This window comes from Myxocyprinus asiaticus, chromosome 2 (genome assembly GCF_019703515.2).
Source record: "Myxocyprinus asiaticus isolate MX2 ecotype Aquarium Trade chromosome 2, UBuf_Myxa_2, whole genome shotgun sequence".
In the NCBI taxonomy this organism is placed as follows: domain Eukaryota; kingdom Metazoa; phylum Chordata; class Actinopteri; order Cypriniformes; family Catostomidae; genus Myxocyprinus; species Myxocyprinus asiaticus.
The window spans coordinates 58,562,203-59,126,400 of record NC_059345.1 but is presented as its reverse complement, the minus strand read 5'-3'; the positions used below and the strand labels follow the sequence as shown (position 1 = coordinate 59,126,400).

The 564,198-nt window shown below is 38.5% G+C and overlaps 9 protein-coding genes and 2 non-coding genes across 21 annotated transcripts; 3 read left to right on the top strand and 8 right to left on the bottom strand.

Annotated features, from left to right (window-relative positions):
• Positions 1–10,364: 10,364 nt before the first annotated feature.
• LOC127455026 (protein phosphatase 1 regulatory subunit 15A-like) lies at positions 10,365–13,220 on the top strand. The gene is made up of 3 exons (XM_051722561.1): positions 10,365–10,601; positions 11,028–11,945; positions 12,777–13,220. The coding sequence occupies exons 2-3, from the start codon at positions 11,037–11,039 to the stop codon at positions 12,990–12,992; spliced, it is 1,125 nt and encodes a 374-aa protein (XP_051578521.1). The 5' UTR covers positions 10,365–10,601; positions 11,028–11,036; the 3' UTR covers positions 12,993–13,220.
• A 1,047-nt stretch (positions 13,221–14,267) lies between these two features.
• LOC127455033 (alkaline ceramidase 2-like) lies at positions 14,268–34,286 on the bottom strand. Its single transcript, XM_051722575.1, has 6 exons — positions 33,897–34,286; positions 32,905–33,019; positions 28,440–28,581; positions 26,096–26,233; positions 22,411–22,548; positions 14,268–16,026 (listed from the first exon to the last, which is right to left on the bottom strand). Exons 1-6 carry the CDS (start codon positions 33,999–34,001, stop codon positions 15,840–15,842), a joined length of 825 nt encoding a protein of 274 aa, XP_051578535.1. The 5' UTR covers positions 34,002–34,286; the 3' UTR covers positions 14,268–15,839.
• Positions 34,287–46,596: 12,310 nt separating this feature from the next.
• Positions 46,597–171,087, bottom strand: LOC127450404 (DENN domain-containing protein 4C-like). 5 transcript variants are annotated; one of them, XM_051714498.1, is made up of 34 exons: positions 170,856–171,087; positions 129,760–130,070; positions 121,982–122,234; positions 120,531–120,600; positions 117,237–117,406; positions 116,893–117,134; positions 115,046–115,112; positions 114,736–114,794; positions 108,457–108,601; positions 107,564–107,739; positions 107,341–107,441; positions 106,849–107,070; positions 103,318–103,463; positions 102,708–102,746; positions 100,269–100,399; positions 87,905–88,037; positions 84,369–84,575; positions 81,444–81,572; positions 78,267–78,414; positions 76,488–76,637; positions 75,909–76,040; positions 75,551–75,688; positions 72,823–73,910; positions 70,614–70,803; positions 70,068–70,174; positions 68,728–68,903; positions 57,797–57,988; positions 57,064–57,247; positions 53,288–53,398; positions 53,032–53,169; positions 52,663–52,780; positions 52,087–52,240; positions 50,237–50,301; positions 46,597–50,129 (listed from the first exon to the last, which is right to left on the bottom strand). In XM_051714498.1, the coding sequence occupies exons 2-34, from the start codon at positions 130,056–130,058 to the stop codon at positions 49,993–49,995; spliced, it is 5,817 nt and encodes a 1,938-aa protein (XP_051570458.1). In that variant the 5' UTR covers positions 130,059–130,070; positions 170,856–171,087; the 3' UTR covers positions 46,597–49,992. The 5 variants fall into 5 exon arrangements, with proteins under 5 accessions (XP_051570458.1, XP_051570477.1, XP_051570468.1 ...); XM_051714517.1 differs by having other exon boundaries at positions 72,823–73,907; XM_051714508.1 differs by having other exon boundaries at positions 106,849–107,067.
• Positions 171,088–171,374: 287 nt separating this feature from the next.
• LOC127450451 (HAUS augmin-like complex subunit 6) lies at positions 171,375–186,153 on the bottom strand. Its single transcript, XM_051714563.1, has 16 exons — positions 185,650–186,153; positions 185,256–185,351; positions 185,106–185,184; positions 184,446–184,578; positions 184,189–184,333; positions 183,120–183,182; positions 182,746–182,800; positions 182,404–182,577; positions 182,042–182,235; positions 180,292–180,421; positions 179,939–180,041; positions 179,782–179,860; positions 179,520–179,664; positions 178,140–178,238; positions 177,298–177,424; positions 171,375–172,912 (listed from the first exon to the last, which is right to left on the bottom strand). Exons 1-16 carry the CDS (start codon positions 185,757–185,759, stop codon positions 172,215–172,217), a joined length of 2,430 nt encoding a protein of 809 aa, XP_051570523.1. The 5' UTR covers positions 185,760–186,153; the 3' UTR covers positions 171,375–172,214.
• Positions 175,107–175,227, bottom strand: LOC127416794 (small Cajal body-specific RNA 8). Its single transcript, XR_007893175.1, has one exon. It is a non-coding gene; the product is annotated as a small Cajal body-specific RNA 8 (non-coding RNA).
• On the bottom strand, positions 177,497–177,627 carry LOC127416787 (small Cajal body-specific RNA 8). Its single transcript, XR_007893173.1, has one exon. It is a non-coding gene; the product is annotated as a small Cajal body-specific RNA 8 (non-coding RNA).
• Positions 186,154–188,799: 2,646 nt separating the features above from the next.
• On the top strand, positions 188,800–194,069 carry LOC127450477 (uncharacterized). The gene is made up of 9 exons (XM_051714620.1): positions 188,800–189,045; positions 189,392–189,664; positions 190,991–191,086; positions 191,337–191,402; positions 191,861–191,947; positions 192,977–193,051; positions 193,150–193,236; positions 193,341–193,412; positions 193,905–194,069. Exons 1-9 carry the CDS (start codon positions 188,985–188,987, stop codon positions 193,943–193,945), a joined length of 858 nt encoding a protein of 285 aa, XP_051570580.1. The 5' UTR covers positions 188,800–188,984; the 3' UTR covers positions 193,946–194,069.
• Positions 194,070–224,572: 30,503 nt separating this feature from the next.
• On the top strand, positions 224,573–229,359 carry LOC127450484 (uncharacterized). Of its 2 annotated transcripts, XM_051714643.1 has the most exons (6): positions 224,573–224,934; positions 225,599–225,639; positions 225,732–226,079; positions 227,556–227,825; positions 228,404–228,454; positions 228,650–229,359. In XM_051714643.1, the coding sequence occupies exons 1-6, from the start codon at positions 224,918–224,920 to the stop codon at positions 228,739–228,741; spliced, it is 819 nt and encodes a 272-aa protein (XP_051570603.1). In that variant the 5' UTR covers positions 224,573–224,917; the 3' UTR covers positions 228,742–229,359. The 2 variants fall into 2 exon arrangements, with proteins under 2 accessions (XP_051570603.1, XP_051570593.1); XM_051714633.1 differs by lacking the exon at positions 225,599–225,639.
• Positions 229,360–229,496: 137 nt separating this feature from the next.
• Positions 229,497–238,863, bottom strand: LOC127450468 (perilipin-2-like). 2 transcript variants are annotated; one of them, XM_051714607.1, is made up of 8 exons: positions 238,759–238,863; positions 238,690–238,722; positions 238,455–238,488; positions 238,089–238,284; positions 237,918–238,000; positions 235,516–235,801; positions 232,634–232,818; positions 229,497–230,128 (listed from the first exon to the last, which is right to left on the bottom strand). In XM_051714607.1, exons 3-8 carry the CDS (start codon positions 238,482–238,484, stop codon positions 229,760–229,762), a joined length of 1,149 nt encoding a protein of 382 aa, XP_051570567.1. In that variant the 5' UTR covers positions 238,485–238,488; positions 238,690–238,722; positions 238,759–238,863; the 3' UTR covers positions 229,497–229,759. The 2 variants fall into 2 exon arrangements, with proteins under 2 accessions (XP_051570567.1, XP_051570559.1); XM_051714599.1 differs by having other exon boundaries at positions 238,690–238,837.
• A 1,899-nt stretch (positions 238,864–240,762) lies between these two features.
• LOC127450458 (la-related protein 7-like) lies at positions 240,763–252,568 on the bottom strand. Of its 2 annotated transcripts, none has more exons than XM_051714575.1 (13): positions 252,288–252,568; positions 251,939–252,160; positions 251,680–251,780; positions 251,509–251,592; positions 251,232–251,396; positions 250,975–251,077; positions 250,546–250,863; positions 242,983–243,130; positions 242,691–242,833; positions 242,439–242,548; positions 242,167–242,326; positions 241,930–242,021; positions 240,763–241,807 (listed from the first exon to the last, which is right to left on the bottom strand). In XM_051714575.1, exons 2-13 carry the CDS (start codon positions 252,144–252,146, stop codon positions 241,745–241,747), a joined length of 1,695 nt encoding a protein of 564 aa, XP_051570535.1. In that variant the 5' UTR covers positions 252,147–252,160; positions 252,288–252,568; the 3' UTR covers positions 240,763–241,744. The 2 variants fall into 2 exon arrangements, with proteins under 2 accessions (XP_051570535.1, XP_051570545.1); XM_051714585.1 differs by having other exon boundaries at positions 250,546–250,858; positions 250,976–251,077.
• A 4,331-nt stretch (positions 252,569–256,899) lies between these two features.
• LOC127450427 (ADAMTS-like protein 1) lies at positions 256,900–549,243 on the bottom strand. 4 transcript variants are annotated; one of them, XM_051714544.1, is made up of 26 exons: positions 549,147–549,243; positions 453,940–454,134; positions 357,106–357,233; positions 346,457–346,502; positions 345,229–345,465; positions 342,633–342,759; positions 341,668–341,742; positions 340,692–340,849; positions 332,695–332,806; positions 332,315–332,453; positions 324,881–324,931; positions 324,161–324,365; positions 315,241–315,388; positions 314,433–314,517; positions 303,244–303,536; positions 298,145–298,274; positions 281,243–281,453; positions 275,516–275,695; positions 273,554–273,707; positions 271,271–272,309; positions 271,028–271,155; positions 269,214–269,310; positions 264,517–264,697; positions 263,981–264,090; positions 262,686–262,906; positions 256,900–259,375 (listed from the first exon to the last, which is right to left on the bottom strand). In XM_051714544.1, exons 1-26 carry the CDS (start codon positions 549,192–549,194, stop codon positions 259,269–259,271), a joined length of 4,605 nt encoding a protein of 1,534 aa, XP_051570504.1. In that variant the 5' UTR covers positions 549,195–549,243; the 3' UTR covers positions 256,900–259,268. The 4 variants fall into 4 exon arrangements, 3 of the variants coding, with proteins under 3 accessions (XP_051570504.1, XP_051570507.1, XP_051570508.1); XM_051714547.1 differs by having other exon boundaries at positions 454,021–454,134; XM_051714548.1 differs by lacking the exons at positions 453,940–454,134; positions 549,147–549,243 and adding an exon at positions 367,290–367,659.
• Positions 549,244–564,198: the final 14,955 nt, after the last annotated feature.

Genomic DNA, 564,198 nt, shown 5'->3' with positions numbered 1-564,198 from the left:
ACCAAAGTGTTTTACTATTTCTACTGTTTTTGTTAATAAGTCTCCAGTAGACAACAAAGTTGGAGATTTCCAAATTTTATCACCTTGTTCAAGGTTCCCTTCTGAAATTAAGTGTTTTGACAGCAATAAATAGCTAAAATGTTTTCAATATTTAATCACTCTATCAGCATTGATTACACTCTGGCATTTAATTTCTGAATACATCCATGAATGTTTTGCCCATAGAAAAATGTACGAAGCACTGCCGTATAAGATTTTTGAGAAATTGTTGGATTTTTAACACCTACAAGTATTGAAAAGGAACTCTGTCTAAAATTATTGTAATTTATGGCCTCTCGCGGCTTATTGCTTTATTAAAGCATAATTTTGGTACAACATATTTACAAAGCATGTCCATGTTGTGGGAGCATAATAATACAATACTACCACAGTATTAATGTCTTGGCAAGTTTTATAATTGTAAGCATCTTCACACATCATCTTCAAGTTGTGCACTTAAAACTTATTCGCCACTTCTTCTATACAGTACATGTTTAGTGCTTATCTTTAGCCTCAAAAGGAGAGTTTCAAGGGAAAGACATTTTACTGTACTACAGTAAGGTGATTTTATAAGCTATGGCACACTAAAAGTGTCTCACATTGCTTACGCAGACCTAAGCCCGGTCACTGTTACGAAAAACTGAATCTTTTGTGGTTAGGTGAATGAGCATTGCCTGTATTAATCTTTATATAATTAAATGAAAGTTAATGGCCTACTCCTTGGAGTATATCTTTAATAGGTCTTTGTTCATTTTCACTCATTATGTTCTATTGCTACAATTCAGAACGTTTGTGGACCTTCAAATACATCAGTTCATAACGTGCTTTATTTATATAATAAAACACAAAGGAAGGCAGAAGTAACAGTTAGTTCAAATACTTTGCTTTAATTATTTATCAGATTCACATTTACTGAGATGTTTTGTTGTATTTTTTCACTAAAGTTTGTCTATTTTGAGCCCTTAAAAACACAACAGAATACAATCCCAGAGGTTTGGTTTCAATGTAATGTTTAACCCAATAAAAACATATCAATGAGGTTTATTGATTGCATTAGAGCTTTGCTGAAAAAGAAATGTAAAATGATTCCCTCCAAAACATAGCATCAGTCATCACTCCAATCTTATTATAATATCAGTTACTATACCAAAACAAGTAAACAATATTTTTTTCTGAAATAATCAAATTGAATGTATACTGTTGACAAATGTCTATATTAATTCCATTTACAGCACATTCTTCTTTTACTATGAACTGTAGGCTACAATGAATTTAGGCAATTATGATGATTGTTCAAAAATAAATAAATAAAGGTAAGGTAAATTATGTAGAAGGAATAAGTAAGTCCAAGGTCACATTAATTATATCTAATCTTCAGTTCCCAGTACTGTATAGCCCCAGTAAGAATGCCATTATAGACTTTATGATAGTGGGTAGCTACCCACTAGAGTAGTTAGTTCAGCAATTGTTTTAAGTCTGAGAGACAATTAAACCTGCCCATCCTTAAAGCTCAAAGAATTAATTTCTGCGACACTAGCGCCACTGAATGGAACTGCACAAATAAACAATGTTTTCAAAACAGCTTTGTGTATACGCCCCCCTGCCTGCCGTTGGTCAAACAAAGAGATAGTCTAGCGCACGCCATTGGTTGAATAATGTTTTTGGGGCGGATCTTAAGTCACAAATACAGTGTTTACATTTTTTGAGAAAATATACCTATGAATGGCTTATAGCTGTCTCTGCATATTAAGCTGGCATAGAAGAAATTATTTTAACACTGGAAAAGTGACATACTTCAGTTGTAATCACGGAGTTGTGATATAACCAGTGTCAATGCATAAAGTAATTGCCCCTCTGTAAATCACATACAAGGTTCTCAAGGTGGCCCTACTATATGTGGTAGTGCACAGCTAGAACAGGCACATTATATCACAGATGGGCAAAGACCTCAAGGTTCAAGGAGAAGGACACTAAGGTCTGTCTATCCATTCTAATGTTCCATGAGAGGTTGATGAAAAAGATTGTTAAAAAGAGATGATTACAAAGTGTATAGGTGAGGAGTAAATAATGCCAGTGGGGGGGGGGGGGGGCATGTTTAAAGAGAGGGCAATTATCTCAACACTGCAGTCAACACTGGGATCAGTGCCTGGACCAAAGATGTAGAATGTCCCAAATAATTATCTTCTGTGGACCCCAGACTACATTCATTCAGATCTTGGGTTCAATGTAAACGTTTCCCACACGAAGGACCAAACCTGGAATGAATTAATTAACAGAACAATGTCTTTGAAGTTTAACAAAAGTCAATCCTAAATGTATTTGTTGTAATGCTTTATTCCTTTTTTTTTTTTTTTATCCATATCTACAATAATTTATTACTGTATTTATTTTTCTTCTTCCATATTTATTTAATTTCTGTATTTTTTTGTCACTTTTTAATAATAGGGGTGGTTAATGTTTTGGTCCTCCATTTGCCAAGGCAAATGACAAATCTAGTACACTCACAAAAAAAAAACAACAAAAAAAACAAAACAAAAAAAAACAATTGTACTGCTTGTTCAATTTACTTAACTTAAGAATAGTGTTGCTGAAGTTCATTTTAATTAAGTCATTTTTATTTGAATAGCGCTTTTCACAACACACATCGTTTCAAAGCAGCTTTACACAAGATCAGGCATTAACAGAAGATAAAACTGTAATATCTATAATGTCTTAGAGTCATCATTGTGTAGTTTGATAAAATAAGTTTGTGAATTGTTTAAAATTAAAATTAAATAATAATTGTATTTATAACCCCTGTGAGCAAGCCGAAGGCGACTGTGGTAAGGAACACAAAACTCCATAAGATGTTGGTTAATGGAGTAAAATAACCTTGGGAGAAACCAGGCTCACTGTGGGGGCCAGTTCCCCTCTGGTTAACATCGTGAATATAATGGCAATATTACTTATGTATAGTGCAAGTCATGGTTTAAAATTATTATACTAAGTAAGTGTTAAGGGTCAGTGTTTAAAACAAAGATTTTGTAAGAACTGTAAGATTAATGACTAATGTCTTTGAAGTTCATCCTGGATTAACTGCAGAAGTTCACATAGATGCAATTGTCCTTGTTAGTTGGCTGATGAAGGGTTTTGTTGGCAATTAATTGATAGTCTGTGTATTCCATTTCAAGAGTGTAGTCCATCATTAGACCGAGGTGATGCAGGCAGAGATCAGTTAGGTGCATCGCAGTTCAACCTGGCCGGTAATTTCGGTGAGCTCTATCTTAAGTCCAAGGTTCAGGCTATGGCATATGAAGTATCCCATGTCTTATGGTTGGAGATGGCATCAGTTCATCCTCTGAAGTCCATTGTAATAGACTGAAGTGATGTTTGGCTGGCACCGGCTGCTATTAGTCATCATCACACAGCGACACGTAGCAGTGGAGTCCAACACGAAGCAGGAATGGAGCTGGATCCAGCCGGTTCTGGTGACCTCAGAATAGGAGTCCCGAGGTTGAGACAGGAAACAAATAAAATAATATTAGCATAGATGCCATTCAATTTATTGCAGAGTTATAGATCATGATCACTGTTTCTGATTCCGGCAGACCTAACTAAAGCAGCATAATTGTGAGTTGAAGGATAAATTAGGTGTATGCCTGGCTAAATAGATGAGTCTTTAGTCTAGACTTAAACTGAGTGAGTGTGTCTGCATCTCGAACAGTGTTAGGGAGACTATTCCATAGTTTAGGAAACAAATATGAAAAGGATCTACCTCCTTTTGTGGATTTTGATATTTTAGGGACTATTAACAGGCCAGAATTTTGCGATCGTAATGAACGTGATGGAATATAGCGTGGTAGAATGTCACTTAAGTACTGCAGAGCTAGACCATTCAAAGCTTTGTACGTAGTTAACAGAATTTTAAAATTAATACGAAATTTAACAGGTAGCCAATGTAACGATGATAAAATGGGGCTAATATGATCATATTTCTTGGTTCTCATCAGCACTCTGGCTGCTGCATTTTGAACCAATTGAAGTTTATTTACTGATCTTGCTGGACATCCTCCCAGTAATGCATTACAATAATCTAATCTTGAGGTCATGAACGCATGAATAATTTTTTGGCATCAGCAACAGAGAGCATGTGTTGTAATTTAACAATATTTCTTAGGTGGAAGAATGCTGTTCCACAAACATTGGTAATTTGATTTTCAAAGGACAGATTGGTATCAAATATGACACCTAAGTTCTTCGCTGTTGAAGATGATGAAACAGTACATCCATCGAGAGTCAAATTATATTTTAGCGGCTTATTTTGAGAAGTTTTTGGTCCAATAATTATTACCTCTGTTTTGTTGGAATTGAGTAGAAGGACATTTCTGGCCATCCAATCTTTTATTTCATTGATACACTCTGCTAATTTGGAGAATTGTGAAATCTCATCAGGTTTTGAAGAAATATAAAGTTGGGTATCGTCGGCATAACAGTAGAAACTTATTCCACGATTCCTGATAATATCTCCCAGGGGAAGCATATACAAGGAGAAAATCAGAGGCCCTAAAACTGATCCCTGTGGCACTCCATACTTAACTTTTGTTTGATTTGACAATTCCTCGTTTACCCAGACAAAGTGGTAGCGGTCTGCTAAATAGGACCTAAACCATGCTAATGCAACTCCACAAATGCCAACATAATTCTCCAGCCTGTTCAAGAGAATGTTATGATCTATTGTGTCGAATGCAGCACTAAGATCTAAAAGCACTAGAAGTTAAATGCAGCCGTGATCAGATGATAAGAGCAAGTCATTTGTAACTCTGATAAATGCAGTCTCTGAACTATAATGAGGCCTAAATCCTAACTGAAATTGTTCATATATACTATTTCTCTGTAGAAATGAACATATTTGGGAGGATACTACCTTTTCTAGTATTTTCGACATAAACGGGAGATTTGAAATCGGTCTATAATTAGCCAGTTCTCCAGGATCAAGTTGTGGCTTCTTAATAAGCGGTTTGATAACTACCATTTTAAAGTTTCTTGGGACATGTCCTAAGGATAGCGAGGAGTTAATAATATTAAGAAGAGGTTCTGAGATTACTGGGAATACTTCTTTTAAGAGTTTGGTTGGTATTGGATCTAACAAACATGTTGTGGCTTTTGATGTTTCGCTAAGTTTTGTTAGCTCTTCATGACCTTTGACAGCGAAGGATTGAAGTTGTATGTGAGGAAACTTATGAGACTGAGGTACTGTGACAGATGATTGGATAATTCCAATTTTATTTCTGATTATTTCAATTTTATCATAAAGAAATTCATGAAGTCATTACTCTTGTGCTGCGACGGAATATTTGGTTCTGTTGAGGCTTTATTCCTAACCAATTTAGCCACAGTACTGAATAAACACCTAGGATTGTCATGGTTATTTTCTATGAGTTTTCTAAAATATGCTGACCTGGCATCTTTTAGTGCCTGTCTGTAGCTACAGACACTTTTCATCTTTTAGTGCCTGTCTGTAGCTACAGACACTATCCTTCCATGCACCGCGAAATACCTCTAATTTTGTATTCTTCCACTTGCGCTCCATTTTCCAAGCTGCTCTCTTTAGAGCACGAGTGTGATCATTGTATCATGGTGCTGGGCTTTTTCTTTAATTTTCTTTAATCGAAGGGGGGCGACACTATCAAGAGTGCTAGAGATTACTGTATTTAGATTTTTGTTATTTCATCAAGTTCTTTTAGGCTTTGGGGTTTACTGAGTGTATGAGATAGATCTGGAAGATTATTAGTGAAGTTATCTTTAGTGGTCGAAAGAATAGTTCTACCTGAATGATAGCGTGGTGTAGATTGAGTAACATTAGCTGATTGCAGCATACAAGAGACGAGGTAATGATCCGAGATGTCATCACTCTGTGGCAGAATTTCTATATTATCAACATCAAATCTATGACAGAATTAAATCTAGCGTATGATTATGGTGATGAGTTGGTCCTGTTACATTTTGTCTGACTCCAAGAGAGTTGAGAATATCGATAAATGCTAATCCCAATGTATCATTTTCATTATCTATATGAATGTTGAAGTCACCAACAATTAAATCTCTATCTACAGTAACTACAAGATCTGATAAAAAATGTGCAAATACACCAAGGAAATCAGAATAAGGCCCGGGTGATCTTTATACTGTAGCAAGGGTAAAAGACGACAGTTTTTTTAATTTATATCTATATTTGACGGAGTCACATTAAGCATTATTAGTTCAAAAGACTTACATTTATATCCAGAGTAACACCAAAATCTTCACTGTAAATTGTAGCAACATCTCCTCCTCGACCCTTCAGATGAGGCTCATGTTTATAACAATAACCTGGGGGAGAAGATTCATTTAAACTAATATATTCATCCGGTTTAAGCCAGGTTTCAGTCAAACAGAGCACATCCAAACAATGATCAGTAATAATTGCATTTACAATTAGTGCTTTGGTAGATAGAGATCTAATATTAGTAGCCCTATCTTTATATGGTGTTTATCTTTAATTTGTTTGTTTTGTTCAAGTTTGACCTTAATCATATTTTTTCTAAATGATTTATTGAGGGTTTTGTGTTTGGAAGTTCGGGGAACAGACAGTCTCTATATGATATCTAGGTGATACAGTCTCTATGTGTTGTAGTTTATGTGACCTGTGTGACGTCTCAAGGCAGCTAGCAGACGTTCGGATTAATCAGTTTGTCTGCTTCCTGACCTGGGCCCCAGTTAGTCAAATACTATCATTATTAAAACTATGAGCCAAGTTACTAGAGAGGAGAGCGGCACCATCCCTGGAGTGACACAAATCTACTATAAACCTCGTCACCACGATGAGCAGGGAGGGGGCCAGAGCATATTACAGTGTCTGACATCGTTTTTGCAAATTGACACACCTCTTTAACATTATCTCTAGTGATTTACGACTTTCGAAGCCGGACATCATTAGTGCCAACATGAATAACAATTTTAGAAAATCTACGTTTAGCATTAGCCAGCAGTTGTAAATTTGATTTGATGTCAGATGCTCTGGCACCCAAAATGCATTTAACAATAGTGGCTGGAGTCTCTATTTCCACGCTCCTTTAAATAGAATCACCAATAACAAGGGCTCTTTCAACATGATTCTCAGTGGGTGCATCACTGAGTGGGGAGAATCGATTGGAAACCCTAACAGGAATGGGAGAGTGGTGTCGATGTGCTGAGCGAGTATGCCGCCGAGACGTCACCCAAACGCCCTGCTGCGGGGGCTCTACAGCCGGAACCAAAGTGTGTGTGTTGCTCTCTGTACTGCCCCCATCCGAAACACTATCTACCAGCTTCTCTTTCTCACTGACCTCCACTAGTGTTCGGATGCATGTCTCTAACTCATGAACCTTCTCTGTCAGCCTAACTAATTCCTAACATTTATCACTTTAAACATTTTGTCTCAACTGTATTTCATTGTGTTCTACCCATTTAAATTAGTAAAATGGAAGTTTAGTTAATCCATTTGAGTTGGGTCTATATGAATACTTTTTGTGGTGTTAATGTATTATTGATGAAACTGGGCAGGGGATTTTAATTTCCCAGCATGCTTTGCATGGACTTAATAGGGAGAACAAGTGTTAAAATTAAGTGTTATTTCATGCATTTTGAGCAAGATGAGAATAGGAGGAGATTTGTTAATGTTCTGTAATATTGCTGTTTATAAAAAGTGTCTTGTATGTTGGTGTTTTGAGTGTTACCATTGTGGTAAAGAATGGCATTTGTGCTTATTTTGAGGACGAACTTTCACTTTCAAATGATACTTGTTTTGAGTGCTGCTTAGCTCTATAAGCAGTTGCTATTAAATTGACAGTGCAACAGTTTCACTGTTCTTACTCTTGCTTACCTGGCATATACTAATAAAAAAATTAAATACGTTGGACCATTATATGAAAAATAATTAAATAAACATTAGTAAATCGAGTTTGATGAAGCTAATGAAGTTGTTAAAAATCCTATAGCTCATTAAATTGACCTAATAATACATCTAAATTATGTTGGCTCAATGAAACTGATTTGAATGAAAGACATTCAATAACATGTAACAACTTTCTATAATTCAATTAAGTAAGGGTAAATGACTTAATTATTTTGAGTGTAATATGTAAGAACAGATAAATACATTACAATGAAACAGAATAGTGAAAATACATATATGCCAATTTTATGGTTGCTAAACAATGCAGTAACAATAGTTTTCTAATCAAAGAGAAAGAATGTCAATGCAGGTGTCAAGGGCTCTTTCAACATGATTCTCAGTGGGTGCATCATCAACTAATCAAATGGAAGTAAAAAAAAAATTATAAATAAATAAAATCCAATATGTTTGAAAGTTTCCACAGAAAATTATCTAGATTTCAGTTAAAGCCTTTGAGTAGGAGACAGACAATGGGATATATTAAAAGATATTACCAGTTAAAAATGTAACCCAAGAAGACGCATTTTAGGGTTAAACAAGGCATTCAGCTTAGAGAAAGAATGAAATTGATCAATAAGCTATAAATTAGAAACTATCTTTTAATTACTATTATTGATCGATTAAATTAATAACGGCAAATAATTGATGATTGATTAATCAGTAAAAACCATGCACACCTCTTTCTCCGTCAACCTCACTGCGCCCTCTAGTGTGAGAACCTGTATTACAGTTTTTTTCCATAGATTTTATGCATTTGCAGAACAAGTACATTTCACTGCATAATGAACCACTGTATTCTTTTCTGATAATTCATTTATTAAAACTAAATACTAACATCAAAACTATAGATGAGTTCTCTATTGAATTAATAAAATCTTCAGCTAGAACACAACTTTACTATCTAAATTACACATTTATCATAAAAGTTCACAATACAGAGGTTTAAGAGTTTACTGTTTAAAAATAAATAAATAAATAAATAAATAAAATAAAAAATCTTGCTATATTGTATGGACCTACATAAGACAGTACTAGCACAGATGGCAATTGTGGACACTGATTGTGGCATGAAGACCAATGCCAAGACCAGTGAAGACTCCCTCTTCTTTTTTCTTTAGATTGAAGTCACTGTATATCTGCTCACATTAGGCCGAACACTTTATGTGTCACTGAGAAACCACCTCTTTTGTGTCTTCTATACTCTACTCTTCCACCCCGTTGTCCTCTTTCTCTCTGCTCACCATCATTACACTACACTATCTCCATTAGTCTTTCCTCAACTATTTCAATGCTCACCCCAGTAAAGCTGAGAAAACCATCCCCTTACCTCATCTCTTCTTCCTCCTATTTCTCAGTTTGCACCTCTTCTTCATCTTGTTCTTCCACTTCCTCGTTGTTTGTTTGCTCTGAATTTTCATATTTGTCCCTTTTTATAGATAGCAAAGTCATGATAGTCGTGTGAAAAATATAGTAAATTGCATTTTCTTTGCTGTGTGCATTACTAACACAGCAGACATCAATATAATGGGATTTGACAACCTGACATGTGCATTTGAGAATATGACTTTAATTTAGTTGTCTGTGTTAACTGTTTTGAAGGCTTGAATCTTGGATCAGAGAAATGTGTAGTGTTTATGACAATTACAAGTGTGAATTGTTTTGAGAGCAGTGACCTGAGTTTGGAGAAATGTGTAAAATCGACCGAGAAAAACTGTTACAAAGAATTTACATGTTGCCTTTGAATATGAAAACTGAATGAATAAATAAATAATAATAATAATAATAATAATAATAAATAAATAAATAAATAAAACCTGAACCTTGCATTTTAATTTGAATTCTGTCACTATTATTGTGCTAACATTAAGAAAATGCTTTTCATTTTAATATTGGCAGTCTTGCCTTAAGACTAGTAAAATTGGAAAGTCAGTCATATTTTGCAGGCACTCTGTGGAAATGAAATGGTTAATGAGGTTTTCATTTTCATCACTGCGTTTATTTACTTAAAATTGGCAGATTATAAACTAGGCTATTATCAAAACACTATGATAGGATGCTTTGGTTTTTCCACTTTACGAGGTAGTTTTATTTTGCAATCAAAATGTCATCGCAACGAAAGTAAATCCCTTAAACTTGTGTTTAAGGTGTGTTTGTTTACAGTCTCTCGAAAAACATCCCCTTGAATGTTTTTGTTCTGCACTTTCCTTTCTATCTTTGGAAATGATGCAATCCAGTCTCAACCAAACGCTCATGTCCTGGTCCGCCCAGAACTGGAGTTTCTCGAAGCGTAACGAAACGTTGGCTACGTGATGTATCAGTACGTCTTTGACAGGAAAAGCGCAAGTCCCGCCTACACATCATCGCAGCGTATATAAACACTCGACGTCACACAAGCAGTATTTCTATTTACGGCAAAGAAGAATGCAATACATGAAATATACACCGAGCGAGAGATGTTTATGAATAGAGCGGAAATGGATTACATGTTTGATTCGAAATCGTTGTCGTATAACTCAAAGAGTGTTTTTGAGAACGTTAGTAAACTGAACATTGGAGAACCAAATCTTCACTGGAGCGATTGCCAAGCGACAGGCTGACCAAACACAGAAAGGTAAGGAACCTGTACCTGTCTATATTTAAGGGTTTATAAATTATGAACTGTCAATATACATAATGGAAAATTAATTTGTCGAATTTTAGCAATTCGATATATTGTCAATGAAAGCAAATGCATGACGTGATTCAGGGGGGAAAAAAAAGAAAAAAAATTTGTATCCGTCATACCATGTAAACGCTTTAGTTTACATGGTAAATAGCAAGTACCTTGTTGTTTGTGTGATGAAATGGCATGACAGTACATCTAAAAAAAAGCAGGGCGAGTCACATTGTTATGTGTCATAGTATCTTATAGCAACAACACGAGGAATCTCTTTGGAATTGGGACATCTGAAACAGCTATCTCTGATTTTGACCTATACATTTTAAATTTATTTTGATACATGTTGGAAATTGTGTTTTCTTTTTTGTTTCTTTACAGAGTGTGAGTATGGCACCATTCATCCTCTGTCCACCTCGCCCACTGTCCCATCAGTGTCATCTACCTCAGGCAGCTTTATACAAGCAATCCAAGATGAGTCCCGAGTTGTCATCTAATACGCAGAGAACGCATGAGGATCTACCTCTTAGACATTCTGCAATAGGGATTATCTACTCCATGCTACTGAAGATCAGACTCCATCTGTGGCAGGTCATCCAGAGAGTTGTGAAGTGCTGTATGAGTGTGAAAGAGCTTTTTAGCTCCAAGATGTTTTTCTTAACTTGTGTGGGAAAAAACATGGCCATGACAGGCGACTTGAAGATGAGTGGTGTGGAGGCCCAGGAGAGGCCTGGTTGGGAATTAAGGAATGAAAGCATGAGTTTGGTCAACATTGAAAAGGAGATAAAGGATCCCGAGATGAAAGCAATAATGGGGCTAGATGATGATGAATTAATCTGGCCTGCTGAAAAGCAAGAATTGTCTGTGAATGATTCTGATAAAGAGGAGGATGATGAAGGTCCCAGCCTCTCAGAATGGCTGGAATGGGAGTCTGAAGATGAAATTGAAGAGATTAATGACAATGATGATGAGGAAGATGAAAAGCATCCTCCACAAGATGAGGACTGTGAATCAGAGCGTGATGAGGATGTGGATTCTGAATGGTCAGATGATGATGATGATGGTGATGATTCGGAGGCATCAGCAGAGAGCCTTGAGCTCTGGGAATCCTTCCTCAACAGCAGTGACCCCTATAACCCTCTGAGCTTCTCCTCCTCCACTGGATCTAGAACAAACTTCACAAGCACAACCGAAAACCAGCTAACCCTGTGCTCACAAATAAAACAAGTTAAGCATACAACATCAAAGGCAGCAGAGGAGCATTATCAAAAACCAAGCACAAAGGAGGGTGTGAAGAAGGTAATCATTTAAATTTAAAGAAGAAAACGATTAATATGTTGTCGTATTTAAGAATGTTAGGTATATTACATTTACCATTAATGGTGAATCTCACGAAAACATGTCCAGGCCACATTTTACCAAATTATCTCAAGTAATAATAATAAAATATTATCCATAAAGAAAAAAAGCCTATTTTTGTAATATTTAAGCACATTTCTATTTTTATAACAATAATGCATCCAAACATTTTACTTTTGAGTTTAATTTATAGAGATTTTTTTTATTATGGTAATGAGAAGTGGTGGAGAAAATGCGCTTAATTGTCCTGAAGAAATGTCACTGGTCCTAATAAATAGGCTTAATTTTTAATTTTATTTTTTTAAGCAAAATATAATTTATTAATTTTTTTTTTGATTTTGGGGTGAGATACGACCCAGACATGTTCTGGGCAGTTTGTGAGATTCACCCTTAAGTTACTTTTAAAAAATTAAAATGATCCTACCATGTACATAATGGAAAAAAAAAGAAAAAGCCAAAATACTTTTCAAGATCCATGTGGAGAAGTGATGTGAGGTTGTGCAACAGAAAAGCAAAAATTCCCATAAGACAAAACCGACAAATGTGACTTTGGATTATGTGTGGTTGCAGTAAGTGGAATGAAAACACCTGGTCAACCATCTGCCATGACAACATCTGACGACAGTTAATAGTTAGAGAAGTTCCTTATAACATTGGCTGGGTTGACTCATTACACACAATTGACTCATGCTGCATGACTAAGTACAAGGTGACACTGAATAGTCTGTTTCTGAATAACACACTCAACTTTTCCTTTGCTTTCTATTTTAGGTATGTTTCAGTGATGAGATAACTGTACATCCCCTGGTGGCTTGGAGTTTCGCTAGCAGGGCAGCACGGGATGGTTCCTGTTGGCTGCAGATGGCCAGAGACAGAGTGCGTTTTAGAAGAAGAGTGGAGAATACTGAGAAAGTCATTAAGCTCTGCCTGACACCTGAACACAGAGCTTGTGTTTGGAAGAGACTTCAGAGAGAAACTTTGTCATAATAATCCATCTTGATTTATTATTACAATATAAAGTGATGTAGCAGTCTAGATGTTTGGAATGGTGTCATTTGTAGTGCTTTTAATCTCAGAAAACGTAATGTTTTTTTACCGAGTTTCATATATATATATTTTTTAATTGCACTTGTAAACGTTATTTTATTGTACAACAAAACACTGTGAAACCGTTTATGTAGCAACTGATGACATATTAAACTTTTCCACAATTTATCCTGTTTTAATTTTTTTTTTCCAATGGTAAAATATTTTTTATATACTACAAATAAACATTGTAACATTATAATATATAGGTATGTTATAAAGCTGACAGCACTTAAAAGAACAAGTAAAAGAACAAAGAACAAATTAACAGTTAAAGCCACACAGTTGAGGGTGTAGTTTTATTTAGTATAAGTGGTCTAGGAATAGGTTCTTATGAAAAGTATATCAGCTGAGCATTAGAGCAACAAGTATGTCCAATTGACAATTAAATACATACTAAAATGTTATAAGCATATTAACTACTTTTAATGCATAACTATATTCTGAAAAATATATATAACTCAATTAAACGAAAATGAAGACATCATGCACCATTCAAACCCGTATTTTATTTTTTATTAAATAATGTGTAAAAATACAATCAATAAACTCATTTGGTTACAAACAGTCATTGATCAGTGGTAGTTACAAAATTATTAATCAGTTACAAGTCACAAAAAATAAATAGTCTTTGTATACTTGGTCTTTGTATTGCATCTGAGTCTGTGTGGCAGAGACCGAAAATACACACACACACACACACACACACACACGTTATAGCCATTGCATTGGCTTACAGTACATTTTGTGCATTGCTTTAGAAGAATACAAAATTAATCCACTGTATCTGTTCCTTAGAAAACTACTGCTCTGAAGGCTGGTTGAGAGGCAAAATTAAAGAAACAGGTAATATTCAGTTTCTCTGAAATACTGCCGCAATTTTTCAGCATTGAAAAAAAGCAGCAAAAAGTCAAAAATACGTAATATTTAAGTATAAATCACCATTGGATTTGTATTTACAGATTTGTAAGGTGTTTTTGGCATTTCTTCCTTCAGTAAGTCCTGTATATTGTTTTAATTGGCTGTACAAATTTGTGATCCATCGATCTACAAAAAGCCTTGGTGAAGTGTTGCAAATTTAGAACGTGAAGCAATAAAGCTAGAATTAACTTGAATAACAGTCTATGAGAAAACAAGCTATTCTATGCTCATTTTATATATATATATATATATATATATATATATATATATATATATATATATATATATATATACACACACACACACACACACACACACACACACACACACTATACATGTCTGTCTGAAAACATTTGAAAGAGGAAAGAGTAACTTTTTGGCAATCATATCATTTTCAACGGAGCATTCCTTTACATTCAGTTCACCAAACAATATTCATGCAGTGTACCATTTTATGGTATCTTGCGATAATATATCTGTCATATACTCCATTTCACAGTAATGAAACATGGCTCAGAATATCTAGTTTAAAATATCCAGTTTACGCTGTTATTGGAATCAATATGTTACATATTAACATCATACACTTAGTATCAGGCGCAGTTGAGGTGCAGTTAGGTGATTAGCCTCAATATTAACAGGAAAAACAGATTACACAATTCAAATGTATAACGATAAGAAAAAGTAATTTTAAAAAGCATTAGTTAGCTTGAGTTGCCCATGATATAAAGTCAATTCATAATAAAAATTTAGTTTTTCATTTATTTTGGAAGTCAGAGAAAATGTGCTTTAGACACCACAGCTTTGTCCACTCACACCCAATTCCAGATTTTTTAAATTCGGTTTCATTCAGTCAAAACCTTGAGGAGCTGTTTCTGCTCCATCTAACCCATAACCTAATGTACAGGTATTCAGGTTGATTTAGTGATGCTAAATAATATTTTTTGTCTTGAATAAAACATTAATTTAGATGTTACAACATGAAACACATTTTTTTGGTTAACATTTCTGCAGTGCACAATATAGGAAAAAAAAAAGAGCAAAATTAGGGAATTCGGACACAGCTGTAGACCGAATAAAGGAATCCTGAAATCCATTCTGACAATTCAGACTAAAATGACTGAAAATTGTAAATTAATCTGTAAAAATCTGATTTCAAGCAGGGGGTTATTTTCTCTTTTGCAGTTCAGACTAAAAACAACTAAATGGATTTGAGTTGGATATGCCAAAAATAAATAAATGTAAAAAATAGATAGGATCTTTGCCGCCTGTCTAAGCAAACCCTAATACAGATAATTTTGAAGATCCTGTATACCAAAAAGTGTGTCCAAAAATAAATTTTGCTGTTTTTTTAATTAATTTTTTTATGTAAAGTTGCACTTCTGTTGTGTGTCAATATTCTGTGTTAATATGTAACAACTCCTTTATGACTGTGCTACCTTATTAAAAGTGAAGTTAAAATTAGATTTTCAAAATGTTAAATGTACAATTAAATACGAGTATTAAATGCAGGTTCAACTGCTGCTATGTGAAAGTCTGTTTAAAAAAAAAAAAGCAAAATATTTTTATAGTCCCTTATTCCGACAAGAACTTACTTGTCTTATTAAGGTGTGTATTTTGTGTGCTTGAAATACTATTTAAACATATAAAGCTGTCAAAGCATGAAATCCTTACTGAATTCATTCAACAGCAAATTCAAAGTTCATTTTGTGACCAACATCTCTACCCAAACACAAAAACAAATTCACATGCAAAAACAGGATTCTCCTTGTGAATGTCTAGTACAAAGTGCATTGAGGTGTAATCAGATACCTTGGGAAGAGCAGTTTATGTCACCTTAATTGAAGGCTTCCGATGCACACAGAGAAGAGTGACGTATGGCACCCCAATAAAAGCCCATTTCTCACTGGGCCAGAATTTTACTACGGGGCCCTGCTCAGGAGCCTCTGATGCTACGTCAAAATAAGCGAAACACACACACCCCAGGTAGGAAGCCAGGCAGATGAGAATGTGCCTGTAAAACAGACATATAGAGGGAATAAAAAGTGAAGAGATAATAATTAGAATAGCAAAATTATATCACTATTACTGAAAAATTAAAGGAAGTAGCCTGTTAAATGGATATCAGGCCACAAACATTGGTCATTTGTAACATAAGATGTAATTTCCCCTTTTGTTTTTAGTTTAAAAACATTTAATTGAAAGTAGAAAATAAAAAACCATAGGCATATAACATGGTTCACGTGGGACCTTAAAATGTCTTAAATTCAGTATTCTTAAATTTAAGGTCATAAAAAGTCTTAAATATTTTTAATGGTATAACAAAAGTCTTAATTATCACTTAAAGAGGTCTTAAATTTAGGGACGTAAAGACTATTTTTCCCCCCACATTTAAAAAAAAATACATCTGAATGTGTCAATTGTCTGAAAAATCCCTTGTCCCCTTCATTTGGTACAACACTTCTAATACATTTACTGTTATTTAAGTGTTTATTTTTTTACTCATTTTGTTTCCTCAGGTCAAGAATTATTGCAAGGCCAAACAAGTGCGCAAAAAAAGCAAAACACAATAAGTAATTAATAATTTAAATAATTTAAAAACAATGTTTTACCTTGATTTCATGTCTTTGGTGTTATCAATGTTAAAAACTTTAATTTGAAAATAAAAAAATATCTGTGGAAAAGAACTCAAAGTTCAGAGGAAGATGTGCATATGTGCATATAGTGATTTTCCCACCATGTTGGAAAAGTTATTAATTTACATTTTAACTGTAATTTTTTCACATGGTTCATTTAAATATGTCAATTTGGACATTTGAAACACACTCCAGTTGTGTCCCACGGAGAAAATGATGACAATAATTATTTAACATTAAAGTGTAGCCTTTGCTCCGAAATGAGATGAATAAGGCATCAGAGTGACATTAAATATCACTAAGGGGAGAGTCACATGACGCCATGCAAGGTTTGGATGTGTGAACGGCGAGCTCTGCGCACTTTGCTAGTTTTAACACTATTAAATGACATAAACCGGTGAGATTCAATACACTCTGTTCCATAACTGTTCTAGGAGGACAATATGTCAAAGAATTAAAAATCCTTGGGCTCTGGAGACATTAAAAGACACTTACGTGCTCAAGCGGACACCCCCGAGAAGGCCCCGAGCCAAGGAGTCGATTTGGTCAGAGAAATGAGGGAAATTCGGCGAGAGATGTTGAATATGCCGGCAATGCTGACGAAGGTCGTTGCTGACTTGGAGGATCTTGCTGTAATACGTTGATTGATCACTACCATGGAGACGACATTCTCTGAGGTGGTTACAAGAGTGGGGGATATCGAGAAACGGATCAATTACCTGGAGTTATCGGAGTGGGAATTATCTGCTAATTCGCTAGTGACCAAGGTTGATTTGGAGCGTGTCTGGGAGAAGTTGAAGGACATGGAGAACCGTAGCAGGCGGAATAACGTCCAAATCGTCGGAATTCCTGAGGCCGAAGAGGGTCAGGATATGGTGACATTCCTGGATGGGCTATTTCCGAATCTGCTTGACATAACAGTCCATAAGCTGGAAATCAAGTGAGCTCACAGGGTTCACAGGCAATTCGCTGAGTGAGACAGGCCCCGATCATTTCTGGCCAAATTTCTGAGATCATCCGATAAAGATCTTGTGTTACGTAAGGCGAGGAGTAAAGGAAGGCTTTCTTGGATATGGGGTGGACATATTTTCTTTAGTGCTGGCTCAAGTAAGAGCATAAGTAAGCATCTACAATTCAAATGTCTCAAACAGATTAAAGATAAATTAGGAAGAGTCATTATTATTTTAGCAGAATGTCTTATTTTGGCTAATATTTACGCACCTAACGTTTACGATCAGGGCTTTTTTTTTTAGATCTTGAAGGGATGTTGCAAGGCACTGGCACCCCTCATGATATAATATTGGGAGGAGACTTTAATCTTTTGATGGACTCAGTCCTTGATCATAGTGAAGCAAAAGTGTGCAAGTCCCCTAGAGCAACACTGATGCTTCACAGGATGTGTAAAAATATTGGTCTTACAGATATTTGGAGACTTTTAAACCCATCTGGTAGGGACTATACATTTTTTTCATCAATCCATAAGATTTACTCTAAAATAGATTTTATATATATATATAAGTCCCTCATTTCATCTGTTGTTGATTGCTCAATTGGAAACATTTTAGTCTCAGATCATGCCCTGGTGTGTTTATAGATTTTGACACATATGGAGAAAAGGAAATCATATAGTTGGCGCTTTAATGTGTCCCTTTTGCAAAATTCTGAATTCCAACAAATGTTAAAGGCTGAAATCAATGTTTATATGGAGACCAACTGGTCCTCAGTATCCTCCGTGGGCATGGCTTGGGAGGCACTTAAGGTGGTTCTTAGGGGCCGGATCAGAGTATGCCTCATTCACCAAAAAATCCAAAGCACGAGAACTCGTGGAGTTGGAAGGGAATAGGGCTGTCCCCGACCAAAGATTTTCCTAGTTGACTAGTAGGCGTTAGTTTAAGCAATCAGTCGATTAGTTTTCACATGTTTATGATATTAATTTAATTACTTAAATATATATTTTTGGGGGGGCATCAGAAAATGGTTTGAGTTCCAGGGCTGAGAAAGAATGTTGTAAGTAACATTGCTAACACTGTTCTACATTACAGAGAAATATAAAACTGAAATAATGAGCCTTTAAAATATACATTTTACAAGCGCACGCACAAAGCGAGCTGCAGCGACACCGGCAAAAGCGGTAATGATTCTGAATGTGTTCTTAGGGGTCGGATCATACAGTATGACTCATTCATCAAAATATCCAAAGTACGAGAACTCGTGGAGTTGGAAGGGAATATTAAAAGTGCCAAGGCAGAGCTGAAGTGCCGAATGTCGTCCGATGGCCTCAGAGAATTGACCCGATTGAAATACAGATATAATACTATTTCGTCGCGGAAGGTGGTGTTTTGGCTATTCAGGGCAAGACAGTCATACAAGTCAGGGGACAAAGCAGGAAGCTTTTGGCTAGATATATAAAGCAGAGAGAGTCTTTTTCTACCATTCCCTCAATGAAATCTGCTGGTGGTGAAATTTTTACCTCGACCATTGATATTAATAATGCTTTTAAAGAATTCTATCTTGATCTCTATAGTTCCACGTCTTCGACTACTGATGAAGATATTAGGAATTTTGCGGAACCTTTAGAACTTCCTAAACTGACGACTGAGTAAAATACATTTTTTGATTCTGAGATAACCTTGGAGGAGCTTGGCGAGGTAACAGGCAAGGCTCTGGGGCCAGATGGCTTTGCCGCTGAGTTTTTTAGATCTTATGCTACAGAACTGGCTCCACTTTTGCTAGAAGTTTATACGGAATCATTAAAGAATGGAAAGCGTCCGCCAACCATGACACAAGCCCTGATCAGTCTGATTCTTAAAAAGGACAAAGATCCAAGTGTGTGTAAGAGTTACTGTCCAATTTCCCTGATCCAGCTAGACGTTAAAATATTGTCAAAAATTTTGGCTAATCGATTAAGTTATGACATCTCTCATACATACAGATCAGGTGAGGTTTATTCGGGGCCACAGCTCTTCTGATAACATTAGGCATTTCATCAATATCATGTGGTCAGTGGCGAATGATCAGACTCCGGTCGCTGCCATCTCACTTGACACCGAAAAGGCGTTTGATATGGTAGAATGGGATTATCTTTTTAAGATTTTGGAAATGTACAGGTTTGGGAGTATGTTTATTGGATGGATTAAGTTACTTTATAGACACCCGGTAGTGGAGGTACAAACAAATGGATTAATTTCAGATTATTTTACTCTGGATATGGGCACCTGGCAGGGTTGTCCTCTTTCCCCATTATTGTTCTGTCTTGCCCTGGAGCCATTAGCAGCCACGATAAGAAAGGAGGATGATTTTCCCAGGGCTGTGGCGGGAGGTGTGGCGCATAAGCTTTTGCTTTACGCAGATGATATTCTATTATTCGTCTTAGACCTTTCTAGATCTATGCCTTGCCTCCACAGAATTGTTAATTCCTTAAATTCTCGGGATACAGAGTTAATTGGTCTAAATCCGAAGAATTGGCTCTGACAGCATACTGCCCGATAACAGCTTTTCAGCCGGGCGCCTTCCAATGGCCCAAACAGGGTATTAAGTATTTGGGTATTTTATTCCCAGCAAATTTGTGTGATTTAGTTAGTTAATTCTGACCCTTTAATACAAAGTTTTTCGAGCGATGTGGGCAGGTGGGCTTCATTATATTTATCGATGATTGGTTGAATTGTATTCTAAAATTCAACTATTTGCTACAGTCTCTCACTGTAGATGTCCCCCGTCTTATTTCAAGCAATTCGATAGCATAGCGAAGTCCTTCATTTGGAATGGGAAATGTCCCAGATTACATTTCAGTAAGCTGCATAGGCCGATTGACAAATGTGGGCTAGGCCTACCCAAGTTTGTGTTTTATTATTATACATTCGGTCTCAGACATTTGGCTCATTGGTTGCTTCCACCTGAGAGAGCCCCTCCCTGGTTTTGTATTGAACAGGAAGTTCTTACCCCTATTTCACCATTGCAAAGCCTTTCTATCAAACTAACCAGAGAAGATAAGTTACACCCCGTTATCTCGCATTTGCACTCGGTATGGACAAAAGTGTCCAGAGTGTTTAATTCGGACATTTATTTTAATGTTGCCTCGAGCATCTGGCTGAACCCCAAATTATGTATTAATAAGTCCCCTTTCTGCTGGTCAGAGTGGAATGTGAGGGAGGTTAATACACTCGGTGACCTATATGAGAGTGGAGTGTTGAGATCCTTTGAAAATATGGTTCAACATTTTGGGATTCCCAGATCTCAGTTCCTTAGGTATTTACAGCTGCACCACCTGCTCTGTACTATTTTTGGGAGTAGGATACACCCCCTTTAAGCAGCAGATACTCTGGGAGTGGTGATTACTGCTTTTGGAAAAGGTCATGAGGCATCAGTGTATTACTCCCTGCTAACTTAGAGTCTGGGGAATGGAGCTTTATCTTCTATCAAGAGATTATGGGAGAAAGATTTAAACTTGGTATTGGAGGAGGGAGTGTGGGCTAGGATTCTAAAAAAACATCAAGTCTGCATCTAGAGATGCAAGGGTGCGCCTTATGCAGTTCAAGATTTTACATAGATTCTTTTGGACCCCCTCTAGATTGTATAGGCTTGGTCTTAAAGACACACCCACCTTCTGGCGATACTAATCAGAAGATGGAGACACAACCCATGTGTTTTGGTGGTGTGTTAAGATCCAAGAATTTTGGTTGAAGGTTCAGAGTTTTATGTGTGACGTATTGGGCACTCAAATTTCGTTTTGCCCCAGACTCTATATTTTAGGCGATATAGGGGATAAACACATAAAAAATTGGGTCCTAACCAGTGTTATGATCGGCAGACAGTAGGGGGATGGAAGTCGGCTGGAGCGCCCTCATTTCAAGAGTGGTTCACAGAGATGGGGAGGGTGGCGGCACTCGAGGAAATGTCATGTAGAAGGCTGAGGAACTCAGCAGATTCATTTGATAGGAAATGGAGCAGCTATTTGGTGTTCTTGGAGGGCTCTCGGGGAGGGGCAATGGAGAGAGAAGTATAGTTTTACATATGTGTGATTATTATTATTATTTATTTTTGTGTGTGTGTGTGTATACTCATGTGTGACCACAGGGATGTTTGTTGAGGGTCAGGGTGGGGTTGGGGATTGGGAGGGGTAATAGTGGGGGTTAAATGTTGATTCTGTGAATATATGTTTTGCTTTTCTTTGTTAATTGTATGAATCAATAAAAACTGTTAATCAGGAAAAATACACCAAGGGTGACTTTCTAGTGGTCCAGGCAAAAAGTCAACCCAGTGACATTTTGTCATGAAAGTGTTGTGCATACTGTCATTAAAGCTAAAGGAGATCATAACAAATAAGAAATTCATGCAAATTTTCTATTTAACTTTTCACTTAAATGTTTATGCTGACACAAAAAAACAATTATGAAAAAAAAAATTTATTCATTAAAAAAACAAAAAAAAAACAACATAAAAGCACTACTTATCTGTTATCTCAGACTTTTGTACCCCAATATATATTTATAGCCCGGGAAGACAACAAAACGTAGAGGAACTAAATAATGCCTTCACTTTTAAATATTCAAGTGTATTCAAGTGTAAGTTCAACTAAATTGGTCAGCTACCCTATTGAATAAGTACACTTACTGTAAATGAGGGGGATTTATTGCATTAAGCAGAGTTGACAGTGGTAGGACAGTTGTGGCCTATTGTATATGATGCAGTACACTGAGCATGCTCACTAGATGCAGTATGAATGAGATAAGTGCACTTGAACAGATGGAGGGAGGTGCACTCACCAAGCACAGTGTAGATAAGGGAAGTTGACAGATGACCACATCTCACAGAAAATACGATCACTAATCCAGCACATCAGTGCTAGAGTCCACCACAGACCTGAGAGAAGACCCAGCTTAAACACACGTGGGTTTTCGCACCTACAGGAAACCAAACATTAGAAATACCGCATGAAATATTTTATTAGTGGTGTTTGCTAAGGGAGGCAGGATTTCAACAAACAACTAACGCTAAGACTTAATACTTTGGCATGTCTACATGAATGACATCCCAAATCGTGCAGCTTATTAAGGAGAGGTGTGCCATTCCTTTTGTAAGGGATCAGACTTACAATTTTTGAGCATAGATGTGCATAACTGTTTGCTTTACATTAAATAACTATAAATGTTGTTTCTTCATTTCAGTGAGCGCTTAGTCACATTTTATTTTTACAGATAGGACCAAGCTGATGATCCTTTTTAACAGACCTGCCCACACACACTGCCCACCAATCTGTCTTGTTTTAACAGTAAACAAACGTAGCAGTTATCAGATGAATGTTTCCTGAATAGCCATAACTGCTGATATCAGTGGTCAATGTCACAATTAAAAAAAGTAACATATCAAGAATCCTGTGTAAAGACAGCAATTAAAATGACAAATCCACTGCATTGAGAATGAGAAAAAAGTGGGTTGAGTGAAAGAGTGAGAGAGTGAGAGAGAGAGAGAGAGAGAGAGAGAGAGAGAGAGAGAGAGAGATACAAAGACACAGGAAGTGAGACACTTAAAAGTGGAAACTGTTACTCAGATAAAATGAGAAACATAAAGCTTTGCTTGGCCCTAAAGATGTTTGCATAGAAATCTTCAAGACCATAGTCAGAAAAGGTCAGAGAGAGTGTGGAAAATGGTCATGAAAAAGTAAAAATTACAGTATGAAAAAAAAATACAGCATGAACAAATTACAGCATGACCGACATTAAAACTGGATCTCAGAGAAAAAAAAAAAAAAAAGATTAAAATGTTTGATATGACCTATTTAGGTTGAGTAAGAGGTGGTGAAAACCACCTACATCTTCTTGCCACGTCCAAGTAGAGAATATTTGCTACTTCTGTACAGTACCGCATTAATCCTTTTGCTGTATTCCTCATTTGCAAGTCACTTTGGATCAAAGCATCTGCTGAATAAACAAAAGTAAAAAGAAACTGCAACATGCAGTTCATACTTGATCGGGAGCATGAATACTAGGGTAAAAGCCCTAAACCCTTAACATTCCTTTACCTATCCTTCACTAAAATTCCTTAAATTCTTTATTAGATGTTGGAATTATGCCATGTCAAACCATTACTGTGTGCAGCAGTCCTCCGTTGGCTTAATTAAAACATTGACAATAAAGGAACACAGCCATTTTAACTTTTCATGTATTACTGATAAGCACTAAAAGTCTCAGAACAGTGGAGCACAAAGGCAAACAGGCCAATGAAAACTCTCATTACACAAAAGTTGATGGTGATGGGTACCAAAACCACTTACTGTACAATTCTAGATCGATTATAAACATTGGATTTGGTACCACCGCATAGAGCACACGTTGTTGTACATCCTGTATTTTTACTGAAATTTCATGACACAATAAACACATTCTTGACCTTGGCAAGCATTTTATTTTATTTTTTTACATTTAAGATTGCCCATTAAGTAACAAAAACACAAGACTATGGCCAAAGTAAACAGCATCAAAGAAAAGGGAATGGAGGATATTTGTAAACACACACTGTAAGTATAATCAGAACGAGTGGAATACTGAATTGACCATTGGACCATAAGAGGTTCATGCAATAAAATGACAGGGTGAATTCAGGTAAATTGGGCCATGTTTTTACATTAAATTCAGGTAAATTGGGCCACTTTCTGACATTTAATTCAGGTAAATTAGGCTACTTTTGACATTGAATTCAGGTAAAGAAGGCCACTTCTGAAACTGAACTCAACTGGGCCACTTTTTGACACTAAATTCAGGTAAATTGAGCCACTTTTGACACTGAATGTAAGTAAATTGTGCCACTTTTTGACATTTAATTCAAATAAATTGGACAACTTTTTGATACTGATTCAGGTATACTGGGCCACTTTTTGACACTGAATTCAGATAAATTGGGCCACTTTTTGACATTTAATTCAGGTAAATTAGGCTACTTTTAACACTGAATTCAGGTAAACCAGGCAACTTCTGACACTGAATTCATTTGGGCCATTTTTTACATTGATTAGAGTAAATTCAATTGGGTCACTTTTTGACACTGAATTCAGGTAAATTGGGCCACTTTTGAGTAATCTAAATGTAATTAATATAAACAAATATGTTACCGTACTAAAATATAAAATATGTTGCAAAATATACAATTTCAATTCTTGTAATGAGAAAACAAATTAACTTTGTGCTCAGAGATGTTCAACATAAGCTCCTTGAATCAATTAATAAGCACATTGTGATCCGTTTCAACAATAGTGAATTCATCACTAAAATACAAACTCATACAAGTTTTGCAGTAAGATAAAGCTGCATCTAGCTGGTCTGCAAATGCTATTAGGAAAACCACAGCAGCTCATCTTGTTTTCAAGAGGGATGGATAAGACTGTTTCTTCATCTAGAGCAAGGGGAATGAACTCTATGCACAACTGGACAGCTTAATGGGAGGGGGTTCCTTGGGTTGTTGTGGCCAGAGGGTTTCAGATCAGCGTGCAGGGTTTCAGAACAAATGTCACAATGGCTTGCTGCTCTCGTCAATGTGCTGTTGTGTTTTAGCATGGTCACACTGTCTGTTTTGTGTTTTGTCACACAGTACATAGCTTAAAACAAAACAACAGCTGGCAAGAGCTTCTTCAGAGAAAATGCTTACGCATAAAACAAAAGTGTTACAGTAAATTAAGAGGTTACCAGTGGACAGTCTGAAAATATGGTACAGAGTATTCAACATTTTAACATTTCCTCAAGAAAATGCAAGTGGTGCTAGTGGGTGGTTGCCAGGGCATTGGTTTGCAGTTGCTAAGGAGTATTAAGTGTTTTTTAGCTTGGTACTGAGCAGTTACTAGGGTGTTCAGGGTGGATGATAGGTAGTTGCTTACTGGCCCAAGTCAACCCATCCCCAAATCTCTATGATATTTTGTATATATAGCTTGAGTTCTTCATTAAATGAAAGTCAAGTCAACGTCTAGTAAACTTTTGCCCATTTTGTCATCCACCACATGCAAATTTTAAGTCAGACCACTTAGAAAAGTAATAGTACACCTCAATACGCCGCATTATTTGAGGTAGCATTCATGTCCGGAGCGGAAACTATGCGGAAGTTGATGGAATACTAATGGTTAGGGGTTTGTTTAAATATACCCCAAGTATGAGCAATCACCACTAATTATATCTATTTTAATGTTGGCAACTAATGTTGGTGCATTACTGAACATTACATACAATTTTCTTTATTCTCTATCTTGTTACGAAAAAAAATAAATATTGAATGCAATTACAAATGGCTGCCTTTGAAATAGGCTTTGCATAAAGAGGCATAGCCATTTAAAAATGCCATATAAATAGAGCAGTCAGTGTGATTTGAAATGAACATGCAAAGCAATAAATATATAATGCGATACCATGAAAAGCACAAGAGAACTGATGTCAAATTTTCAGTGTATGTTTCTGTAAGAGCACTGACCTCTTTAGTTCAGTTATGAGAAGAGCAGTGCAGGGGATCCCTAGCGTCATGAGAGAGATGGAATTAATGGCTGGCTTGATAAAGGCGAGACAGGTGGTGATCCCTGAGAGAATACCAATTACCACTTTAAACCTTGACCTAAAGAGAGAGATACAGGAAGGAAAATAAGGGAGAAACAAGAGGCAAAGTATGCAAGAGACAATTATTATGCACTGCCTACAAACCGAAGATAATATCAGTTCTCACATCTTGAATTGAACAAGATGAGTCTAATAGTGGTAGACTGATATATATGTGGCCAGGCCAATTAATCGGTTGATATTTGGCCATTTTGAGATTGAGAATTCTGCCCTTACAAAGCCAAAAACACAGAAACCACACCAACACTGAAACTGAGAAAAATGGATTAAATGTTTTTGGAATGACCAGCCAAATGTGGATTATTAAATAGTCTCACTGTTTTTTTCTGAATTTGAGCATAGTTGAGCCAAACCTGTCTGTCTCAGGACAGATCATAATCTAAGGGCATTTTCACACCTGTCTTATTTAGAGCATTTGTTTCGGAACCTGGTGCATTTTCTTCCTAAGTTTGGTTCTTTAGGCATATGAACACGGCAATCATACTCAGAACTGCACCAAAAGAAATCGGTCCAATTGCAAATGAACTCTGGAGTTGTTCATGGTGAGAATGCAATCCAACCTAATGGACCAAACAATATCCCTATAAAAACCATGAGCATACCTGATGGATCTCTGGAGAAGAAATCTGTAGGTCAGAATGTCACTGTAATTCAAAATTAAAATGTGCATGTAGCTTTTAGCGACTGTATTAAATATAACTGCATGTATAAAATAGGAGGTGTTCAATAATTACAGAGGTAATTTTAGTAAGATCGCTTCTCTCTTTTGGATAGCGGCAGAACAGACACAGGTAGGAGTGCGTTAGCAACTTATTGACTTTTTGAAAAATGTGGGTTTATGTGGCTTAACTCTTTCTGCTGTTTGTGTGTGTGTGTGTGTGTGTGTGTGCAAGAGAGAGTGCTCTCTTTTAAATGGATTACAAACTAATTAGTTACTGTAATCAAATTACTTTTAGACACAAAAAGTAGTGTAAAGCATTAAATTTTAAATTCTTATAATCAGATTACAGTAACTGACTTTCAATGAAAGTAATTTACTAGTACATTAATTGGGTCACAAATATTTCTAAAAAAATATTATTTATGTGTAATACAAATAAAATGTGAATCCATGTTCATATGTATGTATGTTTGTGTTTCTGTGACAGCTGAAGGGTGTGCGACAATGAACAAGAAAACAGACATTATTTTGAATTTGTTATGCAGAAAAAGTTTTTTTGTGACAAGTGTCTTAGAAAGTAACTTAAAAGTAAAGTAATTAGTAATTTGATTACTTTTTCAATCAAGTAATCAGTCAAGTAATCCAATTATAATTTTTTAGAGAGGTAGTTAGTAGTGGATTCCTTTTTTTTTTTTTAGTAACTGTGACAACAGGCACTTTTCAATGCAGAAACAATGCAAAAGCAATTAATGACAAAAATAACCATGACATAAATTTTACAACTCATATCTATCCGAGTGACGGGTCATGTTTGTTTGCAATGCAAAACTGATTGGGACGTGCGGCAAATTTTTGCATAGGCATGACATAAACAATACTTAAAAATTTGTACCGGTATATCATTTGAAATACATATGTTGATATACATATGATATACATTCACATGTTGATGTATGATCTAAATCTTAAGCTAAACAGCGCACAATCATTCGGACCAATGAGGGAACAGTTTGCTCACATGTGACTTTTATTAACACAGTTTTGGTCCGTTTTACAATGTTGCCAATTTAGCCCTTGTTTCGGAATAAATTAAATGAGCTACAAGTCTAAAAAAAACCTAAGAGACCCAATTCCGGTCCTAACTCAAAAGGTGTAGATACTGGATTTGCCTTTGCAGGGCTGAATCAAGTTCCAAAATATACTGACAGCCTTGTCAATGCATAGAGCACATTTTCTGTTTTAAAATATGACATAGTGAATTCTGAGTAAATATTGCACAATTAAAGTGTAAAATGAGTGTTTCTTAAATTCAGCTATCAAATTTGCTACCATGAAATTGCGTTACTAATATCGGACACCCTTCTCTCTAGATATTAAAACGGCATAAAAAACCTATGTAGGTCAACCACTAAATAAAAAAATAACAAATAAAAAAATAAAAAAAAATAACATAATTATATATATATTTATAAATTAAAGTAAAAGCATGCACTACAGGTATATTTCGAGTAAAATGTATATGCTTGTGGATATAAGAGCACACCTGTCTCTACGGAATATCCTGGGAAGGTATCTCTTGGGAAACCACATGCCGATAGCACACATAAGCACCCACAATATGGCTAGCTCATCCAACATCTGGCCCAAGAAGCTCAGCGTAGCATGGAAATAACTGGAGCCTATACCTAAACAAGATCAACAGGATGATGTAAAAACTACTTTTGAAACACTTTTACAGCAATGACATATCTCATATATACAGTAGTGATTAACTGTATACTGATTAATGGTATTGTGAAAGAAAATAAATGTGTCAATCAAGTTTGCTTTATTTTAGTATAATAAATGCGATTATTTATGATGATTCTACATTAAAAACAAAACAAAACAAAACATGACTTACACACTACCCGTGTATGCATTCAGTAGTGCAATAGCCAATTACTCTATGTTTTTGTTGAAGTAATTAAATTAATTGACCTATTTTCTTTCTTAATTGCCAAGGCAAGCGTCACTCCTACTGCTCATCTGAACAAACCCCTAAAAGTAAGTATTAAATTTCTGTGCGTCCTGCATTGTTATGTCGGAATAAACTGAGCAGCACTCTAGTTAGTCAGTCTACAATTATATAAAATCTATAAGGTTATACTTTTATATTCTAGAGTTTACTTTTTGGAGACATTATTTCACATCTAAATCGTGCATGCAATGAGGAATTACCCATATGTATTCAATATAGAATATACAGTCTGCCTGTTAAAAGGTCTTCAAAAAGTGCCTAAAACATATAATCTAAACTGTCAATGTCTGCCATGAATGAATTCAGCTAGTCTGATCCTTTGACTAAATTCACTCTATTATATGATGGCAAGGAGGATTATGACTCCTGGCCAGATTAATTAAGTCAGCAGCTTCCTTTAGAGTGGAAAAACTCAAAGACATTTGTACAGAGCAGTGTTTGTGCTGAGCTGGCTACTTTCCCATGCTGTTCCACAGACAGTGTTCCAGTGAGCTTTTAATACACCAGCGGTTGTTGCCCTTTAGCACAAATCTTGGATCGTTTCCTCATGTGACTGTCCTATCCTTAGCTGTTACACAAGAAAGGACAACAAGCGGCCCCAAATAAGTAAAGGAATTCTGCTAACAAATTTGATACACTTGCAGCTTTGGTTCTCACAAAGGGGTGCAGGTGACACCCCTTTGTGTGTCACCCCTTAGATGGTGAAAAAGTTTTTATTGTTTAAACTGAAATACTGACAATGTTAGTGTCTCATGAATATGGACTTGTGAATGCTCTCGGGTCATGTGAACATTAACACATTTTACAGATGACTAAGTAAAATGTGGTCTATGAAGTCTTCCGTAAACAGAAGAAATAAATAAATAAATAAAAATCACAGCCAAAAGATTGATTGAGAGCAGAGAAAGAAATAGAATTTTCAAACTATGTTCAACCCTAGGTTGACATATTTTTTTAACCCCAGGTTAAAGCAACTTTTACGACTTGGATAAGCAACATTTCACACTAGTAATTTTGCAAAACTTTCATATTAATTCAGATTTAGCTTATGAAATAAATAGAGATGTGAATTGATTAAATTTTTTTAACAAATTAATTGCACGGTTTTCTGTGATTAATTGTGGTTAATCATGGTACATTAAAATAAAATCATAAATGTATTTACTTAATCCTTGTCTCAAATATCTTGCAAGAAATTGGTGTCATTATTTAAATCTTTTAAATATGTACATGTTAAAATGTTTAGTTTTTTGCTGAGTGTTAATTAGACACATTTTTACATATATTACATATATATATATATATATGTATATATATATATATATATATATATATATATATATATATATATATATATATATATATATATATATATATATACACACACACACACACACACACACACACAGTTGACGTCAGAAGTTTACATACACTTAGGTTGAAGACATTAAAACTCATTTTTTAACCACTCCACAGATTTCATATTAGCAAACTATAGTTTTGGCAAGTCGGTTAGGACATCTACTTTGTGCATGACAGGATTTTGTTTACAGACAGATTATTTCCCTTTTAATTGACTATATCACAATTCTAGTGGGTCAGAAGTTTACATACATTAAGATAACTGTGCCTTTAAGCAGCTGGGAAAATTCCAGAAAATGATGTCAAGCCTTTAGACAATTAGCTTCTGATAGGAGGTGTACTGAATTCGAGGTGTACCTGTGGATGTATTTAAAGGCCTACCTTCAAACTCAGTGCCTCTTTGCTTGACATCATGGGAAAATCAAAAGAAATCAGCCAAGACCCAGAAACAATTGTGGACCTCCACAAGTGTGGTTCATCCTTGGGAGCAATTTCCAAATGCCAGAAGGTACCACGTTCATCTGTACAAACAATAGTACGCAAGTATAAACACCATGGGACCACACAGCCATCATACCGCTCAGGAAGGAGACGCATTCTGTCTCCTAGAGATGAATGTAGTTTGGTGCGAAAAGTGCAAATCAACCCCAGAACAACAGCAAAAGACCATGTGAAGATGCTGGAGGAAACAGGTAGACAAGTATCTATATCCACAGTAAAACGAGTCCTATATCTACATAACCTGAAAGGCTGCTCAGCAAGGAAGAAGCCACTGCTCCAAAACCGCCATAAAAAAGTCAGACTACAGTTTGCAAGTGCACATGGGCACAAAAATCTTACTTTTTGGAGAAATGTCCTCTGGTCTAATGAAACAAAAATTTTACTGTTTTGCCATAATGACCATCGTTATGTTTGGAGGAAAAAGGTTGAGGCTTGCAAGTTGAAGAACACCATCCCAACCATGAAGCATGGGGGTGGCAGCATCATGTTGTGAGGGTGCTTTGCTGCAGGAGGTACTGGTGCACTTCACAAAATAGATGGCATCATGAGGAAGGAAAATTATGTGGATATATTGAAGCAACATCTCAAGACATCAGCCAGGAAGTTAAAGCTCAGTAACAAATGGGTCTTTCAAATGGACAATGACCTCAAGCATACCTCCAAATTTGTGGCAAAATGGCTTAAGGACAAAAAAGTCAAGGTATTGGAGTGGCCATCACAAAGCCCTGACCTCAATCCAATAGAAAATTTGTGGGCAGAACTGAAAAAGCATGTGCGACTAAGAAGGCCTACAAACCTGACTCAGTTACACCAGTTCTGTCTGGAGGAATGGGCCAAAATTCCAGCAACTTATTGTGAGAAGCTTGTGGAAGGCTACCCAAAATGTTTTACCCAAGTTAAACTATTTAAATGCAATTCTACCAAATACTAATAAAGTGTATGTAAACTTCTGACCCACTGGGAATGTGATGAAAGAAATAAAAGCTGAAATAAATAATTCTCTACTATTATTCTGACTTACACATTCTTAAAATAAAGTACTGATCCTAACTGATCTAAAACATGGAATGTTTTCTACAATTAAATGTCAGGAATTGTGAAAAACTGAGTTTAAATGTATTTGGCTAAGGTGTATGTACACTTCTGACTTCAACTGTATAATATTTAAATCTTTAATACAATTATATGTACATGCTATAAATAAAAGTTGGGCAAAATCTCCTGGCATTTTCTAGTGGACTTTTTTATTTATCAATTTATATCAAGCTTTATTGGCAAGATAAACTTAAGTGTACATCGCCAATGCATCATTAGACACTATCCATACAGATTTAAAACAAACTGAAATTTAATTAGCTGAAGTTTCAAATCTCAAACCTATTATTTTCTCTGGCTGCCATTCAGTCTGGGTGTCTCGTGTTGTTTCGCTTTTGACACTGGTTCAGATGACAGTGAGTGAGAGTTTTTGGACATTGCTAAGACATACTGCAGCTTGCCCTTAACTCTCCCACACCTGGCTCACCACTTGCGGGTGAAGTCTCCATTCTCCGTAAAGTAAATCTGCTTCCATGTTTATTATGCCCGGGACATGCGTTGTAATAAATAAGTGTGCACTGCTCCACACAATCAGTTTCTGTGTTAGGATGTAGTCGAGTCAAGTGTGTACCTCCTGGAAATTTATATATGCCAATTTTAGACACAGGAAGTGGGGCAAAACATTAGTGAAGGTTCAGGAAGTGAAAAACTGGATATTGCATTAATTGTGGTATTTCTTTTAACACGTTAAACAGTCAACTATTAAATCGCACAAATGTATGCGTTAAATTTCCAAGCCCTAGAAATAAAATATGACATTATGATTAGTAAAAATAAAACCAAATCAAATTTAATGTTGTTTCCTCACAATTCATATTTGTAATGACTTCTACCCTTAAAACACTAATTTGCTTTCATTGAGATACTGTATTTCCTTCTGTAGCCCTTCCTGCCCCACAGCTATTTCCTGAAGACCAGCAATTTTCCAGAAAAGGAAGAGTGAAGTTCACACACTGCCACCTCCTAATAAGTTGAAAAGCATGACCTCTGTCACTCTTGTGCAAGAGAAAGATAGAGGGGTAAAATTTACCAACAACCACCAGCAGAGTCCATATTAGATAGATACCACTGTTGAAATGCGTAGCATACTGACGGAACAGACACATGAGAATAGGAGGCAAGATGAAAAACAGCACGTTGCTTATCTGAAAAGACAAAAGAAAGAAGAGAGAATCTCAATAGGTTTGAAAACACAGTCAGTCATACAGTACATGGGCAACTTTGGTCACTTCCATGTCCCAAAAGCTGATAAAAAGAAAAAAAAAAATCATTTTTCAGCTTTTTTTATGAAGGTATCAGTAACTTTTTACTATGCCTTCCAGATGCAATCTTTAGGAAAGCATTTTGATCTTTAGGGTGGGCAAGTGGTTGTCTCTTCATCGGACCGGGAGGGGACGTCAAAAGTTTCTAGGGGGCACAAAGAAAATATAGGGGCGCAATGCCCATCTCCCAAGCCCCAATAATTTTATTGGGCGTCTTTTTCCATATCTGGGCTGTCATTTTTCCAAATTATTCAAAAAGTGTGAAAAATATTATCTATCTGTATTTAAGATATACTGTGTAAAATGTTAGCTATGACATTAGCTTTGGCAAAACAAAGGAGTCTGCCATTTTATTTCAAAAACGTTAAAAATGTCATTCTCATTACCACCATGGAATTCTATTAAATACAATAGAGATCTGAGATGTAGTGTAAATGACACTATGATGGAAATTGTCATGTTTCAAAAAAAAAAAAAAAAAAAAAAAATGGCAAGCATGACACAAATCTCATGTGAGGCATGTACATACACTATTGGACATTGTTAGTAGACACATTAAATAAACTAGTGAAAAAGAATATGACAAATGTTTTAACGAAACTTCTAGAAGTCCACAGTGCTAAAAGTGCCCGTAGTTGAAGAAACACCACCATATGTGGCATGTTTAACATCAATTCATCAAGTAGCCTATGTACTGCAAGTTATGAAACAGTCACACACATCAAACTAAAGCTTTAGACAACAAAGAGCACTAACGTACCGTGTTATAGAATTCCGCTATTCCAGAATAGATGAGATAATTCCCTTCACACCAATCCACATCCGAGCTGCCAGCCTGGAGCTGATCCCACAAATGCACGTCCATATCTGCTCTCGCACACTATTATGGGACCGTGACAGATGATCACAACTACCAACTGCACTGACTGAATATCTTCACACAAAGCGATGTCGAAGAAGTTGCGTCGGCAGGTTAACATAACATACAGCGTCTCTGGCTCTCAGTGTTTGTTTTAACCAGTGACATCTGTGAAGTCTTCTTATCAAAGCATGTCATCATACAGTCTGAGTCCAATCTAATCCAGCTCGGCTGTGTGCCGCTTTCTGCTCCTCTCTGGACAGCAGCATAGGCAATAACAACAGAGCAACATGTGATCCGCGCATGCGCAGAACGATTTGCACTTCTGCGCTTAGGCATCATCAGCTCACTCCCTTATCAAGGACAAATACTTTTGTATATTTCCCAGATAATTTGCATATTACAAAAATTGTATAAGTAAATTCTAACATAAAAGCCCCAAATACTGTGTGAAGGTACCATGGTATAGTACGATATCGGATAGTCGTACTATAGTACACCGATGTGTAGCTATAATGGTACTGAATAATTACCTTATTTGTACCATGGTTAACATATGGTATTACTTCAAAGAATACCAGTACCATAAAATAAAAATAAAACGAACACTCAATTAAGCCAACCAAGTTTGAAAACTAAGCAAATACTTTTTTATGTGATTTAAAACCTAACCACTTTTTGTGAAGTGCTTTGCTTGAAAAATGTGTTTGTACTGTCTTTCTTTACAATAAATGCACTTGGTTTGATATTTGATGTAATGCAATGACATTCGTACATTTTTAGTTGTTACTTCAGTGTCTAAATATGTCGTGGGGCCACTACACGAAACAAACAAACATGGTAACACTTTGTTGTGTTATGTGGACCAAAGAGAAAATAAAAAAGACAGGAAATATTTGTGTGACGCAATTTGTAGCCAAATGTTTCCCAAGAAAAGGTGTTGCAACTGTCATTGTTTTTCAGGCAGGATACTTACTCAGGTCTAAAACAACAGTTTTTGAGTACATTATATGTTCCTGTTTTGCCTTTTTCACGTCATAATTCTCACATTCTTGCATTGGTTGCATTGCTTCTAAGGTGCAATGTTAATAATATTGGGAATAATTTCAGTAAAAAAAACAACAAAAAAAACAATACACTTAGCACACATTTCTAATTCAGTAAGGACATACCCATGAAAAAAACAAAGGCTTGTAAACAATTTCAGCCTTTGTGGTTTCTCTATACAAATTTGCCTCTACAAGATAGTTTGATAGCCTATAGTCTGTCTGTAGAACATATTGGGAAAGGGATCTTTATTTGAAATTACATAGTAATTTCAAATAAAGGTAACTTAAAGGTGCTGTAAGCGATTTTTTCATGGAAAGGTTTGCAAAAAAAATGCTCCTACTCCCTTAAAGATATTAATGAAATAAGTGTCCTGAGATATCTCAACGGTCTCTGTGATAGCTGTAGACTTTGTAAACACCAAACAAAAATATGTCATTGACGCTTTTCACCTGTCAATCATTTTGCTCGTTCTCATATTATTGTAGTTGCAGCAAATTATTGGAGAAAGGTATAGCTGTAGGCATTGCTCCAAAAAGGGGCGTAAGCTACAAATCGCCATTGAAGATAAAGGGAGCCCCAAACCTAACCCTTTCCCTAAACTTAACCGTGAGTGGAAGTGACGCCCCCTTTTGGAGTTGGCACAACCCCCTTTTGAAGTAGCCCCAACCCATTTTGGAGTAACCCCGCCCTCTTTTAGAGATTCCGCCCCCATCTGGTGGTCTCCGGCCGACAGCTATACGCACTTTGAATTATTGAGGCTTACTGTGATTTTTAAGCCATGTTGTTCATAACAGTTGTCTGTTCAGGGCACTATTTTGGTGCTGTTGTTTTAAACAACAGTTTCTACACGATGTCGGTCTCAAGCTCATTTGTTATCTATGGTGTGCAGGGGGAAGAGGGGGCGTGGCTAATTCAACGGTTCAGTCTCGTTGAAGTAGAAGGGCTGAAATCGCTTACAGCGCCTTTAACTGAATCAAGTAAACCCAACAAAATGCAACATTTCAAAATAACTGAACTGAAACTTTTTTAGAGATATGCTAGCTAGTGACAAATAAATCTGAACATTCTAAACGCATGCTGGTGGGAAGCACTATGCCAGGGGATTTCAATTAAAGTTCCAAGAGGTCTGGTCTCTAAATTTCCTTCCATGCAAAGGTCCAGACAATAACTTACATAGTGTCAGTAGTCAGTATACTGTAGATATTAAATGACATAAGGAATGCTTAATCAATTTTATGAAATAGTTATTATAAATTTACAAGTTGGCAGCAATAGTACTTTGTAAAAGAAGAAAATCATAAAGTCAAAACAGTCTCTTCAAAATTAGAATCAGAATGAGCTTTATTGCCAAGTATGCTTACACATACAAGGAATTTGTCTTGGTGACAGGAGCTTCCAGTGTACAACAATACAAAAACAGCAGCAAGACATATATAATAATAAAAACTAAAACCAATTATACACATATGTACAGACACACACATACATACATACACACATACACATGAGTAGTGCAAATCTAATACAATCTGTTATCTGTTATGTACAGTGCAAATACAAATCTGTTATGTACAGTGCAAATTGTATTTATTTATTTTTATTTTTTTTCAGTGGAATGAAATGGCAGAAGAGGTTGGATGTGTTGGATAAATATAAGAAAGACTAAACTGTGTATTGCACATAGTTATTGCTCAATGGGTCAATTTAACTGTTCATGAGATGGATAGCCTGAGGGAAAAAACTGTTCCTGTGCCTGACAGTTCTGGTGCTCAGACCTCTGAAGCGTCGGCCAGAAAGCAACAGTTCAGAAAGGTAGTGGGCAGGGTGAGTGGGGTCCAGAGTGATTTTTCCAGCCTTTTTCCTCATTCTGGAAGTGTATAGTTCTTGAAGGGGGGGCAGGGGGCAACCAATAATCCTCTCAGCAGTCCGAACTGTCCTTTGTAGTCTTCTGATGTCTGATTTCGTAGCTGAACCAAACAGAAAGTTATTGAAGTGCAGAGGACAGACTCAATGACTGCTGAGTAGAACTGTATCAGCAGCTCCTGTGGCAGGTTGAATTTCCTCAGCTGGCACAGGAAGTACAACCTCTGCTGGGCCTTTTTCACAATGGAGTCAATGTGGGTCTCCCACTTCAGGTCCTGTGAGATGGTAGTGCCCAGGAACCTGAATGAATCCACTGCTGCCACAGTGCTGTTTAGAATGGTGAGGGGGGTCAGTGTTGGGGTGTTCCTACAAAATTCCACAATCATCTCCACCGTTTTGAGCATGTTCAGCTCAAGGTTTTTTTGACTACACCAGACAGCCAGCTATTCAACCTCCCTTCTGTATGCAGACTCATTTTCATCTCGGATGAGGCCAATGACAGTGGTGTCATCTGCAAACTTCAGGAGCTTGACAGAGGGGTCCTTGGCGATGCAGTCATTGGTGTAGAGGGAGAAGAGTAGTGGGGAGTGCACACATCCCTGGGGGGTGCCAGTGCTGAGTGTACAGGTGCTGGAAGTGAATTTCCCCTGTCTCAAAAGCTGCTGCCTGTCCATCAGAAAGCTGGTAATCCACTGACAGATAGACATGGGAACAGAGAGTTGGTGTAAATTTGAAATACTGTTAGCTAAAATTAAGTAGGCCTATAAATAGAATAATAAATATCAAATAATAGAAATATTCTCATGAGAGCTCCACTACTAGTAATATCACATTTCTGGTTGTTTTTCCTTGCTATCTATGCCAGAGATGATGACATTTTTGATTAATTTTTTACAAAAATAATCTGTTTGTGAAAGACTTTAAACATGCTGATCATAATAAAGGCAATTTTAGAAGGAAAAAAATTAATTGTTTAAAGGCGCTCTGGAAGCACGTTGTCCTGTCACAAACCTGGTTTTTGCTGAACGGTCGGATTCATTTCAGACACATTAAGTTCACTTTGCTTACTTTCTAGTTTTCTGCAGCGTGTTTTAGCGCAAGAATGATGTCAGTATCTATATTGCTGCTCACTGTATTTTTCTATACGGCACGCGATTGGATAAGACGCGGAACTCGTCATGAGACTAATTTGCATAAATGCATGCAATTGGATAGGACGCTATCCGGGTAGGGATGGGCGATACCTATAATTTCAAGTCCAATATCGTCGATAACAATACCAATACCGATACTTCTATTAAATTGATTTGTTTTTTGCGATTTATTGGGATTTAATGGGTAATTTAAAATATTATTTTTAGTCATAATTTAAGTCATTATTATTATTATTATTATTATTATTATTATTATTATTATTATTTTACATTTGTGAGCCTAAACAGAAAATTATTAGACTTCTGTTTTGTTTTTTCCTTACAAAATTAACCATGGTTTCACTACAGAAACTATAGTTTAACCATGGTTTCACATATTTAATTCAATAACTGTACATACCCCTACCTTGAACACACTGACGTGCACAGAACTGGGCTCCTTTCATTCACAAATCTAAATGTGCCCTTCACAAATGTAAAGGTGCCCTTTTAAGCGGAGGTGCCTTAACGAGCACCCCCCGTTCTTGCATGTGCGTGAACAGACCGGGGTAACATACGTCATCGGTGTTCTTTAAAGGGAACGGTTGTTAAGTGTATGATGTTACCCGGACTGTAATGTAAGAGGCACAGACAGGAAGTAAATCATTGTATATGTTGATCGGCTGGTCCCGTTTCGTCCTTCTACGTAACATAACGATCGGATGGAGCCGAACAAGAAGTAAAAAAAGCAGAAAGACTTAAGTATTTCCGGGAGTACTGTAGGGAAGGCACATACACAATAAACTATACTCATTTATAAACACCAGTGTAAATTATCGACTGTCCTTTCCCAGCAAAAATGCCCGTGCGGGCCCACCACGGGCAAGTGTTGGTTTACTGTGGGACAGTGTGGGCAGGGCAAACCCACACTAATACCACGCGGGGCCCACAGCAGTTTTGCCCTTTGGGCCCCCATGAGTGTTTTCTGTGGGCAACTCCCTGTGGAGAGAGACCTGCCACCGCCGCAGGTTTCACAATTTGAGTTGAATTACTGAAATAAATGAACTTTTCCACGACATTCTAATTTATTGAGATGCACCTGTAGTAATTTTCTGGTAATTTGATAACTATATGTTATGTTGATGATTTGTAAACCTGCTTAAGCAATAGTAGCTGGCCAACATTTTTTATGGAGAGAGTGTGATTGGGGTTGGCACATCAGTATTTTGGCTGAATTGGCTAGCACATAAGATATAAAAATAATTCATAATTCATTACCATCATGCAGTATTTACGTATAAGCTCAATATATCTAAAAAGACACACACATACTGTATAAACACACATGACTTTTACATACAGTATATAATGTATGTATATATTTAAACCTTTATTAATGTGTGTTATTTGGCATATTGCACACATGATAAAAATGGAAAACATCTTTTATTTATGGTTTTCATTTTATACATTTCAGTTTATAAATAATGGTTAACACAGTATTTATTCAAGTAGATGAATTTGCATTATTTTAGTGATATTGGGCTCTATTTTAAGAGTGCTAGCGATAAGCTTAGCGCAATGCCATAAGCCATACACGCAAAGTCAGTGGGCATGGCCAGGAAGTTTTGGCATTTTTGTGCAAGATGCGCAAAGTCTAGGCGCAAGTGGGTTTGGCAAAATTTTGCCCGCAACGTGCAAATATCCTGGATGATGGTAGCACGCGGTATGTATGCAGCATGTAGCTTGAAACATCACGTTTGCTTATGTGGTGAGCTTATTACATTTATTTACACTGTGAAAAATGTACATGCACTTCAACTTTAAGTTTAACTGCTGCCTTAAAGTTTTAAGTTAAATCAACATAGCTTTACAAGTAATTTAAAAAATAATTTTTACAAAAATAATTACAAAAATTAAATTGCATTATTTTACATTTAGTCTTAAAAACAGTCTAAATGTAAAATAATGAATTGGGAAAACTTGTGAGTTAAAATAACTTTTAAATCTGCATTGATTTAAATTAAAACTTTAAGGCATCAGTTAAACTTAAGTTTTAAGTTAAAGTTGATTTTTTTTACAGTGTAGGAGCAACAGTGTGCCGACTTTGGTGTGAGTTTTTATGGATGTACGTTTTTGGGTCGTGCACCTGGATTCAAACATTGTTTGGATGTGCATGCTTTCTACGATTTTTGATTCTGAATGAAGGCAGCACATTCATAAGTCACTAGTGCCAATGTACTGTTACATTATGAACCAGATAAACATGAGAGAGAGAGAGAGAGAGAGAGATAGATAGATAGATAGATAGATAGATAGATATGTCTTAAGTAATGTTGTGATTGAAATTCGTCCTTGGCTGTCAGGTTATGAAACGCTTTTTATATGCCAGAAAAGTTACACCACCGTTAGTGCTAACTGGATATTGGTTACGTTAAATTATGAGAACGTAAGTAACATTAATCACATTTTATCAACTGACACACAAATCATAGCCAGTATAACAGTGATGGTATAGGCACACACTTCACTTCTAATGGTCAATTTGGATTTTAAAAAATTAATTTACTTTTTTGACTACATAACTTTAATAATTAATTAACAATGGTCATTAAATATGCTGTGGTATTGCATTCCTTTATCTTCTATGTATAACTTTAGATTTAATTGCACCAGTGTTATTACAGTTAAAAAACAAAACAAAAAGAAAACCAGCTAAAACAATTCTCATGAACTAAAATAAAAATAAAAAGTAAAATGATTGGAAAAAAATAAATAAAACGAAACTAAATACATTTTTCATATCCCCAAAACTAACTAAAATAAAATAAAAATGATCTGAAATTAATTTTTGTTTTTAATACTCTTGGGTGAATATTGTCAAGCAGAAACTTTTGGAAATTTTATATTTTTTGATGCATTTAATTATGATCCAAACACACAAAACCTAACATTACACCTTTATAGAACACTTGGGATGCCTTCTACCATAAGCAAAAGCAAAAATTTAGAAATTCTTAATACTGAGAAGTATAACTTTCGAAGAGCCTCTTTTCACAAAATCCCAGAGGAACAATGATTCTCTAGAAAATATCTACAAAGTAATTGAAATAAAATGTCTTATACACTGTTACATCATAAATAATTATGTAACATTTACAAACACTCAACCTCAAAGTCCAGTCATTTTTCTTAAATATTGCTTTTCCCACCGGAGTTCATGTGCCACACATCCCAGTGTAAAATTTAAAGAGAAAATATGAAAATTATCTACTCACCCTCATGCCATACCAGATGTTTATGACCTTCTTTCTTCTGCTGAACACAAAGATTTTAGAAGAATATCTCAGCTATGTAGCTTTATACAACACAAGTCAAAAGGGTCCAAAGCTTTGAAGCTCCAAAAAGCACATAAAGGCACCCCATAAGTGGCTTAATTAATATCTTTTTAAAAATTAGACCATCTTTTTGGGTGAGAACAAACAAAAATGTAACTCCTTTTTCACAAAAAATATTGCAATTGCAGTATACAGGAAAGACCAGCAAGGAGACTGAATGTCAAGATAAAGGGTGCTGCCTTTGTGCTTTTTGGAGCTTAAAGGTTTTGTAATGTGATGACTTGCATTCTATGGACTTACAGATCTGACAGATTCTTCTAATATCTTTGTATGTGTTCAGCAGAACAGAGAAAGTCAGACACATCTGGGATGGCATTAGGGTGAGTAATTAATGAAAGATTTTTTTTTTGTTTTTTTTTTTTGGGTGAACTATTTTTACTATTTAGTAATAATTTATAATGAGTTAAAGAAATTAATATAGACACAATGGGGTTAAAGGGTTAGGTTAGGTTTAGATTTTTTAAATGATACCAATTTCAGTCCAGCTCTCACACGATCTGTTGTGTCACAGCCAGTTCTCACACACGATCCATTACATCACAGCCAGCTCTCAGATGCGATCAGTAAATGTCACAGCCAGCTCTCACCTAGATCTGATGCAAAATCAGGAGCTTACATCTTGCGCGTTCTTAAAGTGTGTGTGTGACTCAGAGGCAGCTGAACTTTGAGTAGTGGTTTCAGTGGAAGTTTGAATCACACTTAAAATGCACTGGACAGGACTTTGTCAAAAGGATATTAACCCCCGATGAAAGGGAATGTGCAGTGTTGGAACCACTTTCAAACAGCATTTACAAGCATGTTTAAGCGCATTATCAATATCACACAAAGATATCACCTGACAAATGTCTGTACCCACATGTGCTCAATCATGCTGTGTTTAAGCAGTATTTTACACTTGACAAAATTTTACAGTGCACAATCATGAATTTTGTCATCTGATAATTGTAACATGAGCAGGATCAGTTGTAAGACTGTATGTTTAGTACCAAACACTGAACTGCCCTATATCTGAAAGTAACAGTGGTGAGCAAACACTGCATTAGACAGTGATAATCACTATGAAAATCAGGACAACATAATAGTGGCCAAACAGTTGCACTACATGAATGTAGTAGTGAAACAGTCCTGTACTCGGCTCACTGGAAAAGATGATAGGCTGTCAGGTAAGACAACAAAAAACGTCTTGGTTACTGATGTAACCTCTGTTCCCTGATGGAGGGAACGAGACATTGTGTCGATGTAGTGACACTAGGGGTTCGATCTTGAGAGCCCCAGTCACCTTTGCTTAAAATAGAAAAGGCCAATGAAAATTGGCGAGTGGAATTTGCATGCCACTCTCCACCCTGGACATACGGGTATAAAAGGAAATGGTGTGCATCACTCATTCAGATTTATGCTGAGGAGCTGATAGAGAGTCCCGGCCATGTCAGCGGCCGGTTCAGCGCTGCTGCAGGAGGGACACAAAGTCTCGTTCCCTCCATCAGCAAACAGAGGTTACATCAGTAACCAAGACGTTCCCTGTCTGTCACTCACCCGGCGTTGTGCCGATGTTGTGACACTAGGGGTTCCTATAGGAAATGCCGCAGGCACTGAACCGTGTCACGAGGCATGGAAGAGTGGACACGGGCCAGCTGCTGCATGCCTTGCAACGTGCGCTTAAACATGTCGTGACCTTCCAGCGAGTTAGGTAATGCATCTCCCTAGTCCCGTTAAGGGGGGAGAGGGCACTTACCCAAGTAGGCTACTGGCGGTGCCGGTACAACACATTAAACCCGCCCTGAGTCAGACCACTTGCATCGCTCAACAGCTCGTCCGGACAGAACGAGCGTGCTGGGGGATGTAAGGTTTGTGGGGGCTGAGCCGGCGGAAATGCTCCCATGTCCACATCCAGATCACCCGCGGTGCTTGCCGACCCGGCTGGCTGAGCATCAGCCCAGGACGGACCAGGTTGGGGAGCAGCCGCGGTGGCTCCTTGCTTCATGAAGAAGGAAGTGAGACATGACCGCAAAGTTCTCATGGGCATGTTCTCGCAATGAGAACATAACCCTTCCATGAAAGCCACCTCGGCGTGCTGGCGCCCCAGACACTCGAGGCAGATTTCATGGGTATCCGGAGGGGAGAGATAACGGCCACATCCAGTAGCGCAAACACGGAAGGACGTCTTTAAAAAGACACCAAGCGTTTGCGCGAGCTCTTTTAGAGGAAATATACTCTAATATACTCTTTTAGCACCTGCAGACTCAGGCTGCCGAAGTGCCCAGGGGAAACAGAGCACTCAACTGTGTGAGGGTGACCGCTGATATGAGCCATAAGAATCCAGGGTGAAATGTGGGTGAAATCTCCATTCTCCGTAAAGTAAATCTGCTTCCGTGCTTATTATGCCCAGGACATGCGTTGTAATGAATAAGTGTGCACTGCTCCACACAATCAGTTTCTGTGTATTTAGTTGAGTCAAGCGTGTACCTCCTGGAAATTTATATATGCCAATTTTAGACACAGGAAGTGGGGCAAATCATTAGTGAAGGTTTGGAGCATTGGCTTCTTCCTTGCTGAGCAGCCTTTCAGGTTATGTCGATATAGGACTCGTTTTACTGTGGATATAGATACTTGTCTACCTTTTTCCTCCAGCAACATCTCAATGTCATTCATCTATAGGAGACAGAATGCGTCTCCTTCCTGAGCGGTATGATGGCTGCATGGCCCCATGGTGTTTATACTTGCGTACTATTGTTTGTACAGATGAACGTGGTACCTTCAGGCATTTGGAAATTGCTCCCAAGAATGAACCAGACTTCTGGAGGTCTTGGCTGATTTCTTTTGACTTTCCCATGATGTCAAGCAAAGAGGCACCAAGTTTGAAGGTAGGCCTTAAAATACATCCACAGGTATGCCTCCAATTCAGTACACCTCCTATCAGAAGCTAACTGGCTAATTGTCTAAAGGCTTGACATTATTTTCTGGAATTTTACAAGCTGCTTAAAGGCACAGTTAACCTAGTGTATGTAAACTTCTGACCCACTGGAATTGTAATATAGTCAATTAAAAGTGAAACAATCTGTCTGTAAACAATTGTTGGAAAAAATTTTCATGCACAAGATAGATGTCCTAAACGACTTGCCAAAACTATAGTTTGATAATATGAAATCTGTGGAGTGGTTTAAAAAAAAAAAAAAAAAGAGTTTTAATGACTTAAACCTAAGTGTAAACTTCTGACTTCAACTGTGTGTGTATATATATATATATATATACAGTGGTGTGAAAAAGTGTTTGCCCCCTTCCTGATTTCTTATTTTTTTGCATGTTTGTCACACTTAAATGTTTCAGATCATCAAACAAGTTTAAATATTAGTCAAAGATAACACAAGTAAACACAAAATGCAGTTTTTAAATGATGGTTGTTATTATTAAGGGAAAACAAAATCCAAACCTACATGGCCCTGTGTGAAAAAGTGATTGTCCCCTAAACCTAATAACTGGTTGGGCCACCCTTAGCAGCAACAACTGCAATCAAGCGTTTGCGATAACTTGCAATGAGTCTTTTACAGCGCTGTGGAGGAAGTTTGGCCCACTCATCTTTGCAGAATTGTTGTAATTCAGCCACATTGGAGGGTTTTCGAGCATGAACTGCCTTAAGGTCATGCCACAGCATCTCAATACGATTCAGGTCAGGACTTTGACTAGGCCACTCCAAAGTCTTCATTTTGTTTTTCTTCAGCCATTCAGAGGTGGACTTGCTGGTGTGTTTTGGATCATTGTCCTGCTGCAGAACCCAAGTTTGCTTCAGCTTGAGGTCACAATCTCCTTCAGGATTTTTTGGTAGACAGCAGAATTCATGGTTCCATTTATCACAGCAAGTCTTCCAGGTCCTGAAGCAGCAAAACAGCCCCAGACCATCACACTACCACCACATTTTACTGTTGGTATGATGTTCTTTTTCTGAAATGCGGTGTTACTTTTTCGCCAGATGTAATTGGACACACACCTTCCAAAAAGTTCAACTTTTGTCTCGTCAGTCCACAGAGTATTTTCCCAAAAGTCTTGGGGATCATCAAGATGTTTTCTGGCAAAAATGAGACGAGCCTTAATATTCTTTTTGCTCAGCAGTGGTTTTCGTCTTGGAACTCTGCCATGCAGGCCATTTTTGCCCAGTCTCTTTCTTATGGCGGAGTCATGAACACTGACCTTAACTGAGGCAAGTGAGGCCTGCAGTTCTTTTGATGTTGTTGTGGGGTCTTTTGTGACCACTTCGATGAGTCGTCGCTGCGCTCTTGGGGTAATTTTGGTCGGCCGGCCACTCCTGGGAAGGTTCACCACTGTTCCATGTTTTCGCCATTTGTGGATAATGGATCTCACTGTGGTTCTCTGGAGTCCCAAAGCTTTAGAAATGGCTTTATAACCTTTTCCAGACTGATAGATCTCAATTACTTTCTTTCTCATTTGTTCCTGAATTTCTTTGGATCTCAGCATGATGTCTAGCTTTTGAAGATCTTTTGGTCTACTTCACTTTGTCAGGCAGGTCCTATTTAAGTGATTTCTTGATTGAGAACAGGTGTGGCAGTAATCAGGCCTGGGTGTGGCTAGAGAAATTGAACTCAGGTGTGATAAACCAGTTAAGTTGTTTTAACAGGTGGGGCAAACACTTTTTCACACAGGGCCATGTAGGTTTGGATTTAGTTTTCCCTTAATAATAACAACCTTCATTTAAAAACTGCATTTTGTGTTTGCTTGTGTTATCTTTGACTAATATTTAAACTTGTTTGATGATCTGAAACATTTAAGTGAGACAAACATGCAAAAAAATAAGAAATCAGGAAGGGGGCAAACACTTTTTCACACCACTGTATGTATATATATATATATATATATATATACATACATACATACACGCAAATAAATTAAGTAAACCTTACAAGACACTTTTGTTAGTTTAATTTAAGTTCCTTTGGTTACATGATTTTGAGTTATATGAACATGGGAGGATTTAATAAAACTGACAGTTTAATTGTTTTGAGTGCAAGATTCATAATGAAATGTGAATGACATATAGTGACCATCCCTTCCATGGGCTTCTATTTGAGGTTCAAAGTTTATAGCTATTTTGAAAGAAAAAGTGCAGTCAATGAGTATAGCATTCCAATTTCATGCATCAAACCTATACATTTCTTAAGTCTTTATTTGGGACAATCAGTCATATTCATTAGTCATGTGATTTGCTGAATTTGTGTGACAAAAAATAATGCAGTAAATTCTAAACTAATAATCATACTTTGTTACAGGGAAAGTATACAAGTTACCAAGACACTTTAGCCACAGTCAAATCAGGGCAACATGTATTTATTGCAGTGTGACAAATGCACATCCACTTCACAGGATGGCAGAGGATACATTGTATGAACCAATTTGAACATTTCTCTGATATGTAATTTCAAACCCTTGTCATGATGAGCCCTTCTATTAGTTTTTAACTATAACTTCAGTCCTTCAATTTGTGGTTTAAATAAATCTAGGTACAGAGATAATACTCACACATTGCTTTAAGTGAGCCCACAATATCAAACTTTTACACGGCATTAGTTTAAGACCTGTTAACCGCATGAAGTCTACATCAGTCTTGATGTACAATTTCACAATTTTCACAACATTATATTATTTGCATTTGTCAGTGTTATCCCTTCTTGAAGTTAATTCTACACATTTACGGCAGTAAAATACTGTAATGAACACAATTATGTCAGGATATAATCTGAGTTTGAATGCTATATTAGTACATTATTTGGGACTTTAAAGTCGGTCAAATCAAGGAGTTTTTGTTTGTAGACAGATAAGAGGCCATACTTATTGCATACTTACATACTGATTAAATCTTATCCCAATAAATAATAAAGTTACAGATGAGGATTCTTAAACAGTTCGATGCATACTGTATAACCTCAAGAGTTTTTCCTCTTTTAAGTGGCCAAGCAATGCAAACATTCAGTCTAACAATGAGATAACGATACACCTGCTCTACTAGGACATACAGTATTTCTACCCACTACAAAAATGCATTATGAGGTATACATACAATATAATCTTTTTTTCTTTTGTTCTCACAGAACATTAGTTTGTATTCTATATATAGTCCGCTCTGGGTAAAACAGCTTTTATTGATTTGTATTTACTGTGCTCTATTGTTCTTGGGAAACTTGTACTAAAGTCACAAACAATACAGTTGTGTACATGAGTATCACATACTAAAACATCTCCTGGATAATGATATGACTTAATAGTAACGTCAGATATATGTTGTTTACACTTAGCTTTTTTCAAGGGACCAAAAACCAAGGGAGAATGTTGCAATTACACTGGCTATCAAAAATACATATATTCAGTAAAATAAAATAGTAAGAATTAAAAAGATAAATAACTTAAGGCAGACCAATTGCACTCTATCATGTTAATTTATTAGTAAATAAATCTTATTAATTCTTAAAAATTTTACAAATCCTATAAATTCTACCTTGACTTGATAACAAGGCACAAGAACAATTTCAATTTCTTCACTGATTCATTCGCTAATGACAGTATCTGGAAGGTTTATACATCCTTTGGATTTGCTTGTACATTGGGACTGCAAAACTGGACTGATTTTAAGACTGAGTTTTCTGCTCAGAAAATTAATGGATACTAGTATCCCACAAGACTATATCTAGGAGATAGATAAAAAAAAAAAAAAGAGATGTACATTCTTGTATGAGGTTCTATGGACGTTTTCCTTTCGATGTTAAAGCGTCATTGCTGTACACATACAGTGTGAAGAGATTACAAACTGTAATTTTGAGCATGTGTGAAGAAAAATAAGCATGTGTATGAATGAATAAATGAATAACAAGTTAAATCACTTCATAAGTTGACTCCTCAATTCCCAAAGCATTTCATGATTTTCCACCAATACATGTCATAAGCCAACATTAAAGGAATAGTTCACCCAAAAATGCAAATTTGCTGATAATTTACTCACCCTCAGGCCATCCAAGATGTATATGACCTTCTTTTTTCATCAGAACAAGATTTAAGATTTTTAGGAAAGTAGGTTTTTAGCTTCAGCCAATGCAAGTGAATGGACATCAATTTTTGACAGCCCAAAAAGCATATTTAGGCAGCATCAAATTAATCCACACGACTCAAGTTGATTAAGTAAGTCTTCTGAAGTGAATCGATTTGTTTTTCACACAAACATATTGCTAATTAAAAGCTCTCTGTAGCTGTTTGAATTGACCTAACTCTCGTGTGAAGTACGTTCCTCTGTGGTAAGCGGAACTTCTGAATTCTCGCATGAACGCACCAACGTGATGACGTCACATAATGACATCACGTGACAGCGACGTGAGGCATTGAGTGTTTACAGGAAGCAATTTTTTACAGTTAATAAAGTTTTAATTAGCGATTAGTTTTACACACAAATGTATCGATTCACTTCAGAAGTCATTACTTGATCGGCTGGAGTCGTGTGGATTAATTTGATGCTGACTAAGTGTGCTTTTTAGACCTTCAAAAATGGGTGTTTATTCACTTGCATTGGATGAAGCTAAAAACCTGGGATACATTCCTAAAAATCTTAAATCCTGTTCTGATGAAGTAAGAAGGTCATATACATCTTAGATGGCCTGAGGGTGAGTAGATGATCAGCACATTTTTATTTTTGGGTGAACTATTCCTTTAAGGTCTGATGTGTATTTTTAAGAAAAAATACTTAATATTTGATTACTATACCATGACTCGTAATGATTCCACCCTCTCTTTAAGACATTAGAGATGCATTCTGGAATGTTATGGAATTAATCTGATTGTCCGCTGTCACAGTATGTTGTTTTAAGGTGAGGTTTAGCCAATTTACACACATATTTACACACACGCAAACCTCTTGCGTAACGTTGCACTGTGACACTCAAGTCCCATGTTAAGCCTGATGGGCTCTGCGTTTAAGACTCCACTGAAATCTAGATCAAATTCCCTCACTTTGAGAAAGGCAACAGAGTTCGAATATCCCAATATAGAAAAATATATATATAAAAACACAATGCAACAATGGAGAACAATAAAGCAACCATTTCTGAAAGTGCACATCGAATAAGACCATTTTCACTGTCACCCCTCCAGAACGCTCTCCCCATGTCCACAAGACTCCTTCCACAGGTACATTAGGCTGAAGTTAGAAGGGCAGTGTTGAGAAACGTCCGAAGTCTTACAGTGAGAAAATTTTTCCACCCTGCACCGAGTTCATCATTTACTTCCATTGTAGTCTGAACAGAGCTCGCACACAAGAGTCAGTTTTCAACATCTGATGGGCGACACAGTAAAAACGGCGTTTCTACCCGCTGTATGGCTGGCGCACTAGACACTCTCAGGAATTTCAGAGCAAAGGAGCCAATACATTTTTATTCTGGTAGATGATAAAAAGTAAAAAAATTTGGGAGATGGTGCAAACAAACGAAATTACTGTACAAGAGTTTGTGCTCCACAAATCATCATTCGGTGTGTGCCTCAGAACTTTAACAGTCACTGTGGGTTAAATCAGATAAACGGGGCTCCGAAGCACTTGAGACACCATTGCACGCTATTGCTAGGTGGTTTGTCAATGGGGGACAGGACTTTGAGCTGCTCTGTGCTAAGCTCATTGTATGCAAGACGGTATTCGCGATCAAAAGCCTCTGTGAGGGAAAAACAAAGCAGAGAAAGGTTAAGAATGAATGTATGAAATCAATATGAATGTAACAAAAGCATTTTCTTTTGAAATGGGAAAATAGTAGTCACATACCAATGTCTATGTTCTCCTTCCCCAAAGCAACAAGTGACAGAAACAATATTTCCCTGTAGATACTCCTGTACATAAAGTGTAGAGGTGGTTTGAGCAAAAGATATACTCTTACATCTCATAAACAGTGTGCATTTGCTTCAGGCTCATTTAACCAATAGTTCATTTAAATTAACCTAGGCATTGGCGATCAAAGATGCAACAGTTCTTAAAACTAAATTGACAAAAATACAATAAATGAATAAATTATACACTGTATGGAATATTTGATAAGAAAATTCCTATCGCAGATGGGAATGTTTTTGCTATTAAAGAAATATTCCAGGTTAATTATGATTTAAAGGAATAAATCACCCAAAAATGATAATTCTCTCATCATTTACTCACTCGTATGACGTCTCAAAATTACATGACTTTCTTTAGTGAAACACAAATATAGATATTTTGATATGTGTTTTTGTCAAGTCAGTGGGATCAAACACTATGGATTAAAGGTAATCCATAAATTTGGAGTGGTTTAATCCATACGATTGTTTTTGGGTGAGAAACGGACCAAAATGTACACACTCCCTGTGTATGCGTCAAGCGTGAGGAAGTGTAATTGAGCTTAAATCATGATCACCAAGGAGACTGCGGATGGCAAGATTTATAGTAAAAAAGTCAGCCTGATCTCATGAAATTTGCATGACAATGGCAACATTTTTACAGACCTAAATTACATGCTGTATTAAAAATTTGGCTGCAGTTTCCCAGTGAAACGCCTTGCGGGGGGCGCCGAAAGCGAGTGAAATGATGTTGTAATCAGACAAGGTTTTTAAGTTGAATTTTAAATGGAGGTTTTAATGAGTAAAATGAACTTCCCTAACCTAAAAGTTTAGCCTAAACCTAACCAATAGTGTTCAAATAGATAAATGAGAGGTGAACAAAACAGACATCCTTTCCCTTACCCCATGCCTGAACCTATCCAATAGTGTTCTTGTCACAAATGCAACATAAAAAGCAAATTTTCTAAAGCAACCATGTCATGTTGTGTCGCTTCTATGACACTTTCGTCTCACGTGTGAGCTTTCGTGCTTAGCTGGGCTCAAACCTCGGTCATCCAAATCTACCGCAGAACTACCGCAGAAGTTAATCACACTTGAATAAGTGTCAATGTATGTGTGTCTGTCATAGAAGCGTTAAAATTTATAATTTTTCAAATGATGCGTTAAAGTGTTTCGATATGATAACATGGCACTGTGCGAGTAACAGTGAAAAATAAGGGTTTATAAAGCGATAATCAGCCGTTGTACTCGTGATTTGTGTGAAAGTGAATAAAATGAAAAGTTGTTGTAGCGCATGGAGTAAATTTCACCAGGAAGAATGCGTCAAATAAAACTAAATTAGCAAAAATGTAGTTGTAGTAACGTTTATTCTATGAGACTAGGTTGTAAAATGGAGTTACATTTTGGTCCTTTTCTCACCCAGAAACGATTGTATCGGCACACAGTAGATTTAACCACTCAAGTTTTATGGATGACCTTTATGCTGCATTTATGTCTTTTTTGGAGCTTGAAAATGTTGGAACTCGTTGACTTGCATTGTATGGACAAAAAGTCATACAGGTTTCAGACAACACCAAGGTGAGTAAATGATGAAAGAATTATCTTTTTTTGGGTGAACTATTCCTTTAAGCTCTACAAGCTCAGCTTAGCATTGACAGTTATGAATTTACAGTAGAAGTCTATGGGGCAAGTGCACAATGGTTGCCCCCACAGAAATCCATTGTAAGTGCATTTCATTTTATGTTTTAACAAACTGAGTTCAAAAGCCTCATGACATGTAAGATCTAGCATGCTAGTTGTCTCTCCAACCTCTGTCGTTTAACATCTGGTCGTTTCTTGATCTCTCTGAGGAGTGAGTTGATGGGGCCATAAACATTGTTTGTCTGGATGTTGCGTACAATGCTGTTTAACAGAGTCCTTGTCTCCTGGTGGTCAGTGGGGGCTAGAGTTCCCTTTCTTTGCACTGCAAAACACACGACATGTAGAGCCAGTCATTAGTTATAAAACGACACAACCAGCATTTAATTAGAAGTTTGCAGAGAGCCTATAAACTCAACTACTGTCATATTACAGAGCTCACTGAAAATTATGGGACATAGCGACCAACAATTCTCCTCCACAAACTCAAATTTAACATTTTGTATGCAGTAGGCTATTAGCAAACCATTCTTGAGCTGTACATGTTCATGTTTCTCTACCCCACTAAATTTATTAAGCATACAAAAGTGTACAACCGCACAAAAGGTGCACAATCTGTTTTGTTGTTCCTTCATTTCTGAACACAACACTAGAAACTGGTTACACTGACCAGTACTGTGCTGATTAACAATACTGAATAAGAATGTAAATGTGTAATGGCAGTGTGTCAAACACTACTGCACTCACAGAAGGTCCTCCAGAGCTGATAAAGGGGCTCAGTGGGCTCCTGATGCAAGTTCACATTGTCCCACAGCAGCTGCACATACACCTGCTTACTGTCCTGAAACAGAGATGTCTGCGGCATCTATGGGAGGAAAACAGGGAAGTTAATTCAGCTCAGCTGAATGATCCAATTAAATTGATTCCAATGTAGATTTAAACAAATCATTTCAAAGTAATCGATTCAAATAATTCGGTTCAAATGAATCAATGAATGGATTACAGATTTATCCAATAAAAAAAGCATATTTTCAAGCTAAACTGGATTAGACAGGCACAATGGCTCATTTCGAATGAGTAGGGGTGAGAACAGTAGTGTGAATGAACGTAACACACCTGTACTCCATTATTGCAGTGCTCAGAGGTAAGGATGAGTCCAGGCAGAATGTTTGGTAGGTCCAAACGGCGGAAATACCACACCAAATTCCAGAAAATTATGGGATGTTGACTGAGAAACTTATGGGTATAGATTACCTAAAAGATCATTAAAATGATTTAATTAGAGACATTTTAAGTACATTTATATATTTCAGGTTATTTTACAGAAGACTCAACCCCCCAAAAAGTTGTAAGTGAAGTTGTTATTAAATACCTCATCCCCCTCATTCTCTAATAGTGACTCCAGCTCTTTGCGCAGGACCAGTGGACTGAGATATGGCACAGAAACTGGTTTGGGGTTTGGTCGCTTTTGAACCAAAGTGTCCTGGAACACCAAAATACAGAATTAAACATTCGTAGAATGATGTCAATTGAATCTTACCTCAGAAGCAGAGGCTCAGCGTCTTGCTGCTGTGTTGTGTATCCACCATTAAATGATGATGTTTATAAACAGGCTACTCAAGAATATTGCGAGAAATTTTATGAGATAATAAACCTATTATGAAATATTGCATTTGGTCCTGGTCTTGCTGTGCTAACTACAGTGAACAGGGTACACATGACATGAGTAATTTTTCCAACAATTGTTTACAGACAGATTGTTTCACTTGACTATATCACAATTCCAGTGGGTCAGAAGTTAACTGTGCCTTTAAGCAGCTGGGAAAATTCCAGAACATTATGTCAAGCCTTTAGGCAATTAGCCAATTAGCTTCTGATAGGCTAATTGAAGTCAATTAGCAGGTGTACCTGTGGATGTATTTTAAGGCCTACCTTCAAACTCAGTGCCTCTTTGCTTGACATCATGTGAAAATCAAAAGAAATCAGCCAAGACCTCAGAAAAATACATTGTGGACCTCCACAAGTCTGGTTCATCCTTGGGAGCAATTTCAAAATGCCTGAAGGTACCATGTTCATCTGTACAAACAATAGTACACAAGTATAAACACCATGGGACCATGCAGCCATCATACTGCTCAGGAAGGAGACACATTCTGTCTCCTAGAGATGAACGTAGTTTGGTGCGAAAAGTGCAAATCAATCCCAGAACAACAGCAAAGGACCTTGTGAAGATGCTGGAGGAAACAGGTAGACAAGTATCTATATCCACAATAAAACGAGTCCTATATCGACATAACCTGAAAGGCTGCTCAGCAACGAAGAAGCCACTGCTCCAAAACCACCATAAAAAAGTCAGACTACAGTTTGCAAGTGCACATGGGCACAAAAATCGTACTTTTTGGAGAAATGTCCTCTGGTCTGATGAAACAAAAATTTTACTGTTTTGCCATAATGACCATCGTTATGTTTGGAGGAAAAAGGTTGAGGCTTGCAAGTTGAAGAACACCATCCCAACCATGAAGCATGGGGGTGGCAGCATCACGTTGTGGGGGTGCTTTGCTGCAGAAGGGACTCGTGCACTTCACAAAATAGATGGCATCATGAGGAAGGAAAATTATGTGGATATATTGAAGCAACATCTCAAGACATCAGCCAGGAAGTAAAAGCCTGGTCGCAAATGGGTCTTCCAAATGGACAATGACCCCAATACCTCCAAAGTTGTGGCAAAATGGCTTAAGGACAACAAAGTCAAGGTATTGGAGTGGCCATCACAAAGCCCTGACATCACTCTGACAGAAAATTTGTGGGCAGAACTGAGAAAGCGTGTGTGAGCAGTGAGGCCTACAAACCTGACTCTGTTACAGGAATGGGCCAAAATTCCAGCAACTTATTGTGAGAAGCTTGTGGAAGGCTACCCAAAATATTTGACCCAAGTTAAACAATTTAAAGGCAATGCTACCAAATACTTACAAAGTGTATGTAAACTTCTGACCCACTGGGAATGTGATTGAAAGAAATAACAGTTAAATAAATAATTCTCTCTACTATTATTCTGACATTTCACATTCTTAAAATAAAGTAGTGATCCTAACTGACCTAAGACAGGGAAGGTTTTCTAGGATGAAATGCCAGGAATTGTGAAAAACTGAGTTTAAACATATTTGGCTAAGGTGTATGAAAACTTCTGACTTCAACTGTAATTCGTTTAGACTGCTTTTCTGTTACTTTTTTTTGTCCTTTTTTAAGCTTGACCTGCAACCTATTTTCATTGTATGGAAAAAAAAAATATGGCTAAAAAAATTATTTCTCAATATGTTTCAGCCTATTGATGATATTCAATATATATCTTGATAATTATGTATTAGCTCTGAAATGGTTTAAAAGTGTTGTTTTTTTTGTTTTTTTAAATCAGAGGAACCATCATTTTATCCAAACTGCCATTGTAGCCAAGTAGATTCAATATTTTAAAGGCATTGAATAAAAATTTATTTCAAAATAATGAAGGCATGTTTCCCCCAGTTTTATTCGTTTACTAAACGAACACAAGAGGAAATGAGATTTAATCCTTTTCTTTGATAAGCACTTTTATATTCATATTTTCTTTTCAATGATACATAGTAGCTTAATAAAAAGCATTATCTTCATATATTTTTGTGAATGTACAAGGTGTGCAAAAACTATTCACTTATTTTTTTGCAACCCTGATGAATATTAGATAATACAAAATTATTTCTGTGGGACGCAGTCAAGGTTATTATTATAGTATAATACTGACTTATTATTATTTTGTAGATAAGATTTGTTTTATATACAAGTAATATATTTTCTGCCCTATTTACTTCACCTTCACCTGGAGCAGTTTCTAATGTTTGAAATTGCACGAATGCTTGAATCTTCAGGTACTTTCACAATGCGTGTGAACTGCTCTAAAAGCGCTAAATACAGGAGCCCATGAGTCCTGCGCGTGCACAGAACAGAACTCGATTATTGTAAAGCGAACACAGACCATGTTTATCTGGCTTTAATCACAGCCCTTTGCAGTTTAATAATCACACATGACCATATCGCCATTTTGATGTTATTTTGATTAATAGTGCAGCCCTGAAGGATCCTGAAATTAGTCTACTGATGCTCTTTATGAAACTTAATGGCCAAATAAAAGGTTCACCCAAAAATATAAATTCTCTCATTATTAATTTACTCTGATGCCATCCCAGATGTGTATGACTGCCTTTCTTCAGCAGAACACAAATGAAGATTTTTACAAGATAGAGCTCTGTCAGGTCCTTATAATGGAAGTACATGGGTGCCAGTAATTTGACGGTCCAAAAGAAAAAATATTTAGGCAGCATTAAAGTAATCCACACTCTCCAATCGATCAATGAATGTCTTCTAAAGCAAATCGATACGTTTGTGTAAAAAATAAATAGATAATAAAAATTTTATTACGTTTTAAAAAGCGCTTCGTGCCAGCAGCTGCTGTGAAGTGTGACGTAAGCGTGTCGGCGAGTTCACATGAGAATTCGGAAGCTGCACTTATTTACAACAGAAGAACGAAAGTCTCACGAGAGGCCATTTCAAACAGCATCAGAGCCCTGGATAGAACCACCTATTTAAAGTAAAAGCATTTTAATTATTGACTTGTTTCTTACATAAACCTATCAGTTCGCTTCAGAAGACATTCATTGATCGACTGTCACATTGATCGACATTCATGTGTACTGCATTATAAGGGCCTGACAAATCGTCATTTGTGTTCTGCTGAAGAAAGACAGTCATACACATCTGGGATGGCATCAGGGTAAGTGAATAATGAGAGAATTTTCATTTTTGGGTGAACTATTCCTTTAAAATCATCACGAAATCGCTTAGTTTTATATCGTCAGCAAAATCATCGTGATTATTTCTTGTATATTTCATATATATTTCAGCGCTACATGGAAGACAACAAAATCATATGGGGTTTGGAACTACATGAGAGTAAGTAAATGATGAAAGAATAACATTTTTGGTTAAACTATACCTTTAAGATTTAGCTATGGGCAATATAATTTCATAAGACGGTATTTATGTTTTCAGTCAGACCAAAAATGAGCATTCAAGTTCCTTAAACGATCACACTAAAATCAAAAGCTCAAGATCACTCACCGCCACCTCTAGTAGGCTGTTGGGTAGGCTGGTGGTGGATATACCATGACTGGGCCGCTGGGTGCAGTCCAGGCTCTGCAAAGGGCCACCCACACTGTTGCTGCGGGTCAAAGAGGTGTTGCGTTTCTCAACTTGTCTCTCCATTAGACTCAAGGGGTTTGAATGCACTGGCTCAGGCACAAGACTGCAGAGCAAAGTCAGATTTCAGCATGTAAAGTGAAATTCATGACACAAAACATTATAGTAGTTAGCCAAATACAAATATCTTTGACCAACTTACAAAAAAAGCCTTTTAAAAATAATCTATCAAAACATGGAATCAGCTGAAGTTCAATAGTGTATTTATAACTGCAACCTACCGCAATGTTAAACCTCTATATTTCTGTGTTTCTGAGCTACTATAATCACCAAACAGAATGGCAAAAACAATTACTTTTACACAGGTTTCCCAAACACTATCCCCCACCTGCCATTGGAGGGACAAACAGATAGTAACACCACGAAGTCAACATGCTGTGTCGGGCTGGATAGGATGCTTGAACAAGCAATGCTTTGATAACAGCACAGTGTTTACACTTTTCAGGAAAGTCAACCTACAAATGTCTTACTTCTAGTCGTCTCTGCATATTAAGCTGGCATTGGAGAAAGTATTTTAATGTCAAACAATTCAACACATCACCTTTAATTATACATAAACATAAATGAAAACATTTCTTAGATTCTGGTTGCATACATCTTGGGTGTTCCAGTTTGAGAAACGGGTATCTCGACAGAACCTTCGCTTTCCTCTGGGGATTCAGGGCAGCTCATGAGATCAGGAGGGTCACTAGGACTGCCCACTTTGACCTCTGAGGAACCAGAGGTGGCTGGCTGAGTGCTGGAGCTGTGGATACTGTCTCCTGATGTGCTCGTCTTCAAATAGAAGCTGAAAACCAAATGTATAAAGTGGCAGTCAATATTACTCAATATTAATACAAATAGCACAGATGTTTATCAGTTATTAACATAGGCAACAACAATTTTCAAAGATTAAAAAACATATATATGTAACTTGTGCAATTCATTCTTATTCCAACCAAATCCTTTTTTAATCTTAAAGGAATTTTCCGGGTTCAATACAAGTTAAGCTCAGTCGACAGCATTTGTGGCATGATGTTGATTATCACAAATTTATTTCGACTTGTTCTTCCTTTAAAAAAAAAAAAAAAAAAAGCAAAAATCGAGGTTACAGTGAGGCACTTACAATGGACATGAATGGGGCCAATGTTTGGAGGGTTTAAAGGCAGAAATGTGAAGCTTAAAATTTTATAAAAGCACTTACATGAATTATTCTGTTAAAACTCATGATTTATTTGAGCTAAGTTATGTAAATCGTAATTTTTACAGTTGTTTTAGGGTTTGTTGATATTACATCATCATGGCAACAAAGTTGTAAAATTGGCTATAACTTTACACAGAAAAGGTTAGTAAGCAATTTCGGCACACTAAAATCATGTTAACACGCTTATTGTTTAAAGGAATAGTTCAACCAAAAATGAAAATTTGCTGATAATTTACTCACCCTCAGGCCATCCAAGATGTATCTGAGTTTCTTTCTTCATCAAAACAGAATTTAAGACTTTTAGGATTTCATTTCAGGCCTCCTCCTCTAAACAATGCAAGTGAATGTACTCCATTTTTTGATGGTCCAAAATGCATATTTAGGATGCATCAAAATAATCCACACGACTCCAGTCGACAAATAAAGGTCTTTTATTAGAAACAAAACAATACTTGTATACTTTTTAACAACAAATGTTCGCTTCAGACCTGAGCTCATGAGAGAGATGACGTAAGCTTGTTGGTAAGGTCATGCGTCACGTGGAGGAGGAGTCAGGAAGCGCATCATTGTTTACATTGGGTTTTTTACAATTATTATTTGGAAATTTTTATATATTGTTTTTAAATTGTTTTGGACTGTTTTGGTTTGTGAACGGCACAAGTTTATCTTGAAAACAATGATGCGCTTCCTGACTCCTCCTCCACGTGATTCGTGACCTTACCAACAAGCTTACGTCATCCCTCTCATGAGCGCACGTCACAGAGATGTACAGAAGCGAATATTTGTAGTTAAAAAGTATACAAGTATTGTTTTGTTTCTTAAAATAATCAATTGTTTGCGTTCAGAAGAACTTTATTTGGAGAAGAACTGGAGTCGTGTGGATTATTTTGATGCACCCTAAATATTATATATAGAGTACATTCACTTGCATTGTTTAAAGGAGGAGGCCTGAAATGAAATCCTAAAAGTCTTAAATTCTGTTTTGATGAAGAAAGAAACTCAGATACATCTTGGTTGGCCTGAGGGTGAGTAAATTATCAGCAAATTTTCATTTTTGGGTGAACTATTCCTTTAAGTCTTGTGGCTATACTTTTGAAACAGTGAGTATTTTAACGTTTACAGAATGGCACCATTCACTTCCATTGTAAGTGCCTCACTGTCACCCAGATTTTAGCTTTTTTTTTTTTTTTTTTTTAATGAAAAGGAGGGGCAAGTTAAAATGTATTTTTGTGGTAATCAATATTATGCCACAAATGCTGTTGATTGAGCTTAACTTGTATTAAACCTGGAATATTCCTTTAAGTAGCCTTGTGTAGCCAGCCTTTTGACAATAGACATCAAGTCTGGTCCACTTTGCAGTTTATTCTGACCTAGAATACCCACCTAGAAAATGAAGTAGCTGTCTGACCGACATTTAAAACTACAGCCACAGTTTTATATAATGTAATTCTGGAATCAGAGATAACTTTGAGAACAAAGAATATACTGGTGTGCTTAATTTGATCTATATGTTATCTGTCTCAAATAAATGTCTTGAATATCTTTCAAATATTTAATACTATGATTGCAACTTTGGTAAATTCTTGCCAAAAATCTTCCTCAGCAACACTTTTTTTGTTTGTTTTTTGCCAGGGAACTTGTGAACACAACTTTATTTCCTGGTGAACTGTTAAAATCCCTGCACCCTGACTTCGAAGAAAATTACAAAGGATCCAGACAATCTGATTAGCGCTGGCCTTGATTGTTTGCTGTATATGAAACGATCTGAGTGCATGCTTTCTGATACTACAGTGCATTCAGAAAGTATTCAGACCCCTTAATTTTTTTCACATTTTGTTATGTTGCAGCCTTATGCTAAAATGCTTTAAATTATTTATTTTTTTCCACATCAATCTACACTCCATACCCCATAATGACAAAGCAAAAACCAGATTTTTGATAACTTTGAAAATGTATAAAAAATAAAAAACCGAAATATCACATTGACACAGTTGTGCTCAAAAGTTTGCATACCCTGGCAGAAATTGTGACATTTTGGCATTGATTTTGAAAATATGACTGATCATGCAAAAAAAAACCCTGTCTTTTATTTAAGGATAGTGATCATATGAAGCCATTTATCATCACATAGTTGTTTGGCTCCTTTTTAAATCATAATGATAACAGAAATCACCCAAATGGCCCTGATCAAAAGTTTACATACCCTTGAATGTTTGGCCTTGTTACAGACACACAAGGTAACACACACATGGCAATTAAAGGTTAATTTCCCACCCCTGTGGTTTTTTAAATTGCATTTAGTGTCTGTGTATAAAAAGTCAATGAGTTTGTTTGCTCTCACGTGGATGCACTGAGCAGGCTAGATACTGAGCCATGGGGAGCAGAAAAGAACTGTCAAAAGACCTGCGTAACAAGGTAATGGAACTTTATAAAGATGGAAAAGGATATAAAAATATAACCAAAGCCTTGAAAATGGCAGTCAGTTCTGTTCAATCACTTATTAAGAAGTGGAAAATTTGGGGATCTCTTGATACCAAGCCAAGGTCAGTTAGTCCAAGAACGATTTCAGCCACAACTGCCAGAAGAATTGTTCGGAGAAATACAGGCTGCTCTGGAAAAAGACAGTGTGGTTGTTTCAAGGAGCACAATACGACGATACTTGAACAAAAATGAGCTGCATGGTCGAGTTGCCAGAAAGAAGCCTTTACTTAATAGTTTGCCTCATAGACAACTATTACATATATATATATATATATATATATACACATATACATACATATACACATACACATATATACACACACACATACATATACATACACAGATACACATACATACACTTACATAAAATAAAATATATATATATATACACATACACAAATAAAATAATAAACATACATGATTAAACTACACTCTCCACATCCCCTCCCCGAGATTCCCCCCAAAAAACTAAATATTTGCCCCATTTTTTAGCAAATAAGTCCCTCAACCCCAGCCTTCTACTTACCGCCTCTTCAAATGCAGCTACCCTCCCCATTTCCACACACCACTCCGAAAAAGAGGGTGCTCCATTTGACTTCCAACCCCTTAAAATTACTTGCCTGCTGATCATGAGACTGGTCATAACCCAGTTTTTTATATGATTGTCCCCTAAATGCATGAACGCTCCATCACCCAAAATACAGAGTCTGGGACAAAGCAAAACCTGAGTGTTCAAAACGTCGCACAAATACCTCTGAACCCTCAACCAAAACTCCTGGATCTTAACACACCCCCAAAAGACATGGGTAGTGTCTCCAACGTCTGACTGGCATCGCCAGCAAGTGGGTGTGTCTTTAAGACCAAGCCTATATAATCTAGAGGGGGTCCAATAAAATCTATGTAAAATCTTAAATTGCATAAGGCGAACCCTTGCATCTCTAGATACAGACTTGACATTTTTAAGAATCTTAGTCCAAACTCCATCCTCCAATACCAAATTCAAATCTTTTTCCCATACTATCTTGAGAGAAGTCAAGGCTCCATCCCCCAGACTCTGAATTAGTAGGGAGTAATACACTGATGCTTCATGGCCTTTTCCAAAAGCAGCAATCACCTCTCCCAAAGCACCTGCCGCTTTAGGGGGGTGCGTGCCACTCCCAAAAATAGTGCAGAGAAGGTGGCGAAGCTGTAAATACTGAGATCTGGGAATGCCAAAATGTTGAACCAAATTTTCAAAAGATCTCAATACTCCACCCTCATATAGGTCACCAAGTGCATTAACCCCCCTCACAATCCAATCTGACCAACAAAAAGGGGACTTATTAATACATAGTTTAGGGTTCTGCCATATGCTCGAGGCAACATTTAAATAAATATCAGAATTAAACACTCTGGACACTTTTGTCCACATCGAGTGCAAATGCAAAATAACGGGATGCGACTTAACCTCTCCGGCTAGTTTAATCGAAAGGCTATGCAGTGGCGAGATAGGGGCAAGAACTTCCTTTTCAATACAAAACCAGGGAGGGGCCCTCTCAGGTGGAAGCGACCAATGAGCCAAATGTCTAAGACTGAACGCATAATAATAAAACAAAATCTTGTGTAGGCCTAGCCCTCCTCTGTCAATTGGCCTATGTAACTTATTGAAATTTAACCTGGGGCGCTTACCATTCCAAATAAAGGACTTCGCTATGCTATCAAATTGCTTGAAATAAGAGAGGGGGACATCTACAGGGAGAGACTGAAGCAGGTAGTTGAATTTTGGAATACAATTCATTTTAATAACATTAACCTTCCCAATCATCGATAAATGTAATAAAGCCCACCTGCTGACATCGCTCGAAAACCTTTTTATTAAAGGGTCAAAATTAACTCTAACTAAATCACACAAATTTGCTGGGAATAAAATCCCCAAATACTTAATGCCCTGTTTGGGCCACTGGAAGGCGCCCAGCTGGAAAGCCGTTTCTGGGCAGTACGCTGTCAGCGCCAAAGCTTCGGATTTAGACCAATTGACTTTGTATCCTGAGAACTTGGAAAAGGAATTAATAATTCTGTGGAGGCAAGGCATAGATCTAGTAGGTTCAGAGACAAATAATAAAATATCATCTGCGTAAAGCAGAAGCTTATGCGCCGCACCTCCCGCTGTCACCCCTGGAAAATCATCCTCCTTTCTTATTGCAGCTGCTAATGGTTCCAGGGCAAGACAGAAAAATAACGGGGAAAGAGGGCAACCCTGTCGAGTGCCCCTATCCAGAGTAAAATAATCTGAAATTAATCTATTTGTTTGTACCGCTGCTACAGGGTGTTTATAAAGTAACTTAATCCAACCAATAAATGTACTCCCGAACCCATACATTTCCAAAATCTTAAAAAGATAATCCCATTTTACCATATCAAACGCCTTTTCGGCGTCAAGTGAGATGGCAGCGACCGGAGATTGTTCATTCGCCACTGACCACATGATATTGATGAGACGCCTGATGTTATCAGAAGAGCTATGGCCCCGAATAAATCCCACCTGATCTCTATGTATAAGAGATGTCATAACCTTACTTAATCGGTTAGCCAAAATTTTTGACAATATTTTTACATCTAGTTGGATCAGGGAGATTGGACGGTAACTTTTACACTCGCTTGGATCTTTGTCCTTTTTAAGAATCAGACTGATCCGGGCTTGTGTCATGGTTGGAGGAAGTTTTCCCTTCTTTAATGATTCAGTATAAACTTCTAACAAAAGTGGGGCCAGTTCTGTAGCATAGGATCTAAAAAATTCTGCGGCAAAACCATCTGGCCCCGGAGCCTTGCCAATAGGTAGGGACTTAATTACCTCGTTAAGCTCCTCCAAGGTTATCTCAGAATCAAGAGAGTTTTTTTGCTCAGTCGTCAGTTTAGGAAGATCAAATGGTTCCACAAAGTTTCTAATCTCTTCATCAGTAGGCGAAGGCGTGGAACTATAAAGATTAATATAGAATTCTTTAAAAGCATTATTAATATCAATGGCTGAGGTAAATATTTCACCACCAGCAGATTTCACTGAGGGAATGATTGAAAAAGATTCTCTGCTTTATATGTCTAGCCAAAAGCTTCCCTGCTTTGTCACCCGACTCAAAGTATGACTGTCTTGCCCTGAATAACCAAAACTCCACTTTCCGCGACAAAATAGTATTATATCTATATTTCAATCGGGTCAATTCTCTGAGGCCATCAGCTGACATACGGCGCTTCAGCTCTGCCTCGGCACTTTTAATATTTCCTTCCAACTCCACAAGTTCTCGTGCTTTGGATTTTTTGATGAATGAGGCATACTGTGTGATCCGGCCCCTAAGAACCGTCTTAAGTGCCTCCCAAGCCACGCCCACAGAGGATACTGAGGACCAGTTGGTCTCCATATAAACATTGATTTCAGTCTTTAACATTTGTTGGAAATCAGGATTTTGTAAAAGGGATACATTAAGGCGCCAACTATACGATTTCTTTTTCTCTATATGTGGCATCACCTCTAAACTCACCAGGGCGTGATCTGAGACTAAAATGTTTCCAATTGAGCAATCAACAACAGATGAAATGAGGGATTTGGATATCAAAAAAAAATCTATTCTAGAATGAATCTTATGGACTGATGAAAAAAATGTAGAGTCCCTACCGGATGGGTTCAAAAGTCTCCAAATATCCGAAAGACCAAGATTTTTACACATCCTATGAAGCGTCAGTGTTGCTCTAGGGGGTTTACACACTTTAGCTTCACTATGATCAAGGACTGAATCCATCAAAAGATTAAAGTCTCCTCCCAATATTGTATCATGAGGGGTGCCAGCGGTTTGCAACATCCCTTCAAGATCTATAAAAAAGCCTTGATCATCAACGTTAGGTGCGTAAATATTAGACAAAATCAGACTTTGCCCTTGAATTTCAGCTAAAACAATAATTACTCTTCCTAATTTATCTTTAATCTGTTTGAGAAATTTGAATTGTAAATGTTTATTTATCAATATAATGACTCCCTTGCTCTTACTTGAGCCAACACTAAAGAAAACATGTCCACCCCATATCTTCCCAAATTTTTCAGCTTCCTGCGGGGAGAGATGTGTTTCTTGAAGAAACACTATATCATATTTCTTATGTTTAAGAAAAGTAATAACCTTCCTTCTTTTTATGGGGTGCCCCAACCCATTCACATTCCATGTGGAGAGAGACAACTTATTCATATTAACATTTGACATATTGATATAATAAAAATAAAAAATTGTGTGTGAAAAACAATCAACCCCCGAACATCCCCTGGAACAAAACAAATAGAAAAAAGAAAAACGTGCGCATAAACCCCGCGCACGAAAGCGCCAACCGGCGAAAATCCCTCTAAACTCAAAAGGTCCATGAACGCCCACGAGTCCCCACGACAACTTTGCCATCGGATTGCTCAATTTTGTCTCACAAATTTGTGAGGCAAAATTACATAACAGAAAATACTTTGTGAAATAAACCCAGTTAATAGGAAGAATGAACACAAAAAATGTGTAGATTCATTCACAGAACTGTCTCAAAGGTGTGATCTTCCACAAAACAAATTCCAGCTGATATAAATCCGTTCAGATACCTCGGACAGACAAATGAATGTTCAGTGAGCCGGCTGTTATGAGTTCAGCGAATGACGTAATCATTCAAATGTCCCATAAAAAAAAAAAAAATTCAAAACAAACTCCAGCCAGCAGGAGGAATAAGCACGAAGAACGAACAGATTAATCCACAGCTGTTCCAAAGGAATGTTATTCAACAGAACATGCTCCAGCCGCTAGGCGGACCCAATACAAAAAGAAACAAAACCGGCATCCCGGATCCCCGGATGGTCGAGTCAATTCACTCGGAGGCTGCATAAAAGTATATACCATGACTTACATAATCTGTCAGCTTTATAAAAGACATCCTTTGAGTGAGCATGTAAATATTTTGCGGTCATCCGTAGTGTCCACTCTCAAACTGGCCGGGAACTTCAATGCAAAAGTTTAAGGAAAAGTGTTATTCACAAAACAAGCTCCAGCCGCACAGTGGAGCCAACACCAAAAACCCAAAATTTCACCCAGCTTCCTCAAGAGTTAGGTACAGCGAGTCAGGCCCACTCACATGAGAAACATCCAACGGTCATTGATTCTATAAAAGACATTGCCAGATTTGGACATGTGAATACTTTGCGACCGTTTTTCGTTTCTATTCTCAGTTTGGCAGGAAACGTCAGAGCAAACGAGATCTTTTTCTGATGTAAGAGTTTCTTACATTCCTTGAACCGATCGTGTTTCTCTCTTGTCGAACTCGCAAAGTCTGGGAAAAAGAAAACATTATGGTTCTTCCAAGAAAGCTTACCTTTGCTCCTTGCCTGGCGCAACACAAGATCTTTATCGGATGATCTCAGAAATCTGGCCAGAATCGATCGGGGCCTGTCTCCCTCAGCAGATCTGTGAGCTGGGACTCTGTGAGCTCGCTCGATTTCCAGCTTGTGGCCTGTTATATCGAGCAGACTCGTGAAAAGCTTGTCCAGGAATTTCACCATATCTCTGCCCTCTTCATGCTCAGGAATTCCAACAATTCGAACGTTATTCCTGCGGTTTCTATTCTCAAGATCTTCGAGCTTTTCAAGAAGATGTTCCAAATCAACTTTGGTCGCGGGCGGATTAGCGGATAATTCCCTCTCCGAAGATTCCAGAAAATCGATTTGTTTTTCAACATCAGACACTCTTGTACCTAACTCAGAGAATTTTATTTCCATCGCCGTGATCGATCGACGTATTACAGCGAGATCCTCCAAGTCAGCAAGAATCTTCGTCAACATCATCGACATGTTGGACAACTGACGCTGGATCTCCTCTCTCGCCGCGCCATCCAAATCGAGTCCCCGGTCTGTAGGCCTCTCGGGGCTTTCATCCTGAACAAGTAAGTGTCTTTTAATATCTCCAGAGCCCGAGGATTTTGACTTCTTTGCCATGTTTTGCAACAAAGGACAAATGTGTAACTGGGTGTAACAAATTTCACCAGATTATAACACGAGAATAATCGAAAATTCAGCAAAGTGCGTAGAGCTCGTCGCTCACACGTCTGCTCCTTGCATGGCATCCATTTTCCCCATAGACAACTATTACAAAAGACTGCACACTGTCATTGATGGTAAAGGGGGCAATACACAGTATTAAGAACTAAGGGTATGCAGACTTTTGAACAGGGGTCATTTCATTTTTTTCTTTGTTACCATGTTTTGTTTTATGATTGTGCCATTCTGTTATAACCTACAGTTGAATATGAATCCCATTAGAAATAAAAGAAATGTGTTTTGCCTGCTCATGTTTTCTTTAAAAATGGTACATATATTACCAATTCTCCAAGGGTATGCAAACTTTTGAGCACAACTGTAAGTATTCAGACCCTTAACTCAGTACTTAGTTGAAGCACCTTTGGCAGCAATTACAGCCTCAAGTCTTTTTGAGTATGATGCGACAAGCTTTGCACTGCTGGATTTGGGGATTTTCTGCCATTCTTCTCTGCGGATCCTCTCAAGCTCTGCCAGGTTTGGGACTGTTGGTGGACAGCCATTTTCAGGTCTCTCCAGAGATGTTCGATAAGTCCGGGCTCTGGCTGGACTACTCAAAGACATTCACAGAGTTGTCCCTAAGCCACACTTGTTTTGTCTTGGCTGTGTGCTTTGGGTCACTGTCCTGTTGGATGGTGAACCTTCGGCCCAGTCTGAGGTCCTGAGATCTCTGGACCAGGTTTTCATTAAGGATATCTCTGTATTTTGCTGCGTTCAGCTTTCCTTCAACCCTAACCAGTCCCCCAGTCCCTGCTGCTGAAAAATACCCCCCAGCATGATGCTCCCACCAACATGCTTTACCGTTGGGATGGTATTGCGCAGGTGATGAGCGGTGCCTGGTTTCCTCCAGACATGACGCTTGGAATTGAGGCCAAACAGTTCGATCTTCATTTCATCAGACCAGAGAATCTTGTTTCTCACAGTCTGAGTCCTTTAGGTGCTCTTTTATGTGTCGCACTGAGGAGAGGCTTCCGTCTGGCCACTCTGCCATAAAGCCCAAATCGGTGGAGTTTTGCAGTGATGGTTGTCCTTCTGCAAGTTTCTCCCATCTCCACAAATGATCTCTGGAGCTCAACCAGAGTGACCAATGGGTTCTTGGTCACCTCTCTTACCAAGACCCTTCTCCCCCGACTGCTCAGTTTGGCCGGGCGGCCAGCTCTAGGAAGAGTCGTGGTATTTCAAACTTCTTCCATTTAAGAATTATGGAGGCCACTGTGCTCTTGGGAACCTTCAGTGCAGCCGAAATGTTTTTGTAGCCTTCCCCAGATCTGTGCCTTGACACAATCCTGTCTCTGAGCTCTGCAAGCAGTTCCTTTAACCTCATGGCTTGGTTTTTGCTCTGATATGCATTTTCAGCTGTGAGACCTTATATAGACAGGTGTGTGCCTTTCCAAATCATGTCCAATCAATGTAATTTTCCACAGGTGGACTCCAATCAAAGTGTAGAAACATTTTAAAGATGATCCAGAGAAATAGGATGCACCTGAGCTAAATTTCAAGTGTCACAGCAAAGGGTCTGAATACTTATGTCAATGTGATATTTCAGTTTTTACTTTTAAATGAATTTGTGAAGTTAGCAAAAATCTGGAGTTTGCTTTGTCATTATAGGGTACGGAGTGTAGATTGATGTGAAAAAAAAAAAAATTATTATTATTATATAATTTTTTATACACATTATTATATAATTTAAAGCATTTTTGCTTAAGGCTGCAACGTAATAAAATGTGGAAAAAAATTAAGGGGTTTGAATATTTCCTGAATGCACTGTAAATCTTTAGAAACTTACCCTGGTGTGGTGCGCAGGTCATGGAACTCTACATGGAGCAGAGGGAGGAAAGAGATTTGACATAATGGACAGGTGGAGTTGAGGTTGGAGTCATCTGCAGTCCAGCCTGCCATGATCTCCTCGTCATACACCAGAGCCTCACATGATCGACACTGAGAGCAGCTCGACATGAGGACCTGAGGAAGAGACCACATAACTGAGCAAAACGTTCACTTTCTGAAAGAAACATGGCAGACTTAAGCACTATTTGGACGGAATTTGTATTCCAAACAAAGTTTGAGTTACAATTATTAACAGTGAATGTCTGTCATTTCATCTAATGATTGGGATTGGGATCTCTGTAGTTTATTATAAGATAGAAGTGTCCATTGTCTGAATGTGGATGTTACGGAAGGCACGTGCATACTTGTATACTAAAACATTAATGTACATAATAAGGGAAAGTATATAAAAAAAAGATTTAATTATCTTTTTATGTATGTTTGATTGTATACTAGCAGTACTTTAACTGTTATTTTACCCAGAATGTTTAGAAAAAGGTGCACCAGGCAGTGAGTGCAATGAGAAATGTTGCTTTAGCTTTAGTATTCAACGAATGTCAAAGTAAATTGCAGTTAACATAAAAAGACTCATCTGCAGAGAGTTAATTTTTAGCAACAAGAAAACAAATACATTTTTAAATTAGAATAATTCGTTTTCTCAGCAATATGTCTCATCTGTGATCTGATTTTCAAAAGGTATGGCCAGACGCCCATTCCACCAATAGCGTTAGGGCGACAGTAACAGGAGCGCTCACTAGCGACATACAGTACAAGGAAAAGAGACACGAAGCGATAATGCTGCTGCATGTGCGAAAGGGCTAAAAGTAATCCATATGACTCAAGTGGTTAAATCTAATAGGTGTGGCTGAGAAACAGCCTACAAATCTCCACTTTCACTTTCACATTCTGTACGTGAGAACACTTGGCAATAAAACTCATTCTGATTCTGAAGTGAAAATGGAGAATTATATTAGAAAAAGGATTGAAATATTGATCTGTTTCTCACCCAAAGTGATTGTAAAAATCATTTAACCACTGTAGTCGTGTGGATTACTTTTATGCTGCCTTTATGTTATTTTTGGAGCTTCAAAGTTCTGGCCACCATTCACTTGCATTGAAAGGACTGACAGGGCTGAAATATTCTTCTAAAAATCTTTGTTTTTGTTCAACAAAAGAAAGAAAGTCATACACATCAGGGATGGCATGAGGGTGAGTAAATGATGAGAGAATATCCCTTTAACTAGGAGCAACTTAATTCTGCGGTGATATTCTGGTATCAGCAGGAGGCGCTGTTCTCACCTCTAAAGCACAATTCTGGTAAATGCTGGAGGTGCTGGCGTGATGAGAGGAACTGTGTTCAGACCTTTCCGAGTCTGCGCTTCTCATAGACCGGCCAGGAGTCAAAGCTGTGGCGAGACAGAGAGAGATAGAGAGATATATATATAGAGAGAGAGAGAGAGAGAGAGAGAGAGAGAGAGAGAGACTGTTTTTCAATAAAGGAACAGAGTGTACAGACTGTTAACATAGCAATGACATCACATTGTCTTAAAAGTACATTTTGTTTCTAGAATTTTTTTTTTTTTTTTTAAATCTTATTGATGCTAAGACATCAGATGCAATGTCATTTATGATGTGTTTGTCAAAATGGAGTTATTACGAAATCAGGATTCTTAGTCTATGATCTGTCCTATGATAGATGGGTTTGACTCAACCATGCTTAGTTTAATTGAAAACAGAGTAAGGCTTTTGCATAATCCATATTTGGCTGGACAATCAAAACTTTTGAAGCCTTTTTCTCAGTTTCAGTGCTAGCGTTGTTACTGCGTTTTAGCTTTGTACGCTTACGTGTTGGCAGCTGACCACGGCCGGTATCACTGCTACCGCTGCTGCTGCCCAGGCTGGTGTTGCTGCACGTGAGCCCGTTTGATGCCAGGCTGGGCATCAGACCTCTGGGGGTGTCTGTTGTTCCCTCGGCAGACAGCAACTGTTCTTCCAGCCTGGCTGGGAAACCGTCCCTGGGCAGGGAGTTCTCATCCTGAATCACACATATATTCAAAATATAGTCAAGACTGGCATAAGCAGAACATGAATTGATTGCATATTAAACAGTCAGGCATGCCAGTTATTTTTCATAGTTGTCTTCAATAAGTCAATTAGGGTGACCAGATGACAATGACAAAAAAAACGGGGACCCGGGAGACCCCATCTACCCCCAGTGAAAAATAATTATCTAAACCTTCATACTGAATACATATGTTGGCTAGAATAAATATAATAACAAATAATCAACTACAAAATTAAAGAATTAAGACCTGATGCATGCAACAGTTACAAAAACTGTGAAAATGTAATTGATGTCACTTGGCTCATTCAAAGGTGTATGGATTCTGTAACGAGGGACAAAAGTGTTCAAATTTTTATTGTGCAATTTGATTAACTTCACCTCTAATGTGCGGCACTATTAATATAACACCCAATCCTCCTCGATATTGGCTTCTAGCAGGTGAGGAGACTTTTTTCCCCCTTAGATAGCAGCAGTGGTGGGAGGGGGTGGAGGTGAGAGAAGTTTAGTGCCGGGAGCTGCCCTCAGAAAATTACACCACTGAAATCAAATTGCATGATAAAGCAACTGTTTCGTTACTCTCTGCTGTTTCCTCATGATAGAAAAGCGCAGCCATGTCAATTTAAAACAATTATTTAAAGCAATCAAACTATAGTTAAGAATAATTATCAGGACAAAAGGCATCTTGACTGTAACTCCGTCGGGTTGTAAAATCGGGACTATCTCAGTTTTATCGGGACGGATGGTTACCCTAACTTCAATAAAGTTAGAACACTATAAAAGGTACTTATATTTCTTATATGCTTATAAATCAATCCAGCACTGAAATCCAGTTGGATGAGTCACATTCAAAGCCATTGCAAAATTGCAGATATCCTCACAGCTTTGACTGCACATCAATAGAATTGTACAGTTGCCCCACAAAGTCTGTACACTTTTGCAACACTTTGTATGAACGTCTTGGATTAGACATCAAATGTCAAACATCTAAAACAAAATGTCAAACCAAGTGGCATTTAGTTTAAAGAAAGATGGCACAGGCACACTGTTCTAGCAAAACACTAAACAAAAAGTAGTTTGTGAGGTTTAAAAAAAAACAAATTAATATACTGTTAATATACTGATAAAATGTATGGCAACATATGTGGGCGGGACTAAGTTGTGAAATTTTAAATAACACCAGGGCATAGAAAGTCCGATTTTTTTAAATACAATTTTTTAAGACAATACAGACATTAAAGCTGATTTTCTGTAAAGCTGCTTTGGAACAATGTGCATTGGGAAAAGCACATATAAAAAAATGGTACAAATAAAAATGATTTGACTTGATTTTACTTTTATGTAACAATTTTTTATTTATATTTACTTTGGCAACAAAATCTCAATGTTCTCTTTTTGCACTGTCAAACAAACAAGTGATAGCCAGTGCATAAGCATTTTACAAATCAGACATTAGCATAATTAATTCTGATACAAGTAAGGGCCAGCATCGTCCAATTATTGCCAACCATATTAAAATAAAATTATACATTATAAATTCTGAATCTATGTACTGATTCCCATTGTCTCATGTCTGCCAACCACACTGAGTGGTTCAAACATCATTTGCAGTATGAAACTGAACTTCTGACAGGAAGTTTGGATTGAATGCACTTAGCTTCATAGGAAAGCTATAGGATGCACCCTTGCTCCCTATTTAGTGAATGACAACCTCCAGTGTGCTGTATGTCTGCACTGGTCTCAGAACAGTTCAAAATGCAATGAATTTTCATCCAAATAAAGTCTCTGAAAGCAACATTTATTTCTCAACGTGAAAATTAACAGTAAATAAAGGATTTCTAATGAAAATCTTGTGCTATTGTAAACCTTGTGCTTCGCCTGATAGTATATCCTTACATAAGCCTGGAGTGGCCTACGGCACCTGTGCGGTTTGTCTGCATCATGATCTCTGATCAAAAATTTCCCATGAAAACCTATCAGTCTTTCACTCACCTCATCATCAGAGTAGGAATACGCTGAGGCCACTGCATCCCACATCTTACTAGCTACATTGGCTGCCTGCTTCATGCCTGACTTCAGCATGTCCACTTTAGGGCCCGACAGCAGCGAGTCCATCTTAATTCCTGATATGGAATTGATGACAGATCCCAATGAGCTGCTCTGTGACGACTTCACAAGTGCGGTCAGCGATGATGACCTTTGACCGGCAGAGCCTGGGGTCTTGGGTGACTTGACAGTGAAAGTCTTAGAGCGTGTGACAGCAGGGCTTCGTTTTGGAGTCTCCGTTGAACTAGGCCCTTTGACTGGGCCAGCTGGAAGGCTCGATCTCCTTTCCAAAGGCTGCTTAACTGCTGGCGAGTCCAGGCAGTCACCCGGTTCACGGTTTGCCCCCTGTTGCAACTCCATGCTGGGGGATTTCGCACCTAGTGGACTCTTTAAGCTCATGTACATCTCGATTTCATCGGCAAGATTCCTTGATACCACAGCTGGAAATGGGCGCGTGGACTCCTGGCTTTGAATGGAGACTGCATCCTCAGTTTCCGAAGCAAAGAGCGAGAGAGGATCCGCCCCCACCTCAACATCCTCCCTCTCCACCGCTTTAGAGGAGGAGCTGCCAATGCTTATGCTCCGCCCATCTCCTTCACTCCCTGGGGGTGTTGTCACCTCCACCGAATCTTCATCTTTTCTTTGTTCTTTTACATGTACCTCAGAACATGTTTCTTGATCTTCATGTTCCTCCTCCTTGGGGGCAGGGCTTAACATAGGCTCTGCCTTAAACTCCTTAAAGGGAGGGACGGTTGCAGAAGGTGGAGGGGTGAGGCTGCCAGGGAACGCGGCAGCGAGGATTTTTACGTCAGCACCCATATGATCTACGCTGATTTCCAGACTGCCCTTCTTTTGTAGCATGCCGGCTTTGCTCTCCACGCTGAAACTGCAGCTGCGCTCCGCAAACGCTTTCACTCTCTGCTGTTGTGCAGTCTTCGAGACTGAATCTGAGTTGGTGGAATCGTTCTCCACAGGCAGGACTATATCTTCACTCTTTTTGCGGGGCATGAAGAGCTTGCCTGTGCTATCACCTGCTGGAGATATAAGAGAGATTGAGAGAGAAAGGTTGCTGATTTCATGATGATAGCCCTTAAACAACAATATGATATGACTTATGTTATGTTCCATTCAACGTGGAAAGTCAGAACTTTCTACTTGCAGGGTTTCCACCCCATTTCCACCACAAGTTCCGTGACTTTCCATGATTTTTCCAGCTGCTTGGATTACTTGAAATATATTTTTTTAATTATTTACAAAGACCGCACTCATAAAGAGAAATTTCCAATCAATAAAATCTTTAGAGTGTATTTTAACTTAAAAAAATAAATAAAAATAAAAATTATAATAATTATTATTATATTCACTTCAGAAATGTTCTTGACTTTTTCAAGCCTTGAAATCCCTATTTTAAAATTCACTGACTTGGAAAAGTGCAATAGATGGTAATTGAAGTTGGACTTTGAAACTCATGCCAAAATCCACAATTTCGAAAAAATATATTTTTTTTATAAAAGTGTTACTAAAAAATATTTAAACATAATGGGATAGTTCATCCAAAAATAAAAACTCATCACACCCTCATGCCATCCCAGATGTGTATGACTTACTTTCTTCTGCTGAACGCAGATTTTTAGAAAAATATCATAGCTCTGTAGGTCCTCATAATGTAAGTGATTGGTGGTCAGAACTTTGAAGCTCCAAAAAGCATATAATGACTCCAGTGGTTAAATCCATATATTCAGAAGCAATATGATAGGTATGGATGAGAAACAGATAAATATTTAAGTCCTTTTTAATGATAAATTCTCCTCCATGCCCAGTAGGTGGCGATATGCACAAAGAATGTGAATCGCCAATAACACAAGAAGAATGTGAAAGTGGAGATTTTATAATAAAAAAGGACATAAATATTGTTCTGTTTGTTACCCACATCTATCATACCACTTCTGAATGTATGGATTTAACCACTGGAGTTGTGTGGATTACATTTGTGCAGCCTTTATGTGCTTTCTGGACCTTCAAAGTTCTGGCCACCAATCACTTGCATTGTAAGGACCTACAGAGCTGAGGTATTCTTCTAAAAACCTTAATTTGTGTTCAGAAGAAAGAAAGAAAGTCATACACATCTGGGATAGCCTGAGGGCGAGTAAATGATGAAAGAATTTTCATTTTTGGGTGAACTATTCCTTTAAGAAGTACTTGAAGTTAAACAGTTATGGTAAACTAACACTATAAGAAAAATAAAATGTATTAATGAACCAAAGTTTTTAGATGACAGTATATTACAATCAAATCTGTTTAGCAATCTTTTACAAAGGCAGGTGTTTAAAACACAGCAATTGTTCTGTTGACGACTCCGCACCTGCAAAACAAATGTTAGCACTGCCATTTTGTTTCTTTATATGTTATCTTCAGCGCATCGGACAAAAGAGCATTGTATGGATGGAAGTAGGAATATTCCACATCCGACTTCGGATGAAACACAACATTAATAATTGGTAATATGCTATGTTGTGAGAGAACATATACCAATACCCAGTGAATTCAACAGAGTCTTTCTGGACTGTCAACTATCTTTATTCGTACAGACAAAAATCTTCCCTTTTTTTAGTCAGACAATAACAATATTGTTCACTGTAAAACAAGTTAATAGTGCACATTTCCAGTGACTGACCGGTTTCGCTGCCTGCACTGCAGTCCAAGTTCCCAGTGGACAGTTTAACAATGTTGGCACCAGGAGGCGCTATCTCAGCAGGACTGAATGGCTCAGTCACAGCTACAACACTGTCCACAGAACTAGCAATATCATCCCCTTAGAAAGAGATAAATAGAGAGAAATTATTCCAATCTCAGAGAAATTATCATAGACTACTGACAGCAGTGCATAATGCAGAATCAACCATATTTAAAAACTACACAACTATAGTATATATAGATTAAATATAAATGAAACTGTCATTTAAGGTTAGTCAAATAATTGAACATAAATACAACACACATTAAAAGTAAAATACAATAATGGATTCCAGTACCATTCTGTTTGATCTTGCTGGCTTTGCTGCTGCTGGTGTGGACGCTGGACAGGGAAGCAGAGGTTATAGGTGCATCTGTTAGGTCCTGTGGAAGCTCATCCTTTGATCCATAACCCTGATCAGACTGACCGCCTTAAGAGACACAAAACATGCTTAGTTAAATATTTATAGTGGAGTCCAAAATCTGGCATGTAAAATCTAAACCAATAATTTTTTTCAGCAGGAAACACTGTCAGAGTATTTTATTACAGTTTTCGGTCCGTATCTGCAAAAAATTGCACGTACATGAACCGTTAACTGAACCGAAAGTCATACCGGTACCCAACCCCTATAGCTGATACACCCAGTCGTGTAGTGTGCGCACCACCTCGACCAAAAACAAAAGACAGTGAGAAATTAGGTGTGCACAGGGCGGTGACTACAAGTTGTGTAGTGTTAGAAAAATGCTAAATAGAAGCATTTTCACTAGTGGTCTCAGACTTTAGGTCTCCACTGTATGTAAGCACATCAATTTTAATAGAAGTTCTGCTAATTATTACTGACGTGTTTAAGGACCTCAGACATACAGGGCTCCAGTACCTGTACTAAAGTGACTGTCAGTAGCGTTCTCGACTATAAGGCTTTGGGAAAAGAGAGTGGGTTCCTCCACATTAGTCTCATTTGAGCTGTCTGCACTGCAGTGACTCAGTCGGTCTCCATCACCACCAGCAACTGTGCCAGCTAATACCTCTGTTGAAACACACACACACACACACAGACACATACTCATTTTAGAACAGAAGATCAAACTAAATATTAGTAACTTCACTGTAAATTTGATGTCTTAAGTCTTGACTTGTAGTACAAATCTAGAGTCCTAAAATTAATTTCATCAACATCTATAACCTTCAAGAGATCCTTATAACTTCTACTTTTGTGTTCCACGGAGTAAAGGAAGTTCTGTCATTATTTACTCCCCCACATGTTGTTCCAAACCCATGTGACTTTCTTCCGTGGAAAACAAAAGGAGATGTTAAGCAGAATGTTCAGTCTCAGTCAGCATTCACCAGCACACTAGTATTCCATGTTAGTGACCAAGCAATGTTGGTCCTTTCAATACCAATGCCAGCATTTGTCAAAATATTGGCCATGGACTGGCACCGGTCCATGTCTACTGGTGCACTTTAGTCTGCTCCTTCACTGTAGGTAAACTACACATTGACATAGTGACTGTTTCACACTCATTTGAATTCGTTACTTTCACAATTCTGGCTGGCTTGAAGCAGAGCATATTATTCTTACAATTTAGCAAGATGAGAGTGAAAATGCTGCTTCAATTTAATTTCACATTTCTTTCTAAATCCTAAACCAAAGTAAAATCATTTACAGGTAGAGAAAAGAAAAAAGAGGGAGGAAATAGCAGTTTGTATGAACAATTCTGACTTATTAGATTTTTTTAATGATATAGATTGATAAATTATGAGACCCTCAGTCTATGAAACTGCTGAAAAAAAGAAATAGCAAAAAAAAAAAAAAAAAAAACTTGAGCCAAAATGTAACTTTTTTTTCTTATTTTTCTGATTTTACATTATATATCTCAGGGTGTAAATAAAGTAGCACCGAAAAAGGTAGCTTTGCTTTGTTTCCAATCATGACACCTGTAACTGAGTAAAATTTTGTGTTGATATGACAAAGCAATCAAAATTTATAGCATTACAAATAGAATTTATCCTAGTGTCCAAAAACAACTCCAAGTGTCCAAAAGCCTCTCCAATCAAATAAAACATAATTGTATATAAGAACTAATTACACATGCAAAAACAACAATGATTAAAGTTATGCTCTCTCTCCAAAGCATGCAGGCATGAGTAACGAGATCTCATTCAGTTCTATTCTTTGTCATTTGAGCCATCATTGAGTCTGTGTCATGTACTTCATTATTGAGTCTGCACCATCTCCTGGTGGCCATACTGCATGTAATTAGAGTGAACAATCCCCTCTGCCCATATTTGGATGACTTCCACCTCTGGTTGCAGCGATCTGAATCCTAATATGATTGGTTTAGCATTTCATGACACTGAACAATGTACTACATAATTTCAGATTAAGTTATCTAATCCAGGAAAGCTAACGTGTTCTTAGCCAGAACGCACATTATGTGGCCATTATCGCAAAATAAAGCCAGACAGGGTGATCAGAACATAACACTAGCAAAATGTAGAAGATTGGTTGCCACTGGGACAACGGTCAATTATACAGTTTAGCGGTCATTATACAAAAATATCCAACCTCAGAATGGTGTGATTGACCAATCAGAATCAAGTATTCCAGAGAGCCGTGTAATAAATATATTTCTACATCTGTGGTAGGAACTTGAACCTGTGGTTATCAGAGAAGGTCCTTTATGAAGAGCTGTCCCACGCAGTGCCCGTTTAAACTGCACCACTCCTCGCACCAGGTTCCTCATTTTGGTCCACATGAAGTGTCCACTGCGGTTACGGCTTGGCCAGGGACTTTCCAGCACAGCCTGGACAAAACACAGCCAATCACAGGTCAACATAACAACCTGTTTCTTCCATGGCAACACATTAAAGCCTTTAATGTTCTCCTTTATTGGAGCAACAAGGACCAAATACTATTATGATGGGAAATATTCCTGTAAATATTGATATAAAGTTATGTGAGAAGAAAGTTTAAAAAGCTTTTTAATTTGTGTGACCTCATTTCCAAAAACATGAGAACTGCTGAATTTTTGAGTGGAAGAATCCCACTAGTAAATGAAAAATCATGAAAATGTTTATTTTGCACTTTTGTAGTTTGTCCAACTAATTTATCTATTAATAAATCATAGGTTGTTAGTTATGAAGCACCAGAGTGTTTCACCTCAATTTGACTACCTTTTTAACCTTTTAATCAAATTTAAAATAGTCTCTCCAATGACTGAGAGATCTTGAGCAGGGAAAAAGCTATATGGACAGCTCAAAACGATGAAACTAGGAATGCACCAATATGGAATTTCTGGGTCGATACCAATTACCAATAATTGTTTAATTTTTTATCTTTTTAGCCTAAAACTGCTAGCTAATTCATTAAAAGTTGCTCATTTAAAAAAAAAAAAAAAACACTTAATTGCTGCTTTTTAAGGTTTGGCAGATGTAACATGAACCAGAACTGTACCTATATTACAGATGTATGCTGATTTAAATGAGAAATAAATGACAATAAAATAAATGCCTATTTACATGAGTATTTATAGTAAACCTGATGAATCGCTAAAAGGGAGAGAATAATGAACAGCTGTAATAATGCATTAAACCAAAATAAGGTGATGCATTAACAGCATTAACAAACATTAAACAACAAAATACACAATACAAACACTAATCTTTGTATACATGGTGTAATATTTATACCGGCAGCCAGACTGTGTGTGCAGTGTGTGCAGCGTGTGCATTGCGCACATGAACGTCTTATTCACAGACGCTTGTTAGAGTGCTCATCAGTGACAGTTTAATTGTATTACTTATGAAATATGAACATGAAATGTGAACACGGTAATCAGAATGGGAATAGGTAATGTACAAGCACATTCCTTTCACTCTCAAACTAGTGTTTTTAGCCATCTCATATCACTCTGTGAGAATTATTTCAAGATCTATGTGCTGTGTTACTTTGTGTTGGGGCTTGTTTTAAACATAATGCTTTGCTGTAAGTAACGATGTGCTATTTTTCAAATTCTGTTTATGTTTCATGAAGTAATAGGCAAAAAGATTGCCCCCAAGTAACATACATTTATGATTTGTTGCGTTTGCATTAATCGAATATGGGAATGAGAAATGCGAAATGGCATGTTGTTAATAACAGCAGATTTTCCCAATTAAAACCAGACACAAAACAACGTAACAAGGTGCAGAGATGTTGAAATAATCCTCACAGAGTGACATGAGCTTGGCTATCACTGACAGATACACTGTGTGTGCTCACGTGCACTATCACTACAGACTACCTGAGTCCCTGCCTGAAAGAGAGAAGCCACAGGCAGTCAAGAGATTCTAAGCCGCAAGCAAATAAACCGTAACAAATGATCTGTGAAAATATAGGCAGTAATTCCACTATCGGCGCAGTAATATTATTTTGATTTTTGCCGGTTATCGACCGATTATATTAAATGCCAATAACAGGGAAAAAATAAATATTATCATCGCACCGATATATTGTGAAACAATGAAACAAAATGAAACAAAATGTTTGACAGCTGTTTACACAAGCTTATTCAGTAAATTATTCCCGGAATGGAGCACAAACCGTTTGTAATAAAAGCAAATATTGTGTAACAAAAAACATTATCATATAATATTAGAAACTGACATAGTTACATTTGCAAGTCCAGACAGAATCTGCAGAATTTTTAACTGCACTGAAGAACTTTATGACAGAAGTTCTAATTATGCAGATATGGGTCTGATATAATTGTTTCATATTCATTTTTGAGGTATTATACACAATAATTTTACTCTATATATGATACGCAGGCTTCCAACTATTTTAGACAAAACACATTTCCATAACCTTTCCAGTCATTTGTAATTAATGGATAGTGATTTTTACAAATAATTCAAATTCAGACCAATTCATTAATTAATCATCCAGACTAATTTTAATCTGTTCTGTGATTCACTGAGAAGAACAGACTCGAAAAGAACAATTTGCTCACAAATTGGACATCACTGTGGCTTGTAAGCAATTTAAATAAAATATAGCTGATCAAATATTTTAAAGCAGAGTATAACTAGAAACATTTATATTTACCGTAGAAATGTCAAATTCCCAGATTTTACTAATTTCCAAGAAATTTCCAAGCCTGGAATACACTATAAAAAAAAAAGAAAAGCCCTTATATTTCCAGGAGAGTCTGCGCCATCTCCTGGTGGCCATACTGCATGTAATTAGAGTGAACAATTCCCTCTGCCCATATTTGGATGACTTCCACCTCTGGTTGCAGTGATCTGAATCCTAATATAATTGGTTTAGCATTTCATGACACTGAACAATGTACGACATAATTCCCGATTAAGTCATCTGATCCAGGAAAGCTAACGTGTTCTTAGCTAGAACGCACATTATGTGCTGTGTGATAATGTGGCCATTATCGGAAAATAAACCCAGACGGGGTGATCAGAACATAACACTAGCAAAATGTAGGATACTGGTTGCCATTGGGACAGCGGTCAATTATACAGTTTAGTGGTCATTATACAAAAATATCCAACCTCAGAATGGTGTGATTGACCAATCAGAATCAAGTATTCCAGAGAGCCGTGTAATGAATATATTTCTACATCTGTGGTAGGAACTCAAACCTGTGGTTATCAGAGAAGGTCCTTTATGAAGAGCTGTCCCACAGGTTTTACAGGTTTTCTAGGAGCTTGGGAATCCTGGATACCACATTGTTTTTCAGAATGTGAGGATACTTCACTGTGGTCTTCACAGGTCTTGATAATGCACTGCACTGTGGTATAGAGTAATGTGGTAAGTGTTCATCAAAGGGTTCACTACCTTGTTGTAGTATCCATAAGTAATAGCGTTGGGTTGAACTCCAGCCTTTTTCATCTCCATTAAGACACGTACAGCCATGACGGGCATCCCCCACAGACCACACAACTGCATCACCACACGGTAGCACACCTGTTAACACATCAACTGCAGGGTCACACCAAGGTCTATAGACACGAGTAACTCTTTTCAGCTTGAGCAATACATAATGGACTCCAAGGGATGTTTAAATGCCAATTTAAACTTCCTTTCGTAAATAAAGTGAATGAGGAAAGCACTCAGCTATAGTCTCATCTTTCTATGACCTCATTTAAACCTGACATTAAAATCTACTGTATCTTGGGTGATCAGATCAGAAGTGTAAATACAGGTCAGAAGTCTAAATACAGGTGTAAATGAGGTCCAATGTGTCTTTCAATAACTCAAACCAACTTCAGAGGTGGTCAGGGATGCATGTGGAAACACAGTGTCCAGAATTAATACTCGCCAAGTGCTAAATACGAGTAAAAAGTGTCTCTGACAAGTAAATAAAATGCAGTTTTACTAGCCAGTTGGCCAGTTACTTAATTAGAAACTGTAACACAATAATACATGGTTTAAATCTAATAGTAAGAATGACAAATGGACATTCACTGACGTAAGTGACATGAGTGATTCAAATCAAACATTTACAAATGTCTACTAAAGTTGTGCAGCTTTATTCTCAGTGGAAAATGTACCATCTTAAGAATATTCCAGGTTCAGTTCAAGTTCAGCTCAGTCGGCAGAATTTGTGTCATAATTGATTACCACATAAATGAAGTTAATCTTATTTCTCCCTTTCTTTAAAAAAAAGCAAAAATCAAGGTTACTGTGAGGTACTTACAATGGAAGTGAATGGGGTAAATTTTTGGAGGGTTTAAAGGCATAAATGTGAAGCTTATGATTTTATAAAAGCACTTATATTAATTCTTCATAATAACACTCATGAGTTATTTGAGTTATAAAGTTGTTTAAATCATAGTTTGTATGGTCATTTTAGGGGTTTAATGCTTATGGCGTTACATGGTCATGGCAACGAAGTTGTAAATTGGATAGAACTTCACACAGAAAAGGTCAGTAAGTGATTTTATCACACTAAAATCATGTTAACACGCATAGCGTTTACATTTTGTGGCAAAACATTTGAAACAGTGAGCATTTTAACATTTACCAATTAGCCCCATTCACAAATTGTTGTGGTAATCAGCATGCCACAAATGCTTTCGATTTAGCTTAACTTATATTGAACATGGAATATTCCTTTATGATCTTTTTCCCCCAGAACTCCAAACATACACTGGCAGCCAAATGTTTGGAATAATGTACAGATTTTGCTGTTTCGGAAGGAAATTGGTACTTTAATTCACCAAAGTGGCATTCAACTGATCACAAAGTATAGTCAGGACATTACTCATGTAAAAAAACAGCACCATCACTATTTGAAAAAGTCATTTTGATCAAATCTGGATAGGCCCCATTTCCAGCAGCCATCACTCCAACATCTTATCCTTGGGTAATCACGATAAATTGCTAATTTGGTACTAGAAAATCCCTATATCAAACACAGTTAAAAGCAATTTGGGTCGTTAAATGAAGCTTAATATTGTCTTTTTGTTTGTTTTTGAGTTGCCACGGTATGCAAGAGACTGGCATATCTTAAGGTCAATATTAGGTCAAAAATGGCAAAAAAGAAACAGCTTTCTCTAGAACCTCATCAGTCAGTCATTGTTTTGAGGAATGAAGGCTATACAATGCTTGAAATTGCCAAAAAACTGAAGATTTCATCACAAAGATGTACACTACAGTCTTCAATGACAAAAGGACAACTGGCTCTAACAAGGACAGAAACAGATGTGGAAGGCCAGATGTTCAACTAAACAAGAGGATAAGTACATCAGAGTCTCTAGTTTGAGAAATAGATGCCTCACATGTCCTCAGCTGACAGCTTCATTGAATTCTACCCACTCAACACCAGTTTCATGTACAACAGTAAAGAGAAGACTCAGGAGTGCAGGCCTTATGGGAAGAATTGCAAAGAAAAAGCCACTTTTGAAACAGAAAAACAAAAAGAAAATGTTAGAGTGGGCAAAGAAACACAGACATTGGACAACAGATAATTGGAAAAGAGTGTTATGGATCTTAACCCCATTGAGCTTTTGTGGGATCAGCTAGACTGTAAGGTGCGTGAGAAGTGCAGTGTATATATCAAATATCCCTCACATAAAGCCATCAGAACGATATGACAAACAAAACCATAATTTGTCTTCATGTTTTATGACAAGTGCCGTTTTACCAAGAGACGGGTCATTAAGAGACAAAATAACTTGCGCACTGTGTCACAGATATGCAAAGAAAAAACAGCTAAATTATTCTACCATCATAGGGACAAAAACATATTTAATAAAAATTATGCAAAATACAGTTTCATTGTCAGTACGAATTATAGGTGGCTGGTAAATTTGATCAATTCAACCACTGGCATTGGCAGGTGTGGCAAAAGGTTTACATATTGGACTATGTGGCCATGTTAATACTAGGTGTAAATAGCAATCTGTCTCTTCATCATAATCTTACATTTGTTCATTTTGTACATCTACGTAAGAATATTTTCAATTCCGATTATGAGAATATTTTGCCAAAAGCCGCACAGTTCATGGCAGTCTCCCATTCATTCCTATGGGAAATTCTGCAAAGCTTGTCAGAGCAAGCAATGGTAACCAAGGAGGGCCAATTAAACATTTTTCTTTAATTTTTTTTAATTTATTTTTTTAAAGAAAATGTAACATTTAATGAAAAATAAATATTTAATTAAAAACAAAATTTGGCCAAATAATAATTAAAAAAAAGTATTATTTATTTGTGTAGGGGCCTGAGAAAAATGTTGCCATTATTGTTTAGCCCACCCACCTCATCGAGTACCTCCACCTCTGAGCTCCTCATCTTGAGCAGAACATTGAAGGCCTGCTGCATGGCTCTGGGTTTGGACTGCGCTGTTCGCATGCCAGCAGGAAGACAGATAAACCACAGACTGTAGCAGTGACTGAACAGACACTTCGCCCACTGGGGTGGATTGGAGTAGAAACGCTTTGCCAACTTGTAGGCCATTTTGATTTCCTGTGTGGAACAAAATGTCATATTTCAGGTTCTGAGATCACAAAGGGCAATTGAAGGGCATTCTCTGTTGAAACAACTTTGAGGTCCAAGGAAAAATATATGCCCTGTATATTATTAGAACAACCTGAAAAATCAAACCCTTTTATTACGTTTGTTCAACTGGGCAGTATTTTCCCAAGAAAACACTAATCTTAAAGAGATAGTCCACCCAAAGTGGAAAATTCTGTCAAAGTCTACTATTGTGGTACTTTTTGTCCATTTGGGAGCTTTCAGTGTATGGAAAAGAACAGCTTGGAGATTCTGCAAAACACTCCTTTTTGTGTGTGTGTGTTTTATTTATTATTTTTACATTTAAAGCAACATTAGAGTGAGCAGACAATGACTAATTTAAGCAATAAGGCATTATTGTGAAAATAGTCAAGGCTAGTGTCATAATATATATGTTAGCAAAATGAACATGGGTTTTGCATTATAGTTGTTACTGTATTGTGTCTTTTAGTATGTATGAAACACTGTATTGGACAATTAGCATCCAGGAATAGAACTATCTGATTTACTATTTTAATTTTGGGAAAGCTCTCCCTTTAAGCACACTTGCACACTCACATTGGATAAAATCCACATTTGTTGCTCTCTTTAAATAATATGCATTTCAGTCACATCTGACCTACTATCCTGATTCAGCATTCATTTCTAGCATCCATGAGGTTTCTGTGCACTTCAGAGTGTAATTTATTTAGCTATGTAACATAAGTAATGTGCATGATTTCACGAATTGACCCCAGCCCAACACCTCTGTCCAGCACACAGTAAAATGACCTATAAATAACTTAATACTGTTTATGGACAAATGGTGTTGTAGAGTATGTCCCCTTCTTACCCGTGTAGAATACACCAATATCCTGTAACACCATCTTGTCATGCGAATATGTGTGTTGCTATGTTTGCAAAAAGGGGTCAGTCTACAGCTGGAAACTGGTCTACATTTGTGTTTGTTCTTCCTTAAATAAGAATTCTCTGTGTTTGTATTCTCTTCCTTAGAACAATGTACAAAGAGTCTTTCAGCAGCTGGATGAAGAGCACCAAATAAGACAATAAATATCTTTTCAGGTCAATGGTTCTTTAAAGCAGTGGTTCTCAACCAGGGGGCCGGGACCACTAGGGGGCCTCAAGATGACTTAAAATTAATTTAAAATATTAAATATTAAAATAATCCAACTTAATTAAAATACAAAAAATACTTTAAGATGAATGTCCACAAATTATAAACAGACTCTTTCTGAAACTTCTAGAATAAAGAATTATCCATGATTAATTATTTTAATCAGACACGTCTAGTTTCGGGCGAGGGGGCCTTCAAATATTGTCTTGGACAGTGGGGGACCTTGGAGTCAAAAAGGTTGAGAACCACTGATTTAAAGCACAGCTCATTTTAAGTAATGTTTTTCCCTCCTGTTGAACTCTGAAGTCTGTTGATGTGTGCATGACACGTTTCTTCTTTTTTTTCGTACAAAATGTCTTGCATGCCAAAATAACACTAGGGTTTCCCCAAAGCACACTCAACACCAAAAAAAGCAACAGCTGTGTTTTGGGAAGTTACTGTGTGCATGCTGTTATATCAACTGATCTTAAGTTTACATTTAACCATTGCATGCACAGCACAAGTAAGAGCAAAGTGCTGCTTGACACAAATGAGTCAGCAGTTTTGAATTTTGCCTCCAAAGTTTCTCCGGTGAAGACAAATTTAATACATGTTGTGTGTAGCACTCCTCACACACCCTGAGTGCTTTCTTGAGAGTGAATCAATAGGCAGTAAGTGTCAAATGATTAAGGGATGATTCAGGGATTTTTCCACCTACATTTTTGTCTAGCGCCTAAAAGAAAGAACTCCATTTAGATAGAGCACTGACCTTACATCCTAATTTGCATACTATCCATCCTAAATATTATGCAAGATTAGAAATTGTGCCCAAATTTTAGTACATTGAAATAAATAAGCCAAAGTTGCCCAGAAAGATATACTTATTTTGGACTTGTTGATTTTTTAAAAGTGCACCTGTGCTTGTTGGCTAATGTTAGAAAGAAAGGAATAGCTTGTGATGGTTCTCTTTCAAGTTTTTGGGTTGAAAAAAAGTTTTTGACTGTCTGAACAGAAATTTGGAAATATATAAACTTAAAAGTCAAGCATAAATGAATTTTAAGGTAATGCGTTAAGCTAGATGCTAGTGCTTATATGTTACCAAAAACAGTATGCAAAAAAAAAAAAATGTTGAAGGGAGAAATGTTGAGTCTGTGGTATCTAGACACAATTTTATATGATAGTAAGTCCCAGTAATGGCATACTCTTTTGCTACACACTCAAAAGTATGTAAAACCTAAAAGTAAAAAAATAATAATAGCCTAATAATAATTTTCATGAGTTTCATTAAATGCAAGTGCTTGTATATTAATGCTGCATGTCAAAGGGGTCCCATTTTACTGGCTTACTCTTTTGCTTCACTCAAAAGTTTGTAAAACCTAAAAGCTAAAAAAAAAAAAAAAAAAAAAAAAAAAAAAAAATGACATTTTAAGGTAATTAGTTAAGCTAGATGCTAGTTTTTACATGCTAATGCAAACAGTATGCAACAAAAGGGTCTATGGTATCAAGACGTAATTTCACAACATGGTAGTAAGTCTCATTACTGGCATACTCTTTCTACACACTCAAAAGTATGGAAACCTAAAAAAAAAAAAAAAAAAAAAGGAAAAGTACATTTTTGGGTAATTAGTTAAGCTAGATGCTAGTTTTTAAATGCTAACGCAAACAGTGCACATCAAAGGGGTTTGTTGTATCAAGACATCATTTTATGCTGTGGACTTAAGTCCCATTACTGACATACTCTTTTGGTACACAATTAAAAGTATAGAAAAACTAAAATAATAATAATAATAATAATAATAATATATATATATATATATATATATATATATATATATATATATATATATATATATATATATATATATATATAAAACATTTTAAGGTAATGAGTTTATCTAGATGCTAGTTCTTATTTGCTAACACAAACAGTATGTGACAAAGGGGTCTGTGGTATCAAGATGCAATTTTATGACATGGCATAATGTCCCAGTAATGGGATACTATTTTTCTAAACACTCAAAAGTATGTACTTTCCCAGCACTATTGTTTTATTGCAGTGTAAGTAGGCAAATTTGGACGTAGCCCGAGTTTGGAACAGACTGAACGTCATACCAATTTTTCTATTAATGTGGTGGACGATAACATCCAAAACATGTGTATGTTCCATGGGTGAGATGAGAAACCTAACCTGTTTGGTTCTCTTGGCCAGCAGGGCGGGACTACTGGACAAACTGGCCCCTGCAGCACTAGTGCTCAGCGCTGGCCTCAGCTCTCGCGGACGATCAAACAACTCCAAACGCAAATTAGGAAAATTCTTATAACTGTGGGGGGGGAAAAAACAGGACTCCTATTTAGAAGGGGACACAATAAAAATACAGTACAAAACACAATATGGAAAATGTAGAGCCTAGTCAATACAGTATAGAAGGGAACACAATACAGTGGACAGTACTCTAGTGCAATAACAAACTTAATGGTAGCACTTTTCATTAGAGCAAAACAGTGCCCGCCCACTTTTTCAGCCATCTTCATTACAGAAATATTTTCAATTTTTTATAAAATTCTTAGTTTTTATAAAGTTCTAACCACGAACAAAACCAACCAGCTTCAAGATGATTCACAACATTACAAACTTTGATTTGAAGCAGAGACGTATTTGACAATTGCACAAAAGGCAAAGGTTCAAGATGTCTAATGTATAGTTAACATCTTTTGTTTTTGTAATTAACATTTTTATTGATTCATGTGCATATGACAGTGAAAAAAGCCTACTAATACAATCCCACCCTGACCCCTAACGAACACCCCTGTGGTCCCACATAACACACACACAATCCAAAAAAATAAAATAAATATATAAATATATAAATAAATAAATAAATAATATATATATATATATATATATATATATATATATATATATATATATATATACACACAAATAAATAAAATAATAAACATACATGATTAAACTACACTCTCCACATCCCCTCCCCGAGATTCCCCCCCCAAAAAAAAATATTTGTCCCATTTCTTAGCAAATAAGTCCCTCAACCCCAGCCTTCTACTTACCGCCTCTTCAAATGCAGCTACCCTCCCCATTTCCACACACCATTCCGAAAAAGAGGGTGCTCCATTTGACTTCCAACCCCTTAAAATTACTTGCCTGCTGATCATGAGACTGGTCATAACCCAGTTTTTTATATGATTGTCCCCTAAATGCATGAACGCTCCATCACCCAAAATACAGAGTCTGGGACAAAGCAAAACTTGAGTGTTCAAAACGTCGCACAAATACCTCTGAACCCTCAACCAAAACTCCTGGATCTTAACATACCCCCAAAAGACATGGGTAGTGTCTCCAACTTCTGACTGGCATCGCCAGCAAGTGGGTGTGTCTTTAAGACCAAGCCTATATAATCTAGAGGGGGGTCCAATAAAATCTATGTAAAATCTTAAATTGCATAAGGCGAACCCTTGCATCTCTAGATACAGACTTGACATTTTTAAGAATATTAGTCCACACTCCATCCTCCAATACCAAATTCAAATCTTTTTCCCATACTCTCTTGAGAGAAGTCAAGGCTCCATCCCCCAGACTCTGAATTAGTAGGGAGTAATACACTGATGCTTCATGGCCTTTTCCAAAAGCAGCAATCACCTCTCCCAAAGCACCTGCCGCTTTAGGGGGGTGCGTGCCACTCCCAAAAATAGTGCAGAGTAGGTGGCGAAGCTGTAAATACTTATAAAACTGAGATCTGGGAATGCCAAAATGCTGAACCAAATTTTCAAAAGATCTCAATACTCCACCCTCATATAGGTCACCAAGTGCATTAGCCCCCCTCACAATCCAATCTGACCAACAAAAAGGGGACTTATTAATACATAGTATAGGGTTCTGCCATATGCTCGAGGCAACATTTAAATAAATATCAGAATTAAACACTCTGGACACTTTTGTCCATATCGAGTGCAAATGCAAAATAACGGGATGCAACTTAACCTCTCCGGCTAGTTTAATCGAAAGGCTATGCAGTGGCGAGATAGGGGCAAGAACTTCCTTTTCAATACAAAACCAGGGAGGGGCCCTCTCAGGTGGAAGCGACCAATGAGCCAAATGTCTAAGACCGAACGCATAATAATAAAACAAAATCTTGGGTAGGCCTAGCCCTCCTCTGTCAATTGGCCTATGTAACTTATTGAAATTTAACCTGGGGCGCTTACCATTCCAAATAAAGGACTTCGCTATGCTATCAAATTGCTTGAAATAAGAGAGGGGGACATCTACAGGGAGAGACTGAAGCAGGTAGTTGAATTTTGGAATACAATTCATTTTAATAACATTAACCTTCCCAATCATCGATAAATGTAATGAAGCCCACCTGCTGACATCGCTCGAAAACCTTTTTATTAAAGGGTCAAAATTAACTAACTAAATCAGACAAATTTGCTTGGAATAAAATCCCCAAATACTTAATGCCCTGTTTGGGCCACTGGAAGGCGCCCGGCTGGAAAGCCGTTTCTGGGCAGTATGCTGTCAGCGCCAAAGCTTCGGATTTAGACCAACTGACTTTGTATCCTGAGAACTTGGAAAAGGAATTAATAATTCTGTGGAGGCAAGGCATAGATCTAGTAGGTTCAGAGACAAATAATAAAATATCATCTGCGTAAAGGAGAAGCTTATGCGCCGCACCTCCCGCTGTCACCCCTGGAAAATCACCCTCCTTTCTTATCGCAGCTGCTAATGGTTCCAGGGCAAGACAGAACAATAACGGGGAAAGAGGGCAACCCTGTCGAGTGCCCCTATCCAGAGTAAAATAATCTGAAATTAATCCATTTGTTTGTACCGCTGCTACAGGGTGTTTATAAAGTAACTTAATCCAACCAATAAATGTACTCCCGAACCCATACATTTCCAAAATCTTAAAAAGATAATTCCATTCTACCATATCAAACGCCTTTTCGGCGTCAAGTGAGATGGCAGCGACCGGAGATTGTTCATTCGCCACTGACCACATGATATTGATGAGATGCCTGATGTTATCAGAAGAGCTACGGCCCCGAATAAATCCCACCTGATCTATAAGTATAAGAGATGTCATAACCTTACTTAATCGGTTAGCCAAAATTTTTGACAATATTTTTACATCTAGTTGGATCAGGGAGATTGGACGGTAACTTTTATACTCGCTTGGATCTTTGTCCTTTTTAAGAATCAGACTGATCCGGGCTTGTGTCATGGTTGGAGGAAGTTTTCCCTTCTTTAATGATTCAGTATAAACTTCTAACAAAAGTGGGGCCAATTCTGTAGCATAGGATCTAAAAAATTCTGCGGCAAAACCATCTGGCCCCGGAGCCTTGCCAATAGGTAGGGACTTAATTACCTCGTTAAGCTCCTCCAAGGTTATCTCAGAATCAAGAGAGTTTTTTTGCTCAATAGTCAGTTTAGGAAGATCTAATGGTTCCACAAAGTTTCTAATATCTTCATCAGTAGATGAAGACATGGAAATATAAAGATCAATATACAGTTCTTTAAAGGTATTATTAATATCAATGGCTGAGGTAAATATTTCACCACCAGCAGATTTCACTGAGGAAATGGTAGAAAAAGACTCTCTCTGCTTTATATATCTAGCCAAAAGCTTCCCTGCTTTGTCACCCGACTCAAAGTATGACTGTCTTGCCCTGAATAACCAAAACTCCACTTTCCGCTACAAAATAGTATTATATCTATATTTCAATCGGGTTAATTCTCTGAGGCCATCAGATGACATTCGGCGCTTCAGCTCTGCCTCGGCACTTTTAATATTTCCTTCCAACTCCACAAGTTCTCGTGCTTTGGATTTTTTGATGAATGAGGCATACTGTATGATCCGGCCCCTAAGAACCACCTTAAGTGCCTCCCAAGCCACGCCCACAGAGGATACTGAGGACCAGTTGGTCTCCATATAAACACTGATTTCAGTCTTTAACATTTGTTGGAAATCAGGATTGTGTAAAAGGTATACATTAAGGCACCAACTATATGATTTCTTTTTCTCTATATGTGGCATCACCTCTAAACTCACCAGGGCGTGATCTGAGACTAAAATGTTTCCAATTGAGCAATCAACAACAGATGAAATAAGGGATTTGGATATAAAAAAAAAATCTATTCTAGAATAAATCTTATGGACTGATGAAAAAAATGTATAGTCCCTACCGGATGGGTTCAAAAGTCTCCAAATATCCGAAAGACCAAGATTTTTACACATCCTGTGAAGCGTCAATGTTGCTCTAGGGGGTTTACACACTTTTGCTTCACCGTGATCAAGGACTGAGTCCATCAAAAGATTAAAGTCTCCTCCCAATATTATATCATGAGGGGTGCCAGCAGTTTGCAACATCCCTTCAAGAGCTATAAAAAAGCCTCGATCATCAACGTTAGGTGCGTAAATATTAGCCAAAATCAGACTTTGCCCTTGAATTTCAGCTAAAACAATAATTACTCTTCCTAATTTATCTTTAATCTGTTTGAGAAATTTGAATTGTAAATGTTTATTAATCAATATAATGACTCCCTTGCTCTTACTTGAGCCAACACTAAAGAAAACATGTCCACCCCGTATCTTCCCAAATTTTTCAGCTTCCTGTGGGGAGAGATGTGTTTCTTGAAGAAACACTATATCATATTTCTTACGTTTAAGAAAAGTAATAACCTTCCTTCTTTTTATGGGGTGCCCCAACCCATTCACATTCCATATGGAAAGAGACAACTTATTCATATTAACATCTGAAATATTGATATAATAAAAATAAAAAATTGTGTGTGAAAAACAAAATTATGAAGACCACATTCCCCCTTAGTGAAACAATCAACCCCCAAACATCCCCTGGAACAAAACAAATAGAATAAAGATAAATGTGCGCATTAACCCCGCGCACGACAGCACCCACCGGCGACAATCCATCTAAACTCAAAAGGTCCATGAACATCCACCAGTCCCCACGACAACTCTGCCATTGGACTGCTCAATTTTGCCTCACAAATTTGTGAGGCAAAATTACATAACAGAAAATACTTTGTGAAATAAACCCAGTTAATAGGAAGAATGAACACAAAAAAATTTGTAGATTCATTCACAAAACTGTCTCAAGGATGTGATCTTCCACAAAACAAATTCCAGCTGATATAAAACCGTTCAGATTCCTCGGACAGACAAACGAATGTTCTGTGAGCCGGCTGTTATGAGTTCAGCAGATGACGTAATCATTCAAATGTCCCGTAAAAAAAAAAAAAAAAAAAACTCAAAACAAACTCCAGCCAGCAGGAGGAATAAGCATGAAGAACGAACAGATTAATCCACAGCTGTTCTAAAGGAGTGTTATTCAACAGAACAAGCTCCAGCCGCTAGGCGGAATCAATACAAAAAGAAACAAAACCGGAATCCCGGTTCCCCGGATGGTCGAGTCAATTCACTCGGAGGCTGCATAAAAGTATATACCATGACTTACATAATCCGTCAGCTTTATAAAAGACATCCTTTGTGTGAGCATGTAAATATTTTGCGGTCATCCGTAGTGTCCACTCTCAAACTGGCCGGGAACTTCAATGCAAATGTAATCTTCCATCAATGCAAAAGTTTCTTTAAGGAAAAGTGTTATTCACAAAACAAGCTCCAGCTGCACGGCGGAGCCAATGCAAAAAACCCAAAATTTCACCCAGCTTCCTCAACAGTTAGGTACACCGAGTCAGGCCCACTCACATAAGAAACATCCAATGATTTACTCAGTCATTTATTCTATAAAAGACATTGCCAGATTTGGACATGTGAATACTTTGTGACCGTTTTTCGTTTCTATTCTCAGTTTGGCAGGAAACGTCAGAGCAAACGAGATCTTTTTCTGATGTAAGAGTTTCTTACATTCCTTGAACCAATCGCGTTTCTCTCTCATCAAACTCGCAAAGTCTGGGAACAAGAAAACATTATGGTTCTTCCAAGAAAGCTTCCCTTTGCTCCTCACCTGGCGCAACACAAGATCTTTACCGGATGATCTCAGAAATCTGGCCAGAATCGATCTGGGCCTATCTCCCTCAGCAGATCTGTGAGCTGGGCTCTGTGAGCTCGCTCGATTTCCAGCTTGTGGCCTGTTATGTCGAGCAGACTCGGGAAGAGCTCGTCCAGAAATTTCACCATATCTCTGCCCTCCTCATGCTCAGGAATTAGCGGATAATTCCCTCTCTGAAGATTCCAGAAAATCGATTTGTTTTTCAACATCAGACACTCTTGTACCTAACTCAGAGAATTTTATTTCCATCGCCGTGATCGATCGACGTATTACAGCGAGATCCTCCAAGTCAGCAAGAATCTTCGTCAACATCATCGACATGTTGGGTAACTGACGCTGGATCTCCTCTCTCGCCGCGCCATCCAAATCGAGTCCCCGGTCTGTAGGCCTGTCGGGGCTTTCATCCTGAACACGTAAGTGTCTTTTAATATCTCCAGAGCCCGAGGATTTTGACTTCTTTGCCATGTTTTGCAACAAAGGACAAATGTGTAACTGGGTGTATCAAATTTCACCAGCTTATAAGATGAAAATAATCAAAAATTCAGCAAAGTGCGCAGAGCTCGTCGCTCACACGTCTGCTCCTTGCATGGCGTCCATTTTCATAGTTAACATCTTTAATGAGGGAATGAACTACAATCCCTTATTACACGGCTCTCTGGAATACTTGATTCTGTTTGGTCAATGCCACCATCTAGTGGTCTGATATGTGGATGTGCGGTTGTTACTGAGAAATATCAGACCACTCATCTGGGTATTGCGAGCCATCTTTCCTGCTTCTCGGATCACTGTGCGATTTCTACAAGTAACCTAATAAAATAATTTAAACTCAAATCAGTTGTTATGTTGACACATATTATCCTTGATATACTGTATACTATCACACAATGCACATGATACAAAAAAAGAGGTGCACATAGTGTGTAAAGAGGGAAAATATAATAATAGTAATGTACAGACGTCATAATGCAAAAGTCTATGAACTCACTGATGCTCCCAAGCATGTAATAGCGCTATGGATAGATTGTTATGAGGTATAGACCATCTAGACCATAATTCACTTTACCTCGCACACACAGTGTGAGAGCAGTATGTGAATGTCAAAGGTAAAACTAATGAATGGGAGCATTTTGTGTGTATGTGAGAAGTAAAGATATTGAATGGGAGTGTGTTTTTGTATATGTGAAAGGTAAAGTTAACAAAGGTAGAGTGAAAATAACAACCTCTTATATTAACACATATAAGAGCTTGGTTGTTGTATATTCTGGGTTTTTGCTGTGTACTGTATACACTAAATCTATATGTTCAATAGATTGACTAGAATTAGACTTTTTTTTGGTCCTTGATAGTGTTCATTGTAAATAGAATTTGCATTCTGCAGACATTTAAGAACTCACAAGTTCAATAATGAAGAAGTCTCTGTGTCTAATTACCAATGACTAACAAGTTTGATCTGCTGAATAGCCAGCATTACAGGTTCTATGAAGATTGTCTGGACTAAATTTCTACTGTCAGGGTTTGGAGAGGTGAGAAACACAAAGAGAGAAGTGAGAGGCAGAGAAAAGAGAGAATGAGATGCCCATTACAGAGCCAACAGTGCCAGCAGAGAGCAAAGTGCTTGGCACCGCTACTGCAGCCCTGCACGCTGGGCTCCTTCTCAAGGCTGGACTGTGAGTGACAGGCAGACACAGCAGAATGGAAATAGTTATCGCTGGCCTTGTGCTAATGGATAAAGATGCTTTAGATGTGATTAGGGCTGAGGGAGGAGTAGGGTGGGCGAGAATGGCAACTAGATAAAGTGGGTGTGGACAGAAAAGTTCAACAAACAAGCTGCCTTGAAAAGTAGCAACCAGAGTTGCAAATTAAGGGTGTTGCTACAGCTAATTGAAGTCATTTGTCTTTTACTCCTACTTTACTAGATCTTTTAAATATTGTTTGGCCACAGCAATCTTTACATGATTACAGTGCAAACAAATTCATTGATTTAAAAAAAAAAAAAATTATATTATAATTTTTAGAATTTTAATTCTGGCACAAAGTTACTTTTATCCAAACATTCTTTTCAAACTTTGGACAAAATAAATTTGGTGCCTGAGTGATGGGTTGCTCTCTTTTTATCTACTCTTGATATGAATGGCAATGATACTAGTTTCATTTTTAATTAGATTCCTTTTTTTATTTCTGATGTTTACTTGAATAGTTAATACTGACTACGTTTAAATGAAAAAAAGAAAAAGAAATTATTGCGAGAAAGCACCGTACTGTGAGAAAGCAAAGCAGTATTCAATTAACATGTATTGTATAAGCAGTGTACTCTTTACTCCCATATACATGTGGTTTGCTCAGTAAGCAACTTTCTCCACAGCAGCGTAATTTTCCCGCAACACTTGTTTAAATAACAAACATGGTATCTGAGAAAGACTTCACTATTTTATTCCCCATTGCTTCGCTTTATTTCCAGATATTCCAGAGTTGTTGCTGTTTGTTACCTGACCTGCAGTGAAATTGGGCTGCAATAGTGGTTTTTCTCTCTTACGTAAAACTCCGGCATTCCCCCATTGTATGAATGCATATACGGAATCAGAATGCTTACACATACAAGGAATTTGTGTTTGTGACAGGAGCTTCCAGTGTACAACAAAACAAAAACAACACAAAAAGAGCAGCAAGACATAGATAATAATAAAAAAATAAAAAATAGTTATACACATACGTACATACACAGACACACACATATATACATACACGCAAACACATACATAGTGCAATCTAATACAAATCTGTTATCTGTTATGTACAGTGCAAATACAAATCTGTTATGTACAGTGCAAATATTTTTTGCTTTTTGTTTTTCCAGAGGAATGAAATGGCAGAAGAGGTTGGATGTGTTGGATAAATATAAAAAAAAGACTAAACTGTGTATTGCACATGGTTATTGCTCAATGGGGCAATTTAACTGTTCATGAGATGGATAGCCTGAGGGAAAAAACTGTTCCTGTGCCTAACGGTTCTGGTGCTCAGAGCTCTGAAGCGTCGGCCAGAAGGCAACAGTTCAAAAAGGTAGTGGGCAGGGTGAGTGGGGTCCAGAGTGATTTTTCCAGCCTTTTTCCTCACTCTGGAAGTGTATAGTTCTTGAAGGGGGGGGGGGGCAGGGGGCAACCAATAATCATCTCAGCAGTCTGAATCCTTTGTAGTCTTCTGATGTCTGATTTCATAGCTGAACCAAACCAGACAGTTATTGAAGTGCAGAGGACAGACTCAATGACCGCTGAGTAGAACTGTATCAGCAGCGCCTGTGGCAGGTTGAACTTCCTCAGCTGGTGAAGGAAGTACAACCTCTGCTGGGCCTTTTTCACAATGGAGTCAATGTGTGTCTCCCACTTCAGGTCCTGTGAGATGGTAGTGCCCAGGAACCTGAATGAATCTGCTGCCACAGTGCTGTTTAGAATGTTGAGGGGGGTCAGTGTTGGGGTGTTCCTCCTAAAGTCCACAATCATCTCCACCGTTTTGAGCATGTTCAGCTCAAGGTTGTTTTGACTGCACCAGACAGCCAGCTGTTCAACCTCCCTTCTGTATGCAGACTCATCGTCATCTCGGATGACAGTGGTGTCGTCTGCAAACTTCAGGAGCTTGACAGAGGGGTCCTTGGCGATGCAGTCATTGGTGATGAGGGAGAAGAGTAGTGGGGAGAGCACACATCCCTGGGGGGCACCAGTGCTGATTGTAAAGGTGATGGAAGTGAGTTTCCCCTGTCTCATAAGCTGCTGCCTGTCCGTCAGAAAGCTGGTATTCCACTGACAGATAGACACGGGAACAGAGTGTTGGTGTAATGTATTCTGCGTATAGCTGGGATGATGGTGTTGAAAGCCAAACTGAAGAAAGGATTCTTGCATATGTCCCTGGTCTGTCCAGATGTTGCAGGATATGATGCAATCCCACGTTGACTGCATCATCCACAGACCTGTTTGCTCGATAAGCAAATTGAAGGGGATCTAGAAAGGGTCCAGTGATGTTCTTCAGGTCGACCAACACCAGTCTCTCAAATGATTTCATGACCACAGACGTCAGAGTGAGAGGTCTGTAGTCATTAAGTCCTGTGATTTTTGGTTTCTTTGGGACAGGAATAATGATTGAGCATTTGAAGCAGCATGGGACTTCACACTGCTTCAGTGATCTATTGAAGATCTTTGTGAAGATGGGGGCCAGCTGGTTAGCACATAATCGAAGACACACTGGTGAGACGCCATCTGGGCCTGAAGCTTTCCTCGTCTTTTGTTTCCGAAAGACGCAGCTCACATCATCTTCACAGATCTTAAGTGTAGGTTGAGTGCAGGAGGTGTTGGTGTTTGTGTGAAGTGAAGGTCAGAGTGGGTGTGAGGTGTGAGATTGGGCCTTTCAAATCTGCAGTAGAACACATTCAGGTCGTCAGCCAGTTGTTGGTCCACCACAGGGTTGGGGGTAGGAGTCCTGTAATTTGTGAGTTGTTTCATGCCACTCCACACTGATGCAGGGTCGTTAGCTGAAAACTTGTTTTTCAGCTTCTCAGAGTATCTTCTTTTAGCCACTCTGATTTCCCTGTTCCTGGCCTGATTGTACAAGACTTTATCCCCACCCCTGTAAGCATCCTCTTTGGCCTTACGAAGCTGCCTGAGCTCTGCTGTAAACCACGGTTTGTCGTTGTTGAACTTTAAATAAGTCCTAGTAGGAATGCACATATCCTCACAGAAACTGATATATGATGTAACAGTATCTGTGAGCTCATCCAGGTCTGTGGCTGCAGCCTCAAAAACACTCCAATCAGTGCAGTCAAAGCAGGCTTATAGTTCCTGCTCTGCTTCATTGGTCCATCTCTTTACAGTCCTTACTAATGGCTTGGTTGATTTTAATTTCTGCCTGTAGGTTGGAAGAAGATGAACCAGACAGTGATCAGAGAGTCCCAAAGCTGCTCTAGGGACAGAGCAATATGCATCCTTTATTGTTGTGTAGCAGTGATCCAGTATGTTCCTGTGTCTGGTGGGGCATGTAATGTGCTGTTTGTATTTTGGCAGTTCACGTGTGAGATTTGCTTTGTTAAAATCCCCAAGAATAATAATAACTGAGTCCGGGTATTGTTGTTCCGTGTCTGTGATTTGATCAGCCAGCTGTTGCAGCACCGCATTCAAACACACATTTTTTGCGATATAAACATTCACCAGAATAAACAAGGAAAATTCCTGCGGCGAGTAGAAAGGCTTACAGTTAATAAAGAGCATTCCAAATTAGGACAGCACATCCACTTTAACGTTGTTACATCTGTACACCAACTTTCTTTGATGTAAAAACATGTTCCACCGCCTCTCGTTTTCCCCATTAACACCGCGATGCGATCCGCTCTGAACAGCTGGAAGCCCGGCGGATGTAACACGCTGTCCGGAATGGCTTCACTCAGCCAAGTTTCTGTAAAGCACAAGGCAGCAGAGGTTGAAAAGTCCTTGTTTGTGCAGGTGAGGATATGTAGTTGTCCGTTTTGTTAGGAAGAGAGCGGAGATTCGCAAGATGAATGCTCAGCAGCGTTGTTCGAAAGCCCCACCGACGGAGTTTGACCAGTGTACTGGCTCGTCTTCCTCGCCTGCGTCTCCTGAACAACAAAGCCGTGCCTCCAACTAAAATGTCTAGCAAAACGTCTGAATATTCAAAAACCGGGAAAAGACTGGTATAAGCTGTCGAATGTTCAGCAGTTCGTCTCTGGTAAAACTGACTGGAAAAAGATTACTAAACACAGGACAAACAAACAAAAACAACAAAACAATAGGAGCGTTCCACACCGAAGCTGCCATCCACGGCACCATCATGATGTATCATTACATTGGTAACAGACCATATTACATTGGTATATACAGTATAAATAGGGATAGTTATGGTGTATGTGCTTTAAACTATACCTATACCCACTGTACTCCCAGAATGTTGAATTCTTTCCGCTTTGTTGACTTGTTGTCCATCCTATGACTTTAGTTAACCAGTCTGTTCACGAACACACGCACTCCTCAAAAACCTGTTAGAACGGCGCTTATGTGTTTATATGGCCACATTAAGCCGCGTTTTCCGGGAGAAACCTGGATGTGGTAACCATATCTCTTAATCTCTTAAATGGTGAAAGGAAATCTGTGTTCTTGTTTCCATGATGTTTCAGAATGCTGGCTTCTGCAAAAACCCTGGAATAAACAGTTTTCTTAAGTGCAAGTAAACGTGGTCACCGTTATTAGATCACTAAAAACTACAGGCACTGTTTTCCTTATTTGTATCTCTGTTAAATCGGTTTTATTTGATGTATTGCTTTTAACTTTTTTCTTTGTAAAATGTTTACGTCTTGTGGCTATACTTTTGAAACAGTATGTATTTCAATATTTACAAACTAGCCTTACACTGTAAGTGCCTTACTGCACTTACAATGTAAGGCCAGATTGGTATCGGTAATCATACAATTTTACTTGTATTAGTATTGAGACAACCCTGTATGTGGGTACCTGTATTTTAGAGGGGGGCCAGGGCCGTCTTCCTGAGAGGGTTCGGGAGGCATGACGAAAACTGTATGCTCGCTCTTCAGCGACTCGTCCAGTTCCATCAACCTGGTCTCCTCAAAAGACTCACCTTCCACCTGTGCAAAGTATTAACAATCTTAACATCAACAGGTAAAGTCATTCATTTGTCTGTTATATGAAGGAACTGGTCGGAATATTTTTAAACTCTAATGTGTTTGATAAAAATAGTAAGTGGAAATTCAAAGAGCTAACTAATATGGTCTGATAATCTCATCAGATATTCTGTAAAGCCTCTTTTTTAGCTGTTCTTTTCAGTAAACAATGCACTCAAGGCTTGTTATCCATCAGCCTGCAGAGAGTTCCTGGAACTTTCCATTACTCTCTTCGCATTATTCTCATGCTCAAGGTGTTTCGATTAACCAATGTGCCCAGCAGCAGATGGCAGAGTTAATTATTGACTCCACTAAACCGATCGCTCTGTGTATGAAGAGTAACGGCCATCTGTTCTACATCTCCCTTAAAGCCCAAAGTATACTTCATCAGACGTGAATGCTAGGCCTCTGCGTACAGGATGTTTAATGCAAATTTCGGCATCAGCAAAATGCTTAAGCACTGAACATGTGTGGCCCAATTTTTTTTTAATGCACAGAATGTACATGCACCTAAAATTATTTGCACTAATTAGTGGGTCCACAATGTGACAACACTCACAACTGAGCTGTTGCTTTCACGAAGAATGGCTAGAAGAAGATGTAATTGCTGCTAAACACCAGGAGACAAAGGTAGAAACAACAACAGTGGATGTAAACGTCAAGAGCGTGTGTGTGAGGAGGTAAAGAGATACTGCATTTGTGTAACTCGAGTCTGAAGGAATATAAAGACATCTTTAATGGTCTAAATACATGAAGATAAACAGTCCACTATCTCATAGCAGTTGTAGCTCGAATGCGGCAACATCCTAAGTATGCGTGCACAGTCAAACGAAGTATACTTTGGCTACCTTTAGACTGTATGCAGAAGCTACACATTCGCATCAAAACCTAAGTACACTTTGGGCTTAAACTCCAGGTCTAAACCAACGTCATGTGACATTTCTGTGGCACTAGCGTCACCAAATTAAATTGCAAAAATGATATTTTCAAACTGGTTTCCTGAACAATAACCCATCTGGGATTGGTTGGACATACAGACAGTCGTGCACAAAACTCATGTCATTGAGTCAATGTTGCATTGTCAAGATTATTGGGATGCACAAACAAACAGAGCAATGTTTTGAAAGTGCCAACAGTGTTTACACTTTTCGGGAAAAACAACCAACAAACGGCTTTCTAGGGCTGGGCGATAAAACAGTATCGATATTTATTGAGAAAAATAAATTTTTGATATCGATGATAAACTTTTCAGTAATTTTCAATATTTAGCCTTAAGTCTACACTAGACTAAAAATGTGAGCAATTCGGCAAAGTTATACACACAACTAGCAAACTGAATCACAGTCATGAAATTAGTCTGTTAAGAAGAATTAGCAGGCTAGCAGCTACATAGCCCTGCTATCATGGATACCAGTAATGAGGCTAGCTAGCTATCCGTCTAATATGATTTTGTTGTGTACCACACAATACAGCACTGAAAATGCCATACAGCTATCGACTGAACACAACAGCAATGCCAACATCAACACATGTTGCTGTATATTTATGTACTATTAAGTTAAGTTTTTTCATGATTCATGGTGCTGTCACAGACAAGAAAGTGTTTCTTCTTCTTGGCAGTTGGCAATCCAGGTTACCACCACCTACTGAGCTGGAGTGTGGAGCGTTACAAGAAAATCTGTCAGTGGAGTCAAACATCAACTGAAGATGATGAAATTGGCCGAATTTCATCGAAAAGAGGTCACACACACCTTATGTAGGATTAAGTCCTAAACTGTTTATATTTTAAAGGTAGTTTACCCTCTGGGGTTTACTTGTAAACAAGCAAGTTATTTTTACATTCATTCTTGAGGTCTAACAAACATGTGGAAGGCAATTCCTCCCCATTAATGATATGAAATGTATACTGTGATAAATATTCATATCGAATGAGATGAAAAAAAAAAAACATTGTGATAATATTTTTAGTCCTATCGCCCAGCCCTACGGCTTACTGATGGTTGTCTCTGCATATAAAGCTGTAATAGGAGAAAGTATTTTAACATCGAAAAAATGACACACTTCAGCTTTAAAACTATTATTCCAAAGTAGATCTGTGGTTAGTAAAAGGGGTCAGTTTTATTATCAGCTCCATCTGCAGTCATCTGGGTATCTAGCGTAAAAATAACCTTTTTGTTTTGTTTTGCCTTACATTGGGTGCAACACTAATCTGATGTGGAACATAACACAGTAATGCCTTATGGAAAGGAGCTGTAATGGAAATAAGACTCACCTTTGTGCCCTTGTCTGTTCCTTTGTCGGAAGGGAAAAGCTGAAAGAGAGACATGGGGAACAAACTGAATCATAGGAAACTCTGCATCCTTCACATTGGGGAAACTAGCTTCCTATTAGTACTTCAGGAAAGAAAGTGCTTCAACAATGTTCTAACAGTTTTTTATAATATTTGGGTTTATTATAATATACTGTTTACTATACAATAAGCTTTGCTGCTTAATACAGTTAAAGATCTGTGTGTGTGCAGGGGCATATCAACTAATATGCCCCCCATGCCCCCCTACTTTTAATAATATCCTCTTTAATTTTTGAGAGATAATCATTAAGTTACAAATGTTTAATTTCGCTTGGCAAGCTACAAAAAAAATAAAAAATAAATAAAAAAATTGTAACTGGACACATAAATTAAAGATCAAATTAAAGCCTCTGCCAACCATTGGACTGAATTAATGTGACAGGCAGTACGAAGTTATCTTACTATGGCTACTGCACGTTCCCAGCCTTTCAACAAAACAAATAGGACTACTCTGTGAACATCACATAATTAATACTTATGAGCCAAACTCATAATTCTCAAAGTGTTCCTTTGCCTCTGTGTGTATGCTTACTTTCTCAATGCAGTCATCAAAAAAGGCCAGGCCGGTGTCCTTGTCGCTGACAAAAGTACATTCCTCTATGAATCGAATGAAGATTTGGGTCTTTGTTAGCTGAGAGTAGAACTTCTGGTGAGCACGGTCTCTACTCTTCAGGAATCCTAATGAGAAAACCAACATCAGTCAATGACACCGATCTGTTTGAGAAACTCATTATTTTTGCAATTACAATTATAGCTCTTTGCCCTTAAGACATGACTTTATATAAAAGATATTTAACAAAGTACTCAATGTGAATAATAAAACAAATGTGAGCTTCTTAAAGCCTTAAAGACATGTTCCGAATATCCCAGAAAATGGTGGTGTGTATATTTTTGGATATTAAAATACTTTGCCCTATCTCAACATAACCCCTTAAACTCTGGTGCATTTTTGGGCTGTTGCCTGCAATTTTTTACACTCTTTAAAAAAAATTATTTTAAAAGCACACCATTCACAAACAGTTGAAGTCAGAAGTTTACATACACCTTAGCCAAATACATTTAAACTCAGTTTCACAATTCCTGAAATTTAAATGCAGAAAACATTCCTTGTCTTAGGTCAGTTAAGATCATTACTTTATTTTAAGAATGTGAAATGTCAGAATAATAGTAGAGAGAATTATTTATTTCAGCTTTTATTTCTTTCATCACATTCCCACTGGGTCAGAAGTTTACATACACTTTGTTAGTATTTGGTATCATTGCTTTTAAACTGTTTAACTTGGGTCAAATGTTTTGGGTAGCCTTCCACAGGCTTCTCACAATAAGTTGCTGGAATTTTGGCCCATTCCTCCAGACAGAACTGGTGTAACTGAGTCAGGTTTGTAGGCCTCCTTGCTCGCACACGCTTTTTCAGTTCTGCCCACAAAATTTCTATCGGATTGAGGTCAGGGCTTTGTGATGGCCACTCCAATACCTTGACTTTGTTGTCCTTAAGCCATTTTGCCACAACTTTCGAGGTATGCTTGGTGTCACTGTCCATTTGGAAGACCCATTTGCGACCGAGTTTTAACTTCCTGGCTTGAAATTTTGCTTCAATATATCTATATAATTTTCCTTCCTCATGATGCCATTAATTTTGTGAAGTGCTCCAGTCCCTCCTGCAGCAAGGCACCCCCACAACATGATGCTGCCACCCCCATGCTTCACTGTTTGGATGGTGTTCTTCGGCTGGCAAGCCTCACCCTCCAAACATAACAATTGTCATTATGGCCAAACAGTTAAATTTTTGTTTCATTAGACCAGAGGACATTTCTCCAAAAAGTAAGATCTTTGCCCCCATGTGCACTTGCAAACTGTAGTCTGGCTTTTATATGGCAGTTTTGGAGCAGTGGCTTCTTCCTTGCTGAGCAGCCTTTCAGGTTATATCGATATAGGACTCGTTTTACTGTGGATTTAGATACTTGTCTACCGGTTTCTTCCAGCATCTTGACAAGGTCCTGTGCTGTTGTTCTGGGATTGATTTGCACTTTTCGCACTAAACTACGTTCATCTCTAGGAGACAGAATGTGTCTCCTTCCTGAGCGGTATGGTGGCTACGTGGTCCCATGGTGCTTATACTTGTGTACTATTGTTTGTACAGATGAACGTGGTACCTTCAGGAATTTGAAAAATTCCATAGGATGAATTGTGGAGGTCCACAATTTTTTTTCTGAGGTCTAGGATGATTTCTTTTGATTTTCCCATGATGTCAAGCAAAGAGGCACTGAGTTTGAAGGTAGGCCTTAAAATACATCCACAGGTACACCTCCAATTCAGTACACCTCCTATCAGAAGCTAAATGGCTAATTGTCTAAAGGCTTGACATCATTTTCTGGAATTTTCCAAGCTGCTTAAAGGCACAGTCAACTTAGTGTATGTAAACTTCTGACCCACTGGAATTGTGATATAGTCAATTAAAAGTGAAACAATTTGTCTGTAAACAATTGTTGGAATGATTACTTGTGTCATGCACAAAGTAGATGTCCTAAACAACTTGCCAAAACTATAGTTTGATAATATGAAATCTGTGGAGTGGTTAAAAAATGAGTTTTAATGACTTCAACCTAAGTGTATGTAAACTTCTGACTTCAACTGTATACTGTGGACTAAATGCTAAAAATATGTCTAATTTTTACAGAACACCCCCCCAAATAATAATAAAAGACTCCACTTATTCATGAAAAATATTGTATATATTTACAATCTTATGATGAACAGAAATAAAAAAATAAAAATTGGTTCTAATTTTGTAAGCATTTAATTCTAATTTAATTCTTATTTTATTCCACTAGATGACAGAAAGTACTAGGAAATATAATGTTTCCTCTTTCACCTTCCATCACAAAATGCAGATCTGAAATGTAGGTGGCTCTCCAATGCATTTTAGCCCTCACAGATGTGCTTGTCCATAGACATTCAGTCTAATCGTCAGTTCATGCACCACCCCTATTGTTTCATTGAATATCTCGGCCTCTGAGTGGACTAGAAGCTTAATCTAGGTGTCATTAAAAATCTGAGATTCTCCTCTTTGGGATGATATAATTATTTTTTATCATGATAACATATTTTTCCAATGATTTGTTTAGCATATTTTTCCTGCTGGACTGCATATTTTGTTCTGGACATCGAAGATATAACACTGGATTACTCACCCAAGCAAGGTCATATTATAAGTAAAAAATGGCTAATTTTGTTGAAAACTGCCTAAGGTAAAAGCAGATACAAAGTTTTGGCTACTTGGGGCTTACAGCAGCATTGCTCAGCACATAAAAAAGACATTTGTATTTGATGTCTTACAGAAATCATATTTCACATTGTGATTTTTTTTTTTTTATCTTTTGAACTGTGGTATTTAGGCAACACAATAAATGGTATAGTCACATTTCTGAGAATGAAAGGTTTCATTTGATATATGACTTGTTATTTTAAGTGCTACGTGAAAGAAGTTTATATTCACATTAATATTTCTACAACATTACCTCTAGGGGGCGCTTATATGCAATCGGCTGTTTTCAGCTCTTATTTTGTTATTTTATGTAAAGTTAAAAAAATTCGGAAAAGTTCAGATTCTAAACTTTTAAATGATACCACAGTTTCCACTGACTTATGTATCCGGGGACTTCAACGTTTTAAGTGTTAACCTATTTCGTGATATAACACCCACCTACAGACATGCCGGCTGGTCCATAGAGTTTAAGGGGTTTTTAATATGCATACACTGTGGCTCTGTAGCGCTATCAAAACATTGCTCTGTGTTCGAGCATACCACCAAACCAACATGGCAACAATGGCTCAACCAATGGAGTGAGTATGGACTATCTGTTGCAAATTTGACAATGTTTTAGTTTAAGGACAACCAGATGGGTAAATACTGAGCACAATAAGTGAGCACTTGTGAGCACACGTGACACATGAAAACAAAGGCCACGAAACCATAAGTCTACATTAAGTGCACCATTTAGTACAGGGCCACTATCTTTACAATATCTCTCTATATTTTATATCTCTACATTAGAGGAATTACCTTGCAGGTCATAGAGTGAGTCTGCAGCAGTAGCCTTCTCGGAAGGTGCCTGTGTGATGGGTTTGAGGTAGCTTCTGTAGCCCTTCAGTATGGAGGCCATGAAGCGCAGGAACGCCTCCTGGATCTCCATCTCCAGCTCGGTCTTCTTTTTATGCCACGTGAAGTCCGCCTCAATTGGGGTCATCTCAACTGCCGAGCCTTCTAGTGCTGCCCGCCGAACTGCTTGGAAACAAATGCGTATGCGTACAAGTCTCATGCACTCAGAACATCTTTGAAAACATAGTATTTTTTGTCATATTTCAACCAAAATTAATAAAATAATGATAGTTTGCATAAATAAAATAAAGCCTTTAAATATTTGTTGCATTGTGACATCATTATTGTAATGAAAAAAAAAGAAAAGAAAAGTAATGATTTCTGGTTTAAATATAGCCCGACATATTTTTGTGAAATAAACCCATACTTGAAAACTAGAACTTAAGCTCTAATTACCAGTGGCAAGTTGGTGGTGCAGGTTTCCCAGGGAGTTGATTAGACTCTTGCAGGGCTTCTTTGGGAGGTTCTTCCAGTTACTGTGTCTTTTTTCATCAGACCTAAAAACAAAAACAATGCATACATGGAAAAGTAATTGGTCGCAATTATTCAGTGTGTGTAAATCAAAGCAGATGGCTGTAATTGCCTAAATATTTTGACTTGTAGTTTTCAGGCTGCTCACAAATATATAGTGTTGGTGTCCAGGTCCACACAGACTACATCTGGTGGGGGATCGTAGAGGTCAAAGTATCTCGAGTCCACACCCACAATGAAGGGACATGGTGCATTCAAGACTCCCGCCAAAGACAGAGGACACAGAGGGATATACGGACACTGCCACTGGAATGGAAAGATCATCTAGAAACAGAGAGAGAGGGATAAAGTGGACATAATAATGATGTCTTATGTTTTAAAATCTTCATTTAAAAATTTTAATGATTCCTTCAACTATTTTGAATCAGCTAAAAAGTGCTTTCAAAATTTGTCCATAACAGAGAGAGTAAATCTTACTAAACACTTTATTGAACAATAACAGTGAAGTTTGTTATAGATGCAATTATTTAAACTTTTGACTTTTCAAATCGAATGTTTTCTTGACCAAAAAATGGATAGAACTTTTCTGTTTCTCCGAACTTGCTTATCAGTCGTCCATGATTTTAGTTCATTAATCTTTCCATTCCATCGAAATGACGGATAATGATTATTTGTAGCGCAACCTCTGAAAGCATCTAAAAAAGATGAATAGGCCTCTAGTATGTATAAAAATGCACAGCAATACACAAAATTGTGGGTAAAAAAAGAAAACTTTTAAATTAGATTGAACTATTTTTTTTATACTATTCTGTATTAAATTAATTATAATCAACATTTCTCTCACTTCATCAGCTACCTTGAATGAGCTTGTTGTTCTGAAATTGGCTTCTCTGTGAAAGATACATGCAATGAGGCTTTAGAATTAGGTCAAAATAAAGCATCTTAAGAGGGCAGCACAATCATGCTGCCTACCTTTTGGAAAAGACTTCATGTTTTAGACCAGAGCCAAGGTCTATCATCCTCATGTACACAAATACTCACTGCCACAACGGCCTCAGCCACTCCAGTCAGCACGGCTGGTCTGAGGGAGTGCAGCAGGATCTTGCTCTCCAGCAGGACAAAGTGTAGCAGTGTGGCACAGTTTTCTGGTCCCAGATTCATAAGCAGGGTGCTGTAGTCTGCTCCACTGGAGAGAGGAGAAGAGAAAGAGAGAGCATGGGAGTCTAGGTAAGCACAATGTCAGATGCTGAGAACCTGTTTTACTGGCAAGTATAACATTTCAAAAACAGACACTTGCTGGCAAAGTTAGACCTGCATATCTGTAAAAACACTATACAAAATTGTCCATTACTTAGTAGGTCTAGATTGTAATTCCTCTGAAAGGAGAACATTCTACAATATAATAGGAACCAAAAACCTCATCAGTTTCTGATAGCATGGAAAAATTGTACAAACTGTGACGAGACGAGACGAAACTTGAACAGCCAATGTCTAAGCAGTTATATGAATGCTTATGTACAAAAATATGTGTTTAAAGCTGTTAAATTGTCTAAATTATCCTTTTGGCAGTATCACTTTTGTTAAAGATCGTATAGAATGCTTGGTTATGCGCTACTAATTTTGTGAACAGAATTTGCTCCGTATAAACAGAACTTTGCGTATAGTAACCTAATGTCCATCTTTGGTATTACGTGGCCATGACAGGAGTTGAAATATATAACTGCACAGAAAAATTTAGTAGCAATTTTATCAAACAGGTCTCATGTTAACACGTATAATGTAAAGTATTGTCGCTATACTTTCAAAACAGTGTGGGTTTTTTTTTACCATTTATAATGGTGCAATACCTTTCTCCAAAGACTTAAATTGTAAGTGCATTACTGTAAACAACATTTTTGTTTGATTTTACAAACTGAAGGGCAAGTCGAAATTATTGTTTGAGGTAACAGACCGCATGTCACAGATTCTGGCAATAGAGTTTAAGTTGTATTGAAACTGAAATATGTCTTCTCAAACCTATAACTATAGAGTGGAACTCACTCTTTTTGCCAAGCTGCTTAGACAAAGCATACTTTGAACATATAAGGCAAAGTTGAGAGGATGTTGATACAACAGGTCAACAGCTGTGGCTTAATGGCCATTTGGAGTGACCCTTCTCTGATCTTTAGAATTCTCCAGTACTGGTCCAGAGATAGTTTCATGTTCTGCAAGTAAGAGCTTTAATGTTCATTTAAAAGCTCTTAGATTGTAAGACTGAATGTGTTGTGCATTGAGAAAGGCCAAAAAAAAAAAAAAAAAAAAAAAAATGAAAACTTTGAATAGGGCAGAGAAAATCCAAAGATGCTTATCTTTTGAGATGCAAGCATTTCCTATGGAAAAGGATGTTAGAAAATTACCCAAAATTATTGCCTCATCTCAAAACAGTATTGAAATATTTTTTTTGTTTTTCTTTAATATTAGTCAATATTTCATCATGTCATATTCATTAATTAAACTAGAGTGGCAGAATGATCCGCCCCTCTGGCTCGTCATCGTCGCCCCACCTCTTAGGGCCGCCCTTCAGCCAGGCTCACGACGGAAGCTGGGCGGGAAAGCGAGAAGAGGTGCATAATTAATAAGCCTCGTTTGGTCAGCGGTGAATGAGACACACCTGATGGGGATAATGCTTCATCACCGCTGTCTTTAAAACGCAGTGCGCACCTCTTCTCGGGGAGCCGGCTTCAAATCTCCATGTGTGCACACTGGCATCCTCGCATGCTCAGGACCAGAGCTGGGAGGGATCGGACAAGTGGACGCGCTGCCGGACCCGTTCTTCGGACCCCCAGATGCCGTACAGTGCATCCGGAAAGTATTCACAGCACTTCACTTTTTCCACATTTTGTTATGTTACAGCCTTATTCCAAAATGGATTAAATTCATTATTTTCCTCAAAATTCTACAAACAATACCCCATAATGACAATGTGAAAGAAGTTTGTTTTCACAGCTTTTGCCATGACACTCAAAATTGAGCTCAGGTGCATCCTGTTTCCACTGATCATCCTTGAGATGTTTCTACAACTTGATTAGAGTCCACCTGTGATAAATTCAGTTGATTGGACATGATTTGGAAAGGCACACACCTGTCTATATAAGGTCCCACAGTTAACAGTACATGTAAGAGCACAAACCAAGCCATGAAGTCCAAGGAATTGTCTGTAGACCTCCGAGACAGGATTGTATCGAGGCACAGATCTGGGGAAGGGTACAGAAAAATTTCTGCAGTATTGCAGGTCCCAATGAGCACAGTGGCCTCCATCATCCGTAAATAGAAGACGTTTGGAACCACCAGGACTCTTCCTAGAGCTGGCTGCCCGGCCAAACTGAGCGATCAGGGGAGAAGGGCCTTAGTCAGGGAGGTGACCAAGAACCCGATGGTCACTCTGACAGAGCTCCAGCGTTTCTCTGTGGAGAAAGGAGAACATTCCAGAAGAACAACCATCTCTGCAGCACTCCACCAATCAGGCCTGTTAGGCCTCATGTATTCAGACAGAAGACAAAGGCAGGCCTAACATAGTCGTAAAAACCGAACTCAGGCCCCCACATACCAGGTCATAAATTATACTGATAAAAATCGCACCAAAATCAAACAAAGGGAGTCCAAAACAGACTACATGTAAACAGAATCCCATGAAGCCTTGCTCACTAAAGGATCGAACTCTCAACTTCTATTGGATGAGGCACACAACAGAACGTCCCTCAGACATGACATCATCAGGAGTTGAAATACCTCTGAAATGCTTCCGGGATTTGCTTCCAGCAACTTTGTTCACTGGGTATAGACGTAGCTCATCGCTGCTCTCAGGTGCAACCTCGTGGCACAAGGACGTAACGTCTGACTTGAAACTGTGGCCATACAATCTCCATCTCGCTGGACGAGTTTGCTCTGTGTTCAACCGAACACTCTAATGGATCCGAAGGAGACCGCCGAGCAATCCGCATCTTCATCCGTTTGCCTGCAGAAGTGAAGAGATTAAAGATTTCTCTTCCATCTTCAATCAAGTCGACATTTCTGAGTTCTCTTCCAGCCCGCCGAGAATCAACAGCGTGCCCTCCAACAGAGCGAGGAAACGGCCTCCCGTCACCACACGAGCCTCAAGGAACCGGGTCGGAATTAAAGGACGGATGAACACACATTCTGCATCCTCATGCGATACAAGTAAGAGGTTTACGTCTGGGCAGAGATAGAATATTATAGTGAGTTATTCTCGTGTTTCAAGGTTTTTGCTTGTACAGTTTACGGACCGCCATGTCCACTCATTATTAATACTCAGGGTATTAATTATCACGAATGAGATTTGCTGTATTGTGGTCCAACCAAATTGGACTGTTGTGCATTTTCGCCATCGTGGGTGAGACTGGCAACTGATTTTATCCATTAAAGAGTCAAAGAACGCGGGACTGTTTACGAGGCGTCCACCACGTCTCTGAGCGATAAACTAACAGCTGCTTTCTCTCCCACAATCGCGAAATCGGCTTTAGGGCCGTCACTTTATTGTCTCTCTCTCTCGTACTAACCACACACACACATGCGACCCCTCACAAACACACACACCCTCATGTGTTATAGGATTATTTTGATTTCCATATCTAATCATATCACTGTTTAGTAGTTGTAAGTCGGAAGTTTATTGACTGCACTGTATTAATTAATAATTGATATTACTGCATAAATAAACTTTGTTTATATTACAAAGAGAAGGTTTTTTGGTTTGTTTTGCATACACCTGTGTCATGCTGACGGGATGTCAGTGCTCGGATTCAAGCCTTCATTCACTGTTTTTTTTTCCCGAAAATCGATATTCTTCGGATGTCGATTTTCCTAAGAAAACAATCTAATATTGAGACTGTTATACTATCTGGTTATTAATCCCTGATTCCAGGGTGGTGCCCCGTCAATGTTAATCCTTATTAATATTCTGCTGATTTTTGATAATTGATAATTATCTTTGATGATTGTTGAATTTGAATGATCAATAAGCTCGTGTTAATTTTAATTAATGTTTCATCGATGTTAACCATTAACGATTATCTTTGATAATTGTTGATTTAAAGGATTAAAAAAAACTAACATTGATTCTCATCAATGTTCTATTGATTTTAATAATTATCTTTGATAATTATTAATTATTGCTAATAACCAAACCCGCTCCTAAACGTAGCACACTACATTTACTGGAGCCCCATATGAGGTTTTAATGAGTTAGATTCTATTAATTAATTAAAATACTAATTAATAACTAAAGAAATAATTATTAATTATTTCTTTAACACTGATCTAAACAACCAGTAAAGCCCTACAGGCCTGTATGGTAGAGTGGCCAGACGGAAGCCACTCCTCAGTAAAAGGCACATGACAGCCCGCCTGGAGGACTCTCAGACCATGAGAAACAAAATTCTCTGGTCTGATGAAACAAAGATTGAACTCTTTGGCCTGAATGGCAAGCGTCATGTCTGGAGGAAACCAGGCACCGCTCATCACCTGGCCAATACCATCCCTACAGTGAAGCATGGTGGTGGCAGCATCATGCTGTGGGGATGTTTTTCAGAGACAGGAACTGGGAGACTAGTCAGGATCGAGGGAAAGATGAATGCTGCAATGTACAGAGACATCCTTGATGAAAACCTGCTCCAGATCGCTCTGCACAAAGTTGTCCTTTGTCTTTGAAGACTGTAGTGTACACCTTTGTATGAAATCTTCAGTTTTCAGTTTCAAGCATTGTATAGCCTTCATTCCTCAAAACAATGATTGACTGACGAGTTTCTAGAAAAAGCTGTTTCTTTTTTGCCATTTTTGACCTAATATTGACCTTAAGACATGCCAGTATATTGCATACTGAGGCAACTCAAAACCAAACACAAAGACAAGTGATTTTCTAGTACCAAATTAGCACTTTAGCATGATTACTCAAGGATAAGGTGTTGGAATGATGGCTGCTGGAAATGGGGCCTGTCTAAATTTGATCAAAAATGACTTTTTTCAAATAGTGATGGTGCTGTTTTTTACATCAGTAATACTTTGATCAGTTGAATGCCACTTTGGTGAATTCAAGTACCAATTTCCTTCTGAAACAGCAAAATCTGTACATTATTCCAAACTTTTGGCCGACAGTGTATATGTTGTGGATATAGTGATTAATCATGTAAAAAAAGAATGCGTTTAAGTGAGGTGATTAAGCTGTTTTAAAGAGGTTCATTTTGCTGGGGTTCAACGCATTCAACTCGCTCAATTTAACCGGGGAAATCCCCAACATACTGGATTATTGGATTAGATGAACAATATCTAATATCTTCTTCTATAAACCGATGTTTCTCTAGATGTTTCTTCTTCTGTTTATATCTTGCACTGTTAATATCTTGCAGTACAATTTCTTCTCATCACATTTTCATCAACCGTATGGTTCAATAAAATCGTTTCATTATCGCCATGATGCGTCTTTTTCATCTCGTATTTGTTATTGTTGAAAAAAAAAAGTCAACGAATGCTTTCATCAGTGATTTTGTTGACGAGAATAACGAGGTCTTTTCTAGAATTAAAAAAACTCTACAACAGAACAAAAAAGCATGCAAATACATTTTTTCAGAATTTTGAATAGTATATCTATTGTTTTATCTTTTAAAACTTAAAGTTCTTTTCATAAAATGTTTTGCTTGCTTGAAAAGTGTGCTGATGCTATCTTTCTCGAAAAAAGATGCCAAATGGCTAGATATTTTGCTATCTAATGCAATAACGTTCATACATTCTAAGTGCTGAATTAATATTTAGGACAACTGTATATATACCAACAAAGTCTTTTTAGCAAGTCAGTCCACTCGGCACCCATCTTTGGAACGCTCTCGGGCAGCTATTTTTCTATTTAAACAAGCGGAATACAAGTGCAGCTCCAATCTACTTGAATGGGGAAAGACCAAAATCTCCAAAACGGTTGGTCAAGATTACGAGAATATATTTAAAAGTAAAATCTGACAACAATGGAATCATAAATTGTGCTTATTTACCTCAGATTACAAAAAATAAATAAAAAAATGCAATTTTCCCAGCTTGTATCACTAATGCACATGCTCGTTTTTGCCAATATCTGTATCTAAAAGTTGATTGGCTCTTTTACCTGTAATGCGGGACTTCCTATTGTACATCCGTTGACCATTGGGCATTCCAATTTCTCCCTTTCATTTTAATAGAAGTGGCCTTTGGTCTGCTAAACAGTCTCTGATACCAATCTCTCTCTTACACATGCACACGCACGAGCGCGCGCGCACACACACACCAGAAATTATTTACCTTAGTGGTAAAGGTGTACAAACAGGTTGGGACAGGATTAAGGTGTCATGTGCCGACAGCTTACAGGAAGAAAAAGAGAGAGAAAAAAAAATATATATATACACATTTATTCTGGCATTGCTAAGACACACACACACAGATTACGCTCAGCCAAAGAGTCAAAAGTCATAATTATTTTAATAAAAATTATATAAATCAAAATATGGTTACAGAAGATTTATAGATACAAATTTAAGGTCCATAATTAATAATCAAACAAATTACAAAAACGAGCCACAGTATGTCAAAAAGGAAAGATTGGGATAAGTACCTGCACCAGTATTCTGGGTCTCTGAGGTGAAGGGAAGGAGACATTGTGCATAAAGTGGGATATGTGTCTACAGAAAAAGAGAGAACAGTCATATTTACCTGACCCATATCTTGATATCCCTTTCAAATAACAAACTGACCTTTTTACTGAAAACAAGGCTGGGTGATTCATACTAAAGATGACATACTGAAATTCCCAGCTGTAAAGTTCCCTAACAACAACAGCAATGTCTTAGTGTTAGTGTAAACTTGTTATTCATACCCATCTGACCTGATAGCAACCATGTATACCAACAAGCTCTAATGTTTTTACTTAAAACTATTTTCATGTTTGGCATACACATTCTATTTTAAAACTTAGTAAGCTGCCTACATAGACAACATTGTTAGGCATCATAGTGTACACATTCCAGACACAAGGGCTCTTCCAAAAATTAGGTAGCATAATTATACCTATGCAAAGCATTACAAATCTGTTACACATTACTACTTACTGGGGTGCCTCAAGGCTCAGTGCTTGGACCACTTCTCTTCTCTATATATACAACATCACTGGGACCCATCAGTCAAGCACTTGGGTTCTCTTACCACTGCTACGACAATGACACACAGCTCTACTTGTCTTTCCAGCCCATCGATAACCAAATGATGCCACACAACTTTTGTTCAGTCGCTTGTTATATCTAGACTGGATTACTGTAATGCTCTCGGCCTTCCTGCATGAGCAATTAGGCCTCTGCAAATGACAAAGAATGCAGCAGCACGTCTGGTCTTCAACAAACCCAAGTGAGCCCATGTTACACCCCTCCAGGTCTCTCTACACTGGCTGCCCGTTGCTGCATGTATCAAGTTCAAAGCTCTGATGATGGCATACAGAACAGACACTGGGTCTGCTCCAGCTTACTTAAAACCATTCCTGCAGAGCTACGTTCACACCAGAAGCCTGCAGTCTGCAAATGAGTGGTGCCTTCATACCAACACAAAGATGCACCAAAATCACTTTCCCAGACTTTCGCTTCACTGTACCTCGTTGGTGGAACGAACTTCCCAACTCCATCCATGAAGCAGACTCCCTCTCTATGAGCACGTGACCATACACTCATATAAATAATAATAATAATTTAAAAAAGAAATCTAGTTGCATCTCTGTCTTGGATAGTATTTTCCTGGTGCAAGTGAAATTTTGTAATGCAGCACTTTTCATACTGCTGACTCCTTAAGATGAATCGCTTATGTTGTATTATTCCTCTTTTGCAAGTCGCTTTGGATAAAAGCATTTGTAAAATGAATAAATTACATCAGTGTCTATTTCAGTTAGGATGCTGCCTTACCTGCTTTGGAACAGAGCTATGAAATGCAAAACACTGTTATTTCCAAAACATTTTTAAGGTAATATTCATGCACATCAAGAAGTGTTCTGCACAGTATCAGATATGAATCAAGTTTTGAGGCAAAAATCTGCCCGAAACTGATAAAAATGCCTCAAATATTTGAAATGTGGGGGCAAAAATTGGCCATGTTGTAAATTCCTCTGTTCATAATATTTTATTCAAGGCCTATCTAAGGTTTAGTGGTCTACAGACACCGTATGGACCTGTAGCTGTCAGATATCTTCATATTCAAGTCTTGTTGAATGCTTAGCTAATATTAAGTTATTTATTGATTCAACTTGACATAAATGGACAAAAACTTTTTTTTATATATGGTTATAAGAAAAATATATCATCATAAAAGGTACAATATGTCCCTGAAAACCAATTTAAGCTTGCAATTATTGCCCCTTTTATAAAAATATAAAATGTCTGGCACTGGTTCTGCAAAAAAGTTGAAATAAGAATCTGTTTGTACTTCTCAATGGGCAGTGGGTTGACTCCATTGGCGGACAGCTTGTACAGGAACATGAGGAACTTCCTAAACGACTCAAAGAAAGGCCAACGAGACAGCAGGCAGATGCACTTGTTGGTGTTCACAGTGCGGTTGGGTACAACCTTCTTGTCCACAGCAGAGAGCAGACCGAGTTGGATCTTCTGTTTCTCATTGAGGACCTCCACAGGATACGGCTCATAGAACTGTATCCCAGCTCCATACACCTGAAAGAAAAGAGGAACGGAAAAATAGCAGTTGAATTTTAGCAGTTTAATGCCAGTTAGATCATACTGACCTTACCAAAATCTAATGGGATTTTACTGTACCTTTTCTCCATTGGAGTTGGTCAGGACAAATGTGGAGAAGACAGGTAAAGGGTAGCGTGTGTTAGGGGCCCAGCACTCGATCTTGGCCCCCATAGGCAGGCAGAACAGGGGAACAGACTCTGAGAGGGGAAATGACTCATAGTCTTCCTCTGGATATCGAAAGATTAGACCTTAAAAGGATAAGAATTTGAAGTAAGAAGTGTGGGTGTCAGATCACAATGAATTTCATACATTTATAATTGTGACTTAAGTGTCCGAATACTTTTTGGGGTCATTCTAGATAGGGTCATCAGGCCACATAATCTTACATTATATTTAACTTGTTTAAAATTGTATCAGTATTTATTGTCCTGGTATGTCGATATTCAAACTGAAAGTGATGAAACAGGAAGTTTTGCCTCTCAGTGATTAACAAAATGTCACATGACAGGAAGTGATGCAATGTGGAGATAAAGAAACTAGCTCCCAGAAAGTAAACTATGATAAATAAATGTGAAAAGTCATGACTAACACAGCCATGAATAACAAAGGCTTTCAAACTAAACCACACAGACATGAACAATGACATGCTGAAACCATGACAGACGTGACATTATTCAGGGAGGCCAATCAGGGAGGCTCTATTTTAAAACCACTACGCCTTGAGTGCAGTGCTATGCGACAAGTCATACATGCAAATTCAGTGCGCAATGGCCACAAAGTTTTTGTATTTTCGCACCAAGTCTAGGCGTAAGTGGGTTGGCAAAAATCACGCACACAAAGTGCTAGCGATAAATGAAGTCAGCCAGTTCACAAGACGTTGGTAGCTAGTGTAAATGGGCTGTATGCATAGGCGCCGATTTATATTCTTGCAGCTGGGTGCCCTGAACAACGAGAGGAACCAGGATGTGATAACTACTGAACAGAGAACGGTAATACTTAATGTAGCGATGTTTATGTTTTTACAACTGGTAATACAAGGATTCAGACCGAAATAAAAAGATTACTTATTTCTGATTAGTTAAATTTAAGATTAAAATGCTCACTGAAACTGCAGTTTTCAGCAAACATGAAGAAAGGAGAGAATAATGATACAGAAAATTATCAAGATGCAGCATCTCCAGGGGGCCTGGGAAGCTCAGCGAGTACTGATGCTGACTACCACCCCTGGAGTCAAGAGTTCGAATCCAGGGCATGCTGAGTGACTTCAGCCAGGTCTCCTAAGCAACCAAATTGGCCCTGTTGCTAGGGAGGGTAGAGTCACATGGGGTAACCTCCTCGTGGTCGCTATAATGTGTTGTTCTCGCTCTCGGTGGGGCGTGTGGTGCGTGGATGCCGCGGAGAATAGCGTGAAGCCTCCACAAGCGCTACGTCTCCGCGGTAACGCGCTCAACGAGCCACGTGATAAGGTGCGTGGAATGATCTCGGATGCGGAGGCAACTGAGATTTGTCCTCCGCCACGCGGACTGAGGCGAGACACTACGCCACCATGAGGATTTAGAGCACATTGGGAATTGGGCATTTCATTTTGGGGAGAAAAAAAAAAAAGATCCAGCATATCTGCACCACAGGAAATGAACAGAGACCGATCTAACACATACATAGACATACTGTATATTAGACTATGGAAAAGTTGACTGACTTTGCGCCGAAAATAGACATGGTTCTCAGCACAATTACTTATTTCTTTAAAAAAATTGAAAATGAGTCGTTCTCAAAAAAATTGGATAAGATGTAGCGCACAGTCATAGAGCTTAGCGCTGCACCTAATGCAGATTTGAAATTAGAGTCTACAGTTTCATGTATCAGGTAAAGATGTTGAGGCCTATTCTGCATTTTAATGTGAATGTTCGATGTTAAGAGTTTCCTTTGTACAAATAAAACGCTGCACAAATATAATTTCTGCAAAATGAGGGTTGACAGTGTGTTTGAAAATCAATATGCTTCAATTTGCAGGGTTAGGCCAGGCGTACCCGATGCAATTTTTTCCTGTCGTGCGAGCTCCCAACTGGTTTTTTCCTGTCAGGAGAAATCACGTGGAAATCGTTGGTGCTTATGTGGTTTCAGCTTGCATCTTTTGAGAGATATTAAGAGAGGAGCAGAGTGGCTTATGAGCAGTTTACTACCTCCTGATCATTTTTAAACATGTACACTGTCGGCTTGAATTAGTGAGGTGTTCTGAGGTTCCGATTTAGCGATCTTCTTGTAGTTGACCCATCAGGAGAAAGCGTTACAACTCACACAATCTAATGAAAGCTTAGTGTTCATGAAGTTTTACACATTTGGAGAAAATTGGCATTACAACTGCACTTTTTACATATCCTTTACAACCACATCAATGAGAAGGATTTTACAGAAAGGCCATGCTGTTTTCTGCTCTTCAAACAAATCCTTTGCCATACCCAGTGGTTATGCTAGAAAAAAATCTTTATCGGACTGAATTGTAAAATTTCTGTCATGGGCTATTTTATTCCGTCATACTTGTATTAATTACATAAGTTCTAGCTCTACATTCAGGGGCGTGTAGCATCCATTAAAATTGTGTATACATGATAGTATGCACGATGTTTTGACTCCCCAAGTGCGAGTCTGGTGAAACCAAGCACTTCCAGGGTGAAAGTTCTACCTGTCAATCAACCACTGAGCTAAAACAAGATTTAATAACTTTGCCGCCTGCGTGCGGATTAAATGCGTATTCACATGGAAAAGACTTTACGGACCTTCTTCGGTGTGTCTGATATCAACATGCAGTGCCACAGATGAGAAGCAAGCACATTTGAAGCTCAGTTACACAGGTACTCCACTAAATAACTCAGAATTCTGCTCTAAACGTCATGTTTGCGCTCAGATTAAATTCATGTATAACTGGCAGAAACTGTTTGGGTTTTTTTTCCATCTCTTTTAGACCAATTAGTCAACTAGTCATTTAGGCAACCCACGGACTAGTCAGTTATGAAAATATGTAGTTTTGCACATCCCTAATCAGCAGAGGTAAGGTGTTGTTTACTGTGAAATAGCAGGGCTGACATTTAGAAGTCTCTCTTTTATCTACAGCACACAGAAAGCTTCTGACACTCAAAATCAATCACTTGAGATGAAAGGCGTGAATAAAATACAAAATGATGGAGGATAGACTCATGGACTGCACCCCAAAGCTTAGAAATGCTACATTTGAGGGCTGTATTCAGAGGTATGAAGGCCAAATTAAAAATTAAAACATCCAGGCAGCAGGGCAGCTTAGTTTGTGGAAGCAGTCATAGACTGAGAGAAGAAGAAAGGGACAAATGAGAGAATGATGCAGAAATGGGGACTTACCAGCCTTATAGGCGATGGAGTTGGAGGCAGACACTGACTTTTTGTAGCACAAAAAGACACTCGATCCCCACTGGGCATAGAAAAGAAAGTAAAAAAAGTCACCATGAATAAAAAAGTATAATAAATGCAAAGTGTGTAATTTCTGTGCAACTAGCATGACCAAACGGCAAAAATAAGGATTTCTCAAACACATTTGGTAGACAATACATATATTTATGATGATATACAGTACATAGCAGCTAGGTATACAGGTGTTTTGCATATATCAGTTACTTTAACGTGCAATTTATAGTAACAGCTGAAACACTGTATTGATCAAGCTGCATCCATTTGGGTTATTCTCAAAACAATTTGACTTTCCAATGTACAAAATATTGAAATTTTCAATTCAGTTCAGTACAGTTTTTGCCCATAAAAGCTGAGGATACATCTTGACATTATTTTTATTCATAAAGTACAACTTGACTGTTGTTCTTGACTGTTGACTGCTGCATTGTATTTCCATGTACACTCTTTAAAATCTACTTATCATATTATGTTGTGTTTGGGCTCGTTTGAATCGGGATTGTCTGCAGTAAGTTACTATATGTCATTGTCTATGTTACATGTATGTTTCAGGAAGTAGTAAGGAAAAACGTGACAAAAAACACTCCTGTTTATTATATTTATGTGTGTCAGTGGGAATTGCATACACTAATACTCACTGAAGTTTGGCCTCTAAGTGAAACAAATTTGCTCATTGCATTTTACCAATTGAGACCTTTCCAACGATATATAACACATGGTAATCTCAGCTTTTTATGTTTTAAAGAACTCTGAATATAACTGTGATAACAAATTTGCAAATTATGAGAAAAAACTGTTCTAATTTGTCAGAAAATTAAAAAGCATTATTTAATGGGGTCATGAAGTGCTATTTTTTATAATTTTATTATCTTCCCTGAGGTCCACTGATAATGTTATAAAAATCACAATTTAGTAATATATGATCATTTTCCACTCTGTTTTTGGCCTCTGTCTGAAATGCTCAGTTTTGGCATAAGTGCCTCCTTAAAACTTCAATGTAAATGCCCAGTGTTATGATTGGCTAACATCATGCAGCCCCTCAATTTCAGACACTCAATCGGAAGAGCATTATAAAACAAAATGGCAAGGTTTACACATAACTCACATCCAACACATAGCATCTGAATATATTAAACTGTTCATCTCAAGCACAACTGTTAACACTCAGCACCATAAACATCACAAAACAATATAGTGTCCAACCATTTCATATCATTTAATAAAAGGTTAAGTTATAGAATGATGCCTTTTAAATTATTTAAAAGCTTTTTCATGACTGAAAAGTCAAGGGACGTCACCATATTTTGATAATGACCCATTTATAACTGGTGTGGAACATTGGCTTGTTTCTTGCTATAATACTTTGACATCATCGCTTAACTTACCATGCCACAGTTGAGGTTCTTGTCCACCTTGCAGAAAGTGTGAGGAGGAGTTTCGCCCTTGTTTGTGATGATGACGCATATGTCAGTGACGGCCAGTGAATTCTGCAGCTGGACGGGGGGCGCTCGGCGGTATGTGATGAATATGCGCTGGGATGTGGCTGAGCTGTTGTTGACATTTGCGCAGCGGCCATACGGTGTGGCCTGGACGACCTCACAGCCCGGAATGAGACGCTCTTTACCCTCATACAGCACCCTACAACAAACAACAAAACACTGATGAGCAATTTAAACCACACACACAGGGACTTTTCTAAAACCTACTGCCTACTGAGGCAGCTTCTTTCAAGGGCAGTATCCTAACATAGATGGAATCTCAAAGGTGACTGATTTGGAATGCTCTACATAGGCAGCAAATCTGTTCAACACTCAAATAGAGCGCAACCGGATAGTATTTTCCCATAAATGTTTTCCATACTGATTTCATAAGATTCTTCATAAAAGAGTTCTAAGCAATGACCCAAACCAAACAGCTTTAAGGACTGTGTACTTAATGTTTTTAGTGAAAGAATAAGCTAAAATACCATGAAGCACTGCGAATGACGTAATCGAATACATTTTAAGTTTTTTGCTAAATATTCAGATATTCACAAATATATAAGTAGTTTGAGAGTGCAGGGGGAGACCGACTCGGTCATCATTTGCAGAGCTTCTTTTGATGTACTTTGTATGCTGCCATTCTCTGATTTGTGAAACTTTTTCTGCAGAATCATGGGTAATGTAGTTATTCATCAGAAACTTTTTTTAATTATTATTAAGTTGAATTAATGTGGACTAACTGCTTTAACAGAAGCATATGCCATCGATTAACAACCACTGAGCACATGGTAGGTCTGCTTTAAAAGTTTTGCAAGTTATCGTTAAAAATGAATTTGTCTATGTAGAAAATGAATGGGATTTTTACTTCCAGAACCTGACTTTTGCACTCTATAGTGCATGTTGCTAAACTACCAATCAGCCAAGCAAGCACAAAGTAGTGCACCTTTCTGGAAACAATGCAATGCCATAATAAGTATAAAAATACAGTATATAGCACACACAAATATTGGATAAAATTAGTCAAAATTTGTATTAAAATTTTACTATCATTAGCTTACAATATTAAATAAAACATATTTATAATCATAATGTCATAAGTATGTTGCTAAGCTAGTGACCTGATACTGGAATAAGCACAAGAGTACACACACATTGGATAACATAGTTTACAGCCCTCACATGGGAAGCATGCCTATAATCCCTTAAAATGCTGCTTCCGCAGGCAGCTCACTAGGTTTTGGAAGAGAGCTACAAAAATGCACATTTAAACACAGAGGAAACTGAAAGAACCCATTAACATTTACCTTTTCCCTTAGGCTGTCATCTAGCATACTTAATTTTCATTCTTGTAGTGTGCTGATGGCAGCATTACATTACCACACACACTTGCACACACTAGAATCTAGGCTAACATGCACCCATCTTTTGTCTGAGTCGATTCAACTGTTCTTATCAGAGCAGAACAATACATTGCCATTTTACTCAATAGCCACGTCCCACAGAGAACAATAAAACATGTGCGTCAGTGACACCACAACCCTGTATTTCTATTGTCCTCAGAACATTTTTATGAGTGACCCACAAAAAAAAAAAAGAGTGCAGGCAATTGTTGAAAGGCTGCAGGCGGAAAGATCTGTGGAAACACATTGGACCAGGGTACGACATGGAAAGCACAACAGGGTTTCAGTTGTCTTTCCTTACTATACCAATGTGCTGTTGGTGCTGATGCATGTTTGCAAGGGAATGGAGTGAAAAGAGATGAAGGTGGATTAAGGATGTGATGAAGAAGGTCATCAAAGTGAAATAAAAAGGAGCTATCACAGATGGGAAAGAATGCAAGTAGCAAGGAATTTAGGTGAAGAAGTGCACTGTAAATAGATGGAAGTTTAAAGGCTTAGGAGGCAAAAAGAGTAAGATAACAGTCTGGAAACAAATGCTGGAAGGCAGTGATTCACTTCACCCAATTTAATGATTCACTTAATCCAACCATATAATGCTTCAAAAGTTTACCACCATCTTTATTTCATGTTTATGCTAAAACATTCCAACTTTAGTCTATAAAAAGCATGGCTTTAAAACCCAGCTATATTTTTTATTGATGGAAAAGATGTATTTTGAAAGATTTAAAATGATTTAAAACTAAAATGATTTGATCCCCCCCCCCCAAAACTATTAAGCCCTTAGAAAGTGTTAAAGGGATAGTTAACCCAAAAACTTAAATTCTCTCATCATTTACTCACCCTCATGCCATACCATATCTGTATGACTTTCTTTCTTCTGCTGAACACAAACGAAGATTTTTAGAAGAATATCTCAGCTCTGTAAGTTTATACAATGCAAGTAATTGGTGGCCAGAACTTTGAAGGTCCAGAAAGCACATAAAGGCAGCATAAAAGTTATCCATATGACTCCCCTGGTTAAATCCATATCTTCAGAAGCAATATAATTGCTGTGGGTTGAAAATAGATCGATATTCAAGTTCTGTTTGACTATAACTCTCCACATTCACTTCCACATTCTTCTTCTTTTGTTTTGGCTAATACAATTCTTTGCACATATTGCCACCTACTGGGCAGAAAGGTGACTTTATAGTAAAAAAGGTCTTAAATATTGATCTTTTTCAAACCCACACCTATCATATCGCTTCTGAAGACCTGGATTTAACTACTGTAGTCAAATGGATTATTTTATGCTGCCTTTATTTGCATTCTGGCCACCATTCACTTGCTTTGTATGCACCTGCAGAGCTGAGATATTCTTAAATAAATCTTTGTTTACGTTCAGCAGAAGAAAGTCATTTACATCTGTAATGGCATGAGGGTGAGTAAATGAGAGAATTTTCATTTTGGGGTGAACAATCCTTTTAAGGTAAGCATTTACAGGTGACTAATTAGATGAGATAACAACAGGACTGGTTTTAATCTGAAGTTATAAAATGTATTCCATTTATTTCATAATATTGGTGTTTAATGACACTTATCAGTGTCTTATTAGGCCCAATTTGTTTTCGGGCCACTTCCTCTCTGTAGTGTGAACACAGTTCAGTGACAAGTACGCTCCACTTTCTTACAAAAGTTATTAGGGACAATGTCTTGTGCCCATCAAAGCACTGATGTAGGTTCAATCTGAATGATAAGACTATTTTAAGATATAAGTAACATTTAAAACCAAGCAACAATCAAAAATAAATTAAAAATCTCAGGATAATTAGCATTTTCTGAAAACATTCTGTTGTATGGTTGCTCCACAGACATCCATTGTAAGTGCTTATACCACGGGTCTGTTGAATGCTTGATTCTGATTGGTTGACGAACATTCTAAGGTGTGCAATTATTTTTCAGTAAACCAACGGCTATGAGGTGCCAGGTCTTGACAGCATAACAATTCCATATCACTTCACCAAATTATTTCAAATAGCTGTACAGGCTACCACAGCAAAATAACCAAATAAAACAAAGACATTGGCTAAGTACACTGGATAAGAATTACAAACAATGTTTATAATATCCAAAATTTATTTTAATTTCAGTTGAACAGCGCCCTCGCACTTACCACCTCGGGTGTGCATTATTTTTCAATAATTCAACGGTCCGTCGTCAATTATTCCTTACATAACTGTCAACACCTTCAAACAAATATGAAGTGTCATATTTGTTTACAGACATCTGATAAACATCTAAATAAAAAACAATTCACAAGCATTCTAAAACAATAATGTAACAAAAACATCTGCTAAACGCTGTTCTAACATCCAAATAAAAACGTTTTGCAGAACGCTTTACAAACAATCTAAAAATCTTCCCGATGAAAATGCACTGTAAATTGTAGGCCACATCCACACTAATACGTTTTCATTAGGAAAAAGATGGCCTCAAATCCAACACACATGGACTAAATGCCACAAAACCAATTTTTTCGGGGGTCTTTAAATTCCAGTGCTCAGCAGAAGACTACTATACCATGAGTACCATTCTCCTGAATAGTAGTGTAGGTGGCATGATGTTCAGACACCCAATAATGCAGTCTCGAAAGAGAGAGAGTCCAGAGAGCCCAAATGGAATTATAGTATTCCTTCATAAGCTTCATACACACACACACACACACACACACACACACACAGAGTGGCACCAAATGCCTTACCAATGATTATATTACATTGTCATCTTGTTATTTAATATTCTAAAAAATTAAAGGCCTTGAGCTCCACTGCTGAACTATCAAACTCATAGTCTGCTGGTGATAAATGGAGACCACAAACAGACTTTGAATGCATGTGTCCCACTTCAGCAGAGAAGACAAACAGGATACTCAATGTTGATTAAGAGTGTGAGTGAGCAAATCTAGAGAAATAACATGTGCATGCGCGACATGCTTAAGCGCATGATGCGACATAGACATTTGTTTGTTTACAAAAGCATAGAAAATCAAGATTGTTCCACATTATTCTGTTAACAAATAACTAGGGCTGTCAATTTAACGTGTTAATTCAGTGCGATTATTTTTTTATTTTTTTAAGGAACGCAATTAATCATGTCCCCGGACAATAATAAGGAATATTCCTACCATGTGAGAAATTCAAGCTTGAACCACATGTTTTCTCCAGGGGGCAATGAGCGAAAACTCCAACTGTATAGGCAACATGCAGTTATACAGAGAACAAACCACACTCACCACCAGCAGACAGCACACGATAAGAACACGCTCAAACACAGCTTGATGGAGCGCAAATCTGAACGTAGGAAAGTTTAGGTAACTACGTTTCACTTGACACAGCCACCTAAAAACAACATGTTTATGGAGTGACGCAACCAAAGTGAGACGCTCCAAAAGTGTCTGTCTAACGCAGGTGTACATTGACGCGTTCTTAGAAAAGCCCTTATAATAATGGAGCTTCTCAATGGAAGGCTACCGCCTTGTTAGGCTGGATATCATAGAAGGCCATCTCAATTGTGAGGGCTCTTGGAAGGCAGCCTCGTTTCGCAGCCTTCAGATCGGATGTACACCCTCCTGGTGGCTTCCTCCATTTCTACAAAGTAGTTGTAGTGGGTCACAAATAAATTATTTTCGAAATTTTCACACCGTGACACATGAGGCAGAAACATTTATGATGTAGCCATGCGGACTTACAAGACAGTCTCATTCATAGCGCTAAATGCTGAGGAGGAGTCTAGCCTACTGCCTCAGAAGGCCTAGTCTTGGAAGGACACAGCCTAACTAAGCTGCAGCCTTTTGTTTGAAAAGCACCCTAAGTCCACCTCGGACAGATTGACAAATTCATTTGCAAAATGGATTGCTGTGAACTGTAGGCCATTAATAGGCTTATGTTCAGTAATATGGAAATAAATAATATATTGGATTCTAAAGCCAATTTTTTATTTCATTTTTGCCTTATCGATGCTTTACTCGTCTGCCACAATAATGTTTTGCATTTTCATTATCTGAATTATTTTTTATAATATATATATATATATATATATATATATTTTATTTATAATTATTTAAATATAACTATTTTTTATAACTAAAATGATTAATAATTATATATTGAATTATTGTTATTTGAGGGCTTTCTCACCAAATATTTGCATATCGGCATACCATGTAATTAATTCGATTAACAACCAAAAAATAACATGACAAATAATAAGGACATTAACTTTTTTTCAACATCAAAGATTTTGGGTTAAAATGTATATAAATGCATAAGGGAAAATTAATATTTTGAGCAAAGTGTATATTTATATTGATGCTTTGACTATTTCGTTTTAAATATGAAGAAATAACGGAATTGCAAAAATACTTATCTTTTTAAACAGGTTTCTGGAACAATCTCATTGGTCGAACAAACAGATAGTCCTGTGAGGGATGCCAAACAAACACTGCAACTGAGCCACAGAGAGTTTGAGGAAATCAGACCGCTCTGTACAACTGTGGTGAGAAGAATATCATCTCAGAATGCTATTCTGTGATGCGGGTTGGCGCTGTTTAGGCGGCACGAGGAGGACATACACAAAATTAGTCAGTTGGTTTTAATGTTGTGGCTGATTGGTGTATATATACATATACACTGGCGGCCAAAAGTTTGGAATAATGTACAGATTTTGCTGTTATGGAAAGAAATTGGTACATTTATTCATCCAAGTGGCATTTAACTGATCACAATGTATAGTCAGGACATTAATAATGTGAAAAATTACTATTATAATTTGAAAATTTTTTACACTACTTCAAAGAGCTCTCATCCAAAAATCCTCCATGTGCAGCAATGACAGCTTTGCAGATCCTTGGCATTCTAGCTGTCAGTTTGTCCAGATACTCAGGTGACATTTCACCCCACACTTCCTGTAGCACTTGCCATAGATGTGGCTGTCTTGTCGGGCACTTCTCACGCACCTTACAATCTAGCTGATCCTGCAAAAGCTCAAATGGAGTTAAGATCCATAACGCTCTTTTCCAATTATCTGTTGTCCAATGTCTGTGTTTCTTAACCCACTCTAACATTTTCTTTTTGTTTTTCCATTTCAAAAGTGACTTTTTCTTTGCAATTCTTCCCATAAGGCCTGCACCCCTGAGTCTTCTCTTTACTGTTTTACATGAAATTGGTGTTGAGTGGGTAAAACTCAATGAAGCTGTCAGCTGAGGACATGTGAGGCATCTATTTCTCAAACTAGAGACTCTGATGCACTTATCCTCTTGTTTAGTTGTACATCTGGCCTTCCACATCTCTTTCTGTCCTTGTTAGAGCCAGTTGTCCTTTGTCTTTGAAGACTGTAGTGTACACCTTTGTATGAAATCTTCAGTTTTTTGGGAATGTTAAGCGTTGTATAGCCTTCATTCCTCAAAACAATGATTGACTAACGTGTTTCTAGAGAAAGCTATTTATTTTTCTTTTTAACCTAATATTTAACTTTAGACATGCCAGTCTATTACATACTGTGGCAACTCAAAAACAAACACAAAGACAATGTTAAGCTTCATTTAACAAATCAAATAGCTTTCAACTGTGTTTGATATAATGGCAAGTTATTTTCTAGTACCAAATTAGCAATTTAGCATGATTACTCAAGGGTAAGGTGTTGGAGTGATGGCTGCTGGAAATGGGGCCTGTCTAGATTAGATAAAAATTACTTTTTTCAAATAGTGATGGTGCTGTTTTTTACATCAGTAATGTCCTGACTATAATTTGTGATCAGTTGAATGCCACTTTGGTGAATTAAAGTACCAATTTCCAGTGTCACTTTAATTCAGCATGAGCTGTGCTGCAAAAATAGACTCGACACCAAAACTCACACAGCACTGCAGCTCACGCACTGCTTCTGCCATGCTCTGACATGGTGCTTCTGCTTCCGATGTAAATACACTCATTAACATAGACGGCAAAAAAAATAAATAAAATGCACTGCTTCTGTCCTGGTTCAGTGTACGGTGTAAAACAGGCGTAAGTATTTTGACATCGGAAAAATAACACTTCAAGGTTCATTAACTTTTGCATTTCACTTAAATAGCCCTGTGGTGTGACAATTTATAATTTATAAGTATAAATGTTCCATGCACTCTCTCAATTAATATAGGCTCATAAAAACTACATGCATAATAATCATAAAAGACATGCAAGTAAAAGATCTATTCAGAATGGTAGAGCTACACGGAGCCATAGAGAGCCATTCAGTCTACACTCTCACCCAATGTCAATCAGTGGAGGCTTCTCACGGCCTCTCTTATAACACAGGAAGAGTTCTGGGCTCTTGAGACTTCCATGGTTGAGATTGGCTGGCTGGCTGCTGTAGGTGCTCTCGATGCAGGTGAAACCTTCAGGGACTGTTTCTCCAGCTGACTTGTTGATGACGGCCAGGTCTGTGATGGGAGCCTTGGGTCCGCTGGACTTGGCTTCAGACAGATCCTGTTCAAGTGGGGTGGACTTGTCTGTCAGGCCAGCCACTACGAAGTAGTCTGTCACACGGTGACCCTTATCCTCAATCATGGCTGGACGGGCCTGTTTGGAGAGAAAAAACTGTTCATTTTAATTATTTATAGCGACTATTTTAATCTAAACCTTTATGCTGATGCATAACAAACACACTGCATATAATATACATTTATTCAGCCAACAAATGCAATATATGTAGTTATGTAGTAGCTGAAAGTAAAGGGCAACAATATAGACTTATCTTGTGACAATAAATACTTCTGCACCTAAAATAATCGCAAATGTGACAACATTTTGTTTTTTTTAAATTTAGTCACCATTTGCGACAGTCAGGATGGTGCGAGTTCATCAACGGTTTCATCCTATATCTTGTGAGATGGCATTATTGAATTAGAGCATGTGTCAGTGTTTATTTGCACGGCTTTTTCACCTTTTCTGTTGTGTTGAGCAAAAGAAACGATTCGCCAACAACTTACTCTTTTGTAATGAGTCTAAAATATTAACAAATCAAGAATTAGATGTCAGATTTAATCAGATGGTCATACGGAGCAATTCTGAAATTTGACAACTAAAAATTGCTTTTTGGCTTCTAAATGTTTAATTTAGAGAGCCAATGGGTCCATAATAAATTTTATAGTCTTGTATTTAATTTACAAAATTTACACAATAACGTACCAGAAGTTGTGCTATATTGTGAATATAGTCATGGCTAAAGGGTATTGTTAAATGCCTGTATCCCCTTCAGCAATGACTTATATTAAGGACACACATTTTCATAAAACTTTCATTTTATTAGGCAAATGATCCTAAAGCCCAAAATATACTTTGCTTAGCACCTGTGTACAGTCAAACGCTCAGCCTTTCAAAGTATACTTAATATGACTGCGCGCGCATACACAGGTGGTTGGTGCATGCATGCTACGATTGCTATGAAAGGAGTTATACAAATTCAAGTATGTGCTGACCTTCTCACACATGCGTTTTTGACATACACATCCACTGTTGTCTTTCATTTTTATTTATTCATTTATGCATTTGGCAGACGCTTTTATCCAAAGTGACTTACAGTGCAATTATTACAGGGACAATCCCCCTGGAGCAACATTCTGATTACCAGTTCTGTGCTTTAGCCCACTACACCACCACCACCACTCCTTTTTCACCTTCTTCTCCTGTTGTTTAGCAGTAATTACATCTTTTTCTAGCGCTCCTTTTATACCATAGTTTTTACTTTCATGTTCTTTTTCTTTTGTTTTTGGCAATTTACTTTGTGAATATCGCCACCTACTGGGGAGGAGAATTTATAGTAAAAAGGACTTAAATATTGATCTGTTTCTTATCCACACCTATCATATCGCTTCTGAAGATATGGATTTAACCACTGGAGTCGTATGGATTACTTTTATACTACCTTTATGTGCTTTTTGGAGCTTCAAAGTTCTGGCCACCATTCACTTGCATTGTGTGGACCTAAAGAGTTAGACATTCTTCAAAAAATCTTTGTTTGTGTTCAGCAGAAGAAAGTAAGTCATACACATCTGTGATGGCATGAGGGTGAGTAAACTATGAGAGAATATTCATTTTTGGGTGAATGATCCCTTTAACTTTAATTTATTTAACCTTTCACAGTCTTTGAAAAACATGCCTTAAATGCATCTTTATTATAGCCTCCAAAGAAGACAGAGACAAATGTAGCAAAGATATCGAACAGAAGCTTGGAAATCCAATGCAGTCAAAAGTTCAAAAGGCCTTGTGAAGGAAAGCCTTCATTATTCAAATAAGCATGTAAGCCCAAGTCAAGGCAATCCTTCATGGATTGCCTCTTTGAAATTTTATGCAAGGCCTGGAAAGAGTTTGAGTATAAAAACCAAGGACGTATTACCTCTCAAAACAAGGGTAGGAGATCATGAGCAAATAGCTGGCAGGGAAGAAACGGAGGCTGCAAAAGCAAACATTCCTCCTGCCTTCAAAGGATTTCAGGGAGGCAGGAAGTGAAAGTTTCCAGTCATCTGTTCACTGGTCCAGCCTCAGGAATAGGGCCGCTCACCTCTAGAGCTTCCAATATCCCTACAAGTCCCTTGGAGGATCTTACTATAAGCTTTATATTTTGTTTTTTTCCTATAGAGCACCTGTAGTTCTCTGTACAGCGGCCCCCATAAAGAATTTGGACACACTGAATGAATGTTATTGCATTAAATAACTAATTATCAATCCATGGTGCTTTTATAAAAAAAGAAATAATAGCACGACCACACCTTTCAAGCTAAACATTTCACAAAAAGACATTTGCTTAAGTTATAAAATATTAAATATACTGTTCAAATGAAGACAAAACACAGCCTACTTTATTTGGATATTTTCTGGTATTCAAAATTACTGGAACATATTTAATGTGAAAACTACACCTGTGGTTACTCTGCTAGGACACTTGAGTGAACTTGAGGACAACTGACTTCATATATCCACTAAAAATGGGTAAAGTCATTGCAAAAATGGCCAAGAAAAGCTTAGCTAGTTCTGAGAAAAGGTCTAGCATTATTTGTTTGATATTTTGTAATCTTATGAAATTAAATCCATTCATTTAAAGTGTTGCTTCATATACTTTCTGGAGCTACAGTAACTTCTTTAGATGGTGCGTGTAACCAAACCAACTTTTCAGGAATTCTGATCAATTTAACATAAAATAATAAAATATAAAATTCTTGTACGCGTAGTGAACTCACGTAAGTGCTGATTCATTGCCCGTAAGAAGAATTAAGTAAAAATCATTAAGCTCTGCCACAATGGTTTCTGTCCTACATTAATCTTTAAACAGATTCCAATCAGCTGGGCCAAGAAAATTGAATTTTACTTTGTATAAATATCAATCTCTGAAAGACAATGAGTGAGAGAATGAATGAGAGAGAGTGTAGAGAGTTTTTTCCCCCCATATTTCATTCTGTCTGACATGGGGACCTCAGGATCTTGGCCAAGTGCATGATGGAACAACATGAAGCTTTAAAAACAAACTTCTTAAATACATGAGATACACTTCAAATATTCAGCAGACAGACAAATTTAACCAAGTAGCAATTAAGTGATAAGATTTTACACTTGTCTGTTCAAGGCGCAATTTTAAGATGTGATATTACGTCCCAATCCTGGAGCACATTTACTGCACACTAAAAGTGTAGATGTGGCACTGCTTTACCATTTAATCTTCTGTATGACAGCTGCTGTACATGTCACTGTGGACACCTCAAAGATGGTAAGGTGGGTAAGTTGTTCAAAAAGCATGGCTAAAGTGACTAAGAATGTTGGAAAGTTAAAACAGATTTGTGCTGCATGTCCTAAACAATATGCAAGAGTAGAATTTGTGCATACCAAAGTCACTCTGCTATGGTTTCTGCAGTGGCATTTTTCATAGGCTAACTCTGAATGCTTGGTGACCACACCTACAGTACAGGTTAAAGTTGTCTTCTCAAACTTTTCTAATAATGCAATTTCAACACCATTAGCGGCAAAACAGGATTGCAGGTTTCTCAAACATGCCTACGTCCTCCATTGGTCGAACAAACACATAGCCCCGCCCCACATTTATGACATTGGTTAAGCCAATGTTGCTATGTTGGGTTGGTCAGATACTCAAACAAACAGAGCAATGTTTTGAATGCGAAACAGAGCCACAGTTTTTACACTTTTAGGGGATCAACCTACACATGGCTCTGCAAATTAGGCTAGGATTAGAGAATTTAGCGGGATGCTAACACAGGCAAAGACAAACAGTACGCAATAAAAGGAGTCTGTGGTATCAAAAAAGCAATGAAAAAGTATGATAGAAAATACATTTTCGATATCAATGATAAACGTTTCAGTAATTTTCGATATTTAGCCAATGTTCTACATCTAGACAATCGGATCAAGTACGTCTCACTAAAAATGTGAGCAAAGTTATACACACAACTAGCAAACTGAATCAAAGTCGTGAAATCAGCCTGTTAGGAAAAATTAGCAGGCTAGAGGCTACATAGCCCTGCTGACATGGAAACCGGTAATGAGGCTCGGTAGCTGCTAGCTAGCTATCCTGCTAATATGATATCATTGTGTACCGAACAAGACAGCACTGACAATGCAATACAGCTATCGACCTGAACACAACAGCAACTCTTATTTATATACTATTTAGTTAAACATCTTTTCATGATCCATAGTACTGTCACAGGCAAGAAAGTGTTTCTTCTTCTTGTGATGTTTATTGGCGGATGGCAATCCAGAGTGTGGAGCGTTTCAAGAAAATCTTTCTGTGGAGTTAAACATCAGCTGAAGATGATGAAATTGGCCGAATTTCATCCAAAAGGTCACACACATCTTATGTAGGATTAAATCCTAAACTGAGTATACTTTAAAGGCAGCTTACTTGTAAACAAACAAGATATGTTTACATCTATTCATGAGGACTAACAAACATGTGGAATGTATTTCCTCCCCATTTAATGGTATGAAATGTATATTGTGCTAACTATACTTATCGAACAATATGAAAAAAAATATTGTGATAATATTTTTGGCCATATCACCCAGCCCTAAGTATGTGAATCGGATGCAACCCAGCCTTAATTTTTTCCTAAGCAACTTTGCGGCTAACATAAAGGCGAGGTCACCAAGCATTCAGAGTTAGCGTATGAAAAATGCCACTGCAGACACCATGGTAGTGACTTTGTTTTTGAGCAAAGTAATTAAGTTAAAATTCACTGCTGAGAGATTTCTGAATCATCAATTCCTGCATGTTTTCCAATTGCAATCGATGCTGTATGGCATCTAGCAAAAGAACTGGATGGAGTGCAAAGAGCCATATCAGTTTATCTGCTTGCCATTGGCTTTGCGTATTGGTACAGTTCCAAAAGCCCATATTGTTGAGACAGGAAAATGTTTCAATGAGTTCTCACAAACAAGAGAAAGCAATAAAAAAGTGTAACAATACCACTTAGCTACGATTTTGATTCCATATACAAGTCCAATTGTATAAGCTCTAAAGTACTTGCAAGATTGTAGCGTCTACAGCCTCTTTTCAGTAAGCTAAGATTTACAGCACTGTGGCCATGGCTACAGTTTGTTGGTCACTGAACTGTACAGCCAGGCACTTATTTACCCTTCTCTTTTACTTGGTTTTGCTCTAATACCTAATTAGCCACATTATAAAAACATCTTAGAAGGCTGCCTTAATATTCAACTCATTCTGGTCATTTTGATTGTGTGCCCGGCTGAAGACGTTAGAAATGATTCTGATGCGTGGGCAGTTAAACGTGTGGCTTTTTACAGCAGCAAGTTTCACATTTTCCAGTCCAAAGATGGAAAATGGTTATAGGTCTAGACAGAGAAAGTAAAAAATAGATTTTTATATTATCTGAAGAAAATGCAATTGGTGCTTGCATGTGCAAAACTCATCCACCACATGATGCTAGGGAGTTCTGGGTGGTTGGCAGGGCATTGCAGTGCAGTTGCTAAGAAGTAATGAATCATTGTTAGCCGGGTTGCATGTTGCTATGGGGTCGCTAGGGTGTTCTGGGTGGTTGCTTAGTTGCCTAAGTCAAAAGAACCTACCCCAAATATGACTTTAACGTTTCTAATGATGACTCGGGTCCCTCCTTCAATGTAAACCTATTTTTTTTATCATCTGCCAGCTGAAAATTGTAAGTCTGATTAATTAGAAGTAATTGCACACCACACCTCAACAAGGCACATGATTTGAGGCATCAATAAGTCTGTAGCACAAGCAAGTTACATGCCAGAAATACACACCAAAGTTTAATACTTAAAGTTAGGGTTTTTGAAAAACTCCTTACCCTAAGAATGAGAAATGGTAATAGTGATGTTTGCCTTAACCTCCTGAGAACCGAGCGTTGTGTGCATTTTCTATTCTCCTTTTTGTTTTGTAACTAGTAGCCCCTAAGAAACATGCAAAATATTTTTTTTTTCTCTAGAGCAAATAGTTTTCCTAAAAATTGATGTCCACATATGTGGACAGTGGGACTAAGTTGTGACATTTTAAATAATACCAAGCAATAGAAAGTAAGATTTTTTTTATAAAATTGTTTGCGTTTCCAAGAGTGTTGGTTATTCATGTTACAGACGTCTCATTAGCATAATTAATTCTGATTCAAAGTAATGGCCAGCATCATCCAATCACTGCAAACCAAGTTAAAATAACATTTTGCATGAAAAATTCAGAATCTACGTACTGATTACTAGGGGTGTAACGGTTCACTCATCTCACGATTCGGTTCAGTTCACGATGCTGAACTCAAGGTTCGGTTCATTTCATGATTATTTAAAACAAGCTTGAATCAAGAAAAGATTAATTTTTTTTATTATTATTATTACTTTATAGACATATGCAAAACAGCTTGTTTCCTTAAAAATGTAGCTAAATGTACTGTCCTTAAAGTGCTAAATGATCCATCAGAGTTGTACTAGGACTAAAACCAGCCCAGAACAGGGCAATGGTGACACCAAATGGAAATATTAGCTAATAATTCTGCTTACTGAAATCAAGGAATTATGTTAGATACATATGCTGCTTACACACCATCACTGATTACAAACATTTTAAATATTTTAAATAAAAACTTTTACAATTTTTCTAAAATAGTATTGTCTCTGATAACATCTAAATATTATTTTCGAAAATACATATTCAATGGAAGTGCATGCTCATCAATTTAAATAAAAATTTACTCACATCAGACATGACATTTAACATTAGGATTATTTTGCCCCATAGCATTATTATACATAATATTCAGAATGATATAGTAGATTAATATGGCACTATCGTTAAACCTCTGTAAATAAGAATTTTCTCTTGCGCAGTGTCAGAGCAGATCACTCTCACGCTTCAAAAGGACATTCGATCCCTCACGCTGAAAAGGCACGTCTCTCTCCCGCTTCTGGTTCAGTTTTCTTAGTTTCAGCCGAACTCATCGTACAACATCTGTGGCTACTAGTGTGCAATCATATTTTAGAGCTCCTTGTGTTCAATAAAGCATTTTCCAGTTGTATGGAAGGGTTACGTAGAAGTAGAACGTCGCGCGTATTAGATAGAACAGACGCTTAAATAAAAAAATAAAATAAAAAAAAAACAGAAATAAAATGTCCCATCTCCACAATGCACATCGTCACATTTTTGAATCGTGATGTATTGTGCCACGATAAACCGTTACACCCCTACTGATTACCACTGTCCCATGTCTGCCAAACATGTTGAATGGTCCGCAGCCTGAAACTGAACTTTTGACCGGGTGTTAGGAGTGAATGCAGTTAGCTAGAGAGCTACTGAATGCTCCCTTGCTCCCTAACTAGAGAATGACTTAACCTCCAGTGTGCTGTCTGTCTACACTGGTCTCAGAACAGTTTGAAATGCACCTTATTTTCATCCTAACTTCGTATACAGCCTCTGAAAGCAAAATTTTCCAGCTTTTGGATGCATCCATTGATTCTCAGTGTGATAATGCACAGTAGATATAGGATTTCTAAGGAAAATGAGCCTATAGTCCACATATGTGGTCATTGTTTTTAACAGCGTGCCGTTTTGCGAAAAATAGCATATCGGATGAAATTAGAGACTCTAGTCTTTTGACATAAACAGGTTTTAATGTAAAAAAACTTAATGAGGTTTCTTACCAGATACAGTTTTGTTGCCGTTTCTCCCAAAGACAAACTCAGCTGAGATCGGCCCCATGTTGTTTTGTCACATGGCTCAGTATGTCAAAAGTTTAACCCTTTAATGACAGCCTGGAGTCTCCTGAACTGAGATCAGTTGCTTTAAATGAATGAAATTATGCATAGCCTAAAGCCTGTGATGGACTGGCTACCTGTCCAGGGTGTTTCCCTGCCTTCGGCCCGAGACAGCTGGGATAGGCTCCAGCACTACTCACGATCCTACATAGGACAAGCGGCTTTAGGCTATCCATGTTGTTTTATGGATAGCCTAAAGCGAATCCAAAACGTAATGTACACGTATATGGACGTGGGGTCTCAGGAGGTTAAAAATAAAGAAATTTGTTTTAATTAAAAGGAACCTGAACCCAATATCCTCATATCAAACACCATATACTGTAGTCCTATGTGAGTTGCTTTGTTCCAGCCCTGATGGTGTTGCTGGTGGGATATGCATAGGAAAGACTGAGTCATGAGGGTTAAGTGCCTGGTAGCATAGGCACCGCCATCTGCTCAGCATAAGTTCAGTCCAGCTGTAGTGCTTGCTGTGACTTGCCCCATACAACAAACATAAACAAAGTGATGGTAGCACCAACCTGCCTGCTCTCCTGCCAAGTAAGCTGAGCTTAAACAGCAAAGTAAAAAAATGACATGACAACATACTGTACCACTAGAACTCTAGACCTGCGGTTACCTAACTGTAGTTTGCGCAACATGGGGATGCACAAGAAAATATATACAGGTGCATCTCAATAAATTAGAATGTCGTGGAAAAGTTCATTTATTTCAGTAATTCAACTCAAATTGTGAAACTTGTGTATTAAATAAATTCAATGCACACAGACTGAAGTAGTTTAAGTCTTTGGTTCTTTTAATTGTGATGATTTTGGCTCACATTTAACAAAAACCCACCAATTCACCATCTCAAAAAATTAGAATACATCATAAGACCAATAAAAAAAAAACATTTTTAGTGAATTGTTGGCCTTCTGGAAAGTATGTTCATTTACTGTATATATACTCAATACTTGGTAGGGGCTCATTTTGCTTTAATTACTGCCTCAATTCGGCGTGGCATGGAGGTGATCAGTTTGTGGCACTGCTGAGGTGGTATGGAAGCCCAGGTTTCTTTGACAGTGGCCTTCAGCTCATCTGCATTTTTTGGTCTCTTGTTTCTCATTTTCCTCTTGACAATACCCCATAGATTCTCTATGGGGTTCAGGTCTGGTGAGTTTGCTGGCCAGTCAAGCACACCAAGACCATGGTCATTTAACCAACTTTTGGTGCTTTTGGCTGTGTGGGCAGGTGCCAAATCCTGCTGGAAAATGAAATCAGCATCTTTAAAAAGCTGGTCAGCAGAAGGAAGCATGAAGTGCTCCAAAATTTCTTGGTAAACGGGTGCAGTGACTTTGGTTTTCAAAAAACACAATGGACCAACACCAGCAGATGACATTGCACCCCAAATCATCACAGACTGTGGAAACTTAACACTGGACTTCAAGCAACTTGGGCTATGAGCTTCTCCACCCTTCCTCCAGACTCTAGAACCTTGGTTTCCAAATGAAATACAAAACTTGCTCTCATCTGAAAAGAGGACTTTGGAACACTGGGCAACAGTCCAGTTCTTCTTCTCCTTAGCCCAGGTAAGACGCCTCTGACGTTGTCTGTGGTTCAGGAGTGGCTTAACAAGAGGAATACGACAACTGTTGCCAAATTCCTTGACATGTCTGTGTGTGGTGGCTCTTGATGCCTTGACCCCAGCCTCAGTCCATTCCTTGTGAAGTTCACCCAAATTCTTGAATCGATTTTGCTTGACAATCATAAGGCTGCGGTTCTCTCGGTTGGTTGTGCATCTTTTTCTTCCACACTTTTTCCTTCCACTCAACTTTCTGTTAACATGCTTGGATACAGCACTCTGTGAACAGCCAGCTTCTTTGGCAATGAATGTTTGTGGCTTACCCTCCTTGTGAAGGGTGTCAATGATTGTCTTCTGGACAACTGTCAGATCAGCAGTCTTCCCCATGATTGTGTAGCCTAGAGAACCAAACTGAGAGACCATTTTGAAGGCTCAGGAAACCTTTGCAGGTGTTCTGAGTTGATTAGCTGATTGGCATGTCACCATATTCTAATTTTTTGAGATAATGAATTGGTGGGTTTTTGTTAAATGTGAGCCAAAATCATCACAATTAAAAGAACCAAAGACTTAAACTACTTCAGTCTGTGTGCATTGAATTTATTTAATACATGAGTTTCACAATTTGAGTTGAATTACTGAAATAAATTAACTTTTCCACGACATTCTAATTTATTGAGATGCACCTGTATATAGGGTAAAACTGGGCTTATGGCACACCTTAAGGAAAATGTGCTTTTTTCTGGTCACAAAAATATATATTTCTTTTTATTGAATATTGATGGAGCAACATAACTTGTGTGAAAAGAAATAATAGTGGAATGTTGTTTTGATTAAAGACTTACACACTTGGGGTAAAAGGCCCCTAGGGGGCTTATAGTGATATCGTGTAGATAAAGGGAAAATAGTTATAGTGCAAAATTTGTCAACTAATGCAAATAATTTTGAGACAGAAAGATGCTTTTTTGAGTAACAAATTAAGATAATGCTTACTCAAAATAACTACTTCAGAAAAGGTTGCACGATTTCCTGTTAATTTCAAACACATTTGGCATTTTATAACATCTCAAGTATTCTATAAGCAAATTAATCTCCATTGTGATTGGATCAGTCAGTGTGAGCCCACTTTGAAAATTTTTCAGAACAAATCTATTCCCCCCACTTAAACAATAGGGGCTTTTAGCCCCTGCAACTGGGGCACTTTTTTTTTTTTTTTTTTTTTTCCCCCAAATACCATCCTTTCACTTACTGGACAGTTATTAAAAAAGTTTTGATTTAATGACCTTGAACAAAACTGAAAATTATAAATAAGTATTTTGTCTTTTGTCATATAAATGTGATGTTTTCAAAGATTTTCATTAGCTACATAAATTTGCAACATTTAAAAATATATATTACAAATTAGATCAAATTGCTTCAAAATCAACCTTTGGACACCACACGCAATAATCTCATGGATCAGGAAAATTTTTGCAGTGCATAGTGACAAACAGGTGTTAAGGAAAGTGCTATGGTAGGTTGTGTTGCTATTTATTGTTTTGATAGAAAATAATATAAAACAAGCTTTTTACCCCGTGGGGCCTTTAGCCTCATTGTACCCTGATGGTGGAAAGATTCTCTCATAATTTTACTTGATGTCATACAGCAGGGGTATTCAATTAAAGTTCCAAGAGGTCCGGTCTCGACATTTCCTTCCCAGCAAGAGTCCGGACAATAATAATAAAAAAAAATTCTCTCAAATTGAGAACCAACAACAAACAAACATCACAACAGTGCAACTTAAAGATACTAGCTGCTGTAGTTAAGAATGGGCTGACTATCAAATAACGGAAACGTTCTCATCATAAGCAGAGTCTTTTCTTGCCGTCCATTACAGAGATGATGAATTATTGATTTCACAAAATGAAAACAAAAATCATATTTTGTTATTATGAAAGGCTCGTAACATGTTGATCATTCAAGCTCATTTTAGAAGGGAAAAAAACGTTATAGTCTAAAGGCGCTCTGTCTGGAACCACATTAAATTGTCCTGTCACAAATCTGGCTTAGCTGAACTGTCGGGAGTCATATCAGACACATAAAGATGAATTTGCGTTTTCTGCTGTGTATTTTATTGCTGCTTTCTGTATGTCTCTGTTACGGTTTACTGTCATTAAAATAACCGCATCTGCAGCTCTATTATGCGGCGCCTCATGTCTACTCACATTAATGCGGGGAAGAGTGGCAATGCGCACGGAGCGGGAAAGGATAAAAATACTGGCTAACTTTTTGCTTGTTCATATGATTCTATTGCCGACATTTAACATGCTAGTTTAAAGGGCCATTCACACCAAGCTTTAATATATGTATGCTTACACAATCACTTGTGTCAGATAACTAACACAAAGGTTTAGATCTCGGTCCTGATTGAATTGTCCTTCAGTCCAAATCCGGATCGGAGTCCACCTGTTGAGTACCCCTGTCATAAACTGTTTTAATTGTGGTACTAACTAAGGCAAGCATCACTATTAGAATTTCTCATAAAAGTATCAAACTTTGGTATGTAATTCATCACTAAAAGCATGAATGATACTTATTGAAGAGAGGTATGCTTTTTCTTTTCTAAGCAATCAGACTTTCGCCTTACAGGGGATAAAAAGGGTGAAAAAAATACCACTGATTTACTGGAGGGCCCTGAGCCTTATAGAGAGCAGATCCACTCTAAAATACACTTCTTAGAAACACATTTTCTTCAGAAACTGTAAAAATCTAGGCGGTAAATACACATTGCACATTATAAGCATTACTGATGAACAGCCGTTCAAGCACCAAATTGCATCTATTTTCATAATTGTTGCAGGCTGACAATTTGCCTGCAGTAGCTTAAAAACCAAGCCACTCAAAAATGAATTATTTAGTTTATTACTCTATTTTTATATGAACCTCATTCAAGCATTCAGGTCCATCCATCTCACTAAAACAATCATACTGTTATTTATAATTAATTTGTCTCACTATTTTCTGATTCAAAAAGTAAAAGATTTAATGCACCAGATTTATGTCAAGCAGTTTTATTAGGGCTGTTCGATTCCAGAAAATTTGGAATTAACCAAGAGTCGATCCAAGACTAATTCTCTTGATTCTTGAGAAAAAACAGGAGGCAAAGTGAAATATTACAATACAAACAGTGCAATACAAAACATACTTCACACTGCTTTGATGACTGATAGTATGAATGACAACAGATATCGTCACACCCCTGAGTGGGTCAACTTTGGATACAAAACTCTTCGGAACTGAACAATCCATTCATTTTGGAATTGACTCCCAGCCCTAATCTTATGCGTCAAACATTTAATGATAACTGAAACCTGAAGCTCCCAACATCCTTATCACTATTCAGTTTGATACAATAGTTTGGCTCTTTGCTGTTACCATAGCAACAGCTGCAACCTGTCGACACAGCAGGAAAGAAATGCTGTATTTTGACATGGAAATATTTTATTTCTGTTTTGTTCCTCTTTCTCCCTGATGTCTAGGCACTGTGGGGAGACATCACTAAACAGTTGCACCACTTATTTAAGCATACGTCTTATTTATTAACCACCTGAAATTCAGTTTAACCAGGCACTAAAAATGCATTGAAATAGCACTGTGCTATATAAAGATCAAGTCCATGTCATTCTTTTCAGTGCAACCACACCTCTTTTCTATGTAAATTAGGCTCATTATAGATTGCGATTTATTCAAAAGTAAGTGCTATTTGCCTGACGCAATTAACATTTGCGCTACTTTCACCCGGGTGATTCTCACTAAACCTGTCAAGAAAATGTCGGCGGGCCCGCAAGTAAAAAAAAAAAGGATTTTCAAAATATTAATAACTACAGTATTTGGGGGGCCTGGGTAGCTCTGCGAGTACTGACGCTGACTACCACCACTGGAGTCGTGAGTTCGAATCCAAGGTGTGCTGAGTGACTCCAGCCAGGTCTTCTAAGCAACCAAATTGGCCCGGTTGCTAGGGAGGGTAGAGTTACATGGGGTAACCTCCTCGTGGTCACGATTAGTGGTTCTCACCCTCAATGGGGCGCGTGGTAAGTTGTACGTGGATCGCGGAGAGTAGCATGGGCCTCCACATGCTGCGAGTCTCCGCGGTGTCATGCACAACGAGCTACGTGATATGCGTGGATTGACCGTCTCGGAAGCGGAGGCAACTGAGACTTGTCCTCCACCACCCGGATTGAGGTAACCACACCACCACGAGGACCTACTAAGTAGTGGGAATTGGGCATTCCAAATTGGGAGAAAAGGGGAGATTTTTTTTTTTTTAAACTACAGTCTTTACCAACACAAAATACGTATTCTTTGAAAGCTTAAAATCTCTAATTTCCAATGCATGCAGGCATTATGACCAAAACTGAACAAGTGCTTTCAAATTTGCAGACAAATCAGAAGTGTTCAGTTTTGACAATTTATAAAAACAATTTGCACGGTACATATTACTACAATCAGTAAAAATATCAAACTCATCAAATAGCCGTGTCATATGTTGTAAAAAATATGACATTAAAAGGTACCTGGATGCATAGATCATTAAATAATCCACACGAAGCACGATGTTACATATGGCCACCAGGAGATGGGGCCAAGTTAATGACACAGATTCAATGATGCAGACTCACTGAGTCAAAAGGCACTCATTCTGTGAAATCTCATTACTAAAATAATTTCTCCATGCTTTGCAAACTTTTAGTCATTGTTGTGTTTGCATGTGTAATTAGTTCTTATGTAGAATTAGTATGTTTTATTTGTTGGCAGAGGCTTTTGTACACTATGATAAATTATTTTTGTAATGCTATAACTTTTGATTGCTTTGTTGTATCAACAGAAACATGATTGGGAACAAAACAAAAGCAGTTTTCCGGAGCCACCTTATTTACACCCAGAGATATAGAATTTCAAATCAGAAAAAATAATTTAGTTTTTTTTTTAGTTTTTGGCTCAAGTTTTTTTTAATTTTTTTTAGCTGTTTCTTAGGCTGAGAGTCTCAGAATGTATCATAATCTGTATCATTAAAAGTTTTTTTTTTTCTTTACAATGATACCAAACACTTGACCCTCCCTTTTTTTTTTTTTTTTTTTTTTTTTAACAAGCCTTTAATTTTGGGTATACCACTGAAACAGAAAATCTTTTAAAAACACCCTCAGAGCTCACAGGGTTACGGAAAATGAAGCCTATATGTAGTATCATTAAGATTTTTCAGGAGACATTTTCAGGACACTGATGTAGCGCTGGGCGATACGGCAAAAAAATAAAATCTCGATTTTTACCAAACTTATGGACGATTCACGATTCGATTTTTTTCAACTTTTAAATGTACTCCAACATGATTCAAATTGTATGTTCTTTAAAAGAAAGCAAGGCAACCTGGTTAGAGAAATCCAAGTTCTTTTCATTATAGGAAACAAAGGTGTGCAAGAAAAATGTACAAATGATGTTGTCAACAGAGTGTAAATGTAAAATAAAATTGAAAAAACCCAGATGTTCAGAAATAATAAAATAAGAAAACTGCAAAATAATTCTTAGCCAGTGTAGGTATTCATTTTATCTAAACCAAGTCTATCTAGAAAGTTATCTAGAAATCAATATCTATAAATTATCAAGTTCATCTAGAAAGTACTCATTGTATATCAAACAATTTGTGTGTATATTAATAAACCCCTGCAGATAGAGACGCACCCTCTAGCGCTTCACGCTGAGCAGCGCAGCAATATGAAATAATTTATCATTACAATTCAACTAGCAAAGTAAGTCAAAATGATCACTTGCCAAATGTTGGCTACAGATGCAGTAAACTTCAAACGCAATAATTAGCAAACTATCTGAATCATCATGGCAAAAGGAGCCATTTAGTTGAAGTCAGAAGTTTACATACACTTAGGTTGAAGTCATTAAAACTCTTAAATATTTTTAACCACTCCACAGATTTCATATTAGCAAACTATAATTTGCAAGTCGTTTAGGACATCTACTTTGTGCATGACATGAGTAATATTTCCAACAATTGTTTACAGACAGATTGTTTCACTTTTAATTGACTATAATCACAATTCCAGTGGGTCACAAGTTTACATTCACTAAGTTAACTGTGCCTTTAAGCAGCTTGGAAAATTCCAGGAAATGATGTCAAACCTTTAGGCAATTAGCCAATTAGCTTCTTATAGGCTAATTGGAGTCAATTGGAGGTGTACCTGTGAATATATTCTCAGGCCTACCTTCAAACTCAATGCCTCTTTGCTTGGCATCATGGGAAAATCAAAAGAAATCAGCCAAGATGATGCATGATGGATGAAGCTGAACTACAATCACACTGTGTACAATCATACTGGGAATATTGCTGCTGTCTTTTATATCCGTCTCCGTGTTGTTAACCTGTCACGTTCATTTGGAGCGTGCCACACACGTGCAGCTGATCAGATCGGGAGCGGCATTAAGACAAGCGCTATGAATTCTTTTTCTCTTTCTTATTCAGCCTTTGGTGGATTTACAACGTATCTAACTATAGCGTTTGCAATGTTTTTTGCAAAATCTTGATTTCTCGATTTAAAAAAAAAATAAAAAAATCGTGTCAAAATGCAAATTCGAATTCATCGGAAAAATCTGAAAAACCGACCAGCCCTACACTGATGCACATTTCACCCCCCAATACTCATTACTGTAGTGCATCTGTGCATTTGACTTTTACTATGCCCAGTGTTTTAACTCTCATTTTCATAACAGTCATTTTTATTTACTCTCAAAAAAGGATTTTTGGACGTTGTTCGTTTACTTAACTAAAATGAACTAAAGCAACACAATTCTAGAACATTGTCACAACTTGATTTCATTGCGTACTTTCCAATTTATTTTGTAAAACTGAAGTTTACTTAATACATGTGAGTTTGGACTACATAAATAATTTTTGTACCATTGATGAAACTGGGCAGGGGATTTCCATTTCCCAGCATGCTTTGCATGGGACTGGATGGGGTAAACAAACGTTAAAATTAAGTGTTATTTTATGCATTTGAGCAAGATGAGAATAGGAGGAGATTTGTTAATGTTTCTGTTATACTGGTATTTAAAGAGTGTCTGTTATGCTGGAGTTTTGGGGGTTACAATTGTGGAGAAGTTTGGCGCTTGTGCTTGGGTTGAGAATGGACTTTCACATTCAAGTGATGTTTGATTTGAGTGCTGCTTAGCTCTATAATCAGTTGCTATTAAATTGACAGTGCAATATTCTTATTACACATTAGTAAATTTAGTTTGACGAACCTAATAAAGTTGTGTTAAAATTACTATAGTACACTGATTTGACCAAATCCAACTAAATTATGTTGGCTGAATGGAACTGGCTCAATTTGAATGAAAGAAATTAAATTGCTAGTTAAAAACTTTCTCAAATTCAATGAAGTATGGTAATGACTTTTTTGAGTGATGCATTACAACTGTTGCACAATGATTTAAAAAAATTATAATTTAAAATCACTGAAAAGGCAGTACCAAGGGAGGACTACTATGATATGTAAATATTTTATAATTTAAATAATATAAGCTACAATTTTTTCTGTTGAAGTAATTAGAAAATCATAATGACCATCTTTTTACATCACAAAAGTATTGTCACAATGTAAAAATCTTAATGGCCTTATTGGGAGCCTGGGTAGCTCAGCGAGTAAAGACGCTGACTACCACCCTTGGAGTCACGAGTTTGAATCCACACTGTAAAATCTAATTAGTTGACCTTACTTTGATTTTTCAAGGCAATCGGTTTACATGATTTTTCCTAAGTAAACATACTTATTTGGCTCAAGTAAACTGAACGTAATTTTTTAAGTAACATTAACTAGTTACAAGTAAGCTTAACTCATCTAAGTATTGTTGCATTGATTTAATTATTTAAATTGGGTTATAACATGTCTTATACAGAAAGATATGAGGGATAAGGGAAATTATGACTAGACTCTAAGTTAGCCATATGGCACACTGGACTCTACTCAGTACTTCATAGTGCACATAAATCTGCCCTTTGTAAAGTACAATTGAGTAAAGAAGAATGGCTTAAACTAAACAGGCTCCAATTTCACCAGAGGTAACACTTATCATCCTCATGGTGAAGTATTTAAGTTATGATTCCAAAATGTGACATTTCAAGTAATGTTTTTATTAATGACAACTTTAGGATTTAGAGAGTAACTGTAACTTAATTTAAACTGGTAAGAATAGTAAAAACTTAAGATTGAGTAAACTATTTTGTATAACTTGAGATTACTATTAGTTTACAGTGCAGGGTGTGTTGAGTGACTCCAGCCAGGTCTCCATGCAACCAAATTGGCCCAGTTGCTAGGGAGGGTACAGTCACATGGGGTAACCTCCTCGTGGTCGCTATAATGTGGTTCTCGCTTTCGGTGAGGCGCATGGTGATTTGTTCGTGGATGCTGCGGGGAATGGCGTGAAGCCTCCCCACGTGCTATGTCTCCGTGGTAACGCGCTCAACAAGCCATGTGATAACTGAGATTCGTCCTCCGCCACCTGGATTGAGGCAAGTCATTACGCCACCACGACGACCTAGAGCGCATTGGGAATTGGGCATTCCAAATTAGGGAGAAAGGGGGAGAAAAAAAAAAGGGTTTTATTTTCTATATACAAAATATTATTATTTTAAAATTATTATTATTATTATGTTTGTTTGTGTTTTAAAGTAAAACAGAACCAGGACTTGTTTTGTTTTTTTATATAGGTTTCATGAGAATCACCCACCTACAGAAAGAATGCGGTAAACAGAATTTTATTAAAAAGAGATGTTTGCTTACATTTTCTATTGATCATTACAGCACTTCTTATTTGATAGTCAAATAATGAAAATGACTGTTATAACCAGCATATGAAAATGCAACATTTACATAAGCACATTTTTGCCATTTTAAAGAGCCAACACAGATACCTGGATTTCAGTGGTGGAGCGTTGCTGTATGTTATGTTAGATTGCGGTAGTCTGCTGCATCCTCTACAACGCAGTGCTCAGAACCGACCCACAAGATTGGGAATTGAGCCCTTGCAAACTGCATTCAGCGATGATTTTGTGGCCACTGTTACCTGATTTGCATACTTCCATTAGTGAATCAAGTGTTAAAAAATGCAGACAGTGCGTGCAAATAAACAGTGCTAATAGGGTAAATGCAATTCATTCTTAGTAAAGTCTAAAAAAACTGAACAGAAGTGAGTGATATAAATATTCTGGGATATAGGCATGAGAAAGACTTCAGTAACACAGGGAGATGAGAGCTCGCTCACAGGATAGGAGAGAGGTGACTGCCAAACATCTAATCCAACGTGCTTAGGGCCACACTAATTACTGCAGCTCACATTCCACAGACAGAGAGAGTCATGCAAGGGTATTCCCAAAAGCAAAACTCATGAACTCATGAATCAAGGCCACAGCTAACATTATTTATCTTAGCACTTTCCAATAATATATATTATTATTATTATTATTATTATTATTATTATTATTATCATCATGTAAAAAAAAATTCCAATTATCTAATTTCCAAATTAATTAATTCAAATTATTTTATTAAATATTATGTCAAATAAATAATCATTTTATTGCAGCAATTTTGTGAATGCGTCATTTACTATCATTAAACCTAAAAAGTGTTTTTTTTTTATTTTTTATCCTGGATGATACAAACATTTAAGAGGCCGGGTAAAGTCTGTCAGTGAGTGAGTCTGTCCAATTTTTTGTGACAAATATTGAAAAGAAGGTCACTGCAAACACTGAGAGCATGTGACTTTGTATATAAACTCTGGCATCAGCTATCAATCTTTAAAGGTAAAAAGGCAGCTGACCACAAAGCAAATGTTCCTATTCCCAATGTTAATTTTTGTTTTTTATTCTACAAGCTGTATGATTGAAAACTGAAAATCAATATTTTAGAAAAAAAACAAAACGTGGAAATATATTGTGTGCCCTAATGTGTTGGAAAACAGCACTGGATTAATTTTCAGAGGTACCTTTATATTCTTGCCCTTTTAGGGTTAAACTGTGTGATATCATCCCTGCTCTAAGATATCACTATCGGCCATCGAAAAACCCACATGTGTCAACCACTTTTATTTAAACATGTTTCATTGTTTATAAAACTATTAAACACTAACAATCGTCAACACATGGTTGTTGCCAACAAACATAATTTTTTACTAGTCAGAGCACATGATGCAAACTACTTCAGAATCAGAACAGTTTGGCCAAGTAAAATTGCTCTTGCAAAGAATCTGACTTGGCAGTTGCTGAGACTGGACAGACATTGAATAAGAAATATAAGCAGTATAAGGAGAAAGCGGACGTCAGTTCTTAAATACTTAAAAACAAGTATAAAACAGATACAATTAATGGGAAAGGGGACTGGGGACATTGCATAAGCAGGGCTTCAGACTAAAAAATGACTAAGGAGCCACTGGCACCTAAACTGAAACATTAAGGAGCCAAATGGCTGTTTTTAGTCGCCAAATCACAGAATTGCTTGATTTAGATTGCTGTTCAGAAACAAGATAGAAAGCAGAAGAAAAGGAAGACAGCTGATAACCCATTAATCTGATGTGTGTGTGTGTGTATATATATATATATATATATATACACACACACACACACACACACACACACACACACAGTATATAAATTGTACTGTTACCAGATGGCCCTGGCACAGAGACCACAAGAGTGCAAATTGAATGAAATCCCAGTTGCAGTTTATTGTGCTACTCCAATCCCAATCAATAATTACCAGGAGAAAAAAAAGTGGTACACAATATGGGACTTTTAATTGTAAATAAGCACGAAATACGCATGGGACTTTTATTTTGAAATGTCTGCACTCCCAGTTGTGAGCTCACTTACGGCTGGTTCGCTGAGAAAGTGACTCTGATTCAAACTGCTAACCTAAGCTCCTGAGGTCAAACCCTCAGTTCTTTTCAGGTGAAAAGAATCATTTGATCACGACTCTCTCGCGCAGGGTTCGTTGTTGCGTGCAGCCAGCTCGTCACCACAACAGAACGGTTGAAAAGCGGCGCGAAACACACTAGTGAGCGATCTATAGATGCATTCAATAACTCACAAGATGATATCTGATGAAACCACATATGAACGCACACAACCCGAACTGTCGCCAGTGGCGACTAGATTTTAAATTATATTCGCAATTAAATATTTTTGGTCGCAAATCACAGTCTGGAGCCCTGATAAGGCATTTGAAAAACATTGCAATGCAAATATCTGAGGCCACGTCCACACTAATACATTTTCATTTGAAAACGCACATTTTTCTCTTCATTTTGTCCTTTCGTCAACACCGAGACGGCGTTTTTGACAGCGAAAACTGAGCTTTTCGAAAACGCTCTGCCAAGTGCCATCTTCGTGTTGTAGTGTGGACAGGGGAAATACAGATATCTGAAAACAATGACATATTTGTTGTCATGTGACGCAGTCATGTGATCCATTCAACCCAAAACAATCAAGATTGTGGCCCATGTTGTAGCGGTGTTGTTGTGCCTGCTATTCACTTTGATAGCATTGTTAAAGATAAATGTTACTTTGTACAACCTTCACAATACATTCCTTCAAAGATGATGGCAAGTTTATTTGGAATTGCTGTCCGCGACAAACACGAGGACAATTGCGTTTCAGACCGTACATTGAATATTGATTTTAAGGTGATTTAAGCGTTTTCATACATTTCAGTGTGGACGAGAAACTTTTGGAAAACACTTAAAACAGTATGGATGGAGAGCGTTTTGAAAACAATGTATCCGGATTAATGTGGAAAGCCAGAGTGTTCAGAAGTTCTCCATTTTAAACAGAGCACAGGTAAACATCACTGCTGTCATAACAACAAGCACCAAAATAATCAAAAACATCACAAAAGCACATGCCCTTTAACACAAAGACAGAGATGTGAATAATCTTGGGCAGTCAGGGGAAATCAACCTGCTGTGTATTCAAAAGACACCATGCGGATGGTTTATCCCAACACCAGAGGCCTACTGCCTCAAAGCAGCACTAACAACCTGTTCCCCAGCAGTACACTCACTATTTTCTCAGACTTGGCATAAATAAATACGAATGTGGTCCAAATTTATAAGGATCATTTATAATGCTCCTTCTAATCTGTGTGCATGCACGGCCTGCCGTGCACTTCTGATGTTACTCCCGCACAGACAGAAGAAAGACCTGTGCAGAAGGAAGACTAAAAATGTGTGGAATAAAGCCTGACATTTCTTGAACTAGATCTAAATAAGCTCTGCATTTCCACTGATTTCAGTATGGAACTGAAGCTGAGAAAACTTATGTATAGAAAAACACCAGCGTTTTTTCATTTAACTTCTTCATATATTGGCACTTTTGTTTGGAGCACCAGATCCATATTTTGTGTGACACTATTCAGAAATTGTTTTTTTTAAATGGCTTGGAACTTTTAATTGTATTATGAAGGGAAATTTATCTCAATATTGGAAAAATTCTTTTGGAAGGTTGAGGAGCACATCTTTTATTTGTTGGATAAATGCTAACAAATTTTATCCTGAGAGACATTAAACAAACTTGACAAAACAAGGCTGCATTTTGCCTACTATATACTGTAGTCTCAACCACTTTTGTCTCGTTCTTAAAAACTGTAGTTCAGTGCTGTGTGACTTCTGTCGAAACGGACCTTCTTAATTTCAAAACTGGTTTCTCAGACTCACAGACCAGTAGATCAGGTGTCAGTGCCTTTGTTAGGTGAATTGTCTTTAAATGAAGGATTAGAGGCTTAAATGCTCAAAAAGAAAATCCTATTGATCTACCATATAAACCCATCTATATTCCTTTCTGCTCATTCATACTCCTAAGATTTTGTCCACTTTAATCAATCAGAGGCATTTTGCTGCACAAAAAAGCTTTCCACATGGCAGCAGTCACCAGTCTCTGAATACAGAACAATATGCCATGTCTTAAAGATAGACAAGGCTAATACAAAAAACAATCAAAAAAATATTTACCGTTACAATTAGGGTTGCAACTAACAGCTATTTTGATATTCAATTAATCTGCACATTATTTCCATTAATTCAATAATGTTTTTGTTTTTTTTAAAGCATGTTATTTCACACATTGCCCAATACTTCAAACAGTGTGTAAACTGATGGCTTATTTAATGTGATTAATTTAAAGTGCTCCCATGCAAGTCATACACTTTGATAGTACCATGATAGTACAGACCCAACAAATCGATAATGATTTTAGTGATTAGTTGTTGATGTCCGAATAACAATTAATGACTGAATAGTTTTTAGGCTTTTTAAACAGCTTTTAAGTAAAAGGGCTCAGTCATATTCACATCAATTGACATCTTAATTTTCAGACTGATCTTACAGTGAAATCAGAAACAGTAGGGTGACTTTAATTAAAGTCGGCCTGTGCTTACCGAAATCCAAAACACTGCCCCCAGTGGCCAAAGTGGTAAATGTTGTTGGCCGTATGGGCATGTGTGAGCTCTATTTTGCGGTAGAAGTGTCCACAGAGGGGCACCAAAAGCGAGTTGTGAAGCGAGTTGTTTTTAATTGTACCTAGGGCTGCAAGATTATGACAAAAATCATAATTGTCGATTATTGCCCTTGATATTGTGATCATGATTATTAAAGTCTATTAAAAGATTAAACTGTGACGTCACAAAGTAAGCAATCGTGTGGTTCTTCAGAGTAGCAGATTTTAATGGTGGATATGAACTGCGTTCCAGTTTTTTTAAAGCATCTTCTAAGCATTAAATACAATAATGTTAGTGTTAGGCCTAATAAAAGTTATTTTAAAGGGATATATATATATATATATATATATATATATATATATGTTACAAAAGAAATATATATAGGTTTTCTGAACTATTGACAAAACCAGTTTTTACTTGATTCAATATGCCTGAGTGACATGTAACAGGCTGATAAACACATCCTCACACATTTAACACCTCTAAAGCCTGAGAAAGCTATAAAAAAATAATTTATTATATGATTCAAAATTGACAATTCTTAATGGATGTTGCTCTTTTTATTATAAACAATTTATTCGTGAACGTAATAAAAAAAATGGTTTGCCCTCTTAATCTTTAATCATAAACAATAACTTGCCCCCCCCACTCGCAACTAGTTCTCTTCTCTGTTGATGTATGTACTGGCTGAGAGCTGGGCTATAAGTTTGACCAATAGCCAGACGAGTTTCATTCCTCTCCCATCCAGCCCCTTCACTCATATGAAACGATCGCAGCAATTCGTAAACAACATGGTGATAAAGTATATTTTATGTTGTCCCCCTCCTCAAACCCTCTTCCTTATTCACAAACTACCCTGGTTGCGGGCTTGCTGGCTTTAAATTTTAGAGGGTTTTTAGAGGGAATTCACGGGAAGTTTGTGTTGCGAAGACAAGTGGCTGGAGTTTATTTATATTTTTTATGCAGCCGTATATTTCTCAGATGTACGCTTTGAGTAAATGTTCTTTACTCATTATGTTTTGTGTATTGTGATTAAAAAAAAAAAAATGGACATATTGCTTTTTACTCACTTGTTTCTCATTCATCTGTATTGGCACAACGCCTCCCGCCTCATCGTAAACAAAGACGATGTGCTGTGTGCATTTGTGGGCTGGTTATGTAGTAATGATGACAGTTTCATAATTTGCTTCTCAAAACTTTAGAAAAGTTTACCGGTAAGTGACTCTGACATGAGCAGCATGGTGGAAAGGTGTGTGAGTGAGTGTGTGAGTGAGTGAATGTGTGTGTGAGTGTGTGGCAGTGGCTGTAAACTAAACCTACTGACTTTTTTTTCGTTCGACATGTCCCGCCCCCAATTCCTGTTTCAGTAGGAAATACGTCAAAACAGCGAATCGAAGAGCGCTCGTCAAGGCACTTCAGTGCGACTTTTAATTATTAGTCCACCACGTACAGTAAATAATATGACATGTTCAATATTCAAACTTATTAACAGCCGATTTCTGACCAAGTTACTGCATTCAGTCAGCACTGTGGTGGCAAGACTGCCCATTCATCCCCTTAGATATTCAATGGTGATCTTGTTTGTGTAAGATCATCGTTAGGTCATATTTGGCCTCAGCAGTTGTACTTTGGGAATTAAAAAAAAGCCATTTGTATTCGGATTTTGTGCAATTAGTGAAAATTTTAAATTGTAATTTTCATGATTACATAATCGTGGCATCCGTAATCATGATTAGTTTTTCTATTAATTGTGGAGCCCTAGGTTGTAATACAATGAAGAGGAAAGCATATTTTATAAACTTAACCCCACTAACCCAACTTCCAAACCTAAACCTAACCATCAGTGGAATAAAAATGTAATGTTTTTTATATATATATAAATAAATAAAAGAGTAGCTTGAACATTTTGCAAAATTTCTTCTTTGTTCCACAGAAGAAAATAATATGGTTTGGAATGACATGAGAGTGAGTAAATGATGACAATTTTTATTTTGGGCACACAGTCCCTTTAGAGAGAATTGTTTATAATGTACGACACACTGTGTAAACAGACACCCTTAACTCTGTTACAGGTGCCCATGGTGACCCCCACAGTAACTCATCCGAGCACAAAGGACCGAGCAATTTGTGCTGGAGGGACACGTCACTGGCTGCGGGGCAGAGGGGGAGGGGTGGACAGATGACCGGTAGCCTTGTGTCATGCACTGCCTGTCTCAATTCACTTGGATGAGCCTCTGGGAGGCCCCACAATAAAGCAGCTCGGTTCAGGATGGCCAGGCCTGAGGGGAATTGCAATGAGTGACACACACCCACAAAAAAACAACACCACACAATGTTGCAGCACTTTCACCATTAGCAGCAATAATGAGGATGTGTCATAGACTGACACGTACAAGGCTGTCTGAGAAGGGAATAAAGACAATGAGGCATTTTGACGAACTCCGATTATAACCATCTATTAAACCTCTGGTGGAAATTAATATATATGCAATTCAGTAAAAATCATGATACTAAAAAAAAAAATCCAAATAGATTTAAATAAGGGCTGGTCAGTTTTTTAAAATGTGAAAAGAAAAAAAAAAAAAAATGCATTAATTATTATTTTTTATTTTTTCTGTGTTAAAAGGAAACTAATTAAACACTGGAGTGGATTTACTGTACGGAGAAAGGAGACTTCAAAACACAAGCGGTGAGCCAGGTGTGGGAGAGATACAGGCAAGCTGTGGTCTCTCTTCACATTGTCTGAAAACGCTCATTCACTGTCATCTGAACCAGTGTCAAAAATGAAACCGCAGCCATAGCTGCCATAGAGAAAACAATATTTTTTGGATTTTAAATTTAAACATTAAATTAGAAGCATTCAATTTGTTTTATATCTGTATGCAATGTATAGTTTCTTATAATGCATTGGCAATGTACATTTAAGTTTATCTTGGTAATCTTAATATGAACTGAATCTGCCCATTTGATCCTATTATTTAAGAAGTCCACTTGAAAATGGCAGATTTTGCCCAACTTTTAATTACATGTCCACTGATTTTATAGCATGCAAACATACACTGTTATCAAAGATTTATACCTGTAAAAATGTGTCTAATTAACATGAATGTTAATGTATTTTAACATGAATGTATTTAAATCATTAAAATTATTGATAACCAATTTCTTGCTTGAAGTATAAAGTAAATGTATTTATATGATTATTTTTTAATGCTTTTTTTTAATGTGCCATGCACCATGACTATTCACGATTAATCACAGAAAAGTTTAAACATTTTAAATAGATTCACAGCCTTAATTTCAATTTATACTACAAACATAAAATAATGTATTATATATTTTAGAACTCAAATAAACAACAATAAAAGTAATGGCAATTCTTTTATTTTACTATAACAATTATTATTAAAAAACTAAATTCTAAATAAAATTATGTATAACTAATATAAAACTCTATAGTTTTGTGTTTAGTAAATTATTATAATTATCATCATTATAATTACTGTTACTATTATAATTATATTACAATAGTAGTATATATAAACACATTTTTATTATTTTCATACACAATTATATAATAATAGTTATAAATAATAGTTATTATATATATATTATTATACACACACAGGCAGTCAATAGTTTGGAATAATGTACAGATTTTGCTCTTATGGAAAGAAATTGGTACTTTTATTCACCAAACTGGCATTCAACTGATCACAATGTATAGTCAGGACATTAACAACGTGAAAAATCACTATTACAATTTGAAAGAAACATTCAGAACTTCTTAAAACTACTTCAAAGTGTTCTCATCAAAACATCCTCCACATGCAGCAATGACAGCTTTGCAGCTCCCTGGCATTCTAGCTGTCAGTTTGTCCACGCTTCCTGTAGCACTTGCCATAGATGTGGCTGTCTTGTCGGGCACTTCTCACGCACCTTACAGTCTAGCAGATCCAACAAAAGCTCAATGGAGTTAAGATCCATAACACTCTTTTCCAATTATCTGTTGTCCAATGTCTGTGTTTCTTTGCCCACTCTAACCTTTTCTTTTTGTGTTTCTGTTTCAAAAGTGGCTTTTTCTTTGCAATTCTTCCCGTAAGGCCTGCACTCCTGAGTCTTCTCTTTACTGTTGTACATGAAACTGGTGTTGGGTGGGTAGAATTCAATGAAGCTGTCAGCTGAGGACATGTGAGGCATCTATTTCTCTCAGCTGAGGACATGTGAGGCATCTATTTCTCAAACTAGAGACTCTGATGCACTTATCCTCTTGTTTAGTTGTACATCTGGCCTTCCACATCTCTTTTTGTCCTTGTTAGAGCCAGTTGTCCTTTGTCTTTGAAGACTGTAGTGTACACCTTTGTATGAAATCTTCAGTTTTTTGGCAATTTCAAGCATCGTATAGCCTTCATTCCTCAAAACAATAATTGACTGTTGAGTTTCTAGAGAAAGCTGTTTTTTTTTTTTGGCCATTTTGACCTAATATTGATCTTAAGACATGCCAGTCTATTACATACTGTGTCAACTCAAAAACAAACACAAAGACAATGTTAAGCTTCATTTAACGAACCAAATAGCCTTCAGCAGTGTTTGATATAATGGCAAGTGATTTTCTAGTACCAAATTAGCAATTTAGCATGATTACTCAAGGATAAGGTGTTGGAGTGATGGCCGCTGGAAATGGGGCCTGTCTACATTTGATCAAAAATTTGTGACTAAACAAAATCCAAAATAAATCAAAACTGTGTTATATTTCAGCAACTTCAAAGTAGCCACCCTTTGCCTAGAATTTGCAGACATGTACTCTTGATATTTTCTCAACCAACTTCTTGAGGTATCACCCTGGGAAGCTTTTTAAACAGTATTGAAGGAGTTCCCATCTATGTTGGGCACTGGCTGCTTTTCTTTATTATTTGGTCCAAGTCATCAATTTAAAAAACTTTTTTTTTGATTAAATTTTAGTTTTATAATGAAATAAATTAATATGTTGGCATAATTATATTTGTGTCTATAAAACTAAATTCAAACATTTAAACATACGCCTTCAGATCAAAATATTTTTAAGACCGTGAGAAACATTTCAGTCAAGTGTTTCAAAACTTTTGACCAGTAGTGTGTGTGTGTGTGTGTGTGTGTGTGTATATATATATATATATTATACACACACACACACACACAGTTGTGCTCAAAAGTTTGCATACCCTGGCAGAAATTGTGAAATTTTGGCACTGATTTTGAAAATATGACTGATCATGCAAAAAAAAAAACGGTCTTTAATTTAAGGACAGTGATCATATGAAGCCATTTATTATCACATAGTTGTTTGGCTCCTTTTTAAATCATAATGGTAACAGAAATCACCCAAATGGCCCTGATCAAAAGTTTACATACCCTTGAATGTTTGGCCTCGTTACAGACACACAAGGTGACACACACAGGTTTAAATGGCAATTAAAGGTTAATTTCCCACACCTGTGGCTTTTTAAATTTAAATTGCCCATTCCTCCAGACAGAACTGGTGTAACTGAGTCAGGTTTGTAGGCGTCCTTGCTCACACACGCTTTTTCAGTTCTGTCCACAAATTTTCTATCGTATTGAGGTCAGGGCTTTGCGATGGCCAGTCCAATACCTTGACTTTTTTGTCCTTAAGCCATTTTGCCACAACTTTGGAGGTATGCTTGAGGTCACTGTCCATTTGGAAGACCCATTTGCGACCGAGCTTTAACTTCCTGGCTGATGTCTTGTTTCAGTATATCCACATAATTTTCCTTCCTCATGATACTATCTGTTTGTGAAGTGCACCAGTCCCTCCTGCAATAAAGCACCCCCAAAACATGATGCTGCCACCCCCATGCTTCAAGGTTAGGATGGGTTTTCTTCTGCTTGCAAGCCTCACCCTTTTTCCTTCAAACATAACGATGGTCATCATGGCCAAACAGTTTAATTTTTGTTTCATCAGACCAGAGGACATTTCTCCAAAAAGTAAGATATTTGTGCCCATGTGCACTTGCAAACTGTAGTCTGGCTTTTTTATGGCAGTTTTGGAGCAGTGGCTTCTTTCTTGCTGAGCAGCCTTTCAGGTTATATCGATATAGGACTCATTTTACTGTGGATATAGATACTTGTATACCTGTTTCCTCCAGCATCTTCACAAGGTCCTTTGCCATTGTTCTGGGATTGATTTGCACTTTTCGCACCAAAATACATTCACCTCTAGGAGACAGAATATGTCTCCTTCCTGAGCGGTATGATGGCTGCGTGGTCCCATGGTGTTTATACTTGCATACTATTGTTTCTACAGATGAACGTGGTACCTTCAGGCATTTAGAAATTGCTCCCAAGGATGAACCAGACTTGTGGAGGTCCACAGTTTTTTTCTGAGGTCTTGGCTATTTCTTTTGATTTTCCCATGATGTCAAGCAAAGAGGCACTGAGTTTGAAGGTAGGCCATAAAATACATCCACAGGTATACCTCCATTTGACTCCAATTAGCCTATCAGAAGCAAAATTAGGCTTGACATCATTTTCTGGAATTTTACAAGTTGCTTAAAGGCACAATTAACTTGGGTGTATGTAAACTTCTGACCCACTGGAATTGTGATATAGCCAATTAAAAGTGAAACAATCTGTCTGTAAACAATTATTGGAAAAATTACACGTGTCATGCAGATGTGTCAAGTAGATGTCCTAAAAGACTTGCTATAGTGTGTTACTTGTATACTTGCTTGATACAGTTTGTAATATGAAATCTGTGGAGTGGTTAAAAAATGAGTTTTAATGACTTCAACCTAAGTGTATGTAAACTTATGACTTCAACTGTGTATATGTGTGTGTATATATACATATATATATACACACACTACACACACACACACACACACACACACACACACATACACAACCGGTCAAAAGATTTGAAGATTTCTTCATATTTTAGAATAATAGTAAAGTCATCAAAACTATGGAATAACAAATGGAACTATGGGAATTATGTTGTGACTAAACAAAATCCAAAATAAATCAAAATTGTGCTATATTTTAGCATCTTCAAAGTAGTCACCCTTTGCCTAGAATTTGCAGATATGTACATTTTCTTAACCAACTTCTTGAGGTATCACCCTGTGATGTTTTTTAAACAGTATTGAAGGAGTTCCCATCTATGTCGAGCACTTATTGGCTGCTTTTCTTTATTATTTGGTCCAAGTCATCAATTTCAAAAACAATTTTATTACATTTTAGTTTTGTAATGAAATAAATTAATATGGTGGCACAATTATATTTTTGTCTACAAAACTAATTTCAAACATTTAAGCATACACCTTCGGATCAAAAGATTTTTAAGATCATGTGAAACATTTCAGTCAAGTGTTTCAAAACTTTTGACCGGTAGTGTATACATATATATACATAAAATCATCATCATCATCATCATCATTTTAAAGCCGAAGTGTGCATTTTTTTTTTTCTTACTCTTTTTACAAATTTAGATGCAGGTCGATTTCCCCGAAAAGAGTAAACACTGTGACTCTGTGGCACTATCAAAACATTGCTCTGTTTGTTTGAGCATCCTGACCAATCTAAAACAGCAACTTTGGCTCAACCATTAGTGTAAGTTTATGGTGGGATGATCTGTTTTACTGACCAATGGAAGACAGAGGAGTGTTCCACTTTTGCAATCCCATTTGGTGTCATTAGTGGTGCAGAAATTACACACTTCAGGTTTAAATAATAATAATTTAGCCATTAATAAAGTAAAATATTCTGTTAGAACTGCTCCATTTCCCATCAAAGGAAGATTAAGTGGCTTCTTAGCAAACCCCTGATGCCTGTTGACTGGTGTAAGATCTCAGGCCACTTTAAATGACACATGGAAAGCTTTAACACCAGCTGGATATGTGGCTCTCTGTCTCAGGCACCTGTCAATGTGGCACTATTCACAGTGTCCCTGCTGGCAAAGTCCAACAATCACAAACCCCAGATTCAGCTGAGTACAGTAAACCATCTAAACGCATGCAGAAACTCCAAAAAAGTAAAAAGCAGCAGTCAGTTTCTGATTCAAGGTAAAATTAGGCTCCATATGATATGGATTAGAATCATACAGCACACGTTCCGTGCTAGCTGTTTTGGGTCCATATGGGATGCTAACAGCTTAAAGAATTTTAGTTTTAGGTGACGTATCATTTTGACTAACAGATGAATCCAAAAAAACATGACTACTACAACTCGGCAAGAAGAACGTGTTATGTATTTTACGAGTAACACCTGTTATAACAGTTAGTAAGAAAATTACATTAAAGGCAAAATCTCTTAGCTAACTTCCTTATGGTCAATTCACGATGACAGGGGAAGAAATGTCATGGAAAAACATTATATACTGCTGATTTCAGTCAGGCAACAACTTTGTATGCAGTTCCTAAATCTTGTTTTGTGGCTAGATTGGGTATATGGCTATTTGCAAGCCATCAAATTCAGACTTCCAGACTTCAAAAACAGGCCTTTCCATGGGACCACCCACACGTTCTTGCTAATACAAGAAAAATGAGTAATAGTGTAAAGAACCACACTGTCTGACTTATATATATATATAATTTTTATTTCTTTTTTTGTGATTTTTAGGCCTGAAAAAGTCACGCAAATTAAAAATATTTTAGAAATCACTGACTTTTAATAGTGAAATATGGAACATGGAAAACTTTTGTAGTAATGCTCTGCTTTAAAATATGTTACTCCCACATTGCACTCTTTGTATTCCATGAAGCCTGTATGTACAAGTATTTTATGTGTTTTCTTTCAAGTTATTTCTGATGCAATAAACAATCTTAAGTAGTTTATCTTTCTTTTTCTTTCTTAAGACACATTAGGGAAATTATTTAAAGAATACTATAAATGCATTGAAAAAAATATAGTATCAAATCGTTACTCAATTCAAGTGTTATTATGTATTGAATCAAACTGAATCTTTCCCAGATAACAAAAAAGATTTTCAATAATCAAAAATCTATGAATCATGAATCGAATCAATTCACTTTCAACCCAAAGATTCCCACCACTAGTGCCTACTGATTCCCACCTCTAAGCATTATGCATAAAGATTCTCAAGAGGAAAATTATTTCTTACAAGAGGAAAAAAAAAAAAAAGGCTATATCTTCAGAAAGGAGATACATGTGAATGTCCAAAACAAAATGCATTGCAAAGCAATTATACTCAGTAGAGAGAAAGAAAGCAGCACCTAGTCTTAATGAATCTCTAAATTAGCAGGTACGTATGAAATAATTGCCCCCCAAATTCAAGAGAAAATGAGCAAGCCAAGCTGTGGCACCACCAGAGAGCAAGTAAGCCATCAACTTCTGATTGCCTGTGTTGCTCCACACAGTTATCCAGGATTTCTATGCATTTTAATAAGCACTTTCTAACCAGAAGTGCTTGGGAGACAGAGCAGGAAAATTCAATTTCGATTCCTACTGATAGACAGCTTGTGGAGCCAGATTGCTGGTTCGGTGAAAGATCTGTCCACCCGAGGGCTGGAGGTGTCAGTCAGCAAATAGAACCAGTGGAAAAGTGCTGAGGTACAGCAAAAAACATCACATCAAACATAAGTACTTTAACAGTACTAGATATGGTGTAGGTTCTCCTTTTGGCTAAAAATGCAAATACTATCTGTGAGAAATAGGCCTCAGATGGAACAATGTGACCATTCTTGTTCGAAGAGTGACTGTGAGGAAGACATAAAAGAGCATCAGAATCGTATTCCACTAACACTATCTGAACTATTCCAGATAGTTTTATATCATCGGGTTGGAGAGAATGGAAATTTCCTCATGTTTTGCAGCCATTATATAAATGGCTCAGAAATTAAATAACATTAACAATTCACCTGTGCTTCTTGCTGATTGTTTGTCCAATAACAATAAATGCAATAACTGGTCATATATATTAAACAGAAATTCTAAACAAACAAAAAATGTGCTAACATATTACATTCATTTATTAATTGTTTTTTTTTTTTTGTTTGTTTTTTTACATCAAAACTAGCTTTACAACATAGCATAATGTGTAGGCCTATTTTTAACTACATACATGTATTGTCAAATTAACAACCAATCAGTAACTGCACTGCCGGACTGAAGTCTCAGGAGCCTTAAATTCAAAATTACATAACACAGTAACAGTTCTTGGTTCAGTTCGAGTTGGACATAATACAAGTCGTAACCTTCCAGGTTAGTAATTAATTCAGTAACTTTGTTAAGTATAAGATCAAGTTGAGTAATTCAGATTAATTCAGTAATTTCTACAACTGAAGTGTTTTCGATTCACTACAAAGAACCGGCTCATAAAGAGTCATTCATTCGGGAACCAGACTACATTGGTCAAGCTGTGTTTCATGCCATAGGCTCAAAAGAACCGGCTCATAAAAGTCATTTGTTTGGGACTCGGCCTATATACAGTATAGTTTTAGCTGGAGGCATCACTGCCGCTGAATAGCACAGCACAAAACAATTTAAGTTAAAAAAACTCCCAAGTTTAAGTAAATAGAACTTTCAGATTTTGATTTTGTACTACACATGCATGTTAATTGCTCTTAACTTTATATACATACATAAATATTATGTAAGCTAACTCATAAGCTTAATGGAACTGCAACTCTTTGGCTGAACTTAAAATTATCATGTAAGCTCAACTTAAAAGTAGAGAGAACAGCTAGTACTAGCAAGAACTAGCTAGTATAGTTCATGCTAGCATGCTGAATACATGCTGATTGGAAACACTATGCTTTGATTAGCATAGCAATTGCTCAATGAGTAAAACAATATACCACAGAACAATCTTAAATTGTACCTGTCAACCTCAGCTCAAGCTCTGCTATTCACCATAATGTAACCAAAAAAAAAAAAAAAACACAACAAAACTCTAAACAGTAACAAGTCTCCCCTTTTACATTTATCTTGCACAAAGACACATTATATAACACTTAATTTGAACATTTACTCTTCCTGTCGAATGCCATGGAAAGCATGCTGAGAAATAGAAATCCCCACCCAGTTTCAGTTCAATTTAAGTTCCTTTAAATTTAGAGACAAGTTCATTAAACTCAAAACAATAAAACAATTCAGGTTACTTAAAAGGTGTCAGTTTCATGAACTCAAAAGAAAAAGAAAGTTCTAAATGAATGAAGGTTCCCATGAAGGTTAATTTATTTAAACTAATTTGAATGATTAAATTTGTCAAATTTTCCCTATTCAAAACAATTAAATATTTTGAGCATTAGGGTTACAGTGAGATTATTTTAGGAACTGTTAACAGAACGGAATGTCACACTGTAAAAAATAAAAATGTTGAGTACATTTTAAAAAAATAAAGCAACCAGCTGCAAAGCAATTTTGAGTTTACTCCATTTCTGTGGCAAAAGTTTTGCCAACTCATAAATGAAAGTTCACTAAAACTACTATTTTATGTCTATCTTCCTCAGTAAGTACATCTAACTAATCATTATGAGTTTGTTGAAACTTTGATAGTATGTTGAGTGAACTACCAATACAACTTTAAAAAATAAGTTAGCACAACTTTGTGGCCCTGAAGTTCAGTAAACTCAAACCTTTGCAGCTGGTTGCCTTAAATTGCCTCAACTATGCACTTTTGTTTTTATATATATATATATATATATATATATAAAATGTTTAAATTTTACATAAAGATCTTACACCAAGACTCTTGTATGTTGTACTCAACTAAGATGTTAATAACATCTAAATGCGAGTCATATTCAGTCAATCGAGTAATTTAACGTACTAAACGTTTTTTTATTTTAACGAAGCTTACATATGTTGTAAATTAATGTAATTTAACGAAGCTTACATACTAAATTAGAGGCAAAAACTCTATCCTCTCATATGTTCCATTAAATATTATAAAAACAAAATGTTCTTAGAGTGCAAATGTATGCTAGTGTAAAAAATTTAAATGCTACAACAATAAAAACCAATTCAAGACACTGTTAAAACAATTCAAAAGAGTTTTTGTACATGCTGTACAACTTTTCCATCCTGCTTTTTATCCTCTCATATTGAACTACTGAATTTGGTATATAATGCAAAAAAACAAAAAAAAGTTTTTAAAGTGCTGGTGCAATAAACCAAGTACACTCAAGAGTGTAAACAAACCTTCCGTTCAATTTAAAGGATACCATAAAAACAACACTCCACAAGAGTGAAAACAAACTTTGTTAAATGAATGAAAATCATCTGGTTCCGGTATTTGTATTTTTTTTAAATTGGAAGCGAATAAACACCAGTTCTTGGTTCCCAACCCTAGTATGTGCTGCTAAAGAACTGTCTACTGTGTCCACTATAGAGACAATTAAACAAATTATTGTCAAAACCAGATTTAAACATTTTCAGAACATAATATGTATATAATTTATTTTATTTTTTTTCTGTTTTATCATCTAACAGGCAAAAATTGCAAATCTGTCTGTAGTACAAAAGGTGCTGGATAAGTTACGTTCCCGAGTTCAATAATTAAAGCCTTTTTAGAATTTCCAAAAGACAAGATGAGCAATTGGATTAGTAACGCCCCCTTTCCAAAATGCTGCGCTCCAAAAATACCAAATGAGCAAAGTGGCATAAAAATTGCATTAAGCTTCAATAATTCGCTGCAATTGCAATACGATGAGAACGCGCAAAATTACTGACAGGCAGAAAGCGTCAGAGACTGCGGCCCACAGACATATTTTTGTTTGCTGTTTACAGAGTCTAGAGCTGTCACAGAGACAGGTGAGATTTCTCACAACACTTATTTCATCAATACATTTCAGGAAGTAGGAAAATTGTGTGCATACCTTCCCATGAAAAAAATCGCTTACAGCACCTTTAAGGTTAGGGGTTCATTCAAATCCTTAACCCTAAACATGGACAATAGTAATAGTGATGCTTGCCTAGCAAGCACCATAAATTAGGCTAACACACACTATTAAACACAGCGACTACCCAAGCGATAAATCTGGTTTTGAATGGCAGTCCTTTTCATCAGTTCCGTCAAAACTATTTGGAACTGAATCAATGAGAGAGTAAGAGAAAGACACTAAAATGTTTTACTCTACAGAGCACCTAAACAAAAAGCATATGATGGTGTTTTTACACATCAGTTCAACTCACTTCAGTCTACAGAAAGCCATATGAGTAATTTCACTGACAACTCAGGGTTGAGTTCGCTTGACATGGATTGGCATTTCATTTGTCAGTGAAAGTGTGGAATTCCCTTTTAAGGTTTCAGAAGAGCTTTATGTCAAATTTATATCTGTGAATGCTTTCATCTGTTTTCATTATAAACATAACACCTGCTCTCTTCTCTCTTCTCTCCTGGCCAAAATGGCTCACTGCAGCCATCTTCACTTCAGTGTCAAAATATCACTTGTATCTAGTAACATAATTACAATAATGATGATCAAACGTACCTTATCACGTAAATGTAAATGTTATGAAATCATTAAACCTCCAAAATATCAAGCCTCCCTCTAAAGCTTCCACTGCCATGCCAATGGTTATGTATTTCGTATTATTTAAGCAGCCAAAAATGTGTTCTGCTAAAATCCACCAGTACCAAATGCTGCAACAGATCCATGTGTATCTGCAACCTGTTGTTACTTTTAATGTTGCCAGACAAATCAACACATATGTTTGAACTTAAGTGGGTGGATGAGAACACCACCTGTCAACATCAATAAAGATTACACATACTTGTTGAACAACAATAAGTGGCTAAACTTTTTTTTCAAGCTGCTAGACAACTTGTTAATCAGTCATTTTTATCTCACCATTTGCAGGGAGGAACACAGCTTAGTCTGCTATACATGTCAGTTTGATAGCAAAAGGTTGTGACTTACCAATGATACTAGATCCACCACATTTTACCCTTTTATCCTCATCATTCAGATTTAGCCTAACATGTACAAATAGTGTGAAAAGTAGCTAGTATCAAAAAGGACAATACCAAATCTGTGTACTAATAGTTTTTACATAAAACAAAAATACATGCAGTATATTTAGCATTATGTTAATAAGAATTTAGGAGGGAAATTTCTTAACTGTAATGAAAATGTCACAATGCAAAAACCGAATCGTCCTAAAACACACTTTTTTTTTTTTTGGTCTTTATGCTAAATATAATTTCTTATTTTTTATTTTGACTTCAGGTAAAAAAAAAAAAAATTTTAAACAATTGCCTAGATATTTTTTCAACCATTACAGATGTTTTAGCATGACTTTGCGAATCATAATTCAAGTTTAAACATTACATTATTGATTCCACTTGTCTCAAAGATTACATTTCCAAGCTAGAGTCAGAGAACACACACCAACAGTATTATCATGTGGTTTCGCATATCTCTTTCACTTGAGCAGCCCTGCCCTTTTGCCACATGTTCTGCCTTTTATCAAACCCATAATGCCTCACTTTTACCTCTGTCAGCCACTCATGACGATTGTTCTTTTAATGATTCCAGTCACCTGACGCAACCTTGAAGTGCAGCAGAGTGAATGTAATGAGACACAAGGTCAGCGTACATGCACACAAACATGGAGGCGCGCACAAAACCTTCAACCTAGAGATCTTACCCCACTATTGGCAGTATAATGCACAGGGGTCCACTTCACAGACACAAGGTAAATCGAGACAACGTCAAGGTCAAAAGAGCTATTGATCAAACACCTAAATTTGAAGCAATCAGAGACATCTTGCCTTCACAAGCTTTACATACAAGCAGCCTCACAATAATCTCTCTCCCTCTTCCACTGCAAATACTAAAGTTGGCAAATTATGACAACAACAAACTTACATCTTGGAATTAGTAGGTAGTTGACAATAACATGAAAATGCACTTTAACATCAAGATTTCAGGTTAAATTTATATAAGGGAAAATTTATATTTAGATGTTTCTGGTCAACAAGTACAACCATTTTAATCACCTGTAAATACTAATGTTGTCATTACTGGGGCCTGGGTAGCTCAGCGAGTATTGACGCTGACTACCACCCCTGGAGTTGCGAGTTCGAATCCAGCCAGGTCTCCTAAGCAACCAAATTGGCCCGGTTGCTAGGGAGGGTAGAGTCACATGGGGTAACCTCCTCGTGGTCATGATTAAGTGGTTCTCGCTCTCAATGGGGCGCGTGGTAAGTTGCGCGTGGATCACGGAGAGTTGCATGAGCCTCCACATGCTGCGAGTCTCCGCGGTGTCATGCACAGTGAGCCACGTGATAAGGCGTGAAGCCCGGATTGAGGTGAGTAACCGCACCACCACGAGGACCTAGTAAGTAGTGGGAATTGGGCATTCCAAAATTGGGGAGAAAAGGGGATAAAATTAAAAAATAGAAATTACAAAAAAAACAATTTGTCATTACTGGAAAAATTAAGTTATCTTAATTAAACATTACTTGAAATGTCAAGTTTTGGGCTCATAACTCAAATATCTAAATTCCTTGAACTTATTTTTCTTAAGCATCCATAGACTTAAGATTTTAAGTGTTAATCAAACTATTGAGTACAAAATTTAGGCCATGGGGAATACCCACAATGCCTTGTGCTTGAATGATTTAATTATGTTTCCTTTGTCAAAGGGAACATATGGGGGCATTTAAATAGTTCTTATTAAATATTTATAAAAGTTTTAGCTCTTTTGTAGTATGTTGTTTTGATGTAAATAGTTGTTTTGTGTGATGTCACCATTAGGATGATCACTTTGGTCAAGTTGGACCTTGTTATTTTTAATGCTATCTCTAGTATCTCAGTTCTCCTTATGCATGTGCAACTAAAGTACAGGCATATATGCATTTCTGTGGAGAAATACGTTTATTTAACAACTGACCTAGAATAATCTTCTTTAAGCTGTGTATTACCGTAATTTGAGTCCATTCAATTAAAATTATTAAATTGCATTGTTGCAACAATAACTTTAAATATCAAACTTGAGTTAAGTCTACTTGCTTCTAGCAACCTTAACTTATATAGTTAAATTCATTCTATATGAACAAGTTAAGCGAACTTCACTACACAAGTTTTGGAGACGCCATTACTCAATTCAATTTAGGGAACGACTTTACTCAATCAAATGAGTGGCCAACTTATTAGGGTTTTCAGTGTAGATTCATTTGCAGTACAAGTGATTTTTAAGTACCTTGTCTCTCATAAAAACTGCATGCATGATAACTATACATTTGAAAAAGAAAAGTTGTTTAAAACAGTTTTAGATGAAGTGTAGCATGACATACTGCAGGACATTGCTGTTTGAAATAATCAAATTTGAATCTCTAAACACCAAATTAATGAATTTATTTCCATCCGTCTTGGTTTTAAAATGAAATTAGAATTAACATTTGCATTTACACATATATAATTATTGTTAAGCTTTTTGCACCTTACACATTGGCAGCACACATTGCAGGCTACTGCTAAAAAGGATTGAATGACAACCACCTGAGGACTGCTTTAAAACAAAAAACATTGATATAAAGTAATAAAAAACTTTGACACATTATTGGAGAATGCACCATATGTGGGTCAACTGAACATAATATTGGGTCATCTATACATATAGAAATGATAAAGGATCAATACAAGCGGTTACTCTCACATATACACTATAAAAGACTGGAGTGAGCTGGCTTTTCATAACTTCCTGGGTTTCAGAAAGAGGCGGATGTGACTTATATTGCTGTTCACTTTACATGCATGCTGACACACCCTAAAGCACCTGCACACTTTATATCACCAAGACACAAAGGTTGTGTTTTTCAAATCCTAGTCAGCTGCCTCCCTGGACATCATCACTGGGTGATTCTCACAAAAACTGTCAAGAAAATGTCCTGGATATATTTAAACCCAAATCAATTAAAAAATATGAAATTTTATTTTGTATAAAGAAAATGAAGCCTACATTTAGGACTATTAAGATTTTTTCATTATGACATTATTTTCAGGACACTTAAGCTCACCCCCACCCTCAATTCAGTTGTAAGATGATTTTCATTACCGTAATTAAGTCATTTTCATTCTAAATTACATACAAAAGATGCGGTTGTACAATGATTTTTAAAATTTTAATCTGCAAAAATGAAAGGCAGTAACAAGGGAGTACTACAATGATAAAAAAAAAAAAAAATCCGTTTAAATAATATATAATTTACACACTGCGGTAATGATATTTTTTTAAATTCCCCGATTCTCATTACCGTAAAGCCTCTGGACGTTTTACATTTAGCTACTATTCCAATTGTTTTCCATGATGTTTGTCAGTACCATAACATAAGTCATTTTTATTGTACTGTAGTAAACAAAAATTGATGTACAAACGTTTTTTTTTATTATTAAAATGAGCAAAAATGTAAAGCGGTAGTCTACCAAGGAAATACTACACTTTACAATTCAAAATATAATTTTTTTTTCACATTTCGGTAATAATAGTTGGAGAGGGGTTAATATGTGTGTCATGCAAACAATGTAAAAAATAATAATAATCTTAATGTAGTGTAAATAATGTAAATAAGTTTAATTTACGCAAAGCATATTATTTCCTTCGATTTAGGTGTAAAGTGGGAACAGGTCATTATCTTGACCGGTTTCGTGAGAATCACCCTCTCGTTCTGGGTCAGCTAGGCACACACATGCACGCACGGTAACAATTATGATGCCCTGTAATTCTATCTAGGTAGGCAGCTCACTATGTTTTGGTACAAAGGCAATACTTCTCTCCTAACGAGGCCTTTGAACGAGCTCCGGTGCATCCAACTGTTGCATCTTCACGAACTAGGGCAACTTCACCCACAACTCGGCCAGACTCACGAGGCACACAAACAACAGCCACTGTTTAAATGCAAATGTCGACCGGCTCATGGAAATAGACACGTTTAGCTAAAAACAAAACAAACGAACAAACAGACACTGCGAAACGACCAGCTGATGTAAATTAAACAACTTCGCCAGACCCAACAATACATACCAGCTGTTCAGATCTCTATAGTAAAACGCGTAGACATGTAGGCAAGTTGCAGCTTTCAGCCCGTCCACTCCGTCTCAACTGAAAATAAAACGTCTTCTCAGTGTATGCCACGAGTGCACTTTGTTCCTGGAAACGTAATTGCTCTCCAGCGTCAGTCTGTATAGCAGCAAGTAGGCGCCATGTTTGTGTTTTGTTACTTTGATGCGCTCTCGGGTTTCTCGGGCTGACTGCTGGAGGCTTATGGACCCGCCCATACCATGAGTGACTCGCTGCTCCACATACTTTACTCTCTCTCTCTCTCGCTGCCTTCCGCTCTGCACTGCCTGCTTATGCCCCCTAGCTAGAGACAAGTGCGCGCCATGAGTAGCAGATGGCTTAATGCGGATATACCCACTTTACAGCACATAAATCGTTCTGGACAATATACTTACGCTTTTAATTTCTTACTGCTCATAAATTCGATGAACCACAACACACAAATATAAAAAGATGGTTTGCAAAAAAAAAAAGAAAAATTTTATTACAAAAGATGCAATACAAACATTTAGTCAATATTTAACTTACATTAGTGCACAATTGAATTAGTTTGTACGTACTAAATGTTTTTAGTATACATTTCATAAGTATTCACAAATGATCAACAAGTCCTTATGATTAGGCCAAGTCTAAGTCAAGTACATTAAGAAAGAGTAAATTCATTTTGGCAGATACTATTGTATCAATCCTAGTATGTAAACCATTAAAGTCGTTTAATTAAACGAAAATTACTGGTTCAATACAAGTTAAGGTCACAAGACAGTATTTGTAGCATTATGTAGATTACCATAAAAAATATATATATAAAAAAGCAGAAATGGAGGTTACAGTGAGGCACTTACAATGGAAGTGAACAGGGCACATTTTTGGAGAGTTTAAAAGGCAGAAATTTTAAGCTTATAATTTTTTTTTGTTTGTTTTTTTTAAAGCACTTGCATTAATTCCTCTGTTAAAACTTCTGTATTATTTGAGCTGTAAAGTTGTTTGAATCGTTGTTTTTAAGGTTGTTTCTGCATTAGGTCTTCATAGCAACAAAGTTATACAATTTTATAACTTAGTAAGCGATTTTCACACTAAAATTATGTTAATACACATATTGTTTACTTCTTGTGGCTATACTTTTGAAACAGGGAGAATTTGACCATTTATGGATTGAGCCCATTCACTTCCTTTGTAAGTGCCTCACCATAACCCCAAAGTTTGCTTTTATCAAATGAGGGATTCAAAAGCCCAAACTTATTTTTGTGGTAATAACATTATGCCACAAATGCTGTTGATTGAGCTTAACTTGTAATAAACCCAGAATATACCTTTAAATATACGTTAGTATTCATCTAGAGTTAAGTTCACCAAACTTGGCAGGGCGAGTTTCTCTGACGGAGGAGGGGAAAAACTCTCAAGCTTGTCCAAATCAAGAGAGAATAGCCTCTCATCTCGAGCCCAGCGATTCAAATCTTGGCTTTTCCCTGAATGTACCAGGGACCTGAAATCAGACTTCTCAAAGCTGGTGTCCTTGAAAGAGGCTTTATCTAAGGTGGTCTCCAAGCACATCTGAGCCATATGCAGGGGAAATTCTCCAAGAGGAGAATGTGATGCAATCATTGGCAGGACAAGTTCTTGATCGCTTTCCTTGTCGATGGATCGGTTGAGATCCACATCGCTGTTGAACGACACATCATCGTCAAAAAGTTCTGGGAGCTCTTCTTGAGCAATGCTAAATTTAATAACATCACTTGAGCTTTGGCTGTCAAGAGCCTCCAGCTGTGAGGCGTCCCATGACACAGTTGAGTGGAGAGAAGCTCCCTGTTGGACAGGAGGAGAAGTGCACTGGGGAATGGTAGCTGCAGAGTCAAATACGAGAGAAGGCTCTGGACTTGGTTTGTGGAAAGGGCTGTTCATCTCTTCTTTGGTTGGGGAAGTCTTGAGCCAAGAGAGGCTGTCATGTCGATTCCAGGATGCTTGTTTTTTCTCAACCGTGCCTTCCTCAATTGCTTTTCTCCATGAACTTCTCACATCCTTAACTTAGGGAGAGAGAGAAAAAAAAAAAAAACACACACACGCACACGTATTTAGAGATATAATAGATCAGATGCCATTAAAAAAAAAAAAAGTAATGTTTATACTACAAGTCACAATTTTCAGTCCTCCTGAACTCACCTGAAGATAAAATTATGACAAACTCTCCTTTGGCTAACGTTTTGTGCTTGTCACATATTTAGTATTGATAGTATGTGAATGGAGACACAGGGCTTGTGTCTCCCCTCACATTGCCTAACCGGTGTTCTTTTTCATTGTATTTTCTGATTTCAATGACACACAAGTGCCAGCATACAGGCCAATTACAGCAGTTGCGCTACAAATATCTGACGGACTACGTTGTAACATTTCCATCATGGTCTATTTTTATCCATCATAGTTAAAATTTCCCTGATACACAGTATATTTGATGTCTTGATATACACTCACCAGCCACTTTATTAGGTACACCTGTGCATCTACTTATTCATACAATTATCTAATTAGCCAATCATGTGGCAGCAGTGTAATATATAAAATCATGAAGATATGGGTCAGTAGCCTCAGTTAATGTTCACATTAACCATCAAAATGGGGAAAAAATGTGTTAGACTGTGGCATGATTGTTGGTGCTAGACGGGCTGGTTGAGTATTTCTGTAACTGCTGATTTTCACATGCAGAAGTCTCTAGAGTGTATAGAGAATGGTGCAAAAAACAAAACCAATGAGCGGTAGTTCTGTGGACGAAAACGCCTTGATAAGAGAGGTCAACGGAGAATGGCCAGACTGGTTCGAGCTGACAGAAAAGCTACAGTAACTCAGATAACCACGCTGTACAATTGTAATGGGCAGAATAGCATCTCAGAATGCACAACATGTCGAACCTTGAGGAGGATGGGCTACAACAGCAGAAGACCACGTTGGGTTTCACTGCTGTCAGCCAAGAGCAGCAAACTGAGGTTGCAGTGGACCTACCATTTGTGTACCTCAGCAGAAATACAGATTTGTCAGACCAGGCGATATTTTTCCAATCGTCTACTGTCCAGTTTTGGTGAGCCTGTGCCCACTGCAGCCACAATTTCCTGTTCTAAGCTGACAGTAGTGGTACCTGGAGGGGTCTTCTGCTGCTGTACCCATCCGCCTAAATGTTTGACGTGTTGTATGTTCAGAAATGCTTTTCTGCATAGAATTGTTGTAACGTGTGGTTATTTGGGTTACCGTCACCTTCCTGTCAGCTTGGACCAGTCTGGCCATTCTCCTCTGACCTCCGTTATTAACAAGCCATTTTTGCCACAGAACTGCCACTCATTGGATGTTTTGTTTTTCGTGCCATTCTATTTACACTCTGTTGTAAACATCCTGTTGTGACTGTTGTGCGTGAACATCCCAGGAGATCAGCAGTTACAGAAATACTCAAACCAGCCTGTCTGGCATTAAAAATCATGCCACTGTCTAAATCACTGAGATCAAATTTTTTTCCCCATTCTGATGGTTGATGAGAACATTAACTGAAGCTCTTGACCCATATCTGCATGATTTTATACATTACGCTGCTGCTACACGATTGGCTGATTAGATAATCATATGAGTAAGCAGATGTACAGGTGTACCTAATAAAGTGGTTGGTGAGTGTATATTCGACATTCAGTTAAGAATAGCAATGGGTGGCAAGCGCGGGTCTGATAAAACGGGTGTATTTAATTATTTGCAGAATTGGAGAATGTACTTTAAGTGTACTTACGATATTGATTTTTCTGGCTGAGTGCGGCAGAGTACTCTGGCATGCGCAGAGAAAGAGAGCAGGTAGGCGGGCGAGATAGAGAGTGTGTGTGTGGGTAGAAAAAAGTGCTTTGAAATAGTGCATGCTCTGCCGTTTCAGCCAGAATTAATCACGAGGACACGTGAACATAAAAAGTGATTTTGCGGTATCGGATATACAAATGTATGATAGTCCTAACTGGAGAGAGCACATCAATATTGAAGACAAAGCCAACATTTTTTTGCCAATTTTGGAATCCCGGCCGGATGCTTTTTTTCAGGACATCTCTGGGAAAATACCATGTATGGTCACTCTATCCTTTAAAAGGTTAGTTCATGCTGTACATGATTACAGCCTCTGCAAACTGATAATCAGACAGTCAATAAACATTTTATTTATTTACTCTGCATTTGTATAACCTCCTTATAATCATTGCAGAGGACTGTCTGCCCCGTATCTGTCCATGGCGATCAGAGTCATGTCATCAGAGAGCAGGTTTGATATAGGGAAAACTTGTGATGGGCAAAGCACTGCTCGGACTCCCCATGTATCAGTTTCCCAGAGCAAAAACGTTTTTTTTTTTTTTTTTTTTTTTTGTAAATGTACTGCAATCTCCAAAAGGTGAATGGTAAACTAGAAAATGAAAAATGCCACACCTTCTTGATGTGTAATGATACTGGGTTTGAGTAACTGGTAATTCCATGCAGCGTCAAATCATTACTGTCTTGAAGCCTGCATTATTTTCTAATTGGGCCGGATGTAAAGATTCATTATGATATTTAAGTCTGTTTCTCACCCAAAGATATGGAATATAATAATCCAATTGGATGGATTACTTTTACGCTACCTTTACATGCTTTCTGGATTTTTAAAGTTTTGATCCCCATTAACTTGCATTGTATGGATAAAAGCACCTCATACTGTGCATCCAGAAAGTATTCACAGCGCTTCACTTTTTCCACATTTTGTTATGTTACAGCCTTATTCCAAAATGGATTAAATTCATTATTTTCCTCAAACTTCTACAAACAATACCCCATAATGACAACGTGAAAGAAGTTTGTTTGAAATCTTTGCAAATTTATTAAAAAATAAATAATAAAAAAAAAAGCACACATTTACATAAGTATTCACAGCCTTTGCTCAATACTTTGTTGTATTGCAATACAATTACAGCCTCAAGTCTTTTTGAGTATGATGCTACAAGCTTGGCACACCTATTTTTGGGCAGTTTCTCCCATTCTTCTTTGCAGGACCTCTCAAGCTCCATCAGGTTGGATGGGGAGCGTCGGTGCACAGCCATTTTCAGATCTCTCCAGAGATGTTCAATCGGGTTCAAGTCTGGGCTCTGGCTGGGCCACTCAAGGACATTCACAGAGTTGTCCCATAGCCACTCCTTTGTTAACTTGGCTGTGTGCTTGAGTTCATCTTCCAACAGGACAAAACCTGGAGCAGATTTTCATCAAGGATGTCTCTGTACATTGCTGCATTCATCTTTCCCTTGATCCTGACTTGTCTCCCAGTTCCTGCTGCTGAAAAACATCCCCACAGCATGATGCTGCCACCACCATGCTTCACTGTAGGGATGGTATTGGCCAGGTGATGAGCGGTGCCTGGTTTCCTCCAGACATGACGCTTGCCATTCAGGCCAAAGAGTTCAATCTTTGTTTCTCATGGTCTGAGAGTCCTTCAGGTGCCTTTTGGCAAACTCCAGGCGGGCTGTCATGTGCCTTTTACTGAGGAGTGGCTTCTGTCTGGCCACTCTACCATACAGGCCTGATTGGTGGAGTGCTGCAGAGATGATTGTTCTTCTGGAAGGTTCTCCTCTCTCCACAGAGAAACGCTGGAGCTCTGTCAGAGTGACCATCGGGTTCTTGGTCACCTCCCTGACTAAGGCCCTTCTCCCCTGATCGCTCAGTTTGGCCGGGCGGCCAGCTCTAGGAAGAGTCCTGGTGGTTACAAACTTCTTCCATTTACAGATGATGGAGGCCACTGTGCTCATTGGGACCTTCAATGCTGCAGAAATGTTTCTGTACACTTCTCCAGATCTGTGCCTCGATACAATCCTGTCTCGGAGGTCTACAGACAATTCCTTGGACTTCATGGCTTGGTTTGTGCTCTGAAATGCACTGTTAACTGTGGGACCTTATATAGACAGGTGTGTGCCCTTCCAAATCATATCCAATCAACTGAATTTACCACAGGTGGACTCCAATCAAGTTGTAGAAACATCAAGGATGATCAGTGGAAACATGATGCACCTGAGCTCAATTTTGAGTGTCATGGCAAAGGCTGTGACTACTTACGTACATGTGATTTTTTTTCATTTTTTTATTTTTAATAAATTTGCAAAGATTTCAAACAAACTCCTTTCACGTTATCATTATGGGGTACTGTTTGTAGAATTTTGAGGAAAATAATGAACTTAATCCATTTTGGAATAAGGCTGTAACATAATAAAATGTGGAAAAAGTGAAGCGCTGCGAATACTTTCCGGATGCACTGTATATATATATTTTTTAAATATCTTCATTTGTTTTCTGCAGAAGAAAGTCATACTGGTTTGGAACAACATGAGGGTGAGTGAATGATGAGAATTGGGTGATGTATTCCTTTAAGGAGAAAACTTACTTAGACTTTCAGGGGTACGGCACAGCTGCTTCCTAGTCGAAAAGGGGTCAGATATGGAATTCAGTAACTGCCCCAGGTCCACATCCCTCCTTTCATTTACTGGACTCATGATCACAGCCTCTGCAAACTAACAACCAAACAAGGCAATGAAGTTTTTTACCCTTTTTTTCATTTGTGTAACGTGATAATTCAAGCAAAGGAATGTCTGCCCCGTATCTGTCCGTGGCGATTTCCCTCAATTCGCACCGGTCATCAGAGAGCAGTTTTGATATAGGGAAAACTTGTGATGGGCAAAGCACTGCTCAGGACTGCCCATGTATCAGTTTCCCAGAGCAAAACCTACAACACACTCAACTAGACTGCAGCCACAGCATTAACAGCAAGTTTTCAACTATCTGTGGTAATCTGATTCAATTCCAATACAATTCAGATTCATTTGGGTATATATCCATTTTGCTTACAAATGAAAGAAATTCTCTCTTAGCTAATGCTGTAAATTATACAGGTAAACATCATCCATTACGAAAATATAAAATTTAAGAATTAACCACAGGGATCAAACAATGCAGTTCAACTGTTATTTACCAACCAGTTTTTATAATCAACAACCAAAACTCAAGTAAACTTTAAAGTAAAAGATCAAATATCAGGATTGTTCAAACAAAGATGTTTATTATCGAAAAATCGATATTTGTACCCAGCCCTAATCTGTGGTATATGGCATATTTCACATCTACAACTCAATACTGCCTCTTCTGAGTGAATCAACAGAATCCCCTGTACACTGTTTTCTAGGTTCCCCCAGGTTTTCCCTGTGCACTTGAAACACATCAAACACGTACTTGACTTGCCAAGTTGTCACATTCCAAATCTAGAATTTGTGCCTTATTCTTCATGACAGAGGTCTTTGTCTTTGAGAGCAGACTTTTCCTGTGGCTAGCCTATGGGAGAAAAATGCAAATTATAACATGCTGAAGAACATTAAAAAGGAATATTCCTGGTTCAATACAAGTTAAGCTCAATTGACAGCCTTTGTGGCATAATATTGATAACCACAAAAAATAATTTTGGCTTGCCCCTCCTTTTCTTTAAAAAAAAAAAGCAAAAATCTAGGTTCCAGTGAGGCACTTACAATGGAAGTGAATGGGGCCAATTCATAAACATTAAAATACTCACTATTTCAAAAATAGGGTTAGTCACAAGACATAAACAATATGTGTTAACATGACTTTAGTGATCAAATCGCTTGCTAACCTTTTCTGTGTAAAGTTAGCCAATTTTACAACTTTGTTGCCATGATGTAGTCAACAAATCCTAAAATAACTGTAATAATTACAATTTAAACAACTTTACAGCTCATAATACATGAGTTTTCACAGAAGAATTAAATAATAAAATTATAAGCTTCACATTTCTGCCTTTAAACCCTGCAAAAATGGGTCCTATTCACTTCCATTGTAAGTGCCTCACTGTAACCTTGATTTTTGCTTGTTTTTAAAGAAAAGGACAGACAAATCAAAATATTGTTTTGTGGTAATCAACATTGTCACAAATGCTGTCGATTGAGCTTAATTTCAAAGTCTTTCTAGCAAGTCAGTCCACTACTGGCCATCTTTGGAACGCTCTTGGGAGGCTATTACCAGTCATGCCAGTGCAGCTATCTACTTGAATGGACAAAGAACGGTTGGTCAAGATTACGATCAAAGAACATATTTCAAATCAGCAATAAAATCTAACAATTCTGGTATCATAAATTGTGATTCTTTACCTCTTATTACGTTAAAAAACAATTTTCCTGGCTTTTATAGCTAATGCGCATGCGAGTTCCAGAGTTGATTGATAGGTGATGTCTGTATCTAAAAGGTGATTGGCTCTTTTAACTTTAAGGCAGGACTTCCTTTCTACATCCATTGACCGTTGGGTGTTCAGAGCTCCATGGTTGAGAGTTCCAATTTCTCCCATTTATTTTAATAGACCTGGCTCATCTATGCTAAATAATCTCCATTAACTTTTATTGAACCCGGAACATTCTCAAACTATGTGGAATAGACAATTTAACAATGTCCATTTTGGCGATTGATTCACTGGAAGCACAAACAGAACAGAACCCTTGTATTATGTGCATGCAATTTTGATGTTGCTGCCAGTTTACATTTATTAATTTCCTTTCAGTGATTATTAAATTACATCTTAAATCACAGATCTTAACCAGAAAAAAATACCTGTACGGGACTGGGTGTCTGGACAACAGACTGAACTTTGATCAAGGAAGTTTCACACAGTGGAGTATCACAAGTTGCTTGTTTGGGGGAAAAGCAGCAGTCAGAGAAAAGCAGGACTCCTTTATCTTCAGCTGGCAATGACGTGCTGTTGAGAAATTGGAAGGGAGAGTTACAGAGTATTCCTATAAAAAGATGCTAAAGATTAAAGTCATTTTTCTCCTCTTTTCTTTCCAAATGGTCAAAAACAGAAGAGCTCTGTTACTTCTTCACTTCAGGCTTCAGGTGGACTTCTGTTTTCTCCGTCATCTCTGGTTTTCTTTTAGAAGTCTGCTCTAGCAGTTCTGAAAGAGGAAAACATGACATTTGCACCAGAGGTATAAAAAAAAGATACAAAATACAATCCCAAATTGTTAACTTACCAGTTGGCATACTGGAATATTGGGAGAGGATGCTAGCCTTAAAGCTAGCCTCAGAAGCTGGCTCAAATGAGAGTGGGGCCATTGGGGAAACAAAGTCAAGAACCTGTTACAATTACAGAGACAAGTCAGAAACCAGAAAGTAAGTCATTCAGACTAAAAGAATTAATAAAAAGCACCAAAGTAAATGCTTAAAGTGACAAGATCATAAGCATATGATGTGTGAGTACTGCTTTGTAATTTGGGCATAGCAAAGTGTTTCAGAAACATGAAGTAAACTCTATGGCCAGAAATAAAGCAAACAGTGGTTCACAGTCAAGATTTAAAATCATAATGCTAAACAAAAACAGGCTTACAGGTTCCTCCTTTAGAAAAGGGGTCAGAGGCATGTTTATCAAACACTCTGCCCACTTCCTCTCCCAGTCCTCTTCCAGCCTCCTAATGGAGCTCTTGATTTCTGGTGCATCCTCTTTGATCAGTTTACGCCTGGAAGAGAATAAAAAAGTAAATAATACCAACCTAGAAATGTGTGAAAACATCTCAAAGAAAATGTAATCCAAATGAGTCCTAAAATGAATGACTTAAGAGGATGGTCACAAGTTTTACCTTCCAGACACTAAAACTTCATCAAGTGACAAACTGAAACATAACGATTATTGTGTTATGAAGCTAAATAACTGGTAAAAGCATTAAGTCAAAAGTCATTCTATCCCTTCACTGCTTTTAACGGCTTTCTAATTCAGGTGTGGACCCAGAGGGTATGGTCACATATTTGAATTGCCAACACATGAATCAAATCAGAAACCTGTGTTCACAGTCAAACTTTAAAGGAATAGTTCACCCAAAAATGAAAATTCTATCATTATTTACTCACCCTCACACCACGCCACATATGTAAGACTTTCTTTCTTCTGCTGAACAAAAACAAAGATTATTAGAAGAATATATCAGCTCTGTGGGCCCATATAATGCAAGTGTATAGTGACCAAAACTTTTTGAAGCTCCAAAAAGCAAATCAAGGCAACATAAAGGTAATCCATATGACTCCAGTGGTTTAATTCATGTTTTCTGAAGTGATCTAATCGGTTTTGGGTGAGAACAGACCAAAATATAACTCCTTTTTCACTGTGCATCTTGCCATTGCAGTCTCAAGGCACAATCATGATTTCAAGCTCGATTACACTTCCTAGCGCTTGACGCATGCACAGAGTGATAGATGGCTCTAGATAGTGAAATCGAGCTTGAAATCATGATTGGCAAAGAGACTGCTGATGTCAAGATTTATAGTGAAAAAGGAGTTAAATTTTTATCTTTTTCTCACCCAAAACGGATTGGATCGCTTCAGAAGACATGGATTAAACAACTGGAGTCTAATGGATTTATGTGCTTTTCAGAGCTTCAAAATTTTGGCCACCATTCACGACCTACAGAGTGGAGATATTTTTCTAAATATCTTTGTTTTTGTTCAGCAGAAGAAAGTTATACACATCTGAGATAGCATGAGGGTGAGTAAATGATGAGATCATTTTCATTTTTGGTTGAACTATCTCTTAAGGTGACACTGGGCCTTAATTATTCAATTTAATGGGATAATTTGCATGAAAATGCATTTGCACACAAATATGTTTTGCTCATGTTTCATGAATAAGGCCCAATAAGCGCATTTACAAGCACAATCTTACTCCGATTATGCTTAATAAACCAACAACATGAGGTCACGTAAATGCCTTAAACTGTGTTCTTTAATTGGGTTATAAACAGTTTAAGCAAAAACCGATCGACACACCTACATTTTTGCCCATTACCCTGATCTCGCTATGCAAACATTTTTACTGGTGACTTATTCAATGTTACCATGACTTTTGTGTATGTCTATTAATGTTTTGATGTCAAAAACTCGTAAACGCGTTTCTTGCGTTGTTGGGTTTTTAAAATGAGCTAGTTTTTATAAGTTATCAGCATGTTGTTCTGCATTACAAATCCTAGTTTGTCTGATACTAGGAGTAATAATTTTTAACTTAACAATGACTTAAAAATCATATCCTAAATGTTTAAAAGGAAAAGGAGACAGTAAAGACAAATGCATTTAAACTATGTTTCTGGTACCTTATAAGCTTGAGATTCTCTCTGGAGCGACTGAACAGCACAGCATGTTCCTGGAGGGTCTGGTGACTGAGTTGTGTAGTGGGTCTTACAATCCTTTTCCTCTCCTCACTGAGAATTCCCAATCCTTCATTCAGAAGTTCCAGCAAACGCACAAGCACGGGCTGTCCTCCCTCATACAAGCTCCCGACACTGGACTAATGACACAGACAGAGACATCATCAAGTTTCATTAAACACCAAAATACAAATACTGACCAATTAAGAAAGAAATCACTTGAATCATTTCTCATTTGTTTCAAATGTTTCATGCTTATCTATATTAAAAAGTGTTTCTTAGCCTTTAATTCCCCCTGTAGCACTCACCTGGTGTGATAGCCGCTCCATTCTATCAAGCAGAACTGTAGGTATCTTTACATTCAGGTCCTTCCCATCCAAGGTATACTGGTCTACCTGTCCACGGATCACACTCTCCACAACTGCTCGCTCTCCTTCAAGGGTAGATAAGACTCTGTCTGTCTCAGCCCAAAGGCCTCGCACCTGAGAAAATTAACCACCATAAACATAAACCAATATAAACCAAAAAAATTAAAGGAGTGGTACTGGAGAAATTAGAACGAGGTCAAATTGGAGCAATATTATTAATACAATTATCAAGCTGTTATTAATAAAGCAAATGAGAAGTGAGCAAAGACATTTTGTGCAAACCTTTTGACTTTTTGCAAGAATATCTCCCAGCAAATCTGCATTACTGTTGTGTTCTCTACAAACAAGAAACATATTGCTTTAAATAAAGTGAAAATTATAAAAAATCATCTGTGCAATTTATTTTTTTTTCTCCCCAATTTAGAATGCCATGAGGAGGTTACCCCATGTGACTCTACCCTCCCTAGCAACCGGGCCAATTTGGTTGCTTAGGAGACCTGGCTGGAGTCATTCAGCACGCCTGGATTCGAACTTGCGACTCCAGGGGTGGCATTCAGCGTCTTTACTCGTTGACCTACCCAGGCCCCCCATCTGTGCAATTGTAATTTATTTCAACCAAGTTAAGCCAAGTAAAATGTTTTTTAAAGCAGATTTACTTAAGCTTATTATCATATTTGGCATCTTCTGCATCAAGGGCCCTCAAAGACTTCTCCAAACCTCTGAAACAAAAGCAAATTGTAAGTCAATATAATATTCTCTGTTTATTCCTCAATATTAGACAAGAGTACAACTAGTAATGTATACAAGTTTTATCTAGTTAAAGAAAGTTTTATACATGCAGTTGACTGTGTCATGCAATTGACTGTGTTACTACCACTAACTAATGATGACAATAATAATATGTTTACTTTATATAGTGCTTTCAGCCAATGCGCAAACATAAAAGTACATGTAAACAAAACAAGCAAACCAAACAATATCCATATTACAGACAACAACGGAACCCAGGTCAACAGTATTGTCCAGAGTGATGGTATTGATCAGCAGGACTGTGATCCACCAGACAGGCCAAAAAGAATGAGAGCAAGTGGAAGGATAAAATGTCCCTGATAAAAAAAAAAAAAAAAAAGTTCCCTCCTGGAGTGATGAAACAAACCGCTACAACTTTCAGCTCTCACGGCTCAGATCATGGACGAACGGCGGGACGTCAAGCGAGAACACGAGCTTGCGAGTCGCGGCAGTGCGGTCGCAGTCCACTGCACTACAATATGAAAATTTGTTTGGACTGAATCCAAGAATGTCCATTATACGCATGTGTGTAGTATGAGATGGAGAAAAACACAAACTTAAAGTAACAAAACAGAACATAAACAAACATCTTGGTGTGAAGAGACAGAAGTTAGTAAACAAACTTTGTGAATCCAAGACGATAGCTGTCAGTGTAAAGTACAAAACCACTGGTACTACTGGAACAAATAAGAGCCAAAAACTTACTGAGTGCACATTTAAAAACTGTATGAAAATCAAAAATTTCATAAAAATGTACATGTTTTGGATATTTTGGCTAGTGGTTGACCAATATGGACTTTTCAATAACCACAATTGTGGAAACTGATCCACAACAGAAATACAAAGTTTCCTTTAAAGTAAGCAATTTCATAGACACCATATACAAAGCATTCAGATAAAAAACAGAAAAAGAAAAAAGTAACAAATGCCACGCACTTAGCTCTTCTCTGATAGTCTTGAATGAGACGGTCCTGCCCTACAGTCACTCTCTGGAATTGTCTCTTCACCACCTGAAATCTTTTCATTTCCAACGCCTGTGAACTTGCTGGAACTGCAGCAGCCTCTGGTGTCCACGTGTCATCTACGAGTTGATGTGACAAAATGTAGAACATGATCATACAAAAACTGAAAACACAACCTGAGCATCACAATTTGATCCTTGGATAATAAAAATAACATTATCAATAACATACCTGTGGTAAATGTCTTCAATGTTTTCAGCATAATGTGTTTGGCCAAGTGGAGCATCAGGTTGATAAATCTTGGTCCAGAAGGGGAAAGCAAATGTGATGCAGCCACCTTGGGAAAAGAGCTACCTTCCTCATTCTAGAAACACAGAGAAAATATCATTTCAGTACAGTATATGAAGTCAAAGGTTGTGTGTTCTCTTAGTTTAGCGTTTCCACAAAGTGCCTTTTGCATCACTACAATTAACATGCATTATGAACAAGACAAACATAACAACATGGTTTTACATGCAACACTTTCAGTCTGTGTATTAACAAATGTATAAAACAATAACAATAAGGGTACATTGTATTTATTTATTTATTTATTTTAAATAGTGAGATACAATAATATAGAGGCTATAAAGGCTCACCCCATCAGGTTAGCAATGCATTTAATATTTTAATTGCATTTGGCAGAAACAACTGCTGATACCTTTTGGGGTCTTTTTTTGGTATTTTTGCTTTTATTTATAGAAAAGCAGAGTTCCAACAGCTCTGATGTCTAATATCTAATCCCATACAAATCCTTCTAGACGTTTGCTTTTTAATCCTTAACTTGTCTCTACCCATACAAAAGACACAAAACCAGCAGAAAACTGTTAACAGCACACCAAATACACATACCGCTATTTCTTGGAGCCAACCCAGTGTCACTTTACGAAACTCAGCATCACATTTGTGATCCCAAACTGGCCAGCAATGCCTATAAAACAAAAAAATCTCAGTAATACAAGCTAGACATGATAGCAAAACAGTGTTGTACAGTAGTACTACCTGAAGACTTCTTGAGCATGAGTGGGATTGAGTTTCTCGAATAAAAAGTGACTGACAATGTAGAATCCCTCTTTGTTTGGCTTGTCAAACATGTTCCTGTCAAATAAAAAAAACAATGACTACTCAAGAGAGGGAAATTACTGTATATAAACGTCTATAATACTACAAATACAAATATTCTTGTAAAATTTACGAAACATAATTTATCAGTTTACTGGTTGATAGTAAAATAAAAACCAAAACAAAAGGTGTGGCATTTTACTGTTGAAAGATTTACATATTTATGTACATATCCAAACTGTACTTTAAAAGCCCCCAGCACACTAAATGAGGGCAATTAGCTAATTGAGATAACTATTCCGTTATGAAGAAAATTGATAGATTATTGACTTACATTCCCAGATTTAGATGTTTGATGTTTTTCGCAGCGGTATCCGGTCTGAACTCGAGGCTCATGAGGCACCACCATAAATATTTACCGTTTGTTTTGTGCGGTTTAGACATCTCGCCTTTTACAGTAGTAGGCTAACTAGCAGGAGAATCATACGACTTATGCCTCAAGGATTTAGTGGACAAACAGTTTGCGAACTAACAATTATAACCCATTTATTGCATATTATGCGTTATTACGGCTCGGTGACGCCGACTCAATGAATACACACTAAATAAAATGTTCACATATATTCAACAACGAAGCAACTTCCGTCTAACCGCCAAATTATTTGAGGGCGTTTACAGCGGCCGAGGATCCATCGGGGCGTTTCAGAACACAGGCACTACCGTCTCGTTCCCTAGATTAATAATGATGTCTATACAACACTGATTGGATGAAGCAAGATGGCGTCAACTACATTCAGATAGGCGCATTCAGTCCGTTCAGTCTCTTTATTAATCAGCGTTCACATGTGCCATGTGGACAAGAGCGCAAGAGCATTTCATGTATTGGAACGACCACTGAATTTGGGCGGGACCTCTGTGACGTTGCAGTTCTTCCTACGGAAAGCGATAAGAAAATATTTAACAGTGAGCAGGTGGCCACTTGTTGACCTACAGTGATTTTTTAGGTTTTGTGATTTTTACATTTAGGTATAGGACAATAAAGACAATGCTGATTTAGCTAGTTAGTTAGTTAGTAGCTACTTTTTATTATTTTGGGAAATTTTCATATTCTTAAGAAAGAATGTTTAGGATCCTGGCCAAGTTTCATACACATCCTCCAGGAAATCAAAGAATACAGCACCTGTTTGGAAAAAATGTTATAAATAAGAAAGCAAAAAAAAAAAAAAAAAAAAATGTTTCATGAATATGCTACATTTGACTTACACCACACTAGCTGTAGTGTGTATACTTCCTATATTGTCATACACTACCTACATACACTTTTTATATAAAAATGTAATTGTATAAAGTTTTTATCGTAACATAAATAGCAGTTTGAGAGATCTACTAATAATGTATTTTTCAATATGGATACATTGTTTGTTTAATCAAGATATTACTATTAATCAAGATATTGTAACTGTTTATGTCGGTAATATAACTATATTTTTTTATATACATTTTTTTATTTTTTTTATTATTCATTTGCTATAATCTTTTTTTGCAGTTCACTTAAATAGCCCTGCTGTGCGACCAATTATTTTTTGAATGTTTAAATATTCTATGCAGTCTGTCAATTAATATTTCCAGTTTAATAATTGGAATTATTTTAATGGTTTTAGATAGAATTTTACACTGCAGGGCACTGATGATAAAGGGAAAATTTACCCAAAAATGAAAATTCTCTCATCATTGACTCACTTTCATGCCATCCCAGATGTGTATGACTTTCTTTCTTCTGCTGAATACAAATGAAGATTTTTAGAAGAATATCTCCGCTCTGTAGGTCCATACAGTGCAAGTGAATTGTGACCAGACATTTCAAACTCCAAAAATTACATAAAGGCAGCATAAAAGTAATCCATGCGACTCCAGTGGTTCAATATATGTCTTCTGCAGTGATGCAATCACTTTGGGTGAGAAACAGATCAGTATTTCAATCTTTTTTTACTATAAATCTCTACTTTCTTTTCACTTACAAAAAGTGAAAGTGGAGATTTGTAGTAAAAAAGGACTTAAATATTGATCTGTTTCTCACCCACATTTATCATATCACTTCTGAAGATATGAGCTGTGTCCCAAATGACACACTATGCACTATGCACTTACAAAATATACTATGCACTCAGCCATGTAGTGTATGAATTTTCAAAGTGTAGTATCGTCCCAAATGGAACACTTAACGTTTTTTTACAACACGGAAGCATTCGCCATTTAACAGCTGCCGGAAGTGACTTTTCAAACCCAAGCATTGTGTTGCCGCTAGCTTTAGCGCACTATCCACCCTCAGTTTAACACTTTTATCTCAAATAATATACATATTCACACAGCATGGTATGATGGTAAAGTGTTTAACTTACTTTTGTAAGGTGCTGTCTTCACAGAAGTTTCACTAGTTGTCATATTGTCATTTATTTACAATTGTTTTGCCAGATCACCATCGCTGCCGGTAACTCCGCCCCTTCTGCTATGTACGGCAAGCCGCGTACACTAAGTGCACGAAGTGTCCAACATTCCACACTCTGTTTTGACGGTTGAAAAAGTGCATCGTCCGGGTACTCGTAGTACACTTCTTTTTGTTGCATTTTCAGTGTAGACATGCTACTCACACTACTTTCACTTCAAAATGATGTAAAATAGTGCAGAAGTGTGCGGTTTGGGCCTATGGATTTAACTACTGGAGTCACATGGATTACTTTTATGCTGCCTTTAGTGATTTTTGTAGCTTGAAAGGTCTGGTCACCATTCACTTGCATTGTATGGACCTACAGAGCTGAAATATTCTTCTAAAAATCTTCGTTTGTATTCTGCAGAGGAAAGAAAGTCATACACATCTGGGATGGCATGAAGGTGAGTAAATGATGAGGGAATTTTCTTTTATGGGTGAACTACCCCTTTAACTACCAAGCTGTATCCATTACGTCTTCGGTCAGCCACTAGATGGCATTCATGGGACTTTATAGAATCATCGTCGATCGTGTTTCTGCTGTGCTCAGCTTAAAGATGTTTTGCAAGTCTTATACCTCTTAAGACAAGTCTTTTCAAGTTATATTACACTTACATTTCATGATCAAAATGTACGATTATTCATCATAAATGAGCAAAGCAATGATCAGCTGTTCTTGTGGATCTCATGACAGCTCTATACCAATCAACATAACTTTTGAGCAAAGTCATCATACTAAATGCGAATGAAAATGTGGCAAAGTGTGTTTGTATGTCTGCATGTGTGTGCCTTTTGTCTTACTCTGCAGCTTTAACTGTATACTAATGTAACAATGTAACTAAAGGTTTGTGGAGTGTTGTTGTGACACTCTGATGCCTTCATAATCACTTTGACACACACAATCTGATAATAATTCTGCAGTGCAAATGTCACTTGCACACACTCTGACACACACTCTGACTTCTCTTCCTGTTACATCTCAGATCAGAAACAGCTGAACTTGAGCTGTACAGGAAAAAAATCAGTGTGTCTATACCTCTAAGAAGACTGTACCCAAGAAAATTAAGTTTGTTAATAAATTTCTCTGTGGCAAAGTTTGTTTCAAAGAATCGCCATAAAGGCCACACAATCAAAGTGAAACCTTAAAACTTAAACTAAAGGGCTCATCAGCAGAGGCTCATCAAATGAAGCATCTTGTCTTAATGTGTCTCTTGCTCTACAGGGACACACACACAACTCAGAGTGGTAAGTACAATTATCTTTGTCTAGAGTGCCATTTTTAAGTGTGAATGGTTCTGTATGACTGCAGACACTGACAGACTCAACCTGTTATTATTTATGTAAAATGTTGTTACTTTTGTCATCACAATAATTACATGAATGGTTTTAAATTTTGTAAAAAAAAATGAAAAATAAAAAAAAAAGGAAAGAAAAAGAAAAGTATTTTTTTGAGTTCGAGTTTTTATTTCCTTTTCTGTTTTTCTTCAACTGAAGTGAACGTAACAAATTTCACAGGAAAATATTTCTTAGTTAGAGATCAGTGCCATATAACCAGCATTTCAGCTCTGTTTATTTTTGTTTGTTTCGACAGAAATATTCAATCAGAGTGTCACTGAGGGAAGCGATGCCTTCCTTTACTGTAAACAAGACGAGAAAGCTTTTTGGAGTAAAGACAGAGATGGACAAAGATGGGAGATTCTCAGTGTACAACATGGAGATATAAAGAAATACATTGTGGATCCACATAACCGTTATAGTGTATTGAGTGATTTATCACTACACATAAAGAGTGTTTCATTCTCAGACTCTGGGATTTACTACTGTAATACAATTCAAACTGTCAAGCTGATAGTAACAGCATTAGGTGAGTGTTTAGATGCTCCAAATCATCCATAAGTTGTACATCTACAGTCTCAAAGGTAAAGTCGCAAAAAGCTATATTATTCACATAAATATGCCAGAATAAGGGAAATTAAAACATAAACACAAGCAGAAAAATCAGTGGACAGTTGGATGCTGGATGAAAGTCAATCTAGCTTTTTCACATTGCTCCACTGTACTTATGTGTTAATTCCTAAGGACTTCCTATAAGGAAATAGAAACAGATTGGTCTCAAATTGAAAATGTTACATTTCATTGCAGCAGGCAACAACGTAGACCACAATACCAAACAAATAACAGTGAAAAGATGCTATACTTAAATCAGCAAGCACGACATTCCATAAAATATCTCCTTTTGCATTCTGCAGATTAAAGTCAAATGGGTTTGGGACGATATAAGGGCGAGTTGAGTGATTCACAGTTTTGCCCAGAACAGAACTCTACCACCACCAACAGATTGCTTCAGACCGTCAATAAAAGTTATTCATTTGAAGGACATGATCCTGACTGAAAAGGACAGAAATTGCAAACAAAAGTCAATGAGCATTGTTCTGTTTATCTAATATATCTTGAGCTACACAAAATGATAGTGTAAATTTACCCATTATTACTTAATCTAACTAAACCCTTTGCTAATTTCAGTTATTAATATTAATATTATTTGTAACGAAACAATTTTACTAAAAGTGCTTTAAGCTAAAGTACATTTAATAAAGGGTCATATATGTTAGCATGTGTTCCCAATATACTTATTCCTGTGACACTTTTGTGCCCAGTATTATTTCCGGTCCAAAACAAGAGAACCAGAATTGGACCATAACGACAACAAAATCAAGCCATCAAAACCAACCCAAATAAATCTTTTTTTGCCTTGTCAAAAATAGTTCTTAGCTTCTATGCCAGATTCCATGATTAGTTGCTAAGTTAAATCAATATGGAAAATTGTGCCGTACATTTACGTATTTGTTTTCAGTTAATTGAAAATGCAGTGATTATGTTGTTATTCTTCTTTTGTCCTGTTTCAGTGATCTCCATCACTACACACAGTTCAAAAAAGGAAACTGCTGATAAACCAAAGAGAACACAATCTGACAACAACCATCTAGAATGCACTTCAACACTTGTTCTTCAAAACATTATGAACAAGACATAATAAACTTTACCATATTCTCCTTTTACTTTGTGAGAAATTATTTTTTGTTGTAAACGTGGAAGAGACATTGTAGAGCTGTTTTATTTGGCTGTTTGTCCATTATATTTTACAGCACAAAATATATGATGTCATTATTCTTGATTTGTCTTCTTCCAGTGACCCCCAATTCTAAACTCAGCGCATTAAACAACAGTGTGAATGAACCCAAGAGTACGCAGTCTAACACCCACCCACAATTCACCTCAACACCAGGTACATTTAACTGTTTGTTCCAATTCTAATTAGATTAGAAGATAGTTCTCTTGGGCTTTTTGCTGTCACGGTCTACAAATATGATGGAAACATAGGCATATATTGTATAGAGTTAAAAGCTTGAGTAATGTGAAATATTTTATTGATTACTTTTAAAACACTTTTGATTTTAACACTCTCATAGTTACCTGAACTAGGATCAGGTTTTACTCATTAAACATTGCTATCTATTTATTAATTTGCTTTACAGGTTTCAGCACTCACCTCTCCACAGAGGTCAGAACAACCCCAATTAAAAAGATACCGTACAATACAGGTAGGAGCAAAAAAATCCAACAGGTCTGTGAGCACTGGCTTGTGTATCTAGCTCTTAAAGTGTTTTTTGATGGGCTGAAAATCACAAGTAGAGACTTTGCTAACCAATATATAACCCAGGTTCATTAAAATATTGCAGTTTTTAATTACATTAATTAGCAGAGTCAGAGTCTTTGCTTGAGCAAAGGAAAACATGTATGTCATACATAGCTGAATCCTCTAGTTAAATCATGTGGTTTCTTAAAATGTTCTCTCTGACAGTTTTAAAGGTGTCTGTTTTGCTAAATGTAATCATAGGACTGAGGATATTTAAAGGTGTAATTTTGTCCTGATAATGTGTGTTCTAATTTAACATTGAACAACAATTAAACTCTCTCTCTCTCTCTCTCTCTCTCTCTCTCTCTCTCTCTCCAAAAAATAAATAAAAATAAAATAAAAATTGACTTAATGCTTTTCTAGATTCCACTGGGATTACCAAGGCAGTTTCCTGTGGAGCTGTGTTTGTGATGCTGGTACTCTTAATATGTGCATGTATCAAATGGAAAGGTGAGAATCTAGTTTCATGCAAAAATGTTGTGCATGTGATCATTTTGATTATTGTCTCTCTCTTCAAACTAATAACTGTAACTCTATACCTTCATAAAAAAGAGCTCTAATAGATCTCTAATCTTACAGACTAGTACTTTTACTAGCACAATAATTGACATTTAAATGACAACCATACACTGTAAAAAAAATTCATAATTTTAATGGTAAAAGACTGCAAAAATGCTACAGTATAAAAATGTTAATTGGTTAATAGGGAGTTACCTTAAAATATACGGTAACATTTTTAAAATATAGTTAAAAAGACAATACATGTAGTTTTACAGTAAAATTTTATAAAAATATTTTGTTTATGTAAAAAGTATGATTTTCTGTATAATTAACAGTAAAAATGTATATTATGTTTAACAATAGAGTACAGGTAAATTATTGTTAAAATTACAGTATAAAGCAATAATCGGGCGTTCCCAGAATTCCCTGCGTGACCCAGTTCATTTAATTATATTTTATGGGAATAGTTACGTTTCTTCTTATTTTTAATATCAGTTATGTACTTTGGGGTGTTCTGTGTTATATTTGATGTAGTTTAATTAATGTTTATTACATTATTTTAATTTCACGTGTTACCCTGTTGGTGTTTAGTGTTTGTGTGAGTGACACTGAGCACTCTCTCTACATGTTTATTGCTCATTGCTCCAGGAAGAGCCTCTATTGATGTACTTCATGTCATCATGTGCCCTTTTGTAATTACCACAGTGATTAACAATACATTATAAAGTGAAATGCAGATTTTTGAAGTTTCAGAAGGTTAATATATCAAGTTTATTATTTAATAAGATAAACTACGGTAATGCACCATAAAATATATAGGCATCAAAATCACACCCCGTAAAGCCTGAAACGTGGTTACTGTATTTTTTACTGTGAATTTCTGGCAACCACAGCAGCCAGGTTCTTACTGTAAATTTAACAGGATTTTTTTTTACAGTGTATGCTATAACAATTTCTGCGTGTCCTTGGGTTTTTCAGCTGCCATTTCTAACAAAAAGGAGAAGGTGAATATATATGAGACTGTAGATGACAGTGACTGTACAGTACAACCTGGTAAATGTTTGCATAATATTCTGTTCATTTGAACTAACTTATTGCCTTATATAAATAACAACAACATATTGACAACAGTCTTTATCATTGACCAACAGGTCCTCCATATCTCACTGCAGTTCCCCCACAAAAGCAAAATGACACCGTATATTACTTAGCTGGAGATCCGAATATAGTAAATCTTGGTAATACAGTCATTTACACTGTTTACAGGATGTGATATTTCCTTGCAAGTATGGATAAATGGATTGCAAATAATAAAATATATTTTATTTTCATCAATACTTAGGTCAATGCAAGGAGATTGCTGATCACACATATACTTTGATATCAGAGTCAGAGTCAAAGGAGAATCTTGCTGGTAAAGAGAAAATCCCTTTTGAGATTTTTATTTTAAGATGTAGAAGGAACTATATTGAAAGTATAGTGATTCAAAAGGGATATTTCACCCCAAAATGGAAAAAGGGTCATTATTTACTTTATTTCATTCCAAACCTGTATGACTTTCTCTCTTCTGTGGAACAGAAAAAGCGATGTTAGGGACTGACTACCTCAGTCACCATTCACTTTTATTGTATGCAATGAAAGTGAATGTTATCTGAGGCAAACATGCCTAACATCTCAATTTGTATACCACAGAAGAAAGTCACATAGATTTGGAACAACATGAGTGAGTAAAAGATGACAGATTTTTCATTTCTGTGTGAACTATCCCTTTAAGGATTTATAGGCCACAGTGTACCCTAACAATGTTCTCTAACTCTAAATCTTTATACATACTGTATATTTCTTCACATTTCATTAATTCCAACATTATTATACTGACAGATTACTATTTTTCACTGTTTTTCAGACCAAGGACAGGATGAGCCCTTGTATTCTACAATCAAATAATTCTAACTGGATATTGGAACCATCTATGAATTTTGAAAAAATAAAAATGCAAAAAGAGAGAGAATAAGTTGAGGTTGAATCTACTGATAGATAGATTATGAAAGTATGATAAGAATACTGTACTATGATGACAATATTTGTTGTTTATGACTTTGATTTGTAATATTTTACTAATATATATCATTAAAAAAAACTTTGAGTTTTTTTTAGATTTACTTTGATCTGTAATACGTTTAATGTGATTATTACATCGTTCCAAGTATGGGTAGAGGAGGAGTTATAAAAAGGTAATGAAAGTCCATCCCTGTACTTCAAGAAATCCCAGTCAATTTACAATGTCAAACAGAATAATTTTTTACTAATGAAATATCAACAGAAGCGAGACATCAGAAAAGACCTTACAACACCACAGCTGCCTGTAAAGAGAGAAAGATAATGTTTGGCCTTACACAGTGAATAACATTTCTGTGATATGTTCAGTACTTTATTTGCTAAAACAGTCGTGTCAGCGAGATTGGTTATGTTTTTGATCATTTACAGTAAATTCGTGATTCATGACACAAATCATTCTGACCACTTTCTGAACCAATGGTTTAAAATCATCAAAATGGATCAAAAGGTTTGATTCAAACACTTAGTTTGTGAAGAAGAAACATGACATCCCTTATGCACTTTACATTTGCAGTGTTATTTTTTGTGGTTCAGTCACAAAAGTATGAAAGGGTCTGGAGATGAAGTGTCATGCACCTACATGTTGTTTGTTTTTTTGAGGGGGGACAAAGGTCAACCCCACCCCAAAACAGTATCACACTGTTTGTTTTAATAAAACAATTACATTCTACCACCCCTGGAGTTGCGAGTTCGAATCCAGGGCATGCTGAGTGACTCCAGCCAGGTCTCCTAAGCAACCAAATTGGCCCTGTTACTAGGGATGGTAGAGTCACATGGGGTAACCTTGTCATGGCATTCTAAATTGGGGAGAAAAGGGGAGAAAATCAAAAAGAAAAAAAAAATTGGACAGATGATTTTTCATAATTTTCACTTTATTTAAAGTAATATGTTTCTTGTTTGTAGAGAACACAACAGTAATGCAGATTTGCAGGGAGACATTCTTGCAAAAAGTCAAAAGGTTTGCACAAAATGTCATTGCTCACTTCTCATTTGCTTTATTAATAACAGCTTGATAATTGTATTAATAATATTGCTCCAATTTGACCTTGTTCTAATTCCTCCAGTACCACTCCTTTCATTTTTTTGGTTTATATTGGTTTATGTTTATGGTGGTTAATTTTCTCAGGTGCGAGGCCTTTGGGGTAACCTCCTCGTGGTCACGATTAGTGGTTCTCACTCTCAATGTGGCTCATAGTAAGTTGTGTGTGGATCGCAGAGAATAGCATGAGCCTCCGCATGCGCAGTCTCCACGGTGTCATGCACAATGAGCCACATGATAAAATGCGCGGATTAACGGTCTCAGAAGCGGAGGCAACTGAGACTTGTCCTCCGCCACCCGGATTGAGGTGAGTAACCGCACCACCCCGAGGACCTACTAAGTAGTGGGAATTGGGCATTCCAAACTGGGAGAAAAGGGGATAAAAAATAATATATATATATAAAATAATAAACAATTACATTTTTGTCTGTTTGTACATGTGTATCAGATTCAGTAATGGTTGTGTTTTGGTAAAAAAATTTGAGGAGAAGTGTTTCTGACATCTTCAGGCAGTTTTAAGTCACTTTTTTGCGATTTTCCATACACGACACAAGAGGTGGCGCAAAAGGTGGCAGCAAAGACAAAACGATGCCTACTACAACCGCTTCAGCTCAATAAAGAGTGAAAACATGTAGCCTGTCTCTGAATGAGGCAATAACAGTAAATATTGTATTATATGTTGTGTAAGTGACATAGAACAAAAGAAAAAAAAAATAGTTTGTATTTCTCCATGAGTGAGTTATTTCACCATAAAAAAGTTTAACTATGAATAGAACTCAGTCTAAATGTGAAATCGGACACATTCACAATTCCCTATATAGTGATTGCCACACAATGCAGGGAACTGCTATGGAAACTGCTCAGCATCTGATAGGATAGCCCTGCAACGGGTAGTGAAGATGGCACAGCAAATCACTGGTGCCAACTTTCCTGCTATTGAGGACATTTACACAGTGAGATGTAGCACTTCTTGTTTAAGCCACTTCTGTCTGGCAAGAGGCTAAGGAGTAATCAGAACAGGATGACCAGATTTCGAAATAGTTTCTTACCACAGGCTGTTAGACTGCTCAACAGCCGTGTCTGACTGTAGACTTTATGCACTGACTGCACTCCCCCCATCCAACCTCGATTTTGTCACTTTAACCCTTTGCACCACCAGAGACTGTCTCACAACACAGACACACACACACACACACACACACACACACACACACATAAAATATGTGCAATAAGTATTATGTGCAATTACTATCATTTATTATCATGTGCAATGACTGCCATAATATGTGAAATACTGCTATTATGATGTATGATGTCCTTGTCCTGTCCTGTTACACTGTCAGACTTCTTGCCTGTATTTATTGTTTACAGTAGCACTCAGTGTTTACTTACTTAATGCTTACCTAATCTTTGTTATATATCTGCACAGTAGTTCCCAGAAGGAACATTATTTAGTTTTTCTCCATTGGCCTGCAATGTGTTAAAAATGACAATAAGCCTGACTTTGACATTTTACTTTGAACTATGTACTGCTGCCATTCAGTACGCCCCCCGCTGCCTTTCTCCCATTGAAAATACGGAACCCGTGATGACCAAGTAACCATGTAAAACCGCCTTTCATTACTTTTTGTTTTTAGAATGACTTGAAAGAAGAGGATTCACACTGAAATAAGATATTAAGCCACTTTCTTTAAACATGAAGAAAAGAGAGTGTAAAGATGATGCAAAACCTGTCAAATACATTTTAGCACCAAAGGAAATTAACAGTGAACGTTTAAAAAAAAACATAGACATAACTCATATTAAACTATGAAAAAAAACATATTGAATTGTTCCACAGAGATAAGATGTAGCTGGCAAACATTAACTGCACTGAAGTTAATGCAATTAATTATTTTTATTATCATAAAACTTTCCTTTGGTGCTGGACCTTCCCCATGAGCGCGATCTCTGAAGCAGCCACAGGACACCCCTTAAAGCTGCGTTCAGACTGCCTGAGACATGCAGCAACAAAACGACCTCATCTCATTCAATTTCAATGAGAGCTGCGACTTCCGGCGACACGAGCGATGGCGACCATTGGCAACCGGATGTGGGCGTGTCCAGCGACGCGACAAAGTTGAGAAATGTTTAACTTTACGCAAATGAAGAGCGACTTTCGGGAGTGACAGCCAATACGAGAGAAGATGGTAGAGCTCAGGTGATCCTTCTCTCTCTCTCAGCTCAGGGTGGTAGCCAGCGTCTTTAACACTGAGCTACCCAGGCCCCCCGAAAGTTGCTATTCATTTGCATAAAGTTAAACATTTCTCAAATTTGTCGTGTCGCTGGACACGCCCACATCCGGTCGCCAACGGTCGCCGTCGTTCGTGTTGCAGGAAGTCGCCGGCTCTCATTGAAAATGAATGTGATGAGGTTGTTTTGTCGCTGCGTGTCGCTGGCAGTGTGAACGCAGCTTAATGCGGAACATGTACTTGACTGTGAATGTGAATAAAGATTTCTGCCACAGACATTATTTTTTAATGCAATAATCATTTACTTTAATTATCAAAGTTACAAATACGTTTTTGGAATTTCAAATAATCCATTCAAAATCCTCTTGTCTCAGAAAATCTAAGGGGGCACTTGCCCCTTCAGTCTGAATCAAATTGGCATGATGCCTCTGGTCCGGAGAAATGCATAGCCTATTAAAATTCCCTTTAAGATGAAGTGATGGGAAAAGTAAATGTCAACAGACATTTTCCACATTTTTTAATCTTCTAGCAAGACAAATTCCTGAAGCTGTTCTAAATTCACTGTCTTGCTTAAGCTATAGCTTGTTAGCCACCAACTATAACAATAGCAACTTTAATCATATTTGTGATGTGAAAAACAAAACTGGTCTCAGATTAACAAAAGATTATGAAGAACCAGTAACTCATTTAAACACACAGTCTATATTCTTCTTTTTAGAAGGGACGCTGGCCAACATAGGAAGTAGAGCGTTCTTCTGGTTTAGCCAGTACGAGAAGTGTCAACACCATAATCGTGGTGTCAGCTTTAGTCTTGAATGATGTGTCTATTGACTTCTGTTACTGTTAAGGTGTTTACAGTGTGTGTTTAACCTTTAAAGTCTTTCATATTTTCAGCTTAAGTAATAAGGATGTCCTCCAATCACATTTTTATCAGCAGCTGATCACATTTTCTCCAAACACTAATACTTCCATTTGTTTTCAAAGAAGAAAAAGAATAAATAAAACCCTGCCTTTTTCTTTACATTATTTAACTTAGCAGTTTATGAAGGCAAAGAATTCTGTGTCTGCCATATCAAACATCAAACAAAACAGAAAGTCATTCAAACAAACACCTCAGTCAAGATCAGCTTAGGTCCACACTCCCTAAAAACAGTTTTATTTCATATAACAATGTAAATGTGTTCTGTCTATAACCAGAGGATTGGTTCCTAAATTTTCGATGTTACAACAAATAATCTCTGGGTAGTGCTGTTTGTTAGATTGGATTGTTATATATTATATTTATTTAAATTTTTTATTTTCTCCCCTTTTCTCCCCAATTTGGCATGCCCAATTCCCAATGCACTCTAGGTCCTCGTGGTGGCATAGTGACTTGCCTCAATCCAGGTGGCGGAGGACAAATCTCAGTTGCCTCTGCGTTTGAGACAGTCAATCCATGCATCTTATCACGTGACTTGAGTGTGTTACCGTGGAGACCTAGCACGTGCGGAGGCTTCACGCTATTCTGCACAACTCACCACGCACCCCACCGACAGTGAGAACCACATTATGGTGACTACTAGGAGGTTAACCCAACGTGATTCTACCCACCCTAGCAACACGGGCCAATTGGTTGCTTAGGAAGCCTGACTGGAGTCACTCAGCACGCCCTGGATTTGAGCTTGCAACTCCAGGTGTGGTAGTCAGCGTCTTTATTTACTAAGCTACCCAGGCCCCCATATATGTTATATTTATTAATAAAATTCATCACACAGACCTTAACAGTATGCCCTTGTCTACATCATTACAGAAACATTGTAAGCTAGTGTAAATAATCTTGAAAATACACTAATCACTTGCCACCACAAAACATGGCCCTCAAACATGTGGCTGGGCCACTCTGTTTTGATATGCACATATACCTATCCATTTTTAACTTTTTCATTTCCATATTGTTGCACATGTTACGTAATAGAGGCATGATGGATTAGAACAATTAGGCAAGTAGATATTTAATCATAAATTCTGTGGAAAAGAAATGTAAATCTAAATTAACATACAGTATGTTTGTATATGTTGAACGGTTCACAAGAACATCCATATTTGGTTATTCTCCTTGTTACCCTATTTTGTATTGTTTCACATATTGTGTTTTTCCACTTAATGATTTCATTTTCAAGTTTAGTTTAGGTCATGATTTCTTTTGTACTTTGCTTGTCCTTACATTTTATGCTGGTAGGCATAAACAGTGGCAACATGGGTGGAAAGGGAAATACTCCTAGCCTGCCAAGGCCTAAATAGGTATACAATGTGATATTAGATCATCTATATTTTGGACAATAGAGTAGACCGAGTACAGTTGTAACATTTTTGATTTCTAAAATACTGCACAAATACTGACCAGAATAAACATGCCATTTTTTTTTTCTCACATGAGCTGTCTTTACCTGTCTACCAACAAAATAAATGTCAAAAACATACATACTTAGTTCCTATTTTTCTCAATTAGTGTGTGAAGCAAGGAGCACATTTGTTGCAATGCTCTCATGCTGGGCACTGTTGTAATACCCCTGGACAGTTGTAACACTCAAGTCAAGTCATTTTTATTTGTATTGCGCTCTTCACATCACACATCATTTCAAAGCAGCTTTACAGAAAATTGTGCTGTAGCAGAGGCCTACAAACCTGACTCAGGGACGACAACGTTTTCAACTAAAAACAGAAAACGCCAAACTGGTTACTTGCGTAACTTCCGTTCCCTGATGGAGGGAACGAGACGTTGTGTTGATGTAGTGACACTAGGGGTCACTCTTGGGACCCTGAAACACCTCTGGTCTTTGATAAAAGGCCAATGAAAATTGGTGCGTGGTATTTGCATACCACTTCCCCGGACATACGGGTATATAAGGTGCTGGTATGCAACCACTCTTTTAGGTTTTGTGCTGAGGAGTCGAGACAAGGTCCCGGCCATTTCAGCGGGTAGTTCAGCGTTGTGGCAGGAGGGACACAACGTCTCGTTCCCTCCATCAGGGAATGGAGGTTACGCAAGTAACCAGGACGTTCCCTATCTGTCACTCAATCAACGTTGTGCCGATGTAGTGACACTAGGGTTCCCTATACGAAACGCCACAACTGGCTGAACTGTGTTACTTGAACTGGCGGTGTGTGACGGGCAGACCACTGTGTGCCTTGTAGCCAGCGCACCAGGCCGACACATAACCTCCCCCAACGCTGTTATGATTGTCGAACGGCCCTTCGCGGACAAGTCGAATGCCCAAAAGATAGAGACAGACTAGCCCAGTTGTGGCCTCTTATCCCCTTTTTTTTTCTCCCCCCCAAAAAAAGGAATTAACCGACTGGGGCCACCAGGTCTACGTCGAGGGACCACACCCTGCCCGGGGGGGGGGGGGGGGGTATCTGAGTGGAAATACGTCAAATGGTCTTGCCAAGCTTTGTCAGAAGTATGCCATGTGGAGAAGTCCCATGGTAGGTCCTACCCTATGGGGGAGGAGTTTCTACAAGCATGGTGACTGGGCAGGAACTGAGCCAGCAGTGAGTTTCTCTGCGACCTCGTCTGCCACAGGGCTCGGAGGAAATCATCCAGGGAACACAGTTTGTGAACACTACTGGGAGTCAACGGCGCACATCTTCAGCTCAGGGGAGGTGAAAGGTGCTATGCGCAAGTGATACACCTGGCCAGCCATCCCGGACTTACCTGCTTGTGCCTGCCACTACACGGGATGAAACCGGTTCCACCCGGAGATTGTAGAACCTTGCAAAGGTGTTGGGTGTTGCCCAGCCCGCTGCTCTGCAAATGTCTGTTAGAGAGGTGCCACTGGTCAAAGCCCAGGAGGCCGCTACACCCCTGGTAGAATGGGCTCGTAGCCCTTCTGGGGGCGGCATGTCCTGGGCGTGATATGCCATTGTTATGGCGTCAATGAGCCAGTGGGCGATCCTCTGCTTGGAGACAGTGCTTCCTTTCCGCTGTCCTCCAAAGCAGACAAAGAGCTGCTCAGTGACTCTAAAGCTCTGCGTGTGATCCAAACAGATGCGTAAGCGTGCACCGGACACAGCAACATCAGGGCTGGGTCTGTCTCCTCCTGAGGCAGCACTTGCAGGTTCACCACCTGGCCCCTAAAAGGGGTCATGGGAACTTTGGGCACATAGCCCGGTCGGGGTCTCAGGTTCACGTGAGAATAGCCCGGACCGAACTCCAGGCACGGTTCGCTGACAGAGAACGCTTGCAGGTCTCCTACCCTCTTGATGGAAGTGAGCGCAGTCAGGAGGGCAGTCTTCAAAGAGAGTGCCTTAAGCTCAGTTGACTGCAGGGGCTCAAAGGGGGCTCTCCGCAGACCCTGAAGAGCTACAGAGAGGTCCCATGAGGGAACGAGGCACGGTCTGAAGGGATTCAACCTCCTGGCGCCTCTCAGGAACTTGATGATCAGGTCCTGCTTCCCTAAGGACTTACCGTCCACTGTATTGTGGTGTGCTGCTATAGCGGCTACATACACCTTCAAGGTGGAGGGGGACAGCTGCCCTTCCAACCTCTCCTGCAAGAAGGAAAGCACTGATCCGACTGCGCATCTCTGGGGTCTTTGTGTCGGGAAGAACACCATTTAGTGAAAAGATGCCACTTCATGGCATACAGGCGCCTCGTAGAGGGGGCCCTAGCCTGAGTGATCGTGTCTACCACCGCGGGTGGTAGGACGCTTAAGTCTTCTACGTCCCGTCCAGGGCCAGACGTGGAGATCCCAGAGGTCTGGTCACGGGTGCCAGATGGTGCCCCGTCCCTGAGAAAGAAGGTCCTTCCTCAGGGGAATTCGCCGGGGGGGGGGCTCGGAGGTCCGAGAACCTTGTCTGGGTGGGCCAGTAGGGTGCTACCAGGACGACCTGCTCCTCATCCTCCCTGACCTTGCACAGGGTCTGTGCATGTAGGCTCACTGGGGGAACGCATCTTTGCGAAGTCTAGGGGGCCAGCTGTGTGCCAGCGCGTATATAACGAGAGGTGCCTCAGTCAGGGCGTACCAGAGCGGGCAGTGGGAGGATTCTTGGGAAGCAAACAGGTCTACCTGTGCCTACCCGAATTGACTCCAAATCAGTTGGACCACCTGAGGGTGGAGTCTCCACTCTCCCTTGAGGGTAACCTGCTGTGACAGCGCGTCCCTTGCAGTGTTGAGGTCGCCTGGAATGTGAGTGGCTCGCAGTGACTTGAGGTGCTGCTGACTCCAGAGGACGAGACGGCGGGCAAGTTGTGACATACAACGGGAGCGTAGACCGCCTTGACAGTTGATATATGCTACTGTTGCCGTGTTGTCTGTTCTAACTAACACATGCTTGCCCTGGATCAATGGCCGAAACCTCCGCAGGGCAAGCAGGATTGCCAGCAACTCACAGCAGTTGATGTGCCAACGTAGCTGCGGGCCCGTCCAGGAGCAATCAATCTTGATGCCGGACGCTTGCTAGAATGTGTTTTTGCATCAGCATCTTGAACGGGAGTCTGTGTAAAGCCCGGTTCAGTACTCGCAGGTCCAAGATTGGCCGCAATCCACCGCCTTTCTTTGGTACAATGAAGTAGGGGCTGTAAAACCCCTTCTTCATCTCGGCTGGAGGGACAGGCTCTATCGCATCCCTCCGTAGGACCCGAAGCCTTTTGCGGGTTCTTGGCGGCCGGCCGTGAGACGGGTGGCATCTGCTTCCTGCGGTGGGCTCCACGCTGGGGCCGACCCGCACCTTTAGCGCCTTGGCTTGGTGGACTTGCAGGAGAGCCATGGCATGCAGGGCGGAGGCGGCTTGTCCAGTGGCACTGTAGGCTTTGGCCATCGGGGATGACGTAAACCTACAGGCCTTGGACAGGAGCTTTGGGCGCCCGCGCCAGGTGGTGGCACTCTGCGGGCATAGGTGCACCGCGAGCGACTTATCCACCAGGGGAATCGTCGAACAGCCCCTGGCCGCCCCACCATCAAGGGTAGTGAGGGTCCGCGTCCGACTGGATGAGCCCGCTCTCCGATGCTGCGCTCGTGAGCTCATCACCTTCGCGGTATCCGAACAAGAGGTCGAACATACCGTGAGACGAGCCTGTGGACTCATCCGGAAGCCCGATCGGGGCAGACGAGCGTGCTGGGGAATGGGAGGTCCGTGGGGGGATACCCAGCAGAGGTGGTCCCATAGGGGTCCCCAAATCGCCCCCAGTGCTAGCCGTGCTGGCCTCATACCCGTAGGTAGAAGGACCGAGGCGGGGAGCCGCTGGGGTGGCTTGCTTTCTTACGAAGGCAAGCCGCGACCGCAACGTTGCCATGGTCATGTTCTCGCAATGAGTACATGATCCATCTGTAATGGGGAAGTCACCCACTGGTCCAAGGACGGTATCCAATGGTGTGGCTGAAGGTCCCCTGCGTGTTCTGTCTTACCGTGCATGACATTAAATAATACTTTGATTATTTGATTTGAGTTCCATGTTTTATTAATCTTATCATTAATTATTTTCTTTATTTCATCTGACTCCAATTATGAAAAAACTCGTTGATGTATCTATGCTCTGAATTTAAGTAATTCTCTCTTCTAGACTGCATTTGTTATTTCAATGTTATTTGGGTCCTGTGCCAGCCGGACACAGGTCCTTTAACTACAAAACTCATCAGTTTCAGATATTAGTAAGTTTTAGACTAAGTCCTTATAGATTCTCGACTCACCGTTTAGCCCCAATCAATTAAGTTCTGTTTTACTGATTCTCAGTCCTACCCTTAGTATTCCCGTTTAATTCTACTTGGCTAAGTTCTATTATAGATTCTCGGTTTACCGTTTAGTCTTTTACATACTTAACTAATGGGTTACTTCTGAAGTAGCTTAATTAAGCCAACTCTGACCACAAATTTGTAGTTAATAAGAAATATACTAGAAAACAGTCCTTCAGAATGAATCATAATAACAGTTTATTTACCAGGTAATAGTAATACATTCAAACAATCCAATTAAAATAATAAATCAAACTCAAAGCTATCAGTGAACCAAGCATAATAATATTATTAAAGTTGCATTCCATTCAAACATTTAACAAACATAAGAAATACAAATTGCAATTACCTGGTAGAGAAAAAACTACACACAATGTTTACTGTGTGGATCTTCTGGCTACAGAAAGACTTTGATAAATATAAACTACATGCAGCGGTACAGCATGGGAGATCTGCTTACAGATTCCTTCAAACATTTATCAATAATAAGAAATACCTGGTAGAGAAAAAACGACATGCAAACGACGAAGCATGGGAGATCTGGCTTACAGATTCCCCGAGCTTCTCTGCCATCCTTCCTTAAGTACCAAACGATTCCATTGTTGTTTCAGATGTGTATGTTTGATGTTATTTAGGATTTGGTTTCCAATTTAGGGAGTTGTAAGTCGACCTTTGATTGAGTAGGTTGTTTGATGTTTACAAAGAATGCACCTAATCTGCCTACAGCATCTGGTCTCTGTGTGAGACTTGGGAGGGGCATGCCCCGGATAGAATACAGTATTTTACTAAGTTCTTAAATCTTACTTGCGATTTGACTTTGCTGAAAGGGAATGAGACGGTTTTACCAGTTGCACTGAGACCTCTTGAATGATACCAAACATGTATGATTAGAAAACCTTTTACATTACAGAACAGGATAAGTCATAACTTAGTTTTTAGTGTCCTTAAAGTGGCCTGAGGTGAGAGAGAGAGAGAGAGCAGATGTGAGTGTGATTTGCGTTTTATGGTCCCCAATCAGTAGGGTGTGTTTTCTCAGGTGGAGATGCTCCTCTGTGTGAGAGTTTTATGACGTTGGTTCTCGCAGAATTCTTTGACTTTCCCGGAAGTGATGCAGACAATTTTTGTGACAGTCTTACACATCCACGAACGCTGTCTCTGCGTGGGTCACGCCCAGACACGAAAGACAGCAATCGTGACCATCAGAAGTTGAGAGATAACGACCGCAACCAGGAATAACACACAAACGGAAAGGCATCTTTAAAAAGACGCGTCTTTAAAAAGATGTTCCGTGTGTGCCTCTCTTTCAGAGAAATATACTCTTTTATTTCTGCTGAAGCACCCAGGGGTGTTCTCTGCAGTGCACCAGTGCAGAGTAGGGAGAAGCCGCTGAAATGCGCCGTCAGATCCAGCAGAGGTGAATGAACAGTCAGCTTAATGAACATCGACCGTTTGGCTCCGAAGAGAAAATCTGAATGAGTGGTTGCATACCAGCTCCTTTTATACCTGTATGTCCATGGGAGTGGTATGCAAATACCACTTGCCAATTTTTATTGGCCTTTTATCAAAGACCAGAGGTGTTTTGGGCTACCAAGAATGACCACTAGTGTTACTACATCGACACGTAGTGTCGAGTGAGTGACAGATAGGGAACTTTTTATGCATTTTGATTGTTCGTTTACACGACAACAGCATTTTTGGGCCTGAAAACGCATACTTTTGAAAACGGGTTTCAAAGTGCACGTTTTTGAAAACGATGCCGTTATTGTTTCCATGTAAACATACAAAAACTCGAATTTGTGAAAATGATGAGATCATGCGCACACGTATTACGTGTTCAGTCTATAGGCATGTGCGAGTACTTAAAAACAATGCGCGAGACATTCAAAACTACAATGGCGGACTACAGGACTGTGTTTGTGCTGCTCAATAATCTGTCCAGACAAAATAGCTCAATGCTTTCGGCATCTTCATTGTTTGTATTCACCACTCTGTAGAAGAATGCTTATGTGCGCAGGTGCGTAGTGTTTCTTTACAAAGTGACATCGCCAACTACTGGCCTGGCATGCATAATACAGCGCTTTTAGTCGTTTTCGCGGATCCGTGTGAATGGGGATCGTTTTGACAACGTTGTCGTTTGTACGCGAAACTTTTCAAAAACGCAAAGGAAAAACTTTTCCGTTTTTAGTACATCGTTGTCACGTAAACGTACCCTCAGTTACACCAGTTCTGTCTGGAGGAATGGGCCAAAATTCCAGCAACTTATTGTGAGAAGCTTGTGGAAGGCTACCCAAAACATTTGACACAAATTAATCAATTTAAAGGCAATGTTACCAAATTCTAACAAAGTGTATGTAAACTTCATACCCACTGGGAATGTGATGAAAGAAATAAAAGCTGAAATAAATCATTCTCTCTACTATTATCCTGATATTTCACATTCTTAAAATAAAGTAGTGAGCCTAACTGACCTTCGACGATAAACGTGAGTCCGACCATCATCCCTGGTAAGACAATGTTTTCTACGATTATATGACAGGACTTGAAAAACTGAGTTTAAATGTATTTGGCTAAGCTGTATGAACATTTCTGACTTCAACTGTATATAAACTTCCCTTTTTCAGGACACTGTATTTTAAGTATAATTTTGTAAAAATCCAAATAACTTTACAGATCTTTATTGTAAAGGGTTTAAACAATGTTTTCCATACTTGTTCGATGAACCATAAACAATTAATGAACATGCACTTGTAGAAAGGTCGTTAAGACACTAACAGCTTACAGACGGTAGGCAATTATAAAAACTTAGGACACTAAAGAGATCTTTGTACTGACTCTGAAAAACACCAAAAGAAAAATGCCCAGGGTCCCTTCTCATCTGCGTGAACGTGCCTTAGTCATGCTGCATGGAAGCATGAGGACTGCAGATGTGGCCAGGGCAATAAATTGCAATGTCCATACTGTGAGACGCCAGTGACAGTGCTACAGGAAGACAGAAAGGACAGCTGACCATCCTTGCAGTGGCAGACCACGTGCAACAACACCTGCACAGGATCAGTACATCCGAATATCACACCTGTGAGACAGGTAAAGAATGGCAACAACAACTGCCTGAGTTACACCAGAAACACACAATCCCTCCATCAGTGCTCAGACTGTCCGCAATAGGCTGAGAGAGGCCGGACTAAGGGCTGGTAGGCCTGTTGTAAGGCAAGTCCTTACCAGACATCACCAGCAACAGCGTCGCCTATGGGCACAAACCCATCTTCGTTGGACCAGACAGGACTGGCAAAAAATGCTCTTCACTGATGAGTCACGGTTTTGTCTCACCAGGGATGATGGTTGGACTCACATTTATCGTCGAATGAATGAGCGTTACACCGAGGCCTGTACTCTGGAGTGGGATTGATGGTGCAGTCCATGGTCTTGGGCGGTGTGTCACAGCATCATTGGACTGAGCTTGTTGTCATTGCAGGCAATCTCAACGCTGTGCGTTACAGGGAAGACATCCTCCTCCCTCATGTGGTACCCTTCCTGCAGACTCATCCTGACATGACCCTCCAGCATGACAATGCCACCAGCCATACTGCTCGTTCTGTGCGTGATTTCCTGCAAGAGAGGAATGTCAGTGTTCTGCCATAGCCAGTGAAGAGCCCAGATCTCAATCCCACTGAGCACGTCTGGGACCTGTTGGATCAGAGGGTGAGGGCTAGGGCCATTCCCCCCAGAAATGTCCAGGAACTTGCAAGTGCCTTTGTGGAAGAGAGGGGTAACATCTCACAGCAAGAACTGGCAAATCTGGTGCAGTCCATAAGGAGGAGATGCACTGCAGTACTTAATGCAGCTGGTGGCCACACCAGATACTGACTGTTACTTTTGATTTTGACCCCCCCTTTGTTCAGGGACTCATTATTCCATTTCTGTTAGTCACATGTCTGTGAAACTTGTTCAGTTTATGTCTTAGTTGTTGAATCTTTTTGTTCATACAAATATTTACACATGTTAAGTTTGCTGAAAATAAAAGCAGTTGAAAGTGAGAGGACGTTACTTTTTTTGCTGAGTTTATTAGAAACCATTGTACAACTACTTATTCATGCAATTATCTAATCAGTCAATCGTGTGGCAGCAGAGCAATGAATAAAATCATGCAAATACAGGTCAGGAGCTTCAGTTAATGTTCACATCAACCATAAAGAATCAGTCTCAGTCTCTAGATCAGTGTTCAGCATGCGGAGGGGTAATCACTGGCAGTCCAGCAACAGTGAGAGAGGAGAGAGAGGAGTAGACTATTTTATTTTTATGAAATTCCGCACCTGCATTCCAGTTTTCATCTTGATGTAATCCTTCCTCATGATCACGCAGCAGGTTTATATCAGCTGAATGGGACACTAAACAAAAAGTTAAAATGTGACGAGGCTGCAGTATACCAAACTGACTTGTGCAGCGCATGCAAGCCATTCACGCATCACGTGCCAGCAGTGCTTCACTTTCAGTTAATCGTGCAAGTTAAAACGGGCTTGCGTTGACTCGGTCAGACTGTGCAGATGACAGACTACATTCCGTGTTTCATTGGTTTCTTTTTGCTTTCTGAACAACATGCGATGTAATCCGTAGCAGTTCTAGCTTGTATGGCGCCCTGGGTGAAACCTGCTACAAGACGCCCCTAAAGTTGTTGACTGTTGGGGGTGCGCGGGGGTTGGTGATTGTAAATGAGAATGCTCCCAAATTTGTTGACAGGGGGGGTTGAATGATGGTGAATGATTTTCAAGTCAGCATAACACAATAAACACTATACTATTTGGCTAGTCACCACAGTAAAACCAAGTATACAGTAAAATATAGTTATTCAAAATTTTACATTTCTGGGTCATTTCTTTCACATTGTTTTACAAGTTAGTTACATCTGTTTACAAATATTAATCATTTTCAAATTTGTGATTTTAAAGCAGACATACCATAAAAAGTACAAAGCATTTATGTCAAAGACTGCCATTTAATCAAATTGAATGGCCGGTCAGAATTAGATTTCGATGTGTGGGGTTGCCAGATTTGTATAGGTGAAATCCCCCAATTAGATCTTGACAATCTGGTTACCCTGAGTGTACAAGCTCTTTCTCCACAGCGAAAAGACGCGGGTTTTCTGAAAACACTGGCAAACAAGTTTGTTGGAGTTTAGAGATGACCAGGGCCGGCCCAAGCCTTTATGGGGCCCTAAGCAGAATTTGATTTGGGGGCCCCTTGGTGCCGCGAATACGACTGACTATTGTCAATGTTTGATTATTCGCACACTATAAATCTAACACACACATTATCCATTTTATTAGTTGTAGCTGTGTTGCTTACATCATACCAGTGTCTACCTGGCATGTTTTTACCCTTCTACAGTTTTTAATTGTAACAGTAGCAAACCCACAAGAGCGGTCAGGTGTTAACTTGCACTTTAATATTCAAAGTCTTACAGAACTAAGTGGCATACTTAATGTGGTGTACTGAAAAGTAGCAAAATAAACCAGCAGACAATGCATTTACTGTAAACAAGTTAACCACTTTAATTGCTTTTGTTTAAAAAAAATTAGCAACATGCAAATGTACAGAACAATCAACTACAAATAAAAAAACGTCCTGGTTACTTGCATAACCTCCATTCCCTGATGGAGGGAAAGAGACGTTGTGTCGATGTAGTGACACTAGGGGTCCCTATACAAAACGCCGCAACTGGCTGAACTGTGTTATGTGAACCGGAAGTGTGTGACGGGCAGACCACAGTGTGCCTCGTAGCCAGCGCACCAGGCCGACACGTAGCCTCCCACAACACTGTTATGAGTGTCGAACGGCCCTTTGGGACAAGTCAACTACCCAAAAGATAGAGATGGGCTAGCCCAGTCGTTGCCTCTTATCCCCTTTTTTTTAATCCCTAAAATCGCCCAGGGGGGGGGGGGGGGTATTTAAGTGGAAACACGTCACATGGTCTTGCCGAGCTATGTTGGAAGTATGCCATGTGGAGAATTGCCATGGTAGGTCCTACCATACAAGGTTAAATTAAATACTTAAATAATGACATAAAATGAACAGATCAGATGGACCTGCGTAAGACTGTCACAGAATTGTTTGCATCACTTCCGGGAAAGTCAAAGAATTCTGTGAGAACCAACGTCACAAAACTCTCACACAGAGGAGCATCTCCACCTGAGAAAACACACCCTACTGATTGGGGACCATAAAACGCAAATCACACTCACATCTGCTCTATCTCTCTCTCTCTCTCTCTCTCTCACCTCAGGTCACTTTAAGGACACAAAAAAAGTTATGACTTATCTTGTTCTGTAATGTAAAAGGTTTTCTGATCATACATGTTTGGTATCATTCAAGAGGTCTCAGTGCAACTGGTAAAACGGTCTCATTCCCTTTCAGCAAAGTCAAATCACAAGTAAGATTTTAGAACTTAATAAAATACAGTATTCTATCAGGGGCATGCCCCTCCCAGGTCTCACACAGAGACCAGATGCTGTATGCAGATTAGGTGTATTCTTTGTAAACATCAAACAACCTACTCAATCAAAGGTCAACTTACAACTCCCTAAATTGGAAACCAAATCCTAAATAACATCAAATACGCACATCTGAAATAACAATGGAATCGTTTGGTACTTAAGGAAGGATGGCAGAGAAGCTCGGGGAATCTGTAAATCAGATCTCCCATGCTTCATCGTTTGCATGTAGTTTTTTCACTACCAGGTAAATTACAATTTGTATTTCTTATGTTTGGTAAATGTTTGAATGGAATACAACTTTAATTATATTATTATGCTTGGTTCACTGATAGCTTTGAGTTTGATTTATTATTTTAATTGGATTGTTTGAATGTATTACTATTACCTGGTAAATAAATTGTTATTATGATTCATTCTGAAGGACTGTTTTCTAGTATATTTCTTGTTAACTACAAATCTATGGTCAGAGTTGGCTTAATTAAGCTACTTCAGAAGTAACCCATTAGTTAAGTATGTAAAAGGCTAAACGGTAAACCGAGAATCTATAATAGAAGTTAGCCAAGTAGAATTAAACGGGAATACTAAGGGTAGGACCGAGAATCTGTAAAACAGAACTTAACTGACTGGGGCTAAACGGTAAACCGAGAATCTATAACAGAACTTAGCCAAGTAGAACTAAACGGGAATACTAAGGGTAGGACCGAGAATCTGTAAAACGGCACAGGACCCAAATAACATTGAAATAACAAATGCAGTCTAGAAGAGAGAATTACTAAAATTCAGAGCATAGATACATCAACGAGGTTCTTCATAATTGGAGTCAGATGAAATAAAGAAAAGAATTAATGATAAGATTAATAAAACATGGAACTCGAAGTATTATTTAATGTCGCACATGATAAGACAGAACACGCAGGAGACCTTCAGCCTCGCCACTGCATACCATCCTTGGACCAGTGAGTGACTTCCCCCTTACACCTGTAACAAGATAACAATAATATGTCTAAAACTAGCTAAGTAATATGTTGTATTATAATATATTAAGATGTCAAGGCTATTCTTATAAACAAGAAGATATGCTACCTAAGCTGTGTTAACTAACTAGCCAGCTAATGTTAGCTCGCAACATAGCCTAGCTACTTAAAATACCTGTATCTTGCTGTTTATTCTCTTCCTCGGTTTTCTTCTTTTTCCTTTTCTCTGCACCAGAGGGATATGTCCTTTTTTGTGACATTGCTGTTTTGCTGCAATGCTGCTGCCTCTTCAATCAACTAACTGTCTGACTGTGCTTGCATCCTGCAGCCCGTTAACATAATATTGTTTTTAATATTGCGTTTTTGTATAATTACCATTGTCCATTGATATAACATATCACAAAAAAAATAAAGCTGTCATTTCATGTGCTCTTGGGGGCCCCAAGCAGCCACTTAGTTCGCTTATGCCTTGGGCTGTCTCTGGCTATGACTTGTCCTTCCTAGTGTTCACATGAAAATTACACAAGTGAAGGTAATGCAAGTTTTCAAAAGTTTTGTGCACTTTCAAAAATGGGCAAGAAAACAGTTCAAGAATTTTGTCTTTCAAGAATATTTTGTCTTTCCTTAAAAAGAAGAGAACATAAGGTAAGATATTGCTATGACGAATGTACAGTTACAACATATACATGTTTTTAATTCAAACAATTTTCAGGGTTTCGCCCATAAAACACTTTTGTGTGTAGAACAACTTTTTACACCACTGTTTAAGCATCCTTCACAGAAACAGCCCAAACTTCCTTTACTAGTTCAGTTATTGGAGTAGAAAAAATGTGTGTCTGTGACAGTGGGCGAGCGATCTAGAAAAAACTTTTTCATGATCACAACGTGGATTCTTTTCACAAAATTAATCATAAAATACAATAACGTTCATATTATGTGTCAATGAAGTGATGCTCAATTTTGTCCAGATCTATTAAATTAAAAATACATAAAAAATGCAATTCCCACAAACCATTTACTTGAATACACCTCTTCTATGATGAGCATATTTTCAATTTCTGAGTTTAAAGTCATATTGGTATTTTTTCTGGGTCTTAAAGTAAAAAATGTCATGTGGTGTCTGGAGACAGTAAAAAAGTCTCATTCAAAGCTGAAATTCCTGAAAAAAGAAATGTTGGCATGACCAGTGCAGAATCATCTTTTATTGTTATTTAAAAAAAAGAAAACAGTGAAACAATTGTGTTCAAAAATATAATTCATATTTAAAAACACTTTTATTCCCACCAAATCAAAGTCACTGGGTGAAACCAACATGGTAGCCATTTTGTTGTTTATATTGACCATAAAAACCATTAAATAGAGCAGACACCAGACCCTAAAGACTTAGCGTGAAGTTTTAAAAAACATCTGATATTCATTTTGACATTTTTATGAAAAGGCACATTTTGTTCAAGTCGTGGTGTAACCCTGAGAAAACTTTTTGATACTCTTGACTCAGAAATTCATAATATTTATATATATATATAAAAAATGTTTATATTGAAAAATATGTTTAAAAACTTCTTGGAAATTAGTAGACAAGTTTTTATACTCTTATGTATTCAAGGTGCAAAGAAAGTATTATAATACTTTTTACATGATGGGATTACACCACATGTTTTTCAAAAATGTATGAAACCAAATTGGACGTAAAGATTACATTTCTGAGAACATGACACAAGTGTTTTAAACTAGATTTTTAAAAGATTTCTCATTTTAACACCTTGGAGTAGTATGCTATCAGCTACAAGTTTGTTTAAAATTGGCAGCTGTGGACTCTTAGCATTTCTCAATGCATTGTGCATCATAGGTTTTTGACCATCACAGGTTGCAGCACCTCCTACAGTCCCTCTATGCCCCCAAAAGTACCTACCCTGGAGTAGGAGCTTAAAATGTCCCTATAGTTCCTCAGGTGCAACAACAACGAAAAGTAATAGTCCCAGGGATAGTACCTAAAACGGGCTTTAGTCCCTGCAGTGGGAAAGGACCTATTGTATCCCTTGTGACTAACCACAAATATGAGATTTTGGTCCTGGAGCTCTCAAAACAAGGAAGCTACATCTGTCTACTACAAAATTAAAATCAACTAAAGATCTGTCATTATGAATCAGACTTCCATAATTAATGTTAAAAGGTGCTGTGAGTGATTTTTTTAAATAAATGACAGAAAACGTCCCTATTACCTGTCGAGATATCACTAAAATAGGTGCCATAAAAAAATATCACACATGTTTCTATAACAGCCCTAGATTCAGTAAACAACAAGGAAAAAGATGTCCACGGTCAGATCCTTTGTTTCTGCCTGTCGATCATTGTGCGCGTTCACAAGGCAGTGAAATGCTCTGGGAGACCCTCCTTCTCCATCTGCTTCAATACAACGATCTCCAAGTGAGTCTGAGTGTGTGCATCTATCTCTGGAGTGCGGGGTTTTGCAAAGAGGGAGCGTGGCAAATTCAACTGTTTTAAAAGTGAAGTGTGTGCCCCTGAAAGCTTTTTACAATTACAGGTGCATCTCAATAAATTAGAATGTCATGGAAAAGTTCATTTATTTCAGTAATTCAACTCAAATTGTGAAACTCGTGTATTAAATAAATTCAATGCACACAGACTGAAGTAGTTTAAGTCTTTGGTTCTTTTAATTGTGATGATTTGGCTCACATTTAACAAAAACCCACCAATTCACTATCTCAAAAAATTAGAATACATCATAAGACCAATAAAAAAAACATTTTTAGTGAATTGTTGGCCTTCTGGAAAGTATGTTCATTTACTGTATATGTACTCAATACTTGGTAGGGGCTCCTTTTGCTTTAATTACTGCCTCAATTCGGCGTGGCATGGAGGTGATCAGTTTGTGGCACTGCTGAGGTGGTATGGAAGCCCAGGTTTCTTTAACAGTGGCCTTCAGCTCATCTGCATTTTTTGGTCTCTTGTTTCTCATTTTCCTCTTGACAATACCCCATTGATTCTTTATGGGGTTCAGGTCTGGTGAGCTTGCTGGCTAGTCAAGCACACCAACACCATTGGTGTCATTTAACCAACTTTTGGTGCTTTTGGCAGTGTGGGCAGGTGCCAAATCCTGCTGGAAAATGAAATCAGCATCTTTAAAAAGCTGGTCAGCAGAAGGAAGCATGAAGTGCTCCAAAATTTCTTGGTAAACGGGTGCAGTGACTTTGGTTTTCAAAAAACACAATGGACCAACACCAGCAGATGACATTGCACCCCAAATCATCACAGACTGTGGAAACTTAACACTGGACTTCAAGCAACTTGGGCTATGAGCTTCTCCACCCTTCCTCCAGACTCTAGGACCTTGGTTTCCAAATGAAATACAAAACTTGCTCTCATCTGAAAAGAGGACTTTGGAACACTGGGCAACAGTCCAGTTCTTCTCCTTAGCCCAGGTAAGACGCCTCTGACGTTGTCTGTGGTTCAGGAGTGGCTTAACAAGAGGAATACGACAACTGTAGCCAAATTCCTTGACATGTCTGTGTGTGGTGGCTCTTGATGCCTTGACCCCAGCCTCAGTCCATTCCTTGTGAAGTTCACCCAAATTCTTGAATCGATTTTGCTTGACAATCCTCATAAGGCTGCGGTTCTCTCGGTTGGTTGTGCATCTTTTTCTTCCACACTTTTTCCTTCCACTCAACTTTCTGTTAACATGCTTGGATACAGCACTCTGTGAACAGCCAGCTTCTTTGGCAATGAATGTTTGTGGCTTACCCTCCTTGTGAAGGGTGTCAATGATTGTCTTCTGGACAACTGTCAGAGCAACAGTCTTCCCCATGATTGTGTAGCCTAGTGAACCAAACTGAGAGACCATTTTGAAGGCTCAGGAAACCTTTGCAGGTGTTTTGAGTTGATTAGCTGATTGGCATGTCACCATATTCTAATTTTTTGAGATAGTGAATTGGTGGGTTTTTGTTAAATGTGAGCCAAATCATCACAATTAAAAGAACCAAAGACTTAAACTACTTCAGTCTGTGTGCATTGAATTTATTTAATACACGAGTTTCACAATTTGAGTTGAATTACTGAAATCAATGAACTTTTCCACAACATTCTAATTTATTGAGATGCACCTGTATGAAAGCTGTTAAAATCATCCCAATCTCCTCTACATTAACTTCTTGTTCTAGCTGTTTTCAATCTAATGAACAAAAATATGTTTTTTTTTTTTTTTTTTTTTATCTTATGGAGTGATCTCCATCAATTCAAACAGTTTAGGAGTTGGCAGAGTGAATGAAACGATGAATACTCAATCTAAATACACCCACCCGAAATTCACTTCAACTCCAGGTACATTCAACTGTTTGCTCCAGATCTTATTAGATTAAAAAAATAGATAAATTATCTAATAAGATCAGGCAAAAGAGCTAAATTATGTACAATATATGCAATTTAATGTTTGTTCAAATCTATTGATGACAATCTTTTATTCTCTCTTGGCAATCTCTTGCTTAGGATAAAAGTGTATGCTAAATGAATACTTCATAATACTGGGTAAAAAAAGAAAAGAAAAGATTTTTCAATTAATTGTTTTTTATTTTTTTTATTTAGTTGATTCTGTATCGATTCTCAAAAGCCATGGATCAATCTTTTTCTCTATAAGCAACCGTCCACAACAATGATAACAAAATCATTCGCATTTGCAACCAAATTTCACGCTATGTGACAAAAACGTTATATATGTGGCAACTGGCTGGTAAATGTTTAGTTTTCACTCACCAGTAATTGTATAGTGGTGTAGTCAGCAGCGAGATCCTTTCACTGCGTGTTAAGAGCAAAAGTCGTTCCATGTAAACGTGTATCCAAAGACGAAATCCACGCAACTGATTTGTCACTGAATAATGTCTCTTTTAATACCCTTTCTGTACTTTACAGTCAGTTGTTGACAAAAAAAATAAAAATAAACAAATACAACAACAACAACACCAACAAAATAAGCATTTAACTGTAATCAGACATAGCACAGATGGCATAATGCCATTCGAATCTTTCGTTTACATGCGCTAATTTAAAGACATTGTTTACAGAAATGCTGTATTCCCTTAAAGAGACAGTACCGGTTTTTAGCAGGTGTTTATCAAAACTACAAGTAATGCAATTAAACAATAAAAATATAACACAATATAATGTATGCAATATAATATCATATTTATTGATTAAATACATTGAACTGTTCATTTTTAAAAAGGTAAAATGTGACCAAAATGATGAAAAACTAAAATATCATTAGTAAAATTAATATTTTCATATTGTACCTAATGAGAAGGTCCCCTGTATAATTCACAACATTAGCTGTGAGAGAATGTATTTCATATGTAAGCAAAAGGGACATTACAACTGAAATATACCAATATGAATCGATTTAGAATCGAAATCAGAATCAAGTTGAATCGAGAGCTTGAGAATCTGAATCGATTTGGAAAATCTGTATCGATACCCAGCCCTACATAATACTACATGAATAACACAATGTAAATGGATTACTGACAACCTCAACTACAGGGACATCTATAAAAGAATAATAAAGGAAGTCAAGTCATTTTTATTTGTATAGCAATTTTCACAACACACATAATTTTGAAGCAGCTTTACAGAAAAATATCAGATCTGTCAGAATTAACGCGTTAATGCATGTGATTAATTTAAAACGTTTAACACGTTAATTTATCTTAATTGCAATTAATGCATTTATCGTTAATACAGCATAAACACAGTGCCAGAGCCCTTCTACCAAGAAGAGCCTACAAGCTTAGCATACACGCCGGTCCCATAGACATTCTATGGGAGGCACTGTCTTAATGATAAAAAGGGTTACGCTCTCTCCTATGATAGAACCGTGGAGGTTGTTATCTCAGTAAATAAAAGAATCTCTGACAGCGCTTCCCTGTCAGTGATAAAATGATGGAGAAAGGAGGTCTTAGCGCTATTTAATGTATAAAACAAGCCAAGATGGGACTTGTGATAGAAATCAAGTATTTTTCTGCCTATGTAAGGTGCATGGTGAGTTCAAAGAGGTGCTCGACGCTGGTGTTGATGCTCTGACATGAATCATGAACGCAGCTTCACGATTGCTTTAACAAAGCGGATAGCCACAGTCTACCAGCAGATTAATATTGAGGAGGATGAGTTTAAGAGATTTAATGCCCATTGCAATGAATATGCAACCTATGGGGAAACTAGTTCTTTCAATTAGTCAATCTCCCACTTAGACTTTGGGAAACATTTGATGTGACTTGAATTGGTGATATTTTAGTGCATTTCTATGTTTATATTGTGGAAGGCTTTGTTTGGAAAATGTTAATAAAGCATTATATTGCTACATATTGTTTTGTTTTCTTCCTAAGATGGAAATAAATAAATTTTGACAAGAAAAGAGGTATATATAGTGTTAAATTTCAGCACTTTCAAAATACGTGATTAATCGTGATTAATTACAAAAACATTATGCGATTCATTGCGATTACAATTTTTAATCGACAGACAGCACTAAAAATGATGCTTTAACAGAAAAAGCTCTAATATAGTATTAGAGTCATTAGAGTCATAATATTGCAGTTTAATAAAAAACATGATTGTAAATTGCACCTTAAAATAAATAATACAAAATAATTATATTTATATTTAGACCCCCAGTGAGCAAGCTTAAGGCGACTGTGGCAAGGAATTATAGAAACTCTATAAGATGTTGGCTAACGGAGAAAAAGAACCATGGGAGAAACCAGGCTCACTGTGGGGGCCATTTCCCCTCTGACTAAACAGCATGAATATAATGCCAATATTAGTTATTTGTGTGTCAATATTTAAAATTAGTAAACTAAGTAAATTTTAGGGGTCCAATGTTCAAACAAAAGCTTTTGTATTAACTGTAAGTTTAATGACTAAAGTCTTAGAATTTACATTCTTAACTAACTGCAGAAGTGTAAACAGATGAATTGTCTTTTGTTATTTGGCTGATGAGGCTGAAATTTATTTATTATCTATGTATTCCATTTAAAGAGTTTAGTCCATGCTTTGACCAGGGTGATGTAGGCAGAGGTCAGTAAGGTGCACTGCAGTTTGACTGTAAGCTTGTGGCAGATTAATTTCCAGTGGAGTCCATTTTAAGTCCAAGTTTCAGGCAGTGTCAAGTGAAGTATACCATGTCTGACAGTTGGTGCTGGCATCAGTTCATCCTCTGTGAAGTCCATCGTAGTAGACTGAAGTGATATCTGGCTGGCACAGCCTGCAGTTAGTCGTCCTCACTCAGTAACACATAGTAGTGGCAGTCGGACATCAGGCAGGACCGGAGTCCGACATCAGGCAGGACCGGACCTGGATCTGGCAGGTCTGTTAACCTCAGGATATGTATGCCGAGGTTAAGACAGGGAAAAAGTTAGAATAATTTGAGCGTAGATGCCATTCACTCTAAAACAGGATTATAGAATATGAGATGTGGTTCCGGCAGACCTAGCTAATGCAGCATAACTATGAGTTGCTATAACTATAACACCTAAGTTCTTTGCTGTAGAAGACAAAGTGACAGTACATCCATTGAGAGTCAAATTATATTTTAGCATCATAATTTAAAGGTTTTTGTTCCTATAATTAGTATCTCTGTTTTGTCTTAATTGAGTAGAAGGAAATTTCTAGCCATCCAATCTTTGATATCATTGATACACTCTGCTAACTTGGAGAATTGTCAAATTTCATCGGGTTTCGAAGAAATATAAAGTTGGGTATCATTGACATAACAGTGAAAACTAATTCCACGGATCCTGATAATATCTCCCAGAGGGAATCATATATAAGGAGAAAAGGAGAGGCCTTAAAACTGATCCCTGTGGCACACCATACTTTAGTTTGATCTGACAATTCCTTGTTTACACGTACAAATTGGTAACGGTCGGATGAATAGGACCTAAACAAAACTGTCCACAAATGCCAACATAATTCTTAAGCCTATCAAAGAGAATGTCATGATCTATGGTGTCGAAGGCAGCACTAAGATCTAAAAGCACTAGAAGAGAAATGCAGCCGCGATCAGATGATAAGAGCAAGTAATTTGTAACTCTGATAAGTGCAGTCTCTGTACTATAATGGGGCCTAAATCCTGACTGACATTTTTTGGTAAAAATTATCATAGTTGGAAGGACACTACCTTTTCTAGTATTTTCGACATAAATGGGAGATTTGAGATCGGTCTATAATTAGCCAACTCTCCAGGATCAAGCAGTGTTTTTTGATAAGCAGTTTAATAATATGAGTTAATTATATTAAAAAGAGGTTCTGAGGTTACAGGAAACACCTCGTTTAATAGCTTGGTCTGTACTGAATCTAACATACATGTTGTTGATTTTGATATTTTGATAAGTTTGTTTAGCTCTTCCTGTCCTATGACAGCAAAGGATTGAAGTTGCTCATGGGGAATAATATGAGACACTGTTTTCAGAGGTGCTATTGCAAATGGTTGCATAATTCCAATTTTGTTTCTGGTGATTTCAATTTTATCAGTCAAGATATTCATAAAGTCATTACTACTGTGCTGTGATGGAATATCTGGTTCAGCTGAAGCTTTATTCCTGACTAATTTATCCACAGTATTGAATAAACACCTAGGATTATTGTGGTTATTTTCTATGAGTTTGCCTTTCTGTAGCTAGACACACTATCATTCCATGCACCACGAAAGACCTCTAATTTTGTACTCTTCCACTTGTGCTCCATTTTTCGAGCTGCTCTCTTGAGAACATGAGTGTGATCATTGTACCACGGTGCGGAGTTTTTCTCTTTAATTTTATTTAATTGGGGGGGGGGGACACTATCAAGAGTGCTAGAGAAGACAGTATCTTTATTTTATGTGATTACATCAAGTTCTTCCAAATTGTTTGGTTTACTGAGTATTTGAGACAAATCTGGAAGGTTATTAGTGAAGCTATCTTTAGTGGTCGAAATAATAGTTCTACCCGATCAATAACGCTGCATAGATTGAGTGACCTTTGCTAAGCGCAGCATACAAGAGACTAGGTAAATATCTGAGATGTCATTGTTTTGCGGCAGAATTGCTATATTATCAACATCAATTCCATATGACAGAATTAAATCTAGCATATGATTATGGCAATGAGTTGATCCTTTCACATTTTGTCTGACCCCAACAGAGTTGAGAATATCGATAAGTGCCAGTGTATCATTTTCTTTATCTATGAGAATGTGGAAGTCACCAATGATTAAAGCTCTATCCACAGTAACTACTAGATCTGACAGAAAATCAGCAAATTCTCTAAGGAAATCAGAATATGGCCCTGGTGGTCTATATACTGTAGCAAGAACAAAAAATTACAGAGAATTTTTATTTATATCTGACGATGTTACATAAAGCATTATCAGCTAAAAATAATTGTACTTATATCCTGACCTCTGAGTAACACCAAAAACATCACTGTAAATTGTAGAAACACCCCCTCCTCGAACTTTCAGGCGAGGCTCATGTTTATAACAATAATCTTGGGGAGTAGACTCATTTAAACTAATATATTCATCTGGTTTAAGCCAGGTTTCAGTCAAACAGAGCGATTCTTAACTATTAGTGCTTTGGATGGAAGCAATCTAATGTTTAGTAGCCCTACCTTTATATGATGTTTATCCTAATTTTTTTTTGTTATTTTCAAGTTTGATATCAATCAGATGTTTTCTAAATGACTTAGTGAGGGTTTTGTGTTTGGTAGTTCGGGGAACAGACATAGTCTCTATATGATATCTAAGTGATACAGTCTTTATGTGTTGTAGTTTATGTGACCTGTGTGACGTCTCAAGGCAGCTAGCAGACGTTCGGCTTATCCAATTTCTCTGCTACCTGACCTGGGCCCCAGTTAGTCAAACACTACTTTACAAATGTAAACGGCCATAACTATGGTCATTTGTCCTTGGATGGCATTAAAATTCATTGCATTAGGCCAATCTATAAACTATACTTAATTGCAGTACTGTGTACATGCTGAACCATTTCCCAGTAGACCATTCCAGAATACAGTATTACCTCACTGAATAAGACATTGGCTGAACTTTGCTTACTGGAAATCTATACAGTAAAATAGAATACTTATCAGTGTAAAGTTATATCCTATATATATTCATATTAAGTTCATATATATAAATTTTTTGCCACAAATGCTGTCAACTGAGCTCAACTTATTGAACATATAGAATTAGGAATATTCCTTTAACACAAGTGAGACACTGGACACCCCCATCATGTCATTACAGTCTCTGAAAAAGATTTTAGCTTTAATATGTCATTTGCAGCAAGGCTGGATTAAATTATGCAGGGCAATTGAACTAAATTTACTCCAAAAAATGTTGTGTATTGACTAGTACTAGTAACTACTGCTACATTATGGCAAAGTATCATACAGCAAAGTGCAGGCTAAGCAACCAAAGTGCATTCTCATCAAAATACACACTCACAAACAACAATTGCCAGATGTGTTAAAAAGCACAATATGGGCACCGATGTCGTGATGGGAGAAACGAAACGTTCAAATAAATTGAACCAATTGTGTCAAAACACTGCACGCTGAGGACATCTGCTGGTGAAAAGCGCTCGAAACAAATGCAGATGACAATTTAGATTTTGATTTAACAATTTTTTTTTAACATTTTTTTTATTTAAGGTTAATTATTTAACGTTAATCTACAATGTCCTACACGTCATTTTTATTTGTATAGCACTTTTCACAACACACATCGTTTCAAAGCAGCTTTACAGAAAATCATGCATTAACAAAAATGAAACTGTAATATCTATAAAGTCTTAGAGTGATCATTGTATAGTTTGTTTAAATATGACTGTACATTGTGCATACAAATTAATGAATTAAATAATAATTTTATTTAGAACCCTTGTGAGCAAGCCGAGGGCAACTGTGGCAAGGAACACAAAACACCATGAGATGTTAGTTAATTGAGAAAAATAACCTTGGGAGAAACCAGACTCACTGTGGGGGCCAGTTCCCCTCTGGCTAAATAACATGAATATAATGCCAATATTAATTATTTATGAGCAGTGCAGGTCATGGTTAAGTGTTACGTGTTTAAGTGTTAAGGTCCAGTGTTTGAAAATAAATATATATATATATATATATATATATATATATATATATATATATATATATATATATATATATATTCAAAGCTTTGTACACTGTAAAAAATTGCTGTAAATTTACAGTCAAATTCCTACAGCAATCTACTGTGATTCTTAAATACAGTAGTTTGCTGTTAAAAATGTTGCATTCTGGGAGATCAAGAGCAGTCTCACTGTGAAGTGACTAGTTTTACGGTAAATAGCTGTTCTGTGCAAGGCATTAGGGGAAAATGAACATTTAAAATCATGATATCATCTTGGTGAAAGCTGTAGTGACATATTAAAACTTATATTTTAACACCCCCCCCCACCCCACATGGTTAGTGTTCATGATGTTTCTGACCAACTCCTCTGTTCTTTATCATCTCACATCAGCTTTCACTTCTCTGTCTAATGAGGTAAAATAAAAAATAAAAAATAAATCAACCTTTGAAGCAATGTACATATTAAATATACAATTTTGCCAGGATTGAACAGTGTATTGTTATGAAAAAACAACAACAACAACAACAACAACAACAACAACCTGTACACAGTAAACAGGTTAACAGTATAGCACTGCATTGTGAGTTATAATGGTGACATACCCATAAGCCTTTGCGCTTGAATAAGTATGTATGCTTTGGCAATGCATTGGGGCTACAAAAATTGTAAAAAAAAAACAACAAACAAAAAAACAAACAAAACAACAACAACAACAACAACAAAAAAAAATACAAAAGTTTTTATCCAGACTTAATAGAGGTATTAGTTTAATTAGTGTTGTTGTATTGTTATCAGTAGTTGTTTTGTTTAGAGTCACCATTATGGTGATTAGTGATCTCTTGAGTTGGAACCTTGGACCTTCTTTATTATTATATTATGTTCTTCCAGCCAGTCAATTTATGTTTAAGTAAAACACAAGTTGTTGCACTGTGCTACTTGGAAGACAAAACCTAAGATCAGACTGAATATCTGATCCTACCTTGCAAATGGCACTATATGTGGCAATAGTGATACATTACACATAAAAGCAAAAACAATAAATGACGGTTCAGCAAATGATATTAGTGAAATGAATGTTTGATGTTTTTGATGAACTTACAGCATACCTCCAGTTGTCAGCAAGACACACAGAAATCAACTCTCGGCATACAAAACACAACAATGGTGACAATTAACAAACATACTTTTATGTAAAAAAAAAAAAAAAAGTAAAAGCTGAACATTAAAATACAAGTAACTTAGACTACAACAAAAACAACGTCGAAATAAACCAGTAAATAGTAAAAGTAATTTCTTCATGCTGCAGTGCATGCTGGGAACACAGCTGTAAATTTCAGCAACAGTAGATAGTATGTAATTTGACAGCTATATGCCGCTAAATTACAGTTGTATACTGTAGCTGTAAAAACAGTATCTAGCTGTTAATTTCAGCAACAGCGAGACACCGTTAATTTTACAGTAACATGCTGGCAACCCTGCTGCCAGTTCTTTACTGTTTTTTTACTAGAAAATTTTTAACAGTGTATGTTGTTAACAGAATTTTAAAACTTGCTGGACATCCTCCCTCCCAGTAATGCAATTAAAAGAAAATAAATGGTTGGTTGGTTAACTGGTAAAGTTAAATACTAGCCTTTTATTGTCAAGAGGCAGTCATGACTTTGCACCGCAATCATTTGGGATCCATGTGATCTTAATTAAAGTCTAATTACAGAATTCAGTTTCAATTCCACCTCGAGCGTCGTTATCAGATTCGCTTGTTTAGACGCCGTTCAGAGAAACGAAACTAAAAAGGTCATCTAGAGGTGCATGGTAGTCAGTGACTAGAGAATCCAAGAAAACGTGCCTGAATGTATTTGGAAACCTAAAAGAAAAAGCAGCCAACCATTATGAAAAAGATACATCAAATCTGTCGCTATATGTTTGATAGCAAAACAACGTTTTGTGTCCGATCACAGAGTTTGTATATAGGACGGCTTATTTTAGCTATAAATTCTGCACCTCTGTTCGCTGTCATTAACTTACCCGGTTTTAAATATGTTTAGCAAAGCATTGAACACACTGACTGTCGTTTTGTGTATTCCTTCCTCCATGTATGCCTATATCTAAGTTAAGTTTCGTTTTTGAGAAATGGAGTGTGAGAGAGTAGATATTCCACTCGTGAACAGTTACTGCATGAAAGACAGTGGAGCCGACACAAATGCGGAATGGACAGGATTTACTGGTAAGACTGACTTTTTAAAATACAGAAGATATGGTTAGTTAGTTAGTTAGTTAGTTAGTTAGAAATACAGTAGCTAGAGTAAAAGGTTAGGTAATATTATAAATAATTTTCGGTTATAGTCTTTCTACTTTTTGATGTTTCCAATTTTTTTTATTTTTGTTTAAGATGTCAATGGGAAATTTTTCAAAACAAATAGTATTTGTTGTTAACCCATTACATTTGATTCAAGATGACACAAAGACAAAGACTACTGAATACACCTTTAAACCAGCTTTAAAACCATCCAACTGGCTGCGGGACGTCAGATTCAGTGACGCAGGCATTTATGAGAGTTTTTTTTTATTTTTATTTATTTATTTATTTATTTTATAGCATGACAACAATCATCCAAACAATCATAATTTTTCGTCGTATCCAAAGATTCATCCTCGTTAAAGATCAGCTGCATTCAGAGAGAGGACTTCTTATACTTTTAACAGCTCTCATCATAAGAACACTGCTAGACAGAATATTTTCGTCTCACAGAGCAGCACCAAAACATCTGTAATCTGAAACCTAACCCGTTCAGTAGAAGTGACTGTCAGCCTCTTAATAATAGCCTATTCTTTATGTGTGGGTTTTAAGGGAATTGTATACTCTCTATATAATGAACATCTCTTTTCAGGATCTTGATCAGTCTAATGCTATGGCATGTCATTTGTGTCAGTAAGTAGACAATGATAAGAATACTGCATAATTGATAAACATTTATTTATTATTTATTTTATTTTTAATCCTGCCCCTCCCTCCTCCCATAGGCTCCTTTCCACTCTCATCAGTGATCCATATCTCCTCAAGAGTAGGACTCTCAGCTGTTCTGCCGTGCACTGTGACATCGCGCCTGGAATCCGCTTATGCACCTCACATTCAGTGGCAGACCATAAGTGATTCTGTGTTTGAGCGAATAGGGGAGGAGATGTTTCAAGGGGAAGATTATAAGGACCGTGTGGATGTCCCAGAAGCGATGCTCGTGAGAGGAAACTGCTCTCTGTTCCTGCGGGATGTCAGATTCAGTGACACAGGCATTTATGAGAGTTACCTGGTGGTCGGTGAATCAAGTATCAAGAGTAGAACTTTCATTCAGAGCGTCCAACTCACAGTTATTGGTGAGGGCAAAGATACAGATGTTTGTTTCGCATTTAAAGGGACAGTTCACCCAGAAATGAAAATTCTGTCTTCATGTATTCAGTCTCATGTTGTTTCAAACCCTTATGACGTTCTGTCTTCTGTGGAACACAAAAGGAAATGTTAGGAAGAATGTTCAACTTTTTAATGAAAGTGAATAGTCATTGACACTAACATTCTGCATTGGGATGCAAATTTCAGGAAATGTTCTTAATCGACGATCGTTAACGTTAATAAATGAAAATCGATTAATCATTAATGATAACAATAATAAACTGTAAGTGGTGAACAGCTTGAAACTCAAAAAATACAAGACACACATTTTTCTTCAATTAAAGCTTTCTTAATACAACGTTTGTTTTTTGACTGACCAACCATTTTAAAGCAAACTTAAAAACATCAACATTGCATTGGAGAAATAAAATGTGAAAACATGAAACAGCCACCTGTTGCTGAAATATAATTTAAATAAATACATTTAAGAAATGCGAGTATTGGTATTTCCCTCTTAATATCGTTTTTATATAAGTGTATTTTTAATACATTCAGGCAGTGTTTTAATTAATTTTAATGAATTTACTGTTAATATATAACTGTTAATAATAACTTGTATAGAAGATACAGATGAGAGTTCATTAAAACTTCACCTTGTAGATCGTGGGATATTTCAGATCTTTTTTATTTGATATTAAGTCAAATAATAACACACTGTGTGAATACAGTTAATAACATACCTCTACACGGGTGAATGTGAACGTACCTCAGGGTCTTCTTTAGAGAGGTGCAATCGATGTGGTCGTGCATGCAGCGCGCAGGCGGAAGTGCGCCCTCTATCGGCGGATTACTGTATAGTCTCTTCTCGATCTGCTGGCATGATTACTGAATGCAGTTGTGCTGAAATTAATCAATGATCGATAAACTTAATCAAACAGATAATTAATGACAAATAATCGATCATCGATTATTCATTAACATCCCTAATTGTGCATAAAATATCGGTTTGAAATCCACTAAAAAAAATCATATAGGTTCGGAAAAGCATGAGGGTGACAGAATGATGACATCATTTTCATTTTTGTGTGAACTGTCCCTTTAAATTGAGTATTTTTGTTTTTGTTTAGTGTGTCCTGGCCAATATTGCAATCATCTGCACTTAAGACTAGCACCTGCATATATGCAGCATTATGCAAAAGCTTTCAGTTACCAATGTCATTGTAGAGATGCCCTATTTGCTCTCGGCCATGATTTATTTATTTCAGGAGCGAAAGTATCCGATAACAGGGCTGTTAACCACTAATTGTATTTAAATATTTACTGTATTACCAATTTGCTGTATTATTAGTTTATTTTTGTGTACTTTTTTGAGTGCTTCTTTAACTTATTTTACCATTGTCTAGATCAATGCAATGGTTTCACCCCTGTACAGCCATCTGACTTCTGCTCACTTTCCGCTGTAGATCACAAGAGCATCAAGTCTGTGGAAATTGGGGGAGAGCTGATCTTGGACTTGTACACACATCAAGCTGAACAAGTAATTTTTCAGAGCAGTAACGACACCAGGTGGACAGTCCTGTGGGAAAAAGGAGAAGTCACCAACAGGAAAGGTCATCTGAGAGAGAAAGACAACAGTTTGATTCTCAGGAGGGTTACGGCCAGCACTGCCGGCACATATAAAGTGTTGGACTCGCAGGGATTGGCACTCAGCACAGTGAAGGTCTCAGTCAGAGGTATAACTTTTGTTGAATATACACTCAAAAATGTACACATTTCACAATTGAATTGGGTAATCTTATATATGTATATTATGTTTCATTAATTTAATTTGATGGAATTTTTTTATGAAATTGAATAGCGTAAATCTTAAAAGTAGGCAAAAACATGTTTTGTTTTGTTTGTTTAGTGTATATTGTTTACATGTGATGGCCAGTTGCACAGGTTATTGGAATATAACTTATTTTAAAGGGATATTTCACCCAAAGATTAAAATTCTGTCATCATTTACTAACCGTCTTGTTGTTCCAAACCCATTTTCTCATCTGTGGAACACAAAAGGAAATGTTAGGCAGAATGTTAGACTCCATTCACTTCAATTGAATATTTTTATTTTTCCATAAAAGAAAGTGAATTGTAAGTGAAGCTAACATTCCACCCAACATCTCATTTTGTTTTCCACAGGATACAACTGAATAATAAATTATTACAGAATTTTCATTTTGGGTAAACAATTCATTTCAGTTATAGGTAAATGTCATTCAAGGATGTGATCAAAGACTCTTTTAGTCTCATTCTTTTTTCTCAATTTCAGAACCTATGCTATCCAGGGAAGCAAATGTTTTGAAAATTCAGAGTCCATTAGGTAAGCTACATTCAAACAGAGGTTGCCAAGGTACATCAGTAAAGAAAGTCATTACCTAGAAACTGAATTATTTTTGTAGCAAACATACAGCTTGAAACGTTATATTTTTAACTGGTTCCTTGCAGCATCTCTTCAGCTCTGACTATTTTTTTTTGTGTGTGTGTTTCCCCCCCCACCCACTCTCATTCATTCTAGGTAAAGCTACAGTGAATATGCCTCCCCTAAGGCTCATAATTGTTTTCCTCACTTTTAATTTAAAGCTTGAATTGCTGTTTCCTCTCAACTGAATTGATCTCCTTTTCATTGTACTTTTAACAATCTTAGTCTGTAATGGGACAAGTTATTTCAGTGCTTTGATGAAAAAAAATTGTGAGAAGTTTTATTAACTGTAGTTTAAAAGTTTGTTGTTCTCTGGAATCTATGAAACTAAATGAAATAATCTTGAACTTAATGCAAATAACTCATCAACAAAGCATTTCTGTCCACAGAACTGCTGCTAACTGTATGTTTTTGGCACCATTCTGAGTAATTTCTTGAGATTGTTGTGTGTGAACATCTCAGGAGATCACAGACCAAATCTTAACCCCAAAGAAATGTGTTCTGTAAATGTATCTAGATCAATGTAGGAGACTGATTGAGAATTACAAACAGAAACAGTGGTCAGTGAGGCTAATGGTTGTACTTATTTTAAAAATAGATTTTATTAATTACATTTCATAATATTATTTGTATTTCTACTTATATAAGCTGTTTTTTTTTTTGTTTTTGTTTTTTTTACTTTAATCAGATTTGTTTCTTATTTACTTAGATATGTATTTGTTGCTGAAATAAAGATCAGATGTACCTATATATGGAAATTTGCTTAAAAATACGTTTTACAGAATATTAAGTTACTTACTGGCCCTATTTCTTTTATTTCTATCTTAGTGTAGAGAAATAAAGACACTGGTTTGATCCAGTTTACAAGCTTTTAATACAAAAATGACCTTTGTCAGTTAGGTCAAACATCCTCCCCCCAAACAAGACACACAGCTAAAATAAATATTATAAGTGTATTATTTTATTAGAAATGTACAAAGGCAAAAACAGAGACAATAAGGATTAGGTTGTATGCAATTTAGATTAGTAGGCCTAAAGTTGAGAAACTTCACCAAATACTATTCAGTAAAGCACAAGCATATTATTTGATGACTGAATATTGTTTGCAAGTAGAGCCAGATTTTACTAGCAGCAATGCATTTCTGTAATCATGATTGTTTGGTACAAATGGTTAATTTTCTTTATTCCACTGACTGCATCTCCACTTCAGGCTGAGAGCTCCTTGATACTGGTTTTAGGGCTGCTTGCAGTTGCGTGTTCCATGCGTGGGTAAAATGGACCTACCAACCAATTAAGAGGGGTATTGTTGATTAGGTAGTCCATGACGTTATCCATGGAATCCCTTATTCTGTTGAGCTGAGATTGACTGGTGGTGAGGACTGTATCGGAGAGATCTCCCAAGACAGCAGCCTTACTGAAGCTGCTGTAGATCTCCATGGCCGACTGGCTGACAGAGAGAGCCTGGACCTGGATGTGCTGAGGGAGACCCTTAAAGCTGGACACTAAGACCAGACATGTTGTCTGAAGCTGCTGGCTTAAGTTTTGGGCGATGGTCAAGGTGCGGGATTCAATTTGCTGGTGAAAAAGATTTGTAAATCAGACAATAAGGTCATAGCATGTACAACCCCAATTACGAAAAAGTTGGGACAGTATGAAAAATGCTAATTAAAACAAAAACGAGTGATTTGTAAATTATATTCACCCTTGAAAGCACTACGAGTAAACATTATATGATGTTGTGAATTTCATTGTTTTTTTTTATGTACAGTAATTTCAAATCAGATGATTGCAACACACTACAAAAAAGCTGGGACAGTTGAGTGTTTACCACTGTGAAACATCACCATTTCTTCTAATAACACAGATTAAGCATTTAGGCACTGAAGACACAAGTTTAAGTTTAAAAAGTGGAATTTTCCCCCATTCATCCATTATGCAGGTCTTCAGCTGCACAATTGTATGGGGTCTTCGTTGCCTTATTGTGTGCTTCATAATGCTCCACACATTCTCAATTGGAGATGGTCAGGACTGCAGGCAGGCCAATCTAACACCTGCACTCTCTGCTTATTCGGGTAGTATGTGATTAGAAGTTGTCCTGCTGAAAATGCCAGGACATCCCTGGAAAAGATGGAAGTATATGCTGCTGCAAAATTTTTACATATCTGTCTGCATTAATAGTACCCTCACAGATGTGTGAGTTACCCATGCCATGGGCACTGACACACCCCTGGCCCATACAGACACTGGCTTTTGGACCTGACGCTGATAACAGCTTGGATGTTCCTTTTTCTCTTTGGCCCGGAGCACACGACAGCTGTGTTTTTCAAAAACTATTTGAAATGTGGACTCATTGGACCAAAAAACAAGGTTCCACTGTTCTACTTTCTATCTAAGATGAGACCGAGCCCAGAGAAGTCAGCAGTGCTTCGGGACAGTGTTGATGTAGGGCTTCTGTTTAAAGTAGTAAAGTCTTAACTTACATCTGTGGATGCAGCGGCGAATGGTGTTGACTAACAAAGGTTTACTAAAGTAATCCCAAACCCATGTTCATGATATTATTACAGATGAATGATGTTTTCTAAGACAGTGATGTCTGAGGGATCAGAGATCACACGCATTCAGAAGTGATTTTCGTCTTGCCCTTTACACACTGAGATTTGACCAGATTTTTGAATCTTTTAACTATATTAAGCACTGTAGAGGGTGCAATTCCCAAAAACCTTCCAATTTGTCTTTGGGGAATATTGTTCTCAAAGTGCTGGATTATATGCTGAAGCATCTGTTGGCAGATTGACAAGTCTCGAATGATCCTTGCTCTTGAAGGACTAGGTTGTTTTTGGAGGCTCCCTATATACTATGACACGATTGCTTCACCTGTTTAATATCTCCTGTTTCACATTGCCTTCTTATTTTAACTCGTCAAATTGTTATTAGTCTTAAATTGCCCCTGTCCCAACTTTTTTGGAGTGTGTTGCAACCATCTGATTTGAAATTACTGTACATAAAAAAATAAAAAATAAAAAATGGAAATTCACAAGGTAAAACATCATATAATGTATAGTTGTAGTGCTTTTAATATAGCAAAGGGTGAATATAATTTACAAATCACTCCTTTTTGTTTTATTAGCATTTTTCATACTGTCCCAACTTTTTTGGAATTGGGGTTGTACTATGTAAATTAATATCATGTGACTAAAAAAATAGATTTCATAGTTGCTTCCCAAGGTTAAAGGTGAAGTATTTATTTTCTGTGCAACTACCAACACCAAAAGGAATTGCAAAAAGATTTACTGCTTCTCCCTGAAACCTCACCAGTCTTCCATTTGTCATCAAAAACATTGGTTAAGCCATTGTTACTATGTCCTGTATTACTAATTAAACAATGTTTTAATAGTGCCCCAGTGTTTACGCTTTTCAGGGATTCAGCCTACAATTTGCTTACTTACTAGTTGTCTCTGCACATTAAGCTGGGATATTAGAAAATATTTCACCTTTAATTAGTGCATTTTTAAATAACACCCCAATAACATTTATACCAACTATTCCCAATGCTTTATTTTAGTCCAAGACCAGAAGCACATTCAAAAGGGCAAATGATGGCTCAAATGACACAGAATGGAACTGAATGAGATCTCGTTACTCATGCCTGTATGCTTTGGAGAGAGAGCATACCTTTAGTCATTGTTGTATTTACATGTGTAATTAGTTCTTATGTACAATTATTGTTTTATTTGTTTGGAGAGGCGTTTGGACACTAGGATAATAGATTTTTGTAATGCTATAACTTTTGATTGCTTTGTCTTATAAACACAATTTTACTCAATTACAGGTGACATTTTTGGGAAAAAATGAAAAAATATTACATTATTTACACCACGAGATATATTATGTCAAATCAGAAAAATAGTAAATTTTGGCTCAAGTTTTATTTTTGAGTTATAAGCCTTTAAATTTGGGTATGCCACTGAAACAGGAAATCTTTAAAAACACCCTCAGAGCTTAAAGGGTTAATGCAATTATTTTGCTGTGCTGGTCTTTCCCTCAGGAAAAGCAAATTGAGTTTAGCTCAGGTCAACCTACCAGATCCATGGTGTGGTTTAGCTGGGATATGGACTCTTGGCTGCATTGCATGGCATTATGGACCTTGGCCACAGCTCTCTGGTAAGCCCTGTCCCTCACCTTGCTGGAGAGAGACCCCAGCCGCACATAGTAACTGGGTGCATCTAGGTCATTGTCAAATCCTATTGCCATCTTCACTCCACATTCTAAAAGAATGTAAAAGAAAGATAAACAAACAGAGAAATGGGACAAAGAAACAGTTGTTAGATTTTGGAATTTCCACAGGCATAATCTACAATTTATAATCTAAACAGCTTTCATCTTGTTTTAATTCAGGAACCAAATTTTACATTGTACATCTTGTGGCGACCTACATTATCAAAATTGTTTAGTATAAAAAAAATAAATACAAAATGTCAAATCAAATTGATTAAATCAATAACTGATTTAATATTTATTTTCATTAGTTTAATTTTATTAAACTGCATAGGCCCAACAATATGCACGATTATTAACATGATCATAGGCTAAATAGAAAATTTACAAGCCTAACAAATGAAATGGGACAAATAGTGGATAAGCATTAGCCATATTATAAGTGACAGATGAATTTGCACAAAAATACTGTTGAGTTTGGATGCGGAGCCTTTGACATCAACAACAAAAGACAAGGGTATGTTTTCTTCTTTTTGAAAGTTGATATTTATTTTGCTATCTTAACTCTGCACGGTTATATGGATAGTTGCATTTTATTGTTCACATTAAGCATTGTATTTTCCATGCACTCCTTCTGAGAAAAGACCTGAAACCCAATTTTTGGTCATTGAGAACCACTGATCTAAACAAAGATTAGTCTGTCTCTGGAAACAAATGAACTTTAGATTTCTAATAAAGGATCTCTTTGAGATGTGCTTAAATCTGATGTTCCACAAATGAATCGGATTAGTAGGCCAATTTCTTTTCCAGGGAGTTATTCCCAGGACTCTAAACATAATCTTATGAAATATTATGTGCTCAAAACAGTACTAGAAAATGTATTTATACCACAATTGTAACCTTATTAAAAAGTATAATCTTCTGACTTTTGACAATTTTTTTGATTATGGATAACGTATTATTATGTAAGATTTTACATGGTTTTCCCCCACCACCTCTAAAACAATTTGTAACACATAACACTACTGCAAAAATGTTGGCTATGTCCTCTTCTAGAGGTGACTGTTACATTAAATATAGATCAACAAAATTTGGTAATTCAGTCTTTTTTAGTTAAAGCAGTAGAATATTGGAATTCCCTGCTGAGAACCATCAGAGAGTGCATTACACTAAAACATTTTAAATTAGTTGTTAAAATTGGCTGTTGATCATGGATTGAATATACAACATAGTAGATGCTGTGTGTATATGTGGTATTTTTTGGAATGTTTAATATATTGTAGGGTAATTATTATTAATGTTCAATTGTGTGAGTGACTCCAGCAACCAAATTGGCCCGGTTGCTAGGGAGGGTAGAGTCACTTGGGGTAACCTCCTCGTGATCATTATAATGTGGTTCATTCTCGGTGGGGCGCGTGGGGAGTTGGGCGTGGTTGCCGCAGTGGATGGCGTGAAGCCTCCACACGCGCTATGTCTCCGTGGTAACGCGCTCAACAAGTCACGTGATAAGGTGTGCAGGTTGACGGTCTCAGATGCAGAGGCAACTGGGATTCGTCCTCCTTCATCCGGACTGAGGCGAATCACTACGCGACCACGAGGACTTAAAAGCACATTGGGAATTGGGCATTCCAAACTGGGAGAAAAAAATAAAATAAATTCATTTGTGAACAAACACTGCTTTCCAGGGCAGTACTCTAACTGCCGCCAAGGGTTGAAATTTAGCTTTAAGCTAATATATTTATATTATTATAAAGAGTTTTCAGAGCACAGAAGGCATTTACAGATGAGCTGAATTCATTTTTTGGTGAACTATCCCTTTAAATAGTTCACCAAAAAATTTAAATTGTCTCATCATTTACTTACCCTCGTGCCATCCCAAATGTGTGACTTTCTTGCATCTTCTGAACACAAACAAATATTTTTAGAAGAATATTTCAGCTCTGTAGATCCATACAGTGCAAGTAAATGAATATTACAATATTAATTTTTAAGCTCCAAAAGGACATAAAGGCAGAGGAAAAGTCATCCATAATACTCAAGTGGTTAAATACAAATTTTCGGAAGCGATATGATAAGTGTGGGTGAGAAACAGATCAATACTGAAGTCCTTTTTCACTATAAAGTATTATTAGTATTCACAGTCAGTATACACAGTCAGCCATGATTACTTTAATCAATGAGTGAAAATGTCAAATAACAGTCCGGTTACTGAGATTAAGTGAGTAGTATTCAGCTGGTCATGTGATTCTAACATGGCAGCTCCCATATGCGGACCCTATCCATGTAGAATAAAACAGCTCTTATAATGTTACTGATTTGACTGGAGTCTTCATTTTAATGCGAGTGGTCATGATTTCCTACATATATTGCAAAATTACAATTCATATCTTTAGGAGTTAAACTTTTTTAATGAGGAAACAATTACTGGGTGCACCTTTAAATATTGATCTGTTTCTTACCCACACCTATCATATCGCTTCTGAAGATATGGATTTAACCACTGAAGTCTTATGGATTACTTTTATGCAGCCTGAATGTGCATTTTGGAGCTTCGAAACGTTGGTACCCATTTAATTTAATTTTGTGGACCTACAGAGCTGAGATATTCTTCTAACAATCTTCATTTGTGTTCAGCAGAAGAATGTACGTCATACACATATGGGATGGCATGAGGGTGAGTAAATTACTACATCAATTTCCTGGAAACTTCCTAACATTAGGAAATGTCCATCCCATCACAGTCTCACCTTTTTCCTCTTCAGTTCCTGGTAAGTACTGCTCCACCAGAGTCTCAGACGTGCTCAGTGCTGTGTCCACTCCACTGCTGACCAGTTTCAACATCCTGCTCTCCATCACGGTTTGGACTTTACCACTGACCACTGTCCTGGTCTTTCCCATGCCATCCTGCATTGCTCCACGGGTTTTGTCCATCACTCCACTAAGGGTGTGGGAGACAGTTTCCTTGGCACCATTCATGGTCCCTGTGACAGCTTCCTTAGCTCCTGTCACCGCCTCTCTGGCATTGGTGACAATCTGAAAGAGAAGTAAGAAGATTCAAATAATCAAGTTGTACTAATATACACAAGCATGAAAGCCAACTAAATAGGTGATGAGAGATTACGAGTGTCTTAAGGAGGAAAAAGAAACTACTGTTTAGCGTTTAGACAATATTTATATGGACAGTTCACTCAAAAATTAAAATTATGTAAACATTTACTCAGCCTCATCTTGTTTTAGACCCATATGACTTACTTTCTTACTTGGAACACAAAATGAGATTTGTAGCTTCAGTCACTATTCACTTTCATTGTATTTTTTTCCATACAATAAAAGTGAATGGTTCCGTCATTTTGCATTTCCAATTGTGTTTCAAGGAAGGAAGGAAGTCAAAGGGGTTTGGAACTAGGGGTGTGCAGTGAAGCAATTATCTGTATTTGTTCATATGACAAAATTATCTGTATCTGTCTCTGTATTCGGACAGAATTGGATGTGGGCGGGGCTTAAATCGGAAGTGCGTCAAAACTGATTTTTAAGTGTTACTTTTACATTTATAGTTTCTATTAATAAAATATGCCTTGTATATGCCTTTTCATAATAAAAGCCTAATGCCACATTAACTGTGGAATATGTGGTTTCTCCTGGTATTTCTGATATTTATATCTACAAGAAACAATTTTCATTTGTCTGTGAATGTTTAACAAATTATTCTGGAGGCAGGAAGTGTCAAGCAAAATGTTAAATTTCAAGCACACATTTTGCAGTGCATAATAAATACAAATTCAAACATTAAAATAAATAAAAATAAATCAATATAGCCTGCTACCAGGTGAAAGTCCCATAAGTCTATACGGAATCTTTGCAATCTGGTCTCATGAGACCAGGAAGATTTTTTAAGATAGGACACCATTATTTAGTTATACAATAATAATAATAATGTTACATTTATATAGTGGCTTTAAAGAGCTCAAGAATACTTAACATTCTCAAATTTCGCACCGTTTAAAGGAGAAGAAGAAATAATGACTGAGTATGTTTCAGTTTCTTCGTTTTACATAAGCAGGAATATTCCGAATAGATGGAGCATTTTACATTTTATTTGGAATGAAGTCTTAACCAGATAATTACCCTAATCACTGATGTGGATATAAATGTGTATAGACGATGGATAGACGAGCTCCGACGTGAAATCATCACTTCAGGTCAGTAATTTAACATTGCGCTCTGGTTTAGGCTATAAATTAATACATGGGAATCACATGGGATACATTAACATAGACATTTCAAGAAGTGGAAAGTGTATTTGATGTCGTATCTTAGTTAATGTTACACTTGACAAGCTCCAGATGCGCACAATTAACAGAGACCGCAAACGGAGTCGAGACTGCTCCCATCCGATCTGAAATCACACCATGCGCATTTCCATTCATTAAACTTTAGAAATATTGGCTGCACAGATTTATACATTAGTTGTAATTTTGGATATGTTTATTTAAAATGTCGCTTTGATCTTGTGCTTCTTGGATTATCAGTCAAACTAATATTTTTTTTATATTATTCAGACGAATCCTTTATTCGTTTTGAAGTCATTATGCGCGCCTTTCCGAACAGGGTATTCGGCTTCGGGCACATCCCTATTCGGAACAACACAAGGGAGAATGAACCATCCCTTTAAATAATAGGATATGTAAGGAATAATTGACAACAGGCCGTTGAATTATTGAAAAATAATTTCTCATTATACCATGGTCTGTTCTAATACTCGATTCTGATTGGCTGGAGGTGTGCAGTTCAAACCGTTCAATGCACAGGTAGTTCCGGTCAGTTTTAATCACCGTTCGATATTAATGCGCTGTTTGTATCCATCATAACAACATAAAATTACATTAGCAAGCAGAGTGAACTATAGCAATTGAAAACATTTCCTAACCACTTTCATCAGCATAGCTAATATAACGGACTTCAGCTTGTTTTGCACAGAGGGTGAGAGATTGAAATCAGGACCTATTATATATATTTTTCGCTGTCCAGCAAGGTGATGCAAGACGACTGAAACTGTAATGTGTTGTGTGCATTATGTTTCTGTGCTGAAGTGCCACCTATAGCCAACAGAGCCCCTGTGGTATAACAGTGTTTAAAGTTTACTAAATACCTGATCAGAGGGCTTGTGTAGGATAGGCAAAGTCCTCTCTATCTTATCCAGTCCTTTACATGCCAGGGTATTTGCCAAAGAGACTACAAAGGAAAACAATAACTTTAAACTATACTTATTCATATTGTAATCTGCCCTGATTTAAAGTTTTAAACAAAAAAATCAACATACTCTGAGGCTCGAGTTTCCCAATGAATGGTAAAGCACTGTTTAAAGCAGCTGAGGTTATGGTCTTCACGCCATTCTCAGCCACCTCACAGAAAAACTTCAAGTATGGATGATTATCCTTGGTGTTGCAGTACACATTTGACACCATGTCATAGGTGGAAATCACCAAGGGAAGATGAGCCACTCTGGCAACCACATTCTAGAAATGAATGACAAAGAGTCAGATTAAATTGATCAAATCATGGAGTAGACTAGTCAACAACTGTAATAATTTTTTTTAAAGCATATTATTATTTAGGAATAACGAAGAGTAGCCTAGTAATTGGAAACTGGAGTGCATTTTATGAACGAAGATTCAAATGAACACACCTGGTTTGTAATAACTTCCATGGAAGCCATGACGCTGTAATAGGCAGAATAAATATATAACATAAAGAAATACACCAACAAGAGATAATTAAAACTGTGTTCAGCAGTCTAAATAAAGGTTTCTTTTTCCAATGAGAAAGTAAACGTTAACTAAACATTCATTAGCGATATGACGGGAAACTACACACAGAAAGAGCATTGAATATCAACAAGAAAAAAATAAAACATTATTTACCTTTTGTTTTTGTCTTCTGACGTTCGGGAAAAAAATTAGGAACTCACGCACAACTGCTCCGATGAAAAATGAGCGACTGTTACGGATTTTATATGGACTTCTATTGAAAGACTATTGATGACGTAACGAGCAGGGATGTAGTCCAAAGGTCAGGCGCGCGCTGACGGGGATTTCTAAGGTCACTGTCTGACACTGAATGTGAACGACAATTAATTGAATACCGATTCTCTTTAGGGTGTTGTGTATCGGAAACTCGTGTGCATAAAGCTGGTTTGACGTATAATGTACACTAATGTGTTATGCTAGAGCAACTTCCCTTTATTTTGACCTACTAGGTATCTAGGTGAAAGTTCACACATAAAGATAAACATCCGGAACCCAGCTATAAACCCATACAATAAAGAGTTAATATAAGGAGTAAATGGATTATGATCCGTGATCTAATACACATTATTGGTTCATCAATTTGTAGTGACAATGTGATAAAATGGAAGAGAACTAACACCCCATATGATGTCATATAAAATGGGTCTTTAAAATGTTGGTCAATGGTACAACAGATGTAATCAGCTAATTATATCAGACAGATCAAGGCAATGTAATCTAGACTCTAAGTAATAATTGTGTGCAATAATTGTGTTTGAGGGGATCTTCACAGGCTATTTGTGTGGTCACATTTGATAATGTCATGTTGTAATCCAGTTTTGTGTAAATATTTGCTTTGGAGCTATGAGCATGGTTTAAAATCGCACAGTTACATTTCTGCAGTCAATATGGTTCAATGTCCTCACGTGACCTGATATGTTACACTAACAAGCAAACCAAAACATTATATAGGTACCTAAGAACTTTTAAACTTAAAGTCAATAAATGTATTTAGTAATAAAGCATGTCTAACACAATGGTAAGCACTATATTATTAAGTTCAACACACTAAACATACAGCATATTGACAAGTATCAGAGTTATTGCTCCTCTGTAGTACAACTCTCAACAGGCAAGATGATAGTGGCGCGCTATACTTCATCTAAAACTATTCTAAACAAAGTTTTGACCTCATAATAGTTGAGACATGGATTATTTGCACTTTTAAAAATTCATGTCACATGGCAGGACCACTTGAAAGTGATTGGAGATAAAAGGTGATAAGAAATGGTAAAAAAAAAAAAAAAAAAAAAAAAAAAAACATTTACAGGACCTACCCAACTACCCAAACTGTATGTCAACTACCCAAAACTGTAAGTACAACTAAACATATAACAAAAATAACTATTAACAGCACTCAAACAGGCATTCAATTTTTCTACATTTCATACAAAGATTGTCACAAAAAACAGCACCTTCATAAAGTCAGTTCCATGCATTCTACATTTCTGGGCAGCAACTCTTCATTGCAGGGGTTTATCTTACAGGACCAAACTTTGATGGATAGTTAATAGGGAGGGATATACAAAGTATGCCACTAAAATAGCCAAAAAAGTAGCCTTTTAATTGTTTGTGACAATCCTTTGCTTCAAGGAATAGGTCACCCAAAAAATTCTCATCATTTACCCACCCTCATTCCATCCCAAGTGTGTATGATATTCATTCTTCTGCTGAACACAAACAAAGATTTTTAGAAGTATTTCTAAGCTCTGTTGGTCCATTCAATGCAAGTGAATGGGTCCTAAAACTTTGAAGCTACAAAAGCACATAAAGGCAGCATAAAAGTAATTTATAAGACTCCAGTGGTTAATGTCTTCTGAAGTGATATATGTATGGGTGAGAAACAGATCATTATTTAAATCCCTTTTTTACTATCAATCTCCGCTTTCATCTTTCCTCTTTTGTGTTTGGTGATTTGCATTCTTTGTGCATATATCGCCACCTTCTGGTAAGGGGGGAGAATTTATAGTAAAAAAAAAAATAAAAAAAAAAATAAAATCTGATTCTCACCAACACCTATCATATCGCTTCTAAAGATAAAGATTTAACCACTGGAGTCTTATGGATTACTTTTATTCTTGCTTTTTTTTTTTTTTTTTTTTGGAGCTTAATTTTGGTACCCATTCTCTTGCATTGTGAGCACCTACAGAGCTAAAATATTCTTCTTAAAATCTTTGTGTTCAGCAGAAGGTAAGTCATACATATCCTGGATGGCATGAGGGTGAGTAAATGATGAGATCATTTTAATATCTAGGTGAACTATCCCTTCAAGTTCACATTGCACCAGACACGTTTTTTAAATTTTTTTATAGGGTTGAATCATAACAGCTTTCAAGGAAGCATGAAGTTCTCTGATCACTACATGACCTGATCTATTACACTCAAAAAGCCTTGCAAAGAAGGTTTACAAACCTCTTGAGGATGACATTGCAGCTTTCTGGACCACCCATGCAGATTTTGTGGGAAAACAGAGTCAAAGAGCAGACAGATGTAAAAACTCTTGCCATTGAAAAGATTTCAAGAGACCTCACAGCTTTGTTTTCATTTCCAGCAAAAATCAAATATGGCACTATGAATAAGGTCTTTAAAATGCATCTTGCACATCAAACAGAGAACAGAGTTTGGGACAGCATGGTAACCACCAAGAATTGTACCCCACCCCACCCCAAACCCCAGAACACCAATGCTTCCAAAAAATAGTTTTATATAAAAAAATAAAATGACAAGGGCCAAGATGAAAGCATCACATCCATCATATAAATACATTCTTCACACACTCCTATTTGGATGTTAACAACTTAAAAAATATCTCATTCAAAATAAACATATTACATGTGAAATTCTGAAAAATCAGTAAAACTAAGAATCCTTTGAGTATACAAATAACAATGGTGGATATGTCAGACATCTTAGTTCTGCAACTTAATTCAATCATTTCAGGAACATTTTGAATGCAAAATCCTAGCACTAATTACTGAAACTACTTAGTTTGAATCAGACATAGAATTACTTAAGTAACAGGTCTCATAAACGCACAAAAGCATAAAAGATAAAATATTTTACAATACAGTGTCAAAGCAATTTGAAATTGCTTTTATAATTAAAAAAAAATCATTGCTCAGTGAGACCATCAGTCATCAAAATGAATGCTTGCTTCCTTGGCTTCCTTGATTTTCTCAGCTTTAGAAATTAGCTATTAAAAGCAATGAGACAAATATTATTTGATGTCGATGAAACAATCATTTTTGCTTCATACAATCTAATAATAATGTACAGTGTACCTATAATTATACTGCAATTGAACGATTAACATACCCTTTCTGTTCCTCGCTTTTTTTCCCTAGGTCTATTAAGCTTTGCTTGTCGGTCCACCAAAATCTTCTGCCAGTACCTCTGCTCATGGTCACCTTTTTATCAATGATGAAAATAATAATAATAATAATAAGAAAAACACAGTAAATGAACATACTTAAAAATATTTTTTTTGAGCCAAAGACCAATATTTCTCAGAGCTATAATAATAAGAGGTGTTAATAAAATGATTATTCTAACCAGAGAGGAGTTCAAGATTCCAATTGTGTTTTTTCTGTAGTTCTGATCGAGTTGCAATGATCGCCTGTGCATCTTCAGGACTTTTGAAGCGTATGTGACCCTCTGCATCTCCATCAAGAATATCCACATAGGCCACAGCTGATACCTCAGAGAGTGTATCCTATGCATACAGGAAAAAAACCGCCCTCACAAAACACTGCCTATTTATTTTGATGCAACCACATTCAAAGTTTCTAAGTTTACAAAACTAAACAACTTTCTCAGCACTGTACCTTGATGCACTTCTTGTTTGGCAATGGTTGGTTATAGCTAATTTTGACAATGACTCCACTCATAAATTCAGGGCCAGAAGTAATCTCTTTCTTAGCTGTATCCTTAAAAGCTGAGGTAAGAATAAAAAAAGAAAAATTAAATATCAAAAATAAAAATCATGATCACTGACATGCCATAAAGGTGAGATTTTTGTGAACTGTATTAACATTGTGGCCGAATTTACAAGCTGTGTATCAACAACAGATACTCACAATCATTGTTTTCATTCTCTTTAGTCTGTGTGATGCCACACTCAATTGGCTTCTTATTGATCCGAGCAACTGACTGTTTTAGAGTAGCCATGCAGTGCTTCTGCAATGTCAGGTACTCCTGCTTCAGTGTTAGCCACTCTTTCCTAGCAGTTGAATAGGAGACACAGGTCATCCCTCATGACAATTATCATGCAAACGGCTGTTTGACAGAACCCACTGCATTACTTCAACATCTGTCTCACTAACCAATGAATTCTGATCTTATCTTTAAAATAAGAAATACAGTACTTACTTTGAGAGGACTCTGAGCGGGATGACCTCATCTCCTATTTTTAATCTCTCTTTATGCTGCTTCTTTCTCTTCCTCTTGGCCTTCAAAACAGAATCCTCTTTCTTTTCAGATTCTAGCTGCTTTTCATTCTTGCCTTCAGTTGACAAATCTGTGCACCAAAGACCACTGAATTTGAATTTACAATTGAAAATGACATTAAGGACAAAGTCCCAAAGGTCTATTCACAGAGAGTGAAAATTAATCACAAAAAGATTTAAAACAATGTGTTCCTATAGACTGGTTCACACCAGTGACTAAATTTGTCCAACAACAGAAGTGATATGAAAAGCAATTGCTGACAAATTTGGAATGGGATACTTGAATGGATATTTATACTATACATGCCAAGCACCATTTGATCACAAAAGCTGTACTATCATTACACACAGTTCACCTCTACTATTGTCATTATATCACATATTCCTACATCACACCTAGGGTTGCGCGGTATAACGGTTCTAACGAAATATCGCAATACCAAAAAATTTAAAACGGTACGATATTGGGGGCCTGGGTAGCTCAGTAAGTAAAGACGCTGACTACCACTCCTGGAGTCGGGAGTTCGAATCCAGGGCATGCTGAGTGACTCCAGCCAGGTCTCCTAAGCAACCAAATTGGCCCAGTTGCTAGGGAGGGTAGAGTCACATGGGGTAACCTCCTCATGGTCGCTATAATGTGGTTCTCGCTCTCGGTGGGGCGCGTGGTGAGTTGTGTGTGGATGCCACGGAGAATAGCGTGAAGCCTCTACACACGATATGTCTCCACAGTAACATGCTCAACAAGCCACGTGATAAGATGTGCGGATTGACAGTCTCAGACGCGGAGGCAACTGAGATTCGTCCTCCGCCACCTGGATTGATGCGAGTCACTACGCCACCACGAGGACTTAAGAATTGGGCATTCCAAATTGGGAGAAAAGGGGATTGTATAAAATAAATAAATAAATAAATAAAAAAAGGTACGATATCATCTTGTTAATTTCGGTACCATATTAAAGTATGCTGCCATTAGCAATATGTAATGTAGTGTGAGAATTTTGAGATGAAATCAAAGACAATTTGAAAATAATAATAAAAAAGCCTCTATATGGCCAAGTGTGATCATTAAACAGCAAAAGGATGTCATTTAATGAAATAATATAGTCACATGCGCTACGCACCAGAGTATAAATAAGAGGCGCCTCTCTGCCCTGTCATCAACTTCACACACACACAGGCACGAACACACACACACAGGCACGCACATGAACACACACACACAAACGCAACACACACTACTAATGCTTGATTTTCATGCTGTGTGTCCAATAGTATCCATCTACAGAGCCACAGATCAGTGTGTTGAGTGTATAAACGGCTGTGAACTCTCAAATGAACTCTTTCTCCATTGCAGCTCGGAGATTTCAGCTCGCGAGTCGCGGGAAGCTTGATATAGCGAACGCTTCACAAACAGGAAGAACTTCAAAGATCTTTCAAAATAAAAGTCCCGCTGAAATGAGAGCTTTATTTAACCGGATGCGTGAAACTGAAGAAGTTATGATTGATTAAATTCAATTTGATTAAACAATTTGATCATAACATTTAATTAAAACATTTAAAAAAGGCATCATTTTTATCTGTAAGACTTTATGCAGTTCTTTTAGACAGGTAATTTTCTGTGTAATTTCTAGTGCTCGACCGATATATCGGTCGGCCGATACTAGCCTTTCACAGATATAATGGTATCGGCGTATATTTTACCGATATGCGCAGATTCGAAAACTTTTTTCAGAACATATAATGCAGAAAACAATGCTTTAGAATTGGTGTCATAGCGTAGTTTGTCCAGCAGAGCGTGCTCCGGCTCCATTGTTTACAGAGCTGACTGAGCTAATGGTGGCTCTGCAGACAGGGCGAAGTTCAGCGGTGTCATCACAGTAAGTTGTTAACTAGTTTGTTAAATACATACTGGAAACTTAATAAAAAATGACCCCATCATTTTCCCTTTTCAATATAACTAATATAAAGTTAATCTTGTCCCTGACAACCATGTCACTCATGTCTGTTTGCTGTTAGCCAGCTATAGTTTGTCAGTGCAGTCAGTAATGTAGCAGATTGAAAGGTAAACACCAGAGCAGCTTTTTGCAGCTCAGCAGACAACGGTGCGGTGGTGGATTGTGTCTGCTGAGTGTTCATTTCATACTACGTTATTACTTAGTTTGTGAGACACAATGCTGGAAAGTAAAATAAACAACATCCGTCTTTTACTCTCCGTGACAACAAGCTTATAGCTAACTAGCTAATCACGTAGCTACTTTCATTGTTGTCAGCGGAAGCTAATGAGTAAACATGTATTCACCAACTGTTTTGTTCAGGATTCACAGTTTGGTACCCACTTCAACCGAACAATTCCAGTCGTGTCATTTATAAAATGTAATATTTAGAATTCTGGTTTTCCACCGTTGAAAGTTTCTCCTGAACTTGTATAACAGGATACGTGTATCACCGCTGCCACTGTTTTTCTCTTGACTCATTTGCATTTGACTGATACTAAACAGTAATACTGATGTTTATTTAGCTATTTATTTTATTTTTATTTATTCTTTATTTAAATGGTCTGCATTTGACTGATACTAAACAGTAATACTGATGTTTATTTAGCTATTTATTTTATTTTTATTCTTTATTTTAATGGTCAGTATTTGACCGATACTAAACATACAGTACTGATGTTTATTTAGCTATTTATTTTATTTATTCTTTATTTTAATGGTCAGCATTTGACTGATACTAAACAGTACTGATGTTTATTTAGCTATTTGTTTTATTTTTATTTATTATTTTAATAGTCATCAATTGACATACTAAACATACAGTACTGATGTTTAATAAGCTATTTATTGTATTTTTATTTATTCTTTATTTTCTCAGTGTTCATTTCTAGAATTTGTTGACAATGTATAATAATAATGTCAAATATTCTCTGATAAAAATATTTGTTTAAGAAAGCAGCCTTCTGAATACCTTTGCATAGTCATATCGGTGCAAAATCGGTGAAAAATCCACATAGAAAAGGTCTGTTTTCATTCCAGTTCAAAAATTAAATATATCGGCCACCATATCAGTAATCGGTGAATTTTCCCTCTCTAAAATCGGTATCGGTCTCAAAAATCCCATATCGGTCGGGCTTTTTTAAATTTGTTGCCCAAGTATCGAGTTAGTATCGATACCGAGGTACCAGGGCTGGTTTCGTACCAAAGCCAAAATTTTGGTATCTGAGCAATCCTAATCACACCATCACTGTTTATCTTTAAAACAAGCAATATGGTTTGTTGGATGCCTTGTATTTTGTATTTAAAGAAATATTTCACCCAATAATGATAACTGTATCATAATTTACTCACCCTTATGTTGTCTTAAACTCCTATGACTTGGAACTGGAATGAAAGTTCCTCGTATGACACTGAATATGAAGATATTTTAAATGGAGATTTGGCCATACAATGCAAGTGAATGGTGACCAAATGTTCAAGTTCCAAAAAGGACATAAAGGCAGCATAAAGGTTATTAATACTCAAGTGGTTTAATCCATGTGTTCTGAAGCCAACTGATTTTGGGTGAGAAGTGAACAAAATATAACTCCTTTTTAAATCTTGACATTAGCAGTCTACCTGGCTATCATGATTTCAAGCTCGATTACACTTTCTAGCACCATCTAGTACAGTACCCTAGGGGAGCACAACACAATCAAATTAGCAGAGCAAATAAAAGCTAAATAAAAATGTAAAATAAGCCACAACACAATGAAATTAGACCACAAAACAACAGAAAAGCCACAGCACAATGGAAATAAGCTTCAACACAACGAAATTAAGCCACAACACAACAAAATTATCAGAAAAGAAATATTTATAAAAACTCTGTACTTATTTGTCAGTAAGTGCTCAGGCCAGTACCTGACAGGGGAACTCTTGCAGTGGGACTCTGCATCTTCTGAGCAGCCTCATGATCTCTCATGCATTGAGTCAGACTGCCACACGACTTAAAATACAGTGCTTAAAAATATTTATTTTCTGTTAATTTCGCTGTGCTGTGGCTTAATTTCATTGTGGGGTGGCTTATTTCCATTGTGTTTTCAGCTTTTATTTGCTTTGCTAATTTGCTTGTGTTGTACACTTCTCGGCCACCGTAATCTAGCACTCTGAGCCGAGCGGAGTGATGTGATTTTACCTGGAGTGAGGAGCAGGCTTTTTTTTTATTATTATGTTTTTATTGGAGCATCGTTTTCTCTTTGTCCAAGAGGGTCCACTAATGCTCCATCACGAGCACAATTAACAGCCCATAATGCAGCAAAAATTTGTTTGTTAAAACATGTTTTAAGCAGATTTAAACACTACTGGCATGAGAGAAAGATGGATTTGATAGATTGAAATTCTACATTAAGTAGAATTGAACGTTAAATCACCTAAACACCAACCAAACGTAGTAATTTGTTAGTTCCGGTCCTCGAATCTGATTGGACAAGAGACGTTCCTTGAGTGCTGATGACTCAGTACAGCAGTAGTCAGACGCTTCACTCTTTGTATCACTCCGTTTTTGTTTGCGGCATTCTAAACTAAAGTGTAAGAGCAGAACAGATATGTAAAAAGCTAGATATGTCTCTTTTCATTTTACCCTTTGACATTAAAGATTTTAGCCAGCAGGTGGCGACAAAAGACCATTTTTGTGTGTTATGAGCGAGTTGAACTGAGTTCATTGACGTCAGCGCTGCCAGTCAGTGAGCGGTTTCTATGAAGTCATCGGCAATTGCCTCTAACTCCATGATCGCTCGGATTACTACTAGACTACAGCTTGGAAATACAGCTTCAGCATTAAGGCTTATCATAGCTGAGAGACACAACAAATGAAGTAATCACACCAGGGTTCGTACAGATGCTTCAAAGTTAAATTCAAGGACTTTCAAGGACTTTTCAAGCACATTTTTATTTGTTTTCAAGGACTATGTCATCGAGATGTCATTAAAACAAATTATTTTTGTTAATTTTAAATAAAAATATTTTAACCATTCAGTTAATTTATTTTTATAAAACACCACTTATTACAAGTACAACAATGAGCATCTTTAACTACATATTCTCACAGTAACAATTCTTGGTTCATTCATGACGAAATTGATGTGTTATTGTAGTGTGCTCCCTTAAAACGCACTTCACTTTCCAACAAAAATGAATAACTGGGTCCGTAAACAGTAGTCCATATGACTCATGTGCTATGTTCCATGTTTTCTAAAGTCACACAACAGATTTATGCGAGGAACTGACCGAAACTGCAAATGGGTCATTCTCAAAAAAATTTAACTTTCCAACTTACAAAATATTGACATTTTCCATTTAGTTCAGTTTTTGCCTATAAACGCTGATGGTAAACATTTTGTATCATGTTGACATTATTTTTATTCATAAAAGACAACTTAGCTGTTGATCTTTCTTTTATTATTTAATTTTGTTTCATGAACGAAGCAAGTTAACACTAAGTTAACACTAACGAGGGTTAAATGGGTTACAACACCACATTTTGAGGGTTCAATGGGGTACAACACCAAATATTTTTTTGTGAAAATATTAGTTAAAATGTATTAAAAATAAGTACAAAATAAATACACAAATAACTTTACATGTCACAGAAGTGGTGTACCAGAAGAACAAGGTTTTTTTTTTTTTTTTTTTCAGGCAATTAACAATTTCAAATATATTTTCTAAAAAAAATTGCAAAACAGAGTCAAGCCATTTCATATCATTAAAGGTTAGGTTATCAAATTATAATAATTATTATTTTTATTTTTTTTGCTATTTGAAAGCTTTTTTCATGACTAAAGAAGTCAAGGGACATGTTTGTCAACATATTTTGATATTGACCCAAATGTTGTCAGAAATAACCTATTTTGTGAGACACAAAGCTTTCTTTACAGAAGGGGCTCTAGACAGCTCACAAAACTGAATCCTCCATTGATCTGCATTGAAATCATTCAAAAGGCTTTACATCTCATATCATTTTTTCACTCTGGAGAGTAAATTGTAATTAAAACTGATAGTTGCAAGGATTCATACTTGTTAAATCCGCAACAGCAGTATCTATAAAATATATATTTTTTAAATCCTCCAGTAACACTTGATTGTGATTGGCCCATTCTGAACAGCGCTGCCAAAAGTAACAAGTGCAACATGACAGCGCCGTCTATGTGCTGCCTGCTTCAGCAGTGGTCTGTCATCATGTTTTTCCGAAAATAAATAAATACATTTCATTTATTAAATGATTTAAGCAATGTATTTTGAGATTTTCTATAATTCAAGAAATTTATAAGCACCTCTTGGTAAAAATTGCTATTTTCAAGGGTTTTCCAGGACTTAAATTTGAAAAAGCCAAATTCAAGTACTTCAAGCACCTTGTGCGAACCCTGTCACACATGCTCAAGGTGCTTGACTACCAGAGTTTCTGCATTAGGAGTAGAATTCAGATTAAACAATATTCAGCATGGTGGAGGAGAGAAACGAACTGGCTACCATGAAATACTCAGGAAGACCCTGCTCATACGGCTATTTTTTACACAGAGAAAATAATCTTTAGCAAGCTGACTAACACTAAAGATGAGGGATAGAGTAAAACAGCTATAGCTTTACTGTTCATCTCTGCTTAGGAGGCGCGACAGACGCAGGTAAATCACTCAAGTGCTCTCTCTTTCTCTCAAACACACACACACACACAAACACATACATCTGTGTTTCTCCAATAACTTGTTAGAAACAGCCCAAGCCGCCGTTACTAGTTCTAAAGTGACGTTCTCGAATTAGTAACGGAGGATTGGGCACATCTTTTGAACTAGCAATGGCAGACCCTTATCCATGGCATTAGAAAGTAGTTCCATACACAAATGTGTTTATTTGTGACAATCCTTAGTTTTTCCGCATTGTTTTACTTGTTTGTTGAACTGTTGTATATAAGCAATATCACACGTAATGTGATTACCTATGGCACTCGGCACCCGTGCTGATGTATGGCCACACAGCACTCTTGCTTGTGTGATATTGCTTAAATATTGCTTTTAGTGCCTTAATTTATTCAATTTACATTACTTTTTATTATCATAAACCTGTAGAACAAACGTTAGCATTGCAGCATCTTATATCAATTTGGCTGCTATGAGACGTCTCAGTTGATAATCAAGGTAACGCTCAAAATCACAATGTAATCAATATCAAAATGAAAAACAAGGCCCCTCTTTGACACGTCTGTGTATAGCTGTCACTGAATATCAAACTGAGCGAAAAGTCAAGTCACGCATTTTCATTACGATCATCGTTTTCATGATCGACCATTGCTGTCATTACAGAGTACTCGAGCCCTTACCTACTGCCTAACTTTAAATATGTGTTTCATGGAAGAAATTCAGTCACATTGGTTTGGAAAAACATGAGGGTGAGTAAATGACGACGTATTTTTGGGTGAACTATCCCTTTAATTACCTTGAATAAACCAAAACAATGTTTACCTTTAATCTCACTCTCCTCCACTTCTACTTTCCTCATTTTGGAGGGCATTTCCTCTTGGCTCTCAGCGTTTGACGCATCAGCACTGCACGATCTTCGCCTCTTCTTCTCTGCTTTCTTGCTTGCTGTGCTTGTCATTATTACAAGGTTTTTGGTTGCAAATTCATCGGTTGATTGTTTCTTTGGCTCATGTGTAACCTCAGCGTCTACGGCTTCTCCTGTGTCCTTCACTTTATCAACCACCACTTCTTGAACGGCACTGTTTTTAAGCCCACTTCGAGAACTTTTTTCCTTCTTTTTCTTACCATCCTCTTCCTCTTCTGAAAGTAGAAAATGCAGCAAATAATGAAGTGCTAGCCTCTGATCTCTTTTATGTCACAAGATAATGTTGCAGAATAAAAGCAGCACATTACGTTATTTCAATATTTTACCTTGTGTTTCCTGGACAGCATCAAAGGGGATAGGTTTTTTGCTATGAGTCTTCGGAAAGATGCCTGGCTTCCTGGGAGCACCTTCTGGAGGATTGTTCAGCATCTAATGAAACACAAAGTGAATTAGAGTGAATTTCATTCCTACTGACTCCAGTTCTAACCCCAGCAAAATTAGAAGGGATTCAACTACTATAAATCATGGTACATTTCTAATAAACATGGCTAAAAATGAGAAATTTCTAAAGTGAGTCAGTTACCTCTATGGCATTCTGTGCCTGCTCTTCTGTCTCAAACTCCACAAAGGCGAATCCTTTGGGGTGTCCTGTGGACTTGTATCTTGGGATGCTAACATAAATCACATTTCCACACTTGTTAAACACTCTCTCCACCCAAAGGTGGTTGACCGTCCTTGGCAACAGCTCCTGAAACGCAACAATATTAATCTATTATGAGAGAGGATACATTAAAAAGGTACAGAAGACATACAAGGAGCAAATATGTTAAATGAATATGCAATTCTTTACAAGCAGTTACCACATAAACGGTGCGGCTGTCCACATCTTTTGGACTCTCACCAAGCGGACACTTCCGTCGTATTCGTGTTCCCTCAATACTGACCTATGAATGCAACAGTTTTCAGGACTTACTACATATTGGATGCAGCGCAATTTAAAAAAAATAAAATAAAAATAAGTAAAATCACACCTCTACAAATGTTGAATTTTTTAGAGCCCTGGATATCAATTTAAAATCTGTAGTCAACTTCTTCATTCGGTTGAATGATGTTAATATGGATATGTCAATATCTGCAAAGCAGCAGCAGCAAAAAAAAAAAAAGAAAAAAGAAAAAAAAAAAAGTGAATCATTACATTGCATTATAAATTTGAGCCTTTGCAAATAATAAACCAGACCATGTGATGTACACAATATAGATTCACGTGCATACTGGAAGACTGATACATACATCCATCCCTGGACTGTTCAATGAGACCCTTCATGAATTTGTCGTTGTGGAGATTCACATCGCCAAACCAGAACTCCACCTGCTTCTTCACATCAGCCAGCAGCTGTTTCACTCGAGATCTCTTCTTTTTCTCATTCTCTCTCTTCTTTTCACCAATGTTTGCAGAGGCGGAGTCCCCTCCTATGGGAATCTTTTCTGTGTCTATCATCTTCCTATGACGGTCTTAACAAGAGTTCAAGATCGGTTAAAGCAGCGTGTAAATGTAGCTGTAATGATTTCAGGTTTTAACGTTATGGCAATTAGTATGTCGAGCTAACTGACTAAATCACCGCCTTAGACTTTAACTTACCTTTAACTTGTCACTTGTACCTTCCTAACAGTAGGCGAGCGTTTCAAATGACGATTATAATCGCGACGCTTAGAAAACAGTTACACGCTGAACCGCGTTAAAAATATTCGCTTTAGATCACCACGGCTACAATTTTAGGCATCCTTTTGCAGCAAAAACATCACCGACTTCTTACCAATTTTCGTGCAAACACATGTTTTTGTAAGCCACACACAGATGTAATGTATTGAGTAATTACTTTATGTTTGATATTAGTGCATTTGCTCAAAGTTCTTCTACTTCATGTCGCACAGAGATGACGTAGGAGTTGCGCCGGGAAATTTAAAGAGGTCGTGCAAGAAGTGAAAGTTATTTATTTGAAAAATCTAATTTTCTGAAAAGGCATCGGAGATACCCCTTGTTTTTGCACTTTAATATTTATTTTATTATGTTTAATGTATTTACATCCACAAATACAGTGTATGCACTATAAATTGGCTTTTCATATATATATATATATATATATACAGGTGCATCTCAATAAATTAGAATGTCGTGGAAAAGTTCATTTATTTCAGTAATTCAACTCAAATTGTGAAACTCGTGTATTAAATAAATTCAGTGCACACAGACTGAAGTAGTTTAAGTCTTTGGTTCTTTTAATTGTGATGATTTTGGCTCACATTTAACAAAAACCCACCAATTCACTATCTCAAAAAATTAGAATACATCATAAGACCAATAAAAAAAACAATTTTAGTGAATTGTTGGCCTTCTGGAAAGTATGTTCATTTACTGTATATGTACTCAATACTTGGTAGGGGCTCCTTTTGCTTTAATTACTGCCTCAATTTGGCATGGCATGGAGGTGATCAGTTTGTGGCACTGCTGAGGTGGTATGGAAGCCCAGGTTTCTTTGACAGTGGCCTTCATCTCATCTGCATTTTTTGGTCTCTTGTTTCTCATTTTCCTCTTGACAATACCCCATAGATTCTCTATGGGGTTCAGGTCTGGTGAGTTTGCTGGCCAGTCAAGCACACCAACACCATGGTCATTTAACCAACTTTTGGTGCTTTTGGCAGTGTGGGCAGGTGCCAAATCCTGCTGGAAAATGAAATCAGCATCTTTAAAAAGCTGGTCAGCAGAAGGAAGCATGAAGTGCTCCAGAATTTCTTGGTAAACGGGTGCAGTGACTTTGGTTTTCAAAAAACACAATGGACCAACACCAGCAGATGACATTGCACCCCAAATCATCACAGACTGTGGAAACTTAACACTGGACTTCAAGCAACTTGGGCTATGAGCTTCTCCACCCTTCCTCCAGACTCTAGGACCTTGGTTTCCAAATGAAATACAAAACTTGCTCTCATCTGAAAAGAGGACTTTGGAACACTGGGCAACAGTCCAGTTCTTCTTCTCCTTAGCCCAGGTAAGACGCCTCTGACGTTGTCTGTGGTTCAGGAGTGGCTTAACAAGAGGAATACAACAACTGTAGCCAAATTCCATGACATGTCTGTGTGTGGTGGCTCTTGATGCCTTGTCCCCAGCCTCAGTCCATTCCTTGTGAAGTTCACCCAAATTCTTGAATCGATTTTGCTTGACAATCATAAGGCTGCGGTTCTCTCGGTTGGTTGTGCATCTTTTTCTTCCACACTTTTTCCTTCCACTCAACTTTCTGTTAACATGCTTGGATACAGCACTCTGTGAACAGCCAGCTTCTTTGGCAATGAATGTTTGTGGCTTACCCTCCTTGTGAAGGGTGTCAATGATTGTCTTCTGGACAACTGTCAGATCAGCAGTCTTCCCCATGATTGTGTAGCCTAGTGAATCAAACTGAGAGACCATTTTGAAGGCTCAGGAAACCTTTGCAGGTGTTTTGAGTTGATTAGCTGAATGGCATGTCAAAATATTCTAATTTTTTGAGATAGTGAATTGGTGGGTTTTTGTTAAATGTGAGCCAAAATCATCACAATTAAAAGAACCAAAGACTTAAACTACTTCAGTCTGTGTGCATTGAATTTATTTAATACACGAGTTTCACAATTTGAGTTGAATTACTGAAATAAATGAACTTTTCCACGACATTCTAATTTATTGAGATGCACCTGTATATATATATATATATATATATATATATATATATATATATATATATATATATATATATATATATATATATACACACACATACACACACACACACACACACACACACACACACACGTCTTCAAAAATAATGACATAAATAGTTTTCATTTGTCACTTAATGTCATACAAAGTCCAGTAAACATAAAAAAGCTAAATCAATATTCGGTGTGACCACCTTTGCCTTTAAAACAGCATCAATTCTCCTAGGTACACCTGGACACAGTTTTTCTTGGTTGTTGGCAGATAGGATATTCCAAGCTTCTTGGAGAATTCGCCACAGTTCTTCTATCTGTTTAGGCTGTCTCAATTGCTTCTGTCTCTTTATGTAATCTCAGACTGACAGGATGTTCAGTGGGAGGCTTTGTGGGGGCCATGACATCTGTTGCAGGGCTCCCTGTTCTTCTATTCTAATCTTTTCTATTTGCAAAAGTAATGTTTGGGAGTCTAACATTTATATTTCCAATTGACACACTAAAGCTGAAGATGTAAATAACCATCTTAAGACAAATGCTTTTGTGAAACATCTTATGTGCCTAAGACTTTTGCACAGTACTATATATATATATATATATATATATCAGCCCAGAAAGGCACAATATAATAGCTAATTGTGATGTTTCACTTGTTTGAGTAAAAAATAAAAAAATAAAATAATGGTTCTCAATGTCCTTTAAAGATATAAAATATGGTATAAATAAAGATATTAACTATACCATTATAGGCCTATTGGATTTGTATTGTTCACAAACAAATGTTTAATTAGTTTATAAAATATACTTTCTTGTAGAAATGCTGGAGCCTCATAGTTCTTGCACTTCTTTATTTTTTGTTTTGTTGTATAGGGAATAATGTGCAGAATTTTCCACTGCATCCCGGCTGTTTCAAAAGGCTATTTATGGATGCCATTCTTGGATGTTTGAAATGTATTTCAATTAAGGAAAAAATTGATTGTGTAATGTGAAGCACAATTGTGAAAAATGCTTTTATTAAATGACTCTGCTTAAACCTTCTGTTGGAGCTCTGTAAATTCAGTGACTAATATTTTGCAGCAAGTTTATACTCAGGGAATAAAAATAAACCTCTACAATAAAAGTTATTTATGATGAGCAGTAATTTAGCAGCACTTTCCTCCAATATTTATTTGGATGGCAATCAAGAAAATGAAGTATTAAAAGTGTCAGCCTATCCATAAATATGTGGATTACATCAACAGTGCACCAACCAGATGTATGGAATGTAATTTAATTTATTAGTTACAAGATGACCAATTATTAACAATGACAACCAGAACAAAAAAGTTAATATAGGGACACTGCTGCATGCATAGATTTTTTTTTTTTAATATATATTTTATAAAAACAAACTTAATATTAATAAAAACTACATCCAAACATGTTTTCATTGACAAGAAATTGCAATAACACAAAATAATAAATACTAAATGAAGACAGCTCACTAATTGTGTTTAAAAAAAAAAGGAAAAAAAAAGACAATCATATTTTTAAGACTTGAATAATTGCCTAAATAAACAAATCCCATGGTTTCAAAGGATTCGTTTAGTAGTTACAGAGTATGCTGTGTAAGTGACAACACTTAATCATGTCCAAGCATTTCCCATTTATTTTTTTGTGTAGGATAAATTGGTTTCTGTAGAGAAGAATAGAAACCATGCTTTGCTAATGTATTTGCAACTATTGTAATTCTGTTTTAGAAAAGGTAGTTAATTGACATTTCAGCTAGAAACAAAGTATTTACAAAAACATGCACATCTGACAGTGGTTAAATCTTCATCATCAATTACCAAGGACAGAAAACAAAAGTTTTAGAAGGTGAAAAAAGAACAGTCAAGTCTCAATTTTTAACATGGACTTTGAAATATCAAGTGCAAAATGTTCAGGATTCCCAGGATTCCCATTTCTCTGTCCAGTGAAATCTAATGACTTCTGGGGCATGATACAATAGTCTGCTATTGTAAAACAAAAGCATAATCATAATGTAAGACACTGAAACCAGCTGCTGATGTGACTTTGGAGGGTTTGAGAGATATTGTCATCTGTAATTATACAACCCCACTTGAAACTAGAGTATTGTGTTTGTAAACATTGCTGGGATCATAACAGAATGACATAAACTCATTTGTATTATTTGATATCAGTTATAACTGTTGTACTAATATGAACCTGGCATGTTTAGCAAATTTTGGATTGCGCTTCAAAGGAACACTATATACACCGATCAGCCACAACATTAAAACCCCATGCCTAATATTGTGTAGGTCCCTCTTGTGCCACCAAAACAGCGCCAACCCGCATCTCAGAATAGCATTCTGATATGATATTCTTCTCACCACAATTGTACAGAGCGGTTATCTGATTTACCATTGACTTTGTCAGTTCGAACTAGTCTGACTATTCTCTGTTGACCTCTCTCTTCAACAAGGCATTTCTGTCCACAGAACTGCTGCTCACTTGATGTTTTTTTGTTTTTGGCACCATTCTGAGTAAATTCTAGAGACTGTTGTGTGTGAAAATCCCAGGAGATCAGCAGTTACAGAAATACTCTAACCAGCCCATCTGGCACCAATAATCATGTTACATATGATTCTTTGCAGTTAATTTAAATGTTCATCGTCTAGGTTTTTCAGCCAAAGAGCAGCATAGTACTTCTGTCAGTAAAGGCAGGGCAGGGTTTGTCAAAAAATTGACTGAGAGTGATAGTCAGAGATAGTGTAGAATAGTTTTGGAAGCCTCAAAGGTTGATAATCAAAAACTAATCAGTAACGTTCACATTGAATGACATTATTTTCTAGCAAAGCTAGTTTATTTTTGTAAAAAAAAACACCAAAAAAAAAACATTTAATGCAAAAATATAAATAATATTTCTGGTGCATTCACATACAATACCGTCCTTAAAAATATATATTATATATATACACTCACCGGCCACTTTATTAGGTACACCTGTTCACCTACTTATTCATGCGATTATCTAATCAGCCAATCATGTGGCAGCAATGCAGTGCATAAAATCATGCAGAAACGGGTCAGGAGCTTCAGTTAATGTTCACATCAACCATCAGAATGGGGAAAAATGATCTCAGTGATTTGAGCCGTTGCATGATTGTTGGTGCCAAATGGGCTGGTTTGAGTATTTCTGTAACTGCTGGGATTTTTACGCACAAGTCTCTAGAGTGTTTACACAAAATGGTGCGAAAAACAAAAAACATCCAGCGAGCGGCAGTTCTGCAGACGAAAATGCCTTGTTGATGAGAGAGGTCAACAGAGAATGGCCAGACCGGTTCGAACTGACAAAGTCTGTTTTTAACTCAGATAACCGCTCTGTACAATTGTGGTGAGAAGAATAGCATCTCAAAATGCTATTCTGAGGTGCGGGTTGGTGCTGTTTTGGCGGCATGAGGTGGACCTACACAATATTAGGCAGGTGGTTTTAATGTTGTGGCTAATCAGTGTATGTTTAAGCTGCAATATGTCATTTTGATTTTGAATATTAGCTTTCTGGATCACAAGGATTTGGTTAATTGAATATGCTCTCAGTAACATTGGTGTTGCCATGTTCCACTGTAAACTTTAAAAGTGTGATAGCGCAAGTCTGGAATTTTGTGAACCTTCAAAACACCTTGTGTTAGTAGGGTTTAAAGGGATAGTTTACCCAAAATGAAAATTCTCACATCATTTAATCACCCTCATGCCATGCCAGATGTGTATGTCTTTCTTTATTCTGCAGAACACAAACAAAGATTTTTAGAAAAATATCTCAGCTCTGTTGCTCCTTACAATGCAAGTGAATGGTGACCAGACCTTTCAAGCTCCAAAAATCACATCTTTCAACATGTGAAAGAATGTGAAAGAATGTGAAAGTGGAGATTTATAGTAAAAAAAGGACTTAAATATTGATCTGTTTCTCACCCACACCTATCATATAGCTTCTAAAGACATATATTAAACCAATGGAGTCGTGTGATTAAAAAAATGAGAGAATTTTCATTTTTGGGTGAACTATCCCTTTAAGTGTCAACCAGAACTTGGCAAAGATTTAGTGCTACATAAAAATAAAATACACTGAATGCCAGAAACAAACTGTTGTACCTCTATACACTTTGCATGAAGGGTATGCATAATTTTAGCCATTGTTGATGGCTCTGTGTCAAAGAGTCTTTAAATTAAAATAAAATTACACATTCTCAAAGGTAATGCTACATTTTTAGCACTTTATCATGGATACCCATCCTTAAAGACCATCTGGATAAGAGGCTGATTTAAACACACAAAAATGTTCAACGATTCCATCTGACATGGTTTTGGGGGTGAAGTAAATAAAATTGGTTTCCAAATAACATTGAAAAGTGAGAGCATGGTAGATATCATAATGACAGTCTTCCAAAATTTGGCCGTTATTATGTTCCCAGTGGTGTGGTTTAAGCATATAAAATGCAAAACTCCAGTTTATAGATCTTTACAATATCTGACAGTGTCTTTGCGGGAGCAGAGTCATAAACATCCAGTGAACACTAACAAAAGTCACATATCTGCAGACCATAATACTCAACACATAAAAAAGAAAAAAGAAATCTATTCGAAACCTTCACTGAAGTCAAAATAAGGTCATAGTCTTATTAATAATATATATGTGTGTTCAGTTCCTATTTATATTCTTTACAGGGCTGCTTGTGGGAGCTGTTTTCTCTCGAATCCACCAATCCCAGTTACTATAACTCAGCACAAACCCCTGGTCCTTGAGGGTCTGTGTTGGGTTGCTTAGTGGGCACTAGGGTCATCTCCTCCTTGTTTTCTAAATGTTCTCTGCCCTTCTCTGTACTTCCATCCATATTTAGCCTCAGGTGTCTTTGCAAGATTGGCAGCAGCGTGATTTAAACTGGGGCAGTGGGCAAAGCTCTAGCTGTCGAACCTTTTCACAGTACCTAGTGCTGTCCCGACATTCATCTGTAATCACACAACACAATTTAGAATACAGTAACCATTCTGTGGATTGTATACTTTTCATGACAATATACCCTTAAATAAACAGGGCACCCAAATTAAAATTCTCTCACCATTTACTCACCCTCATGCCTTAACAGATGTATATGACCTTCTTTCTTCTGCTGAACACACACACACAAAAGTTTTTTAGAAGAATTTCTCAGCTCTGTTGGTCCATACAATGCAAGTGAATGGGTACCAAAACACTGAAGCTCCAAAAGCATTAAAGTAATCCATAAGACTCCCGTGGTTAAATCCATGTCTTCTGAAGTGATATGATAGGTGTGGGTGAGAAACAGATAAATATTTAAGTATTTTTTCACTATAAATCTCCACTTTCACATTCTTTTTCTTTTGTTTTTGGTGATTCACATGGATTTTTCCCCTTTTTCTCCCAATTTGGAATGCCCAATTCCCAATGTGCTCTAAGTCCTCGTGGTCGCATAGTGATTCGCCTCAGTCTGGGTGGCGGAGGACGAATCCCAGTTGCCTCCACGTCTGAGACAGTGCGCTGCCACGGAGACATAGCACGTGTGGAGGCTTCACGCCATCCACCGCGGCAACCACGCTCAATTCACCATGCGCCCCACCGAGAACAAACCACATTATAGCGACCACGAGGAGGTTACCCCATATGACTCTACCCTCCCTAGCAACCAGGCCAATTTGGTCGCTTAGAAGACCTGGCTGGAGTCACTCAGCACACCCTGGGATTCAAACTAGCGAACTCCAGGGGTGGTAGCCAGCGTATTTTACCACTGAGCTACCCAGGCCCCTACTGAAGAAAGCGAGTTTAAAGTTTTATGGATTAATTTTATGCTGCCTTTATGTACTTTTTGGAGCTTAAAAATATTGGTACCCATTCACTTGCATTGTGAGGACATACTGAGCTGAAATATTCTTCTAAAAAGCTTTGTTTTTGTTCAGCAGAAGAAAGAAAGGCATACATATCTGGGATGGCATAAGGGTGAGAAAAAGACGAGATAATTTTCGTTTTTGAGTGAACCATCCCTTTTATGCTACTGAACTTTGGTATAATTCTTAATCCTTGCGATGATACATGATTTATGAAGCTTATTTGTCTCAATCTTGCACATATTACAAATAACTTATGTAACATCTTACACAGGATTATGTTTTGTATATTATAGTCTTAATGTACATAATCTCTATTAATAATGCTAGTCATTAATATTATTAATATTTAAATATTCATCCTGTAAAATATTCACTGATGTATAAGAGACTAGGATGTTACTCTCTTTGTATCCTCAAAACTCATATATTCTCTCCCTTATCATTGTTACTTAGTATACAGTATACAGTAGAGAACACAGTCAGAGACTATTTAGCCCGAGACAGAGCACTTGTATTAAAATTAATGGGAGAAATTGGAACATCCAGCATGGCAGATGTAGAAACAGAAGTCTCGCCTTACAGATAAAAGAGCCAATCACCTTTTAGATACAGACATCATCTGTCAATCAACTTGGGAACGTGCATGCACATTAGCTGGACCAGCCTGAAAAACAGTGTTTTTTTGAGTGATCTGAGGTAAAGAAGAACAATTTATGATACCATTGTTGTCAAATTGTACTGACAATTTAAATTTCTTTGATTGTAATCTTGACCAGTCGATTTCTGTCTTTTCCCATTCAAGTAGATAGTAGCTGTACTTTCATGCTGTTTGTATCCATAGAAAATAGCTGCCCTGGAGCATTCCCAAGGTGACTGCAGGGTGGACAGACTTGCCTTGAAAAGGACTTTGACATAGTGCACATACTACACAGTTTTTGTAACTAACCCATTTGGTAGCAAATGCTGTCAGCAAATAACTGTTTTTTAGAAACAAAGGTGTCTTCCTTTCCTTTACCAGCCTCAAAAGCTTTTTTGATCATCTCAGAAAAAGACGTTTTTGTCTTATTAAATCGATTAATTTGATGGATTGGTAACTGAGATACAATTTTATATCTGCTCCATGCAATCTTTATCTAATAATTAAAGAAAAATGCACCACGACAAACTAATTGGTCAATCCCAAACAGCGCTGAGAAAAGTAAAATTAACGTACCACATGACAACGCCTTTTGTATGTGTAAGCTTCAACAGCAGCCTGATCTCATGAAATTTACGTGACCATGGCAACATTTTTGCAAACCAAAATTACATGCTGTAATACACATTTGGCTGCAGTTTCCCAGTGAAATGTCCAGCAGGGGGCACCAAAAGCGGGTGCAATTATGTTGTAATCAGACAAGGTTTTTAAGGTTTATTTTAGATGTTTAAAAAACACTTCCATAACCTAAAACTTTTGCCTAAACCTGACCAATAGTGTCCTAAAATATAAATGAGAGGTAAACAAAACAGACATCCTTACCCTAAACCAACACCTAATCCTAACCAATAGTGTTCTTGTCACAAATGCAACATAAAAAGCACATATTCTGAAGCAACCATGTCATTTTGTGTCGCTTCTTTGACATTTTCGTCTCACGTGTGAGCTTTAGTGCTTAGCTGGGCTCAAACCTCGGTCCTCCGAGTCCAAAGTCTAACACTCTATCAGGTGAACTACCACAGAAGTTAATCACACTTGAATAAGTGTTTAAAATGTATGTGTGTCTTTCATAGAAGCCTTAAATGTATTGTTTTTCAAATAATGCGTTAGAATAAAAGTGTTTTGATATTATAACATGGCAGTGTGCGAGTAACAGAGCAAAAAACAAGTGTTTATAAAGTCATAATCAGCCGTTGTACTCATGATTTGTGTGAACGTGAATAAAACGCACACCTCTAGTGTTAATTTCACCAGGAAGCTGCGGTGAAATGTAGAATGCGGCACGTAAAACTCAGTTTGCAAAAATGTAGTTAAGTAACGTTCATTCTATGAGACTAAGTTGTTCAACAGTGATCTGGATGAAAATAGCTTGCACTGAGAAATGTTAATAGGCATTGATACATAGCGTATGGTTAAAGGAATAGTTCACTCAAAAATGAAATACAGGTTTGAAATGACATGAGGGTGAGTAAATGACAGAATTTTCATTTATGGGTAAACTATCCCTTTAATATAATATACACTTTCCAATTACTAATGACTCATAGTCATTGCTATTCCTGTAGCCATTTCTCCAGTATCATGTGACTGTTGACATCAGGATGGTAAGTGTCATTGCGCATTCTGACCAATCAGGAAAAATCATCCAGGCCGCTGTTCAGGACCCCCAATTTCATGCAAATTGCCATTCTATTACTCTTTCCTATGTACATTTACCTCTCCCACAGGACAGGATGTTGCATCGCTGCCAGCTGGTTGGTCGAGGTTTCCAAGCACAGTGGAACTCACGTGCTGGCTTCCCACTTCGCCGATGGGCACAAGTGACGTGACGGGACTGGAATCCATGACGACCACATGTGGCAGTGCAATGGGTCCAGGGGCCAACTCGCCACTGCAAAGCACACGCTTCTGTCATGCAGTTACGCTGTGAAGCAGGCCTGAAGAGGACATCAATGAATAAATGAAAACACTGAGCCCTAATACCAAATAACAGGTCTCTGTACTCCACCAAGAATCTTAACTGTAATGAGTCACTGCAAAAAATATTTGTGAAAAAAAAAAAATGATCCAAACATCCTTAAAATAAGATACATTTACTTGAGAAGCAAAATTGAGAAAATAAGACTTATTTTCAAAGACTATATCTTAAATGTTATTTTTCCTACCCAACTGAAGAATATTTTCTTGTTTTTATGCTTGAAAATAATAATAATAATAATAATAATAATAATAATAATTGCCAATACAGTGAGAAAAATAAGCTTAATTCAAAGGGAATATTTTTTTTGGTTCTTCTTAACCTATTGGCAAATAGTTTTGCAAACACCACACAGCAGCCTGACTGAGACTTATAAACTTAAATAGATAGTTCACCCAAAAATGAAAATTCCAGATGTGCATGACTTTCTTTCTTTTGCAGAATATTTTTAGAAGAATATCTCAGCTCTTTTGGTCCATTCAAAGCAAGTGAATGGTAGCCAGAACTTTGAAGCTCCAAAAAGCACATGAAGGCAGCATAAAACAGATCAATATTTAAGTCTCACTTCACTTTCACTTCCATATTCTTCTTCTTTTGTTTTTGGCAATTCACATTCTTCATGCATATTGCCACCTACTGGGCAGGGAAGAAAATTTATAGTAAAGAAAGGATACTTAAATAGTGATCTGTTTCTCACCCACACCTATCTTATTGCTTCCGAAGATATGGATTTAACCACTGGAGTCCTATTGATCATTTTATGCTGCCTTTATGTGCTTTTTGGACCTTCAAAGTTCTGGCCACCATTCACTTGCATTGTATGGATCTAGAGATATTCAAAAAAATCTTTGTTTGTGTTCAGCATTGTCATACACATCAGGGATAGTATGAGAATGAGTAAATGATGAAAGAAATTTCAGTTTTAGGTGAACTATCCCTTTAATATTTATATTCACATCTGCTTATCCCTGATTATTATACAGTTTTGGCAATCTGAGTTTGAGCAAGTATACCTACTGTACACATACTTTACCTTGGTTGACTACTGCACATTCGATGTGCCACTCTAGTGCTGTTCTTTTCTTGGCAGAACACGTGTCTATACTGAAGGGCTTGGCGTGGTCCAACACAATGACCTTGGCACTGATGTGAAAATAAAAGTGAATAAAAATGAATGAAAAAGACAGTAGTTTAGGGTGTATTTGTATTAATTTTTGTGCTGCTGTCTTATAACCTAAAATAATACTTTGGGGGACTGAGTAACTGCTTTAAGACATTATTTGATAGTAATATAAACCTGTTATGGAAATTTGAAATTGAAACTCTCATAATGGAATCTAAATTTATATTCAATGAAAATGCAACTTTTTCTAGAGGTGAAAGAACATTAATTAAGAACAGCATCACAGCCATTAAACATGCATTCAAAATCTGCTCAAACTGGAAAACCCCATACAGACATTAGTTTTGTTTGGGACAGAAAATTTACTTGATTATTATATAATATTATAATAATGATCGTTAGCAAGGTTGTTCAATGACCACTGGACTAAGTGATCTAATACTTACGTGTCCCCATGGAGTGGTTGTCCAGCCAACACAAGGTTGAAGGTTACAGTGCCTGGTTACTGCTGGCTTCCTCCCGGCACAAGCCTCTGATCCCCCTGGAGCTTCCTGACAGCTTACATTGCGATTCTGAATCCCTCCTCCACAACTCACAGAGCAGGATGACCAAGTGGACAACTGCCACCTGTGTGCAAAGGGAAGAAAAGTAAAAGAATGAAAGATTTCCTGGTCATTACTTGGCTTTACAAAAAGAGATAATCTCTTATTGGTAAGATATCCATAATAAACACAAGACACTTGTGATAGAAGAATGAAATCAGGCTGTTTAGTTGCTGTCACAGGAATGTAATAACTTAAAGGAATATTCTGGGTTCAATACAATTTAGCTCAATCGACAGCATTTGTGGCGTAGTATTGATAACCATTTAAATTTGTTTCCACTCGTCCCTCCTTTACTTAAAAAAAAAAAAAAAAAAGAAGCAAAAATCAAACTTACAATGAAAGTAAAAGGGGCCAGTTTATGGAGGGTTTAAAGGGAGAAATGTGAAGCTTACAATTTTTTACAAGCACAAATTAAATCTGTTAAAACTTGTGTCTTATCTGAGCTGTAAAGCTGTTTAAATCGTAATTTTTGTGGGACTGGGAGCGTTATATCGTCATGGCAACTAAATGGTAAAATAGCATATAACTTTACACAGAAAAGCTTAGTAAGCGATTTTATCATGCTAAAATCATTTTAACACTCATATTGTTTATGTCTTGTGGCTATACTTGTGAAACAGTAGCACCAATAAGGATTTAATTAAGCATAGTATAGAGCTAATCCAGGGCTTGTTGATCCACATTTTATTTTAATTTGAGTTGCGTTGCACCACTTAATTTTAAATACGGTTTGGCAAATCAGAGATATATCTTGCAACCTGTAATTAAAACCTTCACCTGCGATTAATTTTTTCACCATGATGGATTCTGAACCTAGCGGTAGCTCGTTAGTACACAAGGCTGATCAAGCAGGTTAAGAAAATGTTGAAGCAGCGTGTACAATGTCACAAGCTTTAAAATATGGCAGCATAATTTCAGAAAAAGGACCGCTCAGATCTCGGATCCGCCTCCCCTTGTGTCAGTGCCACTGTTGTTACAGGCTGCTTTTTCTTGCATGTAAAGGATGGGGAAGCGGGTAAATATGGCGCCACTCAGACAAGCCACCGTACTCGCACCACGAATTTGAAAGCACGCATCACAGCCAACGGCCCAAGATTTCTGACCATAATAAACACAAATAATATAATAAACCTCTCTCAGAGGGCTGACTGTTCATTTACCTAGTCATTCACATTTAATGTGTTTGTTTGTTTTTTATTTAAACCACCTCAGCTGCGAGTTTAAAATTAATCCTTAACTAAGATTTAAATCAGAGTTTAAAGTAATGGAGCAACAGGATTAAAGTTCATTCAGATTTACTGTGAAATTTAAATCAGGATCAAAACAATGGTTTAAATGTAACCCTGATTATTTTTAATCAATGTTTAAATTTGGTGCAACAGAATTATCAGATAAACCTTGATTTAATCTACATTTACAATTAATCCTTGTTGGTGCAACCCACACAAGTATTTTAACGTTTACGGATTGGCCCCATTTACTACCATTGTAAGTGCCTCACTAGCCTAGTTTCCATCCACTTTTCGTGCTATTCTGTTATCGATAATGTGAAAATGCGTAAAATATTTTTGCCGAAATTTGCCGTCTTCTGCCTGTTTCCATTCAAATGGCCTTTTATCGATAATTCGCCTGCCAGATGTCCCTAATATTTTTCCTCCAAAGTTTTGGTAAAATGGGGAGAGTATTGAGACAATTCGTTGAAATTAACCAGCTTACTGTCATTTTAATTCACAAATAAATGCAATCAGAAGACGAGGATTTGCAATCAAAAGGGAGCAGTTGCCCTTCTGATAAGACTGTAATATTGGTCCTAATGTTGCGCCTATTGCAAGTTGCCATCGGTTCCAACCCGAAAACGAATCATCATGGCCCTGTTTTTTTTTTTTTTTGGTAATTTTTTATTTTTTATTTAATGCATTTTTCGTTTGGTAATTTATTTAATTTAATATAGGGAATTTTGCCGGCATTTTTTCAAAAGTATAAACAATAATTTTATAGAATTGGGCTGTTAGTGTTCCAAAAAAGCACACTGAAGCTTTTCTCCTAGTGTTGTGTAATTATTTTTAATTTAAAACATCTTTGTGCACAGAAATGATATGTTTTTTGTATTGTGGACTAATTCCATGACTGCCGTCTATTTATTTGAATGGTGTCAAAAAGCAACTTTAATAAATAAACGGATGGCTACCGCGATTACATTAATCGCAAACAGTGGCCATTCATTTGTTCTCCGTGCACTTGTCCATGTGCATGATACGAGATATTTGTTTTGGTACTCCTGGAAGTGTCATGTTTGCAGTATTCGGATCTTTATGCCATTCAGATCAATCCATAATCATGTACAATAAACTGGCTTTCAAGGATGTATACCTTGTCGTCATGATTAACACAGGCTAACGATTGGGGCAAATTCTGTCATGTGACACTACATTTTTGCGTTAATGCCAATTTTCTCGACAAAAAGTGTTTCCAAACCAGTTTTTTGTGACATTTGATGTATCGACATAGAGATTATGCGCTAGAGTCAAACGTAAAAATATTATGTCGACACTTGTGAAATTTTAGCGATAATTTGCATTTCCATCAGCTTAATTTTGATGCGCTAAAACTTTTTTCAAAAAAAATCCTTGGATGGAAACGTAGTTACTGTAACCCAGATTTTTGCGTTTTTTTAAAGAAAAGAAGGGACATGTCAAAATAATTTTTTTTTAAATTTTTGTGAAATCAACATTATGCCACAAATGCTGTCGATTGAGCTTAACTTGTATTGAACCCCGAATATTTCTTTAATTGAAGAGACTGGAAGCTTGTTACTGGTCTCAGAAATAGTAATTTATTTTGCAACTACACCTGAAAATTTAAGTGAATTGTACTTTAACTGGTGTGCATTTATGTTTATCCTGTGGAACGGCACTGTGCTATAGTTGAAGTCAGAAGTTTACATACACCTTAGCCAAATACATTCAAACTCAGTTTTTCACAAGTCCTGACATTTAATCGTAGAAATATTTGCCTGTCTTAGGTCAGTTAGGATCACTACTTTAATTTAAGAATGTGAAATGTCAGGATAATAGTAGAGAGAATGATTTATTTCAGCTTTTATTTCTTTCATCCCAGTGGGTCAGAAGTTTACATACACTTTGTTAGTATTTGGTAGCACTGCCTTTAACTTGGGTCAAACGTTTTGGGTAGTCTTCCAAAAGCTTCTCACAATAAGTTGCTGGAATTTTGGCCCATTCCTCCAGACAGAACTGGTGTAACTGTGTCAGGTCTGTAGGCCTCCTTGCTCGCACATGCTTTTTCAGTTCTGTCCACAAATGTTCTTTCGGATTGAGGTCAGGGCTTTGTGATGGTTGTCCTTAAGCCATTTTGCTACAACTTTGGAGGTATGCTTGGGGTCATTGTCCATTTGTGAAAGAGCTTTAACTTCATGGCTGATGTCTTGAGATGTTGCTTCAATATATCCACATCATTTTCCTTCCTCATGATGCCATCTATTTTGTGAAGTGCACCAGTACCTCCTGCAGCAAAGTATCCCCACAGCATGATGCTGACACCCCCATGCTTCACGGTTGGGATGGTGTTCTTCGGCTTGCAAGCCTCACCCTTTTTCCTCTAAACATAATGATGGTCATTATGGTCAAAAAGTTACATTTTTGTCTCATCAGACCAGAGGAAATTTCTCCAAAAAGTATGATCTTTGTCCCTATGTGCACTTGCAAACTGTAGTTGGGCTTTTTTATGGCGGTTTTGGAGCACTGGCTTCTTCCTTGCTGAGCAGCCTTTCAGGTTATGTCAATATATGACTTGTTTTACTGTGGATATAGATACTTATCTACCTGTTTCCTCCAGCATCTTCACAAGGTCCTTTGCTGTTGTTCTGGGGTTGATTTGCACTTTTCGCACCAAACTACATTCATCTCTAGGAGACAGAATGCATCACCTTCCTGAGCGGTATGATGGCTGCGTGGTCCCATGGTGTTTATACTTGCGTACTATTGTTTGTACAGATGAACGTAGTACCTTAATGCATTTGGAAATTGCTCCCAAGGATGAACCAGACTTGTGGAGGTCCACAATTTTTCTTTCTGAGGTCTTGGCTGATTTCTTTTGATTTTCCCATGATGTCAAGCAAAGAGGCACTGAGTTTGAAGGTAGGTCTTAAAATACATCCACAGGTACACCTCCAATAGACTCCAATTAGCCTATCAGAAGCTAATTGCCTAAAGGCTTGACATCATTTTCTGGAATTTTCCAAGCTACTTAAAGGCACAGTTAACTTAGTGAATGTAAACTTCTGACCCCCTGGAATTGTGATATAGTCAATTAAAAGTGAAACAATCTGTCTGTAAACAATTGTTGGAAAAATTACTCATGTCATGCACAAAGTTGATGTCCTAAACGACTTGCCAAAACTATAGTTTGCTAATACGAAATCTATGGAGTGGTTAAAAAATGAGTTTTAATGACTTCAACCTAAGTGTATGTAAACTTCTGACTTCAACTGTAAATAATTTTCTGCAATACCATATTTGTACCTGTGGGGGCACTGTTGTCCATGGCAGAAGTTGTACAGCTTGGTCGTGTTTGAGCACACAGAACTGTTCCCCTCACTCGCACTGCTCACACAGCTTCCTATGACACAAATCAATAATAAAATCACTATTAACCAAGATGTGAAAATATTAAAATAAAATGAATAACATTACTGCAAGGTACATGTCATAATCTCTTTTAATTTGTTTAAAAGATCTGGAAGAAGCTTTGATGTAATTTTGAGAAGAATGAGAGGATAATAAAAAGTAGGATATTAAAGGAACAGTTTACCCAAAAATAAAAAACGTTGACATTATTTAATCTCCCTTGTGTCTTTGCAAGCATATATGTGTTTTTTTCCTCTTTAAAAACAGCGTGACTTGTGGAGCTATCATCACTTCTTATTTTTCTAGTTTCTTCTAGTTTCTAGAGGGCCAGAACAGCTTTTAAATTTATACTGAGGTATTACAACCAGCAGCTCTGCATTAATAATGCCTTACCTCATGGGGTTCTTAAAGGGATAGTTCACCCAAAAATGAAAATTCTCTCATAATTTACTCACCCTCATGCCATCCCAGATGTGTATGCATTTCTTTCTTCTGCTGAACACAAACAAAGATTTTTAGAAGAATATCTCAGCTCTGTAGTTAAATTCAAAGAATGCGAATCACCAAAAACAAAAGAAGAATGTGGAAGAGAAAGTGAGAGGAGATTTATAGTGACAAAAAGGACTTAAATATTGATCTGTTTCTCACCCACACCTATCATATCGCTTCTGAAGTTATGGATTTAACCACTGAAGTCATATGGATTACTTTTATGCTGCCTTTATGTGATTTTTGGAGCTTCAAAGTTCTATCCACCATTCACTTGCATTGTATAAACCTACAGAACTGAGATATTCTTCTAAAAATCTTTTTTTGTGTTCTGGAGAAGAAAGTCATACACATCTGGTATGGCATGAGGGTAAGTAAATGATGAGAGAATTTTCATTTTTAGGTAAACTATCCCTTTATTTGTGTCTGAAATATCCAGGCAAAGGCCTCTTTAGAAAAATTATCAAATGAGGAATATAGTACATCAGCCTTGCATGATGAATAGAGTGAAAAGGACATTATTGGCTGTAACTTGACCCTTGCTTAAAGTGGATTTGGATACTTTTCAACACTTCTGTTCTAAAATGTGTGCATTCTTTTTTTCTCAGTGTCAAGCTTACAATACCAATTGTAAATGCTTATTGTTGATGAATGCTGACCTCAAGAATGGGGTAGCACTTGTGGTAGTTTGGGATAGTTGTTTAAGGCCACAAGGTCAACTACTTCCAAAAATCACCTTGACTCCAAGCTAAACTACACCATCATTAACAGTAATTAACTCAGTTTTGTATACACATTTGAAAAAATCATGTGTTAATTGTTTGAACTGACCCAGAAAACACTTGCATTATTTTTTATATCAAAGCTAGTTCCCTAATGCGTCAACGCATTAATTTTGACAGCTCTTATAAATATACAATTGAACTTAGTCAGACTTTAAACAAGTTCACTCTGTTTTTTCCAAGGTTTCTTCCTCATCTACTTAATCATGTTGGGGACTTTTTCCTTGCCATTGTCACCTTTGGCTTGCTCACTGGGGGGTTTGTAAGGCCCTATTGGAAGGCTGCATTTGAACAGTATGTATTGTAAAATTTTAATAAAATTAAATTGAAAAAATAAAAATAAAAATAATTTTTTTTTTTTTATAGAATTTTCTAATGCGCCATCAACAACCATAAAACTGGACAAATTGTGTGTTTACTCTCTCCAGTAGGTTATACCTGTAATTTGCACTTGAGAGGACAACGAGATGGAGCCCTGGCGGTTTGAGGCAGTGCAGATGTAGAGTCCAGTGTCTGTCTCACTTGGTGCTTGAACATACAGGGAACCATCTGGCATTAGGCCTACTCTGCCACGACACAGACAACAACACGACTGAAAGAAGCACATGGACGTAGGGTACACAATATTTGCTATACGCTCTTTAAAGATGTAGATTCTGAAAGAAGAAAATTCATTCTTACCTGCTGCTGTTTCTTATTTCCCTTCCATCCTTAGACCATACGATCACTGGTTCTGGGTTACCCTGTGCTTGGCATTTGATTTTTAATCGGACAGTGTGTCTTGGAACTAAAATAAGACCTCCAACATAATCCATGATTTCTTGAGGGCTCTTGATTTGGTCTCTGGAAGACTTCTGCAGGATAATCGGGCTTCTGAGCTGTCCTCTCCATTGCCTGCTGTTATGGGGAGCCTGTTTCTGTTTGCTTCTCTGAGAAGTCGAATTTCGCAAGGAGTGCGCTGGTCTTTCGTGTGGTGGCCGAGTGGATTCATTGTTCTCCTCGTGGCTCTTTGTAAGTTCTTCTAGTAGCTGAGTGATAAGCCCATCTCTCTCATGGAACGCTCCAGACAGATTACGGGTGACCTCATCAAGCCTTGGCATATATGCAATGAGCATTTGAGGCCTTAAAGAATCCAAAATTGTGTATTCCTCCAGGTTGGAACTATTTTTCTCAGAGGAATCCAGCAATTCCTTGGAGGTCACTCCCTCAAATGGTAATTCCTTCAAGTCAAGTAAGTGCTGAACGATAGCATCGTAATGGTTCAAAGATAACTCTTTGTCTCTGCCTTCAGTAGCAGATGAAGTTTGGTGAAGTTTTGGTGAGGTGTTTATACCATCCGTGGTCCACAAGTCTGCTTCTGGCACCAAAAGCTTCCGCTTGCTGCCGATAAGCTTCAGGACAAAGTTCTCTTGAGCTTGGCCAGCAATACAAGTGTAAATCCCAGCATCAGAAGCACGCAGCTGCTGGATCTTTAAGTAACCCACATGTGATATGGATACATGGCCCATAATTTCAAGCGGTTTACCATCTTTCAACCAGTGCACACGGCCCTTGCGGAAATAACGGGTAGGGCAGCGAAGCACCACAGATGTCCATGGCAGTAAGTAGGCATAACCGCCCACCACAAAGTGTAGCTTCTTGCCTTTTCTCCACTGAATGTAGACCCTTCTTTGAGCCAGAATGGTAGGCTTGGGTTTTACAACTGCTGGCTTGAAAATCTCTGAAATGAAATAAAAACGTCATATTACTACGTACCAAAAGACTCTTCACTTTGTGGAGAGCTGGATTCCCAATTGCACTATTAAACCTTGAGGTGAGGAACCAGAGTGGAGGGGTTTCAAGCCTGCTAATCTTCAAGCAAATCTCATTTGGCACAGCTATCATACAATTCCATTACCTACAGTATATCACTCTCACTTCAGAGTGTCCTTAGATTACTTCTTCACTACTCAATCAGACAGCGCTTTGTACATGACTTTCACTCTTTCACTTCATCTACTCCCTTACTTACAAAACCAAATGTACTACACAAGTATGAGGGTAGTTGATGCATAATGTGTCCATGGCCTTTTTTGTGAACAACTTCAAAGTTTTAGGTTAAAATGTATGTGAATGTATAAGGGAAAGTGTATATTTAGGTCCTGTAACTGGTCATCATGTCTACTAAGTTGGTAGTACTTTACAATAAGTTTCCATTTGTTAACATGAGTTAACAACATTAGTTAACATGAACTAACAATGAAAAATCCTTTAACGGTATTTACTAATCTTGTTTAATGTTAGTTACAACATATACTAATACATTTTTTTAAATCAAAAGTTGGTTTCATAAGGTAACATTGGTTACCATCATTAGTTAACATGAACTAACAATGAACAATACTTTAACAGCATTTATACATTTTGGTAAATGTTAATTTCAACATATAGTTAAAATCAAAAGTTTTATTTAACATTAGATAATGCACTAACTAACATGAACTAACAATGAACAATTGTATTTTTATTAACTAACATTAACAAAGATTAATAAATGCTGTAAAAAATATATTGTTCATTGTTCATGATACCTACTGCATTAACGAATGTCAACGAACGGAACCATACTGTAAAGTTTTTCACCATTTTAATCACATTTTTTCCTTCATTAGTTCATTTTAAAGGTCCTGCGTTATGACAAATGAAATTGTAAATGTACAAATATTAAACATAGTCTCTGAATTAATACATAAAATCATAATCAATCATAAAAGCTGCATGCAAGAATTTGCAAAATGCTGTTTACAGTAGTTTTAGATGGAGTTTAGCATATCTTGCCACAGGACATGCCAACTACCCATGTGCCGTGCAGAACAGTTTTCGTCCTGTCACATGTTTGTCAAATTAAACAATTTCAGACATACAGATTTATTCAACACAAGCAATATATAACATCACACTGGCTCATAGGCTATCATGTCTTACTTTCACAAGGTCCAAGGAAGCATGATTTGACAGTTGGTGGTTTTGGAACAGTGGCACAAGCATCAGGAACCATCGTTCGGTATTGTCCTTTTTCTCCCAGGGCCTTACACACCACTAGCAACCTCTGGGTTCCTTCTCCACAAGAAGCAGAACACTGGACAGAACACAGAACCCTGGTTATTGACAATACATGATAGGCATGTCAAAAGTACTGGCACATCTGTACCAAGTCGGTACTAAAAATGTAACAATACCAATCTTTCTAAAGTACTGTTTGTATCGAGTACCACCTCAATTCAGTACACGCATGCTGTCTGACTGATAAGCTCATATGTGCCTCGCAATAATGTGTCTGTGTGTGTGAACATTCAAATGCACTTCTTGGTCAAAATGCTTGTCTTGGCGAGATATTAATGTAAACAGTAATTTGTGCCTTAACAGAACGTAGACAGGTGGGGCAAAAAATTTGATTTATCAAAATATCTGTTTAATCAGAGTCGTCTGAAGCGATCCAATCGGTTTTGAATGAGAACAGACCAAAATAAAAAAAAATTCACTATAAATCTTGACATCAGCAGTCTACTTGGCAATCATGATTTCAAGTTCAATTAGACTTCCTAGTGCCATCTAGCACTTTGTGTATGCGTCAAGCACTAGGAAGTATAATCGAGCTTAAAATCATGATCATGTCTTGAGACTGCAATGGCAAGATGTACAGTGAAAAAGGAGTTATATTTTGGTCTCTTCTCACCCAAAACCGATTGGATCACTTCGCTTGCTTTTATCTGCTTTTTGCACCTTTTGATCTGACATTGATCTGTTTCTCACCCACACCTATCATATAGCTTCTAAAGACATATATTAAAAGACATATTAAAAAACACTGGAGTCATGTGGATTACTTTTATGTGGCCTTTATGTGATTTTTGGAGCTTGAAAGGTCTGGTCACCATTCACTTGCATTTAAAGGACCAACAGAGCTGAAATATTCTTCTAAACATTTTTGTTTGTGTTCAGCAGAAGAAAGAAAGTCATACACATCTTGGATGGCATGAGGGTGACTAAATGATGAGAGAATTTTCATTTTTGGGTGAACTATCCCTTTAATGGAACTGCACATTGTTTTGTTTGTTTTTTGTTTTGTTTTTATAAACGAGGGACAAATCCTTTTGTGTGTGTGTGTGTGTGGTAATCAATATTATTCCACAAATGCTGTAAATTGAGCTTAACTTGTACTGAACCCGGAACGTTCCTTTACTATTACAATACCATATTAGTTTTTGTTGTGGTATGTAACTTTGTTTCGTGAATTGTGACATTTCACTGCTATTGGTATCGACAACTGAAATTTTGATATCGTGACAACACTAATACATAGTGACTGTTTTATTAAATACACTCGGGCTAGCCAGTGGCCAGGAGCTATTACGTTAACAACATTGTTTACTTTGCTCTGGTTCACAGAGGACAGTAAGCATTCCTCAACTCTGATGAAGAGAAGTTCAACATACAACAGTGGAACAAATCTGTCTCAAAGGAGGCAGCAGGGAAGTAGCGTGCTGGCGTGTCTCCCTACGTTTAAACAAGTGAGATCACAACAACACTACAGGTGCTGCTGAGATCCCCTCAATGAGAAAAATCATGTAATGCTCTTCAGATGTTATGCTGTCAGTAGAGTGTGATGAAAAACCATGGGAGGGAAATGTATGACATGTTTAGACAGGCAAGAGCGCTTTATTGATGTTACTTAACCTTGTAAGGTCAGTCTAAAGCCAGAACAAATCTTTCAACAACAGCCTTGTCAAGAGCTTTTAAGTGTTACAAAGTACACATAACAAACAATAAAACAGTAGGATTTCTGTAGCTGCAGACGGTAAAATACAGAGTGATAATCACAGATAGATAGATTGTTGAGACATACACGAGAGTGACTGTTGTTTCAAGTGAGAACACGTGTCTGACCTGACTCCAGTTTGTGGAGATCCACTGAGCAGCACAGTCCACTTTGCCACAGGGCTGAATGGAGGGTAAACTCGGAAAGGGGCAGAATGTTTCAGGTAGTTCTAGTACACTTCCGTCTGACATCCGCTGCTTGCAGACGACCTCTCTCTTCTGACTGCCTCCTCCACAGCTACGAGAGCACTGCATGCACACATATCAGAGTTCACAGTACACTTACCTTATATGGCTTCTCGGGTTCTAGGACAGGAACATTTATCAAAGTCTGTCCATAAGTGTATACTAATGAATTTTTTTTTTTACATTACGTAAAAGTGGACAAGTAGTTGTTTCAGTGTTAAAATACTTTTTTCTATCCCATCTTAATATGCTTAGACAGCTATAAGTAAGCCATTCATAGGTTACACTTCTTGAACACTGTTTGTTTTGAGTGACCCGTTCAGACCCGAATCAACAACATTACTAAACCAATGGTGTGAGGTGGGGGCGGGATTGTCTCTTTGTTTGACAAACGGCATATTCAGAAAGCTGTTTTGAAAACAATGTTTATTTCTGCAATTCCATTCGGTGACTCTAGTGTCGCAGAAGTTACATACTTCAGCTTTAAATAGAGAACAGTACTTAAATGAATAGTAATTTTCACAAAAATGTTTTAAAAAAAACATGAGTGGTTCACTCACACCATGTCCTAAATCAAGTTTCCAGTAAAAATTTGACTGTCCACATTGAAAGTAAAAATGTTGTGTGAAGTGACAAAGACAATCAGAAAATACTGGAAGATTAATATACAGTTATGAGGAAGATTTTAAACCAATGAGATTTCAATGTGGGTGGTGAGACGCTGCTGAAACCAAAACCATGTCCTGTGCTTTGTTGTGTCCGGTTAGCACAAAAAACTTAGATTTACTTGAAAGATATAACTTCTATCGCTTGCCACTTTGTCAGACACGGGTGAATTCACTAAACAGTTTTGCACGTGGTACTTTGGTGCATCCTGAGCACATACTGTATATATTTACACATACACTGTCAGCCAAAAGTTTGGAATAATGTACAGATTTTCCTCTTATGGAAAGAAACTGGTACTTTTATTCACCAAAGTGGCATTCAACTGATCACAATGTATAGTTAAGACATTAATAATGTGAAAAATTACTATTACAATTTGAATTTTGTTTTCAGAATTTCTTAAACTACTTCAAAGTGTTCTCATCAAAAAATCCTCTACGTGCAGCAATGACAGCTTTGCAGATCCTTGGCATTCTAGCTGTCAGTTTGTCCAGATACTCAGGTGACATTTCACCCCACACTTCCTGTAGCACACAGCCATAGATGTGGTTGCTTTGTCAGGCACTTCTCACGCACCTTACAGTCTAGCTGATCCCACAAAAGCTCAATGGGGTTAAGATCCATAACTCTCTTTTCCAATTATCTGTTGTCCAATCTCTGTGTTTCTTTGCCCACTCTAACATTTTCTTTTTGTTTTTCTGTTTCAAAAGTGGCTTTTTCTTTGCAATTCTTCCCATAAGGCCTGCACCCCTGAGTCTTCTCTTTACTGTTGTACATGAAACTGGTGTTAAGCAGGTAGAATTCAATGAAGCTGTCAGCTGAGGAAATGTGAGGTGTCTATTTCTCAAACTAAAATCTCTGATGTATTTATCCTCTTGTTTAGTTGTACATATGGCATTTTTACATCAGTGATGCTCTGACTATAATTTGTGATCAGTTGAATGTCACTTTGGTGAATTAAAGTATCAATTTCCTTCTGAAACAGCAAAATATGTAATATACAGGTGCATCTCAATAAATTAGAAGGAAAAGTTCATTTATTTCAGTAATTCAACTCAAATTGTGAAACTCGTGTATTAAATAAATTCAATGCACACAGACTGAAGTAGTTTAAGTCTTTGGTTCTTTTAATTGTGATGATTTTGGCTCACATTTAACAAAAACCCACCAATTCTCAACAAATTAGAATATGGTGACATGCCAATCAGCTAATCAACTCAAAACACCTGCAAAGGTTTCCTGAGCCTTCAAAATGGTCTCTCAGTTTGGTTCACTAGGCTACACAATCATGGGGAAGACTGCTTATCTGACAGTTGTCCAGAAGACAACCATTGACACCCTTCACAAGGAGGGTAAGCCACAAACATTCATTGCCAAAGAAGCTGGCTGTTCACAGAGTGCTGTATCCAAGCATGTTAACAGAAAGTTGAGTGGAAGGAAAAAGTGTGGAAGAAAAAGATGCACAACCAACCGAGAGAACCGCAGCCTTATGAGGATTATCAAGCAAAATTGATTCAAGAATTTGGGTGAACTTCACAAGGAATGGACTGAGGCTGGGGTCAAGGCATCAAGAGCCACCACATACAGACATGTCAAGGAATTTGGCTACGGTTGTCGTATTCCTCTTGTTAAGCCACTCCTGAACCACAGACAACGTCAGAGGCGTCTTACCTGGGCTAAGGAGAAGAAGAACTGGACTGTTGCCCAGTGGTCCAAAGTCCTCTCTTCAGATGAGAGCAAGTTTTGTATTTCATTTGGAAACCAAGGTCCTAGAGTCTGGAGGAAGGGTGGAGAAGCTCATAGCCCAAGTTGCTTGAAGTCCAGTGTTAAGTTTCCACAGTCTGTGATGATTTGGGGTGCAATGTCATCTGCTGGTGTTGGTCCATTGTGTTTTTTGAAAACCAAAATCACTGTATCCGTTTACCAAGAAATTTTGGAGCACTTCATGCTTCCTTCTGCTGACCAGCTTTTTAAAGATGCTGATTTCATTTTCCAGCAGGATTTGGCACCTGCCCACACTGCCAAAAGTACCAAAAGTTGGTTAAATGACCATGGTGTTGGTGTGCTTGACTGGCCAGCAAACTCACCAGACCTGAACCCCATAGAGAATCTATGGGGTACTGTCAAGAGGAAAATGAGAAACAAGAGACCAAAAAATGCAGATGAGCTGAAAGCCACTGTCAAAGAAACCTGGGCTTCCATACCACCTCAGCAGTGCCACAAACTGATCACCTCCATGCCACGCTGAATTGAGGCAGTAATTAAAACAAAAGGAGCCCCTACCAAGTATTGAGTACATATACAGTAAATGAACATACTTTCCAGAAGGCCAACAATTCACTAAAAATGTTTTTTTTTTTTTTATTGGTCTTATGATGTATTCTAATTTGTTGAGAGAGTGAATTGGTGGGTTTTTGTTAAATGTGAGCCAAAATCATCACAATTAAAAGACCCAAAGACTTAAACTACTTCAGTCTGTGTGCACTGAATTTATTTAATACACGAGTTTCACAATTTGAGGTGAATTACTGAAATAAATGAACTTTTCCATGACATTCTAATTTATTGAGATGCACCTGTATATTATTCCAAACTTTTGGCCGCCAGTGTATATATATTTTATACAAATTAAAGGTGTAGTGTATAATTTCTGCGCTACTAGTAGCACCAAACGGAATTACAATAATAAAGTATGTTTTCAAACCTTTTCCAAAACCCCCTAGACTCATCACGTACTTTCACACTCTCTGATTCTGAACAAATAGGCCATACTAAATAAAAGGTGAGAAATGTTTAACATTGTAATGAACAAGACCACTATAACATACACACTGGACAGAAAGCGTGGCAGAGGAATTGGGCCGTCCAATACCATAGCCAGATTAAACAGCAGCTGGGTGTGCGGGAAATCCAGCACATGTGGTAGGATGATTCTTCTGGTAACTAGTAAGCATAATGACAGCTCCATTTCAAAACTGTATAGATCTAAATGGATGTAAAGGCAGCATAAAAACAATCCATAAGACTCCATTGAATAAATCTTTATCTTCAGAAGTGATATGATAAGTGTTGGTGTGAAAAAGATCAATATTTAAGTCCTTTTTTACTATAAATCTCCACTTTCACATTCTTCTTTTATTTTTGGTGATTTGCATTCTTCGTGCATATCGTCACCAACTGGTTAGGGAGGAGAATTTATAATTAAAATGACTTAAATACTGATCTTTTTCTCATCCCACACTTATCATATTGCTTCTGAAGATATAGATTTATCTACAGGAGTCTTATGGTTTACTTTTATGCTGTATTTATGTGCATTTTGAAGCTTTAAAATTTTGGTGCCCATTCACTTGCATTGTGAGGACGAAATATTCTTCTAAAAATCTTTGTTTGTGTTCAGCAGAAGAATGTCTATGATAAGATCATTTTTATTTTTTGGATGAACTATCCCTTTAAGGCTGCATAGGCTTATATTAGAGGAAGACACATATAAAGTCATTAGGACAGAGGACAAAATAAAATGATACTAGTTAGATAAGGCCGATACATTACTTATACTGTATTTATGTATGGCAGAGATCGACATTAATGCTTGTCCACTTGTCCGGTACAAGTGGATTTTTGAAGGGGCAAGTGAAAGAGAATTTTACTTGCCCGACCGGACAAGCAGACTGAATAAAACATAAATAACGGAAAAATAACCGGCTATAATTGTGATGGCCTAGGCCTGTGTAACTTATTAGAAAGTTAATATTCTTACTCTGCTGTTGAAAGTAATCCAGAGCATGTAACTTTATAATTCACTAGCGATCTAGTAACAGCTGCACCCTGTTTGATTGACAGGCGGCGTATGTGTGTCTGCTGAACATGCACGTGTGTTCCGAGAATGCTCACGCTAATGCGCACCTGAACAGTCAAATACATTTAAAAACTCTGCCAAAATGCTCGTCTTTGTGAGGTATTCATGTAAATACAGAGAGTGATGTCTAAAGTGAACGTAAACAGCAGAGAAAAAAGCAGATTTGTATTAAAATGTCAGACTTGTAAGTGTAAATGTAAGCTAATAGACCTGCTGCCGTCTAGTGTAGTGTGTCATTATATTAATCAAACAACCATAACAAGAAAACGAGAAAACACTCACTGCTCTTGACTGGGTAACTTTAGTAGATTTAAAAAGTATTAATGCATTATAACCATACAGTAAAGGCCAGTAGTTTTATGTTGCATTTCATTCTGAATGTTTCCTTAAATACTTGATTGCTACTGCTGTTAAAAACCTTTAAAGCTGTTAAAAAAAAGCACTGAATTTTCTTAATTTGTCATTTTTATGTTCTATTACTTTTAATCTATTTCTATTCATTGCTGTTTTTTATTGTTATTTTATTACTGACTGTTTACTAGTCTTCATTCTTCCTGAGATTTTACTGAAATTTTGGTATTGTGATAATGTATAGCCTATATTGTACATGGTAGATCTTGCTGCAACAACATGATGAAAAGTAGATCTAATTCCATAGAACTATGAGCATCCCTGCTGTTAATGGTGGTGATGGAGGCTTTCCTTTATTTGACTACCATATGTGACATAAAATAATTACCATATGACAATAGCCTCCTCCCCTACCCAGTGCAGTTTACATTTCTGTTGCAGAGAACTGAGTTGATTGCATAGGTACACTATTAGGTTGGCCATCGGTCATAATTTTAGAAAAATATACAACATAAACTTTGACATTTTACGTGAGCATGTAACTTAAATGTCCTTTTTTCTCTCCAGACAAGTTACTTTTTTACACTGACGAATGACATGCACATGACAATGCGTAATGTCGAGCCCTGTATGGGACAAGTGAAAATAATACTCAATCTGGGAAAGATTCCCAAATGTTGACAAAATAGTGTTCAGTGTTTTGTTGTCAGAATTTGACCATTGCGTCTCACCTGACTCCATTCCTGGACATCCCATGTGGGTGGACAGTCAAAGCGATTGCAGGCCTGGACTGAGCTGGGCTTGGGCTGCCGACAGTTCTCGTCTTTGACTTTCTCTGTGTGGTTGCTATGTGGTCCTGCTCTTAGAATGCAGGTTACAGCACGTGTCTGGAGACCAACCCCACACGTGGCTGAACAGAAGCTCCAAGGCTCCATCTCCCACCTGAGGAAATAACAGTCACACACTCGAAAAAGGTCCTATAATTATGTTGCAAGAAGAATTTATTTTATTCTTCTTTTTCTTCTACACAAATTCCTGAAATGTATTTAACTCAAACGGCTTAATGTCCAGACATATTTTAAACATTGTTTTGTAGTTAGTCTTATGTGAGATATCAACTGTTGTTTTTTTATAATCTTCATAATTTGTAAGAAGTGCAAAATTACATTTTGAGGACCTCCTATTGACTTCCATGGGCAAAATGTTTTGCATTCAAAATCTAAAAGGCAGTGATGATTATTGTAATATTGGTATACAGAGTGAATTTCGGTTGGTCTTCTTTCTTGCATCTTCTTGCATACTGAATTTTTATTGGTCTTTTATTTCTTGCATGTTTTTGACAATTTATAGCTGCCTTAACCCTGCAAAGATGGTGTCACGTTGTGTTGATTCTCTTGTATAGCTGATGCCTAAATGAACAACTTTTAGAGAAAGAAGCATTTAATTTTGGTTTTGTGGTACATTGCTTTACTTGTCCATTCCATTCCAGTTTATTCATAAAATTCCAGATATAAAATGTTTATTTTCTATTTATGAAAGCTTATAAACCTATTAATGCAAAGAATGAAGGTGAATATTATTTGAGAAGTTTAAGACAGAACATAAGCATGAAGTTCATTTCAAAGTGATCAAACACTTCAGATATTGTTTCAATGTTCCCTTTGACCTGAGAGCCACCTTTTGAACCCTGAACGTGGCAACAGCTGAAGCTGGTGCTGGGACCACCAAGTCAGTTCAAGCCCAGCTGGAGTACCCCACCGCTTGGCAGTCAGTCTGGGTCTCCCCCCAGTGATATGACATTTCAGACTAGAAGAAAAAACTGTGGATTCCCTTACAAGGAAAGAGAACCAAAAATAGGACGGGATATTGCGTCCCAGCAGAGTGCCAATGGTGGCCAAGGGAAACAGGGTGAACACAAAGTTTGTTGTGCTTGAAAATAAATGAAACACTTGGAAAAACAGCCAGTGGAAAGATAGAATGCTGCTGCGTTTTTATACCCGTGACGTGAGGCATGGAACACCCGGCACAACGGGATACAGGGAGGTGCAAATTTTCCAACGGCAGACCACCACAATTATTACTTTACATTCTGAAAATGGTTTGGATATTTTAACACCAGGAACTTCAATGGCTCATAAATATTTTCACAGGGAACTGTAAAATGCATAAAACAGTATTTTAAGCCATGAAAAATTATATCCCATCAAATGGTATTCACTGGTTAGCATGCACTGTTAAACTGTTATTCACCGAAGGCCATAGGCACACATTCACTAAGTTATGGATCATTCCCACTATACAGCACATTTTCAAGTCCCCTTCATTCATTTCTTAATATAATGGATAAAATATTAAACTCACAATTTTTAAAGATGGAAGTCATATTAGTTTTCTTGTGTTGCAATATCTTTGGGGGTTATTTACACTTGGTCACTTCATGCATTTGTACAGATCGGATTGCTATCCGATTGAATAAGCAGATTCCATTTACATGTGGCCAAATAAATGTGTCTCCACCAAACAAATATAAATCCGATCTTCAATTCCCTTGCTATATGCAAATAAAACAGAGTTCACTTCTGTGATTATGCTAATACCGGGCAGCAAATGTAAAAGATGTGATTTATATTTGAATCCAAGTGACTTTGCCCAGTGCGTGTGTGTGTCTGTATGTGTGCACACTGTGTGTGTGTGTGAGCTTAGCTCACAGGGTGATGTGATGTATCTAGTGCAGCAGTGCAGTAGTTAGAGGGAAGCTGCATGCGTACTTCCCGCCTGCTTGCTAACCTCTCGCTTACAGCCTGCTGCCGCTGGCTAGCCCTTCTGGTGAACAGGGAAGCAGCCTTGTTTGTAAGTCTCCCCCAGCCAGTACACAGCCTCTGCTTCACCAAGACTCCTGCCAGGCCTCCCCGTGGCCACACACGGTAACTGGGTACTTTGCAGCCCCAGGCTAACTTTGGTGGGGGATCTAGGAGCTGCAGTGTTCCCAAGAGGTTGTTCATGGCCAGCCACTGCCATGCTGCATTGTGGGTAAGTCTATTGAGAGAAAGGCTAGGGGAGCACACCCTGAGAGAAAAGCAATGTGTTGGCGGCACACATTAGGTGGTCCTTCGATAAACTGGAGCTCCAGAAACCTCCTGCAGCCATGTCAGGGGACTGGTTGTCCTGGATTTTCCCCTTGCCACCAGGATTTACCTCATCATGGCAAAGATAGTGCTACTGGGGACTGTGTGCCCCCTGTGGCACTCTAAAAAACCTCTTTGCGTAGGTCTCCACCTCTGACCACGGTGTACAATATCTGACCTTATCTACCATACGGTTGAAGTCTGGTGGCCATGGGGTGCCTGGCAACTGGAGCAGGGAATAATGGCTTGGAAGCTCCTGAACACTGCACGTCAGCGGCATGGGGTATATGGTCGCTAGCAGCTGGGATTGAGTGGAAGCTGCTTTCAGCAGAACCCCGTGCGACTAAACAGCCCTATTTAGGGACCACACTGCTCAACCCCAACATGGGAAGGGCCTAGAAAAGGTGGCCAAAAATTTTACACTCTACCATCTCCTGGGTAGGTTACTGTGCCTACCAGGAATTCCACCCTGCTGTCAAAATAAGAAAAGGATCCCCTTGAAATTGGCAATATGGAATGTCAGGACTCTCCTGGATAGCAACGGCAATAGACCTCACTGAAGGAACATGCTGATTGCTGAGGAACTGAGGCGCTACAACATGGACATCGCTGCTCTTAGCGAGACAAGGCTCCTGGGTGAAGGTTCTCTGAAAGAAGAGGGAGGAGGGTACACCATCTTCTAGAGAGGCTACCCCCCTGGTGGCCAACATCAGCATGGTGTGGGACTGGCAATCAAGAACAGACTTCTACCCAACCTAACTGAAACACCCACAGGAATAAGTGAGAAGCTGATGACCCTCCGTATCCCCCTAGCAAAGGCAAGCTATGCTACTCAGCTAAGTGCATATGCACCAATACTGCCAACAGACAACAGTGTGAAGGACAGATTCTACCAGCTAATAGATTACGGCCTTCACCGTATCCCCAGGGACGACATGATTTTTCATCTGGGTGACTTCAATGCTAGGGTGGGAAGAAACAGTGATATATGGAGTGGAGTAATGGATAGGCACGGTGTTGGGCAGGCCAGCGCGAATGGCCTGAGGCTGATAGCACTCTGTGCAGAGCATGACCTCCCCATTACGAACACACTGTTTCATCAGATGACCAAATACAAAACATCTTTGATAAACCCACGATCTAAACATTGGCATCTGACTGATTACATTATAACAAGACGTGTTGACACAAGCGATGTCTTGTTGACCTGAGCCCTGAGAGGTGCAGAATGCTGGACAGAATGCTGGACAAGATCTTAGTGGGTCCCCACCCCCAGTTGAGAACCACTGTTTTAGATACAGCTTCTATTCCACCTTTTCAGTGTCAGTCTAGAATCTTTCCTTGCAGAAACCCTTGCTGCTAGGCATCTTCCAGAGACATACTGTTCGGACTCTCTCACGGTAATATCAGACTGCCTATTATGGAAGTTTCCTTCCACAAATGGTTTCAGTCAATCGTAAAAATTAAATCAGCAGACATGCAGTAATTGGACGTAAGGCTGTATATTTGCATGCTTTGGCATTTTTAAACAACCAGTTATGTCAAAAGATCCTGTTGATATACTGACCTTATTTGCATGGTCATCATACTCCTGTCCATCATTTTAGTTAGTTGTACATTCGATTTGCATAAATTGGTATGTATCATCTAGGGTCACTCACGCACGACAAGCATTATAGCTTTGAAAGACATACTGCTCATGTAATGCAGCAACAAATTCATACCAATATACCAATATGGTCTAAGGCTGTATTGCATGATCGCACCTACTGTTCAAGTATAAGATATTAAATAGTAGAATATTCCCTCTGTGGCTTACACTTCTTAATTCATAATCAGTGGTGTCCAATCATAAGTCATTATGCTTGTCATCTACTCGGCCTGCTGAGCACAATGTGCTGTTCAGGTGCTGCAACTGCAGCGTCTTTAGCCCAAGCAACTAAACCTCTCACCACACTGCAAGCAGTGCATATGTGCTGTCCAGGTGCCGCAACTGCAGCATCTGCGGGTCGACACTGCAGCAGCGCAAATGTGCTGTCAAAAAAAATTAAATAAAAAAAAAATAATAATTATTTACTTCTCCTTTACTTACTCCCTTGTGTGGCGTTCACTTTTTGGACCCTTTGGTACTGTTCAGGTCAAACTGACCCGGGACATTATTGGGGTTTTAAAATCAATACAGAAATAAAAATTTACATAAAAGACTATATAACTATATTGTCTTTATCTCAATTCCAAACAATATAGATAACATATATGATTAATGTTATCTCTGCTAGATCATATTTAACAATGGAAGTTTTTTTGTGATAAAGTTATAATTTATGTAAAAAATCCACTATAATAAAGACTTGGATATCTTTAGAACAGAATGTCTTAGAGACTTGCAGATTAGCACCTTTGATTCAGGTTTGTAAGCAGCCAATAAGAATCACTCTGTTTAATGGTTAACCACTCCCTAGCAACCATTTAGAACACCCTAGCAACAAGCCGCATTAACATCCATTCAAAAAGGCTGAGAGGGATATCTTCGGATCAAATTGGCTTGTTTAACTTGGGTGAGCAATCAGTCTTCAAGCATCATCATGGAAACTACTTAGCCATGCCCTAGCAACCATTTAGAGCACCCTAGCAACCAAACCCCATTGACTTCCATTCCAAATCGCTTAGATGTGTATCTCAGGGTCAGAATGTCGTAGAGACTTCATTGTTGGCTTGTATGACTCAAGACAGAAATCAGCCTTCTTATTATCACCCTGGCAACTGCCTAGAAACCACACTGGCTTACCATAGCAACCAAATAGCAAAACACATATCTCTGCACCAGAAAATATCTGACCTTATCTACCATACGGTTGAAGTCTGACTTCGGGGTTGACTTATTTCACTCAGGATAGCAATGAGCCTTGATAAGTACACTACCAGACAAAAGTTTTGAAACACTCAATCTTAAAAATCTTTTGATCTGAAGGCGTATGCTTAAATGTTTGAAATTAGTTTTGTAGACAAAAATATAATTGTGCCACCATATTAATTTATTTAATTATAAAACTAAAATTTTATAAATAAAAAAAAGGTTTTTGAAATTGATGACTTGGACCAAATAATAAAGAAAAGCAGCCAATAAGTGCTCAACATTGATGGGAACTCCTTCAATACTGTTTAAAAAGCATCCCAGGGTGAAAATATCAAGAGTACATGTCTGCAAATTTTAGGCAAAGGATGACTACTTTGAAGATGCTAAAATATAACACAGTTTTGATTTATTTTGGATTTTGTTTAGTCACAACATAATTCCCATATTTCCATTTATGTTATTCCATAGTTTTGATGACTTCACTATTATTCTAAAATGTGCAACCATGGAACAACACCAATATCTCTGGACCAGAACATCCTACTGTCATGTGGGTGGCCTTTTTCCAACTTGGGGCAGTTGGTGGGACATCGTGGTGAGAAATTTTGCCACGGCAAGCACCACATTTTCTTCAGGAAATGTACCTATCTAGTGAGTGAGTGAGTGTGTGTGTGTGTGTGTGTGTGTGTGTGTATGTGTGTGTGTGTGTGTGTGCGTGCATGTTTCTGTTTGTCTGTCTGTGTGTCTCTGTAGGTTCCCACACTACAGAGTGTAAAGATTGCAGGAAAGCGGAAGCAGACGGCTTCTCGTTGCTTGGATTGTAACAATGTGGCAGGTGTATGTGTGTGCATGTCTCTCTCTATCTGTGTGTGTGTGTGCTCTCTCTCTATGTGTGAGTGAGTGTGTGTGTGTGTGTGTGCATGTGTGTGTGTGTGTGCATGTTTCTGTGTGTCTGTCTGTGTGTCTCAGTGTGTATGACCCGAACATCGTATGAAGGACATGAATGTGTGGGGGCATATTTGCCTAACCCAAACTAACACAGTTTGCCCTCTCTCCACATGTCTCCGGACCTAAGACCCAGAATTCTGCCTCCTTTTATGACCCTCTCTTCCTAACAGCCGACGGATAACCTACAACGAGTCATGATTCGCCTGCAGTGAAGCAAATATGTCTACTCAAGGGACTCTGTATCTAGAAGGAACTCTGTATGCAGAAGCATACACCAGCACTTTTCAAAGCCGGAGCAAGTTCAGTTCAGCACCCAGAGTTACCTTGTTGGCTATCTAAAAGAATGGAATGTTGGTTTTCAGCAGCATGTATCTTAGACCAGTTCAATTTATTCTGAATACTCAAGTGATGTATTCTGGATTCAGTTGATCATACAATTGCTCAGGTGGTTGCTGGGGTATGCTGTCAGCTGTGCCGTGCTAGTCGTCGCCTAAACTGGCTAGGGTGTGCTGTCAGCTTGCACCATGCAAGTCATTGTCTAACTTGGCTCAAGCCAAGGGAGAAAAACAAACAAACACTGCAAGCAGTGCAAATGTGCTGTCCAGGTGCTGCAACTGCCGCATCTACGGGTCGACACTGCAGCAGAGCAAATGTGCTGTCAAATAAAAAAATAAAAAAAAACAAAATAAAAAAAAGGATTACTTAATCACACATAGTTATTCAGGTGACTAGACAAACCCTAGTGGGGACATATTTTTAACACATGCTAGGGATACACTGCTAGCTACATGTGACTGAAATCCACCTCACTGCAGCCCACATGTCTGGCGGTCAGATCTGCTTGTTGGGGGGAAGGGATCATCATGGTTACTTTCGTAACCTCCATTCCCTGATGAAGGGAATGAGATGTTGTGTCGATGTAGTGACACTAGGGGTCACTCTTGGGAGCCCCAAACACCTCTGCTTTTTGGAAAAAAGGCCAATGGAAATTGGCGAGTGGAATTTGCATGCCACTCCCCTGGACATATGGGTATAAAAGAAGCTGGTATGCAACCACTCATTCAGGTTTTGTGCTGAGGAGCCGAGACCAGGTCCCGGCCATTTTAGTGGGTAGTTCAGTGTTGTGGCAAGAGGGACATAACGTCTCGTTCCCTCCATCAGGGAATGGAGGTTATGAAAGTAACCATGACGTTCCCTATCTGTCACTCACTCGATGTTGTGTCGATGTAGTGACACTAGGGTTCCCTATACAAAATGCTACACCATCAAGGTGGAGGGGGACAGCCGCCCCTCCAGCCTCTCCTGCAGGAAGGAAAGCACCGATCCGACTACACATCTCTGGGGGTCTTCACATCGGGAAGAACACCACTTAGCGAACAGATGCCACTTCAAGGTATACAGGCACCTCATAGAGGGAGCCCTAGCCTGAGTGATCGTGTCTACCACAGTGGGTGGTAGGCCACTTAGGTCTTCCGCGTCCCATCCAAGGGCCAGACGTGGAGATTCCAGAGGTCTGTTCACGGGTGCCAGATGGTGCCCCGTCCCTGAGAAAGAAGATCCTTCCTCTGGGGAATTCGCTGGGGGAGGGGGGGCTGTCGCGAGGAGCATGAGGTCAGAGAACCACGTCTGGGTGGGCCAGTAGGGTGCTACTAGGACAATCTGCTCCTCATCCTCCCTGGCCTTGCACAGGGTCTGTGCAAGTAGGCTCACTGGGAGAAACGCATATTTGCGTAGTCCAGGGGGTCAGCTGTGTGCCAGCGCATCTATACTGAGGCACCAGGTATAGATCAGGGTGTACCAAAGTGGGCAGTGGGAGGATTCCCAGGAAGCAAACAGGTCTACCTGTGCTTGACCAAATCGACTCCAAATCAGCTGGACCACCTGGGGGTGGAGTCTCCACTCTCCCCTGAGGGTAACCTGTCATGACAGCGCATCCGCTGCGGTGTTGAGGTCGCCCGGGATGTGAGTGGCTTGTAGCGACTTGATGCGCTGCTGACTCCAGAGGAGGAGATGGCGGGCGATTTGTGACATGCAACGGAAGCGTAGACTGCCTTGACGGTTTATGTACGCTACCGTCACTGTGTTGTCCGTACTGCCAACAACTCTAGGCAGTTGATGTGCCAACGCAGCCGCGGGCCAGTCCAGGAGCAAGCGAGCGTGCTGGGGAAGTGGAGGTCCGTGGGGTGATACCCGGCGGAGGTGGTCCCATTGATGTCCCCAAATCTCCCCAAGTGCTAACCGACGCGGCCTCAAACCCATAGGTAGAAGGACTGTTGCGGGGAGCCGCTGGGGTGGCTTGCTTTCTTACGAAAGAGAGCCACGACCGTAACGTTGCCATTGTCATGTTCTCGCAATGAGGACGACCCATCCACGAACGATGTCTCTGCGTGGGCAGCGCCCAAACATGTAAGACAGCGATCGTGGCCGTCAGAAGTGGAGAGATAACGACCGCAACCAGGAATAACACACAAACGGAAAGGCATCTTTAAAAAGACATTCCGTGTGTGCCGCTCTTTTTGTGAATGAAAATATACTCTTTTAGAATATACTCTCTTTTTTCGCTCTGCCGAAGCGCCCAGGGGTGTTCTCTGCACTCCACAGGTGCAGAGGGGGAGAAGCCGCTGAAATGCGCTGTAAATTCAGCAGTTTTGAGGTGCGTCTTTGGAGGGAATTGAATTCAGTGCACTGAATACAACTGCTCGGCTCTGAAGAGAAAATCTGAATGAGTGGTTGCATACCAGCTCCTTTTTTACCCGTATGTCCGGGGGAGTGGCATGCAAATTCCACTCGCCAATTCCCATTGGCCTTTTTTCAAAAAGCAGAGGTGTTTGGGGCTCCCAAGAGTGACCCCTAGTGTCACTACATCGACACAACGTCGAGTGAATGACAGATAAGGAACACCTTATTTGCTTGTCTTGTCTATTTATTTTCTTTTAACGTAGTTTTGGGGGATTTTATGTTTGTTCAGTAGAAGCAGCACACTTCTCTGTCATCAGCAGCAGCAGAGCATGGATTCCGTACAACAACAGCAGAACATTTACTCATGTCAAGTAGCAGCAGCAGCATGCGTAGATGAAATCTAGTCTACCAAGACCAAGCCCATATCATGTTATATATATATATATAATAAAAAATATGTTATACTACTCAGAGTTGTCCTAACTGAAATTACAAATTAAGTTCAGTTAGGAAACTCTGTGGTGCAGGCTGATTGGTCACCCTGGCACACCTTGCTACGTTAACCAATCTGAACCCCTTTTTTCCTCATCAAATTAAATATAACTGGCCTACGCATCATAGCGGCACGGCAGCAACAGCATGGTAACACGCAGCGTTTCTCCCTCCACCTCCCCAGCGCCACTTGTCTAGATCTGCTCTACGGAGTTGGGATTTTATGTTTGTTCAGTAGAAGCAGCACACTTCTCTGTCATCAGCAGCAGCAGAGCATGGATTCCGTACAACAACAGCAGAACATTTACTCATGTCAAGTAGCAGCAGCAGCATGCGTAGATGAAATCTAGTCTACCAAGACCAAGCCCATATCATGTTATATATATATATATAATAAAAAATATGTTATACTACTCAGAGTTGTCCTAACTGAAATTACAAATTAAGTTCAGTTAGGAAACTCTGTGGTGCAGGCTGATTGGTCACCCTGGCACACCTTGCTACGTTAACCAATCTGAACCCCTTTTTTCCTCATCAAATTAAATATAACTGGCCTACGCATCATAGCGGCACGGCAGCAACAGCATGGTAACACGCAGCGTTTCTCCCTCCACCTCCCCAGCGCCACTTGTCTAGATCTGCTCTACGGAGTTGGGATTTTATGTTTGTTCAGTAGAAGCAGAACACTTCTCTGTCATCATCAGCAGCAGCGGATGGGTTCCGTGCAGCAGTAGCAGCATATTTACTCATGTCAAGTAGCAGCAGCAGCATGCGTAGAGCAGATCTAGTCCGCCAAGAACAAGCCCATACCATGTCATATATATAGAATATAAAATAAATGTTATACTACTCCGAAATTGTCCGAAATTGTGTAAAATGTGATTTTTTTTAAATAGTAATTTTTACAGTTGTTTTAGGGTTTGTTGACATTAAATCATCATGGCATGACTATAATTTTGAACAGAGAAGGTTAGTAAGCGATTTTATCACAGTCAAATCATGTCAACACACATATTGTTTATGTCTTGTGGCTATACTTCGGAAACAGTGAGTATTTTAACATTTACGGATTGGCCCAATTCACTTCCATTGTAAGTGCCTCACTGGAACCCAGATTATTTTCTTTCTTAAAAGAAAACTACAGACAAGGCAAAATTCCACAAATGCTGTTGATTGAGCTTAACGTGTATTGAACCCGGAATATCCCTTTAATTAGGGTGACCATGCGTCCTCTTTTTCCCGGACATGTCCTCTTTTTCAGACCTTAAAAAAGCATCCGGCCGGGATTTCTAAATTTGCTGGTATTCGGCTTTAGTTGCATTATGATGTGCATCTGGTCTAATATTTCACTGTGTGTGTGCGCATATTTGCATTGATTTAACCCCTCTTTGTAAGTCCCACCTTCTCGCACACCAATTGGCCGATTATAAGAGGCTTGCAGCAACTATTGGCCAAATTCCTGCCTGTCAATCTCTCCGCGAACGCACGAAGCGCTGTTGTGTTCGGCATCAAACAGTTGCTTGACAGTAGCAGCAAATGACAGCTGAGTGGAAACAATGCCCAAATGAAAGTGCAAATTTACAGAAGATTTGCACAAAAAATTCCCATGCTTTCATCCAGGTCGAGATCCGTGGGAAGCAGAATGTATGACATGTAAAGCTGGCACTTATGTGTCAGTTGCTAATAAAGGTGCAAGTGATTTTGAAGCACACATTAGCTCTGCGAAGCATAAAGGGTCAGTATAAGGTGAAAGTTAAAGGTAAATTAACGGACTACTTTTTGCTACCTGGTAAATTTGTTATCACATTGCTTCATTTTCCATGGCCATTCAAAATAATAGTAATAGTAAATGAAGGTACACTCATGGCATCAAATATTTTATTTTAGTACATGGACATTCAAAAGAATATTGGAAAGTTTTATTTATTTATATATATTTATATTATGCTAATAGAGTGTCTTTTTCACTGTATTAAAGTTTGCATTCATAGTAACACTATTTTGAACCCTATTATTCTACCCCACCCCAATTTTCTTTCATCTTCATATCACGTAAAAAAGTTTTATTTAAAAATACTACGAAAACTGAATGAAAAGTTTCACTTCACTTCACTGAGAAAGAATCTGAATGAATGAATTTGTCACAATGCAAACATTGTTCTGTTATGTTGTGAATACTTTCTGTACTACATAAATACATAAAACAATTTAATTATGCCTATACACTTTCAAATCATACAATTTTATTTTTTTTTTATAATAAAAAGTGATACTGTTGCAGGAGCAACCCCTGGGCATGAACACATTGCAAACCTAATCCTCCACCTGCATTTAAATAGCAGAACATTTTTCTCTCAATGGAGACATTTACACTGCATAGTTATTTAAAAAATAATAATAATTTCAATGATTCATACCTGTGATTGTTAATCCGCCTCTGGAGTATCTATAAAAGAATTTTTAAACTCCAGTAAACTTCCAGTAATAATAAACAACTGTGATTGGCCCATAAAAAGTTACAGGTACCACGTGTAAGCGACAAGACTGAGGGATGAGAGGATGGTGATACGCTGTCCAATTTCCAAAAAGCACCATACAAGTCATGCTTAACTCTTGTGCCTTATCTATATCAATTCTTCTGAAGCCATTTGATAGTGTTGTGTGAGAGACCGACCGAAATATTAGTTTCCCCCTTTTGAATCTGGCCTGTGACACATCTTTGTTTACATAAGCGCAGCTAAGAAAGCACCCGATACTGTTACATGGTGTGTGCAGTTCACACTGCGATGCCTACCAAAAGTTTAAACAAGGCAGGAGAAATGGCAGAGGTGAAGACATTGTGCACACTGGTTCTTGTGTGTGAAAGTGATTTGAGAACAGGTCTATCTTCCGCACCCCCTTACAATCCCTTTTTTTTTATTATGAACAGCATGTGCAAAACCTACTACATCACTCACTAACATTTTGCAATTCAGTTGTTCTTTAATATTATTTTAACCCAACAATTTGTTGTCCAGTTTGTCATTATTATAATATGATACAGTATTATTATCATTACTTTAAGGATTTGTTGAATACAATAGTAATATATTTAATAGTATTTAATTGAATAGTATTTAGTCTTATTTACTTTACTTTCACCTGGAGCTCATATTGTGATGCTGCAGTGTATTGTTCATGTTGCAAAAGGCTGTATTTTATGTAGGCAACATTTGTAACAGTAATAGTAAACATACAAGGCACGGCAGCCCCTCAACACACTAGAGCAGAAGGGGTGGGGGGGCATTGCCGTTTATCAAGTTCTGAAACTTCACTTGATTTAGTACAATCTGGAATAATGTTAAACATTGCAACAGTCACCTCTTTGCAACCTGAACTTGTTCAGAACATTACATTTTTGTGACACCTGCACTTAAAACAAGTTTTCATTCAAAACAAATGATACAGAACGCAAGTGTCTCGACATGCGCTTTTAACTTGACACAGTGTCTAAAAATGTGCCGGTCCTGTGTGAGACACTGAAGAAACAGCGAGATGTGGTGCAGCAGTCAATGACATACTATAAATCCAGCGCTTGATTGCATAGGAGAACCACTGAAAAACAGAGTAGATGCACACAAAACATGTTTGGTGTGAAAGGCGCCTAACTCATTCGTTCTTGCATATCCGTGAGTGAGAGCAAGTGGGCGAAATAAGTTCGGAAGGCCTGGATATTTTTTTTATAAATTACAAACCGAACTCCTACTTGAAACATTGGCTAGCTCTGAGAGTGCTGACAACAGCATACGTGTGTACCCAGAACAACATGTCACCCCTCAAATGTTTTTTTTGCAGAGCTTTCCTACTGGGGCAGGGGGCCCCCCAACGTCCGGGGCCCCACGCAATTGCGTGGTTTGCGTGGTGGTTAAAATCGCTACTGGGTAGAGTCACATGGGGTAACCTTCTCATGGTCGCGATTAGTGGTTCTCGCTCTCAATGGGGCACGTGGTAAGTTGTGCGTGGATCGCAGAGAATAGCATGAGCCTCCACATGCTATGAGTCTCAGCAGTGTCATGCACAGCGAGCCATGTGACAAGATGCGCGGGCTGACTATCTCAGAAACAGAGGCAACTGAGACTTGTCCTCCGCCACCCGGATTGAGGTGAGAAACCATGCCACCACGAGGACATAGTAAGCAGTGGGAATTGGGCATGCCAAACTGGGGAGAAAAGAGGATCAAAAACAAACACCAAACCACCAAAAAAGATGGTTAAAAATATCAAAATGAATTATATTGGCTAGCTTAAGTCCCATATGGCATCCTGTTAATTGTATTGCCACTGTTTAAACAATGTAGTTATAATTAATTCAGTTTAAGTGCTTGAGCTCGAACAGAGCCTATTTCTGAAAGTCTGGTATACCGTTTTATAAAAATACTTCCTTAAACACAAGCATATTCATTTTTTTTTTTAAGTTAAAAAAATGAGTTCATAAGGTACTGCGTAACAGGAATGACCCATATGCAGCACCAGCATGACTATATGCAGTATTTGAATCACTGCAGTTATATTTAGAAATGTAGAAATTTGTAGTGAGTGGTGGATCCAGTGAATGTGTGTGACAGTTGAGCTTCCTGCAGAAAGACTGCTCTGCTGCATGTGGAGCATGTGATTGTGTGCAGGATGAATGGTCCTGACATCCCAGCACTTTTTTAATGCAGTGGGGATGAAATGTAATGCTAAAAGGGTCTGCCCCAAAACACACTGTTACAGCAGGGGCGAACAACCTTCATTTGCTAACCTTGGTGGGGATCTTCATTTATATCTACAGAATTAACTTGAGAGGTAACTATTGCCTCTCTGATACCCTGATAATCCTCATAGGTGATGACGAGAGAAGTGTAACACATGAATTTCAGGTTCACTTTTAAAATATGTGCCAAAATTACAAGAGAACAGAAAATTACTGACATACAGTGGCTCCAAAATGTATTTGAAAATGTCTGAATATCATTACATTAGATGCAAAACGTCAATTCAAGTGGCATCTGCAAACAAATGATGCTAAACTTTTCTCAGAAAAAACATATCTTTTCTTCGCCATATGTTCAATTACTTGTCAGCTGGTCCCAAAGTGATTTTTAGTGGATGTATGAAGTCAGTTCCCCTCAAGTTCACACAGGTGTCCTAGCAGATTAATCACAGGTGTCACATTAACTATTGAACTGTTTCATGTTTGACAACCATAAAGTGTCCAAATACTTTTCTTCCTTCCATGGAATTTTTTCTTAATTAGGGGCCAATAACATAAGGTGCGAACCCCCTATTGAATCAGTTAGTGTTCTTCTTCTTATTATTATTATTCCGCCGACAGTCTAATGCTGCGCATAGAATGGTACATAGGAATGTTATGAATTTGGGCACACTGATAGAGGACACTCTCAAATTTAACCAAATTTGAGGTCTCTCACTCAAATCCCCTAGCGCCACCAACAATTCAAAGTTTCACTTACGTTTCTGCTTATAACTTTTGAACCATAAATCCTAGAAAACTGCATTGTTATTAAGCTCCGCCCACTCTTTGCTTATAACTTCTGAATAGTTTGGCCAAAAATCATGAAACTGGTCTCTTTAGATTCCTTGGGATATACCAGTCGAATGACACCCAATTTTCCTGTCTCGGCCTTAATGGGCATCGGCCATTTTGAACTTTGTCTTAAATTGCTGTAAATTACAAACGCATTGGTGTAAGTTTGGGGACAGCACCACCTAGTGGTCAAAATACACAAAGAAATGCTTATAACGTTTGATAAATTAGCTTCTTTGGGTCATGCCGGGTACGTTGATTCCAAGTTTGACATGGTCGGACATACTTCTGTTCGCCATTTTAAATGTTATTAAAAACATAATTTTTTATCTGATTTGCATAACATTTTGCATGTATCATCTAGAGACACACATGACAAAAAGTTATGAAAAGCTTTTTGGTAGACCAAACCCTTCTTGTATAACACATCAACAAATTTAATGGCAAGATGCCAATAAGGGTCTGAGGCCATATCTCAACATTTTGGTGTATTGACATTTTTGACAACTTTATATGTGGCATTGTGACCAAGTCCAATCCCATATCAATTTGGTGACAGCGCCACCTATCGGTCAAAAGTTGTACAACACTGTAAGTAATAAAACAAATGTATTTTTTTTACCACTGCTTAAAATCATCATCGGAATTCAATATTCAATCTAAATGTTTGCCATTGGTGTGCTTGGCCCTGTAATTGCTGTTTGCAGCTATATTTTTTGAAGTATATATATTAAAAAAAAAAATTAAATACATTTTGGACACACTTTATATCAGGGGTCTACTAGGTACTGACATTAAAATACATAGAGTACAATGCATTTATTGTGTAACTACATGTTGTTCTGCAAAATTATCACAAGATTCACATTTTCTGCTACTGAGGTTGAGGTACGGGTAGGTTTAGTGGTAGGATTAGGGTTTAGATTAGTGTTACATTACAGATGTAATGAAATGCAGGTACTTTAAATGTAAGCACAATGCAACAACACATATGTACACCACCAGTCAAAAGTTTTGAAACACACTCATTCTTTATTTTAATCTTTTTATTTCACATTTTAGAATAATAGTGAAGTCATCAAAACTATGGAATAACATAAATGGAACTATGGGAATTATGTTGTGACTAAACAAAATCCAAAATAAATCAGAACTGTGTTATATTTTAGCATCTTCAAAGTAGTCACCCTTTGCCTAGAATTTGCAAACATGTACTCTTGACATTTTCTCAACCAACTTCTTGAGGTATCACCCTGGGATGCTTTTTTAAACAGTATTGAAGGAGTTCCCATTTATGTTGGGCACTTATTGGCTGCTTTTCATTATTATTTGGTCCAAGTCATCAATTTCAAAAACTTTTTTCTTTTTTAATTACATTTTAGTTTTATAATTAAATAAATTAACAATTATATTTTTGTCTACAAAACTAATTTCAAACATTTAAGCATACGCCTTAGGATCAAAAGATTTGTAAGATCATGAGAAACATTTCAGTCAAGTGTTTCAAAAGTTTTGACCAGTAGTGTACATAATACTTTGTGTTAAATGCTTAAGTACATAGTAGTTAAAGACACCTAATATAAAAGTGGGTCCTAAATTTCATTTTGTGATTTTGTGATGTTTTTGCTTAAAAGTTGTGTTAAATAAATGCCATTTGGTTTGGTATTTAGCCATCTAATGCAATAGCATTCAAACATTTTAAGTGTGGCCAAGTACTTTTGGGGGCCACTGTATATAGGAATGATCTCAGTAAGCTGTTTTGAGAGATTTCACTGTGGAAGATTTATGGTCCACAACGTCAACACAACGAATTCAACAAAGTCCAGTTTGGCTATGCAATACAGTAGAAACCACTTGGTCTATATGGAATTAATTCAGCTCTTAATCACCAGAAAGAAATTGAGACACTTCATTATCCAAAAAAAAAATTAAAAAAAATCCTGAAATAAAAGAGTTGTGCGAGTCACCTGGGAGGGCATGGCTCAGTGTTGCAGCTCTGTAGAAGCTGAGGAGGCCGACGTGCACTAACACACAGCTTCTCATCTGCAGTCTCTCTGGTTTGCTTATTGAGACAGATCACCACAGCCTCCTGCATTCCTGAGAAGCAAGCAAGGAAAAAATGGATCAGTTTGTAGGAATTTCAGATCTCAGTTTTTTTAGACACCCTCCAATTTTTTTTTTACAGATGCATTTAAAAAAAACATAATGCCAATAAAAATAAACATACAGTATACTCGAGCAATCCTATACTCTTATCCACTGAAGTGCTGTATCATAGACAGAGAGAGGCTTAGTGCATGGATAGCATCAAATTAAAGTGAGCAGTAACACAACTGACTTTCCAAATTACTCTCAATCATTTGCTGCTACCCGCAGCAAATGCCACTACTGGCAAATATGTTCATGTCTAACCCATATTAAACTCCCAGACTCTGGACAGACCCGGTCTGTTTACTCTCAGTATGTCAGCAACGCAGTCATCACTATTTCTGGTTCCCATTGTCCTTTCAGCCAAATTTTTATCACAATACATTTTACCCCCTCTGACTGGACCAAGCCAGCAGGACCTCAGGGAGCTGAACACAAATTATTTACTGAGCAGTAATACCAGACATGATGTAGATTTATCAGTGGAACAGTGATAAAATAAGCTCAGATTTTAAAAGAGGAGAGCTCAAGGCTTTTGGAAAGAATATAAAACCCAAGACTAAACAGCAGCTTCATGATATGAAACAAACAGAATTGAGAACAGAATGCTGATCAGAATTCTGCCACACCAAGAGCAATCTGAAAGGTTGCAATCGAACTCTAATGTGATTAGATCATCAGTTATGGGGAGGTTTTGGAATCAAGTGATTTTTGGACATGCCAGGGAGGGAGTATATGCCATTTTAATGACCCATACTGTGAAAGGGATCTACGATTAGTTTTTGAAGGAAAAGCTTTACCACACTAAAATAAGAAGGTGAACACTAAATCCCTTAAAGGGATACGTAATCAAAAAATTAAAATTCTGCCATCATTTACTCAGCCTCATGTTGTTCCAAACCCATATGACTTTCTTTAGTGGAACACACTTTTTAAATAAAAGTGATTTTTCACTAAATTCTTGACATCCATCCTAGTTCTTAGCACGTTCATGAGAGTTAATGAGAGTAGTGATCTCTGATTTGTGAACAAATTGTGTCGCATTTTAAATTGCATCTTTTCAATGAATTGGTTTATCCAATTCACAAACCATTTTGAATAATTCATACATTAATCAATCAAATTCAACTTATCGACACAATAATCCAGTTACAGCGGTTAACAGCTCACTGGTGGGCAAGATTATCTGTGACTAACGACTTGGTCTGTTCCTCATATAAAGTTGTTGTATAACTTCAGATGATTGAAATATAACATTTGAGTCATATGGACCACTTTTTTTTAGTATTCTTATAGTGCTTTTGCATCCTTTTTCAAGCTTGAAAGCTTCAGTCTCCATTCGCTGAAATTACTTTACAACAGTGACCAGCACAGTAGGCTGTCAAATCAAAATTAGAAAATTCGTCGAATTTAAAGGTGCACTCATTAACCTTTGTCTATGTGCCATCTTGGACTTACACTGACACCTAGCGGCTTGGATGCAGCATCATTTAATATCAACAGTTTTCAGTTTCAGATGCCATTGTAGAAATTAAGTATACACAGTCAGCCATGATTACTTTAATCAATGAGTGAAAGTGTCAAATAACAGGACTGAGATTAAGTGAGTAGTATTCAGCTGGTGATGTGATTCTAACATGGCAGCCCCCATAGCAGTCCCTCTCCATGTACGTAGAATAAAACAGCTTTTATAAGGTTACTGATATGTCTGGAGTCTTCATATGTGGTCATGATTTCCTACATATATTGCAAAATTACAATTCATGTCTTTAGGAATTAAACTGTTTTAATGAGGAAAAAAAATTACTGAATGCAGCTTTAAGATAAAAATGCACATTCAAAGGATAAAATGAGCATTCGAATTTGGGATGTGTGCCAAGCACTGATGACTTAAATTCTTGGGCTAAAACAGATGTAGTGCAACAAATAAAACAGATGACAGTTGTCTCGAGATTTCCTTTTAAATTGACAGCATCCAAAAAAAAAAAAAAAAATTGTTACTGCACGAGACACTGAAAAAACAGCGAGACACAGCACAATGGTCAAAGAAGTCCGTCTAGCACATTCTTACATGGAAAAAGATGGATGTGTTCAGAGTGAATGGCCCCCAGAGGTGGAGGTCTTTGGTGGTTGTTACTGTGGTCTCATTGCATAAGCATTAGATATGTACATACAACTGTATTTAATGTACATACACTGTGGCATTGGCGGTATTATGAATCTTGAGTCCGTTGTAGTATCTACTATGGCACTGGTATAGGCTACTGTGCAACACTAAGTTAACATAGTCAACACTTAGTCTTTTCTCATTTTAATTTATTACTTAATAACTTAATAATCTTTTGACTTCTGACATTTAATTAACAGTCAGATATGTTCTTTAGAATAAACAATAGCTGTAACATGGTGCTGGTTGGTCTATATTGATTTGTTGTGACCTCTTGTGGACGTATGAGACAAAGTCGGATGTCTTCACAGTTTCTCATTTTGTGTTCCGCATCACAGAAGACAGAAAGTCATACAGGTCTGGAACAACATGAGGGTGAGTAAACAGACAATTAATTTCTGGGTGAACTATTCCTTTAGCATATGACAGCAAGTGAAGGGTAATAAATGGGCCAACAGTAAATTAGCTGTGAAAAAGGGCAGCCCATTATAAAGGATTGTGCAATCAATTCACATAACTTGGCTGTTTAAAAAAGATGGAGACATGGGTCTGACGTTTGCAAGGCTCATGCAGGCAGGAATATATCTCTATGTGTCAGGCAGAAAGGCTGAGTATGGCAGAGTTTTCAGGTTTTTCAAGCTTGAAAGACTGCAGATGTGGAAGAGTGTGTGTCATAATTTATGCTAGCTATTGCAGAGTGCAACACACACACGGGCAGGCCCACATGCATATGTACAACCACACACACACACACACACACACCATCACCGATGATAAAACCACATTAGCTAAAGCACACTCAGCTCTTGTCTAAACACAACCTGATTACATCCAATACGACTTAATTAACATAAAAACAGGCAGGGTTCTGTTAAGGCTATTCCAGAAAGGAAATGCTTGGAGATTTCACAAGAAACTTCCTACCCATCATGACAGCATCCATCTGATGGCTTTCATAAATGTACAAAATTCAGTAATGAGGCAGAAAAGTGGTGCCCTCTCATCAAAGACTGTGTTAGAGTGATGTTTGCCAGGACGCTTGTCTTTTATGTGTGTCTGTGTGTGTGTGTTTGAATAAATGTGATACATAGAGAGAGGGAGGTCAATGACAATGATGAGACACAAGCCACAACAAAGGCACAAAGTGGCAGATGGGCTGTTTCCTGAATGCTACATTTGTCAATGGGCAAGATGTATGAGAGGAAGTCAGAGGTGCATGTGCACAGCACATATATCCTTTCAGAGAGCTAATTTCACTAACAAAAAAATACTATGGTATTACCACGGTCTCGGACATGCTACCAAAGTAATACCAAGTTTTTGGGACATGGTAATTACATAGTTTTCATTAAAATACCGAGTAGGTGTTTTTAAACTGGGGTCAAGGGGTAAACCTCAGTAAACATTTTCGGAATTAGGGTTAGGGTTATTTAATATTCCTGTTTTATTCTGCTATCTAAAGACTACAAATGCAGTACATTTCAATTACATTGAAAATGGTTCTCTTCAAGTTATATATCTAACACAATCGTACCCTAATAGAGGTTAGAAAAAACATACACGTGAATATATGAGTCCTTGGCATCATTTTGAAAACTTCTGCCTTAGATTATTATGTATATACCACAGTATATGATGATATTATACACTTTTACGCCACTGTAATACCATGGTATTCTTAAAAGTCCTTGGAGTACCATGCAAATACCACAGTACTGTATAACATGGTCATTCACCATCATATATCATGCTAATACCATGGATTTTTGGAAATGTACTATGGCAATGCCATGACGTGATGTGATGTGTAATGCTCTTATCTGAACAAACTTCTACCCTAAGTATTAAACTTCGGAATGTAACTCGCAACCAGTGTTGGGTAAGTAACTTAAAAATAGTAATCCATTACAAATGACTAATTATTTCTCTAAAAATTGTAATCAGATTACTAATTTCTTCACTGAAAAAGTAATCACATTTTACTCTACTTTTAAGTTCTTTCTAAAACACTTTCCCGCTCAACAAATTCAAAATAATGTCTATATTTCTTTCTTGTTCATTGTTACACATAAGCATACAGCACAAGAAATAAGCATAACCCTGTAATGTACTTAAAGGTAATTAAATTAATTGAAAGTCAGTAACTGTAATCTGACTGCAAGAATTTAAAATGTAATGCATTACATTACTTTTTTACTAAACATAATTAGATTACAGTAATTTATTACTTTGTAACTGGATTACACACAACACTGCTCTTAACCCACACACTGTTTCTGCTACGGACATAAATAATACCTCAAATGATGTGACTTGTTAAGGAGAGGTATATTATATCTTTTCTAAGCAATCAAATGTTCAATTATTGCCTGGTGGATGATAAAACAGGCAAAAAAATTATAAATTATAATAAAATAAAATAAAAAATCCCATAGATTTGCATTGAAGGAGGGATCAGAGCCATGTCTAGGGACCAGGGTAGAGAAATTAAGGTTAGAAATTAAATCATTTGATTTTATGGTAGTTTATTTTTATGGGTATAAGGCTCTATATTCCCAATGTACTGTAATTATTCAGATTGAGAATTTATGTTAATAAATTGATTAAAAATATTTGAATAAAATCATTATAAAGTATGTTTTTTATTCATTTAATGAAAAAAAAATTACTAGAAAGAAAATTATTTGTAATGACTGGCATTAAGCAACTGGTCTCATCAATCATATTCACAGTGAGCCTTGAGCCACTTACCACCACCACAAGTCTCTGAGCACTCAGTGAAGCCCTCATACTCCCAGTCATGCAGTTCCTCTTTCTCTGAGGTGAAAGTAACTTCCATCCCACTCTCTTCTTCTGCTCGTTCTCCAAGGCACGGGGTTCGGTAACAGGGCTGAGTCTCTGGAGGTTTCTGGCCCTCACACTCATCGTCTGGGAGGTCTGCGATTGACTGTGAGAAGGACAGCAGCATCTGACACTTCACTGTTCTCCTCTGAGTACCAGCACCACACGTTCTGCTACACGGACCCCATGCTCCTCTGATGAACCTGAAAGAAAAACCAGAGGAAAGAAAATCACAAATAAGATCTCTAATATTTCAAATCTTTCGCCTATGAGATAACACTGAGAGCAAAAGGAGACAATTGAGGAAAAAGACCCAAGTAATCTCATGTGTCTCCTCTAGAGTTTCAAAAGAGATCTAAAAAATGTCTGAAACTGTGCTTAGACCTGCCAATTAAAAGTCAAAGTCAATATGATCTCATACATTTCTAATCAAATTCCTAATTTTACTCTTAATATCCTCATTATACTCTGACATTTAACAATGTCAAAAATAGTCTCATTTGTTTTCGATTTTTCCCCACAAGTGAGGTTAAGGAGAAACATCTGAGACTCAGTTAATACTTAAAAAAACATAACTGAGAAATCCATTAAGTCTACTGAACCAGTGGTATTTCTAGACCATTTGGGGGCCAGGCTGGTGCCAGTTGTAGTTTCATGTAGGCCATCACATTATACCATATACTGCATATATTATGTACAAGTATAAAACATATGCCATATACAGTATACTATACACATAAGCTACACAAATGCTGTGCCTAAATGCCTGCCAAAATGAGATAACATTCTCAGATGCATTCAGGCAGGACAGAGCTCTTGTGACTTACATCATTTGTAACTTAATGATGGAATAATACCTGTTTCCCAAACCAACACATAGATTGCTCTTTATTTAGTAGAACTGAAGCATTCATGACTGGAGCTGTCAGGGCCAAAGGTGCTGAACTAAGGCCAAATCTTTGTCTTTGTCTTCCCCACCACAAAAATAGTTCAAAAAGTGAAGACAAAGTGGCCAACTTTGTTAATTAAAACATAAAATTCATTATTTACTTATTTGTTAAAAAGAAGTGTTAAGACTATTTATTATAATCTGAGAGCAGGTTGTCACTAAACATGCAGCAGGATGGACCATAAAGAAGTGTTCTAATCATTCATTTAAACAGCCTTGCAAAAACCAGACAAATAAAAATTATTAGGTGATACATGACTCGTATATGACTGGGGGAAATTAACAATTACGCACACACAAATGCATTTAGCTCTTCACTTAAACAGTGGTAAACCCTTATAGTCTTTTGTGGAATACATTGGCGTGCACACACACAGAGCTTTACGATAGACTTCAAGAAGAACTCACAATATACTGTATATACGTATTAATAAAAGTGCCTAGGTTTTAAAACTAGGTCTATTCTGGCATTTGTTCTGTCCTCACATATTTAATTCATTTGCAGCTAAGTTCATAAATTGCAAAAGTATTTGTGAAATCCAGCCGTTCCCGGAGCTTACTCAACAGCTGTGAGGCATTAGGGCCCAACTCTGTGGAATAAACTGCTTTGATGCGTCCTTCCTTCTAGTTAAGATTGAAGCGAGGAAGTGGAAATAATCTAAGATCAGTGGTTTTTAAATTTTTTCATGAGGCAAGCTTTCCTATAGCCAGAAATTAATAGGTGAGCGAAGATGATCTGACATATGTTAATTTAATTCATGGGCAAGAGAAGGTCATAAGTTTTCCACGTCTATTTCTCTCCACACATCTTTAGAATGGGAAAATTTTCTTTGAAAGAAATTGACAATTATTAGAATCAAACCATTTACAGTGCCCCATCTTTGGTTGTGTGTGTTTATTTTTTGGTCCTGTAGTATGGATTTGAATGTAATTTCAACTAAAAATAAACTAGGTGTTTAATGGAATAGTTCACCCAAAAATGAAAATTCTCTCATCCACATGCCATCCCAGATGTGTATGACTTTCTGCAGTACACAAACAAAGATTTATAGGAATATCTCAGCTCTGTAGGTCCATACAATGCAACTGAATGTTGACCTAAATTTTGATGCCCCAAAAAGCACATAAAGGTCACAAAAAGGTAATCCATAAAACTTCAGTGGTTTAATCCACATCTTCTGAAGCGATCCAATCGATTTTGGGTGAGAAAAGACCAAAATATAGCTCCTTTTCATAGTACATCTTGCCATTGCAGTCTCAAGGCACTATCATGATTTCAAGCTCGATTACACTTCCTAGCGCTTGATGCATGCACAGAGTGATAGATGGTGCTAGGTAGTGAAATCGAACTTGAAATCATCATTGCCAAAGAGACTGCAAATTTCAAGATTTATAGTGAAATAGGAGTTACATTTTGATCTGTTTCTCACCCAAAACTGATTGGATCGCTTCAGAAGACATGGATTGAACCACTGGAGTCTTATGGTTTGCTTTTATGCTGCCCTTATGTGCTTTTTGGAGCTTCAAAGTTTTGGTCACAATTCACTTGCATTGTATGGATCTACATACCTGAGATATTCCTCTAAACATTTTTGTATGTGTACTGCAGAAGAAAGAATGTCATACACATCTGGGATTGCATGAGGATGAGTAAATGATAGAATTTGAACTATTGGTGAACTATTCCTTTAAGCTGGTCTTTGGAACAGTGTACAGTAGCTAGTTTTATTTGCTGGTCTACCAGTTTTAAATAGCTTGACCAAGATCCACCAACTAGTAGCCTAGCTGATAAACCACCTAGGCCACCTTAGACTAGCTAACGAAAATAAATGACCAGCTTGGATCAGCTTGAAACCACAGAAAATGGGCTCAGACAGTTGGATTGTTCAGCAAGGTCGGGATCTTTCACTGATAACAGTGGAAAACTTTCCACATTAATCCATTTTTAGTTTCCTAACGTAATTGTTTTCCAAAGTCCTGTGGCAAGAAAATGTGAACTCTTTGGAATTACCTGCATTTATGTATAAATTTAAAACTTTAAATTTAAACATAAAATCTGATTTGATCTTCATCTAAGTTGCAATAATGAACAAACATAATCTGTTTTAACTAATAGCACACATTATTAAATTGTTCTTTTACAAATTGAATACATCATTCAAATATTTACAGTGTAGGCTGGAAAAAGTATGTGAACACCTAAGCTAAAGACATCAACAAAAGCTAATGAGAGTCAGGAGTTGACAAACCTGACATGCAGTTAATGAAACAAGATTGGAGGTGTGGGTTAGAGCTACGTTGACTTATAAAAAGCACTCAAACATTTTGAGTTGTATGAACATCATAGCTTTGCATAAAGCTGGAGAGGATTACAAAGTTATCTCAAAGAGCTTAGATATTCATCTGTCTACAGTTAGAATTTTTTAATAAATGGAGACGATTCTGTACTGTGGCTACTCTACCTAGAAATGGCCGTCCAGCCAAGATGACTCAAAGGGCAAAAATGAGGTAAAAAAGAACCCTAGAGTGACTGCTAATGACTTCAAAGGTATCATTGGAACTGGTAAACATCACTGTTCATGAGTCTATTATACGGAAAACATTAAAGAGGCATGGTGTTCATGGCAGGACACCGTGAAGGAAGCTGCAGCAGTCCAACTAAAACATTGCTGTGCACCTGAAGTTTGCCAAAGACCACCTTGACACTCCACAATGCAACTGGGAAAATGTTTGTGGACTGATGAAACTAAGGTTGAATTGTTTGAGAAGAACATGCAGCACTACGAATGGTGTAAAAAGGGCACCGCATACCATTATGAAAACATCATCCCAACGGTAAGCACGATGGAGGGAGCATTATGATTTAAGGCAGCTTTGCTGCTTCTGGGCCTGGATCACTTGCCATCATCAAGGGAAAAAATATCAAGATATCCTACAGCATAATATAAGGGTGGCTGTGTGCCAGCTGATGCTCAGTAGAAGAATGGGTGGTCAGCAGGACAATGACCTTAAACATCGAAGTAAATCCACTACAGAATGGCCTCAAAAAAAAAAAAAAAAAAAAAAAAATATCCACCTTTTGAAGTGGCCCAGTAAGAGCCCAGAACTTAACCCAATATAGATGCTGTGGAATGACCTCAGGAGAGCCTTTCACACCAGACATCCTAAGAATACGGCTGAGCTGAAGCAGTTCTGTAAGGAAGAATGGTCCAAAATTCCTTCTGAACGTTGTTCAGGTCTAATACACAGCTACCGGAATCACTTGGTTGAGGTTATTGTTGCCAAAGGAGGATCGATCAATTCTTAAACCCAAGGGTACACTTACTTTTTCTACAGCACTGTAAATGTTTAATGTTATGCGTTCAATAAAGACATGACATATTATAACTTTTTGTGTGTTGATAGCTTAAGCACATTGTGTTTGTCTATACTTATAACTTTGATGAAGATGAGAACACATTTTATGACCAAATCAATGCAGAAAACCAGCTAATTCCAAAGGCTTCAGATAATTTTTCTTGCCACTCTAAGCAGTAATTGAGAGCTTTTTCGAAATGCCATTTCTGGTGGAGGAAAACACTGTTCCAGTGTGTATGAGAGTGGTAAACCTAGCAAAATTAATGTTTTTTTTCCAAACGAAAACGTTTATAGAGAATGTGGCCAAATACAAACATAGAAATGCCGAATGCTCCTTTACCATCATATGCAAATTCAGGCATATGGCACCGATTCCCCCCCATCTGTGTGAAATATGTGATCCCATGGGATTACATTATGGTGAAATGAGATGAGAGCTAAATCAGTTTTCTAACGTTCCCTAATTGAAAGCTTCAAACCGTTATTGTTGCCTTAGCCAATGCCTTCCAGACTCAGTCATTGTTTATATCTTAAAGGTTGCATTGCACTTTCTTTGTTAACTGAACTGTGAAACCACAGCATAAGCACAGTTACGCTTTGTACAATCTCACTCAGATAGAAACCAATAACTGGCTCTATTGGCCCTTAATAAGCCCTGGAGTCATTTAATGGCTTCCCAGCAATTGAAATCTAAAGCTATGGTTAATGTCTCAACAACAAACCATCTAAGAATTCGCAACAACTCCCCTATTTGCAGCAGAGGCTTGAAGTGAATTTTCTACTGCATACCCATGTTTTTTTTTTTCCTGCATGGTTTGTCCCTGAACCAAATATGTGTAGCCACTTTAAAAGGGCCATGATTCTTGTGTTAATACAGTATATGAAAGAAGTTGATTATGTTTGGATTTAGCTCAGCCATGGTGTCTTGACAATACTCAAACTTGTTGTTTGGTCATGACTGTCGAAGCAGAGGGTCAAACCTCTAAACTTAAGCAATATATTTCTCCCTTGATTTCTCAAGTAATTGTTAAAATGGTTGTGACCATGTCGGCAGAAATGGCAGGCTTAAATCTTGGCAAAGAAGGTGCAATAAGTCTAACACAGGAATTTCCTTTCTCGTTTCTTTTGCATTCGTAACCCTGGACTCATATGGCAGGCAGATATTGTTGGCTTCAGGGTGACAGCACATTATGCAGCATTATTTAAGTGCATTTTGGGGAAGACATGCCTATTACAAAAGAACAAAATAATTTGGTTTAGACAGGTCTGCATCACTGTCTCTTTCAGGAAAACAATTAGAGGACCAACGGAAAGAAGTCAGCATTGCTAAACTAAATGGACTTAAACTATCAATATTTATCAAGACCGTAAAACATTAAATACAGGCTATATGTTGCATAGGACAATATATTACAGAAATATCTGGGTATTTGTCATGTCCTGCATGTACATGTCCATATTATGTATGCAGCTTTAATGACCTCACATTAATTGGGAGACTATGTAGAATATTTGTAGTTTTTTATTTGTCACACCACAGGACCATTTCAAATAAACTAAATAAACTAGTGAAGGCAAAAAGGTGTTTAAAAATGGCAAAAACTTGATGGAAATGGTGACAATTACAGGATTGAAGATATACACTTTCTCTAACACATTAAACATGAATTTTAACCTAAAATCTTGAAGTCGAAAAAAAAAAGAAATAAAGAAAAAAAAAAGACCATAGACACTTTTAGCATCAACTACTCACACATCTCTCTGAAAATGAATGAACTTTGACTCACTGTTGCTGTTTATCATGCATTTTGTACATCTCCCTAGATTCTGTCATGTTCATATGATGTCTTGCCCCTGCATCTTGGCAAACCCTGAGTTCCAAGATGGAAGTTTGACTTTAAGTGGTGTACCATTGCACTTTTAGGCCACGTCCACCCTAACACATTTTAAAAGTGCATTGATTTTGCCTTGTTTACACCTGTCATCCAAACTAGAATGCTGTTTTCTGACATGACGTGCTCTGGAATGGGCGACAGCAGTGTGGGAGAGAGATATATAGATTCGCAACCTCCTTGACCTGTTTAAGATTTGTCTGTAAAAGATCTTTTTAACACCCTGCCGAGGGAAGGGAGGCTGGGGAGCAACTACTCACTCTAAGACAGGGAACTTCACCAGCGGCGGATTATGCCCTCACTTTCAGGACCCTAGCAGCCCAATGTGGTTCGGCTGATGAACCTCTGAAGGCACTCTACCATAATGGCTTGAGTAAAGCTCTACAGTCTGAGCTAGCATGCTCTCCTCTCAAGAACAATACATTCAGCTCTCAATCAAAATTGACAATCTGCTCTCAGCCCACAAGTGGACCACCGATTGTTTGTTACCTGGTGAGACTTCACAAGAGACATCACAACCTGAACCCATGCGAGTTGGTAGAGCTTGTCTAACGCAGGAGGAAAAAAAAGACGCAGACAACTGTATGGCCACCTTCTCGCCTCCTGCCCTAGCTTGCCTGATACTCCTTCCAGTATACCCACCTTAAGTAGCTCTTATAATCTTCTGTTAGAAAACAGACAATTGACTGTTCCTGCTATGATTGTTTGGAACTCCAAAAGAGTAACTATTAGGGCATTAATTGATTCTGGTGCAGTTGGAAATGTTATTGATTTCAGAATTAGTCCAACAATTCACAATTGTTTCCCTTCCATGTATTCCACCCGTGCAGGTAGCAGTGCTAGATGGACATCTCCTGGGTTCTAGCCTAATAAAAAGATTCAGTTTATGATAACTTGCACCCCCCCAAGAATCCTCATCCTTGGCTTTCCATGACAGGTCAAATACAACCCTGAAATTTCCTGGAGTGATGGGCAGATCAGGAATTGAAATCCACAATGTCAACAGAGGTGCTTACGCCAAGACCATGAGGTACTGTGCTGAACCACCCATGTTGTGAATGATCTCTCCAACCCCGTGTTAAACAATCCCCCTGAATACTTTGATTTGCATGAGGCATTCAATAAGTTCTGGGCCACCCAGCTACCTCCACATAGAGCATACGACTGTGCTATTGATCTGTTGCCAGGGACAACCCCAACCAAGAGAAGAGTTTACCCACTATCAGCTCCTGAGACTCAGGCCATGGAGAACTATATCAGAGAAGCCCTAAGTTGCAGATTTATTCAGCCTTCCACTTCCCCAGCTGCAGCGGGATGATTTTTCATTGAAAATAAGGATGGGGGTCTTAGACCTTGTATTCACTATCGTGGTCCAAATGCGTTAACTATCAAGTACCGTTATCCCCTACCTCTAGTGTTCTCTGCCTTAGAACAACTACGTGCAGCTATAATCTTCACTAAGCTGGACTTAAAGAAACGCCTTCAACTTGATCGGCCTACGCGAGTGCGATAAATGGAAGATGGCATTCCTCACTCATAACGGGCACTATGAATATCTTGTCATGCCCACAGGCTTGTCTAACTCACCTTCAGTGATCCAGACATTTGTTAATGACATTTTCCGGGACAAGATTAACAAGCATGTAATTGATTACATTGATGGTATTCTAATTTACTCACCCACTCCAGAGAGTCATGTCCAGAATGTACCCAGTGTCTTCCAGCGCCTGTTTGATAACCAGTTGTGTGCCAAAATCGAGAAGTGTGAGTTCCATTGCCCCACGATTTTGTTTCTTGGCTATATCTTGAATGCAGATGGAGTTACCATATTCACCTTTTGCGCCAGAGAAACTATCGCGCAGCCATCTTGAAAGTTTTGTCTCTGAACTTCCATTCTAGCGGTTCTATATAGATATCTATGGTGTTGATGTCAAAGTGTAATTAACTAGCAAAGTGGATTTACAGGTTATAGAGATGTCAAAAGCTATCATGAGTATTTTTAAGCGTTATGGGGATGTCATAACAACTGGAAGAAGAGTGGGGAGATTTTAAAACAAGAGAACTTAATTCATAAATACACAATATCCTACCTTCAAGTTGTGGATGTACTGATTTGCCTTTGTGCTCATGAAACTACAAGAGACAACAGTCATTAAAGTCATTAAAAATATCTCTGTACGACACCTCTGACCATCTTTTCATGTCATTTATCCATCATGTCATAGTTAGGGTGAGCAGATATTTTTGTATGTTAATCCGGGATGGGGGAGGGGTGCAACTATATATATATATATATATATATATATATATATATATATATATATATATATATATATATATATATATACACACGCATGTGAAAGTGTGTTATATTTTATATTCTGTTAACAATTTTAATCACATTTAAGCCTCTAAAAAATATAGGGTCACAAATATAAAAAGTACAATTGTAATTTGATTTAATGTTACAACATGTGTAATAATATGAGCTGTCACTGTTGGAAATTTCATATCAACTGCACATTTTAACACAAATTATTAACAAGTTGAAACCTAAACATTAAGCAGAATTACACGTATAACAATTAAATGCTTGTATCATGAGAAAGTGCAGTGTGTCATAGATGTCTGAATGAGATCTGCCAGCTCCTATTTACCTCCTTGGGTGTCAGAAAAAACGAACATTTAGAGTGACAGAAAAATACCTCACTAGCATTTTCACGTAGTAAAGGGGTGATGAAAACTCACTCCATCAACTCTTGGTGAAGAATACTTTCTGTGCTCCTACACATAATCCATTTTGATCTTCTCTTCTAAGTAGCTTCAATACAAACAGGAAGTTAGATGACAAAATTCGGAAGAGCGGAGTGTGGAAAAGGGGCAGGGCTGAATAAGGTGAATGTTCTTCAAAGGTCCAAGCTGTGCTGACTTTGGCTTCGAACCCCTCCTCTGTCTTGGATTTGTCCTTGCTTCTGTGTTTTCAGTCCTGTGCACTAAAAAACCTCTCTGCACATGGATTCAAACGAATCTCCTCCGCCTCCTGTGCTACACCCTCCTGTTATGTTCGGGTAATTTTTGACCCGTTTAATAGTTAAAACAGTGAAAAACTAGACTCAATCTATCCTCAAAATTTACTAAATGAAAATGTAAAAAAAAGTTAGGTTTTTAAAATATTTGTTTATATTTATGGAATGTCAAATTTTCGCCTACACCGATAATGTTTGGGACAAATCTGACCTGGGGGAAATACTGCTGCTTTTCAATGCAGCTGTGAAGCTTCTCTTGAGTGAAGTGTGCCACTATCTCTCTCTCTCTTTCACACACACACACACACACACACACACACACACACACACACACACACACACACACACACACACACACACACACATTCAGTCATTTTAGTTCAACTGCACAATGTTGATTTGACAATGCTGACAATATATTTGTTGTAAAATAAATGCTCTTTTTTGCAACATCCCTATGGTTGTAAATTTGCTAAATATAAACCATGATTCTGTTTTTCTTTCAAATAGATACAATTTGTAAGTAATCTAAGTATCAGCTTATTTCAAGTACAGTAAAGCTAAGGATTTCTGTATATCTACTATACACGAGTAGTACCACAACTGACATATAGGCGCCCTTTTTTGTTAAAATGCTACTATGTAAGCCTGTGTTCAATGTGAAAACATGTAGGTAAGCCTATGCCAGTTTTCATGTTCATAATTTATAGATGAGTGTGCTGAAAATCTGTTGAAATCTATATGGGTCATTTTTGACCCGAACATCACAGATGTTATTATTTTTTAAACATAACAGAAGGGGTAAACCACAGTAGCTCATTCCCAAATCATTTATTCATTCTTATGAGATATAGACATTTGACATTACATGTATACTGTATAAAGCAGGCATATACATGACTATTTAAATGATTCTTTCCTTGAACTGTCATGAAACACCATTGTAGCTCATTGAACTCCACAGGCTTTGCCAGATTAAACAATTTATGTGGTTTTCACAATTTACAACACACACTGCAACAATGCAAAAGCTGCATCAATCCACACATTCTATCTCTATGTGTCATATCAGTCCTTTTGCACTTGTGGACAACCTGAAATGTCCATGCGATCCTTTCACCATTCTCTCCCAACAATTTTTATGTTAGACCTTAAAATCTAATATTTTACTCTATAAATCTCCACGTTCATACAGCACATTTGTATAATCCGTCACTCTGCTTCATTCTTCTGTATAAATCATCATCTGAGATGGTTTCAACAGAGCGTCTGCTCACAGAAGAGCAGTGGGTTATCCTCCCTCTGCCTGCACTGTCCTTTCAATTTACACAGTTTGTACCAGTCTCATTTCTCAAGAGCCAGTCAGCTATGGCAGACTCTCAGATCAGACTTTCCATTCAGACAATTTGAGAGCATTCATGACATTCTTCCCTTACTAAATCAGAGTTACGCAGGAAATAGTTCAGACCTGTCTAGCTGATGTTAGATTCTTTAGGTGCGCAGAGAGAAAAGCTGGAAGCCACATACTGCACTCTATGTTTTGATTACATAATTCAAAGAGATTAAAAAACACAAACAAATACTTCATGATACTTTATGCTTAGACCGGCATGAATTTCCATATTGGTCCAGGCTCGTTTTGTGCTGGTCAAGCTGATGGACCAGCATGGCCAAACTGTTCACCAGCAAACCACCAACTAGCATGGTCTTTTTTTTAGTGAGGATGGTTAATTAGGAAAAAAAATCTTGCTGGTTAAGCTAGTTAAGAAGCCTGGTTGGGACTCAAGCACACTAGCATTCCATACAACATAAGATGGTGACCAGCAATGCTGGTTAACAATGGGAAAACCTAGAAATAATAATAAGTTCACTTACATGGGTTCTTCAGATAAAGCGGTGTCTTCTTCCAACTCTATGGCCTGCTTGAACCAAGGTGGCTTTGCTTCCACAGGAAGTTTCTCTAGAACAGACCCATGATAAAGGTGTGTCAGCTGGTGTATGCATGTAGATAGGAGTGTGAATGTTCGGGTTGACAATGAGTAGATTTGATTCATGATTCAGTTTTCAATACTATTCAAAAGTAGTTTTTGTAATCTATTTGATTTAGTAAATTTTTAAAATGCATTTATAGGAGTCTTAAAATACGCTACACGGCCAAAAGTAAGTGGACACCCTCTTCTACATAATGGACAGTGCTGGCTAGGCCACTCAATTCCAATCTTAAAAGAACAGCTCAAGCTAAAATGGTAATTTTCAAATTCATATGACTTCCTTTTTTCAGTGGAACACAAACAAATATTTTTTTAAAGGATGTAGGAGGTCTTTTTGTAATGTAAGTCAATGGGGTACAAAACTTTCAAGCTCTGAAAAGGACATAAATGCAGCATAAAAGTAATCCATTCAGCTTCAGTGGTTTAATCCATGTCTTCTAAAGCATTAAAATCACTTTGGGTGAACAACAAAGAAAAAACACAAGAACAAACTACCCAGATCTTAACCTCACTAAACATCTTTTAGTTAAATTGTAATGCTGACTGCGAGTCAGGCCTCATCAAAAAATATTTCAAGATTGATGCAGATGAATTACCAATCGTGCTACTATTCAATATTTCAAACAATAACAGATGGTGCATACAATGCAATCTAAAACTAGTAATGAACCTAGAACAGAATGTTATTTTACCAATGGGTTTGTAGCAAGGCACTGTGACAAGGCATTCTTCCTTGATGTGTGGTTTAGTGGTGGGATTGCAGCCTCCAGCATGCAGACCTCTGTGATCTATACACAAGACCACTCTGTAGCGCAGACCCTGTCCACATGTCACTGTGCACTATAGAGGATGGTAGTAACACAATTATTGATTTCACACATAGTCACTGACAAAACTATGAAATAGGGAAGGAATATAGGAGGAATAATTGGCAAAACAATAGGAATGTTAATTCATTTCTTAATTACACGAGATTTCATCTCTGAAATATGGCACATGGGTTTCTGCTATTAAATGAAGAGTCAAGCTTTACAAAACATTTTGGGTCACACTTTATATTTGGTTTCTTTACTATGTACTAAAATTAGAATACATACAATACTTTATTGTGTAACTACATATTGTTCTGCAAAATTCTAACAAAATTCACATTTGCTGTTACTGAGGTTGAGCTACTGGTAAGTTTAGGACTAGGGGTTACGGTAAGGGTTGGGGTAGAGTTAGGTTTAGGCTTAGGGGTAAGGTTAACAGTGTAACTACAGATGTAATTAAATGCAGGTACTTTAAATGTAAGTACAAAGACCCAACACTTATGTACATAATAAGTACATTGTATTAAATGCTTAAGGACATTGTAGTTAAAGGCAGGTACAAATAATGTGATGGAATTATGTTACAGTAATGGTATCAGATGGTAATTCCACAGCACTTTTTGTTAGTGAAGCTCTATACCTGAAATTCTATATGATATCATACATGGTTTTGAAGAATCCCCCTCACAAAGCAACCACATTCAGGCAGTTGTGCAAACTTAAGGAAAAAGATTATCAAAGTTCCTCACTGACTTTCTGAAAGCTTTAGCTGCAACTCCCACATCAAAAGAGAAAAACTAACACCAAAAAATCTGTGGCTGCCCCAGAAGAGGGTTTTTGTGTCCTTTGCCAAGACAAGCATTTAAGAAAAGTTCACTTCAAACTTGAGGTTCAAAATATTCATATATATATATATATACAGGTGCATCTCAATAAATTAGAATGTCGTGGAAAAGTTCATTTATTTCAGTAATTCAACTCAAATTGTGAAACTTGTGTATTAAATAAATTCAGTGCACACAGACTGAAGTAGTTTAAGTCTTTGGTTCTTTTAATTGTGATGATTTTGGCTCACATTTAACAAAAACCCACCAATTCACTATCTCAAAAAATTAGAATACATCATAAGACCAATAAAAAAAACATTTTTAGTGAAATGTTGGCCTTCTGGAAAGTATGTTCATTTACTGTACATGTACTCAATACTTGGTAGGGGCTCCTTTTGCTTTAATTACTGCCTCAATTCGGCGTGGCATGGAGGTGATCAGTTTGTGGCACTGCTGAGGTGGTATGGAAGCCCAGGTTTCTTTGACAGTGGCCTTCAGCTCATCTGCATTTTTTGGTCTCTTGTTTCTCATTTTCCTCTTGACAATACCCCATAGTTTCTCTATGGGGTTCAGGTCTGGTGAGTTTGCTGGCCAGTCAAGCACACCAACACCATGGTCATTTAACCAACTTTTGGTGCTTTTGGCAGTGTGGGCAGGTGCCAAATCCTGCTGGAAAATGAAATCAGCATCTTTAAAAAGCTGGTCAGCAGAAGGAAGCCTGAAGTGCTCCAAAATTTCTTGGTAAACGGGTGCAGTGACTTTGGTTTTCAAAAAACACAATGGACCAACACCAGCAGATGACATTGCACCCCAAATCATCACAGACTGTGGAAACTTAACACTGGACTTCAAGCATCTTGGGCTATGAGCTTCTCCACCCTTCCTCCAGACTCTAGGACCTTGGTTTCCAAATGAAATACAAAACTTGCTCTCATCTGAAAAGAGGACTTTGGAACACTGGGCAACAGTCCAGTTCTTCTTCTCCTTAGCCCAGGTAAGACGCCTCTGACGTTGTCTGTGGTTCAGGAGTGGCTTAACAAGAGGAATACGACAACTGTAGCCAAATTCCTTGACACGTCTGTGTGTGGTGGCTCTTGATGCCTTGACCCCAGCCTCAGTCCATTCCTTGTGAAGTTCACCCAAATTCTTGAATCGATTTTGCTTGACAATCCTCATAAGGCTGCGGTTCTCTCGGTTGGTTGTGCATCTTTTTCTTCCACACTTTTTCCTTCCACTCAACTTTCTGTTAACATGCTTGGATACAGCACTCTGTGAACAGCCAGCTTCTTTGGCAATGAATGTTTGTGGCTTACCCTCCTTGTGAAGGGTATCAGTGATTGTCTTCTGGACAACTGTCAGATCAGCAGTCTTCCCCATGATTGTGTAGCCTAGTGAACCAAACTGAGAGACCATTTTGAAGGCTCAGGAAACCTTTGCAGGTGTTTTGAGTTGATTAGCTGATTGGCATGTCACCATATTCTAATTTTTTGAGATAGTGAATTGGTGGGTTTTTGTTAAATGTGAGCCAAAATCATCACAATTAAAAGAACCAAAGACTTAAACTACTTCAGTCTGTGTGCATTGAATTTATTTAATACACGAGTTTCACAATTTGAGTTGAATTACTGAAATAAATGAACTTTTCCATGACATTCTAATTTATTGAGATGCACCTGTATATATTATTTTTTTTATCACAAATATTGGTCCTCCCATTTCTTTCTTATTGATTTGGAAGGAAATTCACTTTCCTCTTTAAAATAAAAGTTGATTTATTTACCAATGTTGATGCAAAATTAAAATGGTTTAGTATTGTGCTTGCCATTTTCATAAATAATACATGTATATTATATATATTTTTTTTTGCACAAGTTATGGATAAGTCACATTTTGCTTCAATTTACTCATACAGAAATATATGGCAACATAAGTGAAACAAATATATAATATGTTTGCTTGTTTATGGTTTTCACTGATATAAAAGAAGTCACATACAAAGATGCTATATATATTTCAAAATACCACAGAATTTCCATTTTTGTATATATCACTGGATTTTTAAATGGAACTTGAAATATGTGCATACTGTATATTACTAAATAAATGAACTACAATTTTATATATACAGTTGTGCTCAAAAGTTTGCATACCCTGGCAGAAATTGTGAAATGTTGGCAATGATTTTGAAAATATGACTGATCATGCAAAAAACCTGTCTTTTATTTAAGGATAGTGATCATATGAAGCCATTTATTATCACATAGTTGTTTGGCTCCTTTTTAAATCGTAATGATAACAGAAATCACCCAAATGACCCTGATCAAAAGTTTACATACCCTTGAATGTTTGGCCTTGTTATAGACACACAAGGTGACACACACAGGTTTAAATGGCAATTAAAGGTTAATTTCCCACACCTGTGGCTTTTTAAATTGCAATTAGTGTCTGTGTATAAATAGTCAATGAGTTTGTTTGCTCTCACGTGGATGCACTGAGCAGGCAAGATACTGAGCCATGGGGAGCAGAAAAGAACTGTCAAAAGATCTGCGTAACAAGGTAATGGAACTTTATAAAGATGGAAAAGGATATAAAAAGATATCCAAAGCCTTGAAAATGCCAGTCAGTACTGTTCAATCACTTATTAAGAAGTGGAAAATTCAGGGATCTCTTGATACCAAGCCAAGGTCAGGTAGACCAAGATAGATTTCAGCCACAACTGCCAGAAGAATTGTTCGGGATACAAAGAAAAACCCACAGGTAACCTCAGGAGAAATACAGGCTGCTCTGGAAAAAGATGGTGTGGTTGTTTCAAGGAGCACAATATGACAATACTTGAACAAAAATGAGCTGCATGGTCGAGTTGCCAGAAAGAAGCCAATGCAACAAAAAAGCCCGGTTACAATATGCCCGACAATACCTTGACATGCCTCACAGCTTCTGGCACACTGTAATTTGGAGTGACAAGACCAAAATAGAGCTTTATGGTCACAACTATAAGTGCTATGTTTGGAGAGGGGTCAACAAGGCCTATAGTGAAAAGAATACCATCCTCAGTGTGAAGCATGGTGGTGGCTCACTGATGTTTTGGGGGTGTGAGAGCTCTAAAGGCATGGGGAATCTTGTGAAAATTGATGGCAAGATGAATGCAGCATGTTATCAGAAAATACTGGCAGACAATTTGCATTCTTCTGCACGAAAGCTGCGCATGGGATGCTCTTGGACTTTCCAGCATGACAATGACCCTAAGCACAAGGCCAAGTTGACCCTCCAGTGGGCAGAAAAAGGTGAAGTTTCTGGAGTGGCCATCACAGTCTCCTGACCGTAATATCTTCGAGCCACTCTGGGGAGATCTAAAACATGCGGTTCATGCAAGACGACCAAAGACTTTGCATGACCTGGAGGCATTGTGCCAAGACGAATGGGCAGCTATACCACCTGCTAGAATTTGGGGCCTCATAGACAACTATTACAAAAGACTGCACGCTGTCATTGATGCTAAAGGGGGCAATACATGGTATTAAGAACTAAGGGTATGCAGACTTTTGAACAGGGGTCATTAAATTTTTTTCTTTGTTGCCATGTTTTGTTTTATGATTGTGCCATTTTGTTATAACTTACAGCTGAATATGAATCCCATAAGAAATAAAAGAAATGTGTTTTGCCTGCTCACTCATGTTTTCTTTAAAAATGGTCATATATTACCAATTCTCCAAGGGTATGCAAACTTTTGAGCACAACTGTATGTTCATAGATGGTCATATATCAGACTTCTGTATGGGTTTATGTACTACTTACAGCAAGAAGACTTTGTAATTTGTTGATATTGATGCCATCGACATGAGAGGTCTACTGTGCTACTGTTAGTAACACAGGAGCATAATGTTTAGAAATAAAAAAAATATTAATTCAGCCATGGACCGAAGCCCACTATTCTAGAAAAGGCACATATGGTGAGGTCTTCTGTTTATGCCAGACTGGCAGAAAATTGATCGCTAGATTTTTCACCTCTTTTCACCAATTAACACATCATTAGAAACAGAAAGCTGTGTGGGATCAAAGTTATAATACAAATTAATGAGCCACTCACTGCTACATTATTATGAGGTTAAAGGGTAACATGCTGACAAAAACAATAAATAAATAAAAAAAAATTATAATAAAAATAGTAAAGGTCTGCATTGCTGAGTTTGCAAGTCTGGAATATTTCTTCATTGCCATGAGGTCCAGAGAGTTATGGGAGTTTAACAGGAAACTGTGAAATGCCCAAGGGTAAGCAGTTAAGTTAAAGGTACAGACTGGCTCATAATTAGGAAGCTTACTCTATTTTCTTAGAAGACATGAAGCTGAGGCCAGAGTTAAGCCAGCAATGTGAAACGAGTCCAGAGAGATGCATACTATTTACATTAAGACACCCAGACAGAGGTACAATAAACATTTATGACTTGTACATTTGACATGTTGCAAATGGTTCAGTTGTAATTGTGCTAATTGCTTTAAATGGGAGTTCAACCAAAGTTCAAGCAGGAGATCTACCATGTGGGATGCCATTCAATTTCTCTTAAAGAGGACGTCCAACAATAACACAACAGGATTACAATGTAAAACTCTTGTCTATTGATTTAAGCCAAACCAAAAAGAGAAAAAATTATCACAATTATCTTGGATTTAAAAATAAAATGATCCGTACTTTTAAACGACTGTCTAACATAATTCATAATTTAAAGGAATGGTTCACCCAAAAATGAAAATTCTCTCATCATTTACTCACCCTCATGCCATCCCAGATGTTTATGACTTTCTTTGTTCTTCTGAATAAAACAAATATTTTTAAAAGGATATCTCAGCTCTGTAGATCCATACAATGCAAGTGAATGGTGGCCAGAACTTTGAATCTCCTAAAATCACACAAGTCATCATACAAAAATGCCAGTGGTTACGTCATCTTCAGAAGCGTCAATATTATAAAAGGTCAATGTTTAAGTCCTTTTTTTAATACCATATATCTCCACTTTCACATTCTTCTTCTTCTTTTGTTTTTTAGTGATTTGCATTCTTCATTCTACCATTCACTTGCATTGTATGGACCTACAGTGTTCTGCAGAAGAAAGAAAGTCATACACACCTGGGATGGCATGAGAATTTTTGTTTTTGGGTAAACTATCCCTTTAAGGAGAAAATCCATTATACCAGATTATTTTTCTTATTTGACAACATATGGACAGAGTAACCATATAAATAATTTAAATAATATATGTGTCACGACTTGTAGTGATGATGATGAAGAGGTGTTGGATCTATTCGCAGGCTTTAATGAAGACGATGTAAAACAACATGGAGTGCCATAAACCAACATCTGCAAACTAACACAAGCATTACATGGATGAGAACTGACAATGAATGAACAAAACTGGAGGGTATATATACAAAAGGAACTAATGAGGGAATAGAAGACAGGTGAGGATGATGTGGAACAGATGGAAGTGATGAGGGCAGTGAAATATGGGAAATGTAGTCCAGGGGAAAAACTTCAAAAATAAGAGTCCTAGGGAAACATGAAGACAGAACATGACATTACCCCCCTTACAAGGCGACTCCTGGCACCTAAAGATGGAGAAGGGCAGGAGGAAACAGGTGACCATAGGACAGGGGTAGAGTCAGGAGGCCTGGGGGGCGGCCTCAGGGCTGGGACAGAGTCAGGAGGCCTGGGGGGCGGCCTCAGGGCTGGGACAGGGTCGGGAGGCCTGGGGGGCGGCCTCAGGGCTGGGACAGGGTCGGGAGGCCTGGGGGGTGGCCACAGAGCAGGGACAGGGTCAGGAGGTGGCCACAGAGCAGGGACAGGGTCAGGAGGCCTGGGAGACGGCCACAGAGCAGGGACAGGATCAGGAGGCCTGGGAGACGGCCACAGAGCAGGGACAGGATCAGGAGGCCTGGGAGGCGGCCACAGAGCAGGGACAGGATCAGGAGGCCTGGGAGGCGGCCACAGAGCAGGGACAGGATCAGGAGGCCTGGGAGGTAGCCACAGAGCAGGGACAGGATCAGGAGGCCTGGGAGGCAGCCACAGAGCAGGGACAGGATCAGGAGGCCTGGGAGGCTGAGTCATGGGAGGTGGAGCCAAGGAAGGTGGAGACGTGAGAGGCTCGGAGCCATGGAAGGTGGAGCCATGAGAGGCTCGAGGGGCGGAACTGGGGATCTTAGTGCCCGGAGAGCAGCTGAAGGCTCGAAGGGCCATGGTGGAGCTGGAGGCTCGGAGGACCGAGGTGGAGCTGGGGGAATCAGAGGACTGAGGCGGAGCCGGAGAGAAGGAGGTCCCTGGTGGAGCCGAAGGCAGAGCCAGGTGACTGAAGGACCAAGGCGGAGCTGGAGGGACGAGGGACCCCGGTGACGCTGATAGGCTGACGGCCCACAGTGGAGATGAGGGGACATAGAGCCGAGGCGATGAATAGGGATCGGAGGGACAAGGCAGAGTTGGAGGGTCGACAGATCCCCTTGACTGTGGAGTCACCGGGACCGATGGTCGAGCCGGTGACTTGAGGGGAACTGGCTGAACAGAGGGAGGAAAAGGAGCGGATGTCCTATGTGGAGCCAGCAGAGGAGGAAGGGATAGGGCACTGGACAGAACCAGGGTATCCAGTATGCTGGCTGGAACCAGTGGAGGGTGAAAGGTAGTCAGGGTGGGAATCAGGGGGTAAAAAAGTCCAGGTCTACCAACCCGGTGAAAGCTGGCTCTGGGACAGACGGGGCTACTAGTACTGGCTCTGGGACGGGCGAGGCTACAGGCTCTGGGACGGGCGAAGCTACAGGCTCGTTGACCGTGGCAGGCGTGGGCGCTGGCTCATTGACAGTGGCAGGTTTGGAGGGAGGAGCGGAGGGGCTTGGAGGGAGGAACCGGTGAAGGCTTGGAGGAATCCACTGTGGGAGGAGATTCCAAGTCCTCATCCTCGACACCCACAGTGAAAGGAGAGCTGCTAAGCTGTAGAGCCACCTCCACGAACTTGAGAAGCATCAAGTGAGGATCGGCCGGAGGCATTAGCTCCTTTAGTGCACTATTCAGGCCAGTCCAGAAGAAACTCACCAGATCTTGGTCATCATAGTGCACCAAATTCGCCAGCTGGAGAAACTCACGAACGCGATCCTCAACTGGACAGTCTCCTTGCTCGAGGAGGAAGATTTTCACAGCCGGTAGATCCATCTTTGTGGGTCAGTTCTTTTGTCACGACTTGTGGTAGTGAAGATGATGCAGAAGAGGTGAGAGGCAATGGATCTACGTATTTGCAGGCTTTAATGAAGAAGAAGAAGATGAAGATGAAGATGATATAAAACAACATGGAGTGCCATAAACCAACATCTACAAACTACCACAAGCATTACATGGACGAAAACTGACAATGAATGAACAAAACTGGAGGGTATATATACAAAAGGAACTAATGAGGGAATAGAAGACAACTGAGGATGATGTGGAACAGATGGAAGTGATGAGGGCAGTGAACTATGGGAAATGTAGTCCAGGGGAACAACTTCAAAATAAGAGTCCTAGGGAAACATGAGGAAGACAGAATGTGACAATATGGGATTGTACTCCCTTATACCTTTTGGTGCCACAGTGTATAATTTACATTAAAATAATCCTAGTGTGAATTTCTATGAATTAAATAACAAAATATCAAACCAATTGGAATTTATTTTAAAGTAAAAATGCACAAGCATATTCTCAAGCAAAATATTTCCCAAAAAGGTGGTTTGAGATGGTTTGAAATGTTCGAAATGATAAAAATGTAGATATATTGTCTAAAACATTTTTATTTTTAAACTTTTATATTTTGGTGCTTCATGCTGTTGTACATCTCAAGGGCTGCCTGATGCAGCTCTTAGTAATAATAATAATAATGATAATAATAATAATAATAATAATAATAAAAACAGTAAAAAATAAAGTATAAAAGGAAAAAAGTATAGTAATGTTATTCAGATACCGGTGACCACTCTTGTGCCAGCCATGTAGGACAGTCAAAGGTGTTGCATGGCTGTAGAATCGGTGTCTTTGGTGCATACAGGCACTTCCATTCATCTGTAGGGTTCATGTTGCCCTGCATATCTTCTTCCACACAGGAGACCGAGCGGCTCTGGACCCCCCCACCGCATGATGTGGAACAGGTTGTCCAGGGGCTGCTCTCCCACCTAAAATACACAAGTGTACTGTAAACAACAAGCCACATAGACTTTGAATTGACTAATGTGCCATACAATCTGTATTGTGGAAACATAATTCTAAGAATTATTCTCACAGGTAATACTTACAAATAAAAACTGTTTTGACAGCAAACAATGAAGCGAGTTTTAAAGCTACGCAGATGCGTTTTTACCACATTACATCACAAAAAAACACACAATACACCCATCACCACTTTATTCTTCTGTCAATGATAATCTTAAAGGAGATAAATGTAGCCCCAGTATTTCACTCTGAGGACTGAGAAGCTTCACTTTCTCCCAGTCTGGCTGAAATCCCGTACTTTGCTTCACTGCAATAGTATCTGAGACCTTTGGCTCTCTGTGTTTTGAGGAAATAAGCCTGTAATGTTACTCTGCAAACTCAGTCTCAGGTGGACTGGAAATCTGGAATGGACTCTGAGATCAGATATAGGCTAAGGAGAAACTACAGCATATTATACGAGGAAAGGTGAAATACATACCGTGGTAAAGGGTGGTAAAGGTCATAAGGCATGATCTGCTTGTATCCGTCGCTGAAAAAAGAGAAATATGAAGAGATCAGAATAATGTAACAAGGGATCATTTAGAAAAGTGAAAGATTTGCATACCTAATAGGGCTAAGTATCTTAAAGGGGCAATGACCTGCCTTTTAAAAAGAAATCTACATATTTTAATATACTGCCTGGCCAAAAAAAATTGCATACTCTAATATTTCATTGGACCACCTTTAGTTTTGAGCCGTATGAATCTTGGCATTGTCGTCCTGAAATATGCCCGTACCGTCAGGGAAGAAAAAATCCATTGATGGGATAACCGGGTCATTCAGTACATTCAGGCAGTCACCTGACTTCATTTTATTGCCAGACAACATTGCTGAGACTAGACCTGACCAATTGAAGCAACCCCAGATCACAACACTGCCTCCAGAGGCTTGTACAGTGGGCACAATGCATGACGGGTGCATCGCTTCATGCGCTTCCCTTCTTACCCTGACATGCCCATAGCTTTGGGATAGGGTAAATCTGGACTCATCAGACCACATGACCTTTTTCCATTGCTCCACATTACAATCTTTATTCTCCCTAGCAAATTGAAGTCATTTTTTCCGACTAGCCTCACTAACAAGTGGCTATCTTGTGGCCACACAGCTGTTTAGTCCCAATCCTGTCATCACATTGTGCAGGTGGAAATGCTTTTACTTTCACTATTAAACATAGCTGTGAGTTCTACTGTTGATTTTTTATGTTGTGACTACACCCAGTTTTTTAGGGATCTCCGATTATGATCATTCAAGATTTTTTTCCGACCACATTTCTTCCGCGAACCTGACAGTTCACCACTTTCCTTCCAGGTTTTAATAATGCGCTGGTCAGTTCTTAACCCAATTCCAGTGATTTCAGCAATCTCCTTAGTTGTTTTCTTTGCTTGATGCAGGCCAATAATTTGCACCTTCTGAAACACAGTAACATCTTTTCCACGACCATGGGATACGTCTTCCGACATGGTTGTTTAAAAAATGAGAAGCTACACATTGCATCAGTTAGGGTTAAACGAATTGCTGCCAGCTGAAACATATTAATCACTGCAATAATGATCCAATCATAGGCTCTAAAGAATCTACTTATTAAATCAAAATGGGGACTTTTTTTTTTTTTTTTTGTTCTGGCAGTTTATGTTCCTTGAGGTTCACTTTTAATTTTAGTAAAGATTTTTGCACAAAAAACAGTCATATATTTCTAAAACATAATCATTTTCCACCCTCATTCTGTCCCCCAGAAAAACTTGGTTGTGGTGCTTGACATTACATGCCAATGTTATGATTGGCTCTCTGCTCTTAAAGGTGAAGTATGTAACTTTTTTTTTTTTTTTTTTTTTTTTTTTAAGTCATTCGTGAGTTTACCTTCCAAAATGTATAAACACTCAGCCTCCCAGGCACTCAAACATTGATGTTTATATTTTAAGCGGGCCGCTCAGCTCTGCCCATCCCTTTCTAGCTCAACCTATAGCGTGAGTTTGGGGCGTGGCTACTTGTTCAGCCGGTGGTATATGAAAAACCATGGCAGAAGCGTACAAAGGAAAAGAAAGTTAGCATCGCCTACAGAGACAGAGAGAATGGAATAAAACCAGAGTGAACATTGGCGTCACAAACACACACACACACACACACACACACACACACACACACACACACACTACCAATGATGAGATCACTCTGGCAACAGGAGCGGCAATAAAGAGATCGCCGCGCAAGTCACTAATACACCGCCACCTCCTGCCATCATCAACGGCAATCCTGCCATGGGTGCCAAAATGGTCAGTAACAGCGCTGTTGTTATGCTTACTAGTTACCAGAAGAATCATCCTACCTCATGTGCTGGATCCCCCTCAACAACAAGCTGCTGTTTAATCCAACGATGTCATTGGATGACCCGATTACTCTGCCACACTTTTAGTCTGGTGTGTAAATGTTATAGTGGTCTTGTTCATTATGACTTTAAATGTTTATCAACTTTTATTTAGTGTGGCCTATTTGTTCATAGGGAATCAGAGAGTGCAAAAGGACATGATGAGTCTAAGGAGTGTTGGCTAAGGTTGTCTGACAACATACTTTATATTTGGAATTCTGTTTGGTGCCACTAAATTACACACTTCATCTTTAACTAACCTGTTGCAATCTCACTGCTCACCACTACTGGGCAGGCTACGGAAGTGATTAAAGGTAAAGTAGGCATCGATGTGTTGTTGTGGAGGCAGTCACATGCAAACAGGTCGTTTTTGCAGCTTTGTTTCAATAAATGCTCTTTTTGCATTGAGGAGGAAGTTTAGAGTTCTGAAACTTGCAGTATGTTTTTATAGTACAATGACCTCTTATACAAGTGCATCTCAATAAATTAATTTTTTAATTTTTTGAGATAGTGAATTGGTGGGTTTTTGTTAAATGTGAGCCAAAATCATCACAATTAAAAGAACCAAAGACTTAAACTACTTCAGTCTGTGTGCACTGAATTTATTTAATACACGAGTTTCACAATTTGAGTTGAATTACTGAAATAAATGAACTTTTCCACGACATTCTAATTTATTGAGATGCACCTGTATGTCAAAAGATAAAGTAAAATTTGTTTTCTCATGTCATGACCACTTTAAAATGATATGTTGTTCACAATGCTTCTAGAAATATTGCTAAATTACGACACATGCTCTCTGTTGCTGATGCCGGAAAACTAATTAATGAGTTCATGACCTCAAGATCAGATTATTGTAATGCATTACTGGGAGGATGTCCAGCAAGATCAATAAATAAACTTCAATTGATTCAAAATGCAGCAGCCAGAGTGCTGACTAGAACCAAGAAATATGATCATATTAGCCCCATTTTATCATCGTTACATTGGCTACCTGTTAAATTTCATATTAATTTTAAAATTCTGGTAACTACGTACATAGCTTTGAATGGTCCAGCTCTGCAGTACTTAAGTGACCTTCTACCACACTATATTCCATCACGTTCATTACGATCGCAAAATTCTGGCCTGTTAATAGTTCCTACAATACCAAAATCCACAAAAGGAGGTAGATCCTTTTCATATTTGGCTCCTAAACTATGGAATAGTCTCCCTAACTCTGTTCGAAATGCAGACACACTCACTCAGTTTAAGTCTAGACTAAAGACTCATCTATTTAGCCAGGCAAACACCTAATTTATCCTTCAACTCACAATTAGGCTGTTTTAGTTAGGTCTGCCAGAACCAGAAACATTGATCATGATCTATAAATCTGCAATAAATTGAATGGCATCTACGCTAATATTATTTTATTTGTTTCCCTGTCTCAACCTCGGGACTCCTATCCTAAGGTCACCAGAACCGGCCAGATCCAGCTCCGTTCCTGCTTGGTGTTGAACTCCACTGCTATGTGTTGCTGTGTGATGATGACCAATAGCAGCTAGTGCCAGCCAAACATCACTTCAGTCTATTACGATGGACTTCAGAGGATGAACTGATGCCAACTCCAACCATAAGACATGGGATACTTCATATGCCATTGCCTGAACCTTGGATTTAGGATAGACCTCACTGAAATTACCAGCCAGGTTGAACTGCGATGTACCTAACTGATCTCTGCCTACATCACCTCGGTCTAATGATGGACTACACTCTTGAAATTGAATACATAGACTATCATTTAATTGCCAACAAAACCCTTCATCAGCCAACTAACAAGGGCAATTGCATCTATGTGAACTTCTGCAGTTAATCCAGGATGAACTTCAAAGACATTAGTCATTAATCTTACAGTTCTTACAAAATCTTTGTTTTAAACACTGACCCTTAACACTTAGTTTAATAATTTTAAACCATGACTTGCACTATACATAAGTAATATTGGCATTATATTCATGATGTTAGCCAGAGGGGAACTGGCCCCCACAGTGAGTCTGGTTTCTCCCAAGGTTATTTTTCTCCATTAACCAACATCTTATGGAGTTTTGTGTTCCTTGCCACAGTCGCCTTCGGCTTGCTCACTGGGGTTATAAATACAATTATTATTTAATTACTTATTTTTAAACAATACACAATCATATTTTATCAAACTACACAATGATGACTCTAAGACATTATAGATATTACAGTTTTATCTTCTGTTAATGCCTGATCTTCTGTAAAGCTGCTTTGAAACGATGTGTGTTGTGAAATGCGCTATACAAATAAAAATGACTTGACTTGAATGCAAAGAAGCATTTAGATATAGCTAGATATTACAAAGGCTTGGACACAATGATTTAATTTATGTTTTTCATGAATTAAAAAAAACTTTTGATATAAAGGCTTATATATAAATGCTTGAAATTAGTTATGTAGACAATTATTTTTGAAACAGATGAGGACAGATTGTGAAGGAAAAGCAGGCAACAAGCATACATGGGAACTTCCTCAATATTGTTGAAAAAGCATTACAGGTGGATACAGGTATATATATATATATATATATACACAGTTGTGCTCAAAAGTTTGCATACCCTGTCAGAAATTGTGCAATTTTGGCATTGATTTTGAAAATATGACTGATCATGTAAAATTTTCATTTTATGAAAATCGTCAATCGTCTTTTATTTAAGGAAAGTGAACATATGAAGCCATTTATTATCACATAGTTGTTTGGCTCCTTTTTATATCATAATGATAACAGAAATCACCCAAATGACCCTGATCAAAAGTTTACATACTCTTGAATGTTTGGCCTTGTTACAGACACACAAGGTGGCACACACAGGTTTAAATGGCAATTAAAGGTTAATTTCCCACACCTGTGGCTTTATAAATTGCAATTAGTGTCTGTATAAATAGTCAATGAGTTTGTTAGCTCTCACGTGGATGCACTGAGCAGGCAAGATACTGAGCCATGGGGAGCAGAAAAGAACTGTCAAAAGACCTGCGTAACAAGGTAATGGAACTTTATAAAGATGGAAAAGGATATAAAAAGATATCCAAAGCCTTGAAAATGCCAGTCAGTACTGTTCAATCACTTATTAAGAAGTGGAAAATTCAGGGATCTCTTGATACCAAGCCAAGGTCAGGTAGACCAAGAAAGATTTCAGCCACAACTGCCAGAAGAATTGTTCGGGATACAAAGTAAAACCCACAGGTAACCTCAGGAGAAATACAGGCTGCTCTGGAAAAAGACGGTGTGGTTGTTTCAAGGAGCACAATACGACGATACTTGAACAAAAATGAGCTGCATGGTCGAGTTGCCAGAAAGAACCCAATGCAACAAAAAAGCCCGGTTACAATATGCCCGACAACACCTTGACACGCCTCACAGCTTCTGGCACACTGTAATTTGGAGTGACAAGACCAAAATAGAGCTTTATGGTCACAACCATAAGCGCTATGTTTGGAGAGGGGTCAACAAGGCCTATAGTGAAAAGAATACCATACCCACTGTGAAGCATGGTGGTGGCTCACTGATGTTTTGGGGGTGTGAGAGCTCTAAAGGCATGGGGAATCTTGTGAAAATTGATGGCAAGATGAATGCAGCATGTTATCAGAAAATACTGGCAGACAATTTGCATTCTTCTGCATGAAAGCTGCACATGGGACGCTCTTGGACTTTCCAGCACGACAATGACCCTAAGCACAAGGCCAAGTTGACCCTCCAGTGGGCAGAAAATGGTGAAGGTTCTGGAGTAGCCATCACAGTCTCCTGACCTTAATATCATCGAGCCACTCTGGGGAGATCTCAAACATGCGGTTCATGCAAGATGACCAAAGACTTTGCATGACTTTGCATTTTGCCAAGACGAATGGGCAGCTATACCACCTGCTAGAATTTGGGGCCTCATAGACAACTATTACAAAAGACTGCACGCTGTCATTGATGCTAAAGGGGGCAATACACAGTATTAAAAACTAAGGGTATGCAGACTTTTGAACATGGGTCATTTCATTTTTTTCATTGTTGCCATGTTTTGTTTTATGATTGTGCCATTCTGTTATAAACTACAGTTGAATATGAATCCCATAAGAAATAAAAGAAATGTATTTTGCCTGCTCACTCATGTTTTCTTTAAAAATGGTCATATATTACCAATTCTCCAAGGGTATGCAAACTTTTGAGCACAACTGTATGTGTGTATATATATATATATATATATATATATATATATATATATATATATATATATATATATATATATTTACTGTGCAAAAGTTTTAGGCACTTGTGACAAATTTTGCATAATGAGGATGTCTTCAAAAATAATGCCATAAATAGTTTTCATTAATCAATTAACATCATACAAAGTCCAGTAAACATAAAAAAGCTAAATCAGTATTTGGTGTGGCCACCTTTGCCTTTAAAACAGCCCCAATTCTCCTAGGTACACCTGGACACAGTTTTTCTTGGTTGTTGGCAGACAGGATCTAACAAGTTTCTTGGAGAATTCACCACAGTTCTTCTGTCTATTTATCTGTCTCAATTGCTTCTGTCTCTTCATGTAATCCCAGACTGACTCGATGTTCAGTGGGGGGGCTCTGTGGGGGCCATACCATCCGTTGCAGAGCTCCCTGTTCTTCTATTCTAATCTTTTCTATTTGCAAAAGTAATGTTTGGGAGTTTAAAATTTATTTTTCCTATTGACACACTAAAGCTGAAGATATAAATAACCATCTTAAGACAAATGTTTTATAAAACATCTTAAGTGCCTAAAACTTTTGCACAGTACTGTATATATATATATATATATATATATATATATATATATATATATATATATACAGTATATATTCATTATTTCTGTTACACTCTAATCTGTCTTGGATAGTATTTTCTGATTCAATTGAAACTTTGTAATGCAGCACTTTTCGTACTACTGTCACCTTAAGATGAATCGATTGCATCATTCCTCTTTTGTAAGTCAATATAAAAGCATCTGCCAAATGAATAAATGTAAATGTGAATACCTCATGAACTTGGCTGACAGAACGCTCAGAATGATTAAACATTTTTATGGTCGCTACATGCACTATAAAAATGTTTTGTCAGGTAACCTAAAATATACTTCATGTGGTAACATCTAAATAAACTAAAATCTAAAGTCAAAAATATGAATACAACTAAATCAACCCAAATAAACCAACAAAAGTAATTTTTAAGAGTCAAATCAAGTAGAAACAACTTCTTAAGTTCACAACAGCATGTAACCACTTTTTACAGTACTGTGTAATTCACATACTTCTATTTGTGTTTTTTTATAGTTTGGATTACTTCACTATTATTCTAAAATGTGGAAAGTAATAGTAATAAAGAATGATTAGGTGTGCAAAAACTTTTGACTGGTTGTGTATTTTTTAATTAAATAATTTTTAAACATTACATTTTCATATCTTTTATGTGTTGTACTGACAGACACTCACATTGCAGGACACGGGTCCATATTGCACTCCTGTAGTTTGGGTTTGGGTTTAACATTCTCAGGGTAATAGTGGCAGTACTGGTCTACCACCACACGGTTACTCCGAAGGTCAAAACATTCTGCTGATGTCAATTGATACCCTGTAACAAAAAATGCATGTTGAAAGAATTATCTATATGATGCTGTGACACTTGAACAATGATTTGAGTCTTGGTATCCTGATACTTGAAACCTAACCCTTAACCTGACCTAACTCAGATCTTAAACCTTTACCCTACTCAAAATTTCCACAAGTCATTCCATTAGAGACAATTTATGCTGAGAATACTGATGAAAATGCATGATTGAGTTATTGTAAAGTTATTGATTGGAGTGTCTCACCCCCTCCACAGGTGACCGAACAAGGAAAGAAGTCAGTCTCTCTCCAGCGATGGACTATGGGCTGGTAGAAAATGAACTGGATCACGCTGTCTGCTCCATTTGTGTATTTTACCTAAAGATACAAAAACAAGGCAGCTTCCATTATGAAATATAAAATGACATGTCTGCTATGTTATGTTTGTTATGTCATAATGGTAAATGACTGACTTATAAAGAGTCCCACATAGAATCTGCACACTTTCTGCACTGATTGTGAAAAAAATAAAAAATAAAAAAAAAATCTATAGAGTGGATTTGAGTATGGTAAAATGTGTTAAACGAAGCTGAGAATATGGCAACACTTTACAGTAAGGTTCTATATGTTAAAAGGATGTTCCGGGTTCAAAACAAGTTAAGCTCAATTGACAGCATTTGTGGCATAATGTTACCACAAAAATTAGTTTTGACTCGTGCCTCCTTTTCTTTAAAAAAAGAATCCAAAAATCTGGGTTTCAGTGAGGCACTTATAATGGAAGTGAATGGGCTCAATGAAAGTGAATGTGGCCAATTTTTGGAGGGTTTAAACACAGAAATGTGAAGCATATCATTTTATAAAAGCACACATTCATTCTTCTGTTAAAACTTGCATATTTTTTGAGCTGTAAAGTTGTTTAAATTGTCATATTTCAGCCGTTTTAGGGTTTGTTGACATTACATCGTCATGGTAATGAAGTTGTAAAATTGGCTATAACTTCACACAGAAAAGGTTAGTAAGTGATTTGATCACACTAAAATAATTTTTACATACATATCCTTTATGTCTTGTGGTTATACTTTGAAACAGTGAGTATTTTAAAGGTGCAACATGTAACAATTTTGTGTGAACGGCTTGTAACGCAACTTAAAAAATGAGCCCTTCTCGGACTTCCTAGGTTGCCTATTAAAGCCTGTAGACTGATTTTCATGTGAAGGGAGTGGGTCGCTTTTGTCGGGAAAATCCAAAGGATGTGACGTTTACCTTGCCTCAGTAATAGTTTCTCTTCCATGTCAACAGACAGTCCGCAACACTAGGTAACGTTATCTTAGAGATGGAATCCAGCAAACGTCCGGCTCCCAGCACAACACCAACTCCTACACAAACTCCGAGTAAGCCAAAAAAAAAAAAAAAAAAAAAAGAAAAAAACATTTATCTACTGAATCCTGTCTGGCTAAGCGAGAACGTGAACGTGGTTGAGCGAAAACTAGAGAGGCCGTTTGATTCCTGAAGGGACCTTCATTCGGTTTTGGGGATCAAAACCGACCCTGAATTGGCATTCTTCTTATTGGACAGGTAAGCTTACATAACTGCAAAGCATATGAAATATAGTGCATAAGGATTGATCTGTGTATTTTAGCTAAACTACAATAACACATGAAATGAACGCTAGACAATGTTCAAGATAATGCAAAAAGACCCATTCAGTAGTGTAATGTAACTTGGTTATACAGAAAATATATACATTCTATTATTATAAAACAATAGCGCATCGATATATTGATATATGTGATGGAATCACATCAATACTGAATTGTGTCAACATACAGTATTTATAATGTACAGTCTATTTTATAAACAGCTACTGTCATCATCCACCAAATTTAGCTAACAGCTATTGATAAAGCTGTCTAGCTAGCTAACGCCGACATTGACTGCATTTATACGATAGCCTATGTATCATGCAAAGAAAAGTGATTACTTCAAACTACAGTCTCGCATAATCAGACCTATATCCACACTTTGTTTTAGTCCTGTTCCAGCACTGGAGAGTCAAATATAATATACAGTCTCAAAGTTTGTAGTAAAACAATCATAACTGTGTAATTTTAATTATGCTACCTCATCTGTCAGCATGATGCCGGTGAATCACGTTGTCTCTTTGTACGTTACGTCATTGTTTTGGTCGATGCTCGCATCCCTATGGAGTGTGTGCACGAGTGCGAGCATGAGAAACAGGTAGCTGGCTGCAGTTCACTTAATGGCCACAGGTGTCATTAATAACAAGGATTTCTGAATCTTACATACTGCACCTTTAATGTTCAGAAATTGGCCCCCATTCACTTTTATTGTAAGTGCCTCACTGTAACCAAGATTTTTGCTTTTTTTAAAGAAAAGGAGAGACGAGTCAAAATTCATTTTTGTGGTAATCAATATTATGCCACAAATGCTGTTGATTGAGCTTAACTTGTTTTGAACCAGGTACATTCCTTTAACCTTAGTTACCAACATTAGTTAACATGAACTAACAATGAAACATACTTTTACAGCATTTATTAGTCTTGGTAAATATTAATTTCAACATATAGTTAAAATCAAAATTTGTATATCTTCCTTATTAGTTAATGCAATGTTAGTTCATGATACCTAATGCATTAACTAATGTTAACGAATGGAACCTTATTGTAAGGTGTTAACGAGAATACTACACAATTTTTTTTAGATTATATTTTTATCAAATGAGCCAAAATATTTACACATGGGGAGGAATGAAGAAATGTATGAAGGGCAGGCATTCAAATTCAGCTGAAATCTGCCCGTGAAGACCCTTTTATCACTCAACCGAAGGATAATCATTAAAACAGTTTCAACACTTTCATGACCTTCACTGCATCACTTGGACAGTTTATGTGGGAAAAAGTGCATTATACAGTTTTCTTTTTTTTTTTTTGACATATGGTAAAGGAGAGATTATTGATATGATTATATATGGGTCTTAATAAAAGTTTCTAAAAATGATTGGACCACCCCCATAATTTTAGTTTGATATGAATATACTGTAGTAATCAAGGCAGATGTAGAATTTTTGTAACTGAAATGTTCAGAAATAAAGAAATTCCTCACATGAAAATGTTTACATATAAAAGCTATATACATGTCTTTCAAATGTATTAGAAATTGAAATCAAAAGCCTTTCAAAATCAACATTGGGATGATTTAAGATCTGCTATCAAAAATCCAAACAATCTTAAGATCTGTTATTATTATTCATACAGGTCTGCAATTCCAGCAGTCTGTGAGGGGGATTATGGACGTGCATGTGCTTTGTCAGACTTATGCCTCATAAAGACAGTGACGTGGCATCCCACCAGTAAGCCAACAGCTCTACAATCTAATACACCCCACAAAATATACTTCTTTCTCAATAGACTATTGACACAGTGGTTGCAATGATCTCCTTCATGCTAATGAAATGCAGATTTATAACACCCAAGGACATAAAATGCTTAAAAACCCATTGTCCTCTAAACACCGACAGTGAACTGAATTTGACCCCTTCACATTCACATGTTATACATTCACCTCAATCACACTTAAAGGGATAGTTCACCCCAAAATGAAATGTTGTCTTCATTAACTTTTTGTTTTCTAAACCTGTATGACTTTCTTTCTTCTGTGGAACACAAAAGGAGATGTTAGGCAGCACTGTATGTTAGTGTCACTCACCATTCATTGTCACTGCATCTTTTTTCCATTCAATGAAAGTGAAAGGCGATTGAGGCATTCTGCGTCATTCTGCCTAACATATCCTTTGATGCTCCATAGAAGAAAGAAAGTATTACAGGTTTGGAACGACATGAGGGTGAGTACATGATGTCAGAATTATTGTTTGTCATATTATGTATGCCTCAAATGAAGTGTTGCTGCTTTGCCCATAGTGAAAAAACTTCAAAGTTTAAAGGGATAAAAATTCTCCCTTAGTTTACTCATCCTCATGCCATCCCAGATGTGTATGACTTTATCTCTTCTGCAGAACACAAACAAAGATTTTTAGAAAAAATATCTCAGCTCTGTAGGTCCATACAATGCAAGTGAGTGAAGACCAAAATTTTGAAGCTCCAAAAAGCATAAAAAGGCAACATAAAAGTAATCCATATGACTATAGTGACTAAATCTATGCTTTCAAAGGCGATATGATAGTTGTGGGTGGGAAACAGATCAATATTTAAGTCCTTTTTTACTATAAATCTGCACTTTCACATTCTAAAAGTGAAAAAGTGAAGATTTATTGTAAAAACAAATTTGAAATATTGATCCGTTTCTCACTCAAAGTGACTGCATCGCTTCTAAAGACATGTATTAAACCACTGGAGTCGTATGGATTACTTTTATGCTGCCTTTATGGGATTTTTAGAGCTTCAAAGGTCTGGTCACCATTCACTTGCATTTAAAGGACCTACAGAGCTGAGACATTCTTCTAAAAATCTTTGTTTTCTGCAGAAGAAAGTAAGTCACACATCAAAGATGGCATAAGGGTGAGTACATGATGAGAGAATTTTTATTTTTGGGCAAACTATCCCTTTAATACATCCACATATTTCATTCACCCTTCTTTCGAGAGAATACAGAAAGTGGATTTGTTGAAGGAGGAGAGATACTTACACAAATAAAGCTGTGAAACTGGTCACATTCCCTGGCTGTGACAAAAATGTTTCATAGAATGGTAAGATATCGCTCCCCATGCATCCTTTCTGAGCCAAGCCCAGAGCGGGGTGAAACACCCACCACCTCCAGGCTTTCATCTGTTAATAAAGCCATCTATTGAAAACATACGTTAGCAGAACCTTGCACTCAAAAACACACGTTGCCTCTCTGACTCCCTGTAAGTCCCAGATGGTTTGTGCGACAAACCGTTGGAGGGTCTTTTGGATCCTAATCATTCATCGGGCTGAATGAATGAAATTCAATCCATCTGAGGGATTTTGAAAGTACTTCCAATATGAGGTTAAAATGTGCAGTGCCAAAAATTATACAGCATGCTGCAACACAGATGTGTTATGTGTCTCGAGCCACAAAAGAAAGTATATTGAAAATGACTGATTATTTGTTCACATTTTTACCAGGAAATTAATTTAAACAGTAAATAGTTTTATATTTTAACATAAAAACAATATATTCTCACTTTATGTTTAACTGACAGTTAATACTGTATTACCTCTCCAGTAGTAAACAGTCAATATTTTAACATAAAACAGAGATATTCTCACTACACTGTTAAATAACAAGTTTATATGCAAGTGCAATATTAATGACATTGAAGGGGAAAATTCATTAAACATTTGTGCTACTTTTGCGCACAGTATTTCAGTGCAAAAACCTGCGCCTTATTCACTAATTGCCCCCAATCCATTTTAAGTAGGTGCTAAATGTGCTGAAATAGCACTGTGCCTTATTTAAATTATAGATTGTGCCTTTTTCAAAAAACTCAATGCTACTGTATTTGGCTGACACAATTAACATCACACTATCACTTAATTACTTATAGTAAACAGTTAATATTTGAACCTAAAATGAGTAAGCTGTCAAAATTAACCTGTTAATGCAATTGCAATTGCAGTTAATTTTACTTAATCGAGATTAACACATTTACCATTAATACAGCATAAACATTGGTTGGAAGGGTGGAACCTTTGCGATGTGTCCACCTGAAGTCATTACACTGACGCACACACAACAAACACACAGCAGTGATTCATTGTTAGTGATAAAGTGATGGGGAAAGGAGCTCTTAACACAATTTTTTGTACAAAACAAGCCCAGATGGAACTTATGAAAGAAATCAAGTATTTTTCATCCATTGTAAGGCACATTTTAATTATTACAGCAGCACGGCAAGTCTTAACTATCACCAATACGCAGAATGAGGTGTTTTTGTCTGCAAGCTCTTTTCATGTGGAGTTCAAAACAGTGCTTGATGCCTGCACTGACTCCCTGACGCAAATCAAGAACGCGGCTTCACAATTGCTGTAACAAAGCGGATAGCCACAGTCTGCCCACAGATTAATATTGTGGAGGATGAGAGTTTAAGAGATTTTATGCCCTTTGCAGTAAATATGCAACCTTTGTGGGGACTAGTTCTTTTAATTTGTCAAAGTCCCAATGTTACTTGAATTGGTGCTATTTTAGTGCATTTCTATCTTTAAACTGTTGAAGGCTTTGTTTGGTACTTTAATGCATTATATTGCAACAATATAATGAATTAAAGCATTATATTGTTTCATATTGTTTAGTTTTCTTAAAAGGAAGTTTTCTTAATTTTTTAAAAAGGAAATAAATGCATTTTGACAGGAAAATAAGAATATATAGAGTAAAATTTCAGCATTTTCAAAATCTGCTATTAATTGCAATTAACTATGAAAAATTATGCAATTAATCACGATAAAAAAATGTAATTGACTGACAGCTCTAAAAATGAGATATTATCCTTTCACTGCTAAATGACAAGTTTATATGCCAGTGCAATAATAAAAACACTGAGGGGAAAATTCATTAAACATTTGCGGCATTTTTGCGCACAGTTTTCACTAACCGCCCGCAATTTAGTTTAACCAGGCACTAAATACGCTGCGCCATATTCATAGATTGCGCCTTATTTACAAAACTCACAAAGTTAATGTCACACTTTGCCATAATGCTAATGCACCTTTGCCATTCTAAAGAGCTGATTCACATTTATGAATAACAATGGTAAAGCAATGTTGTACAGTCACAGGAAAGTATGCCAGATTGCAGTAGTCTGCTGCATCCTCCCCAACGTAGAACTCAGAACCAATTTAAAATATGGAAATTGCATTGTGCCAAATGCATTCAGCACAGATTTTGTGGGCACTGTTCCCTGATTTGCATAATTCCTTAAGTGAATTGGGTCTTAAAACAACACCAGCAGCATATGCAAATAAACAGCTTTATCATTGGATGGAATTCATTCTCCACTGATTTTAGAGATCAGTTTTTGCAATTAGGCATCCAAATATTAGAAATGGGTGAAAAAGCTCTACTTTAACATACATTCACACATTAATTTACAATGCAACAACTGACTTGCCTGTTTTTAATGAGTTTTCCACATTTCTGGGCCTCTCAAAGATCTATGAACTGGCTGTCTTCCAGGTGTCAGATTAGAAAATTAGGCACTTATTACTTCTCAGATTTCTGTCTCCTACATTCCTATTTACTGTGTTATTTGGACGTGTTTCCGAGTTGTGGGTGGACTTGTTTTCACTGGCATTTTCCATATGTGGACAGTTTCAGTTTGAATGGCTGTCCATTTTTCTTGTTTCCATAAATCTCTGATGACCAGCACATTATTCTAGGGGGTTCTTCATACAATGGACTGAAACCATAGGCGTATCAGTTGGTCAATGGATATTAGACAGGAATCCAGTTATCTATTAGAAGATAGGGTGAAAAGTTATGCATAGAGGTAGATGAAGCTTCCAGGGGACTTCAGAGTGTTGAAAGAGGTGCAAAATTATCCATAGTGTTTTCCATGCTTGCCCCCAGCTCTCCTATGACCCTCATGAGCCCAATGCTGGCATGAAGGAGGAGTATGTGTCAGAAAGAGAAAGGATGTGTGATCAGCTAACAGAAGATTTTCAGTGAATCATGACTTTGGGTCTGCTCCTCAAAAAAGCTATTGTATGTCTTCAGAAAACATGTAATATAGTGCACAAGTCATATAGACTACTTTTATGATGCTTTTAAATAATGTAAATAATGACAGAATTTCCATATATGGGTATCCTATTAATTTTAGAAACTATGTTAGATACTTGGGAGACCAGCATTAGATTTTCCTGCAAGTTCATAAGCTAGTAATGGCGAGCCTAACTAAGTTCCAATGATAGGTAAAGTGTAAGGCTTACACAGAATGAAAGCTGTGCCACAACACTTTGGTATCCAAGTATTTTATCCTCCTTCAAAACCCCACTAAAAAGTAATAGAAACAATCAGCATTCCAAGTTAAAGAACACAGAGTCTCGTTCAACAATGTTGTAAATAAACAATCAACAGAAGATTCCTGGAATGTGCACGATCAGAGAAAGTTTAAATTCAAATGAAAATGAACCTGATTTAGATCGACTGGCAAATGGTATTAAGCGAAATTACTCCCGTATACTTCTAACAATTGCTTCTCTGAAACACAAAGAAGAAGACTAATATTTTCAGCATTCTGAGTATGAATTATTAGCCCACATCTCACTTTGACAGTGAAGTCGGCGCCGAGTGGTCCAGTTATCCTCAGGACCTCCTTATCCGAGAGCTGTTGAAAGTCAATGGTGGTGTTCTCCAACACATACTGCCAGGTTTTATCCAGAGAGAGTTCATCCTTCAGGCCTTGCAGAGTCTTACTTTCCAGAACTACAAGAAATGAGATCAATATATCAGGTTACAACATGGTACTGTTGAATTCTTGATTCTGATTGGCTGATAGACATTCCATGGTTGATTAATTTTCTGTAACTGCTCGCCTATGAAGTTGTTCCAGGTTTGGTGACCACATTACAGTTCCACATAACTTTGCCAAATTATTTAAAAAGAGCATTAGAGCCTACCATAGTAGAAGAACCAGAAAAAAGACACTGGCCAAGTAAACTGGGTGAAAATCACAAACCATTTTGATTGTTTCCAAAATGACTTAGTGAACACTAATGGAAAGCTCTCACTCATACACCGAATATTCAATCTCCTCTTCCAGGGAATAATGTTGGATGGTTGTGCCACATCTAAACAAACTGACCATTAATGGAAATTACTTTAAGAGTCTTCCACTGGAAAGATCCTTTGGAGAAGTGGCCTGGAAGCTCTCAAGAAACTAATGGCTAATTTCAGCTATGTCTAATTGTATCTTGTGCATGCCAAAACATAACTGCCTAATATGAGTAATGTAATAAGATATTGCATATAATAATAATAATTTCACAGTATGCAGATCAGTTTCAGCAACAGCAATTTCTCAATCACTGATCTGGTAAAATGAGATTTAAATAAAACAATTATTCCACAATATTGTTGAGTGATTATGACAGGTTGCATTGGATTCTTGCAATACGCATCTGTTTTTCTGTTGCAATTGCATTTTTATACAGCTATCATAAAAAGAGAGTCAAACCAGCAACAAAACCCACTGACTATCTTCTCAAGTCAGAATGGAAGCCCCTGGACCTACCAAGACTTACACAAGTGATCCGGGCCTTTAAGAATCAAGCGAACGTGTCGACTCCCATACGGAATAATGATCACGGTGTCTTCAGCTGTGGAAAAAGAGAGAATTGAGAGATTGTGACAGAAGGGAATGAAACTTATATTAAAGTCAGATGTAATCATTTAATCAATATACACCCTCTGGGCTCAGCAGAGTCAAACCAAGAACAATAGGAAGCAAAACCAGAATAACGTGCATTGAGCTGATTATGGCCTCTATGGGATGCTTTCTGCAGTTTGCTATTTCATTTGTTCAGCTTGGCCTTGAGGACACATGTAAAATACACTCCCTTCCTTCTCCGAGTCCTCACAAATGCTAATGACAGACAGTTTTGAGTAGAGCTTTGGTGCTGTCCTAATTCGGCGGCCCATTCCCGTTGCTTACTTTACAGACAATTTAGTATAACAAATGGAAGTGTCAAAAATAGCGCACTCCAATTAATTTCAAGAGAACAACGGAAACACATCTTTCGACACTGCCCAAAAGTAACATAATGGCAGGGTAAAGTAATTACAACAGGGTTTCACTATAGGCTAGAGAAGGGACTGAAACTCATTTCCTTTCGATATGGTGAGTAAGCTTCAAGTCTGTTTTAAGCATAGAACAGGTGTGTAAGGGTTTAGATCAATCACATATGCTTGTTAAACCAACTGTGCCTCTGCGTGAGAAAAGACAGATATTTTTGGACCTAAAGAGCATGCAATCAATATTTAGTTAGCTTGACAAGGCCAGTAAAAACATGTCATGTAAAAAGGCACAGCCATTCATAAGAGTAAGCACCATTTACTATAAAATTCCAAGAAATCATTGGACTAAGTAGTTTTATTTTTCCTGTAAATTAGTACAACTGCGACAGAAACCAGTAAAATCGACACCGGTATAAATCAAGAGCAATGAAAGATTAAACGAGAGAGAGAGAGAGAAAAAAAATATCCTTACTCTTTTCTGTGGCATGTTGGGATTTGTAGTTCCCCCTAACCAGGCGACATGAGGAGCCATCTCCATTGCACACTCCACAGTTGTCCTCTTTAGCTGTGCTCCCTAATTCATGGTCACAGCCAACAATCTGCCAGAAAAAAAGGAATGAATTCATACATGGGTTTAAAGGAATGTCCCATGTCCATTACAAGTTAAAGAGATATTATTTACTCACTCTAATCCTACTCCAAACCTGCATGAATTTCTTTCTTCCGTGAAATACAAAAGGACAAATTTTCATTTAATGGAAATATAATAATAAAGTGAATGGTCACTTGGTGCTTTCAATCTCCAAAAAAGACAAAAACAGTAGTTGATATGACATGTGCACTATATTCCAAGTCTTCTGAAGCCATACAATCACACTGTGTAAAACAGAACTAAATTTAAGTTGATATTCACTCTGAAATGCCAGTTTGCAGCGGCCAAATCAAACATGGCAACTACAGCACAGGTTTAACATCATGACGATTGGTCTGAACACAAGAACAAAAAGGTTTGATGTTATTGACAGAAGAAAGAGAGCCATACATATTTTTTCATTTTTGGGTGAACTAAGCATTTCGACTGCATGCTACATTTATCCCAGGTATGCATTGCTTCATAGACATCCATTGTAAATGCATCACTGTAAACACAATTTTGTTTATATAAACTGATGGATAAGTCAAAATTACTGTCTGTTGTAAACAACAGTCAATAAGACAATGTGGTAATAATCAATAAGAAAGCATCTGTGGCATGCTGTAAATAGAGCTTAAGTTGTTTTGAACCCAGAACATTCCTTTTTACAAGCATTTGGCCTCTTTTCCTGTTTTCTAAAATGAAAAAGGTATTCTAAATCAAGACAACATAATTAATTTACTTATCTACAATAAAACTCACACAACCAGCAAAGTAATATGAGAGAAAGTAATTTGTGTGACTGAAAGGTTTCTCTCAGAGGTTTATTATTCCTTTAAGCAAAGCCTGGTACCTATCATTCACTGACTGATATTTCAAGCAGTCATGACGGAGCTGCCTAGCTTTAGGTGCGTCATTCATTTGCTCTGTCATGTTATGTTGATTACCACATATAAAGTATTTAAACACTTAAGCCACACTTAAAAGAAAGTTAGCACACTTTTAAGCAAGACATTTTACAAAAAGATGTTTGTTAGGCTTTAAATAATAAACTTACAGATATACTGGTCAAAATTAGAACAAAAAGTAGTTGGATATTTTCTAGTTGTCAAACGTTATTAGAACATGTCCATAGTAAATGAGATGAACTACACCTGTGGTTACTCCTCTAGGGCACCTGTGTGAACTGAATTCATACATCCACTAAATCTGACCTTGGGACCAGATGGTTAAACGTTTTTGTAAAAATAGCTTAGAAAATTGAAGTTAGTTTTGAGGTCTAGGGTAATTTGTTTAATATTTTGTTAACTAATACACTGATTCCCATCCAGGTGTTGCTAATCAGGTTCTAGGGGGTACACACAGAAAAAAAAAGGATTTTGCTATGTTGAACCTACCAAATATATGGCTTCAAATAAAAATAATAAAGATTAGGGCTAGGTAAAAATATAGATTTTCCAAATAATCACAATCCTGATATCAATCTTTTATCCATGCAAAGTTTGGCATCAAGTTCTTTTTACTGTGTGTTGAGAGTAAAATTTGGCTTTACTCGTTCTGTGTAATGTGTGTCCAAAGATGAGATCCACACAATCCATTTGTCATTGAATAATGAGTCTTTTAATACCCTTAACAGTCATGTGTTGATCAAAAATAAATAAACATTAGATCTAATCACATGCAACCATGTGCATCCTCTCTCATTTATGCGCTCACTGCTGAACTGGCCTGTAGTCTTAAAGAGACAGTACCATTTCAGCTCTTGTTCTACATATGTAAATACTTGTAAATAGTTAGTACACATTGTGCATATAAACATTAAACATGTACTAAAACATATGTAAGCAATATAAAATATTCAATTTGAAGACATCATATTTATTGATGGAATTTGTATTTATTTTTTTAATTTAAAATGTGACCAAAATTATGGAAAACTAAAAAAATGTTAAATACAATTTGTAAAATTTAAAATCTTTATCCATCCCTGGCCCTAATGGGTACTGATAAAGTGATGTCAATAGACCAAACTAATAATGATTGATCAATAATACTCAATGTTAATGATAATGTTAAATTATATTTTGTTTTTTATATTTGTCTTTTGTTTTGTGTTGATGAAGGGGTCCTTGAGCCTTACTAATGGTGCTGTGGGGGAACTTATGGCAAAAAAATGTTGGGAAAAACTGATCTAATACAATGAAATTCAGTGTCCAAATACTCTTTTTATATTGGGGCCACTGTACATACAAATGTAATCGTGCCATCATTCACAAAATATGTCCATTTTCATAAGATCAGAATAATCCAGTAGTGAATTGCTGCTTTTTATTTGTTAGTTTATTATTATTATTATTATTATTATTAATTAAGACTAGACTGGCTCACTATAAGTCAGTTCATTACAGTAAGAGAAGTTTGAGAGACAGCTAACCTGACAGGCTCCGTTTATGCACATATCAAGAGACTCTGTGTAACACCGTGTCCCATCCAGCACTTTAGGTGCCAGCTCCACAACCTGTCCAGTGGCTTTAGCTCGGCACTTGAGGGCGCAAGGATTTTCAGGGTCATTATCCACTGGAAGCCATTCGTGGTAGTTACCCTGATAGTGAACATCCGCATGAGCTGAGCACTGCTGAGCACGAAAGTCTTCAGAATCTGGCGGACAGTCCTGAAGATGATTAAATCACAGCTAAATGTGTGGTTGGGACAGTCATAGAAAGTCAATATATAGGAAGGAGAATTACTGAGGATTAAAGGAATAATTTCTGTCATTATTTACTCACCATCATGTTGTTCCAAACCTGTTTACATTGACAGTTCATAGTGACCACAGCTGCCAAGCTCCAAAAAGACCAAACACACCATGGAAGCGACATTAAGGGTAGCCCAAATTACTAATTATTTTTCAAGTCTTCTGAATCGATAAGACAGTTTTGTTTGAGAACAGACTGAAATTCAAGTCATTTTTCTCTGATTATCTTCCCACCAATACTCTTATAATCTGTTTTGCATTTGCGTTCAGTAGCGCCATGATGAGTTGCAGCAGGTTTTACATTATTTTGGCTCCCGCAAGTTTTGTAAGTGAATGTAAAGCACCAATTTGAATATGTGGGATGAAGAATTCCTGCACCGAAGATCTGCACCAAAGGGGAAGATTATCAGTAAATGAATGTTTTCCTCACATAAAGCTATTGTTTGGATTACAGTTTATGAGTCACATGGAATACTTTTATGGTGTTTTATGGTTCGTTTTTGGAGCTTAACAGCCATGATTACTATTAACTGTCTTTGTATATAAAAGAGCTCCGTAAAGACTCTGTAAAGAATAGCATACAGGTTTGAAACAACATTAGGATGAGTGGAAAATGACATATTTGTATTTTTTTGCGTTAATTATTCCTTTAATTTTTCACTAAAATAATAAAAATAAAAATACCATGGTTGTTTTAGACTTTTACCATAATAGTACCACAGTACTCATTGAAGTAGCTTGGAGTACCATGTAAGTACAACGGAACATGAATATGGTGATCATTAAGTACTATGGTACAGTATGTATCAAAGTGCCATGGTATTACAGTAATATCTGATTCCATCATCAGAATATTTTTTGTTATCAAATCAAAAATATCACAAAGCATGCAAGTGTGCTCACTTACCACATTGCTACATGTGCGGTATTTGATATTCTGTCCCTCACAAGTTCTGAGAAGAAGAGAGAATTTTCCATTTAAAACATCCATTAAATAGTTTAATCGAGACAGATGACAGATAAAAGTGTTACACCATCCAAAAACTTAAATGCCATTCTTCTATCTACACTATCATATGTGGACTCTTAATGAGAGATCCACTTGGCATTTTCCAAATGAGCTGTGTTTTCAGGTGAGGATTCCTTTAAGCTTTGAAGCTAGAGGGTGATAAGAGATGCATGACTTACTAGAATCAGCTTATTATTCCACTGCACAGTGAAGCATAATCAAAAGTAGAGCTTTGACTTCAGTCACATACATATAATTTCTGTCACCAGCTTTTAATTAAAATTCACCCAGAAATGACAATTTTGTCATCATTTACTTACTCGTTCCAGACCCATAGGCTGTTAATTTTTCCATTGTGCACAAAAGTAAAAATCTTTTTCTTTTTTTTTTTTTTTTTACAACATTTTACACAGCTCTTGGCCTACACTGACAATTCATGGTGACCATGTCTGACAAGCTCCAAAAGGGACAAAATAAACCCCATAAAATTAGTCCATATGACTTGTACGCTATATGTTTCCCAGTCTTCTGAAGCCTTTTTTGAATCTGGGCATATATACGGGCACGATGCAAGCTAAAATGTGGAGTTGAAGATTTTTAGTGAACTATGACTTTGTTTTAGTCTAATGTTTGGCTTCAAAAGACTTATGAAATATAGCAAATAAATCGTACGGACTACTTTTACAGTGTCTTTTTTTTCTTTTCTATTTTTTTTTTTAAGCTTAACACAATTTTCACTATGAAATGTTTTTGTATGGCAAGAGCTGCATAAAGATTTAAATAATTCTAATTATATGTTTCACAGAAAAAGTAACAGTATTTGGGTTTGGAACAGATAAATAAAAATGGACAGAATTATAATTTTTGGTTAAACTATCACCTCAATCTGCAGGAACAACTGTGAATCATCTGATCACAGCATGATCCTTTTCATAGGACAAAATGGAGGAAGTTTTTTTTTTTTTAAGCAGCATGGTAAGAACATTATTTCTGTGACACATTTACACTGGCCTTTGTGCCAAGGCAAATAATGGGTTAGGCGCCATGGCTGACTTTGAGGGAAGTTGAGAGACAGGTAGAGAGGATGGAGACTTTTACAAAAAACATATGTGATTTATTTAATCTTTCTATGATAAAGGGTGTGTTACAAGGAAGCAGTTCATGTCTCATTTGCTTTGTTCAGGCAAGCAGGTAAAATCTGATTTTGTGGTGTATCCGACTCAAATCTATTTAGTTGTTTTTAGTCTTAACTGCAAAAGACATACAAAATACATGAAATCAGATTTTTACAAACCTGACCCAAATCACATCCATACTCAGCTTGAAATCTGATTAAAATCTGATTTCGGAAATGCACTTTAGTCTGAACAGTCAGATCTGAAGATTTCGATTTATTGTTTTCATCATTCAAGACGCAACGTGACTGCACGTCAAACACAAAGCACAGAAGTGTCTACATCTGTCTCAGTTCACTCCTTTTCTCTCACATGTACTATTTACTTGAATGATGAATGAACAATTGAGTGAGTGATTTCTGTCACAACATTTGCATGAATGTGTAAAAATTATAGTAATGCCTCTGACGCGTATGTCCGCAGTGTCATGATGGACAGCAGATTAGACAGTAGACAGTAAATTAACATTTTTCCATCTTCTCTTTTTACAATGGCAGCAATGACTCTCTTAGCTATGGGGGGAATTCACTAAAAATGAAGTGTTATTACACTCTTCTCCATCATTTGATCATTATTTGATGAATTACTGCTGATATGATTGATAGAAAATGTACACTAACATCTCTTTTAAATAAAAGGTAATAGCACAATCTAAATAGTGCCAGGCATTTTTTGTGACTGAAGCACAATCTATAATAAGCCTAATGTAAAGTACATCAAAAAGGAGGCGTGTTTACGCGAAATGACAATGATGACATAATTTAAATACTCAAAACGCAGAACAATTTCAGCGCTGATTGTCTTGGTTAAACTAGATTGCGGTGGTTAGTGAATAAGAAGCAGGTTTTGTGCTGAAACTGCAAAAGTGGAGCAACTGTTTAGTAAATTCACCTGTCTCTTGGTATAGTGCTAATGCTTAAAACCCCTTAAACTCCACCAAAAAATTACCAGATCACTGCTGCTGTAAGCCCCAAGTAGCCATAAACTTTATATCTGCTCTTACCTTAGGCAGTTTTCTACAAAATGAGCAATTTTTTTACTTGTCTGTGAGCTTGCTTTGGTGAAAAATCCAGATGATATCTTCCAGCAGGAAAAACATGCTAAACAAATAAGCGGAAAAATATGTATTCAACTTTTGGTGATACAACATTATATGTCATGGCAAAGGGGAGTATCTCAGCTTTCTTATTACACCTGGATTGAGCGACTACTCCACTCAGAAGCCAAGCTATTCACTAAAACAATGGGGGTGGTGCATGAACTGAAAATCAGACTGAATGTTTATGGACGAGCACATCTGTGGGGGTTGAGATGCGTTAGAGTGCCACCTATAATTCTGATCTGCATATTGTGGTGGAAGTTTAAAGAGGACAAACATAATATATACAGTAATGTGCAACTTAAGACATTTGTCTTAAGATGTTATTTATATCTTCAGCTTTAGTGTGTCAATAGGAAAAATACATTTTAGACTCCCAAACATTACTTTTGCAAATAGAAAACATTAGAATAGAATAACATGGTGCTCTGCAAGAGATGGCATTGCCCCCACAGAGCCCCCCACTGAACATCGGTGTCATGTATTCCATGTTTTTGTGCTTAGACTTTTATTTTGAAATTCTTGTTTAGTTCCCCATTCCTGTTTCCTGTTAGTTCTGTAGTCCTTTGTAGTTTCCTTTCATGATTGGTTTTCCCCTGATTGTTTTTCCCAGGTGTTCCTCGTTCCCTTGTTTGCCCTTGTGTATTTAAGCCCTTGTTTCCCCTGGTTTCTTTGTCAGTCTTCACATGTGTTGTCATGTTCTGTGCCTGGGGTCTCTGTGTTTTGTTTCCTTTTATTCTGAATTACCTTGTTTAACTTTTGTTTCATTAAAAGCTGCATTTAGATCCTCATTCCTCGTCTGCCTCATCACACTGGGATTACATGAAGAAACAGAAGCAATTGAGACAGCCTAAATAGAAAGAAGAACTATGGTGAATTCTCCAGAAGTGTCCAGGTGTACCTAAGAGAATTGGGGCTGTTTTTAAAGCAAAGGTAGCCACACCAAATATTGATTTAGCTTTTTTATGTTTACTGGACTTTGTATGATGTTAATTAATAAATAAAAACTATTTATGGCATTATTTTTGAAGACATCCTCACTATGTAACATTTTTCACAATTGCCTAAAACTTTTGCACAGTACTGTATATCAGCCACAACATTAAAACCACCTGCCTAATATTGTGTAGGTCCCCCTCATTCCACTAAAACAGCACCAACCCGCATCTCGGAATAGCATTCTGAGATGCTATTTTATTTGCATCTCGGGTTATTTGAGTAACCGTAGACTTCGTCAGTTCAAACCAGTCTGGCCATTCTCTGTTGACCTCTCTCATCAACAAGGCATTTCCATCCACAGAACTGCCGCTCACTGGATGTTTTTTGTTTTTAGCACCATTCGGAGTAAATTCTAGAGACTGGTGTGTGTGAAAATCCCAGGAGATCAGCAGTTACAGAAATACTCATACCAGCCCATCTGGCACCAACAATCATGCCACAGTCCAAATCACTGAGATCACATATTTTTCCCCATTCTAATGGTTGATGTGAACATGAACTGAAGCTCCTGACCTGTATCTGCATGATTTTATGCAATACACTGCTGCCACACAATTTGCTGATTAGATAATCGCATGGATAATTGTTGGTGCCAGATGGGCTGGTTTGAGTATCTCTGTAACTGCTGATCTGCTGGGATTTTCATGCACAACAGTGAATCAGAATCTTGTTTCTCGCAGTCTGAGAGTCCTTTAGGTGCTTTTTTTATGTGTCTTGCACTGAGGAGAGCCTGTCCAATCTGCCATAAAGTCCAGATCGGTGGAGTGTTGCAGTGATGGTTATCCTTCTGCAAGTTTCTCCCATCTCCACACATGATCTCTTGAGCTCAACCAGAGTTACCATCGGGTTCTTGGTCACCTCTCTTACCAAGGCCCCTCTCCCCCAATTGCTCAGTTTGGCCGGGTGGCCAGCTCTACGAAGAGTCCTAGTTTTTCCAAATTTCTTCCATTTAAGAATTATGGAGGCCACTGTGCTCTTGGGAACCTTCAATGCAGCCTCAAGTTTTAGTAGCCTTCCCCAGATCTGTGCCTTGACACAATCCTGTTTCTGAGCTCTGCAGGCAGTTCCATTGACCTCATGGCTTGGTTTTTGCTCTGATATGCATTTTCAGCTGTGAGACCTTATATAGACAGGTGTGTGCCTTTTCAAATCATGTCCAATAAACTGTATTTGCCACAGGTGGACTCCAATCAAAGTGTAGAAACATCTCAAAGATGATCGAGAGAAATGGGATGCACTTAAACTAAATTTAAAAGGGTCTGAAAACTTGTCAATGTGATTTTTAAAAAAAAAAAAAAAATTTATATAAATGTACTAAGTTTTTTTGCTTTGTCATTATGGGGTATGGAGTGTAGATTGATGTGAAATAATTTAAAGCATTTTAGCATAAGGCTGTAACAAAATGTGAAAAAAATGCACTTTATATTAACTTTCTGTTCATATAAGATTGTAAACATACAGCACAATATTATTTATAAATATAATTGGAGTCTTTAAAAAAGTTTTCTGAAAAATTAGACAATTAGTTCACAGTATGTGAATGTTGAGCTTTTAAATTTGAGTGTGAAAAATTGCATGCGGCAGCCCAAAAATGCAGCAGAGTTTAAGGGGCTAAGTCATTATGTAGATATACTAGATATTGACTACACTCTCTGAACAAACAGATCTGATTTTATAATTTGCAAAATTACAGTGTAAATAGTCAGTCCTAAAGATTGTATTTGAAAAACAAATCAGATTTATGTGCAGTGTGAACAAAAGCCATTGTGCAGCGTCAGCTGAGCATGAGATGTGGCTTGGAAGAGTCAAACTTAAAAAGGTGAACGAGAATTCATTGTGACATCATGCATGGAGAAGCTGTTTTGGATTCCAGAGGCTCCAAACTGACACATAACTTCTGAATGACAGCCAACACACACATGCCTTGATACTTCCAGGACTCAAATTGTAACACTAAAAATCGGATAGCTAACACATATCTAATTCTCAAAGATGAACTAGAATCTACAATATCACAAGTGTGTTACAGTTTTATGTCTAAGCAGTCATGAAAAGTCATAAAAAGCTAATTCTGGTTTAAAAATGCATGGCAAGCTTTAAAGTGGTTGGTTATATGCCTTATATAAGTCCTGGTAATGCCTCTATGCTTGTCATTGACATGACTCATGTTACAAATGATGGTTCAAATGTAATTGTAAGGGTTCCATAGCTGATGTTATTACATTTATGCATGCAAAATGTGCAAGCCCTGTGAAATGTGGCCATAACGCATAAAATATGTTTATAATGGTGGTTTATAATGCATGAAATGTGCTCATCTTTGGGTGAGAGAGAGCCAGTTAAGGCTAAAAGCTGGAACTGTGAGCAGATACTTTAACCAGCAGGATTTAGTATATAAGTGATCAAATGTGATTAATATGGAACAACAGAGTAATTGCTTTGACAATATGAAATTTACAGTCAGAAGTTATTTGTCCTAGCTGTGCATTCATCCGGATTTCATCAAGCTGTGAATTGTGAATTTATTTGTGAAACTACAGATCTTTACACAGAGAAAGAAAGAAGTGCCAACACACAGGGGCAACCAAAGTAATATTAATATTGTCATATATCAATATTACAGAAATATTAAAGGTGCACTCAGTAACTTTTGTCTTTGTGTCATCTTGGACTTACACTGACACCTAGTGGCATGGATGCAGCATTATTTAAAATCAACAATTTTCAGTTTCAGATGCCACTGTAGAAATTTAGTAGACACAGTCAGCCATGATTACTTTAATCAAAGAGTGAAAGTTTCAAATAACAGGACAGTTACTGAGATTAAGTGAGTAGTATTCAGCAGGCCATGTGATTCTAACATGGCAGCCCCCATGTGTGGACACTCTCCATGTAGAATAAAACAGCATTTATAAGGTTACTAATATGACTGGAGTCTTCATTTTAATGTGAGTGGTCATGATTTCTTACATATATTGCAAAATTACAATTCATGTCTTTAGGAGTTAATCTTTTTTAATGAGGAAAAATTAATGATTGCACCTTTAACATTGCCATAAAAACAGAAATATTTATTTTGCCGTGACAAAAAATGGCATTACACCAATTTTGCTCATAGTTCTTAAATGGATAGTTCACCCAAAAATCGAATATTTCGTCAAATTAGATATCTGGCATAATGTTAGAATCAGTCACCATTCACTTTTATTTAGGGCTGTCAATCGATAAAAATTTTGAGTGGAATTACATGACGTGCCGATTAATTAATCGGATTAATCGCAATTAATCGTATACATAAATATTTGCTGAGAATGCCCCTTAAAAAATAAGAATTAAATATATTACAATTAAATAATTATAAATAGCTATATTTAATTATTATAAATATAATAATATATTATAAAAAAAAAATTCAGATAATTAAAATGCATTTCATTATTGTGGCAGACGAGTAAAGCATTGATAAAACAATACTAAAAGTGGCTTTAGAAAGCAAGTCTGAGTTTGGTTTGTTATCTGTACAACTGTGCATAGAAGGGATGCCACAGTGTAAGTTTGTGCCAGTTAGATTACCGTCTGAGAAAAAAAATTGTATTTTCTTAATGTGCAAGTGCAATGAGGCAAAAAAAATAAATAAAAAAATCACAATTGAACATGTTAGTGGACACATTTCTTAGGGATATATGGATGCTAAGCACAGCCCTACAATAGGAAAACTGATAAATACACAACAAATATATAGGAGGTATATAAAAAGAGATGCTCCAACATAGGGCACAACACCACTTATGCGAATTCCAGGCACATAATGATGCACTTCAATGTAACCAGAGTGCTTGGAGGCACTTCAAAAGTGCATAACTATATTATTGTGGGTGTATGTAGTTCACAGCATCTAACAGTATTTTCTTCTGCAACAGTTTTTTTTAAAACAATCCGATGTCTGTCAGACACCCCACCATAAAGAATCGGCAACATACTCCATAAAAACACTCTCTTTAAATCTGTTCACAACAACTCACAAATAAACCTGTGGACTAAGCATAATAAAATAAACATTGCTTACAGCAGGTGATTTAAAATAAAACATTTCAAGTTTTTAACTGTAGATTCCACATTCTTATGGTTATATTAACTGACATTTTTAATTGCGGTTAATAGTGAAACCATTTATGGGGCTTCAAAGGGAGCACAATCCATGCTGTAGGGTCGTTCCAAGCAGAATTTCCAATAAGAATCAATTAAAAAGTGATTTCTGACTGACCGTTATCACCCTTCAGCCATCTGAAAAACTCACAGTGGAGGGTAATTGTCTTCGAAGGGAATAGGGCATAGGGAAGATCACTTCTGAATGGGATGCACAAACACGGGAGTGGGACGCGAGGAAAGTAGCTGAAGTTTATTTATATTTTTTTGTGCAGCCGGAGGTTTCTTGGGATGTACAGCTCGAGTAATTGTTTTTCATTCTTTATGCTTAGTGTATTGCGATTCATATTATGTTATTATGATAACTGTTTATTTACTCCAAAATGACACAAAAGTGATTTTAAATCATGTTTTTTGTTCATCCTAACATTGTAGGCAAATAGATTCAAAATGTTTAATGAAATAAAAATCAAATTTTTCACTTAATGAACACAAGGAAGAATGATATTTAATTTATAATATAATAAATATAATTTGTATGCACCAATACAACAATGCATGTTTACCTAAATATATTTTACAAAACTACAAATTTGCTCACTTATATTTTAAAAACCTAGCTGAATATTATTTATTATTGTCCAGTCAAGTTTATTATTAGAATGTGATGCTGAATTAGTATTATTATTTTGAGTGCTTGTTTATTCAATAGTAATTTCAATCAGGACCACTTCCGACAAATTAATACTTGACTTGAATACTTGAATGAATACTTTATTCACTTTATGACCATTGAAGCAATCTGTTGGTGTTGGCGAAATGGTTCAGTTATAGGCAAACTCTCCACCCATCTATGCAGCAATGCATGGACAGAGCGGGGAGGGCAGCGAATAAACAGTTATTTTGACGGAGCAATGATAGTGCACTGCAGTGTCAGTATGTATTCACAATTTACAATGTTCCTCATTACGAGTTTTTACATTTGTATAATAATATTTGGAATAATTTTGTCAGTTATATAATTGTTCACTTCTCAAGTCTTTGCAAAAGTTGGCCTTTTTTGAGAACGCTTCTCAAGTTACCCCGGTAAGCGGCTCTGACATGAGCCACATGGTGGAAAGGGGTATGTGTGTAACTGTAAACTAAAGCCTATTGGCTATTTTTCAAAATGGGCGAGTCGTCTGACATGTCCCGCCCACATTTCCTGTTTCAGTAGGAAATAAGTCAAAACACCAAAATCGAACTGCATTCGTCAAGGCACTTCATGTGGACTCACATCAATTTGATGAAAAAATTTAAATAAAATAAAAATTAAAGAAATTAGGATTAGGATTAGTAGTCACTACAGTACTAACTAGTATGTGGGTCGACAATTACTATTGATTATGGCTGTAGTACATTTAGGTTTTGGTATTAAATTTAAAATTCTTAATTTATTGGCATGACATTCAAAAGAGTGTTTGGACTGGAACCATATAATGGTCAATACATTACGAACACATTTATTGCCATTGCTTGATAGGTAATGTAATCAATAGGTAACCATGCAATCCATAAAATGTAAGCGTAATCTGATTAATAATATTTAAAAAATCTAATGTAGTCTAATTACTTAATTTTTTTTGTATCTAACTGCATAATCCAGATACAGTAACATGTAGTCTGATACTCAACACTGCATGCCACAGCAACTATAACTGACACTTTCCTTTATAGACTCACTTAAATTTTAATGTAAAATCAAAAGATCAGGACCATGTTATGCGTGAACCACCCATAGACTCTAGCAATGTGAGACCACTGCATAGTGCTTTACTAAGGTTACAAACTAATGTGAATAAAAGATATATGATTTCTCAAGACTTCTCATTTTATTTTGTGAGTGATTCTGTCACAGTAGAAGGACTGCTGAACTTAACCAAAGACTAGATGTGACAAGGTGACACACATTTGACCTCTCACGCAAAGCTCCTTTGGAACCGTAGAGACATATTTTGCGCAATGGGAGCCATAAAGTGTGGGATACATGAGATCACTCAATAGGAATTCTTGAGTCACTCAATAGAATAAATGTGACAACATTTCAGTGGAAAACATGCTCTCGCGTGCCACGACAATCCCCTTATAATTGGTTCCCCCATTTATTTGAACCACCTCTTTCAAACAATTTGATTTAAGGGTATATTCAAAATCTTGACTGGACAAAGTGTCCTATGATTTGTTGGACATGCTTTATGCACTGTCGATACTGAAGCTTTACCAGCCCTGTTGTCTGCTAAGATATGAACCAAGGCTGGAGACAGCCGGTGGGGGGGGGGGGGGGGGGGGTTAGGGATTTGGCAAGGGATAAGCTACGCAGCAAGAAGGATGCACTTCTTTTATGTAGTGACATATGGATAGCAGTTAAGTACCAACAGCCTTCCAGAGATGGGATTACATTTTTGGGCTTTTTTTTTTTTTTTTACAGTTTATCCATGCATGTTTTCCTGATGCTGTCATTTGAGGCTCTTGCGGGACTTGAGTACAATAATTTCCCATCTTGAAATGTTTGTATGGCCAAAATCACTCTTTTCCAACAATACATAAAGCATTAATTTGATAGCTTTTTTTTTATTTTTATTTAAGAGTCTACAGGTAAAAAGATTTTTAAGAGGTTCGTAAAGTTTGTGCAAGAGCAAATTCTTTAATATTTGGTGATACATTCACTCCTGGGGTATTTTTACCTTGATTCATGAACATGGCAAAAGGATTATTCACTCAAAGATTTATGCTATTTGGACTAAAATATAAAAATGTATTACCAGGCTCTCTGGAGTTCTTAATTGCAATTGGTCAATCGCAGAATGCTGCAGTCAATTTCTTTTGTGTATTGAATGCTAAACTGTATACAGTATTTTAGAGTTGTCATTGGCAACTGATTTCTCACCTACAGTAGCTATACTAGTTTCATGTCTCTTGTATCACTTCTTGCATAATTACATAATTTTAACTCAAATCTATATTGTGTCCATTTATTCATTAATTTGTTAAATGGCTGTCTGTTATGCCTTAAATGTAACAAATGCTATAGATTGTGCAATAGGACATCAGATAGAGAATATAAAAGTGAAGGTGATAATGTGACATACTTTGAGCTGAGGCACCGTCTGAGTGAATAGGAAGCTCCTCCCCCACAAGTGCGAGAACATTCACTCCATGTTCCCCAAGCGTCCCAGAGCGTGTCCCTGTCTTCCTCTGAACGCGCTGTCCGTGAGCTCTAGGGAGAGAAAGAGAAAGATTCAGAATAAAAAAGAGTGACAAAGTGGAAAGAACCAGTTAATCAACAAATAAACATACACATGACACAACGTATCACTTAGAAAAAAAAGTTCCACTCTTTGAAGTATAACATACACTGGCAGACAAAAGTTTGGAATAATGAACAGATTTTGCTCTTATGGAAAGAAATTGGTACTTTTATTCACCAAAGTGGCATTCAACTGATCACAATATATAGTCAGGACATTAATAACTTGAAAAATTACTATTACAATTTGAAAAAGAAATTCAGAACTTCTTTAATATGGTATATTAAACTACTTCAATGAGTTCTCTTCAAAAAATCCTCTACGTGCAGCAATGACAGCTTTGCAGATCCTTGGCATTCTAGCTGTCAGTTTGTCCAGATACTCAGGTGACATTTAACCCCACGCTTCCTGTAGCACTTGCATAGATGTAGCTGTCTTGTCGGGCACTTCTTATGCACCTTACAGTCTAGCTGATCCCACAAAATCTCAATGGGTTAAGATCCATAACGCTCTTTTCCAATTATCTGTTGTCCAATGTCTGTGTTTCTTTGCCTACTCTAACCTTTTCTTTCTTTTTTTATTTTCTGTTTCAAAAGTGCTTTTTCTTTGCATTTCTTCCCATAAGGCCTGCACCCCTGGGTCTTCTCTTTACTGTTGTATATGAAACTGGTGTTGAGTGGGTAGAATTCAATGATGATGTCAGCTGATGAGGACATGTGAGGCATCTATTTCTCAAACTAGAGACTCTGATGTACTTATCCTCTTGTTTAGTTGTACATCTGGCCTTCCACATCTCTTTCTGTCCTTGTTAGAGCCAGTTGTCCTTTGTCTTTGAAGACTGTTGTGTACACCTTTGTATGAAATCTTCGGTTTTTTGGCAATTTCAAGCATTGTATAGCCTTCATTCCTCAAAACAATGATTGACTGACAAGTTTCTAGAGAAAGCTGTTTCTTTTTTGCCATTTTTGACCTAATATTGACCTTAAGACATGCCAGTCTATTGCATACTGTGGCAACTCAAAAACAAACACAAAGACAATGTTAAGCTTCATTTAAAGAACCAAATAGCTTTCAACTTCTAGAACCAAATTAGCAATTTAGCATGATTACTCAAGGATAAGGTGTTGGAGTGATGGCTGCTGGAAATGGGGCCTGTCTAGATTTGATCAAAAATGACTTTTTTCAAATAGTGATGGGTGGTGCTGTTTTTTACATCAGTAATGTCCTGACTATACTTTGTGATCAGTTGAATGCCACTTTGGTGAATAAATGTACCAATTTCCTTCCGAAACAGCAAAATCTGTACATTATTCCAAACTTTTGGCTGCCAGTGTAAATACCATGGTATATGAATATGGTAATTATTCAGTAGTACATTATTTCCATCTAATACCATCACTGTACCATGATACCACCAGAGTAGGCTACTACTACTAGGTATAATTTTAAAGCTTAGAATCTGTATTTTACAATGCATATAGGCATTATGACCAAAACTGAACAAGTGCAAGTGTTTTACTCACAGAGAAAACTATAGCGAGTAATAGCTAAGTACATGTCTTTGACATACATGTTACATGTAAACAGGTGCTGCTTATAAGCCACATTTTCACTTATAACTTCACAAAATAACTGAACATATAATATCACGTACCATTACATAGAGGAGGAGATTCCCGTTAAAACGAGCCCACACACAACATAATCGTATGCATAGATCATTAGATAATCCACACAAAGCACAACGTGCACACAGCACATAATATGCTATCTGGCTAAAACACGTTAGCTTTCCTGGATGACTTCATCAGAAATGATGTAGTACGTTGTCCAGCGTTATGGAACGTAAACCAAATTGTATTATGATTCTGATCACTGCAACCTGAGGTGGAAGTCATGCAAATGTGGGCAGAGAGGATCGTTCACTCTAATTAACACAGAATGGAACTGAACTTGTTGAGATCTTGTTACTCATGCCTGCATACCTTTAGTCATTGTTGTATCTGCACGTGTAATTAGTTCTTATGTAAAATTATTATGTTTTATTAGTTTGGAGAGGCTTTTGGATGCTTGGAGAGGTTTTTGGATGCTAGGATAAATTCATTTTGTAATACCTTAACTTTTGATTACTTTGTCAAATCGACACAAAATTTTTACTCAATTACAGGTGACATGATTGGGAACAAAACAAATGCTTTTCCAGAGCTACCTTATTAACATCCTGAGATATAATGTTAAATAAAAAATAAAAAAATAAAATAAGTACATTTTTGGCTCAAGTTTTCAGCAGTTTCTTAGGCTGAGAGTCTCATAATTTATCATGATCTATATCATTAAAAAATATAAAAGTTTTCTTTAAAATGATACCAAACAATTGACCCTCTTTGTTTTTTTGTTTTTTTTTGTTTTGTTTTTTGTTTTTTTGTTTTTGTAGAGTTATAAGCCTTTAATTTTGGGTATGCCACTGAAACAGGAAATCTTTAAAAACACCCTCAGAGCTTAAAGGGTTCAAATGCAGATACTGTTGTAATTACTGTGTGTATCAACCAACAAAGCATCAACAGAATATGTGCTTATTCCATTATACCAACTTTTGTTTGCCTCAAAAAAATACATTAAAAAAAAAAATAATATTTTTTTTTTATTTGTATTGTCCAATGTAGACAGACATTAAAGTATGCATATAATCAGTGATGGATGTAGTAGCAATCATGGCTCTTTTTGCATAAACTGGAAATTAAACTTACATGTCATTTTCAAGGTAAAGCATTAGTCAACAGCCAACAACAAGAAAAAAAATATCATCAAAAACTGCAATAAGAAAGCTTTACTGTGGTACAAAAAGGTACATATTTAAACTAAGGTAAAGCATAAAATGAACAAGCCAATGTTTAAATTACTGAGGCTATGACACTTTTGCCACAGAAATATTATTTTGGTCACAGACACAGCTGAAAAATGTATGATAACTTGAAGCCAATGAGCCACATTTAGATGAGTTTGGCCTAATAAAGCCTAAGGCTCACATTCACCTTGTCAGCAATTTCCGAGCACATCTTGGTTGGCCAAGAGAATTCAGTGTGAAGACAGCAGAGAAACAATGGGACCCCAAGTAACCACAATACCTTCCTTCATAGAGATGACTGTTCTTGCCAACATATATCATTCAAACAGCACTGCAGAGATATCATAGTCTTCAGTCTGTGGTAAAATGCTGAATTTTTTGCTGAATCAAGAATCAGATCGGACCTAATTTAACTAATTATGGCAAGTCAGACATATGAAACTCAAACTTTTTAATGTTATACCAATCTGAATAGCATACATCTGACAGACAGTAAAGGATTATTAAACAAATATGCAAAAGCTGAACTAGAGGTTGACAGATATGGGGTTTTTAATGGATAATGCCGATATCCAGAGAGCAGGGTGGCCAATAGGTCGAAATTATGTTGATATAGCACACAATTTAATATAAAAGTAAATAACATATACATAAATTGGCTAAACGTTTACTCATTACACAAAAATTTCAACCTTCTAAAAAAATTTTTTTGTTTTAGATGGTAGATTGCAGTTTATTCTCTCCATTTTATTAATTGTTTGCACATAAAGAAATTGTAATACATTAGGAAGAAGGAAATAACAACAGTACACACAGTAGTCCAGCAACCATAGACATTATGTGCGCATTAGGCTAGCAATCACATTTTCGCACAAAAAGGCAGAATTGAACTAATTGCTCATACTGTACAGTGCACACACAGTGAATATGTCATTTACTTATAGTGCACAAGAAATGCTTTTACTTTAAAGTTGCTCTATCATTCTCATGTGGATCCAGCGAGAGCAGCAATCTACTGACCGCTTCCAGTTTATTTGACCCGGATCGCCTGCTTGAAGTGTCACAGACTGAACATTGCACAACATTTGTGAGTCAGAGGAACACAGTTTCGGTCCAGGCTATTATAAAACATGTTTAAGAGGAATATATATGAGTTCTCCACAGGAAGAAAATGCATTTGTGCAAGTTTTGTAAGGTTTGTAAATTAAATCTGTTTAAACGAGATACCCACATATATGAAGCTTTATTGATATTTGCCTTTTTATCATTTTACAAGACATTTAACAATAACAGGAAACTGTAGAGAAGAGAGAGAGAGAGAGAGAGAGAGAGAGAGAGAGAGAGAGAGAGAGAGAATAAAACATCCAAGCACATTAAACATCATGAGCTCATCCACATCTGTCAAGGCTCTGACAGTTTAAATGAGACTGTGTTGCACACCGAACTATTATTGTGGTAACACGAGGGCATTAACAACAAAACGAACTGCGATTGGTCATTTACGTGTTTCAGATAACTCAGTAACTCCATCAAGTGCAAGCAGGTGATTCTAAGCTCTGTTGTGGCTTAAGAAACTAATCGGCCACACTGGAAAAATGTATCGCCTGCTGCCAATAATATAAAAAAATGTTTTTGGTCGACCACTAAACTGAACTTTTTAACAAATATTTTAGTTACATAGCGCAAAATTTGGTTGCAAATGCAAGTAATTTCCTCTCATTGTAGAGGGCTTTACATAGAGCAAAAGATTGATCTTGGGATTTAAGAATCGATATCGAGATCGTTCAAATGAAGATCACGTTTTTAACTAACATTTTTAGTCGCATAGTGCAAAATTTGGTTGCAAATGTGAGTAATTTCTTCTAATAGTAGAGGGCTGCACATAGAGTAAAAGACTGATTTTGGGATTTGGGACATATGAGGCCAAAGGAAGCAGTTTGGTGTCTGCACAAAAAGTGAATGGGAAAGAATAAGGTCTGTTAGGAAATGGTTGAAGCTCTCATGTTTCCTCCAGAATATTTCTGTCAAATGTCAGAGTCATCCTTTTCAGAGAGAAATGTTAGGCCTTTTTAACAAGATCCAGCCAAGTTTTTTCTCCTCCAATATAATGGAGCATTTGGCAGTGAGAAGATAGGAGAGATTAATCTGGTTCCAAGATCAACATTGTGTGAAGATAAAATTCAAACCTGCAAGGACAATGTGCATCGGAGGCACCCAACTTTCCTGTCTGAAACTACAGTAAGGACGAATTCCAAACTGTATTATTGCAACCTTGAGGAGCATTGCAGGAAGGGAATGCTACTTGAAGGACCATTCCAAATGAAAAAGAGCTACTGAAATAAGTTTTACACATATTTTATTCACTCTCAAATCAAATAATTGATTAACATCCCATTTGAAGCAGCCAAATCAAATATGGCTACTATGGTGGAGTCATGACGTTTGGTCACGTAACATTCGAGAACCAATGTTTGATGTTGATATTATTTTGATGTTTTTGATGCTCAGCCTGTGCTATATTTTTTGTCCTCACAATTCACTTTCATTGTATGGCAACAAGCGTGTGACGATTTCCCAAATGTTTCCCTTTGTGTTCCACCGAAGAAGGTCATTTGAGTTTGGAGTGATATTACTGTGAGTAAATAAATAAAGAAATAAAGTCTTTGGTGTAATTAGGTAAGGGGTAGCCAACCATGCTCCTGGAGAGTTACCTTCCTGCAGAGTTTAGATCCAACCCTAATCAAACACACCTGAACCAGCTGATCAAGGTCTTCAGGATTACTTGAAAATTACAGACAGGTGTTACAGAGCAGGGTTGAGCTGAACTTTGCAGGAAGGTAGCTCTCCAGGAGCATGGTTGGCTACCCCTGAATTAGGGCATGGTGATACTTTTGAATAGAATTTGCCCCAAGTCTGTTAGTTTCTCAATGACCAATAGGACAAACTGGTCACTGAGTTTGATGAACATCAACCCTAGGTGACAAACTTTTTTTGTTTGTTACAGGCTTATAAAAAGCTCTTTAAAATAGAGAGTCTTGATGGCCAAACTCAGCTGGGGCTTGGGCAGTACAAAGCAATAAAATAAAGAGTCTGGTATGATTCATTTGGGAGTGTAGTACTATTATGGTTGTCCAGTAATCTGCAAATGTCACCCAACATAGCCATTGTGTCCAGTCCTTGCAAGCATAATGGATATTGCAGCATAAGCCAACATTTTACATTTATGCATTTGGCAGACGCTTTTATCCAAAGCGACTTACAGTGCACTTATTACAGGGACAATCCCCCTGGAGCAACCTGGAGTTAAGTGCCTTGCTCAAGGACACAATGGTGATGGCTGTGGGAATTGAACCAGCAACCTGATTACCAGTTATGTGCTTTAGCCCACTACGCCACCACCACTCATCACAGATGGGGACCATTCAAGTCTGTGAAAGACAAAAGGGAATGTGTTTAAAGCACCTGTCTTTTCAATATTCATTTGAGCCCCATGCGGGCAGTAAGACTGGTGGGGTCCTTTCAAATCCCCTAATTTTCATGAAACCTTCAGATGGCATTCATGGGATTTAGTAATGGAGAACTCCTGTATCGAACACCTGCTCTGAAGCGCATAGTGGCCACTGAACTGGGAAATGTTTTTCAACAGCTAGTGAGCAAAAAAGAGGCACCATGCAAAAAACTGCAGGGCATGACTATTTTCTCTGAAAAACAACTTTTCGCACTAAATTTTTTGACATTATCCCAACAACTTGGCATCTCGTTTAGTTAAGGATGAAAAATGGCTCTGGTGAAGAAAGAAGATGAAGCTAATGAAACTGCTGGATTATTTTCTTTGGGCCCAGTAGCAAAATGGCTCATTATTCATCTTAAGTTCCAAATTATCAAAGAAGGTATGCTATAAACAGCCTACACATTTGCAATTCTAAAATATAACTGAGGGGAATGGGCATGCTGAGATCTAAACACAGTTGATGGACCATTGAAAAAAAAACATATTAGCAAAGAACCTTCTACAAAAAGTTGGCTGCACCAAATCTGAATAAATAAACCTTGCTCCTGATTTTAGTTTCCCATCCAACAGTTACCTAGTTTCCTGTGAAAAGCAATTGGTGTGTTTGCACTCAATTATAGAATGCCTATTCACTTGACAAATTTAACGGAGGGCAATTGAAGGCTGCACTGAGGTCTTGTGGCAGTCGTCTCAAGTGTAAAAAGCAGCAATTCCTAGGTTCCTTTTCACAAAAATATTGAAAGAAAAGGGAGGGACCAATCAGTGGGCCCCACAATAAAAATGCATACACAATTTGGAGTGACTATTTGCACCCAGGTGTAAGCAACACCTGCCACACAGTGCAGCTATTTGCACCCCAATAGTCTTTGGAAACAGAAATGTAGGACAATCTGCATTGTGAGTATTGCTTCAGCGGCATGGGGCATAACGCCGGTGAGACTGTGCCTTTTTGACCTGTATTCGATTCCGCGTTTGTCAAAATCTTTTTCCAATTCTGTCTCCTCTCTTAATATTTTCTTTAATACTACTCATAATAATACATACAAATGAATATAAAGGTAGTTTCACTATAGTAATATTGTAGTAACCATGTTTTTGGGAGGAAAACATAGATTTTATTAATTTAACAATGCTGTTACACCAGTAATGTGGTGTTTATAAAATAACCATGTTTCATTTTGTGGTTACTATGATTTTACTACAAAATACCATGGTGATACTATGGTTACTGTAGTAAAACCATGGTTAATTTTTGTAAAGGAAGGTTAGGGTTAGGTTTAGGGGTAGAGGCTGGTGTAGTGTTTCTGTGGGACTCTAAATAAACACAATAAACATGCCGCAGTGATGCCCCCTATACTGTTAGTATTTAATTAAGGGTGCAAATAGTATCTGCCACTATCTGCACTGGGGTGCAAACAGCATCTACCATTATTTGTACCAGGGTTGAGGTGCAAATATTATTTGTCACTATTTGCACTGGGGTGTAAATGGCATCTACGTTGATTTGCACCAGGGTAACATAGTATCTGCTTAAAAAATTAAAGGGTCATATCATACTTTTTTTGCAGCAAAAACCGTCATAATTAATTTTTTTTATGATGAATTTCCACCCATATGACCACAGGCTAAGAAGGCATGGGCGGATGAGAAGCGAGTGTGAAAATTATTTCCTCATCCATTGTTTATTTAGTGTATCTATGTACAAAGCACGGCCCACACAGAGGCCACTTCCAAACTAAGCAACTTCCTATTGGTCAAAGCAATGATTTTGCATCCAACAGTTCATCAAACTTGAACCCCACACAAAATTTGTATAGGGAAATTTCGTCACCACCAGAGGTCCATCAGGTGAAATTCCTGATCTTGCAGATTCCCACTGATGACTGTATTTCGCCCAGAAATTTTGCCATGGAAAAGTACATTTAACCGAGCCTTGAGAATTAAGCAGGCTGTTTTTTTTTTGTTGTTTTTTTTTTTTTGCTGCTGTGCCTTAACAACTTCTATGTAAAAGCTCTCTCCACATGTGAAATGAGCAACAGCTCTTTGGGCTGCTAAGACATGTTGGGATCCTTCAGAGTGGCAGATGCTACACACAGAAACAGCACAAGTTTTGACAGACTTTCCCACATTTTCCTCTTATCATTATTTCTGGCATTAGGAATAACAGTATATATACTACATCCTCCATATGTCCTGACTGGGTGTAACAAGTATTTGAACATGGAATAGACATTGATGCGTCATTGTGGGCGGTCATGTGTTTGTGTGTTCCAATGTATTTATCTGTCAGATGTCAGTAAGTTGAGGAAATGCAGAACGAGATGTTCTTGTTGCATATTTGTAATATATATAGTTTTTTCAACTGGAGAGGAAGTTTTGAGTTCAGAAAGTTACTGTGTTAAGGGCTGTTCACTCAAAACACATTACATCCATCTGGGCTGTCTTTTGATTCTTTTTCTATGTAAACATGCGCTAGACGGATGTATTTGACAGTTGCGCCACATCTCACTTTTTTTCAACATCTTACGCAGGAAAGCCATGTTTTTAGATGCAGTGTCAAGTTAAAAGAACTTCAACTTTAAAAAACACCTGCTTTCTGTTCCATTCATTGCACTGCATCTAGCTTTTTTTTTTTTTACGCTAGAAAGCGTTCCCTCTGAATGGCCCCTAACAGTTTAAACATATACTTTTATAGCACAACGATTGATTCCTTGTGATATGACCACTTTAAATCTTAGATACCTGATTGGATCTTTTTTGCTTTACTTATCCCTTCATCAATCAGCTGCTGTTTTCACTATGACTGTAAAATACCAAATTAACCCTCTTATAAACCATCAAACCTCTTCCTTTCCTCCCCTCTTCCCTGGGAGCTTCCTCTACGGGCATGTATAATATTTTCCATTTCCAACCCCTGGATTTAAAGTGATCATTTTAGTTCAAGGGGGCAAGAGCGAAACCCCATACCATGGGACCATCAGCGTCTGAAAAGGACAAACTCAGCAGACTTGTGAAATTGATTTAAGATATCTGCTTGCTCAAAGAGCACCCATTGACAGCCTACAGAGCCCAGCACAATGCACACTTTCACAGACCCAGGGTTACATCAATATACATGGAATGAACTTTATTTAATTGGGAAGTCATATGATTACCTCACATCTGTTTAAGCTCTTGCCTGCCTCTCAGTTCCCCACACTGTATTTGTTCACATCTCATTTAGTGCCTTCTCATTTTAACAGTTTGGAACAGATCCCCAAAGACTTCACTTTAAATAAACCAACCATGCCAGCAAAACAGCAATGCATTTGAGGGTTTTCATAAATAAGTCTATCACAATACCAGTCTTTTGGAGAAAATATGTCCAAGTGTTGAGCAACAATATTGTCTTTAGCTTAGATGGATAGACTATCAATAAATATGTCCAAAGTGCATTTCATCTCTCTAATAATGCAGAAAAATTACATGCCTATGAAGCTATAAACACTCCACTACATTTAAAACTAAAATATAAAAATATAAAGTCAAATCTAATAAAATATAAGCAAAGTAAAATAATGTAAACAAAGGCACAAAACTAATAAGCAACAATGTTATAAACGTACATCTAAAATTTCTAGAAATAGAATTGAAAGAAGAAACAAAATAAAAGAAATGATTTCACTGTACCAGGAGCAAGAGAGAAGCCAGTAATAAAACAGCAGCCGCAGTGGACTGGTCCATGCCTCCTAAAGGGATGCAAAGTCACCAGTGCTTGCGTTTGAGTTTAGGTGAGAGCGTGTGCGAGTGTAAGCCTGGCGCGTGGAGTCTCACTTTTGGTGTCCAGTAGATTGTGTTGCCCATGCTTCGCTCTCACACATTTCCTTCTTCGTTCGTCCCTCAACCAAAGCAATCAGAGGGGGTTTTGGAGCCCCAAGAGCCCCCCAGTCCAGCGTGCCAACCAATCAGAGGGGGCCCCAGTCGTGCATGCTAAAGCAAACACACGACCTGCTCCAGCTGCAGTTTCACACATTCACACACTCTCTGCTGTTATTCCTTCAATTTCCTCTTGCCCTTCACAGTGCTCTCGATCTCTACCTAATGCAACTACTAACTCTGTTCTTGCATATGCTTGCTTCTCTTTTTCATCTCTTTCTCTTTTCTCCTCCCCAAATGTCTCTATCTGCTTCTGGCTTCTGGCTTCTCATTCCAGCTAATCTTAGTTCTGGCCTGTCTTGCTGCCCACTAACAACAGTCACCTTGGAAAAATCTGGTAGATGACTAAATCATTAAAAATTGCACATGCAGATGCACTGCCACAAGCTCTCTCTCTCTCTCTCTCTCACTCCTATTCAAGCTGGTCATATTGCGTGACCCATTCAAATAAAATGAAACAGCCTCATCAAGCAAGGGCAACATATTTGGGCCCAGTTGCAAGAAACCCCTTAAGTTAAGCCTAATGTACACGACTCCAGCTCGTCTCCTTTGATATTTTGAGTTGCCGACTGGTCTGCAATGAGAAGTCTCAGATCTCATGACGAACGGTCTTTTTGTGTGTGCACTCCTGCGACAGACTGAGATGAGTCCTAGATGCTACTACAGTTTTCAAAACAGCTTGATATCTAGATGTCTTGTTGTCAGGTGTGTGTCCTGATGAGCGAGAGACAGACAATGAGCCACAGCCAATGAAATATAGAGACAGTGCAAGAGGAGAGCAAAGTATTAGGAAGCAGAAGACAAAAAATAATTCTAAAATAAAATAAAACTTCACCCACATCTCCCTACCTGATGTCTTTATTTTCTTAGCTATTTTTCTTAAAGCTACACTATGTCAGATTTTTTTGGTAGAAATGAAACATTTAATTAATGAGCAAGTACACCAACAATCCCTCTTCCAAACCATGTTTTTACCTTACCTCAATTCACTATGGTTAGCCTATAATAATGATTTATACTTTTGAGCTGTCAGAACGGATTTGGCGGAAACTGCATACTTCCGCCATTCCTCCATGAGTGTATACGTCATGTCCGGAAATAAAGAAAAGAAGGTCCAGCTGCTACAGTGTATGTACAGTGCATCCGGAAAGTATTCACAGCGCTTCACTTTTTCCACATTTTGTTATGTTACAGCCTTATTCCAAAATGGATTAAATTCATTATTTTCCTCAAAATTCTACAAACAATACCCCATAATGACTACGTGAAAGAAGTTTGTTTGAAATCTTTGCAAATTTATTAAAAATAAAAAGCGGAAAAAAAAAAAGAAAAAAAAAATCACATGTACATAAGTATTCACAGCCTTTGCTCAATACTTTGTTGAAGCACCTTTGGCACCAATTACAGCCTCAAGTCTTTTTGAGTATGATGCTACAAGCTTGGCACACCTATTTTTGGGCAGTTTCTCCCATTCTTCTTTGCAGGACCTCTCAAGCTCCATCAGGTTGGATGGGGAGCGTCGGTGCACAGCCATTTTCAGATCTCTCCAGAGATGTTCAATTGGGTTCAAGTCTGGGTTCTGGCTGGGCCACTCAAGGACATTCACAGAGTTGTCCCATAGCCACTCCTTTGTTATCTTGGCTGTGTGCTTAGTGTCGTTGTCCTGTTGGAAGATGAACCTTCACCCCAGTCTGAGGTCCAGAGTGCTCTGGAGCAGGTTTTCATCAAGGATGTCTCTGTACATCTTTCCCTCGATCCTGACTAGTCTCCCAGTTCCTGCTGCTGAAAAACATCCCCACAGCATGATGCTACCACCACCATGCTTCACTGTAGGGATGATATTGGCCAGGTGATGAGCGGTGCCTGGTTTCCTCCAGACATGACGCTTGCCATTCAGGCCAGAGAGCTCAATCTTTGTTTCTCATGGTCTGAGAGTCCTTCAGGTGCCTTTTGGCAAACTCCAGGCGGGCTGTCATGTGCCTTTTACTGAGGAGTGGCTTCCGTCTGGCCACTCTACCATACAGGCCTGATTGGTGGAGTGCTGCAGAGATGGTTGTTCTTCTGGAAGGTTCTTCTCTCTCCACAGAGAAACGCTGGAGCTCTGTCAGAGTGACCATCGGGTTCTTGGTCACCTCCCTGACTAAGTCCCTTCTCCCCTCTCAGTCTGGCCGGGCGGCCAGCTCTAGGAAGAGTCCTGGTGGTTCCAAACTTCTTCCATTTACGGATGATGGAGGCCACTGTGCTCATTGGGACCTTCAATGCTGCAGAAATTTTTCTGTACCCTTCCCCAGATCTGTGCCTCGATACAATCCTGTCTCGGAGGTCTACGGACAATTCCTTGGACTTCATGGCTTGGTTTGTGCTCTGACATGCACTGTTAACTGTGGGACCTTATATAGACAGGTGTGTGCCTTTCCAAATCATGTCCAATCAACTGAATTTACCACAGGTGGACTCCAGTCAAGTTGTAGAAACATCTCAAGGATGATCAGTGGAAACAGGATGCACCTGAGCTCAATTTTGAGTGTCATGGCAAAGACTGTGAATACATATGTATTTTTTTTATTTGTTTTTTATTTTTAATACATTTGCAAAGATTTCAAACAAACTTCTTTCATGTTGTCATTATGGGGTATTGTTTGTAGAAATTTGAGGAAAATAATTTATTTAATCCATTTTGGAATAAGGCTGTAACATAACAAAATGTGGAAAAAATGAAGCGCTGTGAATACTTTCCGGATGCACTGTATATGTGCAGTGATAGGTGTGGTAGTAGTTTGAAGCTGAAATGAATGATATTGACCATGGATCATTCAAAAAGGCAACCCTCTGGGGAATCACCCATTTTCAAAATAAAGAAATCTTGAACCGAGAAGAGTCTGCAAGCAAAAAGGGAAAGTGGCAGAGCCCGTAATAAAACACTTAACAACATCGGACTGGCTTTTCAGAGGTGGCGACAACTCTTAAAAGATTTATAACCGACCCAAAAATTTTGTTTTTCTTGCCGGACAGGTAAGATATTTTATTGGACCGATAGTTAGGCAGGTAGCTCTCTTAGCATGGTAGTTCATTAGATAGCGTTAGCCACTCTAATGGGGCATTTTATTATGGATTGTGGAACTGCAGTGCTTTCAATTTCATGGAAGGACAATAGAAATAAATTTACTTGTATGCTGCCTTGGTCTATTTGCCTGCTAGCTAATTTATAATAGTTTCAACCATTTTATTTTATCTGATATGACTAGCAATCGTTATGCCTAATGTCCTTGTTGTCTAACTTTTGTAATGCTATTTATTTTAAAACAACTGTTTTCAATAAGTCAAAACAACAGCGGAAGATATGCTACATACCTGCTCATATTATTTTTTTTGGATATTCGTCTTTTTCTTCCTTTCGTTATTTATTTATTTATTTTTTGTGGAGAGGGGGCGAGTTTGGTTGTCGTGAGTGACATTCGCTCTGATAAGATGATCTCCTGTAACCATGGTTACACTGGTACTCCTCAAACCATCAGATTCATGCAGAAGAGCAGCATCGAAGCCCAACTCACCGAATTAACAAAGCAATGTTCCTCCACAAGTAACTTGCAGTTTTATGCTTCAACTGCTAGAGGGCCAGAAGTTACATAATGCAGATTTAAAATTTTCCTTTGGCAAATAGCAAAAGTAGCATGAGCCATTCTTTCATGTTTGTTAAAAAAGGAGAGCAAGGTTTAGGTAGCAGGAGACAAAACAATAATTAGAATATAAAATAAAACATCACCACATCTCCTTTCCTGCTGTCTTTATTATTTTTAGCTGTTTTTATTTAGAAGCTCAATTACAGATACTGCACTAAAATATCTCAGAATTCTGCTCTAAACATCATGTTTGCGAATAATTAAGAGAAACTCTGCAGCGGATTTTAGCACTCTCTTCTTTTACTTTTTTGTGCTTTATTATCATTCAGTAAATCACAGATGTAAATATTTATGCATGTCCTCATGAAATCAGAGACTCTCTCCTTGAAATCTGAAAACAAGTGGTCAAAAAAGATGACCAGGTGTAACGGTGATGTGTCTCGCTTGTACATATGTGATCGGATCACCCGAAACGCATCTTAAAACCAGTGTACACATGGCCTAAGTTGGGGATGAATGGTCATGAAATTGATACACTTACAGTCCTGTATAGTGCGCACCAGCATGACGAAAAACAAGACTGTGAGTTGCAGGACGCTGACTGCAAGTCATTGTGGTGATGGGGTGTGGCTGAGCGACATTTGCAGAAAGCAAGGCCGGGAGAGACAGAACGGTAAGGACTGACACCTGTGGGAAATCACCTCTAGGAGCTGTTTTGTGTTTGCAGTGAGAGTGGAGAGGGATAAAAAGGGCAATCCAGGCTGCCGGAGGGAGAGAGAGAGTTGCACGCAGCAGTGTGTTTATGTGTGTGATCAGTTTGTTGCTGAAAAGCAGTATTTGAGTTTGTGTGAGATACTGAAAAGTGTGAGAAATAAAAAGATTAAGTTATAATTGTACGTGTATTGTCACTAAAGCCCCTTTTTCAACTTGCATTAACATGCTTTTTTAATATCCAATAGTATCTGGATATTCCTTAGCTGGAATGCATTTACACCTTGCAGTCAAATGCATCTCCACTGTGATCGGATAGAGACCCAATCAAAGTTACCTGTGCAAAATGTAAAACAATACTTACATATTACACCAGAGGTTATCTGAAAATTCTCCTTCTTTAAGCAAATAATAATAATAAAAAAATTGACGTATAATAAAAATGCTTTCCAAAACTTTAACAGTCATGGTTTTTCTTTCATTGAAATTTTTTTGGCAGACACTAAAGCTAAATTTTGGGACGCTGAAGGAAAATGAATTAAATTCATCTCAAGTTTGCTGCTTTATAAGTGCTAAATATGCTTCTCATCTGAAACACAAGTGAAGCCTGGTTTCAAGTGAGTGTCGCTAATGGTGACTGAGGCTAACATGTGGCTGAACATATACTTTGGTGTTCCAGGGAAGGAAGAAAGTCATACAAGTTTGGAACAACATGAGGTTGAGTAGATGATGACAAAATTTTCATTAGTAGGTGAACCATCCCTTTAAGGAACAGTAATGGGAGTGCTCAGAAATATTGCTAAGTTACGACACATGACCTCAAGATTAGATTATTGTAATGCGTAACTGGGAGGATGTCCAGCAAGTTCAATAAATAAACTTCAATTGGTTCAAAATGCAGCTGCCAGAACCAAGAAATATGATTGTATTAGTCCCATTTTATCGTCATTACATTGGCTACCTGTTAAATTTCTTATTAATTTTAAAATTCGGTTAACTACATACAAAGATTTGAATGGTCTAGCTCCGCAGTACTTAAGTGACCTTGTGACATGCTATATTCCGTTACGTTCATTACGATCACCAAATTCTGGCTTGTTAATAATTCCAAGAATATCAAAATCCACAAAAGGAGGTAGATACTTTTTATATTTGGCCCCTAAACTATGGAACAGTCTCCCTAACACTGTTCAGAATGCAGACACACTCACTCAGTTTAAATCTAGACTAAAGACTAATCTATTTAGCCAGGCATACACATAAATTATCCATCAACTCACAATTAGGCTGTTTAGTTAGGTCTGCCGGAACCAGAAACATCTATCATGATATATAACATAAAACTGAATGAAATCTAAGATAATATTGTTCTATTTGTTTCCATGTTTTGTTCACATCCCAAGGTTACCAGAGCTGGCCAGATCCAGCTCCGTTCCTGCTTGGTGTCGGACTCCACTGTTATGTGTCGCTGAGTGATGATGACAAACTACAGCCGGTGCTAGCAAGACATTACTTTGGTCTTTTGACTTCAGAGGATGAACTGATGCCAACTCCAACTGTAAGACATCGGACACTTCATATGCCACTGCCTGAACCTTGGACTTAGGATGGACCCCACCGAACCTCAACTAAATGACCTGCAGTTTGAACTGCGATGCACCTCACAGATCTCTGCCTGCATCACCTTTGTCTATTGTTGGACTACACTCTTGAAATGGAATAAACAGACATCATTAAATTGCCAACAAAAGCCTTCATCATCCAACTAACAAAGGACAATGCATCTATGTGAACTTCTGCAGTTAATCCAGGATGGACTTCAAAGACATAAGTCATCAATCTTAAAGTTCATAAAAAATATTTTTTTTAAAACTGGACCTTAACGCTTAATTTACTAATTTAAAACCATGACTTGCACTACACACAAATAACTAATATTGGCATTATATTCATGTTATTTAGCCAGAGGGGAACTGGCCCCCACCGTGAGCCTAGTTTCTCCAAAGGTTATTTTTCTCCATTAACCATCATCTTATGGAGTTTTGTGTTCCTTGCCACAGTTGCCTTCAGCTTGCTCACAGGGGTTCTAAATACAATTATAACTTAATTATTTATTTATTTAATTTTTATACACAATTTACAATCATATTTAATCAAACTACACAATGTTCACTCTAAGAGTTTATAGATATTACAGTTACATTTTTTGTTAATGCATGATTTCCTGTAAAGCTGCTTTGAAACAATGTGTGTTGTCAAAAGCACTATAAATAAAAATGACTTGGCTTGACTTGACTATATATATTCAGCCCAGGCACGGCTCGTCTATATGGGCAGGTAGGGAAGAGCCCCCGCTAAATATTCATCCACTTGAAAACATAGATCCGAACTCTATACTGTCAATAATGTAACTTGTTTGCCCGTAAATGTGTTAAAATGCTGACATATGTATTTAAAAGCAGGCCTAATATAGGTTTTGATCCTATTTCTAAGTCGTAAAGTAGCTGAAAGATCCGTTACACAGTGTTTGATATAGTTATTCAAGGATGTGAGGCAGAGAGTCTTCTGCCATCCCGAAATTCACATACCCCTCAGTTTTTAATGGAAATCTGTGATCACATATGGTTCTGCAACGAGCCCTCATTCAGACACGTTGGAGCAGAAATTAATCTGCCCACACGTAGTGCCAAATCGAAGTTTTCAACTTTAGTATTAGTACATGCCAGCAGTGTGACAGATTGTGAACATGGTGTGTACAATTGATTAACGTGTGTGTAACAGTGTGTCCTTTCTATGGCTAATTCAAGACAAATTGGCCATCAAACAACTTGGTTCTGACAAGCCAGACATAAAAAATAGTTTGGCAATCAAAAGATATGGGCAGGTGATGAGACATTGTATGTTTTCTATGATGACAAATTTTATGTAAAAAAGCCTTGGCTCTTGAAACTTTGTTTACTGTGATTTATAACATTGTTATCATTATAAAGCATTTAGTTTTTAGTACTCTGGAAACAAGTAAATGGCATGTAGATGGTTCTGTTTCTCTCCGTCTCCTCCCTGGAGTTCTCAACAACACTTAACATTATAAAATAACATTTGATTTAGATTTTGATCTACAACAAGTCAACATTTTAAGCTATAGCATTCTTAAATAGAATATTACAATCAACAATCTTCAGTGCTGGGCGAATTACTTGTGAATTGTAATCAGGTACTGATTACAAATTACATGATAAAAAATTCAATCAGTAACATAATCTCATAGATTACATTTTTGGTGTAATACAATCTGATTACTTTGGATTACTTTCAACCTAATTCTGTTTTATGTCACATCCTACATGAGCAGGATAATAATTTTAACAAAACTACAAAGAGGAAGAAAATGTGTTTTTCATTATTACTAACAAAAAGAGCCTCACAAAAAGAGCTCCTTATGACATTTTTAAAAAGTGCATTAAATATTACATAAATGAAATAAACAAAATCTAACAGCAATGACCAAAGTTTATAATTCAAAACACTGAGACATCAACTTAAGTGCATAAAACAATAGCAGCATTATGAACATTAAGGACCATAAAATCAACAGCAACGCCGTTGTAACGCAGAGGCGAGAGGTGTAGTTGAATCCATTCGCAGAAGTTTATTAAAAAAGCAAGATGAAATAAACAAACAGTCCAAATAATAGGCAAAGATCATGGTCAATATCCAGGCATGGGTCAAGTAAACAGATCGGTCAAACAACATGCAATGGGTTCCAAACAGTAATCCAAAATCGTAAATCCAAAAACAGGTAGAATGGTAAAAACACATGAAGCAAACAAATGACATGGAAAACACTCGGTAAACTGGCAATACTTCACACTAAAGTAGAGAATGAACATAGTATAAATACACAAGAGGCTGATGAAGTAATGGGAAACAGGTGTGGGGAAGATGGCAAAAGCAAAGGATGCTGGGAGATGTAGTTCTAAACCAGGTTAATATTCAGGTGATGGCACCCTCTGGCTACTGGATGCATGATCCATGGACTGAGATGTTACAGAATCCCCCCATGAACAAATCCAGGTGTTCTTCTCCTGGGATGCCCTCTGGGTCTAGGTGCTGGACGATCCGGATGATCGCAATGAAAATCACTGAGTGATGGATCCAGAATGTCATTGGAGGCTACCCATGATCTCTCCTCTGGGCCATATCCCTCCCAGTCCAATAGGTAGTGCATCTGGTTCCCTCTCCTTATAGAATCTAGGATTTCACAGACTAAATAGGCAGGAGATTTATCTATGTCCAGAGGTGGAGGAGGTGTATACTCCATAGTCTCAGGACCAGATGCTGAGTGAGCCGGTTTTAGCAGGGACACATGGAAGGAGAGATGTGGTAGTTAGCAGGAAGCTCCAGTCTATAGGTCACAGGATTAACTTGATTCAAAATCTTGAAAGGACCTATGTACCTGGGACTGAGCTTCCTGCTGTGTAGCCGTAGACAAAGTTCCCTCGTATACAACCAGACCAGTTGGCCTGGTTGGTAATCAGGGTGTTGGCGTCTTCTTCGATCAGCTTGCATTTTCTGGAGTCTAATAGCTCATTGTAGTCGAACATGGGCACTGTCCCACACCCTTTCACTCCTCCTGATCCAATCGTCCACTGCAGGTACCTCAGAGGGCTCCCCAGACCAAGGAAACAGTGGCAATTGATAACCTAGTACACACTGCAAGGGGGTTAATCCTGTGGAGGAATGAATCAAGAAATTCTGTGCATATTCGGACCATGGAAGAACGTACTCCAACAACGTTGTTCTCGACTCCAATAAGAGTGGAGAAAACATCCAAATTCTTGATTCAACCTTTCAACTTGACCATTGACCTATGGATGATAACCTGATGTTAGACTCACATTGATATTGAGATGGTTGCAGAAGGCTCGCCAAACTCTGTATGTGAATTGTGGACCCAGATCTATGTCCTTAGGGAGTCTATAGATCCTGAAGACCTGATTAAACAGGACTTCGGCAGCCTCCATGTCAGTCAGTAGACCCTTTAGAGGAATCATGCGACATGATTTAGAGAGTCTCTCAATTATGACCATGATGGCAGTGAAACCATTAGAGTTTGGAAGATCAGTGATGAAGTCGATTGCAATATGGGACCATGGTCATTGTGGGATGGGTAAAAGTTCAAGCAGACCTGCAGGAAGTTGCCTTGGGGTTACAGACTGGGCACAGACATGACATGCATTGACATGAGTAGTGACAACAGCATTAAGAGCTGGCCACCAAAAGGAGTTCCTTACCAGCGTAATTGTTCTTTGTATGCCTGGATGACCTGAGCCTAAGGAAGTATGCACCCATTGGACACGCTGAATTTCCTCCATGATGTCCCAACGGATTGGGGCAATGGTCACCGATGGAGGTAGAATAGGTTCTGGTTTTAGTGATGAATCAATGGAGTCAAACATTCTTGATAAAACATCTGCTTTGCTGTTTTTACTACCTGGGTGAAAGGTCATCGTGAAATTAAAGCATGTGAAGAAAAGCACCCACCGGGCCTGTCATGGATTGAGTCGTTTTGCACATTTGATGTACTCTAGATTCTTGTGATCGGTTATCACCTGAAACGGGTGTTAAGCTCCCTCCAACCAGTGTCTCCACTCCTCTAGTTGGGCCTTGATAGATAAGTTCCTTGTTACCAATGTGATAATTTGACTCAGCAGGGGAAAGTTTTCTGGAAATGAAAGCACAGGGGTGAAGTTTGCCTGGGGTTCCATGTCTTTGGGATAGAACTGCTCCGATGCCACAGACTGAGGCATCTACTTCAACAACGAATGGAAGGTGTGGTTCTGGGTGTTTGAGAATGGGAGCTGTAGTAAAACTGGTTTTGAGTTTGTCAAAGGCTGCTTGAGCTGCTGCGTCCATGCTATTTTCTTGGGTTTTCATTTAAGTAAGGAAGTGACAGGTGCTGCAATGGTGCTGTAATTTCTGATAAATCGTCTGTAGAAATTTGCAAAGCCTAAAAATCTCTGGAGCTCTTTGACAGTTGTGGGAGCTGGCCAATCTGTGACTGCCTTTACCGTAGTTTGGTCCATCTCAACTCCCAGGTGGCTAATGTTGTATCCAAGGAATGTAGTGTTGGTGGTGTGGAATTCACACTTCTCTGCCTTAACGAATAACTGATGATTGAGCAGATGGGTAAGCACTGTTCTGACATGGTGTACATGTTCTTCCTTGGACTGTGAATAAATGAGAATATTGTCAATGTAGACAATGACATATTGGTTGAGCAGATCTCTTAAGATTTCATTGCTGAAAGATTGGAACACAGATGGGGCATTAGCTAGTCCATAGGGCATAACAAGATACACATAGTGCCCCCTAGTGGTGAGGAAGGCCATCTTCCACTCATCACCTTCTCTGATCCTGATTAGATTATAGGCACTCAAATCTAATTTAGTGAAAATCTTAGCCTCTTGTAGATGTTCGAGAGCTGATGGGACTAAAGGAAGGGGATGGTGGTACTTCACAGTCACAGCATTGAGAGCTCGATAATCAATACAAGGCCTGAGTCCGCCATCTTTCTTTTCTACAAAGACAAATACAGCAGCAGCAGGGGATGTTGATGGATGGATGAAACCAGATGCCAGTACCTCTGCAATGTATTCTTCCATGGCTTGCGTATCTGGGATGGATAATGAATAGACCTTGGGCAGTAGATCAATAGCATAATCCCAGGGTTGGAGCGGTGGTTGCTGGGTGGCTTTTTCTTAACTGAAAACTTCAAGGAGATCAGTGTTTTCAATGGGAACGTTAGTCATGGTCTTAAGCATGGGACTTTCAATGCATGTAGTGAGACAGGTTAACTTAACTGTGTCCTTGAGACAATAAACATAGCAGTAGGGGGACCAATGGAGGAGTTCGGCCTGTTTCCAGGACATTTGCGGGTCATACATAGATAGCCATGGGTATCCTAGGATAACGGAGTGGTGGAGTAAGGAAATAACATTCAGAGTCAATTTTTCAACATGAAATAGTCCTACCTGAAATTTCAGGGGAACCGTGTGATGGGTGAACTGGCCATGGCCAATAGGTCCATTGTCAACGGACATAATGTTTATAGGTGGGGTACATGGCACAGTGGGTATGTTAAGCTCCTTAATCAGTTCATAATGTATGAGATTTACTGCAGCTCCTGAGTCAACTAGCGCTGTAACACAGTGAGACTGATTAGCACAGAATGAGACACTGATTGCCACACTCACTTTAGAAGCTTGTGAATTTCCAGCACTTGGTTTATTGGGGCAGACATTGCGGCGATGTCCAGGATGTCTGCAGTAAAAGCAAAGCTGATTCTGAAGGCATCGATGATGCTCCTCTGGTGATACTCTTGCATGACCGATCTGCATGGCTTCACATGATTCACCTGATGGATGAGTATGGGGCTCAGAAGAAGAAGGCAAATTAATCTGGGCTTTAGAGTGTGGGTATGTATGCATTAAATTATCAATCTTGATCCAGTGTAATGAATTGAGACAAACTAAGGGATTCATCTATACAAGCGAGTTCAGCTTGCAACATAGGATTCAGTCCTTCACGAAAAACAGGTTTGAGAGCAATATCATTCCACCCACTCTGAGCTGCTAGTGTACAAAATTGTACTGCATAGTCTGCTGCCGATTGATTGCCCTGGTGTAAGTGCAGCAGTTGAACAGAAATATCCCATCCCCCTGAAGGATATTCAAAAACGTCATTGATCTGCTGTGCAAAATATAAGAATACGTTTCGAATTTGCTCGTCACTGTCCTAGGCGTCCGTTGCCCAGTCTAATGCTTTTCCGGTAAGCAGCGTCATAGCAAAGGCTGATTTAGTTTTATCTTGTGTGAATGCTTCTGGTTGTTGTGAAAAGTAAATGAAACATTGTCGCAAAAATCACTTGCATTTCTCAGCAGAGCCATCAAATGTTGATCATTTATTGGCAAATCTTACCAGTTCAGATCTGGGAGGAGGAAATGAACGAATATACTGAGTAAGATGGTCGTTGGCAGCTCATAGAGTCATCAGCTGAGTTTGGAATCCTGTTAGTAATAAGTGACATTCGCTTGGAGCTGAGAAACTTCCGCTGGATTCGGGCCAGGCGAAGTATTCGCAGCAGAAGCGAGAGGCGTTGTTGAATTCATTCGCAGAAGTTTATTAAAAGAGCCAGATGAAATAAACAAACAGTCCAAACAATAAGCAAAGATTGTGGTCAATATCCAGGCATGGGTTTGCAATGGGTTCCAAACAGTAATCCAAAATCGTAAACCCAAAAACAGGCAAAATGGTCAAAACACATGAAGCAAACAAATGACATGGATAATGCTCGGAAAGGCAGATAAACTGGCAATACTTCACACTGAGGTAGAGAATGAACAGAGTATAAATACACAAGAGGCTGATGAGGTAACTGGAAACAGGTGTGGGCAAGATGGCAGAAGCAAAGGATGCCAGGAGATGCAGTTCAAAACCAGGTTAATATTCAGGTGATGGCGCCCTCTGGCTACTAGATGCTTGATCCATGGACTGAGATGTTACAGACGTTGCCTAGGTCAAAGCTTTCATCTAAAAACACTTGTAACACTTACTGCTTACTCATAGTCCATCACCTTCCAAATCTGAGGTGCAAGGTATTATCTTTTGAGCAGAATTCCACCAAGTCACACAAGGAACAATTGTGTCAAGTTTTATGTCAAGTTTCATGCAGTGGACTCCACTGCATCAGCAGAAACAGTAGAGCAATGGGCTTTGTTCCATATTGCTGCACATTTTGTAGTTGAACTATTGTTTACCCTGCAGGCAGGACCCTTAGAGATGCCATCCACTAGATCCTTTGAAGGTTCTAACTACAATTATCACTGAGTTTCTAAATACAATTATTTTATTATTATTATTTTTATACACAATTTACAATCATATTTAATCATGCTTACTCAATGCTGACTGAATCGCTGAGAGCAGTCTATTTATTAAGCTTTCAAGGTTTAGTAATTGCGCAAGAAAAATATTGCGATTGCAGTCTTATCTCAATCAATCTTTATCAATCCATAAGTCTTAATGGATACAATACCAGTGTCTAAGAAGTCAAAGTTTGCTGGTTTCAAAGTTTTTGGATGGTTTTACCTCATCATGTTTAGATAAGTGCTGCTTTCAAAACTGACGTCACAACTTTTGTGTGAATTCGCCCCTTTGCTTTTTAAGATGTATTTACATTGCACATTAAAGCCACAATGCATAGACACCAATACATATCACAGACAACAAATTTAGTTATTTAATTGTCGACAGAATTTGTTAGATGAGTTTATGCCTTGTTTGAAAGGTCTAACCCCATATAGAAATCCTAAAGGGACACTTTGATATGTTCACATCAGTGATGAAGAGACAACTATATTACCAAATTTCCCTTGCAACACATTACCATCTACATTTTAAATGAAAACTTTTTCCAAAGAAAACTTCAAATCGGAAGCCACATACTGTAATTTCTATCAAATTAAGGCTGAAAGAAATGTGGCTGGACCCAAAAACGAATAGATGGTAACTCTAATCACAGTACAGAGATGGATAACAAACCCATTCATTCCAAGCATACGCAAACTCCATCTGTAGTCCACAGGGCATTCGCATACTTGTGCATATGCCAAATTAAAATAAACGCTTGGATGGCTAAAGAGTGAAACACAGAGCATGAAGAGGAAATGAGCATTGTGATTGGCACCTCTTGTAGACTAATCTTCCTGTCTCTAATTAAGAATACAGGCCACCAAAGTTCTGAATGTGAATTACTCTTTTTCATATCAGAAATTCTGTCAATAAATTCTATGCAAGTTGTATGCTGTAATATAAATTACACATATGCAATTCTGGTAAACACTATTACCAGACTTTTTAAATTTTGGCAGATTAGAGCTATTCATACTTGCCCAGCATTGTCAAATTAAGTGCTATAGACTGGCTGGGTCATGCCCGGGTTTCCCTATGAGCTGTACTGGATGGATTCTGGTTTTGGAATACACTTTAGTTCATGTTCATGCAAACAAGCCCCCAGACAAGGATAAGATGCTTGAAATACTGCATGCACAAAAAAAAAAAAAAAAAAAAAAAAAAATGCGAAAAAGATTACATATCCATTTTTTACTGATGAAACACCTTGATGTAATCAAAAGAGTGATGCAGTAATTCCATTCCATTCCATCTATACAATTTACAAGCCAGGAGGAGGCACTAAACAATAAAGATGATATAGCCAGGTAAACAAAATCACACATTAAAAGCAATGTCTCAAAAGCCACTAGAATAAAACTGTAGAGAAGAAGGTACATGCCTGCTCTAAATGAATTTTTTTTAAAAAAATAATCTGGTTTGGCCAGGCAAGGATGAGCACATTTTGGCTGAGAATAATCACATTTCGGCTGAGAATAATCACTCTGTATAATGTCATCAAAAGCTTGACCAACAGTTAATAAGAATAGACAGGGCTGGTGGTGGAGAAGATGAAAAAAAAGTATTTTAAAGACGCAACATCTCCAACAAACCACATATTTTAATGTGTTCACTCCTCATGAGATTGGCTTGATGCTGTAAGACATACCATAAGAACGTATGCAAGAGAGATTCAACTATGCTGTCCGAGATATGCAGCTGATTAAGTTGTAATCAGTGTTGGGAAGATTACTTCTGAAATGTAATCTGGTATTGCTCTAAAATTGTAATCCATAACGTAATCTTTTAGATTAAAATGTTTAGGTCACCTAATGTAATTACTGATTACTTATTGCTTACTTTGATGAAAATCTAATTCTAAGTAGGTAAAATCAATATGTAATCATGTAATGCCAAAAAACTTGCTGTGGTGTGATCTTTAAACATTAGTCCAGTGCTTCTCAAATGGTTTTTGTATTAGGACCCAGATTTTACATTGGACATCAAGTGGGGCCACTCCAGCACCAACATTTTCATTATTATGTTATTGTACAAAAGTCAACAAAAAAGCCTTTAAAACACTGAAATAAATATGGCTCATCAATATACAAAATTGGTAAAGGAACAGATCAATATTTAAGTAAATTTTTACTACAAATTCCTTCCCTGACCAGTAGGTGGTGATATGCACAAAGGATGTGAATCGCCAAACAAAAAAGATGAAGAATGCGAAAGTTAAAGTTGAGATCTATAGTAAAAAGAACTTAAATAACAGTCTGTTTCTCGCCCACACCTATCTTATTGCTCCTGAAGAAATGGGGCTTTTAAGAGTGCAAGCATTAAGTGCAACTCAATGCCATAAGTCATAAGCGCAAAGTCAATGGGCATGACCATGAAGTGTTGGTATTTTCGTGCAAGCATGCGCTAAGTCTAGGCGCAAGTGGGTTTGGCGAAATTCAAGCACCAGCGATATAAACAAAGACAGAACATTCATAAAAAGTTGGTAGTGTAAATGGACTGCATGCAATGAATTGGAAGAATAAAAATATAGATATACACTGGTGGCCAAAAGTTTGGAATAATGTACAGATTTTGCTGTTTCGGGGGTAAATTGGTACTTTAATTCACCAAAGTGGCATTCAACTGATCACAAAGTATAGTCAGGACATTACTGATGTAAAAAACAGCACTATGACTATTTAAAAAAATTACTTTTGATCAAATCTAGACAGGCCCCATTACCAACAGCCATCACTCCAACACCTTATGCTTGAGTAATCATGCTAAATTGCTAATTTGGTATTAGAAAATCACTTTCCACTATATCAAACACAGTTGAAAGCTATTTGGTTCATTAAATGAAGCTTAACATTGTCTTTGTGTTTGTTTTAGAGTTGCCACAGTATGCAATAGACTGGCATGTCTTAAGGTCAATATTAGGTCATAAATGGCAAAAAATAAACAGTTTTCTCTAGAAACTCGTCAGTCAATAATTGTCTTGAGGAATGAAGGCTATACAATGCTTGAAATTGCTAAAAAACTGAAAATTCCATACAAAGGTGTACACTACAGTCTTCAAAGGCAAAGGACAACTAGCTCTAACAAGGACAGAAAGAGATGTGGAAGGCCAGATGTACAACTAAACAAGAGGATAAGTACATCAGAGTCTCTAGTTTGAGAAATAGATGCCTCACATGTCCTCAGCTGACATCTTCATTGAATTCTACCCGCTCAACTTCAGATTCATGTACAACAGTAAAGAGAAGGCTCAGGGGTGCAGGCCTTATGGGAAGAATTGCAAAGAAAAAGCCACTTTTGAAACAGAAAATCAAAAAGAAAAGGTTAGAGTGGGCAAAGAAACACAGGCATTAGACAACACATAATTGGAAAAAAGTGTTATGGATCTTAATCCCATTAAGCTTTTGTGGGATCAGCTAGACCGTAAGGTGCGTGAGAAGTGCCCGACAAGACAGCCACATCTATGGCAAGTGTTACAGGAAGCATGGGGTTAAATGTCACTTGAGTATCTGGACAAACTGACAGCTAGAATACCAAGGAAATGCAAAGCTGTCATTGCTGCACATGGAAGATTTTTTGATGAGAAATATTTGAAGTAGTTTAAGTAGTTTTTTTTCAATTTGTAATAGTAATTTTTCACATTATTAATGTCCAGACTATACATTGTGATCAGCTGAATGCCACTTTGGTAATAAAAGTACCAATTTCTTTCCATTAGAGCAAATTCTGTACATTATTCCAAATTTTTGGCTTCCAGTGTACATTATTTTGTGCGTCCTTGTTAAATGGAACATGTTCTTTTTATACACATGGGAAAATGTGGTTCAGGATATGGATGTAGGCTCCGTTAAATTACAAAGAATGTAAGTATTATTAATCATTTTCATCTACTCACACACAAATCATGGCTATTAACAGTGATTGTATCGGCACGCACTTCACTTCTACCGGTAGACATTGTGTCAGGTTAGGGTTGAGGAAAAGACATGACTCAAATGCAGAGAAATGGATGGGCTTTATTTAAACTAAAAAAATTAACAAAACAAACAAAAACTACCATGTAGGGGAAAACTCAACAGTCCAGGGAAGGCAAAGAAAGGACTGGCTGTGCTGGAGACACAGGGCTGGGAGAAACGGGAACTGACTAACAGACAAGTGGCAGGGAAATATTCACAGGAACATCAACAACAAACTGGCACAAGGCAAAAAACACAATGGGGTTAAAAAGGAATGAAAACGAGGATGGCAGGTGAAGCAAGGGGCGGGGTCAGGATAAGAGACAGGAGAGCACATAGCAAACAACTAAACAAGAACAATGTGCTCACACCAAACACAACAGACAGGAAGAGCACATGGCAATGAAGCCATCACTGACCATGTGCTCAAACAAAAACAATGACAAGACAATTGGACACATGGCAATGAAGCCACCATTAGCCATGTGCTCAAACAAAAGACAAGACCAGACAAGTGTGCATGGCAAGAGAACCAAAACCGAACACAAGGCCATGCGCTCACAAAGACAAGACATGGAGCACGAGTGTCCGGATCCCGACTCAGAAACAAGACCGAATCAGACCAAAGAGTCAGGATCCAGACACCATGCTCTGAACATGAAACGCAGACTAAACAGAAGAGCACATGGCAAGGAAAACAACCAAAAAGCCGTGCGCTCACACAGAGACACAGAACATATGTGTCAGGATCCTGTCACCACAATAAACATGACTGACAAAGGTAACAGGATCCTGACACATTGATTTTGAAAATTTAAATTAATTTATTGAAACATGAAAAAATTAAACCAAAAATATTTCAAACGAAATGAAAATGTAATTAAAATAACGAAGTGATCAAAAAAATCATACCAAATCCAAACATTTTACTCTCTCCTTCTGCAGTGACTTAAACATAACAATAAAAGTAATAATAATAATTTAAAAAATAAACCACAACCTCTAGAAAATGTAATGCAAATCTCATAATTTTTTGTTTCAACAAACGGCTTCAACACACTCATCAAGGACATTATTTGATGTTCTGTACTTTCAGAACTTGGAAATGAACTTTATTACCACCTGCTGGTGAAATCTCCAAACTGCAAATGGAGGAACAAGAATTTGGACTTTTCTGAGTTAAGAGGTGGTATTGAAACGTCTTAGCGCAACAACCAAATTCTTAGGAAAATAGCAAATTGCGCTTTGTGCCACTTCATTTACGTACAATAAACCCACAGTTTGCGCGCCCACACCCACAGTAGCGCAAACATTCCCACCCTCCCATTTGCGCTGGCACGGAAATTGCACTTAGAATTAGCGTTCTCACGAAAATTGGATAAGACATTGCGCACGGTCATAGCGCTTAGATTTAACCACTGAAGTCATATAAATTACTTTTATGCTGCCTATATATGCTTTTTGGACCTTCAGAGTTCTTGCAACCATTCACTTGCATTATATGGACCTGCAGAGCTGAGATATTTTTCTAAAAATCTTCGTTTGTGTTCAGCAGAAAAAAGAAGGTCCATCTGGGATGGCATGAGGGTGAGTAAATGATGAGAGAATTTTAATTTTTGGGTGAACTATTCATTTAACATGACGATGGTCAGCTTAATAGGAAAACTGAAGTGTGACTTACACTTAATACATAAAACAAAGACTGGGCCAAATATTGTATAAGTATTAGACTTACTGTATTATCAGTTAAAGAGGAATTTGCTCCAAAATATTGTAGAGCTTGACTGGACATACAACTCCATCCTTTTAAAAGTAAAAGAAGAAGAAGAAGAAGAAAAAAAGATAAACCTGTTTATTTTGCTATTCCAACTATGCATAATTATATGTTTAGTTGCATTTTATTATTTGCATTTAGCATAGTTTTTTCCTGCTCTCCTTGACACTATCAGCACATGACATATTTTTGGGTCATGAAAATTATTCATCCATGCTGTCACCTTTAACCCACAAGCCTATTGCTCTGATAAGTAATTTGAGGTGGAGATGTTCATTAATTTTGATATTCATTCTGATTCTGAGCTATATCACTGCAGGAAGAAGAAACTGGTTTGAGCATTCTCTGATCTGACATAAGGCATCTCTCTCTTCCAAGGCTCCACTCCCGTGAGAAAAGTCAAACATTTCGAGAGCGATAAATGGTAGCCCCCTTTCCAATAAACGGCACATGTGCTCAGAACGTGATTTACACTAAAGTCATAATTTAGCAGCTTTCTGGGCTTCAATATAAAATGTTTTACCAAGGAAGAAACTTTACAGCCTGTTGCAGAAATCGACCATAAACCCCCAAATCCAAGAATTAAAATAAAAATGTATTTTGCTGACACCCTATCCCATTCATTTTATCTGAGGGGAGTAAAGGGAGCGCATACAAATAAAGAATGACAGAACATGGAATATTAATCCTGTAACAGATACACTGACCCTTTCCTCAGTATATATACAGAGAGAAAGTGCTAGTTCTTGCCATAAACAGCTTTTATGGAAATACAAAGGTACTTTGATGAAGCCATAAAACTGTTGTACTTCAAACAAGTTCCACATCTGAGGGCTTTGGCATGTTATTCTTGAAAATTTCTCTACAACATTTTTGTTATTTTCCTGCTCTTTTTTTCCCCTCACACCTGTTTTTACCATAATTACACAACAACCATTTAACAGACTGAATACAAGACCATAATCAATTAATATCATAATCATGCAGGACCAACATCAGAATCAACATACTCTTGTTGGTTCAAGAGAAGGTGCGGATGATTTGATTGGTCACCACAAGACAGGGTAAAGCTTTTCTTCCCCCTTGCTGGTATTCCACAAATGATAGATTTACAGACTTATAAACAACTCTACAGAGAACACACTCCAAGCCTAACATTCACAGGCAAAGCCATTCTGGGTAAATAATGTCCACATGGGAGTGACAAATGTCAGGGTGACTGACTGGGCACTCCCTCTCTTTCTGCTGCATACCGTACCTCCAGGCAAGAACCCATCGCCACAACACAGGAACAGATCAGTTCTGTACATTACAACCCTGCAGTAAGTTTATTTCTAAAGCATAAATAGTAAAAATAAATATGGAGTGTGAAGAACACATGAGCTTAATTTCTTGAAACGCATTTTTTGAGGTAGATTCGAAGGTTCCATACCAGCCATTAATTAAACCACAGGGAAGAAACTGAGGAGATCTACAATACTGTACCTGGAGAAAGCTATCCATTAGCATTTTCATTTTTCTCAATGGCAGTTGCTCGGTGTGAACCCTTGGAAATACACAACCTGCTTGTTGCCATCTTTGCTAATGGGCACTCAGTTCTGGGCACACGTTTTTTTTTTTTTAGAGCTAATTACCTGAGCCCTAGACACCATGTGGGTGATAACTTTGGAGCCACAGAAAAAAGATTTCCCCTCCAGTGTGAACAAAGCCCAAGTCATTCCTCTGATATAATTTACCATCTCTATCCCTTCTTTAAAGCTTCTCCACAGACTCTCAGACATTGGATCTGGGACATGTTTTGGACATATATATATGACTTTATGACCCTGTCTCTGCAGCCTGAGACTGTCTAGTTAATCAGTTATCTGTGATCCCTCATTTCCCAAATATCTCTTTAATCTGCACTAAAAACAGGGTGACTCACATTTCAGACTGACAGCTCTGTCCCAGTCACTCATTGATTTAGTTTTGTGTCATATCCTTAATGGGTTAAGTTAAGGACAAGGTTTCCGGAATGGTTTCTTTGACTGAGCATGAAAGTATTCACATGGGAGAGGGGTAGTAATGTCTGCTTTCCTGCATCATAGTAAATGAGCGAGACTGATGGCCATCGAGAGAATATGAGGTTGTATTTTTTCATTTGATGATGGGCTGGGCAATACAGCTAAAAAAATATACCGATTTTCTCAGCCTTTCTGTGATATTCAATATACAGTATATCTCGATATTTATGTATTTACCCTGAGATGGCTTAAAAGTTTTTTTGTTTTTTTTTAACCCAAATTTCAACCTAAGAGCCACTTTAAAAATGTTTAAAGAACTAAAATACAGTAACGTCTAGTTAAAAATAATCAAGTAATGTTTTTCACTTAATGAACACAAGAATTATAATATTTAATCACTTTTGTTTATTTGCATCAATGTAACAATTCATAGTAATTAACAGAAAAGTTACTGACATATATTGTACTAGAACATTTTAATATATGAAAAATGCCACACAGAGACTTCCGTGAACATTTTTTAGCAAAAAGCAAACAAATCATTGAATCTGAATTTTAATCGATTCACTGAAATTAATCATATGTAACAAGTCTAAAGTAATTTTCTCTACTGAATTTGAAATCAGATGCTATTAAAAAAAAGACAAGGTAGGATTGTGAAACTAGTTTAATGAAACAGACTTTAAGAAAATGTATGGCCAAATAAAAGGTTAAATTATCAGTAATTGCAATATTCACAATGTTGCTTAAGTTTATATCACTAGCAAAATCATTGTGAATACTGTATATCTAATATTAGATAAAGTATATCTCCCAGTTCTATTTGTTGAAGTGTTTTCAATCAACTAATTTATTGTGATACCATCGAGGAAGAGAACAGAATGAACTATGTTTAGTGTACACACAAAGCCCCTTCAGTGTACAGACTTCAGGGATCTAAAGGATTCAAGCAAATTACAGTAAATTACAGCAGCAGCTCATTTCCAAGTTGATGAAATAAAGCTGAAATTACCCTTGCATAGAGCCCCTTGTGATTTGTTTGTGAATAGCAAGCACAGAAATCATATGCACCAAAGGGAATATCCCAGTGAGTAAGGCCTCTTGTAATGTGAAGTGGTTTATTCCCTTGAGGAGGCTATTGAATACAGGGGTTTCAGGATATACTCTAAGCAAAGAAACTAGACAGCTTTAACCACTGCAGGTAGACTATGGTGAGAAAAATTATTAAAGAAAAATAATAAAATTAGGGCTGTGTCGATTCAATCAAATATCGATATATCGTGATAATTTGTCGCATGATATTGTATCGATACTTTAGATCCATGTATCAATTTATATTCAACTATTTGTGTATGCATATCATGTAAACACTCAAAAAATATGGCACACTGTTACTTCCAAATAAATGTAACAAGCTCACCAATGAAATATACTGAAATGAACGTAAATTTAAATTGGGATTAATTCGTAATCGAATCAAATTATGACATCATGATGTATCGCAATATATCAAATAGTGACATGTATATTGCAATACGAATCGTATTATGAGGTGCCAGGCAATACCCAGCCCTAAATAAAATGTACACAATTGAAAATTAATGGAGAAAGATCCACTGTCATTGTCTGTGCCATGTGGGTGGCCGTACCTAATCAAATGAATTGGTGTATGATGAAGACACCATAGAGAAGATTATTACCTTCAACTGTATTTGTGACTAATGGATAGAAACAAAATACTGCATACTTGCTTTAATCAACTAAATGCCTATTTTTCCTAGAATGACAGAGTGAACCATACCATACTTTATCCTATCCCAGTTTAATGTGCAGAAATAACTAAAGAGTAAGTAGGCCAGCAGGATACCTATAATACAAAGGGTGAGTGGGTGTACACTAGCCAATGCAAATGATGAAGACAGACTAAAAGAGCGAAACAGTCTGGTTCTGGAAATAAAAATCCCATAAATTGTTTCCATTGACAAATTAATTTTCAATGATAACTTTGAGATTGTTCATCGATGGTATATGCTTCTGTTGAAGCCATCAGTCTGCATTATTTCAACTTCATTGTTTAAATATTATGTTTGAGAGCAGAATTCCTGACGAAAAACTACATTACCCATGATCCAGCAGAGAAAGATCCACCAATCAGAGAACCATGGCCAACAAAGCCCACGAAACGAGCCCAGGAGTGACCGCCCACTCCTATGATGTACTGTGAATGACGCAATCGAGTCGGTCTCCCTTCAGCCTTAAACTACTGTGGAGGTGAGGGTGTGGTCGAGCGCATGTCTGGGAAGAGAGAAAGCGGTAAGGACATCCACCTGAGATGAATTGTGACTAATTATCATCTCTATGTTTACAGTAAGAGTCGGGGGAGATAAAAAGACGGTCAGTTCACAGAGAGAGAAGAGAGACAGGCAGACCAGAGTCTTTGTGTCTGTTCCCTGAGGGAGAGTCTTGTGTTGTGTGTAAACTGAAAAGCGGACTGTTTATTTTTGTAATGCTGAAAAGCGGACTGTTTATTTGAGTGGCACTGAAAAGTCGTCTTATGTTTTGAGTGAAGCTGTACAGCGATTACTGATTATTTGTGAATAAAACGGACTCATGTGCACTGTGGAAACTGGCTTCCTCCTTTATCTGCCCAACCTGAACATTTGTTACAACTACTTATATATTTATACATATCGGAATATTGTGTAATAAACGTCAAATATTTTGTTTCTATTCTTATAATCAACATCCTTAAATCAATTGTGTTATATATATTACCATCGTTTTTAATTCGACTATGTCATTCACAGTGCTTCATGGGATTGTAGTTCGTGCCCTCGTAAAAGATGGTAAGTAAACAGTCTTGTACCCAGTGCTGGGTGGATTAGATGTGAATTGTAATCAGGTACTGATTACAAATTACATGACAAAATTGCAATCAGTAACGTAATCTTAAATATTCCATTTTTGAGGTAATCTAATCTGATTACTTTTGGATTATTTTCAACCTAATTGTATTTATTTTATGTCACATGCATTTGAGAAGGATAACCTTATATCATTTTAACATAAAAGTACAAAGAGGAAGAAAATATACTCCATTCTTTATTACTAACAAAAAGAGCCTCACAAAAAGATCTTATAACATTTTTTAAAAGTGCATTAAACATTATATGAATGAAATAAATATCAAATCTAACAGCAATGACAGTGTATGGCCAAAGTTTAAAATTAAAAACACTGAGACATCAAGTTCATTTTAAGTGCATAAAACAATAGCAGCATTATGAATATTAATGTACATAAAATCAACATAAAACGATCATAAAATTAACTGAAATTAATTACCATAAAATCAACAGCAACGACATTGCCTAGATCAAAGCTTTCATCTAAAAACACTGAAACACTTTTAATCCTTAATTCCTCATAGTCCATCGCCTATTTCAAAGCTGAGGATATTAAGGATAAAGCAAGGTATTATCTTAATAGAATATTCTAAGAATATTCTAAAAGAGTGGAATATTTTAAAACAGCAGAGTCCCACCGAGTCACACGGAACAATTGTGTCAAGGTTTATGTCAAGTTACATGTAGTGGACCCACTGCATTAGCAGCAACAGTAGAGCGATGGGCTTTATTCCATATTGCTGCACATTTTGCAGTTTAACTATTGTGTACCTTGTGGGCAGGACTCTTTGAGATGGCATCCACTAGATCCTTTGAAGCAATTAATTTCAATGTGTGAGCTGCACACCATTGGTGAGGTAGTAAGAAATAATAAAGAACTTTTTCAAACAAATCTAGTTCATTTTAAGTGCATAAAACAATAGAAACATTACATGAACAAACAGTAATCAGGGTTGGGGAGTAACGAAATACAAGTAACGGGAATACGTATTTAAAATACAAAATATAAGTAACTGTATTCCACTACAGTTACAAATTAAATCATTGGTATTTAGAATACAGTTACATTCAAAAAGTATTTTGATCACTGAAGAGATTACTTTGCATTTTATTGCCATTTGTTCCATTTAATATTTAGTCCTTTCAGATGGAAAAAATTATACATATATACATATAAATGATGTGATCCAAAGTGCATTTGAACAGCGGTGAAACACTTTCTTATGAAGTGTCACAGTCATACGAGCAGACAGAGAAGGAAGTTTGAAGTAAGTTTGGAGCACAAGAAATAGAAATTAACCTTGTGTAAATTGTCAGCTTTACGCTAAGCTAAAATGCTATTTCTAGCCATTTTACATGCACTTTACCAATCAAGAAAATTCACATTGGATCATAATTTCTTTTTTCTAGCAAGACCTTTAATATTAGGGCAAAAATCATATTCTTGATAATATTTTTTTTTTTATTGTTTTCCTGTAAAAATATCTAAAAATCCTTAAAACAAGATCAGAATGATTGATCTTGTTTTAGAAACAACACTGCATAAAATATTTAGGTTGTTTATTTTTAACATATGTATTTTGTCTTACTGTACTGGCAGAGTTTTTGTAGTCAAAACAGGTGGAAAGAAATCTACTAATGCTGAAGAAGTAATCTGAAGTATTTAGAATACATTACTGACCTTGAGTAATCTAACGAAATACATTACAAATTACATTTTACAATATGTATTCTGTAATCTGTAGTGGAATACATTTCAAAAGTAACCCTCCCAACCCTGACAGTAATGAACCTGAAATCAACAGCAACTGCTAGGTCAAAGCTAACCATTCACTGTTAGCTTTGACACAGCAATTGCTGTTGATTTCAGGTTCATTACTGTTTGTTTCATGACAAACTTTTAACCCTTAATACCCTTTTAACTTAGTAGTAGTCCATCACCTATTCCTTAGCTGAGTTGCATATCTAACTGTTGTAACTAAAATGCAAAACATCTGTGAGACTATTGCGCTTCGGGGTAAGAATCATCTTGGTTACTGATGTAACCTCTGTTCCCTGATGGAGGGAACGAGATGTTGTGTCAATGTAGTGACACTAGGGGTTAGCTCTTGAGAGCCCCAATCACCTTTGCTTTATTCAGAAAAGGCCAATGAAAATTGGCGAATGGAATTTACATGCCAATCTCCGCCCTGGACATATGGGTATAAAAGGAGGTGGCATGCACCACTCATTCAGATTTGTGCTGAGGAGCCGAGAGAGTGTCCCGGCCATGTCAGCGGTTGGTTCAGCACCGCGGCAGGAGGGACACAACGTCTCGTTCCCTCAATCAGGAAACAGAGGTTACATCAGTAACCAAGACGTTCCCTGTCTGTCACTCACTTGATGTCGTGTCAATGTAGTGACACTAGGGTTGCCTATATGAAATGCCGCAGGCGCTGAACCATGTCACGAGGTACGGAGGAGCGGACACGGGCAGGCTTCTGCATGCCTCGCATCGAGCGCTCGACCACATCGTGACCTTCCAGCGAGTTAGGTAAGTTGTCTCCCTGGTCCCGTTAAGGGTGGGAGGAGGCACTTACCCGAGGAGGCTACAGGCGGTGACATTTCCTGATTTTTGTATTAAGCATTTTCCCGCCGAGCACCTGCTAGAATAGCACTGGGGAAGTGCTCTTCCCTCTCCAGGAGGAAGAGCACTACGGAGACCACATCCTACCGGAGGGAGGTTAACATGTGGAGAATACCTCACATGGACTAACCAACGGGAAAGTTCACATATGGAATGATGCCACTGGGGAGGACCCTATCTATAGACAGGATACACAGCAACAGTGGCCGAGGCAGAGTGAAGCTCTGTTGAGGGGAAACACAGGGTTTACCTGAGGGGAAACCGAACAGTGGAAACACATCATATGGGATTACCGAGGGGGGAATCACCGAGTATGTGGGCTCACCTGTAAAGGGGCATACCACGAGTACTGGGCCTGGCGGCGTTACTCCTCCATCGAGTTTGTCATTGAATAGTGCTTAAGAAATTAAAGAGGCATCCAGTGTTCACCAGTTGCGGGGAACTGTTGTGGACAAGATAGTGCACATTATCACCTAGAAAGGGGACAGGCGCAAATGCAAGCGATACACCAGACCAGCTGCCCGGCCCACCTGTTGTTACCCTGTAACACTCGGGTCGAAACCAGTTCTATGCGCAGGTTGTAGAACCTCGCAAAGGTATTGGGTGTAGCCCAACTCACTGCTTTGCATATGTCTGTTAGAGAGGCGCCCCTCACCAGTGCCCAGGAGGCTGTAACACCTCTAGTGGAGTGCGCCCAGACTCCCAAAGGGCACGGCAGTTTTCGTGATTGGTAAATCAGAGAAATGGCATCCACAATCCAATGGGCCAGCCTCTGTTTGGAGACAGCTTTCCCCTTCTGCTGTCCTCCAAAACAGACAAAGAGCTGCTCCGAGCATCTAAAGCTCTGCTGCGGTCCAGATAGATGTGCAGGGTGCAAACTGGACACAGCAATGACAAGGCTGGGTCTTCCTCCTCTGAAGGGAGTGCTTGCAGGTTCACCACCTGATCCTGAAAGGGAGTGGTGGGAACTTTGCTCACTTAACCGGGCCGGGGTCTCAAGATCACGTGAGAGTATGCCGGCCTGAACTCCAGGCATTCACTGGTGACAGAGAGCGCCTGCAGGTCCCCAACCCTCTTGATAGAAGTGAGTGCCACCAGGAGGGCTGTCTTCAGTGACAAAGTGCTGAGCTCGGCCTGCTCCAGGGGCTCAAAGGGGGCTCTCTGTAAGGCAGGTAGGACCACAGAGAGATCCCAAAAGGGAATCAGGTGCGGCCTAGGGGGATTCAATCTCCTCGTGCCCTTGAGGAACCTGGTGATCAGGTCATGCTGCCGTGAGGGTCTCCCATCCAGTGTATCATGATACACTGTTATAGCAGCCACGTACACCTTCAGAGTGGAGGGAAACAGCCATCTCTCCAGCCCCTCCTGTAGGAAGGACAATACAGACCCGACCACGCATCTCTGTGGATCTTCCCCGCGGGAACAACACCAATTTGCGAGACGCCACTTCAGAGCATACAGCTGCCTCATGGAGGGGGCTCTGGCCTGAGTGATCATGTCTATCACCGCTGGCTGAAGGCCCCCTAGGTCTTCCATGTCCCATCCAGGAGCCAGACATGGAGGTTACAGAGGTCTGGCCGTGGGTGCCGGAGCATGCCCTGCCCCTGAGTGAGAAGGTCCTGCCTCAGGAGAATACACCAGGGAGGGGCTACTGCCAGGAGCATCAGGTCTGAGAACCAATTCCGGTTGGGCCAGTATGGCACAACCATCAGGACTTGCTGCGCATCCTCCCTGACTTTGCAAAACGTCTGTGCAACGAGGCTCACTGGGGGAAACACATACTTGCGCAGCCCCCGATGCCAGCTGTGCACCAAGGAATCCATGCCGAGGGGAGCCTTGGACAGGGAGTACCAAAGGGGGCAATGAGAGGACTCTCGGGAGGTGAACAGGTCCACCTGCACCTCCCCGAAGCTCTCCAAAATTAGCTGGACTGTGTGGGGGTGGAGTCTCCACTCTCCGTGGGGCATTACCTGTCATGAGAGTGCATCCGCTGCACAGTTGAGGACGCCCAGGAGGTGAGTGGCTCACAGAGACTTCAACATCTGCTGACTACAGAGGAGGAGGAGGCAGGCGAGTTACGACAGTTGGCTGTACCCTGCGGGCACAGGTGCACCACCACAGCGCGCTCGACCTGGGGAAGCTCAACATATCCCTTGGCTGCCCTGCCGTCAAGGGTAGTCAGGTTGGACGAGCTCGCGAAGTGTTTACGGGCAGAGAAAGGCGTCTTCCACGACTTTGCGAGCTCCTCGTGCACTTCTGGGAAGAAAGGCAGGGGCGTGGCCATGAGCCATGCTCCGAGCCCAGAAACCAATCATCCAGCCGCGAATGCTCAGGGCAGGGCGGAGGGTTCCACTCAAGCCTGATGTTCACAGCCACCCGGGCAAGCAATGCTGCCAACTCAGTGTCCGCTTTGTCCTGAGCTCTACCATCCAAGAGCGGGAGCTCAGTAGACTCGTCCGCTTCCGAAAGCAGGAGCTCACCCTCTGATGCTGTGACCGATAACTCATCCTCATCACAAGCCCTGAACAAGACATTAAATCCGCCCTGCGGTGGACCGCCTGCCTCGCTCGTGAACTCCACCAGGCAGAATGAGTTTGCTGGGGGATTGGAGGTCCGCGGGGACTGAGTCGGCAGAGAAACTCCCATATCTACATCAAAATCGGCAACGGCGCTCGCCGACCCAGCCGCCTCAGTTTCAACACAGGATGGAGCGGGTCGGGAAGCAGCCACGGTGGCTCTCTGCTTCACGAAGAAGGAAGACAGCAACATTCTCGTGGGCAAGTTCTCAAAGTGAAAACATGACCCATCCACAAATGCTGCCTCGGCGTGCTGGCGACCCAAGCACTTGAGACAGATTTTGTGACCATCCGGTGGGGAGAGATAACAGCCACACCCAGTAGCACAAAGGCAAAAGGACATCTTTAAAAAGACGGCAATCGTTTGTGCGAGCTCTTTTAGAGAAAATATACTCTTTTGAATATACTCTTTTACACCTGTGGACTCAGCCGCCGAAGCGCCCAGGGGAAGCAAAACACTCTACCGCGTGAGGGTGACCGCTGATACGCACTGTAATTCCAGCGGCAACAGCAAGTGACAAGATGAACACACACATGCCCTCGGCAAGTCGAAGAACAAGTTTGAATGAGTGGTGCGCACCATCTCCTTTTATACTCATATGTCCGGGGCGAAGAGTGGCATGCAAATTCCACTCGCCAGTTTTCATTGGCTCTCAAGAGCGAACCCCTAGTGTCACTACATCGACACAATGTCGAGTGAGTGACAGACAGAAAAATGATGATATTGATAAGAAAATGATCAATAAATAATTAACAACAATTATTTGTTAAATTCTCTTTTGTAATTTTTTTACATGTATATATTTTATGCTCTGGTGTTGTTCAGTGCTTTGGGTATGAGAAACAGCACATTACAAATAAAAGATATTATTATTATTATTATTATTATTATTTACTGCCATTGCCTTGTTACTATGTAGTCATGTAATCTATAAAAAAAGTAAATATAGTCCAATTATAAGTATTTTAAAATGTCATTTAATCCAATTATTAAGTACTTGATTTTTGTAATTTGATTATGTAATCCATATGACATGTAATCTGTTACTACCCAGCACTGCTTTTTGTCTGATTTTCAAATATGATTTTGCCTCAAAAAAAGTTTGCAATGTTGTGATTCACCTCAGAGCTGGTTGGTTTGTTTCAGAATCAGAATCAGAATGAGCTTTATTGACAAGTATGCTTACACATACAAGGAATTTGTCTTGGTGACGGGAGCTTCCAGTACACAACAATACAAAACAGCAACAAGACTTTTAAAAAATAATTAAAAATTGAATACAAAAAGAAATAAATATTGAAAAGAAATAAAGTATATATAGAATATACAATAGACAATATATATATATATATATATATATATATATATATATATATATATATATATATACAGTGGTGTGAAAAAGTGTTTGCCCCCTTCCTGATTTCTTATTTTTTTGCATGTTTGTCACACTTAAATGTTTCAGATCATCAAACAAGTTTAAATATTAGACAGAGATAACACAAGTAAACACAAAATGCAGTTTTTAAATGAAGGTTGTTATTATTAAGGGAAAACAAAATCCAAACCTACATGGCCCTGTGAGAAAAAGTGTTTGCCCCACCTGTTAAAACATAACTTAACTGTGGTTTAACACACCTGAGTTCAATTTCTCTAGCCACACCCAGGCCTGATTACTGCCACACCTGTTCTCAATCAAGAAATCACTTAAATAGGACCTGCCTGACAAAGTGAAGTAGACCAAAAGATCTTCAAAAGCTAGACATCATGCCGAGATCCAAAGAAATTCAGGAACAAATGAGAAAGAAAGTAATTGAGATCTATCAGTCTGGAAAAGGTTATAAAGCCATTTCTAAAGCTTTGGGACTCCAGAGAACCACAGTGAGAGCCATTATCCAAAAATGGCGAAAACATGGAACAGTGGTGAACCTTCCCAGGAGTGGCCGGCCGACCAAAATTACCCCAAGAGCGCAGCGATGACTCATCCAAGAGGTCACAAAAGACCCCACAACAACATCCAAAGAACTGCAGGCCTCACTTGCCTCAGTTAAGGTCAGTGTTCCTGACTCCACCATAAGAATGAGACAGGGCAAAAATGGCCTGAATGGCAGAGTTCCAAGATGAAAACCACTGCTGAGCAAAAAGAACATTAAGGCTTGTCTCATTTTTGCCAGAAAACATCTTGATGATCCCCAAGACTTTTGGGAAAATACTCTGTGGACTGACAAGACAAAAGTTGAACTTTTTGGAAGGTGTGTGTCCCATTACATCTGGCGTAAAAGTAACACCGCATTTCAGAAAAAGAACATCATACCAACAGTAAAATATGGTGGTGGTAGTGTGATGGTCTGGGGCTGTTTTGCTGCTTCAGGACCTGGAAGACTTGCTGTGATAAATGGAAACATGAATTCTGCTGTCTACCAAAAAATCCTGAAGGAGAATGTCCGGCCATCTGTTCGTGACCTCAAGCTGAAGCGAACTTGGGTTCTGCAGCAGGACAATGATCCAAAACACACCAGCAAGTCCACCTCTGAATGGCTGAAGAAAAACAAAATGAAGACTTTGGAGTGGCCTAGTCAAAGTCCTGACCTGAATCCTATTGAGATGCTGTGGCATGACCTTCAAAAAGGCAGTTCATGCTCGAAAACCCTCCAATGTGGCTGAATTACAACAATTCTGCAAAGATGAGTGGGCCAAAATTCCTCCACAGCGCTGTAAAAGACTCATTGCAAGTTATCGCAAACGCTTGATTGCAGTTGTTGCTGCTAAGGGTGGCCCAACCAGTTATTAGGTTTAGGGGGCAATCACTTTTTCTCACAGGGCCATGTAGGTTTGGATTTTGTTTTCCCTTAATAATAACAACCTTCATTTAAAAACTGCATTTTGTGTTTACTTGTGTTATCTCTGTCTAATATTTAAACTTGTTTGATGATCTGAAACATTTAAGTGTGACAAACATGCAAAAAAATAAGAAATCAGGAAGGGGGCAAGCACTTATTCACACCACTGTATATATATATATATATACACACACACACATATACATACAGAGACACACATACATACATACATACACATACACATACGTAGTGCAAATCTAAATACAAATCGGTTATATACAGTGCAAGGGAATGTAATGGTAGAAGAGGTTGGATGTGTTGGATAATATAAAAAGACTAAGCTGTGTATTGCACATTAATTATTGTTCAATGCGGCAGTTTTAACTGTTCATGAGAAGGATAGCCTTCTCATGAAAAAAGGGAAAAAACTGTTCCTGTGCCTGACGGTTCTGGTCGCTCAGAGCTCTGAAGCGTCAGCCAGAAGGCATCAGTTCAAAAAGGTAGTGGGCTGGGTGAGTGGGGTCCAGAGTGATTTTTCCAGCCCTTTTCCTCACTCTGGATGTGTATAGTTCTTGAAGGGAGGGCAGGGGGCAACCAATAATCCTCTCAGCAGTCCGAACTGTCCTTTGTAGTCTTCTGATATCCGATTTCGTAGCTGAACCAAACCAAACAGATATTGAAGTGCAGAGGACAGACTCAATGACAGCTGAGTAGAACTGTATCAGCAGCGCCTGTGGCAGGTTGAACTTCCTCAACTGGTGAAGGAAGTACAACCTCTGCTGGGCCTTTTTCGCAATGGAGTCGATGTGGGTCTCCCACTTCAGGTCCTGTGAGATGGTAGTGCCCAGGAACCTGTATGACTCCACTGCTGCCACAGTGCTGTTTAGAATGGTGAGCGGGGACAGTGTTGGGGTGTTCCTCCTATAGTCCACTATCATCTCCACCATTTTGAGCGTGTTCAGCTCAAGGTTGTTTTGACTGAACCAGTGAGCCAGTTGTTCAACCTCCCTTCTGTATGCAGACTCATCGTCATCTCGGATGAGGCTGATGACAGTGGTGTCATCTGCAAACTTCAGGAGCTTGACAGAGGGGTCCTTGGTGATGCAGTCATTGGTGTAGAGGGAGAAGAGTAGTGGGGAGAGCACACACCCCTGGGGGGCACCAGTGCTGATTGTACAGGTGCTGGAAGTGAATTTCCCCGGTCTCACAAGCTGCTGCCTGTCCATCAGGAAGCTGGTAATCCACTGACAGATAGACGTTGGGACAGAGAGTTGGTGTAATTTAGTCCGGAGAATAGCTGGGATGATGGTGTTGAAAGCCGAACTGAAGTCCACAAAAAGGATCCTTGCATATGTCCCTGGTCTGTCCAGATGTTGCAGGATACGATGCAATCCCAAGTTGACTGCATCATCCAGAGACCTGTTTGCTCGATAAGTAAATTGAAGGGGATCTAGAAAGGGTCAAGTGATGTCCTTCAGGTGGGCCAACACCAGTCTCTCAAATGAATTCATGACCACAGACATCAGGGCGACAGGTCTGTAGTCATTAAGTCCTGTGATTTTGGGTTTCTTTGGGACAGGAATGATGATTGAGCATTTGAAGCAGCATGGAATTTCACACTGCTCCAGCGATCTATTGAAAATCAGTGTGAAGATGGGGGCCAGCTGGTTAGTACAGGATCTAAGACATGCAGGTGAAACGCCATCTGGGCCTGAAGCTTTCCTTAACTTTTGTTTCCGAAAGACACGGCACACATCATCTTCACAGATCTTAAGTGCAGGTTGAGTAGCAGGAGGGGGAGGAGGGGGGTTGCAGGAGGTGTTGGTGTGAAGTGAAGGTCAGAGTGGGTGTGGGGTGTGAGATTGGGCTTTTCAAATCTACAGTAGAACACATTCAGGTTGTCAGACAGTTGTTGGTCCACCATAGGGTTGGGGCTAGGAGTCCTGTAATTCGTAAGCTGTTTCATGCCACTCCACACTGATTTAGGGTCCTTAGCTGAAAACTTGTTTTTCAGCTTCTCAGAGTATGTTTTTCATGGCTTACAACTCTTTTATGGAGGATTTTATGAAAAGCCTATGCAAAAAATGAATGGGAAAAAATAGTTCCCGGACCCAGACAGCTTGTGGCGGGGTGAGCAAGAGACAGAAACAGTGGGTGTGGCATCAAGCCTCGGAGAGGCGTTTATTGGAAATAATAATAAATATAAAATGTTAAAAATGGGGAAAATAAAGTGTCCATGAGGAAACAGTGTCCAAAATAAAGGGAATCTGGCATTCTCTCAGTGAAATGGGGCTCAGTGAAGGTCAGGGGAAGTGTCCAAGGATGGTCCAGGGCATAAGCGGGGTCCAGGGCCTGTACGTGCTCCCCTCTTATTACCTAGGGTGTGAGGAGTGGCAGCGTCGTTGGAGGCCTGTCTTCTCAGGCTCGTAGCTGGTGTGAGGGGAAGGCGGCCTGGACTCCTAGCCCGTTGGCTGAAATCTACATGTCTAACTTGCGCAGGGTGTCAGGGGAGCAGGTACGGCAACAAATCTAACTTGGCCGGATCCTCCCCCCTCTGCTCCTGGACCTGTGAGTATAGCACGTGGCTTGTAAAGCGCATTACCGCGGAGACGTAGCGTGTGTGGAGGCTTCACACTATTCTCCGCGACATCCATGCACAACTCACCACACGCCCCACCGAGAGTGAGAACCACATATTAAAGTGAACACGAGGAGGTTACCCCATGTGACTCTACCCTCCCTAGCAATCGGGCCAATTTGGTTGCTTAGGAGACCTGGCTGGAGTCACTCAGGATGCCCTAGATTCGAACTCACGACTCCAGGGGTGGTAGTCAGCGTCAATACACGCTGAGCTACCCAGGCCCCGATATTTCTCTTTTTTAAACATTTTGAATTGTTGGCTATGTTTGAACACTGTCGTCTTTGTACTGACTAACTAATTGTTCCCATGATATCTGTTCTGAACCAACAGAAGGCTAATTTTTCCTGTCAAAGTCACATGGATCTGCTACTGCAAAACAGATGTTGGGCTTTGTAGTTTAATTCCAAATAATACTAACACGTAACCTTCCATTGACAATCTCTTTACTCTTAGGGAATATGTAACTGTTTGGAATTTTACATCATTCCAGTCTAACACTCAGATTTACTGGAAACAAATCTCTGGATAGAAAAAGCCCCCTAAACTGAAAAGTCTCAAAAAGTCTATTATGTTTTAAAAGTAATGTTAATGATCTCTACCTATGCAAGACTGATTGATACTACAATTTCTCTTAATGGAACTGTGTGGTTACAACTGTTTCCTCAAAAGACGCTGAAATTAAAACAAAAAAGCAAATCCTGAAATATAAAAGAAGACCGGCACTTTAAAAAAATAACTGTCTGCATAAATCAATTTTATTCTGGGTCATGTCAGATCTCTCCCTATCTCCTCCTGAGTGGCACTGTCTGTCTGTTTTCTGAAAACAGTAGAAACCTATTGATTATGTGGTAGAAATATTAATATGAATATAAAAGTCTTTAAAATAGCACTTAAATAGACAAATCATATATCAAATGAAAGATCTCATTCTCAGTTTATTTTGTTGCAGATTTCCAAAAATTATTTGTAAGACGTCAAATACAAATATCTCTTTTATGCACCGATAACTGCTGCTGTAAACCACAAATAGCAAAAAAACCATGATATCTGCTTTTACCTTAGGAAGTTCTCTAAAAAATGAGCCATTGTTTACTTGGCTGTGAGCTTGCTTGTGTGAATAATTCAATGTTATATCTTAGATGTCCAGAACAAAATATGCAGTCCCACAGGAAAAGCATGCTAAACAAATCATCAGAAATAAATGTTGTCGACTATTAATGATAAAATGTTATACATCATCACAAATGGGAGGAACTTGTAGTCCCCTCAGAGCCTGAGATATTCGATTAAAAAATGGGTGTGGTGCATGAACTGAAAATTAGACTGAATGTATATGGACGAGCACATCTGTGAGGGCTAAAATGCTTTATAGTGCCACCTGACAGAAGGTGACAGAGGAAAAATTCTTTTTTCTAGTACTTCCTGCCATCTAGTGGAATAAAATAAGGCTATTTGGAGGGAGATGGTGTGAACAGAACCAGAATTACATGCTTACAAAGTTCATTTTTTTAAATTATTATTATTATTCTATTCATCATAAGATTGTAACCTTTTTATGAACAATCCGCAAAAAATTAAGTAGCATAAAAGTTAGACATAAGATCTCAATGTCGCTGAACAGAATAATACCTGGTTTCACATGCATATTACCCAGTGCTTAATTTGAGCCGGATCCTGTTCCGGAAAATGTACGATTAAGGATATTTGCGTTGTGGGAGTTGTTTTAGACGATCCGGCATTAATCAGACCATTGTCAAATTGCAACAGTTTGTGTCTCTCTGTGTGTGTTTGAGCAAGAGAGAGAGAGAGAGAGAGAGAGAGAGAGAGAGTATGCAGGTGTGCCAGCTTTCTTTATTACTGCATAATCTCTCTTATTGGTTGATGCTTGTAGTTGCATGCACACTGAGCACAGGAAAGCAGAGAACGTGTCTAACTGGCAATATTTTCTTATAAAATATATAAAAAATAGCAAATAAAGCTGATAGTGTTCCTGATCAAAAGAGTTTACGAGAAAATGAAACCGCACCCCTGGACAACGCTGCTAATAATGCTAATCAGGAGGAACTTTCAATTCACGTGAAACTGGGGTTTAAATACACAAACTCCAAAATATAATGATGAATTTGATCTACCAGCACATATCCACCAAAAAAGCCACTTTAATCTTCTGTTTGGAAGCATTCGAATAACCAAGGGTTCCTGAAGACAGCAGTGTGGCAGCGGGGGCGTGGTCAAGCATCCGTCTGGAGAGAGAGAAAACGGTAAGGGCGCTTGCACCTGAGCTAGATTATGTGTAACACCTGTCTCTAATTCCAGTGAGCATGGGGAGAGCGGCATATAAGCAGCCACGCCACCAGCAGAGAGGGAGAGAGAGTCTGGCACAAGGAAGGCCACGGTGCTCCTGAAGCTGCTACGTTTAATCTGTTATGTTTGTGAAGCTGATGTTTAAGTTACTATGTGCCTGTGAAGCTAATGAATTTAAGTCTTCATGCCTGTGAAGCTGACGAGTTTGTGAATTTGTAAATTTTTTGGAGTTGTCCAAACCTCTTTAGTATTACTCAATCTAACTCTTATAAGTAGTGTAACACAAAAAAATTGCAAAATTAAAAAAAAAAAATATATATATATATATATATATATATATATATATATATATATATATAAATACTATCACATTCTATCATGTTTACTATCACAGGATATCTATTTATTTGTTTATTTCAAGAGAAATTTGTACTATATTCATACAAATAAATACTATATCACATTGATTTTCTGTGCAACATTGGTGAATTATCTGTATCCCATACGCGTGTACACATACATAAAAGCTATTTCTTACTCAAGGTGGCACTGCTGATTCAGTGATTGACTTGAATTACATTTGACTTTGCTATTTTTTCGAAGAAACAACATCGAAGTAAACTATAGCAAGTACAACACATGAACACTATGATTTGACTATGGTTATTTGGGTGTACTATTGAAATTATGTAAATTGTGCATCTATTTAGACTTAATAAGTGCCTGAGAAAACACTTATGTGTAGTGTATGTGTAGCTTATGTGTAAATGATGTGTTATTTGTAGCCCAATATGTGTCTCATGAAATTTCAGTGTGAAAGTAATGAATCCTGTTCTAGATTCGTCCTAATTTGTTGCATTATCTCTTTGATATATGAAAAATAAAACATCAAAATATACCAAAAAATATTCTAATAGTCTTGAAACTATTTAGAAAATGTTACACTATCTGGGTGTTTTGTAGATCCATTTTTGATAGATGTACATGCTGGGTCTCTAAAGACCTGAATATGTAAGAGTTTTAGGGAAAATTCCCATGAATTTAAGAGTTAAAACATATCAAAAAGTTATTCCAGTATTTTTAGTTGCAGAGGTGTATTTAGAGGTCACTGGAATAGTTTCTGTCAATACTTTCAATTCTAAATTCATAGGATTAAAAAAAATGAGAAGCTGCTAAGGAGTGTGAATATTGTATTTAGTGCAAAGGTTAAGGAGTTCCACTGTGAAATTATGTTTGAACTTGTTTGTATATTACACCCTGTCAAGTTGAGATTTTGCAAGAAGCACATGTTTTGAATTATGAAAACTGTGGTTGTGTGTTGGCTCATTAGGTTCATGAGGGAGCATGGCAGTGGCACGAAGGGAGATGGTCGATGTGATGGACAAATCTCACAGAACAAAAATATAGAAAAGCATAGTAGAAAGTAGTATTTCATATTGGTAGGAATAAACAACAAAAAAGCAATTTAGGCTCTTGGCTCTTCAGTGGAGCTGCAGTTAATGATAGCAACAATTAACGGTGATGCAGTTAGATCATCTTAATCTATTGTAGACAAGACTAATGGTGCATATATTGGGACTTTGCAGATTAACTAAATTAGATGTTAAAGGCTAAGTACACACACACACACACACACACACACACACACACACACACACACACACACACACACAAATATCTGTCATCATTTACTCACCCTCATGTTGTTCCAAACCCATATGATTTTCTTTCTTCTGTGTAACACAAAACATAGCTTACAGCATCATTCACCATTTACTAGAACTGCATCTTTTTCAATTAAAGTGACTTGGGTTAAAATGTGTCCTAACATCTAGAAGAAAAAAAAGTCACAAGGGTTTGGTAAATGATGACAGAAATGTACGTTTTTGAGCAAATTATCCCTTTAGGATTTCACAATAAACATAAAGTAACTAAATAAAACAGCAGGTGTCTTATAGATTCTTTATCACAAATATTTCAGTCAATTAGGTTTTTATTAAATGTGATCCACTGGGAGCATGCCAACATATTCAATACAAACCTAGTCTTTTCTACAAGGTTAACCAAAAAAAAAAAAAAAAAAATAAATAAAAAAAAAGTAAGTGCATGTGTTTAAAGGGTTTATTTTTCCCTAGGCTGCACTTTGCATTCATTAGATGCATCTGTTGTGTTCTGTTAAAACTACTTCATTCTGCTCTCCGTGGCATTATGAATATAAAGCTGTAAATTACACTCCACAGCACATACTTACACAGCTGTGAGACAGATGAGAAATAATGCAACCACTCAAAATCCCTGCCAAAAAAACTTCACACAGAATAACACCACTCTTCCATTCAAGATCATCAATATGGTGTGCAAATAGAATGAATTTACTGTGCAAACTTTACCTAAACGTAAGATTTAACCAAACGGTTAGGAGAACTGTGTAAACTCCATGCTTTTGCTTGTGATCAGAGCACACAGGCATGGTAGAGGAAACGGTATATCAATTCCAGCCAAATTGATTTTTTGGAATCAAAATCTCTCCTCCATATGCTTTTGCAGTCAAGCGGGTGAGCCATTTGTGAACTTCATGAATGGAGACAGCCATTAAGGCAAGCTGCTAAAATCTCTAATCTTATTTATTTAAGCCATGGCACTCATGGCACACACTTTATATATATATATATATATATATTGTATTTATAAACATACCATATAACATTACAGAGTGACTATTTGCACCCCAATGAATGTGTATTGACATTTTTGTGCAGGGGACACAAATCCAGCTTCTGACATGTTGAGACATTTTCCGACCCCCACCCCATATATATTGTAATATAGGCCCAATATTTATAGTTTAATAACATTAAATACTATCTATTTATCTATCCGTCTGTCCATCTATATATATGTGTTGTCAAGATACCAAAATCTCCCAAATTCCATGTTTTCGGGGGTTTTTTTCCACAATTCCATGTTTTAAAGTTGAATTAAATGTTATCATCAAAATTGTGTCTAATCACATGAATCCAAACTTAAATCAAATTAAAACAGAAAAATGACTTTTCAACATACAATTGCATTTATTTATTTTTTTAATCAAATGAAGTGCTTTTGTAAAGATCCTCAAAACAATCTAAAACACAACATTGGTCTTATTTTTGTCAAAAAAGTGCTGCACAACAGAGCATCACATTATAAATGAAACCTTCTATTTAGTAAAACAGCACTCTTGCTTGTGAGATACAGTATAGGTTCAACATAATAATAATAATAATATTAATAATAATAATAAAATTCATTTTACTAAACACTAGAAATATATTTCTGTTGTAATTTCTTAAATTCCACGAGTCAAGCATTTATTTTTACATGAAGGCTTTTCCGGTGTTTTGACGGTAGTTTTACACTTCTGGACATGACATTGGTTATATGAGTGTGAGTATTGAAGTGCAAAATGCTGCAATTTAATTATTTACATTTCAGAGCTGTCAAAGTTAACGCATGTGATTAATTTAAGTTTAACGCGTAATTTTTTATTCATTGTGATTAACGCATTAACTGTTAATAAAGCATAAACCAGCATATACACTGGTCAGAGCAGGGTGGAACCTTTGTGATGTGTCCGACCGGAGTCATTACACAGACGTACACACCACAACATACGTAAGGTGCAATTTAATTACCACAGAATCACCTCAAGTCTTAACTATACAGAAAATGCAGAATGAGACATTTACAAATGCTTTTCATGTGGAGTTCAAAGCGGCGCTCGAAGCTGGCGTTGACGCCCTGATGCGAATCGTGAACACGGCTCACGATTGCAGCAGCAAAGTGGATTGCCACAGTGCAGGCTGATTAACATTGTGGAGAATGAGAGTTTAAGATATTTAATGCCCATTGCAAGGGGGACTAGTTCTTGCAATTAGTCAACCTACCACTTAAGACTTTGGGAAAAATTTAAGGTTACTTGAACTGGTGCTATTTTAGTGCATCTTTATATTGTGGAAGGCTTTGTTTGGAAAATGTTAATAAAACATTATTGTTACATATTGTTTTGTTTTCTTTCCTTAGAAGGAAATAAGTGCAAATTGACAGGAAAGAAAACTAAATGGAGTAAAATTTCAGCACTTCCAAATTCTGATTAATCACGATTAACTGAAAAATTATGCAATTAATCACGATTAAAAAAAATTATTTGACTGACAGCACTAACAAATATATAGTCTGCAGGCGCTGAATGCATTACAATGAATGAGTGCTGTGTCATCTACTAGAATAAGCACAACATGCAATGCTCATAAAATGTGGTATGAGAAGCTTCACACATTTACTTTGCAGTGCACATCACATGCAGACTGTATATTTATTTAATAAAATCTCATCCATTTGCAGTTTAATAAATCACACTAGAACATTACAATTTTAATTTTATTAACTGTCCATTTCATTGTAAAGGAGTCACAGAACACATACTCAAATGAGTTTGAGTATTTGTAAGCAGCTTTCTGTCAGTCAGAATGAATTGAGTTGGTGTTCAATACTACTGGTTCTGCAGAAACACTGCTATCATTACATCTTTTTTTATTTTAAGATCGACTTTGTACTGAAGTACCGGTAACTTTGACATCACTACTACATCCATGGGGCAATTCTAGATGTTTTTAAAGGAGGGGGCCACAGAGAGGCCACAGTGTGCAGAGAGGGGCCAAATTAATAATGCGTCAACATGAGTTTTAGCTCTTGAAATCTGAACACATGGCCTAATACACAAGGAATGTAAAAACAAACTTATCAATACTTGCATAATTTTTAAAAATATATTTTACATACTCTGATCAACTCATTCAATAACAACCATCAATTCTACATAAGTTATCAGGAGCTGTTCTTTGATAACAATTGAAAAAATAGTTATCATGAAATTTACTTTACATGAGGAGGATCACATTTACATCCAAATGATAAAAATTTACATAGAACGGAACCCAAACCTAAAATTGCTAAATATAAACAAAATATAAATCTATTTAAAAAAAATCTAACAAACTAAATATAAATTGTCTAGATTCCGTCAGATTTAATGAGTAGAAACTGGCAGACTGTGTGCTAGTCAAGTTTGGCCAAATGCATTATAGACTTGAGTTATCAGATACCCAACACAGATATCAATTTTTTTTAAAATATAAATAATTCCAGCTGACAGATATTGGTTATTGCATCAGTAAAGCCTGTATCAAACTGTGTCTGTGGGGAGTGAGCTGCCGACAGGCTCACGTAGACTGACAGCATAACAGAGCTGTGGGAAAAAAGTGTTTTCTTGGTCACTACATTGAGTTTTTCCTGTGATAATGGCCATACATTATAAAATGGTTATCAGGAGTGAGACACTGTGAACTATTTCAAACTTAATCATCTAGAAATCTATTTTGCATGAGGAGGAATACCACATTTACATTCAAATGGCAATTAATTAAAATAGAACAGAACCCAAACCACAATTTTCCGAATATACGTAACTTTCTTGTATCATCTGAATTCAGTCAGATTTACCCTACAGAAATAGTGTTTGTGTGTCTGTCACTGACTGCATGTGGAACATCCAAATACCCAGCAGACATCTTTTAACTACATTATTTTGTGTTGCTTTCTTAACGCCTGTTTTGCAAAAAGTTGTATTGGTAAATTCACTCACTGAGCACTTTATTAGGAACACCCATACACCTACTTATTCATGTGATTATCTACTCAGCCAATCGTGTGGCAGCAGTGCAATGTGTAAAATCATGCAGATATAGGTCAGGAGCTTCAGTTAATGTTCACATCAACCATTAGAATGGGGAACAATGTGATCTCTGTGATTTCGACCTTGGCAAGATTGTTGGTGCCAGATGGGCCAATTTAAATATTTCTGTAACTCCTGATCTCCTGGGAGTTTCATGCACAACTGTCTCTAGAGTTTACTCAGAATGGTGCCAAAAACCAAAAACATCCAGTGAGCGGGAGTTCTGCGAATGGAAATGCCTTGTTGATGAGAGAGATCAACAGAGAATGGCCAGACTGGTTCGAGCTGAAAGGAAGACTACGGTAACTCAAATAACCACTCTGTACAATTGTAGTGAGCAAAAAGAGCACCTCAGAATGCACAAAACATCAAACTTTGAGGCTGATGGGCTACAATAGCAGAAGACCATGTCGGACACTTTATTAGGACCATAGTGTTCATTTCAGGTTTAGAGTGCATTTTAAAGTGCTTTTGTTAAGTTCAGCATGTCGTGCGTGGCAACAAAGGGCTCAACTCTATCTGTCGCATCTGGGACGCAGACAGCCCCACATAGTCAACTAACAGCGCTGTGTCTGATGGGTCTGTGAATCCTGGTTGTGTTTGGATTTCGAGGGGAGATTTCATGACAACATACATCAATCACTAAGTCAGTGTGTTACTGCATGATGATAAACCATAATAAAGTGCGCAAAGAAAGTGCAACAAAAACAGGCATGCTGTTTCTCCCAGATAAAGTTTAATTTAAGCACGAACACAACATTTTGAGCAGAATTCTCAGTTATTTTAGTGCAGTACCTGTTTATCTGCCCATCAGATGCAACATACTCTTCTGTGTAACTGCATGTTGATGCTTTTTATGCTTTTGCGTGCACCGAGAAACAGGCAAGTACAACACAGGGGTCTCAAGATGTATTTCAAGATGTAAAAGTTGTACTGCCTTTAACGCAGCGCTCCTGTCAAAACAGCATGCTGTACCTGCACACATGATGTTGGTCAGGCATTCGCGCTTCGCGCTAGTGACACAAGTATGAAAACTTTTTTTTTTTTTACTAATGTTTTTTCAGGACAGGGGCACTGAAGGGGCCAATCAGATATGTAATCTGGGGCCGGTCCATCCCTTAAATCTGCCACTGACTACATATAGACCATTTCAAGGAAGTGATGTCTTTTCATTCCTTAAACATTTTCTCCTAGTTGTTAAACTCAGACTGCATTCCAAATGGGATAAATCACCTTCCGAAGGGCACTCTGAAGGGAGTACAACCATTATAGTCTTGTAAGATTGCTTCAAATTGAATTTCCAATAAAAATTACTTAAAAAGTGAGTTCTAAATGACCCTTTTTGAGTTCCACACCTTCTAGCCTTTCAAAGCTCTCCTAGTGGATGATAAAGTCTTCGAAGGGAATAGGGCATAGGGATGATCACTTCTGAATGAAGCGTGCCCTCTTTCAAAACAACAGCGGGAGGCGCTTCATTCATAGTGACTTTAGTACAATTAACGTTACTAAATTTAACATGACTGTCATAAAATGGCTTTATTAAAATGTACACCATGTTGTTCAATGGCTGGATGCTCCCTGGATCCCTGGAACTAACAGAAATTAGAGTGAGATCTCTGAAAAAGCAACGACAAACAGACACACGAACCGCTTCAGTGAAGCGAGAAGGCTGGATGGATACATGCAGTACTAAAGATATTTATGCCAAATAATTGTACATTTGAGAGGTAGAGCTCTAAAAGTGACTATCACTCCCATTATAATGAATGAAGCTCCACAAGTAATTTACATTTAGTCATTTAGCAGATGCTTTTACCCAGAAGAAAGAGACAAGAAAAATATTATTACAAAATAAATCCTTACCTTGTCCACAGGTCACGCAAACAGCTTTGTTGAACAGCTTTCTTGATTATAACAGGAGCGATCCACTAATTCTGATCTCCACACTTAGGAAATAATTGTGAGCATCTAAAAAAAACTATACAATTTCATCGCCTCTTTCACGTAGACGTGCTCAGTATCAACAACTTGTCTGGATAACTCACTTCAGGTAAACATTTGATGTTCTTTGAGAAAATTTGTTCACTCTGAGTATTATTTAAAAGATCCGGTAAGGACAACTCATTGTTAATTTTCAGTTTTTGCAAATATCTCTTTTGTTCTGTTTTTGCTAGACTCTAAAAGAACATGTTAGTCATTTTATTTTGACAGTTTTGGGTTAGAAAAATGCAGCTACCAGAAATGCTTCTGTCAAGGTTTGTTGAGGAAGGGCCCAAACGCAGAAGGCAAGTTGAGGGCTTTTATTGAAAAAAAGAACAAAAAACAAAACAAAATTCTCATAAGGGAGAAAACCAAGACAGAAACAACAGGATAACTGAAACAAAACATAGCAACTTACAGGAAGTAACATACACAACAGCACAAAACAATGTAGCAGAGACATGAGGGAAGAAGGCACAATATATAAGCAGCAAGACACAGGAGGAGCAGGTGAAATAAATTACATAAACAAGGACTAAACAAGGGAGAGTAATGAGGGAACGAGGAGGTGGAGTCAGGAAAGCACATGGCAAGACAAACACAAAGCCATGTGCTAACAAACAAGACAAACTGACAAGAATGCACATGGAACAAACACAATAACAAGACAATAGAGCACATGGCAACGAAGCCATCATCAACCATGTGCTCCAACAAAAGACAAAACCAGAAACAAGTGCATGGCAAGAGGACCAAAACCGAACATGAAGCCATGCACTCACAAAGACAAGACATAGAGCATGAGTGTTTGGATCCTGACTCAGAAACAAGACCGAACCTGACTGAAGAGTCAGGATCCAGACACCACGCTCTGAACATGGAACACAGACTAGACAGAAGAGCACATGGCAACTAAAACAACAAAAGCTGTGTGCTCACACAAAGACACAGAACATAAGTGTCAGGATCCTGTCACCACAATAAACATGACTGACAAATGTGACAGGATCCTGACATTACCCATCCTCAAAAGGGACGCCACCTTGCATCCCAAGGGGAACATCAAACACAAAACAAAACCCAATATAGACACAAAAACAAACTAAGACAAAGAGAAAACACAAACCAGGGAAGTAGACAGAAACAACCAAGGAAGGGAGAGAGGGTGGGGGAAACAATGGAGGTGACGGGCAGCCTGACAGGAGGGTTAATAATAATAATAATAGTCGAGACGTGATGATATGAAAGCATGAACTAGTGATTCTGCATCCTTCAAACTGAATGGGGCGAAGTCGTGCAATGTGACGTAGATGGAAGAAAGCAGTTTTAGTGATGGTTCTAATGTGGGCTTCAAAAGAAAGAGATGGATCAAAAGTGATTCCCAGATTCTTAATGGTTTTAGAGGGTTTGGTCAGATTTCCATCAATATTGACACAAATGTCAATATTTCTTATAAGTGTTTGTGGCCCAGAAATCATGATCTCAGTTTTGTCAGCATTGAATTGAGGAAATACAGGGAGTTAATGAAATTATGGCATGTGTTTCATCAAAACGTGCATATGTATAAATCTGGGTGTCATCAGCATAGCAGTGATAACTGAGACCATGAATATGGATGATCTGACCTAGTGGAAGAACGTCAATTATGAACAGTAGTGGACCCAGTACAGAACCCTGGGGGATACCCTGAGTGAGAGGAGCAGTAGGGGATTTGTTTTTCTTAATAGAGATGAAATATTGTCTGTTAGTGAGGTAGGAAAAAAACCAGCATAGAGCAGTGCCAGTAATACCAATATCTGAAAGTCAGGAAAGGAGTGTTTTGTGGCATACAGTGTCAAAAGCAGAGCTCAGGTCAAGCAAGATCAGAATACTGAGAAATCCAGAGTCAGCCGAGAGGAGGAGATCATTAATAACCTTCAAGAGAGCAGTTTCAGTGTGGTGGAATAGGTGAAAACCAGATTGGAAAGGGTCATAGAGATTATTAGCTGCAAGATGTGATTGTAACTGGGAGGCTACAACTTTTTCCAGAAATTTAGATATAAAAGGCAGGTTAGAAATAGGATGGTAGTTGCAGAGGTAAGATGGATCTATGTTGGGACCTTTAAGGACTGGTGTAACAGCGGCAATTTTAAGATCAGTTGGAACAATGGCAGATGCAAGAGATGTGTTTATCATATGCAAAATAGGTGCCAAAATGACTGACTCACAGTGTTTAAGAATGGAGGTTGGGGCAGGGTCCAACTGACAGGATGATGAGTTGGAATGTAAAATTAGATCACTGACTGATTATGGGCTAGTGGGAGTGAAGGAGGAGAAAGGGTGGATAGGGTGTTCAGACAGACATTCGTGCAGAGGATCTTCAGAAAATGGTTGACGTGAATGTTTGGTAAATGGAAACAATTTTATCTTGAAAGAAGTGCAAAACAAAAACAAAGTTCATCAGAGCTGTGTGAGTCCTGAGCTGGCAGGTGAATTAGCTTGTTCACTGTAGCAAAGAGGGCTCTAGGTCTAAAACTTGCTTTTTGGATGATAGAGGAAAAGTACATTGAACGTGCAGTGTTGAGTGCTGCTCTGTACTTCAGCTGATGTTCTGTAAAAGATAATGAATGAACAGTGAGGCCTGTTTTTCGTTCAAGATGACGACCCACTCTCTACAATGCCTGCAGTTGAGGAGTAAACTAAGGCGATGAGCTAGAAGAGGGCACCAGCTTTGTCTTGATGGGGGCATGCTCCTCAAGAGCAGCTGAGATAGCTGAATTATCATTTGAGAGGATGTTTGAAGGACAGGACAGTTTCAAAGAGTCAAAAAGTAAGGGTGCACAGACAGAGGTGGAGAATGATGAGGGATCAACTGCTTTTAGGTTGCGATAAGATACCAGTTTTCTTGTATGACTTACAGTGAGGAAAATTAAATTAAAATTCTACAAGTTTGTGATCTGAGATGCAAATTTGTGTACCAGTTGTAGAAACATTATTAAGTCCTGATGTACAAACTAAGTCAAGTATATGACCATGGGTATGGGTAGAAGATGTCACATGTTGTGTTAAATTGAAGCATTCAAGAACATTCATGAGTTCAACTGTATCTGTACAGTCAGTATCAACATGGATATTGAAATCACCTAGCAGTATAACATGGGGAGAGTGAGTATTTCACTAAGTTCAGAGAAAAAGTTAGGCTGATACTTTGGAGGTCGGAAAATCAATAACACAATGAGATGAGTTTCACCAACAATCTTGAGAGCCAGATATTCAAAAGATGTGACAATATGAAATTCAGTCAAAACTGCTCTCATGCCATCTCGACAAACAACAGCTAGTCCACCCCCTTTTCCGTGAGGTCGGGGTTTAGGGTCTTTTTGTCCAGATAGATGGAATTGCTGTGGGAGATGAGCGATAGACAGACTGGAGATTCATTGCGATGAGCGATGGATATACCGTGGCCACTGGAGGATTCTGAGTTCACGACAGAGTTCATATGTCTCAGAGTCTAAACGCGGATGGCAGTTTAAGACTCTAAGTCGTGATGTCAGTAGTTGGATTTCCATGGCATGAATGCCAAGGACGAGAGCGAGAAAGATAAAAAAATGCTTTAATAGATGAAATCCAAGACGTGTTCAAATGTGAGATATAGAGCAAAAACAGTCATGAGATGCCAGCTACAGCAACCACAATCAACGATATCATGTTAGCCAGAACCCTGCCTAGTCTACACCTAACAGTTGATCGAGAGGAAGGCTACCCAACCGGTCAAAGAACTGTCGACACAGGTGATAAAGAGAGTGGAGACTCACTCAGTACCCATGCCGAGAAAGGTGAATGACAGACAAAGAGAGGGCTTGCGACATACCCATGAAATTGAGTGTGAGCTATCTAGTCTCCAACGGCAGGTGAATGCTGTTTTTCTCTGGTGAGCAGAAAGAAAGTGAGCCATAGAATCCAATTCCAAACATGTTATAGATCCAGAAGCCAACAGGATTTAAATTTATGCACAGACTAATAAAGGAAAAGAAAAACAAACGGAAACAAACAGTCCAAATGTTAAGCGGCAGCCAAACGCGCATAGTGTTCTCACACCGGAAGCGGAACAAGACACTCATTTGAGATCTCCTTACTCATGCATGCATGCTTTCAGGGTTCAGGAATGGAGCGGAAATCCAAGGTGTTATGGGCTGAGAACCCGAGACAAGGGCAAAGTCCGAGCACCAAAGAGCAGGTCAGACCGGGTAGGGTCCATGAAAAGCTGAACCGACTGGGCAGGGGTACCAGAGAGCTGGGCAGATGGGGCGTTGGTGGCCCGAGGGGACTGGGCAGACCGGTCAATGGTGGCCACAGGGAGTTGGGCAGACTGATTGTTGGCAATGGCAGAATATTGGACAGGCAGAATGGCAGCCTCTAGAGAGGGGTCAAGTTGAAGACCAGAGGGAATTGGACAGGCTCGTCACCAGCCTCAGGGAACTGGACAGACTTGATGACCACAGGGAACTGGAAAGGCTCGTTGATGGCCAAAGGGAACAGAACAGACCCGTCAGTGGCTTCAGGGACCTGGACAGACTCGATGACCACAGGGAACTGGACAGGCTCATTGACAACCACAGGCAACAGGACAGGTTCGTTGACAGCCTCAGGTAACTGGACAGACTTGATAATCACAGGAAACTGGACAGGCTGTGCGGCAGCCACTTGGGACTGGACAGACTGGGATATGACCTCCGTAGCCGGGAACACTGGCAGTGACTGGGAAATGGCCTCCGTGGCCGGGAGCCAAAAGACAAGACCAGACACGACCAGGGCTTTGTTAAAGTCCCCAGTCACAATGAACGCGGCCTCAGGGTGCGCGGTTTCCTGCTTGCTTATAATCCCATACAGTTCCTTGAATGCCCGGTCTGTGTCGGCTTGTAGTGGGATGTACACAGCAGTGATAATGACCGCATGGCTTTATGTTCGGTTTCGGTCCTCTTGCCATGCGCTCACAAAGAAAAGACATAGAACATGAGTGTCTGGATCTTGACTCAGAAACAAGACCGAACCTGCCCGAAGAGTAAGGATCCAGACACCACACTCTAAAAATGGAACACAGACTAGACAGAAGAGCACACAGCAAGGAAAACAACCAAAGCCATGCGCTCACACAGAGACAGAGAATATAAGTGTCAGGATACTGTCACCACAATAAACATGACTGACTAAGGTGACAGGATCCTGACAGCTTCAGGGCTAAACATGCGCAGTAACATTCTAATTCCTTTGTAATTGTTTACGTCCTTGAAATGGTCTATAACCATTTATTACATGACAGTCTGGAATACTCGATTCTGATTAGTCCATGGTGCCATCTAGTGGTCTGTTATTGCTCTGTAACCACCGCAGCTCCACGTATCAGACTGCTCATCCGGGTCCTTGTGAGCCGACTCTCCAGCTTCTTTGATCACTGTGCGATCTCTTCAAGTAACGTAATAAAATATTTTCAACTCAAATCAATGTTTCATGTCCATTTATTAGTTTATTTGGCAAGTAGTCTTGTAATAGCCTGGATAATGAGGAGGCAGATGGCCATTTTCGCAAAATAAACACCAACAGAAAACTCTGATGCAAACCGGAGGTTGATTTCAGCTGTTAAACGATTGATTTCTTCTCACATAATTACACAATTTCAACGCAAATCAAAGTGTCATGTCCATTTCTTTGTTTATTTGGCAAGTAGTCTTGTAATAGGCTGAATAATGAAGAGCCAGACAGTCATTTTTACAAAAAGAAACCACCATCAGAACTCCAACGCAAACCAGAGGGTTGATTTCAGCTGTTCAGCTATTTCTTTCTTCTCAAATTAAATAATTTCAATGCAAATCAATATTTTATGTCAATATATTTATTTCTTTGGTTAGTAGCCATATAATAAGCAGGATAATGTACAGTCAGATGGTTGTTATTGCACAATAAACCCAGACAGGTTGATCACCTTGTCTGGGTTTATTGTGCGATAACAACCGGCTGACTGTACATTATCCCTTACATATTGCATATCTAAATATATAACCATATACTGTAGTGAAGACATAAGTGTTTGAAATTGGTGAAAATGTTATAAGAATTTTGGTGACTAGTTACAGCACCTAATATATACACTTTCTCTAATACATACAGCAACAACACGTTCAAGGTCAAGTTATGCGTCAACTACCCCTCAATCCCTCTTTCATAACTGTCATTTTTACCATCCACTTCCATTTGTCTGTGTCTTATTTTTATATCAAATCACCTTAATGCTGCCTCTATCTATTCTTTCTTCGGCCAGGGATGAACATTCAGACATCTGTCCTTAATGGAAGCTAATGGCATGTCTCTCTCTTCCCAGCAGCGGATCAGGAAGATCAGCAAAAGGAAAAATTAGCTCACCCATACAGTGGTAGTCCATTCCTCAAACCACATGGATCTAAACTAAACACCACTAAATAACAGATCCAGAGGGATATGTATATCCCATGGGAATAATATTGAAGTTTTTCAACTAAAACCTCAAGATAAACAGAGCACAAATGCCCATCACCCCTTCCAAAAACCCCTGTATGATCCTGGCCTGCAGCAGAAATGGTCTTAAACTCCAATTAAAAAAAAGAAAAAAGAAAATAAGAGAAAAGTCTATCTTAATATCTAATGCAAAGGTCCAGTGAGAACAAATCCAACAAATATGACCACAATATAATCGCACATGAAATGAGCTAACATCATCCTGGAGAGGTGGGTTCCTGTAGCTCAAGTGGTAGAGCAATGCCAGGGTAATGGGTTTGATTCCAGGTTACACACTAACTGATTAAAAAAAAATTTATACCTTGAATGCACTGTTAATTGCTTTGGATAAAAGCATCTGACAAATGTGTAGGTGTAAGCTGAGAAAGGTAAAATTTCACAAGACATTCCTCTGTGTGCTGTCAGGGAAAAGTTGTGACCATCAACTCTGGGAACAGCAAAGTCATGACAGAGAGAGTATAAATAAACCGTGAAGGTCAAATATTACAGTCTTTGCTTATCAACCAGATGGGACTCTTGGCTTAGTGAGAGTATCTCAAGACCAGGCCATGATCAAGAGAGAACAGGCCAGTTTAACTTGGATAAGACAAAAACATGTTTTGTTCTCTCACGATAACCTAAACAAAGTCCTATTCACACTTATTTTCCATACGAAAGGTGCACCAAGTAATTTTTCGTCACTAAGTAATGCTTTGCTGGCCAATGGTGGTAATGCTGGATACAGAGACCTATTTGTGTGAAGTATTCTGGTATCAGTATCACTGTAGAAATGCTCTATTCATAAGCATATTTTCTAACCCATGCTTAATTTATCCCACAACCTAAAGTGTTAGAAAATACAAAGATAAATAGAGTAATATTCAACTGGTCATGTGATCTCAACATGGCAGGCACCATGAGACAGAGCTGCCTCATGTAAACAAATTTTCTAAACAAGATTTAGAAGGACTTCTCTGAATATTTTAAGCTAAATGTTTTCAACCTGGCCTCATAGAGTCACATTACTATACCTACATTTTTACAAATTTATTTTACGTGGCTCATTGTACATAATCGCAGCAGTTTCCTGGTGAAAGGAACACAAGAGGTGCAACAACAGCATTTACTTTTTTTCAAACATCAAATCAAAATCAAATCAAATCACTTTATTGTCACACAGCCATATACACAAGTACAATGGTATGTGAAATTCTTGGGTGCAGTTCCGATCAACATAGCAGTCGTGACAGTGATGTGACATATACCAATTTACAATAACATCAAATTAACACAGCACAATTTAAACGAATGATATACACATAATTACACACAACAATATACAAATAATAAAATACACTGTACAGTATACAATACGCACTATATAGATACACATTATTCAATAAAAATAAAAAATACAAATAAAAATAAAAATATATTAAAAAAAGTATATATAGTAGTATATATAGAATGTACAGTATTGTACTGTATTGACATTCAGGCTGTCAGTTTATAGTCAGTTGTTAAGAGAGAATATAATATAATAATAATATAATTTATGACAGTCCGGTGTGAGATATAAGAGTAAGAGTAATAAAGTGCAGTGCTGATGTATTTTGATCGTGGGAGATCAAGAGTTCAAAAGTCTGATTGCTTGGGGGAAGAAGCTGTCATGGAGTTGGCTGGTGCGGGTCCTGATGCTGCGATACCGCCTGCCTGATGGTAGCAGTGAGAACAGCCCATGGCTCAGGTGGCTGGAGTCTCTGATGATCCTCCGAGCTTTTTTCACACACAGCCTTGTATATATTTCCTGGAGGGAGGGAAGCTCACCTCCGATGATGTGTCTGGCAGTTCGCACCACACTTTGCAGTACTTTGCGGTTGTGGGCAGTGCTATTGCCATACCAGGCGGAGATGCAGCCAGTCAGGATGCTCTCTACAGTGCAGGTGTAGAACCGTGTGAGGATGTGGTGGTTCATTCCAAACTTCCTCAGCCGTCTCAGGAAGAAGAGGCGCTGATGAGCCTTCTTCACAATGGCTTCAGTGTGGATGGACCATGTGAGTTCCTCAGTGATGTGGACACCCAGGAACTTGAAGCTGCTGACTCTCTCCACTGGTGCTCCATTGATGGTGATGGGACTGTGTTCTCTGTCTTTTCTTCTGAAGTCCACCACAAGCTCCTTTGTCTTACTGACGTTGAGGGAGAGGTTGTGCTCCTGACACCAGTGTGTCAGAGTGTGCACCTCCTCTCTGTAGGCTGTTTCATCATTGTCAGTGATCAGGCCTATCACTGTCGTGTCATCAGCAAACTTAATGATGGCATTGGAGCTATGTGTTGCCACACAGTCATGTGTGTACAGGGAATACAGTAGTGGGCTGAGAACACAGCCCTATGGGGCTCCAGTGTTGAGGGTTAGTGATGAGGAGATGTTGCTGCCTATTCTAACCACCTGGCGTCTGCTTGACAGGAAGTCCAGGATCCAGCTGCACAGCGAGCTGTTTAAGCTCAGAGCCCGGAGTTTCTCGTCTAGCTTGGAGGGCACTATGGTGTTGAATGCTGAGCTGTAGTCTACAAACAGCATTCTCACATAAGTGTTCTTTTTTTCCAGGTGGGAGAGAGCAGTGTGTAGTGTAGATGCAATGGCATCATCAGTGGAGCGGTTGTTGCGGTAAGCAAACTGCAATGGGTCAAGAGAGAGAGGCAGCACAGAGCAGATGTAATCTCTGATTAGTCTCTCAAAGCATTTGCTGATGATGGGGGTCAGAGCAACAGGACGCAAGTCATTTAAGCAAGTTATTTTTGATTGCTTTGGAACAGGCACAATGGTGGATGTTTTAAAGCATGTGGGGACTAAAGACAAAAAGAGGGAAAGGTTGAAAATGTCTGTAAAAACACCAGCCAGCTGCTTCGCGCACGCTCTGATGATGCGGCCCGGAATGCCGTCTGGGCCTGCGGCTTTGCGGATATTCACCCGTCGGAAGGATCGGGTTACATCCGCTACAGAGACGGAGAGTGAACTAACCTCTGTAGCTTCGGCCGCGAGAGCTCTCTCCGCGAGGGCGGTGTTATTTCCCTCGAAACGAGCATAAAAAGTATTTAACTCATCCGGGAGAGAGACAGCGGTGTTCATGGTGGAGTTTTTATTCCCTTTAAAGTCCGTGATGATGTTAATTCCCTGCCACATGCTTCTAGAGTTGGTGGTGTTAAACTGTCCTTCAGTCTTGCTCCTGTACTGACGTTTTGCTGTTCTGATAGTTTTTCGGAGGGCATAACTGGCTTGTTTATGCTCCTCCGCGTTCCCGGAATTAAAAGCGGAGGTCCGCACATTAAGTGCCGCGCGAACATCGTTATTTATCCATGGTTTCTGGTTCGGATAGATCCGTATTGTTCTGGTCAGAACGACGTCCTCTACGCACTTTTTGATGAAACACATTACGCTATCAGTGTAAAGCTCGATGTCGTCATCAGAGGCGGACCGGAACATCTCCCAGTCCGCATGATCAAAACAGTCCTGTAGTGTTGAGTCTGATTGGTCCGACCAGCACTGGATCATTCTGAGGGTGGGTGCTTCCTGTTTCAGTTTCTGCCTGTAAGCAGGCAGAAGCAGAATGGAAGAGTGGTCCGATTTGCCAAATGGTGGGCGGGGGAGGGATTTCTCCCGGAAGAGAGAGTAGCAATGGTCCAAAACCCCGTCCCCTCGTGTGTTAAAACTAATGTGCTGGTGGTATTTTGGTGCGACTGATTTAAAATCGGCTTTGTTAAAGTCCCCAGTCACAATGAACGCGGCCTCAGGGTGCACGGTTTCCTGCTTGCTTATAATCCCATACAGTTCCTTGAATGCCCGGTCTGTGTCGGCTTGTGGTGGGATGTACACAGCAGTGATAATGACCGCTGTGGATTCCCTCGGTAGCTAGAATGGTCGACACAGAAGCATGAGAAATTCCAGATCAGGAGAGCAGAAAGACTTGATAGAATGTACGTTCCTCTGATCACACCAGGATTTGTTGATCATAAAACATACACCACCTCCTCTGTTTTTACCTGAGAGGTCTTTCGCTCTGTCCGCTCGGTGCATGGAGAACCCCGCGGGTTCAATGGCTGAGTCTGGAATCTCCACAGACAGCCAAGTTTCCGTAAGGCAGATAATGCAGCAGTCCCTTGTCTCTCGTTGGAAAGAGATCCGTGCTTTCAGCTCGCAGAGCTTGTTATCCAGAGACTGAACATTCGCCAGTAGAATAGTGGGTAGCGGGGGTCGATTTGCATGGCGTCTTACTCTGATGAGAATGCCGGCTCTGTTTCCCCTTTTCCTCCTGCGTTTCCGCGGCCGAGCAGCACAGACAAAGGGCTCCGCTTGCGTGTTTGTAAACAGCGGGTCGGCATTGAGGAATTTGAAGTCCGGTTTTCGGTGTGAAATTGCTGAACCAATGTCCAAAAGTGTTTGTCTGTCGTAGACAATAAGGCTGACAACATCCAAGACAAAAAACATAAGAATTGTGAACAAAACAAACAAAACACTGCTATGTTGTGTCGGAGCTCGCAACGCAGCAGCCATACTCGGCACCATCTTGAGTCCACGAGTAAAAGTGCAGAATATCAGATCAAAAACAGACTTTTCACCCTGTTTCTCACACAATGCTATCCTATGACATATAAACACTTTTAATATAGAGCATGACTTGCAAGGCAATACATTTTATCATTTACATTACATAACCAACTACATTTACAAAATTGCTCCAGTAAAATTAAATTGCACAGAAGTTCAACTGATAGAACTTGCGATGCAAATGAATGGGGAATGAGTCCTGAAGTGTATGCCAATTGACATGTCATCTGACAGTGTCACAGAAGCACCAGAAAATGACATAATTACTTGCCATAAACAAGTTTATTCATGTCAAGCTTTTTATGACACGATCGGCTAGGTTTAGGTTTAGGGTAGGGAGGTAGGTCTTTCCTGCTTTATTTCCTCCACGAGCCTCTTACAGTCTCCTATCATTACTGTGGTAATTCTCTTTGTGAAAGATTCAAGTTCGTGGGCAATGGAGGAGTCAGGAGACAGTGAACAGTTGAGTATTTATTCACACACTTCAGATACAACAAATAAAACAAAGAAACAGCTCTTAGTGGCCAATTCAAATAGGGCTCTCAATATAAACAGTCTCTGTTTAGCTGCTGGTCCTTCAGACACCACTGATCTGAGCCACTCTCTCTCCCTCTCTGATGCTCTGGCGAGCCTTATCAGGTCTCCCTCCACCATCACTATAATGAGAGACAGATGTTAGAGTAATTACAGCCCAGGTGACAAGCCTTAGCGCTCTCCCTCTCTCAGACAGACACATGATCACGCCCCCCATGCCACATACCCCCACCACCGACTCAGACATCCTGCCTGCCTACTTCCCCCATTTCTGGAGAGAAAGTCAGCCACAACCATCTGTGCCCCCGGTCCCCCACCTCGAATTTAAAGGGCTGAAGAGCCAGATACGAATGGGTGATCCGTGCATTAGTATCCTTCATGCGGTGGAGCCATTGCAGAGGAATGTGATCGGAACAGAGGGTGAAGGCCCACTCCAGCAGGTAGTAGCGGAGGGTAAGAACGGGCCACTTAATCGCAAGGCACTCCTTCTCGATGGTGCTGTATTTTGTCTCTCTGAAGGAGAGCTTGCGACTAAAAAACAGCACCGGCCGTCTCACATCATGTGAGAGCACCGCCTCCAGCCCCCTGTCAGATGCATCTGTCTGTAAAATAAAGGGAAGAGAGAAGTCAGGTGCATGTAACAGCGACCCCCCACAAAGTGTGGACTTTACATTAAGGAAAGCCTGTTGGTACGACTCTGTTCACTGGACCGGATTGGGAGCCCCATTTTTAGTAATGACAGTCAGCGGGCTGGTGACATCAGAATAACTAGGCACAAACCTCCGGTATTAGCCCACCAGCCCCAAAAACTGCCTTACCTTTTTTTGGTCTTGGGTGTCGGGCAAGCTGCGATTGCTGCAGTTTTATTAACCTGTGGATGCACCTGCCCATGACTCAAGTGGAACCCCAGATACCGAAGTTCCACCCACCCAATTGCACAATTCTTTGGGTTGGCCGTGAGTCCCACCTGTCGCAGTGCTCTCAGGACAGTCCTCAGATGTTGCATATGCCACTGCCAGTCATTACTATAAATTATAATATAGTCTAGATATGCGGTGGCATATGCCGTATGCGGTCTGAGGATCTTGTCCATGAGGCACTGAAATGTGGCCGGGGCCAAAACAAACCGAACGGAAGCATCACAAATTGGTGTAATCTGAATGGTGTGGAAAAAGCCATTTTTTCTCGGGATATTGGAGTTAAAGGGATCTGCCAATAACCATTTGTTCAGTCCAGCATCAAGTAAAATTGAGCCGCACCCAACTGATCGAGTAACTCGTCAATTTGCGCCACTGGATAAGCATCAAATTTGGACACCGCGTTCACTTTCCGGTAGTCAACACAAAACCGGACTGAGCCATCGCTCTTCAGTACCAGAACTACTTCTTGTATTCAGGAAGACAACAGGGTTGGCTACGAACCACCACCCCCGGGGTGGTCTCGATAAGGTGCTCTGTAATATTGGTGTGACTGCGAAGGGGTGAAAACGCGTCCGCAAATTCCGCTTGCAACCAGGCAATGTCCGTAAGCTGCGACAGTGAGAGGTGGTCTCCACAAGGGACCGGGGTGAATGAATTTGGTTTGGGAGTCACCTCTGGCCCAAGCTCCACCCTCTCTGGGACTACCGTCGCCAAGGCTACAGACACCGCCTCCCTCCATGCTTTGAGGAGGTTGAGGTGGTAGATTTGACGTGCCCCTCCCCTATCCGTTCACTTAACCTCATAATCGAGATCTCCAACTCGTCATGTGACCTCAAAGGTTCCTTGTCACTTGCCGAATAATTTGGAGCTCGAAGTGGGCAGCAATACAAGCACTATATGTCCCTGTGCGAATTCCCATAAATGAGTGCCCCTGTTGTACAGTCGGTGTTGACGTTCTTGTGCTTGGAGCAAATTTTCTAGTGTTACTTGTCCCAAAGTGTGGAGTTTTGCTCTAAGGTCCAGAACGTATTTAATTTGATTTTTGCTATTCGAAGGTCCTTCCTCCCAAGCTTCCCATATGACGTCGAGCATGCCGCACGGCCGACGACCATACAGTAGCTCAAATGGGGAAAACCCCGTGGAGGCTTGCGGGACCTCTCATACTGCAAACAGCAGGGGTTCGAGCCACTTATCCCAATTCTTACCGTCTTTGTGTACGAACTTACGAATCATGTTTTTCAAGGTCTTATTAAATTGTTTGACCAACCCATCGGTTTGCGGGTGATAAACGCTAGTGCGAATCAATTTAATGCCTAATAATTCATACAGTTTGCATAGTGTATGTAATATGAATGTTGTGCCTTGATCAGTGAGGATTTGAAATCCCCACTTGGGAGATAATTTTGAAGAGTGCCTTCGCAACACTATGTGCTGAGATGTTGCGCAGGTTCACTGCTTCCAGATATTGTGTTGCATAATCCACCAGAACTAATACAAAGCGATGGCCGTGTGCAGTCCACTCTAATGGCCTGACAAGGTCCATGCCAATTCTCTCGAAGGGAACCTCGATAAATGGCAGAGGGTGCAATGGTGCTTTTGGGGTGGCCAGTGGATTCACTAACTGACATTCATGGCACGCCGCACACCATTTGCGGCAAAAGAAATGGGCCATTATACGGTTCAAAGTCTTTTCGTGACCTAAGTGACCAGCCATTGGGTTATAGTGAGCCGCCTGGAAGAGTGTTTCCTGATGGCTCTTTGGTACTAATAGCTGAGTTGAATTCTCTTTGGTCTGAATGTCAGGCGTCACTCGATACAACAGCTCCTTAATAATAGAAAAGTATGGGTATGTGAGAGCAACTTTAGGCTGGAGCTGTTGACCATCAATTACTTTCACTTGGTCAAAGGCGTGCTCGAAGGACTCATCACGTGACTGCTCCAGAGGGAAATCCCCCTCAGGGAAGCCCCTGAGTACGGGAATTCCCTCACCTGCGTGATCATGACGCGGAGCAGACGTTGAAGGCCCTGGCACCATCTCTCCAGCCATAGCATCACACGTCACACACCATGACACCACTTTGCAGGACCCATCTATACACATTACACTCAATACATTTTTAAAGCCAGTCCAATTGGTTCCCAGAATTAGTGGATGGGTGAGGCGGGAATTAACTGTGGGCTCGACTCTATGCCTTTTCCCCCTGAATCGTATCTCCATGTTAACTACTGGATACTTGTGAATGTCACCATGCACACACCTCACCCTCACCCTTTTATTCTTATCCAATGCCCCACCTTGCACCAAGCGTTGGTGAATAAAGGTTTGGGAACAACCCGAATCCACCAAAGCTTTACTGGAAACCGATACACCCGCCGATCGGGGGTGGCCTGCGGAGCGTCAGGGATCCGGATCAGTGTCCCCACCTCCATCACCAGACATTGATCCTGGCAGTGCCCGGCTTCCCCACAGCTCTGACAGACCGGCCCAGGCTTTCCTACCACACTCATGGGGGCGGTCTCACCAACCTGGGGAGGAGAGTGGAGGGAGACAGGGGGATTAGGAGGGACGGAAAAGGGAAGGGGTTTGGAGGGGGGCTCCTCCCCTCTTCTGGGGAGCTGGAACAGGGCGGAACTGGGTGTCGCAGCACCAGCCCCCTCTCTAGAGATCAGGTGCCAGAAAACACCTGCCGGTCCTCTGCTTCTGCCTGGATCAGAACTTGAAAATGCCATTCCTGCTCCAGGCATAACTCCATCAGGGCTTGATATTGGTTTTCCTGGATGCTGACGAGGGACTTCAACAACTTCGCCCAGCTGTGAAGACTCCATAGCGGCGTAATACTCCAAAGCCAGGTTTTCAACACCACTGTGAAAGATTCAAGTTCGTGGGCAATGGAGGAGTCAGGAGACAGCGAACAGTTGAGTATTTATTCACACACTTCAGATAAAACAAATAAAACAAAGAAGCGGCTCTTAGTGGCCAACTCAGATAGGGCTCTTAAAACAGACAGTCTCTGTTTAGCTGCTGGTACTTCAGACATCACTGCTCTGAGCCACACTCTCTCCCTCTCTGACACTCTGGCGAGCCTTATCAGGTCTCCCTCCACCATCACTATAACGAGAGGCAGGTGTTAGAGTAATTTCAGCCCAGGTGATGAGCCTTACCGCTCTCCCTCTCCCGCTGACAGACACATGACCATGCTCCCCATGCCACACTCTTCTTTTCTTGACAAACTGACTCTGACTTCATCCTTTTCAAAGTGACCTCTGCTTCATGCCTTGCCAAGAGTATCCTATTAAAGAAGTTGTGGGTCATGCTCATTACATGATCAGTATCCTACCCTGATAACATCAGATTCAGAACCTGTTAGCTGAGGTCACAAAAGTTTCTTCACAGTGCCTTCAACTCTTCCAGGTTCCATAATTCCACTTACATAACATACGTTCACATATTGGCTGATCAACAAAGCTGGAAATACAAGCAGGCACAAGAGAGAGCACAAGAGCCAAGAACAAAAGTGGAATGGTCATGGGATTGAACAAAACTGAAGCCATACACACAGCAAAGGCAAGTCTAAGACATAGCCTAAAGTTCGCCTAGTGCTTTCAGGGTTGCAGGTAACAAATTATCAGGCATATGGTGGAGAAATGCCTCCCAGTATCTTCATTATTACAACAAGCGGACCAACGTCCCGTGATGCGCCAAGATCTGTTAAACAAATCACACAAGTAGCGCATGTCCAACCCTTTATTCTTCATTTTTGAGACAGCGAGACCACCCTGGAGCAACACGCATACACAGAGAACATTTACAGAGCCAAAGCTGAAACTAGATACAACACAGCCACTGCTTCTAACAAAGGAGCATTCACACTTGAAGAACCTGAGGAAGACAGTATGCCACCCTACACCTGAATACAGCATGCATGATTTTACATCACTGCATTCATCAATATGAAATAGGGTAGGTGAGAATGCAAGAATATCAGACTTGGCCCCATGTGTTACAGAGTATATCTTAAAGGAACTATGCAAGATGATAAAATTACAATGAATTTGTATTTTTTAGCAGATGTACTTCACTGTTCAGCAAGGAAACATTTTTGTTTCTCTTTTGAGTCTGACAGCTTTGTCTGGCAGCCATATCTAAGGGTTTTGAGTTTGAATTACTAAGTATTTCATATGCAAGTACAGGATTAGTTGGCTTTATGTACAAAACCTGATTCAGGCTTTCATGTCATGCAGAAGTGTGATGCCTAGATTTTTAATGCAACTTGCATTAAATTAAAATCTTTATCTGTATTATCTACAGTGTATTTACAGTAAGTTGATTATTGTAGGTAAAAAGTGTTTAATTTAAAATGCTGTTGCAGAAATGACCCATTCACATAGGTAATTAAAGTTGAAACTTCTGCGGGTCATTAAATTTAAAATGAAAATTACACTTTATTTTTTTTTTTCACCCCAATGTTGCCCATGGCCCATGTCTGGCCACGTCTTATCTTGCCTATTAGGCACCAAGTGAGCCAGGAGTTTGCCACTGGTATCCCTTCAAAAAGAAAAATACATTTTAAAAAAATAACAATAATGGGTGCATGGTGCTTCTGATATTGTGCACTAGTATTGCTTTCCATATTGTTTAGAGTAAGATTCCGCTGCAGTGTTCATCTTAGTCTGTCATATGCTGGTTTACTTAAAGAAACAGTGCCATCTAGTCTTTGGCTTGGTGAGCTGCAGGTTGATGATGGAGGCAAACATTCTTAATATCACTGCCTGTTGCCATTATTGTGCAATATTGCTCAGACGGAGATAAACATTTGATTTAGTGCTATCCAGACTTGCCAGACAGTTGTCAGGGCTGATCTCATTTCTTTGGCCCTTATTCAAAAACTCCCTTTGTCTGCTGTGGTTGCTTACGGCCTCACACAGTACTGAGAAATTGTAGTACAGCAAATTTATCCTTGTCAGTATTTATAATTCGTTTAATTTTTGCATTAAAAGGAGATGCCTGAGAATGAAGGTAAAAAGACAGTATGCTTAAAAGGTAGGTTACCCAAAAATGTTAAAATCAATTTTCATTTCCTTACCCTCATGTTGTTTCAAACCCATATGACTTTCTTTCTTCTGTTATAGGGAGAATGTTTGAAGGAGGTTGACACTGATCTTTTATCCATACAATGAAGATAATTGGGGGCTGAGGCTGTTTCCTTTTGTGTTCCATACTGCAGGATTACCATGTATACCGTTACATAAGAAACCATATTAAACAAAATTATTTCATTATTTCTCGGCATATGCATAGTATGGATCCAGTGAGAGAGAAACACCCTTTTGGGCTTTTTACAGGGTCATCACAACCCTTGGTCAATCTTATCCTGGGTTATCTTGTTCTTTATTTCATACTGATCATACTTTGCCATCCCTTGCCTCCGCAGAGTGAGCACCTTTGATGTGAAGGGACTGGCATTTGCACTTGACATTGCTTTCATCATGTGGTTAGGTTTTCACATAACTTTAGCTTATTATAAGTGAAACAAATGCAAATGATCTATCTGGTGAAGAATGTTTTTTTCATTAATTCCATGTTGTAGTGGGGAGTGGCTTTGCATTTTACTCTTAAGATGATTTATTTGGTTTTCATGTTCAAATCAAAATCTGGACTGTGAGAAGGCAGTAAGGAAACTGAGTTAAAGCATTAGGAAGAAACAAAGCCACATGGCTCAGTAATGGCATAATTATATGAGAACTAGTGGATACTTAGTTGGATGACATGCATGATACTGTATAGTTGCAACAGTGAGGAACCACAAGTCAAAATTATCAAATACTCCAAAGACAAAGAAAATCATCAAAAACCTTTAACATAACTTGTATGCAATGATTTAAACCCTATGATATCACCTTTGTCCCAAAACATGCACTAAAACTGTCCTCATCACTAAACATAATGTAACCTTGATGAGGTTTTAGAGACAACTGAATAAATGCCTTATTTAAAATACTGAAATAATAAATAAGTTGTACCTCTAAGGAGCTATTTCTACCTGATCTGACCCTTAAAAATGACTTTTGTTGGTGTAACCAAATTGATTCAGTCATATGAAATAAATTTGGACTTAAATGATTTAAATTAGATACATACCACATAAAGCAAAGTTTTAGTTTGCCTGACAAAACACTTTTTGCAGTGTAGTCATTATCAGCTAGTGTACTAACAATGTAATTAGCAGTAGTTCAATAATAAAAATAAAGAAGAAAGAACAATTATAAATGAAATCTCTTTAATATCTCATTTTTTTCCTACTAAACACCAATAAAATGAAATGGAGAGCAATTGGAGACTTCTGGCTTCTTCTCAGATGTTTCTCCTAAGAAAGAGACCCTAGAAATCTCACGTGTCTTCTCTTGAGTTTTAGAAGAGAAACTGCTCATTGAAATCTGCAGTCAAAAGTCAGAGATTTCAATATACATTCAAAGATTTCTCATCAAATTATTCCAAGATAAAATGTTTTGAACTATGCTAGCCCAATTAATTCTCTAGCTTTACACACTTACTGCATGTCAACGGCTCTCTCATTTGTGTCTATTTATATTTCTCCTAAGGTATTTTTGGAGAAACAAATGAGACAATGTTGATACTTAAATAAATCATAACTGATAAAGCTATGAAAGAGCAACATCTAAAAAAATAAAAAATTCCTCTGGGACAAGATTTTGGATAACTGTTGCTAGGTCATATTTCTTTATTCCATGCAAATGTTTGATATATAAATGCCTGTTTTTCAAAGTTAATCTCTGAAATCTTGCCATTAACATTGCAGAATCAGCACGTGCCACAAACAAGTCACCACAAAAATATAAGACAAAGAAAAGAAAAAAGAAAAAGAAAATCCAGACTATTAATTCTGACTCAAGCCTTTATTCTTCTAGATAAGTAATATTATTTCAAGTACCGTAGAACAAAGGCACTTGCTGAATGTCTCAACACAAAATGATCAGAAACATATAGGACTGGTCCAGAAAGTGTGGGGGAGGTATTAAGAGCAAAGCAATAGAATATAAAAGAATGACAGAGGAATTATTTTTATTGAAATCCCAGGCCACACATTTGTCATAACTTCTGACCTTCCTCCAACAAGTCATTAATGAAGAAGCAACATCCTGAGGGAAAAGACTCATGAAGCTTCCTTCAAAGCCTGTGGGGCTCAGCACACTCAAGCAACCTATCAAGACAAATAAATTCACTCCCTAACTCCCATTGCCCAACAGCAATGAGAAGAGAAAAATTATGCCAGAAACTTCTAAAAGATATTGAGATATTATGCATGGCAAGTTTTGGCAGCATTTGTTACCCTAAGTCGTCTTCATAGTCCAGCTTTGAAGAACGAATACAGTAAAGCCCACTGTTTATTTAAGGTCCAGATTACCTTTCCTTTAATATGTAGCAACTGCTAGAATGCTGGTATCTATGAATAATTTCTTTTTTTTTTTTTTTCATAAATAGTAATTGATATATTTACATGTACAATTTTATCCACCAAATTTTCCAAAAATTACTTCAATTTTGTTTTAAAGTACATAATTGTGATGATTTTGGCTCACATTTAACAAAAACCCACCAATTCACTATCTCAAAAAATTAGAATACATCATAAGACCAATAAAAAAAACAATTTTAGTGAATTGTTGGCCTTCTGGAAAGTATGTTCATTTACTGTATATGTACTCAATACTTGGTAGGGGCTTCTTTTGCTTTAATTACTGCCTCAGTTCGGTGTGGCATGGAGGTGATCAGTTTGTGGCACTGCTGAGGTGGTATGGAAGCCCAGGTATCTTTGACAGTGGCCTTCAGCTCATCTGCATTTTTTGGTCTCTTGTTTCTCATTTTCATCTTGACAATACCCCATAGATTCTCTATGGGGTTCAGGTCTGGTGAGTTTGCTGGCCAGTCAAGCACACCAACACCATGGTCATTTAACCAACATTTGGTGCTTTTGGCAGTGTGGGCAGGTGCCAAATCCTGCTGGAAAATGAAATCAGCATCTTTAAAAAGCTGGTCAGCAGAAGGAAGCATGAAGTGCTCCAAAATTTCTTGGTAAACGGGTGCAGTGACTTTGGTTTTCAAAAAACACAATGGACCAACACCAGCAGATGACATTGCACCCCAAATCATCACAGACTGTGGAAACTTAACACTGGACTTCAAGCAACTTGGGCTATGAGCTTCTCCACCCTTCCTCCAGACTCTAGGACCTTGGTTTCCAAATGAAATACAAAACTTGCTCTCATCTGAAAAGAGGACTTTGGACCACTGGGCAACAGTCCAGTTCTTCTTCTCCTTAGCCCAGGTAAGACGCCTCTGACATTGTCTGTGGTTCAGGAGTGGCTTAACAAGAGGAATACGACAACTGTAGCCAAATTCCTTGACATGTCTGTGTGTGGTGGCTCTTGATGCCTTGACCCCAGCCTCAGTCCATTCCTTGTGAAGTTCACCCAAATTCTTGAATCGATTTTGCTTGACAATGCTCATAAGGCTGCGGTTCTCCCAGTTGGTTGTGCATCTTTTTCTTCCACACTTTTTCCTTCCACTCAACTTTCTGTTAACATGCTTGGATACAGCACTCTGTGAACAGCCAGCTTCTTTGGCAATGAATGTTTGTGGCTTACCCTCCTTGTGAAGGGTGTCAATGATTGTCTACTGGACAACTGTCAGATCAGCAGTCTTCCCCATGATTGTGTAGCCTAGTGAACCAAACTGAAAGACCATTTTGAAGGCTCAGGAAACCTTTGCAGGTGTTTTGAGTTGATTAGCTGATTGGCATGTCACCATATTCTAATTTTTTGAGATAGTGAATTGGTGGGTTTTTGTTAAATGTGAGCCAAAATCATCACGATTAAAAGAACCAAAGACTTAAACTACTTCAGTCTGTGTGCATTGAATTTATTTAATACACGAGTTTCACAATTTGAGTTGAATTACTGAAATAAATGAACTTTTCCACGATATTCTAATTTATTGAGATGCACCTGTATATATATGACCTATTACCTATTTATATATATGTATATATATATAAATGTACTTAAAATTTTTTTTTTTTTTTTTTTTTTTTTTTGAAGATAAAGGGGTTCCAAGTATTGATAGACCAATGTACTGGGCGAAATATTGGCACTTTGAGATTATCAGCATTAGCTGATGACAAGGTCTGACCGATGACCAACAACATTGCTGCTATTCAATTTAAAGACATTTTTCAGTCATTTTTGTGTAAATATTTTGTAATATAAGTGTCCATTTAAATTTTGTGACTCAATTGTCATTAAATTGTATCCCATTATATCAGTATTATCAGCCACTGGTCACCGTGCTTTACAGATACTGGTGTCGGCATCGGCCATTAAAAAACCCATATAGTTTAGCTTCCAGTTCCAACTTTGAAAAATACTAGGCATTTTAAAATTATAAAAAGATTCAATTGCATGGCGTGCATAAATGCAGTAGTACAACCAGTTCTTTAACTAAATAATAGTGTAGAAAATGATGGAAACTCACAGTTTATGGAGAAAACTAAACATTTTATGTATTGAAGGGAAAATTTCAGTGATAAAACAGCGAAGCTACACTTACTTTGTAGCATTCAGTCAACTCTTGCAATAACCTCAAGCCATTTTTTCTGTGATAATACTGCGGAATCATGAGCCACAACCAGGGCTGTCTTTAGTGCAGTCACACCAGACCCCGCGGCGATCGCTACCGAGGGAGACCACAGCCAACTGGACAGCAAGGGGCCCCGCGTTCAACCTCGCCATGGGCCCCGCCCTTTGCTTGGCCATAACACCATGTAAGACAGCTTTAAGTTGGTACACATCTGAGGCTCTATGTGCTAATTTTATAAGGATGCATGCCAAGCTCACGCCAAACCTTTCTGGCTTGGAATTAGATCAGGTTAATTTTCCATTTGTGGTTGAGAGACAAATACATGTACAGAGCAACAGCTCTCACACGGTTGTGCTCGTTGATCCATTCCTGGCCAAATTCTCTCTATTCTGCCCAGTACATTTGTGTGGCCTGATTATTCACACTCTGTATGGACCTCATTTGTCTCTGTGTATGCTCTGTGTAGACACACTCAGTTCCAGTAAGAGGCTTTCAATGAAAGGAGCTGAAAAGAATGGACTACCTTTCCAAAAGGGTGCAATTTGACTCCAAGCTTAGTCAATAACTCAGAAAAGCCTGTACAGAGACTGTAACCTAACATGCATCCTATGAGACTTTGTGTTTCAAGCAAGCAGGCAAGCTCTTCTTACTAATCTATAGAAGTGAATATTGTGAGCATAAACAAGAGAGTGAACCCCGCCGATTGTATCTGCCATTTTTTTATTTATTTAAAAAATAACTATTTTTGATTATACTCATTCAGTGTGTAATAGCCAAGTACTTAAAGTTGTCCCTCCATTACAGATAACATATAATTTTTCAACCACAGATTGGCTTCAATATCGATCCCAGCCGATGTATCAAATGTGGCATGAAAAGAAAGATGCTGAAGTCTGCAGCGGTGTGGATGAAGAGCTTGTTTAAAGGGACAGTTCACCCAAAAATTACAATTATGTCATCATTTACTCATCCTTTCGTCGTTCCAAACCTTTATGACTTTTGTTCCCTTTCAAGAAGGTAACTTCGACGCTGCATCAGAAGGTGATGCTTAGGGAGCTCCTCCCAGGGACCCAATTCAATCATAACAATTCCCTATTCAATCATAACAATTTGGCTAGCAAAGCACGGCAATCCGCCTGTGCTGACATCATAGTGAGCATATAAGGCCGGTGGCAGCTTCACATCCTCAGAATTTGGCTTGCTGAATTTGTCAGATTTAAGCAACAGAGACAGAGCCATCATGCTTGATGTCAGCAGGGCCTCTTTGTTGATGCCATGAATGCTTTCACCGAGAGGTTTCAGTTGGCATAGAAAAAAAAATAAAAAAAAATCGCTGGCTTACAAGCACATCCTGCCAAGGCGCAGTATGGCTGTAACTCAGATGATGCGCTCATGCTCTACCTCGGGGAAGCATCCACCGAAACATGTTGCCAGGACAAACCCTATACCTTCCCAAATAGTTGGGTCAGAAGGCAGACCCAGCGGCCTGTACCCAAAAAGAAGTTGGTGCTTCCTTCTGGGAAGCCCAAGCATTCCTGATGATCCAACACCTACGATGCGGGGTCATACATGCATGGAACAGTCTGCAACGGCTCCAAAGTAGGCCCAGATCACTACTCCGTGTCCCCTCAATATTCCTCTCACTCTCCTCACAGAGTTATGCCAGGACCGAGAACAAATGTCTATTTTTTGGATTCATCTCAAAGTGTTTTTCATGAGCAAATAAAGTTTGTAAAACACCATGCTCGAGGCAAAACAACTTTACAAAAACATGCAAATTTCCAACTTTCCCCAACCTCCCTAAAGAAAGTAGGTGACACTCTATCCACAGTTCAACCACTGTGTCTCTTGAACCGCCATTTGGACGCATGACGGGGTATTCCGTGGATTTTTTTGAGTGGTTACTGAGCACGATCCAGTCAGAGTATGTGCTTCAGTTTAAGAAGAGGCCGCCATAATTTACCGGCATTCATTCCACCACCATACCGGTGTGGGATGCGCCGAATTTATGCTCAGAGGTACAGATTCTCCTCCCAAGGATGCAATAGAGAATGTGCCGGCAGGTGAAGAACAGAAAGGCTTCTACAGCCGCTATTTTCTGATCGCCAAAAAGAGTGGTGGATTAAGGCCCACACTGGAACTGAGACCCTTGAATCTAACACTTAAAAAGTCTTCTTTAAAGATGGTGACACAGAGACAAATCTTGTCTCATGTCCACCCTCTGGACTGGTTTGTAAAAACTGACTTGAAAGATGCATACTTTCATCTTCAGACTGCCCCTCATTATAGGCCTTTCTTGAGATTCGCCTTTGAGGGGGCAGTATACCAGTTCGAAGTCCAACCTTTAAGGATGTCCCTAGCTCCTTGCACATTCACGAAATATGTTGATGCAGTGCTGGCACCACTGAAGATAAGTCGCAGACGAGTCCAATGCAGGCTGGGGAGCCCTGTGCGAAGGATATCTGGCGTTTGACACCTAGACAGGTGAATAAACCATGTTGCACATTAATCGCCTAAAGCTGTTAGCAGGCATGTTGTCTCTGAAAGCATTTCGGTCAGTCATGCAAAGGTGTCATGTACTGATCCGTACAGACAACACTACAATCTTGGCTTATTTAAATCACCAAGGAGGAGTGCGGTCTCGCCCAATGCGGAACCTGGCAAACCAGATTCTCCTCTGGAGCAATTAATGTTTCCTATTTATACGTGAAATGCACATCTCCTTCACCTAAACAGTGGAGCAGATTTATTCTTGTGTCAGGGTCCCAGGCCTGGGGAATCGAGACTCCACCCTCAAACAGTTCAGAGGATTTGGGAGTTATTCTGGATAGCAGAGGCCAACATGTTTGCCTCCCCACAGACTACACACTGTCGCGTATGGTACTCCATGGCACAAGCTGCACTAGGCTTGGATGTCTTAGCTCACAAATGGCCACAGAAAAGCAAGTATGCATATCCCCGTCAACTTGCTACACCAAGTGTTGTACAAGATAAGGGAGGACAAGGAAAGAGTGTTGTTTGTGGCATCGAATTGTGGCACCTAACCCGACCCGCTAACATTCCAGTCTGGGACTTAGAGCTGATATTAGATGCACTAATGGGTCCCCTGTTTGGGCCACTAGAGGCAGTAAGCTTATGCATTTAGACCCTTTCAGTCAGTGACTCCTGTTTAGAGTTCGGATCCAGCCTATCAACGGCCATTCTTAAACCCAGGAATGGTTATGTGCCCAAGGTGCTGGAAACCCCCTTTAGAGCACAAGTTGTTACCTTATGAGGCTTTTCAATTGCATGGTACGGCTCGACTCGACTCGACTTTGCTCACTTTTTGGGGGTTTTCCACTGTGGATAGTACCTGGTACTTTTTTAGTACCACCTCGGTCGAGGTTCCAAGCGAGCCGGCCGATACTAAATGTGACGTCAAAGCCCTGCAGATCACTGATTGGTCAGAGAGAATCTATAAGCTACATGGCAGGTTAGCTTACCCTGGTGTGTCGTCTTTGAGCTAACACAGTGATGTCCTCGTCTGCACTTTGGTGTAAGATTTCCCAAACTTTCCTGTCTGTATTTTGTCTTGCTGCTGTCAGCCTCTTTTGAAACAAAGTTTGTTGTCTTGCTGTGAAAAACAGCCACATGCTGAGAATCAAGAACACCATTCCTTCGATATCCTCCATTGCTCCTTTGTTGTGTGTTTGTGTCGTATTTAAGATGATATCACGGCAGTAGAGGCGGCACAACTATGACAATCAGCCTATAATCCCACCCACGTTGAGGCTGCACTAAACTGCAATGGAAAAGCAAGCTCAGAAAAGTAAAGCAAGCAGAGTCGAGTTGAGTCGAACTGTAACGTGCAGTGGAAAAGTGCCATTAGAGGCATTCTCTCCTCCTCCTTTTGAGTTGAACGAGGCTATGAGATTACAGATGCTTTGCCAGTTAAGGGCATTATGCATGTACACTGACCAAACGAGTCAAATAAGGGTATCGGAACAACTGTTTTATTGCTCTGGAGGCCACAAAAAGGGCCATCTCCAAGCACAGAATGTCCCAATGGGTTGTGAATGCCATTGTACTCGCATATGACTCGCAAGGCATGCAATGCCCCATGGGCATAAAAGCTCATTCGACCAGGAGTATGGCCTCCTTCTAGGCATGGGCAAGGGGCGTGTCTCCAGAAGACATATGTCTGGCTGCATGTTGGGCTACCCCTAAAACCTTTGCCAGGTTTTATAACCTGCATGTTTTTTCCCTCTCTTCCCAGATCTTCCCAAAGTTTCACCCACTACCCAGAATGGCTATTTTCTCTGTCTTGACATCGAGCCATTGGTTTATTATTCCCACCTCCCTTCCTATTTTTCAATACAAAGGAGTGGCTACAGCAATGCTTTTGACTACTCTGTAATGGTTAGTAGACATTGCACATCAGTGCTACACCATGATGGAAAACAGCTCCCTTAGTGTCAGCTTCTGACCCAGCATTGAATTTACCTTCTTGAAAGTGAATGTCTCGGTTACAATGTAACCCTGTTCCCCTGAAAGGAGGGAACTAAATGCAGCTTAGCTGTGAAGCAGCTACTGATGTTTAGCTGTTAAGGGACAGAGAGATGACTTTTCTCAAGTCAAGTCAAGTTCAGGTTTATTGTCATTCCAGCCATATACAAGTATACAGTGGAACAAAATGTTGTTTCACCGGGTCTGCCATGCAGTTTACAAAAAAATGACAATAAACAAACATTGGAACAACACACTCTGAGTAATACAATTACTTTACTGTAAACAATACACTTAATAAAATAAATAATAAGTACCAAACAGTGGGGGTCAGGGAAACATATACATACACATAGTGTACAATACAATAATAATACAAAGTGACTAGTCAAAGTAACAGGTGATTGTTGCAATGGTAGCACCAGTCTAGTAAGAAATACAGATGTATTAAAATGTTGGCTATAATTATTGTTATAGAAATACTTTACTGATAAAGTATTGGTAAGAAGATAACTAAAAGGTTGTAATTTAAGAATAATAATTATTGTTATAGTAATTTACTGATACAGTATATCTGTGAAGATTACTAAAAAGTTGTAATTTACTGGTCTGTAAATTACAAAGATTGACGGTAGTGCAAGTGGCTTCAGTATTTATTACAGTTATCTCAGTGCAACAGTCCAGTCTTTCTTCTTGTGGTGAAAATAGGTGGTAGGGAATTGAGGAGCCTGACAGCTTGAGGAAAGAAACTGTTGCACAGTCTTTTTGTGTTGGCCCATATGCTACGGAACCTCCTATGAGATGGGGTCTTTTGTGATGCTGGTGGGCTTTGTTCACACAGTGTGTTTGATAAATGTCTGATATGGGAGGGAGAGATGTTTCAATCATTCTCTCTGCAGTTTTTACAATGCATTGCAGGCAGTGATGCATGAGGTTATGATGCTCTCAATGGTTCCTCTGTAGAACATGGTGAGGATTGAAAGTGGGAGGTTCGCCCTTCTCTAGTCGCCGCAGAAAGTAGAGATGCTGATGTTCTTTCTTGGCCAGTGAGGCAGACTCAGAAACTTCGTGTTCCTGACTGACTCAGGGGACCCATTGATGTGCAGTGGGAGTTGGACGTCTTGTGTGGGATTTCCTGAAGTCAATGATTATCTCTTTTGTTTTGTCAACATTCAGAGACAGGTTGTTGCTCGTACACAAGTCCACTAGAAGCTCCACCTCCTCTTTGTATTATGACTCATCATTGTTGCTAATAAAGCCCACCACCGTGGTGTCATCCACAAACTTGATGATGTGGTTTGTACTATTTTTGGCAGTACAGTCACCAGGGTGAACAACAGTGGGCTGAGCACGCAGCCTTGCGGGGTTCTGGTGTACAGTGTGATGGTGTCGGACCAGTTATTGCCCATCCGGACTGCCTGAGGCCTCTCAGTCAGGAAGTCCAGAATCCAGTTAAAGAGGGAGGTGCTACTCCAGCCAGGTCTCCTAAGCAACCAAATTGGCCCGGTTGCTAGGGAGGGTAGAGTCACATGGGGTAACCTCCTCGTGGTCGCTATAATGTGGTTTGTTCTCGTGGGGCGCATGGTGAATTGAGCGTGGTTGCCGCAGTGGATGGCGTGAAGCCTCCACACGCGCTATGTCTCCGTGGCAATGCGCTCAACAAGCCACGTGATAAGATGCGTGGGTTGACTGTCTCAGACACAGAGGCAACTGGGATTCGTCCTCCGCCACCCGGACTGAGGCGAATCACTACGCCACCACGAGGACTTAGAGCGCATTGGGAATTGGGCATTCCAAATTGGGAGAAAAAGGGGAAAAATCCCCCCCAAAAAAAAAAAAAAAAAAAAAAAAAAAAAGAGGGAGGTGCTGATGTTGAGTGAGCTCAGTTTTGAGGGATGATTGTGTTGAATGCTGAAATAAGTAATTGAACAGCATTCTGATACGAGTGTCCCATTTCTCAAGATGTGATAAGGCCAGATGAAGAGCAAGGAATATGGCATTATCAGTAGAGTGGTTCGGTCAGTATGCAAACTGGAGAGGGTCCAGAGAGCAGTTTAGACTTGATGTGGCTCATGGCTAGTCTGTAGAAGGACTTCATAATGATTGGTGTGAGTGCAACGGGGCAGTAGTCACTGAGGCAGGTCACAGTGGACTTTTTAGGAACCGGTATGATGGTAGTGGATTTGAAGCAGCAGGGATGACAGCCTGGCTCAGAGAGTTGTTAAAGATGACTATTAGAACATCAGCCAGCTGGTCTGCACATTCTCTGAGCATGTGGCCAGGTATGTTTTCAGGTCTAGGAGCTTTCCGTGGATTGACTCTGATGAGTTTCCTTCTCACATCAGCTGTGGATAGGCAGAATACCTGATCCTCAGTGGGAGGTGAGGACTCTCCTTCCTTCAAACGAAAAATCCTGACAATGTACAACTGACTCCGTCCTTGTATGCTCACTATGACGACAGCATAGATGGAGCGCCAAGCTTCACTATCCAATCAAATTGGCGTGATTGAATAGGGTTTCAAGGTCACTGCCCCTGGGAGGAGCTCCCGTAGCGTCAGCTTCTGATGCAGAATCTAATTCCCTCCTTTCAGGGAAACAGGGTTACGTAGTAACCGAGGCATTTTCTTCCATGGAAAACAAAAAGAGAAATTTGTATGAGCATATTGCAATTTGGGAGCTTGACAGCCCAAAGGAAAATAGGGTTGATTTTGATTTCATGTTGACTTAAATACTTAAAGGAAAAGGAAAATGTTCTGTCATTATTTACTTACCTTCATGTTGTTCCAAATCTGCATGACTTTCCTCCTTCCCGTGTGACTTAAATTTAGGTGCATTTGCATTGCTTGGGAAGATTTGGAACGTACTACATGAGTTGTATAGCCATCTTTTATGATACTTTTAATGGTACATTTTTTTGTCGTTTTGGCACTTGATAGACCCAGTACTCATTCACTTTCATTATTTGAAAAAGAGTGGCCAGGATATTCTTTAAAAATTCACCTTTTGTTTTCCATGGAAGAAAGAAATTCATACCAGTTTGGAACAACATGATGGTAGTAAATGATGACAGACTTTTCCTTTTTGGGTGAATTGTCCATTTAAATACTCTGTTTAACTCTGTGTGGGAATGTAATTGCAAAGACTTACATAATAAATTACTTATCTCTGTCTTAATGCATGGCAGACATGCATACATCCACACATTTTTATTGTTTTGTGGGGAGCAACTTTAATGAGAGTCTTCTCCAGCAGCCATCAGCCAGCACCCAAAGCACAATGCTGTGTGACCACATGAAGGATACAGCTGCACTCTGAAACCAGGGCTCCATACCAAACACACACCACGAATGAAACAAACATGGAATAGAGTTTAGAACACCATGCTCATTCCAGAAACAAAGAATGCCAGCACAGTTCCCCATGCTCATCACTTTCACTCAGCTGCCTTTAGAATGTGCCATAAACCACATGGAGTCTAACCAGATATAATTTATGTTCATATTAAACTGAGACTTGAAACCTGGAAAAAAGATGGTCTTGGTAAGGGTAGGGTTGTAACACCATTACCACTCACAATAAAGGACTGTGGTGGGACCTCTGTAAAATGATGGTTTTAGATGGTAATACCATGGTAATCTAAATTATCTATTAATAATTACCATACTCAAATACCATGATTTTTAGGTACTTCTTGCAATACCATGGAATTATCATGGTGCAATATCCAAAAAACATGGTAAGACCATGGTACTTTTTTGTATGTCAAAAGGTGGCGATCGTAAATGGAATCTAATGATTCATCAAATGATAACTAGATATGAGTTTGTCATACTTTGATGTATGATACTGAATGAATAGCATATTTATATATCATGGTATTTTAATGGCCTTTGGCTTGATTCAGCTAGGACAGGCTCCAGCACTACCTGCAACCCTAAATAGGACAAGCCGCTTTAGAAGACTGATGGATGGATGGTATTTAAATGGTACTCCAAGGTACTTCAAACAATACCAGTCAATGGTATTACCATGGTACATGTACAAAACATAGAGTTTCTATAGTACATGTCCAAAATATTTCCATTAACATGGTACCATGTCCAAAATAACCATGGCAATACCAAGGCAATTTTTTTTTTTTTTTTTTTTTGTAAGTTAAAGTGGTTAAAAATGATCAAATTACATATCTACTAACAATATATATATAAATAAAAATGATATTTATTCTCTCTTTTTATGAGCACAATACGCTGATAACTACCAAAAATTAGCTTATTTAAAAAAATCCAACAACGCAAGAAACCGGCTTTACATGACATATATAATCGAAATAATATCATATAAATAATCTCATTATTCTCTGCTTTTGACATCAAAATGTAAACAGGCATGCACACAAAACTTGCACAAATTAGATAAGACAGTAAAAGTAAAGTAGTTTACATGTAACGCGATATCCAATTAATGGGCAAACAGAATTCCTTGCTACTAGGGGTGTCCTGCGCAGCCATTATCTCTATTTGTATCTGTATCTGTTACTATCACAAAATTATCTGTATCTGTCTCTGTATTCGGAGAGAACTAAATGTGGGCAGGGCTTAAACAGGAAGTGCGACAACACTAAATGAAACACCCATTTTTAAAATGTAACTCTATTAAATGTATAGTTTCTATAAATAAAATATGCCTTGTAAATGCCTATTCATAATAATAGCCTAATAAAAATAATACTAATTATTATTACTATGAGTATTATAATTGTTATTGTGCTATTATTCTTTTATTACATTATCATTTTATAATTTTTTTCTTACCAGATGAAGCTGATTATGTAGGCTCATGAACTGTAGAATATGTTGTTAACTGAGGCATGAGGTGTCAAACAATTGTGAAATGTCAAGCACACATTTTGCAGCGAACATTAAATACAAACATTAAAAGAAATTTGAATAAATCAATATAGCCTACAAATAGCGTCTACATTATCATATTATTATATATCATTATTATACATCTACAACATCACCTCTATAACATTAGCCTGTTGCAAGTCAACATACTGCACAATTGCACTTTACCTTGCACATGTACATATTGCCAGTCAACTGTTGCTGCTACCACCTCTACATCTGTCATTATGCACTATTTCATATTTATATGCATACTTTGTACATACAGTATATTTCTTCTTTCTCCTGTTTTATTGTGTATTTTATTGTGTTTTTTAATTGTGTTTTTTTTACTTCTATTTCTACTCATCTATATATATATAATTTTATCGTAAACAGTAAAACTGTGGAGAGAACAGTCGTACCAAGAATTTCACTACATATCGTACAGTGTATGGTTATGTATGTGACCAATAAAACTTGAAACTTGAAATAGGTGAAAGTCCCATAAATATATCAGGAATTTTACACTCAAGGCTGATTTGTGCACACATATTTTAACATAATATGAAGGACATACTTATTTAGTTAAATTACATGTACAGAATTAGTGAAATAGTGGGAAAAGAATAATAATAGTCTAATAATAATAATAATAATAATAATAATAATTTTACACTAACATTTTCAAATTTAGTACAGTTTAAAGGGACGGGAAAAAAGATTGGCATGTTTCAGTTTCTTTGCATCACATGAGCAGGAATACTCTGAATAGATGCACACTATATGGATCATTTAAACCTTTATGAAGCATTTAAACTTTTTTGGAATGAAGTCTTAACCAGAAACTTACCATAATCTGTGATGTGAAAATAAATGTGGTCAACTTTTAGAGGTGAACAGACGAGCTCCGCTGTGAAATCATCACTTCAGGTCAGGAATTTAACATTGCGCTCAGGTTGGTTTATAAATGAATAGATGGAAATCATTATGTGTGAATCGTGTGATACATTAATATAGACATTTTAAGGGATGGAATATGTAGCAAATATGATGTAGTGTCTTAGTTAATGTAACACTTGACAAGCTTCAGACGCACACAATTAACGGAGACGGCAAACTGTGTTCAGACCGCGCCCATCCGATCTGAAATCACACCGTGCGCATTTTCATTCCTATGTTTTACACTTTAGTAGGCTACTAATATTGACTTCTTTGTAATTTTGGATATGTTTATTTAAAATGTTGCTCTATCCTTGTGCTTCTTGGATAATCAGTCAAACGAATATTGTGTCTATTATTCGGATGAATCCGTTATTCGTTTTGAAGTCATTATTTGTGCCTTTCTGAATAAGGTATTCAGCTTCGGGCACATCCCTACTTGCTACAGGCCTGATCGATGTAAGATTTACAGATTTACAGCAGTTTACATGCACAGCAATACACTAATAACTGTAAAAAAAATCATCTTATTCAGGGGGGAAAAAAAGCAGAGGGTAAGAAGCAAGCATTTACATGAAATGTAAAATAATTAGATTATTCTCTGCTTTTGACACCATCGCATAAACAGACATGCGCACAACACTTGTGCACATTGGAAAGATGTAGGTAAAGGTGTTTACATGCAATGCGAAATAAGAGTAATGGGCAAAAATAATTTCGTTTATGCTTAAAAAATGCTCATTTACTGTACTTTGGAGTGGTGGCAAATGTAACCGTAGAGAGTAAAACAAAAATGTGGGTACCCTCAAAACAAGGTTGAAAAAATCTGCCTTATGACACTGCAAAAAAAAACAACATCTCATTCCCTTCAATTATAGACTAAATTAGGCAGTTAGTTGTGCAGCATTTCAGTGCTGAAACTTCACCCATAACACAGCTGGTGTGATGGGGATGGGTACCACACAGATGCTGTCCCCCAAATGATGACCTTTGACATCACGCCAGGCAGTCCTGAAGTGTTTATATTATGCAGGACTAGATGTGTGTACAGGACAGTAAGAATCTTCTGCTTTGACCTACTGTTCCATTCAAAAAGAGGGCTGGGACTGGTGCTTGTCATCTCTGGCAGGCCTAATGGAGCCTCGAGTAATGCCAAGCAGCAGAAGAGGGATCTCGCCAAGGGTCTGCTCATTATAATGGAGAGCAAAACATTCAGAGTAATGATTTAGTGCATCAGTGTTGCATACCACCGCTATCTGGGCTTCCTGTACACAAATGCAACATTATCTACAGGAATAAAAGTTCTTCTGATGGAAATATCTTAGATAAAGAACCAAGTGCCACCTGAATTCTGTTAACAAAGAAGAAATCTGGCCAGTGTCTAACCATTTTGGGACTGATCAGAGTTCTGCTTGCATTCTTTCATGTGCATCTATACCACTGCATGCATAAATATCACAGAAGCCACATCCCATTAAAAGTGTTTTTTTGGGGTTTAAAGGGATAGTTCATCAAAAGTCAATTTTACAAAAAGATTGTCATTATATCTCATTTAGTCTTCCACAAAAAAAAAAAAAGAAAAAAAAAAAAAAAGAAAGAAAGGCACTTGGATTTGCAACAATATGAGGCTGAGTAAATTATTTTCTTTGTTGAGTAAACTACCCAAAACACTTGACAATTCTTTATTTATTTATTTATTTATTTATTGTGCCAAAAATGACAACTAATTTGATAATTTCTTGGTAACAGAATTGGAAAAGTTACATATGAAAAATATTAACTACAACATAATATTAAACTAGTTCACCTCCCAAAAGATCTCCATTGCCATTATTAGGCCGATTAGGGTTCAAAAACTGTATTTCAAAGTATTTTTGAACACAGTCCTACTCAGTTCTAAGCATAGCAAAACATTAGAAAATTGTTCTTTAGAATTTTGAGAATTGCATAGGCATGTAATGAAAGCAGGACTGGTCACCTCTTGAGAGGAAGCCCTCCCATCATAAACCTGCCATTGCTACAGCGAGGGGATGTCCTCTCTATGCTAGTGATAGGACGCCACCCATTTCCACTGGCCAGTGGTTGCCTCTTCAGGCTGATTCACAGTCAATTTATCCAAATCCTAATTTACTATTATTCAGTAAGCTGGACTCAGTACAAGAGCAGCTTTGCCGTAGTGCCCCATTTTATACTCCAGGGGAGCAGTAGTTTGAGGAAGATGTGAGTGGGTTAAGCAGGTAGTGACAAACTGTACATGTTGTATGAACCAACCTCATGTTAAAAAAGAATAGTTCAGCCAAAGATGATAAGAAGAAAGTACAAGTTTGAGATGGCATAAAGGTGAGTAAATAATGAGAGAATTATAATTTTTGGGTGAATTATTCTTTTAATGAGCCTGCTATTCCAAAAAGGTAGTGGAAAGAAAATGAATAAATAAATAAATAAATAAATAAATAAATAGAGAACAAACACAACTTTAACTAAATGGACAAAGATGAATATATAAATACAGGTGCATTGTCTCCTCAGCTTTGCTGGCATACAAAGGTAAAACGCAGTACTTAAAGGGGTCACGTCATGAGGAATCAAATTTTCCTTGATATTTTGAAAAATAAGAGGTCTTTGTAGAATAAAAATACACTCTAAGTTTCAGAACTCAAAACTTCCTCTTTAGTCCAAAAATAACATTTATTGTTTCCACCCTCCAAAACGACTCTTTTTGAAATCAGCCCCGTAGTGATATAGAAACAGGGCTCATTTGGATAATCCCCACCTCCACAACATACATAATCGTCATGGGGAATTCATAGAGAGGGTTACGCTGAGGGACCCCAACACTGGAAGGGGCTGATTGCACTATTGTTACTGTAGTTTGCTTTTAAGCAACGAAAAGATTAAGATGTCAAGAAAGGTCCCCAGACGTTGATGTGTTCCTGGTTTTGGAAAAACTACATCTATGCATAGCCTTCTGAAGGATCTCAACATTAACCTTTGTTCGGCACATTTCAGGATTCTTTTGAGAAGCATTATGGTTCAGACTTTGCAAAGAAACTTTAAATATTAAAAGATAGAGTGTCAATGATATCAACATGACAGTAATGCTGGTGAGTAACAAATTTAATGCTACTCTTTTCTCTGTTTGTGTTTGTTTGATTATATAAGGAATTGTATAGTCAGCCATTTTATTTGCAAAATAAACCATGTTCAGGACTCCAACGTGGAGCGAATCATGCTTATTACATGGTTACTTACCAAAGAAAGTTAAAAAAAAAAATTCACTAGATTTTTATTTAATCTTGAAAGTCAATGGTCAAGTTTACGCTTGTAACGCTGCTTGCTGTCTCGTTTTAGCCAGGACATCATCTATTTTGGCCACAATGAATGTGTTTGGATACCCATTGTCCTGCATTTAAGCCGCGAATCGACTGAGGCCAACTACACCGGTTGACTGGCGAATCGATCAAGGGGAAATCGATCCGACCCGGTGAACAATCCCGTATTCCCCAACACAGAATGCATATTGAAACAGTGTGAAGAGACAGGGAAACCCAAGGGCTGACCATCCCTTATAACTCTCCCTGCAGCTGGATACAGACTTATTAACCCTTCACATTCACAGCGTGTGTTAGTCTGGACTAGTTTTGCTGTTTATATAGCATTTTTTTCTCATCACCAAATATTCTATGCCTTATAACAGTGCCAACCCTACTTAATAAGCGACATAAGCTGCTGCATAGGGGCTGCGACCACCAGGGTGCCCTCTACCTCAGGTTCAGTATAGCCAAATAATTATTACATGTGTAAAGGATAGAAAATGGTAATATACTACTACATTATGACCATTATGACCATACATTATGTAAATTTTACCAACAAGTGAACCTCAAGAAAAAAAAAAAAAATGACTGAAGAAGCCAACACTGACATCGTTTCCCTGTCGCTAAACTGCGTCTTCCTTGGCAGAGGCCCCTCTGCCCCCGGTCGCCATGCTTTGTAGAAACTCCTCCCCATTTGGGTAGGACCTACCATGGGACCTCTCCACATGACATACTTCTGACAAGACTCGGTAAGACCATGTGATGTATTCCACTCAAAATACCCCTCCCCCACCTTTCTGGTCTCCGCGGTGTCTTCCCCTTGGGAGGGACACCCCCCGATGTAGACACTTATGGCTCCCAGTCGGTTAACAAATTCCACTCTTTTTGGGGAGAAAAAAAGAGGAAAAGAGGCCTCGGCTGGCTAGCCTGTCCCTATTGTTGGGCAGTCGACTTGTTCCTGAAGGACCGTTCGACGCTCATAAGAGCGTTGGGGAAGGTTACGTGATGGCCTGGTGCACTGGCTACGAGGCACACAGCGGTCTGCCCGTCACGCACCTCCAGCTCACGTAACACAGTTCAGATAGTTGTAGCGTTTTGTATAGGGACCCCTAGTGTCACTACATTGACACAACGTCGAGTGAGTGACAGACAGGGAACGTCATGGTTACTTTCGTAACCTCTGTTCCCTGATGGAGGGAACGAGACATTGTGTCCCTCTTGCCACAATGCTGAACTACCCGCTGAAATGGCCGGGACCTGGTCTCGGCTCCTCAGCACAAAACCTGAATTAGTGGTTGCATACCAGCTCCTTTTATACCCATATGTCTGGGGGAGTGGCATGCAAATTCCACTCACCAATTCCCATTGGCCTTTTTTCAAAAAAGCAGAGGTGTTTGGGGCTTCCAAGAGTGACCCTTAGTTTCACTACATCGACACAACATCTCGTTCCCTCCATCAGGGAACGGAGGTTACGAAAGTAACCATGATGTTAACTGTGTTTAAACTTGAACTTTAGCCAGCAGCATAGCCATAGCAGGAGTAGCAGGTTTGTGTTACTCTGAGGGATACATAAAACCCAGTCATTTCAGAGAATGCAACAGTGAGCAATAATTTCATAGTAAGACATCAAACGAGAAACAGCCATTGATAGAGACAACTCACATTATTTACAGTACAAGAGGAGTAAAATAACCTCTTGTAAATTGTGTATATATTAATCATGCATATGCAACATTTAAAGGATGTCTGAAACCACAAAAACAATTTGGTTTGATTTAACAGTAAGAGACATTGGTAGTGGTACTCAGCTATTTTGAATCAGGACCCACATTTTACTTTGCACATCAAGTGGCAATCCAACACAGCAGCAAAACTGTTTAATATACAAAAGTAAACAGAAAAACATTTAAATTTTTGTCCCAAAGCACATTTATGTCGGTACAAACTATGCTTATTCTGGCTGCATGTGAACCCGTATTTGAGGTAGCAAGGGTCATATGTTGGCATCTGCCTAATATGGCTAGCTTCTATCTACCAAGTGACCTTATAGTTTATAGAAATACCTTAGAGTTTGATTGGACACACAGCCTTTTGAGGTCAACAACAAAAGATACAGAAAGCATTTTCTCCTCCCCTGTAGAAGTTGATCAGCTTATTTATTTTGCTATACTACCTATTCTCGATTCTACAGTATAGTTAGCTGCATCTTATTAAATGCATTTAGCATTGTTTTTTTCCTGTTGTCCACAACCACCACAGAACAGCCCATTTTTTGGGTCACAACCCACCAGTTAAGAACCACTGGTCTAAAGGACATCTAGAATCATTACTCAAGTGCTGAGGGCTGTAAGACAGAGCACAAGTGTGTTGTCTGTAAATGAACAGCTGTGGAGTATTAGCCTGAGAAACAGATTTTGAAACTCAAAATGATATTCAAAAATGCAACTGTGAAATAACAACTATATAAAATACAAAGTCCCACGCTGCAAAATGATAATTTTCTTATTCAGTATGTTTTGTCTAGTTTTCCATTTAAAATATCTAAACGTCCTTAAAACAAGATACATTTATCTGTGACATAAGATACTAAGAACAAGATTTCTCTTGTTTTCAGAGAAATATAACAAATCTTAGTAAGGTTTATGCTTTAACTATCTGACAATTAATTCAAATGAAATTTAACTGAATTCAAATGGATAACGAATTCATTTTTCCGACCCCATTGGAATATTTTTTATTTTCTTTTTTTTTTTTTTACTTTCTCTGAAAACATGACTTAATATATTATGTAATTTTGCTTCTCAATTTAATGTCAGTGGTTCCCACACCTTTTGACCAATACATTTCCAAGACTTTTTCATGATTTTTTCCAGTCAGACATGATTACTTGATAATAATTTTTGAACATTATTTTAGAGATTGCACTCACAATTCCTGACCGACTATTTTAGAGTGTAACTAGAAAAAATATACATGTACATTCATTTAGCACTTTATTGGGAACACATGTACACCTACTTATTCATGTGATTATCTAATCAGCCAATCCTATGGCAGAACTGCAATGCATAACATCATGCTGATACGGGTCAGGAGCTTCAGTTAATGTTCTTGTCAACCATCAAATGAGGGAAAAATTTAATCTCAGTGATTTCAACCGTGGCATGATTGTTGGTGCTAGACAGGCTGGTTTGAGTATTTCTGTAACATCTAATCTCCTGGGCACAACAGTCTCTAGAGTTTACTCAGAATGGTGCCAAAAACAAAAAAACATCTAGTGAGTGTCATTTCTATGGATGGAAACACCTTGTTGATGAGAGAGGTCAACGGAGAATGGCCAGACTGGTTCAAGCTGACAGAAAAGCTACAGTAACTCAGATAACCACTCTGTACAACTGTAGTGAGCAGAATAGCATATCAGAATGCACAACATGTCCAACCTTGAGGCGGATGGGATACAACAGCAGAAGACCACATAGGGTTCCACTTCTGTCAGACAAGAACAGAAATCTGAGGCTGCAGTGGGCAAAGGCTCACCAAAACTGGACAGTTGAAGACTGGAAAAACATAGCCTGGTCTGATGAATCTCGATTTCTGCTGAGGCACACAGATGGGTCAGAATTTGGCGCCAACAGCATGAATCCATGGAACCAATCTGCCTAGTGTCAACAGTCCAGGCTGCTGGCGGTGGTGTAATGGTGTGAGGAATGTTTTCTTGGCACACTTTGGGCCCATTAATACCAATCAATCATTGCTTGAATGCCACAGCAAGAGTATTGTTGCTAATAATTTGCAGCCCTTCATAGTCACAATTTACCCATCTTCTAATGGCTACTTCCAGCATGATAATGCATCATGTCACAAAGCAAAAGTTGTCTCAAACTGGTTTCATGAACATGGCAATGAGTTCACTGTTCTTCAGTGGCCTTCCCAGTCAACGGATCTGAATCCAGAAGAACATGAATGTGCAGCTGATAAATCTGCAGAAATTGCATAATGCAGTCGTCAACATGGATCAGAATCTCAAAGGAATATTTCCAACATCTTGTGGAATCCATGCCCGAAGAAGAGCAAAGGGAGGCCCTATACCCAGTATTCCAGGGCTCGACATAAACGCTTGTCCACTTGCACGGAAATCAATTTCAAAATTCCTCCAAAATGCCCATCTTGGTGAGGTATTCATGTAAACACAATGAGTTATGTCTAAAGTGAACATAAACAGTGAAGAAAAAAGCAGATTTGCATTAAAATGTAGGACTTGTAAGTGTAAATGTAAGCTAATAGTCCTCCTGCTGCCTTGTGTGTCATAATCAAACAACCATAACAAGAAAATGAGAAAACCACTCACTGCTTTTTATTGGGTAACTTTAGTAGCTTTAAAAAGTATTAATGTATTATAATCATACAGCGAAGACCAGTCGTTTTATGTTGCATTTCATTTTGAATGTTTACTTGAATATTTGATAGCCTACTGCTGTTAAAAACGTTTAAAGTTGTTGAAAAAAGCACTGAATTTTCTTAATTTGTGTTTTTTGCTATTTCTATTAATTGCTGTTTTTTTATTGTTATTTTATTACTGACTGTTTACTAGTCTTGAATAATCACTTAAGAACCTGAAATCATTCTTCCATAATTAACAAATTAGTTAGTGTTATTATTTGTTGCAGTATTGAAGCTGGTATCGAGAATCGTCAAATGTCACTACCGAAATTTTTGTAATGTTATAATATGTAGCCTATATTGTACATGGTAGATCTTGCTGCAACATCATTAAGAAAAAGTAGATCTCTTTCTAAAGAACTATGAGCACCCCTGCTGTAAATGATGGCAATGGAGGCTTTTCTTTATTTGACTACCATACATAACATAAAATAATTACCATATGACAATAGCCTCCTCCCCTACCCAGTGCAGGTTATATTTCTGTCACACAAAATTGAGTTGATTGCATAGGTACACTATTAGGTTGGGCATCGGTCATAATTTAGAAAACATACAACAGAAACTTTGAAATGTTACTTGAGCATGTAACTTAAATGTCCTTTTTTCTCTCTCCGGACAAGTTACTTTTTTACTCAGACAAGTGAATGACCAATTTACAAGCACATGACAATGCTTAATGTTTAGCCCTGTATTAGTATAGTGTTCCTAGTAAGTGCTCAGTAAGTGTATATTCATAATAGCCTGAAAATCACAATTTAAACATTTCCTAATATTTTCAGGTTTTCCATTACTGCAGGGATCCTGAAATATACGGTTTCTACTTAAAAGGATGTTCAGGGAGTTTTACTGGAAAACAAGACAAAATTACTGAGTAATAATTTTTTGCAGTCGCTTGCAGCAGAAACCGCAATCTGCAATCAGGCTAACAAAAGTACACTGATGATTATCGCAATGAATCGATCACTACAGCTGTTTCCTGTGCCAGCATTGTGACGCAATTGGGTGGAGTAAACTGAGAGCTAAGTTTCCAATGAAATATTCTCATCCATCACAGTGCGGCGTGACCAGGCCCATATTAAATAAGACAGCAGTCTGAGTGATGGCATTAGGAAGCAGCTGGACTGAGTGCAGCTTTGCATAGAAGAGCCGGTCACTGAGATGTCACCCACCCCAGTAGTGCGTCATACTGTTTCTTTGTCAATACAACAGTGCATTCCCATCCATGCCTGCCTGTTGTCATTATGTACTCTCATGAGTCTGTGATATATACTGGGTATATAGCAATGAACCATGAGGTAACAGCTACATTTATTCATGATGGATTACCTAATAGCAGTATGAAAATATATGCTCAGATGCTATGCTGGGAAGATAAGCAGACAAGCATACAGGAATATTAATTTAGTAGATAGTGTATTAAATCATACCTGACCGCTGTGCATGTAGGATCGATTAGTTCTCCTCTTTACTGTCTTTGAAAAAACAGTTAATACTCTGCAACCACTTACTGAGTCATCTGGTTTGTGGCCTTCATTAAGATGTTCATCTAGAAGATCATCGTGGCGACTGAGTGTGAACTCCCGGATAAAGACAGCGCCAATGTTGCTACTATCTGCGCAAACCTGAGGAGAAAGTAAAAAATTAAGTCTAATTAAGTTAGTGCACCTTGATATCTATTATCATGCCAATATTACTTAGCTGTTTTATACATTTCTAGGTTTGTTTATTTGCATGTCAAAACTGAAACGTGTGATTATTTTAAGTCAAGTAGTTTAATAAGCAGAGGCAACGGTAAGTAAACAATTCATAGGTTGATTCCCTCAAAAAGCATCCCAACATCCAACCAATGGACCAGCCTGAAAAATAGGTGTTTAATTTTTTAGACTGATGTGAGCTAAAGAAAAACAATTTATAATAAATAGTTGTCAGACTTTATTTCTGATTCTGTTATTTTTTTCTGTAATCTTGACCATCTGTTTTTTTAGATTTCAGCCTTTCCCAATTCAAGCAGTTAGGAGCTGTACTTGTATCCATAGAAAACAGTATCCTGCAGGCTGCCTGGAGGCGTTACAAACATGGCCGCCGAGTGACCCAACTTGCCTTAAAGGGACTTTGTTAAAGGCCACTCTAAAGGAAAATAATTGGACCAGGCCACTAGCAATAGCATTCATTCTATAGAATGCCCAAGCTCACAGCCCTAAGCCTCAGCTGCTCTCCTTGAGCCATAAACACGTAATGACTGTGGGTCAACAATCGGTCTTGGTTGGTCAGTGCCAAGCTGCAGATGACTGGTTGGGTTACAGTGGGGTTGAGTGAGAAAAAGAAGGCCCTTGAGAACTGCTTGCTGCCACACAATTCAGACCACAGGAGTGTGGGAATGCTCCAATTAATTGGAGTGAGACGGGACAAATCAGCTATGTGTTAATGGTAAACACTCAGCACTATCCACTAAAACCACATGGCTGGCAGAAATATCAGCATAGCTGTGCATTGTGATGCAATGCACTCAAAATGTTTTCGGTGCAGGCTTAAAGCTGCTGTGAGCGATTTCATTTTTTTTTTTTTTTTTTTTTTGGAATATCACGCATAAAATGTCCCTACTACCTGACAGATGTCACCTAAATAGGTGTTATGAGAAATCACACAAGTCTCTGTGATAGCCTTAGGCTCTGTAAACAGCACTCTGCCTGTGAATGATTTTGTGCTGACATCTGGTTGGCTGACATTACTTTGGAGGGCAGTGTTTTGGAGAAAGGTCATGTGGCTAAATGCTGGGTTCCATTCAACTTGGAAAGTCAGAATTTCCAACCTCCTACTTGGAAAAGTGCAATGGAACATCACATGAAGTCGGACTTCCAAGTTGGAAACCCATGCGGAAATCCACAACTACGATTTCTCAGAGATGCAGGTGCATCACGTAATGCAAACATATCGGCATCCAGGGAGATTTACAGTTCTAAGCAAACACATCAATGAGTCAAAGTTCCTACATTACATGATAATAAAACTTGTTTAGCAAATGTTTGAAAAGACAGGTGTGTAAAACAAGGTCATTTATACTCTTGTTTGATAATTGTACTCTTGTACAACAAATGCTAGCATTGCATAGCATTAGTAAAGCAATCCCAAATCGATGAACAATAAAGGAAAACTAGGACTACAGAAAGGTTCACTGGTTAAAATGGGTTTAAGATATCTCTTAAAAGCTTCTAAATTTTGAATTTGCTAAAACACTTGCTGTATCATACTCAAAGTCCTATGGTTTTCATTCACCTTTTACTGGAGAGAAAGAATAGGAAGGTTTGCTGTTGCTACTAATGATGATGAATTACATGCAGCAATGTACTATTTTTCAACAATGTTTCTACAACATTTAATGCTGCACTACGTAAGTATTTTTTAGTTACAATAAACACAATTTAATTATTGAGAAAGTACATAAAAAAATTGATATTCAAAACCATGCCCTTTAACTTGATTCACTATGGTAAACCTAAAATAATGATTTTTATTTTGATCTGTCGGGTAGGATTTGGGGCAAAATCGCAGGTTTATGTAATTTGTACTTGCTTCTTTACGTCATGTTCGTAAGCTCTTAAAAGTTGGTCTGGCTACTGTGTTGCATGTCAGCTTGGAAAGCTATGGTGGTTAAGTCAGCCGCAGTTAAGGAGAGAAGAGGCAGGATATCAGTCTCCGGATGGATGTTTAACTGTTAACTGTTTGGTGAAGTTGTTTCCTTGCTATAATGTTTGGATGTGTAATCTGGTCAACCTAGTCTAATACAATGAAAGTTACTATAAATACATTTTTGCAAACTGACTTTTACGTGCTGAATTCTATGTTTCGTTGCAGTTTCTGGTGAAATTAACACAAGAGGTGCTACAACAACTGTGCGTTTTATTAACTTTCACACAAATCATGACTACAATGGCTGATTACACTTATTACACAAAACACTATGAGAAGCTAGATAATGAAACACTTTTACGATAATGCATCATTTGAAAGATGATACATTTTAACACTTGTATCACAGAGTCACCTACATTTACACATTTATTCCAATGTGATTAACTTCCACAGTAGCTCACCTCATAGAGTGTTGGACTATGGATTCGGAAGACAGTGGCTTGAGACTAGTCAAACAAGCAAGTTCACACTGAGAGTGTCATAGAAACAACACAAGATGACATGGTTGCTTCAGAAATTTGCTTTTAATTTCTGATTTTGTTTTTGGACATCATTGGTTAGGTTTAGGCATTGGCTATGGGTAAGGATGTCTGTTTTGTGAATACTTCTCATTTGATTTTAAATCACTATAGTAGGGAGGCACATTTTACTCAAAACCTTCTTCTAATATTCACATTAAAAACCTTGTCTGATTACAACACATTTTCACTTCCTTTTGGCACCCCCGCTGGACATTTCACTAGGAAACGGCAGCCAAACATTTAATAAGGCACGTATTTTCGTTTTGTTAAATGTTGCCACTGTCACGTAATGCTCATGAGACCAGGCTGTTTCTGGTAGGGTTGTTGAATCTTATACTGGTTGTCATGCTTTAAAGAGCACCTATTATGGTTTTTCAAAATATTACCTTTCATGTAGTGTGTTATATAGCTGTTTGTGAATGTAAAAAAGTCTGCAAAGTTTCAAAAATCAAAATGCACGACAAATGGAGTTATTGACTTCCAAAAGAAAGAACCAATTCTGAACACCTGAAACGAGTCGTTAGTAATTCCAGACTTACTTCCTGGACTAACCTACGTAAATTGGTAACAAAAAACCAACCTCTGGTCTTCACTGGCTGCTCGTGAACCGTTTTGACCCGCCCTCAAACACCACACTACACAGCGGTAGACCAATCACAACAGACTGGGACATCTGACCAATCAGAACAGAGTAGGCTCTCTGAAAGGAGGAGTTTAGAATGAATCCTTTAGAATGGATCATTGAACGAGTCATTTTTGACACTGGGAAAAAAAGGTACTGCTACAATTTAAATTCTGAGCAAATTAAAATGTTTTTTGACCTTGGGTGCAAGAAAATCTATTGTATGAGACCTGTAAAACAAAATTAGGCATGTTTAAAAACCATAGTAGGTGCTCTTTAATAAATTGAACATCATTCATCACTTTCAGCTGTTCAGAGCGGATCGCATCGCGGAGTTAATGGGGAAAACGAGAGGCGGTGGAACGTGCTTTTACATCAATGAAAGTTGGTGTACAGATGTAACAACGTTAAAGATGATGTGCTGTCCTAATTTGGAAGCACTCTTTATTAACTGTAAGCCTCTCTACCTGCCGCGGGAGTTTTCCTCGTTTATTCTGGTGAGTGTGTATATTGCGCCAAACGTGTGTTTGAACACAGCCCTGCAAAAGCTGGCTCATCAAATCACAGACACAAAACAACAATACCTGGACTCAGTTATTATTATTCTTGGGGATCTTAACAAAGCAAACCTCACACGTGAACTGCCCAAATACAAACAGCACATTACACGCCTAACCAGAGACAGAAATATACTGGATCACTGCTACACAACAATAAAGGATGCATATCGCTCTGTCCCTAGAGCAGCTTTGGGACTCTCTGATCACTGTCTGGTTCATCTTCTTCCAACCTACAGACAAAAATTAAAATCTGCTAAGCCTGTATTAAGGACTGTAAAGTAATGGACCAATGAAGCAGAGCTGGAACTACAAGCCTGCTTTGACTGCACTGATTGGAGTGTTTTTGAGGCTGCAGCCACAGACCTGGATGAGCTCACAGATACTGTTACATCATATATCAGTTTCTGTGAGGATATGTGCATTCCTACAAGGACTTATTTAACATTTAACAACGACAAACCATGGTTTACAGCGGAACACAGGCAGCTTCGTCAGGCCAAAGAGGATGCTTACAGAGTTGGGGATAAAGTCTTGTACAATCAGGCCAGGAACACACTGAATAAGGGAATCAGAGTGGCTAAAAGAAGATAATCTGAGAAGCTGAAAAACAAGTTTTCAGCTACCGACCCTGCATCAGTGTGGAGTGGAATGAAACAACTTACGAATTACAGGACTCCTACCCCCAACCCTGTAGGGAACCAACAACTGGCTGATGACCTGAATGTGTTCTACTGCAGATTTGAAAGGCCCAATCTCACACCCCACACCCACTCTGACTTTCACTTCACACAAACACCAACACCTCCTGCAACCCCCGTCCTCCCCCCTCCTGCTACTCAACCTGCACTTAAGATCTGTGAAGATGATGTGAGCCGTGTCTTTTGAAAACAAAGGATAAGGAAAGCACAGGTCCCAGATGGCATTTCACCTGCATGTCTTAGATCCTGTGCTAACCAGCTGGCCCCCATCTTCACACAGATCTTCAATAGATCACTGGAGCAGTGTGAAGTCCCATGCTACTTCAAACGTTCAACTATCATCCCCATCCCAAAGAAACCAAAAATCACAGGACTTAATGACTACAGACCTGTCGCCCTGACGTCTGTGGTCATGAAGTCATTTGAGAGACTGGTGTTGGCCCACCTTAAGGACATCACTGGACCCTTTCTAGATCCCCTTCAATTTGCTTATCGAGAAAACAGGTCTGTGGATGATGCAGTCAACATGGGATTGCATCATATCCTGCAACATCTGTACAGACCAGGGACATATGCAAGGATCCTTTTTGTGGACATCAGTTCGGCTTTCAACACCATCATCCCAGCTATTCTCCGGACTAAATTACACCAACTCTCTGTTCCCACGTCCATCTGTCAGTGGTTTACCAGCTTTCTGACAGGCAGCAGCTTGTACAATCAGCACTGGTGCCACCTAGGGGTGTGTGCTCTCCCCACTACTCTTCTCCCTCTACACAAACGACTGCATCACCAAGGACTCCTCTGTCAAGCTCCTGAAGTTTGCAGATGACACCACTGTCATCGACTTCATCCGAGATGACGATGAGTCTGCATACAGAAGGGAGGTTAAACAGCTGGCTGTCTGGTGCAGTCAAAACAACCTGGAGCTGAACACGCTCAAAACAGTGGAGATGATAGTGGACTTTAGGACGAACACCCCAACACTGACCCCCCTCAACATTCTAAACAGCACTGTTGGCAGCAGTGGAGTCTTTCAGGTTCCTGGGCACTAACATCTCACAGGACCTGAAGTGGGAGACCCACATTGACTCCATTGCGAAAAAGGCTCAGCAGAGGCTGTACTTCATTCACCAATTGAGGAAGTTCAACCTGCCACAGGCACTGCTGATACAGTTCTACTCAGCGGTCACTGAGTCTGTCCTCTGCACTTCAATAACTGTCTGGTTTGGTTCAGCTACGAAATCAGACATCAGAAGCCTACAAAGGACAGTTCGGACTGCTAAGAGGATTATTGGTTGCCCCCTGCCCCACCTTCAAGAACTATACACTTCCAGAGTGAGGAAAAAGGCTGAAACAAATCACTCTGGACCCCACTCACCCTGCCCACTACCTTTTGGAACTGTTGCCTTCTGGCCGACGCTTCAGAGCTCTGAGCACCAGAACCGTCAGGCACAGGAACAGTTTTTTCCCCCAGGCTATCCATCTCATGAACAGTTAAAACTGCCCCTTTGAGCAATAATTAATGTGCAATACACAGCTTAAGTCTTTTTATATTATCCAACACATCCTACCTCTTCTGCCATTACATTCCCTTGCACTGTACATAACCGATTTGTATTTAGATTTGCACTACGTATGTGTATGTGTGTGTGTGTGTGTATGTATGTACGTATATGTATGCATGTATGTGTGTGTGTATGTATGTATGTATATATATATATATATATGTGTGTATGTATGTATGTATATATATATATATATATATATATATATATATATATATATATATATATATATATATATATATATAAGTGTGTGAGTGTGTGTGTGTGTGTGTGTGTGTATATGTATATATATGTATGTATGTATGAATATATTGTCTATTGTGTATTCTATATATACTTTTTTCTTTTCAATATTTATCTATTTTTTATTCAATTTTAATTATTTTTAAAAGTCTTGTTGTTGTTTTTGTATTGTTGTGTACTGGAAGCTCCTGTCACCAAGACAAATTCCTTGTATGTGTAAGCATACTTGGCAATAAAGCTCATTCTCATTCTCATGTGTTTACCGGTAGCAAAATGTTTAATAGGCCTTGTCCGGTGAAGTTTTTGTATCAAGTTTATTAATATTCATGATTTTTGAGTATTTAATAACACTGCTGCAGTTTCAAGAAGTGTGTGTGCCACTGTTTTCTTATTTATTTTACCCCAGTCGTTATAATGCAAAATTTGTTGTCACTTCCCATTGCCCTTTTAGCATTGAGTCTGTTTAAACAGAGTGGACAATTTAAAATTGATTTCTTAAAAGTACAAGGTAGTTTCACATGAATGTATGCTTATTTCAAGTTGTTTATAATGTACCAATTTCATAGCACAGTAACATACAGTACATATAAATTTGTTTAGTAAAAGTCGTTCTATTATAACTGACTTCCAAAGAAAAGATTAAGGAAACTGTTTATTATTGTAATTGTTATATGGCATATTTCTGCATATTATTTTCATGTTTAATAAAGTATATTTCATCCCCATCATTACTGAATCCTCTTTTTGTGTTTTAGTTTAGTTTTGTGTGCAGTGCACATACCTAATATTGTAGCAGTCATATCACGAGTTTCATCTCTCAAATTGATATATGTAGTACCACACAAACATTAATGTGTAGTGGCGTAAACACTTGAATAATCGTATTAAAATATGTAAATAAGAGTTAGTGCCAGCCCTGCCTATTAAGCGACTTACAGTATGCGACTGCATAGGGCCCCCGTGGCCACCAGGGGCCCCCCTACCATGGGTTCAGTACAGCCAAATAATTATTTGCAATAAGTGTAAATAGCACACTGCCCAGTGCATGCCAAATGTCCGATGAAACCTATCAGAACTATATAAAAAAAATATTGAATACGCTTGGAAGAAAAGACATGCAGAGATAAGTATGTGAATTTTAACTTCCTTGGCCAAAGATCTGATGTGGTGACATTAGTAAAACAGCTTGTTGCATGGGCGAACCGGGTTCAAGTCCACCTTTTGCAAATTTAACTTTCCCTGTCTGTCACTCACTCGACGTTGTGTCGATGTTGTGACACTAGGGGTTTGATCTTGAGAGCCCCAACCACCTTTGCTTAAAATAGAAAAGGCCAATGAAAATTGGCAAGTGGAATTTGCATGTCACTCTCCGCTCCGGACATATGGGTATAAAAGGAGATGGCGTGCATCACTCATTCAGATTTTTTCTTTGGAGCTGAATGCTTGTGTGTTCGTCCTCTCACCTATTGCTACGCTGCTGGATTTTTTACGGTGCATATCAGCTGTCACCCTCGCACGGTCAGAGTGTGGTGCTTCCCCTGGGTGCTTCAGCAGCCTGAGTCTGCGGGTGCTAAAAGAGTATATTCGAAAGAGTATATTTCCTCTAAAAGAGCTTGCGCAAACGCTTGGCATCTTGTTGTCTCTCCTCTCAGGATACCCATGAAATCTGCCTTGAGTGTCTGGGGCCCCGGCACGCCGAGGCAGCTTTCGTGGAAGGGTTGTGTTCTCATGCAAGAACATGCCCATGACAACGTTGCGGTCGTGGCTCACTTCCTTCTTCATGAAGCAAGGAGCCACCACGGCTGCTCCCAAACCCGGTCCGTCCTGGGCTGACGCTCAGCCGGCCGGGTCGGCAAGCACTGCGGGTGATCTGGATGTGGACATGGGACACGCTCGCCCGCCCCAGTCACCGGCCACCGTTGCAGGCTTACGGAGCAGCACATCCCCCCCGGGCTGTCTTCCAGGTGGGGCGCATGCTCTGCCTTGCCGTGAACCACCCTGCCCGGGCACGGTAAGTCCAGTCATCCCCCTGTTGCCGCTGTTGCGGAGGCTGGAGGCCTGGTTAGCGCTCTCCAGCCCCTCGTGGTGGCTCATCAGGATGATTCGCCTCGGCTACGTGATCCAGTTCGTCAGATGCCCGCCCCGGTTAAGTGGCAACCTCTCCACTACGGTGCAAGGCGAGGGTGCCTCCATCCTCCGAGCCGAGCAATAGAGCTCATCCCTGTAGCCGAGTTGCGCAAGGGCTTCTACAGCCCTTATTTTCTCATGCCCAAGAGAGGGGGAGGGTCGTGCCCAATCTTAGACCTGTGTGCCCTGAACAAGGCCTTACACAGGATTCCGTTCAGGATGTTAACGCAGAAGTGCATCCTGGCGTCAGTATGACATCAGGATTGGTTCGCGGCCATCGACTTGAAGGATGCTTACTTTCATGTATTGATCCTTCCTCGACACAGACCCTTTCTTTGGTTTGCCTTCGAGGGACGAGCATACCAGTATAAGGTCCTACCCTTCGGTCTGTCCCTGTCTCCTCGCATCTTTACCAAGGTCGCAGAGGCTGCCCTGGCCCCGCTGAGGGAGAAGGGCATACACATTCTCAATTATCTCGACGACTGGCTAATCCTAGCTCACTCGAAAGATCTATTGTGTGCGCACAGGGACCTTGTGCTTCAGCACCTTGACTGACTCGGGCTTCAGGTCAACTGGGAGAAGAGCATGCTCTCCCCTGTGCAGAGCATCTCTTTTCTTGGTATGGAGTTGGACTCGGTCGCTCTCAGGGCACGTCTTATGACCGAACGTGCTCAGCTGAAGACCTTCAGGCAGAAGGTGGCGGCACCAGTGAAACAATTTCAGAGGCTCCTGGGGCATATGGCATCCTCGGCGGTGGTTCTCCCCCTCGGGTTAATTCATATGAGCCTGCTTCAGCACTGGCTACAGACTCGAGTCCCGAGGTGGGCATGGTGCCATGGCACTTGGCGTGTGACCATTACGCCACAGTGCCGTCAGACTTTCAACTCTTGGTTGGACCTTGCGTTTCTATGGGCAGGTGTTCCCCTAGAGCAGGTCTCAACTCGGGCTGGGGTGTCGTGTGCAACGGGCAGGCAGTGTCGGGGCTCTGGACGGGGCCCTGACTCCAATGGAACATCAACTGCTTGGAGTTGCTGTCGGTATTGCTTGCCCTGAGGAGGCTCCGGCCGTTGATTCAGGGCAAGAATGTGTTGGTCCGAACTGACAACACAGTGACCGTAGTGTACATAAACTGCCAAGGTGGCATACACTCGCGTCACATGTTGCAACTCGCCCGCCGCCGCCTCCTTTGGAGTCAGCAGGCCTTGAAGTCTCTGCGAGCCACTCACCAGACGCGATCTCATGGCAGGTATTGCTCCGCGGGGAGTGGAGACTCCACCCCCACGTAGTCCAGCTGATTTGGGAGAGATTCGGGGAGGCACAGGTAGACCTGTTCACCTCCCAAGACTCCTCTCACTGCCCCCTGTGGTACTCCCTGTCTGAGGCCCCCCTTGGCACGGATGCCTTAGCGCACAGCTGGCCTCGGGGGCTATACAATTATGCGTTTCCTCCTGTGAGCCTCATTGCACAGACTCTGTGCAAAGTCAGGGAGGATGAGCAGCAAGTCCTGTTTGTTGCTTGGTTCTCGATCTGATGCTCCTGACAGTAGCACCTCCCTGGTGCATTCCCCTGAGGCAGGACCTTCTCACTCAGGGGCGAGGCACACTCCAGCACCCGTGGCCGGACCTCTGGAATCTCCATGTCTGGCTCCTGGATGGGACGTGGAAGACCTAGCAGGTCTTCCACCAGCGGTGGTAGACACGATCACTAAGGCAAGGGCCCCCTCTACGAGGCGGCTGTATGCCTTGAAGTGGCATCTTTTCGCTAACTGGTGTTCTTCCCGTGGGGAAGACCCACAGAGATACGCCGTCGGGTCTGTGCTGTCTTTCCTTCAGGAGGGGCTGGAGAGATGGCTGTCTCCCTCTACCCTGAAAATGTATGTGGCTGCCTTAGAAGCACACCACAATACACTGGACGGGAGACCCTCACGATAGTGCGACCTGATCAACAGGTTCCTCAAAGGTGCGAGGAGGTTGAATCCTCCTAGACTGCACCTGATCCCCTCTTGGGATCTCTCTGTGGTCCTACCTGCCCTAAAGAGAGCCCCCCCTTTGAGCCCCTGGAGCAGACCGAGCTCAGCACTCTGTCCCTGAAGACAGCCCTCCTGGTGGCGCTCACTTCCATCAAGAGGGTGGGGGACCTGCAGGTGCTCTCTGTTACCAGCGAATGCCTGGAGTTCGGGCCGGCATACTCTCACGTGATCTTGATACCCCAGCCCGGTTACATGCCCAAGGTTCCCACCACTCCTTTTCGGGACCAGTTGGTGAATCTGCAAGCACTCCCTCCAGAGGAGAAAGACCCGGCCTTGTCATTGCTGTGTCCAGTTCGTGCCCTGCGCATCTATCTGGACCGCATGCAGAGCTTTAGATGCTCGGAGCAGCTCTTTGTCTGTTTTGGAGGACAGCAGAAGGGGAAAGCTGTCTCAAAGCAGAGATTAGCCCATTGTATTGTGGATGCCATTTTACTCGCATACCAATCTCAGGACTTTCCGTGCCCCTTGGGAGTCTGGGCGCCCTCCACTAGATGTGTTGCGTCCTCCTGGGCACTGGCAAAGGGGGCCTCTCTAGCAGACATATGCAGAGCTGCGGGTTGGGCTACACCCAATACCTTTGCGAGGTTTTATAACCTACACATAGATCTGGTTTCGACCCGAGTGTTACGCGGTAACAGCAGGTAGACCGGGCGGCCGGCTGTGTGTACCGCTTGCATTGCGCCTTTCCCCTTTTTTCAAAGGTGATAATGTGCGCTTTTTTGTCCACAACAGTTCCCCTTTCCGGTGAACTCCAGACACCTCTTTAATTCCTTAGCACTGTTCGGTGACAAACTCGGCGGAGGAGTAACGCCACCAGGCCCAGTACTCGTGGTATTCCCCTGTTCAGGTGAGCCCGTGTGCTCGGGCTCAGTGCTCCATGCATGGTGATTCTCCCTTGGTAATCCCGTATGATGAGTTTCCACTGTTCGGTTTCCCCCTTAGGTGAAACCAGTGTTTCCCCTCGTCAGAGCTTTCTCTGTCTCGGCCACTGTGCTGTGTACCCTCTCTGTAGATAGAGTCCTCCTGTGGTATCATTCCACATGTGTACTTCCCTGTTGGTAAGTCCATGTGAGGTATGCTCCACATGTTAAACTCCCTCCGGTAGGATGTGGACCTTATGCATTAACAAATGTTAACGAATGGAACCTTATTGTAAAGTGTTACCCATATATTTATTCATTTGTGAATGTGATATGTTTTTGTTTGTTTAAAAAAAATTATGTTCTTTATTTTTTGTACTTCTGAAGTAGTTATACCTGTGCTTATAAACTACAATTGATAGTTATGCATTTTTAAGCTTTATGTTTTTGAATAAATAGACTTGTTTAATTGCACAATTTAAACTTGCTTAGTTATTGATGTTGGGTGAATTAGATAGGTATACTTGTAGGTTGGGGGGCCCCATGTTTTAAAATCTGCTTAGGGCACCCAAAATGCTAGGGCTGGCCCTGATAAGAGTGTTGTATTTCTTCCTCAAAACAATTATTATCTTTGTTATGAATGTTTAAATGAATGATAAGAACATGAAAGTAGCACGTTACTGTTGGACTCCAGCTCTACAGGTGAATATCTCAGAGTGATGATCACTGGCTGGTACTGTAACTTCAAACCATGAGATTCATCTGCACAGAAGAGCAGTGCTCTTTTACTCACATAAAATGTTCCTCTGCAAGTTGCTTGCAATGTTAGGTTTCAACCACATATGTTGCTAGAGAGCCCAAAGTTCTGTAGTGCAGCTTTAATTTGTTTTTGAATGGAGTCATGGCAGATCTTCTACTGTATGTACAGTGAGCAGTGTTGGGGAAGCTATTTTGAAATTGTATTTTGACAAGCTACAAGCTACTCATAATTTAAAGTAGTTAAGCTACAATCATGCTACCCTTTTGAAAGAGTAGTTAGCTATACTACAAGTAACTATCGAAAATTAGCTAGCTACATTGAAGCTACTTAAAGAGGCAATTTTTCTTTACAATTTTTCAAAGTCTTTGACACAGATAACGTTTTAATCTTTGCTTTGCAAAGATTATATACAAAGGTGTAACCTTTACTGTTCGATTCTTTAAAAGACATGGAAAAAAAACACTGATTATTGGTTTCTCCATTTTCCAATTCTGCAGCCATTTATTGCGCCATCATGGATAATAAGGATGGGTGTATTGAATTTGAAATATCGATACTCCTGATCATGACTTTTCTTTGAGGACAGTCACATAATAATACATGGCATTATAAATGATTTCTTTTACAAAATAATAGTTATTTAAATGCTAAGAAACTGAGAAAATGTGTTAACAAATAGTGATGCATGGTAGGAAATATCGCACTGCTCCCAGTAACACAAAGATAATGAGAAACAAAATAAATATTCAGAACAGAAAATAAATTTCTCAAAAGGCAATAATAACTTACTGAATTATTTTATTTAAAAAGGTAAAGGTAAATATTCTGTTGTGTTGTCTATTAATAACAAAGTGTCTGAAACATTCGTTTCATAGAATAGAATATTGTTCTTTTATCATTTTCAGATTTACCTGCCAATCTTTGTCTTGTAAAACTAAACAGACTGTGGTTCGCTTTACAAAACCATCACACATTCTCATATTATCCAAGTGAGCTGTAATAAGCTGCCAGATTTAACAGTAGATGGTGGTAATGCACTATTTAGGGCCCAAGCACTGAAAGTTGCATGCGGGGTGGGGGGCTCTATAGCACCACCTAGAAGATGGGCATGTTTGAGGGCTCTGTAGCACATCCCTTTTGAGCTACCATCACCAAACTTTGTACAATAGATCTCATCAAGCCGGACAACTTTCACGCTGACAGTCAGAAGCTCTGCTCAACAGGAAGTCTGCCATTTTGGATTGTTTGAAAAATGCATGTACTGGAATTTGAAATACTCCTCCTAGGGGATACAGGTTACAGGTACCAAATGTGGACGACATCATGCCAAGACATTGACGATGCTAAATTATTTTTTTATATATTGAACAGTGTTGCCATGGTGACGTGATAAAGTAACATTAAAAAATGAGAAACAGGAAGTGTCTCATGTCTTCTGCATGCATTGTGTGATTTACATCAAAATTGAGCCGTATGTTTGGCCTTGCAGGCTGATCACATTGATGTGGCTATTGTGCGTCACGGAAGGAAGTGTGGCACTTTAAACAGACTTTAAAATATCCCTCTTACGTTTACCTGAATTGCTTCAAAAAAATTTTTATTTTTATTTATAATGTCAAGACAGTGCAGATTTAAAATTCTAAAGGGATTCTTGATATCTTAAATAGTGTTGCAATGGCAATGCATTAACGTCATTATTACATTTATGTATATTCACATGTTTTTTAGGTATTTGGCATGCTTGAATTTTCATGATATTTTGCAAACACATCAGGGTTGTTGGCCGTTAGGCCTGGGCAAAAGTTAACACATGGGCGTGGCTGGGGAGCTCTGTAGTGCCACCTTTTGACAAAAGAGGTGGGGTCAGTTTCTTCTACAGTCACCAAACTTGCTACATATTTTGTTCTCATCAAGCCGGACAACTTTCAAAATTAGCTCAGCCCAACAGGAAGTCAGCAATTTTGGATTGAATGTGCATTTTTTGAAAATTGCTGGCCCTGAACTTTTGAATACTCCTCCTAGGGGATTCATGTGATTGTCACCAAATTTAGGCAACCTTATGCCAAGACATTGAAGATGCTAAATAGCAAACAGATTGTTGATATATTGAACGGTGTTGCGATGCAAGGCAATAAATTAAGGGCAAAAATGTGAAACAGTAAGTTCCTTATATCTTCTGTGTGAATTGTATGATTTTTATGAAATTCAGCTGTATGTTTGGTAATGGGGGTTGATCACATGGATGTGGCTATTATGGGTCATGGTCATAGCGCCACCAACTGGCAGCAGGAAGTATGGCACTTTTAACAGACTTTAAAATAGTCCTCTTTTATTTACCCAAATTGCTTCAAAATTGTTTAGAATAATGTCAAATGCCAAATGCATGTGTCCACCTTGCATTGTTTTCCAAAAGGGTGGAAATGGACCCATGGTGCTTGGGCCCATCATCGCTGCTTGTAGCTATATTTTGTTTGTGATCTTCCATTACAAAAGAAGAAGAAATGTGTTGCCTGATTTACGCTGCAAGTTCACCAGACGTTTTGTCAGTAGAAGTTGGAATTCTACGGAATAAAGTAGGCTATTAGTTAAAATCTGATTGACAAGATATAGTGTTTGGTTGTGTTACACTGCTACATGCTGGAAAAAGTAGTTAGATACTGGAAAAGCTAAAATGTTTAAAAAAGAGCTGAGCTACTGTTAAGCTACTGAAAAATGTAGTTAAGTTATTAGTGTTGCTTCTTGTAGTCATCTACTCCCCAATACTGACAGTAAGACATTCAGTCCTATCTGTAAGTTGCAGATCTTCATAACAGTAAAAGAGGAGACAAATACCTCCATTTAACAAAGCTTTAAGCAGTCAAACTGAAATCAAGATTGGCAGCCAATTTTGCTTCAAAGCCACAACATTCTTAAAGCAACCAACCAGTGCATGAATTTTGGATAGTATTTTGCTGAGATAACTAGAAATATATAAAATGTCTTAACATGTTCTGACAGCTCGCTAAATCAAAGAATGAGGAAATTATTAGTGGTCCTTTGAACATTCTATAACATCAAAGAAAGGCACTTGAAGCCACTGATAACTTCTCATGATGAACGCATCTCATAACAAAGGCACTGTAAGGCAGATAAAATGTTTGATGTTGGACATTGCCTCATTAAAGCAGTAGAGTTGGGCGTGTGTTATTTTGGTGAATTACCACATTTCAACACCATACAACTCTCACACATCACTAAACTTACAGACTGCTCTCGAGCAGATTCTTGGCTCAAAAATACGTTGCAACTTCCAAAAGCTGATTTACTTACATTCCATATAGCTTCAGCCCTCATGAAATTACAGTCTGTTACATGAAGCATGCCATCATATACATTTCCATATCAGACTGATACTGAAGGCTTTTCAGCAGAATTCACTGTACAAATCTACTTAAGACAGGCAGGGAAATGATGGGGAGCCATTGTCAACAAGAAATTATGAAAACACTAAATGGCACAGATTGCCTGAATGGAAGCACCCAAAATAATGAAATTCAAGGGTGGCTGATTCTAGTCTTGTATGTTAGAGCAGAATATCAATGAAAACTATTGCTGTCACTCATTTGAGTCGTTGACACTTTTTAAGTCTCTTAACTGTTTTTGTTGGATCACAATCAACCCTCACATTATTTCCTGTTGGCTACAAATTAAGCACCAGACAATAAAAGCCAAACAAATTCTTCTGCAACTATATTTTTAAGAATAAAGTCAGCTGGGAAATAGACACTGTGTCCCACACTGAAATTATTTCCAGTTGGCTATAAATTAAGTACCAGACAATAAAAACCTAAATTCTTCAGCAAATATTCTCCAGGGACACAGACACTATTTCCTACACTGATAAGAAAGTGGCACATTCACATGCGTGGTTTATCTGAATCACATTGTCCTTCAATCAATCACTGAGACTTTATCTGAAAAGAGAGGGGTGTGGAGTGAATCCTGGCTGAACTGAAGCCTAATGGAGCATGGTAGCCAAGTGTTCTTTTGAGTATTTAAAACGAATCAGTCAAATTCCCCCTGCTAAAGAAAATAAGCTGGTTGTTAAAATGAGATGTCATGGGGCCTGTACTCCCTCTGGACAAAGACACTGAGCACATGGCAACGAGCAGGATGTCCTCTTGAAGGCATTACAACAGAATTGCCATTCACATTTTAATATTTTTTAAATACTAAAAGAATGCTGCTTGTTTAAGCATCCCAAACATCCTGACATATCAACCGTGGTTCAACCTATGGTGTGATACTGGGACTGATCTTTTTGTCTGTAATTTTATTAATTCCATTTGGTTATGCTAGTGGCCAGACTAAACACACTGTGAATTCGGCAACATTAAGTTGAAAGTTTTGCTGCTGAAATCGGTCTATGCTTACCAAAATGTGAATTACTGCCACCTAGTGACAGAAGCTGGAAGTATTGTTGAACTTATGGGCCTGTGTGGGGTGTAAATGGTCTAGTACAGTCAATCGGAATGCATACTTTATTAACTCTACCTCCTTACCCAAACCCCAAACCCTAAACTGTCAACGGAGTACAATTGTGATTTTAGAACAAAAATTAAACCTCCAAACTGCGCTCACCATTGTTTATGTGAATGTGACTACTTCCCACAGTCAGTTTTGTAGTACTCGAGATCGGTCTTGGTTTCAAGACCGGTCTCGAGACCTCTTTTTGAAGGTCTCGGCCTCGTCTCGAAATCGACCGCATTTTTACACTGCCTTGTCTCGGTCTCAGACAAAGAGGACTCTGGATTTTATTTCAAGACCGGTCAAGACCACAACTGCGGGGATATCACTAAATTGCCTGTGCATTGTCTCATATATTGTTAACAGCATTACTGTGACTGGATGTAAAACTTCCTGCTTAAAATGCAAGCAATAACTTGACTAGTTTCTAATTTGAAATTTTTGTTACTATTATTGGTTGTCACCCCTCCCCGCCCCCTTCACATGCACTCCAAGAAAGTGAACAAGAGAAGAAACTGTGGCTGTCTGAAAGATGTCAGCCAAATCTTCCGTAAAACAATTTGGCTACCTAAACCAGTGTTTCCCAACCACTGTGCCCACTAGTGTGCCGCGAAAGATTGTCAGGTGTACCATGGAAAATTATCAAATTCCTCAAAATAAATAAATACCTTTTTTTTCTGGTATTTTAGTGAAGGCATAGAGATGGTAGAAGAGTTTTAAAGTTGCCAATTCAGTATATTTTCCATTACAAAGTATTTTATGCAACCAGTTTAAATATTTCGTCCATCATAACATTACTGTTTTAACAAACTCTAGTCCACTGTCAACCGCAACTCCTCACATGCCCACAAAATGATGCTTCATCACACTTATAGTATTAACATTCAGTCAGTGAACCGAATGAATGAACAGAATAAAACAGGTGTATTGCTTACTCAAAGACTAAAAGCTGTTTATTTGTGCACAGCATAGAGTTACAGATATAACAGCTTACTTGTCACGTTTCTCTCATGAAACATAAAATGAATATGAGAAACTGTTACATACGATTACTAAAAGCAAATTCTCCTGTTTTAAACAAGTCCGAAAACACAGTGATACGATGTGTAGATTCTGAGGTACTGTAATCTTCACGGAGTGCGTTTGACATCTGAACCAGTGAATGGAGGCCAGGCGGCTGCTCCCGGGTCCTAGTGCCTGCCGGATCCAACCTCTGTCAGTGCGACTTATGTGTTTTTTTCTATCTATCAACAACGCAATTTTGACCTGGTGTGAATTATAGTCAGCTGTGACTTTATTTCCAGAAAATACAGTAAAAAAAATTAAAAAAATCAATAAAATAAAAATAATATATATATATATATATATATATATATATATATATATATATATATATATATATATATATATATATATATTTGCTGTGCTGTTGCAAGAATTAATTTGCAAGAACAAATCTACAAATTGGAAAAGAAATTAGCGCTCTTGGCATCTGTGACCTCATTATACAGCGTACCTACGTTACTTGCATTTGTTGGCATAGCCGAATTTCAAACATTACAAGTTTACGCTACTAAGACAGACAGAAAACATGGACAATCGACAATGGTTATGTGGGATAGTGGTGTGCCATGGGATTTTTTAATCTTAAAAAGTGTACAATGGCAGAAAAAAAGGTTGGGAAACACTGACCTAAACCATAAAGAGTTCATCTGCAAAAAAGCGTCCAAAAGAAAACACACAGCAGTATGTAAATTCTGCAATGGAATGCTTACCGAGATGGCTGGGACCAGGTCAAACTTTTATCGGCACTTAGAAAGGAAGCATAAAGAAAGATAAGCTAAGTGTAAGTCAAAATCGCGTTGTTGATAAAGAGAAAAAACAATAACATATAAGTCGCACTGACAGAGGTTGGATCCGGCAGGCACTAGGACCCGGGAGCAGCCGCCTGGCCTCCATTCACTGGTTCAGATGTCAGACGCGCTCCGTGAAGATTACAGTACCTCAGAATCTACACATCATATCACTGTGTTTTCGGACTTGTTTAAAACAGGAGAATTTGCTTTTAGTAATCGTATGTAACAGTTTCTCATATTCATTTTATGTTTCATGAGAGAAACGCGACAAGTAAGCTGTTATATCTGTAACTCTATGCTGTGCACAAATAAACAGCTTTTAGTCTTTGAGTAAACAATACACCTGTTTTATTCTTTTCATTCATTCAGTTCACTGACTGATTTTGTGGGCATGTGAGGAGTTGCGTTTGACAGTGGACTAGAGTTTGTTAAAACAATAATGTTATGATGGACAAAATATTTAAACTGGTTGCATAAAATACTTTGTAATGGAAAATATACTGAATTGGCAACTTTAAAACTCTTCTACAGTCTCTATGCCTTCACTAAAATACCAGAAAAAAAAGGTATTTATTTATTTTGAGGAATTTGATAATTTTCCATGGTACACCTGACAATCTTTCATGGCACACTAGTGGGCACAATGGTTGGGAAACACTGGAAGCAGGAAGTTTTACATCCAGTCACAGTAATGCTGTTAACAATATACCAGACACTGCACAGGCAATTTAGTGATATCCCCACAGTTGTGGTCTTGACCGGTCTTGAAATAAAATCCAGAGTCCTCTTTGTCTGAGACCGATACAAGATCGAGTAAAAATGCGGTCGATTTCGAGACGAGGCCGAGACCTTCAAAAAGTGGTCTCGAGACCGGTTTTGAAACCAAGACCGATCTCGAGTACTACAACACTGGCATTAATTAATGTTAACATTACAAATACAACTTTTAATGTTAAAAATGCAATATTATGTGTAGAAATTAATATTAACCAAGATTATTAAAAAATATATTGTTAATTTAACTAATCTTAACAAATACAACTGTTTTGTAAAGTCTTACCCAATTCAGTAAACAAAACAAGAAAATGCTGTTTAAAATAGTTTTAGATGTCAGTGCTTGTAATTTCATGTCAACTATCCACATAACTATGTGTAATATGTGCAAAAATGAATAAAAGTTAAAACATCACTGAAAACCAGGTAGCTGTGGGAAAAATTAATGTATAAATAAAGTTACATAATTTAAATGGGGCCTATAAAAACAACACCTCAAAAAAAAAAAAAAAAACACAATCAATAAATAAATAAATAATAATAGTAAAAAATTAAAATAAAAATTGAAACTGAAGGGCTGCCCTTCAGCCAGGCTCACGATGGGAGTTGGGCAGGAGAGCAAAAAGAGTTGCATAATTAATAAGCCTCATTCTGACAGCGGTGAATGAAGCACACCTGAAGTGAACAATGCTTCATCACCGCTGTCTTTAAAACGCAGAGCGCACCTCTTCTCGGGGAGCCGGTTTCAAATCTCCATGTGTGCACACACTGGCATCCTCGCACTCCCAGGACCAGAGCTGGGAGGGTTCGGATGAGGTGATGCGCCACCGGTCCTGCTCCTCGGACCCCTGGGCCGATTAGATGAGACGCAGAGGGAGAACTGCACACGCACGCGCGACCGACGGGCTAGAGGCTGGGCCGCCTTCCCCTCTCACCTGCTGTGGGCCTGGGAAGACAGGCCACCAAGGACGACGACGACGCCGCCCCTCGCACTGTGGACCCTTGAGGGGAGCATATGTGGCCGATGGACTCAGCTCATAACTGGGCCATTCCATGGACACTACCCCGCCCTTCACGGAGCCCCATCTCACCGCGAGGATGCCAGATTCCCCCTTTATTATGAACACTATTCCCCTTGGACACTTTATTATTTTCCCCTTTTATGGACTTGCTATTTTGACTATTATTTCCAATAAATGCCTCTCCGAGGCTTGACACCACACCCACTGTGTCTGTCTCTTGCTCACCCTGCAACAATATAAATATATGTAAAGTATAAACTTGGATGGGAAAGATGGGAAAGATGGGATAGTTTGGTTATTTAGCAAATTGATTGCTCATATTTTGCCATTTAACAAGCCATATGCTTTGACAAGTGCTGTTTCTGCCATCCTTTAAACAAAGTAAACCTCTGAGACTAAAATAGCTACAAAGTCATATATTTATTTTAAACTTATTTTCTACATTTCTGTCAGGCGTGAGTGTTATTCAGCAAGGTGTGCGACCTGCATCTAATAATACTGTGATAATAATTTCTCAGCTTTGCGTTGCAGTATAAATAAATTATGCAGATTACTATGTACTGTTCATAGCTTAACTACTTGCCGATTTTACATGCACTGCTATAATTGTATTTGTTGTAACTTTCAGTTATTTTTCATTTGGTGATTATTCTGAGCTTATCTTATTCTTAATATGTTTTTATTTTTGTTATCACCTTCATTGTAATTTGTACTGCACAGTTGGTATTCAACCAGAATAGGCTTTCTACTGCCGCAATCACAGCATCAGAAGAATCAGAATCAGAATCAGAATGAGCTTTATTGCCAAGTATGCTTACACATACAAGGAATTTGTCTTGGTGACAGGAGCTTCCAGTGTACAGCCATACAAAAACAATACAAAAACAGTAGCAAGACATACGTAGATAATAATACAAAAATAAAAATAATTATACACATACGTACAGACAGACATACACATACACATACACATGGGTAGTGCAAATCTAATACAATCTGTTATGTAAAGTGTAAATACAAATCTGTTATGTACAGTGCAAATGTTTTTTCAGAAGAATGAAATGGCAGAGGAGGTTGGATGTGTTGGGTAAATATAAGAAAGACTAAACTGTTTATTGCACATAGTTATTGCTCAATGGGTCAATTTAACTGTTCATGAGATGGATAGCCTGAGGGAAAAAACTGTTCCTGTGCCTGACGGTTCTGGTGCTCAGTGCTCTGAAGCGTCGGCCAGAAGGCAACAGTTCAAAAAGTTAGTGGGCAGGGTGAGTGGGGTCCAGAGTGATTTTTCCAGCCTTTTTCCTCACTCTGGAAGTGTATAGTTCTTGAAGGGGTGGCAGGGGGCAACCAATGATCCTCTCAGCAGTCCGAACTGTCCTTTGAAGTCTTCTGATATCTGATTTCATAGCTGAATCAAACCAGACAGTTATTGAAGTGCAGAGGACAGACTCAATGACTGCTGAGTAGAACTGTATCAGCAGCTCCTGTGGCAGGTTGAATTTCCTCAACTGGCGAAGGAAGCACAACCTCTGCTGGGCCTTTTTCACAGTGGAGTCAATGTGTGTCTCCCACTTCAGGTCCTGTGAGATGGTAGTGCCCAGAAACCTGAATGACTCCACTGCTGCCACAGTGCTGTTTAGAATGGTGAGGGGGGTCAGTGTTGGGGTGTTCCTCCTAAAGTCCACAATCATCTCCACCGTTTTGAGCATGTTCAGCTCAAGGTTGTTTTGACTGCACCAGACAGCCAGCTGTTCAACCTCCCTTCTGTATGCAGACTCATCGTTATCTCGGATGAGGCCAATGACAGTGGTGTCATCTGCAAACTTCAGGAGCTTGACAGAGGGGTCCTTGGCGATGCAGTCATTGGTGTAGAGGGAGAAGAGTAGTGGGGAGAGCACACATCCCTGGGGGGCACCAGTGCTGATTGTACAGGTGCTGGAAGTGAGTTTACCCTGTCTCACAAGCTGCTGCCTGTCCATCAGAAAGCTGGTAATCCACTGACAGATAGACAAGGGAACAGAGAGTTGGAGTAATTTATTCTGGAGTATAGCTGGGATGATGGTGTTGAAAGCCGAACTGAAGTCCACAAAAAGGATCCTTGCATATGTCCCTGGTCTGTCCAGATGTTGCAGGATATGATACAATCCCATGTTGACTGCATCATCTAAAGACCTGTTTGCTCGATAAGCAAATTAAAGGGGATCTAGAAAGGGTCCAGTGATGTTCTTCAGGTGGGCCAACACCAGTCTCTCAAATGATTTCATGACCACAGACGTCAGGGCGACAGGTCTGTAGTCATTAAGTCCTGTGATTTTTGGTTTCTTTGGGATGGGGATGATAGTGGAACATTTGAAGCAGCATAGGACTTCACACTGCTCCAGTGATCTATTGAAGATCTGTGTGAAGATAGGGGCCAGCTGGTTAGCACAGGATCTAAGACATGCAGGTGAAACGCCATCTGGGCCCTGTGCTTTCCTTATCCTTTGTAGTCGAAAGACGCGGCTCACATCATCTTCACAGATCTTAAGTGCAGGTTGAGTAGCAGGAGGGGGGAGGAGGGGGGTTGCAGGAGGTGTTGGTGTTTGTGTGAAGTGAAGGTCAAATCTACAGTAGAACACATTCAGGTCGTCAGCCAGTTGTTGGTCCACCACAGGGTTGGGGGCAGGAGTCCTGTAATTCGTAAGCTGTTTCATGCCACTCCACACTGATGCAGGGTCGTTAGCTGAAAACTTGTTTTTCAGCTTCTCAGAGTATCATTTTTTAGCCACTCTGATTCCCTTATTCAGTGTGTTCCTGGCCTGATTGTACAAGACTTTATCCCCAACTCTGTAAGCATCCTCTTTGGCCTGACGAAGCTGCCTGAGTTCCACTGTAAACCATGGTTTGTCATTGTTAAATGTTAAATAAGTCCTAGTAGGAATACACATATCCTCACAAAAACTGACATATGATGTAACAGTATCTGTGAGCTCATCCAGATTGGTGTCTGCAGCCTCAAAAACACTCCAATCAGAGCAGTCAAAGCAGGCTTGTAGTTCCAGCTCTGCTTCGTTAGTCCAGGCTTTACAGTCCTTAATACAGGCTTAGCAGATTTTAATTTATGTCTGTAGATTGGAAGAAGATGAACCAGACAGTGATCAGATAGTCCCAAAGCTGCTCTAGGGACAGAGCGATATGCATCTTTTATTGTTGTGTAGCAGTGATCCAATATATTTCTGTTTCTGCTTGGGCATGTGTTGTGGCAGTAATGCTTGTTAAGCTTGTTTTGCCAACCACCATGAAAAAGAAGAAGAAGAAGAAGAAGAAACTGAAGAAGAACAAACACAAAAACACCACAACACTGAATTGCTGGAGGAACGTATTTATGAGGGCGCCCACGAATCAGAGTTATTTGTTTGCATTTTATTAATTCACATTTCATTAGAGTGAATTATCATTTGTGAGTATTTGTATACACACACAGATGTTATGAGTGAGCATTATTAGGCACCATATTCTAACAATTGTAACAGACTCTGAGCCTGTGCTTTCTTTTAATGTACCAATTAAGGCAAGCCCATATTTTTATTTTTTTATTTTTTTTTGATGATTATCAAATGTGAATTAATTAATTTATATGTATATCACTGTACCCGAGCTCTGCGCACTTTGCTAGTTTTAACATTATTAATGTCATAAACCGCTGAGATCCGATACACTCTGTTCCTTAACTGTACTAGGAGGACAATATGTCAAAGAATTCAAAATCCTCGGGCTCTGGAGACATTAAAAGACACTGAGGGAGACTGGCCCCAATCAATTATGGCCAAATTTCTGAGATCATCTGATAAAGATCTTGTGTTATGCGAGGCGAGGAGTAAAGGAAGGCTTTCTTGGACGAGCCATGGAATTCTCTTGTTCCCGGACTTTGCGAATTTGACAAGAGAGAAACATGATCGATTCAAGGAATGCAAGAAACTCTTACATCAACGGAAGGTCGCTTTTGCACTAATGTTCCCGGCAAAATTGAGAATAGATGCTAAGAATGGCTGTAAAACATTTACATGTCCACAGCAAGCAATGTCCTTCATAAAGTCAATGGACTGAGTAAGTTATTTTGTGGTACTCACGTTGCAGCCGAACGGACCGACTCACTGAACATCCACTTGACTGTCCGAGAAACCATTTTTGTTTCTTTTTGTTCTGGTTCCACCTAGCGGCTCGAGTTTGTTTTGTGAAGTAACACTCCTTCGGGACATTTGTGTGGATGAATCTGCATGTTCTTTGTGCTTATGAACTCCTATTGTCTGGAGTTTGTTTTGTGGAGTATTTCTTGCAAGTCATCGGAGTGATTAGGTAATTTGTTGCACTCATGTAGTAGCCGAATAGGCCGGCTCACTGAACATTCGTTTGAATATCCGAGGAAACGTTTTTTGTGTGTGTGTGTGTGTGTGTGTGTGTGCTGGTTCCGCCTAGCGGCTGGAGTTTGTTTTGTGAAGGAACACACCTTCGGGACAGTTATGTGGATTAATCTACACATTCTTTGTGTTTATTCCACCTATTGGCTGGAGTTTGTTTTATAGATTATCATTTGTTGTGCGATTCTGTCTCACAAAATTTTTATAGAAACACCAGACTTGAGCAATCCGAGGGCAAAGTTGTCACGGGGGCTCTCATAGGCATACGTGGACTGTTTGAGTTTAGAGGGATGGATGCCAGTTGGCGCTGTCATGCGTGGTTATTGTGCATGTTTTTCTTTTTTCTGTTTGTTTGGTTCGGGTGGAAGTTTGGGGTTTGATTGTTGCACTAATGTTGGAATGTGATCTTTATAATTTTGTTTTTGACAATCAATTTTTTCTAATATGTCAAAATGTCAAACATTAATATGAATGGATTGTCTCTCTCCATGTGGAATGTGAATGGGTTGGGACACCCCATAAAAAGAAGCAAGGTTATTTCTCTTCTTAAGTGTTAGAAATATGATATAGTGTTTCTTCAAGAAATGCATCTTTCCCCACAGGAAGCTGAAAAATTTTGAAAGATAAGGGGTGGACATGTTTTCTTTAGTGCTGGCACAAGTAAGAGCAGGGGAGTCATTACACTGATAAGTAAGCATCTACAATTCAAATATCTCAAACAGAATAAAGATAAATTAGGAAGAGTCATTATTGTTTTAGCAGAAATTCAGGGGCAAAGTCTTATTTTGGCTAATATTTACGCACCTAACGTTGATGATCAGGGATTTTTTATTGATCTTGAAGGGATGTTGCAAGCCGCTGGCACCCCTCATGATATAATATTGGGAGGAGACTTTAATCTTTTGATGGACTCAGTCCTTGATCATAGTGAAGCAAAAGTGTGTAAGCCCCCAAGAGCAACATTGATGCTTCACAGGATGTGTAAAAATCTTGGTCTTACAGATATTAGGAGACTTTTGAACCCACCTGGTAAGGACTATACATTTTTTTCATCAGTCCATAAGATTTTATATATATATATATAGTCCCTCATTTCATCTGTTGTTGATTGCTCAATTGGAAACATTTTAGTCTCAGATCACGCCCTGGTGAGTTTAGAGGTGTTGCCACGTATGGAGAAAAGGAAATCATATAGTTGCTGCTTTAATATATCCCTTTTGCAAAATCCTGAATTCTGACAAATGTTAAAGGTTGAAATCAATGTTTATATGGAGACCAACTGGTCCTCAGTGTTCTCTATGGGTGTGGCTTGGGAGGCACTTAAAGTGGTTCTTAAGTGTCGGATCATACAGTATGCCTCATTCACCAAAAAATCCAAAGCACAAGAGCTCATGGAGTTGTAAGAGAATATTAAAAGTGCTGAAGCAGAGATGAAGCGCCAAATGTCATCTGATGGCCTCAGAGAACTGACCTGATTGAAATACAGATATAATACTATTTTGTCGCGGAAGGTGGAGTTTTGGCTATTCAGGGAAAGACAGTCATACTTTGAGTCGGGGGACAAGGCAGGAAAACCTCTGGCTAGATATATAAAATAGAGAAAGACTTTTTCTACCATTCCCTCAGTGAAATCTGCTGGTGGTGAAATATTTAGCTCAGCCATTGATATTAATATTGTTTTTAAAGAATTCTATCTTGATCTCTATAGTTCCAGGTCTTCGTCTACTGATGAGGATATTAGAAACTTTGTGGAACTATTTGAACTTCATAAACTGATGGCTGAGCAAAACAATTCTCTTGATACTGAAATAACCTTGGAGGAGCTTGGTGAGGTAATTAAGGCCTTGCCTACGGGGCCAGATGGCTTTGCCGCTGAGTTTTTTAGATCTTATGCTACAGAATTGGCTCCACTTTTGTTAGAAGTTTATACGGAATCATTAAAGAATGGAAAGCTTCCGCCAACCATGACGCTAGCCCAGATTAGTCTGATTCTTAAAAAGGACAAAGATCCAAGCGAGTGTAAGAGTTACCGTCCAATTTCCCTGATCCAGCTAGATGTTGAAATATTGTCAAAAATTTTGGCTAACCGATTAAGTGAAGTTATGACACCTCTTATACATATAAATCAGGTGGGGTTTATTCTGGGCCATATCTCTTCTGATAACATTAGGCGTTTCATCAATATCATGTGGTCAGTGATGAATGATCAGACTCTGCTCGCTGCCATCTCACTTAATGCCGAAAAGGCTTTTGATATGGTAGAATGGGATTTTCTTTTTAAGATTTTGGAAATTTATGGGTTTGGGAATACTTTTATTGGTTGGATTAAGCTACTTTATAGACACCCGGTAATGGTGGTACAAACTAATGGATTAATTTATATTATTTTACTCTGGATGGGGCACCTAGCTGGGTTGCCCTCTTTCCACATTATTGTTCTGTCTTGCCCTGGAACCATTAGCAGCCGTGATAAGAAAGGCGGATGATTTTCCAGGGGTAGTGGTGGGAGGTGTGGCGCATAAGCTTTTGCTTTAGGCAGATGATATTTTATTATTCGTCTCCGACCCTACTAGATCTATTCCTTGCCTCCACAGAATTATTAATTCCTTTTCTAAGTTCTCAGGATACAGAGTTAATTACTAAATCTGAAGCTTTGGCTCTGACAGCGTACTGCCCGGTAACGGCTTTTCAGCCGGGCGCTTTCCAGTGGCCCAAACAGGGCATTAAGTATTTGGGTATTTTATTCAGTGGGGGTTAAATATTGATTCTGTGTATATATGTTTTGCTTTTCTTTGTTTAATGTATGAATCAATAAAAAATGTTAATAAAAAAAAAAAAAAAGACTGAATTTTCAGTTATCATTGGCTCTACTGTAATATCCGGCGTAAAAAAATATTTTAAAAAACCTGTGCCAAGTCAAATATGCGGAACACGGATGGTTCTTTCTGGTGACCCCTTACAGGAGCAGCCAGAAGAAGAAGAAGATTGGCTCTAATGTAATATGCAAGTAGTGTTTTCCATTTTGCGTGGGTAACTTTAATCGGATCTCTATACGATCACAGTGGAGACGCATTTGACTGTAAGGTGTAAATGCAATCCAGCTAAAGAATATTCAGATGCTATCCTGATACTAAACGCATGTTAATGCAAGGTGTAAATGGGGCCTTAATGTCGCTGCAGTGGTGTGTGCTGTAATCAAGGATGGATTAAGACCTGAGAGGCCCATGGGCCGGTACTCTGTGGAGGCCCCCATGGCGTGACAACCTTCACCTTTATGCGCTACAGGACGCTTGGCAGATTTGGTTGGATTTTTCAAATAGACAGAAGAAAAGTTTGTAGCAATGTCTGACACGGCCAATTATATGTACTTTTTAATTATGAACCGATCCAAAATCATGCATTATTAATAGGGATATGCACGGTACTGAAATACCAAAATCACTATTTGATTATTCTGCAGGTGTATAGAGGTCTTCAACCCGATCAGAGTCCGACGGTACCTGACAAACCATCAGGTTTTGGGCCAGGTTGGATACGTTTTTCAAGCAGGCTATAGGGCGAGTTACGGGCTGTTTACACCTGCGTCTGCGCTGTTTTTAAAATAGATTTTCTATGTAAACACGCACTGGACGGACGTCTTTGATCGTTGCGCCGTACCACAACTCAGGACCGTCATATTTTTAAGACACTGCATTAAGTTTAAAAGAACTTATAATATTTATAAACATCTCGAGACACCTGTGTTCTGTTTCATAATTTGTTGCACTGCATCAGCACTGGTGTCACACATTGACATTGTGATGAAGTTCAGGTCCCACTGTGTTTCCCATCCCCCATGCGAACACAGACAAGGGTGATGTGGGGGGTTGTGACATTCCAAAAGATTGAAGGATTTGGATGTTTAGATTTTAACCCGGATCTTTGGAAATATATATTTGAACTACCCTCACGCTACTGTTCTTTATAATGTAATTAAGTTGAATCATAAACTTTATCATGTAACACTGCCACCCTACGCGACTGTATCGCCTATGCTTTTACCTTTTAAAACATAATCGTGGCAACAAATATAAGATAAATGTATAAATTATATACAGTATAAAACCAAATCACCAACAATAATCTTACAGGAAAGCCATAGCGCAAAATGGAATAAAATGCAAATAAAAACCATCTAGTGCTAAAATAATGTTTTGAATGTTGAAATGAACTTTAGCAATATCAATTGTTATTACATACTATATGGCCAAATGTGTATTTATTAAAAAAAAATGTACCTTTCCACACAAACAAACAATAAGATAAGAAAAGCGAGTTTCGAACCTGTGACCTGTTGCACGAGAGCTGAGCACACTACCCCTAGAATTTCAGTCCACACGTGTTTATTCAAAGAACATGAGCTTTTCTCTACTCCACATCATCCTCTGTAACTTTAAAGGCATATCACATATAATAACAAAAAAATAAGCACATACTGTATATATTTCATTATTCTTATGAGCAGGGTTTCAATTGAACTACTCAATTTTAGTTTATCACCATCTAGCCGGGTCAATTATAACACGGGTTAACGCCATTAATTAATTATAACACAGGTTAACGCCATTAATTAAACGCTTGTTGTTGTTGTATTTTTCAGTAGGGCTAACAAATGTTCACAATGTATTTTCATTTTGATTTTCAGAAAGATAATAAAATAATATCTATGACGCAACAGTTTTTATTTTTATTGAAATAGGCTGAGATTCTAATGAGACAATTAAGCTTTCACTTTAATGCTGCCAATAATATTGCATAGTTAGATCGCCTTCTACAATTCAAAATGTAAAAAATACAAAACAAATAATAATATTAACATTTTTAATCATAATAACTCTTTTTTTCCACACTAAACGATGGTGCCAAAAGTGTCCCTTTGTGCCTTCTGGTGGTGATTCTGTGAACAAGTCTCACATGTGAGAATTTAAAGTTTTACCACCACGTTAATCCCAGTTATAGTAAGGGTCATTCTGGTTGGATACCTACTGTTTGTTAAATTATGAGGTCCACGCACATTGATCGTTATGAGTGCGTGAGCTTTCTAATACCTAGAGACACTGGGATTTTTAAAATAAAAGTTGTTGATAATTATCAATATAATTATGAAATGTTGCATACTGTACATATTGTACAATATGTATTTGTACTACTGTACATACAGTTACATACTGTATTTGTGGGGCCCCCAAGGCAGCCAAAAATATCGCCTATTGAACGGGCTGGCCCTGCACATTTAATAAGACAGTAGGAGGCATATGAAATCAGTTTAATGGTATCACTGAAATCTGTGACTTCATTGCATTGCACAGGATTGGGAGGGTTACTTTTGAATGTATTCCACTACGGATTACATAATACATGCTGTAAAATGTAATTTGTAACGTATTCTGTTAGATTACTCAAGGTTGTTAATGTATTTTAAATACTTTAGATAACTTCTTCAGCACTAGTAGACTTTTTCACTTGTTTTGACTATAAAAACTCTAACCTAAATATCTTATGTAGTGTTGGTTCTAAAGCAAGATTAATCAAATTGATCTTGTTTTAAGGATTTGTAGATATTTTTACAGGAAAACAATACAAAAAATATTATCAAGAATATGATTTTTGCCCTAATATCAAAGGTCTTACTAGAAAAAAAGAAATTATGATCTAACGTGAATTTTCTTGATAAAAAAATATGATCGTGCCTTGTAACGTGCATGTAAAATGGCTAGAAATAGGATTTTAGCTTAGTGTAAAGCTGACAATTTACGCAAGGTTTATTTCTATTTCTTCTGCTCCAAACTTACTTCAAACTTACTTCTCTGTCTGCTTGTATGAATGTAACACATCATAAGAAAATGTTTCACCGCTGTTCAAATGCACTTTGGATCACATCATTTATATGTATAAATGTTTTCCATCTGAAAGGACTAAATATTAAATGAAACAAATGACAATAAAATGCAAAGTAATCTCTTCAGTAATCAAAATACTTTTTGAATGTAATTGTATTCTAATTTAAATTGTAACTGTAGTGGAATACAGTTACTTATATTTTGTATTTTAAATATGTAATCCTGTTACAAGTATTCCGTTACTCCCCAACCCTGGAATTGCAATATTAGTTAGACAAGTAAATAATAAAATGTATTACAAATTACACAATGTGAACCACCCAAGTATACTAGCAAAGCTAACTATTGTGGATGATATCTGCAAGAGGATGAGAGTATGATCTTGTACATGCGTGAGACTGAATGCGTAATAGATGGCCCTGAGCACTGTGTGCCCGTGGCACTAATTCATTTTTCTGCAGTCATATTGCATTTCAAAGCACAAGACAGGTATATGGGGAGAGAAGGGGAAATGAACCCAGGTCACTGAGTGCCTTCAAAAGAACATAATCAACTGTAATAACACCAATCTGATATTATAATTGCTCTTTCCTGCAGAGAGGTGCCAACTACCAGGATATGGGGGAAAATAAAAGAGAGGACTACACATTAGAGGCACATGCCCAACTTCAGTTTCAGTTTCATGCAAGGCCCCTTTGATTAATAAGATCTACGCTGGTGTTTTGATAACAACACCTGCTTTTCCACACTACTCCTGACTTCATGAAATGAACGGGGAAGAGGTATGTGGCCAGTCTATTATCAATGGGTTCAGACTAAGTTTTCATTTGAAGGGTGATGGATGAGGAAGGTTTGAGTGACATTTGCTGACATTGGTGCTTTTTTGCTGTTGGTGCCCATCTTCTCATCTTCTGAGGAAGCTTTTGAGTCGTGAGGAAACTAGAAACAAAATACAGTCTAATGCCACGACATCTCTCACAGTTACATTTGCTGGCATGGTGCTTTTTTGCTGTTGGTGCCCATCTCATCTTCTGAGGGAAGCTTTTGAGTCAAGAGGAAAATAGGAACAATATACAGTCTCACGTCACGACATCTCTCGCCAATGTTTGCTCTTTTTAAAATAGAAAAAACAACTTCTCAATCTAGCACTTTCTGTACCAACACTGTGTATTGACCAACACTTTTTCCCCATGGTGGAATCTATAGGAAGACTTTTCACAAACAGTTAGTGAAATATAGTGCCAGGGCATAAAGGCCTACCCTTGAAATGTTCTTGTTACTGAAGATAGGCCATGGATCACAGTCATTATTGCCCTGAAAGGGTTTACATCCCTTTAAATAGACAGAATTTTGGCTCACTCAAGGCAACATTACACCCTTTGGTGTGAAAGCTCTCCTGGTTACAATTTGCACTTCAAGCATTGTGCTTAAGAAATGAGGTGCTGCTACCCTTCTTTTCACCACCTTCTCTTGTTCCTGACAGGTTGTTTGCTTATTTTCTCATTTTTGTGGGGTGTTTGAAGTAGATATACCGGTTCTACCATGCTGGTTTTTCCTCAGATGTGTACAAGTGAGAAAGAATATAAATAGAAGAATGAAAGAAAGAAAGAAAAGAAAGAAAGAAAAATAAATGTTCTTGATCTTTTCAGATAAAAGGGCTTGTACTATGAAAACATACTGTAGATTTAAGAACTCGAATGTTCCTGCCCAGTGCAAAGAGAGCATTTATTGAAATTGTGCTGCATGCAAAAATGACTTGTTCTGAACTTAGTGACGTCAGACAGGTGAATACATCAACAAATGACCGTACACGTTTACGTCAATGACACCTTTTGGGAGATCAAAAACTTACACCCAGTCATGGTGAGGAAAGGTGAAAGCAGTATACTTTTATTCCAAAACACCAAAGAATTAATGATAGAAGAGTATCATAAAGTTTATCAAACCATGTTGTTCCTGGATGTGTGAAGAACCAACCGCTCTGTATACTGTTCTGAAAAATCCCACATTAGAATAGACTGGCTTAAGTTTATTTTTTAAGGATTAGTTCACCCAAAAATGAAAATTCAGTCATTGTTTACTCACCCTTATGTTGTTACAACCTTATATTACTTTCTTTCTTTTTCTTAAACAAAGGGAGAAATTGTGAAAAAAAATTGTGCTCAGCGATGTCATACAATGGCAGTTTATGGTGACCACTTCTTTAAGCTTCAAAAGAATGCAAAAATATTATTTAGAAGTCTAATAAATTATTCCTTGAGATTCATGATTGCATACAATAAGGTTTGGTGAGAAGCAAACCGAAATCTAATGTATTATTTAGTAAAACTGTTGAATGACCGTTGATCTCCTGTGCGCGTTCATGATAAGGCATGAGAGCAACAGTTCACGCAGCCCCCGCTTGCGACATGGGACATTCAAGCGAAACTCATTTTGTTTATCTAAGAACAGGTCCGCCACAGCATGTCAAAAGAACACAGCACAGCTGCATAAAATCAGAACATACAAAACATGTCTGAAGACTTTGTAGTCGAAGAATTGATGCATTTCTATGCCCAACCTTATTTATTTTAAATGAAGTACTCAATCAAACAGAGAGAGATGTAGTAGGTGGGAATGCCTGTCACCTCTTCTCAATTCTGAACCGGTGAGTATTTGTGACAGACCTGAAAAGTGAGACCTCCACAAAAACATTGGGTAGGTGTAACATTCTCAGCCAAAATCATGTCGTTTTTAACCGACTCATGAGATGATGGCTTTAATATACTGTTATATATAAATTCTCTTTCTAACACTCATTTGGCATCTCACTATGGGTAACGCCTCGGGCGTGGCCGATCCTGGAAGCACCAATAACACCTAGTCTGTCAGCTGACAGACCAATCACAGCAGCATCTTTTGATCAGTGACCTACCTCCCTATATTAACCACTGTCATATGTGCCTATTTCATTCTCGCTCTCTTCCCCATGAAGATCATTGGAAGCTATCCTCAGCAGGACTTGTATGAAGTGGTCGCTTAACAGTTCATCAGGTGAGCCATTCAGGTACGTCGCAGAACGTGGCTGTTCTTTTTGCAAGTATATTCACTATCAAAGTGAATATATTTTCTGCTGTATTTATACAGTTTTCTCCGGGTGGCATGAACCAGCACATCGAGGCGGGTTTGCAGTTTTTTCTGCAGAGTTTCAAGCTGTTATAGCTTCTACCTCTACGGCACGTTGTGGTGGTGTGGCAGATCATCCAGTCTGGTCACATTAAGAAGATTAACACAGAATCAAGTGGCACATTGATGTGAACTGCTTCTGTGTTGTTGAGTTTGGGTTCTGTCATGGCAACTGCAAGCTCACCGAGCTGCAGAGCTAAGGGGAAGTATCCCTCCCGTCCGTGCGCTTGTGGATCTATGATATCACCAATGGATTCCCACCTGCTATGTATCGCCTGTCTGGGGGTCAGGCATGCACAGGCTGCACTCGCTAATCCAAAGTGTTGCCCACATTGTTCCCATTTCATACCTTATTGAAATGTGTAGGAGGGCGGCAGCCAAGCTCTCCATCGACTGGCTGTCACAGCAGACTGGCCAGGGTACAGAGAGGGATCTCTACGACGACAACCGGCTGCCGTCTTGTGCTGCCCCGGTCAAACTATGTATTCCAGCCATCCCAGCGTGTTGCGGAGATGCATCAGTTTTGGGACAAGCACAGAGTGCTTGTTAAAGGTTTCTCTAGGCTGGCTGTGCACAAAATGGAGGATCTGGGGATGTCCATCCCCCTCCAGTCGAGGCATCGGTGGCGAATCACCTTCACCCCAATCGTCTGGCAGATTTTTTCAGCGATTCCCCTGGTGGATAAGGCGCTTGCGGTGCACCTATACCTGCAGAGCGCCGGCACCTGGTGCGGACCCCCAAAGCTCCTGTCCATGGCCTGTAGATTCAAGTTATCCCTGATGGCCAAAGCCTAAAGTGCCGCTGGACAAGCCGCCTCCGCCCTGCACACCATGGCTCTCCTGCAGGTCCACCAAGCCAAGGCGCTAAAAGAACTGCACGAGGGTAGTTCTGCCCCAGATTTGATGCAGGAGCTGCGCTCGGTGACCGACTTCGCTCTCCGGGCGACGAAGGTCACGGCGCGGTCTCTCGGGCGGGCGATGTCCACCTTAGTGGTCCAGGAGAGCCACCTTTGGCTCAACCTGGTCGAGATGGGTGAGGTCGAAAAGGCACGGTTCCTTGCTGCCCCCATCTCCCAGGTTGGCCTATTCGGTGACACCGTCGAGGACTTTGCCCAGCAGTTCTCGACAGTGAAGCAGCAGACGGAGGCTATCTGGCACATCCTGCCCCGGCGCAGCTCAAGATCCCGCACCCCGCCGTTATTGCAGCTCTCAACCTGCATACGTCAAGAGGAGCCATCCAGAGCTGGATCCGCAGCATAAAAGGAGCTTGTATGCAACCACTCATTCAGATTTTCTCTTCGGAGCTGAATAGTCGATGTTAACTGAGCTGACTGTTCATTCACCTCTGCTGGATCTGACGGCGCATTTCAGTGGCTTCTCCCTCCTCAGAGAATGAGAGAGCAGAGAACGCCCCTGGGTGCTTCGGCAGAAAAAAGGGAGTATATTTTTCTAAAAGAGTATATTTCTCTAAAAGAGCGGCACACATGGAACGGCACAAATCCGCCCCCGATGTGACAGTCTCCATGGGTCGTGAGGACAGGCCTCTTCCTCCCCCGTCCCAGGCTGTTCCGGCGGTGGTCACAAGGAGCCAGGTAAGTGCTTTGATGTCTCTGGACTCAGCGTGGCCATAACATGGTGTGGCACCTCGGGCTCTGCCCCGCCACGAGGCCCCACCTGCCAGTACGTCCGACGAGACTGTCCCTTTGGTCCCCCTCGTTCGGAGCTTGGATGCATGGCTTGCGCTTTCCAATCCGTCGCGATGGCTGATCCGGACTGTCCGACTCGGCTACGCGATTCAGTTCGCCAGGCATCCGCCCAGGTTCAGCAGTATCCACTTCACCTCGTCCTTGAAGGACGAAAATGCTGCTACCTTGCGCGTGGAGATCGCTACCCTCCTACGGAAGGATGCAATAGAACCTGTCCCTCTGGCCGAGATGAAGAAGGATTTTACAGCCTGCGAGTACTGAACTGGGCTTTACACAGTCTCCCGTTCAAGATGCTGATGCAAAAACACATTCTGGCGAGCTTCCGGCATCAAGATTGGTTCGTGGCAGTAGACCTGAAGGACGCATAATTCCATGTCTCGATTCTACCTCGACACAGACTCTTCCTGCGATTTGCATTCAAGGGTCGGGCGTATCAGTACAAGGTCCTCCCTTTCGGTCTGTCCTTGTCCCCTCGCGTCTTCACGAAGGTCGCAGAGGCAGCTCTTGCCCCGTTAAGGGAGGTGGGCATTCGCATTCTCAACTATCTCGAAGATTGACTAATCCTAGCTCACTCTCGGGATATGTTGTGTGCACCTGGTGCTCTCACACCTCAGCCGACTAGGGCTTCGGGTCAACTGGGAAAAGAGCAAGCTCCTCCTGGTATAGAGCATCTCTTTTCTCAGTTTGGAGTTGGACTTAGTCTTGTTGACAGCGCGCCTCACGAACGAGCACGCACAGTCGGTGCTGACCTGTTTGAAGGCATTCAAATAGAAAACAGCGGTTCCACTGAAAATCTTTCAGAGGCTCTTGGGGAATATGCGTTGGCATATCAACTGCCTCGAGTTGCTGGCAATTCTGCCGCCCTGCGGCGGTTCCGGCCGTTGATCCAGGGCAAGCACGTGTTAGTTCGGACAGACAACACGGCAACAGTAGCATATGTCAACCGTCAAGGCGGTCTGCGCTCCCGTTGTACGTCACAGCTCGCCCGCCGTCTCCTCCTTTGGAGTCAGCAGCACCTCAAGTCGCTACGAACCACTCACATCCCAGGCGACCTCAACACTGCAGCAGATGCGCTGTCACGGATGGTTACCCTCAGGGGAGAGTGGAGACTCCACCCTCAGGTGGTCCAGCTGATCTTGGGTCGATTCGGACAGGCACAGGTAGACCTGTTCACCTCCCAAGAATCCTCCCATTGCCCGTTCTTGTATGCCCTGACCGAGGCACCTCTCGGTATAGATGCACTGGCACACAGCTGGCCCCCTGGACTGCGCAAATATGCGTTTCCCCCAGTGAGCCTACTTGCACAGACCCTGTGCAAGGTCAGGGAGGACGAGGAGCAGGTCATCCTGGTAGCACCCTATTGGCCCACCCAGACGTGGTTCTCTGACCTCACACTCCTCGCTACAGCCCCCCCCCCCCGGCGAATTCCCCTGAGGATGAACCTTCTTTCTCAGGGACGGGGCACCATCTGGCACCCGCGACCAAACCTCTGGAATCTATATGTCTGGCCCCTGGACGGGACGTGGAAGACCTAAGCGGTCTACCACCCGCGGTAGACACGATCACTCAGGCTAGGGCTCCCTCTATGAGGCACCTGTATGCCTTTAAGTGGTGTCTGTTCGCTAAGTGGTGTTCTTCCTGACGGGAAGACCCCCAGAGATGCACAGTCGGATCGGTGCTTTCCTTCCTGCAGGAGAGGTTGGAAGGGCGGCTGTCCCCTTCCACCTTGAAGGTGTATGTAGCCGCTACAGCGGCACACCAAGACACAGTGGATGGTAAGTCCTTAGGGAAGCATGACCTGATCATCAGGCTCCTGAGAGGCGCCAGGAGGCTGAATCCCTTCAGACCTCATGTGACCTCTCTGTAGTTCTTCAGGGTCTACAGAGAGCCCCCTTTGAGCCTTTGCAGTCATCTGAACTTAAGGCACTCTCCTTGGAGACTGCCCTCCTGACTGCGCTCACTTCCATCAAGAGGGTAAGAGACCTGCAAGCATTCTCTGTCAGCGAAACGTGCCTGGAGTTCAGTCCGGGCTACTCTCACGTGATCCTGAGACCCCGACCGGGCTATGTGCCCAAGGTTCCCATGACCCCTTTTAGGGACCAGGTGGTGAACCTGTGAGCACTGCTCGAAGAGGAGGCAGACCCAGCCCTGACGTTGCTGTGTCAGGTGCATGCTTTGCACATCTATTTGGATCGCACACAGAGCTTTAGAGTCTCTGAGCAGCTCTTTGTCTGCTTTGGTGGACAGCAAAAAAGAAGCGCTGTCTCCAAGCAGAGGATCGCCCACTGGCTCACTGACGCCATAACTATGGCATATCACGCCCAGGACGTGCCGCCCCCGGTAGGGCTATGAGCCCATTCTACCAGGGGTGTAGCAGCCTCCTGGGCCTTTACCAGGGGCGCCTCTCTAACAGACATTTGCAGAGCAGCGGGCTCACCCAACACCTTTGCGAGGTTCTACAACCTCCAGGTGGAACCAGTTTCATCCTGTGTAGTGGCATGCACAAGCAGGTAAGTCCGGGACAGCCGGCCAGGTGTATCGCTTGTGCATAGTGCCTTTCACTCCCCTAAGCTGAAGATGTGTGCCATTAACTCCCAGTAGTGTTCACAAACTGTGTTCCCTGGTTGATTTCCTCCGAGCCCTGTGGCAGATGAGTTTTCGGAGAGACTCGCTGCCGGCCCAGTACACGTGCTAACTAAAGCCCTGTACTGGGGTAGGTGCTCCACATGTGGCGGTTCCCCGTAGGTAACCCCATGCAACGTATATCTTCCGCTAATTCGTTTCAATGTTGGCAAACTGCATCTTCCTTTGGCAGAGGCCCCTCTGCCCCAGTTTCCATGCTTGTAGTAACTCCTCCCCCATTGGGTAGGACCTACCATGGGATTTCTCCACATGGCATACTTCCGACATAGCTCGGCAAGACCATGTGATGTATTCCCACTTAAATACCCCCCCCCCGGTCTGGGTGTGGTCTCCGCGGTGTCCTCCCCTTGGGAGGGACACCCCCCCCGACCAGACCTGGTTGGCCCAGTCGGTTAATCCCCCTTTTTTTGGGGAGTGGAAAAAAAGGGGGATAAGAGGCCACGACTGGGCTATCCCGTCTCTATCTTTTGGGTAGTCGACTTGTCGCAAAGGGCCATTCGACACTCATAACAGTGTTGGGGAGGTTACGTGTCGGTCTGGTGCGCTGGCTACGAGGCACACAGTGGTCTGCCCGTCACACACCGCCAGTTCACTTAACACAGTTCAGCCAGTTGCAGCGTTTTGTATAGGGACCCCTAGTGTCATTACATCGACACAACGTCGAGTGAGTGACACATAGGGAACGTCCTGGTTACTTGCGTAACCTCCGTTCCCTGATGGAGGGAACGAGACTTTGTGTCCCTCCTGCCACAATGATGAACTACCCGCTGAAATGGCCGGGACCTTGTCACGGCTCCTCCGCATAAGACCTGAATGAGTGGTTGCATACCAGCTCCATTTAGACCCGTATGTCCGGGGAAGTGGTATGCAAATACCATTCGCCAATTTTCATTGGCCTTTTATCAAAGACCAGAGGTGTCTCGGGCTCCCAAGAGTGACCCCTAGTGTCACTACATCGACACAATGTCTCATTTCCTCCATCAGGGAACGGAGGTTACGCAAGTAACCAGGACGATTTCCTCGATGCTCCTGTGGATTCGAATTGTTATGATAGTTATGATACCTAGTATTACAATGAGTCTGTGACCATTGGCTTTCAAAGAATTTTTCAGTGGGGTTGTCTTAAAGTTAGGACATTTTTTTTTTAAAGATTTTTGGCAAACTGGGATGCACCTGTAATACGCTTTTCCTATCTGTAGTTAAGATAAAATAATGCACTTAGGAAATGTTGTTCTGTAATAGCTTTTGTGAGATCCTAACTGAAATTGTCACGGTAACCAAGCAGATAAGATCCTAATGTTAGAAAATATGCCCCCTGAATTATATTTTTGCATTCTTTTGAAGCTTAATGTCATGTGTATTTTGTTGATTCATGTCTTTTATTTTGAAAAGTATAGTTCCTGTTCCCTAGTCATGTGATGTCCTATTTTCCCTCCATGTTCATGTGTCTTGTTTTCATTGGTTCATTGTCTCGTTATCAGTTCTGTCTGTTCATTGGTCATCTTTGTCATGTGTTCTCCCATGTCTAGTATTTAAGCCCTCATGTTTTCCATTGTCCCTTGTCAGGTATTGTGTTTGGTTACGTAGTCATTGTTTATAGTCAAGTCAAGTTTATGTCTAGCCAAGTTTGTCAAGTAAAATTTATAGTCAAGTTCATGTTTATGTTTTTGTTTCACGTTTATAGTTAGGGTTTTTGGATTTCACGTTTGTTTAATAATATAATCAATAAAATTGCACTTGGGTTCTTCAATTCATCGTCTTCGTCATCATCATTGCCAGCAGCATCAGCAGTATCGTTACACTTAAAGAGTTAGTCACCATAAACTGCCATTGTATGACATCACTGAGCAAAAAATAAATAAATAAATAAATAAAATAAAAATTCACAATTTTTCCCTTTGTGTTAAGAAAAAGAAAGAAAGTCATATAGGGTTACAACAACACAGTGACAATGACTGACTTTTTATTTTTGGGTGAACAATCCCTTAAACAATGTTTGTGATCATTTTGATTGTTTTGTTTCAAAGAGGACGTTCCCTAAAAGCACAACAGAAAAATAAATTGACTGTTTAATTCTAAGTGTCAGAGAAGGTCATGTTGTTGAAGTGTTTTGTTGTTTGAAAGAATAGAAAACATGGCACATTTCCTGGGAACTCTTAGTTTGAAACCGTAAACCATGTTCAACAGCTTGCTGATGATAATGACATTTTGTTCAAATACATGCTATTTTCCCTGTGTAAAAATTTATGATATGCATCAAATGGTTACTGATATACCCAAATGTATATGACCGAAACAGCAAGCGATAACGAGGCAGCTGCATTTAGAAAAATAAACAGAACCTATCATTCAATACAGAAACCGTAATCTCCTCCCAACTGAGTTTCCCAGTCATAATTATGACTTGAGGGAGTGTTCATGTGCAACTTCCGAGTAGGAAACTCTTATTTACAATAATTGCAATAACACATGAAGGCAGTAAAAGTGGACATCAGGGGGAAAAAAATATGATAGGACCTTTAAACTTTACTATCCTCTATTCCACTTTACACATTGGTATGTTGTGATTTTGTGACTGAAAGATTCAAAAAGGCTTATAACAAGACTCCGACCTCCATCCTAAGACAAATAGTCTCTGTTACGAGACATTAATCTTTTCCTGACTGTACCTTTTATAACAGAGGTATCTCCTTCAAATGACCCAGTGTGGTAAATCAAACTGGAGTGTGTGACCTGCAGATAAATTGCTTGGTGTCAGTCTGCTTTATGACAAAATCAGTTGAAGCTGTGCAGAATTTTTCACCTCTTATATGTAGATTACACGTTCATCTCATGACATGGGCTGTGAAAGGAGGGAGGCACCTGAGGCAAAGACGAGGCTCTTCAGTTCATTCAACTCTCACTCTTCAGTTACTCCCTATGTCCGCACGTGCCTCTAAGCTCATTTGTCTTCTGCTGTTTACTGATTCAAATTCCTAAAGGGCTTCTGTACTGTAAACTATGTCAGCTATGCAACCACCTGACTGGTCTGTTGCCCATACAACCCTTGAAGTTGGCATTTATAATATTTAATATAGGTGTCCAAAAAGGTAAATATCAATGGCTTAAAAGGATACAGTAGTTTACACAAAAATGAAAATTCCGTCATTGTTTATTCAACCTAATGATGTTTTAAACCCATATTACTCTCTTACGTGGAACACAAAAGGAGATGCTAAACAGAATGTTAGCCTCCGTCACATATAAATTATGACAGAATTTTAATTTTAGGGTGAACTATCCCTTTAATTAGGGCTGGGTGATATGACAATATGTATATCATGGCAACAATATAAAATGTCAGTCAATAGAGATTTTGCTATATCGTGTATATCGCGATATGTAAATATCCATGTGCATAGTATGTGGGTATCTATCAATGGGCACGGCTTCCAGTGAGACTGAGAGATTTGAAGAAACATGAACAGGGTTTTTCTGGCATTGCAAATTTTTCTCCGCCCAAGCAAATTCACTGACATTTATCTTGCATCGGCACTTCAAATGCGTTGAATATGCTTCTCATCTGACATGTGCATCTTTATTTCACGTGAGTGTCACACGCGCTATTTCTGGAGCACACAAGTGTCATGATCCTACTCTGTCTGCCCTTCTGTCCTTGTCAGTTGTTTGTCTGTGTGAGTTTGTGTTATGTATGAGCATATGGCTTAGTCATGTTTGCCATGTGCTCTCCCAACCACGCCCCCTCGTTCCCTCTGGACTCACCCCTAGTTTAGTCCTCGTTATGTTGATTGTTTTCACCTGTGGTCCTCTGTCTGGTTAGTTATCTTGTTTATCAGTTTGTGATCGTGTTTTATTCAGTTTGTTTTCTTACAAGATTTCTCGCACATGAGAGTTTTGTGTTTCATGTTTGTTTTTCTTTTGTTTAATAAAATAATTTATTTCACTCATTCCTGCATTTGGGTCCTCCTTTCTGCTAATCCCCTGACAGCAAGTGCACACAAGCGAAGCCAGCTTCCCGACATTTGTGTTCCACATACAGGAGAGTGCAAAGCAGGATCACTCGTGCTACTCAATCATTTTTGACCCAGAAAAAAACTCTTGTGCTTAGACTTAGCGCATGCTTACACAGAAACACCAAAACTTCATGGGCATGCCCACTGACTTTGCGAGGATGACTTATGGCATAGTGCTGTGCTTAGCGCTAGCACTCTTAAAATAGGACCCTGTGTATTCGTGATCTTAACTTAAAAGGAAACCGAAATGGTCATGCATTTAAAGACTGACCTGAGTACCAGTTATGTATCTTTTTTTCAGTTTCACTCTTTAAAATGCAACAGAATATGAATATGCTGCATGAATCATAGTATTGGTCATAAACATTTTGAATGAGATACATGTTTATGTGCTTTTCATCTTTCTAATTCTAATGCTATGTCTAAATAATGCCTAAATAATTAGAAATTATTATAAATTATTAAAGCTGGAATGAATAAATGTAACAAACTATGAATAGTTAATTTTCAAAGTCTAAAAGGAAGCTACAAGAGAACACAGAATGACAGGATGATGTAAATCCTAAACTGCTACAGTATTAAGTAGGGGTTGCATAGACTAGTCGACTAGTTGACAACAACTAATGTAGTCGACACTATCAGCCTGAAGTCGACAAGTTGCTTTCCATGTGATTTACAAAACGTCTGTATGGAAAAGGAGCAGGTGGTGGATTTCAATAAATGTAGGATGGCAAGGGAGGACTTATTCATACTGAGGAAAACTCTATATGATTTGTTAGGTTTAGGGGTTGGGTTATTCTCTAATCAATCAGGTAGCAGTTTCCTGATGAATATGACTAAACTGCCCAAACAGTTATTGACTCTTCCCCTGCCATTCTACGTTTCGGAAATTCGCCAGCGAGTGTGGAGGCAGAAGGCTTTGCACTGAAAAAGCAAAATGACTCAAATTAAATTTGATCAAGATGACACAGATGCTACAGTAACCACCAATATATGCAAATTGGCCTTTAAAATTGGCCAGAAATATTAGTGCTATGCATAATCATTTAAAAAGGCTAGTGCTAGTTAATGATTTTCAACATGTTCAGCACAACTTTGTGTGTTTAGACATCCCGCATGGTTGTTGTTCGCTCCTTCAAGAACACGATTCGGCAAACATTACAAAAGCGCTTCAAGTTGGAGTACGGTGGCATGATGGAATACATCTCCATCCTGCACGTGTCTGCCTGTAATCACCTGTACAAGTGGCTGCAAGAGGAGGTGGAACCGCCAGCAGCTACATGTAGACCAGGCTACACTAAAATATGTTCAGACACTTATGTTGTTAACTTTGTTATGTTACAGTTCGACGTATGCCTGCCTAATTGTTGCACATTTCTAATAAAAAGGTGCTTACAAGGCATAATGGTTGATGTTTATTCCATCTGATCCGTTCACACAAAACAGCGTAGAGTCACGACTAATGGAATTCGACTTGACTAATGGGCTCGACTAGTCGACTATTAAAAATCAGTAACATTGTGTAACCCCTAGTATGAAGGGGATTAAGATGAGAGCATTGTATATCTAGTTCAAGAGCATATTCTCTACAGTTTTTTTCTATGACTCACTCATACTGTAAACACTAGCAAATGGTCTGATTTGCGTATGTGTATAATGTGCACTTTTTTAAATGACAGATAGTTGTGCTGGTATATTTGTTTACAACTGATTTTGTCAAGAGATGAAATGTCTTTATGAGAAAACTGAAATTGTATTTCATTTGCATTAATATTTTTAGATGTACATAGTGAAATTGTTGTTCAAGGAATGGGTAGCGTTCTCTAATTGCCATATGGTCTTATGATTTACAAGAATAAACAAATGCTTTTTGACTTCTGTATTGTAATTGCACTGTAAACCGAAGCTACTGTACATCTTTAAGGAGTTTTTAGGCTGGATATATACCTCTAAATGGAACAATGATAAAGGATGCATACGTTGTAATGAAAACATGAAGCTACACTACATCTGATTTTCATTTTGTTGAATCGACATGCTGATATGTTCACTTTTGAATGTAACTCAGTCTCTCTTACCTGAGTAATTGATAACATATGTAAGTGTCATGAGGTGGAATTTTTGGATGGTGATGGACCATTAAATGCTCATGGCTGAGGTTCATCACATAACAAAATAACTGTGAAAAAAAAAAAAAAAAAGCTGACCACAGTTCAAATGTACTGTTCTTTCATTTCAGATTGAATACAGCAGTAAACACCCCTGCAGGAGAAATGTCTCAGAGTTATTGATATATTATATGCATAAAATCAGAAGCAACACATTTATATTGGCTAACTGAATGACACTACAGAAGCAAGAAGCTAAGACATTTGCTTCAAACAAACAGAAAGCTACATCACAATTGGCCTTATAACAAAGAGAGGTTATGCAGCAAGAAGAGATATCAAAACTGGCACAAATATTTCTTGTTGGTACTGACGTTACTTCATCGGAACACTCCGGAATGTCCCAAAACCGCCTTACAATGTAAAAGAGCCAATCACCTTTTAGATACAGACATCTTAAATTGAGAATGCCAATGCGCATTAGCTGAACCAGCCAGATTTTTTTTTTTTTTTCGTGATCTGAGGCAAAGCGGCACAATATATGATACCATTGTCGTCAGATTTTACTGCTGATTTGAAATATGTTATTTTAACATAATCTTTCGGTCTTTCCCCTATTTAAATAGATTTGAGCTGTACTTTTCTGATGCTTGTTTCAATAGAAAATAGATGCTTGAAGCATTCCTTTTTTTCTCCCCCTTTTCTCCCCAATTTGTCATGCCCAATTCCCAATTCGCTCTAAGTCCTTGTGGTGGTGTAGTGACTCGCCTCAATCCAGGTGGCGGAGGACAAATCTCAGTTGCCTCCGCGTCTGAGACCGTCAATCCACGCATCTTATCACGTGGCTTGTTGAGCGCATTTCCGCGGAGACATAGTGTGTGTGGAGGCTTCACGCTATTCTCCGCGGCATCCACGCACAACTCACCATGTGCCCCACCGAGAGCGAACCACATTATAGCGACCATGAGGAGGTTACCCCACGAGAATCTACCCTCCCTAGCAACTGGGCCAATTTGGTTGCTAAGGAGACCTGGCTGGAGTCACTCAGCATGCCCTGGATTCAAACTCGTGACTCCAGGGGTGGTAGTCAGCGTCTTTACTTGCTGAGCTACTCAGGCCCCTTGCTCGGAGCATTCCTAAGATGGTGGCTGAGTGGACTGACTTGGCTTGAAAGGGACTTTATATACTTGTTATAATCCCCATTAATGGACATGCTGTGTAAAGGACGGTGCCCCTGGCACTTGGACAACTCTTTCATAAACTCTTGTAGGCAATACAGGATACTTTTACAGCAATATAGAACCATTTTATGAAGCCTGTAAAAATGTTTAACATTTTTTATCCCCAAAAATGTTTTCTTCATTTTTGTAATACAGCACAAAACCCAATAATCTGTATCCATTGCTTTTTTCAGTAAGTAGTCATTTAAAAGTCATTTATTTTTTAACATTGAGCTTGATTATAAAGGAAAGAAAAACTACACTTGTCATTTTTCAACACTGTATTTATACACTATGACACATACACATGACCACAATATTTGTCTATGAAGTGTTTCCAGGTCTGTCATGCCACTCTCCACAGACTTCCTGTGTCTGGTATGAGTGATGAAGAACAGAGCACTAAATGTGTGGCAGGACCTCATCTGGGCTTCAACTCATCACTAACATATGGCTGAAGATATCATACCAGTCTGTTACTGAGAGACATTGCCCTTACTTTTAAAGGAATAGTTCACCCAAAAATGAAAAAGCTCTCATCATTTACTCACTCTCATGCCATCCCGGATGTGTATGACTTTCTTTCTTCTGCAGAACACAAACAAAGATATTTAGAAGAATATCTCAGCTATATAGGTCCATATAATGCAAGTAATTGGTGACCAAAAATTTTAAGCTGCAATAAGCACATAAAGGCAGCATAAAAGTAATCCATATAACGCCAGTGGTTCATATCTTCTGAAGCGATCCAATCGGTTTGTGTGAGAACAGACCAAAGTGTAACTCCTTTTTCACTGTGCTTCTTGTCATTGCAGTCTCTAGGTGTTTCGAGCTTGACATCACGATCACCAAGGAGACTGCTGATGTCAAGCTTTATAGTGAAATAGGAGTTCTATTTTGGTCTGTTATCACCCAAAACCGACTGGATCACTTCAGAAGACATGGAATAAACCACTGAAGTCTTATGGGCTACGTTCACACAGTCAGTGTTTGGGATTGACAACCGCATTTACTTACAGGTGTAAGACTTGAAATGACCTGCTCATACATATAGTAATGGCTTGAATACTGTCTGTATGAATGAACAACCGAAGTCAAGCCTGTATTCTAACACCTGTAACCATAGTGACAGTGACTAAAGTAAATATCAACATCCATAACACTGGCATGTCTTATCGCAATTGACACCACGTTATTAAATAAACAAGTCCAAATGAGGCGCAAGTTCATTCATCAGATCATAATTAACTGACAGCGGCTTTGAATGCTTTTTAACCAAGTGCAGAGCGCAGCATTTGTTGAGCGGCTCGCAATGGCGATCAGCTTTGGTGAAAGACAGTGGTTGGATCTTTGGATGACATGCAGCTCATATCTCCATCTCTGTAAATTTGCGGGTGTCAGTTTGGTTATAGAATGCAGTTGTCACTCTCATAAATAAATGACTTGTGTGTGAACATAACTGTATTAAGCACTCAAGGCAGGACTGACAGCTCTATTCTGCTGCTGTATAAATGTGGCCATAGATTACTTTTATGCAGCCTTTATGTGCTTTTTGGAGCTTCAACATTTTGTTCACCATTCACTTGCATTGTATGGACCTACAGAACTGAAATATTCTTCTAAATGAGAATGAGATGGTAACAGCAAAACATTCTCAGTCAAAGCTTAAACCCCCATTTCCAGATTGTGCGCTATAACCACATTAAAGTGAATGTGCTGGGAGGATGCAAAGCTCCAGAGGGGCTGAAAGGATTCAGTCTGGCTGTGCTGGTGAACCCTGGAACTTCTAGTAAAATTACGCATACAAACATCTTCAGACAGACTGTCATTAAAATGAGTGATATGTGCTACCCAGATCCACCAAGAGGCAAAAAGGCACCATGGAGCAGTGTTTTCAAGCTGCATGTGATTAAATATTACACTAATGCAAGGTTGGATAAACCTGTTAAACAGGGACGCAAAGTCATCAGAAACCTGACATAAATAAAGTGGTCTATACAGCAGTGGTTCTCAACTGGTTTTGCCTAGACCAAGAATTTATATTAGACATCAAGCCGTGACCCAACAAAGAACCACTACCAAAGTTGTTTCCTGTATCATACAAAGTAAAAAAAAAAAAATCCCCTTAAAATCAATACTTTAAATGTAATAATATCACCATGTACAGCAAAGGCCCAATAATACGCAAAATTATTTACTTGACATAAGCTGAATGGGAAAATTGACAATTCCATAAAAAGCATAAACATGTAAAGCAGAAGAGTGATTTACCCCTACGAATCCATATTTCACTTAGTCTGGGTTGTATTTTCATTTACCTTGCATAGTTTAGCTCTTGGTTTTCAAGGATGAGGGCATGCCAATCAACCTGTCCATGCTGGCAGATTAATTGATGCCAAAATACAGTAGATTGATCGGATGCACAGTCTTTGCCCATCGGAAATAAACCAAACATTTCATGTTTAAACACACTGAAATGCATTTGGAACACATAAGGTCATATTATTTCGAACATTAGAAGAAACTGTATCATCATGCCATCTCAGTTTCCAGCATGTTCTGTCTAGTATTGTATGTTTGCCACTCTAGGGGAATGAGATGACACACTGTGCTGACATAACTGCTCTGGTTCTGATTATCCGCCTAGATTAAATCCTCAATCACTCCCATATTCCACAAAAAAAACACTTGTATCCCTGACTACAGCCATGACCAATGAAGAGCGACTGGCAGATATGACAAATGATGAATGTGTTACACAGCTGTTTGAGTTTGTATGCATTTGGTCACTCTGGGGGACCCAAGCTTTAGACCATTCCACACTGCGGCTCTAAAGAAACTGACACATTATGGAACAGCCTGCTGCTCTGGACTGTGTCCAGCTCATCGAACAACATGCCACTCTGTGCCAAGACTGCCCTGTGCAAGGGAGAAATGTAATTAGGTATTTTAGATAAGTTGGGGTTGTAGTGTTGGGTGGTGTCTCCTATGCAGCAGATGTGGTGGACACCCTAATATGGATTGCGTTAAATGGGTCAGAGGGTATTATCCCAGCTAACTGCCCAAAAATCTGGAGAACAAGAAATTGTGACTCACTGCTCTTAAGTTGAGGATGTGCACTTTTTGATTCTTTATTAATCACATTTTTAGTTGTGCATGCATATATTGTTTAAATAAGCCGCTAACCCTAAATATTAAACTTCAGCACACAACTTGTCCTACGCGTTTATGCTATGGACATCAATTGAAACCTCAAATTGTGTGGCTTGTTAAAGGAATAGTTCCCCAAAAAAGGATAATTATCTCATAATTTACTCACCTCCATTCTGATCTAAATCCATATGACTTTCTTTCTTCAGCGGAACACAAAGATATTTTGAAGAATGACTCTGTGTTTTGTTTTTCATGTAATGTCTATTTTGAAAATGCAGACGTGCAGGGCACTTCAAAGAGAGAACAGTCATGGTAGCCAAGCTGTAGGGACGTTACAAACAGAAATTCAGAATAAAAAAAATAAATAAAAAAAAAGAACTTTAAAGTCCCCGTGAAGTGCTTTGACAAGCACAGTTCGATTTGGTGTTTTGACATATTTTCCTTTTTAAAAAAAGCTAATAGGCTTTAGTTTACAGCCACAGACACACATACCCCTTTCCATAATGACGCCCATGTCAGAGCCACTTACAGGGGAAACTTGAGAAGTGATCTCAATATCGGCCACCTTTTCTAAAGACTTGAAATCGTTCAGCTGGTCTAACTTAGCCTGTTACTTAATCTGTTAAGACTAGACCGGAGCCAGTTCCAAAACACATGAATAAGAAAAATACAAAATATCCATGTTTTGAAACACAATAAACTAAGCATAAAGAACAAAGAACACTTACTCGAGCTGAACATCCTAAGTAACCTCCAGTTTATATAAATACACTCAAGCAATTTTCCTCACGTTCAGCTCCCGCATTGGCGCATCCCATTCAGAAGTGATCATCCCTATGCCCTTTCTCTTCCAAGACATTTACCCTCCACTGCGAAGGCGATAACAGTCAATCAGAACTCACTTTTTAAGCAATTCTTATTGGAAACTATCCTATAGCATAAAGTGAGATCCCTTTGAAGTGCCCTGCATCCCCTTTTTACCCAATTTGACATGCCCAATTCCCAATGTGCTCCGATTCCTCATGGTGGCGCAGTGACTTGCCTCAATCCGGGTGGCGGAGGATGAATCTCAGTTGCCTCCACTTCTGAGACAGTAAGTCCACACATTTTATCATGTGGCTTGTTGAGCGTGTTACCGCAGAGACCTAGCGCGTGTGGAGGCTCACGCTATTCACCATGGCATACACGCACAACACACACCGTGCCCCACCAAGAGCGATAGCCACCTTATAGCGACCACGAGGAAGGTAACCCACGTGACTCTACCCAGCCTAGCCACCGGGCCAATTGGTTGCTTTGGAAGCCTGGCTAGAGTCACTCAGCACACCCTGGATTCGAACTCACAATTCCAGGGGTTGTAGTCAGCGTCTTTGCTTGCTGAGCTACCCAGGCCCCTGCAAGATAGCATTTGATTGGACAAAGTTTCTGAACCTCTATGTTCAGAGTCTTTTTAGCCAGAAGAGAGAGACTGCAGATCTGAAATGCTTATTATCTTCTAAAAAAAAAATAAAAAAAAAATTGTGTCAACATTTAAAAGTACACTAGCAAATACACTCACTTGGAACACTATGGTCCTAACAAAGTGTCCGATCTGGTCTTCTGTTGTAGCCCATCTGCCTCAAGGTTTGAAGTGTTGTGCATGCTGAGATGCTATTCTGCTCACTACAATTGTACAGAGTGGTTATCTGAGTTACTGTAGCATTTCTTTCAGCTCCAACCAGTCTGGCCATTCTCTGTTGACCTCTCTCATCAACAAGGCATTTCTGTCTGCTGAACTGCCGCTCACCAGATTTTTTTTTTTTCATTCTGAGTAAACTCTAGAGGCTGTTGTGCATGCAAATCCCAGGAGATTAGCAGTTACAGAAATACTCAAATCTTCCAAAAAGCTCATTCAAATACTCAAAGCTCATCCACTTCACAAGCGCCGAATGAGATCGCGAACTCGCCCTGAGACGAGCCGGCGGTCTCATCCCAGAACTCAACCGGGGCAAACGAGCATACTGGGGAATGGGAGGTCCACGGGGGTTTACCCGGCGGAGTGGCTCCCATTGGGGTCCTTCAAATCGCACCCAGTGCTAACCGACGTGGCCTCATATCCGTAGGTAGAAGGACCGAGGAGGGGAGCCACTGGGGTGGCTTTCCCTCTGACGAAGGAAAGCCATGACCGCAATGTTGCCATGGTCATGTTCTCGCAGTGAGGACATGACCCATCCACGAACACCGCCTCCGCGTGGGCAGCACCTTTTATACCTGTATGTCCGGGGGAGTGGCATGCAAATTCCACTCGCCAATTCCCATTGGCCTTTTCTCAAAGATCAGAGGTGTTAGGGGCTGCCAAGGGTGACCCCTAGTGTCACTATATTGACACAATTTTGAGTGAGTGACAGATAGGGAACTTCATTTTCTGTTTCCTAATGTCACATGCCCCCTTACAGTTCTGAGCCAAGAGGATTCTTAATGGATACTTTGAATTTACAAAAACATATTTGTACCTTCGATAATTAAATTTAATGATTATTGCATGTAAAAATAATATCTGTGGCAGAAATCTTTATTCACATGTCTTAATTGTGTCAGTCCAATTGAGTCACATGTTCTGCTACAGGTGGCATTCCTTGTCTGCTTTGGATTGCGCTCACAGGGAAGGTCGAGCACCCAGGAAAAGAGCATTAAGATAATAAATTGCCACGGGTGTGCCAGGGTGTGCAAATAACACCAAAAACATTAGCCAGCACACCCAAATAAAATGACATATTTTTATTTATTTATTGACATATATTATGGGATATCTGGAGAACACACTTGGACTGTGCACCTGTTAATTATGTTCTTTATTACGTAAAGAACATGTTTATTATATAAATATGTATAAAGAACATGTTCTGATAATTACGTTCTTTATGTGTTATAGGCCTACGCCATTAAGTTGTTAATTTTGTGGCCCTGCTTGATTGATAAAGATGAGACTTGTCTGCCTGTATTCATGGTGGATTTCATTTATATTGAAATTATTGGTTAAGTAGCTAAATGTTACCATCAGATGATATGTAAATCATTGCATGTTTCTATTATGCATGATGAATGGTCTACTTACTTTTTTTGTTAGGTTGCATCAAGTCAGACATGATGATATGCTTTGGCTAAACAATTAATGTAGCATCTGTATTATTTTCCTGTTTATATTTGCAGTCACATATAAACCAAAGAACCCTGTGCTCCCTAAATGCAAAAAAAAAAAAAAAAAAAAATGTTCAGGAAAGATTTGGAATCTTACTGCGGTGCCTTCATGTGTTCCACTTAATGCATTTATTTCATATCCAAAATAATTTTTTTGAGCCAGTGAATGTATAACTAAGTGTATTTTTGTATTACATATTATTAATTTATATTTAAGATAAGGCTAATATCTGGATACATTAACAGACCAATGTACCTAATCCATTGATAAAAGTGGCATTAATTTGTTAAGTAATTATAACATTTAACATGTGGCAATTTTTTTTTTTTTATAACTAATAAGAAATTAATACAGTGGTTGTCAATCGTAAATGTCACTTTATTAGGCTTTTTCCCACTGCAGGGACTAAAGCCCGTTTTAGGTATGTTTCCTCGAGACTAGTACTTTCCGTAGTTTTCGCATCTGAGGAACTATAGTTCCTTAGAGTTGTTTTAAGGGACATTTTAGCTAATACTCCGGGGTAGATTCTTTTGGGGGCGTAGAGGGACTGTGGGAGGTGCTGAAACCTGTGATTGGTCAAAAACCTATGATGCACAAAGCAATGAGAAATGCAGAGTCAGCATTTGTAAACAAACTTGTAGCTGCTGCCTGCTACTTGGGAGGATTGCACTAATTTTACAATACTCTTAACAAAAATAACATAAAACCAACAAAGCATCCAAAGAGAATCACCCCTTTCACATATGTGTGTGCGAGGGGTCAGCCACGCTGCTGCATGACTTTATCGGGAGACGTTTTGAGTTTTCATCGCATCTGTACTGTTTGACTATACAGAAAATAAAGTGATTTATGAATTACTAAATTTTTATTTTATTTTTTTCTGAGATGACGGATATTAATGTTTATCAAGTTTGGGTAACTGAACTCTATTATACACTAAACCGCCAGGAAATCTAGTTTACATGAGGGAAGTATTCCGTGCCTGTTACCACGTGGATAACTTCAATCAATATCAAAATCAATATGTCTTTTTAAAGTCAATGAGTGAGTAGTTCAGTACAGTAATATACTGTATGCTAAGTCATAAAAGCCTTTATTGTAAAAGATCGTGTTGATAAATAGATTTATAGTGCATTTTCAACATGTTGTCTGCTGAGTTCAGTGTGTGCTGCATGGTAGCGAGGCGAGGCGTCTCTCCTCTCACTCCGGCTGCAGCACGGAGCACCGCACGCATGCAGCAAGGCAGCTGCCTATGTTTTCCGATGCAGACAAAGTTTGTGTAAAACAGCCCTAACAAAAATGTAGCTCCAATCCTGGCATCCTTTCTCAGTGTTGTTGATTTTGTTGTTGTTGTTGTTGTTGTTGCTGCTGCTGCTATTGAATCGTGTGTGCAAGCTATGTCAGAAGAAAAATGGTTGATACTACATGATGTCACTAAGGGGGTTACATTTGTGAGTGCCAAATCAACAGTGGCAAAGTCTCCTAGGGTGTGCCATTCCTCATTCTCATCCAAAAAGTTACTAAGAGAAAAGTACCAGGACTGTAGGAGGAAAAGGGACCCAGAGCCTCGTATCTGGCTACGCCACTGATATGGAATACTGTAGTGAACGAGTAAGCAATTTCGCATTTAGGCTTAGAGTCCTATTCATTATTAAACTGTTTAATAGATGAATAACACACTCATGGAGAAATACAAACCATTTAGGTGCATGAGCCCCTGATATGCAGTAATGAAAAAGCTTTTCCGAAATGCCCTGTTTTTGGTGGAAGAAAACACTGTGCTAGTGTGGATGAGGGGCGTAAACTTAGCGAAATGAATGTGTTTTCAAACGAAAATAAATTAGTGTCAACGTAACCTTAGATAACTAGCAAATGTGTGTGTACAGTAAGTGTATGTGTGTGTGTGTGTGTGTGTGTGTGTGTGTGTGTGTGTGTGTGTGTGTGTGTGTGTGTGTGTGTGTGAGAGAGAGAGAGAGAGAGAGAGAGAGAGGAAGACAGAAAGGCTGGGATGGTTGAAAGTTGATCATGCCATTAGAGTGATTTATTCACCTTTATTATGTGTGCATGGGGGTAATAGAGCCATTATTAGTGTATTTTAAGTAACAGCAAATGGCTTGTGGCAATCATGCCTACCGGCAATCAGGCACATTAGTTGTGTAATGGGTTGGATCAGGTCAAGTCAAAAGACATTCACCTCATGAAGTTAAAATTTTTATAGTAAAGAATGTTGGAATGTTAATTAAAGCTAGGGTGTGCAATCTTTTCCAGAAATGTTTTTTGTTATACTGGTTGAAAGTCTCTTCACATCCTGATAGCAATCAATAATTTAAGTGGTCTAAATGTAAAAATATATATATATATATATCTTCTGTGGAAGGGACAGGACTGAAAAATGATCGACCAATCATTGCATTCGGTCCGAATGTAATGATAGGATGTCCTTCCTATCTGTCAATCTATATTTGCATACTGCCGCGCAACTTGTTCACGCAGACAATCACACATCATCAGCACGGGTTCCTTGACGCCGTGCAGAGTGAGCGCGAGAATGGAAGGCGAACCGCAGCTACCTTATGTTCCTCCTGAACCACCAGTAAAAGGAAACAAGAAAAGAAAGACCGTGTTAGAAACTTCTACAATGCTTAGACTCTGCTCTGTGTGTGTGTGTGTGTGTGTGTGTGTGTGTGTTCATGTGTGATAGAGGAGGCGTGGCTTTGGAGACACCTCTGAAGCGAGGGCGGGCTCTATGCTTTCAAAGCTAGCTTGCTAACTGCTAGCCTCTCTGGATTACACACCCTAGCTTTAACTGGATAGTTCACCAAAAAATGAAAATTCTCTCATCATTTACTCACGTTCATGCCATCCCAGATGTGTATAAGTTTCTTTCTTCTGCTGAAGACAAATGATGATTAAAATTCTGTGGATGAGCAACAGATCAATATTTAAGTCCTTGGCTTTTTTACTATAAATCTCCACTTTCACTTTCAGATGTGCTGGTATGTGGACAACCAGTGTCCATATCATATGTTGAAATCTGAATTGAGCTAACCATCTTGAAAAAGTTAATGAGGGCTTGACATACATCTGTCAGTGGCTTTGGCTCATATAGCTGAAAGTAATTATCTTTTTGAGGGGAGGTGACATAGGGTAACACAGTATAAACTAACACAGCTGCCTTACTGTATGGGGGAACCGAAATCTCAAAAACAGTTGGTCAAGATTACAATCAAATAACATATTTCAAATCAGCAGTAAAATCTGACGACACTACAACCGTAAATTGTGCTTCTTTACCTCCAATAAAAAAACAAAATGTTCCCTGCTTGTATAGCTAATGCACATGCGTGAGCTGATTGACAGGTGATGTCTGTATCTAAAAGGTGATTGGCTCTTTTACCTGTAAGGCAGGACTTCCTTTCTACATCTGTTGACCATTGGCCATTCCAATTTCTCCCATTCATTTAATAGAAGTGGCCTGTCTCTGCTAATAGTCTATGAACAGGCAGTACAGCCTTCCACACAAGACGCCCTCTTTCGCTCAAAAACAGCAGGATGGAGCACAACAGAATGCAGACATCTTGAGATGCTTTTTCAACATTTTACAATTAACTTGACACAGCATCCTAGAAACACAGCGCTTATGACTAGAAACACTGAAAACTGAAATGTGACACAACCAAAGTGAGACACTACAAAAGTGTCCATCTGATGCATGAGTCATAGACCAACAATTAAAAATAGGCAAATAATAGGGTTATGGTCAACGATTTGGAAATAAAGCAAACAATATTTAGACTTTTAAGCCACTTTTTGTATTGTAGAAATGCTTAACTTGTCTGCTGCTACAATATACACTGATGAGCCTAAATTATGACCACTGTGGAGCCGCAGTGGATCGGACTTGTTGGTCCAGTACATCCCACAGATTCTTAACCGGATTGATATCTGGGGAATTTGGAGGCCAGGGCAACACCTTGAACTATTCATCATGTTCCTCAAACCATTCCCGAACAATGTGTGCAGTGTGGCAAGGCGCATTAACCTGCTGAAAGAGGCCACTGCCATCAGGGAATACTATTACCATGAAGAGGTGTACCTCCTCTGCAAAAGTTTAGGTAACATTGCCCAGAGCATCACACTCCCTCCACCTGCTTGTCATCTTCCCACAGTGCATCCTGACGCCATCACTTCCCCAGGTAAACAGCACATACGTACACAGCCGTCCAGGTGATGTAAAAGAAAATGGGACTCATCGGACCAGACGACCTTTTTCCGCTGCTCCAAGATCCAGTTCCAACATTCGCATGCCCATTGTAGGCACTTTCGACGGTGGACAGGGGTCATCATGGGCACTCTGACTGGTGTGCTGCTACACAGCCCCATACGCAGCAGGGTGCGATGCACTGTGTGTTGTGACACATTTCTTCCCTTAACCTTCATTAAACTTTTCTGTGACTTGTGCCACAGTAGATCTTCTGTCGGTTCGGACCAAACAGGATAGCTTTGTTGCCCTTGTGCATCGATGAGTCTTGGGCACCCAAAACCCTGTCGCCGGTTTGTGGTTCATCCCTCCAGGGTTGGGAGGGTTACTTTTGAAATGTATTCCATTACAGATTACAGAATACATATTGTAAAATGTAATTTGTAATGTATTCTGTTAGATTATTCAAGGTCGGTAATGTATTCTAAATACTTTGGATTACTTCTTCAGCACTGGTAGATATTTTCAATTGTTTTGAATATAGAAACTCTGCCAGTACAGTAAGACAAAATACACGTTAAAAACGCATTCTCTGAAAAACCTAAATATCTTATGCAGTGTTGTTTCTAAAACAAGATCAATCAAAGTGATCTTGTTTTAAGGATTTTTAGATATTTTTACAGGTAAACAATATAAAAATTCTCATCAAGAATATGATTTTTGCCCTAATATCAAAGATCTTACTAGAAAAAAAGAAATTATGATCCTACGTGAATTTTCTTGATAAAAAAAAAATATGATCGTGCCTGGTAACGTGCATGTAAAATGGCTAGGAACAGCATTTTAGCTTAGCGTAAAGCTGACAATTTACACAAGGTTTATTTCTATTTCGTCTGCTCCAAACTTACTTCAAACTTACTTCTCTGTCTGCTCGTATGAATGTAACACATCATAAGAAAGTGTTTCACCATCTGAAAGGACTAAATATTAAATGAAACAAATGACAATAAAATGCAAAGTAATCTCTTCAGTAATCAAAATACTTTTTGAATGTAACTGTATTCTAATTACCAATTATTTAAATTGTAACTGTAGTGGAATACAGTTACTTATATTTTGTATTTTAAATACGTAATCCCGCTACATGTATTCTGTTACTCCCCAACCCTGGTCCCTCCTCAGACCACTGTCTGTAGGTACTCACCACGGCTGGCAGGGAGCACCCACAAGCCTTGCCATTTCAGAGATGCTCTGACCCAGTCATCTGGCCATAACAATTTGGTCCTTGTCTAGGTCGCTTAGGTTGTTCTGGGCAATATATATATATATACACACTACCGGTCAAAAGTTTTGAAACACTTACTCATTCTTTATTATAATTTTTTTTCTTCACATTTAAGTATAATAGTAAAGTCATTAAAACTATGGAATAACATAAATGGAACTATGGGAATTATGTTGTGACTAAACAAAATCCAAAATAAATTAAAACTGTGTAATATTTTAGCATCTTCAAAGTACTCACCCTTTGCCTAGAATTTTCAGATATGTACTCTTGACATTTTCTCAACCAACTTCTTGAGGTATCACCCTGGGATACTTTTTAGACAGTATTGAAGGAGTTCCCATCTATATGCTGGGCACTTATTGGCTGCTTTTCTTTATTATTTGGTCCAAGTCATCAATTTCAAAAACTTTTTTTTTTTTTTTATTTGATTAAATTTTAGATTAATAATGAAATAAATGAATATGGTGGCACAATTACATTTTTGTCTACAAAACTAATTTCAAACATTTAAGCATACACCTTCAGATCAAAAGATTTTTAAGATCATGAGAAACATTTCGGTCAAGTGTTTCAAAACTTTTGACCGGTAGTGTGTGTATATATATATATACATATATATACATATATACATATACATACATATAAATATATATATATATATATATATATATATACATATACATACATATAAATATATATATATATATATATATATATATATATATATACACACACACACATAGTGTATATATATATTAGAGCTGTCAGAATTAACAAGTTAACGCATGCAATTAATTAAAGTAACGCGTTATTTTTTCTTAATCACGATTAACGCATTTACTGTTAATACAGAATAAACAGTGGTGTGAAGGGCGGAACTTTTGTAATGTGTCTACCCGGAGTCATTACACTGATGCACACAACACAACAGCACCAGAGCCCTTCTACCAAGATGAGCCTACAATCTTAGCATAAAATAGCATAACACGGTGGTCCCATAGACATTCTATTGGCGATACTGTTGTAACACGCTAGTTGACCGTTTAGCTCTCTCCTATGTTAGAGCCGTGGAGGTCATTATCTTGGTAAATAAAAGAATCTCTGACAGAGCTTCCCTGTCAGTAATAAAATGATGGAGAAAGGAGCTCTTAGCGCTATTTGATGTACAAAACAAGCCCAGATGTACTGTTGTATTGTTCAGCCTATGTAAGACGCATTTTAATTACCGGAGAAACACACTAAATCTTAACTCACACCAAAACGCAGGCGACATTTTTGTCTGCAAGTGCTTTTCATGGTGAGTTCAAAGTGGTGCAATGACGCTCTAACACGAATCATGAACGCAGCTTCACGATTGCTGAAGGAAAGCGGATAGCCACAGTCTACTGGCAGATTCATATTGTGGAGAATGATAGTTTAAGAGATTTAATGCCCATTGCAATGAATATGCAACCAATGGGGAATCTAGTTCTTTCAATTAGTCAACCTCCCACTTAGACTTTGTGAAATCTTTAATGTAACTTGAATTAGTGCATTTCTATCTTTATATTGTGGAAGGATTTTTTTTTGAAAAATGTTAATAAAGCATTATATTGTTACATATTGTTTTGTTTTCTTTCCTAAGATGGAATTTTGACAAGAAAATAATATAGTTTCAATTTTCAGCACTTTCAAAATGTGTGATTAATCGCGATTAATTACAAAAAAGTATGCGTTTAATCTCGAATAGACTGACAGCACTAATATACAGTGTGTATATATATATATATATATATATATATAGTTTATACACACACAAATAACAGAAGAGATAAAGAAAGGTGAACTTCAAATAGATATATTTGAAAAATATAAAAATAGGAACTGCATAATGACAGCATTTGATAACATAAGCAGCAAAAAGACAAATCCTGTTAACTTGTGTTTCCCAACCTTTTATTTTTTATTTTTTTGTCTTATGTAGAGCTCTGCAACCCGACCCAGGCCCAACAGGACCCGAGAAACCACGGGTTTGGGTTAGTTCTCACTCACTCAGTTCCTCCATTTTTTCCCTATGTAAACACATGCTAGACAGACATCTTTGACTGTTGTACCATGTCTCGCTGTTGTCCAGCATCTCGTGCAGGACAGCTGAATTTTTTAGACACCGTTTAAAGTTAAAAAGAATTTCAAGTTTCAAAAACGGATGTGGAGACACCTGCGTTCTGTATCATTCGTTGCGCTGCATCTAGGAGAAGAAATTATAAAGACAGCGAGCTATTTCGGGTTGTGGTCGAGTTCAGGCTTAAAATCTGACAATACCATTTGGATTGTGTAGGGTGGGGTTTTATTTTAAGGCCCATGCAGACCACTAGTCTTATGTACCCCTACAGCCCCATTAGTAATCCCCAAGTATCCCTTCATAGACACCAAACCAGAAATGTGTTATTTTTAGCTCATATTGTACTGGATCATTAACATTATTAAAACAGCCATTATTACAATGATTAACTTTGCAGCAATCATATATTCTTTGTTAGATATGGAAGACTCAGTCCATAAAATGTTGGTAAAATATTCAGATTGAGAAATATGGAATCTGTTTTTGTCATTTTATAAAACTTACACACATTTGTTGTTTTAATCTATTAACTGCTAAGCCTTCATTTCTGTTTTTGGTTTAACAAAGTTTCCCTGAAACCGCCTGTTTGAGAATCACTGTCTGCAGTCTGGTTTTACACAATCTAAACTAAATGGGAATTGGTGGAATGTAATTCACACTGGCTGCCCTATCAGAGCTTCAGAAGTGCTGACACACAAGCATGATGCTATATGAATAATGGTGATAAAATGTTTGGCACCGCTGACTATTCACATTCCCCTCATCCTAAAGAGACAGCTCCCGGCACCATTTAAAAATGTTAACACAACATAGAAGATTAATTGGATGCCATATGTGTGATGGCAGAGCAGCATACTCCATAATGTGCTGCAGGCCACTGTTTTCTTTATTCGCTCGCTCTCTGTGCAGCCTCTTGTGTGCAGTAAAACCCCTCAGTAGCTGTGTTTGTTCAGTAGATTTTCAGAGTTGTTAGTCTGTCCAAACACTGGGGTGCTGAGAGACTGACACTGTTTGTTTTCATTGTTACCAAGATCCCAGAGGGCAGAATTTATTTTCAGCACCAAAAAAAAAAAAAAGAAAGAAAGAAAGAAGTTGAGGTCGAAAGTGACCCTCAGTCCTCTGGGATTAAGTCTTTAGTACTGTCTCTTACAAGTACTTGTTCAAGCGCTCCTGCTGAATGAATATCTTTATCCACTTAAAAACAAGCATGCCTCATTTTGAGAACACATTTCTGTACATTAAATCAGATTATCCTCTCTTTATTTATCTTGCATAACCCAATTAAATGGATGTTTTTTATCTACAGAGCTATGCTAAATAAATTATGATGGTAAATTTTTGAATTGGTGTTGATTTAAAGTGGCTAAGTACATAATTACAGTAAGTGAAAGTTTGACAGTAACAGACCAGAGCTGGAAAGAAAGAGAGGCATGCAGAGAATCAAACATCAAAGACTCACAGAACCCTTTGGATTCTCTAAAACACCATGAGTCTGTTTTCTTAGACAAATTACAAACCCATAAATCCCTGTGGTGTTGATGATAATGTGATTTGAATATCTTATGTAATAATGTTTGAACATCTTATGCCATTGTCCAACCTTTCAATATCATCATCAGGGTCAGGTACATGCCTCAGCATCCAATGCCTGTTTCAATTCATAAAAGCACAACAAACTTGTCCCCAATCATTTTTCTGTGAAATATGTTTTAACAACAATGTAGGCAAAATGCTCTTCAGCATCCCGGAGAGCAGACACCTTCATCTACTTTGAATTAGAAGTGTCCTGAATGAATGACAAATTGGCTTTCTATCAAAAATCAGACTATGTATAGAACACCTCTATTAGATTAAAAAGTCAAATGTCTCCTGTTTGTAGATTATTTGGTGCAGATGTAAATCACCATTAAGGGCACACAGCAGCTCCTTGACATCCTGTCAGACATGGACCCTGATAGTTAATCTTAAATATACAAAAATAATGACAACACAAAAAGACCTGGTTGCCAAGACCAGGGCCCGTATTCACAAAAATGTTTATCTTACCACTAGGAGCTCTCCAAAGAGTCCCTAGCTAGGAGTTTTTGCTTAAAACCTATTCACAAAACTGCTAAGAGCAAGTTTTACAAAGGAAATCTTAAGATAAGGTGGGGTTGACCTCGTTGCTATGGATGACGTCACGTTTTATTAGCGTGCTCTTTTAAATCGCCCTCAGTGATTGGTAGACAGGGAACGATATATATATATACATATATACATACAGTAGATAGATAGAGAGACAGACAGATCTATATTTTTTTCAGTTGATGAACATTTCTTCATCCTGTGTTGATGTAATGAAACGAGCTTGCATCCCGTCAACAGCATCAAAACACAGGGTAGCCCCGCAATTGCCATGATTCACCGTGAATGCCCCCTATTTTCTCTGCAGCGAGCGCACATCCACAGGAAAAAATACGCCATGAGCTGTTGGCCATTGTGCGGTCTGGTGAGAGCATATTTAGTTTGATAAATGATTCTGCTGATGACAGAAATGCCCAATTCATCCACGCTACACGGTTTCATTTTGCCTGTGGCCAGGGAGCTCAGAGTTGTCAAAACCTTTATCTCAGGTGTAATTTGTTTCAGTTTTTGGGAGAGGTAATCTAACTAAGTTTACAATAATGAAAACACCTTGCGATTCAGGCTATACCTTTTTTAAAGGTCAATGTCAACATTATAATATTATATTATTAAAATACATAGACTAAATTGTGATTCAGGCAATATATTTTTAAACAGTCAATGTCATAATAATATTCTAATATGCTGTTTTTAATGTGGATTGAAGACAGCAGCCATGCTTTGGATCGTTTGTGAGTCTAACTTTTAGGGAGTTAGAAGTCTTAAGGAGGTCTTTTAAGCTGTTGTGTGTTTAGGATGTACTTCTTGAATTACTCTTAGATGAAAATCTTATGTTTCCTAAAATTAGGAATGACACGCCCCTAATTTTTAAGTGTTGCTCATAAATTTCCACATTAGGAGCTACTTGTAACCTTAAGATTTTTTGTGAATACGGGCCCAGATTTACAACAAGTTTACAAAAATAAAAAGCATGCTGGGTAATGGTGAATCAAGCTAATGAAACAGTTATGATTTGATCTATGAAAAAATACACTGTCACATTCTATGAAAGAATACAATGACTCCTTTGAAAAGTAATTGCACCATATTTGGTGCTCTGAGTCAAAAGTAATTGCCTCTCTTTCATGGGAGTCTGAATGTTACAGCCAGAATGAAGCAGACAGGAAAGAACTCAAACGGCAAGACAGCGGCTCCTTCCTGCAGTGCATTCCCAGGATGTAATGTTCATAAAATATGTTTATCAGTAAAGTTCATAACTTCACAACTGCTTAGGCTGTGTTTAGATAAAATTCAAACCGGGGAATGAAACTAGTTATAGAAAAGTGTGCCAGGCGGCCTGGAAACAACAGTGTACAAGTGAACTTCAAACAGGTGGTCTTATTACCACTTAATTTGCTGCCTCGCTTCAGTGCCCAAGGGTACTTGCCCATGGTGTGGCAAAGGGCACTTAGCACACATGCAGGTACTTGGCCTTTTTTTGGAGGCTTGGTTTAACTTGGAAAGTCTGCCTTGCCAGACTGGTGCCACCTGCCCTAACATCTAAACCTCAAGCTGTATCCCACAGTCAATGGGGCCATACAGCTGAATCCAGTGAGCACTGGCATATGAGCAAATTACCCTCTGCAAACAGCTCTGATATAACTAAGAATCCTGGGTGTAGATCAACCAAAACAACATGAAACAGAAAATAACAAAACAAGATCTTGATATTTTCTGAAGAAAGTGTGAGAGGAGCTTGCATGTGCACAACTTGCTGCCACGATGCCAGGGCATTGCTAGGGTGTTCTGGGTGGTTGCTCACTGGCCCATTTCAAAAGAAGTCAGCCCCAAGTCTCTATGATAATCTGGTCCCTAGATATGGCTCGGGTCCTTCCTTCAATGTAATTGTATGGGATTTTTCACCCGTTTTGTCATCTGCCAGGTGTAAACTGCAACTCTGAATGCTTAGAAAAGTAATAATACACCTCTCCTCAACAAGCCGCATGAAATGAGGTATTCAGGATTAGTTATGTGCTGAAGTTTAATAAATAGAGGTTTTAAATCCCTAAACCAAAGCATGAGCAATACTAAGGATGTGTCCGAAATCATTCGCTCATTCGCTATTTCCTATATAGTGAATGGCAGTGAGTGCTCTATATCAGCAAGGAGTGAATGAAATGAGTGAGTGAATTCGGACAATGACGTATCTACCGAGCGTCGGAGAGAGTGATGGAGCTGTTGCAGTAACGACTTCATCACATACAGTTGAAGTCAGAAGTTTACACACACTTAGGTTGAAGTCATTAAAAAAAAATTTTAACCACTCCACAGATTTCATATTAGCAAACTATAGTTTTGGCAAGTCGTTTAGGACACCTACTTTGTGCATGACACGAGTAATTTTTCCAACAATTGTTTACAGACATATTGTTTCACTTTTAATTGACTATATCACAATTCCAGTGGGTCCGAAGTTTACGTACACTAAGTTAACTGTGCCTTTTAGCAGCTTGGAAAATTCCAGAAAATAATGTCAAGCCTTTAGACAATTAGCAAATCAGCTTCTAATAGGAAGTGTATTGAATTAGAGGTGTACCTCTGGATTTATTTTAAGGCCTACCTTCAAACTCAGTGCCTCTTTGCTTGACATCATGGTAAAATCAAAATAAATCAGCCAAGACCTCAGAAAAAAATTTGTGGACCTCCACAAATCTGGTTCATCTTTGGGAGCACTTACCAAACACCTGAAGGTACCATGTTCATCTGTAAAAACAATAGTACGCAAGTATAAACATCATGGGACCATGCAGCCATCACACCACTCAGGAAGGAGATGCATTCTGTCTCCAAGAGGTGAACATAGTTTGGTGTGAAAAGTGCAAATCAATCCCAGGCCAACAGCAAAGGACCTTGTGAAGATGCTGAAGGAAACAGGTAGACAAGTATCTATATCCACAGTAAAACGGGTCCTATATCGACATAAACTGAAAGGCTACTCAGCAAGGAAGAAGCCACTGCTCAAAAACCACCATAAAAAAGCCAGACTACAGTTTGCAAGTGCATATGGGGACAAATATCTTACTTTTGGGAAAATGTCTTCTGGTCTGATGAAACAAAAATAGAACTGTTTGGCCAAAATGACCATCGTTATGTTTGGAGGAAAAGGGGTGAGGCTTGCACGCCGAAGAACACCATCCCAACCATGAAGCATGAGGGTGGCAGCATCATGTTTTGGGGTGCTTTGCTGCAGGAGCGACTGGTGCACTTCACAAAATAGATGGCATCATGAGGAAGGAAAATTATGTGGATATATTGAAGCAAAATCTCAAGACTTCAGCCAGGAAGTTAAAATTGGTTGCAAATGGGTCTTCCAAATGGACTTAAGGACAACAAAGTCAAGGCATTGGAGTGGGCATCACAAAGCCCTGACCTCAATCCGATAGATAATTTGTGGGCAGAACTGAAAAAGCGTGTGCAAGGAGGCCTACAAACCTGACTCGGTTACACCAGTTCTGTCTGGAGGAATGGGCCAAAATTCCAGCAACTTATTGTGAGAAGCTTATGGAAGGCTACCCATAATGTCTGACCCAAGTTAAACAATTTAAAGGCAATGCTACCAAATACTAACAAAGTGTATGTAAACTTCTGACCCACTGGGAATGTGATGAAAGAAATAAAAGCTGAAATAAATCCTTCTCTACTATTATTCTGACATTTCACATTCTTAAAATAAAGTAGTGATCTTAACTGACCTAAGACAGGGAATATTTTCTACGATTAAATGTCAGGAATTGTGAAAAACTGAGTTTAAATGCATTTGGCTATGGCGTATGTAAACTGCTGACTTCAACTGTACATAATGCATACAATAATAACCAATCCAACCTGGGTAGCGTTTCTGGGTGCAGAGATGAGAAAACAATGGGAACATAGCACCCTCATGCGACCATAAAACAGCACTGAAGTTATCATAACCTACATGTGAAAACCGAATATTTGAATCATCCACTAAATTATCATTGCCACTGTATGCAGTCTCCTGAGTTATAATAATATTAATAATTTTATAGTGAAGAAAGAATTCTTTAGCTTAATGGCAAAATAAAACTCCACATCATAACATCATCTATATAAATAAATTATACATTTAAATATGTATCTGTATGATTTTAATCAAGTAATTTTTTCAAAAAGTAAAACAATACAGTCAGCATGAAATAAAACACTGCAGGAATAAAGGAAGCTGTAAACTGGCATCTCTCGCTCGCTCGTGCTCTCTCTCTTCTGCAAGTGCGCTCTCTCCCAGCTCGTCAGTACTCCCCCCGGTGGATTATGGGCAATAAACCGTCGGTGAGTGTACATCTGATGTACTCTCAAAATCAGAGTGCATTGTGGGTAAGAATGAGTGAACGAATGTTGGGAACAAGTAGATCACTCAGAATTCGTACGCTTCTACAAAATGACAGACACCCGAAATAGTGCACTATATAGTGGATGGGGGTGATTTTGGACACAGCATAAGTGATGCCTAGTAAGCACCACTAACTAACAATAATTAGTCCATTTGTGTTGAACATTTTTCAAAGCAAAATCTATGCCCTTGTTTACAGTACATACCTAACCAAATTGGGCATTAGCTCAACTGATAGAGCATTGCACTTGCGATGCAAATGACTGAGTCGACACCAGGGGGGCAGGAATTGGCTGGTCAGCAGGTCCCTGCTAGCACTTGCTGTTAGGTGCAGGAATTACACCCTCCGTTGCTTAAGAGCATGTATCCCCATTGATGGCTATTCAAAAACAAGCATGTGTTGTGACAAAAATTATTAACAATTTGATAACATTTCATTACATTGCACTACATCTTTTCCGGTGACCGATTTGTTTGATGGGCTCCTGAAATTAACTTGTTTTTCCCTGTATCATACCTTTGACATCATAGCTCATGCATGAGCCTGAAGTGAAAGCACTAAGCGGAGCAGGCAAGTGACAGCAAGTGGCTTGAGAACTCACTTGCGTGAGGTTCGAAACAAACTTTACTTACACATCTTTGTTTGACACATGGCAAGATACGATGATAGGACTCCTGTTTCCAACACGTAATGTGCATATCTTATGCATTTGACAGCCTGAGTAATCTAATAAACAAACAGGAAATTGTGCTAACTGAAACTCTTCAGGCTCTGGTGTAAAATTCCATCTGTAATTTTATTTCTTTTTTATTTTATATTTGCCTTATTTGATCACCCATCAGTAATTTAATTACATTTTTTTGTTGCCTTCCTTGATCACCCACAGCTCATTTACATTACTGTAGCCTACCATTTCCACGCACACATTGTGTTATGAGCTTTGAGGACGTCAATTTTCTGTGGCTGCAGAGCAAGTCACATGACAACTGGACCCTGCGCCATCGGAGCACCGTATTAGGGATGAATGGGAATGCCAACTGATAGCTATATATATATATATATATATATATATATATATATATATATATATATATTTTTTTTAGGGATGTGCGAGACTAGTCGACTAGTCGACTAAACGGTTCTGATGCTGGTAGTCGACACTGGAATTACTAGTCGGTTAATATTTCCCCCCATTAAACTGATCATAATTTTTACACATTTACGTTTGGCTTTATATTTTTACAGAGGCTGCACTTAAATTACTGTCATATTAATGTTACATATTTTAAATAGATTTAATAATACAAATATTATTTAAAAAAAAAAAAAAGAGGATATCTGGAGCAGATACAGAGTTTAATTTCACCTCAGGCAGTCCTCTTGCTAGACAGGCAAACTCAGCAAAGTAGTTATGAAATCACTTCGGTGGTGCGGGAATCGGCTTTCCAAACGTTTGAAAGTCCCTATGGATGTTTTCACATTTGAGTCTTCTTTACATCTGTGCATGCTTGTACGTTATTTTTCCACTGAGCGGGCTTTTTCAAGTGCAGGATAGACGCCTCAGGTGAGTCAAGTCCCGTCTTTCACCGGACCATGTCGACGGGTTAATTTTGCTCATCCAAAATATTATGCTTTTGAGCCTAGAAAATAACTGTTTTAGGCTAGGTATGCCATTTTTTAATCTGCTGATTAAGAAGGCTATTTTCAACAAGGTGCTGACTGCTGAATGGGTTAAACTATATTTTATTCTGTGTACAAGTCATGTTTAGAATACATTAGGTTTATTGCAGGCTACATCACAGGCCTATTTTTTCTATCCTATAGCTACTTTTTTTTTTTTTTTTTTTTTTTACACATTGTAACTGTTATTGGTTAACGTTCTTTACTGAACAGCTGTCATATTAGATAAATGGTTAATGCACGACTGCACATCGTGAAATACGTGCAACTTTTCAGTGCATTTTTTTCTGTCTCATAGATTTGGCTTAGTCTAACTGTTAATTATTTTCAACAATGTCCTGTCTGTTTTAATATGTTAAGTAACTTTTACTTGGTGATTTCCATTTAGAACAGGCTTTTAATGGTTGTTCCATTGATCCTGCACTATTCATTCAATTGTTTTCAATAAATATGTCTATTAAATATTCACTAATGTTGATTCAGTGAATGCGTGTCATGTCCTATATTTAAATGTACAATGATCATAATTCAAGGTGAGGACGTCGCAGTTAAATGCCCCTTTTCAGTGGAATTTAGCGTCGGATTTGGAATAGATTAAGTATTTTAAATGGGTCGCATAAACACATTTTTTTTTTTACTGTTTTCTGAAGGTTGGTTTCTCTTTAGACTAGTCGTTTACAAAACTTCCGTTTAAATGACAGTCAAATTAGTCGTAGCGCACATCCCTAATATACAGTATATCAAAAGTTTTGAAACACTTGACTGAAATGTTTCTCATGATTTTTAAAATCTTTTGATCTGAAGGCGTATGTTTAAATGTTTGAAATTAGTTTTGTAGACAAAAATATAATTGTGCCACCATATTCATTTATTTCATTATAAATCTAAAATTTAATAAAAATAATAAAAGTTTTTGAAATTGATGACTTGGACCAAATAATAAAGAAAAGCAGCCAATAAGTGCCCAGCATATAGATGGGAACTCCTTCGATACTGTTTAAAATGTATCCCAGGGTGATACCTCAAGAAGTTGGTTGAGAAAATGTCAAGAGTACATTTCTGAAAATTCTAGGCAAAGGGTGAGTACTTTGAAGATGCTAAAATATAACACAGTTTTGATTTATTTTGGATTTTGTTTAGTCACAACATAATTCCCATAGTTCCATTTATGTTATTCCATAGTTTTAATGACTTTACTATTATTCTAAAATGTGAAAAAAAAAAAAAATTATAATAAAGAATAAGTAAGTGTTTCAAAAGTTTTGACCGGTAGCGTGTGTGTGCGTGCATATAATATATATACACACACACACACACACACACACACACACAGGCAGCCAAAAGTTTGGAATAATGTACAGATTTCGCTGTTTCAGAAGGAAATTGGTACTTTAATTCACCAAAGTGGCATTCAACTGATCACAAAGTATTGTCAGGACATTACTGATGTAAAAAACAGCACCATCACTATTTGAAAAAATAAATTTTTGATCAAATCTAGACAGGCCCCATTTCCAGCAACCATCACTCCAACACCTTATCCTTAAGTAATCATGCTAAATTGCTAATTTGGTACTAGAAAATCACTTGCCATTATATCAAACACAGCTGAAAGCTATTTGGTTCGTTAAATGAAGCTTAACATTGTCTCTGTGTTTGTTTTTGAGTTGCCACAGTATGCAATACACTGGCATGTCTTAAGGTCAATATTAGGTGAAAAATGGCAGAAAAGAAACAGCTTTCTCTAGAAACTCATCAGTCAATCGTTGTTTTGAGGAATGAAGGCTATACAATGTTTGAAGTTGCCAAAAAACTGAAGATTTCATACAAAGGTGTACACTACAGTCTTCAAAGACAAAGGACAACTGGCTCTAACAAGGACAGAAACATATGTGGAAGGCCAGATGTACAAATAAACAAGATGATAAGTACATCAAAGTGCCCAGACACGAAAGACAGTGATCGTGAAATAACGAGCGCAACCAGGAATAACACACAATCGGAAAGGCATCTTTAAAAAGACGCGTCTTTAAAAAGATGTTCTGTGTGTGCCGCTCTTTTAGAGAAATATACTCTTTTAGACAAATATACTCTTTTATTTCTGCCGAAGCGCCCAGGGGCATTCTCTGCAGTGCACCAGTGCAGAGGAGGGAGAAGCCGCTGAAATGCACCATCAGATCCAGCAGAGGTGAATGAACAGTCGTGGGAATTCAGCTCAGTGAGCTTGACCCTTCGGCTCCGAAGAGAAAATCTGAATGAGTGGTTGCATACCAGCTCCTTTTATACCCATATGTCCGGGGGAGTGGCATGCAAATACCACTCGCCAATTTTCATTGGCCTTTTATCAAAGACCAGAGGTGTCTCAGGCTCCCAAGAGTGTCCCCTAGTGTCACTACATCAACACAACATCAAGTGAGTGACAGATAGGGAACTGTTGCGAATTCTCCAAGAATCTTGGAACATCCTATCTGCCAACAACCAAGAAAAACCAGGTTTTTGTGTCCAGGTGACCTAGGAGAATTGGTGCTGTTTTGAAGGCAAAGGTGGTCACACCAAACATTGATGTAGCTTTTTTTATGTTTACTGGACTTTGTAAGGCGTTAATTGATAAATGAAAACTTTTTATGGCATTATTTTTGAAGACATCCTCACTATGCAACATTTTTCAGAAGTGCCTAAAACTTTTGCACGGTACTGTATTTTATACATTATATATATATACATATACACACACACATACACACACACACACACACACACACATACAGAGAGAGAGAGACCAGGAATAACAACATAAGATAATTAATAACAGAACTGAACTAATTAAAAAGACTAATAAAGACAATGAAACCAGAACCAATGACAAGGCAAGACTGATAAACCATTGACCAATGGAACAGAACAAGACAGGATGATCACATGACAAAACTGGAACCAGGAAGATAACATGCAGTTTTCAAAATAAGACATGACCAAAATAACAAGACTGTGAACAATGACATGATACGTTATATAGTCTCCCTTTAAGGGTGGCTCCTCATGGCCACAAACAGATAAAGGCAAGACTCAGAGAAAGAGACTGAATGTCCTGCTGAATTCTCAGTGACCAGATCACAAGCATGGATAGAAAACCAGGCAAATGAAAAGCAAGTGTTCCACCAGGAGGGTTAGCAAAATGAGGTTGAGTCGGTGGCATAAAACATCTAGACCAGGGCTTAGTCCTAGGTGGAGGCCGAGAACTAAGGGTATGGGGTGAAACTAAATGTCTTTGTGATAGACAAGGGCCAGGCACCATAGGAGCTCAAAACCACGTGGCTGACAAACGAGGCACTGGGCTAGACTGGTCAGGGATACATGGTGGATCATGGTTAAACATACACTTAGGAAACAGACAAAGGGGCCATATCAGGATCAGATACAGGCTCAAGAGGCTTTGGGTCAGGAGGGGCCAATACAGGAAGTTCATGAGTGGTAGGGATTGTGAACTTGGGGATATGGCCAGCAGTGACAGGACATTTATTAACAGGGTCAGCAGAGACAGGGAAAACATTGGAGGTCTCAGGACCAAGGAATTTGAACTCAGAGGGGCCCTTGGACTCCGAGATTACGGATTCCAGGGACTCAGATGGGTCCGATGGAGACTCAACAACCGAAGACTCAGGGAGCTCAGGAGAGGCCACAGTAGCATTAACATCAGGTGCTCGATGTTCACAGCCAATGTGAGTTCAGGTTTCAGGTCAGGAGTGGACTCTAGAGGCTCCACTGTTGACACAGGATCTAAAACAGGAACAAAGAATGGCACATACACTGGGACAGGAACAGGGACAGGCACAGAAATCATAAAAGGTGGTCAGACGAGACAGGCAGGGCAGCAGAGGACTCAGACAGGGTCGCAGGATACTCAGGAAGAGGGAGTGGAGATGCCTCCATGGCAGGGTTATCTGGAACCAACAGAGCAGAGTGTGGAGGGACCTCCATAGCAGGGGTCTCTTGGACCACTGGAGTGGAGTGTGGAGATGTCTCCATAGTAGGTTTTTCTTGGACCACCGGACCAGGATTCAGAGTGGCCTCCTTTTCAGGGGTCTCCAGGACCACAGGAGCAGGGAGCACAGAAGACTCCATTGTAGGAATCTTCCTTGCTGTACCAAACTTCCTCCGTCTCCTTTTACCAACCTTCACTGCCGTTGTTAAAGGCAACAGAGAAGAGAAGCAAACACTAACAATATTTATTTGAAGAGGACAGTACTCCTTAGGTGACGATGGATCTGCCATGGGTACAGGTGAAACAAACTCAGCACCGGGAACTGGCGAGTAATCATCCTGTAACCCCACCCTAAATGGCAATCAAACTCAAAGCACAGTCAATAAATTGTATCAGACTCTATTTGACCGTCCCTCATGACAAACATGACTTCAACGGCTCATTTAGTCCATTGCAGTAGAGGTCCTTAAGAGCAATATCATCAAAATTTGCCACATTAGACAATTCACAAAATTCTGCCATATAGTTCTCAATAAACTGCTCACTTTGGTGGAGTGTGAGAAGTTTTACTGCTGGGTCCATGGAAGAGGTCAGTTGTTTTGTAACATAAAGGCAGCCTCACAACAAGGAGTTGTATGAACCCAGGTGCAGTTTATTAAAATGTGACAAAAACACAAAACATATATCCAAGATCCAGAAAGCAAAGTATTCAAGAGCCGGGTAATCCAAAAACCATAACACAAGAAACAGAACTAAAACCAACACACAACTTGACTACATTAACAACTGATGAAAACTAAACAGAACACAGAGCTATGTATACACTGACCAGGGATAACTGCATAACAAGACAACCAATGACTGAACTGAACTAATTAACAAAATAATAAGACTAATGAAGACAACAGGTATGTTCGACTTGAACTGCATCTCGATTTACTGCCTGGCGAGATTTGCCGGTTGTAGTCAGGGAGTTGAAAAGAGAGCAGTCAAGTTGGACACTTTGCGCTTCATGTCTTCTGCTGAACCTATACCAGTCACGGAAGATCATGAGATGTTTGCAAAAAGAGTGGAATTCAGAGAGACAGATGCTTGAATTTTACACAAAATAATCAGAAACATTGTTCATTTGAAAGGTTTATGTGCTGTTTAATACAGTGTCTGCTGTGTGTACAAAAAGAAAGTCCATTAAAAGCCTACTTATATTATTTTAATGCTAATAAAGGAGTCAGTATTTGTAAACATTTTTTTTCATTATGAATAAACATTATATTACTATAATAAACATAATATAACATGACATAAACCTGATGTAATATTATAAAAACATGGATTTGTGACAGATTTCGCCACACTGGAGGTGTAAAGAATAAACACCTTGGTGTTATGGTGTTTACCATACTACTCTTATTTCTGCTATAGACTGACATATCAGAAGAAGAGTAGCATGTAGTATGTGCCATTGCGAATGCAGCCCATGAAACACGTGTAACCCCTGTCACGTTGTGTCTGGCCAATCGTGAATACGCTGTGCCATGATTCAGAGCTTGTGCAGTCACTCTGGAGAAACTGCGCCGGCTGAGCCAGGGGGCTGCTCTTGAATCGCGGTTACATGGCGGTGCCACTGTTTGAAGTCAGACAAAATTCCTTACCGACATGCACTGCTTAAAGTACAGTGCCGATTGGTCTGCGCAGCGCTGCATGAAGTCGAACACACCTAATGAAACCAGAACCAATGACAAGGCAAGGTTGATAAACCAATGACCAAATGGAACATGACACATGACAAGACAGGGAGATCAAATAAAATAAAAGAAATGACTAAATAGCAAGACTTGACATGATATATTACATTATCAGTTAATATTAGGTTTAAGGTTTAGGGTAGGGAGGTATGTTTTGTTGATTAAAAAAAATCAATAGAGCATTAACCTTAAAAACCTCATCTGCTTGGGCGAACATTTAACTAGACATTTCACCTCGGAACTGCCACAATACGTGTAATGAACCATGTAATATTTTTCAAAAATATCAAAAAGTATAAAAAAAAAAATGTAATCACAGTCATGTAATTTTCGTGGGATCAAGCTGTCAAAAATATTGTTTGTGTATCTTGCGTCACAATCTTGCTGTTCCTTGATTAAATGTAGTTAATGTCAAATGTAACTTTGAAAATGAAACAGTGGCATGGAAATGCTCAAAACACCAAAATCACATCCTTATGTATTGTACTTCCTGTTTTTATTGGTGTAAATTTGTTTTAATATTTACATTTGGAGAAAAAAAAAAAAATGCACCTTGACCTAAACTCTTTCCTCCAATACATATAAAACTATTTCATGCAGCAGATACACAAACATGCATTCCTTTCTTAACATACTCTGATTGAATCATTGGTTTCTCTCTTTCTCTGTTGCCCGGTTTCCTGCCTCTAGAACACAGCAGTAAGAGGAGCTTTTCTCTCATCAGAGTATACAGAAATCCTGGTGGCATGAAACCTGAGAGCATACAGTCTCGGTAGGCAGTGCCAAGCAGATGGAAGTTATCTTTCATCGATGTGAAATTTACACAAGATCAAGGTCTTTGCAGGCACCAGCACACATGAAGACTAGAATCAACTACAACAGCGAAAGTGATGCATCAACAGGCATGAAAACTGTTTTGCTGACTTTCTGTCAATCTCCTAAAATCAAGGAAATTATACACTGTTGGCTACTGCCATCTTGTTTCAAGGAATGTGATATCAGGATCCCAGCAAATTTGAATTAAGTCCAAAATCTGATCCACTTTTGAAATGAAAGGGGCACAACTTTGGACAGCTCTGCAATGAGAGAGTATAGATGAGATAATACATACAATGCCTGAGTAGAGTCTAAATTTAAGGTTATGCATTACAGAAATGTGGAATTCTACTCTGCTATAAAACTTATTTAAGCATGGTGATAAGAGTTTTGGACTGAAATTCAGTAAGACTTAAAAAGAAATACCTCAATATTGTCCCTGACAATTTGAATCTACTTCAAATTCCACAATGGTATCGTCAGACACTACCTGTGATCGAGGAACAAGAGGACAAATGGCAAATGCAGAGATCCAAAAGACTCAGCATTTGACATTTCACAGACATGATCAGCTATCCTATTACACTTTCAACTGAAACTCGGTACAATCACAGAGATAGCATGATTCCTCTTGACTGACACATCAGAGGGCTCTGACATAATTTCAGTGTCCATCAGGCCATGAGAGGGTTAAGTTACTTGTGAATGACACCAAAAGTAATCAGAAGACAGAGAAAAGAATGTGGCTATGTATAAGGCACACTTTGAGTAAGGTATCCCTGTCAGAAACTATAGGCTAAACCATCTTATATTTCAAACGGATAATTTGGAGATTAGGTCCCAAGGCATTTGCGAGTGAAAATTACTGCATGCGGATGTGGAAAATTATTTAGCCGCATTGGTGCGAGTGACAGCTGAACTTATGAGCTTATACTGTAGCCTATCATCAGAATAAAAATTTCCTAACACATCTATGAAAAGTCTTTTAAAAGTGGTGCGGTAGTTATTTTGCCATTAAGAGTGCCGTTTTCACTCACATGGCTGCGTGAGCTCTCCTCTCTCAATCTCTCTCACGCGCACAAAGAGACTTATAGAGAGTGAATCCACATAGGCAGATATACCTTGTAGAGATAGTTTAAGCATAATTTCTTGCTTGTTTTTTTTTTTTTTATGTAAAAATTGCAGACAGCGTTTTGAACTATGACAGATTGAAGGATGTTTTAAAAACATTCTGAGAAAAACAGGAAGATGCAGCGCAATGGTCAAAGACCTCCATCTAATGCAGGATTTCATAGAAAGACAATTTAAAAACAGCATATATGGATACGGAATCTCATCTTCAGTATATAATATATTGACAATTTACAACTTTCATGAATAACATTAACATTATTGCATAATACAACGCGTAACAGAGATAGTTACAACTGAAAATACATTCAAATAGTTATGAATGTCATGAAAGTTTGATTTAATATATTTGAGTGTTGATGAACTACTTATCAGTTAAAAATTACCAATATAATGTTTGTTACTGGCGAATGGAAGTATAACGTGTCATAAGTATATTTTTAGTTTATTAAATGCTCATTAGGGTGATAAGTCAGGACTGATGTTGTTAGGTGCAGTCTGTAATGTTAACTTAAATTATAACTTGGAAAATGTTTATCAGAAAAGGTCCTTGGTCATGTATCAAGCATCTTTTGTTTTTGAATTCTGCAGTCATTTTTAACAGCAACACTTTAAAAAAAAAATTAATAAAAAAAACTTTAAAAAACTGACCTCTGACTGTGCCCCTAAAATGTTTTACTTAGGGGCATGAGCGCTCCTAAACATAAATGTTAGTGTAGAGCACTGGGTCCCTCTCATCACAGAATGTCAGGCTTTCACCATCACTGTGTGTGTATTTGTGTGTGTCTTTAAGGGAGGTTACATAGCAAAAATCACACTACAGGATAAAGTTACTCACTATGTTGAAGAGGAGACCATCGTAAAAATGTATGCCATAGGTTTTTAGTGACATTATGGGTCTATTCCATCCTACTCAACAAGGAAAATGTGACTGATTTGGAACACTCTACATAGGCAGCAACTCCACGCCCCACACAAACAACGCTCCTCACACGAAGAGCACAGGAGACTCGAGACTCACAATTGATTTAAATACAGGTGACATGAGAGAATAAATATACAGTACATAGGACACACAGTGTTGGGTGTAATCTAATTACTAAATAATTAGTTCCTCTAATCTAATTACTTTTAGTCAAAAAAGTAGTGTAATGAATTACATTTTAAATTCTTGTTCTCAGATTACAGTTACTGACTTTCAATTAATTTAGTTTCTTTTAAGTGCATTATTGGGTTATGCTTATTTCTAATATATTATTTATGTACATGAATTATGGCCCCATGACGAGTCATTGTGAAGAAGAAATGTGAGGTGCTGTGTATATGACTTTTGTGTAACAATGAACAGGAAGAAATATAGACATTATTTTCAGTTTGTTGACTGGTAAAGTGTTTTAGAAAGTAACTTAAAAAGCAAAGTAATTAGTAATGTGATTCATTTGTAATTAGTAAAGTAATATGATTAAACTTTTAGAGAAAAAATAAGTAATCTGCAGTGGATTTCTATTTTTAAGTAACTTACCCAACACTAAGCACACACATATTTTGGGTAAAATAGTCTTATATATATATATATATATATTAGTAAAGTTTTTATTGATAATTTTCAGTATTGAATGGATCAAAAGATTGTTTTAAGACTACACAGGCTTCCCCTAAATGTAATAAGAAATGCTGCAAAGACTAATTTAATATACCCACAACATTAAAACCACCTGCCTAATATTGTGTAGGTCCCCCTCGTGCCGCTAAAACAGTGCCAACCCGCATCTCAGAATAGCATTCTGAGGTGATATTCTTCTCACCACAATTAATAGGCAACACCAATAGTCTGTACTTCCCCACTTTTTAAAATCACCAGACACCACTTATCAAAAATGTATTTATAATAAAAACTTCTCTCGCTTCATCCATCATCTTGGATTTATGATTTCACAGAGCTCATCATGGTGCATTATGAGATTACCTTCTCAGTGAAGGATACATTCAATGCTGCCTTAGCATATCTGTGTTACCTACCTTTTATAACAAATTTCATATCGGGTGCACACCTATGATGCCTTAAAATGCAGCTCAAGAGGTTTTAGATCAACTTTAGTCAACTTAAGCAGACAAATAAGCAGATTTATTGTTAATCAGAAGACACTAAAGCATTTGTTGAAAAATAATTTTGAGGGACACAAAATTCTCCAGGGCACTTTCCCCCTAAACCAGCCCAATCTCTTTTCCAAAGGATTATAAAAAAAAAAAAAAATTGGTCTTCAATCTTTTAGCCACCCCGTCTGTAAAAAATAATTCCTCTAGCAGGTGTACAGGTACTGAGAGCTCTGTTAATCTTAAAGAGAGAGGTGGGCAGGAAAGGGAATTATGAGTCACTGGGAGGGAAAGAGCCTCACACCAGGCAGGTGCTTGGAGCTCAGTATTGTGAGGAGTCCCTTGATAGAAGGAAAAGGATCACTGTCATCCCCTCTCTCAGGGGGCTATGTTACTGTACCTGGTCAAGAGGTTAGGACCACCTCCAGCACATCTGGTCCAGGGATAGCTTCTAGTAAATTTAGTAAGTCACAGAGAACATCTTTCCCATAACATAGTGTTTCATGGTGAGTGCCTTTAATTCATTGGTGTGGACTATGAAATATGCTACTTTGGTTAGGTTAGGGTTTAACCGTACTGTTATCCAAACTTTACCTTACTGTTTATAATGAATATTTTTTATATTTTACATATTCATGAATTAAGTTATGGAACTTTTTTTTTTTTTTTTAATCACACTATCAGGGACTCTCTAGATGCTCATTGTAAAGACAATCACAATGAAATCTCTTGAATATCTCCTAGACAGCAATGATATGAAATGACGAACAAATCAAGGATTTTGCTGAAGTCTCATGCTTCTAAAATGTTGAGAAAAAGACTCCAGTAATCCAGACCCCCAGGACCCAATGTGTCTCCTCTAGAGTTTCAGAAGAGATCTCAACAACGTCTCAAACAGTTCTCATATTTGCCAAATTGCCATTTTATCTCAATCATTTCTCGTTAAATTCTCCCAAGACCAAATGATCTGTGCATCAAATGTCATTGATTATTGCATCTTGTGATCAAATCTGCACAGTAAGTCGCCACTGTTTGGAGTACAACTGCATAAAGATTCTTCGTAATTCTCTTGTGATTCACAGAAGAAAGTCATACAAGTTTGGAACAATATGAGGGTGAGTAAATGATGACAGAATTTTCATTTTTGGGCCCACTGTGCCTTATTGGATATTACAGGCAAACTCCATATACCTACAAACCAAATTCAAATTAAAACACACCAAGTACAATAACAAATGGAAAATCTTGAATGCCTTATATTTATGTTTATGGTTAAGCAAATGCGTTCTTAGCAATGTGACAACACATGGATGTGGGAAAAGATTCCCCTCATTTCACTATTACCTCCACACAGAGGATGTTTCTCTAGCAGAACACCCTTTTGGAGGGCAATTTACATGTCATGGAAGCCTGTGAGGGTGAACGGTCAATAAAAAATATAAGAAAATCTGAAGAAGGGCAAGGACAGGAAATGGGCATGGCAAAGGGAAGTGTGTGTTTGAACAAGCCCAGTGACTTTTGCACATTTATACCAAGTAAACATGGCAAGCTGATGTTGCAGGAGGCAGAGGCGTAAACCCGTGTCTCATTTATCATTGTGCTTCATGGCCAATGGTAAGGTTTCCTAAACCGAGAAAACTTTGCACTTTCTGCAAGTCTTCACATCTGAGTGTGATTTTATGTATGCACAAATACTAAAATGTAGCAAGTAGCAATGCAAACACACATGGCTTCACAGGCAGAAATCTTGGCAGACATCTGTGAACTCCCTTCCTCTCGTCAAGGCAGCTTCAACAGATGAAGGCCTGCAGAAATAAAGTTGACTTGAAATACACAGACTACTTCCAGCATGTTGTGTTTACACTTTGGCTGGCAAGCATAGATGTGTCATAATGATGAATTTTTGTTTATTTCCTTCTCTCTCAATATGGTCTCTCAAAGTGATGTTGGCCTCTTTGAATGTCTGAATGGGAAATTATATCCAATGAATATTCACTTTTTTGAGCTTAATACTTCATGTCTAACATTCAAAGATGCCTACCTTTCTTTGAATGTGGAGAACCTGCCTGCTGCACCCTTCTGTCATTCCAAGACAAGCGCAACAGACAGAGACAGGAGTGGGCTTGTGTACAATTAACCTGATTTCTCTCCACCCCTCTCTTCTTTGCATTTTTCTCCTGCACTAGCAAGAGAAATGTCAAATTGAATTAGGCAAATGGCTTAAAGAAGTTTGTGTGTACTCGTTTTTACCACTTCGACTCTAGTGAAATGTATTGAAATGTCAGAGGTACAGTGAAATGTAAAGTATAGCATGAATAAATGTGAATGTGTTAATCAGCAATATGCTTATACATGTACTGTCTTTTCAACCTTTAAAGCAAGACTAAATTGAATAAATAAATACATAAATAATGAAGTTCACATAAATGCCAGAAATGTTCTTTTATGATGTATTATACTTTTCACAGGCTTTAAGAAAAGGGACCAAGATAAATGCTTAATATATTTTTATTCTGTAGATAACACACATCCTATGATAAACACACATAAAAATGGCACCATACTAACATTTTGTTCTATAAACCATATGGATTTTAGAGTTATGGAATGGAAGTATATAATATTTTGTCATTAAAATGGTCAGACCAAAGCACATTGGAGTACATGCACTTAAACATATCTTTTCACATACATTCTTAAGAAAATGTATTTGTTTAGTCTATGAGAATTCTTTGACATTTAAATGTGAGGTTCATGACAGTCCAGTGGACTGCAAACTTCCAAAAATGGCTTTCATTTAACAAGATTTTTTTCCTAAATCCTTCCCTAAATCTCTTTATACTGAAAATCAACAAACATCATAATTCAATGGTCAGATATTTCGAGAAGCGCCATCTTTTATGATATATTGCACCCGGCATGAAATCTACAGTACATCCACCAAATCTCTCAGCGGAGGATATTATTAGATCATGGCAAGAACTACACTAAGTGAGCTATACAAAAAGCACATACAGGTCTGCAGGAGTGTATATTGCAGGAGTTTCTTTAAGCTGTAATATACCACAGCAAATTCTATAACAACAAAAAAGCATTTTGAAACTCGTGACTGATTCAATAACAAGGTTTAAGTGATTGGACGTCCTTTCTGTTTAAATTTATGAATCAGGGAGCCCAGTGTACAATGCCTAAGACATGTACAGTAGGGGTGGGAGAAAAAATAAATATTTACTTATGAATCGCGATTCTTTCTCTAACGATTCTCAATGGATTCTCAAAAATTCAGAATCGATTCTGAGTTCAACGTAAACCAACGTAGGGCATTGGTGCTTATGTGCGCACCAGAGAGATGCTAGAAACAAATGGCTAGATGCGCATATACTAAAGCCAAGCACACGCTACACAACAGTTTGCAGACTAGTTGTATCAACCACCAGACCATTCGTCTCTGACTGAAACTATAATTCTGATATATATTCACAAACTTGCTGGCTCTGAGAATTCCCCACTGCCAAACCCCAAACCTAGTAGTAGAGTAAATATGTAATTTAGAGTGAAAATGCATCTTCAGAATCGCACAAGCTATTATTTATGTGAATGGAATTACTTCCTGGTTTCCAAGGGACCAGAACCCATGTCTCAGAGGTTGCTTGCGCAACTGGTTATCAGTAGCACCAGAGGAAAATGTGATCATGTTAGCACCTCAAACACTAATTGGGCACTGATATATATATATATATATATATATATATATATATATATATCAGAATACATGGCTACTTTTGAATGCTATTAATAGAGAAAGATATTTTGGGATTTTCTTAGATTTTTCTAAGGGAGAAAGAAGGTGTAGTTACACCATTTACCAGCAGGGACTAACAGGGCCATGCTAACCAGCCAAATCCTGTGGTCTTGTGTCGCTACTCTTAGAAGCATGCACTTTTTTTTTTTCCTATAGAACAATTTCTGAAAATACCAAAACAATAGAATCACTTTGAACCTCTAAATGCACATGACATGGGGCATGAACTTGTGCAAACATGAAAAAAGAACTCCTGTATTATGACTGTCAGCAGTAAGGCCAGAAGAGAGGAGTGTGAAAATGACAGGTTCAAACAGTCAGTAAGCTGGACAGCTACAGGTTAATGGAGAAATAATTGCTTTTCCACACCCCTAAGAAAGCTTTTTTGTTTGGTAAGTGTATGTGTAGGCATGACTATACATTTGTCAGCCAGCATTTCTGTGATCATGTGCTTTCAATATGTGCACATGAGCGACTTTACAGTCGAATACAGAGAATACAGTTGGATAGATGGCATCAGCCTCTGAGGTATGTTTGGCAACATGCACAGGCAATTAAAGAGTGACAATAAAAGAGATGAAAGCAACCCTTCTGTCAAGTTTACTTTTGAAAATGACACCTTAATATTAGGGGCTTATAAGGTTCACTCATCTCATGATTCGGATCGGTTCACAATATTGAACTCACGGTTCGGTTAATTTCATGATTCTTTTAACTAAGCCTGAATCAAAAAAAGTTACGATTTAAAGTTTTTATTATTATTATTACTTTATAGACATATGCAAAACAGTTTGTTTCCTTAAAAATGTAGCTAAAAGTACTGTTCTTAAAATGCTAAATGATCCATCAGAGTTGTACTAGGACTAAAAACAGCCCAGAACAGGGCAATGGTGACACCAAAAGTAAATATTAGCTAATAATTCTGCTAACTGAAAATAAGGAAGTATGTTAGATAAACATGCTGCTTACATACTGTAACTGATTACAAACATTTAAAATATTTTAAATAAAATTTGTATTTTTCTAAAATAGTATTGTCTCTGATTTCATCTAAATATTATTGATCAGAGCAGATCACTCTCGCGCTTCAAAAGGACATTTGATCCCTCGCGCTGAAAAGGCACGTCTTTCTCCTGCTGCTGGTTTTAGTTTCAGTTTTCTCAGTTTCAGCCGAACTCATCGTATAACACCTGGAGCTGCTAGTGCGCAATCGTATTTTAGAGCTGCTTGTGTGCAGTGAAGAGATTTCCATTTGTATGCAAGCGTTACGTAGGAGTAGGACGTCATGCATATTGGATAGAACAGATGCTAAAACAATAAAAAAAAAAAAATTTGTAAAACCTGTCCCATCTCCACAATGCGCATCGTCACATTTGTGAACCGCAATGTATTGTGCTACGATATACCATTAAACCCCTCCTAAATATATTTAAAATATTTTCATGACACCAAATAAGAAAATATATGAGTTGTATCTTGCTACTGATTCAGCTACAGGCATTTACATTGAATTGAAGGGACAGCTTACCTCAAATAAAAATAAAAAATAAAAAACTGTAATCATTAACCAGTACTCACAATCTTGTTGTTTCCAACCCCTATGACATTCTTTCTTATGTGGAACACAAGCGATATTAAGCCAAACTTTCCTTGTATGGGAAAAAAAGATGCAATGAATGTGAATGTTGACTGAGGAAAGTCATATGGATTTAGAACATGAGGGTGAGTATATAGTGACATAATTTTAATTTTTGGGTGAACTATCCCAGTTATTCATTCTGCAATCTTTACAGGCTAAATTATTTTGACAGTTCAAAGAATTTCTTAACATTGTACTGGCATGCCAGCAGTATCTATGAAAACTATCAGTGCAGCTCTTCAGGACCCCCTTACAAGACACATAAATCAGGAGGAGTGGTAATTCAAACAAATAATTTTTATTTAGACATACCCGACAGACCCAAACAAAATAGGCTAAATCAACACTATAAGCAATTTAAATACACTTTAAAGCACACACCATACCCTGCACACAACTAAATGGCACTGCAAGCTCAAAATACCAGTCTCATTTAAGCACAGCCCATTTATCAAACTGTGAGATGTATTAAACCTCTACACTGTAAGACCCTCTCTTGAGATGCAAAGTCTAGCCTTCATAAAAATCTCTGCTATGGTTCCCACAGCTCTGCTACCTGGTAGGGCTGGGCGAGGTGGCTACAAAAATTATATCTCAATATTTTTCTGCCTATTGACGGTATTCGATATATATCTCAGTAATTATGTATTACATCTGAAAAGGCTCAAAAGTTTTATTTTTTTTTTTTTTTTTTCCAATCAGAGGAACCATCATTTCATCCAAACAGCCACTGTAGCCAAGAAAATTCAATATTTTATAGGCATTAAATAAAAATCTATTTAAAAAAGTAATGAAGGCATATTTCTCACAAGGGAGAATGAGATTTAATCATTTTCATTGATATGCACTTTTAATAATAAAAAATTAATAAAAAGCATTACTCACCTTCATATATTTTTCCTAAAATGTTTGTTTGTGAATGAACAACACATTTTTTGGAACCCAGTTAAATATTGCATAATCAAAGCAATATCACTCTAGCAAGAGTGCTGTATGTCCAGCTATCAACACATCTGTGATTCGGCCGTAGGCACGAGGCCGCATGTAATCACAGCCATGCTGATAGATGGACAATACAGCACTCTTATTCATGTGATTTTGATTTTATACAACAGTTCAACAAACAAATAAATAAATAAATAAGTAGGAAAAAATGAAGAAATGTCCCATAAAAACGCTCGTGTGTGGAACTTTCTTACGCCACAGATTCAGTATCTGCCGTTGCTAATTGGAAAGATGCGCCCAAGCCTCCTTTACTAATTCTAAAACCACACTTTAAAACTATTAACGATGGCTTGGGCTGTTTCTAACAAGTTATTATAGATATAAGGACGTGTGTGTGTGTGTGTGTGTGTGTGTATGAGAGAGAGAGAGAGAGAGAGAGAGACACTGAGCGTGTGATTACCTGCGTCTGTTAGTTTAACTCTATTCCTCAGATGTAGTGTGATAGTAATCCGCTCTGATCATGGAATGATGCTGCCATATGTGCTATTTGAAAAATGGGTATTTCAGTCACGTTCTTGTATATATCTTGTGGATCTCTTATTTTGACACTGACACAGAAACCAGAATCTCCTCTGCCATGCTGAAAGTTTACGTCTTCTCCCAACTCGGCGGGTATCGGGTAGGCACCCTGAGCGTATTTGATTACTCAGTCTGTCGCGACTCTCAGCTGTGATTGGCAGTAATGCTGAAGCAGTAAGTTCAACTCTATTTCTCAGCTATAGTATTGTAGTAATCTGTGAGTGAGACAATTCCGGATGACTTTAAAGAAATTTGCGCACTGATTGACAAAGTTTGTCAACGTCAGCTCAACTTGCTCGTAACACACACACACAAGATGGTCTTTTGTCAACACCTGCTGGCTCAAATCTTTAATGTTAAAGGGATAAAAGAAAATTCACACATCTAGCTGCTCTTACACATCTGCAGTTACATTATTACACATTAGTTTGGAATGCCATGAACACAAGCGGAGTAATACAAACAGAAAAGTGCTCCAGTGCTGATGGTATGAGCTATCAGCACTCTTGGAATGCCTCTCGTCCAATCAGATTTGAGGACTGGAACTAACCATTGTATAATACTAAATTATTACTGTGGGACCCTGTTAAGTTTATCATTCTAATATAATACTGAATTATCATTATTATTTTGAGGATTACATTTGTTTGATATAAAAGTCATATATTTCTCTACTATTTACTTCACCTTCCCCTGGAGCATTTATTTTGACACTGAAAGTGCAGTATTTGACAGTTTACAAATGTTCCGCATCTGGTGAAATGCTGTCATCTCCTCTTTTTCTGTTATACTGTGCTGCATTTGTAGATTTGTATAATATTTTTTCTTTCACAATGCATGTAAACTGCTCTAAAAGTACTTAAAACATGAGCCCATGAGTCCTGCGTGTGCACAGAACAGCACATCACCCATTCTTCTTTTGAAGGGCACACAGACATCCGAAATCGCGTCCTGTCAGAGTATGTACTGTATTTGATGAAGGACGCACTTCTCGGCCAGTTAAACAGTATGTTCTTTAGGTATGCATGCGAGTAGTTTGAATAGATTCTGGACATACTTCATCCAGGGACGTGGGTATTGACCCATAACCTGAATATATGACCTAATAACAACCGCAAAAATAATCTACACTTGTTAAACAAGCACCATTCAAGCACAAGGAGCAACTTTCTTGATGTATATTACTTACAGTTGAAAAGAGCCATCTGAATCATGGTTCACCGCTGTTCTTTTAAATCCAGCGTTTTGAATGTGACATCTCCACAGCTCCCATTGGATTATGGGATAGTAAAGTGTCCAGTCGAGCCGCACTTCAGGATCTTGCCGGAAATAGTAGGTCATCCAGGTATTTCTCGCTAACTGTTTCATTAATACGGAGGATTCTGACATACTACTCCATTGACATACTGTTTTTGGCACACTATGTAGTGGGGAAATATGGTTATTGGGATTCAGTTCATGTTTATCTGTCTTTAATCAAAGCATTTTGCAATTTACTCATCACATATTACTACATATCGCCATTTAACCAAGGTTCAGGGCAATGGCTGGAGACTGGGGGTCGGTGTTAGACATGTATAATTGGGGGGCACATCTTCTAATCCTAATGAACTGTCTGGAAACTGTGGTGCTTGGAAGGACAACCACACGACAGTCATGAGACGTAACAAGTCATACACTTGTGCTGAGTGTCACAGTGTAAAGTGGTGGCTCGCCAAAATACATGCAGCTAATGTGCCCATGTGAAAATTCAACAAAAGCAAGCTGCTTAAATCCAGGCAAAGTTCAAAACACATCAAGATTCCACAATGGGGCATTTGTGATCCACAATAGTCATACTCAAATGAATTCCTATACGTAAGCGCACACTGACTCTCTAAAACAATCTGCAAACAGATTTTATATTAGGCAGTCTTAAACACAGAAGTGAAGTGTTTTACAGAGTTAACACAGCTGCTGTGGTATTAGTAGGGCAGAAGATCTCTGGGATATTTCAAATTGTGGGTCAAATGTCAGGCATGATGGAGAACAGTGATGACTACTGCAAAATGTGGTGGGATAACTGTGCAATAAAAGCATAGCAGAGAATTTATCTTCATTGATTCTGTTTCATGCTCTCTAAAATGCCATGATATTGGTCTCCTTGTAAAGTGGGTCACCAACAGTAAGTTAGACTCTGTTATATTAGTTATAAGCATGCTTTTGGATTATTGTTGGCCTCACAAATTACATATATAAATACTTTTTAACTGGATTACGCCATCAATATTTTTGTCTTGTTTTTCAGTAAAAAAATAAATAAATAAATAAAAAATAATTTGCAACATCTTTAAATCAAGATAACTTAAACAAGAACTTACTTGAGAAGCAAAATTGATAAGACTTTTTCACAAGACTCAGAGAATATATTTTGAATTAAGTTTATTTTCTAACCTCATTAGCACTTTTTGTTTTGTTTGTTTGTTTTAAAGGAAGGTTCCAGGCTCAAAATAATTTAAGCTCAATTAACCACATTTGTGGCATACTGTTTATTACCAAAAAAAAAAAAAAAAAAAAAAAATGAAAAATCACGGTTTTAGTGAGGCACTTACTATGGAAGTGAATGGGGCCAGCCCATAAAAAATAAGAACACACTGTTTTAAAAGTATAGCCACAAGATGTAAACATTGTAAGTGTTAACATGATTTTAATATGATAGCATTAACCAGATTACTGGGTTTACCAGAGTTGTGTCATCAGGACAGAAAAGACTTTACACAGATAAGTTTAGTATCTTTAGTATCTCACTTAAACCATGTTAAAACATATAATGGTCACGTGTTGTGGCTATAATTTTGAAACAGTGCGCATTTTTATGTTTATGGACTGGTCCAATTTACTTCAATAAAAGTGCCATTCTGAAACCGCTTTTTTAAATTTTTTATTTATTTATTTTTTAAAAAGAGGGTCAAGTTATTTTTGTGGTAATCAACATTATTCCACAAATGCTGCCGATTGAGCTTAACTTGTATTGAACCTGGAACACTCCTTTAAGCTTAAATCTAATACAATTTAATGAGGGTTATGCTTAATTTGCTTATAACAAGCAAAAAACAACAACAAAAACAACTGTCAATTGGTTAAGAAAAATAAACTCTTGTATTCTCTTAAAACAGTTCTTAAAAATATATATATATAAAAAATATCTTAGACAATTTTGCTTCTCAAAAAATGTATCTTGCTTTAAAGTTGCTTAGATATTTTTACTAGAAAAGAAGACAAAAATACTGATACAAAATTATGTTTTGCAGTGTAATTGGCATCACTGTTTTTACTGTTGGTTACTTGGATAGACTAAAATGTGAACCAAAAAAAAATCTAAAAAGTCAATAGCCTTTTAAAATCCTAGCTCACATGGAGTGGATGTTTTTTTTTTAACAGATCTTCAGCAAATAATGCTTATCATTCACTCTTAAATGTGAACTATTTTTTTTTTTTTTTTTTTTTTTTTTTTATAAACCTCAGTAATAAGCGGATAAATATGCATGCATACATAAAGTATGAAGCTCAAGGGTGTGAAAACATGTGTAAGCATACATGAGCCACGGAGAGCTCACACTCTCTTTCTCTCTCGCTCTCTCTGGCACAGTTATGCAGCAGTGTTTACACAAAGCACATGCGGAGGGAAGCAGCAGATGTGCAAACCACAGGAAGCATTATTAGCCGCGCAAGCATTCACTTCAGTGAGGCGTGGTGACCCTGTCGGAGTATAACTGCCCTTTTACCACCACCAACCCCCCTTTCACCAGCCTGCACTTTCCTTCATTCATCCACATGTCAGAATTCATCCCTCCTTTATTGTAAACCTTACGGTCAACCTTCATTCATTTTTTCAGCATAGCTGTATACCTCTGACTGATGTTAAAGCTGAATTGTGTAATTTCTGCACCACTAGCATCACCAAGTGGAACTTCAAAAATAATTACTCTTTCCAAACAGATTTCAGAAAAGTTCCAATGGTTGTACAAAAAGATTGTCAATTTGAATGTGACGTCCCCTCAGCTACCGAGGCATTATGGGATAGTATAGTGTCCAGTGGACGCAAATTTCAGATTCTCACCAGAAATAGGTCATGCGGATATTTCTAGCATACTGTTTTTGGCATACTACTGTATATACTGTAGTAGGGAAGTAGGGAAGCATATTCGAATGCAGCGAGTCTCTATATGAGTTGTTAAAGTAATGATGCAAGCACCAGCACTTTGTCAACAGACTTTCTTATACAACAACTGAGAATAGCAATTAGTATGGAAAGAGAGAGAGAGAACCTGAAATTTGGCCTCTGCTCATCTCTATCACGACATGTACATGAGAGAACATTAGTGATGTGTCGTTCGTGAATGATTCAGTCTTGTTCACCTCCATACACTGACCTATATTTATCGTTCACTGATGTCGCTCCCTTTCGAAGCCAATGTGCTCTACTGCTTTTCATATCTGTAAAGACTGACTATAGTGCGAGCCTCTAGCATTCGAGTGTGGACTGTGAAAGAGCATATGATGGACCCTTTTCATACTTCTGCGTTCGTGAAGCAGAAGTCATCATAGTTGGGTAAACTATGGCAGCGATCAGGAAGAACAGCAATAACCAGTGCCACTACAGTGTTCCTATTTGCACAAATTCTAAAAGAAAATGTCTGGATTTGTGTTTCCATGAATTTCCAAAAGATGCTGAACTTTGTTATTAAAAGAGGAAGCAATTTTGTCTGTGTACAGTATTTTCAAGATGAGGACTTACAGCAGTGGCTCACAGGTGCAATTTCGTTTTGAAATCTGAGCTGTACTGTCACGCTTTCATTGGAATGATTACATATCACAACCGACATGAGAGTGTGTGTTTTACAGGGTTAGAAGTCGGATGGAGCGCGACATGGGTCTCTCTCCACTCCTTCATATCCTGTGCCCCCATCAGTTATTGGTTTCACCAAGTGCTGCTCACAGATTTGTTAACTGTGCCCTGTTTTGTTTTTGCATTTTTGCAATTTATAGCGACAGATTTGTAGATTGTTCCTTTAATAATGAAATATATGCCTGCTGATTTAACCATTGATGGACAATGCGGTCAACGTCTCCAAACGTAAATGCTGGAAAAACTTTTAAGGACTGTGAAAACACATACACTTCGGCAGCAGCCATAGTTCTGTTTACCCAACTATGACGACTTCCGCTTCAGGAACGCAGAAGTGTGAAAAGGGTTCATTGGTTTCACCCGCTGAACGAATACACCCCTTCAAGTTGGTCGTTTGAGTTGGAACGAGATGAGACGACTCTTTCATGAATGAGCTAAATGTACTGGTGCACTCGTTCACAAACAAGATGAATGAATTAGTCATCATGAATGAAGATCTGCTGTTCGATTGAACGAGAGGAGGAGCTGCATGTCGTTCGTTCAGTTCATCAAACTTGTTCAACAAGAAAAGGGGCCTGATGAATTATGAATAAAAGTAAGTGATGACCACACAATGTTTCAATGTTACAATGACATATTAATGTTATTGAAACTCTTTTTATACTATTTTGTATAGCTTTATATAAAGTTGTGCTCAGCAGTTCACAGTATGATAGATATGCTTTGTTGTCATTTTTGGGGAAATGCTTATAATGCTTAAACACTCTGCAGTGCTGAAGACTCTTAGTGGAATTGTAGACACGCACATTTAAATCAAAGATAATTAGAGTTGTCCTTCTGGTTGTGAATGACTGCTTTTGGTTCGATGCAATTACTTATAAGATGGTCATTTGGTGCCATCTACAGGCGTAACTTGCAGAAATGATCAATGAACGAATCAATGAGCGAATTTGTACAAATCTTTTTGGTGAACGGAATCAAACAAATCGAGTCACTGAAATAAATCAAATTCCTCACCACTAGAGAACATACATGACAGAGGAATTTTATGCATATATGCATATACTGTGTCCAGAGGCTTGATCACTCGTTAACTATTTGCTGTGAATGTCACGTAGTTAGCTCTATGAGGAAAAATAGTGCAGAAATTGGTATATTTGCTCCTGACAATATTGTGCATTTGTGAATTTACATACACATCTTGTCCCAAATCAAGAAAAAACTGAATAAATCCAATCTGACTTTCCAGACTGAGATGCATTCTAAAAAAAATTTGTTTCTTTTTTTTTTTTTTCAGAAAATAACAATAATATGAGTCAAATTCACACTTTGTTTTTATTTTTACTGCCCGTCTGAATCTTTCTTTTCATCATTTTCATCCACCTGCACTATTTTAATCTGACCTGATCAATGCAGTGTGCCAGGTCTTTGATTTTTCCCTTTGTCTACTAGTATGTGGAGTTAATTGGTCTTCTCATTGCACATCAAACTGCACTGATAACATTTCCTAAAAGCTTGTGCATCACCCTAATTAGAAGCTACAGATCCTGGCATTAGGCCCCAAGGGTAAGCACACACAGGTGCACAACTGCACACACACACACACACACACACACACACACACACACACACACACGCACTTATTTTATTTTTCAAAAGGACTGAAGTTTAGCTCAGGAACTGAAAAATAATGGGATTCACTGTAGCTCAATCTGTGGACCACATGACGTGCTTTCTTTCAAATGTTTCCTCAATATTTCAGGTCACAACTTTTGCAGTTTTGAACTTCCATCCAGAAACACACAATAAGGATGGAGGGGAAGAAGAAACAACAAAGCACAATAATAATACGGAAAGTACAATTGCTCTCTGAAGATAAGTCCAAGACATTACATCCATGCATGAGATGCCAGCTGCCAGGACTTTCATGTGTAACTACGCACGGCAGCAACAAATAATAATGATAAATGTGGTGCTGCTCGAAAAGGATGGAAAGACAACGGAAATTTGCTGACGATCAGAAGCTGATAAAGAACAGAAGGTGGAGAATATCGCCATGTCTTTTCTTCTGACTTTGGAGTCTCTCTATTAACCATCTGAATCTATGGTTGTGTTCAGAATATCATACTAACATACTGCTCTTACAAAGGATGAGCTATATAAGACATATGCTGCACAGTGTGTAAATTTTATGTAAACATAGAATAACCAGATGACCTACTACATAATTCTACAAAATTCTTCATGCAAAATATAGAGGTCATGTGACAACAATGTGGCATACTACTGTTTGAAACGTTTATTGCGGGATAACATTAATAAAATACAGTGCATACTGTGCAGTATTCAGTAAGTAAAGCTAGTAATTCACTCCAAACAAAAACTTCATAATTTTCATCATTGCAGGCTTTATCTTGTTTCCTTTATCGTTGTCTTTTTTGTAAGCCATCTATTGTTTAACGCCCTCTGCTGGGCATTACTTGGATATGACAGGTGGTGGCCTTTAAACATCGAAAAATGTGCTGAGCATCATGCTTTTCTGAAAGCTTTTACATTAATTTACTTTGAAGGAAATAAAAAGACTGTGTCACAACGTCTTTGTTATTGCTTAATATGCTGAACAACACTTTTCTCTTTTAAGGCCAGACAGCAATACTAAAAAAAAGACTGTGTTTGACAAACTGTCTTCAGCATCTCTAAAAGCTTGTGAAAGCAATGGTGTCAATTGTGTATAACCTTCCAAAATCTGTTGTACATGGATCACATACCTGGGTTTAAGCAGGTAGTCTTGGGCATCTAGAATATAGGAACTGAAATATGAATGATGTTTATATTTAAAGACACTTCCTCAGAGTCCTTCCATTTGCCATAAATGGGGAGACAAAGTGCAGAATCAGATCATTCAAATTGTTATCAGGTAGATGACTTTAAGAGTTAATAACACAGCACGACTAAAACTCTATTTAGAAGTTGGACTCTAAAATTTAAAATGACTACAACGAAACATAATCTTTTATAATTGACAGTGAGGCCATCTTGAAATGCGTTTATGTCCTGCGGTGTGACATGGTGTACACCATTTTAAACTATTTAAACAGCATTTTGCTAAACTTTTTTAGAATTATTATGCATGAACTTTTATGACCTCAATAATTAAGAGACTACATGGAATTTTTGTACTTTTAAAAAATAAAATTAACTGCAGAATACAAAAATGTGGGTTAAACTTAAAAGAAATGGTGACCTGTCACAACACGTTCAAGTAAATTTTACCTAAAAGCTTGATACAGATAAAAAAAAAAATGATACATATATATCTTATCAACATGTTATGTATGAACTATCCAATAACATTTAAAGGTGAGGGCCCAATCTATACCAGACAGAGTGGAAAACTGAGACCTTAATTTTATAAACCAAGAACATCCAGTAATACCAATCTATCTGGGAAAAACTAGGTTGTTGACAGAACTGTGGTAGCCTTATAAAAACCTTAAAAAAAAATTGGAAAGGAATGCAAATATTTGGAAATGCATTTGTTTCAGAGCATTTAAGAGCAGAACAAATCTTTCATTGATGTGTAGGTTTGTTCAATTAATTTCCGTAGTCATATCAGCTGTTGGAAAGTTTCTTCAGGGCTGTGATTTTGCAACAAGGAGTATTTACAACAGATAATGCCATGTAAAAGGTATTTCCTGTCAATCATTTTTTAGAAAAGGTAAATTCTTGGACAAGTCATACTACAGTATTTCAGCATGCTTATGGAAGAATTACAAAAAGAAAAACCAACAAACATTGATCTTGTTTTTTTTTTATTTTTTTATTTCCAAGTGCCTTCTATGAGCTAATTATGTGTCAAAAGTATATTCACTGTGAGCTTGTTGAGCTTGGATGCCATAATAAAGAGAGGGATGCCATAATACCTTTGAATACGCAGGCTGTTGTGCCCCTATTACCCACTCTCAGATCCAGCTTTTAAGTGAGGGCTTTGGTCTGATGTGGGGAGAGCAAGAACTTACAATCATGAGGTCAACAAGGCCAGCAGGGAATCACTAAGAGAACATTATTATGTCAACAACAAAGATGAGTCTATTCGTTCCACAGGGACCTACAGTTAGTGTGACATCCTCACACAAAAACAGACGCTACGGTGTGTGCCCCCCATCCCACAAACACATAAACACACAGCACTCAATATGCTGATAGCTAAGCAACGCAGCTCCTCTCCACTGAATCTTTGTGAGGATAGAAGGATGAAAAGAAAGAAAGGAAGAAAGGGATGAATGAAGGTAGAAAATGAGGGAGGGAGGGAGGAAGGAAGGAAGAAAATGAGGAAGGGAGGAAGGATGGAAGAAAACAAGGAAGAAAAGAGACCAAGGAAGGAAATGAGGAAAGAAGGAATGAAGAAAGGAAATGAGGAAGTGAAAGAGGAAGAAAGGAAATGGAGGAGGAAGGAAGGAATGAAGGAAGTGAGGAAGGCAGGGACAAAGGAAGAAAATGAGGAAGAAAAGAGACGAAGGAAGGAAATCAGGAAAGAAGGCAAGGATAAATATTATAAAACTGTATATTAGAGGGATGTTAAAATGAATCTAATAAAACATCTCCCATTAGTTCTTCTGTTTTGGTCATACAAATTGACAGTTGAGTTTTTACTATTTTGGTCACAATTTCAGCATCACTGAGCATTTGTATAGCTTGAAGCATCAATATTTGGACTATTTGGACAGCCAGCATCATTTATCATTAGTGCCACCTCATTCGCACAGGAGGTACGACAGCAGACTTCCAGAGCATGAGCCAAAAAACATGCAGCTGCGAGTATGGTCCATCCAAAACTTCTGTTCTAAACCATCATAGCCTTTTGCAACTGGTGCAGGATCAGTTAACCACAGCCCAGTAAAAGTACCAACACTGATTTAAACTCTCTCAAAGGTTATTTTCCTCTCATACAGGGGCAGGTGTGGAGTCACCACGACAACAGTCCCAGATAGGAAGCAGCAGACCTGGTGTCCTCCAGTTGTCTGAGAAAACATATCATCTTTTAATGACTGGCAGACACTCGTTGGCCTTCCAACAGACCGCAATCTAAATCTTCCCCAACCGCGGTATTTAGCAAGTGCTTATTAGTGGCCAGTGTTCATCATCAAAAGTTCTATGACTTAATCCAGAGCAAAACCATGTCAGCACTTAAATGTTCATGTTTCCTTGGGTAAATTTGTCAAATTATCAATAAAAAAATAAATAAAAATAAAAATAAAAACTCTGCAGCATGTAACTGTAAATGGAGTACTTCATAACAAAAAAATATAACGTGTGCTCAGGTTACTGTATTGCTGGTTAAAAGTACGTGAAAGTGGACGAACAAAGTGAATGACACAAGTTCTGCAAAACTGGTGAACAGACCTTGATTAAACTCCATTGCCCTCTCCCAGTCTATAAAACCCTTTAAAATATATTCAGTAAAAGAAACTCTGACAGATCAAACATTCATGTGACTACATAAAACCACAACACTTTTTTTTTTTTTTTTTTTTTTTTGCTGAAACCCCAGAAGTACTTTTTCAAAGAAGTACAGAAGTACATTTCAAACCAGTCCAACATCAAGGCGAGATGTCACCATGTCAAGTGATGATGACAAAACTGACCTTTTGAAATACATATTTAGACCATTCTCATAATTTCACATTCAAAGCCTTTCAAAACGTTAAAAGTCAAATATTTTGCCTGTATATGTTTTACATATTACATATGACAGGTGCGTATATATCAGTTGGGATATTCCGATGTATACACACCGTCACATGATGCCATCCTTAAGTCACCTCAACTTACAAACACACAACAAAAAGTTAAAACCCTTATGTTTTCCTCAGTGTCATGCGAAAATACGCTCAAGCAAATGTTTAAGGACAGTCGTATGTCATGTTGTCCTACCTTAAACCAAAACAAGCCGCACATGAGAATAAACAGCACTGTGTTCATGTTTCTTCCGTCTGACAGTTTCGCCAGACTCAATTCAATTCCTCGCGGTTTGGAGTGCACGGGAGCCAAATGGCCACTGGATGCGTCTAGCCTCCTACCTCTTGTCTATACTGGCTTTGGCGAAAACGTTTCTGATGAAGACATGACACATCATATTTGCCTCGAACTGTTTGAGCCCGAGGAATACGTTGTTGCTAAATTTATGTTTGCATACCAGGCGCGTCAGTGAGGGTCTCCCACCTTAAAGACTCTTAAAGAAACAGCCTCCGGAGCTTCATGCGCAGCACCTTTGTGATATATCACCGTGCGTCCTATCAGAATCGTAATATGCTTAATGACTTTCCATTCTTAAAGTTATTATATATATGGTTCAATGACTTCGCTCATTATATATATATATATATATATATATATATATATATATATATATATATATATATATATATATGTGTGTGTGTGTGTGTGTGTGTGTGTGTGTGTGTGTGTGTGTGTGTGTGTGAATTGCATTGTATTTTTGAATAACGTAATATCAAAAATACAATGCAGTTCACACAAAACAATTAGCCTACTTGAATATACCTCTACCATGATGAACATGTTTTCCATTTATAAGTTCAATGACATTTTGATATATATATATATATATATATTATTTTTATTTTTTATTTTTATTTTTTTCTGGGGGTTGCAGTAGCTTCAAAAATTACTAAGTGGTGTAACCATCCGAGACAGTAAACAAAAAGGCATAAGAAGTTTGTTGGCATAAGTAATTTGGAATAATCTTATAATTATTATTATTTCTTTAACAAATAAGCAGCAATTTTAAAACAATCTAGTTTTAAAATATTATTAATATTTGAAAAACTTGACCACCGGACTTTGATTTTGTCCACCAAATCAAAGTCAGGTTGTGTAACCAACATGCAGGTAGCCATTCTGTTGTCATATTACAAAAAAAAAAAAAAAAAAGAAATACATAAATAAATAAAGCAGAGATGACCCCTTTAATCCTCATGACCATGTGTGTGTGAAGTTGTAAAAAAATAGCTGATATATTTATATTTTTATGAAAAGGCACATCTTGTTCAGGTCATGTTGGCCTAACCCTAAGAAAACCCCCCTCTCTCTCTCTCTCTCTCTCTCTCTCTCTCTCTCTCTCTCTCTCTCTCTCTCTCTCTCTCTCTCTATTACCTTGGAATATGTTTGAAAACTTTTGTTAAGTTGTGCACTTCACATGAAAGAATTATTAAATACATTGTACCTGATAGTTACACCACTTGACATTTAAAACAAAAATCAAGTCATTAAACATTTTTTTTTTGTTTTTTTTTTTGGCAAAAACAATAATAAAATAAAATACATAAATGCTATAAATGTGTTTTAAAAATGTATGAAACCAATATGGACACAAATTTAGCATTTGTACAAACTTGATACATGTGTTTTAAACTTGATTTCTAATTTTTATCATCTCAGATAACCTTATTTGTCATCGAATCATGTATTAGAAAAAAAATGAAAACATAAAATATGAGTTACATAATTGCCACGTGTACGGTAAAATTGTTAACCTACAAGCACTCCCACATCTCTCCTCACTTCTCAAGGGATTACTGGGAGAGGTAGGCATTCTTTACTGAGACTCTTAGAATCAACAAGTTTCTTTAAATCATCTTTGCAGTTGTTGAAGGCAGTGGCTTCAAGACATGGCACATTCCTACTAGGGTAACTAAGAGGGCAAAGATTGCCAAGGTTTTGCAAATTATGTTTGTTAGCACAACATCGTCTCATGGGTTCCATCACCTGCTGTAAAAGATTAGCCAATCTTTTCATCATCATGCAAGTCAATCAATGTCATCATTCTTTCTACATTTCAGACCACTCAGCATGAAAAATGGGAACCAGTGTTCAAATTTTTTTATTTTATTTTTTTACTTATTTACAACTTTGACAACAAGGCTTGTAGAGAATGTAAAGATTAGTGTAACATGTTTGGCAGAAATGTCATCTGCCCCTCTTGGAATGGAAACTGGGCCTGCATGATGCACATTGACAGAAGCACAGTGGCACAGGTATGCCAGGTATGAAGCACCTGAATTACTGGCTGACATGCAGGCCTTAATTCTGCTTAATCTCTATTAACAGACCAAACAAATGGAATCAAGCATGTCTATTTGGGCAATAAATGCAAATTAAGGAAAGTTTCTTTTTCTTTTTTTTTCTTTTTATGAATTATGAACACCAGTGTCCTTGGTATATGACAAGAGTCGCATTCACAGTAATGTGGTAAAAAGCAGATATGCCCATATCTGTGAATGCCTCGCATTCATGGTGAGCAACGATGCATAACCAAGCATGCACATTATAAATGGTGTTTGCCATTGACAGACTTTGTCAGAGGGGCCTTCAACAAGACTTTGAAGGTAGTTGAAGGGAATTAGGATGTGCCCTGCTAAGACAGATTTACCCTGCTGTTTACTTTTCAGACCTAATATAGAATTTTCCGGAAGTCAGTAAAGTGTAATCATTGGAAGATTCACTTAAGGGAATTTTATACAGGTGCATTTCAATAAATTAGAATGTCGTGTAAAAGTTCATTTATTTCAGTAATTCAACTCAAATTGTGAAACTCGTGTATTAAATAAATTCAGTGCACACAGACTGAAGTAGTTTAAGTCTTTGGTTCTTTTAATTGTGATGATTTTGGCTCACATTTAACAAAAACCCACCAATTCACTATCTCAACAAATTAGAATATGGTGACATGCCAATCAGCTAATCAACTCAAAACACCTGCAAAGGTTTCCTGAGCCTTCAAAATGGTCTCTCAGTTTGGTTCACTAGGCTACACAATCATGGGGAAGACTGCTGATCTGACAGTTGTCCAGAAGACAATCATTGACACCCTTCACAAGGAGGGTAAGCCACAAACATTCATTGCCAAAGAAGCTGGCTGTTCACAGAGTGCTGTATCCAAGCAAGTTAACAGAAAGTTGAGTGGAAGGAAAAAGTGTGGAAGAAAAAGATGCACAACCAACCGAGAGAACCGCAGCTTTATGAGGATTGTCAAGCAAAATCGATTCAAGAATTTGGGTGAAATTCACAAGGAATGGACTGAGGCTGGGGTCAAGGCATCAAGAGCCACCACACACAGACGTGTCAAGGAATTTGGCTACAGTTGTTATATTCCTCTTGTTAAGCCACTCCTGAACCACAGACAACATCAGAGGCGTCTTACCTGGGCTAAGGAGAAGAAGAACTGGACTGTTGCCCAGTGGTCCAAAGTCCTCTTTTCAGATGAGAGCAAGTTTTGTATTTCATTTGGAAACCAAGGTCCTAGAGTCTGGAGGAAGGGTGGAGAAGCTCATAGCCCAAGTTGCTTGAAGTCCAGTGTTAAGTTTCCACAGTCTGTGATGATTTGGGTTGCAATGTCATCTGCTGGTGTTGGTCCATTGTGTTTTTTGAAAACCAAAGTCACTGCACCCGTTTACCAAGAGATTTTGGAGCACTTCATGCTTCCTTCTGCTGACCAGCTTTTTAAAGATGCTGATTTCATTTTCCAGCAGGATTTGGCACCTGCCCACACTGCCAAAAGCACCAAAAGTTGGTTAAATGACCATGGTGTTGGTGTGCTTGACTGGCAAGCAAACTCACCAGACCTGAACCCCATAGAGAATCTATAGGGTATTGTCAAGAGGAAAATGAGAAACAAGAGACCAAAAAATGCAGATGAGCTGAAGGCCACTGTCAAAGAAACCTGGGCTTCCATACCGCCTCAGCAGTGCCACAAACTGATCACCTCCATGCCACGCCGAATTGAGGCAGTAATTAAAGCAAAAGGAGCCCCTACCAAGTATTGAGTACATATACAGTAAATGAACATACTTTCCAGAAGGCCAACAATTCACTAAAAATGTTTTTTATTGGTCTTATGATGTATTCTAATTTGTTGAGATAGTGAATTGGTGGGTTTTTGTTAAATGTGAGCCAAAATCATCACAATTAAAAGAACCAAAGACTTAAACTACTTCAGTCTGTGTGCACTGAATTTATTTAATACACGAGTTTCACAATTTGAGTTGAATTACTGAAATAAATGAACTTTTCCACAACATTCTAATTTATTGAGATGCACCTGTATGAATGATAAGGGCAGCAACTTGCTCTCACTTCATTTTACTGGTACACTGTATACTGGTGTATTTGTGTGTGTTTCATATTGTCTAAATCAGGGGTCCTCAACCTTTTTTTAAGTCCAAGGATCCCTTGTTGGATAGAGAGACGGAGAAGAGTGTTACGGATTGAAGGATAGGACCCAAATACAGGAAGGCAAGTATAAGGGCTTTTACTAGAAAGAACAAAATACAAACCAAAACCGAACCGGCAAGACCGACCGAAGTTCAGGAACTGACTGGAGACAAGACTTGAAAACTAGAAACTCACACACTGACAAACTTACAAAACAATCTGGCACAGGATAGAACACAAGAGGAGCTTAAATAGCGGACAAAACAAGGAGATAATGAGGAAGGCAGGTGAAACAAAGAAACTAATAAAGAAACTAATGATCAGACAGATAACAAGGCAAACGAGAGTGTGGGGTTATCACTGAAGACAGACATTAATGCACAAGGGAATGAGAAAACACAAACCCAAGTGCATTCACACAGCACAAGATAAAACATAAGTGCCTGGACTCAGAGTGATAAACCGAACCAACCGAAGTGGCTGAATCCAGACACAATACAGTCCTGGAGAAACCAGGACAGGGCCGGAGAGACTTTCCAGGGTGGAGCAGGCAGGACAGGTCATGGAAGAGGTCTTAGGAAAGGGTCAGGTGGCCAGGAAGGAAGGCTCCAAGGGAGGGTCAGACTGGGCGGCGGCATCTGTGGCTGGGAGCGCTAGCAGCGGCAGGGGAACAGCCTCCATGGCCGGGAGCACTGGCAGTGGCAGAGGAGTAGCCTCCATGGCCAAGGACGCTGCCAGCGGCAGAGGCTTCAAGGGAGGATCAGACTGGGCAGATGCCTCTGTGGCTGGGAGTGCTAACAGCAGCAGGGAAACCGTCTCCGTGGCCGAAGACGCTGGCAGTGGCAGGGGAACAGCCTCAGTGGCCAGGGATGCTGCCAGCGGCAGGGGAACAGGGGCCCTTCTCCTCCTCCTGGCGGCTGGCAGCGGGAACGGCCGCCTCCTTTCAATTTAAATTTCCACAAGGCAGCAGACATGGTCCACCAGATCCCAAAAGGGTAAAGCAAAAATCTCTTGGAGCCGGTCATGGTGTGGTTGAGCTGGGTGGTACTTGGAGAGACCGGTTCCTTTTGGACTGGAGCAGGATAAAAAAATTCCCATTGCCTCTGTAGGTCCATAGTAGGCCAGATTGTTCTATAACGGATTGAAGGACAGGACCCAAATGCAGGAAGGCAAGTATGAGGGCTTTTATTAGAAAGAACAAAATACAAACCAAAACTCTCACGAGGGAGAGGAACAACAAAACAGGGCAAAAACAAACTAAAACATAAACAAAGACAAGACTGACTGAAGATTAGGAACTGACTGGAGACAAGACTTGAATACTAGAAACGCACACACTGACAAACGTACAAAAAATAAACTAATAATCAGACAGATAACAACGCAAACGAGAGTGCGGGGTTATCACTGATGACAGACACGAATGCACAAGGGAATAAGAAAACACAAACCCAAGTGCATTCACACAGCACGAGACAAAACACAAGTGCCTGGACTCAGCCACAGATTGAATAAACCAATAAAAGTGGCTGAATCCAGACATGATAATCAAAACAAAGAACACGTACATGTCAGGGCTCTGCCACAAAGGGGGGAAAACAAAACAACTAAGGACAGAACCCTTACAGCAGAGACCCCCTGTTACACATTGAGTGTTGTTTTTTAAGCATGGCCTATAATAATATTTGTAGAGTAACAAAATGTATCTACATACTTTATGATGCTTACATTGCTATGCTATTAAAACAATCTTTATTGATGTACGTCATTGAATTATAACATCTCCTTTTGTGTTCTTCATAAGAAACAAAGTCATACAGTTTTAAATTGAGGTTAAATTAAGTCATTATTTTCATTTTAGGGTGTACAATTTCTGCCTACATTTAATTTGGAAGGAACAATGAAAAATTAAGCTGAACTTTGGCTTCATAACTTTAGCATTTAAATTGATTTTATGTTTTTAACACAATTTATTCACAAAAATTAGTTGAGATCAAACAATAATTTGCAGACCCCCTTTTGTATACCCCTGGTCTAAATCCATCTAAACCACATATCACTGTGCTGTTTAACTAGATGTCACCAAAGCATCACTTTGAATGAAGTGATAGGGCATTGCTGTGTTGATATGAAAGCAATGTGCATTTTCATTGATGAAAGGCAATAAGCTGGCTGTAGGGCAAATTTTCAGGTTGTAAATAAGCTGAAAGTTCATAACGGATGGGACAGCTTCCATATTGTCCTCAGAAAATACTTGGCACCCCAAAGCATCTGTTACCACTCACAATTAACTATTCTATTTTTCTATCCCAACCAGTATTGTTCATATAAACTGAATTTACACTGTGATCCTTTATTATCCTTTTAACATTTATACCTACTTAATACATTTAGTAAAATATGAATACAGTGATGTACAAGAGATGCTCATATCCACAGACATATACCTGAATATTATAACTATTTTCCTTAATGCCAGTTCATGTCATGGCATGATTAACAGCCTCCCCGCTTGCTCGTCTCATCTGTTTCTGCTCTGCTTTAGCCCCCTGGGGTATGTGACAACTCTATATGGGGGAGAGGGGTCTTTAGAGGGTCTACAAACAACTCATATGAAAGGAAGGCTCCAGGCACCGGTGTCCCAGGAATGCCTGGCTTGTGCTGGGAAGGTAACCTGTCTGTCTGTCAGTGGGTGTCCATTTCAGTGTTGCCATGCTTTCTGCCAATCTCTGCAGTCTGTCCAGTCAGACCAAGGCTTAGTGTTACGGCCCCCTTGGATCACAAATAACAGTCACAGCCTGGTCAAAAGTCCTCTGAGGTCACCAGGGTTCACATTATTCCCCATGAGATGGCTTGGGGTTGACAGTAAGCTTGTAGAGCCTATTTACCCTTCGTGCATCTTGACTGACGAATGCATATGCACATTCCATTTACAATTGGCCACATAAATTTGTCTCTGCAAAACAAATATAATTCAGATCTACTATTCCCGCACTATACACAAAAAAATAATGCTTAATAGCTGTTAGGCTTACGCATATGGCAGTTAGTGTTAGAGTTTTGCAGTTGCTCCATCCATGTGTCTTATCCATTATTGCTCACTCACATCTGGATTGAGGGACTCCCAAACTTCCGTATGCTGACATATATTTCCATTTGGTAGGAGTTAAGGTGTTTTATGTATGTGGCCTGAACAATCAGATTCATTTACACTTGGCTGAGTTGCAATTGTATGCGTCACAAACCACCTCTGTCAGACAGGATTGCTGTCAGTTTCAAATGCATCTTGGAGGGTATTTATACTTGGTCTTTTAATGATCGGATAGCTAACTGATCAGTAAAAATGCATGTTAAATGGAAAGATCAGCATTCAGTGTGCCATGGACGGTCTTTAGGAAGTGAAACAGATGGCTCCATTGATTGATGTTGCTTGGAGCCAAAAATGTCAGGTTAGTGATGGTCTGACTGGTGTTCCTGAAAATTGCAGTGGACTTTCTTTTCTTGTCTGCTGTCTTACAGTGTTTTCAAGGTGTTTCCTGCTACTTGCAATGCTTTTGAATGCAACACTTAAGCATATGTGACAGCTGGCTGTTGACATAAATGTATAGCATTTAGTATTTAATCAGTTTATATATTTACTATAGTTAGGTTAATAAACTATAGATTAGTTTATTCTGATCATTAAAATAAAAAATAGCTATTTATTGAACATTGGCATCTTTATGATATTGCTTGTTTCACCATTTAAAAGCTGATTTGTGTAATTTCTACGCCACTATAGCAACCGGAATTGCAAAAATAATCACTGTTTTGAAACAGATTCCAGAGGCTTCTGTACAAATAGATAGTCCTGCCCCAAACTCACACCATTGGTTGAGTCAATGTTGCTGTGTTTGGCTAAATAGAGCACTTAAAGGCTGCGTCCAAGAGCTGCCTACGGAAGTAGGTAGGCATCAAGGCATGTCCTAATCCAGTAATTGCATCACATCCTGCATACTGAGATTCCTTCATCTGGTCAGTTTGTAAAGGCAGCATAAAGGCAGCATAAATCCAACATTCACTGCCTTTGATATTCCAAAATCCGTGCATTAAGCTGTTTGATTGGGATAATAAACATGGCATCTGATGAAGCGGAGTTTATGAATGTCCCGTTTATAATTTATGACTCCATTTCTAGCAAGAAATAAGCATTGTAGGCTCTAAATATTTGCTTGGTTATGTCTAAAGCTCACTTGAAATAGTTGTAGATCATTAGACATGACGTTATAGTGCATTGCAAGGCCTTCTGAAACCAGCGTCTTTTCGAGGTGCCTTCATATGCAAATCACTGCATGTGAAGTCTTTGACTGACTAGGAAGGGATGCATCAAGACAGCTGTCTAAGCTTTTGGACACAGCTAAACAAACAGAGGGATGTTTCTATAGCACCACAGAGCCACAGTGAAATCATCCAACAAACAGCTTAATTGTAATTGACACTGCATATTAAGGTGAGATACTGTACGAGAAAGAATTTTAAAAAGCAATAAGCCACTCAAGACTATCCTATGGAACCTACTGTATAAAACATATTGCTTAATTCTCCTGTAAAGGATAAAGTCTCTGCTTAAGGGAGAAGAGGCGGGAACTGGCTAAGCAGTCAACGTATCTTTTTTAATGGTATAAAGAAACTGAAAAATAACATAAAACACACAGACACGCAGCGGCCATGAGCGTCACTCTCTCGAACTGGCGCCTCCGGCTTGTCTTTATCCTCCTCCTGGCTGATTAGGACAATTCAGTGCCGGGTGTGCATCCTCACGACCTGGCCATGCCCTCCTCCTCATCACACTCCTCCACCACCCAATTCAGGGGAAACCTCCGGCTTGACGTACTCTCCTCCCCTCCAGGAAGGGAGGGGTTGCCCTTCTGGCAGTCCTTCTGCTGGCAGATCTTCCCAGCCTCTCTGGAGCCATGGGTGAGACGAGGGGAGGAAGAGGGGAGGGGGAAAGATCGAGGGGGAGAGACAGAGAGCGAGAGAGAGGAGAGAGCAAAAAACTCGCTCGCCGGTCCTCGGACACGCCGTCACCTGGTCCTCAGCCACTCCTCCACCCCCTGGCAGACAACAGATTCTCCTCCCCTGGTGGACATTAGCGAGTCCTCCGACCCCTAGCGGACGGTAACGGCTCCTCCGCTTCCTGGTGGATGGCAGCGGTGCCTCCGGCTCTCGGCAGATGGCAGTGACTCCTCCGTCCCCTGGTGGGTGGCAGCGGCTCCTCTGCTTCCTGGTGGACAGCAGCGGCAAGGACTCCATGACAGCACATCCCTCCTCCTTCCCGGGTTTCGGCACCAATGTAATGGGTAAAGTCTCTGCTTAAAAGAAAGGAGGAGGCGGGAACTGGCTGACCAGTCAATGTAAACTTTTAATGGTATAAAGAAACTGAAACATAACATAAAACACAGACAAGCACACACACAGTGGCTGCATGTGTCTCTCTCTAAACAAGGTGGAAATATGCATTATTGAGTTGTGAAACCACACATACACATAACGAAAATGTTTCAACTGTAACCCTGGTTCCCTGAAAGGAGGGAATGAGACGTAAGGGCATAGCTGATGCTACAGGGAATGAATAACATTAAACAGTGCTACTGCAAACAATTCCTAAGATGCCTGGAAGGTTGCGTTATGTGTCTGTGTAGCAAGCCAGATGACACAGGGGCCACTCTGTGTCTATGGATGACCGGGCGCTGCTCACCCTTGGGGAGTGGTCACATAGTGTTTGTGCTGAGGCATGACTTAGAAAACAGCTCTTTACTGTGAATATGTTTGTGCCTGTCAGGGCCTGCAGCTTTTATTGGTTCATTGCACACTCTTTGTACGAAGCCTACAACATTGTAAACATAAACACATCATCGATCTGTGAAAGTGACTGAAGTCCTCTTGACAGCTGGAGCAAACACATCCGTGGGCTCTTGGTGGGAGGCCTCCCACTGGAACGAGGGCGCCTCGGGCCGTGATCTTACATTTTGGCCATTGCCGCTGGGATCTCACCTGAGACTCCATTTCCATTTTCCTTAGCATCTGGGTAGCGGGAGCAAGTCAGAGCTTGCATGGGGTTGCCCCGAGGTGGAGCATGAGCGAGTCGGAGGTGCTGCAGATCCCCCTCACCTCGGCAAGAGGTGTTTGTAGACCTGCAAATGCTTTTGAGCCCCCTGAAACCATTCGATGAAGGCACTTATGGCATCACCAAACAGGCTCTGTTGAGACACCAGGGCGTATAACAACCTGGCTTTGTCCCTCTCACAAATATCTTACAAGTTAAGCCAGAAATGGTGCCCGGCAGACACCACGTTACCCATCAGTCTGCCGATAGCTTGGGCGGTGATCATAGTAGCTCGAAAAGCCAGTGGTCTGATGCAGCACCGTGAATGTATCGGGGTCCAGCGCACTGGCATCCTTTTCCCCTACAAGCCTGGTAACCTTGCAGCACTATTGTGGTGTGCAAAGCAAAGCCAACCTGACCCGCTGCTCTGTAGTCCTTGCATAAGAGCGCTGATGTAGTAAGTAGGCCTGGTTTTCCACAACGGGGTCAAAGAGGTGTACAGGTGGGCCGCTACCGCCACTTCAACTGGGGGAATGACCATATACCCATGCTGTTCAGTGCAGTTCAGTGTCATGAAGGCCACGGCTCCCGAGACAAGCGTTTGCACAGAGTATGGTGAGCACCATGTCTTGTTGAGCTGTTCGTGCAGCTTGGCCAAGAATGGTACCAGCCGACAGGAGGCTCAGATAGAACTAATCATCTAACCGAGAACACTTGGGCTTATGGTGAGTAAGTCATTCCAGTTTGAGGTTCTCGACCACCCAAGAGAGTAACTGAAACAGCTCAGCTTCAGAAACTGCGATGCATTCACCCTCTCCTCGGAGAGAAACACTGGTGAGCTTATCCACTGACTGTGTCCAGGCCTCACCTTCAGACACCATATTGTCCCTGTCTTTGGAGTAACCACCAAACGTGATGGAGCCCTTTGCCCCAATAGTGGGACACTCGATGGAAAGGTGAGGAGGTATGCGAGGCTTGCACTGGCGAAATTTCCTCCTCAAACTCTCCAAGCTCAACATCCCACCCTTGCACGTCTTCCTCCTGTGGTCCATCGGGAGCCAAAGAAGGAGCATGGTGGGAGGGGAAGGCACCTGCATCGTCCCTCAGATAGATGGTGACCCATGAGTATGGGCGTAATTTACAGGTGGGATGGGTGGGACATGTCCCTACTACTTTTTACCTTTGCCAATTTTTCCCCCAACCTTTTTTGAAATCGTAAGTCATTGAGCGCCGCCTCTGCATGGACTTGTCCTAGACAGATAACACAACGACTGTGCCTGTCAGACAAGGGGGAAAATGGCTTGCACGGAGGGAAACATTTGCAAACTACAATCTTGAAAAAGAAGTCATTAAGAAAATGGCCTTTATGCTTGTGAACAGTATACAAATACACACAAACACAATCAAAGCAGTAGCATTTATGTACACACTACAATAATTCAAAGGATATGCTGTAGAATTAATCAGCTCGCTGGTGAAGCAGTGACACGGTAAAAAATGGCTTGTCCATCTGCTGACACACAGGAGAGAAAGCTACGCGCTGTAGTTTTCACAATGGCGAAGTGTAGATATGCGGTGATGCCGGAGCACCAGAGGAAATAGATGAAAACTCAATCTACCCACTATGAAGATGTGCAGATCTTGCGGCGAATCCAATAGAAGCCCTTAGTTGACGTGCAGAGTATGAGGAGAGATCGCTACCCTGAAGGAGAAAATTCTGACCAGATAGCGCTGCACACCGGCGTAAATACGGTCGATAACATGCGTGAAGGGGGTGGGTCACAAAGAACTATCTGCCAATTAAACTGGCATGATTTTAAAGAGTTTAAGAAATTGGTTATGTCTGCAAAGATAACCACATATCCGGCAGCTGTCACGCAGCGTTGAAATGACCGACTTAAAAAAGAACCGCATTTACCATGCGCGTCTGACCGGTAAAATGTGCTTCATGTTCAGTGCCCGTCCCACAAGTAATTAACATAAACAGTCGCTCATGTCTTACGTGAATGCAAACAAGTGTAACAAATCATGTATGTGTCAAAATATTGGATCTGTGCAGAAGACTTTGCAGTGTAAACACATTAATGCAACCTTATTGATCTGCAGCTCTTTACATTAATATTTAACTATTTAAATTAAGGAGTGTACTCAATAGCATAATAGCATATTATCCATTTTTATAGAGATATTGAATTTAAAATATCAAGAACTGTGAAATTTCAATGATATTGGTATATACTGTACGGTAGACACAAACACACACACACACACACACACACACACACACACACATATATATATATATATATATATATATATATATATATATATATATATATATATACACACACACACACACTACCAGTCAAAAGTTTTGAAACACTTATTCATTCTTTATTATAATTTTTTTTTTCTTCACATTTTAGAATAATAGTAAAGTCATCAAAACTATGGAACTATGGGAATTATGTTGTGACTAAACAAAATCCAAAATAAATCAAAACAGTGTTATATTTTAGCATCTTCAAAATAGTCACCCTTTGCCTAGAATTTGCAGACATGTACTCTTGACATTTTCTCAACCAACTTCTTCAGGTATCACCCTGGGATGCTTTTTAAACAGTACTGAAGGAGTTCTCATCTATGTTGGGCACTTATTGGCTGCTTTTCTTTATTATTTGGTATTTTTTTTTTTTTTTTTTTTTTACAATTTTCATTTTATAATGAAATAAATGAATATGGTGGCACAATTATATTTTTGTCTACAAAACAAATTTCAAACATTTAAGCATACACCTTCAGATCAAAAGATTTTTAATATCACGAGAAACATTTCAGTCAAGTGTTTCAAAACTTTTGAACGGCAGTGTGTGTGTGTGTGTGTGTGTGTATACACACACAGAGTTGGGGAATAACGGAATACATGTAACGGTATTACGTATTTAAAATACAAAATATAAGTAACTGTTTTCCACTTACAATTTAAATCATTGGTAATTAGAATACAGTTACATTCAAAAAGTATTTTGATTACTAGTATTTTGAAAACATTTATCCATATAAATGATGCCATCCAAAGTGCATTTGAACAGCGGTGAAACACTTTCTTATGATATGTTACATTCATACGAGCAGACAGAGAAGTTTGAAGTAAGTTTGGAGCAGAAGAAATAGAAATAAACCTTGTTAGTAAACAGTCTGGGAATTAACAAGCTGTACTTGGAGTCAGTTGATTCTGCAGCCATTCAACAAACCGAAGCAATGCCTCCAACAAACCGGATCTCCACGGCACATTAACAGGTCCCCTGATTGCCCAGCTAATAGACAGAAATGTCGCCAGTGTGGGAAACGTAACCATTTTGCTAAATGGTGCCACTTCAACCCAGCACAAGTTGGGAGAGGCAACATCTTATCATCGCAGACAGTGATTCACACAGTGGGGCCTGACCCAGGAGGGTTTTACATGTGTGCCGTGCAATTGGAGGACTGCTGTATTCCTTTACTACTGGACAAAAGTTTCATTGCTCAGTGAGGACACTAACAGGGCATTTTTCTCTCATCTGACCTTGAAGCTTCCAACAACCAGCCTCTGCAGTTATGGGCAAACAAAAATTCATGTTTTCTTGGACTTTTGAGTTTGCCGGTATGTTATGGTGCAAAATCACTATATGCATTCCCATTTCATATCACTCAGAAATTGGCCAACCTTCTTGGACTTGACCTTTTCATCAGCCTGGGTTTCTCACTTCAGGACAGTAATGGTGCAATTATTCTTAATGTGGAGTCACTATGGCAACAGCAGTGGCTCACACTCTTCAATGGCCTGAGCTGTCAGGAACCAGTCAAGGAGGACCCAGAGAACCAGAGATAATTATCAGTGCTTTAATGAAATCCAAAAATGTAGGCAAAATGCAACACAAACACAGCACTGAGAAGAGCGGAGGCAGGTGGCAGCTGAGGCACGGGCTGAGGGGAAATAGCCGTCCTGGAGATGTCAGTGGATAGCGGCTGGGTGGAAGTCCACAGCTGATGGTGAGGACGGAGGAGAAACTAGGAGAACCAGGGCATGAAGGTGAGTGGTGAAGATGAGTGCTGGAACCAGGTGAGTTGGCAGTGATGAGGGGGAATTGACTGGGAGAAGGACAACAAACAGACCAACAGAGACCAAACAGTAACTAGGTAAGTCACAATTCAATCTGGCACAAGGCAGCAAACACGAGGAAGTTATAAAGGGGAAGGGAAATGAGGAACAGGTGAGGCTGATAGGGATAACGAGCCCACAATCCCTGCGAGGAAAACCTGCAGTGGCGACGAGCAATTGGGAGAAAGAAAACAAACACAAAGAGACACGTGGGGAAACAGGAAGCAGGACATAACAGAGCAACTCACCACCAGATCAACCAGAAATCTCGACATGGGCTGTTTTTCTGCTTTTGCTCACAAGCCTCTGCTCAATTCAGATATTTCCCCAGTGATCCAACCAGTATGCAGGATACCCCTGGCTTTACGGTTGAACTGAAAAGGTTGTTGGAGGCTGACATCATCGGACCCATTAACACAACCCTTTGGGTTTCGAACATTGTGGTGGCTAACGGCTCTGTGTTGACTTGCGCGTTGTCAACAAAGCCGTGGTGCCTGATCAGTATCCCCTACCAACGATGGAAGAGCTCA

What these genes read in the sequence shown, in the direction of transcription:
- LOC127455026 (XM_051722561.1), top strand. Translation starts at nt 11,037, where the DNA reads ATGGCACCATTCATCCTCTGTCCACCTCGCCCACTGTCCCATCAGTGT. An exon ending in CAAAGGAGGGTGTGAAGAAG is followed by an intron (nt 11,946 to 12,776) that starts GTAATCATTTAA and finishes TTTCTATTTTAG; the next exon opens with GTATGTTTCAGTGATGAGAT.
- LOC127455033 (XM_051722575.1), bottom strand. Translation starts at nt 34,001, where the DNA reads ATGGACGTGCATTTGTGGGATCAGCTCCAGGCTGGCAGCTCGGATGTG. An exon ending in GACTCTGCTGGTGGTTGTTG is followed by an intron (nt 28,582 to 32,904) that starts GTAAATTTTACC and finishes GATCTTGTTTAG; the next exon opens with GTATAGGCTCCAGTTATTTC. An exon ending in AGGATATTCCGTAGAGACAG is followed by an intron (nt 26,234 to 28,439) that starts GTGTGCTCTTAT and finishes CTCTCTCTTTAG; the next exon opens with GTCAAGGTTTAAAGTGGTAA.
- LOC127450404 (XM_051714498.1), bottom strand. Translation starts at nt 130,058, where the DNA reads ATGATTGAGGATAAGGGTCACCGTGTGACAGACTACTTCGTAGTGGCT. An exon ending in CTCACTCTATGACCTGCAAG is followed by an intron (nt 103,464 to 106,848) that starts GTAATTCCTCTA and finishes TTTTCTCATTAG; the next exon opens with GATTCCTGAAGAGTAGAGAC. An exon ending in TCAGCTCTGGAGGACCTTCT is followed by an intron (nt 52,241 to 52,662) that starts GTGAGTGCAGTA and finishes TGTGTTTTGCAG; the next exon opens with TGCAAAGAAAGGGAACTCTA.
- LOC127450451 (XM_051714563.1), bottom strand. Translation starts at nt 185,759, where the DNA reads ATGTCTAAACCGCACAAAACAAACGGTAAATATTTATGGTGGTGCCTC. An exon ending in AAACATCTAAATCTGGGAAT is followed by an intron (nt 185,352 to 185,649) that starts GTAAGTCAATAA and finishes TTTATTTGACAG; the next exon opens with GAACATGTTTGACAAGCCAA. An exon ending in TGGAGCGGCTATCACACCAG is followed by an intron (nt 182,236 to 182,403) that starts GTGAGTGCTACA and finishes CTGTGTCATTAG; the next exon opens with TCCAGTGTCGGGAGCTTGTA.
- LOC127450477 (XM_051714620.1), top strand. Translation starts at nt 188,985, where the DNA reads ATGAAGCATCTTGTCTTAATGTGTCTCTTGCTCTACAGGGACACACAC. An exon ending in AAAGATACCGTACAATACAG is followed by an intron (nt 191,403 to 191,860) that starts GTAGGAGCAAAA and finishes ATGCTTTTCTAG; the next exon opens with ATTCCACTGGGATTACCAAG. An exon ending in TGACTGTACAGTACAACCTG is followed by an intron (nt 193,052 to 193,149) that starts GTAAATGTTTGC and finishes ATTGACCAACAG; the next exon opens with GTCCTCCATATCTCACTGCA.
- LOC127450484 (XM_051714633.1), top strand. Translation starts at nt 224,841, where the DNA reads ATGGAGTGTGAGAGAGTAGATATTCCACTCGTGAACAGTTACTGCATG. An exon ending in CGTCCAACTCACAGTTATTG is followed by an intron (nt 226,080 to 227,555) that starts GTGAGGGCAAAG and finishes TTTCCGCTGTAG; the next exon opens with ATCACAAGAGCATCAAGTCT. An exon ending in GAAAATTCAGAGTCCATTAG is followed by an intron (nt 228,455 to 228,649) that starts GTAAGCTACATT and finishes CATTCATTCTAG; the next exon opens with GTAAAGCTACAGTGAATATG.
- LOC127450468 (XM_051714607.1), bottom strand. Translation starts at nt 238,484, where the DNA reads ATGGCTTCCATGGAAGTTATTACAAACCAG. An exon ending in TGGGAAACTCGAGCCTCAGA is followed by an intron (nt 238,001 to 238,088) that starts GTATGTTGATTT and finishes TTTCCTTTGTAG; the next exon opens with TCTCTTTGGCAAATACCCTG. An exon ending in TACACAAGCCCTCTGATCAG is followed by an intron (nt 235,802 to 237,917) that starts GTATTTAGTAAA and finishes CTTCTCTTTCAG; the next exon opens with ATTGTCACCAATGCCAGAGA.
- LOC127450458 (XM_051714575.1), bottom strand. Translation starts at nt 252,146, where the DNA reads ATGATAGACACAGAAAAGATTCCCATAGGAGGGGACTCCGCCTCTGCA. An exon ending in GGAGGAGAGTGAGATTAAAG is followed by an intron (nt 243,131 to 250,545) that starts GTAAACATTGTT and finishes TTTGGTGCACAG; the next exon opens with ATTTGTCAACTGAAGGCAAG. An exon ending in AAAAGCGAGGAACAGAAAGG is followed by an intron (nt 241,808 to 241,929) that starts GTATGTTAATCG and finishes TGCTTTTAATAG; the next exon opens with CTAATTTCTAAAGCTGAGAA.
- LOC127450427 (XM_051714544.1), bottom strand. Translation starts at nt 549,194, where the DNA reads ATGAACACAGTGCTGTTTATTCTCATGTGCGGCTTGTTTTGGTTTAAG. An exon ending in TAAAGGCCCGGATCACTTGT is followed by an intron (nt 340,850 to 341,667) that starts GTAAGTCTTGGT and finishes CATTTCTTGTAG; the next exon opens with TTCTGGAAAGTAAGACTCTG. An exon ending in TGGCACAAGAGTGGTCACCG is followed by an intron (nt 315,389 to 324,160) that starts GTATCTGAATAA and finishes CATCCTCTATAG; the next exon opens with TGCACAGTGACATGTGGACA.